This window comes from Natator depressus, chromosome 3 (genome assembly GCF_965152275.1).
Source record: "Natator depressus isolate rNatDep1 chromosome 3, rNatDep2.hap1, whole genome shotgun sequence".
NCBI classification, from domain to species: domain Eukaryota; kingdom Metazoa; phylum Chordata; order Testudines; family Cheloniidae; genus Natator; species Natator depressus.
Genome location: NC_134236.1, coordinates 167,016,476 through 167,561,596, shown reverse-complemented (window position 1 = coordinate 167,561,596; position 545,121 = coordinate 167,016,476). Strand labels below are relative to the sequence as shown.

At 43.3% G+C, this 545,121-nt stretch overlaps 9 protein-coding genes and 1 long non-coding RNA gene across 15 annotated transcripts; 7 read left to right on the top strand and 3 right to left on the bottom strand.

Annotated features, from left to right (window-relative positions):
- Window positions 1-16,557: 16,557 nt before the first annotated feature.
- Window positions 16,558-22,551, bottom strand: BATF3 (basic leucine zipper ATF-like transcription factor 3). Its single transcript, XM_074947123.1, has 3 exons — window positions 22,193-22,551; window positions 19,658-19,762; window positions 16,558-17,165 (listed from the first exon to the last, which is right to left on the bottom strand). Exons 1-3 carry the CDS (start codon window positions 22,262-22,264, stop codon window positions 16,980-16,982), a joined length of 363 nt encoding a protein of 120 aa, XP_074803224.1. The 5' UTR covers window positions 22,265-22,551; the 3' UTR covers window positions 16,558-16,979.
- Window positions 22,552-42,369: 19,818 nt separating this feature from the next.
- NSL1 (NSL1 component of MIS12 kinetochore complex) lies at window positions 42,370-58,655 on the bottom strand. The gene is made up of 6 exons (XM_074949279.1): window positions 58,416-58,655; window positions 55,906-55,990; window positions 50,248-50,378; window positions 48,622-48,676; window positions 44,667-44,734; window positions 42,370-43,960 (listed from the first exon to the last, which is right to left on the bottom strand). The coding sequence occupies exons 1-6, from the start codon at window positions 58,653-58,655 to the stop codon at window positions 43,685-43,687; spliced, it is 855 nt and encodes a 284-aa protein (XP_074805380.1). The 3' UTR covers window positions 42,370-43,684.
- LOC141985299 (deoxyribonuclease TATDN3-like) lies at window positions 58,634-71,296 on the top strand. 2 transcript variants are annotated; one of them, XM_074949281.1, is made up of 10 exons: window positions 58,634-58,835; window positions 59,937-59,969; window positions 63,750-63,823; window positions 64,710-64,794; window positions 65,450-65,512; window positions 67,620-67,729; window positions 68,128-68,183; window positions 69,295-69,407; window positions 70,647-70,724; window positions 71,114-71,296. In XM_074949281.1, exons 1-10 carry the CDS (start codon window positions 58,776-58,778, stop codon window positions 71,255-71,257), a joined length of 816 nt encoding a protein of 271 aa, XP_074805382.1. In that variant the 5' UTR covers window positions 58,634-58,775; the 3' UTR covers window positions 71,258-71,296. The 2 variants fall into 2 exon arrangements, with proteins under 2 accessions (XP_074805382.1, XP_074805381.1); XM_074949280.1 differs by having other exon boundaries at window positions 58,636-58,835; window positions 70,644-70,724.
- Window positions 71,297-77,969: 6,673 nt separating this feature from the next.
- Window positions 77,970-103,099, top strand: LOC141984182 (putative deoxyribonuclease tatdn3-A). Its single transcript, XM_074947122.1, has 10 exons — window positions 77,970-78,028; window positions 83,278-83,311; window positions 84,724-84,797; window positions 86,816-86,897; window positions 89,882-89,944; window positions 90,498-90,607; window positions 92,938-92,993; window positions 94,087-94,199; window positions 99,540-99,620; window positions 102,041-103,099. The coding sequence occupies exons 1-10, from the start codon at window positions 77,970-77,972 to the stop codon at window positions 102,182-102,184; spliced, it is 816 nt and encodes a 271-aa protein (XP_074803223.1). The 3' UTR covers window positions 102,185-103,099.
- Window positions 103,100-112,804: 9,705 nt separating this feature from the next.
- On the top strand, window positions 112,805-150,374 carry FLVCR1 (FLVCR choline and heme transporter 1). Of its 2 annotated transcripts, none has more exons than XM_074947121.1 (10): window positions 112,805-113,401; window positions 118,012-118,156; window positions 123,558-123,698; window positions 124,686-124,753; window positions 125,005-125,108; window positions 126,090-126,200; window positions 127,775-127,880; window positions 128,129-128,240; window positions 131,073-131,140; window positions 150,159-150,374. In XM_074947121.1, the coding sequence occupies exons 1-10, from the start codon at window positions 112,832-112,834 to the stop codon at window positions 150,189-150,191; spliced, it is 1,458 nt and encodes a 485-aa protein (XP_074803222.1). In that variant the 5' UTR covers window positions 112,805-112,831; the 3' UTR covers window positions 150,192-150,374. The 2 variants fall into 2 exon arrangements, with proteins under 2 accessions (XP_074803222.1, XP_074803221.1); XM_074947120.1 differs by lacking the exon at window positions 150,159-150,374 and adding an exon at window positions 132,618-133,950.
- A 9,456-nt stretch (window positions 150,375-159,830) lies between these two features.
- On the top strand, window positions 159,831-172,589 carry LOC141984551 (uncharacterized). Its single transcript, XM_074947624.1, has 10 exons — window positions 159,831-159,972; window positions 165,781-165,884; window positions 166,654-166,733; window positions 167,157-167,262; window positions 167,484-167,568; window positions 169,215-169,309; window positions 169,476-169,625; window positions 171,774-171,897; window positions 171,993-172,211; window positions 172,365-172,589. The coding sequence occupies exons 1-8, from the start codon at window positions 159,831-159,833 to the stop codon at window positions 171,864-171,866; spliced, it is 855 nt and encodes a 284-aa protein (XP_074803725.1). The 3' UTR covers window positions 171,867-171,897; window positions 171,993-172,211; window positions 172,365-172,589.
- Window positions 172,590-179,842: 7,253 nt separating this feature from the next.
- VASH2 (vasohibin 2) lies at window positions 179,843-245,425 on the top strand. The gene is made up of 8 exons (XM_074947119.1): window positions 179,843-179,982; window positions 180,687-181,135; window positions 195,593-195,681; window positions 199,012-199,068; window positions 215,051-215,125; window positions 231,677-232,058; window positions 236,586-236,701; window positions 243,679-245,425. The coding sequence occupies exons 2-8, from the start codon at window positions 180,860-180,862 to the stop codon at window positions 243,749-243,751; spliced, it is 1,068 nt and encodes a 355-aa protein (XP_074803220.1). The 5' UTR covers window positions 179,843-179,982; window positions 180,687-180,859; the 3' UTR covers window positions 243,752-245,425.
- Window positions 245,426-251,300: 5,875 nt separating this feature from the next.
- Window positions 251,301-278,637, bottom strand: ANGEL2 (angel homolog 2). 3 transcript variants are annotated; one of them, XM_074949274.1, is made up of 10 exons: window positions 278,542-278,625; window positions 274,890-274,919; window positions 273,537-274,002; window positions 266,117-266,370; window positions 264,027-264,096; window positions 260,958-261,379; window positions 257,107-257,233; window positions 256,477-256,537; window positions 254,223-254,386; window positions 251,301-251,905 (listed from the first exon to the last, which is right to left on the bottom strand). In XM_074949274.1, the coding sequence occupies exons 3-10, from the start codon at window positions 273,991-273,993 to the stop codon at window positions 251,751-251,753; spliced, it is 1,710 nt and encodes a 569-aa protein (XP_074805375.1). In that variant the 5' UTR covers window positions 273,994-274,002; window positions 274,890-274,919; window positions 278,542-278,625; the 3' UTR covers window positions 251,301-251,750. The 3 variants fall into 3 exon arrangements, with proteins under 3 accessions (XP_074805375.1, XP_074805376.1, XP_074805379.1); XM_074949275.1 differs by lacking the exon at window positions 274,890-274,919 and having other exon boundaries at window positions 278,542-278,637; XM_074949278.1 differs by lacking the exons at window positions 251,301-251,905; window positions 254,223-254,386 and adding an exon at window positions 255,417-255,524 and having other exon boundaries at window positions 278,542-278,624.
- Window positions 278,638-292,792: 14,155 nt separating this feature from the next.
- Window positions 292,793-399,654, top strand: RPS6KC1 (ribosomal protein S6 kinase C1). Of its 2 annotated transcripts, XM_074949272.1 has the most exons (16): window positions 292,793-292,917; window positions 300,857-300,892; window positions 310,654-310,774; window positions 318,157-318,272; window positions 320,666-320,759; window positions 325,639-325,698; window positions 326,535-326,903; window positions 345,851-345,972; window positions 349,624-349,716; window positions 364,886-364,933; window positions 366,484-366,616; window positions 378,290-379,876; window positions 380,148-380,237; window positions 393,895-393,977; window positions 395,211-395,306; window positions 398,428-399,654. In XM_074949272.1, exons 1-16 carry the CDS (start codon window positions 292,813-292,815, stop codon window positions 398,536-398,538), a joined length of 3,264 nt encoding a protein of 1,087 aa, XP_074805373.1. In that variant the 5' UTR covers window positions 292,793-292,812; the 3' UTR covers window positions 398,539-399,654. The 2 variants fall into 2 exon arrangements, with proteins under 2 accessions (XP_074805373.1, XP_074805374.1); XM_074949273.1 differs by lacking the exons at window positions 292,793-292,917; window positions 300,857-300,892; window positions 310,654-310,774; ... (2 more) ...; window positions 325,639-325,698; window positions 326,535-326,903 and adding an exon at window positions 340,020-340,145 and having other exon boundaries at window positions 398,428-399,649.
- Window positions 399,655-423,867: 24,213 nt separating this feature from the next.
- On the top strand, window positions 423,868-535,530 carry LOC141984179 (uncharacterized). Its single transcript, XR_012638676.1, has 3 exons — window positions 423,868-423,924; window positions 457,304-457,383; window positions 535,517-535,530. It is a non-coding gene; the product is annotated as an uncharacterized LOC141984179 (long non-coding RNA).
- Window positions 535,531-545,121: the final 9,591 nt, after the last annotated feature.

The window sequence follows — 545,121 nt, the reverse complement described above, 5'->3', positions numbered from 1 at the left end:
CTGATCTCAGTTCTCATCCTCCAGGGATGACTACTCAGGGGTGAGTAAACCTAATGCTCTGTTATGGCATGACTGGCAGCAATGCTCATTGAAATGCATCTAGTTTTATACATATGCCACACTTCCACTGGTATAATGTTGGGTACCTATGACCAAACCCTCGCCAGTCATGTTTTAAATGTTATTTATAATTCACTCTCTGCAGCTTCATTGTGATTTAGACTTATGGTCCAATTCTCAGTTACACCAATGCAATCACATTGACTTAAGTGGGGTTTTACATGCGTAATTAAGAGCAGAACTTGATACCATGTTTTCTTCTGACCAGGCTACAGAATAAGAGCCAACTTATGCCCTGACCTACAACCCATGAAGCCCTGTCCACATCAATATGGATGCAACGGGTATAAAGCAGGGCAGAATTTGGCACTTACAGTAACTTCCAGTCACAATGAATGATTTGCAGATTTCCAAGACTTGATTACAGGGATTTCCCCTTATTTCAGCAAGTCCGGAGCTTGTAAATGAAAGCTCTTACCAGTGTTAACTAGATGGATAGCCCCTAATGATACTTCAGTGATCACATTTCATGACTAATAGAATATGTTCATTGGGCTTTTCTGATGACTTTCAGCTATAACCAAAGATGTTGTCAATGAATTATGACAATAAGATCACAGGATCATACTGGTTGCAGTGGGACAAAACCTGTATGATCACTGAGTCTGCTCTACTGCAAGGGTAGGAAATAGTCTCATGAGCTATTTGAGTGATACCAAGGACTCTGAACCATAAATGAGCAGTCTTGGTGGACCTAAACAGTGAGTGAAAAAGCTTAACAATGTCAGAAAGATACAGACAAGGGAGCTCTTACAGCATTGGTCAATTTAAAAAACATATATTTTAAATAAAAAAGAAAAAGGATAAGGAGACAATTTTCAAAAACTGCATATGCAATTTAAGAGCTTAAGTTCCATTTTAAAAAGTGACATACGCACTTAGGAGTAGGTATGTCTACACTACAAAATTAGGTCGAATTTATAGAAGTCGGTTTTGTAGAAAGCGTTTTTATACAGTTGATTGTGTGTGTCCCCACACAAATGCTCTAAATGCATGTAGTCGGCGGAGTGTGTCCACAGTACCGAGGCAATCGTTGACTTCTGGAGCATTGCACTGTGGGTAGCTATCCCACAGTTTCCGCAGTCTCCGTTGCCCATTTGAATTCTGGGTAGAAATCCCAGTGCCTGATGGGGCTAAAACATTGTTGCGGGTGGTTCTGGGTACATATCGTTTAATCATTAAACATGCTTGCTTTTAAACCATGTATAGTATTTTAAAAGGTACACTCACCAGAGGTCCCTTCTCTGCCTGGCGGGTCCGGGAGGCAGCCTTGGGTGGGTTCGGGGGGTACTGGCTCCAGGTCCAGGGTGAGAAACAGTTCCTGGCTGTCAGGAAAACCAGTTTCTCCGCTTGCTTGCTGTGAGCTATCTATAACCTCATCATCATCATCTTCCTCATCCCCAAAACCTGCTTCCGTGTTGCCTCCATCTCCATTGAAGGAGTCAAACAACACGGCTGGGGTAGTGGTGGCTGAACCCCCTAAAATGGCATGCAGCTCATCATAGAAGCAGCATGTTTGGGGCTCTGACCCGGAGCTTCCGTTCGCCTCTCTGGTTTTCTGGTAGGCTTGCCTCAGCTCCTTAAGTTTCACGTGGCACTGCTTCGGGTCCCTGTTATGGCCTCTGTCCTTCATGCCCTGGGAGATTTTGACAAATGTTTTGGCATTTTGAAAACTGGAACATAGTTCTGATAGCACGGATTCCTCTCCCCCTACAGTGATCAGATCCCGTACCTCCCATTCGGTCCATGCTGGAGCTCTTTTGCGGCCTGGGACTCCATCATGGTCACCTCTGCTGATGAGCTCTGCATGGTCACCTGCAGCTTGCCACGCTGGCCAAACAGAAAATTGAAATTCAAAAGTTCATGGGGCCTTTTCCTGTCTACGTGGCCAGTGCATCTGAGTTGAGAGTGCTGTCCAGAGTGGTCAAAATGGAGCACTCTGGGATAGCTCACGGAGGCCAATACCGTCTAATTGTGTCCACAGTACCCCAAATTCGACCCAACAAGGCCGATTTCAGCTCTAATCCCCTTGTTGGGGGTGGAGTAAGAAAATTGATTTTAAGAGCCCTTTAAGTCAAAAAAAAGGGCTTCGTCGTGTGGACGGGTGCAGGGTTAAATCAATTTAACGCTGCTAAATTCGATCTCAACTCCTAGTGTAGAACAGGGCTTAGTCCTACTGACTTCCAATGAGACTTAGGCACTCAGGAAAATGGGACTTTTGAAAATGGGACTTAGCAGCCTAAGTCATGTAGGCCTGGCAACGCTGAGAGGAGCATCACCTAAATCCCTTTAAAAATCTGGTCCTTACATTCCTAAGTAACTTTAGCACTTTTAAAAATTTTCTCTGAAAATCTTCCTCTCATCATTGGAAATGGCTATTATATTATACAAGATGCCATCTCTTTTTCAAAAAAGTGGTTAAGTTCAAGCAATCTCATCCGAGAACTTTGAGTATGTCACTTGTACAGGTATTGCCACATCTGTAGCTAACACTGGTTAGTTCTCATTTACTGGGGAGCTCCTTAAATCAAGGTACTGAGGCCTAGATCCTCAAAGATATTTAGATGCCTAACTCCCACAAGAGTTTAGGCATCTAAATACCTTTGAGGACCTGGGCCTTCATAGTGAGGCCTATAAACTATGAGTTGTATTTATTGTGTCTGCTCTGCATGACTAATGAGTATTCACTGAACAAATTCCCAAAGTCCTGTCCCAGCAGACAGTGGGTTCAGGGAAAATTCTGGAATGATTCCTGGGCATGGTTTCTCCTTCCAGTGTTCCAAAATCCTGGTCAATAATCTGAAGGACAGATCCCCAGGACATTAGCATTTGCTTAGATGTACAGCAGGGTTCTTAAGTGCCAGAAGAAAGAAAGATGCAGAATATAGGGGAAATGAAAAGTAAGCAAGGTTCAGGGCCAAGTGTTAAGGGTTCTTTCTGGTGGCCTTTCTCTAGCACATGAAGCCCTCTGATGCTGTGAAAGAGGTTCTTTTCCTGCTATTGTGCATTATTCTGCCCTTTTTACAACAACAGTTTGAAGAAATCACAAGTGTACATTTGGCTCCAAAATAATCAAGTTTACTAATTTCAGAGTGGTAGCCATGTTAGTCTGTATCAGAAAAAACGAGGAGTCCTTGTGGCACCTTTGAGACTAACAAATTTATTTAGGCATAAGCTTTCGTGGGCTAAAACCCACTTCATCAGATGCATGGAGTGAAAAATACAGAAAACCAGTATATATATTACAGCACATGAAAAGATGGGAGTTTCCTTACCAAGTGGGGAGGTCAGTGCTAACGAGGCCAATTCAATTAAGATGGAAGTGGCCTATTCTCAACAGTTGATTGCTTTTGTAGTGCTAACGAGGCCAATGCAATCAAGGTGGACATCGCCCATTTCCAACCGTTGACAAGAAGGTGTGAGTATCAGCAGAGGGAAAATTACTTTTTGCAGTGACCCATCCACTCTCAGTCTTTATTCAGGCCTAATTTGATGGTGTCCAGTTTGCAAATTAATTCCAGTTCTGCAGCTTCTCATTGAAGTCTGTTTTTGAAGTTTTATGGTTGAAGAATTGCCACTTTTAAGACTGTTATTAAGTGTCCAGGGAGATTGAAGTGGTCTCCTACTGGTTTTTGAATGTTACAATTTTTGATGTCTGATTTGTGTCCATTTATTCTTTTGCGTAGAGACCGTCTGGTTTGGCCAGTGTACATACACAAAACTGCAAAGCCTAATTACATACAGATTGCTGCTCTGACTGGTTTCTAGAAGTTTTTATTTATTTATTAAAGAGATACTGCCCTATTACTATATATTACACCAAGAAATCACCATTAAAACTTCAAACTCTGACGCTAAAGATTAGGGCTAGGAGGCAGAAATGCAAAATAGTAGTAATATTTAAAGGCTTAAAGAGAAATCCACAAACACAACATAGAAATTATAAATTCACACATGATCCTGACAATTTACAATTTGCTTTTTGTTGCTCATATTGTTGGTATGTGCAAAGCTACTGGGAAATTAGAACTGATATATTAAGACTCACTTTTAGGATAAAGAACTAGCAATTTCATATTGATAAAAATCCAATTTTGTTGAAACTCTACACTGAATGATTGATAACTCACAAAATCCTGTCCTGAAATACACTTGGTCTTGTGTAAAACCCGAGCTGGATTTTTTTCAGGGCTGTCTCTACTTTGGTTGTTCCTAAGCCTTGATCAGAAGGTAGAAAGGTTTATTCCAGGATACCACATGTAAGTCAATAAAGTTCCAGAGAAATGACAAATATTAGTAATGTAGTGCTGAGAAATCATGCTATCATCTTAATCTGTGAAAGTGGTAATTTCAGGAAATCAGTGGTTGCAATTTTGCCACCAATATCCAAATGTTTATGACCAGCAGTTCAGCTATTACTAATTGTGGTAACAATCAAATTGAGATATGTATGCAGAAATCATACATACATCTTGTAGTTTAAAAAACATACATACATACGTCTTGCTATTTAAAATACACTACAGGTCTCATGTCAAATGTTTATGTAAACATCTCAAAATGTTATTTTTTATGATTAGAGGATAATATGGTCCTTGATTTGTAATCTAAGAAGATCCACTTTCAAATCACATACACACAAATTAAATCAACTGTTATTATTCCTCATGAAAACTGAAGCCTAAAAAGAAATCTGCCTGCATTGTACTAAATTGTGAAATGATAACCCAAGAGAATAGCCCATTAGTTGTTAATTGAATGACATCAGAAAGCAGCCCCAAACTTACCATTAATAGCATTCTGCCAATTTTCTATACTCTGGAGAGTATTGGTAAGAGTTTCATTAAACGAATTGTCATCAATCCTAATACTCTTCTATCTGTATTTTATTACTTGGGCTTAAACTGGGCCTTCTGGAGGGAATGAATTACTGGCACTAGTAAGCAATAATGAGAAAGTGATGCATAGTATAAAAAATAAGACAGACAAATTATATATCATATGGGGACCATTTAAAAATATATAGGAAAATATGTCATATTATAGAAGTGTTTGAAAAAGAGCAAATATCATGTGGGATGCCATCTGAACAAAAAGGAATCCCCTAAATGAAATCCCCTCATTTCTCGGATCAAGAGGATATCAGCGTAGGACCTTATCCTTTAATGAGCAGCCTGCAGACAGATTGCTGTGCCTGCACAGAGCCACGTTGACTTCAGTGGAGCTTTGCACGGGCACAGCAGTCAGTTTGAATGCTGCATATTACAGGATCAAAGCCTTATTTTTGATACATATGGAAATATTTGTGCGTAAGACATTCTGGTGCAAAGTCCGTCTTTTGACATCAGTGTGGATGACTAGTGCCTCTTGGATTTCAGTGATGTTGCACAGGGTTTGTGAGAACAGAATTTGGTTCTAGAAATATATGGCACTGATATTATTACATTGTATTTAAGAAAATATTTCAACAAGAAGAAAATGAAATAATAGTGAATTGTTATAACGCACCTCAGGTAACCTAACCACTGTAAAAACAGGGACTGTGTATTGTATGGCACAGTAGGAAAACTAACAGGAACATATTTGATGGGCATGTTAATGATCAGATAGAGAGATAGATAGATAGATAGATAGATAGACAGATAGATTTAAAAATCATAACTGAATTATTAGAATCTACCAGTAAAACATATGGCTAACCATTTCAGAACATGGGACTACAGCTCAGGTGTTGCGGTTTTCTTCACAATAGCATAACAAGCATGAATAATGAAAGGGAAATTTGCCAAGAATGGACCAATGCATGGACAAACCAGGAAAGCACTGCAAGTTAGGAAATCACCCTGAAATTGCTCCAGTACAGTAGTTATTTGAGGATGCTTTCCTTACTAATACTACAATCAACGTATTTATTTATTATTTGTATTATGGTAGTACCTAGAGACCAACCAAAATTGGGGCCCTGTTGTGTTAGGCACTTTTTTAACACAGAATAGTAGACAGTGCCTGCTCCAAAAAACTCACCATGCAAACAGACAAGACAGATGTAGGGTAAGGGAAAGAGTTATAGATAAAGCTTATACTTCAGGCATAGACACTAAAAAAATAATTAATGGGGTAAGAATTTTAATTGTCCATTTGGTAAGCATTTATTTATGATTAACAACACAAAATAATGTACCTCACAAAGGTGTTGGAAGGATGAGTTAGTACATAATTCTTCTTAGCATATGTGCAACATGCCTCAGATGGCATGTGACCAGGATTCATACTGAATTCGGTCCGTTGGTTGGAGCATTTGCTTCCCTGCCAGGCCCAGCCCAGGTACTGATGGGGCATGCGACATGAACATGAATCCATGCCCCCCAGTACATAATTAAACAGAACTTTATAAACCTCTATACTAAAAATGCTAAGTATTATTATTTGTCATGATACCAAAATTTACAGATATAGGGCAGTGGTTTTCAACCTGTGGTCCGTGGACCACTGGGGGTCCACAGGCTATGTCTAAGATTTCCAAAGGGGTCTGTACTTCTATTTGAAAATTTTAAAGGGTCCGCAAATGAAAAAGGTTGAAAACCACTGATATAGGAGAAATGTAGATGTTGCACATTGATTCAGAATTGATAATTTTTTAAAATATTAATTCAGTAGTTGAATTACAGCCCTAGAGTTTGAAACCCTTTATTTAATGGAACAGGTAAATAGGCTGTCTAATGAAATTTTTATTAAGAGATCAAAGAAACAGTTTAGTGTTTAATGATAGCACAGTGTCCCTGTTTCTGGTAGCACACTGTACAATACAACAAAGCCACTAAAAGCCTGAATTTAGTGAATGGGTACGTGAGGTGCCATCCCAGTATGATATACTTTGTTAACAAAACAAAATGACAAGCACACCATAGATCATTTATGTCTAGCCTTAAATAGAAAAAATTAAACTGTTTAAAGTAACAAGATTTCTTCATAAAAATCTCATTTTCACTAACCCTAATAAAAACTACAAACATGAAATTTAAAAAATAATAATCGGTTACATGGAAACTCATCTAGAACTGTACATAGGTCCCCTGGAATTTTATAGTTATTTTCCATTTAAAGTTGGAAAATGGAAAAAAAATGGAAACAAACAGTGGGATAAAATCAATCAGTGAAGAATATGGAAATTAGTTTAGCTGTAAATTTAGTGAAATATTGAAAAGAATTATCAGGCAAAATTCAACAACTGGGGAAAGAATATGAGCTACAGAAAAGAAAAAATTATTGATTATTTAGTTTATTAACATAATGGTAAATATGTATATGATGTGTGTGTGTGTGTGTGTGTGTGTGTGCCTGTAAATGTCATCTACAAAAATCCATAACAAACTTAAGTAACCATTTTGTAAGTATTATTATAATTCTCATCCTCCATTACCCTTATTTATATCCTACTGTCTGAATCATGTCTATAATTAAGTCCTGATCCTTCAAGCTGCTCTATTTGGGCTGACCCCTATGCCTGTTCTGAGCCCCATTGATGTCAACAGAGCTCCAGGCAGGAGCAGGGGTCTGCCTACATGGAGCAGTCTGCAATATCAAGGCCTTAGTTTACATGCTCTTTGAGGCAGGTGCTATATATACTTTATTTACCTGTAAAGCAGAACCTTTCCACATTTTGTGTACTGTAAAAATAATAAAGAGTAATAATGAATACCCTAAAATCACTACTATCACTATCATTACTATAAGAAGTCTTCTCCAAACTTTTCTTTTGCACTTTAGCCGTTAGCCAAGTTCTCAAACACAGTTAATGGTCAATTCTCCTCTAGATAGGCATGGATAGGGCCCTACCAAATTCACGGCCATTAAAAGTGTGTCACAGACCATGAAATCTGGTCTCCTCCCATGAAATCTCATCTTTCGTGTGTTTTTATCCTATATTATACAGATTTTACAGGTGAGACCAGTGTTTCTCAAATTGGGGGTCCTGACCCAAAAAGGAGTTGCAAGGGGGTTGGAAGGTTATTTGAGGGGGGGTCACGGTATTGCCACCCTTACTTCTGCACTGCCTTCAGAGCTGGGCAGCCACAGAGCGGCAGCTGTTGGCTGGGCGCTCAGTTCTGAAGGCAGTGCCCCACCAGCACAGTGCAGAAGTAAGGGTGGCAATACCATACCATGCCATCCTTACTCCTGCACTGCTGCTAGTGGCGGCTCTGCCTTCAGAGCTGGGATCCCGGCCAGTATCTGCCACTCTCTAGCTGCACATCTCTGAAGGCAGCACCGTCATCAGCAAGAGCGCAGAAGTAAGAGTAGCAGTACCGCAAACCCCCCTACAATAATCTTGTGACCTCCCCCGCCTCCCCTCCCCGCTGACTCCTTTTTGGGTCAGGGTCCCTACAATTACAACACTGTGAAATTTTAGATTGAAATAGCTGAAATCATGAAATTTATGATTTTTTAAACCCTATGACCATGAAATTGACCAAAGTGGACTGTGAATTTGGTAGGGCCATAGTGATGAAGCATAACTCCTCTACATATTGACAGAGCAAGTCCTGAGTCCATACTGGAACTCAGTGAATACATGGGATGACCAGAATTCACATGGGGAATTTTTTAGCACTACATAGCATGGTCATTTACAGTAAAAAAGAAAGAAAAAGAATATTCATCTCTAGAGATTCTTTACCCCACAAACCCAGTATTGCACTTGGAAATTACTGTCCCCTAAAACAGTTCTTATAAGTGAAGATGAAACTTTAACAGCTAAAAGGGAACTACTGACTCTTGTTTAGTATCAAATCCTGTTTTAGAGCTTTCTACTCTTAAAGATACAGCATCCTGTTTACACATCTAATCAATGAACTGGACATAAGAGAAATTGAGGAAATTGCCTGCAGTCCTCTATAAGACTGTATGTCCCACAAGTGGAATGAGAACAACTGTTCATTTTGACTGTAAGCAACTAAACACAGTTTGAGAAATTCACAAAATTCTTGTGACTTTTTTTGGTTTGTTTGTTTTCTTTTGTTTTGCCTGTGAAAAGTTTTCTGACCAAGGAGTGTAATTTATTCCACCATGGTTCAAATAATAAACATGTTAACAAAAAGAATCCCCACTCTCTTCTGTCTTCTCCTTAGACAGATTAAACTAACTGATTTAATTTAACAAGAGGTACTACCTCTCCCCACTCCTCAGCCCCAATCCTAGTTCCCCCATCAAAATGAGCCTGTGGACAATGAGGGGAGAACTGTAGTTTGCAGGTCTTTTTTATGTGGTCTTTCTGTTTAAAAAACATTGCAGGTCTATGTCAAATACATTTATGAAGACCTTGCAAAATGTTATTTTTTTATTATTAAAAAATCCAGGCACTTTGCTGATCCCAAGAAAGTCTCCTAAGACTCCAGCTTTAGAACTTCTGGACTCTGATGCCCATTTCATGAATCTACTGTTTTGAATATAAAAATTTACAGTGACAAAACGTAGACAACATCAGGTCAGGGTGGCATGCAGGTAAATGAGAGAGTTCCCTCACAGTGAGAGACAGCTGAGAGGTCAGTATAGGGCAGATCTAATCCCGATGGAAATATCCTGTATAATAGAAGAGGAGCGAGATCAAGAAGTTCTACAGAAATGTAATAAATTTATATAATTTAATAGATAATGAGATCACTTCTATACAATGTTTAAAGCAATCTACATGTATAGATCTCTATAGCAGGGCTGCCATTCTCTATTACATTCTACAGGATAGTTTAAAAATTCTACCGAGAAAAAACTTTTCCTATTAAATTCTATAAGTTTTTTCCATAAGGAACCATCTGGGAAAGAGCAAATGAGTATCTGGCTCATTCCTGGGTAATCAAAGGGCTAACTTTTACTATGGTTTTTCTATTAAGTAGCACTCACTCCAAGTTAGTTTGTAACTATTCTTGCGTTAAATATTACCTAGCCTGAAGTTTGTTAGCAGGAGCCTTGGGACGCTTCTGAAGCATTCACAGGTCTGCTCCCTCTTCCACTGAAGTAAATGTAAACCCCACATCTTTGCACAGGATTAAACTCTAAATTCTCTCTCTCTCACACACACACGTACACACTGCTTAATTTGGGTGTGTGTGTAAATTCTCCAGAGTTTTGTAAAATGTTTCTCCTATGGCTGTATGACAGTAACACAGGGTATACATACAGTAATCTGCTAACCTTCCTTCAAGAGAATAACAGTCTGTGTAACAGTAAATCAAACCCACCAGTTCTCCTGCTTATCAGACATGTTTCCTTCCTGTGACAGGAATGATACCACTACACTGATGGGAAGAGGAGAGAAGGGATTTTTTTATGTTTGCTTTATTCATCACTTTCACTGAGGCGCTTAGGAAGAAATTCTAGACTGATTCACAAACGGAAACCCCAAGCGTGGTGCACTAGAGCTGTTGCCTTTGGACAGGAAGCACTGTGGTTTTATAGGCTAAAGGTTATGCCACTTCTAAATATTTCTACACTGAGTGGAAGTGCAAGTTCTCAGACTTCTTCCTTCAACACCCAAGTGACAAGCACCAACTGCACACGTTTACCTGCCATCACAGTGTACAACCTGGATGATAAAACTCTACTTTGTATAATGTCCTTCAGAATAACTGTGTTCCAAAATTACTGACAAAGTAATAGAGTTACAGAGGTATAGGACCAAAAAGCAATTAAGAGATACAAGCAGAGGCAAAAAGATTACATCTGAAATTCAATGGAGAGATACAGGTAGGCTTTCCAGATGACAGCAGCTGCAGAGGAGAACATTCTCACACCAGCAGGGGCTAGAGGAGGAGCAGAGAGTAGACCAGTGCTAATCTATGAGAGATAGCAAGGAAGGGAGGAGAGAGAGAGAGAGAGACAGTCTGTGGGACAGGCTGCTGCAAGTCCATGGAGGGTTTATATAAAGAGGGCAGTTCTGAACTGGATACTGAAATGATTATGCAGCCAGTGGAGAATGAGTGTGATGTGGTTACGACTTTTTGTATATGTGACAGGGTGGAGACAGTATTCTGCACATGCAGAAGGGTGGACAGGGTGGGGTTTTGGAAGCCATTAAGAAGGGAATTGCAATAGCCAAGGCTCGAGAAGATGATGGCATGCATGAGGATTTCAGCACAGGGGGAGTCAAGAGAGTGTGCACAGGCAAAGCTACAGAGATAGAAGAGGCAAATTTGCTGAAAGAGGAGAGGTGAGAGGGGAAGCAAAGTTTGGAATCAAGAATAACACAAAGATTATAAACTCTGAACCCAAATAGAAGGTCTGAGTGAAGGAGGGAGATAGAAGAGCTAGAGATGGATTTAAGGATGATCTTCTTCCCAAAAGAAGCCCTGCCGTCTTTGAAACATTTACCTGAAAGAAGTCGAAATGGAGCTCCAGGTCAGCCAATCAAGGCAGGACAGGGAGGAGTCACTAAAAGGAGCAACACTAGGATATTGTTATGTACAGCAGAGTATCAACAGCAAGAATCCCTGATTCCAAGATTCCACAGCTACAGAATCCACCCCTCCCATCCCCTCCAACAGAACTGTGCTTCAGAGTCCGGGTTTTAATTTTCAAAAATATATTCTTAGGGCTCCTGGTTATGACGGTACCTTTGAAAACATGAAGTGAGTGTAAATTGATATAGCCATGTCCCCCTGAGCCTGGAAGGGCCACCTTCTTTTTCTTACTGTTCATGACAGTTTATACTATACTAGACTCAAGGGTTTTCCTTTATTTTCACCCAGTGGAGCAGTTCAGGTCAGAGAAATGTCACTGAGGGGAATATGTTATAGCTGCCTTCTGATTTACAAAAAATGTACTCACGAGGACATCAAACATTACAAGCAGTGATGCGTTTTCCCCATCCCCCACCTCCCCCTTTTCAACTGTGCACAGTGGGAAGTGCTGTCTAGGTGCAATTTTACAAAGCTACAAAGATGACTGAAGGACAGGGCTTTTTGCAGGGGAAGGCAGTGCTCCGATACCACAGGGATGGGTGAGTTCAAGAACGTAGCTAATTAGATCACAGGCCACTGAAGGTATGTCTACACAGCAATTACACACTTGTGGCTGACCAAGTGAGCTGACTCAAGCTGCAGGTTTGTAAAACTGTGGTGTAGATGTATGGGCTCAGCCTGGAGCCCAGGCTCTGGGACACTCCCCACTCATGGGCTACGAAAGCTCAGGGTCCAGCCTGAGCCCGAATGTCTACACTGCAGTTTAGAGAGACAAGGTGAGTGAGGTAATATTTGTTATTGGACCAACTTCTGTTGGTGAGAGACACAAGCTTTCAAGCCTCACAGAGCTCTTCTTCAGCCGCCCTGCAGCCTGAGAGCCGGGAGCCCGAATCAGCTGACACAGGCCAGCAGTGGGTGTTTAATGGCTGTGCAAAACCACCTGATAGTATATTTCTCCTGACCCTAGTTCATTATGGAATACAGAGTGACTATCACAGCACTTTTCCTTGCTGAATTCTGCACAATAAAAACTGATCCATTATATGCCCCCATCACCTTCTGGAGCAGCCAACAAGAAGCTGCACTGAAATCGCATCTAGAAGGTTGTAAATATTCATAAATATACATATAGAAGATCAGTGGAAGAAGTCGTTTCCTTTTTTTCTCTTTAAATGTCTAGCTCAAGGTACAGAGTCAGCGTCTATTATTATCAAATTAAAGGTTTCAGAGGGCTTGACTACTATTTTCTGTTGATTTTTCACCTTTTAAGGCTAAAATTGGTTTTGAGAGAAACTTCAATCATTCTGGACATCACCAAAATTAATAGAAAGACAGCGCTGGATTGGGCCCAATTGGTTAATTGATAGCATGTTTTTTAACTTTGGTAGACTTGATCATCATGCATTTTGCTTCTTCATTGTGATAAATAGAACATATAAGACTCACAACCATAACAGCCAAATCTGGACAGATGGCAAACTTCACTGTGCATTTGAAAACCACAATCAAACTCACATGGCAACCCTCACATGTATTGTACATCCATATACAACAAGGCTATGACTACATGGTAACCCTCATATATGCCATACAACTGAAGATAACACAGCTCCCACTTACTACACATCCCTCACATATACTGTACATCAGAAAACAAAATAGCTCAAATTCACAGGGAACAAATCAAGTATTTTGGAAGTTTTCTAAAGCTAGGACGTGACTAGCTAGGACAGGACATTTTAGCACATACACAGATTTAGAATATATATTGCAATGGTGAGTTAGTCTGCTCCAAAGGGGGAGGTTTGGATTTGATCAAGATATTTTTGTTGCTTAGTTTACAAAGGAACCTTTTCCTTTGTGTTCTTCTTTCTTGTTCTATTGTAACAATACAATTATCCCAGCCTCTAGAATAAATTTCTATTTTTAAATACATTACAAACCTATACCTCCTGAACAATTAATTCGATTTTTGTAATCAGTGTAGCCCCAGTGTCGATCTTTTTATTTATCCCATGTGAGACTTTGCTTTATTAGCTCAGCTCCGTTCTTGCCAGGTGTGGACTCAAACGTCAAACTAACTATAAACAGACAGCAATGTTGAATTTATTTGTGGAATGTTGCTCATTTTAACTAATTATTTTTAAGATGCCCAAAGGCCTTTGAATATTGGGCACCAAAAAGTTTGGTAAGTTACCACTCTATTATTAAATATGAGAATGATGCATCAATATCAATGTCAACAATATCATACACACTTTGGTGACAGAGCTGGAAAAATAATCCATTTTGTCTGCCACTTATTGTGCCTTTTGGTCTTTACATAATGAACATAATAGTTCCAAAGAGATTGTGGAATCCCCATCACTGGAGGTTCTTAAGAACAGTTTGGACAAACACCTGTCAGGGACAGTCTAAGTATACTTGGCCGTGCTTCAGCACATGGGGTGCTGTGGATGACCTGTTGAGGTCCCTTCCAGCCCTTCATTTATATGAGTCTATTATTCTATTTCTGGATTCCATAGTAAATAAATGCCAAAGGGAAGCCTACAATGTTCAATTATAATGTCCTTTTATAAACATCTCTGCTTTTTCGACAGCGTATCAAAGAGAAACAATGAAGCAGTCATTACTACTTAATTGTTATTCAAATTAGCAGAAACAATTCAATAAATGATGCCTTGATCTATTTTGGTGTGTGCGGCTGAGCAAGATCCATGGCCTGACTCTTTAATTTGGCTTTTAAAATCAGAGTTCCTGCTAATTTGATTCTGGATGATTGCTGAACACAAGCTAGTGTTGCTGGGGAGCAAGAGTGGGGGTGGGGGCTTTACCTCGGCATAGGGTTACCATATTTCAAGTTCCCAACTAGAGGACACTGTTGGGGGGTAGGGAGGGAAAGGAGGAGCTGGAGGGGGATTTGGGGTGCTGGATGGAGTGTGTATGTACTGGGAGGGGGTATTTGGAGGTGCTGGAGGGGTATGTTTACTGGGAGGGGGATTTGGGGATGCTGGAGAGGGTATTTGGGAGTGCTGGAGGGGTGCGTGTACTGGGAAGGGTATTTGGGAATGTTGGAGGGGTTTATGTGTACTGGGAGGGGGTATTTGGGGGTGCTGAAGGGGATATTTTGGAGTGTTGGAGGGGTGTGTATACTAGAAGGGGGTATTTGGGGGTGCTGGAGACATGTATGTGTACTGGGAGGGGGTGTGGGAGGGTGCTGGAGAGGTGTGTGTACAGGGAAGGGGTATTTGGGGTTGCTGGAGGGGTGTGTGTACTGGTAGGGGGTATTTGTGGCCGTTGGAGGGGTGTGTGTTCTAGGAGGAGGTATTTGTGGGGTGATGGAAGGGGTATATAGGGAGTGCATGTGTACTGGGAGTGGGTATTTGGGGGTGCTGGAGGGGGGTGTGTGTACTGGGAGGAGTACCTGGGAAGTGTTAGAGGGGGTACCTGAGGCCTCACTGTCGAGGTGGGGGGTAGCGTCATGCTCCCTATCACAGTGGCAGGGAGGCTGGCCCAGGCCTGAGAGCAGCACCAGCCTGTCAGTCAGCGCCTCCCCCCTCTGTAGGGCAGGGAACCAAAGCCTGGCCCTGTCACCCCTCCCAGACAGGCTCTGAGGCCCCGCTGTGGGGCAGGTGGCCTGGCCGAGAGCTGCTTGGCGGCTCCACTTACCTGGCAGGCTGGGCTAGGGAAGGCAGGATCTGGCATCTGTGGATGCAGGGGAGAGACCAATCGGGGCACGGAGATGGCTCTCTCTGAGCAGCGATGTCTGCTCCGCAACGAAAAATCCTAGACATTGCCTCTTATTTGAAAAATGTGCCCGGATGGAGGGTGGGCTACCAAAAAAGAGGTCACGTCTGGGAAAACCTGGGCATCAGGCAGCTTCAGCTCTAGGCCTCTTAGTCCTCAGCAGCCAACTCCCTTCCAAGCAGTGCCCTGTCCTAGATACGTGTAATTCTGGTCAGACAGTACAAGGGATCCCCTGCTGGAAGGAGGCTCACATTGCAGCCAGCTGGTTGTTCAGCGGCTGAAAAGTCAGGCAGGTCTCCATCCTGCAGCCATGCTTTTATCTACCGACCATACCACCAACTTCCCTGTGGAGACAGGAGGCAGTACAGCAGTGATTTGAACCTAGGTCTCCCACATCCTGGGTGAGTGCTCTAACCACTGGGCTATTGGGCAAAAGGGGGACACCACCACCATCTCCTCTGGCATCTTTTGTGCAGGTTTAGGCATGCTATCAGTACACCTATGGGATCAGGCCCCAAAGGCAACATAGACAGGGGAATGCCTAGTTGATCAATCATGCTGGGGCTTAGGTGAAAGTTAAACACTGGATGGGGGCAGGATTGAGGCAGCTGTGCACACCTGTTGCCAAAATGTAGGCACCTTGGGGATTTGGTGAATGCTAGTGGCACCTAAATGTTGGGCTTAGGCATCTAACGTGGCAGTTAGGCACCTAAAAGTCACCCTGGTGAATCTTGCCCTAGATGTGTAATGGATAATGGGGAAAAGGGCAACTAGTAAATTACAAAACATACAAACAAACCACAAAACAAAAAAAACCCAAAGGGAATTCCCCCTGGTAGAATTCCACTGGCTACAGTGGCTTTGCTCTTGGGATGAATCTGGACCCCAAACTGCCTGTTCTACATTTACTCCCTGGAAAGTGGGCACACACGTCATGCAAGAATGGGAATAAAACTCTTTGAGGATTGATGGTTTGAGGACTGGTGATTAGGGAAGTGAAGATGATCTACACTCAATTGTTACACAACCTTCAGAAGGGAAGCCAATAAAGCTTTTCAAACATCCTGAAGCTGGTGATAAGCAAATAATAAGGCACACTGAAAGCAGGGAGATTAGCATTAGACTTTGGATTTGACAAATGAGCAAATGTAAAGGTGTTCAAAAGGCATTGGATATCGAAGAAGGTGGGAGACACCATAAAGAGAAAAAGAGAACATTGATTTTATTAGCCAAACCCGAGTGTAAACAAAAAATGAGCAGCCAGGATATTATATATATAAGAACTATGGATGACAACCTAACAACTCAGAAATAATAGCTGGCATAGTGTGGGGTAAATCATATCCTAGCCTAGACTGCTATTTTTCTCCAGAGTTTCCATCCTGTAAAAGCAGATTGTATCATATTTTGCCATTTATGAACATGAAACAGTGTATTACAGGTTCTAGAAAATAAATTGTAGCTCAGTCTTGTTCTTCCCACACTGACCTTTTTGATATTCAGAGGATTTAGAGATGTAAAGGCCTATTAGATCAAGTCCATCCCTCTGCAAAAGGGAGGATATACCTGCATTGTGGTGAAAAAAAAAAGAAGCTGGATCTTTAAATCTCTCCCATTTACGTGCAACAATAACCAGCATTTAAAGGCAATAAGGAAGAGCTCTCATCTTGGCAGGCAACTGGTGAGGGCATCAGGCCTGGGTATGGTCACAAAGTTCATGGAGCAGTGCAATAAAGGGCAGATCTTTTCATGGTCCTTCAACACCTCGCTCAGGTGTTTCATCTCATCTGTTAGCTTCCCAATCTCTCTTTTCAGGGAGGTATTTTCTTGTTCAAGGCACTCATATTCCTGGAATGAAAAAAGGAAGCCCACTGCTAATAAAAACATTCCTTTCGGTGCCTTCACCTTTTTTAATCAAACGATAGCAGAATAAATTGTTATTTCTGCTTATTTAATGTTTTGAAATCTAATGTAAGAATCAAAATACTGAACTAGCCTAATAAATACAGATGCTCGTAACAATACGACTGTTATTATCCATGTTCTTACTGAGCTACTGTTGTGGGCCCAGATCCTGAGCTGTGGCCACGAAGCATGTAGTCCCACTCAGGAGGGGACTGCAAAGCTAGCATTTAGCCACTTTTGCATTCTCCTGATCCTGGGCTAATCTATTTTGTTCTAGTTCCCCCATCACAAACTGTTGTAGCCTAAGGGTGCTCTAGGTTCTACTTGCTGGCAATGGCCCAAAGGGACCATTCTGGGAACCAGGGATTGCAGGAGTGTGGGCTGTGACCAGAATACCCAGCTTCTTTCCCCAACCATGTCCTCTGCACTGGTTGAAGGGATGGGGTGGTTTAGGAGTTCCACACCATCCTCTTCAGGCTGCAAAAGGCAGTTTTGTATTGCCTAAAAAAATGAAAAGTACCTAAGTTAGACTGGGCAGAGTCTTGGTCTGCTTTGGGAAACATGAGTAGTTGGGCAACTGCCAAAGTGCTAAATCTGTGCCTGGCTTTTCTTCCCTTTCAGGTGTACAATGACTTGTGTGGCTGCGAAGCCCAGATTGGCCATGTAATGCCATGAAAGCTACTGACCCCAAAGTCTGGCCCTGAGATCAGCTAACTGAGCTCTACATTCTGCATTTATGTTTCAGAACGAAACTAAGCACTACTTTCTTTCTACATTATTTACTATATAAAATAATGATTACAAAATTGGAAAACATCTGTGAGCCCCTCATTTTCTGCTGTCACCTGCCGCTCTTCTGGGACTTGAGTAACTTGCTAGAGACCTTGTAATATAAACTGAACTGGTATATATGCTGGGGGAGAGGGGTATTATTATTAATTTATTATTATTATTATTTGTATTAGTGTAGCACCTAGGAATCCCACTCGTGGACCAGTACCCCCTCTATGCTAGGTGCTGTACAGACACAGAACAATAACACAGTCCCTACCCCAAAGAGCTTACAGTCTAAATATAAGACAAGAGACAACAGACGGATGAGGGAATACAGTGAGATGATATTGATCAGCATGAAAAGGCTGTGGGACCAGTGTTTCAGTGCAACTGCAGTTATTCTCTGGTTTTCACTTTCAACTGAATGTGGGTTAGCAGGGTTAACTTCCACAGAAGTTCATATCTAGATCAACACAGGCTGTCCAACCACCATGACCAGTGTGCTTATATTGCAAGAAAATAATCATTCATCATATTTTCCTATCTGAAAATGCAAATATCCCACAATCCAGCAAGTGTAACAAACTGTTTCCCTCTGAAGTTATCTTTATTGTTCCCCCTTTAAAATGTGTTTGAATTTAATGCTCACAAGAGCACTATGAAGAATCAAATATGCAGGTAGGTTCGATTTTGGTTTCTAAACACAGCTCTGCCATTGCACCCACATCAATCCTGACCCACACTCTTGTTATTCCAGTCCTGCTTCTTACCTGAGCAGAGACTGCCTCTGGGAATGAATTAACTGAACTGAATTATTGAAGAGTTTGGAGGCATTCTGTAGTAGACACCAGGGGAAGAAAAGCTCAGAAATTTGGCATTTCATCTCTAGAAGTTGGTATCGTGGAACCCAGGTATGGTGACCCTAGTACAAGTATTTCCTGCACTTCACAGTGTTTTGCAAGAACAAAAGACATGAAAAATTGTCTTCTGTGGATAAATTTTATTTTCACAATGTAGAAGATAGAGATAATTCTGTGCTGAACTGGGCCCTGAAGCTGCATCACTTACATAAAGGCATTAGTAGCATAGTAGTAAATATTTATAGTATGGTGGTGCCCAAAGCCCCAGTCGAGCCGGAAGCCCCATTGTACTGGCTGCTGTACAAACACTGAAAAGAGACAATGCCTGCCCTGTTAGAGTTACAACTGAACAGACAATAGGGCTACCATATTATATTATTGATGCTGAGGGCTTGTTAATAGGATTTCAAAAAGGATCAGACATTTATATGCACAATGGAAACATCCACAGTTTAAGATAGGATAAAATATATATAAAGTGTCTAAACCCTCATACTTCAGTGACTTACTGGAGTTAGGAGAAGCTTCCCCTATGGGAAGCTTATTCCTTAATTGTTCAGTATAAAGATCTAACACTGTTGGCAAGTTCCAGATGTTTCAATGTAGGCAAAATATTGGACTAGACAGCTCACCAGCATGGTCCAGTATGGTAATTCATATGTTTTTACACCAAACCCATACTTCCTCATGCTGGATTAGTACAAAAACCATTTCATATCCCTGTTTAAGAAATGCATAGTATGGTTAAATTCCGCACACAACGCTCAAAAGACAACAGCAACATATGAAGTACCCATTCACCTCATGGAGTTTGTCTGCTTTCTGCGTTTGTTTCTTCCGGCTTCTCTGAGCAGCGACTCTGTTTTTTTCTCTCCGTCTTATCTTCCTATCATCCTCTTCAGGACTCTGAAAAACCAAACCAAACACATCTTGTTGCTGTTTTTTTAAAAAGTGCACTGAGATTCAAAAAGCAAGGAAATAACTTTTAGTGAAAATAAGCAAACAATCTGGTGTGCTTCATAATAATAATATTTCATTCTTACATAATCCTCTCCATCCACACATCTTAAAGCACTTTGCAAAGGTCCGTAAGTAGCATTATCTCCATTACACAGACAGGGAAAATGAGGCATGGAGAGATTTGTGGCCTGATTTTCAAAAGTGCTGAGCATTTGTAGCTCCTATTGACATCAGTGGGAGCTGGGGTTGTTGAGCAAGTCAGTGGCACAACCAGGACTAAAAAATAGAGAGGCCTGATTCTGCGGTACCCTGCATCCAAGGGGCTAGAACTAGGGGTGCTGAAGGTGCAGCAGCACCCCCTGGCTTGAAGTAGTAATAACAACCAAATACATTCTTTCCACTTTCAGCACCCCCACTATAAAAATTATTCCAGTACCCCTGCCTGTATCTTGCCCTAACTCTACCAATCAGAATAATAGTGTTTATGTCCATTTAATCCAGTAGACCATGTGGTCTTCCAGAAACAACCTTGTTGATTACATAAATAGCATATAATACACATGTCACAGTATCTTTGAAATTTACACCATCACAGATGTTTTAGCTTTTTAGAAAGGAAAATCTCCTATATAAAATATCTTACTAAGAGATCCTGTTTTGGATTAATGTTTTCTTGTATTGTTCACACACAAAATCCACTCACAACCTAGAAAATAACTTTCTGTTTTCATTATGGAGTCTTGATCATGGTTTGTGGAGGCTTCAGGAGGCTTTCCATTATAAATCCAATGATTAACCCTCCCTTGCATACCTGAAAAATTCTCCATGTGGTCTGAAATTTCATTTGCTTCCTCTCAGGCTAGAGCAGAATTTTATATATATTAAAGGAATCGAGTAAATAAGTTTTCGTGGTAGCTAACAATGCCCAGCAACAGTTGTCTGCAGATCTAAGTCACATTCGACTTAGAAGACAATAAGATTTTTATTGTCCAGAGAAAGAACATTCATCACCAAGCTGCAGCAAATTCTGCAGAAGAGTGAGCAGGGATTGGAGAGCAGGGGGAGGAGTTCCCCAAGCGTGCTGCAAGTATTTCCCTACAGCTCTGTAATAGGACATGATCAATTGCCTTTCATGTTGGTTTAGAAAAAAGACACAGAGTTCATCCCAGCATGTCAATGACAGTGTTAAGGCTGCTGGCAGTGGTGGCTGCTGTTGCTCCTAGCAATGTTTATTCCAAAGTACGTCAAGTTAACCACTGTTTCCTCTCTTACAAGGAAGATTTATGATAAAGTCCGTGAACTGAACTAATCTCTGAGGTAACACTGTGGAGTCGCACCAGTGATGAATTCCACCCCATGTGTCAGACATGCTCAGGAGAGACATATGTCTGTGTGTGGTTTCATGAAAGAAAGGGCTACAGTGGGCAAGAGGAGCGCCCATGGTAATTACAGATCCATGGAAAGAGGGCATCTTACTCTGTTCTGCATCTTCCCTAGGGGCTTAGAGATTACAGCACAGGCATCTCCAGGCAGGAATTAGTGTCCCAAGACAAGCTCAGGACAACCAATACCAGCATCAATGAGATGCTGCTCTTCATCTGGGGAAGCAGGGAAGCAGCCATTTCTCTTACGGTTGCCAACTCGCCAGGATTGTCCTGGAGTCTCCAGGAATTAAAGATTAATCTTTAATTAAAGGTTATGTCATGTGATGAAACCTCCAGGAATATGTCCAGCTAAAACTGGCAGCCCTACAGTTCTGATCATCCTGTCTCCTACCTGTACATCCTGATCCTAGCTGCCATCCTGTGAATCTGCCCTGCCAAGAGGAGGAGAAAAGCCTTCTTTGCCTGCACCTCCCACCTGACTGTGGTCACTATGTTATAGGGGACTCAGCATTATGTATTTGGGACCCAGTTCCAGCTGTGCCATAGATCAGGACATGGTCGTGTCAAAAGTGATCCCCATGCTGGACCCCGGATCTACAGCCTCAGGAACGTGGGGGTGAAGGATGCCACCTATGGTAGTGAGGAAAACATTTCCTCCTGTGATGTGATTTGCAGGGAGTCCATAAAGAATAAGCAGCAATTGCTCAAATTAAAAGAGAGAGAGAGGACCAGAGGCAAGTCGGTGCCAAATTGAAGAAAAGCACTCGGCGCTCACAAGGGGCATCAGCCACCTTTGCACAGGAGAGGGCAATGGGATGAGAGCAGGGAAAGGCTGCTCTGACATCCCGGCCCACGCCCTCCAGTGCTTCTCCACAGCCTGCTCCTGCCCGGCTGGTGTCCCGCCCCAAGCCCCGGCTGCTGTGCCACTCGGACCCTGACTACCGCTGCCGCTGCCCTGCACCCTTCATCCTCCCCTTCCCCTGCCCGGTACCTGCGGCTGATTCCCATCGGAAGAGGCGCTTCTCTGCAGAACGCTGCCCGAAGCCGGGACACCGTGCGACATCCCGGGAGCTGCTGAGCGGCCGGGGCCGCGGCGGGAGCCCAAAGAGCAGCCACGTTCCGCGCACCCCGGCCCCTGCCAGCGCACTCCTGTCCCCAGCCTCGCTAGGGGGAAACTCCGGCCCGGGGCATCCCGGCAGCCAGCACCTGGCTGCAGCGGCTCGCACGCTCTCTGTGCTTCCCCAGCCCCCGGGGAGGAGCCGCCCCCTCTGCCCGGATCCGGCCGCTGCCGCAGCCTCCGGGAGGCAGAGCCTGGGAGTCCCGCACTCACGGCGGCGGCGGCGGCGGCAGCTCTCGCTTGTCAATTTCATGGAAGTCACGTGGCGCCCTTTGAAACTTAGGAGGGAACTAGCTGCGAAACCGCAAGGGTGTCTGCGTGGGGAAGCGAGAGGGGCTGCGGAGCACAGCCAGGCGGGGGGAGGCCAGAGCTCCCTTCCCCCGCACGCCTCGGCGAGCGTGTGAGAGCGATACTCCGAGCGATAGATACCCTAGCACCGGGGGGCAATTTGGGAAAGAAGAACTGAAGGCTACACCCGCACCGGAAAGCGATTCCTTGGCGATGGGAGCCAAACTTCCCCACCCACTAACTACCGAGTAAAGAGAGAACATGTCAGAGGGGGCTGGACGGGAGGGTTTAGTTCAGCTCCTTAGAGAGAAAACTCAGCTCCCGCTCTGAAGGGGGACAGGGATTTAGGGGGTGCTCAGATCCGGAGTTTGGACTGAGCCCCATTTCTACAATTACATTTTTTAAGGACTAGGAGGGGGAGTGAAAAGAGGAAGGGGAAACAGGATCACAATCCTTAACACACTCCTTCCTGCACCGCCATACGTTGGATTAGATGGATTCTCTAGTGGGACAGCGAAAACAACCATTTCCTGTATATAAAAAGGGTCTATCCTGCCACCAGGACAGTGATGAGACCCCTATAAATGCTTAGCAAGAAGGATGAGTTTTAAATTCATAACTTTGCTAACTACTAAAAATCATGGCCTGAATAGACACACTGGATTTATGGCTTATTATAAGAATGTATAAGGCACTAACAACCCTCCCAGCTGCCTGCCTTCTCCCCACTTTTCCTTCCCTCCCACGGGAGGGGTGTTAACAGGCCAATTCACTTTGAATGGGCCCTTGCAATGTGTTAACTACCTATGCTAAACAATCTGTCCAACTCTGGTATTTAGCTGTGACACTTTGAGTTAGGCCTTATCTGCACTACAAAGTTTTGTCTACAAAAGGCAGCTTTTGTCGACAAAACAGTGAGTGCGTACATACTGCAATGCGACATTTGGTGGCAAAAATGCCGTTTTGGCAATAAAATATAACCACCCCAAGGAGAGGTTAAGGGTATGTCTACACTGCCCGTGTTACAGTGCGGCCGTGGCAGCGCCGTGACATGGGCAGCATAGACATGCTTTATTGCTGGGGGAAGAGCTCTCACAGCGATAAAAAGTAACCACCCCAAATGAGGGGTAGTAGCTTTATCGCCGTGAGCACGACTCCCCATGATAAAATGCTGTCTATATTGGCGCTTTTCAGCACTAACACTTTTGTCGCTCAGGGGGTGCTTTTTCACACCCCTGAACGACTAAAGTTTTAGTGCTGAAAGTGGCAGTGTAGACACCATGCTTGATTTTACCGCTTTAACTGGCCTCCAGGAGGTGTCCCACAATGCCCATCGTGACCGCTCTGGTCAGCAGTTTGGACTCCACTGCCCTGCAGCCAGGAAAACAACCATCCACCCCCCCCCCCCCGCCTTAGAAGCGCTGGGAATTTTTGAAATTCCGTTTCCTGTTTGCTCAGCCTGGAGAGGTCTCATTGCATCTTCCCATGTGCCCATGGCAGGTTATCGCAGCAAACGCTCTCTCGCTTGGACCACTGCAGAGCTGTTGGATCTGCTCAGATTATGGGGAGAGGAGGCTGTGCAGTCCCAGTTGTGCTTAAGCCGTATGAATTTTGATACCTATGGGCAGATTTCTCGAGGCTTGTGTGAAAAGGGCTATGATCGGGACACACAGCAGTGCAGAGCAAAGATAAAGGAGCCGAGGCAGGCGGACCATAAGGTGAGGGAGCCAAACCATCACTCCAGTGCTGCACCTAAGACCTGCCCGTTCTATAAGGAGCTGGATGGTATCCTCGGTAGCGACCCCACCTCCATCACCAAGAGCCCCATGGATACTTCGGTGGGCCTAGACACTGGAAAGACAACCTACCCTGGAGAACAAAGTCATTGATGAAGAAGCGGAGTTCAGGGGCAGCAGGTTTGTATAATTTTTGGTGGTGCCCAGAACGGGTCCAAGTCCCGTCCCCCCTCCCACCTGCCTAAGGCTCTGGGAGGGAGTTTGGGTGCAGGGTGCGGGCTCTGGGCTGGGGCAAGGGGTTGGGGTGCAGGGGGCAGGCTCTGGGAGTGAGTTTGAGTGCAGGGTCTGGGCTGGGGCAGGCGGTTGGGGTGCGGGATGGGTATGTGACCAGATACCAAGGGTGAAAAATTGGGACAGGAGGTGGGGGGTAATTGGCACCTATATAAGACAATGCCCCAAATATCAGGACAGTCCCTATAAAATCGGGACATCTGGTCACCCTAAGGATGGGGTGCAGGGGATGGGCTCTGGGAGGGAGTTTGGGTGCGGGGTCTGGGCTGGGGCAGGGGGTTGCGGTGCAGGAGGGGGTGTGGGGTGCGGGCTCTGGGAGGGAGTTTAGGGGCAGGATCTGGGCTGGGGCAGGGGTGCAGGAGAGGGTGAGGGGTGCAGTGCTTACCTCGGGAAGCTCCCGAAAGTGACCTGCGCCCCCCTCTGGCAGCAGCTCCTAGGCTGGGGGCTGGAGGAGTCTCCATGCACTGCTACCCACAGGCACCATCCCCACAGCTCCCATTGGCCGCAGCTCAGGGCGGGGGCATGCTCGGAGACAAGCCCCCCACCCCCAGGAGCTGCAGGGATGTGCCAGCTGCTTCTGGAAGCACAGCAGGCAGGCGAGCAGGTGAGCAAGTGGGTGGGCAGGAAGCTGCCTTAGCCCTGTCCCACTGCCAGTGGTGGCAGTGGGGGCCCCGGGCCCTTTTAAATTTCTCGGGGGCGGCAGGCGGGGCCAGAGGGGATGCTCCAGGGGAGGCGCACGGGGGCGGCAGGCGGGGCCGGGGGAGAGACCCAGCTGTGAACTTTGGTGGAGCCAGGGCCCTGTGCTCTCATATTGATGGAGTACAGGTGCCACGGGCCCATACAACTCGCCGCTCCTGGTGGAGTTAGATGATCATGTGGAACTCCCAGGGGGGGTCTGCCAGTGAGGCAGGCAGCCAGGAACTGTTCACCACTCCAGAGGCATCTAGCCAGTCTCAGCAGTTGCTCTCCAGCAAGCAAGAAGCAGGAGAAGAGATGCCTGGTAAGTGGCTTGGTTTGTGTAGTGCGAAGGTAGGTTCAGGGTATAGAAATGTGGGAGGTTAGCTGTGTTTCTGTGAGCTGGACATTTCCCTGTGTAGCTAATCACTGTGGCGGAACAGGATGTTGATGAATGCTGAGATCTCATGGGAATCCTCCAGAGAGCTCTCCAGGAAAGTTTCCTGAAAGTACTCAATAATCCTCTGCTGACGGTACCGTGGCAGAGCTGCTTTGTTCCTTCCCCCATTGTAGGAAACTCTCCCACACCATTCGGCAATCACTTGTGTAGGGACCAAAGCGGCACACAGACAAGCAGCACAGGGACCAGGGCGGAAGGCACAAGCGTTTCCCTGCTTACCCATAGCAGTGAGATATCTGCTAGAATGACCCCTGCCTGTGGAAAAGCGTGGGAGAATTTTATATTTTTTCCCCTAGTCAGCTGCATCACAACCCTTGCAGAATGAGTGGTCTTTTCCCCATGTGCAGCATCCCTGCCCCCACTCACCATGCTTTGGGTGTTCGCAGAGATGTGTGCTTGCCAAGGATCAGTGAGAAAGTGAGCGTATGTTGCAAAAGGTGTATTTTAATGTAATGTTTCAATGCTGTGCGTGAATTTAACAATCATGCTTCTGTGCATTGTTCCTTGTGCCTTGGCAGATATGGCCTTCAGGAACACCGCTCCACACACACACACTGGCCGAGCATCTCCGCCACATAAGAAAGTCCCCAAGACAGAGCGAAGACGACATGTTCCAGGAGGTCCTGCACTTCTCCTTGCGTTCCCTTTTCTCTGCTTTGGAGTGGTGGGAAGCCAAAAGGCAGGACAGAAAAGAAAATCAGGAGTTTGTTAAGGACGCTAGTGAGCAGATGATTAAAGTCACGGAGGAGCAAACGCAGATGCTGAAGTCCTTAATAATGCTGCAGACTGAGCAGATCCAGGCCTGCTCTCCCCTGCCGCACATTCAGAATGCTTTTCCATGCCCCCCACCCCCAACTCCGCCCACACAGTCCTTTCCACTCCCTGGGACTTCTTGGTTTCACCTTTGCTCCACCCCCTCAGACAATTTTCAGAGCTCTGTGTAGGTCCAGCTTTAATGATGAAAGTCTGCCCTTCCCTGGGACCTCCTTTCCCACAAAGCATCTTTGTGTGTGTGTTGTTGCTTGTGCAATAAAAGCAAAGTTTTTGAAAGGTAACGCATCTTTATTTGTTTTCTACACACTGAGATAGCAGGCACTACCAATATATACATGGGCAGTTTATTCATGTGCTTGCTTGACTGTAAGGCCCCAAATGTCACCATTGCTTCCAAGGAAAACAACATGTAATGTAACATTGCAGCACTAATCAGAAATATACATGACTGGTTCTCATTTTCAAAGTGTTACCTCAAAGCCTCCCTGCTTCAAATTCCTCCCCCCACCCCCACCCCCTTTGGAGTTCTCTGACAGCCCTGGTATCTGGCTGCTCAAAATCAGCAGCCAAGCAGTCTGTCTCAACACTCCACCCCTGAGCAAACCTTTCACCTTTACCTTCACAAATATTATGCAATGTACAGCACGTGGCTATGACTATGGGAACATTATCCTCATTAAGGCCTAACCTCCCATAAAGGCATCACCAGTGCAGCTTTAATATGGAAAAAGCACATTCCCCTGTCATCCAGCACCTCCTCAGCCTGTTGTTGAACCACTCCTTACTGCTGTCCAGGTTTCCTGTGTAAGCTTTCACAAGTCACAGCTGGGTCTCCCAGGATCTCTATGACTTTTCAACATCTCCCAATGTAATCTTCTGGTTTGGAAAGAAACTGCTTTCTATAGCTTTCTATACAGGCTGGTGTTCTGAAGATGCATGCATCATGCACCTTTCCAGACCACCCCATGTCCTGCAACACCATGGAGAAGGACGTCTTCCTATTAATGTACTCCATCACAAGGTGGTCTGATGCCAAGATTGGAATGTGTGTGCCATCTATTGCCCCTCCACAGTTAGGGAAACCCATTTCTGCAAAGCCATCCACTGTTTCACACACATTTCCCAGAGTCATGGTCCTTTGTAGCAGGATGCGATTAATTGCCCTGCACACTTGCATTAACGCAGCACCAACGGTGGACTTCACGACTCCAAATTGATTCGCGACCAACCAGTAGCAGTCTGGAGTCATCAGCTTCCACACACCGATTGCCACACGCTTCTCTACTGAGAGGTTAGCTCTCATTCTTGGGTCCTTGTAACACAGTGCTGGGGCAAGCTCTACACACAGTTCCAGGAAGGTGGCTTTCCACTGCTCGTCATCCCACACCTGCATGACTACATGATACCACCATTCAGTGCTTGCTTCCTGAGCCAAAAAGCAATGGTGTACCCTATGCAGCTGTTCTGTGAATGCCAAAAGCAATCTAAAGTTGCTCCTATCCATATCACACAGCATGTCAGGCAACTGGGAGTCTGCTTCAGTTAGGAACTTCGTGATTAACTGCACTGCCATCTGCAATGTCTTCATGACAGTTAACAGGGCATATGCAAGATCCATCCCTTCTCACAAAGGTGCTGGGGTGCACAGCAAAGAAGCGCCATTGAAAAATACCACAAAAGAAAGCCAGAAGTCCATGGAGTTCTGGGACAGAAAGCAATGCATCACGGGACATTGAGCTCAGTTCCAAGATGGGCCGCGATCCACTCTGCCTTCCCATGCCACCTAGTGACAGAAGGTGTGAAGTTGGACTGTGGGATAGGTACCCATAATGCATTGCTCACACTGTCAATGACAGTGCCCCAACTGTGGACGTGCTGTGCTGACAGAGGGAGCGAGTGTGAACAGGACATTCTGATTTTTATTATGCCGACTTCTGAGTGTCAACATCACTTTTTTCAACAAAACTTGGTAGTGTAGACAAGGCCTCAGTTTCCCAGACAAGAAGAGATTGAAAGCTTGTTTATTGCACCAACAGAAGTTGGTCCAATAAAATATATTACCTCTTGTACCTTGTTTAGCTAGAAAGACAAAGATTATGTAGGGACAATCGATATCTTGCTATGCCTGGAAGCTACCTCTGGCCTCATCATTCATGAGGATCTCCTTTCATCAACACATGCATTGCTGTAGCTCCCTGAATGTTTTTCTTGAAAAATTATTAGTACAAGTCAAAAGTTCAAGAGGTTAAATTTAACATACCTTCATCATGACCTATATGAAACTTGGTGATGATATACTACTGCAGATGCAAGATGTTTCATGCTACTTAAAAGGAAGATATATTGGTTTTACATTCCAAACTCCTTCCTGAGCATCTGAGTCAACAGTTTTGCTTCTCTTTTAAAAATAACCAGAAGAAAAATGTTTCTCTGTTTCCCCCAAATTCTTTTCCCCACTAAATACACTAATCCAAGGCTCAGGATGGGCAATATTAATTCTTGCACTTCTGACAGGTTTGAGGTCTGATATTCTGCGATCCCTCAAGGTTACATGGAAGCTTGGTATTACTGAAAGGGAAGATCCCCAGCTTTGCAAAGAGAAACCTACATTTGTTTCTATTTTCAGTAGGTTCAGAAATATATATAGAAAAGCTATTTTAGGGCACTTTTATAGGTTTCCAAAATGTATGATTAATTTTCTCATTTATCAGAGAACAGTGCAGTTGGTCTCATGGTACCTAAGGCAGACTGGCTTTATGAGTGGAGGAATATGAAACAACTCAAACATTTCTAAAGTAGTTTTTCTAAACATGAGGGGTGGATACTGAAGATATGGTGACGCAATGTGGTATTACCTTTGTATGGACTGCTATTTGGGATAATCTGAATAATTCACTTCTGGCTTCACCCCTCATGGGTAATACAGCCATTTCAACCTCATCCCAGCTAAACCTCCCACGTTATCACATATTCACTATGGGGGTGGAGAGGATTCCACTGACATCAGTGGACTTTGGATCAGACTCCCTATGCATAGTGGAATAAATTAATCCCTGGTGTAACAACACTCATATCAGAAGTGGAGTGGACTTCAGTGCAGTTATACCAGAGATAAATGTGGGCCAAATACTATGCACGTATTGTCTAGGGATCATGAAGTGAGATGTTTGAAAAGCCATTTTTCACATGCACTAGTCATATTCCTTTATAAGAAGTACTTAGCACATTTTTCATTTAGAGACAAATCTAGTCTGATTGCTGAAAACATGCACTCCTTTTGTTTCAAGATTAAAAAGGCTACTCCATGTTTATTATCCAAATAATATTTTAACAACATTATGGAGCACTAGTCCTTAACACTTAAATTTTTCTTTTCATCTTCAAATTATTTTTCAGACACTAACATATTGATTCTTCCCACACCTCTTTAAACTAGGCAATGGATATTTGTATAGGTTAAAATGTCTATGCACATCCAGTGCATATTTAGATGGAATATCTAAATATCTTACTAGTAGCACACATTATTTTGTTCAGCTATGAAATTCATAGCTTCAAGCCCAAGAAAAAAACCAATAGATGCTGTAGTTGTAAAGCCTCAGCTAATCTATCATAATGATCTAATTGGGTATGTCTACATTTTTAATTGTGTACATCTACATTTTCTGGTATTCCCAGATCTTTTCATGTGATTCATACAATTTAAATTAATATAAAATTATACAGCTCACAAATTAATGTAAAATATTAATTCAATTATATGGAATATAAAGCATTATATTCTAATGGCTAAAGGTAGAAGGCTAGGGGCTTGATCCAGGACTCATGGAAGTCAGAAGGAAGGCTGGTTAGTGCATTAGCTTGGGACCCTAGAGACCCAGACTCAGCTCCTTGCTCTGGGCAAGTCACTTTGACCCAGCTCCTCAAGAGTATTTAGACACTTAACTAAATTGATTTTAATGGGAGTTAAGTAGACTTTAGGAGAGAGAAGTCCTGTGTTCTATTCCCAGCTCTTACTGTATTGCTCAGGCAAGCAGCTTAAACATCCCTTATCTCATTTTACCCAACTGCAAAATGGGTATTGCACCAACACATAGCTGTATCAAAGAACCTAAGTTGTGTCACAACATTTGAACCTCAGATGAGAGATGCTAAAAGTATTGAGCTGCACTATCCAAATGCAAGGTGAACTAGAGCACATATGTCTACCTGAGCTGGGAATTACACATCCCAGCTGCAGTGCAGACATACCCTTAATTGCACTGAAGAATTTGGTTTGGTTAAAATTGGGGGGAAACTTTTATATTACACACCTAGTACACTGTAAATTCTAGGAGGAGACTTTTTTTGTTAATGTAGACATCGTCAATCCTCTTTCTTTAGGAGTTCTGGCTAAGCACACAAGAATCCTGCTGCTTCATAAGTCAGTTCAAAACTTCCATTGACTTACCTGAGAGTAGGATTGAGGCCCAAACAATAACAGAAAAGCCCCTGAATTATTATAATCCAGTTGAAGTATTTTAAATGGGGATTTTGAAACTGTAAAGCTGATTTTATTTTGTAATATTTCAAAAGCAAAAACTGAGAAATAAAGATCAGACAAGACCTTCAGATTTCACGTAAAATCATGCAACAGGGGAACAAATAAATTGTGGCTCTAAGAAGGAAAATAGAAAATATATTTTAATAATTGTGAAAATCATTGTAGTTCTTCAGAATGACATTTTAAAAGATTGTTCCACAATGGGGTGGGATATTCTGAATGCCAAGGATATGGAACACATTCATTCTCCCCTAGCTCTACTCAAATGGGCAGAGCTGTTCAGATCTTGCTTATGTACACATTGTACAGAGACTGTAGGCCAATAGCATATTTAATGGGCAGGATGGAGCTTTTAAATTTGGCTGATAGACTGAAGCAATGAACCACGTTCTACTGATGGAGACAAACTTTGTAGCAGATGTTTACTTGTTAAAAACGCATTCAGCCCTTTGTAAGCCAACATCAATATAAACACACGGCTAGATTAGCAAATGTAGGAAAAATCTGAAATGTTGTGGGAAAGTGGTGTGTAATGCTATATGCAGACTGTCATAAAGGCAATTGGCAGCAGGATTGATTTCTCAGCACTGCCAATCTGCTGCTGTTTGCCAAAGATCTTTACAATTGGCCTCCAAAAAGGATGAGCCAGAGAACATTTGTTTGGTGGGCAGCTAAACACCACACGGATGGTGGTTCCTGGTTTGACCTCCAGTGACCTGTTATGAAGCCTCTTAGCAGTTAAGTTACGGGGGGTGGTAAAATGGCTTAAACAGAAGTTTTGGGTTTTCTGCAAAAATTATTGGGTGAGGTTCTTTGGCTTGTATGATGCAGGAATTCAGTTTAGATGATCATACTGCTCTGTTCTGGACTTAAAATCCATGAATCTAAGATAATCAATATTGATGCCAACTGTCCTCCTGAGAATTGTGCTCATCTGTCAATATTTTACTAGCTTTACTTGAGAATTACCAAACCCACTAGGAAGGCTACTTTACTGCATAAAGAGATGAGAGAGTTGACTTTAAAACAATTCTATTCTCACCACCTGCTCTGCACTGCAACGTTTTTTTCCTTCAAATTTGCAAGGACAACTGCTGCTCATGAAAGCAAGGGGCTTGTAGTAGACATGAAACATGCTTGTTTCAAGCAAGCAGTGTTTATGCTTTACACATGTAACTGCATCAATGTACCTTCGCAGACATTGGTTATACTACTGCCAGTGTAGTCCTGGACTCCAACTTTGAGCAGAGAATACCAGCTATGCCAGATTGCATGATGGTTTTCTGAGCTACAGGTACAAGAATGAGATCAAACACACTGAAGCATTATTATAGGTGCACTCTTTTTAGTACAGTATTGTCTTAAAACAGAGGACAAACTTATCCCCTCCTGTGAAGAAATCCACATAGGTTATTTGGGCAGAGAACCCTGAGAAGTTTCCAAGGGATTGTCCTGGGGGGGGTGTGTGTGTGTGTAATTGGACTAATATATGTGGGTCTGCAGGGGAAAGCCCCATTTATTGAGGATGCAGAGAGACACTGGACTCCTCCCTCTACGGCGCTTTCCTGCTTCTCCACCAGCACATCTTTTCCAGGAGTTATGCTGTTGTTGATTTTGGTCCTCCCTGGGGGGTAGAGATGTAGTTGCAGCGGGGATCCAGCAAAAGTTAGCACTGCACTACATTAATACCCAATCTGTTATTGGAGACAATAGTGCTGAGGAGTGTGGTGTATTTAAAATGGAGTCAAAATTGCAAGCTATCACTTTAAGTGTAAGTGGTTTCCTGATCCTGCCAGCAGCCTCGGGGGCTCTGTAAGAAGTGTGCAATCTGCATCACTCTTGTGCAGCCAGTCTGCAGGTAAGCCAGCCTAGAGTACGGTGGGGTGAGCTGTGCCTCTCTGTTTTTGGCTTCTTATGAGTTAGGGTTCTGAGTTATGAGAAAAAGTAGTGTTATAGTACGAACATTCAGCAAGAGCATTTTGTATGTTTATCTAACTTCTGTGTATGTATGCTGTGAACAAGGCCATCCCTAGGGGGCTGCTGGAGCCTGGGGCGGAAGTGACAGATTTGGCCAATTGCACTGGCTTGTGAGGGCCCCCAAAGCGCAGGGCCTGGAGTGGTTGCCCTGATTTTCCCCACCCAAGGGATGGCTCTGGCTGTGAACATAATAGGGAGAGAAGTTAGTCCCCTGCTACAGCCAACCCATACCAAATCTGGCAGACTAACCATCCTTTGGAGCTCCGACAATGGAGAGTTTTCAAGAGGTTCCAGAAGGTCAGACAATACTACAAGAGACAATCCCCTTGAGAGATCTGGCTGCGTAAGGTCTCCTTCATTCACAACAACACAGGAAATGAAGGGGGTCAAAACTTCCTTCGCAGAGCAAGCTTCTGTTTAGTGCTTTAGGACTTGTTAAAAACATCTTTACTACATCTACAAAAATACATAAGGAACTGCTGCTGTGGATTGGAAGTATTGTTTTAGCAGAAGCCCATGTGCATGAGAAAACTTGTCAAAGAGAAAGGGAATCCAGAAAGCAAAAACTAGTCATTTGGGTTTACAATACAACATACAAACTTTTATTGTGAAAGTTTAGCAGCAATTTGTTTACAAAGAGTTAACTTGCAAACTAGTCACACTATAGTATGCAGAGAGAAACGCTGAAGTATTATAGGCAATGCACATGCAATGGCTGATCTGGAGGGAGGCAGAATTAAGTTTGACATAATTCCATATTTTCAGACTTTAAATTTTTTTTTTAAAGTTTATAGTAATTTTAAAACAATTTAAATTTTCCACCTTATTTCAAACTTCAACATTCCAGTAAGATTTTTACACTTACATACACACACAATTTCTATGTCTTAATAACCTTAACTTCACCTTAATGACATATTTGTTTTGCTATTTTTTAAAGAATGTTTTCAATGAAAAATACTGGTATTCCTGCCATATGAAAGTATTGTTAGGGCAGGAGAACACCAGATGGCATTGTTAATGGTCTTACAAATTCTTTTTCTAGTGACTTGTCTATAAAAGATCCATAATGTATTTGACCTAAAAGTACAGAAAGCATGTTATGGGAGAAACGGTTACTTACCGTAACTGTGGGTCTTTGAGATGTGATGCCGACGTGTATTCCACTTAGGGTTATGTGCACTCAGCACAACGGAGCTGGAGAATTTTGCTTAGGCATAAAGGTGCGGTGCTTGTGCCTCGTGGCCATATCCCCTCCCCTGGCTATATGAGGTGGTGGCGACCCAACCCCCCTCAGTTCCTTCACACACTAGATTCCGATACAGAGGGGATGGAAGGTCATGGAATACATCTCTGCATCACACCACTGTTGCAGTAAATAACCATTTCTTCTTCTTTGAGTAGATGCAGCTATGTATTCCACTTAGGTGACTCACAAGGAATACCCACAGGAGGTGGGGCTCAGCGTCTATCTACACAGGGATGGCAGGACTGCCCTCCCAAATTTTGCATCAGCTCTGGAAGATGCAGTAATGGCATAGTGGTTTGTAAAAGTACATAAAGTACGTGGCAGCCCTGCAAATGTCCAATACTGAGACGTCACTGAGGAACGCTATTGACATAGCTTGAGCTCTTGTAGAATTAGCTCGCGCCTGCTGAGGAGGTGTGATCGAGGCTATTTTATATGCAGACTTGATATAGGATGTCATCCATTTAGCCATTGTTTGGGAAGAGACCACTTGCCCCTTCATAAGATCCGCATATGACACAGAGGAGGTAAAGCACAAAATGGCTTAGTCCTGTCCAGATAAAAGACAGTGCCTGATATCTAATGCATAAAGAAGCTGCTCCTCTGGAGATGAATGTGGCTTTGGGAAGACCACGAGTAAATATACCATCTGGTTCTAATGAAACTCAGACCACTTTATATAAAAATTTTGGGTGTGGCCATAAAGTCACTTTGTCCTGGGAGAATTGCGTATCAGGAGGCTCTGCCATCACAGCCTGCAATTCACAGACTCTCCCAGTGGATGTTATCGCGACCAGGAAGGCAGTTTTCTGACACAAAAGCAGAAAGGGACAAGATGACAGAGGCTTGAATGGAGGTCCCATTATGCCAACACTGTATTAAGGTCTCACAGAGGAACTGGGTCTCAGACCGAAGGATGGAGACGAAGAAGCCCTTTTAAGACTCTTGCTACCATGGCATTGGAAAAGACTGATCTTCCATCAATGGGGAGATGAAATGCTGACATTTCTGCCAGGTGCACCCTCAATGAGCTAAGTGCAAGGCCCAAAGACTGAAGATGCAACTAGTACTCCAGGATATGTCCTGAATAGCGGCCAGTGTTGGCTGAATTCCGCAGGCCGCTGACCACACCGAAAACTGCTTCCATTTTGCCAGATAGGCAACTCTGGTAGAGAATTTTCTACTGTTGAATAGAACCTGTTGAACGGCCACTAATCAACACTTTTCCTCCTCATTCAACTATGAAGCAGTCACGCAGCAAGATGCAAGGTGTGATTAGGATTCTGCTTGAGTAGGTCAGGAGGGAGAGGAAGGAACATGGGAGGCTGAATCAACAGTGCAAGAAGATCAGAGAACCAGCACTCTGTCAGCCATGCTGGGGGCAATGAGGATAAGTGTGGCCCGATCCACTTTCAACTTGAGGATGACGCGTCGAATGATCGGGATTGGAGGAAATGCATACAGAAGAGCCGATTGCCAGCTGAGATGGAAGGTGTCAGTGAGGGAGCCCACACCGAGGGCCCCTTGAGAGCAGAACAGATGGCATTTGTGTTGTCTCTTGCAGCAAACAGGCTGATCATCAGAATGGCCCAAGCTGCAAAGATGACCCACAGGATGCTTGTCTTCGGGAACCACTCATGACTTAGGGAAAAATTCCTGCTGAGATAGTCCATGAGATGATTCTGGGCTCCAGGCAAGGGCTCAGCTATTGGAGTGATACTTTTGTCAATGCAGAACTGCCACAACCTGATCGCCTCTTGGCAGAGCACCCTAGTGTGCTCCCCCTTGCCTGTTCACATAATACATCACAGTGCTATGTGTTCAGTAAGTAAGTGAACCACTCAGCCCCTAATAAAAAGGAGTACTTGTGGCACCTTAGAGACTAACAAATTTATTAGAGCATAAGCTTTCGTGAGCTACAGCTCACTTCACCAGATGCATCCGATGAAGTGAGCTGTAGCTCACGAAAGCTTAAGCTCAGATAAATTTGTTAGTCTCTAAGGTGCCACAAGTACTCCTTTTCTTTTTGCGAATACAGACTAACATGGCTGCTCCTCTGAAATCAGCCCCTAATGTGGTTCAGAAAAGCATGACAAAAGCATTGTAGACGGCCTGAAGCACTAGCATTTTGATATGCAATGAGGTTGCCTGCTCCGACCACAGACACTAAACTTTCAGTGACCCCAGATGTGCTCTTCAGCCTATCAGGGAAGCGTCAGTGACAAGAGACCTGGTTGGTAGGGGCAAGACAAAGGGAACAACCTGACATACAGTTTCCAGAAGCATCTACCACTGCAAGGAGTCTAGGACCAACTGAGGGATATGGACCAATCTGTCCACAGAGTGAAGAACTGGAGAGTAAATTGTCCTAAGCCACATTTGAAAGGGTCAAAGATGCAACCTTGCAAATGGACCACCTGCGCACAAGTACACACATGGCCCAAGAGCAGTGTCAGATTAGCCACTGGGCCAATGGGGCCCGTGCTTTGGAGCTCTGGCCAATTGGGGGCCCCTGGAAAAATGGGTGCCCTGCATCCTGCCCTGCCTGACGCTCCTGCCGGGGAGTGGGATTGGGGCACAGGGGCTTGCCCCTCCCCACCGGCACTCCTGCCAGGGAGCGGGGTTGGGACATGGGGGCTTGCCCTGCTCCACCCAGCACTCCTGCTGGGGAGCAGAGGAAGCCCCCACACCCAGACCCCGCTCCCAGGCAGGAGTGCTGGGCGGGCAAGGGAAGCCCCTGCACCCCACGCAGCTCCCCGGCAGGAGTGCCAGGCGGGGGCGGGGAGGGTGGGGCGGCAAGCACCCCTGCCCAGACCCCATTCCCCCGGCAGGTGTGCAGCGTGGGAGGGACTGCAGGCAGAAGGGGTGGGGAGGGGACCCCACTTGCTCTGGTCCAGGGCCCCACAAACCCCTAATCTGCCTCTGCTCCAGAGCCTCAGGCATATATGAACTGTCATGGAATGCTGGACTGCAGATCAAAGCAAAGGTGGTCAATCGTCAATGGTAGGTTGGCAAAAATGCTCTCAAACCTGTAGAGTCTATTAGGGCCCCAATGAACTTGATTTTCTGAGTGGGAACCAACATTGACTTCCCGGTGTTTAGGATGAGACCCAGACAGTCAAGTATGCACAGTGTAGTGTATACGTGAGAAAGAAAGAACTTCCTTTCTGGACCTGTCCCTTAGCAGCAAGTCATCCAGATATGGGAAGATATGAATACCCTTCTTTCTGAGGTATGTCATCACTACAACCATACACTTGTTAAAAAACTGGGGGGGGAAGGGGGGGAAGCAGAGGGCAGAAGAGAGGCCAAAAGGAAGCACCGCGTACTGAAAATAGCACTCTGCCATGACAAACTGGAGGAGTTTTCTGTGGTTCAGCAAAATTGCTGCATGAAAATAGGCATTCTGAAAGTCCAGAGCAGCATACCAGTCGTTCTGAGACAACATGGGGAGTATAGTTGATAGGGTGACCATTCCAAACTTCATGTACCGGATATATTTATTGAGTCTGTGAAGGTAGAGAATAGGTCTTATCCCGCCTTTGGATTTAGGGACTAGTAGGTACTGGGAATAGAAGCCCTGGCCCCGGTGTTCCAGAGGAACTTCCTCCACCATTCCCAAAGCCAGTAGAGAATGGACATGCTCAAGGAGTAGTATCCTTGAGTAGTATCTTGTGAGAAAGGTTTCTGATGAGGGATGGGGAGGAAAGGTGGGGAGGAGGAGGAGTGGAGAGGAATTGGATAGCGTAGCCTGAACTGACTGTGCTTAGGACTCAGATGTTGGTTGTAATGGAGTCCCAAACATTGTAAAAGCAAGCCATCCTGTCCTTGAACAGAAGAGGGGTACAGGGAGGGATGGCTGGGACCACTGTTCTGGACCAAGGAATCAAAATGGGCACTTGGGGGACATTCGGGGAGAGCATGTGGACTGTCTGAACCCTGGACTCATCTTCCTTCTCCTCTGGGCCCTATGCCCCTTTCTGGGGTACTCCCACTGTCTTGGGAGAGGAAAAAGCTGCCCAAAGATGCATTGCGGATGTCATTGCATCTATTGTTAACCATCATAGTGGCACCTTTGAAGTAACAGTGCATACACCCCATGGAACATAGGATAGCCCTGAAATCCCTGAAGGAGTACAGTCTCGTCAGTCTTGTCCAAAAAAAAAAAAAAGCACCCAGCCATTGAAGGGCAGATCTTCTACAGTCTGCTGCACTTTGGGAGCAATGCCCGAATTCTGCAGCTAGGACTTCCTTTCAATGGTCACCATGGAGGCCATAACTCCAGATGAAGTGACTGCGACATCCACTGTGGACTGCAACGACATCTTTTCCACCAAGCAGCCTTCAGTGATCAACACCCAAAATTCCTCTGTGGAGGTTTCAGGCAGCCTGTCTGCAAACTTAGACATAGCAGTCCATTTTACAGAGTTGTATTTGGACATGCCTGCTGGTTCGCAATCTGTATTTGCAGGGAGGAGGAGGTGTACATTTTCCTTCCCATTAAGTCCATCTTTTACACTCCTTGTCCTTGGGAGCGGACTTTAATCCACCCTGCTGGGCTCGATCATTCACTGTGGTTACTACCAGAGAATTTGGGACCTGTTGGGAGTAAAAGCCCTCCAATTTCTGCACCAAAATTAAGTAGCATTTCTTCATGTGCTTCACAATAGGTGGTACTGAAGCCGGCATGCTCCAAAGAACCTTTGCAGGCTCTAGGAGCACATCATTTATAGGGAGGGCCACTTTCCAAGGAGCAGACAGCTGCAGGATATCCAACAACTTAGGGGTGTTCTGCAGGAACTCTGCCTAAAAGCCCAGCGCAGTCTTGGAGGTCACTAAGCATAAGGATAAGACATTCGTGGCCAGTAGGTGCTGGGCCAGGGCCCCCCCGTCCCAACAGTGAGATGAGCGCCAATTCTGGTACCCATGGTGCTCCATAAACAGCCCCTGATAAGGGCCAGGCAGTGGAGAACGGGAGGAGGAAGAGCCCAGCCTCGATGCCAAGGAGCTTTGAGTTGCTGGGGATAATGGTGGAGCCAGCCCTGAAGGGGCAAGTAACTGGTCTGACTCATCTGTCCCCCAAAAAGGAGTCCACTGGAGCTGACAGTGGAAATGGTACCGTCAGCACTGAGTACACCTCTGTTGTTCCCAGTTGTTTCCTCCGTTGTTCCCATTGCTGACCCCAAAGTCAGCAGCAGCAGCAAAGTACATGACGATGCTGAAGTGGAGTGTGGTGAGAGCCACCACAGAAACATCAGTGATGCCGAATGCAATGGTGCAGAGGCAGTCCCTTGCACCAAGCCCAGCACCAGCTCTGCTTGCACAGACTGCGGAAGGTGAACATTGGGGTATGGTGCCGACAGACCCAAAAGTTCAGCAGCCCATAAACCAATGACGCTATAAACTATGTAGCCTTGGCAAAGTCCTGGACCAAGGGAAAGGCTGGGATGGAAAGGCAAAGGCTGTCTGCTGGTGTGAAAAAAGCCAGTGCCAGCATCACTCTCATCAGTACTGGACTCAACAGATTCCCTACTAACTACATACAATTAGGAAATACACTAAACAATAGTTCTTAACCTCACAATTTTTCCACTACACAGAGCTCCAACTCCAACTAGGAGTGGTAAGAAGGAACTGAGAGGGGGTCGGGACAGTGCTGCCTCATATAGCCTGGGGAGGGGATATGGCCACAAGTCATAAGCACCATCCCTCTATCAGTACCGCTACACAAATTTCTCCAGCTTCGGTGCGCACACCTAAGCTGCATCTATTTAAAAAAGAACTTTTACTGTGCTCTAGCAGGACCCATACAATGAATTAGCAATATGCTGTAGGTTCACACTCTGGCTTGCCACAGACTACCTCGCCACACTCTACCTCACCATGTAGACCAGCGGTTAGTGTGCAAGCAGTACACAGTCCTTGCAGAAATGTTGCATTGTTAATTTGATGGTATAGTTTTCTTTGGGGGAGCTGTGGCAATCAGCAAGAGTTTGCTCTCTTTCTTAACCTCTCCAACTAGAGTAAATTCTTGTGGAAGTGTTGCTTCTTAGGAACTGGGTAGAGACTTCTGAAAAGGGAATTTATTTACATGCTCTTTGTGATCACCTCTGTTCAAGAACCAGTATGTAAAGCGTAAATAAAACAAGTTAGCACAAAAATAAACCCAGACTCTGCATCACTGATTTCTCCTCCAATGGGGAGTGGATCTGCAGCCCCTCCCTGCATCTACTGCTGCTTGAGAGATGTAAGATATATTGCATCTAAAATGAAAAATGTAATGGGTCAAAAATCCAGTTTATAATGGAAATGTGGTTGGAACTTATAACTATCAAGAACAGTCTTTCCTTTATGGAGTAGGTATCTCTTGCAGAATTCAGAGGCTATATTAAGAACTGCCAGACGTCTCCTGATGCAATACCACTTTACCCTAAGTTAAAAATAAAAGTTTGACTGTTGTGACATTTCAGTAAATGCACGCTTCAGACACTTGCCTTGCAACACTGTTGATTTCTATGGAAAGTTCACTGAAGGGAAAAAGTATCTTAGAAAGAAAAATGAAGCACTTTGCATATTCAGACCAAGAAAGAAAGAACGAACGAACAAACACTTGAGGCCATGCACAAGGAACGCTGCAAAAGTATATGAAGGGTCACTCTTTGGTTCGCATTAAAAAGCTTTCCATATTTATAAACGGCAACATATTTACCATGTAGTTCATCTTACCACAACATCCACTCCAAAGAGAAGCCTTTCGGAACGTTCTGCCTCTGTCATGTCCTCTGCCTGTAAGTCTGGCCCATGGTTGTTATCGGATATCCTGAACTTCATAGAGCATCCCTGTTCAGACACAGAGCCTATCCACAAGACTTAAAGTGATATTTTTGTTTCTTACCAAGTTTCCCTTTAACCTCTTTTTCCCCTACCACTCAGGTTTGGGTCTTCTTCCACACCACATCCTGTGCTTGGAATGTTCTCCCTGCTGCAGAACACCAAGCATCCATACTCACTTCATTCATACCCCTCTTGAAATCCCACTTTTCATGGAACCTTCAAACATTGTCAATATGATGCCATCTTCAGCTCCGTTTATAAAAGTAGCTCCAAGATGCCTCGCTCAGGTTCTATTAAGGTGTTTACCTGATTTTTGACTTTTGGAATTCTTGTTCCTTGGGTCGGGGTCAAGTCTATTGATTTGTACAAATCAAACACACTGTTGGTGCTTACCTACAACTGTTAAGGAAGAAAAGCCAAAGGCTTCCTGAAACCAACTAGAGACTTTCTTATGCCATTCTATTAACTTAGGAGATGCATAGATACTAGTGATACATGCCAGTACAAAATCTTAAAATAAATAGTGCTCACATATTGGTCTTACAAGTAGAAAAGGAAGATTTTTATCTGAGGGGTTGCGGGAAAAAAGGGGCAGAAGGAACTGAAAAGAATACGTGTGGATCAATGATTGGGTGAAGGAATGGGGTGGTTGGTGTCTTCTCATCCCCACCAATAAAAAAAAACCACACAACCCTGCATAATGCAGGTGGATTGTATTCTTCTTTCCTATCTATATTCTATATGCTAAAATAATCCCAACACTCTTGCAATCCCAGTCCTGGGCCTCTCAAGTAGATACTTCTGTCCATACTGAGTTATGCAGTGGTTTGGAGAGGATAAATAAGAACCAGAATGGGACCAGTACCTAGCGTGTTATCAGGACTGTCCTGATGTTAGGGGCTTTGTCTTAGGATCCTATTTTACACCCTGTGCCCTGGTCCCAATTTTTCAGACTTGCTATCTGGTCACCTACTAGTATCTAAGACAAAATCTGAACCTAGTTTCCAAAGGTACTAATACATTAGCCCACTAGAGTCACTACATATTCCCAGATTAGATAATTACTCTTGAACTGGTAAATAAACTAAATTGAGATTTCATATAGTATTTTTTAAATACAAAGCAAATAAAACTGTAGAATACCACAAATGTTTATTTATAAATATACAAGTCATAAAAACAATATTTATGTACAAATGTTCAACATACAAATTCTCACTCTGTACTAAGTTTATATGTATTAGTTACAATATTTTAAACTAAAATTTGCCACACATTTTTTCTTAAAGATTTTCAGTCTCTGAAGGGTTATGTGGGGCCTGTCCTATCCCTCTTACTGAGTCTACTTGATCAGTGAAATTCTCCAATAAAGAGTAATTAAAGTAATTCAGTATGAGAAAGCACTTTGCATGTAATAGAGGTAAGGTTATATTGCAAGCGTAAGCCAGGAAAAAGTTATATTAATAGCTTTGACTTCTGAACATATAAATTATTAAGGCAAGCTGCTCAATTTAATACTCTGCGATCTTCTAGTTATTGTTATAATATGAAGAAACTCAGATGTGGGACAGCTCAGCTTGATATTAATTTAATTTTACTCTACTTTGATTTAAAAGTCTAGTCAAAAATACTTTACTTACACACACACACACACACACACACACACACACACACACACACACTCACTCACTCTGCTTGGAGATCCTCTAACATGAAGAAATGTCCTCTAGGGATCCCAAAGTGGTTGCACTTAAACACTTGTAGTTAGGAGGACATGAAAATACTGATATGTTATAGATTACAAGACCGAAAAGGCCTGGTTTTTGTTCAAAAACTATACCACAGATAAATACATACAAATTTTACTAAAATTCCATGTTAGTATAACATGGATTATAAAAAAATAAGCCAAACCCACCCAAATTTAGAATAAAAATAATTGTACTAAAAAAAAGGACCAGTTTTGCAATTGCACACGAATTTCATAAATGAAAACTATTTCTGCTATACAGAGACGGACGTGTTTTAAAATTACTTTTCCTCAACAATTAAAGAAATCAACAGCTATCTAGCTAGCTATATTTAAGGAGCAATACAATAGGTTCATCCTCCAATCCTTTTATACACATGCTTTATGCATGAATAATCCAATTGAACACAATAGGTCTACTCACATGCATAAAGTTATGCACTTGTGCAAGCAACTGAAGGATCAAGACCAGAGTTTATCCCTACAATAAAAGAATATGGAAAGAATTATAGGCTAATCTATAGAGTTTACTATTTTGAAGGACAGAGAAAAAATTTGTGGGGATATGAGTGCACTCTGATGAACATCACTGCTAATGTACACATTTTCACATGACTAGGATGTAACAGTAGAGAGAAAATATAGAACAACATTAAAGGCTACACAGCCACTAAGAATTCTCTTGTTGAAAAACCTGTAATTCACTGTCAGAAAAGAACAGAGTTAAACTATACTGTGGAAATGGGGAGAATAGATTTTCAAGCTTGAAAGTAAGTGTAAGAAAAACTTTCACGTATTCAACGTAATTCTTCGTCTCAGTGGGTAGTATTTCAACTGTGGCGAATCTGCGGTTCTCTTTCTTTTCAGGATAACATTAGAATTTTTACTGGCAGCAGCCTCTGCTGGTGTGACTTCCACTTGTGTTATAAAGCTTTGGATTTTATTTTCTTCCTTAGCCTCACAGCCAGCAAAGACTTCTTGGCGAAGCTTGCATAGTTCTAAGATGGGCTGCAATGTTAACGCTTGGGAAAATCCCTCTGCTCTTTCTATCAATGCTGGTAGGGACTACAAAGAAAAAAACAACAAAGCATCTCCAATCCCAAGTTACATAATTAAACTAACATTATTAATTATGGGTAGAAAAAACATGTTAACTAGAATTTGACATCCATAAAATCCCCACCTAACACAATCTTTTAGTGTTGGTAACTCACAACTATAATTCCAACTCATAGAGCAATAATAGCAAGAGTCTGCATTAGCAGCTCATGTAAGGAAATTTCAGTGCAAGTTTAAAGACTAAAGAGAAGAACATATGAACAGTTTATCAAGAATAAATAAGGTGGAAATACTACAGCTCATTTCAAATTTCTTACCAAAGTGATAAAATGCCATTTAGTAGATAGAAGCAATACCATTATTCTAAAATGATGGTTTAAATGTTCCAAACACTGCAGTCACAGAAATCTTTAAATCTTTCCAACACTGTGGATATTCCAAATTACAAGAATACTTCTACAGGTCTTTCACTGAGAGTCTTAAAGGAAACCTAGTCCAAAGCAAGGGTTCTACTGCACTTATGACTGATAAAGATGTAGAGTCAGTAATTTTGCAAATAGAGATGGCAAATTTTTGTACAAAAAGGATATATTGGCTAGTTAGAATTTCTGCTTCATCAGGCTGTTTTACAGCATTGATGGAAAATGTTAAATGTTAGATGTCAAAAATCTAAATGAAAGATTTCTTCCCAACAGGCACACAGAAATCTTACCTTCATTGCTTCACTAATCTGCTTGGATGTGACCCCTGTTACCTGCCTAAGATTTGCCATGTGAGAAGCTGCAAAGAAACACAAACATCAAAAATTTTATATTCCCCCAGAATCATGAAGTGACCAAAAAAAAAAAAAAAAGAGAGAGAGCAGGAGAATATCCCCAAGGGGAACTGTAAAAATACTTCTAAAAATTATTAAACATCTGCTTTGTTGCTTTCTAAGGCATTTTGTGATTCAGTATTTTATATAACAACAGGGAACTGAAAGAATAAACTGCTTTGTAAATTTAGTGATCCCATTAATAATAGTTTGATAGGTTATCCAGTAGCAGGAAAAAAAAAATAAGCAGCCCTCAGATTTCCCATCACTTAAAGCCAGTACTGCTTCATGTCATATTGTACAACCCATTTTTCTCATTTCGTGTTTAGAGAAGAATATTGTTTCCACATTCAGAGGGTTGCCACAAGCCAGTCACAGCGTTATTCACTTAGGAAAAATATACAAGAAATGTTTACAAGTAATCTTCCCTCACTGACATCAAACCCAGGAGCTGTTATATACATTTGCAGCTGTTGTAATTGAACTAATTTTGAACTGAACTAAAGATTTTTAAGGGCTATGGTTCTAGGGTCTTCGAATATGAGCCTACAAAATGAGAAATATTTTGCTATTTACTTTCACACTTATTACTTTTATCTGTTCACCCTTTATGCTACCTTATGAGAAATAACCAACACACCCCATGTTCTCAAAATCTCCTTGACTGAAGCCTCAAACATTTTTTGAGAGACCAGAGAAGGCTAAGTAATGGTATGTATCTTAGGATTTCTTGATAAACATGTGTAAGTAAATGTGCTCCATGAAACCACAAAGGAAGTCCAGAGGCACTCTCTATTGTTTCTTATCCACCAGTATAGATAGGCTGCTGTTTACCATACATGCACCACAATACTTGTAAGCAACTTGTATAAAATTAGAGCTACTAACTGAAAATATAGTATGGCCTTGCATAAATGTCTTTAAACTCACCTATAGCACAGGTCTTACTCTCTAAAAACCTGGATGTGGATGGTCATTTACCAACTTCCACCTCTAAAATTATAACTCTCTGTGCTAAGTTTTATATGTTGCCATTATTACTCCTACTCATTTATGTTGCCTAAAGGCCTCATCAAGGAGTAGACAGGAAAAGCAAGATACAAGGCCCCTGCCCCAGAGGTCTGCAACCTAAATTAGACAAACACAGGAAACAATGACAACACAAGGTTGTGAAGGAAGGAAAACAGTTTCTAGGTTTTATTTGTTGTGACATGTTTATGAAGCTTAAAAGATTGCATTATATTAGACAATAAGGTAGGGCAGAAGACAACAAATGTGAAGAGATCAGTAATGGAAAGTTAGACAAAAGTAGCAGGTTTGAGGAAAGGTTTCATTGTTGCTATACAACTGGAATTGCTGCCCTCAGAATTCAGAGTTACAGTTATCCTTTTCCACTCAGCAAAACTGGAGTGATAAGTGTTACTCCAGAAAAATTAAGAACTCACTATAAACAAAATGGGAAGGTGTTCTATTAGATAAATTTGGAAAGATGAGAGAAGTTTGGAAGAAATGAAGTTGCACAGTAGATGAAGAATGCAGGAAATGTTTTCATTTTACCGTACTGTGGCAATAACAGGATGAGAGTCTCTATGCAAAATTAGTTCTTGTGATCACTCTGACAAGTAGGAAAATAAAAAATTTGGAATAATTTGCAAGCTAGAATAATAGGCCTATCAAGCTCCTCATCAGTCTACCAAAAGCAATCCTGGACTCTTGTCTGCTATAGCAGGAAAATGAGCACTCTGTCCTGGGAAGAGTATTACTAGTGGAGACCTAATCTGATTCCCTATCCAGGTGTCAGGCTGCATAATTCAGGAATGGCAAAGGATGTTCAAAAGGCAGGATTATTCAGACCTTGGGAGGAAAAGTATTTGCACAGCAACCCCTCTAACTAAAGAAAGAGCAGTGGACTATGAATGGACACTCATCCAAAAGGCTGGTATATCTGTGATAGGAAGTTTTGATGACAGGATACAGAGTGATGGAAGGCTGAACAAAGTAAGGACTCCCCCAAAATTGTGAGGGAGAAGACAAAAGCAGTTACTTGAAACCCCTCTAGGTAATCAGGAACAATGGCACATTGAGTACATTTAACATGTCACTATTGGTTAAAGTTTAGGTTTACATGGAGAGTATTATATTCCTCATTGTTCTAGGCTTTCCAAAACACAGGGAAATGAAAAAAGGATATGAAAGGTATTGAGTAATCTAAACATTTTTGGTTTCTGGCCACTGCACTTAGTAAACTGGGATGCATTAACTTCCCAGCGACTATGCAAATACTAAGATTCAGCACAAACTACATGCTTTTTGTTAATAACTTGCTGTTGCTTTGTTTAAAAAGGGCAACAAAATAAAAACTGCCTATTGTTCAAAAAGTTAATCCATGCTTAAACCTGCAGATGTGGACACTAACCCCACCACTGAAAAAAACCCTCAACTATGAAGTGAAGTTCTTTACAGCTTCTGCTGTCACCTTAGCTACAAAAGCTGGCATTTCTGAGAGCAGTCACAAAAAGGAAACATTGCCTAAAGTAAAGTCAGATCAGCAATTTGAGAATTGAAAGCTTCTATCAAAACTTTACCTCAGTTCTAGTTAATGTTTCTATTTGTTTAAATATTTTTATATTGTGTGAATGACATTGTGCCGCCAAAGCACACTGAAGACCTTGTAACCACAGAGTATGATTTACTGCATTCAAAATGCTAGAAATAAACCAATACCCTTTTAAAATGGGGTAGTGAAGATAATCCAGCTTGTAAAGACAAGCCTTGGAAGACTCATCCTACTCATGGCCCTTAATGTTTTATTTGTTCTTAACTGTAAGTTCCTTAGGGCAGGGTCAGTGTCCTGTTTACAAAGTACTGTACCTAGTAAACTGAGGACACTGATTAAATAGTTAATTTCTGCTTTAACAGTTACAATTTATATATTATATGTGTCCCACTGATGTTGTACTTTTAAAAGGTGACCTGAGTGTTATAATTTTTAAGAAGAAAATCCACTCTATGCCACTCAGTACTGAATAATAAAAGCATGTCCAAAAACGTGTACTTTATGCTTCTTTATCAGGTTAGCCAGTTCTTAGCAATTGCTTGCCTACTGACTGATGTTGAGAACCAAGTGGTAGTCTCATAAGACATAAATAGGAACACAGCAATTGCCGTATATGGATGAAGCCAGTGATTCATTGAGTTTGGTATCTTGTCTACAACAGTAGACAGAGGAAGATGCAAGAAACTCTGCCAGAGTTATTGGATAATCTGACCCACAGAAAATATTTGCCAAACCCCCATCATTTGTTAGTGGCTGATTTTTGCCCCAAAGCCCCGCCTGTAATAGCATGAAGGTTCAGGACACGAGAACTAGATGTGTGCTAATAAAGCAATGTAGTAGTATGCTCAGCTACCACAAGCTTCTATGTCTGCACAGTTACATCCAGAATAGAAGTGTATTCAAATAACCAAGTTCTCACTTGTATAACTATGCCAACAGAATGAACTTTGTCTGAAAGTCACACTTGAAAGAGAGCAATTTTATTGGTGTTTATTTAAAAAATTGCATTTGGTGATTCTGCTAGGTCAGTGGGTCTCAAACTTTTTTTACTGGTGACCCCTTTCACACAGCAAGACTCTGAGTGTGACCCTCCCTAATAAATTAAACACACTTTTTAATACATTTAACACCACTATAAATGCTGGAGGCAAGCAGGGTTTGGGGTGGAGGTTGACAGCTTGCAAACCCCCATGTAATAACCTCATGACCCCTGAGGGGTCCCGACCCCCAGTTTGAGAACCCCTGTGCTAGGTAGTGTTATCTCTGTACATTTGCATTGTCATGACAAACACTTACCTTGAGAAGGCTCAGGTTTTATCTCTTGTTGCTTTACAACAGGCTGATAGAGCTTCTGCATACACAAAAATAAATTCAAAATATTTTTCACTCTGAAATATTTCCTTGGTTTAAGTAGTGTCTTAATCTATGTCTTTCACAGTACCTAGCACAACAAGTTACTACTGTAATAAAAATGGTTAGTGGGATTAGTGCTCTACATCCAATATAGAGAACTGCTAGAAACAGTGATCTAATTAGCTCTGTCAGTCCATTTCTTATTTAAATGTACACAGTCACCATATTAAGCTTTATTTTGCCAAACTCTAAACTCAGTTGTTAGTGCAGAGGAAAGCAAGATTTTTAGCTGAAATCTAGGTATTTTGGGAGAAGCACTGCCATCTTCTACATGATTTAGGAAATAGAACTGCAGAGCAACTCTTAGGTAACCCTTCATGGAGCCTGGATAAACTTGGAACAATGGGAACATTTATACAGAAAGCTATTAATATGGCCAATCAGTGTCAGTTTCCGCTGTTCTATCTTTGCAGGTATTTGTGTATGAATAAGAACATTCTCCCTCAAAACTCAGGTTCTCCTGCTATTTGACCCTGCCCTGAATCTTGTGATCTGACATCAAACAATTGTAGCAGAAATGAATGTAATAGTAGATTCAGCATTAGGATTTTACTTCAGGTTGAGTGATGAGCAAGGATAGGCTATGAGGGAGGAAACAAACTTATTTCAATACCAACATCTTCAACAGTTAGAAAATGTTTTCAGTTTTTATAATACAAGGGAAAGGTGAATAACATTTATATTCAAGTCTGACCCATACAATATTTTCCCCACTACAAGTCACCTCTCAAAATTGTGAGCAGATCAGGATAAGAGAGTCACTTCTTTGTGTCATTAGTCACTATTGGAACAAAATTCTTGTGGCTCACACACTTTGTTAGCAAGTCTGGAAATACAGAAGGCAACAGTCCCAACTGAGGGAAGTATAAAACTTGCACTGCTCAAGCATTTTTAATGGATTGACTTGAAGAGCCTTAAAGGAGGCAGCCTCCCTTTGGCAGATGTAGGAGATTGACACTTGTGCAGAGCAGGTGTAGCTGTTCTTCAGGAGGAGTGTTTTTGGAGAAAAGTGTAAGGAAGCCCTGGATCTCCATTGTTATGGGCTATTATATGAAGCCACTGCCTCGAGACACATATATTGAGACGGTGGTGGTAGTGGGAGTTGTGCTGCCCATGAGGACGCCTTACAGCCAAAGATGAGGAAAATATAAAAAACTATTGCTCAAAAGTGGTTGAAAGTGATGTATAGTGATGCCACATTTTAACAACTTTGTAATTTTTGCTGAAAAATTTAGGTAGAACAGAATAATTTAATTAGTATTACTGCAAAATCTGAAAGGACCACCAGTAACAAAAGTAAGAGGAGAGGTCTCTTTGGGGAAATTACTTTAGGACTACCGTAAATCAAAATTAACATTAACTTTGTAACCTGAAAACATTAACTATTGCAAAAAAACCCCAAAAAACTTAACAGTCTTGCTGCATCTCAGCAAAGATTTAATAGTAGAGTGCGATAAAGTCTTATTACTAAGACTTCATCTTTACAAAGTGCAAAATAAAGATACTTACCAACATTTCTTGCTCTGCTTTCATGGTTTTGATTACATGTACTAATATCTTTCTGGGACACTGCTTACGCTTCGTAGCTGTCTCTACTATAAGTTCATCAAACTGATCTTCGAGGATTTTGATGTCAGAACCTAAATTCACAAGAAAAACAAGGTGACACAGTACACGGTTATTTTAAGTGTCTTTAAAAAAAAAATACTAAAATTATTACAGGAAACTAAAGAAAAATAAAGCAAAATGTTGCTCAGTCCTTCCCCCTAACAGCAGTCATTGAAATTTCTCATGGCATTTAGTCTCCTTACTGTTATCCCGTTTCAGGGTAGCTGGCTCAACAAGTGTTATTTGTACTGGAACAATGCTTAGAGAGCCCAATCAGGGATCAGGCCCCACTGCGCTAGGCACTGCACAAATGTAAAATGAAAAGATGATCTCTATCCTGAACTGCTTACAATCTAAATAAATTTAGTTAGCTACAGAGGGTGGGGTCAGGTTTGTGTTTCATGTTTTTTGGAGAAGTTAGCATCCATTAGTTTAAATCACGTAAAGTGAGCCCATATGAGGGATGCCCCATCCCCTCATAAATGTATACAATACAGCGAAGCCATGCTGGCAGTGTAAAGCTGCTAAAGGTACATGTGCTAAGTGCTCAGATTCCACACTGAATATAATATAAATAGAGATTGATTCACAGACAAACAGGACGTGGGACTGTCCAAAAGTAACTGCTTTCTAGAACTCTAACACTGAAAGTCAGCTTAATATTATAACTGCGTATAGACAAGATCTTACACATGACACTAATTTCCTGGATGCCTTGAATCCTTCTGAGAAGCTTCAGATTTATGAGAGCATTAGTTGTTGCTAAGAGATGGGCTACACATCTGGTAGTTTTACCATCTGTTCAGGGGTGGGATTTTATTCCAAAGTAATTATAGCAAGGCAACCCCTAGTTATTCTCTTTTGCGAGTAAGATATACCAGTATAAGCTCCTTTATACCACTATAATTGCATCCACACTAGGGGGATTGTTCTGCTGTAACTATACTAGTACAGTTAACGCAGTTCAACTTCTGTGAGTAGACAAGTTCTAAGAGGCTAGTTCTCATGAAAGAAACAGCTCCCTTCAGCAAAGATAGTATACGTTGGAGCAACTAGCTATTAGAAGTGATTACTGATTCAAAGCCCATTAAACTCAATGGAAAAACTCCCATGGACTTCAATGGGCATTGAATCAGGACCTCAAGCTTGACAAGCATTTTGTCAGATCTACTAAACCCCATTACTTTGATATTTGTGGCAGCCCTTTCAGACATGTATTCAGCCTGAAGACACATGCTAGACTTCAGGCAAATTTTGTACTCCTTGAGAATTATTACAGGGTGTGCTGTAACTATACTGTGACTCAGAACAAAGGCTGGCTATTTTTAAGACAATGCTCTTCTTCCAGCAGTAACGGCGGCTATTCTTCACTACATCTAAAAAAATAATTAAATTTTCTGAGGAGATGAAGGGTGGTAATCTTGACACTGTGCTATGCAATGAAATATATAAAAATTATATTTTACCTCTGTACTTATACAGACACCACACACTTATGAGTTGATCTTTCTGTAATACATAATTTTTTTTTCCTAAGAGCAAATTCTTAAAAGTTTCAGACAAAATATGCAAGGCATTTTTCCTTTGGCTGTAAAGTAAGGAGAGAAGTATTATATGAGTAGTGTTTGCAGTATTAGTGTCCAAAATAAGTTCTTAGCTTCTCAAATATTGCAATTGACAATTTTTAAAGCTAAATACTATTAGATTTGTCTGAGGTTTCAAACTAACTTTAACCAGCTGCTTATGCTATTTAAAGTCATATCCTCTATCATTACAGACTATGAAAACTAGAGTTACCCTAACCCCATTTCCTTCTGTTTTGTAACAGTTGCATTCCTGTATCCTAGAATGCATGTGATCCAAAGGCTGAGCACATTTTAGATGTTAGTGTATTACGGAAAGACGGATATTCAGCACCCTCTACTGGTCAATCTGTGCAGCATCAGTGGATGTGGAAGAAATGTCAATAAGCAAAACAATAAAGAGGGTGGGAAACTGTTTTCCCATCCCATGAAAATTTATGAGATTTCAAAACATTTCCTGTTCTGCACTGGGACAAAACCAAGTCCTTCCAAACATTTTCACAAAATAACAGACACCTCCCTCTCAGGCGAGTGCTCTGACCACCAGGCTGATGACTATTTGGGGTAGAGGAGGGAATTCCTCTTTCAATCTTTCCTGTTGGAACTGTTTTACTTCGGCTACATAAATCAGTTTGTCTCTGGTCCAATAAATATGTACTTATTTATACAAAGTGGAATAGCTCTAAATCCGACCCTGAAGTTTTGATTTGTTGAGAGCAAACAACCAATGTTGTGCTCTAACCTTGTTTTCCCATCAAAATAAGTAGGTTATTTATACGCACACACACACAAAATTCACAAGACTTATAAAATAAGAATTTTTGTAACAGATTTTGCACTACTGTAATGAAAATCAATAGTTTACATGTTAAAATAAATATTTTTCCTACAACTGTATTAACTGCAAACTTAAATGCTGACTTGAGCATTTCTGGCATGTTTCCACTGATATTCCAATAAGAAACTAGCACTGACATTAATTCAAAATGATCCAAAGTGGGTTAGGGTGAATCTTCTCTACCTACTCGTAAGAATTTTCAGATTTTTTTTTTTAAATTCAAACTTTTTTTGTTTGATTTTTTTTTAAAAAACGGGAAAAGTCTTCCATAAAGAAAAATGTATTCCAATAAAAACTGATCCACATTAAAATAGAAACAAAACTATCCTTCCATAAAGAAAGTTTCCAAGATGATGCAAACTTGAAAAATACTATTTTTACAATGGTTTAAGTCAAGACTCTCTAAAACAGAATCCATTTCCTCAGATCCAAACTTTCAGCCAAGAGGAAGTGATTCCAGAACATAGCTTGCTGTTTCCTCAACCTAGGTCATCAGTTGCAGCATTTATAGAGCTTGCTGACCAAGCAGCAGCTCAGGGAACTCTTCCTCCACATTCAAGTCCATACCTGTGTTTTCAATTTCACTCAACCATGAAGTTGCATGTGAGGAAGAATACCCGACACTCACTAACAGGTATATGCAACTGAACCATACTGACTGTTTTCTGTGAACACTAGAGGATGCTAAGAATCCCCATTATTACAAATTAAAAGATATTAAAAGCAGTAACTGCATGTGACTGGGTGGACTAGGCCCTGAGGCCCCCTGCTGGACGCCTTGCGATCCTGCCGCACCCCACCCCAGAAAAGGGCAGCAGAGAGGTCCTCCAAGCTGCCTAGAGTGGCTGTGTAGGAAGCAGCCACTCAGGGCCCAACAGGTCAGTATAAGAAGACCTGCAGAGCCAGAACAAGTTCAGTTCCTTGCTGGAGTTGTAGAAATGTGCATGGTGTGTGGGTGGCTGACAGAGCTATGGGACCTCGGATGAGGTAGTGCTGCCAGAAGCCTGGCAGAGTGAGAAGGAGCCCTGAGCTGATTGCGGGGACTCCATCAGGACAAGGTCCTGACGTAAGGGTGAAGACAGCACAGGGCTGTGGTGAAGTGGCTCAAGGAATTAGAGCAGCAGCATGACTTAGGTAGGGCAGGACTACACTACAGCCAGGATCGACGCTCTGAGATTGATCCACTGGCGGTCAATTTAGCGGGTCTAGTGAAGACCTGCCAAATTGACAGATCGCCCTCCAGTTGACCCCTGTACTCTATCCGTGACAAGAAGAGTAAGGTAAGTTGACAGGAGAGTTTCTCCTGCCGACCCCCCAAGGTAACTTGACTTAAGGTACATCGACTCCAGCTACGTTATTCATGTAGCTGGAGTTGCGTAGCATAGGCTGACTTACAGCGGTAGTGTAGACATAGCCTTAGATAAAGGGACACAGCAGATAGCTACCTACATGATCCCTGGGCTGGGACCTGGAGTAGTGGACAGGCCCGGTCCTCCCCCCACCCTCCCAACAGCCACTGGGGGAAGTGGCATGGACAGTGAGACACCCCGAAGGAGGGAACTGAACTATAGTGGCCCAGCTGGAGAGCTGTAGCCAGAAAGCCCCAAGAGGGTGAAGACACTGCCTCCAGGGAAGGAGCCCTGAGCCACTGCTCTATTCCGGAGCAGGGACAAACAGAGACATCAGAGGGCACTGAGAGAAGCCCCTGTTGGACTTGTACCCCAAAATGGGTTCAAGTTGCTTTTATCTCACAGACACAATATGTATGACTTGGCCGGAGAGCTGAGTCAGCAAAGACCCACCACAAACCGAGAGAGTGTAGGCACATGCACTCAGCCAGGGGGTGCTCGCAAGAGGTGAGTGCAGCACCGTTACACTGCAAAATAAACATTTTTCCCCTTCATCTATTCATTACACCCACTTTTGTGTCTCTGGATATAATCAAGGATGCCAATCCCTGTGATGTAAACAGACTTTTCTCACAAGAACTGGCTTGAGATACCACCAAACAACCATCAAGATAGTATAGGAAATTACAGTAGTATTACCTAACATCAATTTTGCTCCCTTAGGATGCACAAGGAATTTAGCTTGTCATTAATCTTTGGCTGGTGGTTTTGCAGGGGTGGGACTTTCATTACTTTGCATCCATTGGAAACTCTCAAACTTTGATACTAGTGACCCCTTTCACACAGCAAGCCTCTAAGTGTGACCCCCTTATAAATTAAAAATACTTTTTTGTATATTTATCACCATTATAAATACTGGAGGCAAAGTGGGGTTTGGGGTGGAGGCTGACAGCTTGCGACCCCCCCCATGTAATAACCTCGTGACCCCCTGAGGGGTCCTGACCCCCAGTTTCAGAACCCCTGCTCCATTATATGTTAACTGTTACTGTATTTCTCTTACGATCAGTGTGAGGGAGTTACATCATAGGCTGGGGTGCCATGATTTAAAAAAATTGCAAAGTAAAAAAAGGTTGAGAGTTTACTAGGAAGAACATTAGTTTCATTTTTTTGTTAAATCTGATTTATTTTGCATTAAAGCTTTAAAAATAACATCCCTTCCATTTGTCCTATTCAATTTAGATAGTAAAAATAAGAAACAACAAGACTAAGTGAATGGGACTGTAAAACAAGCGATAATGTAAAGTGAGGATTATTTTTTCAAACTAAATCTTATTTTGTAAATATTGCATTAGTCCTTTTGTTATGAACCCTTTTGCAGGATAATTACCCTGGACATTGGTTATATAAACTTCTTTACTTTGAAATGTGATTTACCTATTATTTATAAATCACCCATCATCTTGAAAACTGAGTATCAAACAAAACTGAAATGTTCAGAACAAACTGAGTTCTCTCCCCCACCCCGTTTGTTTCCAGGTCACAGGGATACAGGAATTTACATGTTCATGGATTATTTTTCCTCTTTTTATATAGGGAGGTTGTTTTAGGGGAAAGGTTTTATTGAAAAGGTGTGTGTAACTCATTAATCTGAACACACATAAGCTTGGTTTCAGTCTGATCTTTTCCCTCAGCATCACATATATTAGCAACAACAGGAGGAACAATTGCTTGATTAATATGCTAAGTGCTTAGACTAAAGTGAAGACATTATTAAAAACCAAACACACACCATTCTGAAGCTCAGCATCATCTGAAGTTTCCTGCCATTGGTGTCCATTAATGGTAATATTCTCCTGAACTGCTGTTTCAAAGTTCTGTAAGAAATTCAAACAATCAAAATGTTTGAAATATTATGCTTACTAGCCTAACAATGTAATATAACACAGCTAACAACTGAATTTAAAAAACTTGTTCAGCATTTTCATTCAGGCAAGGATTCCATCCATGTTCCCTTGAGGTATTTTTTTTCCTTTTCCTTCTGTGATCCATGTGGTACCTCAACTCAAGTTTAAAACACATGAATGTGGTCTCTTTATTTAGGATGGTCATTTGTTCCACACATCCAGGAAGAGGGGACTGGCAAGAAAAAACTGAAAAAGTAGAAGTATGAGAGCATGCTGTAGCCCATCCCCCTGTCTGGCAGGAGTAGAAACTGCTGCAGAGTAAGGAGAAGCGCTGGCCTCCTCTCCCGGACTTGGCACCAGGAGGAGTTAGTGAGGATAAGGAGGGAAGCCATGCAGCTACCTTTGTCTATAGGTTACAAATTCTCACCTCTAAAGAAGATTACTTCTCTTGTGGAGGTTGGGTACTGGCCACTTCTTTATGGTCTATGACAGTGGTTCTCAACCAGGGTCTGTGACCTCCTGGTGGTCCATAAGCCCTTTCAGAAGGGCAGAGGGGCCCGCCCCACTGAAGCCAGGGGCACCCCCCCCGAAGCCGGGAGCGGCGGGGGGGCTGAAACTCCGAGCGCTCCCCCCCCCCGAAGCCGGGAGCGGCGGGGGGGCTGAAACTCCGAGCGCTCCCCCCCCCCCGAAGCCGGGAGCGGCGGGGGGGCTGAAACTCCGAGCGCTCCCCCCCCCCCGAAGCCGGGAGCGGCGGGGGGGCTGAAACTCCGAGCGCTCCCCCCCCCCCGAAGCCGGGAGCGGCGGGGGGGCTGAAACTCCGAGCGCTCCCCCCCCCCCCCGAAGCCGGGAGCGGCGGGGGGGCTGAAACTCCGAGCGCTCCCCCCCCCCCGAAGCCGGGAGTGGCGGGGGGGCTGAAACTCCGAGCGCTCCCCCCCCCCCCCCGAAGCCGGGAGTGGCGGGGGGGCTGAAACTCCGAGCGCTCCCCCCCCCCCCCGAAGCCGGGAGTGGCGGGGGGGCTGAAACTCCGAGCTCCACCCCCTCCCCCGCTGAGGCTGGGAGCAACAGGACTGAAGCCCTGAGCCCATGGGCAGAGTTGAGGGGGCACAAGGGTGTTGCTCCCCTCTCCCCAAAACTGTAGTTCCTTACCCAGAGTGGGGCAGTCCCCGGGGCAACTCGCCCCCACCTCCTCCTCTCCCTCAGCCCCCACCCTCTGGCCAGATCCTAGGTGGGAAGCTGGAGCCAGGCAGTGTGGGGCAGCTGCTCCTCTGGCTGGTGGTGCCATGGAGTGGGCAGCCATGGCATTCCCTCATCTGCTGCTGGTGCCCAGGGTTGCGGCTGCTCCTCAGCTCCCAGCCTCCTTTGACTGCTCATGCAGTTGGTCAGAGCTGCCCAGGCAGGGAGCTGGCTCCGGGGCCAGCAGAGCCCTCAGGGAGCAGACACCGGCACACAGCTCCAGACAGTGAGTGGCCTGCTGAGGAGAGTCCGGGGGTGGAGGTGGTGCTCCCTCCCTGGACCTTGCTGTGCGGAGCTGGCCGAAGCCCTGCCGGCCCTTGCCTCCTCAAAATAGAAGTCAAACACCACCTATGCCCAAGGGTCCCACCCTGGCCCAGAGCCCTGAGTCCACCCTTACAAAAAAGGAGAATATGATTGTATTTGTTCTTTTCCTGTCCCTGCATGAAAGACGCATACAAGCAATAGGGGAAACAAGACCAATCCCCAGTCCTGAAATGTGAGCCACACAGGCAGATTCCTGAGCAAGTTTGGAGCCCCAAAGAAGTCAATGGTGCTCTGTGTGCACACAACTGGTTGGATGGCCGGATCAGGGCCTAATTGACTGCACAGGAATAACAATGACACTGACTATACACAAAGCACACTAAAATGTACAAGACAAAGGCTGAAACACAGAAACATTTCTCCCTCCAGTCTTTAGAAGCAGCTGAGATCAAGGGATGCAAAGCACGGTAGCAGTGTCTAATATTATCACCGTTCTTAGATTAGAATTCAAAATGGAGTTCACAAATTTAAGATTTGGTCCAAAATCAACAAGAGGAAATAGTCAGTAAAGACAAGTACGAAGTACTACACTTAGAAAGAAGAAAAAATCAAATGCACAACTATACATTTGGAATAGGTGGTGGTTCTGCTATAAAGGACCTGGGGGTCATAGCAGATCACTAACTGAACGAGAGTCAACAATGTCATGCAGTTGCAAAAAAAGGCTAATATTTTGGGGTGCCTCGGCCTCACCAGGGGCATCTGCCCGCCTCGGGGCTTTGCCCCAGGGGGCGGGGCGGGGCTCTAGTCTCTAGGCCACGGGGACGGGGTCCAGCCTCCCCCCCGCGAGCGGGCGCAGCATGCGGCTCCCGTTCACCCCCGCGGCGGTGGCTCTTACCCACAGCGCGTCCCGCAGCGCCCGCTCCCGGCTCTCGGCCCCGAGCTCCCCGGGCTGCCCGTCCGCCAGCGCCCGCACGTAGGGGGCGCAGAGCCCCAGCACCTCGCCCACCCAGCGCTTCGAGCAGCAGCGGACGCGCGTTTCCCGGAGGGCCGGGGAAGGGGGCGGTGGCGGTGGCGGTGGCTCCGGCCCCTTCGCCGCCGCCTCCATCGCTCCCGGCCGGGCTGGGCTTGCCGCCATTTCCCGCTTTCCAAACCGCCGGAAGCGGAACCCGCCCGCCCTTCGTGCACCGGCGCCTCAGGTCACCTGTCCGGGTGGAAACCGGGCACCCCTCAGCCGTTCCGGCCTGGGGCGCTCGAGATGGGGGCTGCGGGGCCGGTGGATTGTCACTGCCACCTCGCGGCGCCGGACTTTGAGCGGGTGCGGAGCAGTCCGGGGGCGGCCCTTGCTCATCCCCTGCCCATCGGGACCCTGCCCCTTGGTCACCCCACTCCACCAGCACCCCCTCCCTCCCCTACGTCACCCCCCCCCGGGACCCTGCCCCTTGGTCACTCCCCTCCGTGCCCCACTGGATCCTGCCCCTTGGTCACCCCCCTCCCTCCCCTACGTCACCCCCCTCGGGACCCTGCCCCTTGGTCACCCCACTCCACCAGCACCCCCTCCCTCCCCTACGTCACCCCCCCTCGGGACCCTGCCCCTTGGTCACTCCCCTCCGTGCCCCACTGGACCCTGCCCCTTGGTCACCCCCTCCCTCCCCTACGTCATCCCCCTCGGGACCCTGCCCCTTGGTCACCCCACTCCACCAGCACCCCCTCCCTCCCCTACGTCACCCCCCCTCGGGACCCTGCCCCTTGGTCACCCCCCTCCGTGCCCCACTCGACCCTGCCCCTTGGTCACCCCACTCCACCAGCACCCCCCTCCCGCCCCTACGTCACCCCCCCTGGGGACCCTGCCCCTTGGTCACCCCCCTCTGTGCCCCACTGGACCCTGCCCCTTGGTCACCCTCCTCCCCACTCCACCAGCACCCCCCCCTTGCTTCTTGGCATCTTCCCTTTGTACCGTATTGGGACCCTGCCCAACCAGTCCCCCTGTCCTGCCCCTTGGTCTGCCCCACTGGGACCCCCTTCTGCCCCTTGATTACCCCTCCCTACCCCATCAGGTTCTACCCCCCCAGCCTATCTACACTCTTAACCCCCCCCATTTGGATTTCACCCCCTCCTGCCCCTTGCTCCCCCCTTCCACCTTGCTCCCCACCCCCAGTGCTTTGCATCAGGGGCCCTTGCTTTGGGGTGTGAGGGGCTGCTCAGGGATTGCTGGGGCTGCTTTTCCCCCAAGTGGAAGGTTTGCATCTCACAGATGGGTGTTTTCCAGCCCTGTGGCATCATCCATGACTTTTCCACTGTAGCCCTTCAGCTCTCGCTCTATTTGCAGAGCCCTTAAAAGAGTAGACACTTGTCATTTTAAAAATTTTGTTGCCCCCTCTGATTCAGGTTTCCAATAAAACATTATAATCTCTTTCAGGATATTGAGGACATATTGGAAGAAGCAAAGAAGGTGGGTAACTATACTGGCATTTTTCCATAGTTGCAAAGTATTTGCTATTTACTAAACATGGGTCTTGCTCCTGTCAACACTTACACACATGCTTAAGTTTAGGCATATGAGTGGCCTCATTGAGGTCAATAATGCTACCCACATTTCTAGAGTTATGCATGAGCTTGTGTGTTTGCAGGATCTGGGCCTTATACCAACATTGCACGTTTCCTGTTAGCTGAGCACAAAGTTTTATACTTTAAAATACAGGATGGCTAGCAACACAACATTTGGTTAAAGGTAGAATTTATAGGAAGCCTAATGAAGTCTGAATATTCAGCACTTCCAGACTATACCAGGGGTTCTCAAACTGGGGGGTCGGGACCCCTCAGGGGGTCACAAGGTTATTACATGGGGGGTCACGAGCTGTCAGCCTCCACCCCAAACCCTGCTTTGCATCCAGCATTTATAATGATGTTAAATATATAAAAAAGTGTTTTTAATTTATAAGGGGGGGTCACACCCAGAGACTTGCTGTTTGAAAGGGGTCACCAGTACAAAAGTTTGAGAACCACTGCTCTATACAAACATGAAGTAATCGTTACAGTATTCATTATTATTCCCATTGTATAGATGGAGGAAACTGAGGTAGAGAAGTGAAGTGAGGGATTCAGCTTCACAATAGGAGTCCATGTCCAAGCTGAGATTAGAATTTGGGAGATCTTGATTTACAGATCTCAAGTCATCTGTGGCAGTGACCACATTCTCCACCAAAACTGTGACAGATTTAAGTTACCAATCTGCCTGGGGTGTCAGGTGGTCAGGCTGAGGCCGCAGGATTTTTAGGGAGGAGATGACGGAGCATACCACGTAACTGAGTTTTAAAGCTTTATTGATAAAATAACAGCGGAGAGTGCTGGAGGGCGGGAGGGGCGTTCCCCACATCACTCAGAGGAAGGAAGAAAGCATTAGTGCCCCAAGCCCTAACCCACTTTAATACTCACACCCGCACTACCCGAGGCTGGCCAGGCCTGGGTGTAACATAAGAAGAGAGGGAGGGGTGGACAGGAGTTTTGTCCTGTGCGTACAGGTTGTCCAGAGTCCGCTGTGATCTTCAATTTGCTTTAGCTCTCGGGAGGGTTTTAAACCTTAGGGTCCTTTGGGGGCATCTTGGTCAGGGACTTCTGTTTCTGGTGCTTTTTGTGCCAGTTCAAACCAGCTTTTTGTGGTCTTCTCCGCTTTCCCAAAACACAATGGCTCCAGGGACGCAAAGCTCTGCTCCCCCTTCATCGTCTCGCCAGTGTTTTCCATTTCTGCAGCCCTGGTTCGGTGTATTTTTTCTTTTTTTATGGCTGGCTGTAGCTGGGTAAAATAACTTTTTGTCTAGCGCTGTGACCTTGGACTGGGGCCAGAGTCTTATTGTTGGACTAAGCTTGCTAGCTGCAGTGTTAAGTTAACCCGTTTTTTGCCCTTTCTTTTTTTCCCCTTTAACCTTTTGCAGCCTGCAAAAGAATTTTCCACTCCCCACTCACACCTTTAACCCTTCCCAAATTGCCCTGCAATGTTTGCAACAGCATTAGCAATAGACAGTGCATATACAATGCTAATCTGCCTCCCCCAGGGGACTCCTTGGGGGCAGGGCCTGGAGTGTGACAACTGTGTTTATTTCATCTGACAAGAAGGACAAGCTAGACAACAGCCCGGCTTAGGGTCTATTAGTAATAAAGTAAAAGCCTCTACTGGCTGTGCTTTGTCCAGGAACTTTAGTGACTTGGGGACTGATCCTGCAAACTGCTCTGCACAGCCAGGCCAACTGACTTCCCATAGAGCCCCACTGACTTCTCTACCATTCTTTGTGGGCCAACTCATGCCTGAATGGAACCCTGTAATTGCATGTCTTCACCTCAAGATTTCCCCCTCATGCCTGGATGATGGGTGGCAGGGGTCTTCATTTCTAGCCCCTCTAGTGATCACTTCCTTAGCCCCACCAGGGCCTGTCTGGTTGGGTCCTCTCCAGAACACTGAAAAATTCAATCCCCTTTTGGGGTAACAAGAGGTCCAACTAAGTCCAAATAAATATTTACACTAATAATACTTCGCACCTCTTAGGCTACACTGAAATTCTCTGCCTTTTTGCCCCTATTTCTGGGCCCTACAGAGTTTCTCCTATGTTACATCTCCTCAGCAGGCTTCCCCCCCACTGCCTTGCCTTGCTAGATACTCTGGCAGCACCAGCACATCTCAGGAATCTCCATGCTCTTTACAGGTCCTATCCAAGGGCCTCTGCTCACCCTCACAGGAGCCTGACTTACTTCCTGTAGATCTTTTCCAGCTTGATTTCCATAGAACGGAAACCCCTCTTCCTCCTCTCCAGACTGAGTTCCCAGATCTGTTTAAGGAGTCCTCTCTCTGATTCCCCTCCTTCCTTGCAGCTGGGGTTAGTCATAATTAAGTCTCCATCACATTCAGCTTGAGGATAGTTGTCTGGTTAGAGGCAAAGCTGAGCCCAGCTTGCCTTAAAGGACCACCCAGTTTGTACCCGGCCCCAGTGAAGTTAACCGACTCTGGACAGGTGCAGTGGTTTCTCTATGTGGAGTAGCTTGCAGAATCAAGGTCTAGTCTTTTGCAGGCAAATAGTTGGGGTTATATTTTGAGAAAGACAAATCTTGTTGAATGCATTATATTTTTCTGAAGCCATGACTTTGTATGTAGCACGTGGTTCTTAAAGGAACTATTTATGGTTAAGATGCTTTTGCTACCATTATATGGACAGGAAAATCAGCTGTCATTTCTGTTTCTTCATGGATCCTATGGAAAAATCCTTATTAGGAGGGCAGGGTTTCTTTCTAATTCACCTATTTTTTCTTATTTCATTGTCTTACCTATTAGTCAAAATTGAGTGTGTTTCATGTAATAATGGTTTTCTAATATCATTCATATAAATGTTGGTACAGGTTGCTTTAGTGCCAGTGTAGTAAACTGAAATCCTTTATCACAAAAGAGTTACAATAGGAGCAGCAACCATGCAAACTTCCCTGTGGTATGATGCTGGCATTTCTCATCCTGACTTTAGAGCTGCCAATTCTAGGAGCAATTGGGTACTTCAGTTTCCATGGCTATTCAGTCCTTGGTGCTGAGATTGCCACAAGGCTGTCAATAAGTAATAAATGTGTTGGTTTACCATTTGGCTATTACCTAGACCTCCATGAAAGCCATCAGATAGAATAAACTTTCACTTATTACTGACCTAGCTCTTATTGACATTAACTGGAGTCTTTTCATTGACTTTACGGGCATGCTTTTGCTTCCATCTAGTTGTATTTGAGATAGTGGTCTCGAGTTGAAATGTTCCATAGCCCATTACCAAAACCCTGAGATGTCATGTTCCCCCTGTTTAACCTACATTAGATGTGCCAAAAAGCACAGGGCTCATTAATTTGTTTTGGACTTTAAATACCTAACCTACCCTATTCTTTAAAAATACCCTGTTGTCTTTAAAAAATTCTGAATTCATGGACATTTTTGAAAACTATTCTGATTATTGTTTTCAGTACTTGTACCAGTAGGTGGCACAGGGCTGGTTCCTAGGAACACATGGAATTTAAACCTTCTCTCCCAAATCCCACCCCAGCACTAAGCTTTCCTGAGAAGGGTTCATTTTACATGAAATATCCCCACCTAATTTTTATCAATTAAATGCAGACTATGAGAGAGCCTGGAAGTTCTGTCAAGCGAGGAAGTTAACCTAGGATTTCCATTTGCTCCTCTATGCTACAGAGATTTTATTTCCTATTGTTTCAGGCTAAAGTTTTGGCCCTTGTGGCAGTTGCTGAACACTCAGGAGAATTTGAAAAAATTATCCAGCTTTCAGAAAGGTATTGTTTATTCCAACGACTTTGTCATCTTTGCATGTGATTAAAACAATAGTTATTTTTAAATGACTGCAGAGCGTTAGATAAGGTCGGTGCTGTGGGATTCAAAACATCAAGGAAAGCACGTTCTATGGAAAGGGAGAAAACGAAAACATAGGTTGCGACTGTACATGAGCAGTACCCAAAGGACAGAGCAGGATTAAGGGCTGTTCATGGGATGCAGCAAGGCCTTATTTAGACTGTAAGTTCCTTGGGGCAAGGACTGTCTTCTGGTTCTGTGTTTGAACAATGCCTAACACAATGGGGTCCAGGTCTGTGACTGAAGCTCCTATATGCTTTTCTGTAGTTCCTTTCAACTGAGGATCTCAAAGTTCTTTATAAACTTTAATTAAACTTCACAACATCCTTGTGAAGGAGCTATTTTCCCACATTTTACAGAGGGAGGGAAATTGACACGCAGAGATGTTGAGGCTAAAATTTTCAGAGAGACTACTGATTTTAGTTTCTTCAATTTCTTCGGATCCAACACTCATGGTCTGATTTTCAGAGGTGCTCAGCACCCAAACCTTAGAAAATCAGGCACTACATGTGTCAAATTGGACATCCAAAAATCAGAGAGGACTTTTGAAAGCCTGACTGTGACTTGCTCAGTGTCAGAGAGCAAGTCCAGTCAGAGGCAAGAATAGAACCCAGGTACTCTGACTTTCATTCTCTGGCACGAGGCATAAGATATGCTGCTGCTCAAGTGGATTGCTGGTTATTGGAATGACAAGTAATGTACTGTAGCCTTAATTGATTAGTTAATAATTTTTTCTCTAGTTCTTTACAATAGTCATGATGTAGCATGCTTTGTGATCTTTCCCACTGTTAATGTATTTCTCATTTCTAGGTACCCAGGGTTCGTCTTGCCATGTCTGGGAGTTCATCCAGTTCAAGGTATTCCCCCGGAGGAACAATGCAGTGTTACTTTAAAGGTATAAATAAACTCTTAATTGCCACATGTCCAGATTGGGCCAAGCAGCAGGCATTCAGAATTGATTCAGTTAACATTTAAAATAAATCCAACCTAAACTGTACTTGTTGCCATAATACAGAAAACACTGTGGATCAAATCCCAAGGTCCTTACCCGTCTTTGATTCTGTTAATACTCAAGCAAAATGCTACTGAAGTCATTTGGCTCTCTGTTTTGCAGAGGGTTCCAGTGGAGTGGATGATCTGGTTACAATCAACATAATGAACATGCACATTTAGCTGTCCCTCCACTTCCATGGGGAGTGGAAGACTAAAGAGAGATGTATACATCTGTGTCCATGCCCTGACCATATTTGGTGACTGTTTGCACTCAGACTAACAGCTGGCATGTTCAGGATATTAATAGATCTTGTCTTGAAGAGATAATTACATGTTCCACTCATCTAAAAAATAAACTTTAAGGCACAATGGCCTTGCAGGATCTTAAAACCTGACAGCCTGTTCCTTCTCCCCCCAACCTACTGTAGGAGCATGTTTCAAGGTACACAGGCAACAGATTACGTGGTTCTATATCACAGTGGAACTGAATTCATCCTGCTCTTGCTTTGCAAGGATAGAGGGTTGTTTCTTTAATTTCTTTGTTTTTCTTCTTGCAGGACCTGGATGCTGCATTGCCACTTATAGAACTCTATAAAGATAGATTGTTGGCAGTTGGAGAGGTAAGTAGAAGTTCTGTGGTTTGTTTAAATCCTCTTTTTTTGCCAGCATAGGTCCTCTGAGTTACAAGCACTTAGCACATCATCAGTTCTATAGAAACAAAAAGTGATACTAATAATCTGAGCAGCTGGAGAACCTGACCCGTCATTCCAGCACTGAAAATGTTTTCCTTCATATACTTCTCTGATGCAGCTCCCCGCTCCCCCAGCTTCTATTTACTCTGCAGTGCTAATTTTTCATCTGAACGGGAAATTTTTTTGTCTACCTCTGAATCTGCCATTAATGCCCTTCAAATAAATAAATTGGCGAAGGGAATTACCATTCACACAGCAGTAAGGGAATAGCCTGAAAAAAATAGAAGAAAAATACAGTAATAGCATTTTTTATCATCCTTCTCTCCTGCCCCCAGTCTTTCCCGTTCCCCCACTTTTTCTCTCAAGATTTTTCAATTGTACTTCTCATTTTTAGAGTTTCCTGACCCATCCTGCTCCTTGCAGCTGCCTTTTCCTGCTAAGAATAACTCAAAATTTTGATTTCAGCCCAATAGGAAAGCGCCAATGGAACTTGACAGTAAAGGTTGACTGAAAAGGAGGAGGTTTTAAAAGCTATTAGCTACTTTTTATTTTATATTTAGTTAATAGTGTGGACTTGGTATGAAATATCTTAAATATACATACTACCTTTCACTTGCAGCCCTGCCAACTTGTGTGGTGATTTTGAGAGCAAAGTGTGATCAAGCTGGGTCAGTTCTTGGATGGGAGATCTTCACTGACCATTTAGGGACTATGGAAAGCAGTGTCCATGGTTCAGTTGCTGATATCTTACCTGTGACTCACTACTGAACTGAGGTATGGTGCAGGGACACTGCTGCTGAAGGTGCTGTTTTTAGGATGAGATATAAAACCAAGGTCCTGACGAACTTGGTTCATTAAAGATCCCATTGCACGTTTCATCAGATTACAGGTGTCCACCTCAGTGTCCTGGCCAAATTCCCACTGAGGTACTTGCATTCTGCTTTCCTAATTTGCCTCAGCAGTTTTGTTTGGCTGGGATTCTCCTTTACTTCCTGTCTTAAACTGTAGTGTGGTTTTATATGCTGTTGTGGTTTGAGGCTTGCTTAATTAATGTAAGTAAAGCTGTTATTACTTCCTCTCAGTGGATTCCACAGTGCTTCAGAAATCATGTATGTAGGAATGTATTGAAATAAAACTAAAAATGTCAATTTACTGACCCTCAAAACACAGTGTAATAGGTAGGGAATTCATAATGTTCACTTGAATCGCCACTGAAATTCAGGGTGGAATGCAGCAGAGCAACATGAGAGCACAGGTAATGCTACATGACAGTTTATTACAGGACATGAAGGAGAACAGCTGTACAGTGGCTTGTGTGACAGGTGATTGGTCATATCTGAGACTGCAGGAAGTGGGCTCAGACACAGGGTCATATCTCAAAACCACCACAACAAATGACAATCTTGCCTGCAGTCATAGCAGAGAGAATTAAATAAGTATGAAGGATCCTCTTATACCTGGATGCCCTTTGGTTTACCCTCTGACCCTGTGCAGAGTTGAATCACACTGACATGTCAGTATAGGTAAATTTGTCATGCTGCACCTGTTCTGTAGATAAGTCAAGGACTTCGGCTGGTACAGCTGTGAACCTTTCACAAACTTAAAAATCAACTGCAAATATTTAATTCCAATACTATACAGCTGGCTGACTTCACTAGAAATGGGCTTGAGCTACAGGTTCAGATCTGAATCCAAACTTCCCTTGGAATTCAGAGGACTCTGGATATGGGGCTTTAGTTTGGAAATCATTGTTAAACAATGGTTATAGCTGCACAAAAATCATATATAGGTTAAAATGTTGAATAAAGTTCTTGGGTCTCTCAAACACCTTCAGAGTTGAAAATAAATTGAATGTTGAAGCTAAGCTGATAACAGATCGTTTGCTATAGAGCTCATTTTAATGGCAATCTCTCCCAAATGTATACATTTAAAATTGACTGGCAGGACTGAAAAACAGTTTCTTTACTGAACTGCAGACTAGTATGTAAAGGAACCAGGTTGGTGAAACTTTCTTATGTCTCCTCTTGCGCTGTAGGTTGGACTAGATTTCACTCCCAGATTTGCCAGCACGGATGAACAGAAGCAAGAACAAAGACAAGTCTTGACCAAACAGATTCAATTAGCGAAAAGACTGGATTTGCCTTTGTAGGTCTTGTTTATATTGACAGGTTATTGTGTTTCAGAGGAGACCTAAAATCAAATTCCTCCATATCTGTAGTTATTAAAGAGCCCACAGCACTTAGAAAAGTAAGGTATTGACTTTATTGTCTTGGCCAAATTACAACATGGTAATTACATTCTGCCTACCTGGGATACCCCCTGTAGTTTCAGTTGTATATAGTAGTCTTCTCCTCTTCTTGTCCTAGACTGTTGCTACTGTATTTTCATGGTGGCTGAAGTAATTTCTTTATATAAGTTTGTAAAGTTCTTAGGGAATCTTTCTTGGTGAATGGTGCTATAAAAATTGCTGTCAAATCAGTTAATCTTATTTTAAAAAATACTCTGCTTAATTTCCTCATACTAGCTTTTCTTTTCTTCACTAGAAACGTCCATTCTCGTTCAGCTGGAAGACCAACCATTAACCTCCTAAAAGAACAAGGTACTTTTTTGGGTCACTTCATGCTATTAAAAATTCAGGTTTTTTTCAGCAGCCTTTCTTTGGTTTTACCATATCTCCTTATCATGCATGTCAGTTTGCGTACACAAAGCTGGATGGGCACAGTTATGGAGGTCCTTCTCAAAGTACTGTAATTTTGATTTATGGGATTTACTGTTTGTTTGAAGAACAGTTCAGATTGCCTTAGCGACTAGCAGTTTGTCACTTCAAATACACCTTCTGACAGATCCATATCCATGCTCAGCGTCTGCTCAGAACATCAAACTCTCCAGGTTGGCATTGAAATTTTACTTTATTTTTAAAAGGTGGAAATTTTAAATACATCTCAAATAGTGTTACAGGCAATTAACTGATATGATACTTCTACAGCTTAAGTCTTGGAGCTCATGAAGTGGAATCATAGCATTATTAAAACAGATTGATAAAAAAATTAAGGCTCTGGTATCTCTTGTGTTTTGAACTAAGATCAAGTGTTGTATCAGTTTAATATCAAATATTCACACTCCTAAGGGATGGTATCCTGCACTAGTAAGGGAATGGACTAGGGTGATTTAATAGGTCTTCTTTTTCATCTCTTCATTATTGCTCTATTTGCTTTACTTAATGGGGGGAAACCTGTAAAAATAAGAAAGGAAGGAAAGTGAATGTAATTTCTGTTTGCCTCTATTATGTTAGAATGATGATGTCCACTCCTGACAGAAACTCCTTGGTCCAACTGTGCTTTCCTCAGACTGCAATGCTTTCAAGAGAAAGAGATCAGAATTGTTCCCATGGTGCTATCTCCCTCCCTCCCTCGGCTGTCTCTGCTTGCAATCCCAATCATATCTCCCAACATGGCTCCTCTTGTAACTGGCTCTTCTTCTCCACATCCCGCCCCTCCACCTGACCTATTCTATAAACTATCTGACACCGTAAGCACCAACTGTGCTGGCGTCACAACCGTGGTGGCATCACAGGAGCAGTTCTGACTCTGCTCCTCTCCAAAGCACTGTAATCCTAGAGTACAGTGAGACCATGGGTTCTGGTACTAGGAGGTGACATCATAGTCCTACCATGAATATAGTTACTTCCTAATTGGTTTGGCTCTCTGTAGGCGCTGAAAAGGTGTTGCTCCATGCATTTGACGGGAGGCCATCTGTGGCGATGGAAGGAGTGAAGGCTGGATATTTCTTCTCCATTCCTCCTTCCATTATAAGAAGTGAACAGGTAAAGTTCAAAGGGGCTAGTCCTATCTCAGTATTTGGGGATTGCAGCCTGTAACCCTCAGTTTATCACAAAGAAACTATTACTTTCTGTTATGCTGATTTTTTGTTTTGTTTAATAAAACCGCTATAACAGGAGTCGGCAACCTGTGGCACGCGTGCCAAAGGCGACACCCGAGCTGATTTTAGTGGCACTCTGCTGCCAGCCAGGGTCCCGGCCACCGGCCCTGCTCAACCCGCTGCCGGCCTGGATGGACAGAACCCTGGGCCAGCAGTGGGCTAAGCAGGGCTGGCAGCCGGAACCTCAGACTGGCAGTGGGCTAAGAGGCTCAGTGTGCTGCTGGTCTTGGGTTCCGTCTGCCACCTGCGCTGCCTGTCTGGGGTTCTGTCTGCCGGCCCCTGCCAGCCGGGGTCCCGGCCACCGCACTGCTCAGCCTGCTGCCGGCGCAGGATTCCATCGGGGGGGCCCTGAAAATGTAAAGTTTATTACTGGCATGCGAAACCTTAAATTAATGAAGACTTGGCACGCCACTTCTCAAAGGTTGCCGACTACTGCCCTATAATATGTAGTTTCACCCATGTTAACTTCTGGTGACCTTTTCTTTGGAAAGCTCTAGTGCTCCCTTGCAGGGAGCCTGTCTCTCCTGTGCTCTAGTAACCTCCCACTGGGCCCAGGCAGTTGGAGGAGGAAGCAGCTGCCTGATTTGAATGCAGAAGGGACAAGAGCCAGACTAGGATGCGGGAATAGATTGGGACAAGAACCCTGGGGATGGGAGGTGGGACAAGATTGGAGGAGAAAAAAATAGTTTGCAAGCATGTAATTAAATATTGTATCGTAAGACATTTGCATAAGAGGATGAATTAGGGTTGCAAAGGCAACTTTGATTCTGGTATATCTGAGCTTTTGAGTGCTTTACTTTGCAACCCTAATGTAGTTTTTTTTTTTTTAAATGTGCAATATTATTACTTGATTTAATAGATAATAATGGGTTGAGTGCTTCAGTAAGGGTGGCATCCTGTATTTTATGGAGACTTCATTATAAAGTAGTTCATATATTCTTGACCATTTTTATTACTTCCTAATTGTGCAATTAGCAAAAATATATTTACAAGATCCCCACGTGTATTACTGCCATGCCATTAACATGAAACATACCTCCCTCCCTCCCTCTCTCTCTCTCTGCTTTTTTTCCTAGTTTGAGTGAATGAGCCATTTAATAGCTTTCTTGTTTCCTTTAAGAAGCAGAAGCTTGTGAAGAAGTTGCCCTTAGAATGTATGTGCTTAGAAACCGACTCTCCTGCACTAGGTCCTGAAAAACAGGTAAATTGTTGGTTTTTCCAGATCTGCATTTCTAAAAATGTAGCTTACTGAGGACAGTAACAGAGAGCAAAAATTAAATAGGCAGAGACAAGGAAGGAAAGACCTTGTCAAATGAAATTGGAAAAGAGATAGCAGGTTGATAAGGCAGAGTGATACAAGGAGCCAGTTCCGAAAGGCAGGGACTACACAGGAAAAGGCTCTTGCCAATTGCAGGAATAGATTGAGAGGGGGACTGGTGGAGGATGAACAAATATAACAGAGAAATTACATTTAAGGCCCTATCAATGGTATATTTGAAACTGTTTGTAACAACTGGTTCTGAAGATAAATTAAATCTGACACTGTCATTGCAGATTCTTTAATTTATTCTCTGTTTTTGTACATTGCAGGTGAGAAATGAACCAAAGAATATTTTCATTGCTGCAGAGTATATTGCCAAAATGAAAGGAATCCCAGTGGAAGAAGTTATAGAAATGACGACGCAGAATGCACTGAAAGTGTTTCCCAAACTTCAGAAATGTCTCTTGAAATAGACCAAGAAATATTTAAAATTTGCAATTACATTATGTCCCAACAGCTAACATGTGCAATAAACAAATCTGTCTGTCCTGCATAATTTTGCTGTCAAATAATTCAGAAAATATACATGTTATTTAAATGAAAGTTATGAGTATGATGGATCTCTCTTATATCTTGTTACACACTCATCCTTCTGATATCTGGTCCAGATATAGATTCATATTAGTTGACTAAATAAATATGGAAGAAGGGTCTCTCTCATATCGGTGAATTAATACTATGGCTGCCTGACTTAACTAAACACTAAGTAAAATCCTGGCCCTATTGAAGTCAATGGCCAAACTCCCATCAACTTCAACAGGCTCAGGATATCATCCCAATAGTCAGAGATATTATCTTCATAGTACTCTAATTGTTACTCCTAGGGCCCAGCTGAGTAAGGGGGCAGAATGTGGGGTCTCTGTGGAGTTACTGTGTTAAAACAGGACAGCGAGAGAGAATCTGTTCTCCTTTCCCAGTCGATGGCCACTCTACACTTCTACACCAGAGCTGGACCTGACCTGAACCAAAACCCTGTGTCCGAACGCTCCAAACTCTGGCAAGTTCAAATCTGCATCCCAGCGTTGTGGTCTGGGCCCATGTCTTCCATGTATCAAATGTTTGTATGTGTTTTAAAACCTACGACTTGTCTATAGGGTGTGTCCGTTTCATAAGAACGGCCATACTGAGTCAGACCAAAGGTCCAACCAACCCAGTATCCTGTCTGTCGACAGTGGCCAATGCCAGGTGCCCCAGAGAGAGTGAACCTAACAGGTAATGATCAAGTGATCTCTCTCCTGCCATCCATCTCCACCCTCTGACAAACAGAGGCTAGGGACACCATTCCTTACCCATCCTAGCTAATAGCCATTAATGGACTTAACCTCCATGAATTTATCTAGTTCTCTTTTAAACCTTGTTATAGTCCTAGCCTTCACAACCTCCTCAGGCAAGGAGTTCCACAGGTTGACTGTGCGCTATGTGAAGAACTTCCTTTTATTTGTTTTAAACCTGCTGCCTGTTAATTTCATTTGGTGGCCCCTAGTTTTTATATTATGGGAACAAGTAAATAACTTTTCCTTATTCACTTTCTCTACACCACTCATGATTTTATATACCTCTATCATATCCCCCCTCAGTCTCTTCTTTTCTAAGCTCAAAAGTCCTAGCCTCTTCAATCTCTCCTCATATGGGACCCGTTCCAAACCCCTAATCATGTCAGTTGCCCTTCTCTGAACCTTTTCTAATGCCAGTATATCTTTTTTTAGATGAGGAAACCACATCTGTATGCCATTCAAGATGTGGGCGTACCATGCATTTATATAAGGGCAATAAGATATTCTCCATCTTATTCTCTATCCCGTTTTTAAATGATTCCTAACATCCTGTTTGCTTTTTTGACTGCCTCTGCACAGTGTGTGGACACCTTCAGAGAACTATCCACAATGACTCCAAGATCTTTCTCCTGATTAGCTGTAGCTAAATTATCTCCCCATCATATTGTATGTATAGTTGGGGTTATTTTTTCCAATGTGCATTACTTTACATTTAACCTCATTAAATTTCATTTGCCATTTTGTTGCCCAATCACTTAGTTTTGTGAGATCTTTTGAAGTTCTTCAGTCTGCTTTGGTCTTAACTATCCTGAGCAGTTTAGTATCGTCTGCAAACGTTGCCACCTCACTGTTTACCCCTTTCTCCAGATCTTTTATGAATAAGTTGAATAGGATTGGTCCTAGGATTGACCCTTGGGGAACACCACTAGTTACTCCTCTCCATTCTGAAAATTTACCATTTATTCCTACCCTTTGTTCCCTGTCTTTTAACCAGTTCTCAATCCATGGAACGATCTTCCCTATTATCCCATGACAACTTAATTTATGTAAGAGCCTTTGGTGAGGGACCTTGTCAAAGGCTTTCTGGAAATCTAAGTACACTGTGTCCACTGGATCCCCCTTGTCCACGTTTGTTGACCCTCCTCAAAGAACTCTAATAGATTAGTAAGACATGATTTCCTTTTACAGAAACCATGTTGACTTTTTCCCAACAATTTATGTTCTTCTATACGTCTTACAATTTTATTCTTTACTATTGTTTCAACTAATTTGCCCGGTACTGACATTAGACTTACCAGTCTGTAATTGCCAGGATCACCTCTAGAGCCCTTCTTAAATATTGGCGTTACATTAGCTATCTTCCAGTCAGTGGGTACAGAAGCTGATTTAAAGGACAGGTTACAAACCATAGTTAATAGTTCTGCAATTTCACATTTGAGTTCTTTCAGAACTCTTGGGTGAATGCCATCTGGTCCCGGTGACTTGTTACTGTTAAGTTTATCAATTAATTCCAAAACCTCCTCTAATGACACTTCAATCTGTGACAATTCCTCAGATTTGTCACCTACAAAGGACAGCTCAGGTTTGGGAATCTCCCTAACATCCTTAGCCATGAAGACTGAAGCAAAGAATTCATTTAGTTTCTCCACAATGACTTTATCGTCTTTAAGTGCTCCTTTTGTATCTCAATTGTCCAGTGGCCCCACTGGTTGTTTAGCAGGCTTCCTGCTTCTGATGTACTTAAAAAACATTTTATTACCACCTTTTGAGTTTTTGGCTAGCTGTTCTTCAACTCCTTTTTGGCTTTTCTTATTACATTTTTACACTTAATTTGGCAGTGTTTATGCTCCGTTCTATTTACCTCACTAGTATTTGACTTCCACTTTTTAAAAGATGTCTTTTTATCTCTCACTGCTTCTTTTACATGGTTGTTAAGCCACGGTGGCTCTTTTTTAGTTCTTTTACTGTGTTTTTTAATTTGGGTACACATTTAAGTTGGGCCTCTATTATGGGGTCTTTGAAAAGTGTCCATGCAGCTTGCAGGGATTTCACTCTAGTCACTGTACCTTTTAATTTCTGTTTAACTAACCTCCTCATTTTTGCATAGTTCACCTTTCTGAAATGAAATGCCACAGTGTTGGGCTGCTGAGGTTTTCTTCCCACCACAGGAATGTTAAATGTTGTTATATTGTGGTCACTATTTTCAAGCGGTCCTGTTATAGTTACCTCTTGGACCAGATTCTGCACTCCAGTCAGGACTAAATCAAGAATTGCCTCTCTCCTTCATATGAGACATTAACACACAGTAGGGGACTTTTTTAGCATATGCCAGCAGGGTCCACATGGGCTAGTTAATGTGTGACATGCTCGTATGTGCATTAGAATTTACACCTCTCTAATGTGGACTAACGCACTCTGTAGACAAGTCAAATCTTGTCTCCCTTAATGGATACAGTTTTTTTAACTGCTGCTTTTTTTTTTTTTATTCTGGAAGATCTCTTACAAAACACTGTTCTGAACTCCTGTTTGACATCCTTGGCTTTTTGTGAACCACCGATGGATGTCTGACTGACAAATTGTAGTCATGGTGCCAACAGAGTAGGGACAGCCTATTGCCTTTGAAGTCCATAGGAGTTTTGCTGTTTGTTGTTCAATGGGAGAAGGATCGAGCCCTAAGTAAGATAAAATGTAAGCAGCCTATTTCCAGGTCACATAGAAGGTAACTGCTGGCCACCTTAAGTGCTTGTTTTCCCTCACATTTTCATCCCTGTGATTACTTTTCTGCATCACCATTGGAGGAGGCTGGCTTTACTTGTTCCTCAGATAGTGGCAGTGTTAAGATAAATTGCACCTAATTAGCTTATCAAGTTAAGAAAATGTCTCAGTCTTTTTCTGTCTTCAGAAAACACCTGAATTTGAATCATTCATATATAAATTGTAATGTGTATTATGGTTTTAAAAGACAGGAAATAGACGGAAGAACTGCAAATAGGTAAACATTTGGGTCTAAGTGGGAACCCTGATTAAGGATAATTAATGACAGAGCCACCTGCATGCACAGCTTCCACAGTATCATTATCAGGATTTTCTGGGCATGGATCAAGGGTAGTGTATAGCTCAAGATACATCTAGAGAACTTTGAAATGGGTGCACGCTACCCATTGCTGATCTGTCAGCTTCCATTTTTTCTTCTGTTCAGACTATGGACTTAGACCTGCTTAATGGTTAAGAGTAAACCCTCAACTTAAAAGTCATGCCTCAGTGTGCAAATGTTTTATCTCCCATTATTACAAGTAACGCCTAAGATGATAACTTGAAAAGATTACAGACATATTTTTCTCTATTTTTTCCAGTGTGTTTATTTTGTTAGTTTGACAGCATTCTATGGATAATCAATTTCCCTCATCTAGTCAGTTAGACTCCCGATCCCACAAACAAGTTCACACAGGTGCCTCTTGGTCTGCATGGAGCGTCATTGGCTTCAGTGGAGCCACATGCAGGTGCTGGGGTCTGCTCTTGAGGCTCTTATTGCAGAATCAAGACATTAGTCAGTTTCTTCTGCTATTTGTATGGGTCTTTCCCCTCTTGCTGAGTGGAAGAACATAGATTATCCTCTTTGTCGATATAGGTGACTGCAAAACCCCAGACTGACACAAGGCCTTGAGGGCAGGGGTTGTACCTGCAACTGGTACAAATATGATTTATTTATTTTTAAGTTAGCTACATTTAAGTTGAGGGTGCCCCATCAGGTACCTACAGACCATTGCCATTGAAACTGACCCTGGGCAATGGTGAGCCTCTTCAACTTCCATTGAACTCCGTGGAGGTTGAGGGCCTAACTATTGGGCCCTTTATTAATGGAGCATCTGAAACAAGACTTTAGAAGTTATTAATAATTTTTTAAACCATCCTTAATGGGATGAAATTTCATTTAACATTTTAAACAAACACATGTTCTGGAGGTAATTGTAAAAACAAACAACACCAGCCCCCCCAGTCTTTGTATGTTTTCCTATAGATATGTAAGCATATGGGTGAGGGTGGAGACCCACCATTTAATTCACCTTTTGTGCAGTGCTGTATGCACTAACACACATGACAAATATCCTACATTTGATGTCATTACAGTCCAATGTTGCAAACAAATTTCAGTAAGTGAAGGAGTGGGCCCTCTGTGTTCTGAGATAGCTAACTTCAGAATTCGTTACACTTACAATGACACAGGCAATATAGAAGAACTAGGAATGGAACATTGACAATAAACTAAAAATACACTGAAAAGTCTGTTAACATCTTAGTTAAGGACTGGTAAATTACATTTTAAAATTCATTCAGGTTGATTAGCTTGTGTTATTTTTAGTCATATAAAAAGGATTTTTAAAAATTTTATAACATTTTGAAGTAATTGCAAACTATAAGTAGTAAGCTGTGTCTACACACACAAGTTGTAATGATGCAGTATAGTTAAAGTGATATAACTCCCCCTCAGTGTCCTTGCAGCTATACCAGTATAAAAGTGCCTAATGTGTATGGCAAGGGGAATAAGCCATACTGGTAAAATGCACCTTGTGTAACTGCAGCCACAATAAGGATTGCACCAATTAAACTATTCTGGTTAAAAAGAAAATTTACTCCAAGGGCCATGATATAAAAACTGTGTACAAGAGGCTGTATTCTAACAAGGAGTTTGATGGGGAGGGATAGTTCAGTGGTTTGAGCATTGGCCTGCTAAACCCACAGTTGTGAGCTCAATCCTTGAGGGGGCCATTTAGGGAGCGGGAGCAAAAATTGGGGATTGGTCCTGCTTTTGAGCAGGGGGTTGGACTGGAAGACCTCCTGAGGTCTCTTCCAACCCTGATATTCTATGATTCTAAGAAATATTTTATTAAAAAAAAAAAGGTAAAGTTACATATAAACAAAGAATAAAACACTCAACACAATTAATGGTGTCGCTGTAGGCAATACTGAAAACATAGCATGACATCAAATTACACATGCTGGGCCCTGATCCTGCAAAGGCTTCAGCATGTCTGTAAATACTCACCAGTGGTGTCCCTAATGTCAATGGGCCTCCTCCCATGAGCATAGGTATGCACATGCTTAAGGGTTTGCAGGACTAAGCCTCAGGGGGTAGCCCTGTTAGTCCGTATCCACAAAAACAACAAGGAGTCTGGTGGCACCTTAAAGACTAACAGATTTATTTGGGCATAAGCTTTCGTGGGTAAAACACCACTTCTTCAGGACTAAGGCCATAATTATTAGCCCCTATAAAACACAGAAGAAATTGCTAATTCTACAAGTGTGGGTATAAAAAAAAAGTGTGTCATCTACTCAAAATCTTCAGCTTCTATCGTTTGACTGAGAAGACGACAACAAGATTCGCTGCTTCTGGACATTCCTGGCCTCATCGAAACTGATTATTGTAAGAAACGTGATTTCTAAAATGCCAGTGTCCCTGTAGATACATTTTGCTGAAGCTTCAGTCAATGGTAATCGTTTGGAAAGAGACTCCAGGGGGAGACACAACAGGGTTCGCTCTCCTCCCCCCCCGGAAACTCAAACGTGCCGTTTGTAAATACTCCTGCAGTGCAGAGCTGGGGCTGGAACTCCCTGCTGCAAAACTGCCCGCACGTGTGTGCGGAGGAAGAGCTCACCAGACGCCAGCTCCCTCTGCCCCATAGCTAGGCGGCTGTGTGCCCGCGCTAGGCTGGGCTGCTCGCCATAGGGCGAGTGGGAGGGGTTGTAGTCGCTGCCCTGGGAAGAGCCACAGCCTCTTTCGGCTGTCTGTCAGAGTCGCAAGAGGCGGAGCTCAGGCCTGGCCTGCTCAGGGTGCCTTCAGCAGCCTTTGCACATGGAGACGTGCTGGTTCATCGATTGCCATTGCCACCTCACGTCCGAGGAGTTCAGGCAGGTAGGACTGAAGGCTGCAGACAGCGGATGCACTCTGTACACAGGCCCTATGCTGTGGGGCTGCTGTTATTGGGTTTGCAGCCCTGGGTATGCGAAGTATGATTGCAACAACAGCTGTTTCCAGGCTAGTGATGGAATTCCCTCTACCTGCTTGTAGTCACTGAGCCTGGTGTATGCTCTGTAGAAGCTCCTGATCCCATTAGAGTCCGTGGCAGAATCCCCATTTGTAGCACGGACGTGGTGGGTACACTTCAGGGAGCTTTTTGGTGGATTAGGAGCAGGGTTCCTTTTGCTCTGCTCTGTAATTTACAAACTGGTTTGTGAGACAAGGTGGGTGAGGTAATAGCTTTTATTGGACTAACTTCCCTTGGTGAAAAGAAAAGGAGTACTAGTGGCACCTTTAGAGACTAACCAGTTTATTTGAGCATAAGCTTTCATGAGCGACAGCTCGCTTCATCATCATCATCACTTCATCATGTAGCTCACGAAAGCTTATGCTCAAATAAATTGGTTAGTCTCTAAGATGCCACAAGTACTCCTTTTCTTTTTGCGAATACAGACTAACATGGCTGCTACTCTGTTCCCTTGGTGAGCGAGACAAACTTTCAAGCTACACAGAGCTCTTCCTCAGGTCTTGCTTGTGTCATGACACTGTTGTGATCGCAAAATGATGACACTTTAGGACTCTGAAATAACTCGCGGGATGGTGCAGTTGCTTCTAGGGGGCTGTGTGGCCCTAATTAAATCCAGACAGTCCTGTAGAATGTGGGACATGTCGTGTGATAAACCCAAAAAGAGCCACCTAGGCTGGGGTAAGGTAAGAAGGGTAGACATGCCTCTCTAGGTTAACATTAGATACAAACAGCTGCAACCAGGCATTTGTAAACTTGTTACACAAGTGCAGTCTCCCAAGGTACATACAGTAGGACCTCAGAGTTACAAACACCTTGCCAATGGAGATTGTTCGTAACTCTGAACAAAACGTTATGGTTGGTCTTTCAAAAGTTTACAACTGAACATTGGCTTAATACAGTTTTGAAACCTTACTACACAGAAGAAAATTGCTGTTTTTAACTATCTTAATTTAAATGAAACAAACACAGAAAGTTTCCTTACCTTGTCAAATTTTTTTTTAAACTTTCCCTTTATATTTGTAGTAGTTTACGTTTAACACAGTAGTGTGAGGTACTTGACTTTTTAAAAACATGTTTGGTCTCTGCTGCTGCCTGATTGCGTACTTCCGGTTTCAAATGAGGTGTGTGGTTGACCAGTCCATTCATAGGTCTGGTGTTCATAACTCTGAGTTTCTACTCTGTGCCAGTACACAAGGTCTGATAATGAATGTAGCAGATGCAATTAGCTGTGCGTCTGATGAAAAACAAAAAATAACCTGCCAATCGTAATTCTCCCCAATGACCCAAATATTAAAAACTCTGTGTCGTGGCATGAATGACCTGACGCCCCCAAGTACAAAGTAAATACAAATGTGATGCATCCATTGTGCAATCTAGGTCCCATTGAAATAGAAGTATGATTAGGAAGAAATGATTACACCTAGCCTTTTAGTTAATAATCTTTTTGGTCTGTTTCTCATGTCTGCTACATCCTCTATTGGGGACCACAGTCTGTGCTTGCAGGGGATGAACTTGGTGAGCTAACATGAATGTTCTGTCATTGTGCAATTATATTTAACTCTGAAAAAGCAGTTTTGTTAACCTGAAAATTGCTGCTGGCATTAGAGGCAAATGGAAGGAAGTGTGTGTGTGACACAAAGATAGAACGTGCTGTGGTTTGGTAGTCACTGCTGTGTCCCTGTATTAAAAGGATCACTATCACTGCCTACGTGGCTACAGAGTTAACCAAAGAGAGGGAGAATCTGGGCCTCTCCTTCATTTGCTTGTCAGTGACGCTACTAACATCAGGGCTCTTGCTTCAGAAGGCTGAAGTCATTGAGGTGGGTGTTCCTTGAAGAAATAGTGTTCTTTAAACAAGTCAGGTAAGCAAATCTCATGAAACCATACACCCACTGTGACGGCATGCAACCTGTAACTTGTGTACCACTGAGCCCTCTGTCTTACCAGCCTGGGCTCCCTCTGACACTGTGATGCTGTGATTAGCTGCAAACCTCTCCAGGTACTGCACTTAACACAGATATCCACAGGCAGGGACACACCCAGCTGGGTTACATGAATGCTTTTGCCAGCCGCTCATGAACCAACAATAGCGAGACTCCAGCCAATTCCCCACAGCTCCCCAGCCTAGGACCCCAGAGCTGTACTGTCTTGCCCTGGTCAGAAGCCTGGCCAGTGTAAGTTTATTACCCTGTCTGCCCCTTCCTCAGGGTGGAGAGGACATGCACCAGTTTTTGTCCCTGAGCAGATTCCCCAAGTACTTCAACAAAAACACATTGTTTAGGGAAAGGGTAAAACAGGTTTATTAACTACAGAAAGATAAATTTTAAGTGATTATAAGTAGTAAGTACACAGATCAAAGTTGGTTACCTAAGAAATAAAAAGAAAAATTGCAATCTGAGTTCTGTAAACTAGACAGGATTTGAATCAAGCAGTGTCTCACCCTGATCGACAATACAAGTAGGTCTTAGATCTTCCACACACAGGCTGGAAATCCCCTTCAGCCTGGGACCCAGTTCAGTCTTTGTTCTCCAAACATGTTTCTAGGTGTTGAGTTGTGGGGGGAGTGAAGACAAATGATGATGTCACTTCCCCTCCTTTATAAGTTCTTCCAGCTTTCTGGAAAGATCTTTTGCTATGGTGAGTCAAGTAGTATCCATTGTTTTTGTGCTCCCTCTGAGAGGTCTTCACTGTATACAGTTCCTGGGGTAGTCCTTGTGAGTGTGTATTCCCCTTCATGGGCCATCATCAGTATCTGGCTGCCCATTGTTGTACCTGAAAGGCTGGTTGTGCGTATTCCCAACCTTACAACATACTTCAGTAACATGCATGGCAAACTTCATAACTTCACATACAATGACAGCACACCCAATCCAACTTGATATTGATGTTCAAAAGATCAAGTCTTTTAAAATGATACCTCACAAGGCATACTTTGTACAAAACATATCATAATTATATCACCATGGTAACTATGGGGGTGCTAGAGTGTTGCTTTGGGGTACAAAGTGTCACCCCCCCAATAGTTGATGTTCTCTGTAGCTGAATCTGGGCTGAACTCGGCTCCAGTACCTCCATTTGAATTTCTGCACTCAGTGTTACCCATTGGTGTCTTGGCTGCCTCAGACTCCTTCTTGTGTGAGATTAGGATTTGAAATGCCCCTGCATCTGAGCAAGGTAATGCACAAAAGTGTCAAGGGAAGGACTGGGGATCAGGGGTCAGCACAGATGTAGTTGGGTTCCACGTTTAGCTTTCAAGACGGTTGGGAGAGGAAGGGAGGATGTCTGTGCTGTCAGAAGACCTGGCTTCTCTTCCTGGCTATGCCACCAAATTCTTGTAAAATAATAATGATGCTACTTTGCGCTCATCAAGCACCTTCCACCCCAGGACTTGAAAAATATCTTATAATTTAGTTTTACAACCCCCCCATCAGCTAGGCAAACATTGCCATGGACTCGGTTTCCCATACATAAAATGGAAATCACAATGTTAAACGACTTACCCAAAGTGATGCAGGAAGTCTGTGACAGAGTTACTAATGAACCTTAGATGACCTGAGTCCCAGCCTGGTAGCTGAAACACAAGACCATCCTGTGACACGCCCCCCTCCACCATTCTTCACAGCAATGTTGTTATGACATAATGTATTTTATGCAAGATAAGTCAAGTGAGGTGTCATTGGAAAAGTTATGATCTACTGAATATGATTATCCTATTTGTCTGCATGTATCATTTTTGTATCTGAAGTTAGGAATATTGACTATGTATCTGTATTACAAATGTGTTTACACTTGGGGAACGCGCACTAGGCAAAAGGCTCTCAGTCTAGATGGCTGGCTGGGAAGGGTCCATTCAGGTTAATGAGCCATTAGGAGAAAACAATAGGCCTTAGAAGAAGCTTATCTCCCATTGGGGAGCCTTCCTGAGGATGCTGTAGACAGCCTCCAACTCATGGCTGCAGTGACACTACAGGGACGTGTGACCAGGTCACCTGGTGCTGGACTCCATCTTGGGATATCAGTGTTTTTCCACTGACTGGCGTGGGAACCAAGCTTTGAAACAAAGGGTTCCCGCCATATGCAAAGGCTATTTAAGACAGGGGAGTGACATCATCGAGGTTTTTCACTGACTCCCCACCCAAAGAGACACCTGGAAACACCTGAGGAACAAAGACTGAACTGGGGGAGGTGCTGGACGCAGGCTAAACTCCCTTTAGCCTGGGGGATTCAGAACTGTAAGCAAGTGCAGCTTGCTCCTTAAGAGTCTGCAGCCTGCTTGTATCATCACTTAGGGTGAGGATTTGCTATTCATATCTGATCTATATAGTTTATTAAGCTTAGATTGCATTTTTGTTTATTTGCTAGGTGATCTGTTTGCTATGCCTTATAATCACTTAAAATCTATTTTTTGTAGTTGTTAAAGTTGGTTTTGCTTTGTGTGGGAGTCATAACTCGGGGCAGAAAGCTCTTGTATATTCCTCTCCACATTAAGGGAGGGGGCGAATTTCATGAGCTTACGCTGTACAGTTCCCTGTGCAGCGAAAGATGGTATAATTTTGGGTTTACACCCCAGAGTGGAGTGCGTGCCTGCGTAGCTGGAAAGTTCCTTAGCTAGAGCCTTCCCATGCAGAGCTGATCACAGCGTCTGCATATAACTGCAGCTGGGTGTGTCCCTATCTGTATGTGTGCTGGTGAAAGTGCAGGCTGGCCACAGCAGTACAGTGTAAAGGGAGCCAAGGCTGGTGGGTCAGGGGCAGGGCCGGCTCCAGCCACCAGCGTTCCAAGCGGGTGCTTGGGGCAGCAGTCAGAAAGGGGCGGCAGAGTTTCCGCAGTGGCGGCAATTCGGCGGCAGTCAGAAAGGGGCGGCAGAGTTTCTGTGGCGGTAATTCGGCGGCAGCTTCTCTCTCCTGCCGTCCGAGGCGGCAATTCGTCGGCGAGTTTTTTTTCACTGCTTGGGGCGGCAAAAACGCTGGAGCCGGCCCTGGTCGGGGGGCTCAATGATACCTTAGTTCCAGGTGGCACCCCGGGGGGGGGAACCCATTACACATCCCTCGCTTAAATGTAACAAAATCAGGTCTCTCAGTGCTTTGCATGATAACTGATCATTTGTGTCTTGCGGGACATAAATGATGTGATTGAAAAATCAAGAAAGGTTAGTGACTTATTTTAAATTATTACTTTTTCTGCACCAGAATCCCTTATTCATTACTCAGGACATTATTAGGATTTATTTATTATGTATTACAGGAGCACTTTGAAGCCTCAACTAGATTGTTGCCCCATTGTGCTAGGTTCTAGACAAGCATGTATTAAAAGACCGCTCCTGTGCCAAACAGCTTACAGTTGTAGGCCCCGATCCTGCAGTATAGTCAATGGGATTCTACACAGGCACAGAGGGCTGCAGATGTAGCAGGAGCAGGACCCTAGATCAAGACAAGATGTAACTTGTGGGTAAAGCAAACACGCAGGTGGTGGCATGAGGACAGGGTAGCACTAACCTGAGCATGTTAGACTATTTGTGGGCACAATTTGTAAGTGGTAGAGGTTTTTTGATCTGTTTATTTGTTAGTGGAGCCAAATATGAAATACCCACTGAACTTTATTCCGTCTTGCCACTCCTCTACTTAATGGGCAGAAAGGGTCATTAGAAGGGCTAGGGAGGACGTTTGAATTGCAGTGTCTTGGCTGACTGTCATTATCTTCAGTAACTGCATCCCATCCAGCTGGCAAGTTTGGTTGCCTGACTCAAATTGGACAAGACTGCAGTAATACTGAGTGGTGAAGCAACTGAAAGGCTTGGGAGGGGTGCGTGTGAAGCAACTGGAAGGATTAGCATAGATCATTTGGGCTCCCCAAATTCTGGGCTCAGGAACAGCGATCAAGAATGCTTTATTCTGTCAGGGTTTGGTAGAGGGGCCTACCGTCAGGGTGTTCTCATTAAGGGGCCCTAGTCTCTGGAGCTTGCTTTCTTCCTTGGCCCAACAGAGCTTTGGGGTTTGTCTTCACTACCACGTTAAATCGGCCATCACTGCATCGATGCAGCAAGGTCGATTTAGCGCATCTGGTGAAGATGCGCTAAGTCAACAGAAGAGCATCTCCCATCAACATAGCGTAGTGTAGACACGGCTTTAAGTCGATGTAAGTTATGTCGCTCGGGGGTGGTTTTTTCACAGCCCTACAAATGTAACTTACATCGACTTAAGCGGTAGTCTAGACAAGCCCTCAATCTTTGAAACTTTAGGGCAAATTAAGGATTAGCTCTTCTCTCAGGATTTTGAGATGGGGTTGGACTAGGAGGGGCAGAGAGGCAGTGTGGCTAATATATTGTTCAATCCTGCATGGTTGGATAGGTGAGAAGTCATTTATTTTGGTACTACTTTATTTTTTTTCCTCCACTCATTTAATGATGTATTTAACTGAAGTGAGTTTAGTGAATGTGCTCCTAGAGCAGTTCCTAGCTAAGTCGTTTATAAATGGAAACACATACATAAAACAGGAGGGAAGTGTAACTTTCACCAGTAACAAATACAGGGGGTTTTGTTTGTTTGTTTTTCTTCAATCCAGGCTGGAGTTCGAGCCTTTGTTTCTGTTACAGAGCAGCAAAGTGAATTTGAGGAAGTTATTGATCTAGCAGAAAGGTTTGTTATTTCACTGCATGCCTTGTGTAAGTAAAAAGACATCTTTTAGATCAAAGAAATAACGCTCTACTTAACACTTGCCATAGCACTTGTCTTATCTAGCTCTCCAGATTCTGGACAGAGGTGAATGGGTCTCATTATCCTCACTTTACTGATAGAAAAACTGAAACACAGAGAGATTAATTGAATTGGCCACGATCATGCTGTTGGGCCTGGTTCTCCACTGCCTCGGGCTCTGCATAGTCATTTACATCTGTGCATGGTCAGGGTAAATCTACTGTTCTGATCTGGTAGCATTTCACACCCACTTGGTGCATGTGTAAATGACAACACAGGGAGGTAGGGTAGTGGGGAATCAGGACTAGTGATTGCATCTCAGAGCCAAGGATAAACCCCATGCGCAACTCGCAGTCCTGTGCCCTAGCAACTGGGTTATAGCGATCTCACCGCATAAGGTCTTGCGAATGGTGTTCTTAGAATCATGTGCAACTTTTGTGCATCTCATTTAAAAAAGGATATCCAGATTACAGGGTGAGTACTGGGGAAGGCAATGAGACAGAATCGTGGCCTTGCATGTGTGTCTGCTGACAAAAATGTAAACATGTTTACCCTGAAAAAGAAGAAACAAAGAGGTGATATTGTAATGATCTTCAGGTGTCTAAAGGTGAATGAGGATGCGGGAGATAACCCCTTCACCCCTCCAAGGTAGCAGCTTGTTTCGAAGTTGTAACATTGGCTAGATATTATGAAGGGCTTCATCACACAGAGTTGCTGAAGTGTGGAACGTCAGCCATATGATGAGTGAGGTGATGGCATAAAGGAGTTTAAGGCAAAGTTGACTATATACTTGAAATTAAGACTATACTGTACAGGGCTTTCCATGGGAGCTGAACATATGAATATAAGAGCGGGATTTTGCCTTTAATTGGAGGGGTACATGCTGAATAGCAAGCTGTTTCTGTTGTAAGGCAGGGGAATGGACCATATATCCTACAGAGGTGAGAACCTAAAATCAAGATACATTTATTCTTCCATGAGTGCTTTGAGGAGAGGGGAAGTAACATGTCTAAATTCTCTCCTCTTCTAATTCTAAGGGAGAATGGACTGCAATATGGCCTCTTTAAACAGGGTGATTGCATACAAATGAGCCTGAGGGTTGTTTTTGACTCACCATGGCAGAGAGCTGGAGAACTGGAACAGACTAACAAAGAGTATCTTTTGCTTTTATAAAAATAATGTATGTGCATGTGTGTGGGAGAGAGAGATTGTATTTTTCTTTGTTTTTTAAAAAAAGCAAAATGTAAAACATGGAAATATCAAGAGATCAAGTATTCATTGTTAAACATTATTGATCACCTGCATATGTATGAATTGAGTGTGCAAAAGAGCAGTCCTGGAGACATCTATTTCTCCTAAGAATGGACAAAGCATGGGGTGGCATTGCAGATGTCCTCTGCCTCACCAAAGTGCCTCAGCCCCACCTTGTCTACACACACAAGTTGTACCATTCTGATTATACTGCTAGAGTTAAAGTGGTGCAGCCCCACGGGGGTGGATGTATTTGTGTAGGAATGAAAGAGCTTTATATCACTATAGCCGTTCACATATGTGAAGGGGAATAAGCTCTACTGGTATAAGGCACTTTTATATCCGTGTAGCTGTGACCACAGTAGGGGTGGTACTGGCATAGTGGTAACACTAACTAATCACATTCCTAACTCACATAGTTATACCAGTACAAAAATGTGTGTAGACAGGCCTTTGAGAGACCATCCCATCTCTAGTGGTGAAAGGGTATTTCAATCTTCCCAATCTGTTCAGTCCTTGGTGTTTCTACTAAGAATGACAACTCAGTGCTGATTGTGATGGGTGTTCCCTGAGTGAGGACACCTCTCTGCTAGAAACTTGGCTGTGACCGCTAACTTATTGCCTACAGGCCACCAAACAGCCACTGGATGTTACTCTCACTGCTGAGCTAGATGTTTTAATCCCATTGACATGTTTTCCCCCTCCTAAAGGTATCCAGAGTCTGTCATGGCATGTTTTGGGATTCATCCGATTCAGAGCAGTGCAGATGGACATCGCAGTGTTACTGTTCAGGTGACTTGCCGAGCTTCCCATGCCTGTATTTTGCTAAATCAAATGAATTTCTTCATATGGGTATTTGTAACTCCACTTATGTAGCTCTTCAAGTCTTTGGAGCAGAAATCTGCCATGGTAGCAGTTGTGTCTACAGCTGTCACATGGGTGAATATGGACACTTCTCTTCTGTGCCTAACTTTAATAAAGATAATGTAATTATCACCAATTTTATTGGGGGGAAAACTGGCTAGTGTGTATGTCTGATACTGCTCTCTGTTAGATGGCATCAGATCTGTGCATAGGCCCTACTTAGTTAACAACTGGAGGGAGCTCTCCTTTAAGGAGTAAGAGTCTGTGCTTTCAGAGCAGGAAGGTCTGAGTTCCTTTCCTGTGAAGTTCGGAGTGCCCTTGCTGTGCAACCTGGTGACAGCTATGAAGTCGTGGCTGGCCTCGGAGTTATTACAGGTTTTTTTTGCCTTTTTTGGAGATGAAGCAACGAGTAAGAAAATTAGCAAATATGGTGAGATCTTGGAAATAGGTTAGGTGCAGGACTTGAAGCAGATGATAAAAGCTGTTTAAGGAGACTTCAAGCAAGGGCCCATTTATTTTATGATTTTTATCCTGTTTTTCTTCCTTGATGCATAACTTAGTACGGCTAAGATTTTGTCATGGAGGTCACAGAAGTCACTGAATCAGTGACTTCCAGAAACCTCCGTGACATTTTCCACTTCAGCAGCGGGGCTGGAGCTGTCAGCCGGCAGGGGCCCTGCAGCTCCCCACAGCTCTAAGCTGCTGCTGGTGGCAGGCTCCTCTACAGCTCTGAGGCACAAGGCAGCAGGGAGAACCTTGGAGCCCCAGAAGTGGTGGGTGCTAGACCCTCCTTCCTACCCATTTTGTCAGTTATTCTTAGTAAAAGTCAGGGACAGGTCACGAGCAGTAAACAAAAATCCACAGAAGCCTGTGACCTGCTTGCGACTTTTACTAAAAATAACTGTGACAAAATCTTAGCCTTATGCATAAGCCATGACCACAGCACCTTGTCAATAGACATGAAGGCAGTTCCTTCACTGGCCTCCAGAGGGTGCTGTGTGATCATGATGGTCATAGTTCCCTGTGCAGTGCAGTCTTAGCTGTGTCGGTCCTAGGATATTAGAGGGGCAAGGTGGGGAATACCTTTTACTGGACCAAAAAAAGCTGAAGTGCACAAAGGTGCTATAGTGCGCAGTGTGTCCACATGGGAAGTTACTGTGGAGCAGCTAGTGCACTGTAAAGTCCACGGTGGATTTGATTTAAAAAATAGTCAGGAAGACTCGATTTAATCATGGGTTTCTACATAAAAGTGCAATCTTGTTGGTTGTTAGAACTGTCATACATATTCTTCACAACTCAGAGATAAATGTAGGTTTCATTTTTAGAAGGTACACACTATACATTTTTAAACAGTGATTTATTTTGAAAACTTTTCAGATGAGTTTCACAGCTATATCAGAAAATGAATGATTGTTTGGTTATTTCATTTACCAAAGGTAATTGAAGCAGATATTTATGAAGTCATTGAATTATCTCCAATTCAACAGGTTAATCATTAGTATTTGGAGGATTTTCTTGCCATGTTGTATTAGGAGGAGAACATCACCAAACAGACATTTAAATTGTTTTATTTAACTAAAACAACAACATTAAGTATTCTGGATTTTTTTCTTCAACAGCAAACACATATTTTAACAAAACAAGCATATGTCCCTCGCTTCTCACATTTATCCCCAGACTTCTTCTCCTTGTCCAGATCTATTCCGCTCCAACAATCTTCTATTCATTGCACTTTTTGAAACTGCACTTTTAGAGAGAGGTAAGGGATTGACTCTGTGTACACAAATTTGAAGAGGGACAATAGAGCTGAGGTCTTATTTCTCACCTCTCTCTCTATATATATTTATTTATTTAAAAACATTTTTGCTGTTAACAAGCATGTTACCTCCAGAGACACAAATCCACAGTTTGAGAACTGCAAAACTACTCATCTCTGGTGGTATCTTCTAGACTGAGCACTGAGTCCCATTGGGTAGATAGAAAGATTAACCTAAATAATCTATACAGAAACCTGTGGAACCCCATAAGATTGGGTCCCTAATCCATGAACTATTGGAACTCATTTACAAAACTTTTTTTAAACTTTACATGAATATATTGTCTCACACTATAGAATTAGAATTTATAATCCCTATTCCATGATGAGATATCTTTGAACTATAATGTGTCTTAATTAAAACTATCTTTAGACATGCTTTTTGGGGGAAAAAACCTTTTGTCAAAAAAATCTGATTTTTTTTTTTAAGTTAAATCGTTGATTTTATCCACCCTGGTAAATTCAGACCCGAGCTTATGGGCACTAACTTCCATGTAGACAAGCCCTATGGGATAATAGTGATGCCTTTTATTTATATAGCTGCTTTTGCACTTTGCAAACTGTGGCCTTGACTAGTCTCTGCTGGCCCATGGGATGCAAATTGCAGCAGGAGAGGTTGCATACTGGGGCATTCATCCTCAGGGGAGGACCCATGCTATTCCCACTGCTGTCCCTGTTGGGGATTCCATCAGTGGAGGGCAGCTTTACACTTCCCCCAGGACTTCCAGAGGAGCCCTGCCATCTGAGGCTGCCTTGAAGATATGCTGAATCAACACATCTTCTGGCTATTATGGCCAAGCCCCAGCCCAAGCCTGTACTTTCCACCGTAGTGTGGCTGTGTGGCTGGCTCTGGGCAGCCCAGCAGAATGACTGGGCTTTCTTTTAATTTTTAATTATAGTCTTATTTAAAGAATGGGTACTTAAAACATTCAGTAGCTGGTAGACAATTCAGTATATAATTTTAATACCTGCCTTATACTTCTGCACTCACCATGGTCTACTAATGCCTGTTTTGCAATTTCATTGACATGCCAGGACCTCTTTTACCCCACTGGTATTTTAACGAAGCATGTGAGCTGTAGCTGGTTTATTACAGGACTTGGAACCTGCCCTTCCATTCTTTGAGAAGCACAAAGATAAGCTGGTGGCTATTGGAGAGGTAGAGTGCTTTATTTGATTTCATTAGTATCAGGGTTTTCTTGACTCAGCCATTGCTCTGGTAGGCCTGTGCAATACATTGCAATCTGTGGTTTGTAGTGCTTACGTTTCTTTTTATAGACAGAAATCATATTTGCTGAGATTCAACAAACCCCAAACTCCTCTCTTGGTGTGAGACTAAAATCAGGCCCCAGGTGATCATTTTATGAATAAGTATTGGAGATGGTCCGCAAAGATATGCTAGAATCCTGCAGCTAGGACAGTGGTAGGGAGACTAGATGAGCTGCTATAGATTTTTTCCTAGCAAAGCGTTTTTATGTTATCTTATATATAATATAGTTTATTCTGCATCCATGTACTACTGTACCCCCAGGTACAAGATCTTATATAGAGATTGTAGTGCCTTCTAATCTTGTCTTAGTTATAGTGGTTTCTCGTAGTAGCCTACAGCATTTGAAGTTTAATGTACTGAAAGCATTAATTCTCCATGCATTTTGAAGTTTACTTAAGATTTCACAAACTTTGTATCATCCCTTAACTGATTCTCATTGCAGATTGGTCTAGACTTCACTCCGTGGTTTGTGTCCACATCCCAGCAACGTGAGGAGCAGCAGAAGGTCTTTGCGTTACAGCTGGATATAGCCAAACAGCTGGACCTGCCAGTGTGAGTCAGAACACCTCCAAGCAAAGTCTTCCTCATACATCAAATCTTAACTAAGCTCAGCACCTGTTTCCTAAGTCACAGCTCCTGGAGTGCAGGAGGGGCGGTAAAGCATATTGATAATGATGGGTTGTTTGGATTATTTTTAGTCAAAATATTCAATGGTTTAAGGTTAAAAAGAAAAATAACAATAATAAAAGGTGGCTTACATCTGGGAAGCCAGAGCCTGTGTCAAGAGATTAGGGCTGATGAATGTTCCTCTCTAGCTAAGTCATCATTTAAAATGTGGGAGACTTGCTGGCATTTCTTCTGAAAGAATTGTTTTTGAAAGGAGGTGTATTTTCCATCTGTACACTTTTCATCTTTTGGATAAGAACTGAGCTATGCTCCCCAAATAAAACCTCGATGGGGGTTAGACTTGTATTATTTCAAGGCATCATTTTATGTCCCACTTCTGCACAAATTAAGTCACAGGATGACATTCTGGCCCCTTGAAATGAATGGCAAAGCTCCCCCGCAATTCATTAGGGCCAGGATTTCAACCAGAGAGAGATTTGCCACAGACTTCGATGGGAGCAGGATTAGGCACATGCACCCACCACAGCAAAGAGAGACCCTCTTATCTAAACTCCTTGTTGTCCAAATTTAGGTTTCATGCCTCTATGTATGTCATTTACATTGGAAAACTCACCCCCTAATCCAGAGCTTTTATTGGAATAACGTCTATGGCTCAGATTCTGATCTGTGTTATGTGGGTATAACTCCAGTGGTGTCAGAGGAGTTACACTGGCATAAATGAAATCAGCATCTCTCCCAAAACTCTCTATTCCATGAGATAGGTGGTTTTCCACTGTACTTGACAAGTGAACATTTAGGGGGGAAATAAGAGTATTATTAAAATAAACTGAGATTTTTATATTTAATTTGATGATATCGAGTTCAGCATCAGGAAACAGGAAGACAAAGACCATAATACTTTATTCTCTTCTCCCTATATGTGTAACTCTCCTAACTATCAACAGGTAGTCAACATGCAAACCCCACATCCGAGGAGGAGAGTGGGGATAATTATATGTATCAAGTACCTCTCCCAAGGTGCTTGGGGCACTGTACAGGAGAATACAAACAAATCCAATCCAAACAATTGGTTCTTAAAATTCAGACAGAGGAGGGGAAATGAGGACAGGAAGAAGGGGTTGGAAAGAAACGTGGTCAGCAGTGATAATTTAAAACAAAATATTTCAAAAAGTAAAAGACCATATCCTTTGGTGCAACATGACCACTTTGCACTGCACCGCCAGCATAATGTGGTCATAAAGCCAGTTTAAATGGCCCAGGGAGGCTCGTCAAGTGCCGGGGGGGCCCTCGGGTGGTGTAATACCAACTTGTTATACTTGATCCCCTTGCAGCTGACTTAGCAGATAAAAGGGGGCATGGCTGGAGAAAGGAGTGGGGAGAGACGCTAGAATGCCTCTGTGCCATGATTATCCTGGACTACTGTTTTTGGCCCCTTTTAGCTGTTCAGCTTAGGGATAATGGCCTGGACAGAGCAGCACCAGCACTGGGGCAGTGCAAAGGAGAACTTTAAACCACCTGTACCCCTCACCTCATTTTGCCCCCACATGGTAGGAACTTTAAAAAGTGGGGATGGAGAATAAAATCTCTTAGTTTGTAATTCTTTCTTTGTTTCAATGAAAGTAACTTTTGTGTGGCAGGGTGCTGTGTTTATCGTCTCCCAGTGATTTCCAGCACAAATGTGTTCAGTTTACCAGTGAAAAGATTCCCCCCCCCCCAACTGCCAGCCCTCAGATTCAACCCTTGACTTGAAAACCAAGCTGGGTTCTTTTCTTCTTTGCATCATCGCCAGTAATAAAAGTTCTGCAGGTCACATGAAGCCCTCAGTGACTGTGCAGTGTCATTGTCTTCATTCAGTTTATGTCGGTGAAACTGGTTGGTACTAAGTAAATAGTTCTGATGATGATGCAGTAGGAGGAAAGGAATCCAGCTTGCTCTCCCTTAGCTGTGTTGGCTCTGCATGGCAAACAAGAGTAGCACCTTATTTTTGTCACTAAATTCAGCAGATCTGACTCTAAATACACACGAGGTGCAGACCTGGTGAGGAAGAAGGTGCCGTTTTTCTATAGCTGTTTTTTCAGACTAGAACCAAATCTCTTCACTTTGCCAGCAGTGCCAGTTGTAACCCTTGTTTTCCTGAACAGTAACGTTTTCTCCTTATGAGAGAGAGCTTATTTTCTAAAAAGAAATCACTTTATATTTTAAAAAAACACCAGTGTTTCTCTGCTTCTCTAAAGTATGTTTTTTGTAATGACCAGAAACGTGCATTCTCGTTCGGCTGGGAGACAAACTATTGCTTTTCTTAAGGAGCAAGGTAAGTCTCGCTTTCCATTCTGATCAAACCCTTATAACCAGTACTGATTGTTGTTGCAAGAAGAAATCCTTAACTGCTCTCTGGGCCTGTTTCTGCTCTTACACAAGTTATATGCTGGTGTAATTCAATTGATTTACCTCTGTAACTGGGAAGAAAAGTGAGTCCTTTACCTCAGTTTACCTGTTTGTAAAATGGAGCTAATAATGCTTCCCTACTTCACGTGTGTGTCCTAGAACTCCATTCATTAAAGTTTGGAAACTATGAGTGGAAGATGCTGTGGAGCTGCCAAGTTTACGTATTATGCTCAAGGAGTGACAGTTTCTGCAGAGTGGAAAACCTCTGATGAAACAGAATTGTTTCTTTTTTTTTATTGTAACTTTTTTTGTGAGTGAATCAAAGCAGCCTTTGTCTCAGCATCAGCTTCCACTACACTCTTTGAATGGAAGCAAGAAGAGTACGGTGTCCAGATAGCTTTATTTCTTTTTATGATTTGTTTCCAGCAGATCTGTAGATTGAAATTTGGCCTATGTTGTGAAGAAAGATACAATTAGAATATGTTTAAAATATTTACTTATCTACATCTCTGTGCATATTACAAACACAATTAATGATAGCAGGACAGAAATAAGCTGCTGAGGGACAGAAAGGCTGCGGAGGTAGGTAATTGACTGTGGAGCCTTTCACCTCTAATTTCAGGTTCCAGTTTGGCCCCGGCAGATGCCAACTGAAAATTGTTACCACTGACAGCTCTCTGGTGTTGATATGAAGTGAATTTGGTGGTCTTGGTCCGGTTCCCAGTGGATACATGGGAATCAGAGTCTGCACCTTTGTTGGCAGGCCCAGCAGAGAGGTCACAGGTGAAATCAATTATGTTCTCACTCGTCAGGGAGGGATCCTACAAAGCCATGGTTGATGCATATTTTGCCTGTGGATAAATAAAGGACTTCAGGACTGAGAGCCAGCACTAAAGTCTCTTACAATTAAAACCAGAAAAAAAACGTTCATGATACAAATCTTTACTGTGGTGCTGTTAAACTCGTACAGCCTAGCTTTAGTGTCTTTAGGCTTTTTGGGTTTCTTCTATGTGGTGCAGGTATTTGGAACGCACTGCTTCATAACTTTGCTGGCAGGCCCTCTGTTGCCCTGGAAGGAGTACAAGCTGGCTTTTGTTTTTCTTTTCCTCCAGCTGTCACAAGGAATGATCAGGTAAGTCCCTGGAAAGTTCATGGACTCTGTTTCAGCATAGTTTTAATTGGACTGCGCGAGAAATGACGTTCTGCATTGGCTCAGATATTGGGGGATGGTATTTGGGAGGGTAGGGTGAGGCAGAGGGCAAGGATGACCCTGGGGACATGCATACAATGACATGAATTCTCATGCCCACCAAGGCCCCTTTATGCCACTCTGGCAGTAAATTGCCTTTGTACATAACATCTGTAAACTACATTTATACCCCCTTTAGGGCACATTTACTCCTCCAGAGCAATGTAGATGAAGGGGTGAAAGTAATGTTAAATTCTTACCAGTACGGGGGCCGGCTCTGGCCCCTGAAGGGTGCGGGGTCTCGGGCAGGAGGGGCGGGGCTGTGAGTCAGTCTCTCCCAGCCAGCCCCATCCGCGCTGCCTGGCTCCCACCGCCCGGGGCTCTGGTGGCGATTTAAAAGGGCCTGGGGCTCTGGCCGCTGCTTTAACGTCGTTGCCCCTTCTGCCTTCCCCGTCGGCGGTCCCTACCGGCAGGGCTGCCAAGGGGGAAGGGGCAGCGATGTTAAAGCGTTGCCGCTAAGGAGGGTCCTTTGCCGCGGCAGCACTTCCCCCTTCCATCCTCCCCCCTCTGCCGACAGGGGAGGCAAAAGGGGCAGCAACGTTAAAGCACTGCCGCCACAACTCTTTAACGTGGGCTGTGTACAGGCTGGCACTGGCTTCTTACCGGTACACCATACCAGCCTGTACTGGCCCACTGTCACCCCATGTAGATGGGCCTTCGTGTAAAAGAGAATCGGGCCCAGTGTGTGTTATAGGCACATGTGATACCCATACTTCCTAAGAGACACTTTCTCTGTTTTTATTTATATATATAAAATCAGGACAGAATTAAAGGCAAATGAAGAATGGCAAGTCTCTGCTCCAGGAAGCTTACAGTCTAAATCACAATAGCTCAGCAAGGGATGCGGGGAGGAACATATGTGGCCTTTTAGTTCTTGTTGGGTTTTTTAAAATGAGGATTAATTAACTTAATATATTGCAGCGTGGAGCAATGATGGGGCTACGGCTATAGAAGAACACTTAGCTGGGGAACGATGGTTGGAACATGATGATGGAGCTAGAGCTGGCGTTCCTAACAAACACTTTTGGGGTTAATGGCATTAACGATCTTTACACACTGATGTTTTAAATCCCTGACATTTGGGTTTGGTTAACTAACTGTTGTGAGTTTGGAAGAAGGGTTAGAATAAGGAGGAAAGCGATGTGGCCTGGTGCATGGACAGGGTCAGGGATGGAGGATGGCAAGAGAAAATGTGAAAAGCTGCTTCTGCAAGAAGAAGACAAAGACAATTCCCCTCTTGCTTACATGGATGTAAATCAGGAGTGAGTCCATTGAAACCAGTGAAGGTGCATGAGTGTGCAGTCAGTGTAAGGGAGATCAAAATCTGGCCCAAAGGCAGAATCAAAGTGAGCTGAATTGGTAGTGGTGGTGTTTGTGCTGCAGTAATGCTCCTAAGCACCAGTTAGAGGCTTTGTTCTGGTAGGTGTAATGCCGACAGACCCTGGTTGTTGGTGGGCGGGATCGAACCTGGGGCCTCTGGAGTTCAGTGCATGAGCCTCTACCTCATGAGCTAAAAGCCAACTGGCTGTTAGCTAAGGCTGTAGAGCAGACTCACTTTATCTCTCTCTAAGTGGTCTTGGTGCCACTAGATGGGACACAACACCACACCCAGAAGGTGCATGGGTTACATAAGCGCTATACAAATACATAGAGGGAGACAGTCCCTGCTGCCAGGAGTTTTACAGTCAAAGGCCTGGTCTGTAGCACTTGCTGCTAAGATCAGTTGAGCTCTACCAGTGTTACCAGTACCAGCAATGCTGTTTTTAACATGGTCATATGACTCTGCTGAGTATCTGGTGGCCCATTTACACTAGGGCACTCAGTGTTGCTAACACCAGTGGAACTGAACCACTGTTAACATCAGTGGGAGATTTTCAGAGAATTACTCTGGCATAGATAGGGCCTAAGGCTTGGATCCACAAAGGGACTTAGGCATTGTAAGGCTGAGCGTTGCAATGCCTAACTCTTAGGTGCCTAGGAAATCACAGGAACAACACTGCGATTCACAAAGTTGAGTTAGGCGCCTCAACTCCCTATACACTGACTGGGGAGAGACAAGTGCCTTAGAATGGGATCCACAAAAGCCAGCACACAAAGTGGGGAACTGCCTAAGATAGCCAATGGGGGATGCTAATGAGAGGGATGTGTCCTAAGACCTGCCCCTCTCACAGGGATAGGCACCTAAGTCCAGCCTGCAGGGATGCGCCTATCTCTGCTAGCCATCCACAACTGGCAACCTTTCTCCTGGAGTCAGGCGGCTTAGGGCCTGTGAGAGGGTGTAACAAACTCACACTGGAGCTGAAGAGGTTAATGAGAGCCGATGCCGTCAGCCTTACCCCACTACACCTGCAATAGGTGTCAAGCCTGGAGGGAGGAGTTAAAAGGCCTGAACATGGCTCAGTTGGGGGCTGACTAGGAAGGAGAGCAGATCAGCAGGAGAAGGCTGGCCTGCTGGATCCTCTGAGCCTGGGACTAACTGGGGAAAAGGAGCTAGCTGAAGGAGAAGGTGGCTGAGGCCCTGCAGTGGGCTTAAGCACAAATCCAGCTCCAAGAAGGAGAGCTGGGGGGACTCCCTGTCAGAAGGAGGTAAATGGGAAGGACTGTTTAGCAGCAGCTGGGCTGTATTTCACAGGCTGGGAGCAACTTTGAGGAAGCTCCTCAGTAGCTAGCTGGGAAGAAGCTGTGGGGAGCCACAAATTCATGGCAGTATTCCCAGATCTATGGAAGGTGCTGACAAGTAGGGAAAGGTAGGGGCAACCCAGGGTAGTGGCGAGGGATTGAACAACAAGGCCATAACCACCTAAACAGGGTCCCTGGGCAGGAAGCCAGAGGAGAGGCTGGGCCTGGATTCCCCTATCTCTCCCACAAGACTGAGAGGGGAAGTACAGGCTTGAAGATTGGAAGAGGCAGGAACGATGAGTCCAACACGGGGGCCGAGGGCCTGGCATAGAGGCCACGAGACTTTGTGCTTTCCTGTTTTGAGGGACTATTGGCTTACTCCAGAAGGGATGGGAGTCTAGGTGACTCAGCTGGAGGGCTGAGTCGCAAGAAGACGTAGACTACTGCAGAACCAGACTGGTTGTCAGCTGGGGCCATTGAAGCATGAGAGCCTGATACACCATGCCCTGCCACCGGGGTGCCAGCTGATGACTTGGGTGCTTACAGCCAAAGGCGCCAACTCCGTGGGTGCTCCTGGAGCACCCATGGAGAAAAATGAGTGGGTGCTCTGTACCCACTGGCAGCCAAGCTCCCCTCCCCACCCCCCTCCTCACCTCACCTCCGCCTCCTCCCCTGAGCGCGCTGCATCCCCATTTCTTCCCCTAGCTCCCAGCGCTTGCCACCTAAACAAGCACTGGGAGGGAGGGGGGGTGGAGCAGGAATGCAGTGCGCTCAGGAGAGGAGGCGGGGAAGAAGTGGGGCCGGGGCGGGGATTTGGGGAAGGAGTCCAATGGGCAGGGAGGGGGTGGAATTGGGGCAGGGACTTTGGGGAAGGGGTTGGAATGGGGGCGGAGCAGGGCTGGGAGGGGGCGGGGCAGGAGTGGAGTTGGGGCAGAGCCAGGGGCAGAGGGGGATCAAGCACCCACCGGCACCAGCGGAAGTTGGCGCCTTTGCTTACAGCAAGTCATTTCTTGTAAGAATGAGTTAGGTGCCTGGCTCAATCCTTGCAAAACCCAGGGCACCCCCAGGCCCACTTTATAACTTTTAGCCCAGTGGTTAAAATGCCCATTTGGGTTGTGGGACACCTGGGTTGAATTCCCTCCTCTGCTAGAGGGGAGAAAGGATTTGAACAGAGGTCTCCCCACCACTCAGGAGAGTGCTTTAACCCCTGAACTATGGGATAGTTTGATGTGCACCTCCCTGAGTTTAGGTGCCCACAGGGTGTGGTGGGAGTTTTATGGAACATAAAATTGGGACTGAGGTGCCTATGTCAGGGGGTTAGGTGCTTATGTACCTTTGTGGATCTGGGTCTAAGAGCATAGAGCCCCTCGGGAGGCGGAGCGGGGCAGGACGCTGAAGGTCAGGAAGTGGGATCCCATTCATACCCTATCTAAAGAATCTCAGACTTTGGAGTGGGGGAGGGTCTTTGCAGGCTGTCATCTAGGGGCCTCATTCTGATCTCACTTAAACATATTCTACATCAAAGACACTCCAGTGGAGTTACTCTTGGCATGGCTCATTCCTACCTTCTTGTGTCAAGTACATGAGGCAGGATTTGAGGTTCATTCCCCTCCTCCCCATACACCTAGTACAGCAGCGGTAAAGCAGTTAATCTTTCATTTCTGTACAACGGGGTTTCCAGATCTCTTCCGGGTCATACCCAGGCCTGCTACGTAGTGCCAGCTGAATTTATCCTTGTCCCTTGCTGCACTGCTGACTTGGGCTCGAAGTGCTGCTGAGACAGCACAACTAACTACTTGGTGAGAGGAGAGTGCCTTGACTTGCTCACAACCATGCTCCTTCTGGCTGATCACAGTGTTAACTGAATGAGTCATGCTAGTGCCTCTCAGCCGGATGATTGGGCCCAAGCATCCAAGGAATCACAAGGCTGTTAACTTATTGATTCCTACGCCAAATGACCAATTCTTGTGCCGAGACACCGAGCCCTCCCACGTCCAAGCTACCATCTGCTCCATTGTCCTTTCTCTGATCTTCTGGTGGAGTGAATCCCTTTACCTTTCACACCAGCCCTGAGAGGGGCTCAGATACCATGGCAGTGAGCATGCTGTAACTGCCTAGACACAGAGAGAGAAAACCACAACCCACCCCATCTACCTGAAGTCATTAGTTTAATGGTTATGAGAACAGGAGTCCACAGGATGTTCTTGACTGTGGGTCTCCTACAATACCAGCCCAGCACCTGGCTGGCTGTTGTACTGCCTTTCCCAACCACAGTAACGTGTCATTCGGTGAGTGGATGTACTTAATAGAATGTTAAAGACAGCTTGCATTTAGAAAAGATTAACAGACATTTGAGGGGGGTGAATATTCACAATCCTTGTAGTGTGGTAGAGGCTCTGATGGGCAAGTATACTCTGCTTAACCTTTGTGTTTGCAGCTCACTGGAGGCATAGGATTCTCCCCAGTGGCTCAAACAGCCAGACTTGTTAGCCATTAATTGATTTTGTGTGTGTAAATGTATAGTGTGCTCCTTTCTATATTGATTAGTGCGACAAGAACAGACTCTTACCTGTGTTGTTTCTTGTTTTATTCTGTCTTTACAAGCGAGCAAAGTTAATAAGACAGATTCCACTAGAGAACATTTGCTTGGAGACCGACTCACCCTCTCTTGGCCCAAAGAAAGAGGTACAGTAAGTAAAGTATGTAGCTTACTAGTTTAAATCCTAAACCCTTCCAACCTGCGTTTCAGAAATGAAGTGACTGACTATTAGGGTTCATGCACTCTAATGCATTCGGGGTTCATGCTCTCTAATGCCCTGACTACTAGCCATATGCAAGATGCAAAGAGAGGTCCCTTCTCTCACATTAAAAAAGAAAAGCCAAAAGAATGCCAGGAGAGAAAAATATTTCTTGGTGCATATACTATAGCAATGTTTTTCAAACCATGGGTCACGGCACGTAAGGTGCTGGGTAGCTCTGGTCAGCATTGCCAACCGGGATGTTAAAAGTCCCGTCGACGGTGCTTCCCGGCTAAGGCAGCATAGTGCCTACCTTTTCTGACACCGCGCTGTGCCCCAGAAGCAGCCAGCAGGGGGGCCACGGGGCTCTGCACACTGCCCCCACCCCGAGCACCGGCTTTGCACTCCCATTGGCTGGTTTCCGGCCAATGAGAGCTGGGGGGTGGGGGGCGGTGCCTGTGGGTGAGAGTTGCGCGAAGCCGCTCGCACACCTCTGCCTAGGAGCCGGACCTGTTGCTGGATGCTTCTGGGGTGCAGTGCTGTCCGTGGTGCTAGGACAGGCGAGATGCCTGCCTCTGCACCCTGGCTGTGCCACTGACAGGAGCCGCCAGAGGTAAGTCTGCGCCCCAACCCTGTGCCCCAATCCCCAGCTCTGAGCCCCCCCAAACCTGGAACCCCTTTCCTGCACCCCAAGCCCCTCATCCCTTCCCCATCCCAGAACCTGCATCCCCAGCCTAGAGCCCTGACCCCCTCCTGCACCCCAACCCTCTGCCCCAGCTCTGAGCTCCTCCCACACCCCAAATCCCTCATCCCCAGCTCCACAGGGTCATGGGCATCAACAATTTTCTTCAACTGGGTCCCCAGAAAAAAAGTTTGAAAACCACTGTACTATAGAGTTAATTTTGCTATCTCACTGGGTTTACATTGCTGTCACTCCATTGACACACACTAACAAATACATAGTTTAACCTAGATCTCAAACACCACCCCCAGGCGCCTCTGAGCTCAAAGGGGCACTGTCATGTGAAATCAGATCATTAAAATAAATGTTTTCTTCTTTGTATTGTTACCACCACCACAGGTAATTAACACTACAAATTTTAGAAATCTAATTTGTCATCACTAATGCTGTCTGTGTACATTTGGCACTACATTTAGTTGGAAAACAGACTAGTCAGTTTCTCGTTCTGCCATTTTGTGCTAATGCATGAGAGCCAGTGTTCAGGATACCAAACTGCACAGGAATGTTTACACTCAAACAAAACCCCCATTTTAGTTGGATTTTTTTTTTTAAATTTTTGAAATCAACATGAAAATGTCTCTTTAATAGATTAGAGCCTGCAAGGTGCTGAGCAATGCTTGAACCTGTTGTGTGTTGTGAGTCCATGTTGACTTCGGTGGCAGTTGAGATGTTAGGTACTGCATGGGGCATCTTACCAGAAGCATATGACTCCAGGATCTGCACTGGCTGTCCGTTAGTCTCCGGGTGGAGTTTAAGGTTTTCGTTATGACCTATAAAGCCATTAATGGCCTGGGACAGGCCTGCTTGGAGGATTGGCTCTTTCCCTGTGCCACACTGCAACAGCTGTGGTGAGCAGGGACATTCGAGGTGGATCTCCCCTCATTATAAAAGAAAGAGCATCTGTCTGAGAGCTCCAGGACTCTGGAACTAACTCCCCTAAATAGTCCAAATTTGGCGACATTCTGGCCATGCTTCAAAAAACACCTGTTTGATAAGGTTTTTGGAGAGGGTTGAGGTTTTGGGTCCCGCAGCAATAAAAGGGTTGAAAGGAGTTTCTGGACTCTGGCTGCCTGAGTTCCTGTGAAATGATTTCTTAATGCTGCTGGGATTTTATTGTAGCATCAGTGATGTCAGAGTGCCTCAAGCCTTGGTTAGGTATTGTTTTTATTATATTTAAATAAATAAGTCGCATGGGTTTTAGTTTAGCACTCGACATCTTGCAGGATCAAGGCTGATATATATAGAACTTCAAAGAACACAGCTTTCTTCCTGCTGATAATCTCCACAGAGAAGTTTCAGGAACTTCAAACTGTTGCTGAATATTTATTCTTAGCAACAAAAGAAGTAGAATTTCTTGAGCTTGATCCAGCTGTTGTCTTTAAAATATAATGAAATTGCCATAGAACTATGGTTGTGTCAGATCCAAAACTGCACAGTATCAGGCTGACTCTTCCATCTAACTTATCATAGAGCCTAGTTGTGATTTAAGATTTGTAAATGCCAGTCGTGACCTTTTTGAAGTAATTAACGGAAGGGAGGGACTCAGTCCTATGGGCCCTGGGTAAGCCAGGCTGATCTCACTTGGTTTCTTGTATAGTGTAACCTTGTTGGCAATTCTCTTTTAGGAGAGAAATGAACCAGAGAAGATCAGGATTGCTTGTCAGTACATTGCTGCAGTGAAAGGAGTATCAGTAGAAACAGTCTGTGAAGTAACAACATGTAATGCCCTGAAGCTGTTCCCCAAAGTTCATCAGCGGTTGAAAGAATGAACACTTGCCAAACAACAATAAAAAGAGAGCATCTGAAACACAGCTCTGCTCTGTAGTTTGTGGTTTGGGGCTTTATTTTATATTACTTTTTTTTTACAGTGTACGTATACATATTTCATGCTACGTGGAATTTTTGTATTACCAAAATGACATCTTAAAGAATAAAAGCTCAATAAAGTTTTACCTATTGTATTTATACAGGTAGGCTATTTTACTGTTGATGAGGTGAAAATCAGTTACGATTAATAATTTGAGAGCAGGCTGATGGAAAATAAGAGAGCCACAAGACTGCAGCTTTCCATGCCTTTTATATAGATCAAAAAATCCAGTAATGCTTATTTCCATTGGTATTTAAAGAGGAATCTTCTGAACCGGGACTCTCACGTCTTATAATGCTGCACCTTTCTCTGCTATTTGAGCCAAACTTTTGCATCATATTGGCATATTGAGACCACAGCATTCCCCTAGCTGGTGCTTTCCAGAGCCATAGAGGGTTGCTTTCAGAAATCTTTGTTTGCCAATTAGTGTTGATAAGAAAATGCAATAGGCCTAATTTCTGACCTCCCATCAATTTTGTATCAGGCCACATCTACCCTGCAGCTGTACCACTGTAATGTAGATGCTTCCCCTGAGCTGCGGGTGGACCACTGGGTCAATCAGAAGACGGCAGTATTTTTACAATTCATGCCTTTTGGAGGCAGTGCAGTCCAGTGGGTCTGGCAGTGGACTGGGAGGAGAGGTGGATGCTATTCCCAGCTCTGCCACTGACCAGCTGGGTGACCTGGGGCAAGTCACTTCATGTTTCTACATCTCCAGTTCCCAATTTGTAAAATGGGATAATGATACTTATCTATGGATGACGTGCTACATACAAACTAAGTAGTTTTAGAGATAACTGGCTGATAACATTCCTCCCCCCCCCACACACACAGTGATTACCTCGCTCTACACCTCATGGATTAGACAATTGCCTGGAACCCCCAACACTTGCCCACCCCCCCATTCAATGACTTATGCTCCAAACACCCCTCCACGGAGGTGGGAAGTGATATGTGACCAGATGAGTAGTGTGGGGGCTGGGCAATCAACATCCTGATCAGGGAGGGAGTGGGAGGAAGAGGGAGGGTTACATCAGTCAGCAATCTGTTCCTCACCCACCCTTAGTCCAGGATTGTACAAATACTGTGGCTCTTCACTACATTTTTGTCACTTTTTTTTAAATAAGCGTGGAAGAAAACTGATTTTTTTAGCTAATATGAAATTTAAGGGGTTTTGTTTTAAAGCTATTATGTTGCCCAAATTTGTTGTTAAATTTTAAAAAATCACTTAGAGCGAACTAGCTGTCCAATGCATTTTTGCTGCTTAGATTTTTCCTGTGCTAAGTGAGAGCATCCTGTGCACTGAAAACTGTAACAGGGAGTTAAATTTGGACTAACATGCTTTGGAAATTAATTTTAAAATTGTAACCTCTAATGACTGAAATGTACACCTTGAAATACACATAAAATAAACTGGAAATCCTATCTGCATACCGTACATAAAAGTTATAATTTTAATTCAGTTTAGAAATAAACAGTAGGTTTCATGGTCAAAATTGTACAGTCTTAGACCGTTCCAGTGAATCAACTTTTGTTCATTTCTGAGTCTTGTCCTGAGGTTCAAGTTTCATGAAGGGAAAGAAAAGTACATTAGGTTGTTTTTAAAATGTACTTTAGAGAGTTAGTAACAAGTTTAATTGGGAACTGAGCTACTGTAGAAACAGCTTAGCTAGCAGTGTTAGATATCCAAACGCATTTTAAAAGCAGCCCTGTAATATCGAGTTTCTCCTTATTTTGTGAAATGTCCTGAACTCAAACAAGAAGGCCGCTTTTAAGTGGTGCTTCATCCAAAAATGGCATTATCTGCAGGATAAAAGTAAAGTTTGAAAATAGTTATGAAAACCAATTCCTCTCTTAGTAATATATATTTATATTATAGGAGGAGGAGCTGTAGCAGAATGTATAAGGTTGCCGTTTCAGTTGCTTTGTAACTCTGGCAAACTTGAACTGTTCGGAGTTAAAATTTCAGTGTTTGGTCTTGGATTGAGATTCAGTTGTTGTTTGGGATTTTTTAAGCTTGAGCAAAAACAGTTCAGCAAAAAATAGGTTGTTTTAAAATGTTAGTTTTTTTATTTTTTTTTCCAAACATCTCTAGTACTTGTGGTCTGGAACAGGAACCTGACATTTAGCAGAGCGCTAGTTCCGAGGTTAGAGGTGCCTTTTGCTGTCCCAATGAAAATCCATTGGAATGTGGCCAACTTATAAGCATTAGGGGGGAAACGGCTGCTTGAACATGTACGCTGGAACTTGTTCAACTCTTATCCCTTCAAACCCTGAACACTCCAAATGCACTTCACATGCTCCTAACTCCAACTAAGCCTCCTCTCTTGTTCTGAAACAGAGCCCCACACACAACTGAACCTCCAGATGGGACACAGACAAAAGGAGCAGGAGGATCTATGTTTCCTCCCACCCCATCAAAATCCATTTTGTCCTTGGAGAAAGTGCCCTAAGAACTAGGAGACCATGAGTTCTAGTCTTACATTGTCTGTAGTTGACTAGTATTAATAAGAACTGCCTGACTAATGAGCAAGTGAAAGCAGAATTTGTAGTATTAATATAAGTGGTGTTATCATTCCACCTAGTGTTCTTGATCTGACAATGGCTTTGCTGGGAATGATTCAGTAAAGGGTGTTACCAGAACTGAAGTAGACATGAGGCATGACTAAAAGAATGTGCCATTGTCTTGTGTTCCACAGATTTTCACTGCATCATTTATCTGCATGCACTCCAACTGTCATTCACTGTTAGCTGTAGCTGTACTGAATGGCAGAAAGATTAGTTGGAGCAGGTTGCCAGAGCTGTCACTGGAGTACCTTGTACCCTTACATGTATCTTGAAGGATCAAGCATGCTACATTTCAGTGCTGAGTTGTGTAGGTTGAATTAGTAGAAGTGCACAAAATGTCTGCTTGCCATGGAGACTGTCAGCAGTCTGGTGGCATGCATGTCAGCAGTCTCTGGGTCTTAGTGAGGGGTAAGCGAAGGCAATGTCTCACAAGGAAGCCTTAGGCAAGGGTGAACCGATAGTAACATTTTGCAAGTCTGGGGTCATCTGTGTGGAGTAGACTTATTTGGATATAGACCAAGTATAGGGAACTCCTGTTTGCTAAACCAGACCTAACTTGAGTTTTGCCTTAACAAAAAGGTGTTAGACTCTGTTTTATAGTGCTCTGTTGTATAGTGCTGTTCCCAAAGCGTTCTTGAGCACCTGTAAGGGTAGAATGCTAGTGTGTGTGTTACTGGTGTGTTGGGGCATTGCTTGAAGACAGAGGTAAGATTGCAGGTGGGGTTGGTGTGTATCATACCTCTTTATTTCCTGGTTTTCAGGATTTAAGTATAGGTCCCCTTGATTGTTCTAGAAGAGTATGAGACACTGTCAGGCAATCTCAACTCCGTGTTAATGAAACGTATGGGCAGTGAATAACCAATAGGTTTTATTCTCCTCCATCCCAGAAAAGGAAAATATTACTTGTGGTGTGATCATTTATGGAACAACACCCATCTCATCCCAAAGAATCTCAAAGCACGTCATAAAGTTACTGTACGTAGTGTAGCGTGACCCCCCACCCCCACCCTGGGGCTCTGATGTCAACCCCAGATCCCAGCCCCTCGCCCAGGTCCCAGCTGCCAGCCCCAGGTCCTCCCCCTCCCTCCCGGAGCTTGAATGCCACGAATCAGCTGTTTGTGGTGCTCTGGAAGTGCTGGGAGGGAGGAGGAAGAGTTTGTAAGCACGGAGCCGCCGGCGCGCGAGAGGCACGGGGAGAAGGGGGCAGAGGGGGGGAGCTTGGCACCAGTGGATGCAGTGCACCCACTCATTTTCCCCCGTGGGTGCTCCAGCCCCGGAGCACCCACGGAGTCAGTGCCTATGCCGGACCAAGAATGTTGCCGGACCAGGGAGTGCTGGATTAGAGAGGTTCAACCTGTACCAGTGTGGCAGCTGAAGACATTTATCCTGTAACCTCATATTCCAGTGGTCATAGTGGGCCAAATTAATCTCTGGTCTAAGTTCACTGAGGTCAATGGAGCTACACCAGGGATGAATTTGGCCCCAGGTGTTTCTTCTCTGTAATGCATATAACTTACTTCTTTCTGGAAAGTGCCTTCTCTCCTTGTGGTGAAGAGGAGTGAGTGCTGTCCAGGAGCTCCTGCCAGTGTCAAGCTCAGGCTCTTTTTCTCTGTAGTTCTCTAGTGAACTTCGATTACTTTGAGGGAAGTGTCTCCTCTGAGGTCTGAGCCAGGTTGAGTCACTTTTTCCTTCGACCATACACAAGGGGTCCCTTGTCATGTTCACTTCAATCAGGCGCTTTTTCTCTGCGTCACCCATTGTATCTAGGTAGGTGTCTCTTATAAGCAGAATTCCTAGTAAAAAAGCAAACAAATCCTCATGTAAACAGAATCTTTGGCTCTGTCCGCTTGCCATGGAAGTGAAATTCAAGATGTGTCCACAGTGTCTGACTTTGCTTTGCTGGTGGAAATCAGGAGTAAGTCTGAAGTCAGTGGAGTAACAATGGTGAAAAGCCAATCAGAGCAGAATCAGGTCTTGTATTTTCTTCAGCTTTAAAGATTGTGTCTTCGGATGAACATAGGGGACTCCCCAAACTTCAATGAGAACCACACACACAAATTCAAGGGCAGAATTTGGCTAAATCAGATGAAAATCTGTGAGAAAATGTTCATGAATTTAAGTGATTTAGGAGCCTATGGCTTGGTCTACGCTTAAAAGTTTTGCTGGCATAGCTATGTCTGTTACTAGTGTGGTAAAAAATCATACCCTGACAGACATCGCTATGCCACCAAAAACCCTACTGCAGATGCAGTTCTACCAGTAACAATGTCCATTTGCCAGTAGAGCTTATTTTATTCAGGGAACTGGTATAAGCTGTATTGGCAAAAGCACGCTTTTGGCTATATAAGCTATGTCTCCACTAGAAGTATTTGCTGTAATAGCTTGCAAGTGAAGACAAGGCCTAAGGCCTTCTGTCAGTATATGCTGCATCTACACTAGGAGGCTATGTTGGCATAGCTATAATGGCATAAGGTCTGTAGTGCAGATATTGCCTATGAGTGCTTTGCTGATGAAGGTATGCTAGTATGGTGTACCAGGAAAGCACTCCCAGTGTGGACACAGCTTATACTGGCAAAAGTGTCTTAGATTTGAAAATGGGGCTTACACTCCTAAGTCACTTAGGCACGTTTGAAACATTTATCCTGTATCTGTTTTTTACAGATAAAAATATAAATAAACTATTAAACTACAGATTTTCTTATCCTAGGAACAAACAAAAAAATCCAAGGTGCCTGATTCCAATCTAATTTACACAGGAGTAATTCAGGAAGATCTTCACTGAAGTCAGTGGAGTTAGACCAATGTAAAACCAGAGCGAGTTTAGAATCAAGCCTTAGAAGTCTAATAACATATTAATTAACAATACTTTAAAATCTTCAGATGGAGTCTCACATACAAAAAAGTCAATTGAAACTGCAGGAAAAACTTAGGGAGAATATAGTTCCTAGAGCTGGACAAATTATTAGTGTTGAATCATTTATTTAGTTAATTTTGCCTCTTCTGAATTGTTGGTCAGCAGCTTAATCATTGAATAAATTTGAGAAATTCTTAAGATTTAAGAGTAACAGCCGTGTTAGTCTGTATTCGCAAAAAGAAAAGGAGGACTTGTGGCACCTTAGAGACTAACCAATTTATTTGAGCATGAGCTTTCGTGAGCTACAGCTCACTTCATCGGATGCATACTGTGGAAATTGCAGAAGACATTATATACACAGACACCATGAAACAATACCTCCTCCCACCCCACTCTCCTGCTGGTAATAGCTTATCTAAAGTGATCATCAAGTTGGGCCATTTCCAGCACAAATCCAGGTTTTCTCACCCTCCGCCCCCCCACAGACAAACTCACTCTCTTGCTGGTAATAGCCCATCAAAAGTGACCACTGTCTTCACAATGTGTATGATAATCAAGGTGGGCCATTTCCTGCAGAAATCCAGGTTCTCTCACCCCCTCACCCCCCTCCAAAAACCACACACACAAACTTTGTGTGTGTGGTTTTTGGAGGGGGGCGAGGGGGTGAGAGAACCTGGATTTCTGCAGGAAATGGCCCACCTTGATTATCATACACATTGTGAAGACAGTGGTCACTTTTGATGGGCTATTACCAGCAAGAGAGTGAGTTTGTCTGTGGGGGGGCGGAGGGTGAGAAAACCTGGATTTGTGCTGGAAATGGCCCAACTTGATGATCACTTTAGATAAGCTATTACCAGCAGGAGAGTGGGGTGGGAGGAGGTATTGTTTCATGGTGTCTGTGTATATAATGTCTTCTGCAATTTCCACAGTATGCATCCGATGAAGTGAGCTGTAGCTCACGAAAGCTCATGCTCAAATAAATTGGTTAGTCTCTAAGGTGCCACAAGTCCTCCTTTTCTTCTTAAGATTTAAAAAATTCTTGGCTTGTAGCTTATTTACAATTTATATTTTATATTCAAAAAATATTTAAGGACTGATTGGACACATAGGTCACATGGTATTTTTTTCTGCTCCATGATTGGATGAACATATGCATACGAAACCTTTAAAGATTATCTGTTTTCTATGAATTCATAATTCCTTTCCTCTGGATATTCTCCAATATTCACTAAAAAGTCATGGAGTCAGCAAATATCCATGCCAGAACTTGTTTGCTAGCGTATTTTGAAAAAGCAAATGTAGCCAGAGGGTTAACTTTTTTTAATGCAGTATATATTCATAGAATTATTCTAGCTGTAATAATTACCTAAATTTAAATAGTGCCAAAAAACCAAGGCTCAAATCCCTTGATCTTGTCAAGACTGCCAGTGCATAAAATGTGAGAACTTAAAGGACATTTGTTGCAAAGAACATAGTTTCTTATCTAAAACAGAATGTTACAATTAGACACATCTAAATAGCTCATAGGTAGATTACAGAATATTATTTGATTAAAATGCCTTCTCTCCAAAAAGCTGATCTAAAATTTCTAACAGTACTCAAGCCTGGTTTTAAAAAAAATCTATCTTTCCTCTAAACTCCTTGGGGTAGGGTCTGTTTTTTAAATCTGTGTATGTATAGTGCCTTCTCCACTAGGATCCTGGTCCAGGACTGGGGCTCGTAGGTGCTAACACAATACAAATAAATAATAATAGGGGGGCTGGAAGTGAAAGTCTTTTACAAGAAAAATATCTTAACAATATGAAAACACTACAGACCTGAGCCGCGGCAGTGCTGTATTTTCTGGGGAGGGGGATCTATGTGTGTGATGCCCAAGCCAAATTTCAGTGGTAGAGAGAAAAAACAAAGGAATGTTTGCCCAAGGACTTTGGAACAAGGGGCAGTTGGTGAAGATCCATATTGCCTAGCAACTGACAATTCAACATGGTCATGGTTCCATCACAACTGATGTCTTCCCATCCGTGCCTTAAATTACCAGGCAGGACAAGCTTTTCTCACTTCTGCATGGCAGCTACAATGAGCCAAATCCTGTAACTCCAATAAAGGCCAGTAAATTTCACTACACTGAGCCAAAGCTAGGATACAGGTAGGCAGCATCAGTGTCCATGCACCTTGCATAATCCAGTGTTGTGCTCCATGGGCGAATGCACAGCATGGAGGGGCAATGGGGTCAGAGGGTCAGTGAGTACAGATCCAAGAACCACACCCGACTGGCATGGGTAGGTGCAGCCAAGAGCATTAGTATAGCACTGAGGATGCAGTGCTGCTTCTGTTGAGGTTATGTGGGGGTTGTAGGTAACATTCCCCAGACTTTTGTCAATCATCCCCATGCACAGCCTACATAGGCCCTTTAGATCAGGAAAAAAGGAGTGGTTTTTAAAATATTAGCTAACATGTTTGACTTTTTTAAATACCACTTAGCATCTAATAGACAGGAATGAACAGCTTTACAAATGTTTAAACGCTGGGCGTTCAATATGAGGATTCTCCCTAGAAACTCTCTTTCCTAGGCTAGACATGCCCACGGAGGATTCTCTGAAGACCCAGCAGCAGGGACTGGAGCAAATGATGTCTCTAGAACAGGGGTGGCCAACCTGTGGCTCTGGAGCCACATGCGGCTCTTCAGAAGTTAATATGCAGCTCCTTGTATAGGCACCGACTCTGGGGCTGGAGCTACAGGCGCCAACTTTCCAATGTGCCGGGGGGTGCTCACTGCTCAACCCCTGGCTCTGCCACAGGCCCTGCATGTGCGTGTTGTTAAGGTTGTATTTTGAACGTGAAATTATCACATACACTTTGGGGATGGGAAACTTCCGGCTAAAGGCTTTTGAAAAAAATTTTTTTTTCTGAGGGCTTGTCTACACGGTTCTTTAGTCCGCAGAGCTATAGCCCTGCAAATCCGTGGATATCTGCATCTGCCGATGTATTGTTTACCATCTTTGCTGATCACGGGTCCAGATGTTTGTATCTGTGCAGGGCTCTACCAGTGAGATTACAAGATAGGGTGCTGGTGCGGATACATATTAAAAATGGAGTGCAGATCGCGGGTCAGATACAAGTTAATTATCTCAGATGCAGATCCAAATTTTTTTTTATCTGCGCAGGGCTCTACGCATAGCTGGGAGGGATATAAATTCCAATGCACGCGAGCATATTGTGCACTAACTGATCCATGCGGACCCTGCTGGTGCACACTGAAAGTTCTGTGGTGTGTATTAATGTAATCCTGTTTCAAACAGTACTATGTTAACATGCAGTAGGGAAATTTCAGTGCATGCCAGCAGGATCCACATGGGCTAGTACACATTGGCATTTACAACCTAATTAGCGTGGCACCATGTAAATGAGCCATGATTCTTGGTTTTTGAATGCTTAGGATTAGCAATACTAATGTGAGGGAATAGGGCTGTCTCCTCCTGCAGGGAAGGGTGCTATAAAACAACAAGTGTTGGTTCCTCGCTTTTTGGACTCTGGCTCTGCCTCTTGGGGAGATTATCTGGCAGAACTATCCTACATCTCTCTAGCTGGGCTCTGGCTCACTGTATAGAGGGAACGCCTTCTCTTATCTTTGGGGCTCTAGTTTCCTAAGGGGAGCAATAGGGCAGAGGGATAGAACCTGAACCTGTCTCCCCTGAGGGGAGAGGGTTCCTGTAGGGGTAAAAGGGTTGGATCCTCTCCATCACTACATGGGATTGTCCTCAATGGCCCAGGGAGGTTGAGAGAGCCTGTGGGCCAGACTTTCTTCACTCCTAGTCAGGCAGGGTATACATTACAGTCAATGCTGAAGCGCATCTTCCACCTGCTCCTAAGCATGGGCTGTCCTGGACAGTAGCTCTGCCAGCAGGCAAGAGGTGCTGGCACTTTCCTCCATCCCTGTCTGGGCTCTAGCTCCCCCAGTTCAAAGGGTGTTCAGCAGGGAAAGGCCCCTGGCTCCTTTCCGCACATTTTCTAGGCTCTGGCCCCCTCTAGAGAAGTGGTCCTTCTGTGGGGGGTGAGATGGGCTGGATCCTTTCCACATCACTTCCAACTTCCCTATGGGGCAGAGACCCTGAGCATGCGGGGAGGGGGCAGGGGCTCCTCTCTTTGGGGAGTCTTGCTGCCAGAGGGCGGCTGGATCCTCATGGGGGGGGCAGGGCCACTGAGAGGGCAGGGGGCTGGATCCTGCTTCTCTGCTGGGCTCCCAGCTTCCCTACGGGGGGAGACCCTCTTCTCAGCCCCCCCACCTTGACCTGGCTCAGGCCAGGTGTAGCGGAGTAAAGTGCTCTCCGTAGTAATGTGCTACTTACAGTGTACTGAGCATGCTCAGGACATCTGCTGAAGCCACTGCCCTTCACCCTGCCCTTATTAGCCGTAGGATTCTGCGGAGTGCTTTTGACAGGGGTTGAGCATCTTTTGACAAAAGCTGTTTCTTACAATGCTCACGTATAAATAACTGCTAGGGATAGCACATTTCTACACGTAGCAATTGCACATACACCACAGTGCAAGAACCTGCTACCTGTAGGCCTTTGCTGCATCCGGTAGCACTTTACTACAATAGCAGTTTATTACAATCCATTACGTATCAGTAACGACGACCAGTAGCACATTCCTACGCGGAGCAGTTTAATACACTACGCCCCTCCTCCCACAACCCGCGGGAGGGCCAAGGGCCGGGCCAGGGCGGTCACAGGAGGGCGGCCGGTGTGAGCACTTTAGTGCCCTACACCGGCCCGGCGCTGCGGCTGGACAGCTCCAGGCCTAGCGCCCGCGGGCACCGCGGAGAGCGCAAGTGGCCTGAGGGGCTGGGGCGCACGCGCTCGCCCCAGGTAGGATAAAAGGATGGCGTAGAAGCTCCGCCCCTCTCTTGTGATTGGAGGAGACGGGGACCGGGGCGGGGCCGCGCGCGCGGCAGAACTAGGGACTCTCCACGGTGCGCCTCTGTCGCCTCTTTCCTAGCGAGCTGGCGGCGCCGGGGCCGGCCGGGACCGCGGGAGCGGCGCAGCGGGCGTGAGGCTCGGGAAGCTGGGCGGGGAAGGCGCGGCCATGGCTGGGGACGGGGCGGAGGAGGAAGATGAGGAGGGGGACATGCCCCCGCAGCCCAATGGGCTCCTCCCGGGGAAGGAGGCCGAGCGCGGCAGCCCCGCGGCCGGGGCGGATGCTGGGGCGCTCCCGGAGGCGCAGGCCATGCTGCCTTCCTCGGGCGTGGCGCGGGCGGCCCCCCGGCTCTCCTGGCGCAGGCTGCCCGTGCTGGCCGTGTTCAGCCTCTACTCGCTGGTGAACGCCTTCCAGTGGATCCAGTACAGCATCCTGAGCAGCGTCTTCGTGCGCTTCTACGGCGCCTCCCACTCCCGCGTGGACTGGCTCTCCATGGTCTACATGGTGGCCTACGTGCCGCTCATCCTGCCGGCCACATGGCTGCTGGACACCCGCGGCCTGCGCCTCACCGCCCTGCTGGGCTCCGGCCTCAACTGCCTGGGCGCCTGGCTGAAGTGTGCCAGCGCCCGGCCTGACCTCTACCCGCTCACCCTGCTGGCCCAGACCGTGTGCGCGGTGGCCCAGGTCTTCATCCTGGGGCTGCCCTCCCGCATCGCCGCTGTCTGGTTTGGGCCCAGGGAGGTGTCCACTGCCTGCGCCGTGGCCGTGCTGGGCAACCAGGTGAGCCTGGGAGGGCCTGGGGCAAAGGGGAGGGCAGAGCGAGCTAATGCGGAAAGGGAGCGAAAGATCCGGGGGGAAATGGGCTGTGTAGGAAGGTGGGAGTCGGCTTTGCCCCCTTCTTTTTTGAAAAGAAATGCCCGGTTGGGGGGGCAGGGGTAGGTCGGTGTTCATCAGTGCAGCAGCCACAAATCCATGGTTTAGAAGGGAGAAATCGAGGTTAAGGAAGAGGGGAAGGAAATCCAGACGGAAGGAGGGGAAGAGAAGAATCTGGTTGAAACTGGGGAAAATCTCAGCTGAAGATAGAAGGCGCTGATGTGGCGCGGCGGGGCGGAGCACACTTTGATAATGGTGTATTTCTGCATGCTTGCTTTTCTAATACAGTATACGGAACTGATGTTGTTTGAATGAGGAAAATTCAGACCCCAAGAGAGATTTTCCATTGATATGCACACAGCAAAATTCTCTATCACAAGAAGGAGAGAGTTAAGATCCAGTACGTTTTTGTGCATCCTCCCCACAAACTAATGTGATTTTTTCCTTGCAAATGAGTGTGGCAGGCCTACATAAGTGAAAATCTAAACTAGTTAGTCATTTCAAAGCTGGCATTGTCTGAGAAACCTGACTGCTCTGATTCAGCATCTTTTCTGACGTTTTCAAAGGCACATGGCTGTTAGAGACTCATTATAATTTAATGGAGGCTTTGGCTGATGTATTTCTTTTAAACTAAATGTTATAGAAGCTCAATTATCTGTCCCTTATGATCCAATATGGCAAGTACTTAAACAAACCACATAGGATCATAGAATATCAGGGTTGGAAGGGACCTCAGGAGGTCATCTAGTCCAACCCCCTGCTCAAATCAGGACCAATCCCCAATTAAATCATCCCAGCCAGGGCTTTATCAAGCCTGACCTTAAAAATATCTAAGGAAGGAGATTCCACCACCTCCCTAGGTAACACATTCCAGTGTTTCACCCTCCTAGTGAAAAAGTTTTTCCTAATATCCAACCTAAACCTCCCCCACTGCAACTTGAGACCATTACTCCTTGTTCTCTCATCAGCCACCACTGAGAACAGTCTAGATCCATCCTCTTTGGAACCCCCTCTCAGGTAGTTGAAAGCAGCTATTAAATCCCCCCTCATTCTTCTCTTCCGCAGACTAAACAATCCCAGTTCCCTCAGCCTCTCCTCATAAGTCATGTGTTCCAGTCCCCTAATCATTTTTGTTGCCCTCCGCTGGACTCGTTCCAATTTTTCCACATCCTTCTTGTAGTGTGGGGCCCAAAACTGGACACAGTACTCCAGATGAGGCCTCAACAATGTTGAATAGAGGGGAACGATCACGTCCCTCGATCTGCTGGCAATGCCCCTACTTATACATCCCAAAATGCCATTGGCCTTCTTGGCAACAAGGGCACACTGTTGACTCATATCCAGCTTCTCGTCCACTGTAACCCCTAGTTCCTTTTCTGCAGAACTGCTGCCGAGTCATTTGGTCCCTAGTCTGTAGCGGTGCATGGGGTTCTTCCGTCCTAAGTGCAGGACTCTGCACTTGTCCTTGTTGAAGCTCATCAGATTTCTTTTGGCCCAATCCTCTGATTTGTCTAGGTCCCTCTGTATCCTATCCCTACCCTCCAGTGTATCTGTCTCTCCTCCCAGTTTAGTGTCATCTGCAAACTTGCTGAGGGTGCAATCCACACCATCCTCCAGAACATTTATGAAGATATTGAACAAAACCGGCCCGAGGACCGACCCTTGGGGCCCTCCACTTGATACCGGCTGCCAACTAGACATGGAGCCATTGGTCACTACCTGTTGAGCCCGACAATCTAGCCAACTTTCTATCCACCTTATAGTCCATTTGTCCAGCCCATACTTCTTTAACTTGCTGGCAAGAATACTGTGGGAGACCATGTCAAAAGCTTTGCTAAAATCAAGGAACAACACGTCCACCGCTTTCCCCTCATCCACAGAGCCAGTTATCTCATCATAGAAGGCAATTAGATTAGTCAGGCATGACTTGCCCTTGGTGAATCCATGCTGACTGTTCCTGATCACTTTCCTCTCATGTAAGTGCTTCAGAATTGATTCCTTGAGGACCTGCTCCATGATTTTTCCAGGGACTGAGGTGAGGCTGACTGGCCTGTAGTTCCCAGGATCATTCTCCTTCCCTTTTTTTAAAGATGGGCACTACATTAGCCTTTTTCCAGTCATCCGGGACTTCCCCCGTTCGCCACGAGTTTTCAAAGATAATGGCCAATGGCTCTGCAATCACATCCACCAACTCCTTTAGCACTCTTGGATGCAGCGCATCCAGCCCCATGGACTTGTGCTCGTCCAGCTTTTCTGAATAGTCCTGAACCACTTCTTTCTCCACAGAGGGCTGGTCACCTCCTCCCCATGCTGTGCTGCCCTGTGCAGTAGTCTGGGAGCTGACCTTGTTCATGAAGACAGAGGCAAAAAAAAGCATTGAGCACATCAAAGAACAAAACTGGGGTAACATCACCAAGTAACTTACAAAGTGCTTGTTTCAAATATGTACAGCATGGTTCCATTTTTAAGAGTTTTTCAGAAAAACTAATCCAATGAAAGTTAGGTAAACAATGAAAAAAACTAATGGAGAAACAAGCTTCAGTTGAGACTTGTAATGAGGTGAAAGGTCTGTTTAGCTTTGTGTTAAATAACTGATTATCATTTTCCCAAACAAAAAGAAGAGAGAATAAATACACTAACAAATACTACTATAATACTGCAGCATCCGGGGTGGAGGCGAGAAGATCGTGGGGGATGAGAGTTAAGTGGAGATGTAGGCAGGGCTTGTGGTCTGAGGGTGAGCTTGGGGCAAATTGTCATTCAGTCCTTCTGAATCGGAGCAATCCTTGCATCAAGGCTCTCTATGATGCTGCTGCCTTGGTGTGCTAGGCTACTTAGGTATTAGCTCTGTGGAATCCCTTTAAGAACTGATTACTCCCATTCCCTGCGCACATCTGTGACTCCACATCTCAGACCCTCATGTGGTGTTTCTATGGGGGATGCCATATGGAGGAGGGATGCTGGAGGTAGGCAAGAGGACCTGCCCCTTTCATGCTCCTAAACTCAGGTAGAAGTCTTCATGCTCACCAGCTGTAGTCCTGATCTGATGAACCAGTTCAGGACAAACAGACTGGGATTGCCCTTTGGTGAGCCTCAGTAATCTTGCCAGCACGACTGGATAATTCATGAGAGGAGCTGATAATTTCACTCTTGTTCAACTGGAAGTCGTCTTACCCCACTATAAGAGTGAGTTAGTTAGTTCTAAGGCTATGTTTTAGTCATGGGTATTTTTAGGAAAAGTCATGTACAGGTCACGGGCAGTAAACAAAAATTCATGGCCCATGACCTGTCCATGACTTGTACTATATTCCCCTAACTAACACTTGGGACCATGGGTGCTCTCGGGGGATGGTCGGGGGGGCACCACAGGGACTGGGACGTGGCCCGGCACCCCCGCTGGTGCTGTGTAGGGGGAGGTTTGGCAGGGCTGGCAAGCTCCCTACTTGGCTCCGGGTGTTCCTGCAGCTCCTAGGGAGAAGGAAGGCCAGTGGGGCTCCCTGCGTTGCCCTCGCCATGAGCTCTGGCTCCGCAGCGCCCATTGGCTGGGAACCACAGTCAATGGGAGCTGTGGTGGCGGCGCCTGTGAGCGTGTGCAGCGTACTGAGACCCCTGGTCCCTCCGCTTAGGAGCTGCAGGAACATGCTGGCAGCTTCCATGGAGCCTCCCCGAGGTATGTGCCGCCCCGCACCCCAACTCCCTTCCCCAGCCCTGAGCCCCCTCCCACCCAAACTGCCTCAACAGCGGCCAGTAACAAGAGACAAAACCAAGAGAAATTTAGAGAAACTATACTTATGCCTGCAGAAATTTTCAAATGTTTTACATACCAGGAGCCAAATTTTAAGTCATAGCCTTCTATTTTTCTTGAATTAGAGGCTGAATTGAAACTGGCCCAAAACATAAACCTGCTATTTTTGTATTTTATGGCACTTCTTGTCAGGCTTAATAGTAACTGAAAATGTGTTTCTACAAAGGCATTCCCTTCCCAGTTGCCAATCTCTTCCTGATTAATCCTGCAGTGAAAATATAATGCTGAACTTCCCTTTTATAACATCAGGCTGTGAAGTCAAATGCAGGATTATGATCAAGAACGAGGGAAGACTGGTTTGTAAGAGAAATGCATGTCCTGTCTAGATGTACTGTACATTCAGTTACAGAATGACAAGCCAAGTAAATGTCTGTGCATAAAGCAGTGTTCTCATATGAAATTTCCTCCTTACAGAAGGACTTCCATAATTTTTTTTGTTGTCAGTGTGTAACATTCCAACTGTAGCATTGCAGTGAAGAGAGGAAAACCCGTTTATGGAAATATTGGCTGTTGGTTGTCAAGTACAATTGACAGATCAATAACTGCTGCCCTTCAGTACAATGCAGGAACATTTTTCCTTTGTAATTCTTATTAATCACTTTCTGTGCTATAATATAAGCTCCGTATTCCACAGGTTAGGACTTTTTTTCTTTGTTCTTTTGATTGCTTGTGTTCACAGGAAAGTGTATTTGTTTTTTGTTTCTTTTTGCAGCTTGGCACAGCAATTGGCTTCTTGTTACCACCAGTTTTGGTTCCAAACACAGTTGATGATACTGATCTAATGGGGCATAATATCAGCATCATGTTCTATGGAACAGCAGCAGTATCCACACTTTTATTCTTATTAACATTAGTTGGTAAGTGAAACATTTCATATGGTGGCTGTGTGAGCAAAGCAATCCAGTAGTGACTCTAAATTCCAGGAACTGCAGCTTTTAGAACAAATTGCAAATCCCACCTCTTTGACTTAGCTTTCCTTGGAATAAACTTATCAGTGTCTCACACCAAACATCTGCTTTCTGTCGAGATACTCTTAGCAAGTGGTGAATTAAATGTGCTTGTTTTTTGTTCTTGGGAGGCGCTGCTTACTATAATGGTAAGGGCTGTATAAGTATCTAGATAGGTTGAATTCATGTGCAAGTTTTGTTTGTCTAAAATAGTGTTTGGCTGCGTTTAACCATGCTGTGTTGTGTTGTGTGTTGGCCCTGAGCTGTAGAAAAAGACTGAATAGAGTTAGGCCTAGTCTGCACTAAAAAGAGTTTGCAGGAATAGCTAGATCTGCAAACTCTCCTAGTATAGATGCCTCTTATACCAAAAAGTGCTTTTGTCAGAATAGCGAATACCAGCTCCCTAAATTATATGAGCTTTTCCCCACAAAAGCATGGGTTAGTGTTTTTTTTGTTTTTTTTTTGCCAGTATAACTGCATCTAAGCTAGAGCTTTTGCTGGTATACAATGTTATTTAAAAAGAAAAATCACAACCCTAACTGTTACTACATCAGCAGATGTTTTAAGAGTAGACTTAGCCTCAGTTTCCTGTTTTAACTTTAAACGAGTTGAAATGCCATTGGAGCAGAAAATTTGAGAATAAGTAAATTGTACACTGATAATACGTGATGTGGTTTCTGCATGTTACCTCTTGTGGAATGTGCCCCAAGGTCCTCAAAAAGCAGTGGGTGTTGGGATTGCACAAGCAGCGCCTCAAGGCACTGAATGCTCACAGGTGAGATTGTAAGAGCCTGGCCCCAGTTGCCTCAGTACCTTCCTTTTCTGTGGCTAGCTGCAGGTGTAGCAATGCAAAACTCCTTCAGTTTTGCTTCAGAGCAGAGATTGATGGAAACGCATTTAGAGATGTGTTCTTGTTAGGACTGGAGCAGAGTTCTCCTATTCTGTGGATTTGTATGTACATTGGTGATCAGACAGGACAAGGCCTGTGTCATTCTGATCCCTCCTGTTTGGGCCAAGTAGTATAGGTATGTGCATCTTCTGGATCTGTCATGGTTGTCTTCAGAATGTCTAGCCCAGGAAGACAGCCTTGTTCTGCATCCCCAGGCCAAAGTCTCTTTATCTTGCAGCTTGGATTATGAGACATCAGCTTCTGATCTAGTGTGTCCAGTAAAGTTGCATTTCATACTACAGTCCATAAAACCCTCCAGTGATACTAACCGTGTCCATTTCTATTATCTTTGTTGGCAGCAGATAACATGTCTCCATGCTCTGCTCCCTCTTAGTCTATTTTTGGACTTGTTGTTATAACTGAAGTCTCTCAATTTTCTGCCATTCCTTCAGTTGACAACTGTAAAATATTCAGCCATCCCAACATCAGGAGAGTCCCTAATGGACTGATGTCAGCTTAAAGAAGTGTTCAGAAACAGGATCTTAGCTTAATGCTGCCGGAGTTAGAGTACTCCTTTTGAACCCTGGGGACAGTGTTCTTCATTCCACTGGTTGCTAAAAACAGTATTCTTAGGGCTGGTCTGACCTCAAAGCGGCATAGGGAACTTTCAGTGCACAGCAGCAGCGTCCATGGCACGCAGACTGTGTGTAGCATGTTAGTGAGCAGTAGATTTACATCCCAGCTTGCCAGGCTCTAACCCTTCTAGACAAGCCCAAGGTCAGTTACGTCTATGATAAATGAATGAGTTGCAGGCTTTCATAGTTGATTATCCCTTTGCTTTATTCCACATGGATACACATGTCTATATTCCACATGTATAACTTTTACCTGAAGTTGAGCTTGATTTCCTCTTACACCAGATAAACTATCTCCTGTTTTCTTGATAAAACCTCCTTACCTGTCATTGGAAGGGTGGAAGGAGTTGTGAGGTTTTAGTGGGGTTTTGTTTGCTAAAGCTTCAGGAAGATGGATAGGACATTTGTGGTTTTATAAAGCTGGTGAGCTGCTCTTATTTTTCCAATCTTCGATATTGAATTCACATTTCTCATTCACAGCCAATGTGAAAGCTGCTGATCAATACTGCAGATTGGTGATTGAGTGTCTAGTGGTTACCAAATATCAGTGTATGAATTTATCTAACCTGAGGATGTCGAAAGTTTAAGGAAGTGGTAGGGGAAAAATGCTAATTGAATAAATCAAAATAATGAGAACTGAATCCTACTAAGATAAAATGTAAACACATTCAGGTATTGTTAAATAGCAAGTAAGAAAGGATTTGTGTTTAGACTTTATTTCATAAACGTTTGTGCTTTCTGTTTTAGTGGTCCCACCTACAGTGAAAAAAGGAAAAATACTAAATCATCAAATACAGCTGAATGCCACTTGAACAATTTTTGACACTGGTTTTATATCCACAGCATATTGAACTAGTATGGTGTGACTATGTCTTTAGAGATATACACAAAGGTCAGAAAGGTTTTAATGGGTTCATTGACCTATTCGTATCCAAAAGATCCCTAAAGAAACTCCAGAGCCAATGGTATATTTACAGAAATCCAACTTTTAATACTATAAATAAAATAAGTTATACTACAGACTGTTAAGGGTCTGATACAAACACATACCAAATCATGTAAATTCAGGTACCACTGAAAGTCTCTTCTTGCCCTATTCTCTTATGTTTGTGTATTGTAGAACCTTTAGTGATTGGGGTGAAATTCACCCTTTCGTAGAGGGTCTGCATGAAGACTTGTGTACCATTTAAGCCCTTTAAAATGGTGCATAAATGGTGTAGAGGTCCTTGGCAGGTCTTCTGCACAAAAATGTTATTTTTTTTCATCTTGTGATCTTTTGTCACAAATGTTACAATACTGAGATATAATGGAGTTAGCATAGCAGTGCACTTTCGGCCTTATAACTAAATAAGGGAGCTAGATTGACCCTCATTTTGCCACTGTAAGCAGAACACCTCAATACTTAAGACAAGGGCTAGGTGATCTGATTAACGTGATCCTGCTTCATTCCAGAGTGGATTGATTTTAATCATGATATAAATCAGCAAGCAGAAAACCTTGAGTTAAATCATCACTTTTATTCTTTGTTTTGCTTTTGTACTTTTTAGTTATTTTCCTAAATAATAGCTGATTCTCATTGGTTGGTAACAATTGAAATATGTTGATTTGCTATTAAATGCCCTTATGCTAAGTTTTTGGTACTACTTTTTACTAAACTATATCTATACACATTTATTTTAGCAATTTTATACTTTAACATATATTCAGATTTTCTTAATTTTTATATTTTTATTGTGTTAGAAAATGAAGAATGACACATTCCTTATTTGATTTTTTTGGTTTTTAGCTTGTGATTTGTGGCAAACTGAATTTGAATGGAATTTGAAATTCAGTTAAATGCAGAAAAACAAGATTTTAAAATTGCTTTTATTAGACTAACTTACTTGTTTTTGTATGTAACCAGTATATTCAAAGTAATCAAAACATGTTTTGCATTAAAACTGCTTTATTAATCAAAGGAAGTATGGTCTGTAGATAGTGAATTAAAGTAATTGTTTCTTGTCTGCATGTCCTTCAAGATTTTAGGGCTAGTCGATCTCTGACATCTTGTTTTTATTCAGTCATTGGAAGAGGAAAACAAGCTTTCCTGCTTTTTCAGCTCCCAGTCAGTTCCTTACCTTTGAATTGACTAGTCATTGAACTGAACTAGTGGAATAAACTGAAATGAAGAAAATATTCTCTCTGTACCTGCAGAAGAAGCTACTGCTGTCAAAAGCTGGCTTAGCACTTCAACAAACAGCTGGTTCCAGGTACTTAGCCAGTGACTTCCATCAGTTGAATGGTTTGACTCTAAAACTTAGGCAGCAAATGTACTGATAAAATATAATTTTTTAAAACAATTTAAATAGATTATAGTATGTTTAGGCCTTAATATAGGTTGTGATAGCAATGTTATCCAAAAATATCTCCCATCAAACCAGGATTCAAAGAGGCTTTCAGGGAAAGTCAGCTGACTTCCTCTTTAGTACAAGGACAAGTTAGAGCATGAGAAGGAGCAATGAACAGTTAAAACACTCTTCCTTTTTTTCCAGTCCTGTAATGCACTGGTTATTTAAGCAGTCTGCAAAGATTGTTACTATAGAACAGTGGTTTTCTACCTGTGGTCCGTGGACCCCTGGGGGTCTGCAGACTGTGCCTAAGATTTCCAAAGGGGTCCACATCTCCGTTCAAAATCTTTGGGGGTCCGCAAATGAGAGAAGGTTGAAAATCACAGCTTTAATGTAAGGGCAATAGCACAGATCAGATTTTCTCAAGTTTTGTTCTTCAGTTATCTGTGGGGCCAATCAGAAAGAAGGCAACTGAGTTACTGTAACTTGACAAGTTTCCAGTGAAACAAAATGGTCTCCCTTGAAGGATATCTAGAGTAAAGGACTCTTAGGGCTTATTTACATGAACATTTAGTTCGCAGCAGGCTGGGTTGTGAATATCCTAATCTACCCTGCTGTGGATTAACTGTGCATGTGGATCCTGCTGACACACCGTAACAGTTCATTAATGCGCTTTGATCTAGTCTCATCTTAAAGAGGACTAGATCAAAGAGTGCTAATGAATTGTTTATGTGCGGAGCAGAGTCCACATGGGCATTTAGTTCACAGCAGGCTAGTGTGGGATAGATTCAGACCCCAGCTACTGCAAACTAATTATTTGTGTAGACAAGCCCTTAATCTTGGTCCTTTACTCTCAACCAGGAGGAAAATAAGTTCTTAAAAAGAAGTTATGGTGGAGGCTTACCAATACTAATGCTTCAGTTTCAGGACTTGAACTGTTGCATCTTCTTTCTTAACTGAAGTTAGCTCAATGTGTATTTAGGGAAGTGCTGATGCACTGGCTTGTTTACTTCTGGGACTCCAACTACAAACTGGACCAGGTCCAAATAGAGTGGAATATGTTGATCCTGGTTTGGGTAAGCTCTTGAAAAGAGAGACATAGTGCGCCAATTAATTCATGCCGTAGCATGACTTGGGCATTTGCTTAGAGTAATTGTATTCTAAGATATAAGGGCCCAAAGATGTGACAGATGAAAAATGTCTCTAGGGTATGTTTGTCAGTAGCACTCCAACCAGAGTGAATAGAGGTAGCATGTTCAGTCTGGCTAGCTCTTGTCGGAGGATAAAGTTGAATGGAAGACACTTGTTGTTTACGCTTTCATAAAAATCTATTTTACCATGTTTCTTAAACCGGAACATTTTGTATTCACGTAAAATCCCAAGCCATTACTCAAGGTAAACTGGTAAAGGTAAGTAGGGTGAAAAACTCTATTAATGTTGTTCTTTTGTGTTTGTTCTAGTGTTTGATGAAAAGCCTAAATTTCCTCCAAGTCAGGCTCAAGCAGTTCTCCAGGACATTCCTCCTGAAGATTACTCTTATAAACAATCAATAATTAACCTGTTCAGAAATATTCCTTTTGTGCTTTTGCTGATCAGTTATGGTGAGTGTTGCCTTTTATCTTTAGGCTGGTAATAAAGGCCAGATACATTCCTAGAGTCCATCCAATCTTTGCCATGCTATCACTCATTTAACAGCTTGAGATCAAAAACTGTGCATGGCCTGTGGTCTTCTCAAAAACTATGAGCAGAATTCAGTGCATCATGGTACTTTGGGGGAAGCGGGTAGATGAAAGGCTGTCATTAGCTCTACACCTGACATCCTTCACCCCCCATAGGAGGACTACTTATACTAATTGTACTAGCACTTCTGACATTAAGATTGGGCCTGGAATGACTGAAGCTTAATTGATGTGAAGCCTTGACAAATCATAGTCTTTATAGCTGCTAAATGATTAAGAGAGTAGTTCTGGGGGGACAAATGTCATGTAGCATGGTAAATGTCTCTAGTGTAGACACAGCCTGGGAGAGCAAGACTTGCTGAGGAAAGTAGCTTTATTGCTTTGTTTTTCTCTGATGTGTGGAAGACCTAGGGAAACAAACTGTGGGAACAATGAAGCTGACTGTATACAAAATGCTTTTAAATGCACAAAGCAAACCCACTGAGGAAAGCATAAATATATCTTCTCTAATCTCTTTAAGTTATTGTTATCTTAATTACCATTTTTAAGAATAGGTAAAATACATTCGGACACGTGTGATTTTTAATTTGAGTGCTTCCTTTTAAGGAGTAGCTAACATAGACCCCTAAAATTGTCATTCTAATTCAACTCATTCAGACAGATGGTGGCTTGAATGCTAGCCCTTGAGAGTCTGGGCACAGATTATAGCGGAAGGGCAGGGGCGCTTTAGGATACAGAGAAACCTTTTACCAAAAAAAAAAAAAGGCAATAAGCAGTCATCGAGTTGGTGACTTACTGAGTTTCCTGGTGGGGAATGTTGCTTCTTTTAATGTAAACGTTTGATTATTATTGACACTTACAATATGGTTAATGATATGGAGGGTACATCATGTTTTTTTGCTATTGCAGGTATGATGACTGGGGCATTTTATTCTGTCTCCACATTATTGAACCAAATGATAGTAACATATTATGTGGTAAGTTTCTCTGGAATCCTTTGCTTTTTCATTTGTATATCTGCAGAGTTGGTTTCCCAGGTGTTTTGTGGGCATTTGTATGATCAAGGATTCAGTCTCCTTTGTAGTCCCTTAAAATTGCATGCTCCATACAGTTATGGAGGTGATAAGTACTAGTGTTTGAATTTATAACTGTCAAGAGGTCTGAGAGCCTGACTCCTTGAGTGGAAGTGAGTTATTAATAAACACCATATAAATATTTTTGTTGAAAGGGAGAAGAAGTGAATGCTGGGAGGATTGGCTTGACACTGGTGGTAGCAGGAATGGTGGGTTCCATTATTTGTGGTTTGTGGCTGGATTACACCAAAACATACAAGTAAGTGAGTGAGTGGAGTTGGGATGGGCAGGGGTAGGGTGGATGTGTAATTGTTGGGGGGGGAGGGGGAGTCTTGTATAAAAATGCAAAGATTCAAGTGCACCTTTGTGGAAGGGAAATGATTTTAAAAAAAAATCAGTATGTCCATGATTTTTCTTTGTCCTTGAGGGAGTGCCATGACTGAGACTGAGATAGGAGTCTTAGAGTCTCTCTCATTGGTTTCTGGCCAGAATGAGGTTGGGGCAGGGTTGGGCTGAGTCCACTATGGGGTGATGTGAGAATTTGTAGGGGTTTCTGTCTATCCCTGTGGCTGGAGAATGTATGCATGACGTTAGCAAAATAGGAAAGGCATCTTGGGTTCCAGCAGACCCACCTCTCCCAATTCTATTTTGTTCCAGCTTTGACCCAACAAGTTCCTCCTTTGGTGGAGCATACTGGCTTCACCACATTTTAAATTAGGAGCTTAATTTATTTATTCAAATTTTTGCACCCTCTACTGGGTCTTTAAATAAGCACAACACAGCTTTTAATCCAGCAGATGTCTGTGGAACAGAACACTGTTACAGGCTCTGTAGAATGCATATGCTGTGGTATTTAGCAAACATGTATAAGGGAAATAGGGGATGTTGATTTTCAAAACAAGAACGGTCTTAGAGTGAAGTTCTTATTTCAGTGACTGTTTCTTTATTATAAATTATGTACAGTAGCTTTAATAACCCTAGTGGATGGTAATGCAGTAGGATGGTTGCCCTGCTGCATATGATTGGCTAATAAAACTAATGTGTGCCTCAGTTGCTCAGACTGCATCCGTTAGCACAATTTGTATATATATGAGTTGGAATTACCTGAAGCAGATTTTTAAAACTCATATTTCAGTTATAGCAAAGAGAATATGTAATATTCACATGATGTCCATGTTGGACAATATGTATTGCCTTCTCAGGTTTACGGTGGGTATTTTCTCTTGGCTTTTGTTTGCAGACAGACTACTTTAATCGTTTACATTCTCTCATTTGTTGGAATGGTCATATTTACTTTCACCCTGGACATTGGACACCTTGTAATAGTGTTTGTGACTGGAGGAGTGCTTGGGTAAGGAATCAAAGGGAAAAGGAAGACCTGTTGTAATTCCAGTTAAAAACTATATTTGAAGGTATCTAATGGCTTTCTTTAAACTAAAAGACTATACCTGTAAAACTCCCTTTCCATACATATCTTATGTATCTTATACTACAGATACAATGGGTGAGTGGACCAAATTCTGGTCCACTGAGGTCAGTAGATTTACTCTCAATTTTCACCAGTGTGATGAAGACCAGAATTTAGCTTTCTTATATGAGCCTGACCCAAAGCCCATTGAAACAAATGAGTCTTCCCATTGACTTCAGTGGACATTGACTTCAGGCCCCCAAATAAACAAAAGTAGTGGGGTTGGGCATTTGAGCTCACTAATAATAATTGCTACTATGTACAATGTATATTTTTCTAGCAACCAAAATATGCTAGGCACATCCCAAATGCAGAGGAAGATGCAGTCCTTGCCCCCAAGAGCATATAATCTACAAATGCAGAGGAAGATGCAGTCCTTGCCCCCAAGAGCATATAATCTAAAAAAACAGAGAGGTGGGGAAAGGGATATACAAGTGAAGCGACTGGGGTGATGATAGGCGTTAAGTCTAAGTTATAATTGTAAAAAGTAAGTACACTGAGTTCCCATCTGCCCTCCATTCAGTTCCCCCAATTTCCACAGCAATCCCCAGGTGCAGTTCTAGTGTGTCTACTGATGGTCAATTCCGTTCCTCCACAGCAGGGTGGGCACACTCTTTGGCCCGAGGGCCACATCTGGATATGGAAATTGTATGGGGAGCCATGAATGCTCACAGAACTGGGGGTTGGGATGCAGGAGGGGGTGAGGGCTCTGGCTGGGGTTGGGGGTTCTGGGGTGGGGTCAGAAATGAGAAGTTCAGGGTGCAGGAAGAGGCTCTGGCTGGGGGTGCAGGCTCTGGGGTGGGGATGAGGGGTTGGGGGGTGCAGGAGGGTGCTCTGGGCTGGGACTGAGGGGTTCAGAGGGCAGGAGGGGGATTGGGGCAGGGGGTTGGGGTGCGGGAGGGGGTCAGGGTGAAGGGTCCGGGCGCGCTTATCTCAAGCAGCTCCCAGAAGCAGTGGCATGTCCCGCCTCCATCACCAATGTGGAGGCGCGGCCAGGTGGCTCTGCATTCTGCCCTCTCTGCAGGCACCACCCCTGCAGCTCCCATTGGCCATGGTTCCTGGCCAATAGGAGCTGCGGGGGTGGTGATTGCGGCAGGGGCAGCGTTCAGAGCCACCTAGCTGCCCCTATGCGTAGGAGCTAGAGAGGAGACATGCCGCTCTGCTTCCAGGAGCTGCGTGGAGTCACGGCACAGATCGTTTATGAATGAGAACCAGACAAACGTGTCAGGACTAGAATGGTGGAAGGATATGAGAATAACATTGTAAAACAAGGGCAGATAAGTAGGGAGGGCCAGATTAAGCCCTAAACTATATAAATTCTTGAAATCAAGCACATAACACTGTAACCTGATACTTTAAAATGACCTTTTGTTCAGGTTTGTTTTTCATATCCATAGCAATGGAATAGAGCCACACTTAGGATACTCTTGTTCTCACCTTTTTTTTTTCCCCTTCAGCTTCTTCATGACGGGTTATCTCCCACTTGGCTTTGAGTTTGCTGTGGAAATTACCTACCCAGAGTCTGAAGGCACTTCATCAGGACTCCTTAATGCTTCAGCACAGGTTATTGCAGACTTATTCTTGTAAATGAGGGTAACATTTAATAAAGCCTCTCTGCCTGAATTTTTGGGGAAACAGTCCTAGATTTGACTGCTGGCATTTTATTGTGCTCCTATAGTGTTTGTTTGTTTACCAGTCTCTAGACTGGTAGAATAACTATAATACACTGATCTGAATTTTTGTAAGCTAAATTAGAAGAGATTTACTAAATGAGTCTAATAAAATCTGAAATGTTTTATGATTGATTACAGATATTTGGGATTTTCTTTACACTGGTTCAAGGAAAGCTCATAACAGATTATGGCCCTCGTGCAGGAAACCTTTTCCTCTGTGCTTGGATGTTAATAGGCATTATTTTGACAGGTAACTAATCACATTTGCTATTTACCTTTATTTATATAGGTATTTTTGTTCTTTGTTGATGAGTTAATGTCTCCAACAAAGCAATAGAGTTTAAACACACAGTTTTCTTATCTATGTCAAAGGATGGAAAATTATTCCTTGATTAAAGAATTGTTGTTAATATTTACTGCATGCATACCTCATTCTAAGGACAACACAGTAACTATGTATACAGTCATGTTCCTGGCTGCATCTCTACAGTGTCTTCATAAATTTAGAACATTTTACTATCTTCAAAGCATTGCAAAACATCTTAGTAAACACAAATGAAAGAAACATACATCAGTTTAAATTAGTACATAAAGCTGGATTTTTAAATCCAAAGTATGAAAAAACACACTTAAGAAATAGAGATTTTTGGATAGATTTGGTTAAATGGATTTACAGGGTGAAGTTAGTTTTGCCAGTAATGTCTGTCTGTTTACAAGCCAGAATGATCGTTTAAATATGTGGGGTTTTTTAGAACCAATCCAATACATTGCTCAGCAAATAACTGCAAATCAGGCTGGAAATAAGGAATAAATTGTTAACAATGAGAGTAATAAACCATTTGAACAGCTTACCAAGGTCATGGTCGATTCTCAATCACCAATCATTTTAAAATTGAGATATATTCTAGGAATTATTTTGGCCTTGTGTAGTATGGCCTGTGTTATACAGGAGGTCAGACTAAATGATCACAATGGTCCTTTCTGGCCTATGAAAAGCTCCAGGTGTTTTTAATTGATTTCAATGTTTTTGGAGTGAATGACTCTCTCTAGTAGTTGCCCGAGGTGATCACTCTTCTAAAATAGAATGATCCAATAATTGTATAAACAGACAGCGCACAACTTTATTTTGTGAAAAAGAGGTTTCTTTGTATGAACTTGATCTGCCAGTTTGGAGGTAAAACCACAAATTCCTTCCAGCTGCCATAAGAAAAGGGATGGAATTGCCTAGTTATGGTAGCTGCCATCACTGATGGCTAATATCTCATTTTCTGGAGATTTGACTGCTAGAGGGATATTACTTACAAAATTATGAGAGTAAGGAGTTGGCTAAAATCTGTAAAACTAGTTGCTAGTGGTAGATTTATGTATTGTTGAGCCATCAGGTTTGAGTAAAGCTCAAGAGAGTTCAAAGTTTTATGTGCCTCATCACTACAGTGTTGGATTGCACATATCCACATGTGCAGGTGGTGTGTGTATTGGGGGATGGGGCTCTTGTGCATATTGGTGTTTGAGTGTGATAAGAGATTTTTGCCTGTAGGTTTTACTGACAAGCTTGCAAGGCTGTCTTATAAGATCTCATGTTATCTGAAGCCATATATATGTGGGGCATAGACAATTCTACTAGTAATTGTCTTACGAATTACTTTTTTTAAAAATGGTTTTTAGCGGTGTGCTATTAATGTGCAAAACATTCATGTCTTGTAGCTGGTTTTTGAGAACTGATTAGGCATTCACTTTTTAATGACTTGTTAAATTTTTGGATGGCATTGGCATTCTGCACATTTATTTTTTGTCTGCAAGGGCAAAACTGTCCATTATGGAATATAATGAGGAAAAACTAACCTTGTTAGCCAATTAGAAATACCCACCACTGAGAGTGGGCTTAAGATAAGAACCTTTTGATTATGAGGAATGCTGAATGTCAATTGGCTGGTGAGGAAATAATAGCATTTTATGTGTGTATGAAAGTTTACCCTCACTAGCTTGAGTTTGATTCCTTGGCTTAGGGACCTTTTTAAAGGTAAATTATCCAATGAAGAACTAGAAATTTGGTGGTTACTGTAAATAGGCCTATAAAGCTTTATCAGCCCATAAAAGTGAACGATAGCACTGCCTCACTTTTGTAGTAATCCAGAACATTTTTGATACTGTAATAACCCTAATACTTATATAATGTGGTGCAAAGAAACTGAAGCAAATCATGCTTATTATATAGACAGGAGGTTGTTTATGCCTCAGATAAAGTGGCTTGCTCAATGTGCCACAACAAGTCAAATGCATGGTTGGAGTGTGGGATTTTTTGATCTTGGGCCTGTGCTTGGTTCACTAGACCACACTTGTAATTTAATGCATTTGAATGTCAGAGCATGTTGCTTTGAAGAGAGGAACTGACTTGGAGGAAACTTAACTGAGAGTGATTCCTGGAGTACTGTGTCCCACTGACATGCTTTCATTCCCCAGTGGGTGGCTTGATAGCATTCTTTTCTGGTGGTCTGATGTTGAGTAAGAAATCCCTGGACATTGTGCACTCAGAGGGAACGTGGGAGAGGTGCTGGGGCGTGGAAGTAGATGCTTTCCCTCTAGAAATAAAACTGTTCTGTTCTTTCATATAAGAGATTCTGTACAAAAGTCTTCTATTCTGAGGGCCTTCTTCTGAGTGATTTAGAGACACGCAAACAGCCTGACAAGACTTCATTATGGGCAGCTCTAACGTTCTCAGACTAGAGAAATTACTGTTTGGTTCACAAATTTATACCTGGGACTTACTCAGTGTACAGGGAAGTTTACATGTGTACAGGGAAGTATTTGCCAAAAACATCAACATTCACCATGCCCCTACTGATGTCTTAATGTGGTTAAGAAAATGTCATATGTAAAAACTTGTTAAATGACTTCTGTGAGGGACAAGTTTAAAACTTGTGAAGAATATGGGTAGGTGAATAAGTCAGAGTGCAAATAAAGAAATCTCTTTTGAACAGGTGATAAAGTAACTGCCACATCTGTGCCATAGTGGTACAGCCAGTCTCCTGGAATGGTCGCGGTATGTGAAAGTTGGGGGTTACAAATGTTTTCTTTGTTTCAGCCTTAATCAAATCAGATTTGCGGAGACAGACTATAAATTCTGGGATTTTGAACACAGACATTAAAGCTGTAAGTGATTTAACCTTTTTTTATTTTGATTATATTATTGCACTTTAATATTTGACTTGTAATTACATGAGTATTTAACATCAAAATACAATATGTGACTGCTTCCTAATTCAGCTAGAGCAGCTGATACACTTTAGGACCTTCCCTCGGTTATCTGATTATTTCTCTATGTAACTGATATGTGTATATCTCTTAGCGGTTCTTCAGAATATAGGACAGTGCCACCTGTGCCTTCAGAGTTTCCTCTATTCTTAATAGCTGGTATTGGTCTCCATATTGCTTGCTGCAGATTAGCCCTTTAACTGCATCAAAATTTACAGTGCTTACTGCAAAGAGCTTTTTTTAAGTATAGGCTTAGGAGTATATGCTATACATTTGGCATTTCTTCCCTTTAAGTGAGATCCACGTATGTATGAAAGAGAGGCATGGTAGAGTTTCATGCCATGGTGAATTTATTGAGTGCGGTTTAGGTGTATCCCAGGGATCAGCAACCTTTGGCACGCAACCTGTCAGGGAAATCCACTGGCGGGCCAGGACGGTTTGTTTACCTGCAGGGTCCTCCGGTTCGGCAGATCGCAGCTCCCGCTGGCCACAGTTCGCTGCTCCAGGCCAATGGGGGCTGTGGGAAGCAGCAGCCAGCACATCCCTCAGCCTGCGCCGCTTCCCACAGCCCCCATTGGCCTGGAACGGCGAACCACGGCCAGTGGGAGCTGCGATCGGCCAAATCTGCAGACGCTGCAGGTAAACAAACCGTCCTGGCCCGCCAGTGGATTTCCCTGATGGGCTGCGTGCCAAAGGCTGCTGATCCCTGGTGTATCCCTTTGCTCTTTTTGAAGTGAGGGAAAGTTGAGCAATAAGCATTGCTTTATGTTCTTTAGTAGATCACAAGATGCGTATTCCTAGCTGTTAGCTTTGCAATATATTTCATAGTCACTAGTTGTTTAAATGAGGGTAAACGGTTGAAATTTTCTATCCTGTATTTTTCTTGACCTTCAAGGAAATGAAGATGCCTTTGTGAAGTCTTACTGTAACAGCATCTATCACATAGTTTTCTGCCTACTTTAGGTAATTCACGTGTACCTATAAGTTACAGCAGGATTTCCTTATTTTCAAGATCCTCCTCTACTGTATTTAAATACAGTGGGGATGAACTGAATGTTAATCTCAGTAAGATCCATGTCAACACTCCATCTGTAATATAGATGGGAAAATTATATAATATATAGGAGATCTAAATTCCATATAATTTTTAATCGTAAATTGAAGGGGGAAGGGAATCTGTTTTTTTTTTTTTTATGCCTTTCTATTATCTAACTCAAACTAATTATTCACCAAATCTAGTTTCTAAAACAGTAATGTAGTCTAACTGGCTATATGAACTGTAGAATTTAGTGATTAGTCTCATTGTTCACTGGTAAACTGAAGTCAGGGATAGCTTCATTTGTATAACTACTTAATCCCTTAATTCTTTCTGCAGGTACCAGTTGACAGTCCTACAGAACATGAAAAGAATAATACTGAGTTAAAATACCAGTCAGAATCAGCCCTGTGAGGCAGAAGGAAAATACTGTAGAAACGCACAAGTTTCATGTAATAGTGAAGTGCACTAATTAGCATAATCACTGGATTTGTATGTATGAGTCGTAAGAATTTTGTTAGAATATTGGTGTGAGTCGTTCAGTATTACTGAATGAAGATGCACAATTCATTTTGTCTAAGGCATAAATGGTTTTAACTTTATATTGAATATTTATCATAGCTGTTTTCAAATTTGGTAGTCTTATTGGTAAAGGTTTCTTTGAATGCTGTCCACCCTCCTGAAAGCAGTGCACGCTCAGAACCTCATGGTAAAGAAACTTGCATCAAAAATATAAATGTCATAACAAATGGCCAGTCAGTTTTAAATGAAGTCAATACATTTGATGAATTCATTTGCGCAAAGTCACTCTTTCCTAATGCACAATCTGTTACTGGGGAGAGAGGGACTGAGCAGACACACAACTAAAAGGGATTGATATTTTAACAGTATTTTTTAATATAAATGTGTTGCAAATTTTAAACCAGCCCTTCTGTTTGAGGGATCCTGTCTTTAGCACAATACCTAGAACAAAAAAATAATTGCAGGCATGAATGTGTCAGAGTGAAATCTGAAGCTTTACCTGCCTTGGGGAAAACCACAATATATGAAACTTTTTGGTACCCCAATACAGGCAAGGGGAAACACTTTCTGCATGAATTAATCATAATACGTACAGGAGAGACTTAATAGCGATCTATTGAATATCGAAACCCTTTCACAAAGGTAAAGTGGTCATAGGCAATGGAGGGCTATGACTTGCTGTACCTCCATAAAATGCTCTGAATGCTACTTTAGAGAGCTGGTGTGAGAGAAGTCCATGTTTACAGAAAGATGGTGCCTTTGCTGCTGAACGCTGTACCCCGGAGCCTTGGCTCAGTCGAAGTTATATGTGTTGTCTTGTGTTGCCGGGGAAATTCCATTGCACAGGTTTAAACACCTCCTCTGTGTATTTGCTAACTTAACAGAAAATGTCTTCCATCCTTTCCATGCCTCTGCGTCATGAACTGTAATGATCGTCTCTAGTTCAATGCTTGTGTTTATCATGTAACTTGCAAACAACTTGCTTAGAAGTAAAACACATTTGTCCTTCAGTCCATACAGCTTTAAACAAATTGTGAAAGGGAAGTGCTTCACGACCTCCGTGCTCTTTGTACTGTGTGTGATAAATAAGGTTGTGATTTTGTCACACTGATCATGGAAATTATGAATTTGAATAAAGTCTGTGAAATCTTGGAAATGGTTGTAAAACATATTTGATTATGCCCCCGGACAGAGTGGCCTTGCAACCTGGTGCTCAGGGTCACAGCGCTACTCAGGTTTGACCCCATTTACTTTCTTTCCCCATTTACAGAGGGGCAGATGGACCATAGCTGATTGGTGCTGTGAGCTAAATGCACTGAGTCACAACAGCTGGAGTGGGGAGCTGCTGCTGTGGGGTGAGCTCACTCTATAACTCCCCCAGGCCTCGCCTTTCAGCACCCCTCACTATGCTCTTGCATGTATTGATGTAACAAAAACTACATTGTTTAACTTTCTGTGACTTATCACTTTTGCCCGCACCTTTTCTGTGACATTTACTGAATATTTCCATGCCCAAGTCATAGTATTAATCATAAATATAAAGGGGAATTAGGCATTGCAACCCCTAATTCCCCAACTAATAGGTGCCCTGCTGCCAGTGGAAATAACAGCCCCTGAGTTAATTGCCCAGGCTCCCTATGCATTGCATTGGGAGAGTTAGATTCCTAAGAAAGGGATTTTTCAGAAGGCAGCAAAGTGAATGGGAACCCATGTAAGCTAGCCAGGAGTGAAATGCAGAGGAAGGGGGTGGTGCTCAGGGCCCAGATCCATCTCCGTATTTATGCTTTTAACTTCCATTGATCCTGGTTGCTAGGCACTTATCTCAGGTTGGGATTCTTAGCTGTACGTCCTCTCCTGGACTTAGGCCATATCAGCCCATTCTCAGGAAAAACTGGAGAGCGCAAGAGAGGCCATCCCATTATTGCCACTATCCCAGTAGTTATGGCATCCAACTGGGAGACCAGTTTTCAGATCTCTGCTCTGCCTGATTTGGAGCTGGGGCTAGAACCTCAGGTCTTCTACCAACCAGGTGACTCCCTTACCACTAGGCTATTGGCTATTCTTGGGTGGATCTTTCTGTTAGAGCTGTTCCACTTTGTATTAATAATGAAATATTCTTTTAGGATAGAGAGAGAAAAAGTAAGAGTGACTGTATAGCCTATTGGTCAGGGCATCTCCCTGAGATGTGGGAGATCTGGGTTCAAGTCCCTGCTCCAAATCATGTAGTTTGGGGATTCAAAGCTCGGTTTTCAGCATCCCAGGTGAGTGCCCTACCCATTGGGTTTTTAGGTATTCTTGGATGCACATATTCCAGCCAGCCCACCCCTAAAATTTTGACCTGTTCACCGCCTCCCTGGCTGTCTTCTGTGCAGGTTAGGCATGCTTTATCATTTTGGGTCTTGCAGGTGAGATAGATAAGGGAATGCCACATTTGAGAATCCCCGCTGGGTCTTAGGCATGAGGTAGGGCTCTGAGCAGCTTGTTAGCAGCATCAGGTGTTAGGGGGCTTTGCATATGCCCCCTAGTGGAAACCTGCTGGATTATGGGAATAGACACCTACGGGGATAGGCAGCAGCTGAGCAGTGGTTTTGTGAATGTCAGTGGTGCTTAAACGTTGGCATTAGGCACCCAAAGAGTCAGTTAAACACAAAAGTTCCCTTGTGAATCAAACAGTTTGTGCCGTAAGCCAACAGAATGCAGGGAATGAAAATCTAACAGTAACAAATTTATTTGATGGGTAGGAAGGGGGGAAATGAAGGATCAAAGGAGGAAAGAAGAGTGAGGGGACAAAATAAGGTTGTTTGTATTGTGAAGTTTTCCAAGTGAAATTGCAGTGTTTCTTTTCCCTTTTAAACACAGCACATTCTAGTCTAAAGCACAGGATCCATTCTAGCATCTTAAGGGTTTAATTTCTTGTTCATTTCTTGTGAAGATTTCAAAAGTTCCTGGTTTGGGATAGGGAGTTAATGCTTCTGTGTTATGTGGGCCCTGGTCTAAAAACTCTCCGTGGTTGTACTTTTAAGTGCCCAAGTTGCTGATGAAAATGGGAGTTAAGCGCATTTGAAAATGTTACCTCTGTTCAAACCAAGTAGTAGTAACTGAAGCAGTTGCAAAACGAAGCACCACATAGATTAATTCTAAGACCCTGTCAGTGCTGTGAAAAAGACCTACCTTGTATTAGCTGAAACTTCTTGGAAATATTCCCTTGTACCTCTCTTATAGTACAGTGAGAGTCTACAGATTTGATACTGTTGATCATATGGCCTCTAAAAGCTACCCAAGTGGTTATTTCCAGACACAATTTAAATTCTTCCCCTTCCTTCTCTACACAATGTCTGAATGGAGAACCCTGACCTGGACCAAGAGTGATATGCAAATAAGGAGGGGATATCCTGCAACATTACTTCCAGGGAGTGTTAGAGTGAGGGTTGTGAGTTCTAGACTTGCTAAGTGGCGCTAAGTAATCTGCTCTGCCCTTTCTTTACCTAATGCCACCCCAGCTTTCCAGAAGCCCCTCAGCTTTAGGGAGTCAGCTAGCTTGATAAGAAATGCTCTGTCTGTAGTTTTCTGAACAAAACCACAGGCTGAGCTAGGACTAGAACTGTGCATTAAAGATAGACTGAGTGTTTGAATAAGATCAGCGTGTGTTGAAGCAGCCCTCTTCCAAAATAGGCCCCCTACTCTTTTTTTTTTTGCCAGTTATGGTGCAGGATGGAAACAGGCTCGCTCTCCTGCTTTTGGCGAGATGGGGGAAAGCAATCTGTAATTCAGTTGGCATATAGATACTTGGGAGAGAATGGGGGCACCATGCTTCCATGATGCCACTCTCAGCAATTTAATTACTTGTTCCAATGTGAATTGCTCCCATGCTTTTTGACTGAAATACAATCTGGTGATACCAACATTTCCAGCCTGCACAAGCAAGATAAAAAGTTCCAGAAATGTGCTTGTGGAAGCTTCCCTTGTACAATTCTGGCTGGCTTCTGCCGTTCTAGAAATGGTGCAGTATCACCAGTTCATTCCTTCTCCCCCCAATCTAGATATTGTAAAATGCCAATATCTTGGTCATTGTCTGCAGCTGCCGTGTACTTGTGCCATTAAAAACCTTCAGTAATACAACCCCATTCTCCCAATGATCATCTTATTCCTAGGCTGTGCTCCTGTTTTGTAACCCCTGCCATGGGAGACCCTCGGCAGTACACAACCCATACTAAAGACCTGTCAAGAAAGATAGTGAGCACTAGAAGCTTTCAGTGATTTCAGTGGAAGGGGTAAGCGCTTGGCAATCTGAAAAGCAGCCCACTTTTATTTAGGAACCCAAATATGGACATAAGGCTCCCAACTTTCAGCTCCCAGTTTGAACACTTTAGTCCTTAGCTTTCTTCGTAGTATTTAGGGCTGGTCTACACTAGGAACTTACATTGGTATAGCTATGTCTCAGCCCTGGTCTACACTACGAGTTTAGGTCGAATTTAGCAGCGTTAGATCGATTTAACCCTGCACCCGTCTACACGGCGAAGCCATTTACTTTGTCTTAAAGGGCTCTTAAATCGATTTCTGTACTCCTCCCCCGACGAGGGGATTAGTGCTAAAATCGACCTTGCAGGGTCGAATTTGGGGTACTGTGGACTCAATTCGAAGGTATTGGCCTCCGGGAGCTATCCCAGAGTGCTCAATTGTGACCGCTCTGGATAGCGCTCTTGACTCAGATGCACTGGCCAGGTAGACAGAAAAAGGCCCACAAACTTTTGAATCTCATTTCCTGTTTGGCCAGCGTGGCAAGCTGCAGGTGAGTGCAGATCTCCTTAGCAGAGGTGACCATGATGGAGTCCCAGAATAGCAAAAGAGCTCCAGCATGGACTGAACAGGAGGTACGGGATCTGATTGCTATATGGGGAGACGAATCCGTGCTATCAGAACTCCGTTCCAAAAGACGAAATGCCCAAACATTTGAAAAAATTTCCAAGGGCATGACGGAGAGAGGCTATAACAGGGACCCGCAGCAGTGCCGCGTGAAACTTAAGGAGCTCAGACAAGCCTACCAAAAAACCAGAAGGACAAAGGGCTGCATCTTCTATGATGAGCTGCATGTCGTTCTAGGGGGTGCAGCCACCACTTCCCCACTCTTGTACTTTGACTCCATCAATGGATTATTACGCAACAGGGATGTGCATTTTGGGGACGAGAAATAGTGCACAGCAAGCAAGCGGAGAAACCGTTTTTCCCAAGAGCCAGGAACTGTTTCTCACCCTGGACCTGGAGCCAGTACCCCCCGAACCCACCCAAGGCGGGCTCCCGGACCCGCCAGGCAGAGGAGGGACCTGTGGTGAGTGTACCTTTGTAAATATAATACATGGTTTAAAAGCAAGCGTGTTTAATGATTAATTTGCGGCCAGTACAGCTACTGGAAAAGTCTGTTAACATGTCTGGGGATGGAATGGAAATCCTCCAGGGACATCTCCATAAAGCTCTCCTGGATGTACTCCCAAAGCCTTTGCAAAGGTTCCTGGGGAGGGCAGCCTTATTCCGTCCTCCATGGTAGGACACTTTACCACGCCAGGCCAGTAGCACGTAGTCTGGAGTCATTGCATAACAAAGCATGGCAGCGTATGGTCCCAGTGTTTGCTGGCATTTAAGCAACATCCGTTCTTTATCTCTCTGTGTTATCCTCAGGAGAGTGATATCATTCATGGTCACCTGGTTGAAATAGGGTAATTTTATTAAGGAGACATTCAGAGGTGGTTGTTCCTGCTGGGCTGTTTGCCTGTGGCTGATCAGAAATCTTCCCTGCTGTTAGCCACTTGGTGGGGGGAGGGGTGAAGTGATCATCCCAGAGAATTGGGTGTGTTGTGGGGGCGTTTAGTTGGGTTTATGCTGCACATTAACCTGAAAACCGCAGCCCCTTCTTTTAAATGGCCAACCCAACAGCTATTTGGTATGGGAAATGAGGGCACTGCTGTTTGAAACCATTCCCACATGTTATGAAGGTTAAAGAAGCCAAAAGACTGTGGCTTACCATGTCTGCCTGCAAGCTGAATTCTCTTGCCCGCCGTCCCTGTGTGTGTGATCTCTCACACCAAACTGGCAGACCCTCAAAAAAGAGGTAAAATTCAACCTTGTACCAAATGCACACGTGCTATGTAATGTTAACAACAAGGTTCACCCTGAAAGAGTCTACCCATTGTCCTCTAAAATGTGTCTTTTCAGCTACTACTCTCCCTTTTTTTTGCTCCCGCAGCTGCAAATGTTTCAATGCTCACACTATCATCTCCTTCCCAGAGGCTAGCGAAGATTAGAAGGTGAAAAAAACGCACTCGTGATGAAATATTCTCTGAGCTCATTCAGTCCTCCCACACTGAAAGAGCCCAGCAGAATGCGTGGAGGCAGACCATTTTAGAGTCCAGGAAAGCACAATATGAACGCGAGGACAGGTGGCGGGTTGAAGATGATAGGTGGTGTCAGCTTGCTGACAGAAGGCAGGAGTCAATGCTGAGGCTACTGAAGGATCAAACTGTTATGCTCTGGCATATGGTTGAGGTGCAGGAAAGGCAGCATGAGCACAGACCCCTGCTACAGCCCCTGTGTAACCAACCACCCTCCTCCCCAAGTTCCATAGCCTCCTCACCCAGACACCCAAGAATGCAGTGGGGGGGCCTCTGGGCACCCAACCCGCCCAAGAGGACTGCCCAAGAAACAGAAAGCTGGCATTTAATAAGTTTTAAAGTGCTGTGTGGCCTTGTCCTTCCCTCCTCCCCCACCCCTCCCGGGCTACCTTGGCAGTTCTTCCTATTTGTGTGATGAATTAATAAAGAATGCATGAATGTGAAGCAACAATGACTTTATTGCATCTGCCAGCGGTGATCAAAGGGGGGGAGGGGAAGGTGGTTCGCTTACAGGGAAGTAGAGTGAACCAAGGGGCGGGGGTTTTCATCAAGGAGAAACAAACAACTTTCATACCATAGCCTGGCCAGTCATGAAACTGGTTTTCAAAGCTTCTCTGATGTGCACCGTGCCCTCCTGTACTCTTCTAACCGCCTGCTGTCACTGCGCGTAATCAGCGGCCAGGCAATTTGCCTCAACCTCCCACCCCGCCAAAAATATCTCCCCCTTACTCTCACAGATATTGTGGAGCGCACAGCAAGCAGTAATAACAATGGGAATATTGGTTTTGCTGAGGTCAGTAAACTGCGTCAGTGTGCTTTTAAACATTCAAATGCACATTCTGCCACCATTCTGCACTTGCTCAGCCTATAGTTGAACAGCTCCTGACTACTGTCCAGGGTGCCGGTGTATGGCTTCATGAGCCATGGCATTAAGGGGTAGGCTGGGTCCCCAAGGATAACTAGGCATTTCAACATCCCCAGTGGTTATTTTCTGGTCTGGGAAGAAAGTCCCCTGCTGCAGCTGTTCATACAGACCAGAGTTCCTGAAGATGCGAGCGTCATGTACCTTTCCTGGCCATCCCACGTTGATGTTGGTGAAAAGTCCCTTGTGATCCACCAGTGCTTGCAGCACCATTGAAAAGTACCCCTTGTGGTTTATGTACTCGCTGCCTTGGTGCTCCGGTCCCAAGATAGGGATATGCGCTCCCTCTATCGCCCCACCACAGTTAGGGAATCCTCTTGCAGCAAAGACATCCACTATGACCACATTTCCCAGAGTCACTATCCTTGGTAGCAGCAGCTCAGTGATCACATTGGCTCCTTGGATTACAGCAGCCCCTGCAGTAGATTTGCCCATGCCAAATAGATTCCCGACTGACCGGTAGCTGTCTGGCGTTGCAAGCTTCCAGAGGGCTATCGCCACTCGCTTGTGAACTGTGAGGGCTGCTCTCATCTTGGTATTCTGGTGCTTCAGGGCAGGGGAAAGCAAGTCACAAAGTTCCATGAAAGTGTCCTTACGCATGCAAAAGTTTTCCAGCCATTGGGAATCATCCCAGACATGCAACACTCTGCGGTCCCACCAGTCTGTGCTTGTTTCCCGGGCCCAGACTCGGCGTTCCACAGCATGAGCCTGCCTCATTGCCACCATGATGTCCCCATTGCTGGGGCCCGTACTTTGAGAGAAGTCTGTGTCCATGTTCTCATCGCTCTCCTCACAGCTCTGCCGTCGCCTACTCGCCTGCTTTTGCAGGTTCTGGTTCTGCATATACTGCTGGATAATGCGCATGGTGTTCAGAACGGTCACAACTGCCGCGGTGATCTGAGCGGGCTCCATGCTTGCCGTGGTACGGCATCTGCAGGAGAGCAGAGTGGCAGCAGGAGCGGCGGGTGGATGACTATGCTGACAGCAGTATGGCGCCTGCGTGGAAAAAGGCACAAAACAATTGTCAGCCGTTGCTTTCACAGAGGGAGGAGCAAGGGGTAGGCTGGCAGCAGATGGTGCAGTATGACTGCTAGCTGTCATCATCTCCTGGGTGCTTGCAGTGCAAGCTAGAGCAGCCTGAGGCAGAATGGCCCCCTCAAGGATTAAGCTCACAGCCCTGGGTTTAGTAGGCCAATGCTCAAACCACTGAGCTATCCCTCTGCCGATATTCCAGGCAGGACTGAATCTCCATTAGACAAAACTTAAAGAAGAGAATGACCTGAGTCACTCCCATTTATGTCCAGGCACCCCTGACAGACCTCACCGAGGTCTGCCAGGAGTACCCATGTCTGCTCAGGCGCCCCGACCAACTTCACCAAGACCAGCCAAGAGCACCCAGGAGATGACGAGGACGGCTACCAGTTGTAATGCACCATCTGCTGCCACAAGGCCATGAGCTGCTGCTGTGTAGCAATGCAGTCCCGCGTCTGCCAGCACCCAGGAGACGGACGGTGACGGTGAGCTGAATGGGCTCCATGCTTGCTCTGGTATAGCGTCTGCATGGGTAACCCAGGAAAAAAAGGCGCGAAACAACTGTCTGCCGTTGCTTTCAGGGAGGGAGAGAGGGAGGGGCGGCCTGACAACATGTACCCAGAACCACCCGCGACAATGTTTTTTGTCCCATCAGGCATTGGGATTTCAACCCAGAATTCCAATGGGTGGCGGAGAGTGCGGGAACTGTGGGATAGCTACCCACAGTGCAACACTCCAGAAGTCGACGCTAGCCTTGGTACTGTGGACGCACTCCTCCAACTTAATGGTCTTAAGTGGGGACACACACAATTGACTGTATAAAATTGATTTCTAAAAAATAGACTTCTATAAATTCGACCTAATTTCATAGTGTAGACATAGCCTCAGGGGTGTGAAATTTCAAACCCCTGAGAGACGTAGCTATACCAATCTATCCCCCAGTGTAGACAGCGCTACAAAATTCTTCCGTCAACTTAGGACTAGTCTACGCTACGGGGTTAGGTCGATGTAAGCTGCCTTGGGTCAACCTAGCTGTGGAAGTGTCTTCGGTTAAATTTGGCTCCCGCTGACATAAGTGTCTCTCTATGCCAATTCAGTAACACCACCTCCTTGAGTGGTGTAGAGTCACGGTCGATGTAATTAGGACAACGCAGTGTCAGCGTAAACACTGTGTTGCTTATGTTGACTTTTACTGGCCTCCAGGAGCCATCCCACAATGCCCCACACTGATAATAGAATTAATGCAAGCAGTCCTGGTGACGATGCGCATTGCCAGGCGTGCGCACACACAAGCGATTTAATAACTGCGGTGGCTGTATGCTGATGTAAGTTACATCAACATAATTTTGTAGTATAGACATGGCCTTAGCTACCACCTCTCTAGGAGGTGGATTACCTACACCAAGGGTAGGCAACCAATGGCACATGAGCTGATTTGCAATGGCACTCACACTACCCAGGTCCTGGCCACCGGTCTGGGGGGCTCTGCATTTTAATTTAATTTTAAATGAAACTTCTTAACATTTTAAAAACCTTATTTACTTTACATACAACAATAGTTTAGTTACATATTCTAGACTTATGGGAAGAGACCTTCTAAAAATGTTAAAATGTATTACTGGCATGTGAAACCTTAAATTAGAGTGAATAAATGAAGACTCGGCACACCACTTCTGAAAGGTTGCTGACCCCTGACCTACACCAATGGGAGAGCCCTTCTTGTCGGTGTAGGCAGTGTCTAAATCGAAGTGCTACAGTGGCACAGCTGTGGTGTTTTAAGTGTAGGCGTATCCTTACCCTCTGGCATCCTTTACTCAGAGTCCGTGAACTTTACAAGCGCTACAAGAACAGGATCTTCTCAAGCTGGATTGCAGCCTTCCCCCAGGGCCATATCATTTTGTCTTCATTCACCGGAATCTGCATTCCCTTCAACCAGTGTCGCTGCTGACATTATCAGAGAAAGCTATAGTTACTGAGTATCACACTTAACAGATTGATTATCAAAAGCTTTATTAAGTAGCTGAATTTCACTGCCTCACTGCCACTTTTTCCATGACTTCATTCAAATATCATCCAATTTCTAGGGATTCCACTACTGCATTTTAGGGTTTGTCTTAACTTTCCTGAGTGTCCCTGTGCAGACAAGTCAACTAAAGCTGTGGTCAATGCACTTTAGTTAAAGCTTATTAAATCGCTGTGTGGCCGCTCTCATTCAAAAGTAAAGCAGCCTTAGTTCACTGTGGGATTAAACTACAGCAAACTAAGGCTACTTTACTTCCGAATGAGTGCGTCCACACTGGTTTAATGCGCTATAAATTATGCGCGTTGACTTCATGCCTTTAGCTGAACTTTCCTGAGTGTCCCCATGTACACAAGGCAGTAGGTTATAAGGCAATTGGCCTTTATTCTAGTACTAGGCTTCATTGCAGTGTGGCACTCACTTCAGCGTATGTTTCAGTCAAATTACCCGGTTTCAGAACCCCCTAATTTTTCCTCTAGGTATTTTTTTTAGTATGATCCATATGGGTGTATTAGTGGAGATGGGCTTTTTGTATGGCCATCGGTGGTTCTTCATTTGCATTTCCCTTAATTTCTCATGGCCATTCACCCCTGTGTTGGTTCCCTAGATTTGTCTTTGTATGCTTTTAATGTATTATGTTTTTTAATTGTTGTATTTTATAATGTGTAGTTATAGTATTGAATTTAACACCTAAAATGTAATAACCTGGGCTCAGTGCTGACCCTTCAGGTCCTTAGTACTTACCACACACCCTTTTCCAGAACTCCACCCAAAAGGTGTGAAGCTTCACACACAGCAGAGAAGCATATATACACGTACACCCATGCTTTGCCCAGTCTGACATCTTTATGCTCTTCAATTTAATCCTGTTCAGCACAGGAGAGTACAGATTCTAGAAAACAAATGTATGAAAGCACAAATGTCTCCTGCTTTCTATCGCCCTTTCCTTGTGAGTCCTGGGGGGACCATCTGGGTCCAGGAGGGCAGGGTGTCCCCTCTTCATGCTGGCTGTTGCACCCTGGCTGAGCTCTCTCTTATGGAGCCTCTTCCCAGCTTCTGTGACCTTGCTCACTCTTTCCTGCACCATGCTTCCTCTTTCTGGCCCATCTTCCTGTGTGTTCCTTCCTTTAAAACCCTCCTTGTCCACTGATCTCTCTCGTTCTCCTCCTGGTAACTTCCATTGGTCCTGCCTTCTCCCCTCCCCCCCTTCCATTTGCTGGGCTAAATAATCTTGGCCTTTGCTTTCTCTCATCAAATACAAGTCCCTCTGAACTGCTAACCGTCATCTTTGCCCTTTGATTATATCTTTTTCTAGGAGAGCCAACTACAGCTGGACCCATTATTCCAAGGGAGTGTGAGCCATTGTTCAGGATAATGTTTCAGGTTCTGATGGCTGCTCTTAATTGTGGCAGGGGGCAGGAAAACCCAGCAAAATAGGAGAGTGCAAAGGTCACCTTCGCAATTCCCTGATCTTCAGCAGCATTGTGTTCAAGGATTTAGCCCATTGTTTTCTGTGATCTGACCAAATAAATATGCCAAGTGTTAAGAAGTGCTGAGCAGCAAAAGCTACTGGTGAGGTCAACCTGTGGAACTCTTTGCCGGAGGATGTTGTGAAGGCCAAGACTATACCACGGTTCAAAAAAGAACAAGATCAATTCATGGAGGATAGGTCCATCAATGGCTATTAGCCAGGATGGGCAGGGATGGTGTCCCTAACCTGTTTTCCAGAAACTGGGAATGGGCGACAGGAAATGGATCACTTAATGACTGCCTGTTCTGTTCATTCCCTCTGGGGCACCTGGCGTTGGCCACTTTCGGAAGACAGGATACTGGGCTAGATGGACCTTTGGTCTGACCCAGTATGGCCGATCTTATGTTCTTATGTCAAGAGGTGAGGGTGCTCAAGTGTCTCTGAAAAGCAGGCTGCCCATTGAGGGGCCTAACCATGGGTTTAGGTGCTTCACTTTGGGCACCCAAGTTTGAAAATGCTGCCTTGTTTCCCTAAACCAGAGGTCCCCAAACTGTGGGGCATGTCCCTGGAAACTTTGGGGGGAGGGGTGGGCCAGCCCCCATGTGGGGTGGGGTGGGGTGGGAGCGCCATCCAGCCCCTGCCTACCCCTCCCCCCCCCGAGTTCTGCTCCAGTTCTGCCCACAGCTGCATCCCTGGCTCCCGGCCCTGCCCCTAGCCCCATCCCCAGCCTCGGCGTGGCTCACCTCCTGGCTCTTCCCCAGCCGTGGCCAGGCATGGAGCTGCACGTGGCCGTGGGCCCGGCTGCCAATCTCCACCATAGCCCAGCTGCGGCTCCACTCCTGCCCCCGTCTCCAGCCTTGGACCCTGGCTGTGGCTCCTGCCCCAGCCCAAGCTGTGGACTCAGCCTTGGCCCCCTTAGCCCTGGCCACATTACATCCCCCCGCCCCGAGCCGTGGCCCCACTCCTGGCCCGGTCTGGGGGGACAGATGTGTGTGGACAGGGGTGTGGGGGGCACGGCCCTCAAAAGTTTGGGGACCACTGCTCTAAGCACTCTTAAGGCTGCTGGTAGTGACCTTCTCTGTTCTCAGTAGGGATGGGATTTTAATTCTTAACAGCAAACTGTTTAGCAAACTGAATAAGATGAAAGAGATAGTGGTCAGGATCATTTTACAGTTGGTTGGCCAAGCTTGTGAAGGCCTTACACTCCACTGGACAGTATTTCTGTGTATCTGTCAAATACATGATAACCTCTGGTGCCAGAGTGCTAGGTAGGAAACCCTGAGTCAGCACTCTGTTCACAGCCCCTCCAATCAGGCGTAGCATAGCAGATTGGAGCTGATGAGGCAGACCTGTGCCTAATTTGTGGGTGGGGCAGGGAAGAAAGGCTAATTAAGCCATTAGCCAGAGCTCACAAATTGGCACAGGAAGGAAATGAAAGGAAGGAAAGCAGACAGTGGGACTCAATTATAAATAAACTGCCCAGGGTGGTGAACCAGCACAAGGCTCTCTGAGTGGTTTGTTGACTGATACAGAAACAGGACTGAGGAAGCCAGTTACACCTCTGAACATCGCATCTGAGCAATTCCAAATTTTCAGGGAATGTTCTAGGCATCGCTTAATGGAACCCTATTGATTTTGGGGAAAACTGCAAGGAAAAAAAAAAGGGGGGGAATGGGGAACATATGGAACCCCCGGGTGTTTAGCAGACCCACAGCTTCAGTCACGTCTGTGATGGGCTGTAGATCAAAGAACTGATTGATGGCAGCCATTAATGCCTTCCAGCATAACAAGCCCCCTATCTCATCTCTGCTCATCTTCCCACCAGAGCTTAACACCGTGTGACACCCTGAATGACTAATCTCCTAGATTGAAAGAAAACAAATCATAATGGTTTGGTGGGGTTGGGGAGAATAGGGGAAGCAGGTGCACACAGAGCCACTGTCATGGGGGAGAAATGGAGGACTCTGGTATGAGGGGAGGCATAAATGGGGCATACAGAGGCCCTGGCAAGTGCTGGGGGAGAGGGGGTTATAGAGAGCTCCTGGCATGGGGGGGAGTATGGGGGAATGTGGGTGTTGAGGGAGGGGAAATGGAGGCATGCACACAGCCCCTAAGATGGGCAGGAAGTGGGGGGACCTTGCTGGGGGGAGGGGGTAACAGAGGGCACATAAAACACGTGGCCAGGGGATTGTAGGACCTTGGTATGGGTGGAGGAGGGATGGGGGTACACAGAGCCCGTAGTATGCGGGGGGAAGTGGAGGGTGTGGGATTGGGAATGCACACGGCTATAACCAATCGAAGAGAATGGGGTCCTCGGTATGGGAAGAGAGGAATAAGGGGCACATAGAACCCCTGGCAGAGAGAAGTTGGGGGAGAATGGTATAGGGGAAGGGGCTCACAGAGAGCCCCTGGTGGGGGGAGACTGGGGGATACTGTATGATTCTGGCAGACCAGGTGCCAGCTCATGCCAAGGTCCCCATGTTGCCACCGCACCCTGACATATATAGCTGGAACCAGTCTGGCTCACCTGGGTGTTAGTATTGTTAAAACCGGTATTAGAATTATAAGAATGTGTTTAGTGATTAGACTTTATGGAATGCTTGTAAATTGCTGCACGCATTAATTTCACTTACATCATCTGTATCCCATATTGTAAGGTAATATTTGAGCTGTAAGCCTCTGTAACTGTGTAAATTACCAGACAGGAGAGAGACACTATCAATGATTTCAGTGTTTCTTTGTACTTCCCCATCTGTCTGTCTGTATCTCTCTCTTGTCTCTTATACTTGGATTGCAAGCTCCTTGGGGCAGGGACCATCTTTTAATTCTGTGTTTGTGCAGTGCCCAGCACAGTGGGGTCCTGGCCCATGACAGGGCTCCTAGGTGCTGTAGTAATACAAATTATCATAATAATAAGGGAGGAGGTTAGGGAGGATGAAAGAGGATTTGTGGAAAAACAGAAACCCCGACATCTTTTCTTAACTGAAAATGTTACTGGGAGGGGGGAGAAAGGAATTCAGTGGGTGAGACCCACACGGACTCTAATAAAGCTACCTTCCTTACCCAGTATTAACAGGGTTTTCTTAGGAATGTTAGGACCATACAACTGCATTTCATTTGAGTCCTCCACCAGCTGAACCTCTTCATGCGAAACCTAGACAGAGGGAGCCCTCCACCGTTCAGTTCATGCCCTTGCACCTAGCAGTCCAAAGGACTGTTTGCAAGCCATTGATAACAGGAATAATGTCCACAAGTGTTCCCACGGCTGCTGTGGCCTTCATATATGCAAAGTAGGATAGGGCACTAAGGGTTTGATATATGATAGGACTGAATTTATTAGTAGAAATGTTCAAATTCATGAACAGATTCTAACTGGAAAGTATAATATTATAAGATATATATCTAATCTATATCTATCTCAACATGGCTACAATACTGCAAACAATATTATGATACTTTGACAATTCATAGCATTCCCTTGCGTTTATATGATATCCTGAGAATATGATTCTTTTTGGACAAGATACGAATGTTAATATCATGCTGCTACTGTGGTACTGGAGGTAAGATTTTAAATCCAACCTTTCAACTCTAAACCCTCGGTTGGCTTTGTGATTATACGGAAGGCTCTTTTTTGTATCACACTTAGATTAGTTGGCTGGTGTTAAATATATAAACAAGTGTTTTTAGCCCCTTAGTGGAATTTACACTGCCCATTAGGGAAATGGGGAGCAGCTGGCTTTGCAAGCATAAATCATCTGAGTGATGAAAGTGTTACACAGGGAAATTAACAGCTGTGTATGGAGCAAAAAACCTGGGAAGAAAATAAATGTGCATAGTTTGCTTTAGGATTTGTATGTCAGGGTGGGGAAGTGCCCTACGAACACTGATGGAAGAATCACCACTGCTGCCTCTGATTTAAAAACAAACCATAAATCATTATGGAAGTGCTAGTGAGATGCTGGTCCAGGCCAGCAGCACCCAGCTATCCCCAGCCTGTCAGCCCCAGAGTGGTCTGTTAGCTTTGTTCCTCATCTGGGCCTGCTGCTTATTCCCCACTGAAAGCCACAAGCCCATTTGCAAAATCACAATAATTTCTGTGTATGCCCTGTAACTGTAGCCATGTTAGTCCTAGGATATTACCTCACTCCCCTTGTCTCTCTCTAATCCAGTGGTTCTCAAACTATTGTACTGGTGACCCCTTTCACATAGCAAGCCTCTGAGTGAGACCCCACCCCTTATAAATTAAAAACACTTGTTTATATATTTAACACCATTATAAATGTTGGAAGCAAAGCGGGGTTTGGGGTGGAGGCTGACAGCTCACTATCCCCCATATAATAACCTCACGATCCCCCATGTAATAACCTCGCAACCCCCCTGAGGGGCCCTGACCCCCAGTTTGAGAACCCCTGCTCTAATAATTTCCATGGCAGCCTATTGTGATGTTAGGCAGAATTATATTGATTTTGCTAGAGGCAAGAGGAGGGATGGCAAGAGGGAGGTGGTGAAAGCACAAGATTTGGAGAGATCTGACAGGCTTTTCCACTGACTTCCCAAGGGACCTTGAGCAAATCATTTAATGGTTCTGTGCCTCAGTTTCTTGATCTGTAAAATGGGGATGATGATAATACTGATCTTCCATTCTAGGGTGTGGTGAGGTCAGGCTTTGAGCATCATTCCCAGAGGGAAGTACAGTCCACGCAAAGGGGATATTTCATTTAGGGTTCAGGACTCATGCATCCAATAGTTTTTGCCTCCCAGGATTCCCACACAAACACTTCCTAAAACCTGGCCTGGATTATACAGTCATGGAATGGAGTGTTGACTCCCCACAGGAATTTACCACATTACGGAACTGCAAAGTGTGATCATTTATCATATCTTTCTGCGGGAGGAGTGAACAGAAATGAGCAAAAATGAACGGGACAGAAACAAAATCCTGGATGGAAATAAGCAAAGAAAACTGAGGTTGAATATCAGGAAACATTTCCTAATGGTGATATGTTAGGTGAGGGACAGTCTCACAAGAGAAGTTATGGAAGCTCCATTATTTGGTAATTTAACATGGGTCTAGGCAAGACGCTGGGGAATATACAATAAAAAACAATCCTATATTGGATCCAATAAGTCTTTTCCCTCTCTAACTTGCATGATTCTACCATTTGGAGAGTAGAGGAGGGAGAGGAACTGAAAATGCTGATCTTTGGTTTCAATGCATATGAGTGGAAGCTAAAAGAACAGGTTAATGGATTTGAGAATGGGAAAATGGGCATATTCAGCATAGATTAGGTACCATCAGAGGTACTGTGCACATTTGTGTGTGTGCAGGTGGCATATAGGACACCTCCAACTGCTTCATGATAAACAAGGAGGGATGTCATTTCGGTGTATGGTACAGCCTAAAGCAACGCTCATTAAGGGCTGTGCTCCCACTCACAGCCTTAACAAACTGTTCGTTTGCACTTCACGTGTCAGCAAAACACTCAGTCTGAAGCCCAACACTATAATTGATCTCTCTCTAATCTAGAGTCCAGCACCCACAGCTCCTAGCACTAGATGAGAAAATACTTCCAAACGGAATGAGCACCAAACAGTGGGAAGATACAATATCATCTGCATCATCCACATGAGCCATCTGTGGGTAGTGGGGCAGCTGAAGAGGGACTCTGATGTCTAAGAAGAGATCAAAGCAGCTCTTTCCTGCGATGGGACTTTCCAAAACCCCAGGTTACGTCATTGCTATCAGATAGAAAGGAGAGCTAATAGACTTGTTTTGCCTCAGTATTCAAGTTTGGATCTTATCATCTTAACCTTAGCATTCTAAGATTAAAATCAATGGTTAAACAGAATATTTCCTCTCGGTCAGACAGAGCCCTAAGGCTCAACATCCCCAGCTACCTTTGAAACTGGAGATGGGACTCGAGGCGTAAAGTGTGGATTCTGATCTGGAATTTCTCAAAGTCTCATGCCACTTCTCAAAGTTTTGGGGGTTTTCACATCTGGGGTTTTGGTTCAGCCCTTTGAATAGAGTCAGCTGAGATATTCAGATCTGGATACGCAAAAGTTTCCCCCAAACTGGGAGGATCTTCAGGCCAGTTTTGGTTCAGGCTTTATTCTGACTTCTGGATAAAAACTCCAGACTCACAAACTCATCCATGGGGCAGCAGGTTTATTGGTAAATCTGTATATTACCTTGTCCACCAAGGGGCTCCAGATGGACAGTCCTTGGGGTCACAGCAATTGTGATAGTGGAAAGTGGGCTGGCTGTGTGAGTTGATTTTGATGGAGATATTGACACATTCCCAGCTGTAATTGCGTGGGAGAATAGAACATCTTCAGTGTGATGATGTTTGTATCATGACATTTAGATACCACATTGATAGGTATCTTAGAAATAGCCAAGAGAGATTAGATTACCTCTCCCTGCCATATCAAGACATTAACAAGGGGCCTAATCTATTATACTTTCTGTCAATATTATCTTCACTGAGGTCAACAGGAATTCTCTCTGAATGATGATGCTATGCCATGTCTTTTCCTCTAGGGGCAAATGTGGAAACACTAGTAATGGGCAGGCAGCCAGTTCACTATTTATTATTTATATAACTGTAGCCCCAGTTATGGACCGGACCCCACTGTGCTAGGTGCTGTACAAACAATGGGTCCCTTTCCCAAAGATCTTCCAATCTAAGTAATTGGCCTGACCATGGATTTTTCCTTCATTCAATATGGCAGCTAAATTGTTATTTAATTTCCTCCCTATGTTGTGCAGCTTGGTGAGACATTCCATTGGTCTGGAGGAATCCTGCCCCTCTGTTACTACACAGGTGCTAGATTTTGACAAAGTGTAACTCATGGCAGGCAAAATGCATCTCACTGAAGACAAGCATGAAGAGAGAACTGGATCTTTCAAAATAGTCTGAAAACAATCTTGTATTGTTTTTTCATTTTTAAAATCTCATTGGTATTTTGACTATAATAGGTTTGGCACCATTTCAGTAGATCCGAGGGGCTCCATCTTTATTGACCACAGTAGGCTGTCGTGCTAGGATTAGATCCAAAAAAGTCTATGCTCATGGAAGTCAAGTTCAACAAATGGCATAAAAAACAAATCCAACTTGCACTGCCCCTCCCTTCTTTTTGTATATTTACCCTAATCAGAATATGAATAGTTAAAGTACATCAACAGTCAAGCTGTAGATGAAAAGACCCTCATCTCTAGCTTTGGTTTGGTTTACTTGCCCTTGTGAGTATGATACGTAGTAACATTTAAGAACCCATACTCAATAGTCTCTTCATTATCTTTACAGGTAAATGGCAAGGGAGAAAAATTGAGTTTGTGACTCTTTCTGCTTGTGTATGATGTAGAAGGAAGGCCTGAAAGATTTATTTTGCTTGTTCTTTACCTTAGAAATATCAAGTTCTGACTTCTCTGTATTTTCTGGAGGACTCACTGGGGGTCTGGAGATCTAGTGGGATTATGACATTGCTAGAACAAGAGACTGAGACTTGAATAGTGGAGAAGAGAAGGGAAGGGATTTTTTACACAGACTGCTGAAAACTCTGTGTTTTGAAAAAAACACTTGGGAGAAAAACACTCTCTGCCAAAAATGTCAACATCTCTACCCGTTCACAGCTGAGACTGAGAAAGCTCCCACTTTGGTTCTCTAATCCTCCATGAAGTCCTCCAGCTAAATCACAGACAAATACATTTTTAAAAAGTAATGGTGTAAGCTGCCTCTCCTCCCCCCTAGTCCTCCTCCCCAAAATTACTCAGACCACATCATAAAAATGCAAAAAGGGCACAAACAATTATTTTCCTTTTCTGGTCAATTATAATTTCTAGCAGAATTGTCCATCTCAAGATATTTAAAACATTTCTTTCCTACGAAGTAAGGTACTCCTCAATAGGCCTGTCTATGCTAGAGTTTTCAGCTGTTTTAATTTGAATTAATTGATTGCCAATTAACTCAAGTTAACAAATTTAAGTGTAAATGTTAATCTAGGTACAACACATACATTTGTTCCTGGTTTGTCCTAAGAACAGACAATTGTGGAGTGTCTAGATTAGCATTTACAATTGTGTTTATAACTTGAAAACCCTATTATTTCATAGAGACCTTTCAGAACAGTAAAGGCTGATTGCAAGAGAATACGCTAAAAAACACTCCTTTTTGCAGAACTGTGACATTCCCCTCTGATGTTGTCTGGAGCAGCGATCTGCTAGGCCACTCCAAGACTTGACTCTGAGAGCCAGCCTTACCCTGCTCTTCTGTGAGAACCCCCACTCCTGGGCTGTTCACGCACAGCCTCTGGCATGTAAGCTGCTCCCAGCTACTTGCAAGCGAACGACACCAGCCACTATCTCCAGACCCAGACACAACCCTGGGAACCTCCGTTTTGCAGTGTCCAGTTATGTCTGCTGGATGCTGCAAGCTTATATAAGTTCATCAATTTAACAAATAAATTGATATGCACCAGGCTTGTTCTCCCGAGGAGAGTCTCTGACACACTGCAAACCAAATGCACTGCTTCAGGTAGAATAAACAAACAGATTTATTAACTATAAAGGCAGATTTAAGTGGTTATAAGTTGAAGCATAACAAGTCAGATTTGGTCAAATGAAATAAAAGCAAACCGCATTCTAAGCTGATCTTAACACTTTCAGTGTCCTTACAAACTTAGATGCTTCTCACCACAGGCTAGCAGCTCTTCAGCCAGGCTCTCCCCTTTGATCAGTTCTTCAGTCACTTGGTGGTGGTGGTGTCTGTCGATGTAGGTGGAAGAGAGAGAGCAAGGCAAAATGTCTCTCCCTTTTATCATGTCCTTTCTTTCCTCCTGGCTTTGCCGCCCCCCCCCATTCCGAGTCAGGTGAGCATTACTTCATTGCAGTCCCAAACTGCCCAAAGGAAGGGGGTGACTCCCTCGAGGGTCTAACAGATTCTTTTGTTGCTGCCTAAGCCAGTGTCCATTGTTTCTGTGAGGCTAGACTGGGTTTGTCCCATCCATGCCCTGATGAGGTGTGAACTGCCTCTCTGTTCTTGGGGAGTTTTTGCATGGGCTTGCGTTAAGCCATGAGGATACATTTTCAGCCTCATAACTATATACTGAAATTAAAACCTATAACTTTACTATACCATTACTGTAACAATTACTATAACATCACTATAATAACCATGCTCAGTGCATTATGAGCCTTCCAAAGACACTCAACATGACAAACTTTGCATTGGATACCACACAATCATTTTATAAAGATGAACATGGGGGGTGCTGGGTGTTCCCCGAGGTACAGAGCGTCACAAGAACACAGCAACATATGTGTAAATCCTCCAGAACTGCAGAATCCATAATATTACATAGTCCCTGCCACTGATCTGCAATATTGGGAAAAACAGGCAGATTTAGTTAAGCAGACAGCAAACTTAAATGTGACCGTTACTTTTGCTGTTGAGACAAGGTGGGTGAGGTAATATCTTTAACTGGACCAATTTCTGCTGATGAAAGAGACAAGCTTTTGAGCACACAGAGCTCTTCTTGGGGTCTTGTTGTTGGGCTGTTAATATAAAAAGGGATCCTGTTTGAGCTATTAGGCAAAAATGTAGATTCTTCAAACTCCCTCCATCCCCCAGCCTTTACAAAGCTTCTATTTTTTTTGTTTTAAAATGTCCATAGAAGCAGTTTATTTGAAATGACAAAAGTTTCCCTTCAGTGTTTGCAATTCAGCAGTTTTGTGTTAATTCATAAGGACTTGAAAGTGAAGCAGAGGCCTTGCCTACTCAGGAAAGTTGAACCATTTTAACTTGAAACAGTTTTTACTCCCTGCATGGATGCTCTGGTTTCATTTTGACAGGTTTATTTTGTTTTATCTTAATCCTAATTTGTTCCAAATAAACTGAAATAAACCTAAACCAAAATAAATCCACACAGGGGTGTTTGCACCAGTTTAATTAAATGCATTTAAAATCACATCTTTCGTTAAATTGGTGTGACTGTCTCAAAGGAGACAAGGTCTGACTATAAACAAAAGCGAACCTGGTAAATCTCTTTTCATTGTCAATTTGAGTCTAATTTAAGACAAATGAAGTATAAAAAAGAGCTTTATTTGATAAAGTACATTAGATTATTGATAACTCTTTCAGTATTAATACTAAACTGTTATTGGTAACACAAATAAACACTTTTTGTATCTGCCCATTCTTCCTTTGTCATCATTTTCTTTGCATGGAATGACTGTTCAAGCCCTAATGAAAAGTCAAAGCGTCATAGTCTGAATGTGACTTTTAATAAGTTGAATATACATACACAGCCTATCGTGCTGACCAGGATAGTCTCTGTGTACTCCCCATCTATTGTCTCTCTTCTTACACGTAGGGATGTCCATGCTAGAGAGACTCTATTGGCCTAGCTACAGTGCTGTAGCTATGCTGGCATAACCCCATAGTGTAGATGCAGCCTGCCCAATGGAAGAGTTTTTTCCATCAATGTAGGACTACCACATCTCTGAACTACCCTAGTTACGCTGACAGAAGCATTCTTCCATTAACATAGCTGCAACTACACTGGGTTTAGGTCAGCATAGGTATGTCACTCAGGGGTGTGTGTGTGTGTGTGTGTGTGTGTATCTTTTTTCTTTTCTTCCACACTCTGAAGTGATGTAGCTATGTTCACCTAATATTTACATGTAGGCCTAACATTGTAAACTCAGCGGGACAGGGACTGTCTTTTTGTTTTGTTTGCAGAGCCCCTGGCAGAGTGGGGTCCTGATCCACAACTAGGGCTCCTAGATGCTAAGGTAATTATAAATACTGTAATAACAGCATAAATGAATCCTTCACCATCAGACTGAGATGCTTTAAATGCTGCTTTAAAATTAATCCCAAATAAGGGATTTTCCACACACATGGGATTGGTGCAATTCTGTTGCACACAACAGCGAGTTCTGAAACTACACAGATTACTCTGGATATGACACCGTGACCTATTGTAACTTTAGACCAGCAGTTCTCAAACTGTGGGTCAGGGCCACAAAGTGGGTTGCAACCCCATTTTAATGGGGTCACCAGGGCTGAAGCCAAAGCCTGAGGGGCTATTTTTGCAAGCAGGGCATTTCGTTATCTTGGGTAAGCCGATCTAATGCTGCAGATGCATATTTTGGGTAGCGAATTATTATCCTATCCAGCCGTATCAATGTGAATTTTGAATCCTTTTTTATCCTGGCTTCTCCTTAACTCCTTGGAAGGCGACTTTAGATGATGCTTCGTGCAGCAGGCATTCCTTTGTCCTGTGTCGTCCTGGCTTTTCTGTTGCTGGATTTGGGAGGAGGGTTGGTGAGAATCCACTCTGCTGCCTATAGAACACTACATTCTAACCAAAAGTATGTTACTTTGGATCCTGATTTCCTTCTGTTCCTGGAAGGTGATGTCTGGAAGTTTTCCATGGAGCATGAAACAAAGTCAGAGTCAGTATTGGTAAATGTCCCCAAAACACGACTTCAGCCTACCCTGCATCAGCCAGATCCAGCCTCTTAATTTCTTTGGTATTGATTTAAGGTAAAATCAGTGTTACACACACACCTGCATAGGGTGTGAGTGTGTGAATCCTCCAAGGGCAGAAGTGAGATGGAGTGTATATGGGAACTTATGAGTGATATCGAAGCATTCCGCAATGTTGGAAATCATGGCCTTGTGGACAGACAGAAAGCAAAGTGGGGGATTCTTTCTCCTTCTCCCCACGGCAATACAATTAACACACCCTCTGTTTCATTCCATTGCAAGACACTTCCACACCTGCTGGGCCAAGCCTGCTGCCTGGGACTGCAGGTGCTCCCAGCAGCCAGCAGTGGGCCAGAAGGAGGAGGACCATGCAGGAGCTTTTGGAGACAGGGGCAAGGAGGAACAAGGAGCAGCTTGCTTTCACAAGAGCCAAAGAGGAAAGGGACATGGTCCACGAAGAGAGACTGCTTCAGGGGTTGCTGTAGGAAGAGCAGGGAGCAGGACTGATTGCTCAGGGAGAGAATGCTGGATATGGGGGCCAGCAGGGTGGTTCATCCAGCTGATGTCACAGCGCCAGCACCAGTGTGTGTGATCCAGCTGCAGTGTCTGCAGGTGCGCAGGTACATGTAACTATGACAGTAGAATGGTGTTCCTAGTCCTAGCTCACAATCGTCAGAGGTTGGAGTTTGTGGCAGGACCAGTGAGCAAAATTACAGAGGGGTTTCTGTTCCCAACTATTGACAGTTGTGTGTCTCAGACAAAGATCCCCCAACTCCTCTTGCCAAGAGAGGGACCCTTGTCTCCAAAACCAGTGAGGTGGCAGAGCACATTTTCTGGCCAGCCTTAAACTCTCCAGTTCCCTGATGAATGTTCTTCTGACACTTAATGGCTTTCATATTTTTGCTCTAGCAATTATTCAGATGCTCAGCCCAATCGGCCAGGTCCCGCTTCCACATGGTGCCTCACTTTCCCCCCTCTGAAGTGGGGATAATCCTAACCGACAATTAGACAGTGTTTGATCCTCAGATCTTGCTTCCCAAATCCCTGCCCTCCTTGCCCAACACCGGCCTCTCCCCCAGTTCCCCAAACTTCTATGCCTATGTTAGTGCCTGTCTCATCCCCCAACTGCAAGGTCTCAGACACAGTCTCCTCCCAGAAAGCTGAAGCTGCCCCTGGCTCTGGAGCTGGAATCGCATGTCCTGAGAGCTTCCCTTGCATGGTGTATTCACCGTGGGCATGAGAAAGGACAACACCCATATGCAGGTAGAACAGCAACCTCCATCTCTGTCCCAGCAGCAGGATGGCCTCTGGTCCCTGCTCCCTCAGACAGCTGGAGCTACTGAGAGGTGGGGTTGGCAGAGCATGAGAACAGCCCGTGAGGTTAAGAAATGGCGGGGAGAGCCTCTTCCCTCCATGGGACATTACGTTGTCCCTCCGGGGGCAGTCCTTTCTTTCCGCAGGCTGGGCTTTGCTTCCTGGATTCTGCCCAGAAGCCCAGCTCCCATCCTTAGCAGCTGGGCTGTTTCCTACCCTGCTGTGCACCAGACCCTCTGCAGAGACCTGCTCTGGGCAAGGGCTGCAGAGCCAGCTGTCATCCTGGCAGGTGTAGCCCCAGGTTCCATAACCCTGACCCAGGGTCTCCCTCCCCTGGCAGACTCTGAGCAACGCCTGCCCACAGAACATGGATGACGAGCTCTAGATCCTGCTGACAGCACCCCCCAGCACAGACAAACTCCAGCACATCTTGGAGGTGAGCAGAACGGGGAGGGACAGCAGGGGTTTTACCTTAGCCCTTGGGACTCCTAGAAAGAAGAGACTGGAAAATCCATGCTTCTGTTGGATCCTTCTGAGTATGCATTTGTGATATAAACTCACTGGGTGACCTTGGGGTTAACTCACTTTCCCCTTATGGCATCAGTCTTCTCCACTATCATAAGGACATAAGCCCCGACAATCACCTTCACCTGTGGGTGTCTGTCCTTTGGAGCCTAAACCAACAGGACTATCTGCCCCATCACCTAACCCGGCTCTGTCTTTCCCTCCTAGGGCCATGTCCTAAGCCAGGGGTTATCAAACTGGGGGTCAGGACCCCTCACGGAGTTGCAAGGTTATTATAAGGGGGGTTGCGAGCTGTCAGCCTCCACCCCAAACCCCACTTTGCCTCCAGCATTTATAATGGTGTTAAATATATAAAAAGTGTTTTTAATTTATAAGGAGGGGTCGCACTCAGAGGCTTTCTATGTAAAAGGGGTCACCAGTACAAAAGTTAGAGAACCACTGTCCTAAGTGCTCAGCCTGGCCCCTTCCCAGCTTGTCCCTGACCTCTAAAGGACTCTCCAAGCCCCTCCCATACCTGCTCCCCTTGGGGTCTCTCTCCTGGCTGAGCACAGGCTGCCCTTCTATCTCTCAGCAGGCCTGGGTCCTAGTCACATGCTGCTGCTTGTCACGTGACCCCCACCTAGGGTGACCAGATGTCCCGATTTTATAGGGACAGTCCTGATTTTTCTCCCCCACCTCCTGTCCCAATTTTTGACACTTGCTATCGGGTCAGCCTACCCCCACACTTATTCCCTTCGCCCTAGGGAGCTGCGTAACCTGGGCTAAGTGCAGTTGTGCTCCAACCCCTTTCCTGGCCACCTCACCCTGGGACAGGTTGAAACTGGAACCTGTGGGATAACAGGAACTTTTTGCTCTCAAAGGTGCTGAAGACACAATGGAAGAGGAAATCCTTTGGCCTGGATTTCAATTATTCCAACTGAAAGTGAATGAGAGAAAATAGGTGCAGAGTTATCTTCCTAGCAGCATAAAATGTATAGATTGATAGATGTTAAAGTCAGAAAGGACCATTATGTGCATCTAGGCGCACCTCCTGTATAACTCAGGCCCTAGAATGTCACCAAGTGGTTCCTTCAGCCAACCATAACATGGGACTGAGCCAGAGCACCTCTTTTGGAAGGACATCCACATGCATCAGAGCCAGCTGGCTAACAGAAAATCCTTCTTCTGCAGTGACGTGGGGTTAAGGGACATGGAGGAAAAGACATGGAGGCTGTGATTAAAGTTAGAGCAGCGAGGCCAGGATAACCGGGGCTAGGTCCCAGGACTGGCTATCAGAAGACCTGCCGTTTTCTATTCCTAGCTTTGGGACCATGAGCGAGTCTCTTCACTGCTGCATGCCTTGGTTTCCCCAACTATCAAATAGAGCTAATCAAGGTTTTGTTTGGTCTCCCCATTTTACAGGGTGGGAAACTGAGACACAGTTGGGACCTGTCTACCCTACAGGTCTGTAGTGCATTTGTAAGCTGCTGACCCCCACATGTTGTTCAGAGCCTATGGACAAAACAGCTCCTCAAGGTGTGTTTGTTCTGTGCTTATCCCCTATGTACCAGCAGGGCTGGACGGCCTTTTCTCACTGTGCTGTGGGGAGCAGGTCCTGGGTACTAAGGGTCTGAAGAAGCTCTCAAGGACTAATTTTTTAAAATAATTTTTATCAATGAATTGGGAGAAAATATACAATCACTGCTGATAAGATTGGTGGGTGACAAAATAGTGGCAGTGTGGTAATTACTGATGAGGAGAGGGCAGTGATACAGAGCGATCTGGCTCATTCGGCAAGCTGGACCCATTCAAAGAAAACAAGTTTGACCAGAGCCAAATGCAAGATCCTATACCTAGCAACAAGGTATGCCAGCCACACCTCCAGAATGGGGAAGTGTATCCAGGAAAACAGTGACTATGAAAAGGATCTAGGGGCCATAGTGGAGAAGCCACTCAACACGAGCTGCCAGTGTGATGCTGTGGTGAACAGGGCTAAAGCCATCATTAAATGTAGGAGCAGAGCCATGGGTAGGATAGGGAGGTGACACAGCATCAGTGAGACTGATATTGGAATACGGCATCCGGTTTTGGTGTCCTCATTTGAAAAAGATGTTGAGAGATTGGAGCTGGGGCAGCAAAGAGTGACCAAATGTTCTGAGGGCTGGAGAAAAATGCCTTCTAGTGGGCTATTGAAAGAGCTCAACCTGTTTAGCTTATCAAAAGAAGATTGAAAGGTGACTTCATTGAAGTGTTGAAGTGGCTTAATGGAGAGAAAATCTTGGGTATTAACGGCTCTTTAATCTAGCAGAGAAAGTCATAACAAGACCCAATGACTGGAAGGTGAAAAGAGACAAATTCATATTAGAAATAAGGCACGAATATTCAACAGCGAGGATGATTCACCACAGAAACAAGCTACCAAGGGAAGTGGTGGATTCTCCATCTCTTGATGTCATTTAATGAAGACTAGATGCCTTTCTGGAATGTGTTTGCCCAAAAAGTAGCTATTGTGGTATACAGGAGGCCTGTGATATGCAGGGGGTCAGCTTAGATGCTCTAATGGTCTCTTCTGGCTATAAAGTCTACTAATTTCTGAAAAACTGAGTGTAGCATTGGGAGAAGCCTCTGATGTTTTACTGTCTAGCCGGCTTGCTTCCTAGAATGAACACTCATTGAGTGGAGTGATCCACAGGGGTAGCTCAAACCTCCAGTGGGTCTGGCCAGTGAAAGGACATTAGCACTGCAGGGGAGGGGTGGTGTGGCAGTGGCATCACAAAGGCCTTTTGCAGGACCTCAGCCTATTGGTCAAAGGTGGTGGGGAGGTGTTGACCTCACAGAGAGATGCGGACATCAGCCAGGCAGGACAGGGGCGCAGGGCCAGGGAAACCTCAGAGATCCCTGTGGCTTTGCTACAGCAAGTCTCCTTCTTGAGGTCTCTCTTTGAGGACTGAGAGAGTATTAGGGTTCACATACGTGAGCGCAAGGAGGAACCTCTTTCAAGTTTTCTCCTTTCCTTTTCCTGATTTTACTAGAAAACAGACGTCCCTGTTTACAAGGTAAGAGTCTCCAAAAGGTTTGGAACCTGTTCAGTCTGATCCATCTGGTGCCAGCTGAATTCTAGGCATGGAAAATACTAGCTGAAGGTGGCAGAATTTTATTCCCCATCTTTGATTTTGTCCCTTAGAATCACTGGGGACATTGGGGTTTGTCCTTTTTGTTTTACATTTTCCTCCATCCCTCCCTCCTTTCTCTTCTTTTCTTACTACTTTTGTTGTTTCCCCTGTTCCCCTCCCACCACCAGGAAGGGTGTGTGTGTGTGTGTTGGGGGGGGTGCTCTGCAGCTCCCATTGTGGGAGGTCCACCCGGGGCTGAAATAGTGCTTGGACAGTGATCCCCACCGGTGACCTGGGCCATCCTCTGGGCTCTCTGGTGAGAACCCGCCTGCCCCTCAGTCTCTACCCTGATTGGCTGAGCAGGCGGCTTATTGACAGGGAGGAGACTCAGGTCTTTGTTGTTGTCTTTTAAGACCAAGTAAATAAGTCATAACCAGTCATATGTTTGACGAATTTTGCTGCTTCTCTGCATTAATTGTTTCTGAGCAGTTCATGATTCTCTGTAACATTCCAGTTCTCCTAAAATACTTGCTGAATAATTACTGTGAATTGTTGTTGATCTGGAGCTCATTTGAGAGCACTTTATTGAGGTTATTCAATGTATGAAACTCAAGATCTGACAGTTAGTTTGAAAGTCAGGGCTCTTGGGTCCTATTCCCAACTCTATCACTGACTGGCTGTGTGACCTAAGACAAGTCAATTCTCCTTTCTTAGCCTTAGCTCCTCCATCTTTCAAGTAGGGATAACAATCTGCTCCTACCTACCTCATGGTGGGTGGAGGATGGGGATCCATTGGAGAGTGTCACTAGGAACAGTGCATAATATGAGGTGTCCTATCACGTTTCCTCAGATCAGATTATGACATCATAGAATAGCTGAAATATTCTGTTTTATTTGTATTTTATTATTTTGAAATTAAGAGCAGCAACTACTTACTTCAGATTGAAGCATTTTATCTAATTTTCAAAATCTAAGTGTCTTCTTTTTATGTGCGATGAGACAATTTAACACAGTGTGACAAACAGGAGATGCTTTTGTTTTGCAACAAAATATTTTTGCAAAGCATTTTCATCCCACTTGTTATGATTGCAAGAAACAAACTGGTTTAGTCTGAATGGGATTTTCTGACAGAAATGGTTTCAATGTAATTTCCCGGCCATCTCGATTGCTGGGCTCTATCTCTGCCTCTGGGGGATTTGTTGTCTGTTAGAACAGGAGTCAGAACTGGTGGCTTCTCTTTCTGGCTCTGCCACCACCTTGCTGTGTAGGCCCTTGGGTAGGTCACTTCCCTTCTCTGAACCTCAGACTCCCCATCTGTCCAATGGGAAGAGGGAAAATTCTTGAACTCTGGGCAGCCATTGTCCTGGGTGAGATAAGGGGCGTTAAAGCCCTTTGTGAAGGAGAAAGGGGAGTTTCACGGTGTTGAGCACCAAGGAATTCTAAACTTTGCTAAAATGTCTCATCTGTGGAAACAAGAAATGGTTGGGGCCAAATGTTAACCATTGTCTTTTTTAAAGCCCATTCAGGGATGTGAGTCCCACTCTTTTAGGTACCTGGGGTCTTTGCCAGGAGGAGAGAAGAGGTTCCTGCCTCCATTTTTGTGGTCTTAACAAACCAGGTGCTGTGTCCCAGTTCTCTTCTGAGATCCCCGAAAAAGAACATCTTCCCATCCACTAACAAGACAATACCTATCTTTAAAAGGGGAATAAAGAGAACCCTGGGACTTACAGACTAGCCAGCCTCACGTCCATCCCTGGAAAGATACTGGAACACATTATTAAACAATCAGTTTGTCAGCACCTACAGGATAATTTGATTCTTAGGACTAGTGAACATGGATTTGTCAAGAACAAATCATTCCAAACCAATCCTATTTCCTTCTTTGACAGGGTTACGGGCCTAGAGGAGGTGGGTAAACAGGAGATGTGATCTATCTTGGTGTTAAGAAGGCTTTTGACACAGTCTCATCAGACATTCTCAAAAGCAAACTAGGGAAATGTGGTCTCGATGCAATTAGTATAATGTGGGTACACAGCTGGTTGAAAGCCCGTACTCCAAGAGTCCTTCTCCATGTTTGGCTGTCCAGCTGAGAGGGTGTACCTAGTGGGTCTGGCAGGAATCAGTCTGGGGTCTGGAACTATTCAATATTTTCATTAATGATTTGGAAAATGGAGTGGAGAGTATGCTTCTAAAATTTGCAGATGACACCAAGCACTTTGGAGCACAGGACTGGAATTCAAAACTCCCTTAAAAATTGGAAAATTGGTCTACTTGAGCCAAACTCCATGACTGGGCCCCTGGCTAGAGACTGGGCTGAAGTGAAACCCCAGAGCCAAACACTCCTCCTCCTGGGCAGTGCACACTGACCTTTAATGGTCAGATGCTGCTTAGCACTGTCAGAGCAGCTTTTTTCTCCCAGCACTTTCCAGTAGTGGGAAAGTAGGAAATCCCCATTTGACTGCTGGGGACAGAGCCATAGAGGGTGGACCAACTTGCTCAAAGTCCCACAGGTCAATAGGAAAACCAGCAATGGAACCCAGGAGTCCTGACTCCCAACCCCCTGGTCCAGTCACTACAGCAGAGCACACTCCCTCTCAAAGGCAGGGGGACCGGACATGGTTGTAATTGCCAGCTGTGGGACGGAGTGTGCAGCAGTGGTTAGTGAAGGGGCCTGGAAATAAGGACTGCTGGGTCCCATCCATGGCTCTGACACTTGGTGTGACCCTGAGCCAGTAGCTTCCCCTCCCCAGGCCTGTTTCTCATCAGTAGGGTTGGGGTCGCAGTCCCTACAGCACAAGGGGGTTGGGAGGCTCCAGGAAGGTGTGTAAAGTGCCGGGATGTCAGGAGCTGGGAGGTGCCGTCACCCCTGCACTAGGGCAGTGTTCTGCACCCCCTGCTGCTGGCTGAGTTTCTCCATCCCTTGGCAATAAGACAGACTCTTGTTTTCACAGCCAGTCGATCGCCCAGTGTTTTCACCCTGCCTGCTGGCTGGGCAGGGTAACTCCTCAGGTCACCACCCTCTCCAGCCTGCCTTGGGCTTGGAGAATGAGGAGGAGGGCGAGCGACAGCAGGTGATCCTGAACATCTGCCATCCATCGCTCCATCACCTAGAGCAAGTGAGTGGCATTAGGGTTCCTCTGTGGTGTCCCCTGTCTGTCTGGGGAGAGGCAGAAAGAGGGGGAGAGAATCTCTCCCAAAGGAGATTGGATTTGCAAACCGCCCCCAGGAGCCCCTTGCTCTCAGACCGGGGAGGGGCTTCTCCAGAGCCGTCTCCAGTGTGTTTGGAAAGGTCCCAGCAATGGGGCTCCCAGCCCTTCCTTTGTGGGAGACTGTTCCCAAGGCTGAGAGTCTCTGAGCTGGGCCAGACCCTGTGAGCGGCTGAGCATGGAAATCAATGGGAAATAAGGGGGCCCTGGGCTTGCTATGCCTAGGGACTTTGACGTGGGGAATGGTTTCCCAGGAGAAGTCCGCACTTCCGGGTTCTGTTCCTTCTCTAGCCTGGGGGGGAATGTGCCCTGGGACGGCAAGAGTGAGCTGCTTGTCCAAAGTGACCAATGGTCTTTGTGACTGACCCCAGTGCTCAAAAAGGAGGAGACTCCCCAGGTGTTGCAGCACCAGGGATGACGAGGGGGAACGTTGGGAGCAGATCATGCAATGAGCTCCTGCCAATGTGTGTGGATACTGCACTCCCTGCACCCCTGTGGGGGGAGGAGGAGCTGCTCTGGCTGGGGCAGGGATGGGGAGGGACCAAAAAGGCTGGTTAGTGAGAGGCTGCCTTGACCCCAGACTCACGCCTGCTCCACGCTCGGTTCCAGGATGGTCAGGCTCCTGAGGATGTTCAGGAAGAAGGTGGCCCCAGAGCCTGAGGGAAGCAGCTGCCATCTTCCCCAGGAGCAGAGCGGCCCCTCCCTCCCCGCTGGCGGGGAAGGAGCCCCTGGCCGGGCCAGGAGGTGGAAGTGCCCAGCCTTCTGGCAGAGGAAACCCACTCCCGGCGCAGGCGCCAAGGTGGGAGAACCACCGGCCAGGCCGAAATGGAGCTGGCCCAGGGTGCGGCTGGGCAGGCAGGACCCAGCCCAGGAGGGGAGCCGGGCAGGGTGGCTCTGGGGCTTGTTGTGTGGGAAGCACCGGCCCCAGAAACCCAGCCCTGATTCCCAGCAGGAGGCTTCGCCCTGCCCGCTCACTGAGGACCTTCCAGCCTCCCCAGGGCAGGAGGTGGAGGATCCCTGTCCCAGCACCAGCAGCTCGGTCTGCTCCCCATGGGACAGCAGCAGCGCCTATGATTCGGGCAGCCGCGAGGCCGATGGGCGCCGCTGCTTTGTTCCAGGTGAGGAGCCAGGCTGGGCTCAGGGAGGGGTGAGGAGGGGGCTGTGAACACCCTGGGTCCAGGCCCTCGACCAGTGCTATGGGGGTGGGTTCCCAGCCCAGGTGTCTGGCCTGAGCCACGTGAACCCCACTGACACTACTCACTTTGCTCCTTGGTGCTCCAGTTGTGGGGTGGGGGGCAGTGTCCTCCCAGGGAGTCCAGGACAGTGTCCAGGTCTCTTTGCTATGGACTCCTGAAGGAATTGGGGGCTGAAGGCATCACTGAGAGAGAGGAGGGAGTGTGGGGCCCGATCTGCCCTGGGTCCCGGAGGTGGGAAGGGGACACATTGCCCCACCATGCCCCTGTCCTTTCCCCGAGTGGCAGCAGGCGTGACCCTGTCCCCTTCTCTCCCTGGTGCAGGGACCCCCAGGAACTCAGAGGACGAGGAGGAGGAATGGGTGGATATGGCCACAGAGGAGGCTGCTCTCAAGAACATCCGAGAGCAGCTCCAGGGCCGAGAAAAGGTACAAACGTTCCCCAGCTGTGCTGGAACTGAGATTGTCCTGCCCCTTCCCAGCACCCTGACCCCCTGCAGAGGGTCTTTTCTCTGATGATCCACCAGCCCTAATGGGGACCATTCTCCTCCATGATCTGGGATCCCCCAGATTGGGGTGTTTGTCACACACCAGCTGGGGTCTTCCCCCCACAGGCACTGCTTGTGCAGGAGTCATGGGTGATCTGGACAATGGACTGGTCCCCACTCTCCCCCATTCAGGCCTGAGTCCTGCAGCTGGTGGGGGTGTGGCAGGGAGGTCCCTGGCTAACTGGCTCTCTCTCCCCTAACCCCAGTCCTGGTGGGTGCAGGATGAGGCCCAGCACCTCATGTTCCTGCACGCCATCCATCCTGCGTGTCTCGCTGCACGTCAGAGAGGGCAGGACACACTGGAGCCAAACTGCTGCAAGTCAGCTGTAGTGGAGAGGATTGTGGTGAGCGAGACACGGTGCCCAGCAGCTGGAGGGAGGACAGAAACATGGGAGGGCAGGAGTCTCTCTGGCCCAATGGATGGGGGTTGGCTGATGCTGGAGGGGCAGCTGCGGGCAGGGATTGCTGGGGCTGAAGGTTGGGGAGAAGAGACAGGAGAAATTCTGAGATTGGGCAGGAATCGGAGGAGTGGGAGGCAGGTGGGGGGATCCTGCTGGCTGTGTGGGGCGCTGACTGTGTAATCTCCTCACTGGGAAGTGTCAGTGAGGCCTGAATCTCACACATTCCTTTGTCTCCTTTGCGTCTCACAGGAGTTCATTGAGGAGCTGCCTGATAACTCTCCACTCGGCACCGTCCTCGTTAACTCCCTGATTGCTGTGGGCAACCTCAGGTACCGAGACCCTCCCGCCTGGTTCCCCTAACCCTGGCGCTGCTCAGGCCCAGGGCTGGGAGTCACTGCTCCTCCCACTCCCAAGTCACCTCCCAAGGGTGGCTCCCTCTGCCAGAGGTGGTGGGAAGGTTCACTCTCTCTGGGCTGGGCTGTTCTTTTCACTCCAGTAACATTGCAATGGCTTTGGGGAGAGGCTCCCTCCCAGGATCAGATACAGGAGGGGCAGCAGGGTCCAGGGAAGAGGCGCTATTCCTGCCCTGCCACTGTCTGTCTGGGAAACCTTGGCCTTGTCATTCCCTGGCTCGGTGCCTCAGTTTCCATTCTCGCCAGCCTGTGCCTATTTCCCTGCAGTTTCACATCCGTGTTGGTGACAGTCCCACCACCGCAGTGCACAGTCTAATACCAGCTCCTCTCTCTTGCCAGCACCATGACACCTGCCCTGGAGCCAGAGCTGGAAATCCACCTCCTTCAAGCTGCCCTGCATGTCATCTTCACCCTGGGCACAGAGAAGGACACCACCCAAGTTCAGGTAGATCATGCTAAAGTCATGGATTGAAGAGCCACCTGTCATCCTGCCATGAATCCTTGCTAATTGCCTGCAGTGGGATGTGAATGAGAGAGGCCAGGATATGTGTTTGGGGGTCTCACCAGTGCTTCCCAGAGACCCCTCTTCCCATCCTGTGGCAGGTGTAGTCCCTCTTTCCTTAACTCTGACCCATGGCTCTCCCTTGCTTTGCAGGATCTGCATAGGGTCTTGCCAGAGCTCCTGGATGCCATGCTGGGGAACCTGCTGGCAGAGTCCCCAGACACTGGCAGGCTCCACTACTTCTTGGAGGTGAGCCCGATGAGAGGGGTGGGGGCAATTTTACCTTAACTCTTAGATCCATTTTCCAGTCTGTCCTCTTAGCTGGACCCCCAGTGGGCCATCCTTGGTCAGGGCAGTCAGTGCAATGCAGTGTCAGGCCCTTCCTCCTGGAAGGACAGAGGAAGGAGCTGGGACTTCAAGCCAGAGCTCTGCCTGGTTCTGTTGAGCACTAACCACAGGGCCCCTGGCTGGCTTGGGGAGTGAGAGTCTGAACCCCTCCTGTGAGATCCAGAAGATGGTCCTCAGAGAAGAGTCACAGGCTCCTTCCTAGAGAAACAGGAGTACCCCCAGAGAATCAGCCCTTCTCTCTGACGGGCTGTGAGATTCCTGTGGGGATTGTGCTCACACTCAGTCCCTTCACTCAACCAAGGACTTGAGAGTCAGGGAGGGGGGAGGGGTCTGTCTCCTTCCTGGTGAGCTGTTCAGAAATCAGGAGTTCAGGGAGGATGGGACCAGCCCCGAGCCCGAACATTGTTCCAATCTAGAGAGACAAGGACAAGTTGTGACCTGCAGGAGACAAGCATCGTCCTGGGGGCAACAATCCCCTTCTAAAGCTCTGCGATCAATGAATCAGATATTCCACCCTGCGCACAATGTCTCAGCCCCCTGGGGATCGGGGGTGGGTCTCATTTGCACAACATGTGCATCTGCCCATTGGTCCTATGCTGCCTCCTTTCCCCACAGCACATTAACTACTGGATTGTGTCCAGGGTGTTGCAAGAGAGAGCCAGGGCCATTAGGAGCAGCACGGCCCTGCTCAGATTCATTATCACCCTCCCTGAGTTTGACGTAAGTGACCTCTGACCCCAGCTTCCTGACTCCAGGCATAGGTGGGCTGGCGCCAACGAGCTGTAGGATCTGCTGCTGCAGGGGCTGTGGGTTAAGAGTGTTCTTTTTGGGGAGGCAGAGTCATGATAATGAGCTTGGCTTGAGTCATGTTCTTCTTGTCCTGGTAAGTAATGACTCTGGGCTTTTAAGGGGACCATGCTCCAGGTTCATGCCTTCCTGTCATCCTGGAGCATCTGTGGAAACAAGTCCTCATGGAGGGCCCTGCCCACATCCCTGTGCTCCAGGCTCCCTTGGGGGAAGAGGAAATTAAGGATCTAGCTCTAGCTTCTATCCTCTAGGCATCTCCTGCAGAGAGGTGGAGGGGAAGGAGAGTCCTAGTCCAGTGGGAGACTGGGAGCTGACAGGAAAATGCTGATGGAGTCCCCTCTCCCTCTCCCTTCCATTAGAACTCAGCAGAATTCCCCAGGATGGGTCACCATGTGGCACAGCTGGTTCTGTTCATCGGTGACCCAGCCAAGGACATCAGCCGGCAGGCCAGGGAGGGGGTTTACCGGCTCTACCAGCTGCTGCTGCACCAGAGGAGTAAGGAACCCATCTGGGAAATGGCACCCAATAGAAGAGTGAGACTGGGACCCCAGCCAATTTCTCTCAGACTGACCCCGTCTGGAGGATGAGTCTCTCTCGATCTCTTTCTCTGTTCTACACCACCCCTGCAATTCTGCTGGGCCAGGCACACAGCGAGGACTCTGCCCACTGTGCAGCCACCAATGGGATTGGAAGGACACAAGCACTGCAACCAGAATGACAACTGTGTGTGTCTCTCCCAGGGCTGACCATCCATGAGGCTGAAGACCTGTGGTGTTGGGACTGGCACCAGGACAGCAGGCTCCTGGGCTACAAGAACACAGCCAGGGTAGGGGAGGTAAGGACACTCTGCCAGGGCATGACACAGCTCAGGGAATGGGGGTGGCTGGGTCCCCTGCACTGGCTGCCTCCTAGGGCCACTAGACGGAGATACCGTTCTAGCCCCAGGATTTGGAGCCTGGTTCTGGGCAGTCTGCTAATGCCTCACGTCCTGTTGGCTTTAGGTCTTCGGAAAGTTCTTCTTGGAGGTGCAGAGATCTTTCCTCTGGATGGCAGTGCTGGCCATCCATGACCCCCTGCTGCATGTCAGCCAATCTGGGCTGCTCCTCACCTACTCCCTCCTGGGGGAAGCCCAGCAGCTGATGGGGGACAAGGTAAGCAGCTGCATTAGACTCAGGAGATTGGGGTGAGCCCCAGGCCTCATTCCCATCCTGTGGCCATTCACTGGCCTGTCAGCAAGGAGCCTGGTGGGGAATGAGAGTGAGAGAAGGTGCTACAGGGAAGGGAGATGAATCCACCTCCATGAGCAGGAGGGAGCCAGCTTGTCCCCGGAGCAGCTCCAATCCAGCTGTTTAGCAAGGCTAATTAATGACAAGCATTACCTCGTCACAGACTTATGTTCTTAGGACCCGGTACTATCAGTCTTGGGAAGGGCAGAAGAGTCCTTTAAGTGCCCTCTTCAAGCCTCTCCTGTTCCACAGGGCTGCACCAGTTCCCAGTGGCCTAGTGCAGTGGTGAGCTGGAGCCGGTTCACTGGAACCAGTTGTTAAATTTAGAAGCCCTTTTAGAACCGGTTGTCCCGCGAGATTTCTAAATTTCTATATTTAACAACTGGCCAAAAGTGGTGCCTTAGGTGCCAACTCCATGGGTGCTCTGGGGCTGGAGCACCCACGGGGAAAATTTGGTGAGTGCAGAGCACCCACCGGCAGCTCCCCGCCCCGCTCCCGGCCCCAGCTCACCTCCGCTCCACCTCCACCTCCTCCCCTGCATGCGCCGCCCCGCTCTGCTTCTCTGCCCTCCCGGCTTCCCGCAAATCATCTGTTCACGCAGGAAGCTGGGGAGGGCTGAGAAGCAGGTGGTGGCTTTGCACTCAGGCCCAGGGAGGCAGAGGTGGGCTAGGGGCGGGAGGTGCGAGGAGGGCCGCCCGTGCCACAGCAGTTAACCTGGGGGGAGAGAGGGGGGGCGTGCAGGGGAACCACTCCCCGCACCAGCTCACCTCTGCCTCCCTGGGCCTGAGCGCGAAGCTGCTGCTTGCTTCTCAGCCGCCCCCCCCTCCCCGGCTTCCCGCGCGAACAGATGATTTGCGGGAAGCTGGGGGCGGGGGGTGGAGAAGCAGAGTGGGGTAGTGCGTTCAGGGGAGGAGGCGGAGGTGGAGCGGAGGTGAGCTGGGGCCGGGCGCGGGGCAGGGAGCTGCCGGTGGGTGCTCTGCACTCACCAAATTTTCCCCGTGGGTGCTCCAGCCCCAGAGCACCCATGGAGTCGGTGCCTAAGGCACCACTTTTGATGTGATCAGTGGGGGGAGCAGCTGCTCCCCCTGCTCCCCCCCTAGCTATGCTCCCCTGCCCCTAGGAGCCAGAAGGACCTGCCGGATGCTTCCTGGGAGCATCACATCTTGCCCCCCGGCAGGTCCCTATGGCTCTTAGGGCGGGGTGGGCACCCACTACGGTGGCCCACGAGACCCTCCTGCCTGGTTCTGGGGTCAGTCATGGGACAGGAGAGGGGGGTAGATGGGGCAGGGGTTCCGGGGGGGGCATCAAGGGACGCAGGGGGTTGGATGGGGCAGGAGTCCCTGAAGGCGGGGGTGGGTCACGACCCCCTCGTGGGGTGAAGAGGGAACCAGTTAAGATTTTGGCAGTTCATCACTGGCCTAGTGTCCGTGTCACCCGAGCCACCACCCAGAGTTGCTCCCATCATTGGCAGCCTGGGAGGCCAAGGACTGACAGGTGTTGTGAACTGACCAGGCAGGGCTGAGGCACATGGGCAGAGGAAACTTGTCCTGCTGCTGGCAGGGCTGGACCCGCTCTAGAGAGAACGGGAGGATTCAGTCAGCAGGGGCTGCTGATCTGCCCCATTCACCAGGGCTGCCATCCTGCAGCTTTAGCACTAGTGGCTGGGATGACTTGGGGAAAGGTCTCAACTTCCCCACATCCCACTTCACTGCTGCCAGAATCCCTCATCCCCCCCGCCCCTGCCTCTCCGCTAGAGCCCCCTCCCTGCCCAACCTGGGTGGGGGTGGGGGTGGAGGAGAGGGTTCTGAGAACTTGAGCTGTGGATTGGAGGTGGAACAGCTCTCAGGGGCACTGAGGGGGAGGTGGCAGGAGCTCACCCTCCAAGGAGAGGGGGTTGGCACTGGAGGTCACTAGAAAGGACAACAAGCCTCCATTCTGGGGGTCAGGAGGGTGAATCCATGCCTCCGAGGTGGGCAGGTGCTGGGTGGGAATGCTGCTGGTTCCAGGTTCCCTTAATCCCCCCTGATTCTTCGGGGACGTCTGAGTCTCTGACAGGTTCTCGTTCCCTTGCAGCAGGAGGCCGTCATGGCCAATGTGATGCGCCAGCTCTGCATCATCCAGCGCTTGTGCCAGATGCCTGAGGCACTGCAGGGGCTGTGCCTCTGAGGCCACCAGCAACTCCCACTCCCAGCTGCAGGTACTACTCTGGCTCGCTGTAAATGGGGAGCTAGTGGAAGGGGAAATGGAGCCCCCTGGTACTCACAGAAACTCTCTCCCCTCTCTGTGGAGCAGGATCCTTCTCTCTGCCCCCCAAATTCCTTCATCTGGGGCAGGAGCCTCCTTCCCAGCTGTCTTCCAGGCCCTGGGATCTGGCAAAGCCTCCCAGACGGGCGCAACCTGGAGCTGAGCCACCTCAGGGAGCAGTGGGGACAGGTCACCTCATCCCATCAAACCAAGCAATGCTGGCTCTCAAAGAGGCTTAGATGGAAGACCGCACTATCCCTCATGGAGGTAAGAGCCATTTACTCCTTGGGGCATGAGGGTCTCTTGGGGGAGAAATGGGATCCCCGATGCACAGCCTGGCTGGGAGCTTCCCCCGTCCCTGGCTCCCAGCTCTGGGACAGAGACGTCTCCATCATCGTACCACCCTGGTTTTGTTCCTAGGAAGCAGCTCCCCAGAGATGTCCTCGAACCTGAATCCTGAGAGCATTTCCGGCAGGAGGCTCCAGCCCCTCAGGCATGAAGAGAACATCAGGTAGTCTCATTCCCATGGCATCTCCAGTCTCCAGCTCCACTTCCTACAGCAGGGCAAATGAACCCATCAGCTCCCAGAATCCCAACTTCTTGACATCCTTCCGCTCAGCAGTGGGGTTTCTCCAGCCCCCTCACCACACCTGTCAGCCTCTGAATGATGAAGGGCCTGAATGTCAGAGTCACCAGAACAAGCAAACTCCAGTTCCAGACAATGAGGCCTTCATGTACTCAGCCCCTTTGGAAACCAGGTGGGGTGCAAGGACCCCAGTGCAGTAACAGTAGGAGTGGGCCGGGTGCTTTCCCCTGGGCTGCACAGCCTGGGGATTAGCCAAGCTGATTACAGAATGAGCCCTAACTGAGAGGCACCTTGTACCTCCCCATAAAGAGCCAGACTTCAGTGGTGATACAGCCCAGCTGGGGTATCCACAGGAATGAGAACGAGGTAGGAAGTTTAGAGCAGCAAGGAAAGCCTGGAGGGGAACTTGAGAAGAGAGGTAGGAAGTGCCCAGGGAAAACTGCAGCAAAGAGAAAGGAGCAGATCTAGCTGTTGGGTACAGGGCCCTAGGCTGCTCCCAGTGTCAGGGTGGGACTGGATTTCCCTACTGGCCCCAAAGAACAGGGTGTACACGCACCCGGAGAGGGTTACCAAGCCCAGCAAGGGGGCTGCAGGCTGAGCAAGAGCCCCAGCGATGGCAGAAGGACTTCTCTCTGTGGAAAGACCTCTTTGGACTTTTAGTGTGAGACAAGCTGGGCCCCAGAAGGGTGGACTAAAGGTGGTGACCTGGCCGGAGGACTGAGTTACCAGGCAGAGAAATTGCCATGGTGCTGGAGCAACCATCGAGGGATGATGCTAGCCCAGCAAGAGGGCTGTGATGCCATGTCTGCCCACCAGCGGGGCACGTAACTCCCAGTAGATTCGTTTCTGATTGGCATAGTCAGGAGGATTGAATTCCCCCGGTGATCCGTGAGGGCTGATGGAAGTCTTGGTTGCTGAAGGAAGGTCTGTTCTCCCAAGCGGGTGTCTCGAGGGACCGAGCTGGTCACTGGATTTCCCTCTTCACTTCCCGGGACAATTTAAACAGCCAAAGCAGGTCTAGGGGTTTCTCCAGCAGTTCCTAGAAAACCAACAGAAGCAGAAGGAAGTGCAGGTGGAGCTACAGATGCAGCAGCAGCAATGCCTGTGAGAGATCCGGCAAAGGGAAATCAACCCAGGGTCTGCTATGCCCATGGACAAAAAGAGCAGACACAGAGAGCAGGCCTGGGCTGTGCTGAGAAGGTTAGCCCAGGAGAGCAGGGCATGAGAAAGTCTACAAGCGTGGCCTAGTGCCAAGATGGGGACAAGACCTTGCAGACCCTCCACCCACACGCCCTGTCAGATGCTGCAGGGAGGTGAAGGACGAAATGGTTGGCCCAGAGATGAAGCAGACTGAAGAAGGGACAACTACAAGGGTGGAGCTGTCCATGGTGGGTTCTCAGACCCTGACGGAAAAGGTTTTGGTGTATGCAGCAGCAGTAGCAAAAAGGCTACAGAAGAAGCTAAAGGCTTCAGAAGAGGCTCTGCAGGCAGTGGTTAATGAGAATGAGTGGCTGCAGGAAGAGCGCTGGGATACTGCAGAAGAGAAGGAATATGCTTCTTCATTCTGGTGAGCGAGCTGGGAGTGGAGCTGGAGACACTGTGCGTGCAGGCTCTACAAGCGTGCAGCCGGTGACAGTGACGAGATGACGAGGGATGAAGCTTGGACAAGAATAGAACTTGCCCCCCATGTGGGCCAGGTTCTAAGGAGGGTATGTAACAGGGGGGCTTGGCCTGTGGGCTATAAAGCCTGGAGCTAGGCCAAATGGATTACAGAGTGAGCTCCACCTGAGGGAAAAACCAGGGAAAACCACAGCAAAGGTACAGGAGGAGGCCCTGCTGTTCGATAAAGGGCCTTGGGGCAGAACCTTGAATCCAGGGTAGGACTGGTTCTCCCATGGTCTTTAAGGAAGGGGACGTACAAGGCCACAGAAAGGGTTACCAAGGCCAGCAAGGGCAGGCCGAGCCAAAGTCAGGTTGAGGAAGAGCCCTCAAAGGGACAGAAGACCTTGTTTCTGTAAAGGACCTTTTTGGAATTTAGTTTGGGATGAGCGCAATCCAGGAAGGAGTGGACTAAAAGACGGTCACCTGGCTGAAGGTGAACAATGCCATTTTGTTGCCCAGTCGTGCAGTTTGGTGAGATCCTTTTGTAGCTCTTGGCACTCTGCTTGGGACTTCACTAACTTGAGTAGCTTTTTATCATCTGCAAATTTTGCCATCTCACTGTTTACCCCTTTTTCCAGATTATTTATGAATATGTAGAACAGCACTGGTCTCAATGCAGATCCCTGGGGGGACACCACTCTTTACCTCTCTCCATTCTGAAAACTGACTATTTATTCCCACCCTTTGTTTCCTATCTTTTAACAGTTACCAATCCAGGAGAGGACCTTAGGATGTACCTGTATGGCACAATAATTCTGCATTGAAACAGTTGATTCAATTGCTTGTTCTTTGGGGTTCAGACCCCCTGTTGTCCCCATGGTGTGACAGAACCCTGATTGTCACATCTGACGTTTAGGCTCTGTCCCAGCCTCTGACACAGATGTATCCTGCAGCCAGCCCAGCTCAGGGAGCAGTGGGGACAGGTGATCTCATCCTGTCAAACCAAGCAACATGGGTCTCATTGAGGCTCAGATGGAAGATCCCATGCATCTCCTGGAGGTACGAACCGTTCACTCTTCCTGCCACTTGGGGCTCTTGCAACAAACAGGGGGCTCCTGCTACATATCCTGGTTGGGAGCTTTCCCTATCCCTGGATCCCAGCCCTGGTACAGAGACCTATTTCTCATCATGATATCCTCATTTTATTCTCAGAGGATGTGTCCAGGATCCTGGAAAATGTTTTCTGCAGGAGGTTTGAATGGGGAGAGATCAACCCAGGTCTGCAGGGTTCATGGGAGCAGCCACACTCCAACCCTCCACCTGGAAGCCTGCTGAAAATTGCTTACCTAGGACCCATGAAGTTCAGCCCCAGTTTGAGGCTCCACTCCTGAGGTCCTATTGGAGGAGTCCCAGAGAAGCTAATTGGCCCTCTGGCCCTGCGTAAGGAAGCAGCAGGAACAGGAAGCTGACTGAACACCAGGGCTGCTCCCTGTCCTGGACCGTGTGCTGCTTGTTTCTGCTGCTGCTCCCCTGGCTTGATTTTCTGGCATCTGATTTGTGGTTGTGATCACAAGTTTGTCATTTGCTTCTGATCTTCCAGTGTCCTGACCCAGCTGACTCTCGACTCCTGTCATGTGAGTGTGGACTCTGGCTCTGACCAGTAGGTCTGGCTGCCCTTGACCCAGCCGTGACATTGACTTTGTACAATTTCTCCAATGCTCTTTTTTGCTGTCCAGCAAGATACACCAGTACCTTGGCTCCCAAAGTCCTAGTTGCCTGCTATTCAAGGGCTGAGGGGTAGTGCTTTTATTGCCCCCACCCCCACCCCAGCTTCTTTTCCTATGGAAATCTCCCTTGAGCAGAGGATAAGTCTGCTCTTCTCTTTGGATCAGTCCCAGCAGTAATTCCACCCACCCTGGCCTCAGCTCAGCTACTTTGTTTACCTGGGATCAGGAATCACTTTTGAAGCCCTTAGCCTGTGGGTGGAGGTGGGAGCAGAGGCTGAAGCTCCAGCAGTTTCCACCAAAGAACACCACCCTGTCTTTCTATGGTCTGACTAGGGCTCACCATCCATCTTGGAGCTGAACACCAGATGGGAGCTGATAGATTGTCCTTGGTGGGCCATGTTCTTGTGTGTGATGGAGCTGTGTGCCAGAGAGGGCCAGGAGCAGATGCACCAGGCATGGCCAGGACCGGGCTAAACAGCCTGTAATGCTAGGTGAGTCAAACCATGGCCACATATAGACACCTTGGGCATCCATGGGGACTGAATCTGGGCCCTTCGCTGCCAAGAGCACAATTCACTCCAACTTGAGTCGTTACGGTAGTGACCCCTGCCAGCCTCTCTGGGGGGGGAGGAGGGGGAGGGTCAGTATTATCTCTGTTAGCTGGCGCACAGGGATGGAAAGCAACTGGCTGCAAGGTCTCACACAACATCATTGAGAGAGGCAGGAAGGAAGCATGGTACTGATACCAGTCCAGCTCCAACCACTAGACTCCACCCACTTCCAAAGCCAGAGAATCCAGGAGCCCTGACTCTGACAGCTAGGCCTTAAATGACAAGACCAACCTCCCTCCCACTCAGGAAGCCATAGAAGGGACCATCTGCTGAGCTCCCCTTTGCAGTGCCACTGTCAGAGACCATTGCTAGTGGGGTGCCAAGTGACTGAGCAGGGAACTCCTTGAGAGACTCCTAGAAACTCGCAGGTGTTTCCCTATGGCCTTCTGGGAGGCGTGGAAAGAGAGCTGTATTGAAGACACTCTCCTGCTCTAACAAAGGGTGTCTGTTCTCCTAGATAGTCAGCCAGTGGGGCCAGTTTGCAGAACATGGAAGAGCCGTTTGGCGATGGGTTGGAGGATTCACCATGTAGGTGGCAGCAGCTGCAGTGCCTGGGGTCCCCATGGGCCAAGCCTCCACTCCTGACACTCCAAACTAATCTCCCCCTGCTCTCAGGGGGGGCGGTCTTTGGCTTTAGCTGCTGTGCCTGTGTGCCTAGACAGAGGGCTCAGGTATTTCCATCAGGCTGCTCAATGGCAAATGCAGCCATCCACAGAAGTGAAGAAGAATGGAAGCGAAAGAGCAAAACTGGACCATCCGCTGAGCTGCTGCAATCAAGTGAGCAGAGCCGGGGAGAGAAGAGGGAGAACTCGAAGGTGGCTGGTGGTAGTAGGGAGGAAAAGCAGTTTGGGAGCCAGGAGAGTAGAAACAAATAGTTAATGATGAATACTGCGGGCTTTGTCTTATGTGGTAAAGGGTTAAAAATGGGTCTCTTTACTATCACGCTAAACTTTAAAATAGCTGTGTATAATGAAAGGGCAGGTCCATAAAGGTAAGAGGTCAGTCTAGGGGCTTGAAGTCCCAGATTCTGTTGATATTGCATACTTCTACCAGCTGATCTCAACCCAACCAATCCCTGAGGTGGTAGCTGTAGTGAACTCTTGTCCTCTTTTTCTGGAGTAGAAAAAGGACACGATACATGTGGCCAAGGAAATAGAGAGGCATGGGGGTCACTTGTAGTGGTGCCTGTTAATATGGCTTTTGTGGGGGAGCACGGCAGGTTACTTTGGACTAGGTAGGAGCCACATGTCTCCAAACCTGCACATCCCAAGGCTCCAGAGACCTGTCTCCAGATCCCAGAGCTTCCTCAGAGTCCTAAGGAGCCAGATGGAATCTGGCCTCTCTCCCCCCACCTCAGCAGTCCAGAAAAAGCTATTTGTAGACATGTTATGTGTCCTCTCCTGCCACACTCCCCTGTTGGTGACTAATGCAGTCACAGAGTCCAGGCTCAGTGTCCTGCATTCCTCTGGGCTGTGACAAGCAGGAGGACTTGAGCTGCAATGGATCCTCCTGTTCATGGGCTGAGTGGGCAACCTCTCTACGGCCGTATCTGGTTTCCAGCCCACACGCACTAAGGAGGAGGTGATGGACTTACCCCAAAGGTGGGTGTGGGAAGAAGCAGAGTGAAGAGGTGATCAGAGAGCCATCCCATGGCATTCCTCCTAGAGTCGCTCCAACAACCACCTGGCTCCTTCCTGCCGTAGGCTGCAGCCCCTAGGTTCTGTACGGAATGTCTGAATTAACCCTCTAGAAAGCTGCCTCTGGCTCTCTACAAGCTCTCACACAGCCCTGTCACGAGAGGTAAGGAATAAGGTCCTGCCTCCCCCAACAGCTCGGGGGAAGCCTCTCAGAGAAATCAGTGCAGGGCTTTATGCATCTCTACAAACAGATCACTTTGCGTGGTGTTGTCAAGAAGCTGTGCAGCTCTTTTTAGAGCAATATTAACTCCCCCAGGGATTTCTGCTCTAAATGCTCTGGGCCTGAGGGAAGGATTCTGTGGAAAACAGACCTTTCCCTTGGTCCAATCCAGGCTCTGCAGTTCTGATGCTGCTGAGCTGATAGGGAAGGCTTGAGGGTTCCTGGAGAGCATGCTGCAACGCCAGCAATCCCATTCTGCAACGCCAGCAATCCCATGCTGCCTCAGCCCTGGGGACACGTTCTCTTTCTCCCCCGGCACCTTCCAAAGGAGGGCAGAAAGGGACCAGTGAGGTGGAGTCTCTCCCTGGCTTACTCATAACCCATCCTGCAGTAACATAAGTGTGGACTCAGGGGAATACTGTGGTGCGGTGTAGGTGCTCTGCAAGGTATCACTCTTGAAGGGAAGCAACACTGCTCTTGGCACTGGAATCTGGGCAATAAGGAAGAGGAGTTGGAAGTTCTCCCTGGGGAGGGGAAATGGGGAAACCTGGTGGGACGATGTGTATGACTGGAATGTTAGTGTCGCTGGTTACAACACACTGAGGTACGGGAGAGAGGGTAAAAGTGGTGGGCAGGGTGGCACTTTCAGCGGTTCTCAAACTGCGGGTCAGGACCCCAGAGTGGGTTGCAACCCCATTTTAATGGGGTTGCCAGGGCTGGCTTAGGCTTGCTGCGGCCCGGGGCCAAAGCTAAAGTCCAAGCCCCAGCACTTGGGGCCAAAGCCGAAGCCCCACTGCCTGAGGCTGAAGCCAAAGCCTGAGGGCTTCAGCCCTGGGCAGTCGGGCTCAGGTTGCAGGTCCCCTGTCTGGGGCTGAAGCCCTTGGGCTTTGATTTTTGTCCAAGGCTTTGGCTTTGCACCCTCACCCGCACCCGGAGCAATGGGGCTTGGGGGGCCTCAGGCTTCGGACCCCCTCCAGGGGTCATGTAGTAATTTTTGCTGTCAGAACGGATTCAAAGTGTAATGAAGTTTGAGAGCCCCTGCTTTAGACCATGGTTCTGTGACTGGATCTGTAGAGATACAAATGTCACCCCATGTGGATCTGATTACAGGACTGAGGGTTTAGATTGTCAACTGTTTGGGACAGGGACTGTCGCTGTGAAGTGTCTTGCAGCCTGTGAGTACCAGAGAAAGCAATAATCTACCCCCATTTAGAATAATTAGCACAGTATGTTAAATAAATGTTCCGACACAGAATACTGTGCTAGAGAATTAATCTTCATCTGCGTACAAATGTCTACCTTGTAACACCCCGATTTAGGATTTAAACGCACTGAACCACTGGGAGCTCCAGGCACCGAGGGCAGCTCAGCTCCAGCTCTGAGTGCTCAGATTTCTCCCGCTGGCCCCGCCCCCTGGCAGGATCACCGCCAAGCAGAACTCGGCAAAGCTTCTCAGCCTGGCTGTCCAGCTCCTGGGGCCGCCCCTCTTTGTTGCGGCAGCCAATGGGGGCGCTCGGAACGTCGGCGGCTGCCGGGTAACATGGTTACGTGTCAGAGAGTAACAATCATGGACCATGGGCTAAGGCGAAAGAGGCAGCCGCAGCAGCCCCAGCCTCCCGGAGGGTCCGTGGCGCAATGAATCCCGCTGCGACCAGGTGAGGGGGCGGGGGGCGGACTCGGGGCAGGGGTGGAATGTCTGTTAAAGAGCGGCCGGCAGCAGCAGCAGCAGCAGCGGGGGAAGCAGCCAGGCAGCCACCCACTCCCTGCCCAGCCCTCTGCTGCTGGGGATCGCTTGCGAGCGGACCCGTCTGGAGCTGAGCCTGATATAAGACTGGTCGTGCTGCAGTCTGGGTCTCCGCTGCTGGCGGCTGGCACAGAATCACCCACCTCCGAGGAGAGGGTGAGTGTGGAGTGCGGGGTCTCTGGGCTTCAGTTCGAGGGGGATTCTGTTGCGTTTGCATTTTGGACTCCAGCATTGTCTCAGGTTGAACCGGGTGATGCAGACAGGGATCTAGCCAGAGTGACAGCCCTAGGCGCGTTATGCCGAGGGATCTAGCCAGGTCCAGGTCACTTTGGGAACCCCAGGGGTAATATGGGAAGAGGGATCTAGGTAGATTGCTATTGTCACCCTTGTGTGACGCCCACAGGAGTTTTACAGAGAGGTGTCTCTCCAGATTGCTATTTTCCTTTTGTCTGTCAGTCTTAGTTGATACGGAAAGGGATCTAGCCATGTTGTTATCCTCTCGTGTGCCAGCCTTAGGTGATGCAGTAAGCTGAATGCTTTGCATAAACTCTGCTCCTCTTCTTCTGCTAACATGCTTCTCTTTTCCCCCTCTTTCTCACCCTCTGCTGGTTTTAGATTCAGCCCACAAGAGAACAAACCCAGCAGCACTCACGCTGGCTAATTTTAGCTAATAACCACTCTGCCTAATTGCTGTGGCAGCAAGTGAGAGATGGATAAGGCTTCCTTGTTGTGGCATTGAACTGTATACATACGTCCTACTTGGACTACTCTCGCAATTCAAACCCATCATGACAGGCTCTACTTCCAATGCCCACCACTGCCCCCATCCGAAGGGAGCCAAAGGGGGCCGGTCAAGGAGCACTCATGCACGGCCTGTCAGCACAGCCAACAACGGGGGCTCAGAAGAAGAAGACAAAGATGGAGGGGTGCTTTTCCTCGTCAATAAAAGTGGCTTCCCGATCGACGGGCAGACCTGGGAGAGGATGTGGGTGCATGTGGCAAAGGTGCACCCTGCAGGCAGAGAGATGGTGGAGACAATAAGGAATGCTGCATACCTGGCTAAAGTAAGTGGCTCTAGGCCTTGGCAGAACCCTGAGATCTCAAGAAACTTAGTACAGCCGTTGCTTTCCTCTGTCTCATGAAGTGTATGTGTATGTTGTAGCTTGAGTGCAAATAACAACTATAGTTAAAGATGCCTAAGTGTTTCCATTCTAAGCACCTGTTTTGCATCATGAATAATTTCTTGAAAACATCACCTATGGGTTTCTAGGCTTGGTTTCTGCCAATATATGTATATGTTTGCAACTATTTGTTGACAGCTCTAATGCTGCACTGGCAATGCAAGTCTTCAATGCTGGAAAGTTTTTTTTGTTTTTGTTTTTAACAGTGAGATAACTATTGCATGTTAGTTATCTCAGTATAAAATCCTAATAGAGATAAAGCACCATATTCTATTATTTTTATTGCTTCAGCACCTAGGAGCCCCAGGCATGGACCCCATTTTTCCAGGTGGGGTACATAAACAGATCAAAAAGATGGTCCCTTCCCCAAAGAGTTAATACTTAGTTTGTAAGAAAAAAGACAACAGATGTACTTCCCCATCAGTTTGTCTGTATCCAAGGAAACAGATGATGTTGGTCAGTATGATAGGCTGTGGTCTCTGCACATCAGCAGCCTAACTTGTCAAGTTTTTTTGGTAGGCATCGCAGCAAAGGCGAGCTTTGAGGAAGGATTTGAAGGTGGATAATGAGGTGGCTTTGCAGATGTGTACAGGGAACGCCTCCCAGATGTGGGGTTTAAATGGGACCCTCTAAGGGTTAACTTGGTGAAAACTCTGCTGGAAGGAACACAGCTTCTGAAGCCTGTGGGCCTGACGGTATACCTGGGTGGAAATGGGAGAAAGCACAAAGGTGTTTATTTGAAAATTTAACAAGAGGGCAATGGTGACTGGCCTCATGGGCCCGGGTGGAAGTGGGAGGTGACCTTACAGTTCTGAATGACAGATAATAGGTAGGGTGGGGCTAGGTCGTGAAAGATTTTGAAAGGAAAGACAAATTGCTTATATTTGATGTGATAGACAAGAGGGAACAAATGGAGGGATGCCAACAGATGGGTAATGTGACCAAAGCGATAGGCTAGAGAAATGATCTTTACAGCAATGCTCTGAATGGATCTGAGTGGGACATTTGTGGAGGCCAGGGAAAAGGATGGTGTAGTAATCAAGATGCGAGATAACAAGAGCTTGGATGAGAGTTTTGCTGTGTGAAAAGACAAGAAAGGTCTTATTTTGCTGATGTTCTGCTGAAAGAATCTGCAAGATTTAGACGTGGACCTGTTTAGGTCCTCACATCCAGGCTGAGTTGCACTATAGAGTTTACCGTGAGGTAGCTGGTAGGCAAGGTTGGTGGTATACCCTCCACCTGTGGTTGACCTTGCAGTAAAACTAAAATGCCTTGTCTCCACTAGGGTTTTAGCTAGTGCACTCTAGTTAATCCATGGTAAAAACACACTTTTTTTTTTTTTAAAGCGGTTTAGACCAAACCTAATTTGAAAATTAGCAGGTTAACAACCCTCACTGAGAAGTGCCTTGGAGTGTTCCGGTGAATATTGGTTTTGATTTGGCAGTTAGGAGAGCATGAAAACCGCCCTTCGCGCATGGACAGTGCACTCGGAACACCCCTAACACTTGAAAAGCAACGTTCAGACAGAACTGCAGCTGCGCTGTGCACAAATGTACCATTCACTCAGCTGCATAGTGACCATGTTCCAGATTGAATGAGGAAGAGCTCTTAAGGGGTCCTGCCTCAGCCAAAGCAATCTTAAACCTTGACTTTACAACCGTGCTGTGGGCTTTCCTGGCCTTTGAGTTCTTTATTTATGCTCTATCCCTGTCTTTTACCCTGTGTCTGTCTTCTCTGTTTAGAATGTAAGCTCATTAAGGCAGGGGCTGCCACATACTCTGTGCAGTGCCTTGTACTGTGGGGCCCCATTCTTGGTTGCTATACTAAGCACTATAGTAATAAACAGGAATAATAATAATTGCAGAAGCTTGACATTCTCTTAATAAAGAGGGTGAAATCCTGGCCCCATTGCGTTCAATAGCAAATTTCCCACAGACTTCAGTGGGGCCAGGATTTCACCTAGAATGTGTGTTTATGAGACTTCGGCAAAGTTTAGGTCGGGGACTGGACTTCACAGCTGGAGCCCATCTCTTCTCCCCCGCCCCTTATATCTCTACTGATTTATGAATGCAAGACTGAAAAACCCTTGGTGAGGAATAGATACTTTGCATGTAGCTTTGCATTAACATGTTAGTTTAATGAAAGACTGAGCTGGGGGTAGGTGGACATAGGGCATGTAAGCCATGGTGAACAGTTTAACGTTTCTGCTGGCAACATTTCCTACTGAGACTAGCAGGTTTGTTTTGCTCTTCATCACACTCTGGTTGTCTCTCTGCTACTGCATTAGTAATCATACTGTATTTAATGATCTGTCTACCCTCAGAGATTATGGCTTTGATTCTCTTCCCGCATACACTAGTGTAAATCAGGAGTAAAAACTCCTGGGAAAGAAGATTGGGATGGGCAGGGGGGAATGGTTTGATAAATGTAGTATGTGTATGAACTTCAGATGGCTAGTGATATCCCTGTTCTTTGCCTAGGTTAGTAACTAGGAGCCCTGTGCTTCTCTCTGCTCTGTGACACAGAGGTGGGCAAATTCATGGAAGGAGAAGAAGAGACAAGGCCCAGATCCATAAAGGGACTTAGGCACTGCAATGCCTAACTTTTAGGCACCGATCACTCGAACAACTTTGGGATCCACAAAGCCTGAGTTCGGTGCCTAGGCTTCATGTAAAAGCCAATATGCTAGGTGGGGAGATGCCTGAGCTAGCCAATGAGAGATGCCAAGAAGTGGGGAGGGCTAAGCTCCACCCTTCTGACAGAGTTCAGCACGTAAGTCTGGGCTGCAGGGAGGTGCCCATCTCTGCTTGTGATTCACAACTGGGAACTCCTCTCCCGGAGTCAGGTGGCTTAGGTGCCTAAGTCGTTTCTTACAAGAATGAGTTAGGCACTTGCCTAGTGCCACACAATGGACCATTGGGATGGTGAGGAGCAGGAGGATGACCATGACCTCTTCTATAACTTTTAGCCCAGTAGTTAGGGTATTCCCCCAGGATGTGGGAGACCCCCGTTCAGTTCTGCCTTCTACTTGATAAGAAGGGATTTGGACAAGGGCTCCCCACCTCTCAGGAGGGGGCATCAATCATTGGACTGTGGGATATTGTGATGTGGGACTCTCTCTGTCTCTTCCGTAGAAGTTGAATAATTAATTAGGCCAGAGAGATAGGGATTCTCACTCCTTAGCCGAGTGGTTAGGGCACTCACTTGAGAGGTCTGGGATCGCTATTCAAATGCCTTATCAGACAAAGAGGGAATTGAACCAGGGTCTCCCCTATCCCAGAGATGTTACCTAACCTTTGGGCTAAAGGGAGGCTGCCTCTTCCTGTCCCCAGGCATTTTGTATGGAGTTAGATGTACTCAGTATGCCTACTGGATTGGGCCCCACAGGCAAGATAAGAGGAGGAGTGCCTATCTTCCCCCAGTTTGTGGATCGCTCTGGGACTTAGATGTAAGTAAGACTTGATGACTTGAAACACTTTATTTTTAATCTGGTTTGTGTGGGCAAAAGTGGTAGTGGTATATAGACTGTAAAACATGAACACTTTTTCCGTTCAGAGTGTAGAGGGCTAGACAAGGTCTGTAGGCCTTCCTGCTTAAAGCAAGGCAGAAGTGCACGTGCCCAGAGGCAGAAATATAGGTGCTCAGGGAACTTCTGCAACAAAAATGTAGGGTGCTGTGTGAGTTTAGGTACCTACAGGGTTAGGCAGCAGCTGAGTGGGGTTTTTGTGGATTGCAGTGATGCCTAAATCTGGATTTAAGTTCCTCTGTGGATCTTGGCTTAAGTTTCCAGCTTTTTTCCCCTTTCCTTGAGCTTGCAGGAGCCCCTCTGTCTGAACACCGCACAGCTGTGGCACTGCATGTGGCAACCAGGAGCAGTCACTCCCCAGGATTCTTCCCCTCGGGCTCAAACACCAGAGTTATCTCCTCCAGAAAGTCAGCAGTCCTGATCACCACATCACCTCCCCTACTTGGAGGGCGTAGAGCTCAGGTGCAGCGTGGAGAACCCATAGCAGCCCATCCCAAAGAATCCGCTCGTCTGGAACATCCCTTCCCCATGGAGCCTCAGGTTCTCTTGGAGTTTGAAGGCCCACACTCTGCTCTCTTTAAGGCTGTAAAGCCCTGCCCCTGGTAGGAGCATGGAGCAGAAACCCTACAAGACGAACTGGCTGAATCAAGTGGAGTTCTTGAATTCTCTTCCCTACTCCTGGGAGGGCTTTACTGCAAGGGCGTGTGGAGTTGGGCCTAGCAAAGTAACTCATATGGAAGTTGGAAAGATAAGTGACTGTCACCTGAGCGTCCCTTCCCTGGGGAGGTGTTTCTCAAATGACAGTTAAGATCCACGTGAAGTGGGAAGGTTTGACTTCAGCGTGTCATGCTTCCTCTGAAGTGTTAGGTATGTCCTGGGCAGAGGTCAATTCTACTGCATGTGGGCCATTGGTCTATGCTGTTACTTCCTGGGTCCTATAGGAAGTAGCTAGGATGAGATGCTGTTAGATGAAGGGTCCATCTGCACCTGATGGAATGAAGCACTTGTCGTGCCTTCATTAATGGCATGGAAATGGATCAAGCTGTCTAAACCAATGGCCAAAGTGTTTCCAACGCAGACTGAGAGGGGATGGCGGGAAGAGCTGACAATCACAATGTGTTGACAATCACAGTCAGCAGCAGTTGGGTTCCTAGTGTAGTTCCTGCTGCTTATTTCTTTGATTTTCCTCTCCCCCGTTAATATAATAGCATGGACCAGGTCTTGTCCTGGAATGTGATCTACTCCTGCTTAGGAGTGCAATATTGTAAACTATGGTACTAATGATAACATCATAGCTGCTTGGCTGCTGTCACTTTACTATGCTACTCACAGGCTCATGGAGTTTTTTTTTGCATCATGTTTTGTGCCATCTTTTAGCTGAGCCATAGGCTATTTGTGTTAGGAAGAGATTGGATTTGGGATCTTGTGTTAATGCATCAGGTACTGGTGTCTTTTCTAGCAGGTTCTGCTCTTTGTGTATCTGGCAACACTTTTCCTGGTGGTAGTCTTTAGATTTAGACTCTGTTGTGGACCCTTTAGCCGACTTGAAACACTTTATTTTTAATCTGGTTTGTGTGGGCAATGGTGGTGGTATATAGACTGTAAGACACGCACACTTTTTCCGTTCAGAGTGTAGAGGGCTAAACAAGGTGTGTAGGCCTTCCTGTGTCTGTAGATTTCCTCTTGAGTGGAAAGGACTGAAAGGTCAGAGTTCCGTTGACGACTTCACTGTTGATCAGCATCTCTAGTTGCAATTCGAACATAGCAAAGCACACACTGGACTTGATTCTCTCCCCTTGCTTTCCAGTCCCAAAGGGTTTGCTGCATTATACGACTTACACTTGGAATGTCTGTGATTGATGAAGCAACTGGGGAACGATCTACTTGCAGCAGAAACATTCCAAGTATACCAGCACGCGGAAGGCCACCTGATATAGCTGAATGCTGGGTAGCACTGGTGGTGCTTTCCTGCTTCTCACTGTATTTCAGTATCTTCAGAGTTGAATCCCCATTCCATGTTATGTACACGGGAGCCTTGTAATAGTGTAGAGATAACACTTGATACCTGTCAAACTAGACAGCTGGATAGTTTCATGTGTTCTTTTCCTGAAAGGTCAGGCTACTACTTCCTGATCAATGGGAGAATTACCATCTCCTAGTGTTTCATTCTCCTTCCTCTATGGTGCAACAGGAGACCTTCAGGCACCTTTAAGGGGAGATGGGCCTAGTCCCACCTGTGACTAGTTAGCTGCCTCCCAGTTGATGCCAGGGGACAAATGATTGCCTGAACGCACCTGGTCCTTATAGAGGCCCACAAATGATCAGTTGGGCTGGTGAACTACAAGGAGTAGAAAATGGAGCCCTGGCTCTTGGATGGGTCCTAGGTAAATGGGTTGGGGAAGAAAAGCATTGTAGTGCATAGAAAGGTTCCTATAGAAATCCCTGGGTCAGGGCACTGGCTGAGAGAGGTGAGAGAAAAGTCCCTGGGACTGTAGCCCGGGTAGGGCAGAAGAACTTCTTTATTTTGATATTTTGCCTAAGTATCTGGTTAACCAATAACTTGTGCCCAGAGGCCAGGGCCTGAAGTAGTCACTGGTGTAGCACTGATCTTTCTCAAGCTGCTAAGAGAGTCCACTAGCTTACACCTTCCTTCTAAAAAGTGAATCTTAGTCTCTTTTATATTTTCAGTAACTAAAAGCTGAACCTGATTTCTATTTACATAGCTACTTGCGTGAATTTGATGAGTTCAGTTTGGATTCTGAATCATTTTAATTCCCAGTGATGGGCGATGACTTTTCCTCCCTTTCCAGACAGTTGCATTTGACTGAACTAATCATCTTAGCATTAGACTCAGAACTTCTTAGTGTGGAGCAGTAAGCAGCTCCTGAGTTTGTCTGTTGGGCTGCTGTTAGTGGGACAGATGTAAGTTACAGAAACACAAGGCTGATTTTTCTCCCTCTACCTCCCAACACCAGATTCTCTGGAAATGAAGATCTCTCTCTCAAACCCGATGGAGTGGCCAGTTTGGAAATGCCAGCATCTTCAGGATTATCCCCATTCCCACCCTGCCCCCATCTTCAGTTTATTATCAGTGCCTAGTACATTGTACTGATCCTTTAGCTAGTGCCAGCTATAGTGCATTTGCTATAGTGCCAGCTAGCCTCTGCTCTCAAAGCGTCTTGCAAACACTAATGAATGAAGCCTACCTACAGTCTCTCTGATGGCTCCACTCTGCTGAGTAATAATGGGAGTACTTACGGAGGGAGGGCACAGAATCAGGCTCTGGGGTCAGTAAGTATTACACAGTGGAGACTGAGGTGCAGAGGCATTAAGTGACTTGCACAAGGTCATGTAGGAAGCCTGTGGCGGGGCTAGCAATAGAGTCCATATTGCTTGAAACCCGGTCCTGTGAAAAGTACTAGCCTCAAGACAATCCCTCCTCTCTGTGTGGGCTTTAATACAGACTTTGGACCTGACTTTGGTCTCACCCATATCTTATACTGGGTAGCCCCCTTGACTTCAGTGGAATTATTCTTGAATAGCATTGGTATGAGATCAGAATCTGCCCCTTTGTTGTATGTCTCTGTTAATCTGTCACTCACTTTATAATTTATGAATGGCTGGGTTCATGTTTCCTTCCACTCTGTGCTCCTTCAGCTGTTCAGTTATCCCATTACAAACTCTTGCAGATGTCTTGCATCTGTTGGGACATGTGGCTATGACTGGAGTACTCTGTTTTTGATGGCATAGTATTGACACAGAGCCACGCTTCTCTTTTAAATGGGAGGCTAAAACTTTGCTGCATTAGCATTTCATGCATTGTTTGTATGGAATGAGCAGATAGAATTGTGGGAGGACTGAACTTAGACACCTTTGTCTGGAGTAGTTGCCAACTCTAGGTGTAAATTGAATGGAAAAATGCAAGTTGGAGGCATGGAACTTACCCCTAGTTGCTTAGCCTAGTTGTAAATGTGCTAAAACAGCGGCTCTCAAACTTTAGCAACCCGAGGACCCCCATTTTGATGTAAAAATTTTCGTGGACCCCCAAGCGCCCCGCTCAGCCCCAAACCCTGCCCCCATGCCACCCCTTCCGCCAAGGCCCCACCCCTGCCCCACTTCTTCCTGCCCCTGCTCCACCCCTGCCCCTCCTCTTTCCCACCTCTTTCTGCCCCCTCCCCTGAGTGCACCCCATCCCTGCTCCTCTCCCTCCCTCCCAACACCTCCGTCACGCCAGGGAACCAAGAGTACTCCAGGGGGTCCGCCGGCCCCACTGATCAACTCCTCCCCTCCCTCCCAACTCCTCCTGCACATCGCTGAACAGCTGTTCCCCAGCTTGCAGGAAGCACTGGGAGGGAGGGGAAGGAGCAGATCAGTGGGGCCGGCGGATCCCCTGGAGTACCCTCGCAGACCCCAGTTTGAGAAATGCTGTGCTAAAAGATGTTAGTTTATAATGATCTTATCCAGCTAGTGTTACTCAAGGTATAAAACAATAAAGCGCATTGAGATTTTTAGCTTTTGGAGTTCTTTGTTTATAAGACAGTCCTCAGATATAAATTTCAGAAGTTCATTTGGATTCCATGGACCAAATTCATCCCCAGCATAACTGTAGTGATCCGTGGAGTTATTCCAAAGACTAATTTGGCCCTATGTATTTAACTCAAAGTCTCTGTCTCTGAGTAAGTACACAGATGATGTGAACTACACTATAGGGAACTGTATTATTATTATTTGGAGGGAGGTTTCCACAGGCTATTTCTGCTTGTGATGCACTCCCCTATAGGTGATGTTCTGCAGGGAGGAGTGAGTAGCTGTCCACCGAGAGTCAGTGCCACTGAAGCCAAACGGTATGTGTTCCCTTGGTATTCGAATGAGAGCGGCAAAGGGTGCTTCAGAAAGTAGGGTCCATGTCACTTCGCTTCCTGCATGTGGCAAGGAGAAGAGAGACTCTCAGTGGGGACAGCACAGGAGAAGGAGACTAATGGGTTTCTGAAACTAAAATTTCCTGAGGAGACACAGGACCTTTGGTCTGACAGCTCTGTCAAGATATGTTAATAGTAAATGGTGCAACAGTACTAACCTGGGGTGACATCCTGGCTCTGTCTATGGTACTTATATGACCCCCCACCCCAATTGCCTTAGTATCTGAGTGCTCCACAATCTTTACTGTGTTTATCCTCACAACGCCCCTGTGAGGGTAGGGAGGTGTTGTTGTCCTGTTTTACACATGGGGAACAGAGGCCCAGTGATTTGTCTGTACCCAGGTCTCCCAAGGCCTAGGCTAGTGCCTCAGCCACAAGACTACCCTTCCTCCCTATTCTGCTCTATGGAAATCATGAGCAAAACTTCATTGGAGCTAGGTTTTAACCTCTGGTATTTATTTAAGACACTTGCTTTTATAATTGCTCAAATATTGCAAATAGAATAACACCTGCCCACGCAGTGTTGATAATTTTCAGTATTCGAGCTCTCTATTGTCATTTAAATTTGCTGAGCAAACTCCTGGCTGTTTGATGCTTATACTAAAAGTTTACTTAAATATGTGTTATCTGCTGGCTAGCTTTTAGATCCATTCTTTTCGTCAAACACAGAACCTGTTCACCACTTCCTTTCCCTATCCCCCGACTGCTGAAATTAGAACTAACAAGGTTTTCAGTGCAATTACGTGTACCCCTCTGTAGATATTCAGGTAATCTGATCTACATGGAGAACTTGTCCTTCTAACAACTAGATGTGTCTGGCACAATGTCTTTCCTGATCAGCATCTTGACTCTGTGCTGGATTGGCCAGCTCAGGACTCTGTTACATGGAACTATATCAGCCTCAGCAAGTGCCTAATCCTGGGAGGGGCTGAGCACCTGCTGTTTCCATTGACTTCAGTGGTAGTGGGGATGTGGTCTCTGGGGTGGGGCCGAGGATGAAGGGTTTGGGGTGAAGAAGGGGGCTCAGGAAGCTCTCAGAAGTGGTAACATGTCCCTCTGGCCCCGAGTCACAGAGGCGGCCAGGGGGACTCTGCGTGCTGCCCCTGTCCGCAGGCGCTGTCCCCACAGCTCCCATTGGCTGCAGTTCCCGGCCAATGGGAGCTGCGGAGCTGGCGCTTGGCGTGGGGGCAGCGCACAGAGTCTCGATGGTGGCCCCTGTGCCTAGGAGCCGCAGGGACATGCCTGCTGCTTTCAGGAGCTGCGCGGAGCCAGGGCAGGCAAGAAGCCTGCCTTAGCCTTGCTGCGCCACTGGCTGGACTTTTAATGGCCCAGTCAGCGGTGCTGACCGGAGCCACCAGGGTCCCTTTTCGACTGGGTGTTCCAGTCGAAAACTGGACGCCTGGCAACCCTACCCCTTTTTCCCGCCCCATCCTCCAACGTGCTCCTTCCTTCTCTTTCTGCTGGAATAGGAGGGTGACTCATAAAGCTGCTTCTGCCACTCTTCTGGTAGTGGAGAAGGTGAATTCTCGGCAGGGTTTGCCCTAAGAGACTGGAGAGGCTGGCCCACAGATTTCTCTTGCGTTATATTGGTTTTCAGACCTACATGGGAAATATTTGTCTCAGTGTTACCTGTCCAGGGCATCCATGTGTCTCTTGTTTGCTCTACTTAACAGTCTTTCCCTGGCAGTTTTGCGGAGCTGAGAAGAAAGTTGAAGAGTGGCCTGTCTGGAGTTAAGCTATTTAACTTCTACTAATCTGTTTTGCTTCCAGGCTTTATTGTAAGAGGCTTTCAGCCCGAGGTGCCTGCTTTGCTTGGCATATCACAAACAACAAATGTTACCCTTGAATGTGTGAACTGAATTCTGTCACAGCATGAAGGGCCAAATCCAGGTCTGAGCAGCCTGGGTGCATTGGGAGGAAGAGGTTGAGAGGGCTCGGGAAGCTGTAACAGGTGGCTTGTGCTTTGGGAGCAGAAGTGGGGGAGGCCAGCCAGCACTGCCGTCAGCACTAGTAGCCGCAGAGATGTGTGTCTTGGTGAGGAGCCGGTCTTACTGGATGGTGCCTGTGGAGCTATTTGCAAAGAAGCGCTTGGGTTTGAAAGTATTATTGCATGGCTTGAGCTGTAAGCGCTTGGAAATTCAGTGTGGGCTGGAGCATGGAGAGCTCCACAGAAAACAAACTTCTGTTTTCCCCTTGCTGCCCAGTCCTACAGGGTGCTGAGCACCGCCTGTGAAATGCTGAACCTCCTCAGCTCCCACTGAAGTCAGGGAAAGTTGAAGGTGCTCAGTGTCTTGCAGGATCAGGTCCTTGGTTGCTACCTTGGGGGGAAATTGTCTGCTGTGTGGTTCTGAGACACAGCGGGGTTTCCTGCCTGGCCTTCCTGGGTTCCAGGCAGACCCATCCTTCATGTTTTAACATAATTGATAGTGGAATGGTTTCAAGCATAACAATCCTGCAAATCTGACCTTTCCTGAGCCATTTAGTGTCTGTATGTGCCTCACATGCTTGAAAAAAGATAAAAATAATTTTAAACTGCATTCTCTGAGTTCACATACATACAAAGCTTCACTATCTAGTCGTTCCTAATGGGACACTGTGAGATTATTCATTATTTATAGCGTGGTAGCATCCAAGCGCCCCAATGAGGATTGGGGTCTCTGTTAGGTGCTGTACAAACATAAAGGGTTGGAGTGCTTGGCGTTGGCCTGAGTCGGCTTCTCTGGAAGTCCAATGGGAGTTTTCACATTGGGAGCAGAGTACAGCTAACACGGAGTGCTTTTGAATAGCCCACCCAAAATGAGGGTGTGTCTGTGTAACGTAAAAAGAAAGGGGTGATTTTACTCTTATGTTTACAACAGCATAAATGACTAAACCTGAAATTATTTGAAACAATCCATGTTATTTTTCACCATTTTTACTGTGTGCAGTTCCTGCAGTTTGGGCACATTCTGGTCTGTGTGCAGCAGCCCAGTGTCCCAATGGTTGTGTTGCAAGAAGTAAAGGGGAATATTTTGCAGGCAGACACAAAACATTTCTTTGTTTAACTATTTATTTATTTAGGGGGTTAACAGGTTTACAAATCTTTGCCATGTAAATATCAGAGACAAAATAATGATCATTATAACAGTGAGCTTTTGTTTAGTGAGACCTTACAGATTGATTGATCACTTTATTTAACATAACGTTACCATAAGAGTGAATGAGTCTCTTTACACTACCCACATTGATGTTGAAAAATATTTTTCAACATCCCCATAAAGCTATTTTAAAAAATCCTTAACATACATGAATTTTCCATACAAGTATTAACAAACCTGATTTATAACCTGTGTTTGTTACCATTAAAAGACACGTTTGTGTTTAGTCAATGTCTTATTGTTTGGTGGTTTGTTTGTTTATTTATTTATTTATTTATTTTTTTGGTTCAAACTCCAAAAATGGTAACCATACATTATAAATGTCTTGATCCTAGGCTGTCGTATTTTCCATTGAAAGGATTTCCCATACTTTATTTCTCCATGTCACTGATGTTGGAGGATCCGTGTGTATGTGTGTGTTTTTATTTTATTTTTTTCTTTGAAAAAGGACTGATCGCCCATCGGGCTGCCAGTAGCAATTGTCTAAAATGTATAGTTTGGGTCTAACCTGTCTGAGTCTTCTAAACACCTTGGGTGAAAGGACCTATTGAAACTGGTAGGAGTTTTGCTATTGGCATGAACAATGTCAAGATTTCACCCACTTTTTCTGAACATTGCTCTCCTGACACCCAATCCATGGATGTGTGAATTGCTCAATCTCTGTGAATACAATTATTAAAAATTCACATTGTCTACTTGAGATTAGGTTTATAATGATTGCAGCTGTTACTTGTTCAGTTCAGCATTCAAACTAGTTTAAAATGGTAAATTGGAGTTCAAATGTATTAGGTAATCGGAATTGGGTACAGCTGCAGTATAGTAGTTTACTGAAGGGATTTGCAGGAAATGTTCAGGAATTTGGGAAACAATCGGAAACTATTCTGCCATCACAAGGTATGGGGAGGTAATTCTAAAGGCCAATTCTGCCTTCAAATACGTGGGTGCAGTTCCCAAAGGGCTCCAATCCATTTACTCCTCAGTTTTTTCTCCCATGGAATTGTATCATGTATCTGATGGTAGAATTGGGCCCTAAGACCTATATATTCAAAACCTGTGGTGATTTTGGGTGCCCACCTTGTGATACTTCAAAGGAACCCTTTTTTCCCCCGGAAGTGCTGGTTGCCCACTCTCTGAAAACCAGGCACCTTTAAGGTGTCTCAAGCAGGTACCCAAAAATGGAGTCCCCAAAATTGCTAGACGCTTTTGAAAAGTTTGGCCTAGTATTTTAAATAAACAGCTCCTCCTGAACTTGGTTCCCTAGTACAAGTGCTTTATGCTTAACAAATTGGAATGTCTGTAATGCAGGGATAGTGGTGTCTGGCTACTGCCTTCTGCAGTGCTTTGTGAAGTTACAGCTTTTTAAAATTTATTTATTTCTTGTGTCATGTTAATTCATTAATCACCCGCACAAAAGGATGAAGAATGCTGGGTAAAATAATGAGCCCTATAATGCTGGCACAGAAACAGCTTTAGTGAATATCCTGGGGAGGTTCTAGACTGGCAGTGAGGGGCAGAGACTGAGATGCGTCTCCTCAAGGCAGTGATACAAGATTCTTTGTTTGATTTGGTGAAATTGGCTTTAAAAGGGCATGGAGCTAGAACTGACCTTGAAGATGGTCCTGTCCGAAAAGGCTTGAACCGGTGAATGGCTGAGTCCTTCTTGTGAGCCACTGCATGTCCCAAATTCCCACGGAAAACTAACTGGGTTGAGAACAATTGGCACCTCAAAGGTTATTGTAAACTAGTGATCTCTCTGACCAGCCCGCGGACCAAAGAACACTCTCCAGCCACAGGGTGCCAGTCCCTTTCTTCATGGCTTCAGTTATTTCTTCAAAATAAAAACTAGTTAACATAATCTGAACATATCAATTTTGCCCTTTAACCCAACCCAGCGCTTACAGGATTGCACTGCACAGGCTGCTGCCTGAGATTCTCTCATGAACTGGAGGGCAGATTTTTAAAGGTATTTAGGTGCCTAGTGGAATTTACAAAAAGCTCCTAACTCCCATTGACTTCCAAAATCTGGCCCCAACTGATCTTCAAGCTGTCACCTGAGCCCTAGCCCCACAGCCTCAGCAAGGAGGCAGCTAATTAGTCACAGGTGAGGGCAGCCCCCTCTCCGCCCCCCATGACCATTATGATGTGGCAGGAAAGTATGGCAAAAGCTGAGCCGGGGGGGCCTGATGAATCCTTGAGCTTTGGCCCTGCCAGAGGACTTAGGGTCCAGTGCTGCACTCCGTTAATGAGCCCTGACCGCCAGCAGATGGGAAAATGTGTATTGTCAAAGTTACTCTTTGTCTCTGTTCAGCTCTCTCTCGCTCTCTCTCTCAAGATGGATAAAACCAGAGATTAAAATTGAAGTTAATACTCTGAAGAGTCTGGAACAAATCCAGCACTGGGATTCCATTAATCTGAGCAAAATTGGTTTTTCTAGTTTTAAAACGCAAACGCTGTTGGTTTCTGTGCCAGGATCTCTCAGTCTAGGATGATATTTAAAGGCTGCCCCTTCCTCATGCCAGTGGTCCCACCAGAGTAGATGCAGGGTAACTCCAATGAACGGATAGTTCACATTGTTGTAACTGAGCTCAGAATCTGCACTATTTACATGGGGCTGATTGCTTTCATATGGGGTTTGCACTATCGGGCCCTTAACTCTGAATTGTATCCCTTTAAGCACCTGCCTTGAGAGCCGAATTGTTCTAGCTGCTGTCCTGGAAGCAATAACCTATATCATCTTTTTATCCTTCTTTGTTTTCAGCCTTCAGTGCCACCAGTGCCAAACTACAGGCTCTCCATGTCTGTCCCAGAATGGCTTCAAGCAATACAGAATTACATGAAGATGCTGCAGTATCCTTCTTGAGTTGGGCAGCAGAGTCATTACACTCTGCACTGAACCCACGGGGTAACTTACTGAAACACGAGGCTGCCACAAAGGCAGAGGATAATTCAGGAGGGCAAAAACTTCCACTCTGCCAGCTTTGTGAGGGACCAAAGCGTTGAGCTCCTCATTCTGGTCTTCAGGGCCACACAATTAGCCCTAAGTGACACTGAGCAGAATTTAACTGAAGTGTCAACTCTCTAGATGAATAGGAATGTTCAGAAGAACCTCATAAGCCAATTTCAAAATGATCAGCATTCACGGTGCCTGGAGAAGTATATTCCAGCCTCTCCTGATAGCTCACTTTCAGTTGGCATTGCCAGTGTCCACCCCTTTCCCAACCTAGCTGCAGCCTGTGATTACAGTGTTTTCCCCTCCAGGCTGAATCCGACCCTCACCTTCTCAGCCACAGCTCATGCTTTTCGCTGAGGGAGGGATTTGGCTGCCCCCGGGCCAGGAGGTGGGCTGCACTTGCTCAGCTACCTGGGGTTGGACTCCAGAGGGGCATGCAAGAGGCCTCCTTCTCCCCTCAACTTGAGCCACTGCTCAAACAAAACACACAGATGGAGTCCCCTGCTGCATTAGTGCTTGGGGACTTTTGCTGCTGCTCTCCCCACCCGGAAGCAAAGTGCAGGAACGGTGATAGAGACCTGGTCCTGACCTCTCCAAACTAACCCCCCTAATGAGGTTTGCACGTTTGTGAGCGTGTCCTAGAGTAGTGCTTGATGCTTAGGGGAGAGCCACGTCTCAGTTTCTTGCCTTTTGTGGATTTAATCAGAACCTGACATGCATTTCTTCCCCTTCTCTCCCCACCGCTGAACACTGATTGTGTTTCCACGGCACATAGGCAGCGTGATGGAATGAGCAGTCGCTGGCCAGAATATTTACTCCTGGGGGAATTCTGTGCCACTGTGCATGCACTGAATTTGTCCCCCGCAGATTCCTTTGCTTCCCCACAGAAAATTAACTTTCTGACAGGAAGCAAAGGGAAGCCACAAGAGCGGTCATGCGACCCTTCCCAGCAGTATGTTTTGGGTGCTCAGGGCAGCCGGCAGAGAGGTAAATCACTGTGGGGCAGGGGGCGGGACTGGAGAAGACCCGGCTGGTGGCTCCTAACCTGCGCCAGGCTCAGCTGTTAGTTCTGGATAGGCAGGGGAGGACGGGACTCCCTCTTCCCCTGCACGGCATCTGGGGCCATGTCAGACCCATCCCCAGATATCTGCCCCAGCTGTAGGGAGCTCTGCAAACTGCTCCCACCCCTCCGTGCTTCCTGCACTCATCGCTCCTCAGCTGCAAGGGGAGAGATCCCTGTACAGGGAGCTGCTCCCTATCCACCCAACCTCCGTGCATCCAGACCCCCTCATACCTAGACCCTCCCGCCGAGCCTCACCCCCCCACATCTAGAACCCCCGCCCCAATGAGCCCCACTCCCCCTGCACTTAGACCACCCCGACGAGCCACCCACACCCAGATTGCCACCCTACCAAGCCCCAACCAGCTGCACTTGGATCCCCACCCCAGAGCCTCACTCCCCCAGCATCCGGACCTCCCACACAGAGCCCTTTCAACCCACATCTGGATGCCTCCACACTAAGCCCTCCACACTTGGATCCTGCATTGCTGAGCCTGCCTGCCCACACCTGCTGCACCTGGCATGGGGTAGGTCCAGTCCTTGCGCTGTGTTAGGGTCGGGTGCAGCCTCACCGCTGAGTCCGTATCCTGGTGGGAGGGCTGGGGGGGCCCTTCACAGTGATCTCCTATCTCTGTGCAGCCAGTGGCCTGTGCTCCCCAATGAGCCTCCACATTTATTTGACAAATAAAATGTGCAGAATTTTAAAATATTGTGCGCAGAATTTTTAATTTTTTTGGTGCAGAATGCCCTCAGGAGTCAATATTGAATTAGCTTCTTTCATCTTGCTCCATTTGCCAGTTATTTCTCTCCTCTTGTAACTTTTTGATCTTTATTTGGCAGAAAGGCAGTGGAGGTAGAAACAAAGGCGCATGAGGGACTGGTGAGCATTTGGAGGGAAAACAGGCAGTTGGAAGAGTATCTAAAAATAGCAGGAGGTTTGGTAGGCCAGGCAGAGCAGCAATAAAGATCAAAGCACCAGCAGAAGATACAGCAGCAGCTGAACCTGAGAGGGAGAGGCATGGCTAACCTGTTGTTTAGAGAACACATATATTGAGCTAGCTTTGGACATGGAATTTCTTTACTCATTGGTGCATGATTGCTACTCAGACACAGTGAGCTCTGCTAATGTGCATTAAAGGGGGGAACGGCATGATGCAGACAGGAGGCTCTGTCACACTATGAAATGCATATGTGGGATTTTTAATTTTTCAGAAGTAGACACCACTCTACTTGGTAGGTGCTAGAGATGGCCTTGAGAACTCGAAGTTTTGATCCAGATCGAAACGGGCTTCAAAGTCTGCTGGGTTTCAAATGCAGGGTTTTGGTTTCTCACCGAGGGCTATCATGCCACTCTGTTTCACTCAGAATGCTCTGAGTAAGGGCAACACACCTCAGAGCTCAGGCTCTGTTTTGTCTGTAGGGCCTGATTTTCATCAGTGCTCAGCATCCACAACTCCAGCTGAAGTCAGTGGGAGCTGCGGGTGCTCAGTTCTGAAAATTCACACCACTGGTGCTGAGAGTCAGGGGTACGTTCAGTTAAATGGTCCTGACATTTTGTTTTTCCACTAGTGCGATGTGTGCTTGTGGCTCATTCCCCACCACATATTGTTAACAGATGTTCTCGTTGTCTTGCTGTCACAGAGAAGGACTTACATCTGTTTATATGTGGAAATTATCAGCCACATGTTGCCTATAGGGAAACCTACATGAATAGCATGATTCTTTTTGCATGAAGGGCCGCGGTTATGAGCATTCTTAAACAATGAATGAGGTAGACTGTTGATAGATTTATAAACTGTATTTCTCTTTTCCATTGTGATTCTTCCCATTATGATTCTTTCCTCCCCCTCATACTAACAGGAGAAGGGTCTGAGCTGGCCAGAAAATTAATAATTATTTCTTGAAGCATTTGATATTTGGATCAGATTTAACAACTTCTTTCACTTGCATTTCTTCACAGTTGAGAAAATAGAATTAAGTTTTATTTAACATATACAGGATTTAATTTCTGCCATGAGAGTCGGTGGCTTTTTAGTACCCGCTTTATGCTTCCAGCGGAAATTACAATTTGAGAGTGAAAAGAGACTTTCCATCACCTTGGTGAGCTTTGTTGTTTTGTTGTCTGACTCTTTCTTAAAGTTACTTTACTTTAAATGACAAAATCCAGATACAATCACACAGGAACTCAGTTCTTTGAAATTAGGAAAACAAGACCTCTAAGTGGGTAAGTGGCATCTGCCTGTCTGCAGATTGGTTTGGCTCTCTTACATTCCTGAGGCTCTGAGATAGTCTAATTCTTTTCCTGGACACGTGTATACAGATTCTCAGCTGGTGTAAAGTGACAGAGCTCTGTTGAAGTCATCAGCTAACGATCTGACCCAGGGTTTTTCTCTCCTGTACTTCACTGTGACTAATCATAAATGCCTGGCCCGAGTACAGCTTGCCATTGAGACTGATGGCAGTTCTGGAAATCTGGGATCGATTGAGAAGGTCCAGTCTGGGTCATTATGATGGAAGTCTTCCTTGCTTTCTACCTATATCCTACCTCCCTGTTTATTGCCTCAGACAGTATAACCCCCCCACCTTCCCCATTGTTTGTTTTCCTGTGTGGTGCTGCCCTGTTGACTTCACATTCCTTCCGTATGTTCGTATGTAAATGGATGTCCCTTGTGCTAGCTTTCATCTGACAGAGAGACAGGTGAATAAACAATCTGACAGGAAACCTGTTTCTCCACCTCTGCTGTGATACAGAATCTAAAAACATATTTTCAGTATACGTCCCATGGAACTCCTTTTAGTATCTATATACGTAGATTTCACAATGGTATTAACAACCAGTGTGACCCTGGTTTTCATTGAAGATCTCACATGATGGTCTTTGGTGAATCAGAATGTACCAGTATCAAGATATTCCTGTAACCCCTTGGCAATGATGGGTTCTAATGTGAGTCATTTCCTTTTTTTACCCATTTATCTCTATCTTTTTTTAATAAAAGCTGGAAGCACTTAGATTTTTCTCATCGTTACCTTCCTGAAAGGGCTTTTCATAAAGTCTGAGAGGAACTTCATTGATGGAGAACAAAATCAACCTGTAGAGAGCTTTGAAGAACACAGCTAAGAGCAGAGGTTCCCTCACTTTGTGACTGGTGTCACCTTTCTGGAGCAATGGGCTGCATCTTATTTGCAAATAAATTTACATCACTAATGAGAAGTGTGAACTCAGCCTGTTACCCACATAAAATTCTCTGTTACTCACACACTCTAGGGGCATCCACCTTTACCCAGTTCCTAGGGCTCAAGGTGTAACCCTCTTAATTTAGGCATCCTCTCTTACCCTTCTGTGAGCTCAGGCATAACGTTATGCTCTAGGGCACCCACCCTTACCCAATTCCTAGAGCTCAGGGCGTAATTTTCTGCAGGTTTGCAGGACCTTTTACTGGTGAAAGAGCCTTACACAGTAAGATCTTTATCCTCTATTTATTAACAATCACTAAAAACAGAATGCACACGCTACACATACAATGCTCACCACGCCCAATAAGACAGGTGAACTTTTCCCTGCTGGCCATTTGGGATCAGGTCCATCTGGGGGACTTCAGTTTCTGCACGGTGTCATTGGCAGAGTGTTGAGGTCTGGCAGCTCTGATGGGGCTGTGTCCTGGAGTTGGTTCGCAAAGAACTGCCTTTTGGACCCCAGTTTATACAGTGAAACATGAGTCCTGCTTAGCTATACCTTAACCAATCATTTTACTAACGAATCCTAACAAAATTCTCTAACCAATCATACCCCAGCACCTTCATTAATTTACACCTAGCAAAATTAATTATTTAACAGACCAAAACAATCAAAGAACCAGACAGAGATCATACAGACAAACAATAGGGAAGTGGGGACCATAATGATAAAACAATAAAGAAATGAGGATTTCACAACCACAACTATTGATAAGTGGTTTCTTGCCAGGCAGAATGCTATCAAACTAAGTTTTCTTTAACCATCTTAAGATCTGTTTCTTTATCTGGTGATAGTGGGTGCTATTAGGACAGGGTCTCCTTCTTAACGGCCTGATATTACATTGTTTTAATGTAATTTAGATGGAATGTGAGGATGTGACTTCCTGCTTCTCAGCTCATGGCTGCTGCTCTTTTAACTTGGCTGCAGACGAAGGCCTTAGGCCTTACAATATGGTTACAGGCCTTATCCTTACAAGCACACTGTAACATTGCTTGTACTGGTCCTTTCTTTGACAGATGAATCAAAGTTGCTTGTTTGAAGGTCACCAGCAATAATAGCTGAGATTTGATCAGCTATTAGCTGTACTTTAGGGCCTGTGAGGTGCATTTGATCTTCTGGCCTTTTTTGGGTACCCTAACTTACTATATATGGGAGGAGGGTAATTCTGACAATTGTCACGCAATTACAATAAGAACTATTGAAGCAGCTAATGGTTCAGATCTTGAGCTACCATAATCACGCTAGTGTTCTGTGATCTCAGTTAACCACTTACACCTGGAGGCACGGGAAGACTGGTCAGCTTCATTCAGCTTGTTTGCAGGTTGTCTGAAAATATAATGCTTTCTCATAAAGGGCTCAGTCCTGTGAGATGCTGAGGGTCTCCAGCTGAGCACCCACATTTTACTTAATTTACTCTGAAATTCAGGCTGCTCCTTACAGAGCTCGTATATGGATTTAGGGGCTTAACTTTAGACACCCAATTTTGAAAACATTGGCCACAGCCACTCTGTGCCTCAGTTTCCCCACCTATGAAACAGGAATAATACTGTAAATTGTTTTGAGGTACTCTAATGAACTGCATGATATGAGCCAGCTCCACAGGTGGGGTAAATTGGCATAGCTCCATTAAAGTCAGTGGAGCTACACAGATTTACACCAGCTGAGGAGGTGGCCCTTTAAGTACACACATTTTTCCATGGCTATTGCAATGATTAAATAGGGGCTCTGTCGGGAAGCCATTTCTTGCTCTGCAATTACTTAGCTATTGGCTGTAAAATGCTAGCTGGATTTATTTGTTAGTTTTTTTAAAAAACTGCTGGTGGGGGTGGAAAGCGGGCAGGGAGAAGAAATCGTTGGTCATGACTGTGTCTTCCAGCTGCCCTGTGCAGCTGTTCATGAAGCCTGAAGCCAGGTGCATAGGCCCCAATTGAGCAAACCATGTAAGGAGTGCATAAATCCCTTCCTATTCAATAAACGCTGAAGTAGGTGCTTGACTTCTAGCACATGCTTTCAGTCGCTGACTCTTTAAGCCTGTGCTTAATTGCTTTGCTGAATTGAGCCCTCGCTCCAGCTGAAGACACACAGCACTTCGGTGAAGTGCCCAGCACCGTGCAGGGTCAGGCCCCAAGTTTGGCTTTTAAATCAAAGGCCACTGGCCAAATAGAAGTTTTCCATTTTGTTGCAAACTCTGCTTGCTGCGATTGATGGATATTTTCAGGGACGCTTCCAGAGGCTTTACTGCTCAGTGCTTCCGTAGTGATTCCTGTTGGTTTACCCATTGAGTGCCCCAAGTGTATTTTGTTCCTGAAATGACAAAGCAGTACTGGGGAAAAGCTTGCTGGGTGAGCTCCTTTCATTAGCTATTGCTAGCTGTGCTCTTTTTAGCTTTCTACATTTCTTTGGGATTTTCTCTCAAATTTTAATTGTGATCATGTATTGCCCCTTTCCTCCCTCCATTGTACAGCTGAGTTTGAGTTTTTGGTCTAGGTCTCGGTTCAGAAGTTTCATGCCAGGATGAATTAAGTTTATTATTTACAAGATTTATTTTGGACGCTTTTCTTACGGTAATGCCTAGAGACCCCACCTGAGATCAGAACCACACAGCATACACATACAGTAAGTCTCAATCCCTGCCTTGAAGAGCGTACGATGCAGAGGTAACATCACTATAGTTATAAGTTGTGTTACAGAGCTGAGTTTTAACAGGTGCTTCAAATCTTTGTTTTGTGAAAGTCTCATTGAAATGGCAAAAACCAAGCCATGGAATCGAAGCTTTGAGCACAATCTGAATTTTTCATGGCGGTTCGATGAAAAACGAACTGATGGTAACAAACCTGTAAAAGTCACCCATTTGGGCAGTTTTTTCACTGGATTGTCTCCTGTGTCTTGGTACCCCTTTTTCAAGAAATCTAAAGCACTCTGGGCCCTCTCCTTTGGCCACGTTGTTGCTCCCCGTATACTGGTTCCTAGAATATCAGTTATGCATCAGGCATGTTTGCCTATAAAACACAGATAACTTTTTAATAGTAACAACAAGTTTTTGCCACAAAGCAAATCCTCCAGATTGTAGTTCTGTAGCATTAATGCCATAGCCGATCTCTAGTCACTTACTTCTGAGAAAAACTAAAAAAATGAGTGATGCGCTCTGACTCCCTCACCAAATACCCCTGGAATGTAGGAGAAAGCTCCCTGAGCTAGGAAACAAGAGCGCAGGAATTCAAATCTCCCCTGTTCTGGTGCTGTAGAAATTGCCATTCCCTACCCTACCCTTATGATTAACTAATACCATGAACCCCAACCTAGAAGATGGTTAGGGAAGAACTGCTGAACACTCCTCCCCCCCAGGCTTTAAATAAGTTAGCAGAAACATTTATGCAGGTCACTCACTGCAGCCCCAGAATCCAGGTCAAACTCCAGTCCTAGGCTCTGTACCACACTGGCTGTCAGGGTGATTATACCAGTTTATTTGCTTATCTTCAGCAGTGTTGGGGCAGAATAACTTCTGTTACCAGATTTGCCCATTACTTTGAGGTACGCTCATTCATTGGGTTTACTCTTCTGGGGGTGGTGGTGGGGTGTTCTGTAATTCTATCACTGTACTGCTTGTGTCACTTGTGTTCTCATACGGAGCTCTACTTCTCCCTTCTGCAAGTTCCCTCCCAATGGAGCTCTCCTGCAGGACCTAGGTTCCCCAGGGCTGGGTTCTTCCAGCCCCAGAATCAGATGAACACACATTAACAGAGTGCATCTGAGAGGACCGGGTTAATCAGCACTCCCAAGCTGACCCCTTATATGTCCCTGGACTCAGCAGGTGGGTCGAACAGCACTTCCAAGCTGTCACCCTCATATGTCATGGGCACCGCACTGGAATAGAGTACGGCTGAGCAGGCTGGGTCGAGCAGCGCTTTCAAGCTGCCACCCTCATATGTCCCAGGTTCAGCACGTCCCTGTCCCCACTTTCACATCACATTTGTTCTGCTAGTAACCCACTTGATGAGCAAACCCCACAGGATTTTTGGGTGCTGCAGGGATCTTTAGCTTAGGTACGAGGAGTGTTGTTGCAGAGCGAATGGGGAAGCCAAAAAACACCCACGAGAGGGAGAGAGAGAGAGAGAAGCAACCAGCTTAACCATGAAAGTTATTTATTGCCAGGTAATAACCGTACAAGGAGAGCCAAATAAACAAAACAGTTATAATATTAAATCTAACTTAAATTTGATTATAAAAGTCAGGTTTAGAAAACTATAACTGATCACACAAGTCAGGATCAGAAGGTGTTACCGAGAGAGAGAGAGAGAGTGAGACAGAGAGCTGGTTCTCGCGACTCCATGAAGCTAGAATCGATTGGGGTTTCCAGGTTGTGGTGGTAGCTGAGGGTGGAGACAGGCCAGACCCCAGCACAATCAGTCAGGAGAAGATGAAGTCCCAATGGAACTGATGCAGATTTTGGATCCAGGCATCAGAACACATACTTGAGCATGAGTTGGAGTTTTTGTAGGGAAAGAACAGTGGTTCAGGGGAGAACACTAGATTTGTTTGTGGGTAAACTGATAACTCAAGGGGATATACCAAAGTTGTTTTGTTCAGGCTAGACAATAGGAACTGATTATTCCTGGCTATGGACACTGTTCCTTCGAGGGAGCTCACAATGCAATTAGGCAGCTTCAGTATTTTGGATACCAATAAAGTATTTATTACTAAAATTGGTCTGATAACTTCTGAGCTGGGTGTGTGTGGGCATGGGTTCATTAACATCTGGAGCAGAGACCCCCATCATGCAGTGCTGCCCTGCTTTTCTGGTCCCAGAGTTCTGTGCGGTTCTTGCCTTGGAATCTCTGTTCTCCCTTCTGTATGCTAATGGGGATGCCTCCCTGTCCCATCTTCGATGCAAATGAGGCTAGGGGAGTTTCCTTAATCCTGTCACCCTTGTCCCAGGGGTCTCCCACAGCCTTTTCACTGCTTTTTCTAAGTCTTTCTTCTGATCGGCTTTGGTTCAAGCAGAGGCTGGAGGGGGGAAGGTCTTTTGTGAGTCAGACAGACTGGGTACTGTACCCTTGTTCCCTAAGAACACAGCTGATAGGTAACACTTCCCAAATGTATGGAATGTGTGCTGGCCAGATGTGCTGGTCTGTTGAAGTAATTGATATAAACGCAGATGAGGTCCCTGTTACGGTATTAGAGTGCAAGTCTGGAGCTGGGGTAGGTATCACTTTGGGATAACTGTTGGAGAAGGAAGTGAAAGCCTCATGGAGTGTGTCACTGAAGCAGTGTTGCAGGCAACTTGAAGGTGGCAAGAAATGTACGAGTCTTTTCCGTAAACTTCTTATTTACATGTTTTTAAGGTTTTGGGTGCGCGGGGTGTGTCCTGCTGTAACCTTAATGGTCACTAATCCTGGTTTTAGTTTGGCAATTATTTAAATAGACAGGACAGACGAAGGGTGGGGGAAAGGCATTATTATTCCCGTTTTACGGATGGAAAATGGCGGTACAGGCAGATAAAGTGATTTGCCCAACATTAAAATGGGAATTTGGAGCAGAGCCAGGAATTGAACCTTAATCTTTTTAGGCCCACTTTAGTGACTACAAGACCATCCTTCTCAAGGGTTACTAGCTGAAGTCTTTTAATAGCTCTTTGCCTCCGAGTTTGGCTTCCTATAAAATCTGCATTTGGTAGGTGTCTCCCTCTCAAGATGCTAGTGAAAGGCTCAGTACTTCCATTGTACTGATCATGTGGAAATACAGAAGTCCATCTGGATGAGCAGGCATACATATGGGGCTTGATCCAGCAGCGTGCCCTCAGTTTCCATTGACTCCTTTGGGAGTTGTACGTGCTCAGCAGTGCCACACTGGGCTCCTGACTTGTGCTTATGAAGTTGATTTTTTTTAAATGATTCTCTATTGTGAAGGCTCTGAACTAACAAAGGTTCTGTTGCTTCTTCCCCTCAGGAGACCAATGGGTGAGCTCAAATGTGTAAAGAAGCTACATACAAATTGAAGATCAATAAATCCATGTGAAATTTGTCTTGAAATAGCACTGATCTATTGTTAGGGAAGTGGGGACTAGACGCAGGAGGGATTTATTACCAGTATCCGCCTGATCCGTGAGAGAATAAAAATTCAGAGTTCCGCGCAGGAAGGAGAGCATGAATTATCTGTTTGAGACACTTAATGTTAAGGGAGACAGGCTTGATAGGATGCAATATTTAAAAATGATGTTAAGAATAACTCACTGTTGGCTAACAATTGGCAGCCAGCCAGCCAGACCCCTCGGGGTTTATCTAGACTAGAGACACTTTTCAAAAATGCCTAGGTGCCATTTTCAAAAGCGACAGGCCCTTCTATATTAGAAAGGTGTACAGCCTTAACCAAGCTTTTTTAACTATAAATACTTTAAACTTGTACAGCTGTTGCCATATGGAAAGGGGAGTAACTGTACTGGTATGTCACCTTTAAGCCGATAAAACTGCATCCATACTAGAGTTCTTTACTAGTATAACAATTCATATCTCTAAAACTTCGAAGTATAGACCAGGCCTATGTCACTTACATGCTTATGAAAATTTTTCTCTGGCATTTTTGGCTGTATTGTAACTCACGTAGTTAACTCGGTGGATTGGGAATCAATTAACACAATTGCTAATGCCGGTCTAGAACTCCACAGTCTTTTGTTCTAGGACACAAACATGACCCACAACAAGGAACAAACACTTGCAATTTTGTAATTGACTCAAGTTAACTGGTAATCAGTTAACTTGAGTTATAACCATACCAAAACCTCACATCTGGACAGACTCCTTGAGTCAGATTCCAAAGGCTTAGAGAAATTGTAGTACAGAGGCTGATCTGCAGAAAGACCAGAGGTTGAGTAATTCTGTTACTGAGAATATAGTGGATAATTGATTAAAGAAGTGCTTAAAAAAAAACCAACCCCAAACCGAAGTGTGACAGAAGCAGGCAGGTGGGATCTACTTACCCTAATAACAGAAGAGCAAGCCCTTTGTTAACATACCCTGTTCTCAAGGAACCCCAGTGGGACTGAAGAATTTGGCACATATTGTGTCCAGACAATAGCCTGGAGAAAATATTTGAACATCTGCTTCTAATCTTGCAGCTAGAGAGAGGAAAACTTACGGACATACTGGGTTATTCAGATTGAAGCTAAATGCACATTTTCTCATTAAAGCAACCCTGTGTTATTGTCATGACTCTACCAGTAGCTGCTCCAATTGCTGTAGCTGGATTTGAGCAGTTCACTTTCTTGTCTATGTCATTGGGAATACTAAATTATTGCTGATTTAGTTTTCTCCACAGAGTACACAGCCCCTGGGCATTATATATGCAGACGAAGTGCCCAGAAAGCTTAAATGGATATGCAGAGGACTGACAAATTCCCTTGTAGTGAGGTACTTTGAGAAACCTTGTGAAGTTCACATTTGGCAAAGCTAGTGCTTAGATAGCAAAGTGCCAGGAGCTGTAGAAATACGGTAGAGGGCGAGTTCATGGATGTCAAATGTGCCAGCACCAGGGGAGGAGGTGCATCAGTGAAAAGAATCACATCCATAAACTCCAGCAGAGGGAGTATGTCAAGACCCTCAGACTCTAAAGTACTTGATAAGAGGTTGACACTTAGGGCAAGTCTACACTACAAAATTAAGTTTAGCTAAGTTATATTGAGTACAGCCACTATGCTCCTTTCCTCGTGCCAGCGGTGTGCATTCTCACCAGGAGTGCTTGCACCGATTTACCTGTCAGTGTGGGGCATTATGGGACAGCTTCTGAAAGGCAGCAACAGTTGATGTAAGCAACAAGTGTCTACACTGACACAGCGTCAAGCTAACTACATTGACCCGTGCCTTGCCTCTCGCGGAGGTGGAGTTACTATTCAGTTGGTGCAGTAGATGAGTTACATTGGTGGGAGCTACATTTTAGTGTGGACGCTTACAGAGCTGGGTTGCTGTAAGCTGCCGTCCATTGACCGAACTGTAGCGTAGACCAGGCCTCAGTGAATTTTACTTTTGCCAGTTAGATGTAACCCTTTATGTGACATGGGTATAGTGCACTGATTTTATTTGTAAAAAAGCAACTGCTGTGGAATTTTTGTAAGCACTCCTGCTTTAATGGAAACCCCAAGATTCCTAAGAGGAGCCATTATCACGCTGTTATTTTCTTTTTGTATGTGTGGCAAAGGAGTTAATCCAGATGGGCACACCGATAGTTTACGGCCCTGAAGCAATTTATGGAAGAAGGAAATATTGCCCATTGAAACAGTGCTAGGTATACAGCAAAAGGAAAATGACTCCTGATTAGAACAACCAGCTGAACTGGTTACATGTATTAGGGGTACGAGTGGCTGTGCTTGGGGGAAAAGAGTGACTGTGCAGGTTTGGGGGTGATGGTCAAATTGTACACTCCAGCAGAGAGAGAAGTTGTGTGACGTTTAAGACAATTTAAGTTTAGACTCCTTCTTTGACTGGCTGAGGGCCTGATTCAAAGCCCATTGAAGGCAGTGGAAAGGTCCGTTGGGTCAGGCCTTGCGTACCTGTGCTGTGCAGTCACAGGAAGGCCAAGCGAGGGTCTCACAGGTCGCAAGAGGAGATGCTTTTGACTGTGACTTTTGGATACAGTGGAGGATCATAGAATCACAGAATATCAGGGTTGGAAGGGACCTCAGGAGGTCATCTAGTCCAACCCCCTGCTCAGAGCAGGGTCATGAGTGGTAAGTCCAATAAGGCAGTGATGAGCTGCCAAAATCTTAATAACCGGTTCCCTATCAAAAGTTCTGATTTAATGGATGTGCCCCAGTATGTATTTTTTTGTACCAACAGGGTTACCATATGTCCGTATTTTCCTGGGAGGAATTTTTAAATTTAAAAATTCCTCCCGGACGGCAATTTAAGAACCAAAAAGCCTGAGCTGTCCGGGAAAATACGGATGTATGTTAACCCTGCCTAAAGTTCTTTTTTAAAAAGATGGGCCTGAACTAGAAATGAGCTCCGTTTCACATGTGTGGGTCCCCGCCACTCCCTGGGGGTGTGCTTGGGTGACCAGATGTCCTGATTTTATAGGGACAGTCCTGATTTTGGGGGCTTTTTCTTATATAGGCTCCTATTACCCCTCACCCCCTGTCCTGATTTTTCACACTTGCTGTCTGGTCACCCTAGGGTGTGCACATGTGTGGGTCCCAGCTGCTCCCTGCCCCCCTCATTGAAGCAGGTGTGCAGGGTTACTGCCCTGGGAACTGCAGGGCACTAGTGGACATGGGGCCAGCTGCAGACAGGGGCATGGGGCAGGGCTAGCCGGAGGCAGGGGGTGCGGGGCTGGCTGCGGTCAGGGCAGGGGGTGCGGAGCTGGCTGGAGACAGGAGGGTGCGGGGTTGGCTGGAGGCAAGGGGGTGTGGGGCTGGCTGGAGACAGGGCAGGGGCTGACTGGAGGTAGGGGCTGGCTGCAGGCAGGGCAGGGGGGTGCAGGGCTGGCTGGAGAGGGGGGCTGGCTGCGGGTAGGGCAGGGGGTGCGGCAGAGGCTGGTGCAGGCAGGGCAGGGGGTGTGGCAGAGGCTGGCTGCGGGCAGAGGGTGCGGGGGTAGCTGGAGACAGGGGCTGGCTGCAGGCAGGGCAGGGGGTGTGGCAGGGGCTGGCTGCGGGCAGGGCAGGGGGTGGCTGGAGGCAGGGGCTGGCTGCGGGCAGGGCAGGGGGTGGCTGGAGGCAGGGGCTGGCTGCGGGCAGGGCAGGGGGTGGCTGGAGGCAGGGGCTGGCTGCGGGCAGGAGATGCAGGGGGTGGCTGGAGGCAGGGGCTGGCTGCGGGCAGGAGATGCAGGGGGTGGCTGGAGGCAGGGGCTAGCTGCAGGCAGGGGGTACGGGGGTGGCTGGAGACGGGCTGGCTGCGGGCAGGGCAGGGGGTGCGGCAGGGGCTGGCTGCAGTCAGGGGATGCAGGGGGTGGTTGGAGGCAGGGGCTGGTGCGGGCAGGGCAGGGGGTGCGGCAGGGACTGGCTGCAGGCAGGGGATACGGGAGTGGCTGGAGACGGGCTGGGTGCGGGCAGGGCAGGGGGTGCAGCAGGGGCTGGCTGCAGGCAGGGGGTACGGGGGTGGCTGGAGACGGGCTGGCTGCGGGCAGGGCAGGGGATGCGGCAGGGGCTGGCTGCAGGCAGGGGGTACGGGGGTGGCTGGAGACGGGCTGGCTGCGGGCAGGGCAGGGGGTGCGTGCGGCAGGGGCTGGGTGCGGGCAGGGCAGGGGCTGCGGCAGGGGCTGGCTGCAGGCAGGGGGTGCGGGGGTGGCTGGAGACGGGCTGGCTGCGGGCAGGGCAGAGGGTGCGGCAGGGGCTGGCTGCGGGCAGGGGGTACGGGGGTGGCTGGAGACGGGCTGGCTGCGGGCAGGGTGGTGGGTGCTCACAGGGAGAGTGGCTCGGAGCAGCCCAAGCAGCAGGACGCAGCCCAGGCCCAGCAGAGCAGCCGGGGACCCACCAGGCAGCAGCGGGAGCCCCAGGGCCAGGGTTCAGGGGAGCAGCAGCAGCACCAGGGCTTGTGCCCAGGGCCAGGCGGCAGCCCACATGGCTCCCGCAGTGCAGCGCCCCCGGCGGCCGGAGGAGGAATAACATCACTTCCCGACCGGAGCCCATCAAAGCCTCAGCGCCCCCTGCAGGGAAGCGGGTTAACACCTGTTCTAAAACAGCTTCAAAATTTAACAACCGGTTCGTGCGAACCAGCTCCAGCTCACCACTGCAATAGGGTGACTTCCAATAACCAAAACAAATGTAATTTAATGGCCTAATCCAAATGCTGCTAAAGGCAACAAAAGACTGTCCTTGACCTCTGTGGGAACTAGACTGGATCCTATTTTAATACCACCGTGTTCCAGATTAATTTCTAATTATAAGATTATCCCCCCCCCAGATAAATTACAAAAGCAAATTCAAATCAAATATAGCTTTTTTCCCCAGTATCAACAAGGCCTTTGGGGAAAAATATAATTCTTTTGCACATCTATGTGACTGACAGTTGTGGAGACTGAAGTCCTTGGGGCCTGGCCCAGGAAGCCCCAGGGAAAGCTTCACCACTGTATTAGCTTGTCTCAGCCTTGACCTGGAGGGGCCATCTCTAGTGGAGAGTGGGCAGTTCAGTCTCTCTGCCCAGTCAGTCCTTGGCGTCTGACGCTGTAAGCAATGGTGTGCATTATGATGGTTTCCCATGACGTGTCTACTGTGAAAAGAACTGTGTAGCCAGCTCATTCCCTGTATGCCCGTGAACATACTGGTGATCTAATGGTGAAAGGCTCTGAATCCCATTCCAATCCCTATTGTTAGGGACTACTACTGTTCCAGAACACTAATATAAAAAAGAGGAGGGCCGATCCTGCTTCCATTGAATGGGAATTCTGCCACTGACTTCGATGAGAGGCAGACCGATGTAGTATGTGGAGGGTTGTACACCAATAGGCAGTCTGGGTCTGTCTTTGTTAAGCCAGAAGAATGCCTCATATGTTGAATTTCAATCTGTCTTAATGGCCTCTAAGTATCTCGGAGAGCTGTGATTGAAGACAAATGAGTTCATGCATTGTAAACAGAACATACATTAAATGTATCTTTGTAACAGTCATAAACAATATGAATGTTGCCATGACAGATCAATCCCTACTAATTTGGCAACTTGTTTATGCCAGTTGGTTTGCAAAGGCTCCCTGGCAATGGGGACATTAATATTATACCCACGCTGACTGCTTCTGGAACTGGTGATAATAATGAACTTATAACAGCAGTCAGCAAGGGACCTGATGCAGCAGCCAGTGGAGAGGCTGCAACAAAGGGCTTGGCATACACAGTGTCTAATCTAGTTTGTCTTCTCTGCCATTGGTATCTGGTTTTGTATTGTAAGTGTGCTCAGTGCTGCATGGAGCAGAGGGGAAGACTGTCTCTGTCCAAAGGAGAACATTTGGTGTGGTGTGTGCCTGAAATGTCCAGATTTCAAAGCTATCCTGTTTCTCCCTCTAGAAGTCTGTAAAACTCTGACTTAATAGTGCTTTGTGATGTGTTTGGGGCTTGCTGTGCTTGAGGTGAGTTACGCGTGTGGCAACTTCCTACCTGAGCGAGACGCTCTCTCTGTGTCCTCAGAGTCCTAGGTACTTCCTTTCCTGGCTAAAATGTGATTGTGCTGCTTGTTACTCTGACTTAGCACCGGGAGAACGACTAGGATTCTGTTCTGCACCATCAGCCGAATCGTTACTGAATTCCAGTGACAGGGTTTCTGTTACTGACGGTGAGGCGATAGGAGCCAGACAAGACCCAGCTTGACTTTCATATTCTAGGTTGTCTCTGCAGATTGAGTTTGCAAATGAGTTTGCTGCAGGCTAGGCTGAGTTTGCAAACGAAAAGATGACAATAAACAGGGAACCCTAATGCCGTCTTTACTGAATTACTGCTCGGAAAACAGGCACGCTTTAAGATGGGTTTCACCATAATAAGTTAGGAGATGGCAAAAATAGGACACTGGGGGTTTGACAGGTGCACCTTTACCAGCCGTTCTAGTTCAAATGCTGATAATATTGAAGATAACATTTCTGTGGTGCTGGGATCTCTTCCAGGTGGGTTGGAGCGGGAAAGGCTAAGGTTAAAGAAGAATTTCAAAATAATACCTCTCTCCCAACCCCTGAGTTTTTCAGCTACTACTGAACATGATTCTCTTTTATCTCTTGGTCTCTTCCAGTCCTCTTCCATGCTTTGTTTCTCTCTCCATCCTTCGAGGGTGCCCAGCAATAACCTATTGACCGAGGGCACTGTGCCAGCAGCACAATAGCCTTTCTCAGCTGCACCAAGACTGGATTGTTTGTGCCAAGCAATGGTGATGTCTCTTTAAAAGGATTGCAGACCTGAACCATCCAGTCCAGTTGCCCCAGGCACAGCGGGGCATTTTGAGCACATAACCTCTTTTCTACACAAAGAGCCAGAGCCGTTTTAACACTATAGGAGGGTACGTTAGAAGCTGCTGCTGTTTGGAAAGAGGGTTTCATGTACCTGCTGCAGGAGCTTGCAGAATTAGTACCCCGTAGCATGGCAGTGCCCTGAACTGCAGCCTCATTCGGCTGCTGCCAGCGCCCTCAGGGACGTGTTTCCATGCAGTCCTGGGAGGAGAAGCAGAGGAGGGGAGAAAATATTGTATCTTTCCAGCCCATTTACGGCAGGGTTTTCAAAGCCACGAAGGGGATTTGGATTCCCATGGAAATTGGATGTCCGACGCTTAGGCAGCTTTGAAAATATCTCCTGTTGGGCTTAATTCTGCCCTTGGCGGGGGAACCCCATGCCTGGGATTTCAGTTGGAACTACACAGCTGTGTCATAGGGTGGAATTGAGCTCTGAGTGTTGCAGGGAGTTGTCCTGCTGTGTGGGCTCATGAATGTTAGCAACAACAACAAACATCAGAAAATGTTTCCAATGTAGGTGTAATTTGCTGGTACCTCTGGTGCAGAGGGGCCCGGATGTTGTAGAAGCACTGCATGTGGGGTGGTGGAGGATTTGGGGAGCCTGCCCAAGGGGTCTTGGAGCCCAGCTCCGTGGGGCCTCCTTGCCTGCAGCTGGGGCAGAGGTGCAGACATGGGCGGCCGGTGACCTGGCCGTTGGGGGAGGCTAGCACCCCCAGCCCCTCCCCTTGTGCCCAGGGCCCTGTCCCTCCCCTTCTGCCCTCCACCCCCGCAGGAGCTCAGTGCCCAGAGCACCCCCACCGCAGCCTCTGGCCCCAGTGCCAGACAGCCAGGAGGTGAGGCCTCAGCCCTGGTGCTCCAGGAGGCCAGCACAGCCCCAGGCACACTGAGTCCCTGCGCGAGCCAGGCCAGCCAGCCCTAGCCAGCCAGGGCAGAGAGCTGGGAACCGCAGGAGGGGGCCTGGCCTGGCCTGGCCTTGGGGTGCAGCATGGGTGGGGCCACATGAGGCTGTTTGGGGAGGCACAGCCTACCCCTGCCTATAATACCCGCTGCCCATGCAGGCAGTGCAGAGGCTGCCCCCTCCCCACCACCAGAGAACTGCATAGTAAACAGCTCAGCTGCTAGGCTCTCGTCCTGGGAGAGGATTTGGGGCTGCTGAGGGTGGTGAGGCTTTAGAGTGTGCATATGCAGTGCCCACATGGGGTTAGTTGTGCAAGCTCCTGTCGGCATGAGACGTGGCGCATCCACCATAACTTTTTCTTTGAGAATCCCGATCTCTGAAGAGGAGACTTTGTGAACACAGTGAGCTGGAGCCTGCAGCACCCCTTGGGACGGGAGTTTAAATCTGTGACTCCACTGGCAGGTAGCTCTCGACTTAGATGACGCTGCAGCAGGAGATACGAATGCTGACTTGAGAACGTACCAGCTTTTCCTGATCAAAGCAGAACTGTTGTCTTTTTAATAATAATAGTTTATCACTGGCATTTGTTTTTAAATCAAAATGTCATGCACATCTGTGGTGGTCTGAATTAATAACATATTCTGTTAATGTTGGTAAAATTTGTATTACAGTAGCACCTAGAGTCCCTATGCCCTGTATAAGCATGCAGTGAGAAACAGTCCCTTCTCCATCGAGATTAGTCTAAGGCTCAGATTCTGATGCCCTTATCCAGGCTGGGTAGATCCTTTCTCCTCGAGTAGTCTCATTGGTTTCCGCTGGTGCATGGTACTACTGAATGTGAGGGAGGGGCTCAGAATCTGCCCCTAAGTAAAGAAAATAGCAAAAGCCATTACTTGAAGGTGACCCTTCTGAGACATCTGGGTTCTCCCATACATCTGCCGCCACTCAGTCCTGGCTGCCTGTACGTTGAGGCCTGTTTTTTATCCCCCTCCACTGTAAACTAGTGATTCTATTGGAATCAGTGGATTTACATCCACATGAATGTGGTTTGTGAGGCGAATTGGGCCCAATAAGACCAGAGGGGTTTGGCCCCTAATAAGGTAAGAGGAACGTTTAATTTTTGTTGACTATTTTGACCAAAAGGACTGAAAGTTTTTTCTATCCTAGGTTAATGGAGACGGCTAGAGAAATGACCAGGGAATCCTTACCTATCAAATGCCTTGAAGCAGTTATCCTGGGGATGTATCCTTTTCTCCATGTGCAGTTTGTTCCAATGGGGGTAACCATTTAAAAATAATACTAGTTAATGTATCTGCACTTTAGGGATGCGGGATGACAACCCCAGTGGAAGGTGAGTTAAGGGGGCTCCATGTGTCTAAGTGATTTTCAGTGATTGATTGAATAAAGGAATCCTCCTTATTAGGAACTCAGCGTGGTACTAGGGCCTGAACTTCTAGTGTCAATCAGCATAATCCTATTAAAGTCAACTCCATTGACTTTGACATCTGTTTACACCATCTAAGGATCTGACCCTAAATGCCTAGATAAATAGCTGTCTAGTTCAGCTCTTAAACTCTTCCATCGCCATCCTGGGCAAATCATTAACAGCCTGTTAACTGAGTTTGAAATTCAGGTCTGTACGATCTAGGGTTCTATAACACATGCCCAACACAGTACTATCTGAGTCTGGCTGCCTTTTGTCTCTGATCCCCTGTAATTGTGCTGTGTACAGAGCTAAGCATGTGCATGTTGTAATGTAGACAAACCTTTAAACTACTGTAAAGTAATGCTCTGGTTCTTATTCAAACCCAGAAAAGCAAACGACGTTCAGCTTTCAGGGTGAGACTCTCTTCCTTGTGAATTAACCTGCTTTGTCCCAAGGTACTGTCGTAGCACAAGACTGGGCTGCACGTGCTGCTGCCTACCATGTGTGTTCTGATCCTGCTCCCAGGGAAGTTCAGTGACCGAGCATTGAGGGCCCTAAATGCAAAAGGGTAGGGCTGTCAAGTGATTAAAAAAATTAATTGCGCGATTAAAAAAATTAATCCATAATAGAATACCATTTTATTTAAATATTTTTGGATGTTTTATTAATTTTCAAATATATTGATTTCAGTTACAACACAGAATACAAAATGTACAGTGCTCACTTTATATCTATTTTTGATTACAAATATTTGCACTGTAAAAAACACAAGCAATAGTGTTTTTCAATTCACTGCATACAAGTACTGTAGTGCAATAACTTTATCATGAAAGTTGAACTTACAAATGTAGAATTATATACAAAAAATAACTGCATTCAAAAATAAAACAATGTAAAAGTTTAGAGCCTACAAGTCCACGCAGTCCTATTTCTTGTTCAGCCAATCAAGTTTGTTTACATTTGCAGGAGATAATGCTGCCTGCTTCTTGTTCACAATGTCACCTGAGAATGAGAACAGGCATTTGCGTGGTACCTTTGCAGCCGGCGTCACAAGATGTTTACATGCCAGATGCATGAAAGATTCATATGTCCTTTCATTCTTCATCCACCATTCCAGAGGACATGCGTCCCTGCTGATGGCAGGTTCTGCTCAATAACAATCCAAAGCAGCGCAGACCGGTGCATGTTCATTTTCAAAATCTGAGTCAGATGCCACCAGCAGAAGGCTGATTTTGTTTTTTTGGTGATTTGGGTTCTGTAGTTTCTGCATCGGAGTGTTGCTCTTTTAAGACTTTTGAAAGCATGCTCCACACTTCATCTCTCTCAGATTTTGGTAGGCACTTCAGATTCTTAAACCTTGGATCGAGTATTGTAGCTATCTTTAGAAATTTCACACTGATAGCTTCTTTGCGTTTTGTCAGATCTGCAGTGAAAGTGTTCTTAAAATGAACAACATGTGCTGGGTCATCATCCGAGACTGCTATAACATGAAATATATGCCTGAATGCAGGTAAAACAGAGCTGGAGACCTACAATTCTCCCCACAAGGAGTTCAGTCACAAATTTAATTAACGCATTATTTTTTTAACGAGTGTCATCAGCATGGAAGCATGTTCTCTGGAATGGTGGCCGAAGCATGAAGGGGCATACAAATGTTTATCATATCTGGCATGTAAATACCTTGCAATGCTGGCTACAAAAATCACTGTTGTCACCAGAAAGCGAGATTGTAAATAAGAAGTGGACAGAATTATCTCCCAAAAATGTAAACAAACTTGTTTGTCCTAGCGATTGGCTGAACAAGAAGTAGGATTGAGTGGACGTGTAGGCTCTAAAGGATTGCAGTGTTTTGTTTTTGAGTGCAGTTATGTAACAAAAAAAATCTACACTGTTAAGTTGCATTTTCACAATAAAGAGATGGAACTACAGTGATTGTATGAGGTGAATTGAAAAATACTATTTGTTTTGATTATCATTTTACAATGCAAATATTTGTAATAAAAAATAATAATATAAAGTGAGCACTGTACACTTTGTATTCTGTGTAATAGAAATCAATATATTTGAAAATGTAGAACAACATCCAAAAATATGTATTAAATTTCAATTGATATTCTGTTGTTTAACAGTGAGATTAAAACTGTGATTAATCACGATTAATTTTTTTGAGTTAATTGCGTGAGTTAACTGTGATTAATCAACAGCCCTACAAAAGGGTGAGGTAAGATCTCTTGCTTTCTCCAGGAGAACTGTTTCATCACATCTGAAATGCTGATTCCATCACCTTTCCCTCTCTCATCTACCTTCCCCACGACAAAAATAGAAGCTTCATCTAGTGTCTTCCATGCAAACTATCTGAGTGAGGGCCAGGATCTGCTCCCAGTCAGACCCAAACAGCCCCATTGAAACTGGGAATAGATTCAGGGCCAGAATCTTTACAACTTGATCTTCATTTGCAAAGATGTCTTTTAAAATACTGGTGCTACAACTGAAAGGAACCACAGTCAACCCTCTCCTTTGGACGGAGCTGACTTTGCCTGGCTAGTGGCTGTTGCGTCAGTGAAGTCCATGAGTGGTCCCTCAAGTCTACAATGCATTTGTGCTTGGTTAAAATGATAGAAAAGGGAAAAGAGACATTGGGTTTAATTCTGATCTCATTTGTGCCTGCTTTACACCCATTTAACTCCGCTGACTTGAATGGTGTTGAATTTATACCTATAGGAAAGTTCAGAATCAGGACTGCAGATGTTCGTTATCTCTCGCCTGATGGTTTGTACCCTCTTGGACGTGAACAACCTTTCCGACAGGTTTTAAATAGGGGTGGGGAAGTGGCTCATTTGGGTTTTTCTGGAATGTTATTAAAGCCTCAGGGAGCCATCTGTGGGACGAAAATAACATAATTTCTGATCATCTGATAGTATTTCACTTTCTGGATGGTAGAAGTAGGAGGGAAGATCAGATCTTATATTATTTTGGGCCCATAAAAGTAGAGAGACAATCCCCACACCTAAAACTTCCCCACCCTCCCAATGAAAATCAAAAGGACAGCAGCTAGTACAGTGACTATGCAGGTCTGGGAATCCAATGCACACTTGTAGTGTCAAGCTGTGAGGGCCAAAGACTGACTCCAGGAACAAAAGAGATGATCTGTGATGCCTGTAATCATGGTGTTATGTCATATGCCATCCTATTATTTATATACACATAAAGAGATGGGAATGTACTTGCATACATACAGAATGCTTATAGGCATGTCACCTAAATATGATGTTGCTAGGCCTAGTAGAAAAGTTTCTGCTGAAACTTTTTTGTCAGAAAATTTGGTTTTCAAGGAAATGACCATTTTTGTGGGAATTGTCTGCTTCCCTTGAAAACTTTATTAATTTTTGGTCAGCAAACTGAGAGCCCCCAAATTGGAAACTTTTAGCAGTTTTTGGATAATTGTTTTGGCAATTTTCAACAGTTTTCAGTTTTGGCCGAAATTTTTTGACTTTCCTACCGAAAAAGCACAACTTTTCATGGAACATTTGACTAAAAACTGCTTTCCTGTTAGTTTCCCTAGACAACCCCACCCATTTTCCAGCCACCTGGCATTGCTGCCAGGGAGGGGATGGAACCTCCTGTAGGAGCTCCTTCCTGTTGTAGACTTTGAACCCCCAGGAACTAGTAGCTGGTCCAGGTGTCATGTGCATGGCTACGTGTTCAAAACTCACCATCAAAATTTCTTGTGCAAAGTGTGATGCCCCCAGGGCCTGTTTGTGAATGTAGTTGCTGGGTGCTGTGTAGGAGGCATGCTGAGCGAGCCGGAAATGTGCCGGGAGGGCTCAGGCTCGTTTGCCCTCGAGCCTGGGCGGGGAGTGGAAGCTGCCTCCCCGGCCAGGCTCTCTCAGGCAGCTGCCAGCCTGTCACGCTGCAGAGTAGCGTCCCAGCGGCCGGAAGGGGCTAGTCCTGCCCTTTCTGCTCCTGGTCCCCCAACCCCTTTCACTCCCTGGCATCCAGCCCTGCCCTTGCTCCGCCTCTTCCTGCCCCCTGAACCTCTCCCTCTCCCCCAGTGCCTCCTGCATGCCTCTGAACAGCTGATCCTCAGTGGGCAGGAGGCGCTGGAGGGTGGAGGGGGAGGAGTTGATTGGTGGGAGGTGCTGGGGGAGGGGAAGCAGGGGCCCGCCGGTGAGTGCTGAGCACCCACAATTTTTTTTCTTTGGGTGTTCCAGTCCTAGAGCACGCACAGAGTCAGCGCCTATGGCTGGGAATGTATTTCTGTAAAGGGTCTTGGCAAGGATGGTCTGAAGGTCCTTTCGTGACAAGCTCCGGGGACCTGATCCAAAGTCCACTGACGTCAATGGAAGTCTTTTCATGGACTTCTTTGGGCTTTAGATCAGGCCCTTGGTATATTTTAGCAGTTTTGTCACAATCTATGGCTTGCCCCCAGACACTGTCCTCTCTGTGCAGGCAGCAGTGAGCGTGAGCATCTGTGGCTAGGTTTCCAGTTAGGAGACATTATTTGTCATTCTCTCCTCCCTCCCTCTCCCGAATGTCAAGATAATCTTTTCAAACGTGTCTGAGCCATGCATCCCTGAATTTTGCGTTGCCCTCCGGTTCCCTTCTCTGCCTGTGGAAATAAGATACTGGTTATAATAACTTCTGTGTGCTGACAAGCTTCCCCGTTGCTTGGCTACCAAAAAGGGCATAGACCAACACAGCAGCCCTCTGTGGGAGTCTTTAAGCTGAGACCTCCTAGCGCAGAGCAGATTAGGGAGATGTCACTTTAATCAGGCTGCTTGCCAGCTTGTGCCATCAGCTTTTACTGAGACTTTTTTTAACCACTTGTGCAATCCTTCTTCGTGTCGAATTAGGTTTTACATAACGTCCTTTCGCACTAGACGCATCCCAGAACATTTGGACATGGGAGCAGTTAGATACTGATACTGGTAGTGCGGTGCCTGCATATGCAGAGAGAGCAGCATTTCTGTGCTTAGCAGGGGCTCTCCCACATCCATGGCTATTCGATTCCAGCAAATAGAGCTGGGGAGGACCTATATAGGTCTCCTTGTCTATGCATCTATCTAACCGAACTACCTGCTTAATTGAGCCCATCTAACTATCTGCTTCCATGGCCTCACCCTGTCATCACAGGCCCAGCTGTGCAGGAATGAGCCCTCTAATGCGTTCTCTGTGCATTGTTCAGTCCAGGTTTAAATCCATCGAACAATGGAACTTCCACCCCATCCACTGCGAGACAGCATTAGAACTAGTTCTGTTCAAGGACGGGAATAATGGCGAAGGAGTCAAAGCAACCAAAAAGTGCCATGGGAACCTTTTCCACCCCAAATTTGTCTTATTAAAACAGGTGAAGGTAAGAAATCATAAGCGGGGGGAGGGCAGGTCACCTAGGAGGAAAATCTTATGTACAATACGGAGGATCAGATCCTCAATTGGTATAAATCAGCTTATATAATCACTGACTTCAAAGCACCTACCTCAATTTACACCAGTTGAGGATCTGGCTGAGAGAGTATATTTAAAGAAAAAGCAAAGCATTTGTACGGGGAAAAGAGACCAGCATATAACTATGCTAGGAAGGTGAGAATTGAGGAGATTTAATGGCCTATTGTACCTGCCATTTATTTGATTAATGGATACCAGTTTCAAAGACACCTGCCACAGCTACCATCCTGGGTCCCTGTGTTTCCACCTGTCCTGCAAAGGATTTCCTGGCCTGCAGGGTGAATCCCATTGATTATCACTGAGTTCTGTAAGAAAGATACTCCCTTACTGCAGGAAAACTGGACTGTTGAAAGAACTAGTTAATAGCTAGAACCACTCGGACAGCTAATAATAAATGCTGTGGAAAGGGAGCAAGAGGAATCTCTATCAATGGGCCATCTATGTAACTGAAAACTCCTGGGAATCTTTAATTCTAGTTGGACTCTGGAGGTTGGCACTCTAGGAAGGGCAACATTGGCATGGCAGGTTTGAGAGGAGAGACCCGCCCATCTTCTCCCCTTCCACTACCTCAAGCCCTGGCTGTATTCCTTGGGAGCCATAGCTGTCGTACACAGTGGTTCTCATTAGAGAAGGACTGCGCCAAAACTCTGGATCCAAATACTTGGAGATCAGGTCCAGATGTGAATAATGAACTAGACCAAATCCCTGGATCTAAACATCCTTGGACTCTGGGGAACTTGGATCTGAATCCACATTAAGTTGCTTGGGGCCTCTCTGATTATGTACAGCTGGCCCTGTGAGGCCCTCTGCCTCTCTGATATTGCTAGCAGTTTCATGATGCTTTTGCAAGTAGCTTATCCATTTTTGCTGAAGCCTTAAACCTTCTCTGACAAACATGTCAAGGGTGGGAGGTTTATTTCCCCCTCTGCCGCCTTGTTCCAAGTTAGCAGCCTCACTCTTGTCAGCCTAAATAAAGCCGCTTCCCATTTTGTCTGCTCCTACCCCTCAGCTTTTCTAGCTAAGGATGAGTGCAGTGCCTTGTGACATCTCCTCCTCCACAGCAGTGAGCACTCCAGGGGCCTTATGTGCAGCTCCCCTGGCCTGGGGCAAGGGCAAGGAAAGAGGGTATATGAGAGTCCTGTGTACTCCAAGGCCAGCTGGTCCTAAATTCAGCAGTGACCCTGGAGTCTGGGTGCTGGGGTGTGTCAGGCTGGAGATCTGTAAAATGATGGAGGATTTTAGTGAATTAGTTGTGAAAATGAATAGCACAATCAGTACAGCAGGGGCTTGCAAGTTATCTGAAGTAAATTCAATGTGATGCTCTCTCTGCTATTTCAGTTTTCATTCAATAGGACATAGATGTTTGTACTGAAAACACATAACTGCATGTAAGAGCAAATCTGGATATTCTGGCCATAGGCACCGACTCCACGGGTGCGCCGGAGGTGGACCACCCATGGGGAAAAAAAATAGTGGGTGCTCAGCATTCACCAGCCACAGCTGTTTGGTGGCACCCCGATTGGCAGCGCCCCCAATTAGTGGATTGGGGCACCGCCAAACAGCTCTTTGGAAGCTCGGGGAAGAGCTTGTCGGAGGGCGGAGACTAGCGAGTGGAGGGCAGGTGGGGGCCTCTGGGAGGGGGCAGAGTGAGGGAGGGAAGAGGTGGAGTGAGAGCAGGGCCTCAGGAGGGGGCGGAGAGAGGGCGGGGCCGTAGGGAGAGGGTGGAGTGGGGGCTGGAAGAGCCAGAGCGAGGGTGGGGCCTTGGGGGAAGGGGCGGGGCCTCAGGGCAGAACAGGGATAGAGCACCCCTAGGGAAAACTAAAAGTCAGCGCCTATGATCCTGTCCGCTGAGGAAGGAGATGTTATGGCTTTTGGTACCTGGGACGGTGCTGTAGATAATTTGGGGTCTGAGATAAGTGCACCGAACTGAATGTTTCTGATAAAATCACCATCAGTGAAATATTTAACAATACTGGCATTTAAACTGTTGTCCTTAGTTTCTAGAGCTAATACTTGAGCTGAATGGAACAATTCACACCTTTCAGAGCTACTGTTTCAAGCTGGCTGCAGATTTAGGAAGACATTGCTGCACTTATTTAAGCTCAGATTCTTATTTTCAGGCTTTTCCTGTCAACTATAAGGACACAGTTTAGTACTGCCCCCACACCCCCCGCTGTGAAAGCATAGATTCTGGAACTTGGATCTGGATCTGATATTTTTGGTGTCTTGAACCCTATGTTTACGCTGGGTTGAACCCAAAACCCAAAACTAAACACTTCCCAAGCCTTGAGAGAAACTCAGGTTCAGGTCTGAACTTTGCAGCTGGGCCATTTTGCTTGAAACAGACTCTATGGAAAGATTTGTCTCTACAGAAGTTACTCCTTTGTGCAGTTCCTTCATAGTCAGCTGGAAAGTCCTGGCCCTCCAATGAAGTGAATTTAACTTGCCGAGCATCTCATATCCATTTTATTGTATAAATACTTTAATGCCAGCTGTTACCCTGGCATGGTTAAGGCCAAACAAGGTCAGTCCCCTGTTGTTGTCCATATCTCCTCTCCATGGGAAAAATTCTCAAGTCCTTATTCAAGGAAAATCCCATGCAGGGAACTGACATCCGGGCAACCTTCCCTTCATGGAGCTTGCACTGGATCATTCCTTTGGTAGGGTGTGTGTATGAGACTTGGCTGTCAAAGCCCGCAAGTATATAGTGGCCCTTGGCATATCTCTGTGGTCTCTTGTGGGGCCCCTCCAGCTCCTAGCAGTTAGCTCCAGAGGAGAATTCCCTGCTGGCTCTGCAGCTGTCCCTGGTTGGAGGGAGGGCTTCACGCTGCAGAAGGGGAAAGTGCTTAAGTTAATACCGATAGAGCCAGTAGATAGTGAGCCCAGCAAGCTGAGAGGAAATAATGCTACAGAGAGCATCCTCTCCCACAGCAGTGAATCTCAACCTCTGCAGATGCCCGGTGGAGGAGCTTCCTGAAGGTCCAGGAAATGGGGGTATGATTCACTGAAGGCAGCAATCCTGTCTGTCCACCTCTGTTCCTCCCCAGGACTGCCAGGTGTTTGTTCCCCTCTCTCCCAGACTGGCAGAGGGGGCAGTTTGTGCCTCAGTCTTTATTCAGTCCAAGCTCCCATCAAAGTCAACAGGAGTTTGGCCTGGGTACAAACTGATTAAGGCCTTAGGGCCTTGGCCCAGTCCTACATGCTCTGTATTGTTGGCTCTGTGTAAATTTGCTTTTGGGCAGTAAATTGAGCTCATCTCCCCATGGAAAGCCAGCTACTGTCACATAGATATTGCCAGCTGCAAGTGCCCATTCCAGAAACTTTGTTGTTGATGTACACAGCCCAGAGACAGCTTGACTTTGACACTGGAGTTGAGCCCACGCTGCTGGCACTTAGAAAAATTGTGTTCAGATTAACAAACAGAGGACAGTCGACCTGGAAGTCACTGCTGGAGAATAAATAAGGAATGTCAAGGAGGGTGGCTTAAAGTCTGTCTTCTGACCTGGCGGTAGGGAGGGAAGGTACTTTATTCCTGCTAGGACTCTTGTGAACATGGCATTGTGTTCCAATTCTGACTTTTAAAGCTGTTGTTGCATCCGTGGTGCATGGGAGTGTTGGTAAAAATTAATGGCTACAATCTCTTTCTACTGCAAATGTGTGAAAACAGGTATGTGACACCTGGATTTTTAATTTACAACTGGCTGGGATCCAGCAGCCTGAGTACTTCCGTCTAATTTAAAAGCCATGATCATGCTGTCAGTGAAATATCATGACTGTTTTTTTTCCATTGATAATGAAATGGGTTTGGAATGCAATGTCAATGACATGGTTTCAAATGGACTTAGGGTGACCAGACGTCCCAATATTAAGGTCTTTGTCTTATATACACAACTTTACCCCTCTCCCATCCCCACCCGAGAAAAAGGTGTCCTGATTTTTCACACTTGCTATCTGGTCACCCTACATGGACTCAAGTGTCAATGCAAGATGTGATCAATCCAACTTAAAGACTAGACCTGATTCTCATCTCACACTGATGTGAGCCAATGTAACTTCATTGACCAATTAAATTGCGACTTCTGAGACCTTCTGGTAGAAGCATGTGTATATGGGCAGGTGGCCATGGAGGCTTTGTGTGGACTTAGTAGAGAGCTACTCAGAGTGAAACAGGGTTAAAACCCTTTTATAATGAAAGGAACAATTGTGGCAGATCAGTGCAACACTTGAAAGTTTAATAGGTGCTAACAAAAGGCATTGGTCTCGTCCAGGGGTCGGCAACCTTTCAGAAGTGGTGTGCCGAGTCTTCATTTATTCACTTTAAGATTTCGCATGCCAGTAATGCATTTTAACGTTTTTAGAAGGTCTCTCTCTATAAGTCTATATATTATATAACTAAACTATTGTCGTGTGTAAAGTAAACAAGGTTTTCAAAATGTTTAAGAAGCTTCATTTAAAATTAAATTAAAATGCTGATCTTATGCTGCTCAGCACGCTGCCAGCCTGGGGTTCCGTTTGCCTAGCCGGCAGCAGGCTGAGTGAAGCCTGCGGCCGGGATCCTGGCTGGCAAGGGGCCGGCAGTCAGAACCCCAGACCGGCAGCGGGCTGAGCGGGGCCGGTGGCCGGGACCCCAGACTGGCAGTGGGCTGAGCTGCTCAGCCCACTGCCAGTTTGGGGTTCTGTCCGCCGGCTCCTGCCAGCCAGGGTCCCAGCTGCTGGCCCCTCTCAGCCCGCTGCCAGTCTGGGATCTCATAGAGTGGGTACCTACCTTCTCCCTGGTTCTAGCCCATTCTCTTCCTCTCTCTCTGCACTGAGCTGAGGGTGGGAGTGCACTGAGCACAGGGCTGGGGGTGAAGAAGCAGGCTGGGGGTTGGGGTATAGGGTCTGGACAGGAGCTAGAATGAGGGAGGGGACTCAGGGTTGGGCAGGAGGTTTGGGTGTGGAGTGCTTACCTGGGAAGCTCCCATTTGGTGCGAGGGGTGCAGGTGGGAATGTGGGGGGTGTGTGTGTAGGAGCTCCCATTCGGTGCTCAGGGTTGGGGTGGGAATATGGGGGGTGCAAGAGTCAGGGCATGCAGTGTGGGGGGACTGGGGGTGTGTGAGGAGGGTGCAGAAGTCAGGGCAGAGGGCTGGGGGCAGGTATGGGGGGTGCTGGAGTCAGGGCTGGGGTCATGGAGGGGTACTGAAGTCAGGGCTGGGGTTGTGGGGGGGTGCAAGGGTCAGGGCAGGAGGCTGGGTGTGTGTGTGGGGGGTGCCGGGGTCAGGGCAGGAGGCTGGGTGTGTGTGAGGGGGGGTGCAGGGGTCAGGGCAGGAGGCTGGGTGTGTGTGAGGGGGGTGCAGGGGTCAGGGCAGGAGGCTGGGGTGTGTGGGGGGTGCAGGGGTCAGGGCAGAGGGCTGGGGGTGTGTGGGGGTGGTGCAGGGGTCAGGGAAGAGGGCTGGGGTGTGGGCTAGGGTTCTGGGGTTGCTCCCAGCCCCCTGGCCAGAGCGGCTCAGGGCAGGGGGCTGGAGGGGATATGCCCTGATTCCACCCCCCTTCCCCAAGGCCCTGTCCCCACCTCTTCTCCGCCTCCTCCCCGGAGCAGCGAGCGCTGCGGCTCCGCTTCTCCCCCTCCCCCGCAAAGGCCAACAGCTGATCGGTGGCAGGGAGAGGAGGAGGGGCAGGAACGCAGCATGCTGCGGGAAGTGGCGGGGGTGGGGGGAGCTTGTCTGCCCTGCAGCAGCAGCCAGCAGGACCAAGCTTCTTCACCCTGCCCCTGCGGGGGGAGGTGGAGAAGAGCGGGCCGGGGCAGGCAGGATCTTTAATGGCACGCTGCTGCCTGCCAGGGTCCCAGCCTGGGTTCGGCAGCAGGCTGAGCGGGGCCGGCTGCCGGGACCCGGCAGGCAGCAGCGTGCCATTAAAAATCGGCTCGCGTGCCGTCTTTGGCATGCGTGCCGTCGGTTGCCAACCCCTGGTCTAGTTGGTTACGTAGAATAATAAATACAATAGGCCTTTTCATTGGTGTTATTTCTCATGTACACCAATGTGAGAGGAAAATCAGGCAAGACTCAGAGTTCAGATGTCTTCCAATTTTGTGTTCCAATTCAGGTCAGTTACAGAGAGAATCCCAGATTATGAAGTTTGGATCTGGATCTGAATTTTCCCAAGGATCAGGGTAGCAGGGGGGTTTCAGAGCAGGATTTGGGGTGTGGGCTCATCTCTAGTGTTTGCTACCGTTAAAGCAAAGGAGACTTAAATATAAATAGCTGAAAAGAAAGAAAATGTTTATTTTATACAGGCCATTAACTTTTATTTTTGAATTTATTAAAATACTTCTCAATGGAGCTATTCCAGTTTATACCAACTGGGAATCTGGCCCATCCTCAAAGCCCCTCAAGCTTTGGTCTGATTCTCCTCTCACTGATTTTAGTCTGGTACATGTCCATTGACTTCAACTGCCTTGTGTATCTGAGAGATCACAACCAGGCCCTTTAACTAAGCCATTAATGTTTGCATGGGGAAACTGAGGTTAAATGACTAGTGTAAAGCCACAAAGGGAATCTGTATCAGAGCCAGGAGTAGCACTTGGGAATTCCTGCCAGGGGATTGAGGGTGGGGAATGGTGAGTCCACTCATGCTTCATTTTCCATATGTGCTCCAGTGGTGTATAGGGACAACGAAGGAACTGCAAGTGGCCAGGGGAGAATTCCTGTGGCATAGGAGTTGTGTAGGCTGACAAATACCCTGTGGAATCTCCCACCCCTTCCCATGGCCCCTGGAGCAGGAGACGTGTCAGGCAAGATGAGGCAGGTTGGGAGATTAGCATACCTGAGTGCTATGGGGGATTCTGGGCAGCTGCACAGCCCATAGATAGCCCTGGGGAGACTGCTCTAATTTATAAGCAGAGCTGTATCGGCCCCTGCAGTAGCCTGGAATCTAGAGGGGGTAGCCACTTTTGCTGCTTCCACCTCTGGCATGTTGTGCCTTCTGTGCTGTAGCACAGAACTGAATTCCCGATTCCCAGTCCTGCAGTCAGACCCACGTCTCTCAAAAATGTGACTATGACAGCAGTATTGGTATGTCTTGGCCTTCTGTTTGCTGCACCACAGCTCTACGTGTGGGGGGAATAGAAAGGAGATCATGACACCCAGCCAGAGGGGAAGATCTAAGTTGCCTTTCTAACCAAGTTGCTGTGTGTTTCATTTCATCTCTGGTGGAGATTCTGATTGACTTGTCGCTTAGCAGACGCATCATGCACCTAAAGGTTAATTTTCACAGCAGTTGTTTCTGTGATAGCTGCTGGTAAGTAAAGCCATTTCCTTCCTCCAAAGGCTTTTACTCCTACTTAGAGCTTAATGCAATTAAATTGCAACTTCTGAGACCTTATGGTAGAAGCTTGTGCATATGGGCAGGTGGCCATGGAGGCTTTGTGTGGACTTAGTAGAGAGCTACTCAGAGTGAAACAGGGTTAAAACCCTTTTATAATGAAGGGAACAATTGTGGCAGATCAGTGCAACACTTGAAAGTTTATTAGGTGCTAACAAAAGGCATTGGTCTAGTCGGTTACATAGAATAATAAATACAATAGGCCGTTAAAAGAGTATATCCACAGAAGAAAAATGATAGTAACCTGATCTTAGCATATACAGAATATTGCATTCTGTTACGAGAAGTCTGAGGTCACATTTTAAATGAAGCGGTTGTAGGCGTAATTCTCCAACTGGTGTAACTGCATTGGGCCTGATTCTGATCTCTCACTGGATTTACACTCATTTAATTCCATTGACTTCAGTGAGGTTACTCCTGATTTTCACTGGTGTAATTGAGCTTACAGTCAAGACCACTGAATGCAATGGAGATACTCCTGATTTGCACCAGTGTAGCTAAGATCAGAATCTGTGTTTGTTTACTGTAATCTGGAGGTAGCAGATGGATGGAGGGATGCATATACTGCCATGGTTTATCCAGTTGCACCATGTATTGCGCTTGGATTTCTGGGCTGCTTAAACGATCTACTCTGCGGGCTTGTTCTTTTATTCTGTGTTGCAAGAAATGCATATTGGTTGGTGGGGAGAGTCCATTAATGCGCAGAAGATGTAGACCTGCCAGGCTTGCTATGTTTGTCTCTACTTCTTTTAATGTGTTTTCTCTTTATCAGATTCTTCAGTTTGATGCTCAGGAGTTAAATTTTTTTTCTTGCTCAAAAATGTTGCCTTCTTGAACGTGCTGGATTCCTGTTTAATCCTCCACTTCAGTGGAGCGACTCTGAGTTTAATGGCTCCAGGCCTTTACCATGGTTAGGACAAGTGAGCTTTTGTCGCGTGTAGAGCCCCTCTCTTCTCACTCTTACCAAAGGGTAATGAATTCAGGTTCTGGTCTCGCTGGGTAGAGGGGCGATGTAACTTGATGTAAATTGGCATAACTCTGATAAAGGCAATAGAACTATGCTGACACCAGCAGAGGATCTGGCCGATTGCTGGACAAAGACATCAATATGTTTTAACCTCTGGAGTATGGACTTTAGACCTCTGGGGCTAGATGATCCTGGAATCCTTTTCTGGTGAGTTTCAGGGATTCCAAGGCATGCTCATGCTGGAAGGAGAATAGGAAAAAATGGTGGTGGTCTCACAAAGTGAGACTTGGCCAATGCCAACTGGGTGAAACCACCTGGAGAAAAGATTTTGGAGGACGTATGAGGATCACTGGATATTCTTCTTCACACAGCTTTAGGAACTAGGGGCTGAATCTGAGTTCATGCTACTGTATATCAGGAGTAACTCCATTGATTTCAGTGGCGTTACACTGGCAAAAGTATATAGTGTCAGTTCAAGTGAGATCAGAATCACGACCCTGATCTTTTCTTTTCTTGTGTTGGTAAAAAGTTTTTTGTTCTCCAGTTTCTAAGCAGCTGTCAGGCACTCCTGGTATGCAGGAAGGGGGGAGGAAAGCAGGCTATAGGCAGGAAGAATTTTCAGACTAATGTCCTATGCCATTTCAACTATATAATGCCTATTGTTGTGTTTGCGTTAAAGAATTTTTTTTGGGGGGGGGAGGGGGGTGCGGGGAGAGGATGCCAAAGATCCCAGGATCAGGAATTGTATATGCAACATTTTCCTTGTTGGGTCATCCCTTGTTTCTATACTGAGAGAGATTTTGGCCAGATCTTGAGCTGCAGTCGGGGCAGTGTGGGTGAGAGTGCATGGGGATAGTCTTAAACCATCTTTGTCCCTCTGGATCCTGGGCTGATCTGCGCTAGGCCTATTCCTCTAATTCTCCCCCACAGTGCAACTTAGAGCATTTCTCTAAGGCCTGAAGCCTCCTCTAACTTCTTCTAGCTGTTCTAGGCCTGTTCCAGCAGCCGGGGTGTAGTCGGGCATAAGGATACCCCAACAACATACCTTTCCCATAGCCATGTCCCCTGCCTCCACTACAGAGGAGAGTTAGCAGCTTTACCTCGCCAAAGAAACCCACGGGCAGAGCAGCACAAGGCAGCTGAGGATCCAGATTCTGGCCTCTGCTCCAGCCCCTTTATGCTACTGGAGCAGCTGAGGATTCTGGAATAACCAGCTGGCTATGGTAGGGAGGAGCACAAAGGTGTGCCATGAGTGTGGACAGAGCATGTTTTGCTTCAGTGAGCTCTGGCCATGGTAATGGCCCAGGGGGAAGGGAGCTTAGAATAGTGGAATTTGAAATAGAGACTGCTCTGGGGTTGAACTAGCCCTTAGCAGCCCCTGAGGCCGGGGGAAAGCCCTTCCTCCGGCTGCATTGAATGGCTCTCTCTGATGCAGGTGAAGATCTGGCCCTTTGACTTGAGGGGAGGCCATTTTACTCTGAGGGCAAAGGGCCTGCTTTTCTATTTCACATTGGCTTCACGCTGGTCTGATTCCATGGACCTTAAAGAGTGACTCTTGACTCTCACTGATGTGACTGAGAGCAGGACCAGGCCTAAAGGATCTCATTTTAGTGCTTCCCTTCTAGTCCCTCCCTCTCACCCTTCAGCAAAGATAATTTGATTGGTATGCTGCTGCTGACCATATCTGTGCCCCTTACATCTGTCCAATCTCTTTGCTGGCAAAGGATGGCTGGATTTGGGTCCCACTAGAACCAACCAGCACCAGTCCTGAGTCTGTAGGGAGCCACTCCAGAAATGATCACATGGAGGTGGCACCAGCAGGGGTTGAGGAAATGATCTAGATAACTACATGTAGCTTCCCTGTGGAGTACTGTATTATGCTGGTATAAGGCAGCTCTCTTCTGGAGACTTCTCAAGGTGTATTTGGAATGGCTGTTCACCATAACATGGTCAGGTTAAAAGGTGGCTACTCCTGATCACCTCTTTGTGCCAGTGTCTGGAGTGAATCCTTTCTTTAATCCAGCTGCTCTTGTTTCATGCATTTAATGGGATATCTGAGGACAAAAACACTCACATGGCACTGGTTGCCAGAACAAAGGTGAGTTTATAAACTGGAGGAATAAAACCCTCTTCAAATGAGACGTATGGAGTGGGATCTTCCCTAGCATCTGAAGGCTGTGGAAAACTCTGAGCAGCAGCCAGCTCCAAAATGGAACCAGAGGAAGGTTCTTTGGAGCGCAGAACTGAGGAACTCTGCATTGGTATTAGCTGAAGGAACAAATGCTGGGGGCATTCACTAGTTTTTTGGCATACTGATTGGGCTTTGCCTTTTTTACAGGCGTGGTCAGGGCACTGGGAGTCAGGCCTCTTCCTGGCTCTGTTACTGACTTGGTGCGTGACCTGGGGCAAATGACATAAGCTTTCTGTGCCTCATCCACCAGTAAGGAAAATGGGTATTATAACACCTACCTTGCAGGGGCATTGTGGGAGTGAATGTTTTTGTTCTGAGCCCCTAGGGTGGAAGGTGTAAGAAGACTTATAACAATATTTGCTTTACAACCTTTGTTCAGAGCTGCCTTGACACAGTGCATATCAGATACTTAACCAATGGGCAGCCTTCCGTAGAACGATTCCCAATCAGCTTTAAAACCCACTTCTCAGGAAACTATTTTCATCATGTGGTGCTTGGGATTTACTGCAATGGCCGGTATGGCTCACTGGGCATGAGCAGAAGATCAGATCTGATGGACAAACCTTTGACCTATCGAACCCTGACTGATCTTGTCTTTGAATTTGAAGATTCCTATAAAAAGTATTTACATTCAGTCAAAAAAGTAAAAATTGGATTATATGTCCCGCACGAGCCACACAGCTTTCAGCCCATTGAGTGGAAGCAGCTGGTCCTCAATGTAGCAAAGATGATGCGGACGGACATAAGGAAGGAGCTGGAGAAATATGCCAGGGATATGAGAATGAAGGTAGGTGCATGATTTCTATAATGCCTTGGGAGTCTGGGTCTGATCTCATTCACACTGGAGTAAATTGGGAGTAATTCTGTTGATGTTAATGGAGTTACACCGGAGTAAAACCAGTGTGAGATTAGAATCAGATCTGGTATCCATCTACTCTGTCCCTCTGTGTGTTTCTCCTGAACTGTGTGTTGCATGTTCTGTAACTTTTTATTTGTAGGATCTCTCCCTCCTCACCTGACATTTGTGGCCCAGAACTTCTCCTAGTTATAAAGGGTGAATATCCAGTCTGCTGTTAGCAAATAGCTTGCTGAGTCTTGAGCTTGGAAGAAAGTCACTGAGCAGAGCTAGTGACTCTCTGGTGTCTGGGGAGTCATGTGCATGCTCCAGTTGCTGGCTTGGGTTATCTGCTGCACCAACTTCCTGCTTTGGACAGCAAAGAGGTGGTCCCAGGCTGTCAGGGAACCAGTTATGGTTCCCTGATTCACTGCCCAGCCCTATTGTATGTTACAGCAGCCCCGAGGCAGCTGTAACATGCACCTGCTGAGAGTGGTCTCCAAGGGACCATCTGCCAGCTGGGTATAACCAAGGGCAGCATACTCTGGCTGTGCCCCTTCTTCTGCAGTAGGAGTTGTGGGGAGGGAAGTGTAGGAACCAGCTATGCCAGCTCTTCCCCCACTGAGGACTCCTCAGAAGAGGAATTAGGATTATATCCCAACCTCTTTGTGCTGCCAAAGTCATAACTGCCTTCTAGCCTGTTCTCACCTGTCGAGGGAGTGAGCCCTGTTGTGTGTTGGGGGCGGGGTGGGGAATTTCTCTGTGGAAGGGACATGGTGAGGGCTTTGTGGCAAGCAGTTCTGTTATTTCCTCTGCGTCGCTGGGTTAAAGTATCACCTCATGTGCCTAACTAGGCCAACAGGGTTTTAGTTTGCAATGGCCTCCTGTGGCACAGAAAAGTCTGCCAAGAGGTGCACTGTTTTCTGTATCCAATTAGAAACCTGAAATTAAGTCTGCAGAGGAGTTGTATGTAAAATACTATAGCTGTCTCCAGGGTCTCACGAACATGTGCTGTCTCATGTGAACAAATTCACCTCTGCAGAGGACTGGAACTGGCTTACCCCTTCATTACATCTGGTTTGGAAGTTCTGCTAGGGTCCCGCCTTTCACTGATGGCAGCAGGATTGGCTCTCTGGTTTAGAATCAGCAACAGATTAATTTTTCTTCGTTATTGTTTAATCCTTAGACCGCTGGCACTTCCCCGTTGGAGAGTCAGATTGAAAAGCTTAGAGGACACTTGCAGACAAAGGTCTGCGGTTGCCAAAGAGTTGAGAATATGACTCCCTTTCTGGTTGGAGTTCCTGAATATGCTTCAGTGGCAGCTGGGGGTGAAGAACAGGTATCGGTTGCGGTGAAACTGGATTTGATGTCTTTCCAGCCACCTGTCGGCAGTTAGGGTAAAGCAGGTGCACTCACGAAGTGCAGGGCTGCTTCCCTTTTCCGAGAGGTATGTGGCATCATTTGTAAGTTACTTCACACACCACTCCTGACTTTTTGTCTCCCTCCTCCTCCTCCTCCAAAGAATGAATCATTTGTGTGGGTAGAGAGAGTGCTTCGTACATGTGACCTGGTGTTACAGAGCCTGTCTCTACCATTTCAGTTTGCTCACAGGCACTGTGAGGCACTCACAGGTTAGCACAATGGAAAATGGGTGGTAAATCTGCCTAAACAGAGACTTCCTAGCGCTGCTGCTACAGCCCCGCTCTCCTGCCACTGTCAAGGTACACGTGTGGAGGATGGGATGTGGGTCTGAAGTGACTATCCTCATCCTGGCTTCTGTCCACGAGCACTTTCCTCACCCAGATCATTCACCTCAAGTCAATGCCAGTGAGCTGTGCAGAGCACAGTTATGAATCCAAGAAGGCAGTGGAAGGGGAGGCCCTGCTTCCTGAGAGCAAGTCTGATAGCATTTGGCTGGTCTGCAGGGCAGTCAGACAGTGGAACCGATTCATGCTGGGGGAGTTTGGCCTATTGTTAGTGTCTGAGATTGTCTGTCTTATTTTGAGATCTTACAGCTTAACTTGTGTTATTGGTCAAAAACTGTGGGAGTCGGCAGTGCAGGCTCAGGTAAGCATCTGTGCTGTCCCACAGCAACACTGCAAAGTTCTACATTGGAGCCCAGCCCCATTCTAGCTGATGGGACTGTCAGGGCAGCTTATTTGCATTAGGCCTTTTAAACCTCAGAGGATATTGTAAGATACTGAATGTTGGTTTTTAACTGCTAATCAAGGGCCAGAACCTGCTTGCTTTACTTCCACGAGGAGTCCCACTGAAACCAGTGCTGACTGCACAGTGGAGTCACTGGGGCTCCTTGCAAGAGTAAGGACCAGCAGGATTCATCCCCTAAATGTAAAGTCTTCAGACGTGCCTGCATGACAGAAGGGGAGAAAGCGAGAATTGGAGCAAGACCCGTGTGAGAAAGCACATTCCTTGTTCAGTGTGGAATGTGTCTCACTCCATGCATGTCTTTGTCTTAATAATAAGCTCTTATATAGCAGTTCTCATTCATAGCTCTGTTTTACAAAGGAGGCAAGCACCATCATCCCCATTTTGTAGAGCTCACTGTTGTTCATCCACACTTTCCTATGAAGCTCCTTTATTTAACAAAGGGGTGTGGGGGGGAATGTAACAATTAGGCCAAGGCAATGTTTGTGGAATTTTTAACTTGAGTGAATATAGTGCTTAGGCAAGCAAGGGGCTAACAGTGCAGGTCTTGGCGATATATAGTATTTGCAGGTGTCACAAAAGCTCGCATGTACAGCTTTGCCAGTGGACCCCGCATCCCAACCTGCAGCACCCTGCTCTTCCACCCTCTGGTGGCTTATGCTGTGCACAAATAAAAGTCCAAATACACTAGGGAAATGATCTCTTGTTGACAGTGGGTTTTCTCAGACAGCTGAGAACAGTGTAGTTGGGGCCCCACTGTTTTCCTTCCGGACAGAATGTGGAGTCTAGTGAGCACTAGCAGGTTTCCCTGTGATGGTGGAGAAAAGATTTGTCCCCATCAACTCCAATTAACAGGTTTGTTGACAATAGGTCATTTGCCTAGTGTCCATCAGACCCAAATGCAGGAAGAAACACCAGATGGATTTCCATGCAGGACCAAAGAACTAGGGAGCCATATTCTTCTCTGTTCCACAGATGTAAATCTGGAGGAACTCACTGACTATTCTGGATCTACACTGATGTAACTGAGAACAGAATTCAGAGTGGTAGCTGTGTTAATCTGTATCAGCAAAAAGAAGCAGTACTTGTGGCACCTTGGAGACTAGCAAATTTATTTGGGCATAAGCTTTCGTGGGCTAAAACCCACTTCATCAGATGCATGGAGTGGAAAATACAGTAGGAAGATATATATATATATATATATATATATATATATATATATGTACACAGAGAACGTGAAAAGATGGGGGTTGCCACTGTAATTGATTTGTCTTGTTAGAGTTGGTAAGGCAACCCCCCCATCTTTTCTTGCTCTCTGTATATATATATCTTCCTACTGTATTTTCCACTCCATGCATCTGATGAAGTGGGTTTTAGCCCACAAAAGCTTACGTCCAAATATATTTGTTAGTCTCTAAAGTGCCACAAGTACTCCACGTTCTTTTTGAGAACAGAATGTTTCCCAGGGTCTCCAGATGTGGAAAACAAGTGTACGGTGACCCTGCACTTCTATAACACACATTAAATCTTTCTCTGTTCATGTTCAAATATGGGGTGAGATGAACTTCTGCATTTTGAGTCAGTCCCACTGTGATCACTCACTCTGCCATGGGGATGAATGGAGCATAATTTACATTGTTCCGTCAAAAAGGAGTTACGGGCCAGACACTCAGCTGGTGTAACCTGTCACAGTAGAACCACTAGGATTTATGCCAGCTGAGGAACTGGTCCACTATTTTTTGTCTAATCCTTAAAAGATGGCTATTCCTCATGGTTTTTTTAGATAGAGAATAATGGATCTTATACTTCTCCCTATCGCACTGGGGTAAATCAGAAGTTACTCCACTGAAGTTGGTAGAAGTGGTATAAAACTGAGCTAAGTGAGACAAAAATCAGGCCCAGTGATAGCCTTTGAGACTCAAGTTTTGTATTTGTCCATAGAACAGTTCCATGCTGCTGCCACAATGTGCTTTACTGTGAGTTGAGGGTAACCGCCCCTAAGGGTACAGGGTAGTTCGTTTGCCCTCCCATGGTCTCTCTGCTGAGACTGCTGACTAGAAGGCCAGTTGTGGTGATGGTTTTTGTGACGTCAGCGTATCTGGAAACTGGATTGAGGCCACCAACTAATTTCACAATGGGGCACTGATAACAGCTTTCAGTCGCTTCCAGCCTGGGCAGGATTCACATAAACCTCAAGAGACTACAGGCTCTGTGTCCCATTTCTGATCTCCAGTATTATCACGGGGTCTTTCTTTTTTTTAAATGTTGAACAGGCGTCTTTATTCAGTGCCTCTCTTCCCCTCCTCCTTCCAGATTCTGAAACCCTCAAGTGCCCACTCTCCAATCAAAGAGAGATCACGAGGCAAGTCACTGTCCCCTCGGCGAAGGCAAGTCAGCCCTCAGAGACGGGTGTGCAGAAGAGACAAATCGTGAGTATTTCTGCTTTGCTACCGCTCATGTGTTCTCTTTGAGCTGATGCCCCATTCGTTGATGGATCAGAAACTCAGCGTAAGAACACAGTAAAGCTAAACTATGGATTTGGAGGGATATTGGGATTCATCCGCCATAGCAGTTTGCCTATTTGTGTATGCTTCAGATATTCTGGTTAACTCCATGGCTCGAGCTGTCAGTGCTAATAGCACGGTGGTATTGTGCATGCTCTTTACGCGGTCTCTTAATAACAGAGCTGCTGGAGGGACAGAAAGCACTTTCCCTTCCCATATACTCCTGGAGGGATATTTGTATCATGGGCTTTATACTGCTAGAAGCTAGTGGAGATTCTCACAGAGTTCGAGTGGTAAGGGTCTGTGCTTTTGGAGTCAGAGGATGTGAGTTCTAGCCATGTTGCGGTTGGAGTGAAGTTCTGAAAGGCCATGCTGTGCAGCAGAATGACACCTATGAAGTACCTGTGTGGCCACAAATTAGTCACTATTTATGATGAGCACTTTTAAAGTAAGTTTCCAGTGGGACTGTTGGTCTAATTCTTTGTTAGTAGCTAAGGAAGAAGTTAGACTGACTTTCTAAATCTATATTAATGCAGGTAGCAGCTGATGATTTAACAGCAGGTTTACATTTTACATGTAAATTCATATTCTATCTGCATCATTATATTTTGGGCTGATCAGCAGAGGCTCCAGTCCTCATTTGGTGTCTGGATAATTATAGTAGTTTAAAGGCCCTGCCACTCCAGGCACTTTCCCTTCCCATATACTCCTTGAGGGATATTTTCATCTTTGGGTTTCTAACACTGCTACCGCAGTTGTTCGAATGGCACAGATGTTCATTCTGGAGAGGAGTGTCAATGTCGCTGGCTTTACAAAGACGCCTCAGGCTTTCTGAGAGCGAACTGCTGAGCAAGCGTCAGCTGCACAGCAACCCTGCTCTATTCTTATTGCTTAATTTATTTAATATGAAAGGACAAGCGAAATAAAAGTAGTCTGGCTTTGACCCACTGGAGTCAGGTGGTGACTCCATGGTCTGCAGTGTCTGCATTTCCATGCGAAACACACACACCTGCCCAGGACCCTTCTCTTGCATGGTGTTCGTTGTGCTGCATCTCTAATGGTATTACATATAGTGATAGTAAAATAAAGCCTTGGACTATATAATGATGACTTGTAACTAGACAGCAGATCTGATTAGAGCAGGAAACTGAGAATTGAGACTCCTTGCGTGAGATTCTCATTCCTGCTCCGGCCCCTCTACACTAGTGGCATAAAGAAGGGGCTCTGAAGTTCTGCATCCAGCTACGGGGAGGATTCCCCCAGCACCAGAACTGAAAAAGACAGCTGTAAGACTGCCTTCTGAGACCCTCCCCCCAGGGGGCATGCAGCAGGAGGCAGTGTATTGGGGACTGGGCTGCAGCATGTAGTGCTATAGAGACTCCAGGCAGTGCTGTGGTCCCCCAGGGCAGACCGGACTTAGGGCATGGCTACACAGGAAACTTCAAAGCGCTGTTATGGGAGTGTGAGTGTGGTCGTCCGCGAGTGCTGGGAGAGAGCTCTCTCAGCGCTCCTGGTAATCCACCTCCACGACGGGATTAGCGCCGAGCGCTGGGAACATGGCTCCCAACGCTCGGAACCTGTTTACGCTAGTGCTTTAAAGCGCTCGGACTTGCTGCGCTCAGGGGAGTGATTTTTCACACCCCTGAGCCAGCAAGTTAGAGCGCTATAAAATGTAAGTGTAGCCAAGCCCTGAGAGTATGTCTTCACTAGCAACGTTAAAGCACTGACGTGGCAGTGCTTTAACATAGCTGTGTAGTCGCGGCACTATAGAAGTCTCCCAGCGCTATAAAAAAAGCACCTCCACGAGGGGAGTAGCTCCCACCTCCACGAGGGGAGTAGCTCCCAGCGCTGATGTACTGTCTACACTGGCACTTTACAGTGCTGAAAGTTGCAGTGCTCAGCGGGGTGTTTTTTTCACACCCCTTAGAAAGAAAGTTGCAGCGCTGTACAGTGCCAGTGTAGACAAGGCCTTGGCCTTAGACAGGTTCCATGGGAGAAAGAGGAGAAGAAAAGTCACCAAAGTTGCCAACTGTGATTAGGTTTGGAGTGTCTTTATTTACGTAGTAACTTTGGATGTTTAGCCTATTGACCTGAAGTCTGCCAGTAGCCTGCAGCTGCCATACCACGAAGGAGGAATGTCAGGACTGCCATTCAGCCTGGAATGTGGATTAACTGGACATACTATATGAGGAAAAGCTCAAGAGCTGTCTGTGTGCACGTGGTGGCCTTCCAAAATCTCTGTGCAGTCCAACTGGGCCTTTCCACAAGGACCAAGCTGCGAGGGTTGCTCATGAACAGAGGCACCTTTCCACCATCACAGAGAATTTCAAAAATGTTAAACGTGGATGCCTAAATCTGTATTCAAGCACCTAACTAAGAGTCCTGCTTTTCAGAGGTGCACAGTACTCGCTGCTGCTCATTGACTCTTAGGGGAGTTGCAGCCGCTCCGTTGGAAAGCAGGCCTTAGTAAAGGTGTCTGGATAGGGATGGACATGCCTGGTTTAGGTAAAGGTTGAAGAAGCTGGTGTTAAGTGATGCTCCTTCCCATCATTATACAGTCTGTTTACACTAGAATGTGGTTCACTGTAGTCACCAGGAGCCAGATTTTCAAAGCTGTTTAGGTGCCTAAGGATGCAGATAGGCACCTAGTGGAATTTTCTAAAGCAGCTCCACTGCTATCCTACTGGTGCCTATCTCTGTCTTTAGGCACCTAAATACTTCAGTATCTGGCCCATGGAGACCGACTTGTCTCTCATTTACACTGGGGTAAATCAGGAGTAACTAAGCCAGTGGAGTTACATTGATGTAGAACTGATGTGAGTGAGCAGAATCCAGGCCTTGTTTTAAAACCACACTAACCCCTGGGACACTGACTGGCAGTTATGGCAGCTTGGGCACTGGCCACATTCCTCTTTTCAGCCAAGCCATAGTGGAACTGCCCTGCAGGTAGCCTCTTGGTGGGAGACCATCCCTTCCAATTCCAGGAGCCCCTGGCTTTCTGAGCCTGCTCCTCTCTGTGGCCAAACAACTCTTGGTTCCTGCCTATTGTAACGGGAGCTATCAGATTTGGGACAGGAGGGAAGCGAAGGGGCAAAGAGGTGAGTTTAGTGCCACTTAGTAAGTGACTTGGGAGGACTGATGGAGAGTATGCTGGTCCCGTAGAGTTAAGAGGTTTCCAAAGGTTAGTTAATGCAGGGAAGGAAATACATAAAGGAAGCTTGTGCACTCCCCCCTCTTTTGGCTGGGAAGAAGCTAGCTGTTTTGAGATGCCCTCAGATTTATTCCGCTGGCAAAAAGATGTTTAGGCACCTGTGCTCCTAACCAAACAATGAACAGCTTGAACGTGGATATGGGCGTTGTGCATCTTATCTTTTTATGAATCTCTTATTTGCATGCTCTAATTATAGCCAATTACAGAGTAGAGAGGCCCTTCATGCCGCACAATACCCATGCTAGGCTGAGCTACATTATTAGCTGGCAGAGACTGAATAAGATCCTGGCATTCACTGGAGAGGGTTCACCTGCTGATGGCAAGCTGTTATTACAGACTGCTCTTTGTCGACAATAAAATTATATAGGCCCCTCCTGGGAAGACTCAGCGCACTGAAGCTGAAATGTTTTCACTACAGCATTTTCCTGAGCTCAAGAGCTGATGTGTGAATCCTTCCGTTTCTAGGTGGATTATATACATCCCAGGGGCAATGTAGCCTCACGATTGAATAGATGTGGGGTTTGGGGAAGGGGTGTCAGAGGAGCCAGACCTGTGGGGTTGCTGCCCTCTCTGCAGGGATGGGGATGCTCTGCCCTGCATGCGGCTGGGTGGCTGCTCCCGGTCCTGTCTCTCCGAGCTCTGGCTCCACCGCCGGTGGGAGTAGTACCCCAGACCCTGCTCCTACCTCTGGCTCTTGGCCTGCTGGGTTCCTCGGGCCCAATGAAATGAATCCAGTGGCAGCACCAGTGGGATCTGGGCCCTGCTGGGGTAGGTGTGAAACCTGAGTAGTGCTGTGACCCCATGTGCCAGCTCGCAACATCATTTGGTCAAATTTGGCCCAGCAGCCATTCTCTCGTGACAGAAGCGTGTCTGGGCCAAACCTAAGTGGCCCTTTGCAGTGCACATTCATTAATCCTGACTTTTGTGGGTTAAATTGCACCCATGGGTCCCTCTAGAGCTGCCCCTTATCTACCCCAACCTTTCACCTGCATGCTAGTGCTAAATAAGCCCATATTGTGTGTGCAATGTTGCGATTGCACCAGTGGAGGGAGTGTTCTGAAATGTTGGCTCCTATTACATTGTTAGGTTCAGGCCTTTCACAACGATGGGGTACCTCCAGCCCAGTGTAAACACATCCAAATAGAATAGCTTCAGTTCCTTCTATTGTTCATTACAGTTTAATGAGTTTTGTATTTTCCTATAAGACCAGAATGCTAATCCAGGCTTTCAGAAGATAAATTTGAGTTAATTCTGTGCATTCACTATAGTTACAAGTGAAATACAATAAGGATAGATTAATCCATGAACTTCTAATTAGACAACCCAGCTGGATGGAGCCATGCGGAAGAATCTCCCCCGTTACTTAGTTTTGCACTGAAAACCTCTCAAATAAGAGAGTTATTTCAGATTAATTTTTAGTTTTATTTAAATTAGAGCTTAATCCTGCAGACACTTACTACTGGATTTACAGCTACAGTGGATGCTGAGCACCATGCCAGGCACTGTTTGCAGGATCAGGTCTTTGTCGTCAGATTCGCATCTCATTTTCACTGGCGTAAATCTAGAGTGGCTCCACTGAAATCAATGGAGTTATACCAGTGTAATACTGATATAAGGAGAGAATCAGGCCCATATTCAGTTTAAAGCCACACGGCGGTACATATTATTTAATTATACATTTAAATAAAAAGCTATATGTTATTTTTATCCTTCTGGAAAATTTTACAAGAATAAAGCCAAAACAAAAACAAAAAAAAACAAAAAAACCCCTCTAAATTGCAGAGTGTTGCCTTAGCAAAGAATGGTCCCTTGTTTGGTTCTGTTCTTTCTTCTAAACCCAAAGCAGAGGGGCTGGTAATTCTGATTCATCTTTATGAAACTGGAAAGCAATGTTTCATTTTTAATCTGGGGAAGAGTTAGGGCCTGGATGTAATGCAAGAGTCAGCACCAATAGCTGTGCTGCAAATGTCAGCTAATATTACATGAAATTTTAATAAATGCATGTTGTGTGAGTGTAATAATGTGCATCTCTAGTGAGACTGACTTTGATTAGACATTGACAGGAAAACTGTAGTGGTTTTAGTGCTGCTCTGGAAGCCTAGAGGTTGATATACTTCATTAGGATGTACAAGGAGACTTTGAAGCAGTATTTAAAAATACCTGAGGATGTTTCACAATCAGTATGAACTGAGGAGCTGGTTAGTGCCTGAGGCTGCCATTTTAGTCCCAATTCCAACAGGAAATGCAGCCTGCTGGACATGATAGGCCAGGAAGATCAGAGCTGCTCATAGAGTATTTATATAGCACAGTTACAAGGCCTGACTGTATCCCCATAATCCACATGGAAGGGACCCTCGGTGCCAGTCACTCCACCACCATGGGAAATGAAAGGAGGCTCTGATGCCTCCATGTCAGTGTTCCCCTGCCTTTTCCCCCAAGCCTCATGTATGTTGCAGGTACTGGGATTCACAAACAGGAGGGCTGGTGGGACTAGGCACGTTGGTAAAATGTGGGCAGACCCAAGGGAATCATCCCACCCACACTAGACTTGCGGAGGAAAATGAATACAACTCCAGGCCTTACTGAACCAACTGCTGGGATTCCCCCTTTAAGGCTGAGGAAGCAGAGCCAGGGTGTTGGCCTTCGTGGACATGGAGCTGATCTCCCACTGATTATCTGGTGTCTGCACAGGCTCTGGGAGATGGAGCTATGGCCCTATCCTCTCTGAAACCTCAACAAAAACCTTGCAGAGATCTTCTCAGGCTTAATCCCCTCTAACAGGTGATTGGGCCCATAGTTAAGACACTTTCCTTTCTGCAAAGTGTTTAAAAGCTAAATAAGAAATAGGACAGGACACAGGGTAACAATTCAGAAGAGGCTGAAACTATTTATAGTGCTAGTTGTAGAAACAGATTAGTGAATAAACAGTTTGAGTTCAATTTGTGAATAGTCAAAGGAGCACTAGTTACTCAAAACAAGGTTCCTATATCTCAAAAGCTATGTGAATTCATAGTAGAAATGTGTTATTTTCTGCCCTCACCTTCACTGGTGCAACTGACTGACTCAAAGAGCAGAAACTATGCATCTCAAATGAACAGCTAATATAGTCAAAAGTGAACTGCTCCAGTTACAACTCAATTGGAAAGGTATTTGTCCAAACTGTGCAGCAGAGACAGAGTTACAGGAAAAAGGACTGGTTAGTAAATGAGATGCCAACCAATAAAGCCCCCCAAATTTTTGATCCAATTAATGAGAGCAGGTTAAATAGTATTCACCAGAAAAAAGAAGATGCCTGAATAGGTTGACTTTTAACTTGAGAGCCTCTCTCTTTTTCACTTTTTCTAAATAAATCCTGTATTTTTCTGAGATTATTTTTGCTGTTTAATGTTTATCTATGTAATGTTTAAATCCTTGCAAAGGAGTGGGGAACCCACAGGATTTACCTTTTAAGGATTTACACACTGTTCCCCAAGTCTCTGCATGCAGCTCTGATCTTCCTGCCATCACAATGTCAAGATGATAACATGGCATAATTAGTTCATTCAACAAAAAAAAGTTTAGTCCTGTTTTTACATTAGATTAAGTGACAAGAGACTTTGTTCCATTAGTTTCTTTTGTTGAAATGGTGTTTTCAATTGCACAATCTCCGTGTCAAAGAAATGCTGACCACCTCTTCCCTCTTTGACTGCAGGCCTGCCGTGATGGACAAGAAAGTGGGTGATCTCACTACATTGAATGAAGTGGGCTATCAACTACGCATCTAACAAAGCCATAGACCAGATGGAGGGCTTCCATGGTGCTTCACCCGCCCATTACCCTACGCTCCGTTGGAAGGAAGGGGGGTAAAAAAGAAAAGAAAAGAAACCAGGCCTATTTATTAAGAACTTGTGGATTTTATTTCAAGTTTCACTTAGAAAATAGAAATTCTAGAATGATGATGGCAGTATTATCTTTTTTTAAGTCCATTAAGTGGCATCAATGAAAAACTAAATTATCTTCACCAGGCTTTCTTCCCCCCGTCAAATAGGAGGGAACTAATGTGGTGGGGTTTTTTTGTTTTTTTGTTTTAATTTAAATAATTGTTTCTAACCTATTTAATTGGCTTTGAATATCGTGCTACACTGGTAGTATTAGAAGAGTGGTGACGAAATCCTATTTCTCGTTAGTGTTAACGTGCTGGGGGCAGTCGGTTTAAACATAGTCAGTATTAATATTTTTATTCAGCAATAAAAATGGCAGTGCAGAGGTGGATGTGACTTTTTAAAGTGTCTATTACCTCAGTATACAACAGATATGCAAAATTGACCATTTTAATTTTATAATCAATTTGTACGGTTTGCCAGCATTTCTGGGAGTACTATAGAACTGCATTAGATGCACCCCACCACTCTTATCATGTGCATGCCTATGAGAGAGTGTAAGGTTTGATTATATGCAAGTGTCTTCTTGAAAGCACTGCTGTCTTATTAGAAATACAGAGAACCCGTTGAGGTTTCTGTTGGGTTTTTTAATAACCGGCCAACAATGAATTTTTAAAATTTCATAATTTTTTAAAACTTTGTCACAAGCTTTTAAACTTTGCAGACTAGACTGTTAAAGCACAAGACCTGGAGATCATTGTTTTGTAGAGACTAGCATTTGCATTGTATTAACAGTCAAACGGTGTGTACAGTCCCAGATTCACGAGGAAATGTCAGAATCAATAGGCTTCCTTGAGAGTTTACTTTTCTATTCATATTTGTGTGTAATTTTGAATCATTTGTCTTTGAAGGTTAAACAGTCTAAGGTGATGATGCCTTTGTGTCTTATATTAAGATCAGACATCACAACTTAGGGAAGGTTCTTGTTTATATGCATTACAGTAACTTACAGTGACCTTTAAAAAGACCCGGCTAAAGAAATTCTTATTAGAATAAGTGTAGCAATAATAGTTGATTTTCAGGATATTTTTTTCAAGAACCAGTTTGTCTATCTCCTCCTTCCTTATAGTGTCCTTTTACTGATGGATTTAACTAGCATTACGGATGTATGGCTGGATTTTCAAACCAGCTCAGCTCCCATTTAGGGACCTAATGGAAGTAGTCAGATTTCTGAAGTGGTCAGATTTTCAAAGTGCTCCGTACCCAGGAGTTCTCATTGAACTCTGGGAGTTAGTGGGTGCTGAGTACTTGAAAGTTTAGCCACTTCATTTAGGTGCATAAGTCGGAGCTGAGCTGTTCTGAAAAAGCTAGCCTGTACACCGGGGTGGGCAAACTTTTTGGCCTGAGGGCCACATCGGGGTTCCGAAACTGTACGGAGGGCCGGGTAGGGAAGGCTGTGCCTCCCCAAACAGCCTGGCCCTTGCCCCCATCCACCCCCTCCCACTTCCCGTCCCCCTTGGAACCCTCCACCCATCCAACCCCCCCTGCTCCCTGTCCCTAACTGCCCCACCCCCTATCCACACCTCCACCCCCTGATAGGCCCCCCAGGACTCCCACGCCTATCCAACCCACCCTGTTCCCCATCCCGACTGCCCCCACCCCCCAGAACCTCTGCCCATCCAACTGCTGCCACGCTGCCCGGCAGGAGCTTGCAGCCCCTTGTGAGAAGTCTCACATTTCTAATAAATATTTAGCTGTTAAGAGAAGTCAGTCCCCAAAGCTGGAGTCTGATTTTCCATGGCCTTACAGCTTGCAGTGTCATTTTTACATGTTCACAGTGTAAGCAGGACTACTCACTTTAAAAGGCGTGAATGAGGGTGCAAGGCCATAGTCATTTTGGTGGGGCAGGGAGGGGTGAATGTGGCCGTTTTGTTATGAAGTACAGTAAATCAACTGCCTTAGTACTTTTAATGTCAGATGGAAAAGTTTCCCCAAGCAAGCTAGTACATAAACACTGAATAATATATTGATCTGTTGTCTGGCCTTTCTTATGCCTGGAGGAAGAGAACATGATTTTTTATAAAAAGAGGGGGAATTTTTGCAATATGCAATGGTGAAATAAGCTACAAAATGACTAGAGAACAAATTAAGGCCCCATTCTGGCAATGAGCCCTGGCAGGTCCTGCTGCAGTTGAACAGGGCTCCAGTGAAATCGGCTGGGTTTGCTGTAGATGTATTTGGAGCTCATTGCAAGATTGGGGTTATGTATCTTTCTGCCCCCCCACCCCCCCAATAGCAAACAAAAAAACTGCTGGTAATTTCTTTTCCTAATTCACATTTCATTTTGGTTTCTCAAAACGATTCCCCTTCTGTCTGAAGAACAGCACTGGTGAGGATGACCTGCATGCATCGGATGAAGTGAGCTGTAGCTCACAAAAGCTTATGCTCAAATAAATTGGTTAGTCTCTAAGGTGCCAGAAGTACTCCTCGTTCTTTTTGTGGATACAGACTAACACGGCTGCTCCTCTGAAACCTGAATTGAGAGGATTTCCTTTTCCCGAGTTATGGAGAGGGTTCCTTGCAGTAAAACATAAGGTTTCTTTACAGCCCACAGCCTTTTTGTTTTGTGTATTTATCAGGTCTGATTTGCTTTAAGATAGGTTTTGAATAGGATAGGGTTGGGGCCAGGGGAGGAGAGGGGAGAGGGTTAGGGTGGAGGTAAAGAATGGGGAAAGATCATGGTTTGTATTAGTGTCAAATTTTAAACCGTTATGATTATCAATAGAATTTCAATTTTAAAACATGTACGGCTCAGTTTTGTGACCTTGTAAGCATAAGCCAGCTCTTAGCTTACACAACAGGTTCCTCATTAATGAAGGGATAAGGAAAATAAGAATTAGTTAAGCAACAGAAGCCTTGATTTTAACTGTAGTTTTGTGCCATTAGATAGATTACACTTGATTTTGAAAAAATCTTTTTTTCTACAGTACCCTGACTATTTTGCATTTCTTCCAACTTGATGATGTGGTTTTACCGGCATCCAGAGTATTTTGGGTTACATGTTTTATCTGAACTTCTAACTTACTACACTGAAGCTTTTCTAAGATATAAAGCTGTGACAAATTATTTTGTACGTTGTTTGTTTTGAAGTACAAGTGAATTTTATTAATTCTCTTTAAATTTGCTCTTGCATTTTTGTCTTACCTTTTAAAACTGTGATTCCAACTGCCTGTTTTTCTAGCTCATTGCAAACTTGTCAATTGATATTCTAGAAGAATACATGTGCATGGTTCCAGGTCTTGCTTTTCTCATCACTTGTATGTTTACGTGCAGCATGGAATTTTAATAAAATGTCTTGGTCTTTTTTTTAATAGCCCATTATGATTTTTGCCATGTGTATTAATGTACAGGTGGTGGTGGTGGTATGAACTAAATGATATAGTCATTGTGGGGAAAGTGTTTTTGAAGCATTCACTCAGTGTAGGCTAGTAACACCAGAATGGAGGAGGGGTTAATGCAAAATTTCAAAAAAATCATAAATCTTTATTAAATCAGCCCATGACTATTTGACACAAAGTAACCTAAGCATTAAGCACTTAATCATATGGTGGGTTCTTGTTTCCCCTAGTGATGGCACCTACCAAGAAACTAAAAGGAGATGGTATCATACCCTTGAAATCTCTCTGTGGAATAATAAACACCACTCACTCAGCATCTTTCATCAGTAACGATTGCTACATCTCCCCCCCAACAGCTGTTGCTTTGCCCTGACAGTAAAGTCTCTGCTCTATCCCCTAAAGCACTGTCCAAAGACAAGGGTTGTCTCTTGACAAGAGAAGGGAGTAATTCAGGTTCTTTACTAATAATATGTGCTGATAAAGCAGAACGGTATTGTTGGTTTAGATTTGGGCAGGAGGGAAATGGGGAATGTCCTTGAGGCAGGCAGGCGTCTTCCTTCAACACCTTGGTTAATTGGCTGTTAAGATGTTAAAAGCCTTCCTTGATACAGCCTGCATGTACGTACTCTAGTTCTAGCAGCACCAAATAGCTATCTATCAGATAAAACTAGGGTAAGCATTTACTTGCTGAAGTGTCTGGCTTGTTCAATTGGTAAACAAACAACATCTTTCAAAACTGTGACCAGATACAGACTAGCACTGTACATAGTTCATTCCATGGCTGGGCTCCCCTATCCTGTAGGGACAGAAGAAAAAAGTACTCTTTCTACCACACCAAGATTATGCTTTGCAGGGCAGGGAGGTGGAATGGAGGAGGAAACTCAATGTTTCAGCATGAACATTTCTCAACTATTTTCTAAGTTTGTCAGGTCTACAATCTCACGTATGAACTAGGAGGTTGGTGTGGGAGCCGGTGCTGACAAGTATGTGCATTGAGTATACCAAAGCCCAGAAATGTTTCTGGGTACAGCTCTTTAAAGCCTTGGCTTGTATCAGCACTGCCTCTTACAAAGCCACAAGTGGAGGGTTCAACAAGAACAGGCCCTTGGGAAGAACTAGAAGCCATTCACTGGCAGAAGAAAATGAGATCTCAGCCTGCCCTTCTTCTATGAAGTCAGGAGTTGGGAGAAAGATATTGTATCATACAGAGGCTCAGCTTGTTATGCAGCAGCCTAATATTGTGTGTAGTGATGTGATGGGTTAGCAATGCATCACAACTCACAGTTAAAATTGTAAGAGCAGCAATGTTGCTCTACAACTAGGCTAGGGCTCCAGTCAGTGATAAGGTAGCTCTAGTTTTTCATGCCTCACTCTCGCTTTCAGCCATCAAAATGCAAGAACTCTCGCACTAGTTGAGCCTGAGCAGTGGCTTAGCACAAGTTGTGCCAGCTCAGTAAGTGTGGGACAGGTGTAAGTTTAACGGTCACCGAAGATAGGTGGTATATAACTTAAATGTCAAATTCTGCCCATCTCACTTAGTTGGGGGAACAGGCTGCATTTGCAACCCCATCATCTTGTATGTTTATTAGGAAGCTCGTGTGTTTATTGTAACATCCGCATTAAAATAATTACAATTTAAATTGATTTAGCTTTATCATATGAATTGTAGATAAATAAAAGCTGACATACCGACAAACCTCCAGCTTCAGTGGAAATCTTTGATTCCCTTTCAGGAGCAAACATTTTTAGTGAAAATGTTTCAGTTGTCTTCATGTAAAGGATATTCAAGGAGCTGTAAAGTACTTAGCACCACTGTTAAACAGTGTGCAGGTCAGAGTCAGCTGTTTGCCAGAAACTCTAGCACTTTTACATGAAGAGTAAGAAAAGGGCCAAGCTCTCACCCTTTCCCGACTTCAATTATATAAAGCTGGAGAATTTCCCAGTGTTCTTTAAACACCACAGCTAAACCATTTTAAAATAGAACAGGTAAATTTATCAAATTCTACCCATAGCCACCTTTAAAAAAAAAAAAACACAGGAAAAACACTCTACCATGAATCAGAGTACAAATGTGTGGAGTTCAAAGCTCGTGTGTTCCAGGTACTGAAGTATACACAAACAGCCTAGTACGTGCTTCTGTGATATTCCATGTACAAGTGGGTATTCACCCACGAAAGCTCATGCTCCAATACGTCTGTTAGTCTATAAGGTGCCACAGGACTCTTTGCCGCTTTCCCAACCTCTACTACTATCCCCAAGCACTATACATTTTCACCGTTTACTGATCTCCCCTAATCTGTCATAGCAGCAAAAGAAAAAAAATGAGTAACAAGCAAGGACAGTGAAAGCTTCCTAAAAATCTGACATTGAACACACCAGGTCAGAGACAATGAACCAGACAGAACAACCAATAAGCATAATGCTAGGCACTCTTTTCCCATGTAGCACATTAGACCCACTTGGTTAAGCAAGAGGCCTTTTCCTCTACACATATGCAGCAGAATAGCTCTGAATTCTGAAACAAAGTGGGAATTACTGTCAATTGATTAACAACTCCAATTTAAGAGCTGCAGTGGTTATGGGAAAGGCAATGGCAGAAGGAGCTGAATGAATGCCTTGGAAGACAACATGGGGTGTTTGCAGGAGAAAGCAGGTATCATCAGGGGTCCTTTTGCTTCTCCAGAGCAGGGGATAGAAGTCCCAGACAGCAGCCATCTCTTTCTCCCACAGTGACAGTGCTTCAACCCTTTCTGCTATCTCCCCTTGCTCCTATACAGATCACCCACATGCAGCACTTGTACAATAGGCTCAGAAGATGGCCCTTTCAGATTTATCTGGCATCTTCACAAAAATAGTTAAGTCATGCAGCCATTTGCCTGGCAGCATAGCTGCATTTACTGGTCCCAGATCTTAGAGGCTTTACCCTAACCCACATAAAATGGGGTACGCCAAGAACTATTTCCTATTTTTAAATAAAGTTTAGTATTAGACAATAGCTAGCATTTGTTTTTCAGCATTAACTGAATGGATGGCTATACAGCCAGACAGAGTAGCTCACTGTGCAGATGGATCCTTAAGTCACAATGTGGTTAGCAAAGATCAGAGGAAAACCATTCAAACTGAACCAAAAATCCAATCACCCCAAAACATTGTCTGATTACAAGTTCAAATCAACTGGACTGTCATTGGCCCCACATTCCTCTGGTGCATGAAATAATGTTTTGCTTAAGTCTCAGAATATAAAGTGACAATCAAGAAGATGGTTATTCTGTAATTAAAATAGTAAAATTAAAGTTAATACAGAAAATGGGACATGGAAGTAGACTGAACAAAGAAATGTTTTTGAATTCAGCTGCTTATTGGAATATAATGATCACGTAGAAGTTTCAGTTTTTCTATCAGCACACTAGTGAGAGCAACTCTATTTAGAAATTATACTTGTTAGTTAAATTATGTATGGATCTGTGTGCAATTGAGTTAAGTCAGAAGAATTCCTGTTTGTCCTCCCCTCATCCAAGAAGTTTGTTAATGTAGTTTAGTACCTTAAGGTTTAATGTGTAAATCCTAGGTGTTTTGCAGGGTATGCTGTGTCATGGTGTATTATGAAACTGAACATGAGGGAATCTTTAAGTGCTGAATATTCTGGAGCTGTAGTAACGTTACAATATTTAAATGATGAATACATGAAAAACAGCCTCATCTATTCTGTAAACACTTCTGAAACATCTGGGAGTGAGACTTTTTGAAAAGTCTGTTTAAAAAAAAAAACTAAAAAACCCCAGTTTCAAACATGAAAGCTCCTTCAGTTCGGCCTGTGTCGTACCGCTTTGTGTTCAGATACCACCACTTGCCTACTTGGTTTCATTTCAGATTCTTTTTAAAGCTTCTGCACATCAGCAAAATTTCTTGTAAGATTAACCATTACACAATCACTTTTTAGAGTACAACTAATTACCATATTGCAAGAATAGGCCCAATCCTGCTGCCCCGGCACTAGCTAAATTCCTGCCGAGGGACTCCAAGATTGTGCCCAATATTTAGATATTTGGGGAAGGCAACAAAAACAACTTGAAATAGAGCACACTTGAAAGTACATAGAAATCTACTTTGAGCTCATTATGAAGCTTGCTACAAACACAATCTTTTGCTTGAAGGACTGAGAGATGTACACTGTACTTAAGAACCATCACCCATTTTACTATGATTTACAATAAAAACATTATCTTTTTAAAAAATAATGCCATTTTCAGATTATGGCACAGACATTTTCCATTATCAAAAAGAGGAAGCTAATGTAAAACTCTTTTTTTTTGGTCTTAATGACTCTACAAAGTAATTTAAGCAACTTTACAAAGAAATCTCTTTAAAAACTCTACTTTACACAACACTAAAAATTCAGCATCCAGGCGAACTTAACTTTAACCAGTCTGACAATCCTTGAATTAAAAAAATTACAGGAAGAAGAGACGGTGAAGGAAAGTGCAGATATAAAAATAATTTGGGAATTATTGTTCAATAAGCCTGAATTGAGCTAGTAAAGACAGGTGATCAGAAGAGTTATGTTCATTGGGAAGACCATTAACTGTCCACAGATCTTGCTCTGTTAAAAGTGATAATCTACCAAGAAGCTTCAGACCTCCATCAAAAGTATCTTCGGCTCCTACATAAAAAGAAAAGAAGAAAAGTATGTGCAGAAAACACACCGTTGTGAGTCAAATCATACACACCCACACCCGCCTTATACATGGAAGGAGGACTCCAACCTGGGAGGAGTGACTTGTGAGGTCTTAATACAACGCTTTGGTAACAATGATGCTATACACAAATTTGCACAGATCACTTCACAGCTGATAATATCCACTGTGTTGTGTGAGAGTTAAGCTCATTCTATACATAAAAAACAAAACCTTCGACACAGTAGCTGTTGCTTTGTTCATGAAAAGCTGGACAGCTTCACAGAACTCCTGGTCTTCAACAAGCCAGCAGCTACTTTTGGTCTCCATGAAACTACTCAGCTGGTTCAGGAACTTCACTCTTCAAGCAGCTTTGCAGAGCTCTAACAAGCCAGCAACTGTGACTGCACTGAAGACAAGCCTAGTCACTGTGAACCTGTTCAGCAAGCTCAGGAATACGGCTTCAGCACAGATCCTGACCCAGCGGAACTTTCTGCACACATCCTGGTCTTCAAAGCTACAGTTGCTGTGGCAAAGATCTGGATCTTCATGGATAAAACTATTCAGCTGGTTCAGGAGCGCTCCTGAACTGTCTGAACAGTACCACAGAACTCCTGGGCTACATAGAACCAAAAGCTGGGTCTCAAACTGATTTCCCACAACTAAGCATACAATAAACCAACAGCTATGCAGTAAAACCCATTTTTTAGGGTTAATTAACAAATTGACCTAGCTCCAGAGACCCCTCCGCCCCCAAACGTACCTGTGGGTTATAAGATAATGAGGTCCAAAACCTTACTAGACTTAGAACACAAACTCTTTATTCGGCAATTTTTAAAATTTATTAGCACTTGGAAACTAACTAATCGATTTTCTTGGAACTACTCGGAAAATTCAAGTTTTACTCAGATTATATGCTGAAAGTTTGGGGCAGATACACTTTTTGATATAAAACAAAGAGTTTGAACTCCCGTTTTCAGAGCAAAACTGAATACAACCTTAATTAGGGCATGCAATTAGAGCATTCTAGGTGTTTAGGGCTCAGTCTTGCAAGGTGCTGAGCAACCTTAACTCACACTGAAGTCAGGGGCAGTTGAGGACACATGGCACCTTGCAGAAGTTTTCAGCACATTGCAAAACCAAGTCCTTGAAGCTAGATTAATTTTCTTGCGATTTTCCTTTTACATTTGGTAGTGTATAGAAAACTGAGGCACAGATGGTTAAGCAATTTGAAAAGGCCACACTAGAAGACTGTGCTTAAGGTAGGAATGGAACCCAGGTCTCCCTGTTCTGGGATTTATCCCTAGAATGATTCAGCTGGCCAGGCTGCACTGTATAATGGTTTTGTGAAACAAAGGATTTCAAGCAATATAAAAGGCTCATTATCCTGTATGATGATGTAGGATGAAGCAAAGCAGATGGCCAATTGTAAAACATGGAAATGTGTCTCTCAGGGAACCCACAACAAGACCACAAATACGGTAAGTGGTACATTGCTTCGTTGGTAACATTTAAAAGCCAAGAAAGGGTACCCACTCAGATGCGTTAAATCTTCCTTGCACCATCTGGTGAGTTTTAGCTGCAGCTGCAACTGCAACCACAAAATTGTGGCACAGGTACACACACACAAATGCGCTGCTTCAGTGTGATTTTTCACCCCATACCAAGAGATCTCAAAACCACATAGGTTTGAGACAAACACTAATGCTGCTCCAAGGTAATTTTAAATATGAGCACTCATGCAGAAGAGGTCATACATCTCTCTAACGCATCTGAAATCTCTGTTCATCATATTCTTGAAAATGTGAACCAATCATGTCACTGGTCTAGTCACTAAGCTCACATAGGCTACTGAATGACAGTGATATTACCTTGGTGTTCACTTCTTTAATTAATGCTCGTCAGGAGTCTCAACTCCTTGAATCTTATAGTCAAGGAGACAATGACGACCACATAAGCGTCAAAGTTTTTAGTAAAAGAAACCATGCAGGCCTCTGCAGTGTTCTACAGAGGATGTCCCCTACATACTACAATGATCCCAGGAAGCAACAGGCTAACATCAATCAGTAAGGGAGAAAATAAAGGACAGGAAGAGATAAGACTGTAGAATTAATCTGTGAGGGAACAGTTCACATGTTCAAAATGTTTGGGCACTTGTAAAATCACTGAGGTTAGCATCTTTTGTGTACTTGAGATCTGTGAAATTTACCAATATGCCTCCTTTTAGGCTAGGTTCTGAAGTTTATCATTCAGCAGGGAGATATTCCTTAAGAGAACTTCAGTGCTTCAATTCAGCTTCTTTACCTGGCTGAGCAGCACTATCATCCTTTGCTGCAGAATAGAAAATGTAATCCACAGTGACAGCACTTCTGGAATGACAAGTTGTTACTTCTGGAATCCCACTTTCAGGTAAGTAATGAGAATAGACCGAAGATAATCTAAAGTGGTGTTGTAATTTTGAAGGAAACCTAAACAGAATTACACAGAAGTATTTTACTTCATTATCGCTACTAAGTAAAAGACTTAGTCATTAATAAAACACACTTATTTAGTTATTATGGCAAAACAAATAAGCTGCATAAACAGAGTCTATTTTTAACACCTTCCGAATGTAACATTCTCATGTTTTGCATCTTGTTAACTTCTTGGAGCAAGGACCTAAGGTACAGTTTTCAAAGGAGTCTAAGGCCATGTCTACACTAGTGAACTTATGGTGGGTGGCACAGTTGCACCTCTATAAGATTGCTCATGTAGCCACTCTATGCCAACAGGAGAGAGGTCTCCCGCTGACATAGCACTGTGTACACAAGTGCTTTTGCCAGTAAAAAAACATGTCGAGCAGGGGTCTGTTTTTTCACACCCCTGAGTGACATAAGTCTGCCGACATAAGTGGTAGTGTAGGCATGCCCTAAGTCCAATTTTCAAGTGATTTAACACTTAGGATCCTGTCCCATTGACTTTCAAAGAGATTTAGGGTCAGTCTACACGAGAAATGCCACAGCAGCACAGCCGTATGGCTCTAGTGTAGATGGAAGGGGTTATTCCATTACTGTAGTAAATCCATCTCAGCAAGAGGCAGTAGCTAATTGATGAAAGAATTCCTCCATCGACCATGACTGAGGATGGCTTAATTACATTGCACAGGGAGTGAAATTTTTCACAGGCCTGAATGATGTAGTTAAGTCAACCTAAATTTGTAATGTAGGCCAGACCTTCGGATAAGTGCTTCATCTTGATTAGCTCTTCCACCCATGTAATTACTGTATTCTTCCTTCCTCTTGACACCAACCACATGTCCCTCCATGCCAGTCTAAACTGGAAGCCACCCTCTTGATTTTTAAGTAAACTTTTGGGTCTAACTAGGAGTCTTCACATTAAATCTTTAAATGCTTTTAGGCTTTTTCTTTTTAAAACTTAGTTATGAGTCTAAAAAGAGAAAGGAAGTACCTGTCTCCATGCCTGTCCAATATGGAATTCTTGGGGAGAAGAGTTTTTAAAATAATTAAACTTCTTCCTGTTCTATCCAGTTTGATCTATCTCCTCTTCATTACCACAGTTCTTTGTTTCCCAATAAGGATACTTATTAACATTTATAAACCAGCATCTCTAAAATGATCAAAATGGAAGGAAATATGAGAATTTAAGCAGCTGGATACTGCTGCCACTTATAAACAGATTTCTGCAGCTGGCCCCAAATTCTATGGCTTTGCTACATCACTATAAAACAAAAAGAGTGCTGGTTATATCCAAAAGTAAACAGATGTCAAAAGTATTGTTTAATGAGGAGAGATGGATCTTGCCCAGTAGCCAGTCTTGATATTTCCTTAACCTCAGCTCCTTAGTTTGGAATAACATGCATCAGTTGCCCCATATAGAAATGGTCCTTTACAATACATAATTCTAATCCTTTCCCATCTGTGGTTACCTTTTCTTTCACTTTTAAATGAAAGATGATTTTTTGCCCTTCGCATAGTTATCCTAATCCAAATTTCTCTAGGTTCTATTCTCCAATTACTACTTTTGAAAACAATAGGTAGCCATGCTTTTGAACTAGTGTAGTTGCTGAAAGTAAGATCACCAGTATAAGAATGATAAAACATTCAATTTAATTTTAGTTTGTTTTTATTCACATCCTCTAACTGCTCTGATAATTCAAGGGTGCAGGAACTAACTCACCAGAACACAGTTGTGAAATGTCAGAGGAAACATTACATTAGCTCTGAAAACTGCATTGACTCCATTTCTGAGACTTTTACTTGAGAAGATGAGGGTTTAGGTGTGGTGATGTCTACTTTTGAAAATGTCTTTTTTGTTGTGGGTGTGTTTTATTAAATAATGTGCATGTAAATAAAGACATGCAAATACGTATATTTTAACAACCTACACCGGCAGATACAAAACCCAATTAAAAGACCACGTACAGTTTTATCAGTTATCTAATTTGAAATCATACCAGATATGCTCAAGGTTTTGGTGTTGCTTTTTTTTTTTTTTTTTTTTTTTTTTTTTATATAAATAGGAGCCAACAGCCAGCCTTCTCAGGTTTTCCAGGACTTACTTTTCAGCTGCTATTATGATCTCTTCTGTGTGCTCCAGTTTCGATTCTTTTTTCTCTCCACCTACAAAAATAAAGAGAATTTCTTATCTATGTTTTAAATGAGATCATTAAGACCATTGGAGAAAAACTATAGGAAAGGTAGCCTAGGACAACATCTTCAAACGCTATTTATTTTTCTTTTGATGGGAAAGATCAAATAAATAAAAACTGGATTGAATTGCCCAGTTTTATTAGAGCCCCTTCAAACCAATCTGTACCTTTCCAGAAAGCTTTACCTAGAAACATACCCTTTCAAATTACAGAGCAATTCAGATGAGCTGAACGTGTGTTTAACCTTGAACATAAAGACAAAAAGTAGACTTAGATGGAAGGTTTTAAAAATAGCCCACAACAATGGTTCTAATATTTCTAGTCACCTACTGCATGTTAATCTCAAAGGAATTAATTTTTCTAAGGCCTAAGCCTGAAAATGCCTAGGATGGTGAAAAACTTTATCCCTGAGTAGTCCCACTGAGCTCATGTTTGCAAGACTGGGGCCCATTTTTTTAAATGGAAAAATATCTGGTCTTCAACAGTAAATCTGGGTGATGTTTTCATAGAACCACTAAGTTTACCTGTTCAGAAACTGACCTGTGTTTTCTTCTTGTCGCTGCTGTTGTACCTCATACACACAACTCTGTGAAATGCCTAGACTTGGGGGCCAAATTGGAATAGTTAAGATTCTTTGTCCCCTAGGAAACTGCTCTTGCCCAGACACCTAAAAAAAGATATACGGTTGTTTCAAACAGAATCTGATTTAGTTCACAAGATACCTGTGCAAAATTTTAATTTAAAAAACTATTTTTTTTAAAGTCAACTGTGATCCAATTAACAAAAAAGACATACTGCTAAAAAGTTCACTTTTCTTATCCATGCTGTGATGTAGTGTATGAACGCAGGGTAAACAGTGGGCGGTTAAGCCCAATTAAGCCATAGGGTATAATTGGTGATCAAACTCAACCTGAGAGGAGCTGGATCTTCAGAAAGGAAGGAGCAGAGGGCAGTAGAAGGAAGGCAACGGAGGATACCCAGGTGAGACGTAGACGGTATTTCCTCTCTTGGGCTAAAGGCTGAGAAGTCTGGTAGGCCTGAAGCCTAGAGCCAAAACTGGAAGGCCTCAAGCCAGAAGGAAGATTGGGAGGCCTGGGACAGTGAAGCCTGGGGCCAGGGGCAGCTTGTCTTGAGCCAGTAGGAAACCAGAGGCAGTTAAGTCCAAGAGGCTGTGATAAGTAAATCTTAAGGGGCATTTGGATTGGACCTTGAGGGGCTCCAGGGAGAAAGGCAAGAACTCTGCTGTCACACTCGGGGCACTACAAAGTGGGAGATATCTGGAAGACAAGTCTGGAGCAAGCTCCTCTGGCTGACCGTGACCAGGGGTACGAACCCGACCTCTAGGGAGACCTTCTGGAAGGTGTTGGCCCTTACAAAAGGCCCAGGAAGGGGTTGGAGAAAAAGGCTTGAGGAAAGACTAGTGACACAAAGGAGTCCAGAGAAGCAGTGGCAAAGAGTCTGACAGAGCAGACCTTGGCTGCTCGTCCTAGGTTCTCTGGACTGGAACCCAGCATAGAGAGTGGCCCTGCATTCCCATACCACCCACTGGGAAAGTGGTGTGAAGCCCCCTGAAGTAAGGGGATTAGGGCAATTCAGAGCCTGGAGAGATGGGGGTAAGGGCCAAATGGACCCTGAGTCAGGGGCCAGAGACCTTGGATTGATTTGTTAGACTGTTTGTGGGTCTTTTTTACCATGAAAGGAGCACGGAACTAAAATTTGACCTGCCTGCAGGGCCAAAATGTGAGAAGAGGAAGACCACTAAAGGACCGGAATAACCATCAACAGGGGATGCTAGAGAAGGCAAAGCTGTTAAGCCACACCCAGCCATGAGGGGGCATACTTGCAGTGAGTCCACTCTTCTATACATGCCTTAAACATGCCTTTTGTAGCAGCTCTTCAAAGCTTTCTCTGCTAAACCACGATATTCTTTATATGCAATTTCTCTGCTTGCTCTTGCTTATCAACATCTTTATGACAATCCTATTTTGTAAAATAGTTCTTGCAAGACTAAGCTGAGAGAATACCAAGACCTCTTGTTAGCGACATTAGAAGCTTTAGTGCAGGGGTTCTCAAACCGGGGGTCGGGACCCCTCAGGGGGTCGGGAGGTTATTACATAGGGGGTCGCGAGCTGTCAGCCTCCACCCCAAACCCTGCTTTGCCTCCAGCATTTATAATGGTGTTAAAAAGATTAAAAACACTTAAAAATATATAAGGGGCGGGGGGTCCGCACTCAGAGGCTTTCTATGTGAAAGGGGTCACCAGTACAAAAGTTTGAGAACCACTGCTCTAGTGTAAACAGTTCACTGACTGCTGACATTGCTTTTAACAGTGGGGCATTTATTCTTCTGGGAGAAAATCAAAAGGGGGCTGAAAATGGGGTTGGCAGATGATGGGCAGTTAACACCAATAATGGAAAATTCACATTTCCCTAGTGTAGATGCTTTAGTCACTTCAAATTAAATAGCTATTGGTGATATGTCGAATGTTATGTTCACACTAAACTCACATAAAATATCTTAGAATGTGGTGCCACACTCAAACATGGCTTCTACTTTGGTCACCTAGCAATCATAACTTTGACTTTACACTTACACTAATCAATACAGCCCCGGCTCATCCATATTGTGAGAATAATCCTTTTGAAAAGGTTCAGATGGTCCGTGATTAAATCTCCTCCCACACAAAAACCTGGGACACTTAAATCAAAACTAATAATGGTGTAAGGTGGAACAGTATTTTACTCTGTCAGTAGAACATGTTTTATGGACATTTAAGCTAAGTTAATGAAAAGGGAAGCTTGGTCTTATTCTGACTAATAACTTAGGCCCTATTGTATTGCCAGTTGTAAAAGGAATACCTTAATACTTAAATAAAATTATTTTTTGGGGAAAGTACCCTTTACAAAAGAAAAGGAACACTTGCCAAGTGCTAGACTTGGCATTTAAAGCGTTCCCAGAAAAACGGGCCAGATCTACACTACGGACCTATATCAGTATAACTACGTCACTCAGGGGTGTAAAAAGTCCACCCCAAGTGACAGTTTTACTGACCTATCTCCGATGCAGACAGCACTATGTCAGTGGGAGAGCTTCTCCCACCGACATAGCTCCCGCTTTTTGGGGAGGTGGATTAACTACATCAATGGGAGAAGCTCTTCCGTTGGCATAGGAGAGTCTTCACTAAAGCACTACAACGGTGGTGTACTTGAAGACAAGACCTAAATTAAGCCAGAGGTACGGTCCAGATACAAAACTGTACATATACCACTTTCAAGAACAATTGTTTATATGTTTGAAAATGTTAGAGATTCACTGAAGTGAAAGCTAGGTGCTGGTACCAAAACAAAGGCCTCACAGGCTTGGCAGACACAGCAGTTACAATTCTAGTCCTATAAAAATCCAAGCACTAGCAGAGGCTGGGTGTGAATAACAGGTCCCCAAGGCTCATACTGCCCACCACTGCCCGAGTTTAAAACCACCAAATGGGATTTAATAGCACCCAAATGAAGCAGGAATTAAACTAATCAACTGGTGAAGCCCAATGGCATAGATGGCTCCCAACACTGGGGATTGGGTACCAGCTTGGCCATTGCACTTCTGAAACAAAACACTGAGTCAGCCTCAGACCTAGCATAGCAATTCTGTCACAGACTTTCCTCTGTTTGTAGATTTTAGAGTGGAGATCAAAATTGGGCTTCTAATGGCAACTCAACTCCACACAGCACTGGAAAGGGTTAAGGTGGTCAGGTAGGCCTATTAACTCTACAGGCTGCACCTGGAAGGAAAGCCAGGGAGTAGGGAATTGATTGCAAGCAGGTTCAAAGCCAGGAAGCTTGAAACAGACAGGGGCTGGGAAAAGGGATGAGGGTTTGGAGCTGTTATACCCAGGGCAAGAAGGTGAATCAGGAATTGTAGGAAGCAGTCCAGGGAAGGAACAGTGAGGGCTGGGAGAGGAAAGCCCAGAACTGCTGGGCATAGGGTCCCTGGAGTAGTGAATGAGCTTGAGTTCCTCTACTAGCCACTGAGGACATGGCAGAGACTGTGGCATAGAACAGGAGGACTGTCTGGGTTACGGTGCTGGTGACAGAGAATTGAAGGACTGTATCCTGAAAGGAGGAACGCTGAGTGACCTAGCCGGAGGGCTGCATCATGAAGACGCTGCGGTTCCTGGGACGAGAGGTGCTGCAGACCTGAGAGAGAGAGAGGGTGAGTGTGATGGTATGTGACCATGAGAAGGGGCGTTGAATTCAAGAGCTAATCCCACAACTGATCAGGAGGAGGCACCAGATAAGCAGTGAGCGGTGCACACCGTGACAGGTGGCCAGTGTCACTCCATAAAATATTCCTTTCCCACGAGCATTAATTCTTACTGAGATGAAAAGAACACCTACCTTTCCTATAGGTAGTCCTTCATAATTCAGCTTTCCTTCCTTTATAAAACTGTACAGTGGAGAACCAGGAACAGAGTTGAAGTCACCACAAATGATAATAGGACAGAATCTACCATCTTTCCGATGGGCAACGCTGGCAATCTCTGCCAGTAACATTGCCAGTTGGGTCAGTTTAATGTCCCCTCGCCTTGGATTATACAGCAGATGTGTGTTGGCTATACAGACTGCAGAAGTAGCTTTACAGTGAAATCTGGGCTGCAGAAGCAACACTAGTCCAACATTGTCTCTGTCCAAGAGTGGAATATCATGGCGGAAAAATTCCACTGGGTTTGAAGAGATAAGATTAAATTTGGAAATTTTGAAGCAAATAGCACAGCCATCAGGTTTCCTTCCCGTCCTCATTTTATATTCACAATGATAACCTGTACGAAAGAAATGTGAATCACTAACGAAAAAAACCAAAACAAGAACATAGCTCATGCTATTGTTTTTCCATATAGTAGTCAATACCTGAGCCTGCTATAGTTAAGGCTGCAAAATGTTTCCACTGTACCCATTTTCAAATGTTCCTAACTTTGAGATCTTTACCTTTTGGGCTGAAATGTGCCATGTTTGGTCTCTGTCTGAAAACTAATTATAAAAAAAGAACATAAGCAACTGAAAATGGGGGGGATTATAATGGAAGCTGTTTTGCATAATTAAATACATATGTAAAGAGAAAATTGTCTTTATAAATGACTTACTAAAAATATGCCTCTCAATACATATTCCTACCAATAAATCCCCTTTTGCTTTAATGGCTGCTGAGAGGAAAAAATCACTCTCCTAGTGCACATGTTAACATAGGGCCTGAAACTCATTTACCTAAAGGGTTGTTTACACTGCTCTGTACACTGACTGAGCAGTGTAAAGGAGCCTTAGTGTAAGTGAGCATCAGGCCCATGATCTTCATCTTTCAAAATAAGAGTTGCTTCGCTCTAGCACCATACTGCCATCCCAAGAGGGCAAACTTTATAGCTCAACAACCCACATTCAAATTTCAGGCCCTGATATTTGGTTTTTATTTTCCGGGAGGGAAAATGTTCACTTTTGCATTCTCTGAAAGAGAAAAAGATACATGTAACCATATCATACCTCCTTTACGGACATGTCTATGTTCGGTGTGACTTGTTAAAATAAAACCAGATTTCTGAGGCTACACATAATGCACCCAAGAAACTCAGAAAGGAAAGAAACACTTGGATGTGACAAGTTAATTTGAACAATAAATCCAGTTCAGTATCTTCTGTGGTGTATACACTTCTAAACTAATGATTTAAGATACTCATCATGGAACTTCTCATGCATCAAAAGACAAGTCAAAATGTAAAATGACTGATGCTTTAAAGTTTATTCAGGGTGCTACCAGAGCAGCTTAATAATGCTTTACCTGTGAAACATTCCTATTAAGAACAGTACTTGACAGATTTCTGTAGGTCAGAAATAATTGTCTGACAGCTTTAAGAACATTACTTTATCATAACCTTACTCTTTTAATATAAAAATCACCCAACTTTCTGAAATTTGCTTTACTGTAGTAAGACCTGCATGGTCTCAAAATAAGCTTCCAGTGCCTTCTCAATATATTAAGAGTGCTTTGTACCCAACACAGCTTAAAAATGACAGCTTTTTTGAAAGTTCTTTTCATACAGAGCAAGACATTTATATTCAACATTACCGATGCATTATTCTGGGATTATAATATTTTCCATTAGCTGTAACTATCACAAAAGTAAGTATTTTCTACAATTCTGTTTATGACTGAAGCTGTACATCTTCCACCGTAATTAAATATAACTATTTATGAAAGTATACTTTGACTGTATTAACCACTTCAGGGAACACAGAACAGCTTAAATAAATGGTTACACTAAACTCTAAAGCATACATAATATAGAATTTAGAAACCAATCAACAAGACTGGTTTTGATTTGTAGCTTCAGTTAAACCTAGAATTCTAAGATCCAACATCTACATTCCTCTAGAATTTAAGGGACTGACTTGCATGTTTTAAGCATCTCTTGTGAAGTGATGAGTGGCCTCCTTTCCCACTGAAGCCAATGAAAGCTGAGGGCACTCAGCAATTTACAGGATCAGGTCTTAAGTAAATTCATTTGAAAGCAGTTCTGGGCCCAGTTCTGCACTTCATATGCAGGCAAAATTCAGTCATTAATGAGTTTGCCAAAATAAGGAGTGCAAGAACAGGTCTTAAAGTAACAACTATTTATCTAATTTTTGCCATATCAAAAATGCATCTCTCTTCATTCCACATGGATTATTTCTTATAAGTACCGTATATACCCGATCATAAGCCGGTTCATTTATAAGCTGACCCCCACAAGATGGATAAGTAAAAATGGAAAAATTTACGACCCATTCATAAGCTGACCCTACTATTCAGGGGTCAGCAAACTTTGGCTCCCGGGCCACCAGGATAGGCTACTGGCGGGCTGAGATGGTTTGTTTACCTCGAGCATCCACAGGCATGGAGGTAAACCTAAGTAAACAAAGCGTCCCGGTGCGCCAGCTGCTTACCTTGATGGGCAGGACAGCAACTGGTGGGGAAATTTTTTTGGGGGGGAGGGGAGTAACCCCTGTGACCACCCCCCACATGACCCCACCCGTAGCCCAAGACCCCCACACTCTCCCCATCCCATCCCTTCCCTTCCCACCTTAGCTGGGGCGGGCCAGAGGAGGATGTCTCTGGCCTGGCCGCAGCCTGCTAACCCCGGAGCTGCAGCTGCTTCAGAGGCTGGGAGGAGAGCAGCGTGGCCAGAAGCGGAGAGACTCTGGCTCCGCCTCTTTCCTTCTGGCTCTGTTGGCTGTGCAGCCTCTCCTTGCCCCCTCAGTTGGGGGAGAGGCTGTGTCCCACCTCTCCCTCTCTATACCCGTTCATAAGCCGACCCCCTTCTCTGATGCTTCCCTTTTTTACAAAAAAAAAAAAAAAAAAATTCGGCTTATGAATGAGTATATACGGCACATTAAAAAGGAAAATGTAATGAAATGTGGGACAAAAGTGTTCCATCATACCTAAAGATTGCAAACTTGGCTTGATCTCCATTCCAAAATGGTCCTCTTGTACTTCTTGCAAACACAGTACCTAAAAGAGTTTTTCCAATTTGAATTTAATACATTAACAAACATTAACAAAAGCTTTCACTTCATTAACTAGTGCATCTATTTTTTCCTTGAAGCTTTAGTAACTTTATTTAAAGAGGTAAAAACCATCATGCAAGAGCTTTCTCTATTTAAAAACTGCTTAGTGTAAGTAGTATTTGGTACCCATTTTATTTATTCAAAACTCTGATCTGTCTAATCATGTAGATTTACCAAATGACTAAGTGACAAAAAATAAAAAAGCTCCTGGTTGACAAGGAGCTAAATTTTCAAGTTTGGGTGCTTGACTGGGACGTCCTAATCCTATTCTTGGACACAAATCAGCACTTAAGCCCCACTCTGACAAACATTTATGCACTTGAGTAACTTTACTCATGTGAGAAACCTTGTGATCAGCTTGCAAAGCACTAAGTAGTAGCAGAGGCTCTGGAGATATCTGCCCACAGACTCCCTAAAACAGCACTGCCTAGGTTTATACATCTCACATTTGGGCGATTAAAAATAAGTTTCTAGCCTTGATTCCTGATGTCTGTAGTGTGTGTGTGTGTTCTCACTTGGCGTGTGCCGAGCTTGTGTTCGTCTGTCTGTTTGAAGGACCGTGTGCTGTGGCCGGCAGTTGGAAGCTGTGAGCTTCTAAACAAGGTTTGAAATCTAGAAGCCTATGTTCATTGGCTGAACCTTAGTCAGGGGGCAGGGCTAACAAGAAGGCCAGAGCTTTATAAAGCAGTGAGCAAGCAACCAGGAAGCAGCAATCACAATTTTTCAGCAGCCTAAGCATTCACAGGTTACCATTTCATATATACATTAAGGAAGGAGAAAGATTTAAAGGAGGATGAGGTAGCAGCTTTCTAGATTTTGATGGAGATCTTTTTCCACTCACAAGGGGCAGCACAGCAGGAAGTGCTTGTTGTAGAGTCGGGCAATCAAGCCTGGCATCACTGGTGAAAGAAAGGTAGGAGTTGACCTTGTGATAAATTAAAAGGTCTGATAGGCAGTGCAGAAGAAGGTTGTGAAGGACTTTGTGAGAGCTGTTGCAAGCAAGATGGTGTTCTTGACAGCAGCATTTTGAATGGAATTGAGCGATGAGGTTGCAGGCACTGAGAGAAGAAATTACAATAGTTAAAGTGTGAAGCGATCAGGACTTGGATAAGAATTTTGGTAGCATGGGCAGAGAGGAAAGACTGGATCTTAGAGGAGTTGTGCAAGAAAAAGTGGGAAGATTTGGACATGGCCTGGATGTGTAGGTTCAAAGAGAGGGCTGAGCCAAAGATGAAGTGAAAGTTACAGGCCTGAGTGACAGACTGCTGTCCACTCCAACAGAGAAGCAGGAGAGAAGCTAGTTTCAAAAGAAAATAATTAATTCTGTTTTGGCCGTGTTAATTTTTAGTAGACGTCTCGTCATGGATGTCTAGCTATCACAAAAGACAAGCTTAAATTTTAGTTTAGATGGAGGGGTGAGGTCTAGCATGGAGAGGCAGATCTGCAGGTCATCCGTATAACGATGGTAGTCAAAGCCTTAATTTGCAAATGAGATCAACCAGAGATAAGATACTGAAGGAGAAGAAGAGATTGCCAAAGCAGAGCCCTAGAGAGGACCTCCCTCTGAAAGGGAGGGAAGGAGGATGATGACCCACTGAATAAGACATCCAAAGGGTAGGAAGAGAATCAGGAAATGACATCATGAAAATGCAGGAATGATGGGATAATGAGAGACTATGTTTGACCGTAGAAGCATTAAGGACAGTTTCAGAAGTGCATGTGTAAATATAGTAGTGGGGATTACAGTAACACTACCACTGGCTACTGCCTGAGGTTTAGATCACTCAGAAAACATTACTTTGGTAAACATGAACCAGCAGTACTAATAAGCATGACGTGATAACTTAAAGGACAGTTGAATCCATTAGAAATCTTATCTACTAGATCACACACAATCCAAAACTACTCTTGCTACACATTGACTATGTTGTTCTCAATGAAACCTGTGTTAGTTTTCCACTTACATCTGCATCCAGGTGTTTGATTTCCCGTAGAATGTTGGGAAATCTATAACCCCAGATTAACACTGGCCGTCTGCAGTGATTATACAGGTGGGAGTTATCTTCTAACAAATTCTGTGAAAGGATATTGTAGGACATCACAGTAAAATCAAACTTTCCCTTGTCTTCTGTATTGTTTTGGTCAATTTGCTTATCTTCAAGAATCTTCATTTTTTTACTATGGTGACAGAAATACTCCCAATGTCTTTTGATCATGCCTGTTAAAACATTAAATACCAAAATGAATGATATGTAATACATTTACATTACCATACATTGATCTTACAACTTGTTTTGTATGCCACATATTGTATTTAAGGAATTATGATTCCTCTTGAGAGCTCCCTTTGCTTAAACAAATGTATAGGCAAGTTTGTACCTGTCATGATTAGAAATATTTCAGACCTTCCATTTGAGATTGAAGTAATAAACTGTGCTCATATAAACTGCATACTTGGTAGCCACTGGGTATGCCCCACATTTCAGACTTCTCTGAAGTTGGAGTAACCTGATATATCCTATGAAGCTCATTATGGCCAGTTTCCAGATATGCTACTCATGGTGTTTATAACTCTCCTGAAAAGTTTGGGGATTAGAGAGACTCAAAAGCTTTCATATGGTTCTAAATTTGGAGCCACAAGAACCACTGAAAATGCCATCTTGCCTCTGCATTATCTCCTATACAGTATCAAGAGTAGTAAAGGATCTGGAAACAGGTAGCAAAACTGATACTCTTATCTAAGGGCTTGTCTAGACTACAAAATTAAGTCTTTATCTTATTTGACCTTGAGCCTCTGAATTAATTAAGTCAATTGTGCCTGGCCACACCATGCTCATTGTCTTGATGGAGTGCGTCCTCACTAGCAGTGCATCGTGGCTAGCTATCCCAAAGTGCAACTTGCTGCAGTGTGTTTTGGGAAGTTTATGCAATGCCTCTTGGGACCAAAACTTTATCACAGGGGAGAATGGGAACATTGTGTCGGCATCCCACAGTGCACTGTGCTCAACGGCAAACCACCCAGTGGTTTTCGTGCCTTAAAACCACCACGCGTATGCCATAATCCCAGAAGCATGGAGTCTGCTCAGTTGTGCACTCTTGCTGTGAGCATCTCAAACACCTCACACCTTCTCCTGCAGTATTTCCAGAGCCGAAGTAGGGTCCGCCACGCGGAACATAGCAATGTCCCGCAAGCAGACCTGCTGCAAGCCATTGAAAAACAATTCACAGTTGCTGCTCGCAGTCACAAAGCAGCTGCACTCTGAGCGTGGTTTCTGGTCCCGTGAAACAAGCACTGACTGGTGGGACCACATCGTTTTGCAGGTATGAGCAGTGGCTGAAGAACTTTCGAATGCGGAAGGCCACCTTCCAGGAACTTTGTGCAAAGCTTTCCCCTGCCCTGCAGTTCAGCAACACAAAAATGAGAGCTACTCTGACAGTGGAGAAGCAAGTAGCAATTGCTATTTGGAAGCTTGTAAGGCCAGACAGTTACCAGTCAGTGGGGAATCAACCGTGGGAGCTGCTGTGCTCCAAGTGTGCAGGGCTATTTATCAACTTATGCTATGAACGGTAGTGAGTCTGGGAAATGTGCAGGACATAGTGGATGGTTTTGCAGCGATGGGGTTTTCTAATTGCGGTGGGGCAATAGATAGCACGCATATCCCCATCTTGGCACCAGACCACCTTGCCAAAGAGTACATAAACCAAAAAGGATACTTTTCAATGGTGTTGCAAGCACTGGTGGATCACAGCGGGAGCTTCACCATCATCAACGTAGGATGGTCAGGAAAGGGTCATGACGCGTGCATCTTTAGAAACTTGGGTCTGTTCAAAAAGCTGCAATCTGGGACTTTCTTTCCAGACCACAAAATGAACATTGAGGACGTTGAGATGCCTATAGTTATCCTGGGGGGACTCAGCCTACCCCTTGCTCCCCATGGCTCATGAAGCCATACACTGGCCATCTGGACAGCAGTAAGGAATGGTTCAACTATAAGCTCAGCAAGTGCAGAATGGTGGTTGAATGTGCCTTTGGTCATTTGAAAGGGAACTGGAAATGTTTACTAACAAGGCTGGACCTTAGCAAAGAGAACATCCCCATGGTTATAGCTGCCTACTGTGTGCTCCATATCTGTGGGAAAAAAAGGGGGGAAATTTTCTGCAGGGCTGGGCAGTTGAGACAGATGGGATGGCAGCCATTTTTGAGCAGCCAGACAGCACGGCAATAAAAGCAGCACAGCAAGGGGTGCTGTGTATCCAGGAGGCTTTGAAAGGCCATTTCAACAATGAGTCACAGTAACGTGAGCTGCTTGTGCTTTCCCAAACCTTCACCTGCCTTGTATGACTGTCCCAGTAAAGCCAACCCCTGCCCAAGCCCACTGCTTCTACTCAATAAAGAACATTTATTTCTCGAATCCATTTACTGTATTTAACAAACATAAGTAAAGAGGGAGAACAGAAAAAAAGGTAACCCTGGGGAAAAGGGGTTGTAAAGTTGGAACAGGAGAAACATTTTCAACTGTGTAACATAACACCACATTCCAGACCACCAATGGTCTGTGAATGGGCGTCCTTCTGTTCCTTGTACCCTCCCCCGGAGTTAAGTGAAAGGGATAATGGACTTTTAGCCCATGCCTCATGGAACACTTGGGGGAGGGTGATTCTGCACCAGGCGATGCTGACTGGCTGTCCACCAGGGTCTGCAGAGGAACTCTACCCTCCTGCTTCTGTTCCTGCAGTTCAACCAGACGCCTCAACACGTCCCTCATAATCCGAAGCATCTCATCCTGCGCCGCACGCTCTTCCTCATTGGAAGTTTTCCTGCTCTCCATGTTTATGTCTAACTTCTTGGATAGTGAAATCGTCCACGCTCTCAGCTCTGTCTTAGCTGTCCTGGAGGCGTTCATTATCTCAGAGAACGCGGGATGACATGTTCACCTTCTTCTCCTTCTAATCAGCGAAAGTATGCTTTCAGGTTTTGATGACACGCTGAAGGACACATTTCCAGGGGTCAGTCATGGGAAAAAAATAAAGGAGCCATTGTACATGAATAAAATGTTTCCATAACAAGGTTGTTTTCATAAATAAAACCCTTATTACACTAGGTGCAAGCCAGAACATAATCAGAATCCGTAACTATTCACTGTGCCGTTTTGCTGCTCCAGCCATGGTGAGTAGGTCACCCTGGGTCACGGGTGACCACACTTTTAATGAAGTTTATGGCAGGCTCATGTCGGGAACAAAGGTAGCTAGTCAAACAATGGCTCTTCCCCATAGCACCACAGGAAGCTGTTTACGAACTGGGCGGGGGGAGAGGGAGGGGTATGTTTTCACTCCCAAATTGCAAACTCTCTCATGTGGGGCCCCAGTCCCTTTTCAGCCACTTTAAACTACTTGCCGGTGCATTAGCGGCTGCATGGTTTGGCAATCCAGAACATGTGTGTGGGGGGGTGGTGGTGGTGGTGGGGTCTATGCGCCCTTTTTTTCTTGTAAGAGCACTTTTAATGAGAACTTTCCCCACATTTCCCCTAGGTGACCTGATATGATATCAGTCTCCTGAGGGTAACAGAGGTGGAAAGGAAGGAGATGCGGCAAGTGTCTGGGCATAGACCCGTCCTTATGCTGCAATGCTGTGTACTGCAATGATGCCAGCAGAATTAATACAGGAGTTGGGTGAGAAAGTGTCCTACCATGGTGGAAGAAATAAGACTGCCCTGCCCAGAAACCTTCTGCAAAGGATTGTAGAGTACCTCCATGAAAGTTTCCTAGAGATATCCATGGAGGATTCCCGGGCTATTCCAGTCCACATAAACAGTATTTTCCGGGGGCCACTCTCTGCGTAGCTGGAGTGGCCTCTTGTAAGCAGAGAGCCACAGCACTTTGCTTTTTCTTCACAGTAAACATGCAATACCATCGAATGTGTGTGTCTGCTAAAGTTTAACTAGACTTTGATTGTAACTGTATACTCACCAGAGGTGCCTTCTCTGGCATCACGGTCGGCTACCGTGATGCCCTGAGACCCACAGGGCTCCAGGGTTAAAAATATTTCCTGGTTCTCGGGGAAAATGGATCCACCACTCGCCTGTCTCCCATTCTTCTCCTCTTTCTCATCCACCATATCATCCTCATTGTTGTCCCTAGACTCACACCTGTGAGGTGTCCACATTGCTTGTGAGGGTGCTATAGTAGGGTCACCCCCGAGAATCACATAAAACTCGTTGTAGAACCAGCAGCAGAACAACTGTTCACTTCCCTTGCCTTCTGGTACACTTCGCAAACTTCTTTTATTTTCACACGGCACTGCTGTGTCTCCCTCATGTAGCCCTTATCCCCCATTCCACGAGCGATCTTTGCACATATGTCAGTGTGTCTTCTGCTGGATCGGCACTCTGCCTGCACAGACTCTTCTTCCCACACAGCGATAAGATCCACCACCTCCTGTGCAGACCAGGCTGGAGCACATTTGCGGTGTGTAGTCTCCATGATCAGCTGTGCTCAAACTGGCATGCTCCCAATGCTGATCAAACAGGAAATGGGAAATCAAAAATTCCCAAGGCTTTAGCAGTGAAGGGGCTGTTTCCTGTATACCTGGCTGCAGTGCAGCAGAGTTGAGAATGAGCTCCAGAGCGGTCACAGATGAGCATTGTGGGACACCACCTGGAGGCCAATTAAGTCAAATTACACAATGCTGCATCTGCACTACCTCCTGAATTAAGTGCTATGCCTCTTGCAGAAGTGGATTACAGAAGTCGACATTAGAGGTGACTTAGGTCGGCGTAAAGGACCCGGTAGTGTAGACACATACATTAACAGGTTGACTTAAGGTGGCTTCTTTCTACCTAATTTTTTAGTGTAGAACAGGCCCAAGGGAATCCTGCAGGGATGAGTATACCCCTGGGAAGCATTGACCATTTTTAATGAAAACAATTCAGTTCAACTACTTGAGACACAAGTATATTTTGACCATTTCATGTAAGTTTATACATAACCTGAGGCCAAAAATGTACTATATGACAATTATGCCTCTTCCTCCCTTGAAAGGAAGCTGGAGGACAGATACCTAAATCATGCACCGATGAAATATTTATGCCAGTGGCTGTCCCATCTCTGCTATTGAATTGTATTTGGGCTAGTCCATTCTAAATCCTAAAGTGGTCTTCTGTGATTAAGCACAGTGACAAAATTACCACCCTGCCAAAGTAGACATTCACTGAATCCTTGACTCCCCCTCCCGACAACTGCCAATTCCAAACTCAAAGAGAGTACAGGGAGGTATCGCCCAGAATTTTCTCAGCAATCTGAAGGACTTTCCAAAGAGAATACACTCCACCACTGGGACTCCACATCCTCAGAGGAGTGGGGAGGAGTTGCACGTGCTAAGGTACTAAAGGAGGGGCTGCCCATTGATCACTCCTCTTTTTGTCTGTCGGTCATCTTTCTGAATCCCTCCACCGACTCCTTTTTCCACCCTATTAAATTTAAATCTCTGATCCTCACATTTAAGGGCCTTCACAACTGTGTTCCTCCCTAATCAGATGCTCATTTCTTATCACATCTTTTCCTATGCCCTGTGCTCCACCAATGATGGCCCAGATGATACTCTCCCATGTCTGCTTCTCTGATGCCATTCTTGTGTACAGAATGTCCTCCCCTGAGCTGATCTGTGAGACCACTATCCTGTCCTTCAAATCCCACTGCTGAGACTCCTGCAAGAAGTTAGGTAACTCAAGATGTCTAGGTGAAGGGTCAGTTCTGGATAGCCGATACATATCTAAAATTTAACATACATTTGCTTGTTTTGTATAAGTAATTTTATCCCTCTTCCCCAGAGCCATTGCAAGTCACTTGCCTTTACAGGCAGTCCTTGACTTTACGACATTTGACTTACGATGAACAGCACTTACGACATTTCTGAATTGACATCCTGATTCAATTTACAACCACTGGTTTCAACTTTACCACACTTGGTCCCACAGTGGAGTGGACTGCGGTTCTGAGTTCCGACTTACGACGCAATTTTCAGGAACCAATTGTGTTGCAAGTCCGAGGACCGCCTGTATAAGACTTAATTCTGCAAGAAGCTCTATGTAGGCACTCTTACATTTATGAAGAGCCCCACTGAAGTCAATGGTGCTCCAAGCAGGCACAAGGACCTGCTTGTGTTGGGCAGCTTGCAGGACAGGGGCTCTAGGCTAAGTTATTTGGACAAGGACTACGTTTTCCAGACAGGTCTGATATTTTTAGTCTCCAAAAAAAGTCTAGACCCCATACTAAAATTTCTTGCTGAGAACTGGGCAGGTGGGGAGTGTCGCTGAACATATTTTATATACAGCATAATTGTTTATTTTGCTTTATAAAATTAAATATGTATAGCACCAAGCACAATGCAGTCTATGAAGTCTGACTGAAGCCGCTGGGCATTAATAGCTACCACCAATTTCTCTTAGTAGCACCAGATGCTGGTATCTGAAAGGAGTCCATTGGAGAAGAGAACAGACTTGCCTCTTTGGGTGGAGGGAGGTATGAAAAAAATTCAAGGCATCAGAAGCAGCAACAAAACTTAGAAGTTCCTGCTGGTAGGTCAGAGTACAGACACTAAATTGGGCTAGGGTAGATTGGATAAATGAGATGATTTTTCTTTTGCCTTCCTCACCCCTTAAAAAAAAAAAAAGGCCATTCACAATGTCAAACAAGTCCCAGAATCAGATTATGTAAAAAAAAAAAAAAAAAAAAAAAAAAAAGCTCTTAAGCAAACAGTTGGGGACAACTTAGGAGGAGTACGTTAAAGTCAAAGTACTGACAAAGAGTAGCTGCTGCAGAAGACATTACTGTGCTCTTAGCATCAAGCACGTTGACTTTAAATAATTAAGCATTCTGGCTCCCTGTTCATAAATAATTTGATTGCTGATGCAGTGATTCTCACTTAGACCTGATAAGATTTGAATTGTATAGACCACACATTGTTTTGAGTTGAGAAATTGGGCATTAAGATATGCACAATCTGCATAGGTGCACTTGATTCATGTTCAGATAAGTAAAGAAAACTGCAGCAAGGCCTGCTGAAATTATAATTTATCAAAATAAATGGCAAAAATCAAATATGACCACCTGGTGGTGCCACTTCAAAAAATAAGAGCCACCCTGACTGTCTTAAGCAGCATCAGCTCAGCTCTGTCTGCCAGATTCGGGTTTTTGAGAGCACAAAATCAAAACAGTTTAAAGCTATAAAGTACAGTATTTGACATTTGTAATACCTTTTAAAAACCAACACCCTCTTGGTATAGTCGCCAGCAAAGAGGTGGAATATAGAGGGCGCTAGAAAATGGTACTTACAGCCTGTTAAATATGTAAAGAAAACACTACAGAAAGAGCAAACACCCTTTTTACCTCTTGTGTTTGCAGTATTTTCTTCTTCATTTTTTGGTGGAGTGGAAAGACAGGCTGCTTCATTCTGATTAGAGCTGCTAATTTCTTCTTCATTAGGACTACAAACATCATTCTGACCACTGTGTCTTCTCCTTTTTGAAGAAGGTTCATCTCCCTCGGATTTCATATTAGGATTAGAGAAATGAAAAGAAGAGTTGTGTGTGAAGTTATCAGGTTGCCAGTTCCAGTACTGAGGCGGTCTCCAAGGCCCAAAAAAGTGAGGCGGTCTCCAAGGCCCAAAAAAGTGAGGCGGTCTCCAATTCACTGTAAAATCCCCAGTGCTGAGATACGGTGCCCAAGAATAGCGACCAGCCCACCTTACAGAATTGGAGATACGACTGTTCCAGCAGAATCTTTGAGGGCTATCCCAGTGGGCAACCCAATCTCTGCCCAGCCTCTGCATGTGACGGGGCACCATGGGGGGGGTCTACAACAGAAGAATAGATTAGTTAAAACATACTGCTCTTTATTCAACTAGTTTGCTTACAGAACACGAGATGCAGACTACTGTCCACAGGTACAATTTTTCCTAAGTTGCTGACTGTGATTTCTTATAGGATATTTCTTCCCCATACACTGATTTATATGAAGACAGTGGGAAATAACATTTTCCATTTAGAACTCACTCAGAAGCTTGGATGCCCAAAATAAGAATCTGATTATCAGATCCAATCACTTTTTATGAACCTGTCACGTCTTCCTTCAGTTACAATTTAAACAGTTGGCCTATTAAAAAAAAAATAGACGAACAAGCCATGTTATAACTTTTTTCAGATTTGATTATGCTTTTTCATTCAGTACCTGTATGAGGAGTACTAATGAGAAAGCCCAGAAGGTAGGTACAGTATTTTAGTATGCTGGGACATCATCTATTCTATATAGGCTCTTATACCACACACTTCAGTGTAGAAGTTTCCTGTAGAAAAGAAAAGCTGTCACTGAACATATTCAGAAGTGGGTTTCCCCTATATAGCATATTTGGCTCTTTACCACCACAAAGAGGTTTAATTTTTCGAAATGGTTTGTTGCTCTTTAAAACTAAATTTTTAGCCTAAAGAGGTGACATGCTAATAATAATAATTTAAAAAGGATGGGGTAAGGGGGGGAGGGGAAGAGAAGAGAGAGACTGAGCCTTCTCCTTTTTTAATACATACACAGGTTTGAAAAGATTTTTAATTTTTTTTCCCCATTAAATGTTCTCATTGTAATAATTCAAGACTGTAGGCTAGTGGAATGGGTTTATTATTATTCTCACTTTGAATGATCTTGGACAGATAATTCACTCTTATTTTTAACTGCCAATTATACTCTTACCTTACTGTACCAAGATATGTGGACAGGTGTCTGAAAACAAAACAAAAACTTGAAATCAACTGCAGCTGGGTAAAGAATGATCAGAACAAACATTTTCTGACAATTTATCTATTTTTGAGTGTACAAAACTACAGCACAATAGGATCAATTTTACGAAGTTTCAACAGTTTTTGAGGACATTTTGCATGATTTTTTTTCCATTATAGAGGGAATTTGCAAGGAATTAGAGATCCACTTACCCTCAATAAGCCACACTTGTGAATTTTGAAAATGTGCTAGAGGCTTACCAAAAGCCACATGGCCTACTGAGTTAAGCACAAGGATAGGAGCTAGACAGTTCTGAGTTCTAGCCCCACCTCTGCTACTGATTTGTATAACCCTTCACACTTATAGCACTTTAAGAACATAAGAATGGCCATATTGGGTCAGACTAATGGTCCATCTAGCCTGGTATCCGGTCTTCCAACAGTGGCCAATAGCAGGTGCTTCAGAGGGAAAGGGCAGAACAGGCAATCATCAAGTGATCCATCCCCTGACACCCATTCCCAGCTTCTGGCAATCAGAGGCATGGGGTTACATCCCTGACCATCTTGGCTAATAGCCATTGATGAACCTATCCTCCAAGCACTTGTCTACTTCTTTTTTGAACCCCACTATAGTTTCAGCCTTTACAACATCCCCTGGCAACACAGGATGACTGTGTTGTGTTAAGAAGTGCTTCCTTTTGTTTGTTTTAAACCTGCTGCCTATTAATTTAATCAGGTGACCCCTGGTTCTTGTGTTACATGAAGGAGAAAATAACACTTCCTTCATCACTGTCTCTGCACTAGTCATGATTTTATAGACCTCCATCATATTTCTTCTTAGTTGCCTCTTTTCCAAGATGAAAAGTCTTTATCTTTTTAATCGCTCCTCAAATGAAAGCTGTTCCATACCCTTAATATTTTTTGTTGCCCTTTGCTGTACCTTCTACAATTCTAATATATCTTTGTTGAGATGCGGTGACTAGAATTACCCACAGTGTTCAAGATGTGGGCGTATCATGGATTTATATAGTGGCATTATGATATTTTCTATCTTATTATGTATCCCTTTCCTAATTGTTCCTAACATTGTTAGCTTCTTTGACTGCTGCTGAATGTTGAGCAGGTGTTTTCAAAGAACTATCCACGACTCCAAGATCTCTGTCTTCAGTGATAACAGCTAATTTAGACCCCATCATTTTGTATGTATAGTTCAGATTATGTTTTTTGACGTGCTACTTTGCATTTATCAAGATTTAATTTCATCTGCCATTTTGTTGCCCAGTCTCACAGTTTTGTGAGATCCCTCTGTAAGTCTTCACAGTATGCTTTGGAGTAGGGCTGTTGATTAATCACAGTTATCTCATGGGATTAACTCAAAAAATTAATCGTGATTAATTTCACTGTTAAACAATAGAACAACAACTAAAATTAAATATTTTGGATGTTTTTTTACATTTTTAAATATATTGATTGCTATTGCAACACAGAATACAAAGTGTACAGTGCTCACTTTATATTATTTTTGATTACAAATATTTGCACTGTAAAAATGATAAAAGAGAGTATTTTTCAATTCACCTCATACAAGTACTGTAGTGCAATCTCTTTATCATGAAAGTTGAAATTACAAATGTAGAATTATGTACAAAAAAAACTGTATTCAAAAAATAAAACAATGTAAACTTTAGAGCCTAGAAGTTAATCTTTTTAATCACTTGACAGCCCTACTTTGGACATAACTATCTTGAGTAATTTCATATTATCTGCAAATTTTGCCACCTCACTGTATATGCCTTTTTCCTGGTAATTTGTGAATGTGTAGAACAGCACTGGTCTCAGTACAGATCCTTGGGGGACAACACTATTTACATCTCTCCACTTTGAAAACTGACCATTTATTCTTATCCTTTGTTTTCTGTCTTGTAACCAGTTATTGAACCACGAGAGGACCCTCCCTCTTAACCCATGACTGATTACAAAAAGTTACTAATGAAACTGTTAAATAGCATTGTCTCAGTTTTCCAGATGGAAAAGTTGAAGCTCAAAGAGATTATCCTCTTATAAAATCAATGTCTGAATCAGAATTAGAACCCAGATTTCCTTGTTTCCAGTCCACAGTGCCACAACACAAGTCAGTTTTTCTAAACCTCAGTTTCTCCATCTGTAAAATGGACACAGGGATATTTAATTATTTAATTATTTCATAATTAAATAAATAGGATTTACAAGTAAAAAGTACTAAGGCTAGTAACTGTGAGAAGGAGGGCTAGAGACAAAAGCCTCATGGCTTCCTCTTGGTCTAGTGGATAAGAATACTTGTGACCCTCAGTTGATCCAATTTCTCCTCTTCTAGCAGCAGCTTTTTATTAGAAGCCCTCCTGGTCATTTACACAGAGAAATTAATACAAATGGAATAGAATGCTATGCTGCAGTTAGGATGTAAGTGATGTTCACACCACTTTCTGATAGGAGTTCTTAGAATGCTTGTTTTATAATCACTCAGATTAGATTTTGTTCATAGTTCAAATGTAAAGCCTCTTACAGCCATACATTTTTTCATGAAATGTTTTTCTGCTTGGGAAACCACAGGTGAATTTCAAAGAGAAGTGCAAAACTGTGCTTGACTCAATTTTATGACCTGACTGCCTCCAATCCAAGTTCTAGTTAGTGGGGCATTCAGCATATAAACATGATCTTCATTCGCTTTCAGATTTCCCACTGCAGTTTGGTTTTAATCATTTGCTTCCATTTATGAGCAGTCTTCCAGTTTTTGGAAAGGCATTAGATATGCAGTATTAAAGTTAGGCCAGTTAAAGTTACTGTCAACTTGCTGCTCATGAAATTGGAGACACCACTGACTTGAAATCATACTGTCTCCCTAATGTAATGATATTTTCACAACAGGCTGTGTCACTGTAAAAAAATACATTAAAAACTTCAGCTTTGTGTTGATTAAGACAACTAAAATATTTTGCTGGGTCCCACTATCAAATAATTTCCTTCAACTGTTTATCAAAAGTAGAGAGAGATCTGAGATGAGATGCATGTGTAGTGAACTAAAATTATTCTGCCAAACTCATGATTTTAACATTTCTTAAATATATATATATATATATATATATATATTTAAATACAGTTCAACCAAAAATTCAACTGATTTAAATAAATAAGTTATCTGCCTATTATTTGCTCATTCAAAGCCTGCAGCTCTACTTTCATTGGGATACACATTTCTTTCCCCAACAAAACGAGGTGTTGCTATGTGGGATGCCATTAGGTACTTATATGGAACAGCGCCCCATAGTTTTAATCTTTAATTTTCACTCAGTGGATCTGGAAGTAGAAGGAATTATGTACACAGTTGTAAAGCACATACACCACAAACCGAAGCATTTAGATACTCAAACCAGAGGTTGTTAATGGCAGTTCCTCAAACACGGGCCATGTGGGAGAGTATCACTGCGTGCCCATGCCAGTGGGCCAGCGCGCCCCCTCTCCCATTACTCCCCGCTTCCCTGGGCCCGCCTCTCCCGCCCAGCCCTCCGGGCCAGCCCGCCCCCAACACCCACCCGCCACCTTAGCGCCCCCGCCCCTGCGGCCTAGGCCCCCCGCCGGCCCGTGTTTACCTCCAGGTCGGGCGCCTCACTAGCCACTCCAGGGAGCTCCTCTGGCCCCTACATCGCTCCCCCACAGGGGGGTCACCCTAGAGCGCCACCAGCTCCTCCCCCCCGCCCCAGGGCCCGGCCTCCCGGCCGCCTTCCACACTGACCGGCCTCTGCCCCCGCAGCCGCACCGGCTGCAGCCCCCCCTCACACAGCACCACGCTTTCATCGCCGCCAGCCGGTCGGCCTTGCACCCAGGCGGCACGCATTGGGCCATGGGAGTCGTAGTTCTACCGCCTCGCCCCGCTAGGAACCGTTCCCGGAGGCCATGTTTGTTAAGGGAATCTGGCCTATTCAGAGAGCTGAAGATCAGCGGCCATCTTGGTTTAGGGCTCAGGCTCCGTTTCTTGACTGGCGGACGGCCATCTTGGTTAAGGGTAGGCGACTGGGGGCCATCTTGATTTAGGGCTGAAGCCGGGCAGAGAGGCCATGGTAGTTAAGGGCTGAAGCTTGGTAGCCATCTTTGCTCTGGGCACATTGCAAGGCTCAGAGGCCTTTATTTTAATGTGTGACTTAGTTGCAACTCTGGAATGGTGACTAGTAACTAAGAACGCCCTGTGCTCCCTAGGGCTCTGTCTGTCTGCTCTCTGTCATGCTACCCTAAGGGCAGAGGGTGCCCCAAGCCTCACGTTTATCCTCAGTGATTTACCTTGTCCAGAAATGCCTGGGGATTGGGTGACTTTACTCTGCCACCTACTAGTGTTCATGGTTTCCACTGGAGACTTAACAGTTGGCAACACTCACAATGTTATTGTGAGTCACACAGTATTTGATGCTTTTCTTACAGCTCCAGCATCTGGAGTCCTGGGATCAGGTGAGAATCTCAGCTTTCATTTTTAAAACATCTAAGTTCGCAGCCCCCAGGATTTCAGAGAAAAGCTTGAAAACATGAACCCTAAATGTTCTGAAACCAGAAGGAAAATAATAAGAATCACAAATGTATTATTGTTAAAAAGACCTCATGATTCTAGGGGGGTTGTCTCACAATTTTTAAACACTTACGGTTTTACAGTATGATTTTCAGATACGTTCTGCACTTTGGTGTACAGCTTTAGAACTTATTCCAGTAGGATAATCTCCTTTGACGCAATGCTGTGATATTATGTTCCAATACCACGGCATATGTTATACATCATAGCACCACTGTCTGAGATGTGTGCATTAGATCATCTAGTCCAGGGGTTGGCAACCTTCCGCATGCGGCCCATCAGGGTAATCCGCTGGCAGGCCGTGAGACATTGTATTTACGTTGACCTGCAGGCACAGCCCCCCTGCAGCTCCCAGTGGCTGCAGTTCACTGTTCCCGCAGCTCCCATTGGCCAAGAGCTGCGGGAACTGAGCCACTGGGAGCTGTGGGGGGCCATGCCTGCGGACAGTCAATGTAACAACATGTCTCGCGGCCCGCCAGCGGATTACCCTGATGGGCCGCATGCCAAAGGTTGCCGACCCCTGATCTAGTCCCTCCTCTTGCCATTGCAGAATAGCTCCACCAATTTTCTCATGCTAGTTTCAGAGGCAACGCATGAGGGGCATGCAGGGTCACGTGGCCATTTGCTGTTTGGCTTGTACTAAGTATGGGAACGCGGACTAAGCATGCTAAGTAACACTGCTGAAGCTGGCTGCCCTCACTGTCCCCCCCACTGTCAGCAGGCGTGGGTCATCTCTGGCTAGTTTTATAGACCGCTAGTACAGCGGTTCTCAAACTGTGGGTTGGGACCCCAAAGTGGGTCTCGAACACGTTTTAATGGGGTTTCCAGGGCTGGTGTTTGACTTGCTGGGACCCAGGGCCGAAACCCGAGCCCCACCACCCTGGGCCAAAGCTGAAGCCCGAGGGCTTCAGCCTGGGTGGCGGGGCTCAGATTACAGGCCCCCTCATCTGGGGCTGAAACCCTTGGGTGGGTGGGGCTCGAGCTTTGGTCCCCCTCCTGGGGTCATGTAGTAATTTTTGTTGTCAGAAGGGGGTCGTGGTGCAGTGAAGAAGAGGAGGAATAGAGTTTTGGTATGAGGAAGAGGGAAGGGGTCAGAGCTCCCTGCCAATATCTTCCTGATGAGGAAGTAAAGTGTCTTGAGGAGGAGGGACAGATTATTAGACACTTCATTTATATTCTTGTACAGCAGCAAGGTGCATTTTCAGTGACAGGCACTACATAAATTATGTACATAAAAATAAGCCTTTTCTATTCACTGTAGATTATGAGTGACTCACTTTAAAGTGCTTTCTGAGGTACTACAGAACATGACCCTCATCCTGCAAGCTGCTCTGTGTAGGCAGGCCCCTGAGTCCACTGCAGAGTCCCTTTAAGACAATGGGGCTCCACAAGGGTGCATGGGATCTGCCTGTATGCACGAGTTTGGAAAATCAGCTCCTATGAAGAGGGCCATACCAAATTCATGGTCCATTTTGGTCAATTTCATGGTCATAGGATTTTAAAAATTGTAAATTTCATGATTTCAGCTATTTAAATTTGAGATTTCAGGATGTTGTAATTGTAGGGGTCCTGACCCAAAAAGGAGTTGTGGGGGGGTCGCAAGGTTATTGTAGGGGGGTTGTGGTACTGCTACCCTTACTTCTGCACTGCTGCTGGTGGCGGCGCTGCCTTCAGAGCTGAGCAGCTAGACAGGGGCAGTTGTTGGCCAGGAGCCCAGCTCTGAAGGCAGCGCAGAAGTAAAGGCCTGGTATGGTATTGCCACCCTTACTTCTGCGCTGCTGGTGGTGGTGTGCTGCCTTCAGAGCTCGGTGCCCAGCCAACAGCCGCAACCCTCTTGCTGCCCAGCTCTGAAAGCAGCTCAGAAGTAAGAGTGGCAATACTGTGACCCCTCTAAAATAAACTTGTGACCCCCCTACAACTCCCTTTTGGGTCAGGACCCCCAATTTGAGAAACGTGGGTCTCCTCCATTAAATCTGTATAGTATAGGGTAAAAACACACAAAAGACCAGATTTCACGGTTCGTGCCGTGTTTTTCATGGCCATGAATTTGGTGGGGCCCTACCGGTGAAAGATTTTGCATACAAACACATATTTTTATTCAATTCCTGGTATAAAGAAACATCTACTTCATTTCTATCAAAGTATCAATATATGTAATGTAAGTAGAAGGTTAAGAGCTACATTGGTGGGGTTTAACGACAAATCCAATGCAGGTGTGCAGCTTAACAGAATGTGAAGATAAATAGCATGCAGAGAAGACATGAGAATATGATGGGGTCTGATGGAGTGGGAAACAGTGCAAATACTACATGGGAACTAAAACCAAGAACGGTATGGTATCTCCATACTGCAGTTGTTTGTTACATGTAACTTATTAAACATTTCTAAAGTTTTCCCAGTATGGAGGGTGGGGGAGCATGCTTACAAACTGAGATGTCATTGAGTTAAGGAGGTTCAGGGTGGTTACCATATCAAGTCCACTTTGGCTATTTATTTTTCAAAGGTAATTTTACTTAAGACACCTCAGTTTTAAAAGTGCTCATTAATTCTTAATTTGCTTCTCCAAATGCAGTACCTTCCAATAATCTCTGTTAGTTATATATCTTTCTGTGAGATGGGGGACAAATAAGAAATAATTACAGCAAACTACTATTAAACCATTTTCCTAGCAAAGGGAAGTTTCACATGGAATTTAAACAGTTACTGTATTGATACTTAGTACTATATTCAACACATCTGTGCTGCTGTCACTTTAAAAGGCCTTTGCTCAGTAGTAATATTTTAATAGGACTACACTGGGAATTTTGGTGAGGAAGGAGGAAAAAGTAGTTTAAAAGTTGGTAAAAGTATGTCAAAAGCTTAAAGGAAGGAGAAGCAGGAAAAACAAAGAGGTCGGCCTCAAGGAAAGTAATGATATGTCCTCGCTACAGGGAAAGGTTTGTTAGGCACTAGGCAAAACAAAGGGTAAGTAAAAGACTAATCCATTCAAATGGCTTCTTATCACAGCTGTTCCCTTGAACTACTACTCCCTACATTGATCTAAGCCAAGAGGTGTTACTTTGTAACAGATAGTTTGCTCCCCTCTTTATTACAAAACTTGGGGAAATCCCTAGCTCTAAGCATTTAATGCATTTCCATGTATAGAAAAGAGTTAAGGCGTATTCTTCAAGATGGTATCTCTATAATTCTTATTGCCTAAACATCCTATTAGTCACTTTAAGTTTTGAAACTCCCTAATAGATGGATGCTACCAACTAACTGGGGAGATGTTTTGATTATTGAGGAGCTGTTTCTCTGCTGAAGGAGTGTCCCTCCCACATCAGTACTACCAGGGGTGCTGGAACACGTTTTATAGTCGAGGGTGCTGAGAGCCATTGAACCAAACTGTAAACCCTGTAGAGATGGAAACCACTTCAAGCCAGGGGGTGCTGCAGCAACCCTAGTTCCAGCACCTTTGAATTCTGCTGACTTTATGACCATTTTCCTTTGTCATATGCAAAAAGAAAGTAGTAAATGTCTCCAGTAGACTATAAAATAACTAAACAACCCCCACTCTTATTAGTGTAAGTACTCTGGTGAACTAACTCACAAAAACAAAATGGGCAAGCATTTGAAAACAGCATACTTCATCAGGTCATGGAAACAACATTAGGATAACAGCAGCTGCAGCTTCACTGGTAAGAGTTTTTTAGCTCTTATAAACTAAATGTAGGACTAAATCAAAGAGGGGTGGAAAAAATGGAAAACTGGAATATTCCTTCAGTTTCCCAATATACACTCCATTATAGCTGAGAAGGCACTTTAATTTTAAACCTCTGATTTCAGCAATGTATCTTTCCTCCAAAATGAGCTTGTGGGCAAACTCTGTCATGCTTTGTCTCCACCTAGCTCTGAAACTATTGCATGGCAGAAAACGTGGGGTTTAGATGTCCTCTTGCAATGCAATAATCTAAACGGTTTGGTTTCATAACTTTAGATCTAGCATGTGATAGTCTTTGGTGAGTGAGAAATTTGTATATTGCTATGTTTTAGGGAATAACTGAAAACCAATAATAAACGAGTTAAACTTGGTAGTAAACTCATACTAAGTATTTGCCTTAACAAGTTACTTCATTATTGGCTTTTTATATCTGGATGTCTGCAAACACATAATCTCCTCAGGCTCCTTCCATCATTGGTCTCTGGGTTCCCCTCTGTCTTAAAGTCATAGCAAATCTGATGGCTTCCCTTGAATCATGTTGGCATGTGCAGTTTCAAAGTTTGTACATATTGGCGTATAAATACATCCTGTGATGTGTTGATCAAAACCCCACATGAGTTGAAATGGCTTGATTATGTGGAGGCAAGTAAATGCACTTTACTTTTTTCTCTTCTAAATATTTTCCCCTCTTTCCCTTGTGCTGTCCCTTGTTAATTTGTTGCAGAGAACAAAGAAATTCATGCAAGCAAATTGTTAATTTAACTTTAGGTTTGAAAGTTGTAGAAACTTGCCAAAACTCGAAGTTCTGGTTCCCACAGTGACTTTAATCTAGCTACTCTGAGCATATATAATAAATAATTAGACTGAAATAGACTGTAAAATGAAATATTACTCATGTGCAAGTATGCAAGAGTTGTGGCTGCTGTGAGGTTAAAACCTTTAAATTTCTGCACTTTTGTGCATTTACTGTCTCAACCATAATGTTGCATTAAGGTTACTTTTCTTATACAACAACATGAGCTGAGACCAGCAAACTGGACAGAGAACATCACTTGGAAAAACAAGATCTCAAATTTTGTCAAACTGCCACTTTCAAATATGTAAACATGTATCCAGCTCATCCAATGTAACCCTTATAAAAGTCAACTCAATATATCTGGATCATTTTCTTAAATTCCCAGAAAATACACGTGATAAAAGACAAATTACATTGATGAATCTGAAAACCAGAAAAAATGTTCATAATACAAAACAGAGGGATGTCTATTGAGGAATATTTGTCACCAATACAATGCTCCATATCTAATTTACCCACTACAGTTTTTCTGTATAGTTGAGGCTGGTTGAGAGATTCCCAGTTTTGTGCTTTAACAAAAAGGTTATCCCTCTTTTTGGCAACGGGCACCTTTCTGACAATCTTGGAAAGGCCAAGGATTTAACGGGAGGTTGAATTAATAAACCTCACTGCTTCACAGAAGGGTTTAGGCCAATTGGCAGAGCTGTAAGGGAAAACTTCTATGGCTAACAGTCCGCAATATTTCACCTTTTGCTAGCAGTAAATTACCAAATTTAATAATATCTAGGTAAGAACCCAGGTAGTTACTGCAAAAGGAAAAACAACTATCTACATATAGACAAGAGTCTCTATTAGGATCACACAGAGGAAACATCTCTAAGATAGCAAAGAGAAAATATAACTAATATACACCAACAGAAGGACTTGGGTATTGTACCTTGCAGCCATGATATCACTCAAATCTGCTTCTTACAGTAACTGAACTTTCAAAAAAAGAAAAGGATTACTTGTGGCACCTTAGAGACTAACCAATTTATTTGAGCATAAGCTTTCGTGAGCTACAGCTCACTTCATCAGATGCATTCTGTAGCTCACGAAAGCTTATGCTCAAATAAATTGATTAGTCTCTAAGGTGCCACAAGTACTCCTTTTCTTTCTGTGAATACAGACTAACACGGCTGCTACTCTGAAACCTGAACTTTCAAATTCCCTCTTGCCACATGCAGATTTTTTTGAGACCATATAAGACTCCCAATGGAAAGTTTCATTGGGGTTACTAAGGCAGTGTTAGATGCCATTCTTGGAACTATGGCCCTGCTACTGTTCTGTAGTTATAAGTTTCCAAAGGACCAGCTGTGACCCAGGAACCTCTTAGTGCCAACTGGGAAGTGGCACAGAATCTCCGGCATCTGGTATGTACATTCTAATTCACCAAATCGTGTCATGTAAAGACTCAAATAAAAGCTGGTGTCACAGTGGTCATCAATATCACTGTAAAATGCATGTATGGATGTTGTGTAAGGAGTTATTTATAGGGCCCTCCCAAATTCACGGTCCATTTTGGTCAATTTCACAGTCACGATTTTAAAAATAGTAAATTTCAGATTTCATCTATTTAAATCTGAAATTTCACAGTGTTGTAGCTGTCGGGATCCTGACCCAAAAAGGAGTTGTGGGGTAGTTGCAAGGTTATTGTAGGAGGTGTTGCAGTACTGCTACCCTTACTTCTGCACCGCTGCAGGTGGCGGTGCTGCCTTCAGAGCTGGGAGGCTGGAGAGCAGTGGATGCTGGCTGGGATCCCAGCTCTGAAGGCATAGCCGCTGCCAGCAGCAGCACAGGACTAAGGATGGCATGGTGTGGCATTGCCACCCTTACTTCTGCGCTGCTGCCTGCAGAGCTGGGCCCTCAGTCAGCAGCCGCCACTCTCCCGCCACCCAGCTCTGAAGGCAGCGACGCAGAAGTAAGGGTGGCATGGTAATGTATTGCCACCCTTACTTCTGCGCTGCTGCTGGTGGGGCACTGCCTTCAGAGCTGGGCACTTGGCCAACAGCTGCCGCTCTCCGGCTGCCCAGCTCTGAAGGCAGTACAGAAGGACAGGTGGCAATACTATACCCCCCCCATAACCTTGTGACCCCCCCACACCCCCCTGCAACTCCCTTTTGGGTCAGGACCCCCAGTTTGAGAAATGCTAGTCTCACCTGTGAAATCTGTATAGGATAGGGTAAAAGCACACACAAAAGACCAGATTTCATGGGGGAAGACTGGATTTCACAGTCTGTGATGTGTTTTTCATGGCCATTAATTTCGTAGGGCCCTAATTATGTATATACAGTTAAAATTATGTTCTTAATGTCTGTGTCTAGGGCCAGGTCACCAGCAAAGGTGAAAAACAGATGAACGGTTTTTTGTCAGACAAAAAACCTATCTGTCTCTTTACATGTAAATTTAGTATTTGCTCCTGGAGGAATTCTCTGTCAAAAAATTAAAAATTCTGTGCACAATATTTAAAAATTCTGCATATTTTATTTGTCAAAATAACACAATATAATCACACTGTTTTCAATTATTTTGGTAATTTATTTCAAAATACCTGTTAGCAAGTATGTCTCTAACAATATAGACAACAAAAAAGATTCAGGAAATATTTTTTTGACAAATAGATTCCTTACTAGGCATACTAATACAGAACTTTGTAGTTTAAATGAATTATTACTCAATATAGAAATGTATTTCCTGCTCCCTTCTGAAGCAGTGCAAAGGCTTGGGGGAGTCAGATTTAACAGAGGAGCTGAGGGACAGGGAAATAATTGAGAGGGAAGGAGCCTGAGAGTGAACCTGGTGGGTTATTGGGTGTGGGTGGGAGAAGTATGAAACAGGTTTTTTTCGGGGGAGGGATTTTTAGGTTGTTGGGGAGCCTCCCCTATGCAGACCCTGGCTGACCCATAGCCTCTCCCATTCAGTCAGGCACATTGCCCCTGTCCCCATGTGTCCCTGCACTCCCTCTTCCACCATCCCCATGTGGCCCTGCACCTCCACTCAGCCACCCCCCCACCGCGTTGCCATGTGGCCCTGCCCCCCCCGACTCATCCACCCTCTGTCCCCATGTGTCACTGCATCCCCACTCCCATTTGACCCCTGCCTCAGTCTGTCTCCCACACTTGCCCTTCTGAACCCTAGTCTGTGACCCCCCGCAGCAGTCCTGTCTGCCCCGCTCTGTCTGTCCCCCCCCCCCCCCATATCCCATGACTCCTCACCTGGCCCCACAGGCAGGGTGCTGTGAGGAATGCAGCCTTTCCTCCTAGCCGGCTGCTCTCCGTTCTGGTGCCACAGCAGCCCTTGGAGGGTAAAAGGCATAACTGCAGTGCCTCTCCAGCAAAATGCATTTTCTGCAGAGAAAAAAAATCTGCAGGGGGACATGAATTCTGTGTGTGCACAGTGGCACAGAATTCCCCCAGGAGTAAGTACTGTATGGTTCACAATGGGTCTTCTCTTATCAGTCTGAACCAAATGCTAATGAATGGTTGTGAAAACTTCCTGTTACTTTTCTCTCTTTGAAGAAGTAAACTGGGTTTGGGGGAAGAACCCTATTTTGAGATGCACATCAAAGGTTTGCTCTAGTACATTTGGGGACAGAGAGGACATCCTGTCATCCTTCAGCTAAGAAATAAATGGACAGTGAGTTTGCTTCATGAAAAGGGGGTTTCAACCAGGCTTGGCTGAAAACACTGGAGGGAATTTTGGATGAGATTTTATTTCTATTATTCTTACTCACTATCCCTTGAATCTTTGTTCTTCGAGTAATAAACATATGCTTGTTTTCACTATGAATATATCTAAGTGCTGTGGGGTTATATAAAGAGATGGTCCTGAGTTGAATCTTACCAGCTGGTGTGTACTGTTCCTTAAGGAACAGCAGGCCTGGTAATGGTGTGAGTGTCCGGTGGACAAGGAGCTGTCCGGGAACGGTCAGAGGACTTGGGGGTTGGTGTATGTCTTTGTCTGTACAAGTTAACCACAGTGACTCCTGCAAAGGCCTGGAAGGTAGCATTTGTATTGCCAGAGGCTGGTGGTTTCAAGGAACTGATCCACAGCAGGCACAGCCAAGGCTTCTTGCTAAGGGCTGATGGTGAGGTGCCTCACAACCCTGGGTACCCCCAGGGAGCATCACACCAGCTCCTCTTTCTTTTTATAGATAGGATTAATTTATTTTGAACCAGCATACTGACCGATTAGGATGAGAGAATAATGTTTGTAAAAGTTCAAATACAGTCTTCCAGTTTCTCCTTTTCAAGAAGTCTCTTCGAGAAGTAGCTGTCAAAGAGTGTCACTTTCTGACTTACACTTTCCCATGACTTAGTAATGGAAGAACTAGAGACATTGGTGCATTTCCAGAGGATTACAAGAATTACCGCCCCCCGCCACCACAAAGCACTATTATGTACAGTGTTCTGACTTGTTAATAACTGAAGGAACAAAATATCATTTGCAGTGTACCCACATTTTAAAAAGGAGAGGCACTCTTGGTACACAGCTGTGCTGACTATTTGGATTTAAATAAGCTCCACTTCAGTATTCACCATGGATTAATCTGTGCGGGCTGTAGTTCCAATGGCTTGTGTATGTGCCCTTTCCCAGGTGATTTTACAAGATTAAAAACTACTACTTCTTGATGGAGTTACGCCATAAATGTTTGTCTACTCACTTTATTATATGAAAACCCTCTCAGGTTCTGGGTTAGAATAGCTGCCGGATGGGGAGGACATTTGCAGACCATAGTCCATCATGTTAGAAAGTTTGGGTTTCTTGTTTAAAAGGCTTTATTTTCATCCGCAACCACATTTTAGCTTTCTGAGTGTCTCTGCAAATGTAATCTGGCTAGCTTCCTGGGGGTAAAACAGGAGAAAGATAGGGAAGAGAATTTTTCTGGGCTCAATTTTTTTTTCCTTCCAAACCTGTAAGAGACTCCTACCTGGCTACTTTATTTTTTTTCCTTAGACCTTCTTCATTAAGAGGACCCCAAATAGAGGGTCTGCTGCTGGAAGGCATCCTTTGTGCAGACTCTAGTTGCATAACTATCTATATAGGAAAGCAATCTTTATCCCAGGACTCCATGGGATGAACTCTAGTCTTTTGGACTGGGGGCATGTTTATCACTTCCCCAGAACAAGAGCAAATGATCTCTGAGGAGTTCTTTTTGATGCTTGCTTGCCTGAAGTGAATGATTTGCCACCAGAGCCTTGTGAAAATGTATAGTGGACAAGATCTCCCTCTCTCTGAAAAATATGTGACTTTTTCAATAGAGCACGCAAGTCTCATGGAAATGCACTCCTCCAGAGATCAGCATATCTAATTTTAAAAAATGCTAAAAAGACCACTTCTACTGCAGTGAGAAGAAAAGTTTTCCCTCTCCTTAAGAACCAGACTTTCCCACCCTCATTCACATTGAGTAGCACCTTATTCCCTGAAGGCCCATTAACTATACATAGAGTAAGGTACCACTCAGCACGTGTAAGGGTGGCAGAGTCTGACTGTAAGCTGTCCTTTTGTCATAAGGAAATGCTCACAATGTGGTCAGCTTGGATACACAGAGCAGTTCTGACTTTTTGACTGTAAAGTACAAAAGGACAAAGAATCTCTGCAGTAAATTACGAGCTGTGTAAGATGAAAATGTTAAGGCCATCTAAAAAGAATGATCAGAAATGGGAAAGGGGGAAAAGAAATATTCAAATCTAAAGTATTGGTAATAGATATTATGATTGAAGTGTCCTATTCCAGTGCTCAAACAGCAAATCGTGTGAAATCACAAATCACATTTGAAAATAAGCAGAACTACACTTAAAAATTCAGAAACAAATCTGACCAATATAGTCATGGAAAAATAACTTAAATATTGTAGTACAGAACTTTCATTAAAATATTTAAACTGTCAGATGATTGAGAAGGTTGTAAGATTCAAGATGCAGTGCAATTTTCCTTGAAGAAAAGGCTTGCCTGTTGTGAGCTTCAGAAGAAGAGAGCCTCTTTTCTTTTAAAAAGGAACCTCACTTGGTATTTTTTTGTTTATGGGAGTCTCTGATCTCATGTAGATCTTCTGCATAACTTGCTAATAAGAGACTGTTTAAAAATAGAATGAATCTGCTACTGCGTGATTTTAATTATAAAAAGAACAGATTCTTACTGTTCATCTAAAGTATGAAATGAACTAAGTTTATTTATGACTCGAATTAGCTGGTAGCACTGAAGGTATGTACATCCTCATAATCCCATCATCCAAGTGTATATCTTCATAGAATAAAAGTGTGCTCCTTTGTAAATCCAAATAGTGTACCTCATTATTTCTATAATTGCACTGTATCTTGCCACATGTTAGCTTGGTGCTTTACAGACATGCATGAATACAAGAACCATGCCTCAGAGATTTCTAAACAAAGCACATGCTGAGGATGGTAGAAGGAGGAGAAGGGATGCAATATAAAAGCAACATTATTGAACAACAGGTAGGCTCTTGTTAATTTCACCCTTTAAAAATTGTGGTGTATTTTTGTAATATAGAATAAACAAAGTAAACTATGTCCACCGAGAGTAGGACAAGAAATAATTGACTTAATCTGCAACAAGGGAGATTTCGATTAGATATTAGGAAAAAATTTCTAACTACAAGGATAGTTAAGCACCAGAATAGGCTTCCAAGGGAGGTTGTGGAATCCACATCATTGGGGGTTTTTAAGAACAAGTTTTTGGACAAACACCTGTCTGGGATAGTCTAGGTAGGAGGTACATCTAGCTCCCTGCACTAAGCAGGACTAAACTAGATGACCTCTTGAGGTTCCTTCCATTCCTACACTTTTTTATGACTCTCTCTGAAAGAGAATGTCAGTGGTATGGATTGCTTTGTGAAGATTTTACTTACATGAAGATAGTCTCTTCAATATATGCAAGTACCTAAATGTAAAATGTATTAGGATACAGTTTCTGACCAAAACCAGGCAACCTATTGGTACAGTATCAATAACTATCAGCAAATCCTGAAGATTTCAGTTAACACTTAACCTTTGCTTGCTTACCTCAGTACATAATTGTATTCCCTCCAAAAACCTATGCAAAAGTATTTGTTTTGTTAGCTTTCTTTGAAAGGTTACAAGATTACATGGAAATCTGGGAAACTAATGCAATACGGATTTCAAGTCTGTGTGACCAAAGTCTTCTAGGGAAGACTTTTTACTATATGCAGGGGAAAATGGGCATTTCAATTAATCTGGAATCCATTCCTTGAATCCCTGGAGAAAAAAGACTGCATAATATATCCCAAGTCAATCTGTATAATACATCCAAATTTGTATCCCTTGCCTTTGTACTATTTGCACCAGTAGTGTACTCCATGCTATGAGACTCCACTCCCCCCTGCCTCTGCCTGCAGTTCAAAGGTTACTTTTGTCTGTACTCCTTTTCCTCCCCAGTAGGGTAGACAATGTTCCAAGCATGAAAGTTTAACCCCAAAGTTAACCATGGCCAGCTAATATGTTCTTAAACATGATACGCACCTTGTCCACAATAAGAGCAAAACGTGGTGCACTGTAGATGCTAAAGCTTGAGTGCTGGTAACACAGCCATTCTGCAATGTGGGCACAGGGTGATGAGGTAGGGGTGGTTTTAAAACATACCTTAACATGTTTACATGTTTTAATTAACATGTTTTTAAACATCACTTAGCACCTAGCATAGTCAAAGACAGTCATGGCTAAAGCATGTTAGCTGGGTATGGTTAACCTTAAACTCTCCTCCCTCCATCCCCAGGATTAACAAAGTCAGTTAGCTGAGCTTTGTTATACATCAGAACTGTGCCTATATTAGGAAAACGGGTTTGTGTTTTAAGACACATTCAAAAATGAGGCCAGTCTTAGTCCAGACAGGACCTAGTTGTTAAGGTGTTAACTCACATTTAATTAGAATGTTTCTGAACATTTAAATCATGCCTGCACTCTATTTGTTTTTAAAGCTCGGGTTCACTGCTAATTAACCAAAGATAAACCGACCTCTAATGAAGACAAATCCTAAAATGACCCTGGTTTTCCCATGGTAGAAAAAACTGTCTCCCTTTGCCCACCTGTAAAATGCTTATCTCACATCCGCCCTCCAGGACGTTTAACTAGCCGATACTTGTAAGGTGCGGTGCTTTGGATGCAAGATGCTATGGAAACAAAGTACTAAAACCATTGCATGCATCCGACGAAGTGGGTATTCATCCACGAAAGCTTATGCTCCAACACGTCTCTTAGTCTATAGGGTGCCCCAGGATTCTTTGCCTACTAAAACCATTGTTCACCGACCCAGTAGCTACAAGCTTCAGCGCCACCACAGCTGCTCCGTGGTGCCCAGGCCCTGGGAACACGCCTCGCTCTCGGAGCCGCCGATCCGGTGCCAGGCGCCGCAGCAGCTGCACAAGGCGAAGCCACGTTTGTGGTTTTAAAGCTGTCTAAGCAGCGGGGCTGCTGCCGCTGTCCCCGCCGGTGGGTTGAAGGCCGCTGGCTCGGGACTCCACGGCAATGCTATGGGCAGTGCGGGCGGCTGGCTGAAACGGAGCAACACGCTCTGTCCCCACAGGTCACGGATCCGGCCTTGCAGCCCAGCCTCCCTGGCTGTGTGCACGGCTCGGGCGGCTCCGGATTGGGGTTCGGGGGGTGGGTGGGGCGCGCCTGGTCTCCGGCAGCCTCCCCGGGGAGAAGGGAGGGGAGTTTCTCGGAGCTGCTTCCGCCTCCAGCTGAGGCCTGACCCGGGAGTGGATCGCAGCGGCTCTGAGCGGCGGGGCCAGCATGAGCTGCCCCCGGGAGCTAGCGGGGGAGCTGGCCCGGTTCTACACGGTCACCGAGCCCCAGCGCCACCCCCGGGGATACACCGTGTATAAGGTCACCGCTCGGGTGAGTCCGGGGCGGCGGGGACCTGGACAGCTCCGCTCTTAGCGGGTCGCTCCCAAAGGGCCGGGAGCAGGGCGGGCTTAGAGCAACCCCTTCCCCCCAGCCCCCGACCTGCCTCTGTGAATGGGGGGTGGGGGGCAGAGAGCATCCCTGCCTCCCCCCCTCCCTAGTCCCGGACATGCCACTGTGAATGCGGGGCGGGGGGCAGAGAGCATCTCTCCCACCCCCAATCCCCGACCTGCCCCTGTGAATGGGGGCAGGCAGAGAGCATCCCTCCCTTCCTCCCACCCCCAATCCCTGACCTGCCCCTGTGAATGGGGGCAGGCAGAGAGCATCCCTCCCTTCCTCCCACCCCCAATCCCTGACCTGCCCCTGTGAATGGGGGCAGGCAGAGAGCATCCCTCCCTTCCTCCCACCCCCAGTCCCCGATCTGCCCCTGTGAATGGGGGCAGGCAGAGAACATCCCTCCCTCCTCCTGGCCCCCCCCCCCCCAGTCTTGGACATGCCACTGTGAATGGGAGGGGAGCAGAGAGCATTCCTTCCTGCCCCTCTGAAGGGGGGGGAGGGTCAGAGAGCATCTCTCCCTCCCTCCATCCCCAACCTGCCCCTGTGAATGGCAGCAGGCAGAGAGCAGCCGTCCCCCCCAATCTTCCCCTGTGAAGGGGGGGGATGAGGATAGAGAGCATCCCTCCTTCCCTCCCCACCAGTCCTGGACATGCCACTGAATGGGGGGAGGGCAGAGAGTATCCCTCCCTCCTCCCTGCCAATCCCGGACCTGCCTCTGGGAATATGGCCCCAGGCAGAAAGTATCCACCCCATCACAGAGCTTCTCCCAACAGAGGGCCCAGATGAAACTTCTCAGACCTGCCCTCGTGCATGGAAGTGTCTGGGTGGCTAGAGCAGAGATCATCCCTATTCCTTATCCTAGACTTGCATCTATTGGAGGCTTATCAAAGAGCATACCCACCTCACCACCTCCTGCCTCCCATCTGTTCCCTAATGAGAGGAGGATGAGAAAGAGAACATCTTCACCTCACCCGTCTACCCCAAATGTGGGACAGGTTCTGAGCATCCCCAATATGCCTGTCCAGCTTCATTCAGATCTGCCTCAAGTCTCACATGTGATGGGGATAGATGGGTGAGGAGAGGAGGTGGGAGGAAGGAATGAATGAGACTTTTTCATAAGGGAGTCTGCTTTACAGTATCTCTTTGTCCGTCAGGGGATTGGGAGAAGATGATTTCGACATGTCAGTGAGACATTTAAAATTAGATGCTTGCTGTAACTCGGCCTGTACTGTCTCCCCTTTGCTGTATACTCATCTTAATTTTTTCATAAGTATTAACTCAAGGAGTTGAGTCTACTTCAGTAATATTCCACCCATGCAGATTATCCCAACAGTTTAAAGAGCAATCGTAACCCTGACACTAGGGAATGCCCTATCCAGCCTAAAGCACATTGCCTTATGCTTGTGGCCACTAGATACCCAGACCTGCTGTGTCTCAAGCTCTGGTACTTTGAATGAAGGTGGTTTTTATTTTATTTAAAAAAAAAAAAAACTTGGTCCACTGAGGGTCAGACTTCAGCAGGTGTCATCAAAATGAGTCTTCAAATGAGGGCCCCTGCCACTTCCAAATGAATGAGAGACTGCAGGTCTGCTTAACGTTTCCTCAGTGGCACTTGAAGTTTGAATTTCTCTATCCTGTAATTATTTAAAAAAATAAAGCTAGAGGGAAGACTGTGTTTGGATAAATGTCTCCGAAGTGCATGTTACACAAGACCAGTGCTTAATTTATAATGAAAGAGGTGCTGGGACTCAAGCAATTTTTATTTTACTTTAATAACTGAACTGCAAAGCCCAGAGGTGCCGGGGCTATGAACTGCCTAGCTCAGAGGTGCTAAGCCCTGGCACAAATTAAGCACAGCACAAGACCAAATGTGCTGGAGTTGCGAAAAGCCTTAAATACCTTCATAAGTGTTCCTTGGACTTGCCCTAACCTGACAGACTGGTAACCTGAACATTTGGACTCTAGTGTATATGCAGTAATTCTTGATTTTGTGTGTTTCTTAGTTGTGCATCATCTGTCAGAAGCTATGAGACAGTGTTGGTTTCTATTGTTGAGTTTCTGACTTACACAGGTGTTCTGATAGCATCTTAAGTCTGGTAATGTAATGCTGCTTAGTGACAGAAAATAGTTGTTCTGTCTGATGGAACTGTTAACGCTGTCCTAGAAATTGTTAGCTGCCTTAAAACTGCAATAGTGGACCAGTCCAGAAGTCCATCTAACACAGGATCCTGTATCTCAGTGGCCAGAATCACAGTTCTGAGGAAGATGCAAGAAGCTCAGTAATGGACAGATAGGGGGTAAGAGTGGGATCCACAAAGGGTCTTAGGCGTTGCAACGGGAGTGGCATGGCACCTAACTTTTAGGTGCCGAGAAAATCACAGGAACAACACTATGACCCACAAAGCCTCAGTTAGGCATCTAGGCTCCTGTACGCTGGGGAGAGAGAGAGAGGTGCCTTAGAATGGGATCCAGAAAGCCAGCGCGCTAGGCGGTGAGCTGCCTAAACTAGCCAGTGGGAGATGCCAATGAGAGGGGTATGTCCCAATCCCTGTCCCCTCCCAGGGATAGGCACCTAAGTCCAGGCTACGGGGAAGTGCCTCTCACTGCATAGTGCTTCATGAATGTTAACCCCTCTCTGGGAGTCAGATGACTTAGGCAATAAGGCATTTCTTGTCAGAATGAGTTAGATTCCTGTCTTGCTCTACACAAAATGGCTAGAGGAGGCGGTGCCCACCTTGTAACTTAGCCCAGTTCAAGCACTCACCTGGGATGGGGAAGACATAGGCTCAATTCCGTCCTCTCTGACAAAGAGGGAGACAGGATTTGAACAGCGCTCTCCGACTTCTCAGGACACTGTTCTAATCACTTAGCTATGACATATTCTGATGTGGGGCTCCTTCAGTCTCTCCTGTTGAAGCTAATCCACTGTGGATAAATAATGAAGAGTGACTGGAGCAGGGGGACTGTACCCTGGGTCTTCCATCTCCCGGGTGAGTGTCCTAAACACTGGACTACATAGTCATTTTCTCTCTCTGTGGCCAATGACTGTTTAGTCACTGAAGAGTATAAGTGGAACTAATTACAGAGCAAGGTATTACTCAGTCTGAGTAATGCAGCAGAATCTGGCCCTTGTAGGAGGGGAGGATGGCCTTGCGTTGGAAGCAAAAAACTGGAAATTAGGAGACCTGGTTTCTGTTCCTAGTTTTGCCAAAGGCTTCTTGGGTTCCCTTGGGCAAGCCTTTTACCTTCTTTGTACCTCCACCTTCTTTTTTCACAAATGGGAATAATGCTGCATAGCAGTGCGTGGGAGGGACTTGTGAGTTCAGTTCATTAATTTTGAGATCATCGGATAGGAAGTGGTATAGAAATGCAAACTTTTATTGAAGTGACGTGTCCTTTCGCAATCACTGTTGCTGTAAATTTTCTGCCTGTGCGAGCTGTCCATATTTGCACATACCCTATCTTTATATAAAGAAGAGGATCTAGAAAGTTATCTGTGTAGAATGTAGATATATAAATAAACATAGCTCTCTGGCTGTTTGTCTCCGTGTCAGTTTTCTGCATTAACTGTAAGACCATAGACGACTTGAATAATATTTTGTTCTAGATATGATATATTATTCCATCATAGGGTAATGTAAGATGTTTAAACACTAATTAAAGTGCAATAAAAACATGGTGTTTTTTTATTGAGTTAGTGAGAAAAAACACTTTTTCCCCCTGTAGGTTCAGTGCTAGAGAAGCTTGTCATGGGACAGAGGCAAGGAGGACAGGGCATTTAGTTTTTCCACATCTCATCCTGATGAACTCAGTTCACAGGCTTAGTCCAAGAGGTCAATATAGTGGCTTAATTTCATTGGTGGAACTGAAAGCAATGCCCTTTTAGTTAGGACAGTAAAACACAGTCTTGTATTTATCTTAATTCTAATTCTTCACTAATTTTTGTATTCTGCTTGACTTATATTAATTTGAAATACAGCATCACACAGCTGTAGTACATGTGCTGAATTCTCCAAATCGGAATGAAAGTTATATATAAGTCAGGGGGAATGTCAACATTTTATCAGGTCTCTGAAGTTGCAGGTTCTCAGCTTCTACTCCAAGTGACACATGGCAGTTCACACAAATTGTTGGTGGATAGAATAATTCAGATTTTTCTTAATTTAAAATCCCAAAATATTAGTTCTTTGAAGTATTTTAACCTTATAGCCCAGAGGTGATAAAATATTATTCATTGTGCCCAAACATGCTTGGGATTTCACAAACACAGAAATGTTCAGAGCTCTTGCCTCTAAAGGGCTTATACTCTAATTGGACATGTAATAATAACTGGGCTGGGGGTAAAAACTTGGGACAGTGGAGAATATTAAAAGAAGCTGTTCAAAACTATGTAACAATATTTTGTTTAAGGCAGTTGTCTGACCCCCACCACTTTTTGTTTTCTCCCTCCCATCCATGCAGTTGGCTGGCTCCATGGTTGATATGACATCACTACCACAGTGCTTGCTGGGGCTGTGTCACTCATACCGTGAACTGGTGATCTGCAGCTTTGGGTGACTGCCTGGAAAAAAGTAAGGTTGACCTGCCCAGTGTGCTGAATACCCCTCTTATGCTAGCTATTTCGGGTATTCAGCACATTCTACTAGAGATCTCTGATTTCTTTTGATTCTGTACTTGTGGATCATCTGTAAAACTGGTTTAATAGGTTAAGAGAACTTTACTGTCAAATATAAAATATCACTTTAATATTTGTGAGTAGGAGAGTTGCATGTTGAAAGTGTCCTGAACATCTAAACCAAATGCACAGGTCTCATTGGAGACTTTTTTGAATGCTAAGCTGAACTAACTTTGGGAAATTTTTCTTAAGGTCTGTTCTTAGGAAATGATTTTAAAAGAAAGTCAGCTTTAACAGTGTGGAAGCCCTGAAAAAATTCCTTTTATATTTTTAGCAAGGCTGGCACAATGTGGAAACTGTATGTAAGATGTGAATTCTACATAATATATTTAAACTTTTGTACTGTGAAAGACATTACATACATCTGCAAAGTTAGACCTAGTTTACACTGGGGGGAGGGTGGGGGGATTGATCTAAGTTACGCAACTTCAGCTACATGAATAACGTAGCTGAAGTGGTTAGATCTACTTAGATCTACTTACCGCGGTGTCTTCACTGTGGTAAGTCAACGGTTGACGCTCCCCGTCAACTCCGCCTGCGCCTCTCGCTCCGGTGGAGTACCGGAGTCTATGGGAGAGTGCTCAGCAGTCGATTTATTGCATCTAGACTAGATGCGATAAATCGGACCCCTCCCTCCCCCGGATCGATTGCTGCCCGCCAATCCGGCGGGTAGTGTAGACAAGCCCTTAGAGAAGCATTACAGGTCCTGTATTCATTTCCAACAGTTGAATTCAAGAAGAGATATGAAAGGATTAAAAAAAAAAAAAAAGAGGCACCACAAGAGTATAGTATCCAGTGTAGAATTACGAGAGATTTTAAAAATTAGTTTCTTATTAAAAAAGTCTGCTATTTATTAATGCTGAATGTTTACAGAGCAGACAAAAACATAGGATATTCTGACCATCTTGTTAAGTAACAAAGGGAGATTCCTATGGTCCTGTTTTATGATTGTTGTTTCCAGAACGTACAGTATTAGTTATGTATTCATCAGTTTGTATATGCAGGTGTGCCATCTATTGATAGGCTATTGATTATTGTGGATGAAAGCTGCTTTCATTAAGGATTTACAAACGATGCTGGTTGCATCATTCCACTCTGAGATTTTTCTGTGCAACTTTTTATCGTCCTAGAGCTTGAGATTTATGGGGTTGTTAACCCATATTCCCTCATGCCAACTATCTGAATTGATGATAGGATCGGTAAAAGTGAAAGAACTCTGTAGAGGTCTCTGGCCTGTGTTGACTTTTATGAAAAGGCTATGGAGAACAAATTAGTCCAGCATATAAATAAATAATTACTGTACAGTGACTTGCAGATGGAATTGGGCAATAGATATGGAAGACGATGTAATCTGTAGAAGAAGGGACTGTGAAACATATGGGTCCTATTCCTGGCTCTCACTAGCTTGTTGTATAATCACTCATTGTTCTAGGTCTCCCTTTACCCCTTTGAGTAACTTATTTACTGTAACCGCACAAAACTGTTGTAGGGCTTTACTGAAAGGTGAACTGCAAAATAAAAAAGTTTATGCCATTTACTGCTCCTTTTGTGATGTGTAAAGATTGTTTAAGTTGCCACCACGCATCCCTCCACATGGTTTGCCTATGAAGTGTTCTAAAATTCTCACCAGGGAGAGAGTATAAACTCTTTACTGAACTAGCTATGTGGACTCTGCTATAGACCGAAACAAAGATGAAAGTAGAGTGAAAGGAAAAGAACAGCTGAAACATAACTGCAGTAAAGAGGCAAATAGACCTTCAGACTAATCACAGCAAGGGAAAAGGTGTGTAAGGTTTTGTCAATTGTAGGCTAAACTGGCACAGGAGAGTTTTAAGGTGCAATTTGAAAGAAGTGACTCAGTGTTTGGGAAGAAGAGTGTTTCAGGTTGATGGGGTAGAATAACGGAAAAATAACCCCATTCTCCTCAGTCTAGTCCCCTCCAAAAACCAAATGGAGGATGAATGGGAACACTACAGTGAGGTTGGGCAGTAGGCTGAAGTTAGGGAAGCATGGAGGAATATGTCACAGAGATTCTTGAAAACCATAAGGAAGATTTAGTAGAGTAAATCTAATAAAACTGGGGGTGGAGGGCTGGGAGATGAGAACAGTCTGGCTGCAGCACCGCGGATCCTCCATGTAGCTTAGAGGAGAAGTTTTTAGGTGGCCTATGGTCTGGAGCTCTCCTGGGTAGCGTACTTTACCACTGAGACAGAAACAACACTGTAATTCAGGGCTTTCTTACACACAAGCAAACCAAACGAAGGCTGCTTTAATTCACACCTTTAATTATCTTAGTGCATGTCAGTGTATGGACAGTGTTATTTCGGATGAAACTGTCCATACGCTGGCTTATGGCATGAATTAAAGCTGACTTAGTTTGGTTTGCATGTGTGTAGACAAGCCTTCAGTCTTTGAGCAATGGACTTTATTGCTATTTATAAATCTAATGCAGAACTCAGGCATTCTAGAGGCTCTCTTGACCAATATAATATATATTTCTTTTTTAAAAACACTAAAATCATCTTTGCCCTGTGCTGCCATACCTGTCAGTCTTTGTCAGGTATTTCTTTGGGGTATAGTCAGTGTGATCAAATGTGCAGAAAACACCAACATGTGACAGGTAGCAAATACGCACGAGGACAAAATCAAAGTGAAAAGTGATCTGTAGAGAACTGAGCTGTGGGTAGCATGGGGAGATTTTGTCCTAAAAGATACAAAACCCACCAAGGCTGAGGTTGTGTGCAATCTGGGTTTCAAAAATGGCTTAGTTACAGCTACCCATATCTATTACATTAATGTTACTTTCCTCTCGTGTTTCTGATAACAATTCCTTCAGGAAAGAATTGGAAGAATGGATGGGAAGATGGTCCATATGTGCCCCAGTTCTAAGTGGTCCCTAATAAGAAACTTGCTTGGGGATGTAGCCCTTAGAAGAAGGCATAAGTTATCTATTTTGTAATTTATTTGCTAGTTTCTAACATACCAATTAGCTTTGTTACTTCATACTTCATCTCTTATTCTATTTCTTATTTTGATAGGTTGAACTTCACTTAACTAACTTAAATCTGTTGAATGCAAATTGAAAAAGATATGCACCTTCTGTGTGGTTTCTTTTTATCAGCAACAGATCACAGTATATTCCTCTTTTAACTCTGCAGACTGAAATTCAGACACTGATCCGGTTTTTGTTTTGTTTTACAGGTTGTTTCAAGAAGAAATCCAGAAGAAGTCCAGGAGGTAACACATTTACATTTGTGAAAATGCTTCAGTTCATGTTCTCATTACTAACTTTTGAAGTATCTTTTACTTAATTTAGTATTTCCTGTGTGTTTTGTCAAAGAAATGAAGCAAACCTTTTTTGTGTCCATCTGTGTTTTTGTCTTAATAATTCAAAACCGAATAGCTAAGGTAGCGTATTGCAACTTTGCCGTCAGTGATGAGTGTGGGGGGGGGGGTGGGGAAATTATGAATCATGACTTCAAACAAAATTTTTGAGGAGTAAAGTGTCTTTTCATGACAAAACTTCTTTGATAACTTTTTAGCTCCTGTTTCATGGCTGAAATTGGAAATTGAGCTTTACTTTAACCCTTACTGGTAAAATTAGATAAGTTCACCATCAGAGTCTAGGTGTCAGCTGTAAGTGTTCTTTTTCCCTCTTTACCTAATACGTCACTGAAAAGCCTACATTAGTGCTGCCTTTCTGTTAGGTGAACAGGGTAAATTGAAGAGGATGAGGGTGATAGAGAGAGAGAGAGGGGGTAGATTTTAATTCTTTCTTACTGTAGGGTGCTCTCAGGCTTCTTAAGAAGTAGCCTGTTATACAATAATAAAAACTAGGGCTGTCAAGCGATTAAAAAAATTGATTGTGCAATTAATCACGCTGTTAAACAACAACAGAATACCATTTATTTAAATATTTTTGGATGTTTTCTATATTTTCAAATACATTGATTTCAATTACAACACAGAATACAAAGTGTACAATGCTCACTTTATATTTATTATATTTGCACTGTAAAAAACAAAATAAATAGTATTTTTCAATTCATCTCATACAAATACTGTAGTGCAATCTCTTTATAATGAAAGTTGAACTTACAAATGTAGAATTATGTAGAAAAAGTAACTGCATTCAAAAATAAAACATTGTAAAACTTTAGAGCCTACATGTCCACTCAGTCCTACTTCAGCCAATCACTCAGACAAGCAAGTTTAGTTACAATTTGCAGGAGATAAAGCTGCCTGCTTCTTGTTGACAATGTCCCCTGAAAATGAGAACAGACATTCATTCGCACGGCACTGTTGTAGCTGGCGTCGCAAGATATTTACGTGCCAGATGCACTAAAGATGCATAAGTCCCTTCATGCTTCAACCACCATTCCAGGGGACATGCGTCCATGCTGATGACGGGTTCTGCTTGATAACAATCCAAAACAGTGAGGACCAACGCATGTTCATTTTCATCATCTGAGTCAGATGCCACCTGCAGAATGTTGATTTTCTTTTTTGGTGGTTCGGGTGCTGTAGTTTCTGCATCAGAGTATTGCTCTTCTAAGACTTCTGAAAGCATGCGCCACACCTCATCCTTCTCAGATTTTGGACGGCACTTCAGATTCTTAAACCTTGGGTCGAGTGCTGTACCTATCTTTAGAAATCTCACATTTGTATCTTCTTTGCCTTTTATCAGATTTGTAGCAAAAGTGTTCTTAAAATGAACAACATGTGCTGAGTCATCATCCGAGACTGCTATAACATGAAATATATGGCAGAATGTGGGTAAAACAGAGCTGGAGACCTACAATTCTCCCCCCAAGAACTTCAGTCACAAATTTAATTAACACACTATTTTTTTAACGAGCATCAGCATGGAAGCATGTTCTCTGGAACGGTGGCCAAAGCATGAAGGAACATACGAATGTTTAGCATATCTGTCACGTAAATCCCTTGCAATGCTGGCTATAAAAGTCCCATGCGAATGCCTGTTCTCACTTTATGGTGACATTGTAAATAAGATGTGGGCAACATTATCTCCCATAAATGTAAACAAACTTGTTTGTGTTAGCAATTGGCTGAACATGAAGTAGGACTGAGTGGACTTGTAGGCTCTAAAGTTTTACAATGTTTTGTCCTTGAGTGCAGTTACCTAACCAAAAAAAAAAAAGTAAGTTGCAGTTTCACAATAAAGAGATTACACTACAGTACTTATATGAGGTGAATTGAAAAATACTATTTCGTTTATCATTTTACAGTACAAATATTTGTAATAAAAATAATATAAAATGAGCACTGTACACTTTATATTCTGTGTTGTAATTGAAATCAATATATTTGAAAATGTATTAAATATTTTTGGATGTTTTTCTACATTTCAATTGGTATTCTGTTGTTTAACAGAGCGATTAAAACGGCAATTAATCGCGATTAATTTTTTTTAGTTAATCGCATGAGTTAACTGCGATTAATTGACAGCCCTAGTTTACATTCCTGCTTTTTCGCGAAAAGCCAGTTGCCAGTTGTTGTGGAACTTCATACAGTGTAAGTTCTTATGCACTCTCTGGATTTTGTGTGTAGTTTTTTACTTGATTTCTCTCCTACGTTTTTAATAGGAAGTCTTCCTGAATTTGAGCTCTGGCTGAAGTTTTTCTTCAGGAGTCCTACTTCTGTTGTTGACTATCTTAAAAATAGTCTATCCAAAATTTAGTAAATAGGTGGCTCCTGAGTAGATCTTAATTTTCAGATGCTCGAGTTAGGATCACTTTTAGCTATTATTCATGTTATAACTGAACATTTAAGCACAGTGCACACAATCCTGTCTAGTGGCCAGATATGCACCCAACCTCCATCAGGAGCTTTTATATCAGATTTTTATCCCACAACAGAGAGAGATTTATGTACAGTCACTGAAGGACTATCAGCAGCTGCTCTTCCATCCTCTCCCCCTAATAGGGTCTATACTTATCACCATTAATCATTTTAAAAACCCTAGAAAATAAATACATCTACTTTGTTGTGAAGCAGTTAGGCATGTTGCACATGTAGCGCCCCTGACACAAACCCAGAAAAGTTGAGCCACTTTACAATACATACTTCCTCCACTCACAACATTAACATTGCTACAACTCCTGCTATTCCTGGGCCATCCACTGCAGCCTTCAGTCTGCTTCCCTCACTTTGCAGCCTTCCATCTCCCCTTTTAACAGCCCTTCTGGACGTAACCCTTTACCAAATTACTGTCTCCCATCACAACCAACTTCTACATCAAGCACCCCCAACTACTACTGTGGGGAGAGGGAAGGGGCATAATCAGGTAAAGCCCTGTGTGCAGAAGGAGTAAAGGGGTAATGATAACTGTGTGTGTCCAGCCCAGGGTGGAGAAACCATTGTTTATTGTGGAAGGAAGATGTGAAAAACAGTTACTAGTGCTCCAATTATTCTAACCATGACAAACAGCCTATCACATCAGAACAGTGTAGCCTTCGCAGAATTGGATTAATTTTTTATACAATTTCAACAGATAATATCACTACTTAAGCATTTTTTCTATTTTTAAAATTGCAGAAATTATGGGGGAGTGTCAACAATTATTTAATGACAGTAGACAGAGACTCAAAATTTAAAGCTTTTATAAACCGTTAAAACACAAGTGGTCAACATCACATGTCCGAATATACAAAGTAAATATCCTTAAATCAAATCATACCTGTTTTTGCTGTTCATTTTTTAGTCCATTTGTAACCAGCCTAATTCATAAGTCTGGATCACTGGATTTTGACTCTACATTTTCAAACAGCATTTTCCTTACTTTTCCTACCTGTAAATTTTGATTATTATTGGTGGAAATATTTTTTTCATCTGTTTGTGTGTGGTTGGTGAAATTGTTTACTGACATTTACCTTTAAAAATCGAATTCTTCCAAGCCTAACTATAACAACTAACAATATATTCACAGTCTCACCAGACAAATACCCTTTACTGCACTTCTTTAGTCCTCAGATTGCAGTTTGTCATCCTCCCTCCAAACCAGATTCCTCTCCATGATCATGGACTTTTCATTCTCTTGAGCAGTTTTATGTGGTGGTTCTGGGATTATCTATAAAACAGTGCTCATCAATCACCCGATCAGAATTTGACTCCTTTGCTTGTGGTAGCTTGGATTGGGCACTCAAAAACTTGAGGCATCCCTAATTATTAGTCCCTTCTGAAAACTTAGGCCAGGGGATCCTCTCCCTCGGGAAGTCCTAGATTTCTTGTTTTGTTCTCCTGAACCTGATCGCTGCAAAGAGTGTGCCTACATTACTAACTTTTGCTGGCACAAGTTCGTTGGCATAAAGACACTGCAGTTCGTATATCGCTTGTGCACATGCATACTTGGCTTCTTGCGTTGGTGCTGCGGGCACTCACCGGGGTGCTTGTGTCAATGCACGGTGCAGTGCACCACAGGTAGGTTTCCCAGTGTGCAACTCGTCACTGTCCAGTGCGCTGTCTTTTGGGAAGTGTTGGCAATGTATGGTGGGGCAGAAGCAAGTCACACGGGGGTGGCTGGGAGTAAGGAGTCAACTTCCCAGCATGTAACTCTCCATCCCACAATTTTGAGAGACAAGGTGGGTGAGGTAATATCTTTTACTGGGTCAACTTCTCACTCACCTTGTCTCTCTCATAACCAGAGACCCACACGGCTACAACTACACTGCATCCATCCCATAATGTCATCTATGTCTCATAATTGTTATACCTTTTTTAAAAAAAAATCTCACCAACCCCTGTGGCCCTCCTTGCTGTCTGACATCTCTGACAGAAGCATGGAGCCTGCTCAGCTCTGTACTGTTGTCATAAGTGTAGCAGGCACAGGACACAAAATCCTCTGGTATTTGCAGAGCTGTAAGAAAAACTGAATCCGCGTGTGACATGACGATTTCCTGGAGGACATTGCTGTGGGAATGCAAGGCTGATGGTGGTGTTCACAGAGCATCTGCAGATGGTGGAGCGTAATTTCTGGGTCCAGGAAATGAGCGCTGACTGGTGGGATTGTGTTGTAATACAGGCTTGGGATGATGAGCAGTAGCTGCAGAACTTTCGGATGCACAGGGTCACAATCCTGGATCTGTGTGGTGAGCTTGCCCCAGCTCTCCAGCTCAGAGACACCAGAAGGAGAGCCACATTGACAGTGGAGAAGCGAGCGGCAATCACACTGTGGATTGCTATTGGTCAGTTGGAAATAATTTTGGATCTGGAAAATCTACTTCGGGGGCAGTTGTCATGCAAGTGTGCAGGGCCACAAATCATCTCCTGCTATGCAGGACTGTGACTCTTGGCAACGGGCAGGACCCTGTAGAGGATGGATTTGCAGCAACTGGATTCCCAAACTGCAGTGGAGTGATAGATGGCACACACGTCCTTCCTGTGGCACCAGACCACCTTGCCACAGAGTACATCAACAGAAAGGACTACCTTTCTGTGGTTATGCAAGCATTATTGGATCACCAGGAATGCCTCACCAACATAAGTGTTGGCTGGCCATGGAAGGTGCATGGCACTCCCATCTGTAAGAACACAGGACTGTTCAGAAAGCTACAAGTAGGGGCTTTCTTTCCTGACTGACACATTACCGTTGGCAACATTGAAATGCCAATAGTGATTCTGGGGGACCCAGCCTACCCCTTCCTCCCCTGGCTCTTGAAGCGGGTACACCGGTCACCTTGACAGCACCAAGGAAAGTTTCAACTACCAGCTCAGCAGGTGGAGAATGACAGCTGAATGTGCTTCTTTAGATAGATTAAGGGGCGATGGTTTTGTTTACTCACAAGATTAGATCTCAGTGGAAAAAAAAATCCCAAAGGTTATAGCTGCTTGTTGTGTCCTGCATAATATCTGAGAAGCAAAGGGGGGAATGTTTGCCACCAGAATGGAGAGTGGAGGTGTATCATCTGTCTGCTGAGTTTGAAAAGCCAGAAACGAGGGCTATTAGAAGAGCTCAACACAGAACTGTATGGCTCAGAGAGGCTTTGAAAGACTGTTTTAATAGCGAGCCACAGTAATGAATTGTGGTGTACCCGTGCTCTACCTGGCCCTGCTGTTTTGGGGCATGTTAGGAATTGTGTGGTGCTTGCTGTATGTTTGTGGTGCTTTCAGTATCGCTAGGCATTCTGCAGCATATATTGGGAACTAATAAAGAAGAATTGTTTTCGAAACAATAGAAGTTTATTGAATAACGAAAACACTGCAAAAATATTCTGTGCAAGTTAAAAAGCAAATATATTAAAAACTTGATAAATCTATGGAACAGAGCTTAAGATGGGGAAAGAACATTCATGCCCATTTTAGCTAAGTGTACAGCAATTGTGGCTCTCCTAGGTCAATGTACATGACTCTGTGGTTGTCCTTAATGGGGTGGAGTTGTAGGCATAGGGATGCAATCCCTGATGCCATGTTGAATGTTGAGGGAGGTGTGGGGAGGTGCTATAATGGAGTTCTCCATGGACTGCAAAGGGAGGTGAGCCTGTGACTTTTGAACCTGTAGGTCTATACATTTGCAGCATCTGTGTTTGCTGCCAGAGAAGTCCCATTATGTTGTGGTACATCTCCCTCTGCTTTTTCTGCACCTGCCACTGTAGTAGGAAATAAATTTTCACACTTATCTGAGGTTCTTTCCGCTTCATCAGGCTCACCTGTGCTCATCTGCTGGGCCAGCCTGAACTGCAGTGGAATCTCAAACGGGTCCTGGTTTGTGGCATAGGTGGACCTCTCTGGTCACATGTCCCCCATCCTCCTCCTCCTCCTTGTGCTTGCTGCTAATGGCAGGGGTCTGTGACTCTGAGATATCCATGGTGGTGTGTGGGGTGATGGTGGATAGAGCCCTGCACAGATACCAAATTTATATCTGCGGCTGCAAAGTGGATATCTGAGGAGCTGCAGGGCTCTACTGGGAACCGCAGTGACGAAAGCAGCAGCGTCTTGGGCCAATGCTTGCAGGAGCCAGCGCCACACGTGGCAGTTCCTCTGGCGTGGCTCTACTGTCCCTAGCCCCACCCACTGGAGTGGGCACCAGGCGCAAGGGCAGCTGTTCTTGGTCAAGCTAGTATGTGCAAGTGGCTCTCATGCTCCCGGACAGGAGACCCTTCCACTCCGTGGTCTGCGTCTCCTGTAGAGCCCTGCAGCTCCTTGGATATCTGCGGATATCCACAAACATGGATATAAATACTGTATCTGTGCAGTGCTCTAGTGGTGGAGTCTCCACCTAGTATAGCTTGCAGCTCTTTGTAAAAGTGGCAGGTCTTCAGCTCAGCACCGGATGGACTGTTGGCCTCCCCGGCCTTCTCATCTGCTTGCCGCAGTTCCTTGGCCCTGTTGTACCCCTTCTCCTGCATCCCCTGAGCAATCTGCTTGTAGATGTTGACATTTCTACAGCTGGTCAGTAGCTGTGCTTGCACAGCCTCTTCTCCTCACAGGTCCAGGAGATCCAATATATCTTGTCTAATCCAGGCTGGAGAGGGTCTGTTGTGTGTACCTGGCATCTTCAGCTGGGCAGTTGCATGCAACAGTGGAGAGCTGCTAAGAGAGCTCATCAAGCTGGAAAACCAGGAAAAGGCATTTAAAAAATTCATGGGGTTTTAAAGTGTGTGGGTGGCTTCTGGTCTCTGTGACTCTGGGCCATGGAGTTCGTGATTGCAACCAGAGAGGTCGGTGTCTGGCATTGTGGGACAGCTGCTGGAGGACTGTTAGTTTTGACGTAGGTAACACAGTATCTGTACTCGCACTGTGTTGGCCTCAGTATATTGATCATGGCTCAATGTTTGCTCGGGGAGGTGGTGTTACTGTGTCGCTGTAAAGGAGCACTTTCGTTGGTGGGAGAGACATTTAAATGTAGATACTCACAACAAGGTTGATGTAAAGTGGTTTACGTCAACCTATCTTTGTAGTGGAGACCAGGCCAAAGTATAGTAGAGTTTGCGGCATAACTGCATCAGGAGAGCTAGTTACAACATGGTTAAAATTTATAGAGTGGCTAGGATGTATCTAGATTAAAGCTTTGGACAGTCCATTATTATGGCCTACTGGTGAAGAAATGGTTAGGTCTATCCACACCACTGAAGCTTTAACCACGTTGCAGCAAGCTCCCCTTAATGTTTATATTTTTAGTGTGGGTTGGGATTTATGCATATTCTCATTACCAATGAGTTTAAGAATGCCCTCTGGCCTCGGCAAAATATGGGGTTTTTTTCTACCAAATTGGGTCAAATTGAGGGAAAACCACAACAACCTTTTGACTAGATCTGATTCTTGATATCTCAATACACTTCTGGTTTGGTTTGTATGAACAAAATTTGGTCCTTAATTTTGATACTTTCAGATTTCTACCTGGGGAGTAAACTGTTTAAAATCAGTTAAAGGAATATTTCACTCGGAATCTGTCTCATGGTGTTTTACTACATAAAATTTGAGAGACGAATTTGACTGATAAAATAATTGGATATGCTGTTGCATATACTTCATGTGTTTTGTCACTGTTGTTACACCTTAACATTTAATGTGGATTAGGACAGGGCAAAGGGCCTGAATGAACTCAGAGCTGGCACATAAAATGCTTTCATCTCTTTCATAAACCAAAGCTTATTAGGTCTGTTAGATTCAGATTTAATTGCTGAATTCTTTTCCTGGCCCTAATTTCCCCCCACTTATAGTTCAGGCTATTGTAGGGTGAAACACAAATAACTGGGAAGAAACAGTGGAATTGTATTAATAGCTGACTTTTGTACTTTTCAGCTATTGGGTAGAACTACGGAGTGGAGCTAAATTTTGTTGAATATAGTAATGTAGAAATCCTTATCCTGCCAATGTTATAATGTACCAGTGGTCTCCTTGCCCTCCTGTAATCAAAGGTTTTGCCCAGATTACACAGAACATGGTGTTGGATTTTTGGTTCAGGGATGTTCAGGCAAACTATTTAAATTCATGCTTACATTTATAGGTAATCAGATCTTTACATACACAAATATTATGGGCCAAATTGTTCTGTCTCTGATTCCCTGTCCCATGAACATTCTCTGTTTTTGCTTCTTTCGTCTCTCTCCCCTCCATGATTTTTTTCACCTGCTGGTGCTCAACGTATTGTTGTATATGGTGGAGGTAGAATAACTCCCCATCCTTCTTTTTCTTCCTCCCTCCCCTTTTGGTTCCCTGTGCAGCACTGAGTCACTGTGTGATTGAAGGCAGCATCATTCTTCCCCTCTTCATCACCTCCGTTAGGCTTTTCCCCTCAGTTCATCTGTACATTATGGTTCTGTTGGTCAAAAGGGGCCAGTGGAACAGGGTGTGTGCATATGTAAAGATTGCCTGTGGCCGTCATATATAATTACATATGTAGCTGTTCGGATTAGATATAAGAGAAGGAAAGATTCTGAGCTAAAAGACACTTGCCATAGGTAATCTTCATATTTCCTCAGACAATGCATTTGAGGCCAGATGCAGGGGCTACACAGTATATCCTGTCTATTGCCCAAAAAGCATGTTATGCATGCCTGAGTAATCGCTGACTCTTAGAATATAGAGGTAAGGAAAACAGGCCATATAGCCCTTTGTGCAAGTATTAGAGAAAACCATTTTGGTTGATGTGCCATGGTGTGTGTCAGATCAAGGAACTGTGCATCTCACAAAACGAGCTTTTAACGTAGGAGTAATACAACTTTATTAAGACAGAATTTATGTAGTGAGCACTCAAAAGTAAAGTGGAACGATTTACAAACAAGAGACCGTAAAATTATTGTCTAATTTTTTCCCCTATGGAGAAACTTGCTAAGCTAGCTGTTAAAAGAAACCACTAAAAGTACTAATTAGAACCTGTTTAGCATCTTGATTTTCGTAAAGAGTTTGTTGGCAACTCTTTTTGGATGACCTAGTGCAATTATGTTAAACTGCTCTTGCTTTCAGCCACACTTAGCAACAATTACCTCACTGTGAGCTATTAAACTCATTAATGCTTTTTTCCCCCTTTTCTGTTTCAGATTGTTGTTTGGAAGAGATACAGTGACTTTAAGAAACTGCACAAAGATCTCTGGCAAATTCATAAAAACGTAAACAGGCATACAGAATTGTTTCCGCCTTTTGCCAAAGCAATAGTATTTGGTAAGCATGCCTTCTTTTTGAATTCTAAAACTGTTCGATATTAGCTAATGAGTCATAAATACATCTCATTCTGGAGCTGCCAGCTGCACCTTTGTATATGCTACTGCTAAAACTTACTTGGTTTTAGTAGTTAACTCTTTGTCTTATTATGAGGATCTTAATGAGATATGGGTGGATCACAGTTCTGTGGCTGTAAAGTTATTGACTTGTATTGAAGTTATCAAAATAACATAGACTGTATCCTCTTGTTTGCTTTCAGTTAAAGAACTATATGCTCTGAATGTTTATGGATGTATGTTGCACTTTACAGGCATAAAAACATGAGGTCCCTGTTCTGAGGAGTTTGCAATCTGTAACAAATATTAGCTATGTGACTAACACTTGTATACTGTCAGCTACAAAACAAAATAATTACATTTGTTCTTACACCAAAAAGATGGTTGTAATTTTTAATGATCTATTTATATTACATTATTAAACTATTTAGTGAAGGAAAGGATTTTTGTCTCTTAGGAAATTAATCTACATTTGATGTTCGTTCCCAGTTTTATCTAATTATGTTTTTGACATCACCATTATATCTAGAGCAACCGGTTATTGCATCGGAGGATTATAACTTCAGGTGAGGAATAAGTAGCAAGAACTAACTAGCTCTTAGGAACACAGATCTTTATATTATTGTCCTTAGTAATAAAAATGAGAAGAGGAAGAGCTTCAGAAAATGTGAGTTATTTAATGGAAACTGTTTATAAATGTGTTTCCTTGAAGAATTATTTTTTAAGAAGTATTTGAGAATTAACTTTTGACGTAGGTGATCAAGCTTTAAAAGTGAAATCAAATGGACATCTAATAAAGTGGAACAACTCCAGGTATTGGAAGTTGTATTGGAACAAACTGTATAATTATAATAAATCCAAAAAAAGTTGAAAACTGTTACTCCCAACAAGAAATGTAATGTTAAGGTTTTAAAGTGGATTAATGTGCTCCATTTTAAGAAGAAATGGGTTTGTCCTGGGTATCTTCCTCAGTGTAGAATTGCTTGTGTTTTTTGTCCTAACCTTAAGCTTACTATAGGTTTTTCATAGCGGGTACTAAACCCACACTTTTCAATAAGTGCATACAACTCCGATTACCTTTAAAACATCAAAGGGAGAATAGGCTCTGTAGCTTGAACCCCAAGACACATAATTAAAAATAAACCTCTTCTTCCCATATGTATTATTTATTACATAGTTGACTCTGAACCTAATTGCAGTAGGAACCTCCCTTCCTCAAATCCTTTAGAAACATTCCTGGTTTTTGAGCATTACGCCACAATAATCATCGTGCAAAATTTTGTTTACTTACACATTTATGTGGAAAATCCAAAGCTGTTCAGGTCTATTTCTGTAATTAGAGTATTCTTATTTCAGAGAGCTTTGTGCTCAGCAAGACAAAATGGGACTATGGCCTCTTATTCCACTAATTCTCTTTCTAAAAGATGATATGCATGTGGTATCTAGGAATGGTTGAGGATATTGTCAATACTAGGGCAGGATATTGCCTGTACTAGGCAGTTTACTTATCCCTATATGGAGTACCTAGCAAACACTTGTATGTATATGTGTCTATAATTTTTAAAATGGAATTATTTTGACCATTTTAATTTTTTTTTTTAAGATTAAAAGCGATTAAACCATTTTTGCCAAATTTCAAATTGGCAAAGCTAACACTGTGTTCACAACTGAAAATTCTAAATTTAAGGATTTCCCCCCTCAAAATAACTATAATTCAGTGGCAATACTATCATCTCTTCACCATACCTGTGTTTATAGCACCCTACAAATACTTAACTTCTCAGTTAAGAACAGTCTAAAGCTAGACATTTTAAAATGTACATAGACTGAAAGTAAAAATCTCACTCTTATTAATGTTTTTGAATTCATTCAGGATACTAATTCAATGCTAACAAATACTTCAAGGGGCCTGATTATTGTAATAGTTTTAGGAGCTTTCTGGTGGTTTCTCCACAGTGATTAAGCATGAGTCAGACCCTGCTCTGTGCTCAAAAATCCTGAAAACTTCAAGGAAAGGTCTGCACTCACAATGACTGCAGAATTGGGCTTTATTCCTTAACAGTATCTCTTGGTAGAACTACCATGTACATTAGTTTTTTGTCTTTTCAAGATACATTGTGCATTTTCTTTATCCTCTACTTACTGTTGCACACAAAAACCTATGTTAAAAGAACGCTAAGGTTCCAAAGTCAAGCACTTAAAAGTCTGGAAATGCCAGAATTAAGATTGCCTGTTCAATCTTAATTTGGCCCCCTTGTGCACGTATGTTATAACAGACTTCAATTACATGATCATATACTATATTTTTGTCCCATGGAGCCCCTGCTTTATCCAGAGAATGGTTCAGCTAAAACTTTCCAAATAAAACTCATTTTGAGGCAGATGCCCCACTTGGAAAAGTTCAGCCTGAATCGTTAAAGTTGCAAAGTCTTTTATAAGCAACTGAAATCAGGGTCTTATAATGAAGCATGTAAGGTAACCTTAATTATAGGTAAAAAGAACAGGAGTACTTATGGCACCTTAGAGACTAACTAATTTATTAGAGCATAAGCTTTCGTGGGCTACAGCACACTTCATCGGATGCATAGAATGGAACATATAGTAAGAATAAATACACACACACACATACACACACACACACACACACACACAGAAGGTGGAAGTTGCCATACAAACTGTATGAGGCTAATTAATTAAGATGAGCTATTATCAGCAGGAGAAAAAAACTTTTGTAGTGATAATCAGGATGGCCCATTGAGACAGTTGACAAGAAGGTGTGAGGATACTTAACATGGGGAAATAGATTCAATATGTGAAATGAACCAGCCACTCCCAGTCTCTATTCAAACCCACGTTAATGGTATCTAGTTTGCATATTAATTCAAGCTCAGCCGTTTCTCGTTGGAGTCTGTTTTTGAAGCTTTTCTGTTGCAGAATTGCCACCCTTAAGTCTTTTACTGAGTGGCCAGAGAGTTTGACATGTTCTCCTATCGGTTTTTGAATGTTATGATTCCTGATGTCAGATTTGTGTCCATTTATTCTTTTGTGTAGAGACTGTCCGGTTTGGCCAATGTACATGGCAGAGAGGCATTGCTGGCACATGATGCGGATACAGACTAACATGGCTACTACTCTGAAACCTTAATTATAGGTGTCACTACATGTTACCTGATCCTATTGCATTTAACACAAAATGGTGTTTCCTTCTGATAACTAATAGTGGATGTGAAACATGTAAGTGATTTGCAAGAAAATTGAGTTGTGATGTGGATTTTATGGATGCCTGCGTAGAGTCCCCTGAAGTACACAGAGAGCTTTGGCTCTCTTCCAGAGCTGAGACTGAATTGCATTTAATGTTGTTTTTATTTTGCTTATCTGTGAAATTGGATCCGAGGTGAATATCAGTTCCATGTCAGCACTTGCATGCCGCATAGTTAAGTGGAGAATATATTATCAATATAATCTCGAGTTGATTTTGTATCTAATTTACAGAGTAGCATGATCATTGTCCAGGATGCTTTCAAAGCTGATATTTGCTGTCCAAGATTTAAATTGAAAACAAAGATGTGCTCTAGGAGTGGAGAGGAGAATAGATCCCTTTATAAAGCCGTATAGGGTAAGATACCCAAAAAAGAAACTAAGAGTTCTTGAGAGAGATTTTAAAAGTAATTAAAATGGATGGAAATCTTAAATCTGAGGCTAGCCAGTCTTGCTCAAGCCCTGTAGAGCTGGAGTAGAATTGTGGGTGAAATCTCTTCTGAAAGACAGCCTTATTCTATTGTTTTATACACTCACAAATGGCTACAGTATAGAATATAAGGGGAGAGAATCTACAAAAGTATTCAGTGTAGTTCTTTTAAACTTCTTGTACAAAGAGCCTTTCTTTTAAAAAAATCACATTTGAAATAAGAGCAACAGGAAAGCCCAGGAAAAGAGGTAATGCATAACAAGTTAAAATGATAACTTATTGGAAAGCTAAAAAGGAATAAAAATGGATGAAGCTGCCTTTTATTCCAGTTGAGGCATTTCTTAAAATTATTCAGGGCATCTTTCTTCAGAAGATCAGTTATGGTTGCTTGTTTAGTGGAGGACAAAGTGAAATGTTGGTATATTTTGAGTTGTTGCATATAGGTATTTTATTTTCATGAGTAGTGTTTTATTTTGAACTGCAAGATCAGTCCCATTTGTATATTAATTCCTTTCCCTCTAACTCTACATTAGCAATTGATGCTTTTCTGTATTCTTCCTTCCATCATGTGATTTTTGTCCCCTTTGTGGTAGCCTTTAAACTAGTTATTTGTTAGCACTGTCATTAGTTGCTGACTTCTGAAAATGTGTATATTTTTTAAAACTTTGTCATTTTAGTACAAAGAATAGCAGATGATGCAGTTTACAAATGAGCTTTATCAGTTGTTACAGCTGCTCTTATTTTCTGTACAGAAAATATTAAACTTGTACAGAGTCCCAGGTTGTAGCACTTAAAGAGCTGAAGAGAACACTCTGAGGCATCAAGGACTGTGTGGAAATGGAAGAGCCATGATACACTTCCACCTTTAGTGGAATAAATAGTTGAGAGATCTGCAGAACTGGAATGTTTATATTTCATGCTTTAGTCCCACAACTTTTGAACATGAAAAGCTGTAGTGTGTGTATTTTTTTTCCTGGTGTAATAGTGCTGGTTATATCACAGGATGAAACCTTTTGGGGAAAATTCATATTGCTTTCCTGTACTTCACCTGGACTTTTTCCACCCTCCTCACAGGAAAAAACACATTGGCATGGAACATGGGAATTTAAAGTGCTGATAACAGAGCCAGCTGTTAAAACTTCTTTGAATTGTCATGCGGCTGTTACCGTTAAAGTATCCTAGTATCTGTTTCTAGGAAATGACCATTCTCAGTTTGGCTGCAGAGATTCATTTTGATTCCCGCACAACCATGAAACATGAAGGGAACATAATCTGAGGTACTAGTTTTTGACCCATTGTAATCTCTATGCACAGCTGTTCACATATTTGCAAAACAAGAGTATTACTCTTGTTTATGTAGCATCATGGATGTGCACAGTACTTGAGAGAAAACAGAAGACATGGTGGTCGCCCTGAAGAGTCTGAAACTGTATTTTAGGTTGGCCAAGAGATGCAGGGAATTGAAGGTGACAGTGATGATTTTAGCATAGCATATGGCTGCATATATTTGTTGACTAACAACTAGAAGTAAAGGGTCAATACTAGCTACATTATTATTAGACAGAGCGGGTTTGGTGATTTCCTCCAATGCTCCCCACTACCATTCTCCATCCATTGTATTGTAGTTTAAATAAATTACCAAAATAATTAAGACTAGCTGGATTATATTGCATTATTTTGACAAAAAATATGCAGAATTTTACAGAATTTTAAAATATTGCACACAGAATTTTAATTTTTTTGGTGCAGAATTCCCCTCAGGATTTATGATTGAGAAGTTAGAGACAGATCCATCCAAATATAGAAGCAGTTAACAAGATTGCCAACTTGAGAATATGAGGGGGAGTGGGGCAGGGGAGTGTAGGAAATGGGAGCCATCACTGTGATCAGTTTTTCTGACTGCTGTCAGTGACATGGCTTTACTCAAGTGGGTGCACTTATATATAGTGCACAGACAAGCCAATGTGATCTGATATTTCTACCTCTGACCTCCGAGTATTATAGTTGATAGTGGCCCTACAGAGACGGCATGAGTTAAAGAACTAAAAAGCATTGCAATTGCTAAACTTTTAATGGGATAGTTCAAATGCGCAGTGTGCTTTTTGTCGATGTTATAGGTTCCAACTTAGCTGGCTGTTTGACGTCTTTTTCAGCAGGGTTTCTGTTATTTAAGTCAGTATGTTTGTTGTATTTAGCGTTCAGACTTGTAAGACCATGCTATTTCAGTCACTGCAGTTTACTGAGGTGAGATTTTTTTTTCCTCCATATTCTGTCCTTGTTAGTTTAGAAAAACAAACCACTCCACACCCCGAACGCTGCTTTGTGAACTTAGACATTGATCCTGGTTGGGGGTGGGGCGGGGGAGAGGGGCTTTTTCTTTTCCCCACTACCATGTGGAAACTGTTCATTTGAGGGACTGCTGAAAAAAATCCTACTTTGACACTTTCTATCTGGATTATTATTATTATTATTATTATTATTTTTTGCATGCCCCTAAAGTAAAGGAGGTTTGTTTTTTCTGTTCTATGTGGTTTTCTACAGTCACCTTCAAAGTTAGCTTTCAGTGTTGTCAGGCAGCCTTATTTTATGCCATGCTGGAGTGGAGGTGCTCTTTCTTGTATTTGTCTCCCAGTCTCTTGTTCCTCTATGCAGAAGTGCGTGCCATCTATTCTGTTCTCTCTGGTCTGTTCCCCTTAACTTCTGTCCCTTTATCTTTTGTTTTAAACTTGTAACTGTCTATTTTGCATGATAAAGTAGCTGTGACATAATTGGTATGAAAGCCTTTAGGAAGTGAGGTTCAGTTGCATAGTGTGTGCGTATAATTAATAGGCCAGATTATTCCTTCACTTCTTCCCCCAGTCGTTGGGAGGGAAGGGAAGGAGGGGACTCTAAGGTGAGCCTTAATAATCTCTCCTTCGGTGGGAGGGACTTGGGGCATGGCATGGGGAAGCAGTGTGAATTTTGAAGGCTGTGCTTCCTCACAGCTCTGCAATCCTTTTGTATCCATGAGGAAAGGAACACCCTCCTGCGTGGAGCCAGGAGCTATCCTGGAGGGAAGGCTAGTGCTTTGTTACCATCCTTGGTGACTGGCAGCGTGGCTCCAACATGGCTGGGTGTCCCTGACACTGCTTATCGTCTCCGTAAAGGACCTCCGAGGCAATAGAGAGAGAATATTATGGAGATCTATCATCTGGATTTTAGTAGCACTCCCTCTACTCTTTCCCTGCATGCTTTTTGGAGAGTGAGTGGCGAGTGCTCAGCTCCTTCCAGGATTGGGGCCATAATTAAGACTGACATTGACGAGTGTATTGTCAAATAGAGTGTGTATCAGTTACTTTTAGATCTCAGTGGACATATGTTAGTGTCTTTTGGCTAATCAAGAGTGTTGCCTCACATATTCTTAGAACGAGAGAGCCAAGGATTCCTGTCATGGCTGCCAGCTTTCATCACTTAAGTGGATTGCAGAAGACAAGACTCTAGGGACAATTGAGACTCCGAAGTGTGAAGATTGCACAGTCTCTCCTGAAGCATTTGAGTGACTCTCATAGATGCAGGGCATTCTTTTCTGAGGGTTTCTTGTAAAGTAAATGTTCACTTTAGTTATTTCTAAAAAATGTCAATTCATATTTCTGTTCTAGGGCGGTTTGATGAATCTGTGATTAAAGAAAGAAGACAATGTGCTGAAGATCTGCTGCAGTTTTCTGCCAACATCCCTGCTCTATATAAAAGCAAACAGTTTGAAGACTTTTTTAAGGTTTGTTAATATTTCTGTGATAATTCAGATGTGCTTCGTCTAAATAGCGATACAAATAAAGTTTTAATGCTGCTGCTCCTTTACTCCGTAAATTGTGAAGTGACTTTAGGCCTGATCAGATGCCCTCTTTAAGGTAAATGGGAGTCTTTCCATTGACTTGGCTGGGAGCTGGAAGTGGTGCCCTTAGAGGGTAAGTACAGTGTCCTTACTTGTTAAGTTGCCAATATTCTGTAGGGTGCTCAGGGAAAGGGCTTTGATTTTTTTTTCATTGACTTATTAAACATACTGGAGGTCTGGAAAGCAATACCAATGCTATTTGATCCAAGATGCTCTGGAGGGAAATAATAAAGTATAACTATTTCTGTATTTTTATGCTGCTATTAATATACTTTGAACCAAGGAAAAACTAGTTAAACTTTTCAGTATTGACTGTCATTAGGGATTGTAACACAGTTCTGTAACAAAACAAATATTGTATGTAGGAAGCCATGTGCAAACCACTACAGCTTTTGCAGCGCATAACTATTTATGGTAACCAAACTCCAGGATGTGGTTTAGGACAGTAATTAACTTGTTTGGGATTTTAATATAAAAATCCCAGCATATAGTTCTTTCCATATTGAAAGCACCATATGCAGAGTAACATTTTAAAATGTTTGATTTACAGAAGATAAATCTAAAAGCTTCTTACAATGTATGTTTTATTATTAGTCCCCAATCCTGCAAACACATATATACATGATTAACTTTACATACATATCAGAGGGGTAGCTGTGTTAGTCTGGATCTGTAAAAGCAGCAAAGAGTCCTGTATAAATAAATATAAATATATATACCTGCCTCTGGAAATTTCCACTACATGCATCTGACGAAGTGGGTATTCATCCATGAAAGCTTATGCTCCAATATGTCTGTTAGTCTATAAGGTGCCACAGGATTCTTTGCCGCTTTTACATACATAAATAGTCCAATTGAAATCAATGAGATTGCATAGATGTCTGAAGTTCAGAGCCTATGTGTTTATAGTGATATAAAGATAAAAATCATACTTCATATAGGTGAGTATTTTTACCTTTAACACATTATGACAAAATTAATTTTAAAATGCTTATTTTAATTCACATCCAGCTTTGGTATTGACACTGTTAATAGGCTGGACTGTTCCACTTTGTTGTCTTGTACTGCAACAACTGCACTTTGTCCTTGGGTTATTTTTTGAAAATATTTCTATTTTGATTAGGTTTTGTGTGGTTTAAAAACACACAATAAAAACCCCTTTCTTGCTTAAGAAAAATAAATTTATGACCTAAAGTACTTGAGTGTCCATCTTAAATTAGAAAAAGCATCTGTACCTAGGGTTGCCAACTTTGTAACATTTAAAAACCGGACACTACAGAAGGAATGCCGGAACCTCCTCTGCTCCTCCCCCCTGAGGCCCTGCGCCCATTTGCTCCTCTTTCCCCCTCCCTCCATCACTTGCTGCTTTTCCCCTCTCCCCCCTTCCCTGCGTGGGTTGGGAGGGACTCGCCTTCAAAGCCGGGGCAGGGAGCTAGGGCCACTTGAGTAGAGGCTGGCTCGGGTGATGAGTCAGTGCCTTCCACACCTGCAGTGACCAGACTTTGGGTGTCTGATCAGTAAACTTTTTTTTTTTTATTTTAAGTTGGATTTTAAAAAAATTATATACAGTAGTTTTTTAAAATAAACCTATGCTAAGGCATAAACTTACTATAATATATTAAAAGAATTTAAATTAAATACAAAAATAATATTAAACAGTACAGTAGAACCTCAGAGTTATGAACACCAAAGTTACGAACTGACCAGTTAACCACACATCTTATTTTGAACCAGAAGTATGTAAAAGGGCAGCAGCAAAGACACCCCCCTCCCCCCAGCAAATACAGTTCTGTGTAAAACATAAACTACTAAAAAATTAAGGGAAAGTTTCAAAGCTGTATTGAGTCAAGGTTCAGTTGTGAACTATTTAAAGAACAACCATAACATCTTGTTCACAGTTACTAACAACCTTCATTCCCAAGATGTTCGTAACGTTGAGGTTCTACTATACATGTTTGCTGCCACGTTTTTAAGAAGCCAGACCTCTGAACTGGTGGAATTCACTGGCTAAGCATCTGGAACCAGAGTTTGTTGCAGTGCAGAACCAGCTTTTGACAACAGTAATCTCTACAGCAAATACAGGGAGAATATTTTCTTCATTTCAGCTTATTCAATTAGTTCAGTTCAATGACTAGTTGATTTAAAGTTAAACAAATTGGAAGCTGAATAGACCTGTTAAACCCAATTGACCATGTCCTCCTTCTTTGCTGTTGTTTGATAATGAGACTGTACCTGGTACATAACAGTTAAATGCATATTTTTTTTCCTTTTTTCAGGGTGGTGAGGTGCATGATGGATCTGAATTGATTGGTCCTGTTGAGCCTTTATCTGATTCCCTGATTGACAGCTTATCTGACTGCAGTTCTGAAGGTTGGTTTTCTTCTGTGATATAATCTGACCTCTTGGTTTTTTTATAAGTTATTGGAAAAAAAACACCCTCCAAAAGCTTTCAGTGCTAGAAGGCTACAGGTTATGTAGCCTTTCTTAGAATCTCTTGATGTTTAAGTCTCACAATTACTTGTATAGTATATTCTATGTATGTGTTGATTTATGTTTCTTAAAACTTACAGAAGCTAATATAATAATGACTGACTATTTTGCTTGTCCAAACAAGGGAACAAACTGTTGAGCTGTTTAGCCCCTGAAGGTAGCTATCATATCTAAAGTTAATGACTTTTAAAAGGGCACTGTTTGATTATTTTTTCTAAACCCCAGATTCCAATGTGCAACCTTCACACAGTGTGTCCTTTTTAAAAATTCCTTTGTAAAATGTTTACAAGGATCTCTCTGCTACTTGATTATATATTTTAGGTGTTTATGTGGCCTCCATCATAGTAGCTGAGTGACTCACAACCTTTAGTCTAGCTATCTTCACAACACCTCTGTGAGGTAGGGAAGTGCTGGTACGATCCTCATGTTACAGATGAGGAACTGAGACAGAGAAAAGGCTAAGTGACTGATTTGCCTAAGGTCACATAGAAAGTCTGTGGCAGAGTAAGAAATAGAGCCCATGTTTCCCAAGTGCTAGGCTAGTGCCCTGACTCCTGGACCATTCTCCTTCTCCATGTGAAATTTACAAGGGCCCTTTTTAGGAAGGGAGAAACACATTGATTATTAAGGAAAAACTGAAACTGATTAGACACTATGTTCTGTAGAATGCAGAAAGTGAACAAACTTGAAAAAATACAGAAGTATATTTTCCTATTCTGATATAGTAATTTTCAATAGTGTTTGCAACTACAGGATGTACATTGTCAGGCATAAATGTAGTTTCCAGGTTGCTGTCCTTTCTTAAAGCCTATAATCTAACCAGATTACTGGGATAGAATAATTAATTCAAAACCAACACTGAAAACGAGAAATAATTATATTCAAATCCTCTAGATGGCAGTACTAGTACTCAACTGTGACTTTTTTCCCCCCCTCCTGATTTATGCAAACGTCTAGACTTGTATTCCTGTTCCAGGCATGTTTAACGTTGTTAAATGCAAGTGCTTCCAAGTCCTATTCTGCCACCTCCCGCCCACACACACACTCTAGAGCCTTGGGATGACTGCGGGTCCTTTAAATCATTTTAGGACTCCCTTTTTTGAAAGGGAACTGATGCGGGGATTTACTTATGAAGGATCTGTAGCATTCTCTCACTCTTGACTCTTTAGTTCCCAGGGGCTATAAATGCGGACTCTGTAGCAGTCCTGCAAACCTGGCTTCGGAAGATGAATTTGGGTTTCCTGCATGGCATTGTCAATGACCCCTGCTAGATCAATGAACGGGCTCTCAGTTGCCTTTTTAAATTGCGTGGTGCACTAGTTAAGGGCCAAATCTTATTTAAAAAAAAAGGCGGGTGTGTGTGTGTGTGTGTGTGTGTGTGTGGAGAGTGCCTAACGTTAGGCTCCTGAAATCAGAGGCCTTAGTTTTCAGGAGGGCGGAGTAGCCACAGCTCCCAGTGATGTTAAATACACTGCTTTGGATGCTCAGCCCTTCTGAAAAGTCAGGTCACTGATTTCAACAGCCTAATTTTAAGCACCCTCCTTTTAAAATCTTGGTTATGATTCTTTAGACACTTGGACACTACAGTGAAGGGGACTAGTACTTACATTCATTTCATTATTTTGGCTTCTGTTAACTTCAGTGTTTCAAAACCTGGGTGTAAAGATGGAGGTTTCATTTCCTGAGGTAAAAAGTATTTTAACCACAAATAGAGAGAGAGTGAACAACCTAACAAAAAGCATTTCTAAAGTTCAGAGAGTAGGAGAATCAACATCTATTTTGTACAGTTTTTTTCTGAAACAGAGTACCTTGGAGAGAGAGATTTTTTTTCTTTCAATATGGTTTATGTATAAAGATTTCATTTGATGGAGTTCTGTGTATAAAAATGAAGAAATCTTTCAATATGGTTGAGTCAGCATCTGAAACTCCATTCCAAGCAGAAAACTACATGTGAATAGAGGAGTGCCTATACCAGAACAAGCCAATGGTTCATCTAATTTGGAATCTTGCATCTAGCAGTGGTCCGTAATCTTATGAGGAGTGCAAATTTCCTCAGCTAGACCTGGACAATTGTTTGCAACTTTATTTATCACTTCATAGTAGCTGATGCTTGAAGGATGAGGGTTAATGGCCTTCATAATCATTATTCATACTAGTATGATGGTAGATGTTAACAATATGCTCAGATAGGATGCCATATTAATTCTGAAACCTCACTCCGTAGCAAAATATTAGACTGGACCAAATACAGCATTATAAGCATGTGCAATCCCACTGAACCCAATGGGATTGCATGGGGTGTACACAAGTACGGTAATTTGGCCTGTTAATTTTTTTTTAACCCTGAATACTCATCCCCTGTTAGCTGCGTCACAATACAAATGTGTAATGTTCCTTTATCTCCAAACAAGCAGTGGCCCCTCTTCTACCTTGCAAGTATGTACATATACACATCGTACCAACCTCTCCCCCTGTTATTATCCCCCTACACCAATTGCCAAATCCTCTAGACAAGTGACTCAGGGAGTCTTTCTTTCTATGTGCATTATCATGGCCACCTTCTCTTCCCCAAAAATGAATCCATTCATGGCCTTGCCACACCCACAGAACAGTTTCAATGTATCATCCAGCTGGAAATTGGGAAATATTCTAAGGACTAGTTCAGAAGTGACCTTGTCACTTATTTTTGTGAACTTTCTTAACATCTTAACCATTATTTCCTCTCTTGTGGTGATCTTGTTTATTTTTAAACAGGCAAGTATAGCTAAGCCATCCACTTCTAAGGACACTAATAGGAAAAGATGTGATGATGGGTAGGTCTACGCTGCCAAAAAAAAGACGCGTGGCAGCAAGTCTCAGAGCCTGGGCCAACTGACTTGCGCTCGCAGAGTTTGTGGCGTGGGACTAAAAATAGCAGTGTAGACGTTCTGGTTCTGGCTGGAGCACAGGATCCGAAATCCACCCCCTCACCAGGTTATAGAGCCTGGACTCAGCACAAGAGGGAACGTCTACACTGCTAGTTTTAGCCCCGCAGTATGAGTGAGCCCAAGTCGGTTGACCTGGGCTTTAAGATTTGTTGCTCCGGGTCTATTTTTGCAGTGTTGACATACCCTTTATTTACAATGGGGGAAAAACTAAGTCTGCTAGTCTGGAGGGCCTGTATACCCCTCATCTAAAACCACACTTATTTAACATATATTGCCACATCTACATAACTTCACCCATAAATCAATGCTTCTTCAACCCACACTCCTAGCTAATTGCTGTTTCCCATAAACAAAATCAACTGACCACCCCAGTTAATAAATTCTGGGCTCTCAGCACCTAAATTATGGGTTCACCTATAAATGCACAAATGATAGATTCTCCATGTGCACTCTCCCTTATTAGTGAATTGTCTGCTCTCCCCTTGCCCACCTGGTGAGGAGTTCAGGCCCTCTCCCTTTTGCAGAGCTCTAGGACCCGCAGGAGACTCTCTGCTTCCCAGCAATCTCTGTTCCTCCTCCTGCTTCTCTTATGCCTTGTCTGCACTTCCACTTTACAGCGCTGCAACTTTCTCGCTCACGGGTGTGAATAAACACACCCCGAGCACTGCAAGTTTCAGCGCTGTAAAGTGGCAGTGTAGGCGCCCAGTGCTGGTAGGTACTCCCCTCGTGGGGGTGGTCCTGTTTACAGGGCTGGGAGAGCTCTCTCCCAGCGCTGGTGCCACAACTGCACAGCCATGTTAAAGTGCTGCCGTGGCAGTGCTTTAATGTTGCTAGTGAAGACATGCCCTTAGATGGAAGTGGTGCCTGTACCACGCTCCTTGCCTTCTGCAAAAGAACAGTGGTGCCCTGCACTCTCTCTGCCTTCCCCCAGGCTTTTTCCTGAAAGAGCAAACGGGAGTGGCTCTACTTCCTGCCTCCTCTTCCCCCTCACTCCCCTTAAAGGAACTAGTGTCTCCAAAGACCACTTTTCTAGGCAAAAATTCTGCTCATCCTTCATGAGAAGGTGAGTGGGGTTTTCCCCCCAAACTCTGTCTCTAGAGCTTTGGAGAAAGTCTAAAGGAATTTGTTTTTGTTTATGAGAACCACCTGAGTCATGAAACATTACCTGGTGGTGTGGAGAATCTCTTGCCTGCAATGATAATGCACAAGAGAGCAGACTTCAGGGTTTATCTCAGAATTTTCTTTTGCCCATTCATTTATTGCTTCAATGGGTATGTGTGGCAAGATGATAAAACAAACTCCCATTTGCGGTCCAGCTGGCAGTGCCAAGTTCATGGCTTATTCCAGACATCTGGTGCAGGATGTTATTCTGGAATATTGTTTTCCAAATTGAAAGCTTGTGCGTCGTCTTAAAGCGTATGCATGTTTGCAAGTCCCTCAAATCTTAAATTTCCATAAGAATTGTGGAGGAGCAGAATAGTCTATATTGGGATTAAATGCCATCATCACAGTTGAATTTGGATACAGTAATGCGGTACTGAGGCTTCATGTAGTTCCCCTAAATAGGCACCTTTGCTGTTTAATCTTTTTAAACCTTTAAGGCCTCAAGGAATTGAAAGAATTAAAATCACAGTTACGATGATGTTGCTGTTCTGGCAATCCAAAATGAATACATTTGAAAGCAGGTTTGAGTGCAGTTGCTTCAGATACACTTCTCTATCTGCGATAAGACTGCATCAATAAGTCTCTTCTTCCCTTTCCTTGATATTAAATTAACTTATATTCTGTGATATAAAAATATATCTAATGCCTTTCCCCTCTGTCCTTTTTAGTTCAAAAGGATTTAAGTGGACTCGATGATGTGACGCTTACCAGCCAATCAGAATGTGGAGGTGAGATCTAGAAATAGCTTTGTTTATATATCTGCCCTATAGTCAAATACCAAAAAGAATATTTTTCGAGTTGAAACTTGGTGCCTTTTATACATTATAATATATACAGAGAGAAAAATGATAACCTATATATTAAAATTTATTTGAAACCAATGGGTCACAAATATCTAATTGGTAATTTAACAACTTGGGGCACTTAGTCTTACTAACTTAAAGCAACAAGTGAAGTGTTTTTTTTTTTTTTAAACAGTAAGCAATTGCAGCCTGAATTCATTTTGTAGCATCGTCCACACAAGTAGGGTTAGCTGTGTAATTTCCAGGAGCCCAAATGAGAGTGGGCTCTGAAGGTATAGACTGGCTGCTAGTTGCTTAGTCTCCTTGCATTCTCATTGTTATAGTGAGGAATTTGGTCTGAGAGTTGCTTTTGGAAGCCTTTTGCCAACTTGGAGAAAATTGGGCTTCTTCCACAGGAACTCAAAAATCTTGAGGTCCCAAGAGAGTGCTGGTATATAACGCTAGTTCTACCCTTGAAGTCTTGTGATGATATACATCAAAAAAACAGGTGAGGTAAAGAGTCTGTAGGTTTGAAGTTCAAAATGGAAGAGGAATGGCAAGTCTTGTGATAGAGAATTCCAAAGGGCACTTATGGTAGAGGAGGAAATCAGATCGTCAGTAGTCCTTCTGACCTACACCAGAGATGCTACAAAAGTTATAGAGGCTTAACTTGAGTATACATGGTGGGTAACAAGAAAGAAATTGTTTTCTCAGAGTATTTGTAGAAATACTAATACTAGCTGCTTTCATTTCTTTGTACACACTTGTGATCATACTTCCAGGTTTCTCCAGTGATAGTGACCTCATCTCTTTGACAGTCGATGTAGACTCTCTTGCTGAATTAGATGATGGAATGGCATCCAACCAAAATTCTCCCAGTAGAGCTTTTGGTCTCAGCCTTGCTTCAGAATCCTTAGGACAAGGTGCTGTTGCTTATGATTGTGAGTGGAGCAAACCTGAAGGCGAGAGGGAGAGTGAGAGCCGTAGTCTGTTTACTGGGAGCTTAAGACACAAGCTTGGCAAACATGATTACTTGGAGAAAGCAGGGGAGCTGATAAAGCTGGCCTTGAAGAAGGAGGAAGAAGAAGATTATGAAGCTGCCTTTAGCTTTTATCGGAGAGGGGTCGATCTGCTCCTGGAAGGTGTTCAAGGTATGGATCTTCCCACTGCATTGGATGACTTCTTTGATATGTTAGTCTTCTATTAATAACAACAATTTAGTAAGTGCTAAAGAGGTTCTGTTAAATGGCAAATGATATGTGTAGCTGAGAACTGAAATGTGTTTTCTTATCTGAGACTGTTTTCGAACAGTAATGCTGAGTGTCAAATACCTGTTCTCTTTTCAAACCTGAAGCACAACCACAATCTAAATGCTGAGTTGCAGTTTGTCTTCTCTGTCTAGTATACTCCTGTAAATATTCCTTTTATTACACATGAATTATTCTTTATGTACCATTGGGAATGATTATCTATAATACTCAGAATTTGCAGAACTGTTGTAACATAACTTAACTTACATGGTTAATTGAGGGTTAATTATCCCCTTTTGACACATGGGGAAACAGACTCAGGTTAAATTTCCAAACACATCAGGGAGCGGAAGTGTTTCTGCCTCCCAGCCTTCTTCCTAGTCCACTAGACCCTTTTGCCTTCTCTAGCTGGAAGACGCATATACATATAAATGGTTTTCCAAATTCTGTATTATAGAGCTATTTTCATTGCTAGAGGAGAACAGAATTGTATTCACACATGACCTCATCCCTGTAAAATGTCAGTTTGGAAATGCTGAAGTTAAACAACAGAACATCCTGCTTGCCACTCAAGGAAGGGTTTTCTCTCTTCCATCTCTGATCCCTAAAAGCCCCAAATTACAGCAGCCTTTCAAGCCAATGAAAGCTAAAATATATTAGTATTAACTTCTGGTCTGGCTGCAGGAATTGTAGCAGAGCAGTTGCATGTGACTTTGTATAGGAGTGAATTCAGAGCCTGTGCAGTACTCCCATCCCATGCTAACCTGCTGAGAACAGAAGACTGGAATCCAGGTCCAGGTCTCATTTGACAGTGCAGAGCCCTAACCACAGATCGACTGGGTGGATTCAGAAATTAACTCCAGTAGTTCCAGACAGACTGGCTTTCAGATTTTTATTGTATTTCATAAGGACACACAGCATCGATCCTCTGGAGGGGCCCCTGTATGGTTCTGTGAATGGATGTTGCATATTGTGCTGCTTTTTACACTGGCAGGGAGAAAATAATAGGAATAGTATTGTAGGTGATGGACAAGAGTATGTGCTTATCCTGTGCTAGAGATGAGCCAACTCACTGTTTGTAAATCTACCTCTTTCCTTCTCTCTGGGAGTCATGTCATTAGGATGACTGCACGTCATAGCTTTTCAAATGGCATCTTATCCCTATTTATCCATATTATCAACATGCTTTTCATTCCGGACGTTGAATGTGTTGGGAATCCATCTGTTGGTAGCAACCCTGCTGTTCATTCTTTATAAATACACTTTCTTTTAGGATGATGTGCCTTTCACTACTGCTTTTCTGAAGGACATTCCATTTTGTCATAACCACTTCTGCTTTTTAACCACAATGCAAGGGCCTTTCAAACCGGCATTTGCAGCTTCAGCATAAAAAGGCCTTTCTGACAAATCTACCTTTAAATTCTTAGTTTGCTACAATCGCTAGAGTTTTCTCTAAGAACTTGAGATTTCTTGCTTTCTCCTACTCTCTCTTTCTCATATTTGCTATCTCTTTGTACAGCTACCTAGCAACAGTCCTAATTCCCAATCTTATTCTCTAATCCATTGATATCCAGGATTTTCAGCCTGATGGCCAAACATTATTTCAAAAAAGTCAAAGGGTCCCAGAAAGAGTGGCGAAAGTGAATAAGGAAGCATTATTTACCCCTTTACATAACACAAGAATCAGGGGTCATTCAATGAAATTAACAGGCAGCAGGTTTAAAACAAACATAAGGAAGTTCTTCTTCACACGGCACACTGTCAGCCTGTGGGACTGGTTGCCAGGGGATGCTGTGAAGGCCAAAAGTATAACAAGGTTCAAAAAGAATTAGGTAAGTTCATCAAGGATAGGTTCATCAATGGCTATTAGCGAGAATGGTCAGGGATGCAACTCCATGCTTCAGGTGTCCCTAAACCTCTGATTGCTAGAAACTGGGGCTGGATGATGGGGGGGATGGATCACTTGGTAATTCCATTATTCTGTTCATTCACTCTAAAGCACTGGGCACTAACCACTGTTGGAAGTCAGGACGTTGGACTAGATGACCATTGGTCTGACTCAGTATGGTCATTCTTATCATCTTAATGGTTTTCGGCAGATTTTCTGCCCTTTTTTTTGCTTCCTTTTTACCACTTGGGCAGCACAAAGGGAGTAGTAACCAGCTGCAACTCCATGCTGGGGATACCCCCCCAACATGGGGATTTCTGTGTGGGTGCAGAATTAGCATAGCTGGCACCTACACCTTACTCTTCCCATATGACAGGCTCTCTGTGCCAGGGGTTGGGGATCAGGGACGGAAAGTGGTTGGAGTGTGTATCATTCTGTCCATCTCCAGCTGGTATGTAATTCCTTGGAGACCATAGCCAGCTAATTCAGGTTAGAGCAGCCCCTAAATTGCTCTAAACTAGGCTGGGGCAGAGAACCTGGGAGCTGTAACTGGTTGCTGGTTCTGAGCTTGTCATCTCCTCTGTGAGGGTGGGATGAAAGAGAGAAGTCATCCTTTGCTAGACACTCCCCCTAGGCTCAGGTAGAGCCAGATGAACTCGTATCCAGTTCTTTCTGGGGCTCTCACAGCCTGGCAGAGAAGTCCCCAGCCTCTTTGCCACAGTGACACAGCTAATTCAAATATTTCAGTTTCAAAATTCCAGGGTGTGGTTCAGAGAACATATTTTCCATTCCTAATAAAATACATATTTTCTTATTACAGTCTTCTTTGAGGGACACAGGTGGCCCCCAACCCACAGATTATACGACTGTGCTGTAACTCTCTAATCTCTCTGAAGGGTTTGAATTCATCAGATTCTTAACTAGCCCTGGAGACACTTATGTCAGTATATCTTCATTTAAAATATGCTGTTACTGTTAATATTGACAAGTGAATATTCACTCTACATTGCAATAATAATCTTAACTCTGACTCATAAAACATGCTTATTATCTTTTCCAACATATATCTCACGTGGTCAAAAACATGCATGTATTAGTGATATGCATGTTAAAATCCTTTGTAAATGTCTTGGGTGTCAATAGTTTGTGGTTTACTTATAGAATATCTTCATTTTGTGTCTCTTTCCAGGCCAGCCAAAACAGTTATCCGATCTTAGGGTGGGTTTTTTTTTTCTTTTTCCCCACGTGCCATCACTACAAGTGTGTGTGGCCTGTCGTCTCAGAGTTGACACTATTAGATTGAAGGTGTCCTTTCCATATAAAGTGACAATTCAGAATGCTGCCACTTGGTGGCACCAAGAAAATAGAAACCGACGCTTAAAAAGCAGAATCACAAAATGCAATCTATGTAGCAAACAGTCAATCCCTTCTGTTTGGAAGTTCCCTCTGACTGCTTTTCATATTGTAGTTTACTAACTTGGCATCACAGACCTGGAATTTAAGTTTCTTTTTATCCTGTTGTTAAGCACTGCTATTGATTTGGTATTAGGTATACTCACTCGTGCTTCTGACCTGTCCCAATGGTATTGCCCATGTTCCTAACTGTAAATATCCTTGAAGTTATTATATGTATTACTTTAATCTTGCAGACTTGCAATTCCTTAGCCGATGATAAATAGCTATAATTTGTCTGCTCTTCCGTAAAGGCAGTCTCTGTAAGTGGAAAATCTGACATACCTGATGACTCTTCAGCCCTTTGATGTTATGGCGCTAATCCCAGAGGTGAAAAATTCTGCATGTGCTGAAGCCAAGGAGATAAGGATGTTGACTTGGTTTTCAGTTTCCTTTGTGTATACAGTGGAAAGCAAGGTTCTGTTAACTGCATTGTTAGCAACACACTTGTATCTTCCCCTGTTACTCTTCTGTGACATTTTAGCATGAAATCTTTAGTGTTCAGTTTACTGTCCTGGCAAGAAAACTGATCGGGGTGCCTTTCAGGGAATAAAGGGGGTTGTATGACAGTGTTAAATTCTGAGAACTAGCTGTACTATTTTTGCTCTGGGCATCAATACAATAAACATCTTAGGCCAAATTTTGTTCATGCACAGCCCATGTGCATAAAGAGATGAAATTCTATAACCTGTGCCCAGGCTCGAAATGGCATCAGAGCCCATGGGCTGCAGTAGTATCACCTGTACTCTAAGTACACCTCCAGACTGAAATGCATAGAGTACTTATTGCAGCACAGTTCCATGGCGTACAGCGGGCAGCAATGGCTGTTTGCATCCCTCTCCCCCTCTCCTGAAGTGGAATCCCACTGGTGCGGCTTCAGAACTAGTTTGGCTGACAGATATGGCTATTTCTTTATTTTGTTAGCATGGTGAACAGTCTGTGTTGCTTCAGGCCTGTTGATGATGAATTACATGAAGAAAAAAAAAATATCAGCAACAGCAAGCCTCGTGCTTCCCAGCTGTCCCTCATTTTGAGGACTTTGGTCATTTTAGTCCCAGAGTTAACTGTGAAGCTGGTGTCCCTTCATTCTTCTTGCTGGACATAATTTACATTAGTAAGAAACTAACTGGGAGGCTGAGGTAACAGAAAATGCTATTTGTACTAGAGAAATTAATCCCATCTCTTCAGTTCTTTCCTTATTGTGTGACCATCCCAAATTATACCCCCAGTTGGGCGTCGACAAGTTGAGATGTGTGGCGAGCAGATAGTTAAACATGATTACTTATTTTAACCTAAAAAAGCTGACAGTACCTAAGATGGTGAGGCAAGAAAGATACAGAGGAACCAGATACATGAGTAAGGGTGACAGAATCTGTCCTATTAGGTTGAAAAAGTAAGGACTAATAGCTAACCCTTTTTTACAGGTCTCCAAGTTATATATGCAAATCTGGAGGAAGATTATATACCTAATCTATGGTAGATCTGGAATGCTTGTTCCACTTTGGGACTGTTCTTACATTCTTCACTTGCATGTGTATATATCTGAATGATGAACGGTTTTGGTTGTGTGGAGTGAGCATTTGTACAGTGTAGTCTTCAAGGCTGAGCATCTGATTAAATAAACCATGATGCATACAATTTGTCTGGTGTCCTTGTAGATCATAAATAGATCTTAAGATAATTAATTAGTTCTATCTGCCAGGTCTTGGACACTAGTTTTCATTGGCTATCCACAAACTATGGATTAGCTTCTGCTGTCAGGGAAAACATTTTGATTAGGGCTGTCAAGCGATTAAAAAATTAATCGCACTGTTAAATCATAATAGAATACCATTTATATAAATATTTTTGGATGTTTTCCACATTTTCAAATATACTGATTTCAGTTACAGCACAGAATACACAGTGTACAGTGCTCTTGTGTAGAATTAAATATAAAGTGTACAGTTTATTTTTTACAGTATATTTTAATATAAATATTTGCACTGTAAAAATAAAAGAAATAGTATTTTTCAATTCACTTAATTTTTCAATTCACTGTAGTGCAATCTCTTTATCATGAAAGCTGGACTTACAAATGTAGTTATGTACAAAAAATAACTGCATTCAAAAACAAAACAATGTAAAACTTTAGAGCATACAAGTCCACTCAGTCCTACTTCTTGTTCAACCAATTGCTCAGAGAAACAAGTTTGTTTACATTTGCAGGAGATAATGCTGCCCACTTCTTGTTTACAATGTCACCTGAAAGTGAGAACAGGCATTTGCATGGTACTGTTGAAGTCGGCGTTGCGAGATATTTACGTGCCACATGTGCTAAAGATTCATATGTCCCTTCATGTTTCAACCACCATTCTAGAGGACATGTGTCCATGCTGATGATGAGTTTTGCTCACTAATGATCCAAAGCAGTGCAGACCAACTGAGTCAGATGTCAACAGCAGAAGGTTGATTTTCTTTTTTGTTGGTTCGGGTTCTATATTTTCTGCATCAGAGTGTTGCTCTTTTTTAAGACTTCTGAAAGCATGCTCCACACCTCGTCCCTCTCAGATTTAGGAAGGCACTTCAGATTCTTAAATCTTGGGTTGAGTGCTGTAGGTATTTTTAGACATCTTTACATTGGTACCTTCTTTGCGTTTTGTAAAATCTGCAGTGAATATGTTCTGAAAACAAACAACATGTGCTGAGTCATCCTCCGAGACTGCTATAACATGAAATATATGGCTGAATGCAGGTAAAACACAGAGCAGGAGACATACAATTCTCCCCCAAGGAGTTCAGTCACAAATTTAATTTACACATTATTTTTTTAACAAGTGCCATCAGCATAGAAGCATGTCCTCTTGAATGGTGGCCAAAGCATGAAGGGGCATACGAATGTTTAGCATATCTGGCACGTAAATACCTTGCAGTGCAGGCTACAAAAGTGCCATGGAAATGTCTGTTCTCACTTTCAGGTGACATTGTAAATAAGAAGCAGGCAGCAGTATCTCCTGTAAATGTAAACAAACTTGTTTGTCTGAGCAATTGGTTGAACATGAAGTAGGACTGAGTGGACTTGTAGGCTCTAAAGTTTTAGATTGTTTTGTTTTTGAGTGCAGTTATGTAACAAAAAAATCTATATTTGTAAATTGCGCTTTCATGAATAAGAGCTTGCACTATGGTACTTGTATGAGGTGAATTAAAAAATACTATTTCTTTTATCATTTTTACAGTGCAAATATTTGTAATAAAAGTAATATAAAGTAAGCACTCTACACCACACATTTTGTATTCTGTATTGTAATTGAAATCAATATATTTGAAAATGTAGAAAAATATCCAAAATATTTAATGAATTTCAATTGGTATTCTATTGTTTAACAGTGCAATTAAAACTGCGATTAATCGCGATTCATTTTTTAATCATGATTAATTTTTTTGAGTTAATCGCATGAGTTAACGGCGATTAATCAAGAGCCCTAATTTTGATAATATGAGTTGTATACCCACTTACATTAGCTTTGCTGATATCCGACAAACAGAGCTGGAATGAAAGTTACAAATACGATTTGAATGTCACTTTGAACTTGGACCCAGAAATTTATATATAATGAGGCATTCCCACAAAAAATGAAATAGGGTTGCCTTAGGTGCGTAATATTTTTAGACCTCTAGATGATATTTCTAGCCATTTTGGAAACGAACTAACTTTCCAGTTTAAAATGTTACCTCCCCTTTTGATGGGGGAAGATTAGGGTTTAAATCATCTATTCAGAGGAACAGGGCAGCATGATTGGAGATTATTCTCGGATCTGTTAGGGATGCCACACAACTTTCAGAATATAATATAGATAGAAGAAATAGATCTAGTCTAGTATGTCTGGTATCTTAAGGTGTAGTAACCGGAGGTTTTGCCTGTAGAGTTTAATGCCTCATTGAGTGGTGTCACTGAGGTAAGCCTTTACTGGTGAAGGAAAATTGGGTATGGATTTGAGGTCCGGTCTGGTGCTACGTGACCTTGTTGAATACAGAAACAAGCAATGTATTTTTTTTTTTTAAATAAAAAGTATAAACTTTGGTGTCCTAAAAGCAACCGACTGAATAGTTTATTTCCACCTTCTAGCTACTCAAGTGGGCTCCCTACACAGTTTTGCATAAAAAATTAATCCCTCCTCCTCAATTTATGTAAACCAATGCAAAATACAGATTTAAATCTGGTGATTTTTAGTCTCAATTATCCAGGCCCATCCCCACCTATAGTACTTTCTGATAAGCAGCAGAATATACAAATACTAGAATACCTGATTTTAATATAGCAAAGAGCTTATCTCTGTGTTAAAGGTGTAAACAGTTCTCAGAATCTAAGGATTCTTGTGAGGGTTTTATGTTCGTTCCTGGTGAAGATTTTTAAAGAAGCTGGATAGATGGGGCTGCATCTGTAACCATATTGCCTGATGATGTTCCTTACTGGCTTAAAGTCTGCGTAGTGTGTAACGCTACAGAGACATCTTGGAAGAAACATGCTCATGCCATTGTGTAGAGGAGTAGTTTCGTTTTTTTCTTTCCCCATAGTGGCTTAAAACAGCTTGTCTTCACAGCTGTGGGGCTGGGCCAGCATGGGTTGTAGCCTTTTAGGAGGAGTGTACGGTCTACTCTTTCAATTTTGGGTTTGCAATTTTTGTTGAAACTTCAAGTAAGTGGGAAGCTAGTCTTCAAATAAAAAGAAAACAGAGAGAAGTAGGATTAGGCAGTTCACTACCTTCTGGGAGTACTGTAATATGAATCTCTCTCCTTCCTCCCCCCTCCTCTCTTCCTGCAATTCCTCATTCTTCAGGCTGTTGTAGCTTCTTTCTTGGAGTCAGGAGTGTGTCTTCAAACTCCTGTTGGATTTCCTCTGCCCTGTAACAAGTTTGGTGTCACATTCACTGACTTTCAGTCATATTTCTCTGTTTAGTAGAACGCCCCCCGAGAACAGGCTGAAGAGAGGCTTGGAAACATTTCGTTTTTCATTTCTCTGGTAAGGTTCTGTGTAACTATGTCCACTATTTTGGCTGCCAAAGCTGTCTCCTGTTTCTGTGTTGCTGGTGTTGGAGGACATGCTGCTGCTGGCACCATTTTGTTTTCTTATCAGTGCTAGGAGGCTGCTGCTTCTCCTTCTGTTTTTGTGCTGATGTAGGTTCCAGATTTTATTTTTTTAACAGAAGAGTATCCAGGGATGTTTCTTCCATTGTAGAATCCATGTAGTTCGACTGATTATTTTTTGTTGTTAACTGCTCAATGGGAAATAGAGCCAGAGCTCAGTGTGAATGCAGATGCTAGCTAGGTTTGCCTCACATGACCAGATCACAGGTTTCTTTGGACATTTACACACACATACTACAGATTACCAGCTTCTGTCCTGTTTAACACAGTTATGAATGCAAGAAACACTTTTATCTGAAGTGAGATACTCCTATGAATAAAACTTTTGAAAAGCTATGTCTTGTATGTACTGTGAAATTTGTGGTTCTTAACTGATACCTGCCTGTTAGTCATTTGAGCACTCCATATGCAGAACACTTTCCTAGGTAGCCTTAACCTTTGCACTTATTTCTACATATTTTTCCAGATACTCTGTTCAGATTTGTGATACCCATTGGTGGGTTAAATTTTGTTTCACTGTCTGAGTTGGAGTTGGTACCTTCATTCAAGGTATATGAGTTCTAAATACCTAGGTAAACATGCATTAAATGCGGTGTGCTCAGAGTCCTTAAAAGAACCCAAATGTTTGTCCTGGAAAGTTATGAGGGTTCTGTGTTCCAGGGAGTCCACTTGATGCCACAGATTTGTGCTTCAGACTTTAAAGCTTCACTTAAAAATATGCTGTTCTTCACGGTTGCGTAGATAACCGATGAAGTCTGCAGATAGCGAGAAAAAATAACTCAAAAAAGTGAACTGCACTATTATCTCAATCAGTTAGTTACTCTGAAACCCGAAGAAGGCAAAATGTCAGCATTAACTGTTTCAGTGCTGATCATTAACAAACTGCCAGCGTATGTGCTCATCCTCCATCCCAAGCTGCTTCCAGGTGCTGAAATTACTAGCTGCTTCCTTGACAGCTGCCAACATGTCCAGCAACTAATTATGCAGTCAAATTAAAAAGCATTCTAGCTTGCTGTGGCGTTCAGGGGGACTTGTTCGTGACTCAGCTCCTCCTCCCATTCCTGAAACAAATTTCCCAGAAGTGTGCTTGAAATTTCAGGGCTATAGAATAGTGGCCACAGTGTCAAGATTTACAAATTACATGTTCACTTACGGTGTGCACGAGTTTGTTTGGTTAATAAGGAGATAGCAGTCTCATTCGTATGGGGTAAGAAGTGTTTGCACTAATAAAAACAGAGGTCCTCAAACCAGATAAGCAAAAATAACAGCTGGGTTACCCACTAATGAGGAAGGTGTTGCTAAACCTCCTTTCACTGTGGGAAGGATAAGTCTTTTAAGGCTTCCCCCCTTGCATTTTATTACTCTGTGGAAAACAGAGGCATTCTTTGAAAAATCCAATAATCAAGCTGGGGGATATATATGGGGTGGCTGTGAAGGACATAGAGAAACTTTGTTTATATAACAAAAAGACTATTTAACTGTTACATTGGGTGATTATGAGTGGCTTATTCAAGCTTTTAGCATCTGAAAAAAGTTTTACTGTTTCAATCAATGGCCCAATAATTGGAGTTTGGGAGGAATTGCATAGACAGATCCTCCATCAAATTCCTGGTATGATTCTTTGAGGAGAAACTTCCAACCTCTTCTGGTTGGTTCTTAAATCCTGATATGGTCTAAAATATTTGAGTAGTCATGAGAGAGAAAACAGAAGGGTATGAGATACCTAGAAGCAATAACATATCAGTAGAGAGATAATGGTAGCTTGTTGGTCTTATTCCTTCTGTGGAAATGTCCTTGTCGTGTGCTGAGGTTTACTGCAGATAACTGAGGACAGGGGAGAGAGAGGACATCATCTGATTAGATGATTTTATAGCAAAAATGAAAGTGATCTGATATTTATCTGATATCTGATAAATCTTGGGCCCCAGCAGCACTGTGCAGACTGGAAGGTGGAGACATGGAAAGTCTCCCCTCCTCCAAATCTCACCTGGGCTACTATTTCCAAAAGGAAATACAGCTCAATGCAGTCAAGTGATTTTCCTGCATGGTATGAGGCATCTGTGTATTACTCTCCCATGTCTTTTGTGGTACCTGCAAAGTATGCCTTCTAAAAATTACAGCAGTGGAATGTTCTAACTTGAAACTCAATCAATTGCCATGAATCACTCTGGGGGAAAAAACCCAAGCCCTTCTTTTCTCCAGGCTAGGGCCCTGGCAATAATGTAAAAATCTAACTTTGATGGCTGTGCTGGTCTCCTAGGTGAACAGAAGTGGTTCTGTTTGGTTTCAGTGATGCACATAGGAGCTTCTCTCAAGGAGCTTGCAAGGTTATTCTTTTTTCATAACATTCCTTGTACATTCTTGGTAGAAGAGGTGATTGTTTAGTTTGATTTTTAATTCTAAATCAGATCCATTTGGAGTGCATCTCTCTTTCCTTCACAAGAATAAATAGCTCATGAATCTCACTTCCTGAAATGGGATGCTTCAACGTGATTGTCTCATCTTGCAAGAGATGGACCAAGCTCATTCTGGAATGTTGACTGACTTATTTTTAAACTGGAGGTTTGGTCTGAACTATAAAGATTTATGTAGTATTTTTTATATATATATATACACACCTACTTAGGTGGGGTAGCCTGCCCTGGCTCACCAACTGGTTGAGAAAAGTGTAAGTTTGTTCAGTGGTCACTTTAATAGAGACCACAGTCTTCATTCTTAAAAAATGTGCAGGGGGGCTCAGCTCTATATCCGGATGGATATTATCTCTTGAATTACTGGAAACAAGGGGTTCTAGTTTCTGAGCCCATGGCAAGTTTCTTCACTGTTAACGTGTATAAAAAAACAAAGTTAATGGTGACCTGCAAAGGTTTTTTTTTAAAACAAAACAAAACAAACAGATTTGTGTTTTATGATGTATAAAGGGGACGTGTGTGTGTGTGTGTGTTTTGAGGTTTTTTCCTGCTTGGTTTGTACCATAAAAATATCCTGATGTCAATTTTGGTTGTGCTAGAGGAATTTATTGGAGTCTCTGAAGATGTATATTATGTATTTTTCCTGCTTTTGTAGCGCTTCTGTCCAGTCAACAGGTTTTCCAAATCCAAGATAACTGGTTATACTCCATCATATATGTTGCATCAAAGTTATTTGATAAGTGATATTATTTATTATTTAAGTGATAAGGAAATATACCATTTCTAGTGTCCTTCAATTGGCATTGCATCTGTGCAGGAGATTCAGGTGCATAATTAGGCAACAGCAATTTCTCACCTAGCTGGTATCTTCTCTTTGAATCTGATTCTTTTCCCCATTCCTGGATGCACTTAGTGATTGTCATGAAGGGCCGTGTTTTTTTTAAGATGTGACCCTTAATCTACCTGCCCTTTTTTCCAGGGGTGGGAATCAAAGGTGACCGTAATTGTGGCCAAGAAGTAGGCAGGGGTATCTCTGATGGAAGCATGGGCCAGTCGGTAGACCAGAGTGTTAATTCTGCGTCTGCCAATGATTGGCTGTGTGATTTTGGGCAAGTGTCTGAACAGCTGTATAGCTGAATTACTCCAATCTGTTAAATGAGGCTAATGGGGTTTACCCACCTTTGTAAAGCACTTCAAGATCTAAAAGTTCCCAGTGTATTTTAAGTATGCTAGTGGATCTGAGTGGGAGAGATGAGCAGCTTTTGAAATGGATGTTCATTTGGAAGCTTGTATTTTAATCTTCAGAACAAGTTTTCACTTTTTCTCCCTTTTGCTCTTTAGCAGCCAAACATGGCACTCTAGTCTAGCATGTTGTGTTTTTTTTTTTAAAAAAAAAGGGGGGGGGGAATGGAGGGAGAGGAGATGGCCTTGTCTTCCCACTTGCCAAGAGAGAAACAGTGTGGGTCTGTTGGACTAAGTATAGGATCGGGAACTAGAAACTTCTGATTTCTAATCCTGACTCTGCTGCTAATTTACTGTGTCCTTAGGCAAGTTGCTTAACCTTTCTTTTTCACATCAAAATAATACTTCATCTCTGCTGTGAGTATTAATTACAATAGTTAACATGTCTGCAGTCCCTTGAAGATGTAAAGCATTAAGTATACCGAACAGCAGAGAAGAAGCCCTAAAGGTGTTTTTCTTCTTGTGAGGTAAATGAAGGTACAACCAAACTCCTGCATGTACGAAGGCATGATGTGCTTGTGTCAGAAAGAACTGATCTATAATATATTACTTATGAGACAGGTGGAGGCTTGGAGGTTGTTAGACAGCCCCTCGATGGGAAGAGAGCTAAGAGTGCCTTGGTGAGAGAAGGAAATGAGAGAGAGAGAGAGAGCATTTCTGACCATATGTTATACTTGTTGTTTGCTGGCACCCTCCTTTTAATTACTGTGCCTTTTTCAAAGCTTGTTGGTTGCATCTTTCTATATGGGGGATAAGCCATTTGTTGACCATATGATGCTGTATACATCTAACTTTAAACATCTTGCAGACCTTTTCAATGATTTCTTTTTTCTTCCTCTTTCTGTTAGTACCTGCTACTTACCAATCTACCTGGGCAATCTGAATCTTCCATCTTAGTCCATGCTGTCCAGTATCCTTGGGGAAATGCAGCATGTCACTCAAATGTCTAATGACACAAGTTGCAGGGCACTTCTTGCAAGTATTTGAAGCACATTTTGAGGTTACCAAAAGGACTTTTTGATCAAGGTACATGTTTACCTATAGGCCTTTTCTGATCTGTAAACTTTAAATACAAGTTTATTTTATAAAGTCACTTTCAATAGCTCATTGCCAACACCTCAACATAATTCCTTTTTATATCTAAGAGGATCTACTGACTAAACAAGTAACCAGCTGGGGTTTGAGTAGCCAGCACATCGATATCCAGCAGATTGACAATTGAAAGATATATTCACTGCATGTTAGAACCCAGATATTCTTCATAATATTCCTAGTATCCCATGTGCTACCTCTTGTAATTATTCTGTGAAAATGCTTTTTGCGCCTATATATCTCATTTTTCATCAGTTGACCACAGGGTGACTAAGGAGGGGCATGGTATCCAATATTCATGCTCTTTGTCTATGTCAGACCCTCCAGATTATTTGAATATTGTTGAGAATTTCTTTTTTGTGAGTGTCTGAGTTAAATAATTCTTAAAAATCTAAATAGCTAGCTGCTGGCTTATTATCCTGTATTTACAGAGTACCGCTAATGGGTCAGAGGTGTCCTGGCCAGCTGATCTAACACCAAGTTTGATTTTAAGAAATGTATTTTATTACTTGGGAATATACAAAGCTATTGGGAAATGAGGGAGCAGACTGCTTCTGCTTGTTTAGATGGAGGCTTATGCGCAGCGAAGTAGCTGTAGAGTTTTTATATTCTGTTTGCGGTAACAGTAAACAGAGCATCTAAAATAACCACTTGCACATTGCAACAAACACATCATCATTTGCTTAAAAAGAGTTCTAATTACAGTTGACGAAGCATGGACACCATAAAAATGCATTAGTTTGGCTTGACACATTAATTACCTGTTTTTGCAGATGTTTTTATATATTGTTGTGTGAAGAGTTTACAAAATAATTACAGGAGAGTCATATGGAAAATAAACTAAGTGAGTGGTTTCTCGCCTTAATATTTTCATTCATGTGAATCTGTGTGAGGCACAGCTGGTCTGTAGCAAATGCAAAGAGAGAGAGCGAAAAAGAGGAGGAATCTCGAAGGGTTTTTATTCAAAGGTCTCTGTCATCATCATTACCACACTTTTATATCTTGCTTCAGCAGCACAGTTTGTAAACATTTAAAATGACATGGCTGATTTCATCCCAGTGAATGGGGTGGGATGTGGGGAGAGCTTTGATACTGATCAGATGAAATGCAAATCTTTTAAAAAAAACAAAAAACAAAACGAGGAGTCCTTGTGGCACCTTAGAGACTAACAAATTTATTTGGGCATAAGGTTTCGTGGGCTTCATCGGATGCATGCAGTGGAAAATACAGTAGGAAGATATATACTTATACACAGAGAACATGAAACAATGGGTGTTGCCATACCAACTGTAACGAGACCAATCAATTAAGGTGGGCTATTATCAGCAGGAGGAAAAAAAAACTTTTGTAGTGATAATCAGGGGGGCCCATTTCAAACAGTTGACAAGAAGGTGTGAGTAACAGTAGGGGAAAAAATTAGCATGGGGAAATAGTTTTTACTTTGTGTAATGACCCATCCACGTCCAGTCTTTATTCAAGCCTAATTTAATGGTGTCCAGTTTGCAAATTAATTCCAATTCTGCAGTTTCTCATTGGAGTCTGTTTTTGAAGTTTTTTTGTTGGAGAATTGTGACTTTTAGGTCTGAAATTGAGTGACCAGGGAGGTTGAAGTGTTCTCCGACTGGTTTTTGAATGTTATAATTCTTGATGTCCGATTTGTGTCCATTTATTCTTTTGCATAGAGATTGTCCGGTTTGGCCAATGTACATGGCAGAGGGGCATTATTGGCACATGGTGGCATATATCACATTGGTAGATGTGCAGGTGAACGAGCCTCTTATGGTGTGGCTGATGTGATTAGGTCCTATGATGGTGTCCTTTGAATAGATATGTGGACAGAATTAGCAACGGGCTTTGTTGCAAGGATAGGTTCCTGGGTTAGTGTTTCTGTTGTGTGGTGTGTGGTTGCTGGTGAGTATTTGCTTCAGGTTGGGGGGCTGTCTGTAAGGACTGGCCTGTCTCCCAAGACCTGTGAGAGTGAGGGATCCTCCTTCAGGATAGGTGGTAGATCCTTGATGATGCCCTGGAGAGGTTTTAGTTGCGGGCTGAAGGTGACGGCTAATGGTGTTCTGTTACTTTCTTTGTTGGGCCTGTCCTGGAGTAATTGACTTCTGGGTATTCTTCTGGCTCTGTCAATCTGTTTCTTCACTTCTGCAGGTGGGTATTGTAGTTGTAAGAATGCTTGATAGAGATCTTGTCGGTGTTTGTCTCTGTCTGAGGGGTTGGAGCAAATGCGGTTGTGTCATAGAGCTTGGCTGTAGACAATGGATCGTGTGGTGTGGTCTGGATGAAAGCTGGAGGCATGTAGGTAGGAATAGCGGTCAGTAGGTTTCCGATATAGGGTGGTGTTTCTGTGGCCGTCGCTTATTAGCACTGTAGTGTCTAGGAAGTGGATCTCTTGTGTGGACTGGTCCAGGCTGAGGTTGATGGTGGGATGGAAATTGTTGAAATCATGGTGGAATTCCTCCAGGGCTTCTTTTCCATGGGTCCAGATGATGAAGATGTCATCAATGTAGCGCAAGTAGAGTAGGGGAGTTAGGGGATTAGAGCTAGGGAAGAGTTGTTCTAAGTCAGTCATAAAAATGTTGGCATACTGTGGGGCCATGCGGGTACCCATAGCAGTGCCGCTGACTTGAAGGTATATATTGTCCCCAAATGTGAAATAGTTGTGGGTGAGGACAAAGTCACAAAGTTCAGCCACCAGGTTTGCCGTGACATTATCGGGGATACTGTTCCTGACGGCTTGTAGTCCATCTTTATGTGGAATGTTGGTGTAGAGGGCTTCTACATCCATAGTGGCCAGGATGGTGTTTTCTGGAAGATCACCAATGGACTATAGTTTCCTCAGGAAGTCAGTGGTGTCTCGAAGATAGCTAGGAGTGCTGGTAGCGTAGAGCCCGAGGAGAGAGTCTACATAGCCAGACAATCCTGCTGTCAGGGTGCCAATGCCTGAGATAGTGGGGCATCCAGGATTTCCAGGTTTATGGATCTTGGGTAGCAGATAGAATACCCCTAGTTGTGGTTCTAGGGGTGTGTCTGTGCAGATTTGTTCCTGTGCTTTTTTCAGGGAGTTTCTTGAGTGGATGGTGTAGTTTCTTTTGGTAACCCTCAGTGGGATCCAAGGCTAATGGCCTGTAGAATGAGCTTGTATGATCAGTTGTCAAGGGGTTTAACAATTCCTGTTTGTTACTATTTAAAAAAAATCTTTCTAAGGTGTAAATCTTAATAAAAGATGCTCATATCAATGATTCAGGGCTCCATATTGAAGAGTGACCACATGATCTCTGTTGGAAATATGAATAAAATGTTCCCAATAAACACTTTAAAATAAAAAGCTTGTATTAGAAAAAATTACTTTTCCCTCCTAATTTTTGAAAAAGTTTGGCTAGTTTGATCAATAGTTCATTCCTATAAAACATACAAATACAACCTCTCTGCATTTCTCTGACGTGTGAAGTATGCACCACTGTTGTGAAAGATCTTGAACATAGAAGTTTGTCTGTCTGTCATCTTATTGTAATATCTTATTTAAGTGAGGAGCTACAAGAAATGAAAACCTGGGATAAATGCTAGAGACTGCGTTTAGTTTTCTGGATTGTTCATCATCACAATCTAAGTGTTTTGTCACAGTTTTTTACACAGTTTATTATTCAAATCTTCTTGGAATTTGGTAGCCTGTTTTTCCTTTACATGGTCCACATGTGCTATATATTAGATGTGCCAGAAAATCTTGGTATGTTAAGAAGTGATTGGACTGATAGGCAGCTGGTATTTTTTCATAACCTTTCTTGGCTTTTTAAAAATTAGAGATCAAACTATTGTAAATTTAAAAAATAAAATAAACCCAGCTCCACAAACGTATTTGATTCTCCTATTCTGGCTCAAAAACAGACCTTGTGTTTAAGCATTTAAAGCCTGAATTGGTAAGTATTGAGATCAGATTTCCTGTCAGCCAAGAGAGAGATGTGACAATCCTTCGAATAGAACCCTTTTTGCAAATACAGTCCTTACTGGTATGGTTAAGTTTTTAATGAGTGAATAACTCATAAATTTAATATTTTGAAAAATAAATATTACTACGCTCTTTCCTATCCTGAGTGATGAAGTAAAATTAATGTTGAATGAAAATAGGAGAGAACAACGAAAACTCAAAGGGACATGCCGTCTTGTGTGTTAGTTGCTCTAAAATAACTGAGGCATTGGGGAGCAAAATAGGTAAACAGTGATAAACATTCAGACTAAAAACACATAATCAATAATTACAGCAGTAGCTTGACTTTCATACTAGTCTTAAAATCTTCTGGTGAACTGAAATTGCTGGCTGAAGAGAAGCCAAATATTAATAATATAAACAAATTAGCTGTTTCTGAGAAACCAGCTCTTGATGAATGTCAAAGGGGTTGATGACTGTCTCTAAGGAAGTTGCAGACATCTGTACAAGATTAAGTTTCCTTCTGCAGACAGAAGCAACAGGACTGGAAGCAAGTTTTGAGAATTTAAAAAGTATATATTTTGCATTTTTACACACATGGGCGGCGCATGAGCCCCCCCTTTGGGGCGGTGAGTCATGAGGCCCCATCCCTTCTGCCTGAGCCCCAAGCACCCCCTCCTGCGGCCAGAGGTGCCCCTGCTGAACTGCCCCGGATCCCCCACCAGCCTCAGAATTGGCCCCAATGCCGGACCTCTGACCTCCGTCTGGAGCTGAGCTCCTGCTGCCTTGGGGGAGAGGGTGGAGTATGGGTGGGGCTGCTAGAGCTTGGCTTAGGGGAGGTTTAGCCTCCCCTGGCCTGTTATACCCGCCTGTGTTTACAGACAATATATACCAGTGCTCTTATCAATAGCCTACGTTTGTTTAAACAAGAAACATTCAGTTTATTCTTTCCTAAATGGAAGACAACAGTGACAGTTTGGAAAAAATTTCCAGAACCTTATTAACCAGTGGTTGAGATGAAAGATGATGAAGCTGCTTGTAAGATTCAGGCACAATGCCTATTTAGAAGCCCCGCTCTGACTCGCAGCTGCAGGGAGGGGGCTTGAATTCTCATCAGGCTGCTACTGTTGTATCTTGCCTGCGGGCAGAGTGGTTTCATCTTGTCATCCTGGCTGGTGACCATCTGAAACTTATTAGCCTCTTAGCCAAAAAGATTTCAGTCAGCAGCTGAAATCTGTGTGAGTTCTCGGTTTCACCTGGCTATTAGTGGCATTTCTGACCCCATTTTCATGCAAGTATAGGTCAGAAGGATGGAAATAAGCAAGTTTTGCCTCTTCCGTTTTTTTAAAGTAGTAATTTATAACCTTTACCGTATATGCACTAATCTGATTTCCATGGATACAGAGTCCATTTCACTGCTGCCTCCGGTTCTTAATTTCGTTTCTATGGAAACTGACACCAAATTGGCAAAAATAATATAAGAGTTTTCGTTTTCTTGAGTATGTAATGAGGCTTAAACTGTATCTTTGCCAGAATACCCAAATCCAAGAACATGGAATCGAATATTATTGTAGGCTTGGCTATCAGAATCCATGAATAAGGCTGGATCCAAAGATGGCAAAATCAAGTCAATCTTTCTCCAAGTGTTTGGAAACACTTTTAAAAAACAAAAACAAAAAACATCACGATTTTCTGTTACTCTATCTAGGTGAGTCAAGTCCAACTCGACGAGAAGCAGTGAAGAAGAAGACAGCAGAATATCTAATGCGTGCTGAAAAAATTTCCAGCCTATACCAGAAATCCTTCTCTGAAGATGGATCAGTTTCTGGGGTAGGCTTTAGTTTCATTTCTCTGAAATTGGATCTGTAAGATTGTCTGTCTGTCTGAATTCCTTGGCTTTTAGTTATCTCAAAACTGTTTTTAAAATTAGATAACCTTCTGTATGTACCCTAAACACAGTAGTTCTTTCTGGTAACTTTGTATAGGGTTTAAAAAAAATTATTTGGTGCTTCTTGATTTAGTTTACTTTTTGTAATATTATGCAAGGTACCTGGTTCTAAAAAGTGTTGTCAGTGGGTTTTAAGTATTTTTACTTCATACTCCGCAGTTTATAAAGTAAACTGAGTTGGAGCATTCAGCAGCTTCTGCCAGCATTAAATTGCTTTTTGAGGTAGCTTCCACCTTTTTAAGCAGATATCCTTAGCTGAGCTTACTTGTGCAAAAAAAAATCTTGTTTCAAGACATTCTTAATAGATCTCTACTTTGCCCTTCCCAATCCAGTTCCCCTGGGACCCATCTGTTCTTAGTTTGTGTTTTTTTGCTGCAGTCACACTAAACTGTGTGTGATTGTCAATGACTGCTCCCAGGTAGTAAACATAAAAGTGTCAAACTTCCTGACTGTCTGCATTTGTATCAAGTAAGGACAAAAAGGGCAGAAAATTCTTTTGTCTTATTTTTCACAGCCCTAAGAGCAGTTTAAGGAGATTATTTCAGTTAAAAAGCAAAGCCTTAGAAAATTCAGATAAAATTAAGCCCCCTAATCCAAAGTGAAAAGGAGTACTTGTGGCACCTTAGAGACTAACTAATTTATTTGAGCTTATGCTCAAATAAATTGGTTAGTCTCTAAGGTGCCACAAGTACTCCTTTTCTTTTTGCGAATACAGACTAACACGGCTGTTACTCTGAAACTAATCCAAAGTAAATCTTAACCTCCACCCACCCCCACTCTTCTCCTCCCCAATCTTGTTTTGAAGGGGAACTGTTTCTGTACTAAGAGACCACAGATACGTTTATGGGGACATTCTAAATGAGAAACATTTTGTGAGAGTTGATGTCTTACTACTTATATCAGTTGTACTTGAGAGAGTTGTAATACTGTGGTCTGTTATCTGCATCTACAGAGCAATGAACCACCCTCTTCCAAGAGGTGTCAAAACTAAACAGAGATGTTATGTGAACTACCTGCTGGTTGCCTTTCCTTGGGCCAAATGCTCTTGGAAGTGGGGCAAATCTTGACTGAATGCAAACCCAGTATTTTTGGAATCTGAGCAGGGAAACAAGTTGAGGAACCCATTACAGTTTGTATAGTAAAAATTCACTATGGCTAGGTAACAGGAAGAAAGAGGTATTACTGTACAAGGACCCCCAAGGGCAATGGAACTGCTCTCTCTCATTTAGTACTGAATTGGACAAATGCCTCCTTTGCAGATCTTAAAGGAATACATCCAGAGAAAAAGGGGAGGAAAGAGAGAAACCTGCATCTCTCCTTGATAACATTCAAAGCTGACTAGCTAGGAGAAGCTTGACTTTAGCTGAGCAAAATTTTGCTCTTGACTTAATCTCCTTCGTAGCACAAACTTTGTCCATCTAGTGGCACTATTGTGCTAGTATCTAAGCATTTATTTTATTTTACTTATTATTTCTTGATTTTTGTCTCTTTTCTACTCTTGTGCCAAATAAAGCTTTTTGCTTTTATTTGAGATCATTAGAATTAATTTACATAGATTGTTACATTGGGAACAACCACTGTCCAATGGCCCACAGAGATGGAAACTGAGTTTTGATCAGAAGTGGGAATGTGGTGACAACTGAGACACATAAAAGAGCATGTTAAGTGCTGTGAAGAAGGAGGCGGGCATCATTGTGGGCAAAAAGAGAACCAAGGGAATAAACCTGACACCTTGATTTGTTGCTGTCAAGAATTAGGTAACATGGCTGATCTTCTTGACTACAGCAATCGTAAGAAAACATATGGTGAGAATAGTGACACGTGCCCTCAACTGTTGACATACATAGTGTTTGACATGAAGTTTGTCTAGATGAGAATGAAGAGGGTGGCTTTTTTTGGACAGTGGTTACTTGCCAGGCTCAGAGGCTCACTCTTTTTCAGGAATGTTTGTCTTGTTATTCTGGATCACAGTTTACCTCAGATTTCCCTTCACTCCTTCTTGCTGTTAGCTCTTTATTTCCATCTGGCAGGGTGGGTTGATCTGGAGTTAGTTTTCCTCAACGGTAGCTGCTGAAGGTGATAGGTTTGGAACTTTCCTTTCCTCCTTGTTCAGGAAACTAGACTTCTCCACAGGGAAAAAGATAAACTTTACAAAAGAGCTTTGCTTCAGTTCAATTATTTTAATCTATAAAGCCACTGGAAGCTGTCTTATTTGTAGGTAGCGGGTTAGGGTCTGTGGCTCTGTGTGGAAGCTGCATACTTGATTTTTTGGGGGGAAGGATCTGATTAATTCTTTGTTAGGGCAGGTAAGTGGCTAGACCCTTTTGAAAATATGACTTGTTCAAGTGCCATAGGTGTGCATGGTGATCGGTGGAGCAAGTAAACCAATACAGGTCCCTGACCCGAATTGCGTACACTTGAACCGAACCTCCCCTCCTGCCACAACTGCTGGATAGGCAAATGGAAGAGAGCCATCACCTGGCGATCTAACATAGGCAAGCAGGTTAGTGCAGAAAGGAGTGTGTTCTCTGTGGCTTGGATTCCTTTCTCAGTGACACAATAGAAGCCATTCTGTGGCTTCTAAAGGGATGGAGCAAGGGATGTTTCTGGCAGGTCTCAGCTGGGTTTCTCCCACCCCAAACCCCTGGGGCACAGCACAACACTGCTGGTAGCCTGTCTTCTTTAATTGAGCTCGTGCTACAAATTGCAGAATGTATTCCCTTTTCACCACAAGTGCTGTTGGGAGTAAAGTCCAAACTTTAGTTTTCAGGTGAAATTCTGTTACTTCAGGTATGGAAGGAAGTTGGAGAGAATAGCAGGGCTTGTATTCTGCAAGTGTGTGTATATAGCAGTGAACACACATGCCTGACACATAAACTGGGTAAGTTACATACTGATAGGTCACAAAACACAGTGGGGACAAAAATACACATGTTAACTACTTGAATAGTTAACATGCGCACTCATCTGTTTCAGTGTGACTTATTTCTGGATGGGTAATGCATAGCTACCTTTGGCTAAGGCTGTTTTGGGGATCATTGTGTTGTGTACCTTATTACATCAGGGTTTATGACTGACATGAGTAGAGAGCACTTGCCATCAAACAAAAAGAGCACTGTTAAGAATTCTGTATTTTGTGTTCTTGTAATTTATAAAGCTTCTAATTTCCTTTTTCCTGTCCCTTAAGACCTGAACTATTGTGAATCCAGAATAACTATAAGACTATGATTGATTATTGTTGCCAGGTGGGAGCTCAGCTGTTTGTTACGAAGTTTCATTACCTCTGCAAACCATTGGAAACGATATAAACTCATTTCTTTTTCTATTTTAAAATTTTGTTTTCAATGTTATCTTGATTTATTTACTTGCAACTTTTCTTACATTTAAGGACAAACAGAAAAGTTCTCCTTTCATCTCCACTCTCTCTGATTTATGATAAATTTCGTTTCCTTCGGCCTGGCATTTGCTACAGCAGGCAGTCTTCCTTCAAGTACCGCCCTGATTGATGTATAATCTTTGATATCTTCCATTAGCCTCCAGGATCACTAAGTTCAAGGCCCTCTTGGAACCTAAGGAGCCCTGCCGAGGAACTGAAGGCCTTCAGAGTCCTTGGGGTGATTGACAAGGTAATTCTTCAGTGTCTCTTCAAGAGTTCAGTCATAAATCGACTGCATGCTGACATTTTGTCTTTGAAGCTGTGGATCTTAAGGATATGAAACAAAAGGGGAAAATGACTCAAATGCATCTGCACTTTAAAATAACAAAAGTAGAAGAAAAAAGGCTTTTATCTAAGCAATTCATGTAAGGTCATGCAAAATATATTTGAGCTAAAGTATAAGGTACATGTTTGGTGGCATTCATTAGGATGGGGCCTGCTTTTTGAAAATAATGTCACGGTTACAATACCGGGATAAGGACATGTTGATACATTTTCAGTTTATTAAACTGATGGCTATTTGAAATACAGAAGGGTAAAAATTCATGCACTTTCCCACAGTCAGTGCAATATGGAAACTTGAGGAAGGGGGAACCCCTGTGAAAAAGAGATTTGCTTTCTCTCTTCTTAGAACCTGGAATTCAAATCCCCAGCCAAGGCAGAGATGTAGAAGAAGTCAAACTAATTTTTGACTCATTCAGATAAAATCTCCCAAAATCTCAGGGTAATATCCGTCTATCATGTGTAAATTGTAATGGACCATACAGATCTTTTGCAAGCCCAATTAAGTGACTGAAAGAATAACAGCTCATAAAGTAGCTGCACTGTTTTGATATCGCTGATTAGTTATCCGCTTACCAAGTACATTTAAGATGATGTATTATTCAGTAATGAGACGACGACTAATTCAACTTGTAATGACTCATTTCCTTGTTGCCACTCCATTCCCCTGATGCCTTTTGATTGTTCCTTGAGTGATCCCTGGCTTGTGCGCTTCGTGTTTCACGTCACATGACACATTTGTAACTTGTATTATTAAAAATTGCTGCTATACTCTTCGTTCTGAATTTGTTCCTCTTTTGTTAGACTGAACATAGCAATTTGGATTTTTTTTTGCCTATGCTGTTTTAATTGCATGCATACTTACTATGTTTTCTCCTCTGGGCTATATACACACAGATTTTAACCTTGTTTTCACAACATGCAAGGACCTTTTAGCTATAATATCACATAGTTGTATCTCCTTTCATCTGATGGCAAGTGTCTAATCTATTCAGTATTTCTCTCCCTGTATATTTATTAAGGAGCAATTGAAAGACCAATTTGATAAGCTGATTATAGCTGTTAGCTGTGTGCATTGTATAAATCTTTAAGACTGTGGGGGATTCCAGGAACTATCTAACCTCATAATCCCCCATAAGGAGAGATGGAGCAGGCAGCCTAGAGCTTTAGGAATTGTCCATACCTGGGCATACAAGGCTATGATATTATTGTAAAGAGGTGGAGTAAGATCTCTTCAAATGTCTTTCAGTTTTAAAGACCACAAAATACTGGAAATGATTAATAACTTGGAGGTGATGCTCAACACCTTGTAGGGCCAAGCTCCTTTATTCCATGGGCTAACTGAATCTCCCAGCAAGAACAGTGAGGAGTTCTTGTGGCACCTTAGAGACTAACAAATTTATTTGGGCATAAGCTATCGTGGGCTAAAACCCACTTCATCAGATGCATCTGATCAATAAATAAATACATTTATTAGTCTCTAAGGTGCCACAAGGACTCCATGTTGTTTTTGCTGATACAGACTAACACGGCTACCTCTCTGAAACCTGAATCTCCCAGGTGTCACTAGATTCCTATTTAGCAAGCTTCTAGGTACAAGCCTGATATATCCAGATCCTGGAATCCGAACTTATTCTGCAAAGAGACAAGGTTACTGTGGTAACAAAAAACAAGCGATTTAATATTGGAGACATCAGCATGACATGCATTCTAACAGTGTTTTGTTGTATAGCCAGCCAGCTAGTATGCCATAGGGGGCAGAGTTAAGTTTGAATTATTGTTCAGAGATGGAGCAAGAGGTTTTCAGATATCTGTCTACTTGTATACCTGCTCCCAGGCTCTCAACTCTTCTTCTAAGTTTTAATCTTACTCTGAGATGTAGTTTGTTTTTATCATTTGAGTATAGTGTCATAAGTGTACCTAGTGTTTTAGAGCAAGTATAAAGTCAATCTCTGCCCCAAAGGAGCTTAATCATACAGTATGTTGTGTGAATATAAAATATGTGTGTGTATAAAACATAATAGTGTTTATTACATATGTAGTACAGGGACAGTGTTTTTACCCTCACTGTAAATCATTGTGTACATTTATGTCCCATTTCTTCATGCACCCCCAATACGCTCACTCTAAGGCTCCAATTTTGGGAGAGCTTAAACATGTGCGTAAACTACTTATGTAACTAGTGACATTGAAAGCAAGCATATTCCAGGGAGTACAAGTGTGTATGTACTACAGACATCAGGTCACAAGTAAATTTATAAATATTAGATTGTCCAAAGGATCCCGTAATACTCTGAAGTTTCACTCATCACAGAAAAGCAGACACTACTGGGCTAGAGTACATAAATAGGTATTCAGCCAGTGCACGGCACAACATTTAGTTTTGGTCAAGGATATGGAGGCAAACCTCTGTTTCTTCTATGGGATCTTTAATATCTCTGCAGAGCAGACAGTCTCATCTCTCACTGCTAAGGCATGGCACAGGGTATAAGGCCTTGTCTACATTACAGGGGAAATTCGATCTAAGCTACGCAATTTGAGTTACGTGAATCGACGTAGTTTAGACCTACTTACTGCAGGGTCCACACTATGCGATGTCGATGGGAGACACTCTCCCATCGACTCCCCCTACTCTTCTCAATCCGGTGGAGTACAGGGGTAGACAGGAGAGCGATCTGCAGTCGATTTAGTGGGTCTTCACTAGACCCACTAAATCGACCACCGATGCATCAATCCCCCGGTAAGTGTGGAAAGTCCGAAGAGTGCCCATAGCTGCTTCCCTTGTAAAACCACTGCTAGAGCAAGATGTGGGAGAACATCCATATGCAGGAAACACCCTTTATGTGTTGTGTGTACCTCTCCAAACCATTGCTACGCTCCTGATCCATTTCAGCAGCTAGTGTGGTCTATATCTGTAACTTGTCAGCCTGTTCCTGGCTGCAAAACAAGATATCTCATGTTAACCGGTCTCCCTCATATGAACTCTCTAAATAGTTTTTGCTCTTCCCTGAACAGGCTTGTGATGTGCTGTTAGCATCTATAGGATGCAGTGTCCTCTTAAAAATGAAACAAATGGCATCTCAAAAGCAGGGTTTTCTGAGAAATAGGTACTTTAACACACACTATACTGTGTGTTGTAGTGCTTGAGTACAAATCAGCAGGTTAGTGACACTTTGGTCTTGTCTCAGTTGCAGCCACGTGGGAGCATCCGTTTGCAACATTTAGCCCAAACCATATTATAATGTGTTTTGTCTGTGAAGAAGGGGCAAAATCATGTGACAGCCTGATCTTTCAGAACTGTAGCACAGTTGCCTTAAAGTAGTTTATAATGGTTTGGGACACAACATGGGGTAACTAGGTCTGCATCACACACAGCTTTTTCTGACAAATTCCAAATCTTTGTTCTAGTCATGATACAACTTCCTTGGTATTAATAACAATGAGTGTGCTAATGGAGATGGACTAATGGAACTTTTACCACTGTGGTGTCTAACTTTGCGCAAACAAATCTAGATGATAATACAGTAAAAATGCTGGTGACCAGTCTATATCCTAGTGCTCCCACTGTTGCTAGATGTCGTGGAGTTGCAACAGTGGTATACCAATGATGACGCAGAAAAAACAGCTTCTCTGGTATTTTGCTCAAACACTGCGAGAGTCCCTGGTTGGATATGCTGCCAAGATTGTAAAAAGGAAATGGGGTGACTTTTTGTGTGTGTGTGCGCCAACTGAGATGCCCAGAAAGGGCCTGATTTTCAGAAAATGGGGTGCTCATCATTTTCTGAAATGCTGGCTCCTTCAAGCTGGGCACCCAAAACTAATAGTCAATTCTGGAAAATTCTGGCCATGGCTTTATCTTATCTATTTTCATTTGGGCTGTTTGCTTCAAAAGTAAGCGGTGTGCTGCTTTACTTGCCACAGGCTTTTATATTTTTAAAAGGGGAAGGGCCCCCCTGTGAATAGATTTTTTGTTGTTGTTGTTGTTTTTTTGGGGGGGGAAATGGTATTTTAATCTAATGAAAAAATGAGGCTCTTGTCTTTTGAATGTTCAGGGCTCGAATCTATTGTGAATATGTGAGCGTAACTCCTGTGAGCATGAATGTACCATGCCAAAGAGTGGGCTTGTGTGTGTGTCTCGCTATAGATACCCCCTGACCAAATGTAATCAGTTACATGAGCACAATAAAGCATCTTAAACTTGCAGATTTCTTTTTGAAGTAGAAAACTTTTTTCTTTCAAAACTTATTTAGTAAAAAATATTTCTGTGTTGCGGAATCTATGCTGAGTTTCTGCCCCCCAAGCAACTCTTTACTTTGAAACTATAATCAGCCCCTGAAGAAACTGATTTGCTGTGGTACTGCAGACACCTTAACAATGCTGTTTCAAGCCCAATGTCTTATTCTTTAGTGGGCAACCCTCTGTTATTTAGATTAATTCTGTTTAAAGATTCATCTTGTATCCCTTAAAAGCAGAGTTCGTTAAGCAAGGACTATGCTGCTATAAGCAATGTCTCATCACTTTTTTCCCCAAACAGCCAAATTTGATGTAGTCGGTATTGGTGTAAATCTGGAGTAACACAGTTGGCTTCAGTGGACTTTTATCTGGATTTTCCCTGATGATTCTGATATCAGTAACAGGCTCAATCTGCCAAGACTTGTGTGAATTAGGTTTATTGTTCAATAGATTCATGGTTAAAATGTATATAACATAATCTGAAACACTAAGAATTAGAACACTATCATCAGTGGTCCTGATAAAAATTAATTGAGAAGTCTTTAAACAGGGTTCTCACATGGATGTAAATCTCTCTCTGTAATTTTTCTGAAGAACTGAAAAAAATCTCATTGCACTATATAACTTTGCTTCATTACAAATATTTGGTTTTCTGTTCAGTGTTATTCTGTATGTGAGAAATCACACGCCCAATGTTAAATTATTATGCTCTGTTTCTAGGGACAAGTCACCATGATGCCCAAATCAGTATTATTAATTATTTAAAAAGTATGATATGATTATTACTTATATCAGCCTCAAAAGAGGAAATACCAAAAAAAAAAAAAAGGCACAATGTAAAGAACCCATGTGGTGCTTGCTTGCATAATGCATTTTTTTAAATATGCTGCAGCACCATAGTTAGTTGAATTCCACAGGTTATGGTTAGTTTAATTGAGTTTAATTAAAGGGTAGGAAAAATGGGCTTGTGTTATGACAGTTCCTCTGTTGTACATGAATGTTTAATATTGCAGTAGTTATGACTTAGTCCATGTTTACTAATTCCCCTTAGAAGCGTAAGTATTTTAATCCTCAGTTTTACTTTGAGTAGAGTTTAAACAGTACTGCAGTTGCACAATTTATATTGACATCAGCTCATATTTTGGCATATGGCAGTCAGATAAACATTCTGCTAAATTTTGATGATCTTCCTCTCCCCTAACGTTAGTTATGGGTTTGTACAGTAACTGTGAGCATAAAAGATTTAGAGAAAATGTAGCAGCAACAATCGCATGACTATTTGAATTCACATATTACCTCTATTGTGGCATTATGATGATGATAAGAACCAGAAAGAGAAACAAGTCTGAAACTAATTTTTGTTTACAGTTAAACTGACTAGTCGTATTTTCATTGCCCAACACATAACACAATGGAAACAAATGTCATAGTTGTTAAAAAGCAGATTAAATATTTACAATTTGATTAATCTAGTTATTATTAATAACGTAAATAAGAAAACTTGTTTTAAGAGTAGTCTTTTGTAATCTGAGTGTTTTAAATGACTATCTTATAGCAATTTCAAATCTACGATAATAATCATAGACGTTAAAGATGGAAACGTTGTATTTGGATCACTCAATCCATTTTGCTGTCATTACAGAATTGTTTCCTAAAATACATTTTAATGTAATGTAAACTAGTCTAGTTTTAGGTCCCAAGACTTGAGGCTTCCACCACTTTCCTAAGGAAACTGTTTTACAACCTATCTCACAGTTAAGAAGAGTCGCATCTCTTCTGCTATTCAGCCTTTTGTTTTCCATAGTTTCATTCTATTATTCCTAGCTCTATCCAGTTTATGAAATTTAAGAAAATAATCTCACTCCTTGGAGTTTACACACTTGACATATTTAATATGTTTTCGCTTAGCCAAACTATACACACACAAGTTTTTGAAATCTTTAATCATACTTCAGTCCCTTTTAGCTCTCTGATCACTTCTGTTGCTCTTCTCTGAACTCCCTCAGATTTGTCAATAACTTTCTGGTAATATGGTGCCCGGAATTGACTGCAGGTGCAGTTATACAACAGTTGTACAGACAGAGATTATTACCTCCCTGCTCTGACATATTGCCTTGGGGTAGGCAGTGTTGAATCACCCAGGCTTCCCTTTATAATCCCATCACACAGCAAACTAATGTATTTGCTCTGTTAACCCTCCAGTGGGTCTTGCTACTGATTCCCAGACGTCCCCTCCCATTGAGTATGTGTTTAAGATTATTTCTCCCCTTATGTATTGGACTGCATGTTTCCACTCTCTAAGTCCCTCTGTATTTCAGTACTCGCTGCAAATATTTGTTGTACTATTGACTTGATTTAATGTAATTAATAAAGATGCTAAATAAGAACAGTCTAAAGAACAGTTTCTTCTAACTCAGAAGACTAACATAAATTTAACCCCTTATCTCCACTCCCCACCCCGCCCCCCAAATCAAGAAACTAACAATGCATGTTTAATTTCTCTGGTTCATTATAGGCCATCTGCCAGCTTCCATGTAGAAGTAGTTTGTTCTTTGGGAAAAGGACCTTGTCTTACTAAATGCTAATAAGTTGCTTAGCACAGTTGATGCTTTATATTTGATAACTAGCTGATCATGGATGATACCCTGTATTATAATCCACTGGATACCCCCTCCGGCTTGATATTTTGCCACATATAATTTTTGGCTAATTTCCAGTCTATTTCAAGGGAGTAAGCTTTCACCTTTTACAGCACAACTGGAAGTCTAAAAACATAAGTGAGTTTTGATATTTGCTGCTCTCTGGCACTTTCAGTAATTAAACCAATAGAGTTTTTCTTTTGTTAACTATAATATTGCTCATCAAGAGACTCCACAAAGCATAAATTAATTATGGATAATCACTAAAAAAAAGGGGGATAACTGAAGGCATCACACTGACTCCACAGATAGTGATGAGCACTAATCTGTTTTTTTTCACAAGTATCAGCCAAGTGCTTTACTAAAGTTGCCTTCTTGGCTCTATAATCTTTGAGTGCGTGCATGTGTGTGCAAGTATAAAACAATATAAATAAAGATGGGGGGTAGAGCTGCTCTGAAGACTGACTATATTTAGCGGCAAAGTAAATTTCTATTAAATAGACCATTTACTCTGATTAGCCTTGCACAGCCAACACAGCTGAGGGAGAGTAAGGTGAATTTTATTCCTACTTCTGAAGCATCAACAAAATTATGTAGCAAATTCTGGTCAGTTACCCCTGTGCAGTCTCTTGGATGGCAATGGAATTTCACAGGTATCACTGAGGTTATTACTTGACTTTTTAGTCCTGGAAGTGATAAGCAAACAAGAAAAAAAAATCCAGCCTGGTCATCAGATACCAGCTTGAGTTTGCAGGATTTGTGGTTTGAAAAATGGTGTCATAAACGGAGCATATTTGGTCTGGAGTTATACAATAAGCATAGAACCCAGTGATGACGTTATTGCACATTTATTTTCAGAGTAGAACTGCAATTCAGTAACAGAGGATAAAGCCAGCTTTTAAAAGTATACCCTAGGTGGTAGCCTTATCTCCAAAAACCTTAAACGACCAGGATATGTAGTTAAAATTGGTAATGCATTTTCATTTGATTATACAGGAGGTATTTGTAGCCCACATCAGCACACTTTAACCCACTTTTTTAGGAAGCCATTTTTTAGTTTATTTTAATAAATGTTGGTCAAGTAAATAGAACAAACTCAAGCTCATGTAACTATGTTAGGTTTCAGAGTAGCAGCCGTGTTAGTCTGTATTTGCAAAAAGAAAAGGAGTACTTGTGGCACCTTAGAGGCTACTATGTTGTGTTCTGTTCTGAAAATGTGTAGGATTGAAGCAGCAACAGCAGTTGATTAAAACAAGGCAGAACCTAGTTGCAGTTGGTAAGGTGACTGCATTTCTGTTAAAAACCACCCGAGAGAGAGCAGTGCATTTATAGCAGCTCTTAGTTGATCCAGTAGTGTCCCTTCTGACCTTGGTTGGGTGTTTTATAGGGTGACTAATGGCTCCCCATGTTCTCTTTTTCTGGTGACTTGCCTATTGCCTGCCTCTGGGTTTGTGATTCCCCTTATGCTGACTTCTGCAATATTCCTTCAGTCTCTTATCTCAAGGCTTTGATGCATATGTTCTGAAGGTGGCCACCGTGACTTTGGGTGGCAGCAGATGGTAAACCTTCAGGCTGCCACCGGCTATACTGGTGTTAAGTTGGAAACTTAGCGTTTGATGAAGAATCAGTAGTGCATATGAAAGAGCTTTTACTGCAGAAATATCTTTTAATTAAAAAAATTAGCATACTGAAACACTTGCTAATTTCTATGCATGTAAAGAATCCTAAAATTAACTGTTTTCTTAAAGGTAAACTATGGTTATTTACAAGTTAGATTTTATTATTTCTCAAATTTTTTGTATATAATGTATTTAAATAGTTTTGTTTGTTTGTTTTGTAAACTGAGCTGTTGGACACACTTTTATAAATCAATTATCTGAAGGTCTTTGAAGTGCAATTATTTTTAAAAGTAGTTTCACATAACATCAGAATTAACTTCCAGTTTTAAAAATGAAATGGGAAATCTTGCTTACAAACCCACAAAGAACTGGTACGTTATTACCTTAAGTATTACTAATTCCCCCTTTGTTGTAGTAGCTAGATGGCAATAATTCCTTGTTTATATGCATTTTGGGACACTGCATGGCTGCCTGGGAGAGCTAAGATACTGTACAAAGCACACTTGAGTGTGCTGATGAAAGTATTTATTTGGCCTATTGGCAATGCTCTTTTCCTGTCGACTTTATGTGTCTTTTTGAATTGGCTCTTGTAGCACTGCCTACCTATGTTTTTTTTTTCTTGGTGGTAACATGCTATATTGGAGGATTTTAAAGCCTAAAACAATAGCACATTAGTATGACAAATAGGGTTTGCATAGTCTCATTTTGTATCACAGTCCCACTTGCCATGAATGGCGAAAGTCTGGCGTAGCACTTGGTTGCCTCCCTTTTGAGGATGGATGTGGATGACGGTTAATTGTTATAAGGTATTAGACCTCACAATTCACGCTACAGTCATCCTTACACAACAGCTTCCATCAGCATCCGAAATCCAGGCACAGATTTGCTTCCTAACATGACATAAGAGAAGTGCCTGTACGCAATCTGCTGTTGCTGATACTCCTGATGCCATCGCTTTGGACAGAGTATTGAGACAAGGAACACGCTACGGAACTTCATGTTCTCAAGTCGCGCTTGTTCATGGGGGAGCTCGCTGACCCTGGTGGTTCTGTGTTCTGAAGGGAAATCCTACCAAAAATCCCTAAGGAACATACACCTGCACTCTCCTCTGCAGTGGGAGAGGGATGTGGAGGAATGCCAGGATACGTAACTCCTACTGTGACAATACCAATAAACAATGTTTGGCCCCAAAGTCTGAGGAGCGAAGCCTCTGATGTTGAGAGCAAGTCAGTGCTTAATCCACTGGGTATATGTTTCATCTTTGCAAAAGTACGTTACAGCACTAGTCCTGCAAGGTAGCCCAGAGGAGGTTGTTTTTTTCTGCTGTGTAAATATAATGCTTTGTAGAGTAGATGTACTGGAGTCTAAATGAAGTGGTTGTGCCTCTTTCTTTCTCTGGCTCATCCCCTTTTGGATTTGCATGCTATTTGCATGTTATGGTAATGCCAATAATAGTGTGGTAATTACCCATTTTTGTAACTTGTGCAGATAGGCCAATTATGGACTATGTTTTGATAAATTGCATGAGCATACCTGCTTCAGTACAATGTTAGGGCCCTACTCTTCAGTTATTTCAAAGTAAGTTATATATAACCTAGATCTACCCAGTCAACTTTGGCTAAATGGATGACACTAGGAGTTTCTCTAAACTTCTGTCATGACAAAATAATCACTTACGCCAAGATATAGAGGTACTTAATAAATGGTAATTCTCTATCAAACAAAATGGAGCCGTGGATTATTTTCAAATCTGTGGAAACTGATTTCAGCTTTGAGTTAAACAGAGAAAACAAGACCAAACAGGAGAGAGTATAATGCTTGCTTGGGGAGAAAAAGCGAAGGAATGGTGGCTGGTTGGAGAGACTGGTGAATCAGTCTAGCTAGTGAACCTCAGCAACGCGGAACTATTATCTGTTAAAACCTGTTCTGTTACGGATGAAAAAGAGTAGCTGCTAGTCTTTGTGATGTTGCAATATAACAGCTGAAGCTAGCCCGTAAGGGGCAGGTTGTCTGCTTTATTTCAGTTAGTGGCAGTCATTCTATATGTTACTATAGGGCGAAGAGTCGGAAGTCTGCTCTGTTACACCATATGTTAATACAGTTCTGATAAGCAAGTGTGAAACATGAAAGGGAGGAATACATTAATTGTATTTGTGCAATAAGGTATGCCATCAAAGGTAATTATTTCATGACAGTTTTAGTTATAGCACTTGTTTTATCATGAAATAAAATATGGCTTTAGGAGCCTTTTATTGGAAAGACAATTGTATCAAATTAGTACCAAATTAGATTTTTGCCTTTACAAAGGTGAGCAAACCCATGAGCAGTTTTTAAATTGGTGTGTTGTATTCTACAAATGAACAAATCCTGTCTGAGGGTTAAAGAAGCGATTATTTTGTCCTTTATGCTGACAGCTTCATTACTGATTGGCCTACTGTTGGTATTAAAAAAAAAAAAAAAAAAAAAGTTTGGCTCCTTATGATCTTTGTGCATGCAGCTATAATATTAATACAGAGCCATAGAACCGTTCATTAAGAAGTGACTTTAAATGAGGTTGATGCATGAGATACAGATGTTAAATGCAGACATTCCTTTTCGTATACAGCCGTACGGCTAATAATTTCCAAGTGGCTAAAGCTCTTGTTAGCAAGGGTGCTGGTGTGTTAAGGATGGCCCTATAAATAACTTTAAGAGCCGAAGTTGAAGGTGCTTTTTTTTTTTTTTAAAGACTATTGTTAACTAAACATTATTGCCAAACAGATGGAAAGCATTCACCAGCCTGATGTTTTTAGGTCTAATTATATTATCACCAGTCCTGTACGGCTCAGTTGAAGAGGTGTATCCAGAGGCCAATTTATAATCATTTAGCCAACACCTGTTTGGGAGAAATTGACAGTCAAAGGGCACATTTAAAAAAAAATCACATATGTTCTTGTATTTATTGCCTCAATGTGAACAGGACCTACCTACAAATAAACTTGGTAAAAGAAGACAAAGTGACTGTAAACAAAATATCACTTCCTAACAATTTTTATCTGTCTTAATTTGGCATATCTTGTAAATTTTATTTTAAGACTGGTGGCTATGCAAGGATAGTAAAACCAATGTTACTGCTATGATTTATTCCACTGGCTTCTTTTGTTACTGAGAGCCCTACAGAGCAGGCTTACAAAATCATCATGAAAATTCACCTGCCTAGGCACATTATCTACTCACCAGCCTTCCCATTATGATGAAAATGACATTCAACACATCCCTCAAAAAAATTAATCCATTGAGTGGGCAAATAGAATTTTTAGAGGCTGCTATGAAATATTTTATATCTTAGATTGCATAAACTCTTGTTTTATAGGTTTCAGAGTAGCAGCCGTGTTAGTCTGTATTCGCAAAAAGAAAAGGAGTACTTGTGGCACCTTAGAGACTAACCAATTTATTTGAGCATAAGCTTTTGTGAGCTACAGCTCACTTCATCGGATGCATAAAGTGGAAGCTTCATCTTAAAACAATCAAGTATTTTTGTACACTGTACAATGAATGAGTATTACAGGAGGCGCTGGTAGTGACCTCTGTACTTAGGCTTCCATTAGAAAAGATTATTGCAACCTTTCCTTAAGAAGATCTAACACATCCACTGTTTGCAGCAGGCCTTTGAAATTAGGCAGGGAGAAAATTCTTGGGCTGGGGAAGTGCCTTGTCTTCATCCCATGAAATTCTGTTCAGGTTTAGCAGAGTTATAATTGATTAAAAAATCACAATTTCCCTTCTCTTGCTTGTATTACTCTGGAATATGTTGGCAGTCTGCCCAGATAATTGAGTATGAACATTCTAAAGAGCTAGGCCCACACTGCTGTTACTTCACTGGGAATACCTGTGAGCTGCTGTTTGGGCACCATTATTCTTGGACCCAGCATGTGGCTCCAGCATTCCATTCCACCCCCTTCTGGGTACTATGTGGGACAGGATCTTCCCCCAGCTCCCAGAGAGGAGAGAGAGAGCTGAGTGGGTTTCCCAGAACCCCCAAACCAGCACACAATCCCAGCAGATCATCCCTCTTTCGGTGGTGCCAGCTGGGGCAGGAGTCCTCCTCTTTCCAGAAATGGGGAGGGCAGGGGGGAGGGACGGGATGAAAGCTGGGCTGGCCTGCTCCTGCCACCCACTGGCCCCAGAACATGGTGCCACTGGCCCATCACCCCTCTGGAATGTCTTCTGCTATTGCCAGCTAATATGGTTAGTCCTATAGCTCAAGTTGTAGCAGTCTGTACTGCAATGCTGCAGGTTGTATGGATAACTGTAAATCTGGCATTTCCTGTGGTTTTTTGTTTGATTGTTTGTTTTCTTAAATGCTTCACTTTGCAGCTTAAATAATGTTGTAATGTATTTTTTCTTTTTTTTAAATGTAATTGTATTTACATTGGAAGCATAACAGTGTGGAGAAATTTAAAGAGTGAATATTCTTGGTATGAAAATCAAATATGACTCAGACTGCACACGCTCTACTTCAGGGGTGGGCAAACTTTTTGGCCTGAGGGCCACATCTGGGAATAGAAATTGTATGGTGGGCCATGAATGCTCACAAAATTGGGGTTGGGTTATGGGAGGGGGTGAGGGCTATGGTTGGGGGTGCGGGCTCTGGGGTGGGGCCAGAAATGAGGAGTCATGGGTGCAGGAGGGGGCTCTGGGCTGGGGCAGGGTGGTGGGGTATGCGTGGGGGAGTCTGAGGGCTCTGGCTGGGAGTGTGGGCTCTGGGGTGGGGCTGGGGATGAGGAGTTTGGGGTGTAGGAGGGTGCTCCAGGTTGGGACCAAGGAGTTCGGAGTGTGGGAGGGGGATCATGGCTGGGGAAGGGAGTTGGGGCATGGGGGGTGAGGGCTCTGGCTGGGGGTGCATGCTCTTTGGTGGGGCAGGGGGTGAGGGGTTTAGGGTGCAGGAGGGTGTTCCAGGCTTGGATGGAGCAGTTTGGAGGTCAGGAAGGGGACCAGGGTTGGGGCGTGGGGGGAGGCTCAGGGTGCAGGCTCCCGGAAGCAGCAGCATGTCCCTTCTCCAGCTCCTAGGCAGAGGCGCGACCAGGTGGTTCTGCACGCTTCCGTGTCCACAGGCACCGCCCCTGCAGCTCCCATTGGCCGAGGTCCTGGCAGTGCTTGGGGCAGGGGCAACATGCAGAGTGGAGCCCCCCAGGCTGCCCCTATGCGTAGGAGCCTGAGGAGGGCCATGCTGCTGCTTCCGGGAACCGCATGGAGCGGCCCTCAACCCTGCTCCCCGGTTGGAGCACCAGAGAGGGGCAAGCCCCAGACCTTGCTTCCCAGTGGTAGCTTGTGGGCCAGATTAAAATGGCTGGCAGGCTGGATCTGGCCCGCGGGCCGTAGTTTGCCCACCCCTGCTCTACATGTTTGATCTTGGAGTATTGGTCTTGTACATGTACCATTTTAGGTTATTGTACTGAAGGGGAACTCTTCAGATATGCCTGGGCATCTATAGTCTTGGAATTCCAGGGTAAAATGCTCAAGAGTCTGGGGGTTTGCAAAGAGATTTGGAGAACTTCAGTTCCCTAAAACTGGAATTTCTGAGGGTTGTCTTTCAAACAAGTGTCAATACTAAATTAACTAATTAGATTTCTTCTCCTACAAAGTAACAAAACGTTCTTTAGCACCCATGGTGGTGTCACTAAGTTATAAATGAAGTTGTCTATGATGTGTCTGCAGCAGAGCCAGTATACTGTAATGAAGACTGTCTTTTGCAGCTATATCTTTCCACTTTCTACAAAGAATCCATTCTCTTTTCCTAAATAAATATTCTTTTTCCATCTTACTGTAATACTGCAGTCCTAACAGCTGGATTTCCCTGCAACAATTTGTGTTGCCAGTTATAAATGCACCAAAACTGTAAGGTTGTGGAGGAATTCAACAGCAGTGATAGTAGAGTTGATTAAGGCATTAAAAATTTTAGGTGTTGCCGTAACCAGTATGAGCTTGAACAAGCCATGTTGTCGTCATAATGCACAATTTGGTTTGTTTCTTCCGACACAAACAGTCTTCAGTTGGACTTCCTGGGAGGGACCATCAGCCTCACTCTAAAAAACAAAACACCCTCTGCCCTCTCCCAAGAAAACAGGGAGCCTCTGGGGAAGGAACGTTTGGGTATAAGAAACCTGGTGGTGTGAAAAGAAGTCTTTTTGGGAGAAGGGAGTGTTGGACTAAACTGAGGTAACACAGCTTTTTATGCAGTTATCCTAACTTGAGTTCTGCTGAATTATACCCTCACTCGTAAAACACCAATTGATGTTTTGGGGGTTTTTTTTGTTTAAGTCAAGTTTTAAAATTTTTGGGCAGCTGATTGGTAATCAGATGAAGTTTCTGCAGTATTCAGGCGACATCGTTCATGTCCTCAAGCATAAAAAAAAAGATCAGTAAAGGTCTTACTAATATGTTATCAGAATTTTTTGTATTTTAGCGTGCCTTGTTTTTTAATAACATGCAGCTGTTGGTCTATAGAAATGTTCAATAGTTGATTTTTGAGTTGCCTACTGTTAAGTAGCTATATACTAATGAGGACCTTAAAATAATTTTTCCTTTAAATTATGTGTTTGTTTAGGTTTTACTTGTAATGGATACTAGAACACAGCAGACGTTTATACTGAAAGTAAGTAACATCTTTATTCTACTTTCCTAAACAACTTGGCCTGCTAATTTACTCCACACAAAGAAAATATTTCCTATTTTTATGGTTGCCATCTCTGTGAATTTTATCGGCACATTAACATTGCTATCTTCTAAATGTATTTGAAATATATTTTCACTTTCTTCCATCTCCTTTTCTTTCCTTTTTCTCTTCAGTTCTTGTACTCATAGCATTACCACTGATCATGATATTGAGGCCAGTATCTTAGCAGGCTTCAGTAAAGGATCATAGTTCTGTTAGAGCATAGGAGACATAAACCCTCATGCTTCAGTGCATACGTTAGGAAGAAATTTCTCCTATACACAAGCTACTCCATAACTGTTCGTTACAGGGCTTGTTCCCCTGAGGCATCTGATATTGGCCACTGTGAGAGACAGAATATTTGATGAGGTGGACCACTGCTCTGATCCAGTATGGCAGTTCCTATGTTCTTAAAACTATAGGCTGCTATGCTGTGAAAGGTCCGTTTAATGCCAGTAAACTACTGAATTAACAATAAGGACCTCCCTGCATGGGAATTAAATCCTTCAGGTTTGCCTCCTGTGATTCATGTAGATCAGGTCAAAATTCTTTTGAGAACCCAGTGAATCCATCACGCTGGGAATTGGTTTAGTTTGAGGGCTTGATGCAGGCCTTATTCACACAAGGAATTACATTGCTTTGAATTAGGCTCCTGACATGAGTAATGGCTGCAGAACTGAGGCCCAAAGACTATGCTGTAGGTAACTGCTGAAACTTTATTTACACCTCAGCTTCAGGTACACTGTGTACACATGCTGTAAACTGTTTTAATTCTATTTATCTTGCGTTAGAAATCCTAACACCTACAGTGCACAGAAAATCATTCCATTTATAATTCACAAATGGCTATTTGTAAACATTATATAGTTCAGATATTAGACCCTAGGTAAGGATGCTCATTGTATCTACAGGCAGAATAGATGAACTTTATACTTTTTCCATTTTACTCCTTACATCCTCTTTATCCATATAATAGTAGGTCATACTTACCTCTCTCCCCCTCCTTTCCAATAACTTCATCTGTGTGCCACCTTCCAAAATCATTACCTCTTCAGGAACTGAATCTTTTCCTATTTTTTTTAAGTATGGTGGAAATATAAAGATAACACATGAATCCAGGGTATTCTTTTGTCTCTAGAACATAGACTGATTTAAACAATGTCTTTTTGCTTAAAAAAATGAATTTTTTAAAAAAGGTCATAGGGAAATAACTGTGTGTCATCTTGATGACTTAGTTTGAGAGAGATTCTAATAAAAACATTGACCCATGTAATTGATTTTAATGGCAGCTTTGTGCCATCTTCTGTTCTCTGGAAATGCGCCAGATGCCATCAGCAGAGCCTCGGGGGACTGAGGGGCATAGAGCAGCAGATGAGTGGTTTCTCTGAAGCCCAGAGTAACTCGGATAGATTAGTTTGGTTGATAAACACAGAGCACAGCAGGCTCCAAAGGCAACTGAGGGTACAACTGACCTTTTTGTTCTCTGTCAGGGTCTAAGGAAAAGTAGTGAGTACAGCAGGAACAGAAAGACCATCATTCCCCGCTGTGTGCCCAACATGGTGTGTCTGCACAAGTACATCATCTCTGAGGAGTCTGTATTTCTTGTGCTGCAGCATGCAGAAGGTTTGTCTGTGGTTTAAAAAAAATCAAGCTTTCAATCTATGATAAATTTAAATATCAAATTACTTTCTTGTGTATTTTTCTAAACAAAATATTTTCAGTCTTAGAATAACAAAACTATATAAATAGTGGATTTTTTCCCTTATTCCTATTCTGAATCTCATTCCTGTTTTGAATTTCCCCAAAAGCTTTAGTAATATTGTACATTTCTAACTACTTATTTTCTACAGGACAGAAACTGGTTTGGTTGAAACTGCAATCTATAGTATGTACAAGTCAGCTCTAGGAGATAAAATCTTTTTGCCACTTTTGTAACCTTTGGCAAGTAAATCTTTTTAATGTTATGTAGCTAAAATGGGAAGTATTCCCATAAGAATTTAATAATTGTCTTCTAAAAAACAAGAACGTTTGCCTATTACTTAACATTACATAGTTATTCTGATATGGGTTTTTAAGAAAATAGCCAGTGGTGTCAAATAGGAGTTCAAAGCAGAAGCACAGAGTTGTGCCTTCAAACTATTTATAAAATTCCTGTTATATGTACAGGGAACAGGTGGCAAAAAATAATTACATTTTGATTTTTTCCCCCTCTGGATTTAAATATTCCCTAATTTTAATTACTCCTTTTTGTGTAGAATGAGTTCAGAATATAAATTTCAGTTCTGCTAATATATCTCTTCCTTTTTAAGGGATGCTGCTAATTCAATCAGAATGGGAAAATGCAAGGCACAGAACTAGTTTATAGAGAAGATAAGTTTAGAGGAAATATTATTCCTTTTGTTTTAACTATTTGGGATTTGCCTAGGCACGTGTCACTTTTGTCACATAAGGGATCACAGACCAACAAAAGTTGACTCTTTAACATGAAGAGGTCTCTGTTTCTGTAGTATGTTTTATTTTTTTATTTTAAACTTGACTGTACAATTCTGCATGAAGGAAGACCTTACGTTACTAGGCTACAATGTAACTGTATGTGAATTCTCTACCTCCCAAGAGACCATCCTGGGAATTTGAAAGCTATCAATTGACCTCTGACCTGAATGTGTATTGGTAGTTTTTGACTGAATCTTTGGAGAAACTTAGAAAATTTGTTGGGAATTCATTGATGCCAATGGACTTCTGCTCCCTGGAGTCTGCAGGGGCAAGGGATGAGGAGAAAAAATATTGGTGGGATGGGGGTGGGGAGAGAAATCAGTTGATTATTATAACTTCAGGTCCCTAGGATTTTTAATTCTCTTGAGGAAAAACTTCCTTTGGTAGCACAGGATGAAGATGGGATGAGAAGAGGAAAAGGTATTTCAGGGAAAATTATTAGGGTGGGCAATAATGAAACATCCCAAAAAGAACTTTAAAGTACACAGGAAACTGCCACAGTCCAGTGCAACCTTCTGGAAATGGTTACTACTTCCCAGTAAGGAATATCTTCCTTTAGTTCTGGTGAATGAAGAGGGGAAGGGAAGCAGAAATGTTTCATACCCCAGAACTCTTTTGTATATAAGAGCAAAGAGGTGAGCTGAATGGATTGGACAGGACACTTGTTGTAAGAGGAAAACTTTACATCTTGGTGGGTCAGGAGAGAATAACAAATCCAGTGAAAAGTTACTGTCATGGCCTGCTCATTCTTGCCGAAACCAACCATAACAAGCCTTGAGTTCCCGAGGTAAAATTAATTTGTTTCAACTGCTGCTAAATCCCTACTTTGTATAAATTGTATAGGGCAAAGTGTTTTCTCTCAAATCCCTTTTGTATATTAGGAATAATAGAGCAACATATTGTCTAGAAATGGGTACATGATAAGCTCAGTCACTGTTCAGTTAATGATTCCTTATAAAAACTACTAATTTTGAGAGATAAGTTAAGCTTATTTCAGTGAGCCAAACATAAAGGAAAAACAATTGCATTTTAAAAGTAATATGCCCTCCTTAATAGAAGACCTATTTGTGTACGCGGAAAAAACATGCAAAACAATGTATTGTAAATAAGCACTTATTCGTTCTTATCTAAATCTCAACTATACAAAGTAGCACAAACACTCTCGCGGCCTGAAATCATCCTGAACACCTCCTTCAGTGTGTCCTGTCTTTCCTTGAGTGATGTACTCGAGTGATACTGGAGAGGAATTGTGCTACCTCAGATTCTAATTCACCTTCCTTTGAGGCATAGCAAGGTGGTCAAAGTTCTTGGATGGCTATGCTTCCATCATCCAAACTCCAGATGACCCAGACTTACTATTGTGGTTGTTGATTTATTTATATTCTGATTAGTGCCTAGATGCCTCAGCTGAGGTCTGAAGTTCTTTTGTACTAGATGCTGTCCATACACATTATAAGAAAAAGTCCTTGACCCTGAAAGCTTATAGTATAAATAGACAAGGCAAAGGGTGATAGAAAGGAAGTGGTGTTCCCATTTAAAGAGGGGGAACTGAGGTACAGAGTGATACGGTGACTTGCCCAAGACTATGCACAGGAAATGTCATAGATCCAGGATTTGAACACAGATCTTCAGAGTCCCTGTCCAGTTTCTTATTTAGAAACAATCCTTCTTCCCTGACCTTTGTCAGTCAATAAAGTAAAAAAATAAAAAATAAAAAAATTGCCATTGTGTTTCTAGTATCCATGGTGATTCTCTGACATCGGCCCTTGAGTTCCCCAGCTCATCTGGATTCCCACACCAAAGATCACTTCCCAGCTCTGTCTTAGTAAAGCATAGCTGGAAGACCGTGAGCACAAGAATAGTTGGAATCCTGACAGTCCTGATACCCAATCTGAGCGGATTTTTTGAATTTTGCCAAGAAAAATAATTGGAAGGTGATTGACACTCAGGATGGGGATTTTGATACGGGCTGGTGCAGTGGATAGTGGCTGACTCAGTAAGACCTTTTAAATTGTTGGACATTGTAGAAGTAGAAATCATGACTGTAAAATGGGGTAAAGTTACATTGTATTTGTATGGGGAAGTTAGACTTTGTCACCAAGAACACCATGCTGTGTTGATGACAGGAGAAACCTATTAGTTAATAGCAGTCAGATTGCCAGAATCTTGTAAATTTCTAGGGTAGATAATCTTATCAAAATCCCTACAGAGGAGGTTTTCGTAAATTATGGCTACCTCACATTCATTCCTCTAAAAGCCATCTCTTTCTCTGCTTTTCAAGTTCCCCTGATCAGTCAAAAGCCAAAACTTTTTAATGATCCAGAGCTCCAAGGTGTAATGGTAGAGCTAAAAAGGCTGCTTAGTCACTTAAAGGTACTAGCATTACTGCTCCCAATTAAAAACAAAAAAAGATAAACAGGCAGAGTATGCTTTGCAGTCATCTTTGGGAATGGATAAAAACTTTAGGGTCAGTGCCTGTTTTGGTGTAAATGCCTAAAACTGCGTGTCACTCCTGTATCTATCCTTTGCATCCAAACTTCAAAAAAAGTTCTGCTCCATTAGAAAGGAGCATTGAGCGAATAGAACATTTGGTTTATATATTGCTCCGTGGTGGCTTATCATGCTTAGAGGCCAGTGTACCATTTGGAAGTTCAAGGATAAAAATGTTAATTTTAACTGGAAAACCAAGTTGCCTATGAAGGTAGCTGCTTATTTGCGAAAGGCTTTGCTGTTGATTTTACACCCACTCCCTTTACTGCACAACTTGTATCCACTGTCAGGTTTAAAACTATTGGGTTTTAAACTGGACTCGGAAAACTTGACCCCAAATGTTCTTTGATTAAGAAGAATGAAATTCTTGTTTTACCCAGAAGTGGTGATGCTGTCATCCCTCCAAATACAGTTAGTGGGGCTGGTGGATTCCCTTATAAGCTCTTCCCACGGTCACAAAACATTAGAGGGCTTTAGAGAGGTGTGTTAGAGGCAAGGAAGTCCACAAAGGTATCTGGTAGCTTTGTCAGAAAGCATTTGGCAAGCTGTCCTGTGGTGGAGAGCTGGTGTGATGTTAACAAGGCCTTAGTTTTTGTTGGCACTCCCAGTGCCAGAAATTTTAGAAACAGATGCTTCAAAAATAGGCTGGGGGGGCTTCCGTGGTATATCAGAGTTTCAGTGGCGGCTGGAAACTGTCACATCTCTTTAGGCATAAACAAGCTGGAGCTCCTATCAGTCTGGAGAGCGCTCAAGAAACTTCAAATTGAGGAGGCTTTCAGGGTATGGGAACTAATGGACAGCAATTCAGTGGTGGTCTGTCTTGCCAAACTAGGGACTCGCTGGTCGGATTACATTACTAACCCGAAAGATTCTATTGCCAGTCCCGAGAAAGTAGTAGTGACTGTTCTGTCCTTGTCCAAAGGCTGGTTTGAGATGATGGCGCGCTCTCTCAATTTTTGTCAGATGGTGGGCACACAGGCTTCTTCTGTGCTAGCAAACTTTGTAGCAGTTATCCACCACCAGGGTTAGCAATGCTGAAGGCGGTAATATATGTAGGACTCTGTTTTTAACTGTCGTACTGTCATGTTAGAGGTTCTGGTGATAAACTCCTGTGTCCTATGTACACTACAGCATCCACTGCATTGGTGGAGTTATTGCTTATGTTATGGTAGTGCCCAGAAGTGAGGTCACAGTTATGTTGGGCACTGCACATATATAAGTATATATGTTTTAATAATCATTTTATCTATTATGAAGTTGACTCGTGGCTGCATCTCTTCTTTACAAGATCTGGATTTAATTTTTTCTGCCAGCAGTGCCGCTCACAAAACATGAGATACTTTATGTGGCTTGTGATCAAAGGAGCAGTAGGGCGAGATGTATTTTCAGTAGGGTGGAATATCATGATTTTCATAAATCAGGACTGTTTTTTTTTTAAAGATATACTACACCTCTACCCCGATATAGCGCTGTCTTCGGGAGCCAAAATTTCTTACTGCGTTATATCGAACTTGCTTTGATCCACCGGAGCGCGCGGCCTGCCTCTTCCCCCCCCCCCCCCCGAGCACTGCTTTACCGCATTCTATCTGAATTCGTGTTATATTGGGTCGCGTTATATCGGGGTAGAGGTGTATAGTTCAAAATGAATTATTTGGAGGAAGTTCTATGGCCTGTGCTATACAGGAGGTCAGACAATATTATCACAGTGGTCCCTTCTGGCCTTTGGATTTATGAATCTTGAAACCGTTTCCCCCTTTTTCCACTAAGGTACAGAATTTGGGAGAGTTTTGAAGGACGAATTGAGTAGATGTGTCTCAGCACTCCTCTTCTCTCTCCCCTGTGTGGTCATGGTTATTTGGGAACCCAGATTGTTGTCTTTAACTGTATTTAGCAAAGCCCAAATCCAGTATGTCCACAATTTTTCAGCTATAATCATGTTTTGCAGGCACCGGAATACATAGCCCTGCATTGCAGACTCCTGGGCCAACTTACCAAAAGCTAAATGATTGTTTTTGCAATACATCTGCTTAGTTTTTCAGGATGTGAACTTGCAATGTAATGTGTCTGCAGACAGGATGAGTCAAAATTCAACAGGACATTAATTCCTTTTGTAAACTAAAACTAAAGCATGGCTAGGAAACTGAATTTACTGTCAGGTTTTCTTTCATCCTAATGATACTTATCCAAAAGTCTTTGTATCCTCTTGTCTTTGTCACTACTTCAAACTAGCATACACCCACACCCTCCCTACAGAAAACATTTAAAAGAAAATCTAAAAATTGTGGAACTAACAGGAACTATCTAAGATCTAAATTGTGGAACTCCTGTTCAGCATCACTGCCCACCCACTTTGCTTTTGATTGCATTCAAATTTCCTTTCACTTTTCTATACACTGACTTTTATGATTCATCTCTTTGGGGGCGGAGATCTAATCTTCTGTCTGTAACGTGCCTATGCTGTCTGAGTGACTAATATGCTCTGTGCTATACATGCATTGTTTGCATTTTTCTGCATACAAGTTCACTTTTAAAAATAAGTTTCCATTATAGCTAATATGCTGCAGTGGCACAGGACTGGGTTAGGAGAGCCAAGTCTATTCTTGGCTCTTTCACTGCCCTGTGGTGTGTCATTGAGCAAGTCACTTCACCTGTGCCTCAGTTTCCACATTTGTACAACAGATACACATAATCCTTATGTGTAAGATGTTTTGAGATTTTAAGGGAACTCAGCCAGGGCTCGTCCCTCAGCAGGGGAGTGGGGTACCACAATGCCTCACTACATTCTCTGCTGGGTTAGGGAATACCCAGTCTATGGCCCAGACCTTCAGGCTGGGCCGTGCAAGCAGTTCAGTATAAACCCAGGCCCTGGGTTAGGGCAGGGCAGCAAACCAACAGTCAAGGGCTCAGGCCCTCCGATAGGGACTGAGCAAATAGTTCACAGCAAACCCCAGACTCCTAGCTTTAGCAACCAGGGGGAGGGGAAGATTGTCTCCTGTGAGGTGGGTGGCAGGGGGGACGCAGGCCCACCCACTCCACTGTGTCCCAGCCAAGGGCCCTAGCAGTGGCCAAAGATCCGCTTCTGTGTCAGTGGGGGTCCTGGCCGCAACACACTGACATTGGCTCTAGCAGTGCTGCAGCCCAGGCTACTTCCGGACTCCCCCTCATAGGGTACCTGGGTCAGGGCGGTGTCCTTGGAGGGTTCCAGCACCATAGGTTCCTCTGGGTCGCCGGCGAGGGGTAGGCTTGGCAGCTCCTCTGGGTCGCCGGCGAGGGGTAGGCTCGGCAGCTTCTCTGGGTAGCTGGCGAGGGGTAGGCTTGGCAGCTCCTCTGTGCATCGGTCAGCGTCAGACATTGGCCAGTCCAGCCAGTCCTCGGGTCGGCTGCGGCTTGCCGGGGTCTCCCAAACCGGAGCCAGGCCACAGGCGTCTGGCCTCTCCAGCTGCTGCTGCCCAACTGAGCTCCGGGGTTGGGCTTTTCTACTTCCTGTCCTGCGCCTTGACCTCTGGGGGGAAGGCACAGGATCCACTGGCTCCGCCCACTTTGGTGTCTGGGGAGGTTCTTCCCTTGGCGGGGTGGTGGGGTGGGTACCACACCGCCTCACTACAGAGATATGTGGAGGAAATGTGCTACTTTTGTATAAATAATTGAAAACTAATTGGAGCAAGGGCTAAAACGTGGGTATCCCACCTCCCTAACCATTGGGCTATAGAGTGATTCTCTCTCCCTCTGGATCAATAAATATTTACCTACTTATCCAAAGCATAACGGTTTCAGCAGATGAAATTTGAGAAAGAGACCCATCAAAGTAACCTGTAGCCCAGTGATCAGGGCATTCATCTTTTGACATTTCTAGGAAAAAAAAAATTCCAGAGTGAAACAATTTGCCGACATTGACACGAATTCACGAAATGTTTTGGTTGACCAGATCTGCATTTTCTGGCAGCAAAAAGTTTCAGCTGAAAAATGTCTCCTAGCTCTATATAAGAGTCAAATATTTTTTTGCCGTGACACTAGTACTTGATTAAAGTAAAATTTACTTGGAATGCGCTTTATTTCAGTTAATACTGTAGTGGTTCCTGGTAGCAACCAGTATGGCTGGGTTTCCACTTGCATTCTGATATCCCGCTTTTCAGGTGCACTTAACTTTCTTAAATTCCTTCTGGAATGCTCATCCATGGTTTGTGTAATCCAAAAGGTGGATTTTTGTATAAGGTAAGTATTAAAAAAAAAAAATAGTAAAAATGAACTTCTCCTATCCTGATTGAAGTGATTTGGCCTTGGGTAATTAAAATAATAATAAAAAAAAGGCCAGCGTTTGCTAGAAATGTCAAAAGTCAAATTACTTTTTTTTTTTTTTTTAAATGAACTAGATTTCAAGTAGGTGTCACTCGGAAGATTTCTGCAGCAATATTAACTCTTCCACATTGCACATAGGAAACACTTCATATATTCCTTGGTACAAATATGTTTTAGTACATTAGTGTTGATGTATTTATACTATAAAATGTATAGAATGACTGGCAACCTTGTGGTAGAAAGATTAGATTAGATTAGATTAGAAAGGAAATTTGGTGGCATTGATGCTAGTTTCCTGTGATTCTATTAAAGATGAATAAAGTTCAGTTTTGCAGTGATACTTTTTACCGTTATTTAGTATGTTAGACAATATTTGACAAAGTGACTGAAGCCTGCTTGCATGGACTGACTTCTGTAATTTTAGTTTTTATAGATTCCTGATACAATATTAGCATGGCTTACTAATGGGTTTTCTTGATTTTACCCAACACATGGTGAGAGGAGGGGGAGATTATTTGTGTGTCACTCATAAAAACATAATTATATACCCAGAAACAAATATTGCTCTTGTTTGACCCTGGAGTGGGCATTTTCAGAAGGGAATAAAATTGTTGTTTTTCAGTATTGAACAAAATTATTGAACAACATTTATTTACATATTTCCACTTGACCAGGAGGCCACTCTTGAAATACTTATACATAAACAGCTATATATATTAATTTGGACATTAATCAAATGGTTTTTCATTTATTTGCACTTAACTGTAAATCAGAAAGCAATAAGCAACAGTTTTTCATCGTTTCCTACTACAAGTAATTATTGAATCATAAACTTTTTTCTCTTAAGCTTTTAAAAAGAGGAAGGTTTATACTGGGAATAATTATTGAAGGGTAGGCAGTATGGCCATTAAACTGTTTTCACTAGTGTCAGAATAATAGTGTAAATTTGATTATTTTCATTGATCTTAAGTATAATAATTGGAAGCTGACCTACTGACCATCTTTAGATGCCTACTAGGACTAAGGGAATTGGATTCTCTGTTAAAAAGCATCAGAAATAAAAACCTTTAAAACCGGCATGTGCTGTTCTCTTTTTAAACCGTTACATAGTGACTTGAGTGTCTTTTTTGACGTTGATAGGATCAAATGTATGTGAAACATAAAGAAACAATAATGCCCTGGGTCACCCTACTAGCAGAAATAGCTAGGGAGGAGGATGTGGGGATAAAAAACTCCTTGAGAGTTCCCTTATCCCACTGTTGATTTTCCTTGATATATTTCCGAAGGGAATCAGGAAGACATGAGAATGGGGACTGGCTTGGCACTTGTGGATTCTGTAGCCAGAGGAGTGGGCAAAATGCTGCATGTGGATACCCAGGGTCCCCATGCCACCTCTGGTTCCCTGATAGTACAGCTCCTATGCCCCAACGACATCTCTTAGACAGGGGGTTTCTTCCGACCTCGATGGTATATGAAAGCTAAGCCCGCATTCTGCCACCTCTTAAGTGTCAGTGGACTGCTGCTCTCATCTGGGAGCTCCATGACAGTCCACTCATGTGCAAGAAGTTCCAGGGTCTATATTTATGGATGGGTTAGGGGAGTGTTGTCAAATGAAGTTGTATTAATTGGTACAGGCAAACCTTTAACATTTCCATTATATGTAAATGAATGAGCTGGTCAAAATTATTTTGCCAAATTTTTAGCATTTAAAAAACATGATTTCAACAAAAGTTAACAAAAAATAAATTATTTTTGAAATTTTCATTCAGAATTGTGGAATAAAAATCCCACTTTCGCTTTTGCTCCGTCTTTTTTTCCAGTTGTGGGAAAAAAAGTGTGAGGGGACAGGTAAAGAGGGGAGAGTGGTCCCCCAACCCCACTTTCCTCTGCTACTGCTAAAGTGAGAGAGAGAGAGATGGTGGCAGTGGGGAACTCAGAACTGAAAATTTGAAACTATATGTTTTAACAAATTGTTTAAAACATTTTTGTTTTGAATTCTTTGTGTGGGGGAGCGGTAAATGGTGGACAAAGCATCAAACTTTTGCAACCCTCCCAAAATTTGACCAACTCTAAAACTTTTACGTAATACAATAAAATGAGATAACATTCCATATGACTCATTTAAATACAGACAAGTATTCGTGGTAACCATGAACATCTTAAAATCAGGATCTAAAATTATGATATAAACAATGATTGATTCTCAGTGTTTCTATATCAGGACCCCCTCCACGTTTTCCTGCCCATGTAGCTGGGACCGTCACATTTAATTATATGGGAATGTCAAGGTGGTGACACCCTGACACCTGTTTACAACTTGTTGGTTGAGAGCATGTATGTGAATAGATCCAGATTGTCCTCCTTACTATCAGTTTCCAAACTGTTAGAATTTTCTATTAATATTTTTTTTGTTGGATACAGTTAGCTTCATTGTAGCTACTGAAGATCTTGTTCAATCACACATACTTTCAGGAATTTCAGTAAACTCTGTTATTTTGAAAGGGAACTTCTTGAATTCGCATTTTTTTCCCCCCTGAAAGTTTTCTAGGACATCTCTCTGCCTGCTTGAGGTCAAGTTCTTAGGACCAAGCAAGCACAATAGAACAAATTGGAGAGAGTCCATCAGAGGGCAAAGAAAATGACTAGGGGGCTGGAGCACATGACTTATGAGGAGAGGCTGAGGGAGCTGGTCTTATTTAGTCTGCAGAAAAGAAGAGTGTGGAGGGGATTTAGTAGCAGCCTTCAACTACCTGAAGTGGGGTTCCAAAGAGGATGGAGCTAGGCTGTTCTCAGTGGTGGCAGATGACAGAACAAGGAGCAATAGTCTCAAGTTGCAGTGGGGGAGGTCTAGGCTGGATATTAGGAAAAACTGTTTCACTAGGAGGGTGGAGAAGCACTGGAATGGGTTACCTAGGGAGGTGGTGGAATCTCCAACCTTAGAGCTTTTTAAGGCCTGGCTTAACAAAGCCCTGGCTGGGATGATTTAGTTGGGATTGGTCTTGCTTTAAGCAGGGGGTTGGACTAGATGACCTCCTAAGGTCTCTTCCAATGCTAATCTTCTATTATTCTACTATCTTCTAATTTCATTTTGTGCGACCTCCTGCTTTGTACCCGTGATCTGTAATTGTTTACATCAAGCATTAATAGAATTTTCAAGATTTTCAATTTTATTATTTCCAAAGTTTAACTGCAGCCAATACAGTGGTTACATTTAGTGCTGTAACTTTCTTGAACTTTTCAGAGATGAGAGAACTGGGCTTGGGTTGGGACGGAGACAGATTCTCTGTCTTATTCCTTCCTCTTTAGCCATAGATTCTGATATCTGTTACTGAAGTGTATTGAGTAAAATCCTCCTCCCAGCCCCCAGCAAAAAAAAAATTGCATAATATAGCAAGGTATTAGGGAAGAAATCTTAACTTGGGAGGGCAGGGAGAGAAACAATCCTGATTTAATAGACTAATAAGATACCTTCAAAAAGCAAGAAAAGAAACATCTGTATCCTACTAATAGGGAGCAGAGAGGCACTAATACTCACAAAATTGAAGAGGGGAAAACCTAGAACTTGGTAATAATTCCTTCTTTATTCCATCCCTCCTTTTTTCCCTCCCCTGATGTCACATAGAAGATTGGAGCTGCGATTCAGAAGCATCTCAGGAAATGCAGAATGGTTGCAGGGAACCTTATTTTCGCTGATTCTTGATATGTCCTGAAATGGGAGAGCAGTTGTAATCCTGGAACAACTTGGTTAGAGACCATTCTGTAGGATTTTAAACATTCTTTCTATTTTAATAATCTAAGATGCTGCTACTAACATGAATGTATTAATAAATTTGTTTGAACTATGAGTTAAGTCGACAGGGTCCCTCTAGCTATTCTCTATTGAAATAGCAGTTCTAACCTCCTCTAATTGGCATAAGGAAGTAATTTGCCCTGGTGACTTGTGTATTTTATATCTCATAATGAAACAGTGTTTTAGTTCTGAGTTAAATTGTGATTTTTCTTTTTCTTCCTTCGTAGGAGGCAGACTGTGGTCTTACATCAGTAAATTCTTAAACAGAAGCCCTGAAGAAAGCTTTGAAATCCATGAACTCAAAAGTTCTACTAAAATTCACCTGCAGCTGCCAACCCCTAGCCCTACAGAAATCAGCAGTAGTGTTGACTCCAAAGGAAGCAATGGGGGGAACATGCTGAGAGTTATACCTCTGAAGAGCAGCCTTACACCAAGTTCTCAAGATGAGAGTAGTAACCAGGAAGATGGCCAAGAAGGTTCTCCCAAATGGACAGATTCTGGGTCAAGTTCAGAAGAAGAATGCACTACTAGTTATTTAACATTATGCAATGAATATGGGCAAGAAAAAATTGATCCTGGCTCTTTAAATGAGGAACCTGTGCTGAAACCAGAGGGAGAAGATCTTAAAACCAAAGAGTTAGGATGCTTACAGGCACATACTTTAGTTGGCAATGATAGCCTCAGCTCTCAGATCACCTCTCGGGAGCTAAAGTTTTTCACTGAAGATGCTGACCCGGAAGTACTTAGTCCTACTAGGATATCAGACTCATTAAGTAAATCCAAGCACAGCCCTATGGAATTCTTCAGAATAGACAGTAAAGACAGCACCAGTGAACTTCTGGGGCTTGATTTTGGAGATAAATTGTATAGCTTAAAATCAGAATCTTTAAAGCCATTTTTTTCTGCACCCGATTATGACAGGAGCCTTGAAACAATGGAAAGAAAGGTGGGCTTTAGAGCCCAGGACACAATAAGCCGGGGTTCCAATGACTCTGTGCCGGTAATTTCTTTTAAGGATGCTGCTTTTGATGATGTAAGTAGTGCTGATGAAGGAAGGCCCGATCTTCTGATAAATTTACCTGGTGTATCTGAGAAACTGGAAGAAGCACCGGTGGTTAGGCCAAAAAAGTTTACAAAGATTAATGTAAACATCTTGGAAAGCAAACTGTTAGAAACCCCTGATGTCTTACAATTAAATAATAGTACAGAGCAATGCAAAGCACCTGATCAAAAGTTAAATCATGTGGTGCCAGAATTGGGCCATCCTTCTAGCAAGGAATCAGAAGGACAACATGATGTCACTCAGGAAATTGTCAGGACACTATTTACATCTGACATTGACCTGGCTAGTTCAGAAGATGTGGCTCAGTTTCAAGGACTCGGAGTAATTTCTTCCTCATCATTAAATGCAACAAGCACAGAAGAAAATTTCTTATTTATTTCTAACCCACTTTCAGGTGCTAAAGAATATAGTTTAGATGGAGGCATTGTAAGAAATCAAGCAGTGTTGCTATTTTCTGATCAAACGGAAGACTTTGGTAAAGAGAAAACAAACCCTGCTGTCTTACCAAAAGCTGAAAGCAAAGAGTCAGCAGTGGAGGGCAAGAGTGAAATAGCACTAGAAGGAGAGAAGGAGATACATCAAATTTTTCAGGACCTTGACAAAAGACTAGCACTAACCTCCAGATTTTACATCCCAGAGGGTTGCATTCAAAGATGGGCAGCTGAAATGGTTGTAGCCCTTGATGCTTTACATAGAGAAGGAATTGTGTGCCGCGATTTGAACCCAAACAACATCTTATTGAATGATAGAGGTCAGGAACTTTTGCAAATGCATTTCTTTTTATTCGCTGTTGCTTCCAATTAACTGGGTAGGCGTTTTATCTTGTAATTAGTATCTTCATTTCCTGTCTAGAGCTTCATTATCAGTGCAGCAAATTCACCCCCAGTAATAGCTTCTAGTACTTAATGATGCCATTATTCTTAATGATACTGTTTTTAGCTACAAAAGGAGTAATTACAGTTCACTTCTGTAGAAAATGGAAGGGAAAAATGTTTTGATTTCTCCTGTCGTTTTGTTTTTAGGACACATTCAGCTAACGTATTTTAGCAGGTGGAGTGAGGTTGAAGATTCCTGTGACAACGATGCCATGGAGAGAATGTACTGTGCCCCAGGTTAGAGCAATCACCTAAAATGTTTCACTTGGAAAACAGATTAGCAGTTTCCATTTTCTCATGGAGCCTATATAACATACTTCTCTTTGGGACCTCAAGTTCATGCAATATCTGATTAGGATTTTTTCCGACTATCATAGAATCTGAGAGAGCTGGTAACTATACCACTGTTCAACTGACCTGTAGTTTAATATGTTATGTAGCTCCTCTATAAAAGGTTACTGCACTGAACTTCTTGTTTTTTAGGAAACATTTTGTTTTCCTTAGGATATTTCCAGTTTCAGTGAGGGCATGCCTGATCCCTGAAAAGAGCAATTAAAGAAAAAAGAGCAGTTCAGACTGAAGATGCCACAAAAAGATTTTAAAAATACAGACTTAACAAATGTACAATAATAAGAGAAACATAAATCTTGCAACAGCTTTAAATATACAAGTGTAATAAACATACAAATATGTGAGGCACCTATGATGAGCAAAACTGGAAATAATTTAGAGATAGGTATGTTTTCTTAGAACCATTTCTATTAAACCCAATGGGATAAAATGTGCATCTTAGCTTTTCTGGTAAATGCTGTTCTTCAACCTGAAAACTGCTAATTTTATGTAGTGGTCAAGTGGTAATGCCTGGCAAAAATGAGATGGCTAAATAGTTTCACTTATAAAATTTTGAAAACAAGAGGTTATAAACTAGCTTAGAAACATACAACAAAAACTTCAAATTACTTTAGTGGCTGAGATTTTTCATTTGTGAGTTCTGTCCACAGATGAATTGTTTGGGAAGTTTGAGCAAAATCTATTCAACTGTTTGACTCTTTGTGAAGAGGAAAACTTCTTTGCTTTAAAATTTAGAATGCCCTGTACACTTCCTGCTGAATTCACACACAGGTTGAACTTTGAAACTTGGCATGCAGGTGGTCCATAACTAAGGCATGTACATAGTCAGTGACCACGCTTGATAAAGATTGGTTGAATAATAGGTTATAAACAATTTAAAAGATGGCTTCAGAACTTAGAATTGAGCACCACTTCATTCTGTGAGTTAGTCCCCTTAAAATCAAATGGAGTAAGGGGCTACACAGTGTGAATAGACAGTAGAATATGGTCCATTGGCAGCTGCTAAAACTTGAATTCGGACCCCCCACTGTGACATTGCACTTTGTCTCTGCCCAACCTGACTTGCACTGAAGGTGCTGCTGGGCCAGTTTACAGGAGGAAGATTATGAATGTCTCTGAATCACAGCCAGATACTTCTTTATGTTTTCAGACAACACAAAACACCTCACTACCTTAACCTCAGGAACAGGAAAACCTCCAGATCTCTGGTGCCAATTGGGGTCGCTGTGAGAGGGGGCAAATGCCTCCTCCGAAGGTTTTTGCACTTGGTCAAAGTTCCATAGGCCACGGAGCTGGGGCGGGGGGCTTTCCTGAGCACTTTTAAGCACTGGTCTTGTGCTAAATCAGTCTGGCTACTGCCAGAGTAGCCTGGAACATTGGTTTGGCTGCATGGTTCCAATGCCGCTGAAATTTGACCCGGCCAGACTGAGTGATGGCTGGGCCAAATTTCAGTGAGTGGCATTGCGACCGGGTGCACGGAGTCACATTGCTACTCAAATTTGGCCTGGCTGCTCCTCCATCCAGATGGAGGGGCAGTCAGGCCAGATGGTGTTGTGAGAGGGCACATAAGGAGCCTGTTCCTATGGGGCAGAGTGCAGGGGAGTCAGCCGAGAACTTGGCTCTTGGCGGCACTGGCTCATGCACTGTATGGCTAAGAGAGAAGGGAGACTCTGAGTATGTCTACGCTGCAGTTAAACACCTGCAGCTGGTCCGTGTCTGCTGACTCTGGCTCACAGGGCTTGGGCCGTGGGGCTGTAAAATTGCAGTGTAAATATTTGGGTTTGGGCTGGGGCTTGAGCTCTAGGACCACAAGTAGGGGAAGGATCCCAGAGCTCCCACCTGAACCCAAATATCTGCACCACAATTTTACAGCCCTGCGGCCTAAGCCTGGCAAGCTCAAGTCAGCTGACATGGGTTAGCCACAGGCGTTTAACATACCCTTTCTGAAGACATACCCCCTCAGGCTGAGGGAGACCTGGGGTCTGTGCAGGGAAAGGACAAGTGAGGTCCCTGCTGGGGGGAGCAGGAGTGGAATTTGTCCCAGCAAGAAATATCTGAACTGGCGCCACTGCTACAGATCCCCTCATTTTAGAGTTCAAGCAATTTCTATCACTTTTTAAAGGTGAAAAAAACCCTATCTTTCTGTTGCCAAGGTGCATCCATCACAGTGCAAACAATGTGCCGCTGCCTTGGTAGCCCAGCCTTGCAGGAAGCTTTCTTCAACAGAACAGTAGTGGTAGCAAAGATGGAAGCTCATCCTTTCCCATGATATTGCCTTAATGAGGTGTGAACTTCAAATCGTAACTGTATCCATTTTAATGACTACACTATTGGAGGCCTTCTCTGCCCCTGTAAGCTCTAAACAACCAACCCCACCCTGCAGTAATGTAGTGTTGACCAAGCAGTTGGAATAACATTTAAAAATCACAAAATGCAAGAGTTAAGGCTTCCTGCACCATCATTAACTCTGCTTCAGTGCACGTTGGTAGTACCGATCTGGAGTTTTTTTGGCTAAGCCTCCAGTCCTGCAATTTGGATCAGTGTGGGCAGACCTTTGCATTCGTGGAGCCTCACTGGAACACTGCACGGGTGCAAGTATGTGTCTGCACATATCTCTCCAGTTACAGGCTAGGGGTCTTCATGTGTAAATATTATATATGTGCAAGTTGACTGAGTTAATGTTGCTGTAGGATTCTTAGCTTCCACACTTCCTGAATATTAATATTTTCTGTGCAAAATGTAACAATGCATTAATGTATTGTTTTGGAAATTAATACTGCATATATTGTAAATGTTTTCAGTAACTTAACAAGAGAGCGTTGCTTTGAGTGGAGGAACATTTTATTTTGAGTAGCAGTCTCATAGTTGTACCTAGAAATAACCAATGTCACGCAGTTCAGACTTGGTCCTTAGAGCTCCCACTTTTTAATCATGCTCCAAGCCACTTGCTCATCATTAGACAGCTAATTTCAGTCTACGTCCTTCAGGTCCAGGAACACTCCAAGATTATGGGGAGATAGATGGTGCTTGAGCGATCATCATTCTGTTGAGGACCCATGTCTCTGCTCTATCAGGACAGCATATTCCCCGCTTCTTAGGATAGTCTATTTTAAAATACTCTTTGTACTCCACTACATTGTGAGAAACTGTTCTTTTAAGTTACTTGCTTCAGTTACACATTGCATTCTACAGAGAGATCTTATATTAAAACATTGACCTCAAGATTCTGTTGTTATAGATACTATACAAATTTACTTATTCTTGAGATGCAGTTCTTTATTTGTATTAATTTTGGACACGGTTTCATCAACAGAAATGGCAGAAAATTGATCTGAAAGTTTAACATGTAACAGGATATCATCAACTTAAAATCAGACTATGTAAAAAGTCTAAAAAATATTTCAACTCCTGTGGTTACAAGTAACACCGGAGATTGCTAGAACTGAAAGAGATGAGAGAGAGAATCTCTGTTGATTCAGTAGGTTTACTTTGATTATTTCCACATTTATAGTCAGCCAATTTCCCTGACTGTGTGGGTCTTTCATAATAGTCATAGAATCATAGAAGTATAGGACTGGAAGGGACCTCAAGAGGTCTTCTAGTTCAGTCCCCTTCACTCATGGAAGAACTAAGTATTATCTAGACCATCCCTGACAGGTGTTTTTCTAACTTGCTCTTAAAAATCTCTAATGACGGAGATTCCACAACCTCCCTAGTCAATTTATTCCAGTGCTCAATTACCCTGACAGTTAGGAAATTTTTCCTAATGTTCAACCTAAATCACCCTTGCTGCAATTTAAGCCCATTGTTTCTTGTCCTATCTTCAGAGGTTAAAGAGAACAACTTTTCTCTCGCCTCCTTGTAACAACCTTTTATGTATTTGAAAACTGTTATCATGTCCCCCCTCACTCTCCTCTTCTCTAGACTAAACAAACCAAATTTTTTCAATCTTCCCTCGTAGGTCATGTTTTCTAGACCTTTAATCATTTTTGTTGCTCTTCTCTGGATTTTCTCCAATTTGTCCACATCTTTCCTGAAATGTGATGCCCAGAATGGGACACAATACACCGGCTGAGGCCTAATCAGCATGGAGTAGAGCATAATTACTTCTTGTGTCTTGCTTACAACACTCCTGCTAATACATCCCAGCATGATGTTTGCTTTTTTTGCAACGGTGTTACACTGTTGACTCATATTTAGCTTGTGATCCATTAGGACCCCCAGATTCCTTTCCGCAGTACTCCTTCCTTGGCAGTCATTTCCCATTTTGTACGTGTGCAACTGATTGATTGTTCCTTCCTAAGTGGGAATACTTTGCATTTGTCCTTATTGAATTTCATCCTATTTCCTTCAGACCATTTCTCCAGTTTGTTCTGATCATTGTAAATTTTAATCCTATTCGCCAAAGCACTCCCGGCTTGGTATCATCCACAAACTTTATCAGTATACTCTCTATGCCATTATCTAAATAATTGATGAAGATATTGTACAGAACCTGACCCAGAACTGATCCCTGTGGGACCCCACTCGGTATGCCCTTCCAGCTTGACTGTGAACCACTGATAACTACTTTCTACGAATGGTTTTCCAACTAGTTATGCACCCATTTTATAGAAGCTCCATCTAGGTTGTATTTCCTTAGTTTGTTTGAGATGGTCATGTGAGACAGTAACAAAAGCTTTACTGAAGTTAAAATATACCACATCTACTGCTCTCTCCCTCCCCGCATCCACAAGACTTGTTACCCTGTCAAAGAAAGCTACTAGCTTGGTTTGACAGGATTTGTTCTTGACAAATCCATGCTGATTGTTACTTATCACCTTATTATCTTCTAGGTGTTTGCAAATTGATTGCTTAATTATTTGCTCCATTATCTTTCCGGGTACTGAAGTTAAGCTGACTGGTCTGTAATTCCCCAGGTTGTCGTTATTCCCCTTTTTATACATTGGTACTATACTTCCCATTTTCTAGTCCTCCATAATCTCTCCCATCTTCCATGACTTTTCGAAGATAATTGCTAATGGCTCAGATATCTCCTCAGTCAGCTTGAGTATTCTAGGATGTATTTCATCAGGCCCTGGTGACTTAAAGACCTCTAACTTTTCTAAGTAATTTTTAACTTGTTCTTTCCCTATTTTAGCCTCGGATCCTACCTCATTTTCACCGGCATTCACTATGTTAAACGTCCAATCGCTACTAACCTTTTTGGTTGTAAGAAGCTCTTTGTTTACCAATGTACTAGCATACCAGAATCTACTCACTGGAATGGCTTAAGAAAATGGCATTTTAGTATTAAAGTCTCTCTTCAGTGGGGCTCATTATAGGGGCAGAAGTCCCTCCATGTGGAGGTCATTGCAGGATCAAGGCCTAAGAAATCACTCTAAAAACTGGGTATTGAATACCAGAGTATAGAACAGTATCTATTTTTTTAATAAAATAACCAACACTATTATAGAAACAGCCATCACAGCCTTTAGAGTATGAAAAACAAGCAATTGTCACTCTCACTAAAACCCATCAAGAGCTGAGATGAAATGTGACTGTGTATGTATAAAATATATTGTTTTCCTGCCCTTTATATATATATATATAATAAAAGGAAAAACTCCTTACTAATGGTAAAGCAGCGAGAAAATGGAAAAAAACAAAGATTTAAAAAGTTCCCCAGGATATCCTTGTGACAACATGGTCAACTTTCTGTAAAATAGCAATATAATTTTATATCTTGCATACATTAAAAGCCTCTTTGAGAAGAGAGAAATCTTTTGCAAGAAGGTACATTTCTTACAGTTGACCAGCAGGTGGCATTGTACCATTAATGGATTTATGCTGTTGACTGGCTGGCACCTTCCTTTGGCTTACTTTAGATAAGATCTACAGAGTGGAGAAGAGCTTTGTTGTAATTATTTGCATAACAAGAACTGTACTTTCAAGCTTTACGGTTAAAAGTGGAAAGTCCCTTAGCTCCTTGGTAGATCTACTTTAATAAAGTTCAGGCTGAAATAAATAACGCAATAACAAAGCTATCTGCAGATACTTAAAAGTAGTGCCTATATTATACTTTGATTAATAGCCAACCCAAATCTTTGCTGTCCACCCATGATAAGTCAGTTTTTCTTTCTTTGAACTATAAGGGAAATGACGATGACTTATAATTCATTCCTCATAAACTCAGCACCATTAAGAGTAAAAAATGTGGATTTGTTTTTGGCCAAGATTAATGAACTATAAATAACAAATGTGTTTAACTAACAAATTATAAGGCCACAGATGAGAATTTTCACTGCATTAACTCTGAAATGCATAATGTTTTCTTACAATCCCCTTTTTACATTATTTTTTGTTTTCTAAATAGTCTTAAAATGTGCTAAGCTGCTGATGTTTGAATAAAATGTAAAGTTGTCACCAGATCATGATGACAATGATTCACTTCTGTTTAAAGTCCTTTGCTCTCAGTGCCCCCTGAGAACTCTTATCGCATATTTGTTCAAAAAACAACAACGCCCCCCCCAACACACAGCCTATTATCCACCCTCTCCCCATGCTTTATAATATCAGCAGAGTAACTTTTTTATCTCTTGGTTAATGTGCCTTGGTATTTTGAGGGGGGAAAAATTCCAGTAACAGATTCAATTTACAAGGACAGAAACTTGAGCAAATGCCAAGCTAGCAGGGGGGCCATTATTCTGCTCTATAAATACGTTTGAAAAAGAAACACACACACACACACACACACACCTGTGAATCAACATGTTTTGGTCAAAGTGAGGAGAAAGCAAGACAGATAATTTTTTGAAATGCAAATGATCACCTTCTGTTATTTAAGTACAGTTTTTGCCCACTTTGTGATCTTAGATTTGCCTAAGAGTCATTTCCATTTAAATAATGCAGTAATCATATTACACTCTTGGTAGGACATAGATAACCACAAGTTTGTAAAACTAAAACTGGAACTTTTAAAAGACCCTAGCCATTGTTTGTTTATATCTGTGAAAAAGGCAAAACATGAATGGCTGCAGCCATATCAAGAGCATCTGGAGCCAGACCTGATCAAGATTAGGTCTCATTGAGAAAGCAAAAACAAGTCGTTTTGGTATATTTTATATCTCTGCATTCTAAAGCAAAGTGCAGCAGAAAAAATCTACAGCTTTAACACGTGAATGTGCATCTTGTGCCCCACCCCCCATACTGCAGGGTGTATTGATTTATTTTAAATCAAGGCGATTTAAAATCATGATTTAAATCACCAAGTGGGAAGCCTCGATTTAAATAATCTATTTTAATCAACTTTTCCATTTGAACTTCACTTATTTTCTAAAGAAAGGTGCATTCTTACTGGTTGACATAACCATTAAAAAGTCAATTTACAATTAAATCAAGCCTTTACAGTAGATTTGGCACACCTTTTTCCTACCAAGTGATGTCATACATGATGGTGTTTCCTGGAGTCAAAGGCCAGGCCCCAATGCCTGTGATGACTTTGCCAGTCAGTGTCTTGCACCAGTAGCACAGCCCCTGGGGCCCCCCACAGGATCAGGCCCTTAATACAGTATATGATCTATTGTGCCATATTTATAAAGCTTGACCTCAAAAGTTAAGATTTTTTCCCCCTTGTTTGATTCTTTCTTTATAAATTGTAATTCAAAGTTTTTGATAGTCTCCTGGATTCAGAATATTTATCTTTTTATTTTAATGTTTTCAGAGATTTAGGCCTTACCATATTTTATAATGATTTCGGGTTTTATTTGAATCAGGTTTTTTTAAAAAAAATAAAAGCTTATTATTATAATTTAAAGTACAAAATAAAAAAAAATCTGATTTAAATAAAAAATAAATAATTGATATTTTTTTTATCCACCTTGCCATACTGTATATGTCAAACATCCAAATCCCCCAGCTAGTTAGAAGGGAAAAGTCCTATCTACTTAGGGTGACCAGGCAGCAAATGTGAAAAATTGGGACAGGGGGTGGGGGGTTATAGGAGCCTATATAAGAAAAAGACCCAAAAATTGGGACTGTCCCTATAAAATCGGGACATCTGGTCACCCTATATCTAGTCCAGAGGTCAAGATTTCACAATTGAAACATTGTAGATGAAATGTGATGGGCTTTTCTGAACAAACAAGAAAATCCAATACCACTTTTTAGCAACAGGATTGCAGTATGTAAACTTACGATTCACCTCAGATATCACCCCACCATACAAGGATGGCATTTTTTTCATTGGTATGTCACAGCTGAGAAATCTAGCCCTCTGATAATGCAATGGTAATGAGAGAACAGATGAGTTATGAAGTCCCATTTCTCCCACCTGCTCTTTTTTTCCTCTAACAGTGAATCTTGAACAGTGAATCTTGAATCTTGAACAAGCTGAGTGTGTAGAAAGACAGATACATAGTTGAGATTTTCAAGACAGCAAGGAGATCTAACTACATAATTTCCATCAATTTTTCTTGTAGGATATGTGAAGGAAATACAGTCCTAGTCACATACCCTCATGTTTTGATGACTTCACAAGACACTTGATGTGATCAGGATCCCATGTGCATGCTATATTCTCTGTATATGGATGCACACAAGTATATCAGTATATTTGGTTTGATCTAAACCAGTATTTAGTGTATACTATACGAAGCCTACCCAAATCCAAAGATTTGTAGATACAAATTTTAGTCCAAAAAAAGCCCAAATTGCTTCATACCACAAGTTGATATCCATGCTCCCAGATGTGAAATGACAGCTTCTCTTCTGCTCTTAGACAATTTTCTATAAGGAAGAAACATGCGGCTGATGGTTGGAAGCACACAATATTAAAAAAAGTCAAAAATATCAGCAACATTGGTCTTTATGGCATGATGTTTATTTGCTGGACAAATATATCCCACCCCATGTTACCAATTACCTGAAGCCTTGTGTATCTGTATATATAACTTTCAATGTGAGGTTGCTGATATTAAGTACTACTGTTCTGTAGTCTAGCCATTTCATTTGGAGTAGATTGTTTAAGAAAGTAGATTAAAATATAATTGACCCCTAGAAATCAAAGGGAGGGTTGGTCTAATGGTTATAGTGAGAGACTAAACTCCATGGGTTCTATTTCTGGCTTTGCCATTCACTTGCTGTGTGAACTTTTATATACTGGTGTGATCCTAAATGCAAAGGAGAAAGCATTATGACCAAATCACTTATGTGATGTGGTATTTAGTTAATGTATCTTATGAGATCTTGGCTGACCGAATCTGTGTGGAGTAAATTGGCTTTGGTTCCTTTTATCTGGTTCTTTGCAAATGCTCCTTTACATTTATAATACTAAATTAAAATGCAAAGCTTTTAAATTAGGACTATAAGGCAAATAGATTGTCTGAACTCTAATGGCTATACATGGCAGCAGAGAATGGTAAACACCATGTCTATCATTTTCAGGGGGTTGTGCTTGTCCCTTCCCGTTCCTCCCACCCCCCACCAGTCCTCCTTAATAGATTTGGCTGGGTACCACAGTGGCACCTGATGGTAATTCAGACTGGAGTTTTGGGTTCTGAGTTTTGGTTTCTGGCCAATGGAAAAACTATGCTAGATGTTACAATATTTCCACTAGAAATGCAGTATAGATGAAAAGGACTCCTCAAAACTTAAAATAATTATTATGATCAATCAACCAAAAGTCAAATGGTATCTTTTTTTTTAAGCTTAGGAGAAACCTCTCAGTACAAAACTCCAGAGCTTCTGAATATTAGGTTAAGCAATACCTCTACTTACTTTCAGAAATCAACTTATTTTCATGTGTACTAACTTCAGGACCTGTGCCTGAACGAATTCAAATGTCATCTTTTGGGAATTAGTTTCTCCTGGAAAACTTGACTGAATTTTGTTCCAGGTAATTGAAAGACAAGGAGACCTGGCCTAAATTGCATCGTGACTGCAAGTCCACTGGACTGCCTCTGAACCCAGTATCTTTTGTTCCAAAATCTAGCACTCCACTGCTCAACAAATCTTATGGTCAGCTCCAGATCAGGTGCATTTGGGAGAAAAAATTTTCCTGTGCCCTTTTGTATAAAACTTTTTGAGATCTTTTAGCATGAAGAGTGGTATTTCAATGTAAGGTATTGTACCATTATTGTATGCATTTTATAAAGGACAACAGGCAAAGTGCATCTTGGTTACGATATTAATAACTGTGTAAAGGATTTGGTTCCAAAATAGATTAGTTTGGGCTCCCCTTTCTACTCTAGAACTGGCTTGCATGTTTGCAAAATAAATTGAAAATAAATAAACAACTCTATCAGCTGCATATCAGGAAGGAAGATACCACTATGTATAATATAAATGTTCAGATAAATACTGGGGGGAGGTAGGAAGGAAAGAAGGCCTTTCAGTCAAGACCAGCCACTATATCAGAAGAATAGCACTGAACCTCTTCACAGAAGCTGTTTATCTGCACCATCTGTCTCTGAGTGAAAGTGGTTAGCATTTCGCAAAGCTTGTCTTAGCAATAGGTGTTGCAGGTAAAGTATTTCTGTGCAGGAATTTAGCACTGTTGTGCTGCATTACCTGATTCTGGCTGTCCCGTGGATATGGTTTATGTGGAAAAGAAAGCAGCTCTTTCCCTTTAGTCAAGTTACATTAAGGTTGGATGAACTACTGATTTGTTCACCCTATCATCTTTTCCAGTTGAAAGGATCTTGTGATCTTGTATAGTGTTAATCCTAGGAAACACTAGCACCTGTGTCCGTGTCCGAATGTGAATAGGGTCCTCAATTTAAAGGTTGATAAAGGACTGGCACAAATATGCCGAAGTTATTCACTTAGTTCTTATAGGCACTACCATTTATTGTCTAAATTACTTTGCTGATGGATAGAGATGAAAATATTTTCTTAGTGAGGGCAGATATTGTGGTTCACATTTAGTGCAATATTAAAGCTTTGAAAAGCATATGCACTGTGTGGTATTACATTAGCTGGCTTCTGTGTATGACTTGAAAGCTCTTCATAATCTTTTTTCTAAATTTTCCCATGGAGTGTAGTCGAGATAAAAATGCAGTAATATTGACATGACATTCTGAACTTATTACTATCAATGTATTGCATCAAAAGTAATGTGACCTGCTCAAAGTAACGGAATGTAAACAGCATTTGTTTATATGTAGCATTTTCAATGACTTTTTAAGGAAAACATCTTACTTTGATTTTGAAAGTGAAAACAGTGGGGGGTGGGAAGGCAAAGCAGCACCTAAGGAGGTACGGGTGGTGGTGGAATGGGAGGAAAGTAAAGCTAATTTCAATGTTGATTAGTACCTATGGATGCTTTTACACTTAACATTTTGGTTTTGGTGACTAATCATTTAGACTCTATAAACCACGTGAACAATCTTGCCAGAACCCTCAGTGCAAGTTGAACCTTGTATTTGGCGGCTGTTTCTATTTATCCTGATTATATCATTTTAATGGTGTTTGGGGATGAAAGCGACAGGAGGATTTGGTGTCTGAATGTTGTGGCTCACATAGGTAAGAGACTGGAAATGATACAATTCTCCATTTATAATTTGACAGTTTTCTAATGGTTAGACTTCAGGCCTTGGAGTCGGAAGAACTGGGTTCTTGTCCCCACTTTGCCACTTAATCAGTCTCTGTTTCAGCTTGACCTTCTGCAAAATGAGTGAATTAGTACGTAACCACCTCTTGTAAATAGCTCTGAGGTTCTCTGGTAGAGCTTGATTCTGGGCTTGATTCTGCAAATAACCCATCAGAGTCTGTTACTACCAAGGATTGTATTGCTTTAACTATCCTAGTAAATTTTCTAGTGTAGATAGTGTGTTAGTTAAAGAAATACTGCCCCGTGTGTGTGGTACTAGAGAATGTAAAAAAGGAGCTGTATTAAGGGAGTCCTGCAAGGGCTGAGCATCTTCAAGTTGCATTGCAGCTAATGGGAGTGGGAGTGCTCGTCACTCCACATCTTGCAGGATTGGGCTCTCCATGTTTCTTTGTGTCAGGTGGAGAGCTGTAGTCACTGTTCTGCTCTCCCCTGCTACAGGAATCTGATGCATTTGTAGTTCTTCTTCTGCCATCTTCATTTTAATCTGCATAAAAGGATACACAGTAATTTTTTCTAAACTGGCATAATGTGTTTCATAGCAACTGCCATGTGACTGTATACTAATCAATGCTCTGTGTTTGGAATCTGGGGTGGATTTTGACACTAAAGCAATTTTAGTGCAGCTATTGAATTTTTGACAGTCAAAATTAAGATTTTCTTTTTCCTGCAATCTATTATGCCTCCTGTTTTAAAGCAGACAGCTTGGTTGGTTTTTTTTTTTTGTTTGTTTGTTTGATTTTTAACATGACTTTCAGTCAAGGCCAGGTGCTTTCTTTTTGCTATCACCATGGGTGTGCGACTGCGTATGATGTGAGTGTACACAGACCACACTGCTCTCTGGTGTCTGCTGTCTCCTGAGCATAGAGAATAACGAAATAGTCTGGATGGCTGGTGGGTATTAGGCATGGGAGCTTTTACCATGTAGGTAGGTAGTTGATTTGAATCTGGTCCAGTTGGTAGCAACTTTCAGTTACTAAATTCTGATGGCTGTTGAATAGCCTCTGTGAAATCCTGCATGAACACAGTGGGCTGGACTAGATGACCTCTTGAGGTTCCTTCCAGCTCTACATTTCTATGATTCCATGAAATGAGTTTATGGTCTCAGTCCAGTTTCCAGTGGACTCGTGTCCTCCTCTTAAAGTGACATCCTCCTTGGCAACCTCCAAGATCAAGGATTGGTTATGAGATAACTGAATTATCCTTTCACCTTCTAGAACAGAACTGAGATATTGCAGTGGTCCTGTCATGCCTGGATTGCAGGGCTGGCCCTAGACCAAATGGCACCCCAGGCGAGGAGCATCTTTGGTGCCCACCCCTCCATTTGTTAAACTTTTGAATACCTTATTTTTTATCGAATTTGTGGCTCATTTCATTACTTTGATGCACGATTTGCATGCATGATTTATCCCTGTCATGTAAGAAGATAAATTTGCATGCTAGGATCTGTAAATCTGTATTTATTCATGCCATATATAAGCGAATAAAGACAAATTCAGTGCCCCCGCCACCCCCTCCCCCCAAGCTCAGCACCTAAGGCGGTTGCCTGGGTCACCTGCCCCTAAATCCAGCCCTGATGGACTGTACCTAATTTATGGAGAAATGGATTTCAGTCTTAAGAATGTTTAATCGGTCCCCTTTCACCAGCCCTAAATTCACTAAACAAATTTTGTTGTACAAGGAAACATTGCAGTCCAGTAGAGAGGAATCCTTGCCCATGTGCCTACTGGTATTGAAACTGTCCGTACTATGCAAGTCATGAGGAAATAATAAATATGCATCGAAAAATGCAGCCTGCGATAGGTGGCTAAAGGGCTCAGTAGCATGCAGGCATAACGAAAGCTCTGTAGTACTTAGTGTATGCGCAATCGGCATTAAATAGTCACCTTGTAAATCAATATTAATTTTGAAGGTGAAACTGACTTTTCAATCTTAACCTAAATGTCTCATGTTCAGAGGTTGGAGCTATTCTAGAAGAGACAGAAGCTTGTGATTGGTGGAGTCTAGGTGCCATTCTCTTCGAACTCCTCACTGGAAAGGTAGGCACTGGTGCAGGTAGGCAATCAAACAAACATGGAGGCACCATCCTTCCAGAAGCAATTGTGCCTGAGCATGCTTTTATTACTATCTCCCCCTCGTCTGTGTTCTTCAGACATGAGCTGCATAGACTTGCTTGGCTTGCACAGGATCACAAGAACAGTGCAGGTTTTTCAGGGATTCAAACTTGTTCAAGCTTCAGCACAAAAACTTGGTAAAGTTGTATTTACCATTTTGCAATTTTGAGGTTAATAATAATAATAAAAAAGCCACGATTGTTCTTTAATAATCCTTCCCTACTTTTTTCAATGCATATGTCCAGCATTTGTACACTAATACAAATGTTAGTGCTGAAGCTATTGGATATCAGTCCAGGGAGCAGTATAGACCTACATATGTGGTACTGACATGAATTCAGGTTTGAGCTGGGTCTGCAGTGAAATGTCGATTATTTAATCAATTTCTATATAGATTGACCACTCTGTCAATAAAATGGATTTCACCTCCTCCCCTCTTATTGCTTGTTCTCATATGGCCCAGTTTGACATCTCTCCTGCATATGTTCTAATGCATGCATATACTAGGATCAATAATTTTAAAGTATAATGTATGAGGTTAATGTGCTTAAGTGATGATGTGTAGTTAGTCCATACAGAAGCAGGTGGTAGAAACAGACATTACTGCTTATTGGGGAAAACTACTCAGTATTCTAAAAAATGAGTATCTGACCAAATCAGATTTGTTGGGGGACTTGGACAGTCGTAGCAGTTTCATTTTGAACAAAATCCAAGAATCCAATTGACCAAAAGCAGGAGAAAGATGAAGTCTGGCGGGAGAGGAAGAGGTTTAAAATATAAATTGTATAAAAACATAAAAAGAAAAGGAGTACTTGTGGCACCTTAGAGGCTAACCAATTTATTTGAGCATAAGCTTTCGTGAGCTACAGCTCACTTCATCGGATGTAGCTCACGAAAGCTTATGCTCAAATAAATTGGTTAGTCTCTAAGGTGCCACAAGTACTCCTTTTCTTTTTGCGAATACAGACTAACACGGCTGTTACTCTGAAACCTATAAAAACATAGTTCCAGGAGAACTTCAAGTACCTTCATATTATACTCTGAGGTTTGCTTTTTATTCTTCAGAGGATTGCTCTAAGTACAGTGTTTGCATCAGTGTGCACCTATACTATCTTTGTATTATGTTGGTTAAGAAGTGTTCCTGATTGATTGTTTCAGACTCTGGCTGAGTGTCATCCAGCAGGAATAAACACTCACGCTTCTTTGAACATGCCAGTTCACGTATCCAAAGAGGCCAGATCACTCATTCAGCAGGTAATTTAATAGGGAATGTATTTTAGATACGTAAGCATACATATATATATACAAACGTTTCTAACTGCTGTAGCAGTGAAATAACCTAACTATAAAAAGCTGACTGCAGGGTTGTAGGCAGCCCTCTTGTCATTGCTTATGAATTTTGCATGAATATATTGTTACATCTGGAAATTCTGACTTCTGGTGCCAGACTTCTAAGTAGAGGACTAAGAGTTTAACACTGACTTCAAAGGGAGAAAAGTTAAGCCAATGCTGAGTGCTTTTGAAAATCGTCTTGTGGTATACGACCATTTTAGGAGGTTTGTCCTAAATCCATCCAAAGTATTTCCATGAACATTTTAATTCAATCCAAAAATACGAATACCAATATAGCAAGCTACCTTTAGACACTAAATAATCCGTAACTTACTGTTATGTTAACCATACCTATGACATTGCTATAGTTGAAAATGTGTGACTACTCTCCATGAAGGAAGAGAACTTCAAGGCATCCCTTAAGGATGGAAGACAAGTGTAATTTAAAGTGTGAATAATCTGGCTTTTGCAACAGAAAGATAATTTTTAATACATCATCCATTAGAGGATTGAAGCAAAGGGGTGCTGGCTTGAAAGAAAATACACAGCCTTCCAGGTCAATGTGTCTTGTATTAAAGTTTTTTAAACATTGAGGGAAAGGACAAGACTTGCTGCTTCCTAGCTCTCCGTGTTAGGTGGTCATAACTGATAACACAAGATGCTGAAATATGCTTATGCTTATGCATGAACAGCATAGAATTGTAATGAATGCACTTCTCCTTTCTCTTCTCCTTACGTGTTCATTAATTTCAAACAAAACATGGGAACCTACCATAGGTATGACTGACTCCATTTGCACAGGGTAAATTATATATGGTGGTTTTGTAGTTTGGACTTTGGATGAAGAGCATCTGGCTTACAGGCTACACATCACTTAGGAACTCAGTCTTGATTTGAACACAGTTGAAACCCAAGGAAAGAGACTTAAAACTTGACCATCTAAAGGAACCAATGTCAGACTGACTTCCGTATCTTTCTACTAAGCCACTGATTTATGGTCAGTCAGTCATATTGTAATACGGCACCAATTCCAGTGCCAGTCTTGCACCCACAGGTGTCATGTTACTAAAGTGTGTGAGAAATAGATGAACAATGCACAGTGAAGGAAATATCTCACGTATGCTTGTAGAGCTGGAGACTTACTAGGTGCTGTAGTCCACTTCTCTCTGACAGTGTAAGGATTGGTCTCTGTTGTAAATTTACTTGTGTTTTTGTCTGGTCCACTTGTAAATCTACTAAACAGCGGAGTGTCTACCATTTACAGTTTGAAGTGACACACAGATATATAGTATAGCCTTCACTTTCAGGCAACTTCAAACTGATAACAAGATCATATCTATTGGGGTCATAACTCAGGTTAAGTCCTCATGTGCAGTCTGGTGACTTATAGGATGGAGGTTCAGGTCCATAGGCTAGTAAATCAAACCTCTGTTGTGTGACTATCCAAGGAAACTACCATTCATTGTTGAGGAAGCCTTGTCAGGAAAAGGAAGGGTCTCTTGGCATGGTTAGCAATTTGTCATTGTGGCTTTCCTCTTCCACCCCCAAACAGGTTACGCAGGTCAGGACATCACAAAATAGCTTTCAGGGATCAGTATGCAGCTACATGGAAAACCATACCAAGTTTTGTCTCATGGCATACAGCTTCCAGTGCTGATAACTTCACTGCCTTCTCCATCTAGCCAACACCATGTCCTTCACTTAGGAGAAAACAGATTTTTTTTTCTATTGTTTTGTTTTGTTTTGTTAAACAAATAAGCTAAGGTTCTTAGTTTATATTTAATTGGTATTTTGTCCTCAAGATTTTTCTTTAGATACTTCCAAGTTTCACTGGCCAATAACATTTGCACAAATTTTTTAAGAAAAAAAGATATCTGGTATAACTTATGATGCGTTTATTTTCCAAGAGTAAAGTTTTTGTCCTGGAATGCAGAACTTCAGAACATAAAATTTGTTGTACTTACTTTCCCACCTGCTGTTGCTTGTTACGTTTCAGGGGAAGGCAGCATGACAGTGACTGCATCTGCTTGTCTGCTGGCTTGTGTAAATTGTCACAGTAATGCAGTTTGCTCCCCGAGTTATGTTTCGGGAATGAAGTTAGATTATTTTAAATGGCAGAATCAACTTAAAATGTACAAATTAATATTCTTATGGGTTTATTATGCTTTTTTTGATTCTCAGGTGTAGGCATTTGAATGCATTGAGATTAGAATTCACAGTACCCCTTCATGACAAGTATGAGAAGAAACTATGTCATTAATTTATATTCTGAAGAAAGGCAAAAACTAAATTTATGCCCTGGAACTGTGTATTTTTAATATAAAAACAATCTCCAAGTCTACAAACTCTTTTCATGGCTCTTTATCAGACTATTTGAAGTTCTGCCTTAACATTCCCTTTAAAGTTACCGTTCTGCATTAAACTCAGTAGGGATAAATATTATGCTTTCCTTTCCACATGGATACAGCCTGTTTTCAATATGCTGTCTTGTTTGGAGATTGTAACTCAAGCAAAGAAGCTGTTTAGTTTTAGCAGTTTTCCATTAAACTATTGCACCAGTTTTCTCCAACAACTCAATTTTAAATTTGGATTTAATGACAACACTGTAGACTCCCTTATTCGTTATAATCATTTTGTGGAAATACTCTTTTCAGGAGATAAAAACCATTCGTAACAGTACCGTGTTCTAGGGCAGTAGAGACAGAATCATGGAACTTAAAGAAACCTCTATGTTGCCATCATCTGTGGCATTACGTTAATGCCAAGGTGTCGAAAGAGTGACCATAGGCCAAATACAACCAACAGAGTTCTACAATGCAATCCATGGCTGCCATTCTCTTAGCGTGTAATGTTCCAAAGCATTGCATGCTAGGATCTTTAGTCTCAGCAGGCTGTAACTCCATGTCCAGTAAGGGGGTCTTCAATGAGCTGAGCTTTATATATGTTTGGTGTTAAAGGCTGTACCTTACTCTTAGATCTTGCTGTGACTCTTTAAGAAGCAGTACTCACTTTTACTAACTGAATTGTATGGTGTGTTTTTAAGCTTTTGCAGTTTAACCCTGTGGAGCGTCTTGGTGCTGGAGTTGCAGGTGTTGAAGACATCAAATCTCATCCATTTTTTGCCCCTGTAGATTGGGCAGATATTTTGAGATGAAAGGAACTATGGCTTTATGAACATGCTCAGGTCTTCTGATGGACGAATTTCTCTGGCACAGAAGCACCTCTGACTTGTCATCGTATAAGGTGTATTGAATCGCTTGGACAATATGAATAAAGGAGATGGGAGTAATCATGCAAAAAGCGAATATTTTTAACACAAATCACTGAATGGACAGGGTACTAGTTTATTTTTATTGCGAGTGGCTGCTATATGTAAACCTTCTCTCCAAAGGTGTGCTCTGTGTTGAAACTGTTGGGTAAGCATGTCTAGCTCTGCCAGCTTATGAATTAAGTAGAAACAGGACCTCACTACAGGTGCTTCATCAGATGACAGAAGTGCATAACTCTCTAGTCCACGACAGCAGAAAGTAGGGCCTTTTATAGTGTCAACAGACTATGTCCCTGTGCTAGATGCAACTGCGGGGGAAAGGATCAAATAATTTATTAATGGTATATGCAGAACAAAATACTAAAAGTGCTTTATGCAAAACTTGGCCTATAAAACAAAAATATGTATCCATGGAAAAAAATAAGAAAGCTGTTGCATCGTACTGTGGAATGTGTCTTGAAAGTGGCTGCATATCATTTCAAATAGTGGAAAGAGCTGTCCGCATTGTGCTTTCTTGGTTAGCAATGTCTGTGCAGAACTCTCTCTCCATAACGTTGGATGAGTTTCATGTTTAAGTCACTACAAAAAAGGGAAGTTGTTTTTCCTCAGCCAGGTAAATACTGCTTTACTAACTGAATAAGGACCAAGGAAACATGATGCTAAATAAATGTATGGATATAAAAATGAGACTCTTCTCTCTTAATTGGAGCTACCGCAGTTTCAGTTAATGAACTCTTCCTTGGCGTGTTCTCCTCTTAACCTCTCCCTCTTCAAGACCCCATTGCCCACGCTCTTCTTCCTGATTAATCATCTGGAGTCTTACTTCTTAATGATCCCAACAATATGAGTGGCTTGGCCCGCTCTCATGATCTGTTTCCAGGTGCAGAAGAACCAGGGGACTTGTCGGTCCCAATTGAGCGAGCAACAACTAAGCAAACTCTGGGTGGGAATTGGATTGAGACAATTGGCTGAACTGTTTGGTGAGTAGTGGGATCTGAGGGAGGGAATGGAGAGAAGGGAGCTAAGAAATGAAGAGTATTTATTGCCTTAGTTTTGCTTTTTTTTTTATTACAGCTCCCCAACTATGCCAATCCATGTTCCTGATGTGTACATAAATACAGTATAGACAGATTCTTTTACAGATAATGTATTTGTATTTGTTTTTAAATGTCCCTTTACCCTAGTTTTATCCGGAGAACAAAGGGCAAATCCCTTTGCGAAAGAGAGGCTTCAGCAATCATTACTGTATTTAAAAAAAATATTTTTTTGCTCCTATTTGTATTTTAGCAACATATTTTATGGGCACTCCCAAAAGTGCATCTGCACAGTCTCCATCTGTTAGACACGAGGTCTGTGTATTAAAATAAAGTGGAAAAGGAAAATACTTCACTTAAACAAAGGAAATCTGGAAACTTTTTTTCCTTTTTAAATTATTCCACTCACCTCTTTTTTTTTTTTTTCCCTTCTTGTGATCAGAACTCCAGCAGAGGGGCTGCAACAACAGGGCAGGTTGTAACCAGGTCACCAGTATCATTGCCTATGGAGTGCTGTCCAAGATGACATCACTCTCAGAAATTGCATTTCAACCTACCACCCTCTGGCTTCATAACAGGAACTCCCTCAGGTGAGCCACAGGAACAACTTCCTGTGCCGAGCTGGTAGGAAATCTCTAATGCTCAGACCAAGCTGTTGCAGAGCTTCCTTCCAGCAGTGCCCTAGCTGTGACTTTGGAAGGAGATCTCTTTGCTCAAGTGAATCCTCCCTTCCCTCAGCCACCTGACTCAATCCCTGGGGCTCTCTATACGGTAACACTATCAGATAAATATGGTCTGTTGGCTTATTCCATTGTGGTAGTTTGCCAGTAACTTTTTAAAAACACTTTTCTTGTTGTCTTGGTAATTTAAAGATACCAGTCTAGCCTAGTTCTAACCACTCAGCTTGTGTCTATGTGAAGTTTGCCATCAAGGGCAAGGCAAAATGATATGTAAACACAGCCTGAAATCCAAAAATCAAGAAGAAAGAAAACGCCATTCCGGAAGGGACCAAATAACCATTTATATTTTCAGTGGAAAGCATGCGGTTTAGTTAATGACATCCAAATATATCTTGAACTTTTTATTTGAATGCTGTCAATAGTTTCTCCTTCAGCGGGGGGTGGGGGTGGAATCTGTGTCATAGACAATATAAGGAAGCTGTCACTTGAGAATGCAACTTGCCCTAAATAGTTCTTTGATGTCCTATGTTTTTAATAACCATGCCACTAAATAGACTATTTGTATCCCCTAAAGCAAACACAATTTCCGAGCTGATACATGAAAAGGTGGTTTCTGCCATTGCTCCTATTGCTGGATGTCACACATCTTTGGTGTTAAATATATTGGTTTCACAAACCTGTGGGGCCAAATTCAGCCTGCTGTTAGTGGATTTCAAATTCAGCCCTGGAAGGCCAATGGAGTTTCGGCCATTTCCCTCAGCTCATAATATGGCCCTGGTATCTAAATATATATTTTTGTCTGTTAAGTCCTCAGCATGTCTGACCAGCTTTTGGAGGTTGTGCTGATTTTTCCTCCTTACACCCTTTCCCACTGGGGCCCTGCACTGAAGACATTTATTTTTGGCTGTAGCAGACTGATTGACCCAGTCACTACAGTATCTTATGGTCCCCGGTCTTTTAGTGATCTAAAGCCCATCCTACTGTTCACTCCTGTTATAGCCCTAACTGCTTAAAACTGTTATAGAAAAACAAATCAGTGCTGTCTTGTAGTAATTATTGAGAAGTGTATTTAGTACAGTGGAATGAGCCTTGGGTTTCCCTACAATCCTAATTCAGGGTCTAGGTAAAGCAGTGATCTTGGGACACTTCAACATAGTCCTCACTGGCCAGTTGCCCCTGTTAGAGCTATCACGTAAAAGTTTTTGCTTCCTATTAAGGGAAAAGTTTTGGACTGGTATCAGGGTGCTGAAGTTCTCCATTGAGGGCATTGTGGTGGGGAGAGTTTGGACACCCATCCCTCCCTATACAATGTTCCTCCCTTTTGTAAGAACTTGAATCCAATAAAAAAAAATCTAAGAAGGGGGCATTGTCTGGTTCTCCCCCTGAATGGTAAGAAACATCAGTTCCTGTGCTTGTATCACAGTTCCTCTTTCTTCTTTGCGAATGGCCTCTTGCGGAGCTCTGGCTGTATCAGCACTGCCATGCATGCAGCCCCTTTCTGCACCTCCAAAATAGCTGGTCCTAGCACTTCAGATCCAGCATTTTGCATCTCCTCAACTCATATGTTCATTTCTAAACCTTTGAAAGGTGGAATAATAAACCCCATGCCGAAAGGCTTCAGAATGAAGAAGGCTGGGGATGTCCGCCCTTTGTAAAGAATGTACTAGACCAGTGGTTCTCAAACTTTTTTTTTCGCGGACCACTTGAAAATTGCTGAGGGTCTCGGCGGACCACTTAATGATCTTTCCAAATGTTGTTTGTACCGTTAGCTAACTATTGTAAAGTGCTTTGGATAAAAGCGCTATATTAAAGAAAAAAGCTTAATAATTAACGTTTTTTTGTTCTATAAATAACAGCACACAACTCATATTTTAATATCAGTAGTGTTTACCTTTCTAATGCGATCGATGTGCCCTCTCTCCCAAGCTGGTCCTGGGAAGGAGGGGCATCTCTCCCTGGCAGCTGCAGCCCTGGAGCTGGGGAAAGTCGCCTCTTTCTCTGGCTGCCGAAGCCCTGGGTGTCCCAAATTTCCCCCACCCCCTCTTCTCGCCCTACTGCCTCCTCCCACCTACCCTCTATTCTCCCGAAGGCCACCACCTCACATGTGCATCTTGTCCAGGCACCTAATTAGTGGAGCCACGCCTGTGTGGCTCCACTAATTAGGCGAGTGGCCCTTCATTCTGTTGTGTGCGGCCGCCCAGGCATGCACCTTAGAGGGAACTATCCACAGACCACCCGAATGGAGCTCGCGGACCACTCATTGTCCATGGACCACAGTTCGAGAACCTCTGTACTAGACATAATCAGGTATAGGGAAATGGGAAGTAAACCACTACAGGCGTGTGTGTGGTATGGTTTTTTGTTTGTTTTTTTTATTTTTTGGTGAATGTGATGTCATTTGTTTTCTCAAGGACACTAAACAGGAAGCTGGAGAAATAGAAACTTCCTCTCTAGCAAGATTGATGAGTGATTTAAGTAATAAAATGCAAATGTTTGTCAATTTTTTTGCATCTGTGCCCTGTACATTAACTGAATTGTTATGTTCAGGGCTCTCTTCTGCCCCACTGATATATCTGAAAATCCATGTAACCTAATGTGGAACACCTAGGACCCAAAATTTCGGTTGACACCAATAGCAGCTGCAAGGGCTGAGTACGTCTGAAAAGTGCCCTCCAATATCTTATCTTTTCTGAGTTACACATGTTTTTAGATTGAAATCGTACAACTTCTTGGCAAGGACTAAGAAGAGATTAGAACGGATTTTGTTTTTTTGTAGCCCCAAGGGATTTCCAAACTTTCTGCTGCTTCTCCACCCTTGAGATCTCATTTTGTGTCTAGCCTTCCAGCCTTATTAGATACTGCTTCCCCAGACCCTGTCACCGGTGCTCCTAAATGGTCAGTGGGGTTGCCAGAGATTGATGTGACCAGTGTTCTGCCTCTGCAATAATTTCAGTCCCTAATCCCTTTTATACTTCCCTGTTTCAGGTTTGCAACCCTTCTTCTACATTATGACCTAGACGTCTTATGCAGAACTTCTCTCAGTGTGTCACTCGTTACTGCTATGGTATGCCCAGGTTTAATTTTATTGTTATTATTTTTGTGCATATTGTCATAATGAGTAAAGATCTAATATCTGCCTTGAGGAGTTCATAGTCCTGGCTGAGTATGTTCTCAGTATAACCTATTCTATGACGCTAGCCTGAGCATAAGTGAAATAAACAGGCAATGGGAAGGGAGGAGCACATCACTAAGATTATGGGGCCTGGTACACATTGTGTATGTTCATATGTTTTATTGTGGTATCAACCTATGGGAGGTTGTTTGAGGGGCTGTCGGGAGTTTTGAGGAGAGAGATGTTGCATAGCATATGGGATTAGCATGGTGACTGCAAATGTAGGGAAAGGGAGTGGAAGATGGTGTGGATCCATATAAAAGACCAGGTGGGAATCAAAAGTCTATGGAATTTGTGCCGATCAGGGTGACAAGTGATGAGATGTAGGCAGCTGTATAGAGCTTTGAATTTGAGAATGAATAATTTGGTCTGACCCAGTATGACCATTCTTATTTTCTAAGCTCAAAGGTCCATCTAGCCCAGTGTCCTGTCTTCCAACAGTGGCCAATGCCAGGTGCCCCAGAGGGAATGAACAGAACAGGTAATCATCAAGTGATCCATCCCGTCACCCATTCCCAGCTTCTGGCAAACAGAGGCCAGGGTCACCATCCTGGCTAATAACCACTGATGGACCTATCCTCCATGAACTTATCTAGTTCTTTTTTGAACCCTGTTTATAGTCTTGGCCTTCACAACTTGTCCTTAATCTGGAAGTGGCTGCAGAGCCAGTGGAAAACCTCATGGAGGGGTGAATGGGAGGGGGGAAGTGTTCATAACAGCTGCTATTTGGCAGCAGCATTTTATCTAGGCACCACAGAACTCCTGTTTCCTGCAGCACAGTCTGTGAAGGGTGGCAATCCTGACGGTCTTTCTGCTAACAGCTTTTCACGTGGTGCAGAGCTGGAATCTCATCATGGCACTCAAATCTATAAGAAATATCTAAAAGAAAATCAACATTACCTGAAGCACTGATGTAAAAGAACACGTAGCAAATCAGGGCAAGCCTGGTGTTCCACCATGTGTTTGATCTAGATTGAGCTACATTTCCTGAGACCTTGCTGTTAGGCCAAAGGAGGCTAACTGGAGCACAGCAGAGATAATGCTCATAACTCCCAGGGATGGGTGATGGTTTAATGCACTGCCCCAGCAGCACCTACTGGTTGTTGGCGGATTAAAGGTGCTATTTCTCCAAAGGCAACTCTGTCTCCATCTTCTTGGCCACGGGTGCTGTCAGAAGGGATTAGAGCCTTTCTACCGGAGGGTTGTTACAGCATTGTGTTGGGCAGGAACATTGGTGGAAACATGTCAATGGTGGGCAGCAGGGAATTAGTCTCTTCTTGTGAAGGTTTGGGGCAATAACCTTGATTCATTGGCTCATCTGGGGAAAGCCCTTCTGGGCAAATAGACCAGGCAAGCTAGTTGGCAAATGTTAGGCCTGGATAAGGGAGGGCCAGCCAGGAAAAGAGAAGATGGCTCAGTGGTTCGTGACCTTCTTAAATGAAGCTGTGCTAAGCTATGTCTGATTTGACTTGAAGTTATCATTGTTCTGGATAGTTTTGCTTTGGCATAAACCCTGATTTATGAGCTTTCTCCCCCCCCCCCCCCCGAATGTGACTGAAAAGGAAAAAATAATTGAATCCTGCAGCACTTCTGGTGAACTCTGATTCACCATGCAGCACTTCTTATGCAATGAGAGTCTTGCTAAAGCAGCACCTAGAGGCAAAAAACAAGATCATCCATGATTCTTTGCAAATGCAGATTGTGAATGGCTGCTAGAATGGACCAGAAAAAAAGCTTCATGGTGCGTAGTCTGCAACCTGCCTTTTGTACGGGCTAATCCCTATGCTATCTTCCCTATTATCCAGTCCTCACTGCAATGAGTGCTGCGAAGGAACCTTGGTTTTTCTTTCACTCTCCACTTTGCTGCTGTTGTCAAGATCTTCTTTCCTTTTGCTGAAACGTATATATTCCCCCGTCCCCCTTCCTCAGCTGCAAACCATTGCTCCCTGTCCTACCATCTTCTCAAATTAGGAGTAATTCTTTTTCTTAAGTCAGGTCATTTACCGTGACAGTATGTATAGACTGGGGTTCTCAAACTTCATTGCACTGCGACCCCCTTCTAACAACAAAAATAACTACACAACCCCAGGAGGGAGGACCGAAGCCTGAGCCTGCCTGAGCCTCACTGCCCTGGGTGCCGGGGCCAAAGTCAAAGCCTGAACCCCATTGCGCCAGGCAGGGGGCAAAGGCCCAGGGAAATAAAGAGGATTAGTCTCCCAAAATGAAAATATCTAATTCAGAAAAGGGTTAGTAAATTGTTTACTCTGGCAGCATGGGTAAATAAGATGAATTCAAGAGTGCTTAAGCATTTTGTGCCCTGTACAGGGCTGGGATCACTAGGAAGAAGTTTGACACAAAAAGGGCCAATGCTGTGTCGTGATTTAGAGCAGCCTGCTCTGTAATCACCCTCCAGGATTGTCTTGGAGTCTCTAGGAATTAAAGATCAGACTTTAATTACAGATTATGTTGTGATTAAACCTCCAGGAATATGTCCAACCAAAACTGGCAACCTGCAAGGTCCAACAGATCTAAGCTCGGGTAAACCAACTAGGGAAGCAAATTCCAATGATGAGGGTCCTTCACTGTATGAACCATGCTGTCGGCCTCCTCACAGTTCTGTCAGCAGGTGTGAGCTTGAGCACCTCTGATTATCTTAGTTGTTCCCTTGTTGCACCAAGAGAGAAAGGAGCTGTGAGGTAATCGATAACAGACCACCTTCAGGTTTTATAGGTTAAAACCAGCACACTGATGTCGATGGAGCTAGATGGAGCCAGTTCCCTGAGACCAAGAACCCAGTAGCTATATTTACTTTCTTACCATCAACACGTCCATGTAGATATTTCTCAGCACAAGAGAAGTACAATGTTCTTTATTTCAAACGCTGAATCAGAGTAGTCAACATGGCTTCGTAATTGTGGGCTGTGACCATTGGTGTGACCCCGAATCTCTTGGGGCCCCCATCCTTGCCAAAGCACATACAGCACATCAGTAGCAGAGCAGGTTGCTTGATCCATTTCCCCATCTCAAGGGGGGGATGATACCTGACTAACTCATGAGGGTGGGGTAGTGGTTGGTTAGTGTTTGTTGAAGAGGGGAAGCTGGTGGTATGTATTGTCTATTAAGATGCATGGCAACGTGGAAAGGGTGAGATAAAGAGAAGCAATGATTTCCTTGCACTTTCTTCCTTTTAAATAAATTACCCTAATCATTGCAAACCGGACTCCTATGACATATAGAATAGAACACAAAATGCTTTCTGCTTAAATGCAGTGACATGTAAAGAAGCTAAATAATAGGGTTTTGTCTAAATTTTTACCAGTGAAATCATGAAGCGATGCTTCCCCTCCCCCTCCCTTCTATCCTCCTTTTGTCTCCTCCAGTACTCAGGGTCAGAATCCATAGCCAAACTGAGAGCATGGTTGCTATTCCAGGTCCCAGATGCCAATATGTGGCAGCATCTGGCTCATTGGCAGGCATCACGGGCAGTTGTGCTGGCTGCTCCGGAGCCTGTCATGTGGCTTAGTCTGTTGATGGGTGCGCTGTGTCTTTGAGACTATGGTCCTAACCAACGAAACCAAATATAATTAAACATATGAAGGGCTGTGAATGATTGGATAAGGTGACTGTAGTCTGAAGCTTTGCTGACTCTGGGCTGGGTTCTGTCTCCTTTTCGGCTGTGTCTCGTGTAACCTTACCTTACCTTGTGCTGTTAGTGTTTCAGGTGCCTTAAGGCATGGAGCTCCTTGAAAGAGAAATACAAATCACTAAAAATGTAGAGATAAAATCCTCTCCTTAGAGGCCATGTGTTTGGCATGGGAAACACATGATAACAGCTTGCTTTAGAAAGGTGACATTTCCACTGAAGGCTGAATAATAAAAAAATGCATTTTAAAAACGGTGCTCTTCCCTGTCTTCTGATATTAGATGTTTGTAATGAAGACAGCATCTGAGTTTGGGAAATCTAGTTTTCCCTTGATAGATGTAGATATCCATGTAACCTTCTTTGGCCCTAATAGGTGTCTCGTGTATGATTCGGCCTATATTTATGATAAAAAGAACTGTTGGTAGCTTTGGAAAAGGCTAGTTTTCCTTACCTTCATTTTGGTTCATGCTCACACACACAGACAGCCTTGCCTAAGGTTAAGTCTTTTGTAATATTGAAGATGGATAGTGCAGATTTTTGTGAGGTTTTTTTTTTTTTTTTTTTAGTTCAGAGCTCATTGCTAAAGGACTCTAGTGGGGTTAGAAACTAAAAGAGGCTTCTGAGAGCCATGTTGGGTCTATGTTCCTGTGTTCCAGAGAAAAGAATATCTTTTTACATAAACAGCTGCTCAACTCGGGCAACCATACAGTCTATGTTAAAGATATGCATTAATTCAGAGACAATGTTGACATATTCCCAGTCAGAGTGCATTACAGTTAAACTCAGACTTGTTTAGTGGTTCATGTGCTGATAAATTTAATGTTACATGATAAGATTCAGAATAAGCCACTGCATTATACTGTGATGCATAATGAATGCATTGGTATTTATATCTTAAAAGTAAAAGCACAGAGCAATTCCAGTTCAATATTTTCAGGTTTTCTTCTTCTATAAATCTGTTAAAAGTACAGTAATGTATTATCCAATCTTGTTTTTCTTTTGCCAATGTGTTACTTTGTTTTTTAAATCAAGAAATTCACAAACCTTGCTGTTTTGGTTTGAAATTGAGAGCAGCTTTGAGTTTTGCCAGCCGTAATGCTGTCGGTCTGTGATAAGTTACTCGTGGTAGGGATGGTCCCTTTAGGAGTTCCACCCCTTGGTTTACAGCACGTGCACACATGCATGTGAGTATCTGTATGTTTTGGTTTGGCTTTTCTGGCATGGGATATGGAATCTATGCTGCAAGATCTCCTCATGCCCTTAGCTCAGGGGATGGCTTTTGACCTCCCTGCTGTTTCACAACAGCATCAATATTAGTGCCAGCGTACTATCCTGTCACATTACTGGCATGGTCTTTGGAAATATAGTATCTAAAATTAAAGATTTGTTTCTGTTTTGGAAAGTTTGAACTGACCTTTGTCATTGACTGGGGAGAGGTTGGTGACAACTAAAGGCTTATTCCAGCAAAGTTAGCTGGGAAAAATAGAGGTGCTCTTTTAGGCTTTTTACAAATCCTCTGTGAATAGTAATATCTTCATAGGGTCTCAAATTTTATCAGGTGACTTTTTTTGTTTAATCAAAAAGTAAGACAGTGATTAATCACAATTATTGCTTAGATGAGTAAATACAGCGACTGAATGGTACAAATTTTAAAATGAATTTTCAAAGCAGTTTTTAGAGATACCAGCCCTGTCTTTATGTCCACTCAGAGCAGATCTAATTGACCTTGGGCTTCAGATTGCATCAGCAGCCGGTGAGCTATACTACACGAAGGTTCCTAACCTGGTAGAGCTGAACCAGTCCTGGCAGTGGTGTAGGAAATACTTTACATTTTTCTGTAGTGGACACAAGGCCAGTATTGTCTGCCATTTTGATATCAAAGCAGTAATGTTCCAGCAAGAAGCCAGTTCTCATTAAGACTGAGGTTCAATAATGAGGTTCTGATGAGGTTCAATAAGGATAAGTGCAGGGTCCTGCACTTAGGATGGAAGAATCCAATGCACCGCTACAGACTAGGAACCGAATGGCTAGGCAGCAGTTCTGCGGAAAAGGACCTAGGGGTGACAGTGGACGAGAAGCTGGATATGAGTCAACAGTGTGCCCTTGTTGCCAAGAAGGCCAATGGCATTTTGGGATGTATAAGTAGGGGCATAGCGAGCAGATCGAGGGACGTGATCGTTCCCCTCTATTCGACACTGGTGAGGCCTCATCTGGAGTACTGTGTCCAGTTTTGGGCCCCACACTACAAGAAGGATGTGGATAAATTGGAGAGAGTCCAGCGAAGGGCAACACAAATGATTAGGGGTCTAGAGCACATGACTTATGAAGAGAGGCTGAGGGAGCTGGGATTGTTTAGTCTGCAGAAGAGAAGAATGAGGGGGGATTTGATAGCTGCTTTCAACTACCTGAAAGGGGGTTCCAAAGAGGATGGCTCTAGACTGTTCTCAATGGTAGCAGATGACAGAACGAGGAGTAATGGTCTCAAGTTGCAATGGGGGAGGTTTAGATTGGATATTAGGAAAAACTTTTTCACTAAGAGGGTGGTGAAACACTGGAATGCGTTACCTAGGGAGGTGGTAGAATCTCCTTCCTTAGAGGTTTTTAAGGTCAGGCTTGACAAAGCCCTGGCTGGGATGATTTAACTGGGAATTGGTCCTGCTTCAAGCAGGGGGTTGGACTAGATGACCTTCTGGGGTCCCTTCCAACCCTGATATTCTATGATTCTATGATTCTATGAGGGCTACACTCCCATTTGCACTGGTTTGTTTAAACTGGCTTAGTTAAACCGACACAAATCCTCTACTTGGACATACTTTTCAGGCTTGAAGCTGGTTATATCCCTGAAGCTGGCCCCTGTAAATTCATGTCACCAGGGGCATGTCATTACATGTAACAATAATGAAAGTTATTACAGTGCATGAGAGCCAAAACGAGCAACCGCAAGTCTAGTCTTAGTGTCCAAAGTAAGTGTAGTACAGGAAGTGAACAGTGAATTGGGTTTAGAAATTCTTCCAGTCTTTCCCTTTTTGAAGTGCTGTTAGTAATACAGGTAAAAGATTTGTTTTATTTATACATGACTTCCATCTTCATTTTGTCCTTGGAAAAAAAATTAAAAGAAAAAGCTAACCCTGCCAGTCGGGACACACAAATGACATCCAAATCAGTTGGGTGTGAAAGATGAAAACTCTGCCCAAGGAAGAGGGTGAGCAGGGCAGTTTGTGGAGGAAATAAAAGTGCATGCTTCAAAATCAGAGAATTTTTTTTTTATCCTACTGCTATTCTCCAACAACACCCAAACCACCTCAGGCCACATGCAAAAATAAAGGAAGAAATAGATCTATGCAAATAGCTGAATATTCTGTGCAGGTCCAAAAAAATCATAAAAAGGACAAACTCATTCTGTGTCTATTGAACCATTTCAATTGACCTGAAATGAAATATTTTGTTTTGATTTTGAAGTTTTAAAAAGTTTTTTTTTCTTAAAAATATTGAGGGAAATTCTAAAAGGAAACATCTGTCTGAAATGAAAAGTTAAAACATTTCATTTTGGAAATGTCAAAACAAACCATTTAGACATTTCAGAATTTTTTTTTTCTTTCCGACTGAAACAATTTGTTGAAATGGACCCAAATTCATAAATTGTTTTGGTCAACTTGAATCTAATAAAATCCTTCTTTCCTCCTGACTTTGGAAACAGTTGTAAGTGGATGGAGAACTGGGAGAGCTCAGAAGGCATATGTTACAATTCACTACACATGGCAGTGGGCATCAGGAGAGAGAAATTGAAGATGTAGTGGGAAATCAGCAACCACTGTACTCAGAAAAATAAATTACAACCGAGAATCACACCCAGGAAATGAACAGTGTGTTCATCTCAGTGATCTTAGATCATCCATCCACACATTTTGGAATGAAGTCACCAACAGTCCCCTGCATTGAGAGAATGTGACTGATCCCTGTTGGGAGAAATGAATAAGTATTAAGACGGAACATGAAGAATGAAGAGAAAGGACAGTTCTTGCACTGAACGCTGACAATTTCTGAAGCGTGCTCAACACATTGTCTTCAAAAGATTTCTTGGTTATTTAAACATGCCCGAGGCAGTGCTCATCACTGAGGAATAAAGAACAAAATGCTACCCCCACTTGCTGCACATGAAACCTGGGAAAAGGATCTTATGCACAGAGCCCAGCAAGGGATGGAGTCTCCCCTGTTCCACCAGCCTGTGATGTCTCAGCAGATTCACTCTTGTGGAATTGTAGAAGCCCATGTGGTTGGCTCCATCCACCCCTAGCCAGGCAGAATGGTTGTATGAATAAGATGTAGCTACATTTACATTTATTTTTCCCCCAAAATGTCAATTTTGTTGACCCTTATTTCCAGAAGAGTGGTGGAGAGACATGTGGAACTCCCACACTTCCCTGGCAGGACCCCCTGGGTCCTCCCCCACACTCCAATTTCCCTCCATTTTATATCTCTTGCTCCCAAGTTTTTCTATTGTAGCCACCATCCTTGGGCTGGACTACACTGCAGAATTGTACCTGGTTGTGAAGAATCAAGTTAGCTGACTTAGTGCTCATCATGACTTTGTGGTCAGTGTAGACAATGACAAACTATGTTCAGCTGTATGTTTGTTGACAACACTGGTTTGGGAAGCATGGGCTAGTCAATAAGCACTTAAGGAACAGAACAAATGCTAGTTCTACTTGTTTTCAGACAATCCACTCCTAGAACAATAAACCCAGCACAGAACATTGGGATTTCAGCTCAATTTGTTCAGACCCTTTGAGGTAAGAGTGTTATTTGAATTGGGAAGCCCTTTGGAGCAGAGACCATTTCTTCCTAGAAGTGGGCAAAGATGTTTTGTGTAGACTTTTTTTAAACCAAAAAATAAAATAAAATATGCTGACCTCAAAGTCGTGGTTAGTAACTTAGCTCTTCACAAAAGTGTTCTAGTGTGGTAGAATTTTGTAATGTAGACAAGGACCTTCTGGCTAAAGAGGACTGGATGGGATTCCTTAATTGGTTGCTGAGGAACAATCTGAGCAGGAGCAATGCACCATCTCTAGGTGTTCAGCTACCACAGTGAACAGGGCCTTAATTAAACCCTAGAGAAAAGGGGTAATTTCCAATTAGTCTATCCCAAGAAATAAGCCCAGAACTGGAAACTGAACACCATTCCTCTCAGTGTCAGAGTCCATATAGTGCACTGAGAATCTACTTGCTAGTTCCCACTCATTCCTTTCCATCAGATCCTGTGAGTGACTACATAGAATCATAGAATATCAGGGTTGGAAGGGACCTCAGGAGGTCATCGAGGCCAACCCCCTGCTCAAAGCAGGACCAATCCCCAGCTAAATCATCCCAGCCAGGGCTTTGTCAAGCTGGGCCTTAAAAACCAGTGAGGATGGAGATTCCACCACTTCCCTAGGTAACCCATTCCAGTGCTTCACCACCCTCCTAGTGAAATAGTTTTTCCTAATATCCAGCCTAGACCTCCCCCACTGCAACTTGAGACCAGTGCTTCTTGTTCTGTCATCTGGCACCACTGAGAACAGCCTAGCTCCATCCTCTTTGGAACCCCCCTTCAGATAGTTGAAAGCTGCTATCAAATCCCCCCTCACTCTTCTCTTCTACAGATTAAATAAATTCCCCCAGCCTCTCCTCATAAGTCATGTGTGCCAGCCCCCTAATCATTTTCATTGCCCTCCGCTGGACTCTCTCCAATTTGTCCACATCCTTTCTGTAGTGGGGGGCCCAAAACTGGACGCAATACTCCCAGTGTGGTCTCACCAGTGCCGAATAGAGGGGAATAATCACTTCCCTCGATCTGCTGGCAATACTCCACCTAATGCGGCCCAATATGCTGTTAGCCTTCTTGACAACAAGGGCTTGCTGTTGACTCATATCCAGCTTCTCATCCATTATAATCCCCAGGTCCTTTTCTGCAGAACTGCCGCTTAGCCCGTCGGTCCCCAGCCTGTAGCAGTACATGGGATTCTTTCATCCAAAGTGCAGAACTCTGCACTTGTCCTTGTTGAACCTCATGAGATTTCTTTGAGCCCAGTCCACAATTTGTCTAGGTCACGCTGGACCCTATCCCTACCTTCCAGTGTATCTACCTGTCCCCCCAGCTTAGTATCATCCGTGAACTTGCTGAGGGTGCAATCCATCCCATCATCCAGATCAGTGGTGGGCAACCTGTGGGGGCCATGCCTACGGATGGTCAACATCAGCAAAATGTCTTGCAGCCCTCAATCAGATTACCCTGATGGTCCACATGCGGGCCGCAAGTTGCCCACCATTGATCCAGATCATTAATGAAGATGTTGAACGAAAGTTGCCCCAGGACTGACCTCTGGGGCACTCTGCTTGATACTGGCTGCCAACTAGACATCGAGCCGTTGGTCACTAGCCGTTGAGCCCTACGATCTAGCCAGCTTTCTATCCACTTTATAGTCCATTCATCCAATCCATACTTTTTAAACTTACTGTCAAGAATACTGGGGGAGACTGTATCAAAAGCTTTGTATCAAAAGCTATCATGTCCATCACTTCCCCATATTCACAGAGCCAGGTATCTCATCATAGAAGGCAATCAGGTTGGTCAGGCATGACTTGCCTTTGGTGAATCCACGTTGACTGTTCCTGATCACCTGCCTCTCCTCGAAGTGCTTCAAAATGGAATCCTTGAGGAGCTGCTCCATGATTTTTCTAGGGACTGAGGTAAGGCTGACAGGTCTGTAGTTCTCTGGATTCTCCTTCTTCCCTTTTTAAAAGATGGGCACTATATTTGCCTTAGCAACTTTTTTAGCATTAGGAAATACCTACCCCGTGGCCCCAGTGAACAAGCATTTCCTTGGATGTACTTAGTTCATCTGTGAATAAAGAAGTTTAATTTTTTACCGTGTGTGCATGTGTGATGGCTGCCCTTTTGGCTGACATGCCAGGGATTGACCCAGGGACCTCCAGACCTAAAACTGTGAATTGTTGCAGCTTGAGCTAAAGCTTTCTAGGTGGGGGCTGTGACAGCTCATATGCTCTGTGGATCAGCACAGGGGGGACCTGTGACACATACTCACCAGTGAGTTACATATACACACGTGTATATTTATTGTAGAAACCTTTAGTCAGAGGTGGGCCAAGTACATCCAAGGAAAATATGTATATGGATTTCATATTAATTAAAGTTGTAGTTCCTTATCTGAGGTTCTGTTTCACCTATATAAAATGTCAAGTTAACATGACAAATGGCTGTGATCCACTAAGCTGTAAATTTATTGAATGCACTTTGCCTTGAATGGTGAAATTTCACGGCAGACAAAGGGTTAGTTTGTGACTGTTCCCTTCTGTATTCTGCTCTTAAGCATCCCTGAGTGTTTGCTTTGGTCAGTCTTTCTTTTTTCCTCCCCTACTGTCCACCTCATGTATCAGTGTCAGTGAGTTCACGCATCACGAGGGCTGGTGGGATTTTCATTATTATTGTAACACTTAATGTGGAATTTAGTATGTGCAACACTCCTTCCTGTCAGAACTTGGAAACTCTGTTTTGTGTTATGTCCGTTCTGTCTCTGAAGTAATCTCTCAACTATTTCTAGCAATAAAATGATCCTCTCTCCCCCTTGTGAATGTGCTGTGATTATAGAAAGACTAGGGCTCAGTTCAGCACTCCTTAGTCCGACAAAACTCCCATGGATTTCACTGTGTCCCATTTTCTTTAATGTGAATGTTGCCTGAGTAAATAATGCTAGAGAAAGGCTCACAGGTACTGATGGATTAGCAAGCAATATATTAATTTATTATGCTACATTTTGTATTAATGATACAGCTCTTAAAGGTGACCTTCCAAGAGGGGAGAAATGGAGAGGGTAGGAGCCTTTTTTTTTAAAGCTTTTATGATATGTAAAGAAGGCCTGACATATTTGTCCAAAAATGCTTGTTTTTGTATTGGAAATAGGGTCTTTTCTGGCTGTCAACAGGAGAGCTAGTGAAGTTACTGTATTACTAGGGATAGAAAGCTGAGCAACTGAGAGGGGAAGGAATCTTTTAATTTGACTTTAAAAAAATCTATTTAACTCCAATGACTAACAAACTCTTTGGAGGAAAGGATGTTTTTGTTAACTAAATGGCAGGGCTGTTGGTTTTTTTTTTTTAAAGGTGTGAGAGCTCACAAAAAAGATCCCCAAGCCTTCTACCTTTTCCCCTCTCCTTATCCATCTCCCACTCCAAGAAACCCTCCAGGGAAAACCAGGTTTGTCATTCCTGACATTTAAGGTAAAAAATGACCGTGCAAACAAGAAATTTCTAAAGGAAAGTGAGCCAACGACAAACCCCCTGTCAGGCCTTCTTTATGCTTCGTAAAGAGGCAGAAAATGTAAAAATAGAGGCTTGTGCTAAGTCCTTTTTAGGTCCCTTTTAAGTAGGTCAGAAGCCTTACTTTCTTCATTTGATTGTTAAAAAAGTAAACCTTTATTTTATCCTATTCATACCAGCTCAGCCATGATGTTACTTGCTTGGCCCTTCTTTAGTATCTCTTCCAACAGCACAAAAAGGCCATAAGGATGGCTTAAAACAATCAAAGTTGAGGATTCAACCAGCATGGGGGCTTCCCTGGATGGCTTAGCCAGGTCAACACTACCGCCCCCTTACAACATCCAGTGTAGGGGTGTGGCCAGAGTGCCACTGCTCCCATGGTTCTCAGTGGCTGGAATGGTCCCTTTGGGGCCATTGCATCCAGGTGCAATTTAGAACAGCGGGTCCTTATCATGGCAGGGGCTGAACTGGCTCCAGCATTGGGGGGAGTGCAAAGGTGACATAAAGCCATCTTTGCCCAAGCCTTGCAAACCGGGGTCTATGGCTTTTCATGTAACTCTCCCTTGAAGTCTCACTTGCTTCCTTGCTCTAAAAATGGAGTTTCCTATGGATTAGGGAGGAACTCTTGCCAGGGAAATTTTTAAAAGTTTACTTCAGGTTGAGAGTATTTCTGAGCCTGCTACGTTTTGGTTTTTTTTTGTTTGTTTGACAGACATGACAGCCTGTCCTCATTATTATGGAAAATATAGGGTTGGTGGTAATTACTATCTGAATATGAATGGGAGCAGAAGTGTGCACAGCCTGCGCTGGCCTTTCTTTGACAAGGTATAACTTTCTTCTGAATTTCTGTGTTAATTAATGCTTATTTAAAAACCACTTTAATTGGCAGTAAACACCTCAACTTTTTGTACTCATTAAAATGCAGTCATTGATGTGTGATGGATTTTTTTAAAGCTTAATTAACTTTCTTTCTGTATATATAACCTATAATAATGACAAACACTGAAAACTGCTGTCCCTCCTACCCCCTCTTTGCCCCTCTCCTATTACTATAACTTGAAGAAAGGGTATAGAACCAAAAAATGTATCCTCACTTGGTTAGGATCAGATGGCATTTTGGAGACAAAAATACAGCATAATATCAAAGCTATTCTAGGCACCGGTAAATTTCATACATGCGTTACCTGTCTGTGTGTACAGTTTGTGTGCATGCACATAGGGCCTTAGCTTTACTGCATCTTCTCTAAATTCTGCCTCCGTTATCATAACATTAGTCCTGTTTTCACCTCACTGCGTGTTCTCTTGCAAACTCAGTATGAGCTCTCTTTTGCCAGTGTATCTACCTGAGTTAATCATCCATTTTATTGGAAGTGCTGGGTGAAACTTTCCTTCTCAGGTAAATCTCTGGGCTGCTACCAGCCTACTAGCTCCTGGAAAAAAAGTGAAAACTCTGGTTTTGGTTGTGTTTTGCTTTGTTTTTGGGGTTCATTTATGTGTGTGTGTGTGTGTGTGTGTGTGTGTGTGTGTGTGTGTGTGTAAACTCAAGTGAAACATAGTATCCCAAAAAGAGTCTTTTCCATCTCCTTAAGTTCCGGCCGGCAGTATGTGTCTGGAATATGACCTAGGGTACACTTTTCAAAAGCACCTAAATGAGTGAGGAGTCTAAGTTTCATTGTCAAAAGTGACTAAGCCCTGGTCTACACTAGGAGTTGAGGTAGAATTTAGCAGCGTTAAATTGATTTAACCCTGCACCCGTCCACACGACGAAGCCCTTTTTTTCGACTTAAAGGGCTCTTAAAATCGATTGCCTTACTCCACCCCGACAAGGGGATTAGCGCTGAAATCGGCCTTGCTGGGTTGAATTTGGGGTACTGTGGACACAATTAGATGGTATTGGCTTCCGTGAGCTATCCCAGAGTGCTCCATTGTGACCGCTCTGGACAGCACTCTCAACTCAGATGCACTGGCCAGGTAGACAGGAAAAGGCCCGCGAACTTTTGAATTTGAATTTCCTGTTTGGCCAGCGTGGCAAGCTGCAGGTGACCATGCAGAGCTCATCAGCAGAGGTGACCATGCAGAGCTCATCAGCAGAGGTGACCATGATGGAGTCCCAGAATCGCGAAAGAGCTCCAGCATGGACCAAACGGGAGGTACAGGATCTGATCGCTGTATGGGGAGAGGAATCCGTGCTATCAGAACTCCGTTCCAGTTTTCGAAATGCCAAAACATTTGTCAAAATCTCCCAGGGCATGAAGGACAGAGACCATAACAGGGACCTGAAGCAGTGCCGCGTGAAACTTAAGGAGCTGAGGCAAGCCTACCAGAAAACCAGAGAGGTGAACAGCCGCTCCGGGTCAGAGCCCAAAACATGCCGCTTCTGTGATGAACTGCATGCCATTTTAGGGGGTTCAGCCACCACTACCCCAGCCGTGCTGTTTGACTCCTTCAATGGAGATGGAGGCAACACGGAAGCAGGTTTTGGGGATGAGGAAGATAGCTCACAGCAAGCAAGTGGAGAAACCGGTTTTCCCGACAACCAGGAACTGTTTCTCATCCTGGACCTGGAGCCAGTACCCCCCGAACCCACCCAAGGCTGCCTCCTGGACCCGCCAGACAGAGAGAGGACCTCTGGTGAGTGTACCTTTTAAAATAGTATACATGGTTTAGAAGCAAGCATGTGAAAGGATTACTTTGCCCTGGCATTCGCGGCTCTCCTGGATGTACTCCCAAAGCCTTTGCAAAAGGTTACTGGGGAGGACAGTCTTATTCCATCCACCATGGTAGGACACTTTACCACTCCAGGCCAGTAGCATGTACTCGGGAATCATTGTAGAACAAAGCATTGCAGTGTATGTTTGCTGGCGTTCAAACAACATCCGTTCTTTATCTCTCTGTTATCCTCAGGAGAGTGATATCATTCATGGTCACCTGGTTGAAATGGGATGCTTTTCTTAAGGGGACATTCAGAGGTGCCCGTTCCTGCTGGGCTGTTTGCCTGTGGCTGAACAGAAATGTTCCCTGCTGTTAGCCACAAGAAGAGGGGAGGAGCTAGCCACGTGGTGGTGGGAGCAAAATGCGACCTTGGAACGAAAGCACATGTGCTATGTATGTAATGTTAACAGCAAGGTTTACCGTGAAAGAGTGTACCCATTGTTCTATAAAATGTGTCTTTTTAAATACCACTGTCCCTTTTTTTTTCTCCACCAGCTGCATGTATTTCAAGGATCACAGGATCTTCTCCTTCCCAGAGGCTAGCGAAGATCAGAAGGTGAAAAAAACGCACTTGCGATGAAGTGTTCTCTGAGCTCATGCTATCCTGCCACACTGACAGAGCACAGACGAATGCATGGTGGCAGACAATGTCAGAGTGCAGAAGAGCACAAAATGACCGGGAGGAGAGGTGGCGGGCTGAAGAGAGTAAGTGGCAGGCTGAAGAGAGGGCTGAAGCTGAAAGGTGGCGGCAGCGTGATGAGAGGAGGCCGGACTCAATGCTGAGGCTGCTGCAGGATCAAACTAGTGTGCTCCAGCGTATGGTTGAGCTGCAGGAAAGGCAGCAGGAGCACAGACCGCCGCAACAGCCCCTGTGTAACCAACCACCCTCCTCCCCAAGTTCCATAGCCTCCTCACCCAGATGTCCAAGAACGCGGTGGGGGGGAGCCTCCTGCCACCCAGCCACTCCACCCCAGAGGATTGCCCAAGCAACAGAAGGCTGGCATTCAATAAGTTTTAAACTTTAAAAGTGCTGTGTGGCCTTGTCCTTCCCTCCTCCACCACCCCTCCTGGGCTACCTTGGCAGTTATCCCCCTATTTGTGTGATGAATTAATAAAGAATGCATGAATGTGAAGCAACGATGACTTTATTGCCTCTGCAAGTGGTGATTGAAGGGAGGAGGGGAGGATGCTTAGCTTACAGGGAAGTAGAGTGAACCAAGGGGCAGGGGGTTTCATCAAGGAGAAACAAACAGAACTTTCACACCATAGCCTGGCCAGTCATGAAACTGGTTTTCAAAGCTTCTCTGATGCGTACCGCGCCCTTCTATGCTCTTCTAACCACCCTGGTGTCTGGCTGTGTGTAACCAGCAGCCAGGCGATTTGCCTCAACCGCCCTCCCTGCCATAAACATCTCCCCCGTACTCTCACAGATATTGTGAAGTGCACAGCAAGCAGTAATAACAGTGGGAATATTGGTTTCGCTGAGGTCTAACCGAGTCAGTATGCTTTTAAACGTCCAAATGCACATTCTACCACCATTCTGCACTTGCTCAGCCTGAAGTTGAAGAGCTCCTGACTACTGTCCAGGCTGCCTGTGTATGGCTTCATGAGCCATGGCATTAAGGGGTAGGCTGGGTCCCCAAGGATAACTATAGGCATTTCAACATCCCCAATGGTTATTTTCTGGTCTGGGAATAAAGTCCCTTCCTGCAGCTTTTGAAACAGACCTGAGTTCCTGAAGATGCGAGCGTCATGTACCTTTCCCGGCCATCCCACATTGATGTTGGTGAAACGTCCCTTGTGGTCCACCAGTGCTTGCAGCACTATTGAAAAGTACCCCTTGCGGTTTATGTACTCGCCGGCTTGGTGCTCCGGTGCCAAGATAGGGATATGGGTTCCGTCTATGGCCCCACCACAGTTAGGGAATCCCATTGCAGCAAAGCCATCCACTATGACCTGCACATTTCCCAGGGTCGCTACCCTTGATATCAGCAGATCTTTGATTGCGTTGGCCACTTGCATCACAGCAGCCCCCACAGTAGATTTGCCCACTCCAAATTGATTCCCGACTGACCGGTAGCTGTCTGGTGTTGCAAGCTTCCACAGGGCTATTGCCACTCGCTTCTCAACTATGAGGGCTGCTCTCATCTTGGTATTCTTGCGTCTCAGGGCAGGGGAAAGCAAGTCACAAAGTTCCATGAAAGTGCCCTTACGCATGCAAAAGTTTCGCAGCCACTGGGAATCGTCCCAGACCTGCAACACTATGCAGTCCCAGCAGTCTGTGCTTGTTTCCCCAGCCCAGAATCGGCGTTCCACCGCATGAACCTGCCCCATTAGCACCATGATGCCCACATTGCCAGGGCCTGTGCTTTGAGAGAAGTCTGTGTCCATGTCCTCATCACTCACGTCACTGCGCTGACGTTGCCTACTCGCCTGGTTTCGCTTTGCAGGTTCTGGTGCTGCATATATTGCTGGATAATGTGTGTGGTGTTTAATGTGCTCCTAATTGCCAAAGTGATCTGAGCAGGCTCCATGCTTGCCTTGGTATGACGTCTGCACAGAAAAAAGGCGCGGAACGATTGTCTGCTGTTGCTCTGATGGAGGGAGAGGTGACTGACAACATGGCTTACAGGGTTGGCTTACAGGGAATTAAAATCAACAAAGGGGGTGGCTTTGCGAGAAACTGAATGGCCCCCTCAAGGATAGAACTCAAAACCTCAAGGATAGAACTCAAAACTGGGTTTAGCAGGCCGTTGATTTCACAGAGGGAGGGAGGAGAAAATGAATACAAAACAAATCTGGTCTATTTCTTGTTTTGAGCCACTTCATCTATCTTTATACATCTTGCTGGCAGCAGACTGTGCAGTACGACCACTAGCCATCATCATCTCCTGGGTGCTCGGCAGAAGACGGTGCAGTATGACTGCTGGCCATCGTCTTCTGCTTGCTGCTGATTAAAAGACAGTGCACTGCCGGTAGGACTCAATCGCCATGAGACGAAACTTAAAAGGGAAATGACCTGGCTGAGTCACTCCCAAGTTTGCCCAGGTGCCCCTGACCTCATTGAGGTCGGTTAAAAGAGCACCCTGGACTACATCGACGACGGCTACCAGTCATAGTGCACTGTCTGCTGCCAAAAGGCAATAAACTGCTGCTGTGTAGCAATGCAGTACCGCGTCTGCCAGCACCCAGGAGACATAAGGTGACGGTTAGCTGAGCGGGCTCCATGCCTGCCACGATATGGCATCTGCACAGGTAACTCAAGAAAAAAGGCGCAAAACGATTGTCTGCCCTTGCTTTCATGGAGGGAGGGAGGGAAGGGGGGCCTGACGATATGTACCCAGAACCACCCGCGACAATGTTTTAGCCCAATCAGGCACTGGGATTTCTACCCAGAATTCAAATGGGCGGCGGAGACTGTGGGAACTGTGGGATAGCTACCCTCAGTGCAACGCTCCGGAAGTCGACGGTTGCCTTGGTACTGTGGACACACTCCGCCGACTACATGCACTTAGAGCATTTGTGTGGGGACACACACAATCGACTGTATAAAGATGCTTTCTACAAAACTGACTTCTATTAAATTCGACCTAATTTCGTAGTGTAGACATACCCTAAGGCACTTAGGAGCCTAAGTTTAATGAAATTAAGACTCTTAAATGTTTTTTTGAAAATGGGACTTATGCTTCTAATTCCCTGAGGCATTTTTGAAAATGTTATCCCTGCTGCCCTACAAATGGCATAATGGCTTCCATCATATGCTATAATTACTTACGTGGAAATGTGTGCTTCTAGTAGTTTGTTTGGTTCAAATATTATAGGCAGATCACTACCAACGTCTTGTCCCTGGGGTTTGCAGAATGTTCTTATGTTGGCCAAAATTATGAAAAATGGAAACATTTTTTAAAAGGCACCTAAATTCAGGTTCTTAAATCCATATTTAGGTGCCTAAATAAGTGATTTAATTTTTCAAAAATGCTGAGCTCCCAGCAGCTCCAATTGTGTCAAAGAAACCCAAACTAATTTTAGGCATTTATTTTTAAAAATCTTTTGCTTTCATTGTACATGGTACTGTCTTTCAAACCCAAATCCATTTATCCATGGAAGTTCCTAACCCTGTCTGGATCCTTTTCCTTTATGTATTACGATAAGTTTACTTAGTCTGGCCACCGAAATTCCCCATCCCACTAATAGATGTTCTTCACTTCTGATCCATAATCTGCTGTGTAGTATGGCTGCCAGTGTCATAATAATGACCACTGCATCTCACCCACTCATGTAGAGGTTGCCTCTCTGGTGATGGGCGTAAATCTGCAGAACCAGAGTGTAATTCTGTAAAGTGCTTTGCTTGTGAAAGGTACAATATATAAATCAACACTCCCACCTAAAGGGGCAACTGATCTTGCTCACTAAAATTTGTCAGTGTTTATTACATACACTCCTGAATGGTTGCATTAATATAACATGTTCATTGCACTATCACTCCATTCTACCCCATTCTACTCCTCCAATTTGTCTACCACCAGTTTATGTCTTGTCATAACCCTAGACTGGCAGCTTTTTGGTGCAAGGACTGTCTTCTTATTTTTAAAATCTGTTTGTATGATGCTCAGACATAGTGGAATTCTTGACTAGGACCTCTGGGCACTACAGTAGTCCAAATAATAAATGGTAATATCTGGAAACCTGTCCATGAATTAAGTGTAACTTTTCTAACTATTTTGAAGAGATGAAATTAGAATCTATTTTATATTATTTTATAATTTAAAATACTTATATTACTGTAACACCTAGGGACCCTAGTTAAGATTGGAACTTTGTTGTGCAAGGCATTTTGTGTGTGTGCGTGTGTGTGTGTGTGTGTCATAGTCCCTGCCCTCAAACTCTTGCAATCCAAGCAGTTAAATGACATACAAAGGTAAGTGAGATACGATAAAAATATATACCCTTTTCAGACATTTGTTTTGAAAATATTTCCATTTGCCCTTCAACCTAGCCATCATTCATACTTACTTTTTCTATTGCAGAAGAAGTGGATCTCGAAGAGGGAATTCAAAGGACAGATCAGTTCAGTGAGGTTGTTTCATGCAGGGGGCGGGGGTAGCATGGAAGAAAGTGTGGAGCGGACAAAATGGGCAGTAAAGGCTGGCATCCTTGATGTAGGGGAGGCAATTTGAGAAGAGGTCAGGCGTGAACTGTTGTTGACTGCTAAGCTATACAGAAAGGATGAATACTTATGTTGTTTGACTGGGTACAGCATGTGCTCAGAATGTTGAGGAGCCAGTTAGGAGGCCAATATTTGCATATGTTCTGTGATTGGTTATTATTGTTGCAGTATTGTTATCTTCTGAGATGGGAAATTTAAATTTACCAACCAATCACTTCTATTGTCAGCCAGCCGTGAACTCGGCCTGATTTTCTCTATAATACTTATACTTATTTTCACCTAAGGGTTGCTACTTTTTGGCATTGAAAACTGGCAGCTCTATGGCGTGGTACCCAGGAGTGGGAACCCACAGGTCTGTCTCCTGTAACTAAAAATAGCCCCTTCCTAAGTGACTGTTTTCAACCACGTACACAGAAATCAGGCTTGTGGCTGTGCATGGTAGAAACTATGAGGCTTTCTCTGTTCCCACTGCTGTAGCTAATTTTCTATGGTTTGGGAAGAGATAGACAAGATGTGTAACTGCTAAGGACTTGGGTTCTCTCACCTGATAGGTAGGTGTATTAAAACTTCAGTTTCTTTAGAGCTTTTAAATATATTAATGTGACTGTAGTTGAGACAAACTACTGTAGTTGGCTGAACATTAATACTAACTTTTCTCATGTTGATCTCGAGGCTATAAAAAATACTGCTGCCTTCTTAATTTGACCATGTCAATAAATAAAAATGTCCATAACAAGTGGATGAAGCTAATTAGGATTTTATGGCTCTGTTGTTGTATGGCTGCTCTGGTTCATAGCCGTACCACTGGCTTGCTGGGTCTTTAGGTTTCAGTGATGTACACCTCACCGACGCATAACATGTAACACCTGTTGTTAAATGAGGCGTTAAATATTCTTAGTCCTGGCAACGGGCCATTGCGTCATCTCTGGGTTCAAAAGTTCTGTGTAACATAATCTGCAGTTTTTATAATTATGTGTTCTATTTCCAGAGAGCTTTTCTTAAAAGGAGCTCAAAGAGCTTCACAAAGGTGAGAGAGGTAGATATTATTCCCATTTCCAGAGGGGTACATTTATAGCCATAGAAAGGTTCAGATGCTTGTTGAACCTGCCAGTGCCTCAGTGTCAGGACCAGCTGAAATTTCTTCTTTTCTTTATCTTTTTTTTTTTTTTTTTCATTTTAATTTTTTTGTGGAAAGCTTTCATAAGTTTTGAAGGAAAAATTTTGACCAGATTTAATGACTGTTCCTGAAATGGTGCTAGGTATATAGTCTGTCCTGAACTATGCATGCAGTTAAACTGTGGTCAGCACTGGCTTTTGTGGAGAAGGGCTTCTCTGTCAGGGAGGGCTTCTTGCTAGCTAGCTCTGTATTTATAATCTACCAGCAGAAATTACAAGGATTTGGCTCCTCCCACTCAATCACAATCAGCTGGTTTTTACCTATGAGTGACTCACTCCAACACATGCTGTGAGTCATTGACTTCAGAGATTAGTTCTATTAACTGCTTCTATGGCACTCACAGCTCTAACAATTAGCGAATACTTCTTCTTTATTAATCCATTTTTATAGTTCAAAATACATTCACACTCATATCTTTCCCTAGTAAATTGATTTGGATGGCATACAGAGTAAATTGTTAAAGCTAAGAGAGTTAGGCATTCTCCAGGGGCCTGATCCAAAACCCATTGAATTTAGCTGAAGCCTTTTTTATATTAATTTCAAAAGGCTTTGGATCAGGCTATGAAATTGGAAATCAACTGCCTGAGTTTAAAGATGCAGTTCATATCCCCATGCAGAATACTCTTGCATGTTTCAGTAAATGCCTTCCATCTCTCATTAAACCTGCTTGTGTGTTCTCTCATTTAGGTCTTCAGTCAGAATTTTTGAAGTGGCTTGTCCTCCAGTTAGGCACCTAAATACACTTTTAGGCACCTAAATAAATGGGATGATTTCAGAGGTGCTGAGAACACATGGCTCCCATTGACTTCAGTGAGAGTTGTGAGTGCTCAGCACCTCTGAAAATTCAGGCCTCTTATTCAGATGCCTGACACTAGGCACTTTCTGTTTGAAAATTTCAGCCCGAAAGGTGTGTGAGCAAATGAACTTCATCTCTCCGTAGGATATGTAATTGTCTGTTTGGAATGCACAGCTTTTGGAGAATGTAGCCTTTGTAATACTTTGGAAGAAAATGGTGGCAGATTAGCACAACATTATTGCTTCTCTGCCTCTTAGAAAGCACAGAACAGATTTGAAATGGGAATCTACCTGTTGGAGATAGATTTCTATGGCCTTCATCTTAGGTAATTTGCCTCTCCAAGGCACTTTTCTCTCATTTGTTCTCTTACAGCATACACATTGTTTTTAATTTTAGCTCTTACCTATCAGACGGGAATGGAATTGTGCCAGTCATGCACAGTGGTGGGTTGTCCTACAGTTACTGAAGGAGAATAGCAGTTTTTCCGCAGTTCTGTAGTTCCTTGCTCTTTGAATTCTGAGTAGGACTACCTGCAAAATGCTATATATTTTCTATGAAAACTCAACAAAACAAAACTGTAATTTAGTTAACAAATGTTCACTCACATTTTCATATATTCAACAAAATAAACACCAAAGCAGGTTTTGATTTTTCTGAAAACTGGAATATTTTGGTGGTTTCAGATTCTCTCTCCTCCCATTCTCTCGTATGTTTATGCTTTCTCTTTTGGTGGGGAAAAATAAGGGAATGTGTGGGAAAAATGGAGGCAAGGGGAAGTAAAACCAAAGAATGAAAAGTTTTCAGTACCTGCTGTCCCCCGGCCCCTCCATTTAGCAAGCGGATAACTTAGGCCAAATTAAAAATTTCCCATGGAGATTTTCACTTTGTTGGAATCGCCATTTTTTGTTTTGATGATTTTTTTTCAGTGGGAAGTTTACTTAATATTTTGTTTTCTTCTTGTTCAGCATGGCCCCAGGCCTTATTTTCTGTCCACTATTCAAACCCTGCTCTGAAGACAGAATTATTCATTTCCTCATGGGCTTTTCTATTGCACTTATCAATGCAGTATCCAAGTGCATCACAAAAATGAATGAATTTATTTTCACAATACTCCTGTGAGGTGAACTGGTGTCATTTTACAGATGGGGAGCTGAAGCACAGTAAGGCTATACAAACAGCCATGAATTCCAGGTGCCCAATTTGAGATGCTTATGGCCTGATTTTTCAGGGAGTTTACCATTATATGGCATCTTGGATGTTCAGAGCACAACTCCCATAGACTTCAATTGCAGCTGTGAGCCCTCAGCATTTCTGCAAATCAGACTCCCAGGGTCTCAAGTTGGGCACTCAGAAAATGAGAAAAAGACAATTAGTGACCACCTGTGAAAAGCTGGTTTAAGTGATTTGCCCAGCATCACACAGGAACTCTGTGGCAGAAGCAGGGATAGAATCTAATTCTCCAGGGCAGTATTCAACTGCTTTAACCATGACAGCATCCTTTCTCTTCCTCCCCTGCTTCATTCACCACACACTTGCCAGCTTCTGCAACAAATAAAACAGGTTCCTACAGACAACAACCTCCTTCACTGCACAACCCAGATTCATCCGCAGAGAACAGTCCATCCTGTGCACTGAATGAGACAGGGGCCTATGGAAAAATAGTATTTATCCTGTAAGTAAAGACTGCATCATAATGCGTATGCACAAGGGGGCCAAATTAGCATTACATGGGCAACCTTAAGTTGGGCATTTCTTAATTTTTGAGTGCTTGACTTTGCAACCTTAATAATGGTATTCCAATGTAGTTTCTGGTGTGGAATTCCCTCCCCCGCCCCAAGTGTGTTTTAAGTAGACTGGGAAAAAAATGGAAACTCTCCATCATGAGGGATCATATTGACACTCGTGAGTCATCAGCAGAGTTGGAACATTTAGATGCATAGCACAGATGCCACTTGAGATAACTGATAGCAGGAGTAGGTTGTCCATTTGGATCAGCATTATTGGGGGATGATGAGCTCAGTTTGCCGGTGGGTTTCACAGATATTTGCTGACAACAGAGGAATGGTGAGGCTCAGGAATGCTGGATTCCGTTCTAGGTGCTGGAGGGGAGTGTTCTCTAGTGCTCCCAACCCTTTCTGTCTTTGTTCCCTGCAGCCTGGCCTGGTCTAGTCTCTCTTTCCCTGTTACCTGGCTACTTATCCCAGTCCCAGACGCTGAACCCAGCCAGTCCCAGTGTCCATTTCTGCACTCCGCATCTGAGTTTCAGTCTTGTCCAGTCTGTTTCCAGTCACCCTCTCTGGCCTCCTCAGCCGAGTCTCCTTGCCCTGACAGTCCCAATCTTCATTCTCTTCCCATGCCCATTGGTTCCCAGTCTCTCCTCTCTTCCCCAGCTCCTTGTCAGATCTAAGTCATCCCTCCCCCACAAGGCTTCCAGCCTCCCTCTGCCCTGTCTCACCACCAAGCATCCAATCCCAGTCTCTCTACCCAGGCTCCTTGTCCTAACGTTTATTCCCTTTTCTGCCACCCCCACCCCCATTCAGCTCTTGTCCCCTGTGCATTCAACTCAGGTTGTAATCTTCTCCATGCCGCCTAGGCACCAGAAGGGTGAGTATTGAGAGCACAGGAGAGACAGTCTCCTTGCTCTTAGTTTTTGGACGGTAAACAGATGCCATGCTATGAAGCTGAATCACTTTCACATGGGTTGTCTGAGGAAACTGATGAGGATAAGATGGCAAGACAAGGCTCCAGATGCTGAGGTTCTCATATGGGCAGGTATTTCAAGCATCCATACTATACTGATGAAATCACAGGTGGGCAGGCAATGTCACCAGAAAGTCAGATGAGTGACTGCCAAAGATGATCTTTTACGACAAGCTAAAGGAGGGAAAGCGCTCTCAGGGAGACCAGAAGAAACATTTCAAGGACTCCCTGAAGTTATCCTTGGGCCGTTTCAGCACTGACCCAGAGTTTTGGGAAGATCTCGCTCATGATTGTTCTACCTGGCGAAGTCTCATCTGTACTGGAGCTACAGTCTATGAGCAGAGGAGAACAGCTGAGGCAGAGCAGAAGTGCCAGCAGCATAAATCTCTCAACAGCAGAATGTCTGCTGTTAATCAAGTAACCCAAAGTAGCATCTCTTGTTCGGTGTGCCACAGACAGTTCAAAGCTCAAATTGGCCCCATCAGCCACTCACATGGTCACAGAAACCAAACCAACCAGTGATGTCATGGTCCTCTTCGAACTCAACCAACCTGAGAAGCTTTGGATCCAGATCTGTACTTCCCAACAGCATAAAGATACTCAAATCCATCTCTTGTATTGATTAGCTCAGGCATGTGCCCCCTCAGCTGTTACAATAATCAGGCGAATAAGATTCTGATGTATAATAAACACCCTTAAGACATTTTTGTGCTCTCTTTAGTTGCACAGAAGCAGCCTCTAAAAATTGTCTTGGCTATTTTTATTTCTTTCTTCCAAGATAATCAGAAGAATTTGAAACTTGTTAGAGAATAGTATTAGGTCATCTTTTGTTTATAATTGACAATATTTTATGCCATGCCAAAAGGTAAACTAAGTGGTTCAAATACATTAACAAATTACCCCAATCTCAAACTAAACCAAACCTTAGATTTGAGATTTGAAAACATTTGGCTAAATGATTTTTTTGCCCATTAGTTTTCATTTTCATGCACATCTGCTCTTCCTAACTGTGGCCAGGACAGCCCAGGAAGGGCCATGATATGGAGAGCCTTAAGGTTTGAGATTTCCAAGCTAACAATACGGACTCAAGGGGTTAAATGGGCATCTGAGCTTTGGCGTGTTTATCCCAATAAACCATTTTATTTAAAAATAAACAAATTGAATCCATCTCTACCTAAAACTACCTAAATCTAGTAAACTTGCATTTGAATTTTTCTGCTTGTACTGTATTAACAGATGAGCCAAACCATGTTGCTTCAAATGCACATGGACTTTGGAAAAGTTCAGATGCACAGCCCCAAACCTGCAAACTGATTTGTGCACCATTCCCCTGGACGATATGGAGCCTAGCTGAAGACAGTGAGGCTCTGGACAGGCTCAGGGATGGAGCAATTTGCAGGAGTAGGGCCTAAATTAGGATCTGAAATATGCCACACAAGCTCATGTCTAACTTGATTTAGCTCTATTTTTGAGGCCTATTGAACCATTGTTTCCTTTAAATGTTTGAGAAGCAGAAAGAATGAAATCTTGTGAATGGATCTTCCCTGCGAGATCTGATTCTGGAGCCAACTGTTGCAGATGTTTTCCAAAGCTTTGAAAACAGTTGCTTAGAAAGCAATTACTAACCCCATCTTAGCTACAGAGGTGCAAAGAGGCTGCTGTAATATTGCCTTGTTGTTGAATCTTTCTTCCAATGCAGAATGAAAGAGAGCTTGCCCTCTTTCTCAAATTTCTCCCATGATTGAGAGATGAGTGAGCCTCATACCTGCAATATCCAACAGTTTCACTGATTCGAGAATGTGATGATTGGGTAATAATGCCCAATTCTACACACTTCACATCCATTAGTAGCAATTACCTTACCTGAGGTGTTTTGAATTCGTTTTAGCACAGCATTCTTGCAGTTGGTAGATAATGAATAATAATGTATACAGCATTTTCAAGTCTCTGTTTTTAGTGACAATAACACCATTAGGATGCCTATTTAACAAATGTGCTTCATGCTAAAAGTAAAGATTTTGCTAAGCGCTTTTTTTTTTAACCAATGCACCGTGTGTCCTGTTTTATGCAAGATAGGATTTCTTTTAAAAAGAGAAAGGGACTTTACTTCCCTTATAAGTAGTATTAATAGTGTGGATTAGTGGATGCTCACCTGGATCCCAGGCCAGTGCTCTGAGATTTTATTCCTGGCTCTGCCACTGGACTGCTAGGTGACCCTGAACAAGTTGTGTCCCTATGCCTCAGTTTCCCCCTTTGTAAAATGGTTTTCCTTTTGTAAAGCTGTTTGAGATCTACTGATGGAAAGCATTATATATTATTTATTTATTTATTTTATTAATTCTTTCTTGGTATTAGAGCTGTGCGGAGAATGGAAATTTCATTTTACAAAGGATTTTGAGATTTTGAATTTTGTTTTGTGTTAAAACAAAACCTGAAAAATTTGAAATTCTCTGAAGGAAAATTCTGATTTTTTGTTGTTGTTGTTTCGGGTTAATTTTGACTATTTTTGTTTTACAAAAAGTCATTTCAAAACAAAAAATCAAAATGTTTTATTCTGAAAATGTCAAATGGGATGTTTCAACAGTGTCAGAACTTTTCCCTTCTGAATGAAATGCTGGTGGAATCAACCTTATTTCCAATCCAGCCTTTTGATTTTGATGGAGCTGCATATTCAGACAGAAAAGGGGTTTGTTGAAGTTTCTTCCACTAGCTGTAGTGATATCTATTGCATTGCTGTTGGCTTTGGCTATCCATCCATTAGTGATTCCTATGTTCATGATGTGTTGCTGCTTAAAGAGGTTAAATATAATCTGTAAGGAGGTTTTTAAAAAAGCAACTAATTAGAAATGTCACTGTTGATAATCTAACCCTGTGTCACCCAGTGACCATTTGTTTTTTGTTTTGGGAATTAAAAACCTAGTAGGCATTATTTTTAATGGTGAGAAGTTATATATGCAGATCTCTTAAACTATAGTGAACTACCTCTCCTAAAAAAAAAAAAAGTACTCACATATTTACATCGAATGTGTAAATTATATGGCCTAGAGATTTGGCTATATCTGAGATGTACACAGCACAACTCAGGGGATGGGTTATGTGTATAGATGGTTTTAAGCAACACTTACGTTCCCTAAATCCGGAGCTGCCCGTGCGCCAGACCGTTCTCAGGCATAAATTAGGGCAGCCTGAAGATAGCTGTAATCTATGCAGGATACCAGTGGCCCCAAAGGAGGCTGCTGGAATGCAGGGAAGGGTTATGGTGTGGAGTCTGCTATGCTGGATTGGAGTGATCCTCCCGGGGATATGTCAATTTGAGAAGTTTTGCACTGGCAGACAAGCCCCTTAATCACAAAACGGGTCTCCCTCTCTCGCTAGATGTTGGGTAGGAAGTGTGGAGTTCCAGAAAATTAATTTCTGATTTAGATCCTCTTCTGACCCAGATAATTCAGCCAATCTAACCCACTGCTGTGACAGCATTAGGTGCTGTGAGAAACATAAGACTTTTCTTACCTTATACTTCACTGTCATTCATTAACAGAGAACAAGTAAATGATCTGAGTGATATAATGGATGTCAGTGTAGGTGTCACTGGATCATTGTCACAGACTTTGTTCACAAGCTGAATAAATAGCTTTGAAAGGTCACTCTTTTATCATTTGGAACTGATTTTTTTTTTTAATTTTGATGTGGCAGAAACAGGGCGGGAACATTAGTGCTGATGCAAAAAAGTTTTGAAAGAAATTTACATTGGTGGATGATGTGTTTAAAAAATTCACTATTGCTTCAAAGGCTTTCTCTCCATGTCATCTGTGAGTTTAAATGGCATGTTGAGAGGTGATATTTTTTGGAAATTGTCCATGATCTCTCCACCTGCCCTGCAATCAGGGACATTATTTTAAAAAGGTGAACTTCCTCCTCCTGCACTGAATTAGTCTTTCTCTACCATATTTTAGTTCCCGCTGCAAACTGGTCCTGCATACCCCTTAGCTGGCATGAAAGTGCTGCAAAAACACTGGGGAGCTTGTAAAATCTCTGCTCCATGATAAATACAAAATTGTGGGGGCCTGACTTGTATGGAAGCAGATGGCACTCCCTTCCTCTGGCTACTTATATCACAGGTAGGAGAGCAACCTCAAGGGGGCTTCTACTCTCTTCTTCCCCTCCAGGTCGTGGGGAGTGGGTGGAGCCTTGGCTGTATGTTCCTCCACTGTGCCAGCTACCATAGCTAAATCAGTGCATAGGTATAGTTGCTTGTCAGGTTTAGACGTGGTACAGTGTACTTTCCCTTCAGAGCAAGGAGGAACTGGTAAGGCAGATTATGACTGAATCTATATCGGCCAGTCTGTTCCAGAGGTAGCAGAGCAATACACTGCTCCTTGTTCATGGCAAAGCTATGATTTGAGCCCTAAATTATTAACAGCACCTCCAATGTGAATGATAAATTTAGGCTACCAAAAACCATGAGGATGAGAGTGATTGAAGGACAGCTATCCTGGCCGATGTAAGCTGTTGCCTTAGACAATGCATCAACTCTGGTTTAAAAAGATGAGTATTAACAAAGAGCTTTTTGCATTATCAGGCCCCTGTACAAAAGCATTATTCTTAATTGTATGGCACCATGGAGCTTTGACTTGAGCACATATTGGTTCTGTAACCTGATCCCCATACAAATCATAGTCAGTGAGAGTGGAACAATTAGTGTCCTAACCTACTGGAACTATACAGAGGGGTAGCTGTGTTAGTCTGGATCTGTGAAGGCGGCAAAGAGTCCTGTGGCACCTTATAGACTAACAGACGCATTGGAGCATAAGCTTTCGTGGGTGAATACCCACTTCTTCAGATGCAAGAAGAAGTGGGTATTCACCCACAAAAGCTTATGCTCCAATTGGTCTGTTAGTCTATAAGGTGCCACAGGACTCTTTGTCGCTTTCCTGGAACTACACAGTATCTTTAAATCTGTATTTTCCCGATCACTATTGGTATTACAAGAGTCATTGGTAATTTATAGTCCACACAATAGTCAATTAATTTATAGTCCACATAAAAATGTAATTAAACCCAAGATAATATGGCAGTGAAATGAATAGGGAGGAAAAAAGAGCCCCCTTCCTGGTGGAGATAATACCAAGCTTTGTGGCATCTCATTAATGGATTGAAATGTACCCTGTTTACCTTTATGAAATAGGAATGTGGGGTTTTTTTAAATTTCATATTGAACATAGGCGATAAAAGAGTGTGCTGGTGTATATTTTCAACTCAATCTGGAAGAAAATCATATAACATTTGCTAACCAATTTAAGTACTTGGGCCTTGATGTTGCAAAGAGCCCACTCCCTTTAGTTGGTCACCTAAGGGAATCCACTTATGACTCTATTACCCAGTAAATTAGCAGAGTGATTCAGTCAGGTATATTTATCATGAAGAGAACTGAAGATAATTAATACACTGCATTGAATGCAAATTGCACCCACAGCACTTATCTCATTTTCAATTAGCACAAATGTTACAGCACTGCAGGCTTGTTATGGTTTTACCATGGGCTGGGTAATTAATTTCTGTGAGCTACATATCAGACACCTGATAATGCCGTTTATTAATAAATGTCACCCCAGGTATCTGTAAGGAGTGGTAAATAAATTAAATGTTCAGTTGTCTGCCCTGTGCAAATCTATTCTTACACCTCATTGCATCTTTTCACTTGTTTGTTTATCTACGAGAATGACTACAGAGATTAACAATGGCAAACAAAGGAATATGACGAACAATAATCTGTGACCAAAAGAGGCATTCTTTCCAGAGACAACCAAACCTTTCATTACGTGAGTGCTGTAACTGTGGAGTTAATATCACCTAACCTTTTGGAAGGCAGAACAACGAGCTGGATTGCTGAAGTAACCCTCTCTAAAGGTGAAGATCCATGTGGAGAGTTCCCCATAAAATGGGGGGGAGGGGGAGGAAATCTCCATTTGAAATGATTTTGCAAACCAATGCTATATTATTTTTATTTCTATAGCACCTTCCCTCAGAGGATCTCAGAGCATTTTACTCCTCCTTCCATACAGTATATTTAAAACCATCTGCCAGGTTTTGTGCAGAACCATGTGACATTTATGCAAATAATTTCATGAGATAATTTGCATATTTTCAATGTGTGTGTATTCATAAACTTCACTTTTAAAAAACCATGGTGTGGATTTAGTGCTGGTGAAAGGCACTGGCCTGTTTGATCAAGGGGTGGGCGGTTCCCCAGTGACCTGCTGTCAGCGGCAAAATTGGCTTCCAACTCAAGGAGAGAGTCCCAAAGAAAAATGGGGTCAGCTGTTTCCTTGGAACAAAATCAAAAGGTCTCAAGAGAGTAAGAAGGGGAAACCAGTGGGTGACACCAAGCAGAGAAACCTAGATAACATGCATTGCCCAAAAGATGTTAAAGGAGTCAGTGGATGCTCATAGGACAGGGTCACTGATACCAAGCTCCAGAGGGCTAGGAGAAGAGGGCACCCTCTTGAGGGACCTGAGAGAAGAAGAGGACAAGGCAACTTTTACCTCCTACATCATACAATGGGAGAAAAAGGCACTGGGCAGACCCGTGCACGCCCAGATCTACCCAGTCCTGTTGCTTATAATCTCGGTGGTCTCCAGCTCTGTGGGCACCTGCTATGTCTAACTGTTAGCTCGCTGCCATGAAGGTGCGATTTATCAGCAGGGCCTCAAACAGAAAGCCCTCCCTTTGGGTGGGAGCAGAAGACCTGGCTTCTCGGAGCAGCTTCCAAGTCTTGAGGCGATCTTGATTGAAGACTAGCAGCTCTAAGTGGACTCGGGGGAGACGTCTCAGCTTGATGTAAAACAGCTCCTGCTCCTATCAGAGCTGATAGAGGCACTAGGTGCTCTATGCTGGAGTATGGGCACTGTACAGGAGTCACAGTAGGGTCTGGCGGTGAAAGGTGTTGGCCTGGGTCCATTTGCAGACTAGGCCTTGTCCACCCTCTCTCTGAGGGAGGCTCCAGAACAGTGACAAAAAATCGAGGTAGAATAGGGTGGAGTTATAGTTGCCCACTCAGGTAGGGTATGAGGCCTGGGTCAGTAATAACTGCTTTGTGCAGTTCAAAATCTTGGACAGTGAGGCGAAGAGGTGAGAATACAACTTGTGATTTCCTGGCTGCTATCCCGGTGCGCCTTCCCCTAGGCCAAAGGGTACTGCACAGTGAAAGGTGTGACAGGGCTGCCAAGTGTGTGTGTCTTATGAAATGCATGACACTTGGCAAGCCTGAAAAACACACCAAAAACTGTGAAAAACCCTAACAAAGGGAACTAGCATGACCAGTGCCATCCACCACCCTACATGTATGTTTGTCTTTTTTGCTCACCTTTTAACAGTCTAGCCTGTTTAGACTGGAATTAGGGACAGGAACTGTCTTTCATTATGTGCTTATACAGAACCTAGGGCAATGGTGGCCTGATCCTGGATGGGAACTTTGGGCACTAGTGGAACAAAATAATAAATATAATGATGATTAAGCATCACAACAGCCATGTAGTATCCTCCAGTTTGCTTTAGATTTGGGCAAAGTGGAGCACTGAGATGTTACATGATTTGGTAGACTTACGGAAGATGTAGCTGACTAAATGATTTTCATCAGAAAATGCAGATTTCATTGAAACTGAAACTTTTCACAGGTTAATTTTTTCCTAGTTTGAAATGACTTTTAGTTTTGGAATGTAAACTATATTTTTTAAAAGAAAATTAAATTCAAAATGAAATCTCTTGAAATTATCAAAACAAAATGTTTTGATGGACCTGAAGAGAGTTTTTTGTTTGTTTGTTTGTTTTTTTCCAGATTTTCGTTCACAATTTTTTTTTGAGACTCGGAATTTTCATCCTGAATTGGAATGGGAATTTTCTTTTCTTTTGTTTTTTGAGATCTCAGAAACTTTCATGGGACAAGAAAACAATTTCCCACCCAACTCTCATAGCCAAACCAAGAATAGAATCCAGATCTCCTAACTTCTGTCCTGTGTCTTCAGCACAAGACTACCCTATAACAGCTTATTTGGCTGTTAGTTCAGCTAGCGTCCTTTCCAACACCAAAATCAACTGCTCTTGAGAGGCATTTCTGTTTTGTGAAGGATATTTGCTCTTTTCTTGATTTACATCAGATGTCTGCATTGCTGGAGATGGCAGGTCCATCAGTTTATATCATCTTCCTTAACAAGAAACACTGCACGCAGGCAGTTCCTGTGACTTTAAGTCTTTTCTACCCCCGTAAGTTGTACCACTTTAATTATATCCATATAGTTAAAGCAGTATAATCTGCATAGTGCGAATGTGGTTATACTGTTATAAAGGTGTGTTATCCTGGTATATATTACCATATGGGAAAAAGAATAAGCTATACTGGGATAAGGCACCTGTATAGCTGTGCCCACACTAGAGGCTATACAGGCATAAGTATCGTGGTTTACCCCCCCCCACCCCCCCAAAAAACATACTTTTTACTGACATAATTACACCAGTACAAATTCTCTGTGTAGACTAGGTCTTAATCTCTCCTGAAGGTAAAGAATATTGTAGTTTACTACAATTGCTAAAAAATATAGCTGTAATACAAAACTAGTTTCTGTTGAATATTTAGTAACTGCCACAGGATTGGAAACCCTCAGGATTTGACCATAGGGAAGGGTGAGTTTCTTCCTAACAAGTGACTGGTGCCATTGTAATGCAATTAGAGGTTCAGCAAGCATTGCTCCGCAGCACAGTGCTTCCCTGCTTAACCTAAATAGTCATTATATTATATGGTTTTTGTATGGTAACCGTTTTCCACCCACTTCCTTTCGGTGTGGCCTACATGTCTTATCAGCTTCTGCCGTGAGCCTGTCGGATCCCAGAAGCTTAGCTAGGGCCGCTTGGCTCAGTATTTAGATATCGAAGTTACAGTAAGTGCTGCTTTAAAAAAATGCAGTGCTCGAAGGATCAGTTTAAAAAATGCCTTAGTTGGATTCGGGATCACATTCCAGACAAGAAGACACAATTTTAAAGCCCACATGGCTTGTCAGTATCCTTTTAGAAACTCATTTAATGCACAGAATACAACATATACAATCACAATTTAAACGATGTTCATGCTGAAAAGCCTGGGAGGTGTAGTTTCTATAGAGAGTCTTTATTCAAACAGACATGCTGTATACAGTGTCCATGCAGATCCTGAATGCACTGTAATGTCTGTGTGAGAATCTACAGCCAGACTTTGTTCCTTTCTTGTCAGGCCCAGGTTAACTGCTAGGCGTGACAGGCTTGTATTTAGGCTCTGCCCTGTGTACAGCCATAGTGACTCTGCTTTGTCCAGTCCTGGTGACCAGACCTCAGCAAGCTGCCACAGGGCCCTGATGGGCTAGCATCTTCTCTGCTCTAGATAGCACTGTGGCTGGGCTGGCTCTGCAGAGTGAAGTTTCTGCTGCTGTTGTGCTGTGTGTGTGGCTGGCATGTGAACCGGGAGCAGACACTGCAGGCAGTATCGGGCTAGCCCAGCACAACAGACCCCCTCACTGGACAGACAAGTTCCAGGATAGGGAAGGGAAAGGAGATTTTGCTGAGGGGAAAGGATTGGGAAAGGGTATTGAGGAGCCTCAAGGGGTGAGGCTGAGGATTGGGTGGGCAGCCATGGATGGCCCTCAAGGATTGCTGATTGTGGGTAAAAGTTTTGAGTGACTTGGTGGGATGAGATGGGGACTGGGCCTAGTGGGACATGACAATTTGCTGACTACTACCGTCGGTGTGTACGTGGTTTCAGTGACCTCGTTTCTGCTACTGCAGACTTGTGCAAAAAGACAAAGCCAAATAAAATAGTGTGGACAAAGGCTTAGACAGAAAGGATTTTCATTCTCTCTCATCAAAACTTTTCTGACAAGTTTGTTCTGTCCTGTCCAGATTTAGACAAAAAGTTTGTCCTGCGCACTAATGCATCAGACATAGGTCTTGGCGCAGAACTGGTGCAACCGGGGAAAGTAACAAGAAGCATCTTGTTGCTTTCTTAAGTAAAAAAGTGCACCCACTGAACAGAATTACTATTATAAAAAAGAATGTGACTTGATTTTGTGGGCAATCAAGGAGTTAAAGCCTTATGTATTTAACAGAAAATTTGGTCCTGACAGACTATTCTCCATTGGTGTAACTACACTGAGCAAAAGGTAGCAACTCCAAACTACTACACAGAAGCACCACTTGTATGACATGGCAATTACACATATTAAAGGTAGACGAAATAGAGTGGTGAACACACTGTCTAGGGTTCTGACCCAATGCCTATGGATCAGCCAGGGAATGACCCTACTGCATTATTGTAAGATGGGAGATATGACCCAAGAACCTCTTAGTGCCAACTAACAAGGGGATACAGGCGGTCACAAGTATATCCTGATTCTGGTATGTATGTTCTGGTTTGCCAAAGAATGTCATGTGAGGCCTCAAACAAAAACTGGTGTCACACTGGCTATTAATATCCTTGTGAAATTTATGTATATGCAGATACTATGTAAAGAGTTAAGTAGATATACTGAAAATAGGCGCTTATAGTGTGTATCATGGTGTTAGTCACCTGGAGAGGTTAAAAAAAAAGATTTTCTGTCAGACAAGAGATGTTTATTTACCTATCTCTCTGTTGGAATGTAAATTAAGCATTGTAAGCTAACACAATAGATGCACATTTACATATGATGTCAAATGTTAACAAAGAGATGTGAAGTCAACAGGGAAGCAGCAAACAGGAAAAACAAACCACGGGTGGTTATCCTGTCTGTGAGCAAGGACAATGAACTTTGGGGGTATATATGGAAGGCAAAGAAGACACCTCTTCATCTTGCATCGAGGACGTAAATGGACAACACATTTGCATTCATGAAAACAGTATCATAACCAGTCTTGATGGAAAATGCAACAGAAGACATAGGTGAGATAAGACTTCTTTAGACAGGCAGTTAACCTGTTAATTAAGTTTAGTCTCTAGAAAAAAGTGCATTATTATTTTGTTTGATATGTAACCCTTTGTTTCCAGGATCTTTAATCATGATCACCTGAATCTTGATAATAAACTTATTCTTGTTTTCACTATAAATATATCTAAGTGCTGTGATATTAAGCAATGTACTGATCCTGAGTTAAATCACAGAAGTTGGTGTGTGCTGTTCATTTGGGAACAGAAGAATTGATAATTCTGTGAATCACCAGTGTCAGGAGCTGGATATTCCAGGCTTGGGGACTGGGGTGCACCAACTGTTAAACAGCAAGGCAAAGACATGCCTATCAGAGCCCAGAAGAGAGTGCTCAAGTGGCTAGCGGGCTGATGGTGTTTGGAAGCACAGGCAAGACTCCCTCATGCTGGACACAGAGGGTGACAAGAACTGTCAGACAATCTTTTGCCCGTATTTATGGGAGCATGGTATCTCCCAACTGCCTTCTTCCCTGGCTTCATCCTCCTGGCCATCTGGGTCCTGGGGTGGCTTGAGGCAGACGGAAGTGTGATGGAAGACAGGAAGAGTGCTTCCGGTTAAACTCATGGCAAAGAGGTTTTCTCTGCTTTAGCAATAGGAGCGATGAGAAGCATGATCAGCAAAACCAGTTGGTGAATTCCTGCTGTCTCCATTCAGTGGCACAGTATTTCTCACTCTGGAAGGTTCTAACGATACCATGAAGACAAGTTTGCTCAGATCTATACAGGGCTCTTGCTTTTGGGCAGAGAACATTTCTGGAGGGAACAAATATGCAGTGTTGTCTTTTTGAGTAGTAGGATTTCTCACTGATGCTGGGGTAAGTTCCACACGTGAGTTAACCTAAAGTATGTGAATAATGGGTTCGCTGGCAATTCTGAAAAATGAGACTAAATTAGTTTGAAACCAAATTTTTACAAAATTTTCAGTGAATCAAATAGCTGAAACAATTTTATTTTGGGTTGAACAAAACATTTTGTTCATCCCCAAAACAAAATGTTTAGTTTTGATTTCAGGTGTTTTTTATAGTTTTTATTTTAGATAAAATTTAAGGGGATTTTGAAGTGGAAAGTCATTTTGATTTTTTTGGATTTTTTAAAATTAACTATTTGGCAAAACTGACAAAAATTCACAAAATATTTTGGTGTCGCCAAATCTGTATTTTTTTTTCCCCACTGAAAAAAATATCAGCTGAAAAATTTCACTCCGGTGTCCCTCCTGGTTAATTAAAATTTTGTGAATAGACATCTGACTTGTGAGCAGGCAGGATGCTTTTATCAGGAGAGTAGGGACTGGCTTCTCTGAAGGAAGTGTCTGCTAGGCCTTTACTAGAGAAACCATCTCTTAACAATCCCAACCACTGTCACTCTGCCTTTAATCTTCCTTTTCCAGAAATGTTACTGCTAAGGTGGTAGCTGAGCGCACCTACTAATACCGGCAATCCTCACATTTCCCTAATGCTGCTGAGTGTAGTGTGAAGTATGGAGACTACATTGGTTTGATTGATCAGCAAGCTCCTTCTGGTACTGAATGAACATTAAGCATCTTTTAGGATTCTTTTAGAGATATCGACTTCACTTTGATACCTTTACTTTGAGATGGCAGTGAAACATTGCTGGTGCTGGCAGGGATAGACTGAGTTACACCCAAACAGTTGTTTTCTTGCTGATCAGTTTCAGGCTAATGTGGGGTGACTAATCATTGCCACAAGAGCTCTTTCATATCGTCACCGTAGGGTTCTATCCTGTGGCCCCTACTGTTCAATATGTAGGCAAGGTGCTATGTCCTGCACTATGTCGGATATGTGGATGATGCTCAACTCTGTTTTTAGTTCATCAGACCCACTGGTGTGGTTGATTGGTTTATGCTGTGTCTTGCTGGGACTCGGGATTTGGATGAGAGTGAAATAGGTGAGACTCAATCAAGACAAGACTAAGGTCATGTTGGAATGCTAGGGGAAACAACTGGAAGAAATAGTGGAGATTATATCAGTTCTCTCAATTTGCCTGCCTTTTGTTACTGGGGCTTGCAATCTGTGCTTCCTGTTTGGCTCCTTGGTTACTACTGGATATCCAGATGGTGGCAGTGGTTAAGAGTGCTTTTTAACATCTGCACTTGGCCAGAAGGTTGCAGTATTGTTATCCAGATATAGGATCCACACCTCTCCGTGATCCACACCTTTGTTACCTCAAGACTGAATTTCTTCAATGCACTCTACATGGAGCTATATCTTAAAATCACTAACTTCAGTGGATGCATTATGTGGCAACCTGTTAGTGGATATTTCTCCCAGAAATCACATTCTACCTGTGCTTTGTGATTTGCACTGGATTCTAGTTGGTTTTTGGATGCAATTTTGAAGTGCTGGTTTTAACCTTTTAAAGCCTTATTAAACAGGATAGACCTAGTTATACGGAAGATTGTTATATTGTGGAAACTAAGGTCTACAGTGGCACCAATCTAACAGTCCCCTCCCCTGCTTTAATTATGAAGAGGTTGGAGCATTTTAGGAGGAAAGTCATTAGTTATGAAGTTGACTTCCTTGCTCCTCCTTTGGTTCACCAGAGGCTGAATTTGTTGAACTTCAGGTCAAGTTGCAAAGTCTTTTTCTCCAAATGTAAAAGACTGGACAGAGAGGTGAGGGTTGTTGGAAATTAGGAAGAGGGGTGTCTTTTTTTATTTTGGATATTGCGTCCTAATAATTTGTAGTTTTATAAAGATTGTACATGTGCCTAGAGGATTGGATAGGTGGACTTTCATAAACAGAAAGTAATTCAATAAATATTTTGGTGGAAATAATCTATATTGCAAAAACATGTAAAATAAAGATATTAAACAGCAAAGGGAAATGCTTCCTTTCTTCACTTTCATTGTTTCCATCAGTTTAGGTCCAAGCCTTATATTCAGGGGTTTCATGTGTGTTTGGTAAACATTTTGATATTATTGTGCATGAATATGGATTTACATTACCCATATTTCAAGACTGTTATTGGGTACCGAGCAACTGATTACACTTGTAGCCAATCATGTGCCATTAGCAGTGAATAATGACAGGCATTATGTTATTTCAAATCTCATTTTGTTTTGCAATACTGTAATGGTTAAAAATAAAGGCTAAATCAATTGCTTGACTGTTTATTTATTTCCCCCTCAAGCATCTTTATCAGGGCCAATTTGGTTGAACTTTTGTATACCGACTAGCATATTTCCAGCACTGCTGAGAAATGTTGATGGGCTACTTAATTTTTTTTTTAAATCAAGGGGTAGATTTTAGCAAAATTAAGTTTTAAAATAGTATTCCATGTGCTTTAAATTTGAAAGGGGAAAAGCAAGGTTGATGAGCCCAAAATTTGTCCTGCATGTTAAGTAACTAGCTATTTATTTGATTGTCTCCTGAAACTTTCTCAAACAACATGTTCAATTTTTATTTAGAAAAAGAAACCTAAGACCTATGGGAATTCCATTTCCCCCAGTGCGAACACCCAGAACTCCTGAACTACCCTGTAATAACCATGCAAGTAATGAAGGCAAATGAATTCTAGCAGGAAACTGATTTCCATTCCAAACATCCCAGTTACTAGAAAGAGAGTGAAAAGATTTTGAACAATTGTATCGTAGAGGCGGTGTGGTGTGTGCTTCACATTTCTTTGGATCAGGCCCATGTGGCTTAATCTTGTTCTTATTGAAGCCAATGGCAAAAATTCAATTAACTTCAGTGAAGTAGGACCTAGACCATAGTGAGTAATCCTGCCAAGCAGAGTGGCTATGTATCGAAGGAGTTTTTTAGCCTTACTGCTAAGAATTCTATGGGGTAAGAAAATTACCTTGACACTGTAACACAAGCATTTCGTTGCTATCATAACATTGTTAAGGTCCTAGCAATTCTTTTTGATACTGTAGATATCTTGCATGTTTAGTGCCTCATTTTGTTATCTAAAGGGGCTTTTTGTTATTTCTTTGATAATCCTTTCTTTACAAAGAAGTGAAGGTTGGTGTGAGAGCAGGGAGGGGGCGTGTGATTTTAATCAGCCAGTGAGCTGAAAGTAGTAAAAAAAGGTAACCTGTTTGTTTGTCAACAAGATGAAATAAATAAGAGCTAAAAAAAATCTGAGACACCACTCAAAGGCAATCAAATATGTATTTAATTAAAGCAAACATAAAAATGAAAGTTACATGTTGAATCAATAAACAGCACTTTTTTCTACATGCATTTGGAACAAGACAGATCAGAATCTTGCATGATGAAGACATAATGTGTCATAATAATTAGGAACACAGACAAAAGAACAGCTAATCAACATGCAAATTTATGCAGTTCTGGCGATTCAGATGAGGCAGATTTCTACCTCTTTTTTGCTTGATTCATCTTCATTGCTAATCATCTGAAGGCTGCCAAATGTTCACTGACACTAATGTATTATAGGTCAAGAGAGGCAGGTCTTCACCTATTCCCCCCACAAACAGTGTGCTTTCCTTCCCTCTTTCCTCTTCAGGGTTTTCAGCAATTACTGCCAGATGCAATCAGACTCCTTGAATAGGAGCAACTGGGGCTTGTTTGTGGCTTGGATTCATTAGAATCAGGAGGATGAAGAAAGGAATAAATTACTTAATTGCACAAAAAAGTTGCAGCCAACGTGATGGTGAGAGAAGCTGATTGTGCAGTTGCGCATTAGACCACTCTTGGAATGGGGGATCTTAGAATAGCTGGTAGTTTGGCCTTGCAGATTCAGACAGATTTGGGTGTCCTCCAAAACAGATGGCTCCACATACTATCTATTCTTCTCTTTGTCAGGTTTTACCATTTATTTGATCTTGTTCGTCTATGATGCTGGTTGTATTAGATGTAACACAAATATGTATTCAGATCATACCCATTTAGTCTTGCCTCACAACTTTTATTCTTTTTGCCTTGTTTGATGAGATGATCAGGTAGAACAAAGTGCTTGTTTACCTGTTCCTGAACAGCACTGGTATATGAAACACGAAGAATGTGACTATTGCAACAGCCTTGCATAGTCAAATAATCCTCTTATTTCATGAAGTTTTAAGGTTTGTTTATCTATATTTTACCAAGCCCTCCACCCTCACCAGTGTGCACAAATGATTAAATAATCAGACAAAACAAATAATTTGTTTCTATGGGATCAAATAAAAATTAACATTTGCATATTCCCAAGTAGAACTCCCCCCATCCTTCTGCTGAAACCCCTGTTCAGATATTCTCTTCAGGTTCCAGGCCATGTGTTATGCTTGCGGGTGGTCTTAAGATCTTAAAGAAAAAGCTTTGCTCTGTGAAGTCATGCAGCACTGTATGTAATTAGGCTCCCCCACCCCACCAAAACCTGTCATTCTTTTGTATTGAGAATGATCAACACTTTATGGAAGAATAACCTTTCAGGTAATGGTTGAAATTAGCATTTATTTAATTAATTTATGGTCAGTGATTCAATTCTCTGGCACCCCATTAGGAACACTAACAAAATATTACCCTGTAGTACAGTTCAATTATACTGATGGGAGTGGTCAGGCTGACTTTTGATCACTACATCTGAAGTGCATGTGTGTGTTTTCTGGCAGAGCTTTTGTAGCTGGTATCGATCTTTTGGCTGGGGAAAGTTTGAAGTTCTTTGGTTGTCGTGGGGATCTGTAGTCAGAGGTTTACCCAAACTGCTGTCATATGTGACCCTGGACTCGGATCAGTATTTAAAGTCCATATTCATTTGATGTTTTGCATGAAGAATCTGTTGGGGCCTCACAGATGCCAATGAGTGCTGCTTTATCTTGGGCTCATGGTGAGGTTCCAAATGTCCCTTGCACTTTGGAAATCCTAGAATTTGGTGGACCAGAGGTCTTAATGCTGTCTCAAAGCAAAGTGGCACACCTGAGAATCTGACAGTGCAATCATAGTCCAAAATGATATTCCATAAGTCCATATTTTACAGCATCAGGATTGCAAAATATTGAATGCAGAACCCTCTCAACAGCCCATGAGATGAGGAGTCATGCAAAAACTCAGGTTTGGCATTGCTTTATGGCTAATGACAATCTGTAGTCTTCACTTAACCAGGGGAATGGTGGCCATCTCCAGAAGCCTTGGGTGCTTCTCGTGAAATCTTGTTAGAGGACACCTCTTGATTTAAGTTTGGGAACGCAGCATGTCTTTGAGATGGAAACTATGCTCCTTGGTACTGAAGAGGACAGCAGTTAATGCAGAGGATTTGTACTGGCCTGGGGGACAGGGAATGGCATTTTTAGTCAGAGGATAATTGCTAGTTTTGTGGGAGGCTGCTAGAGAGCATCTTTCTAATCTTAAGGGCCGGATTATGAGAGAGACTGTGTATCTCCTGCAAAATGGACTAGAGGGAGCCCTAGTCTGATTTGGTATGGCACTTCCTAGGTGCTGAGCACCCTCATTTAGCATTCGACTAATAGATTGTAAAGTTAGTTCCTTAAATAATCTAAGGACTCTGATGGCTGCTTTGAGGATGATCGAAGTCCAGGGTTGCCATGCACAATTTTAGTATAGAGAAGCTCTTTAAAGGCTTTAAGGAACTAATTTAATCATACAACAAAGCTAACCTAAATCACTATAATTAAAACCCACCATTCAGTGCAAGTAAAATAAAAAAAAACCCTTGTATTAAATAAGTATGGGGTTGACAAGGATAAAATGGTCATTGACTGTCAGTAAAATCAGATTTCCACTCATTTAAAGGACATTATTTTTCTAGTCTAAAGCTATTGCCATAATCACTTATCACAAAATCATAGAGGATTATGTTTGGAAAAGACCTCAGGAGGTCATCTAGTCCAACCCCCTGCTCAAAGCAGGACCAACTCCAGCTAAATCATCCCAGCCAGGGCTTTGTCAAGCCTGACCTTAAAAACCTCTAAGGATGGAGATTCCACCGCCTCCCTAGGTAACCCATTCCAGTGCTTCACTACCTTCCTAGTGAAATAGTTTTTCCTAATATCCAACCTAGACCTCCCCCACTGCAACTTGAGACCATTACATCTTGTTCTGTCATCTGCAACTACTGAGAACAGCTGAGCTCCAGTCTCTTTGGAAACCCCCTTTTGGGTAGTTGAAGGCTGCTATCAAATCCTGCCTCATTCTTCTCTTCTGCAGAATAAATAAGCCCAGTTCCCTCAGCCTCTCCTCATAAGTCATGTGCCCCAGCCCTCAATCATTTTCATTGCCCTTCGCTGGACTCTCTCCAATTTGTCCACATCCTGTCTGTAGTGGGGGGGCGCAAGACTGGATGTAACACTCCAGATGTGGTCTCACCAGTGCTGAATAGAGGGGAATAATCACTTCCCTCGATCTGCTGGCAATGCTCCTACTAGTGCAGCCCAATGTGCTGTTAGCCTTCTTGGCAACAAGGGCACGCTGTTGGCTCATAACCAGCTTCTCGTCCATTGTAATCCCCAGGTCCTTTTCTGCAGAACTGCTAATTAACGAGCCGGTCCTCAGCCTGTAGTGGTGCATGGGATTCTTCTGTCCTAAGTGCAGGACTCTGCCCTTGTCCTTATTGAGCCTCATCAAATTTCTTTTGGCCCAATCCTCCAATTTGTCTAGGTCACTCTGGATCTGTAAAGATTTGGACTCACCCCTGCGGCGCCTCCTGCTGGTAGTCGTTGGGAAGTAGCTCATCCAGCCCCGGAGCGCCCTCTGCAGGCCAGTGATTCACCTTACTACCGGCCCCTGTGTCCATCCCAGGACCTGGTGCCCCTTTCTCTGGTGTGCTGCCCCCCTGGCAGTACCCCGACACTCTCAGGTTCTGGGTCTCCCCACCCAGGGGAACCCCACCCTCTAACCCCATCTTGCCTCAGTCTGGGCTACTGCCGATCCCCATCTAGCCCCACTCTCTGGGGCAGACTGCAATATACGCCACTCATCACAGGCAAGGGGGTTTGGACCTGCTGCCTCTGTCTACCCATGGGCTGCCCCTTTGCAGCCCTGCACCTATTCAGCCTGTAGTCAGGCCAGCAGCCTGGGGCTTTCCAGGCCGGAGCTCCCAGCCCCTCTGGCTCTTCCCCAGCCCTGCTCCAATCTAGGTGTCCTGCTCAGCACCCTGCAGCCAGGCCCTTCTCACTCTACAGGCAGAGGGAGAATGACTGGGCTCCTTACTCACAGCCTCTTATAGGGGCTAGCTGGGCCTGATTGAGCTGGCCACAGCTGTGGCTGCTCCCTTAATCTGGCTGGGCTTTTCCCCACAGCCTCAGCCCTCTCCCCGGGCTGGCCTCAGCCCTGTCAGGGGTTGGGTCACAGAAACCCCCTTGGGTCTGCCAACTGATGTGCTGAGACTACCTGTGAGCCGACGTTCCCTGCCAGCTTGGGACTTCAGAACCCTGCCTGGTTGTGCCAGACATGCTAGCCTGCTACAAACACAGACCCAGGTCTGAACCACGTCCTCCACAAGCTGCAGGCTTAACTGAAAACAGCTTAAGTGTTCCTGTCTCCAACACTCAGGTACCCAGCTCCCAATGGGGTCCAAACCCCAATAAATCAATGTTATCCTGTATAAAGCTTATACAGGGTAAACTGATAAATTGTTCACCCTCTATAACACTGATAGAGAGATATGCACAGCTGTTTGCCACTCCCCCCCCCCAGGTATTAATACATACTCTGGGTTAATTAATAAGTAAAAAGTGATTTTATTAAATACAAAAAGTAGGATTTAAGTGATTCCAAGTAATAACAGACAGAACAAAGTGAATTACCAAGCAAAATAAAATAAAACACGCAAGTCTAAGCCTAATACAGCAAGAAAGTGATTACAGATGACATCTCACCCTCAGAGATGTTCCAATAAGCTTCTTTTACAGACAAGCCTCCTTCTAGTCTGGGTCCAGCAATCATTCACACCCCTGTGGTTACTGTTCTTTGTTCCATTTTCTTTCAGGTATCCTTTGGGGGTGGAGAGGCTACCTCTTGAGCCAGCGGAAGATAAAATGGAGTGGTCTCCCTGGACTTTATATAGTTTCTCTCTTGTGGGTGGAAACCCCCTCCCTCCCCCTGTGTAGAATCCCCTCTACAAGATGGAGTTTTGGAGTCACCTGGGCAAGTCACATATCCATGCATGACTTAGTTCTCTACAGGAATGTTCCCAGGAAAGCTCAGATGTGGATTGACACCTATCAAAGTCTATTGTCAGATTAAGTGTTTCTTGATTGGGCACTTACTGAGAATAATCTTTTCTCAAGAAGCTGATCAAATGCTTCACTGAGGCTACTTAAAATCAAACAAGTACACAGCCAATATTCATAACTTCGAATACAAAAATGACACATGCGTATAAAAAGGATGAATATATTCAGTAGATCATAACCTTTGCAGAGATATGTTACATGGCATATGTAGCTTAAAACATATTCCAGTTATGTCATATTTACATTCATAAGTGTATTTCTATAAAGCATTATGGGGTGCAATGTCACATTTTCTATCCATCTTATAGTCCATTCATCCAATCCATACTTCATTAACTTGCTGGCAAGAATACTGTTGGAGACCGTACCAAAAGCTTTGCTAAAGTCAAGATATATCACATCCACCACTTTCCCTATATTCACAGAGCCAGTTATCTCACCATAGAAGGCAATCAGGTTGGTGAGGCATGACTTTCCCTTTGTGCATCCATGTTGACTATTCCTGATCACCTTCCTCTCCTCCAAGTGCTTCAAAATGGATTCCTTGAGTACCTGCTCCATGATTTTTTCCAGGGACTGAGGTGAGGCTGACTGGTCTGTAGTTTCCTGGATTCTCCTTTTTCCCTTTTTAAAAGATGGGCACTAGATTTGCCTTTTTCCAATCATCCGGGACCTCCCCCGATCTCGCCATGAGTTTTCAAAGATAATGGCCAATGGTTCTGCAATCACATCAGCCAACTCCCTCAGCACCTTTGTGTGCATTGTATCCGGCCCCATGGACTTGTGCATGTCCATCTTTTCTAAATAATCCTTAACCTGTTCTTTCACTACTGAAGGCTGCTCACCTCCTCCCCATACTGTGCTGCCCAGTGCAGCAGTCTGGGAGCTGACCTTGTCTGTGAAGACCAAGGCAAAAAAAGTATTGAGTACTTCAGCTTTTTCCACATCATTTGTCACTAGGTTGCCTCCCCCTTTCAGTAAGGGTTCACACACTTTCCCTGACCACCTTCTTGTTGCTAACATAGCTGTAGAAACCCTTCTTGTTACCTTTCACATCCCTTGCTAGCTGCAGCTCCAATTGTGCTTTGGACTTCCTGATTACACCCCTGCATGTTCGAGCAATATTTTTATACTCCTCCCTAGTTATCTGTCCAAGTTTCCACTTCTTGTAAGCTTCCTTTTGGTGTTTAAACTCACTGAAGATTTCTCTGTTAAGACAAGCTGGTCGCCTGCCATATTTGTTATTCTTTCTGCACATCGGGATGGTTTGTTTTTGTGCCCTCAATAAGGCTTCTTTAAAATACAGCCAGCTTTCCTGGACTCCTTTCCCCCTCATATTAGCCTCCCAGGGGATCCTGCCCATCAGTTCCCTGAGGGAGTCAAGGTCTGCTTTTCTGAAGTCCAGGGTCCGTATTCTGCTGCTCTCCTTTCTTCGTTTTGTCAGGATTCTGAACTCAACCATCTCATATGATCTCTATATGATCTCAACCATCTCTTATAATCCATATCACTGAGATTAAGATGTATTGCAAGGGATTTCACAATAAAACATGACTTTTATAAGGTCTCTAATTTTTTATTTAACCTTTGCACCCCAGTTACTCTTTTCTCCAATGTTCAAATAATTTTGATTCCTTGGAAACGATATAATTGTAGAGAGAATGATCTGTATACCATACATATGGTTTTGGTGTCCTCTCTAACACTTACCTTTTAGGTGTGTCTTTTGAAGCCACTGACTAGAAAAAAAAATTTATTGATAGAGTAAACTCTTGCTAGGCTGCACTAATATCCTAAAGATGCAGTATGTGTCTGTATTTGGAACAGAATAAAAAAAAAAGTAAAAAGATTGTATCACAATGTTCTTCTTTCATTTTGACAAGTGAAGTTTGATTTTAATGATTTGATGCTTCATAGTGTACTAGTAAAGGTACTTACATATATTAAAAGTGCCAAAGCCTTAGGCATAGGAGAAGACCTCATTTTATCACTGTGCTACTAGGGGAAGATTTTCAAAGCTTCAATAGCCTTAAGGTAGTTACCTCCCATTTGAAAGTCCATGGGAGTTAAGTATCTAAACACCCTTTGTGCCTTAGAAAATCTTTGTCAAGAAGTGGAGAGAATTTACAATTTGTTTGGTATAGATTATAAAATAGTGAGGTTCTACTGAAGTTTTTTTTAAATCACCCTGAAATCATTGATTCCCCCCCCCCCCAAATCAGGATTGTGACTTGTTACAAAGCAATGAGATTTCTAATTCCTTCCGTCAAATTCTGCGAGATGGCTGGCAAAAATCACACAAGTAGCTTCTCTTTGTACAGATGATACTTGGTTGCTTTTCAGTCTAAAGTTATACAGATTCAAGAGTGGATAACTTCTTACAATGGCTTCCTCTATATGGACCACTCAGAAAAGCAGACAGAAGCTGTCCCTTGACTGTCTTTAAAGCCAACTTAATCTCTTGCCCAATGGCCTTTGTTTTCACAGCTCCTCATGTTGTACCATGTCCTGATTTCTGCAAATGGATGTGTCATTCTGAAGTACTGGTTGAATAGTATAGATGAACAGAATTCAACCTGTGGGTTTGTTTGCAAACTGTTCACTTTGAATATCCACTATTTCTTTTTGGTGTGCACAGAATATTGTTTCTGCTCTCTGATTGAATGGTGAAACCATTTTGAAGAATAAAATGAAGAATGTCTACTACTGTCCACTTGTGAATATGGGAGTGTTTGCAAAGAACAGCTATTCCCCAAATATCTGTCCAAACAAAAAACTGTTTGACTGAGATTTGCAAAGAGGCAACAGATACGGTTGAACCAAACAGCCATTTCAAGTTTGAGTATTTGCAAATACTTTTTTTGGCAGAATTTGGTTTAGTTCTAAATAACATATGCACTGGGCACCTATAACCGTAACCAATTGTCTTTGATAACACAATAATATTACCTCAATATTCAATGTTTTGTTAAAAGTGTTTTCTATATAGGGCATACTGCAAAAATGGAGGTAATCTAATCTTTGTCTCTAGGGAAAAACTGGCATGTTTAAAGGGAGACCACTATAGTGTGTGTAAAATGGAGGTTAAAAAGGTTCCTGCTCTTTTGCGTGGGGAATACGTCACCTTACGAGTCTCTGAAGACTCTTGAGGAACTTCTGCTGATTGGTGACCTTGTTCACCCTGACGGTCTATTACCTCCTTTGTTTTGACATATTTTCACTCTCCTCTTAATGTTTCCTGTTTTCATGAATCTTCCCCTTCTGCTGTATTTTCCTGTATGTCTTTTGTCTCCCAGATGTTATATGACTGGCTATTTCGGTCACTCTTTGCGTACTACAAAATTGAGAAGAAGAAGAAGAAAAAAAAAGCAATGGAAAAATCCCATATTGGAGAGAGACTATATTCTCCATGCACATGTCACATGTTTAATAAAACACATTCTCCCAATATCTAAAAAGTATCAAACTAAAATATTGCAGAACTAGCCATTTTTTACCATATTAAAGCATAAGTGAACTGAGAGCACAAATGATTAGTGTATTTATTCAAAATAATAAATATTAACTTCCATCTTAATGGGCAAGAGTTTGTTTTAAAAAGTCAATGTTTGGTTAACAATACAATGGTATTATAAGCTATTAATGTTTATCCAATACTTAAACCTATAAATACAGTCTCATGAGACTGCTAAGGAGCTCTAAACATTCCTTTATAAGAGTAGTGGTAGACAATGCCATAAAAGTAGTGTTGAGTAATACAATACGGCCAAGATTTCAAACAATTGGTGCCTAAAGTCAGAAGACTTTTAAAAAAAAAAAAAAGTACTCAGGACTGGCCCAGTTGTGCTCCCATTGAAGTCAAGGATGTTTTCGACATCGATAGGAACAGTTAGGCCAAAGTGGAGAGCTTTTGAAAATTCCCCACTAATTGCATGTATGTGGGCCATAGAATCATAGAATATCAGGGTTGGAAGGGACCTCAGGAGGTCATCTAGTCCAACCCCCTGCTCAAAGCAGGACCAATCCCCAATTAAATCATCCCAGCCAGGGCTTTGTCAAGCCTGACCTTAAAAACTTCTAAGGAAGGAGATTCTACCACCTCCCTAGGTAACGCATTCCAGTGTTTCACCACCCTCCTAGTGAAAAAGTTTTTCCTAATATCCAACCTAAACCTCCCCCACTGCAACTTGAGACCATTACTCCTTGTCCTGTCATCTTCTACCACTGAGAATAGTCTAGAACCATCCTCTTTGGAACCACCTCTCAGGTAGTTGAAAGCAGCTATCAAATCCCCCCTCATTCTTCTCTTCTGCAGACTAAACAATCCCAGTTCCCTCAGCCTCTCCTCATAGGTCATGTGTTCCAGACCCCTAATCATTTTTGTTGCCCTTCGCTGGACTCTCTCCAATTTATCCACATCCTTCTTGTAGTGTAGGGCCCAAAACTGGACACAGTACTCCAGATGAGGCCTCACCAACATCGAATAGGCCTCACCAACGTCGAATAGAGTAAATGAGTAGCCGGATCTCTAAGAGTGCTGAGCAGCAGCAGCTCCCACTGAAGTCAATTTCAGCTGTTGAGGGCCCAGTACTCTTGAAAATCAGGCACTTAGGTAACTTTAGACTCCTAACTTTAGACTCCTCCTCTTGAAAATGTTGGCCTGCAGTTTTAGAGCCCAATCCTGCAAACCCTTACTTACATGAATAATCCCTTGGCTACCAGCGGGCTGCTCACTTTTGTATAGTGCTCATATCCTGACGCTGGTGCTTAGTGATTTGTGTGTGAGTTAAGGGCTTCGATCTGTCCTGGGCTCCTTTTTCTTGGCTATACCCTTGGTTTGATATGCCTACATTTCCTGTATTTGACAGTTACTTGCTGAACACTTTGAAAATGTGATGAAAAGTACAGTTAAAGTGTGTACCCTGAGTGAGTGCTCCTGTCCTAAGGGCAACCACCCTCTACCTTGAACTCTGGGTGCCAACCCACAGATGTTTCCTGGGCACAAAAACAAGCAATATGGTTCAAACACACCTTTCTCATCTGTTACATCCAATCCTACCAGTGATCTCTGGCATAGGTGGTTTCTCTGTCTCCAGAGAAAAGAAATGATCTCTCCACCAGGAACCCAGAAGAGAGGTTGCTGGGGAGGTGTTATTTGTTTCCTCTTCATCCATTTCACTCATCATTAACCTGTCTCCCTCCTTTTCCATCTCTCTTCTTGTGCCCCACAGTCTCCTCCTGTCCTATACCAGCTGTCCTATACATTCACCTACCCCATATTTTCCCTTACTCCTCCATAACTGCCTTCTATTCCTCACATTCTCTATTAATCTCCTATTTCATTTCCCCCCTTCTCTCTTTTTTGCTATCCACACGCACCTCCTCAGGTTTCTGCAGTATCCAAACCATAGAGTATAGGAGGTGGCCAGCTTTAGTAAGGGCAGTCTAATTGTCACGTTTAACAGTCATGTGAGCTGAGTGCAGCCTGGCTTCAGCCCCACAGGAAACAATGGGAGATGATGACCATCGGTAATAAGGGCAACTGCCAATTCTTTCAGTATACACGTAGGAGCATGCAGTAAATCATCCCTCAGCCACAGCATGAGCATGTAATTCTATGAGATTTGACTCCTGGAGGCAGAATGGGAGGCCTGGGGAACCAATGTAAGGGACAAGGAAGGGATCTAGTGGCTGGACCAGACTGGTTGCATAGGAGCGTGTGGGAGCAGAAGGCACCTTACAAGGAAGTGAAGCACCAGCCAGGCATTTTGTAACCTGTGGTTAGAGATCTAACATGGGGAGGAGGTGACTAGCCCTCTGTGGAGAAAGAAGTGTTTCGGGACTATTTAGAAAAGCTGGACGAGCACAAGTCCATGGGGCCAGATGCGCTGCATCCGAGAGTGCTAAAGGAGTTGGCGGCTGTGATTGCAGAGCTACTGGCCATTATCTTTGAAAACTCATGGCAATCCGGGGAAGTCCCGGACGACTGGAAAAAGGCTAATGTAGTGCCTGTCTTTAAAAAAGGGAAGAAGGAGGATCCTGGGAACTACAGGCCAGTCAGCCTCACCTCAGTCCCTGGAAAAATCATGGAGCAGGTCCTCAAGGAGTCAGTTCTGAAGCACTTAGAGGAGAGGAAAGTGATCAGGAACAGTCAGCATGGATTCACCAAGGGCAAGTCATGCCTGACTAATCTAATTGCCTTCTATGATGAGATACCTGGCTCTGTGGATGAGGGGAAAGCAGTGGACGTGTTGTTCCTTGACTTTAGCAAAGCTTTTGACACTGTCTCCCACAGTATTCTTGCCAGCAAGTTAAAGTAGTATGGGCTGGATGAATGGACTATAAGGTGGATAGAAAGTTGGCTAGATTGTCGGACTCAATGGGTAGTGATCAATGGCTCCATGTCTAGTTGGCAGCCGGTATCAAGTGGAGTGCCCCAAGGGTCAGTCCTCGGGCCGGTTTTGTTCAATATCTTCATAAATGATCTGGAGGATGGTGTGGATTGCACCCTCAGCAAGTTTGCAGATGACACTAAACTGGGAGGAGAGGTAGATACACTGGAGGGTAGGGATAGGATACAGGGGGACCTAGACAAATTAGAGGACTGGGGCAAAAGAAATCTTATGAGGTTCAACAAGGACAAGTGCAGAGTCCTGCACTTAGGACAGAAGAATCCCATGCACCGCTACAGACTAGGGACTGAATGGCTCGGCAGCAGTTCTGCAGAAAAGGACCTAGGGGTGACAGTGGACGAGAAGCTGGATATGAATCAACAATGTGCCGTTGTTGCCAAGAAGGCCAATGGCATTTTGGGATGTATAAGTAGGGGCATTGCCAGCGGATCGAGGGACGTGATCGTTCCCCTCTATCTGACATTGTTGAGGCCTCATCTGGAGTACTGTGTCCAGTTTTGGGCCCTACACTACAAGAAGGATGTGGAAAAATTGGAAAACGTCCAGTGGAGGGCAACAAAAATGATTAGGGGACTGGAACACATGACTTATGAGGAGAGGCTGAGGGAACTGGGATTGTTTAGTCTGCGGAAGAGAAGAATGAGGAGGGATTTGATAGCTGCTTTCAACTACCTGAAAGGGGGTTCCAAAGAGGATGGATCTAGACTGTTCTCAGTGGTAGCAGATGACAGGTCAAGGAATAATGGTCTCAAGTTGCAGTGGGGGAGGTTTAGGTTGGATATTAGGAAAAACTTTTTCACTAGGAGGGTTGTGAAACACTGGAATGCGTCACCTAGGGAGGTGGTGGAATCTTCTTCCTTAGAAGTTTTTAAGGTCAGGCTTGACAAAGGCCTGTCTGGGATGATTTAGCTGGGGATTGGTCCTGCTTTGAGCAGGGGGTTGGACTAGATGACCTCCTGAGGTCCCTACCAACCCTGGTACTCTATTATTCTATGATTCTATGATCTGAACCATAGCAAGAAATTGGCCTCCATGGATCTGCATTGGATCCCAAACTGCAGGAAGTGGAGCGGGATGTTGGGAAGATGCTGAGGGTACTGCTCCAGGGGTACATTGTGATGGTTATAGCTTGGGATATAGCATATGGGGAGCTGTGACGGGAAGTGGAGTTGGATTGAGGTTGTACTAGATTTTACTGCAGAGCACATTTCAAATGTGGGAGAATCCCGCAGTAGTGACATTTGTATCTATTTAAAAACCAGAAAACAACACATCTTTATTTTTCCTTCCATTAGCATTAGTACTATCAGAGAGCCTGGCCACCTCAGACAGCGCAGCCTGGGTATTTGGAACTTAATGTCGATACCACTCACATGCTCATGCTCCAATAGTTCAGGCCCCTACCACAAAAGGAACCCCAGTTGCTGTTGGTGTAACTCCAGGCCAATGGGGGCTGTGGAAAGCGGCAGCCAGCACATCCCTCGACCCGCGCCGCTTCCCGCAGCCCCCATTGGCCTGGGACGGCGAACTGCAGCCAGTGGGAGCTGCGATCGGCCGAACCTGCGAACGCTGGAGGTAAACAAACCATCCTGGCCCGCCAGGGGCTTACCCTGATGGGCCATGTGCCAAAGGTTGCTGATCCCTGGGATAGAGACTTATTATGCAAATAAACTCTCCGTAGCTGTACTTTCTGCTGTTCACCAACAGGTGGTGGCAAAGAGCTCCTCACCCTCTTGCCTATCGAAATGTCTGTGCAAACAACTTTTGTCTATCTAAAGGTGTGAGTAAAAAGTTTATGAAGCCAATCTTGGCCAGTCTTTCTTGGGTTCACCAAAAGATGGGGGCAGGCAGCTCCTTCCCCTATGGAACTTCCCCTTTTCACAATAGATAGTACTAGTAAGCACCCTACTCTCTAGATTTTTGTAAGCCCTGTGGCTATTGAGTAAGGTGCTTGGGTGCTTTTGAAAATCCCGCTGGATATTGCTAAGTTGTTGGGGCAGTATCGTGTCATAACTCAGCCCCCTGACAGGTAGCTTTTGGCAGGGGAAGCAGGCCTTTCAAAGTTTGGGCACGTTTCTGGCAGTTAGCTCTTCTCTTCAAACCCCACGTAGTGTTTTCTATCTCCTCTTAAAAACCAGTGCTACCTGGGATTTCTTTCACATCCAGATGGAAAGCTTTTGTAATGGGAAGCTGTAATGAGGCTTAGTAAGAATTTTTTTCTCCCCCCAAGAAAAGGTGTCATCTGGCGCTTGCTTTTGGAGTTAGTTGCTCATGGAGGTTTCTAATTCAAGGTCTTAATTTTTGTAAAGCATGAATTACAAGAAGTCAGAAGAATGATGCAAAGAGCATTTAATAATGCACATTCACAAAAGAAGTGGTGTAACTACATTAATTAGGCAAGTCTTGCGTAAAGATGCAATGTAATTATATATTTGAGACAGTTAATTAGGGAGCTACTTGGAAATTTCAGTGAATATTAAGGTAATTATACATAAATACTATAACCATTAAGACTGCACCCATAATGAAAGCAATAACTAATTACATAAATAACGGCATACTTATGTTTTTACATTACCAACACCTAACAATACTTCCTCTTTTTCCCCTCTCCTTTTGCCATGCAAATGACAAAACTTCCATTTTTAATTCAGATATTCTTGCAAATTGTCAGGGAAACAATGATCTTTCCTCTTGATTTCTTTCTCTAGAGAAACCTGCGGCAACTGCAGTTGATACACACCTAGCAGGATGAAACCCAACTAGACTACGGATATCCATCTGATGAATGGTGAGTTTATGCTATTTGAGCCCCATCCTGCCAGAGTGTCAAGCACCCTTGTGTCCCACTGGAGTCAAGATCTCAAAATCTTGATGAGGAAATAGCATAAGAACTGTATCAAGACTGGCTTACAATACTACTGGGACTTTGAGTGCATCACTCTTACTGATGGATTTAGGTTACAGATGAATTGGCTCCAGTGGTAACTGAGGGCACTCAGCACTTTACAGGATTGGGCCTACATGCAGGTATCTGATTCATGGCTAAATTCTTTCAGGATTTTGTGGTCTCTGCTTCTCACATTCACAGCAGCTGCACAACACTTCCCTGAAGCTGGAAGATGCTAAAGGCAACTGAGCACCGAGGTCTGAATACTAAACGTGTAGAATACCCAAATCATCACTCTCTGCTCCTGCAACTTCAACCAGATGAAAACTCAGGCCCAACAAACTCAAAAGCAGAGCTTTGCTAATGAGTCAACCTAAGGAGCAGGCCTACACTAGTTTAGTCAGACGAGAGAACTGTTCTATCTGAACAGGTTTATCATGTTAATAATAATACTTTGCAGCTTCCATCCAAGGATCTTTGGCTTTGACTTTAGCAAAGCTTTTGACACGGTCTCCCACAGTATTCTTGTCAGCAAGTTAAAGAAGTATGGGCTGGATGAATGCACTATAAGGTGGGTAGAAAGTTGGCTAGATTGTCGGGCTCAACAGGTAGTGACCAATGGCTCATGTCTAGTTGGCAGCCGGTGTCAAGTGGAGTGCCCCAGGGGTCGGTCCTGGGGGCGGTTTTGTTCAATATCTTCATAAATGATCTGGAGGATGGTGTGGATTGCACTCTCAGCAAATTTGCGGATGATACTAAACTGGGACGAGTGGTAGATACGCTGGAGGGCAGGGATAGGTTACAGAGGGACCTAGACAAATTGGAGGATTGGGCCAAAAGAAATCTGATGAGGTTCAATAAGGATAAGTGCAGGGTCCTGCACTTAGGACGGAAGAACCCAATGCACAGCTACAGACTAGGGACCGAATGGCTAGGCAGCAGTTCTGCGGACAAGGACCTAGGGGTGACAGTGGACGAGAAGCTGGATATGAGTCGGCAGTGTGCCCTTGTAGCCAAGAAGGCCAATGGCATTTTGGGATGTATAAGTAGGGGCATAGCGAGCAGATCGAGGGCTGTGATCGTCCCCCTCTATTCGACATTGGTGAGGCTTCATCTGGAGTACTGTGTCCAGTTTTGGGCCCCACACTACAAGAAGGATGTGGATAAATTGGAGAGAGTCCAGCGAAGGGCAACAAAAATGATTAGGGGACTGGAACACATGACTTATGAAGAGAGGCTGAGGGAACTGGGATTGTTTAGTCTGCAGAAGAGAAGAATGAGGGGGGATTTGATAGCTGCTTTCAACTACCTGAGAGGTGGTTCCAAAGAGGATGGTTCTAGACTATTCTCAGTGGTAGAAGAGGACAGGTCAAGGAGTAATGGTCTCAAGTTGCAGTGGGGGAGGTTTAGGTTGGATATTAGGAAAAACTTTTTCACTAGGAGGGTTGTGAAACACTGAAATACGTTACCTAGGGAGGTGGTGGAATCTCCTTCCTTAGAAGTTTTTAAGGTCAGGCTTGACAAAGCCCTGGCTGGGATGATTTAATTGGGGATTGGTCCTGCTTTGAGCAGGGGGTTGGACTAGATGACCTCCTGAGGTCCCTTCCAACCCTGATATTCTATGATCTCAGAACTCTTTACACACACTAATGAATTAGGCCTCACAATGGCTTGTGAGTTAGTGAGCTAATTACTGTTTCATTTTACAGCTGGGGAAACTGAAGCATCAAGAGCTTAAGTGACTTGCCCAAGTCACGCAGGCTGTCTGTGGCAGAACTTTAATCCATGCCTTCTGGCTCCAGGTCCTTCAGTGTGTGTTAGTTACAAGAGTATCCTTCCTCATAGAATATATCAGGGTTGGAAGGGACCTCAGGAGGTCATCTAGTCCAACCCCCTGCTCAAAGCAGGACCAGTCCCCAGTTTTTGCCCCAGATCCCTAAATGGCCCCCTCAGGGATTGAACTCACAACCCTGGGTTTAGCAGGCTAATGCTCAAACCACTGAGCTATCCCTCTTCCCACAAGAAGGCCATGGTAAAGAAACAAGCTGGATGGGGCTTTGTGATACTTTTCTTTTTCTTTTTCTTTTCTTTTCTTTTTTTGTCAATCTTCTCTGAATAGTTAAATTGACCTGGTTAGACACTATAGTACAAAAAGGAATTCTGCCTTTAGCCGTTTGTCCAGTGGAACAGACTTTGATATTATTACATTTGCATCACAACATCACGATTATTTCGATCTGTGGTGGCTCCAGTCTGTGTCGTATCTGAGCATGACTCACCACACTGCAGAAGAAGGTCGTGATTAAAGCTGGTGGGGAATTCTTTTTCAACAACACATTTTTCATTGGAAATTCTGATTTGTTGAAACTGCCAAGTTTTGGTTTCAGTGGTCTGGGAGGGAGAGAGACCAACTGCCCCCTGAATAGCTAACAGCCCAGTGGTTGGGGCATGCCCCTGGAATGTGAGATACCCAATTATCAGCCTGAGCTGGGATCTGTGAAATATTCACTGGGCCAGAGAGAGAATCAGGCAAGTTGGAGATTTGAACCTGGCTCTCCCACATTTCACTTGAGTGCCCCCTCCAGGCTAAACAGTCTATTTTTCTGGCTCAATGATTATTTATTTTTATGCAAAGTTGAACAGTTCCAAAGTAGAGATTGGGAGAGGTTGATTGATTCTATAGCCACAGCCCAGTGGTTATGGCATGCACCTGAGCTGGGGTAGACCAGGGTTCAAGTCTCTTCTGAACCAGGTTCTTCTGGGGTGGGAGTCTCTCTCTTGTTTTTTTCATGAAAAACATTAAAAGGGCTTTGCTTTGTTCCAATGCAGAATGAAAGCAATTCTTGAACCGCTGACATTTTTTGCAAACTGGGATTCTTGTTTTCCAAACTAACTATGATGCAAAGTTCCACCGGCTGCAAATACTGATTTGGGAAACTTTGCAGGCTTGCTGGACCATTCTATCTCACCAGACCGTCTGGACCAGACTATACTTACACAGGGTCCTTGTCTACACTGGCATTTTAGGGTGCAGCTACGCTGGGCCACGTGTAGACATGGTTTACAACAGTGCAACATGATTTGCACTGGTGCAGTTTATCCCAGGGTTTGAAAGCAGGGTAAATGGCGCCAGTGCGGGTTGCCTATATTTTCTCAAAACATCATCTGTGGCCAATGGAACTTCATGAACATCAGAACCTTGTTCTTCACTGTGGTGATTCAGATACTACAGGGTTACTCGTGGAGATGGTTAAGAACCCTGAAGACAGTATCATGCGATTGTAATGTAAAATCACACTGCACGAGTGTAAACCATGTCTGTGCCATGGGTTTACACTACAGCTAAAACCCTAGGGTAGACCAGGCCATACACTTACTTTACATTGATGTGATTCCATTAATTTACACTACTCTTGATTTACACAGATATCCATGAGATTGGGGTGGTGACTCTGTCTTCACTTGTGATGGCTGTACAGAGCCATTGAAAGGCGGGTAAATTAACAAAGGTGAATTAGTTCATGTGGAAAAATGATTCAGTGGAGGCACGGTTCTGCACTTCAATTCTACGTACTCAGCAAGCTAGGGAAGATGGCCTCATGCTCTTGATTCTCAGTTCATCCTCATGCTGGCCAGTCAGTATGAGAGGTGGGTCTGAATCACAAGCCCAGATCAAAGCACTCCTGAACTTTGCTGAAGTTTAGACCCAGATTGTTTGTTATTTATATGATAATAGTGCCCAGAGGTCCCACATCAGTTTTGGGGCCTCATTATGCGAGGTGCTGTAGTACAAAATTTGGGCTACAAATCCGAACTTTGTGGATCTTTTGCCTAATTCATGAACAACAGTGTTCCTCTGAAAGCCTTCCGACTATTTTATATCTAACTTATAGTTCTCATATTTTTTTCCTTATAAATCTTTTTTGGTCTTTTGCAGCTAAGTCAAACAAATAGTCGTTTATCTTGTATGGTCCTACAAGAATATCCAAAAGGACAGCAGTGGATCAATAATTCTCCAAGTACTCGTCTAACCACTAAAAACAATAGCTCAGAGTCATTGACCTCTGCTACTGAGATCTAGCAATTCACTCAATTTATAGATGCCATGTAGCTATTGAAAGAACTGCTGATAATGGATGATAATTGACAGAATTCATAGGTGTGAAAGGAGGTTTACCAGAAACTCAGTAGCCATGCATGTGGCTTGTTGATTGACAGCCCGGGCGGGCTAAAGGTTACCCATAGAATATAGCCCCCACCCCCAACCTGGGCTGGGATGTTCTTTCTGACCCTTCTTTGAGCTCATGATATACAGTATTGGCTAATATATAATTAACTTGCAACACCACAGTGTTGGGATTAAGACCCAGAGGGCTTTATCTCCACTTTATTAATGGCAATTAAAAGCTGCATGACAATTTTTTTTAAACTTGTTGATGTAAAGAAAGTTAGAAATCTCTTATAGCTCCACAGTAGATTGTTGTCGGGCTCTTTGCTTTTTGCAATCTGCCCATGCAGCTGTATATTATCATTATTTTGTTGCAAATCCAGATTTCAATTTATCGACAAAAGAGCAGGTAAGGCTATATGTAAATAAAAATGAAGGAAACTTCCAGGTTGGATTTTCCCCCCACTGATTGCCAAGAGAGAATCAGAGGGTTTAAAAATAGAACAAAATCATCGGTTAGTGATTTTTTTTTTAAAGCCCAATTATCTACAAAAAGTTTTGAAACTAGTTTTAATTACTGCAAACTTTCCTCTGAGGTAATTAGTAGGTCAGGTATTAAGATTTTCCCCACTCCTCTTTAGAAGATAGGCATTCCCTCTAGGAAGTTAGTTTCTCTTGCTGAACTTGTTTGGCATAGCTCTGATGGTTTCTAATGGGATGTTTCATACCTCTTGTCACTCTGCACAGCCTTGTCAATTTTTGTCAATAAAGACCGTGTAATAGCACTCCATGAGTGCTGTAAAGCCAAAACCAGCCCTATTAGCTTCTATTAAGATCTCAGACTGCATTGGGAAGAAATCTACAAACCAAAGAATGAATCATGTAAAATCCCCTCTCCTTCAACAATTCTAACACTCAGTGAGTGTACAGTACAATACTGTTTATCCTAGCCCCATTTAACCACAACTTTTTATTGACATCTCAGTTATATAGGGATGAATCACTTATTCACTAACTTCCTCTTCAGGACAAGGATCTCAGTTTTTCACATGGAAATTCCAGTTCCCCTATAAATAAAATAGACAGATTCTATCTTTTTTTTAAAACAGACATTGTCTTAACCTATTGCCTGAAGAACCTTAAACTCAGACAGGTTAAAGTTTCACAGACACCTTTCTGATTTTTTTACACATACAAATGCATCGACTGGAGTGCCATACGGAAGGGCTTTCTGTCAAGTAGTGGCCTACTGATATAATCACAGATCCTGAGAATATTTCTTGACTCACTGAAGCCCTCCAGTAGCTCTGGGTCAGCTGAAGTTTCCAAAAGATCTGTTCTGCCGAAGGCACTGTAATGGGCACAGTCAGAATGATGGTCTATACTACACAGGTGTCTGAGTCAGTCTGCCGCAGTCCATTCTTTGTCATAAAATTAACCTTTCTCGTGGTTATGAAGATGTAGGGGCAGATTCTCTCTTGTGACAGATCTCTGTTCAGTGCTGGAGAGAAGGGTGGGATGGAAGGGAGCCGGAATCTGCTCCTGGATTCTGAGGGCCAGTCTTGGCCTCAGTGCCCCTCAGCCAGACCTCTATAAATTACATAGATTGGGACAGCAGAATAGAAATCTGCCATGCTTCCTTCCGCCCAGATACGTCCCTTCTTGCCCCAGCATGGTCCCTATGCCACAAAGTGGGGGCAGAGGCAGGCTCCAGCAGCAGTATAGATTCGCTAGCAAGCGGTTTCCCTATACCAGGAGAATTCTCTGCTGGCTATTTGCATCGGGCTTACAGCCCCCTTTTTATCATGAGTGGTACAAAGGGGCTGTCCACAGGCTAGAGCAGCGGCTCTCCACCTTTCCAGACTACTGTACTCCTTTCAGGAGTCCCATTTATCTTTTGTATCCCCAAGTTTCACCTCACTTAAAAACTGCTTGCTTACAAAATCAGACAGAAACATACAAAAGTGTCTTACTGAAAAAATGCTGACTTTTTCATTTTTACCATATAATTATAAAATCAATCAGTTGGAATATAAATATTGTATGTACATTTCAGTGTATAGTGTATAGAGCAGTATAAACAAGTCATTGTCTCTACTGACTTCGCTAGTGCTTTTTATGTGCCTGTTGTAAAACAAGGCAAATATCTAGATGAGTTGATGTACTCCCTGAAGGACCTCTGCATATCCCCAGAGGAAAACCACTGAGGTAGAGAATCTGGCCCAATATCTGTATTGTTTTGGAAAGATTTTGCAGCTGCTTTGTCAGTTCCTGATCATCAAAGTCAGAATGATTCTTTGCATTTCCTGTTGCTATTTCTCTGAGAGCCCCACAGCAGTGCCAGCCTTCTATGCCCTGTCATTAGTCCCAAGCTTAGAACTTTTTTGGTGAAGCCAGTGTGGCTCCAGATGGGTACAGGAGTCCACCCGCACTCAGGAAGCTACTGGATTGGAGCCTTTGTTTGCCATTTTAGGGTATGTCTATACTGCAATCATGGGATTGCATGCAGTATAGACATACCCTCATTCTGTGGACTCTTTGAGGCAGAGGCTGTCTTTGTCCTTGTGTTTTGTACAGCCCCAAGCACAGTATCAGTTCTAAGTAATAATGACAATTAATAATAGTGACTTAGAATGTAAATTTAAACCTTAATTATATATTGTGTGTGCTAGCCATGTACGCTATAACAGACATTCATATGTATTTATGTCTACATATACCCACATAGGATAGCTGTGCTTTTGTGAATCAGCCTGTAGGTGTTAAGGAGTGGGAGGGGCATGGCAGCACATACATCCCATGGAAACTGCTCATTATTTTTAAATGAAGACAAAGCAACTGAGTTTAAATCCACAAGGCAGAAGAATTATGGTGCATGAGCCTGAAATTTAGGAAGAGAACTTGCATTGCAGGCGGTTCAATTGGGAGCAAAATTTTAACGTTCTGCACATTACATGGTAGTTTACTGAAATCTCGCTCAATGGCAGCTTTGCATAAATGGCTGTATTGTATTTTTTATAACTGTGAAAGCTTTAATTACCTAAACTCTAATTAAGCTTGCATTTTTCAGAAAACACAAGATATTAGCTTATTTTGTATTTGGCTCAACTTTAATGTTTTCATACATTTGTAACTGATATGCAACAATATATTACAAAAACCCAGGAAAAACAGAGAGTGTCATCTAAGGCATCCCTGGATTTTCTGGAGCTGATTGGTTCTTCTCTTCTTTGTGTGTCAACGTCTCTGCAAGCTTAAATTTTTCCAGCTTATGGTCATGGGGCCATAATCGCCCCGGGTATAATTTCATTTAAACAAGCAGAGTTACACCAAGGATCAATAGTTCCCAAATGGGTACATTTAAAAATTCTCGCCAAGGACAAAGGTGTTGAATCAAAGGGAATTGTCTGCACTGTTGTTTTCTGGTGGATATTTTTGGCCACTGACTCTTGCAGAGTTCTACAGTGAATTTCTTGGACAATGAGGTAATGGAACAGCCTGGGTACTTTGCCAGCTGGGGATCCAACAAAGACTTAGACACATCACACAGTGTTTTGAAAGACCCTCACAATAAGGTTCTTGGCACCTAGAGTCCCACATTGGTGCCTTTCATAAAGCAGAAGAAATAAAATAGATAAACAAAATTATAATTCGTCAAAAACAAGAAGGAAAAGGTGTTAGTGCATCCCATGTTAGTTCTGATTAATTTTCTCATTTGATTTCACATCACATTTGTGCTGAATTGCCTGCATTTGTGCCCTTTCCTCTCAGGCAAACCTTGCCACAATTACCTATGCGTTTGTCACCCCATAACTAAACTACTGCAACGTGTTCTATCAAAGCTACCGGTACTTGTTCAGGCAATTCAGAAGCTTCACTTGGAGCAGAACACCACATTTTACAGAAGGCAGACTTCTGAGAGCATATTGCACCTGTGATCTGCTGCTGGTTCAGTTCTACATGCAATGCAAGGGGCTAGTTATTATCTACAAAATTCTAAACACCTTTTAATTTTACTGTGAAGAGAATGGGAGACGAGGGTGCTCTTTCTCTTGTAGGATCGGGCCCCTCAGGATTTTATAAAATCCTCCAATTTCACTGTATTTGCTGTTCATTCTGATGCTGTCCGGTTGAACCAGGCAGCGTTGCAATTTAGTATTCGGTGAAGTGAAAGCTTGGACAGCGAAGGATTTAGGTCATTCCTTTTAGTGCTGAATTTTACTGTCTTGTGTCAGTGGTTCAAAAAAAACCAACAAAAAACAAGAGACAGGTGCATTGGTATATTTTTGTATTTCCCCCTCACTTTTTACCATTTCTAATCCTTGCTATACTTAGGGAGAAGGATCTGAAACATCCTCTTAAAATGGGGTGCACTTCTGTTTTAGCATAAAATTAAAGAACTAGATGATTAACATCTGTGAGTTGTATTTCTTGTTTTACTCTATACCTAAAGTTTTTTTCCCACCATCCTGCTGACAACGCTTTTCCTTTAATTAAGCATAGTGCTTTCGAGGGCGTGTTCAGTGAAGACTGTTGCTGAGATGTTTTGATGCATTACAGTTTATGGTATGTGTTTGTGTGTGCACTAACTAGCACCAAGCAGAGTGGTAGATGGTAAATTACTTTAAAAGCTTTTTCACTTTTCATAAGGATGATGATAATATTATCCTAAACATCATCCTTTGCATATGTCAAGACGCTTGAGGTTAGATCAGGTATCGCTAAAGCTGCAGTGCTGCATTGGAAATATAAGTGAGAACTCAGTGAGAACAATTAACTTTGAGAGCAGTGTGTTTAGAGACATCGCTCACGTTATTTGCTGAGTGCTGGATTCTGTTACCCTGACTCATATTGACTAGTTATTTAATTTGTAACTAGTCCTTTGGCCATCAGTGAAACTAACTGCTGGAATGAGAGATTAATCAACATGAATAACTGGGACAGAATTGGGCCTTAAGTTATTTTCATTTGCTGTTGATAGTAGACATGCAACTGATTTCAAACAGAAAAAAGAAAATACTAAACTCCTGGAGATCTTAAAAACTTATTTTTAGGTAATAATAGTACTTTGTGCACCTTTTCCTCCTAACAAACATGAATGAATTCGAGTGGTACCATCAATCTGAAATCAAAGTAAATTCAAAATGAATTAAAGTAGTTTCAAGTCCTTAGCCCGGGCTCTGAGTTCTCCTGCTGACTTTTGTGCTTTTAGAATTGCATGCTCCTATTTTGTAAAAATATTTTTCTCTTTCTTCCTGTTGTGTGAAAGACTCTCCCAAAAACTAATTGAATGTGACCATTTAGTGGGAAAGAGTGAAAGTGAATATTCACAAACTGGGGTGTCAAGGGCACAATGTAAACACAAAACAAACTCTCTCTCTCTCTTTCTCTAATATAATATATATAATATTTCTCTAATCATTAACAGTTTTGGTTATCTTAGCTGTTATTTGCAACCATAGGGGAGAATGAAGAGGCTGGGTGAGGCAAAGGATGGCCCAGTGACTATGGCCCTACACCAGGATTTGGGAGGTCTGTGTTCAAATCCCTATGTTGTCACGGACTTCCTGTGTGAGTTTGGGCATGTCACTTAGCCTCTCTTTTTGCCTTCACTCCACATGTGCAAAATGGGGATAATAGTGCTTCCCTACCTCACAGTGCTGTTGAGGTGCTCCAATACTATGGTAATGGAGGGCCATATAAGTACCTGATACAGTAGTCAAAATAGAAGTTGATAGTGCTCCTCTCTGTCTCCCAACACCTCGGCAAGACAAGTAAGCATTATCCCAATTTTACATATTAATTCACTGAAGAAAAGAGGTTAAAGACCAACATTTCCCAATAATTACGGATGCCCCAGTTTTTTGGGTGACCTACTTGAAATTCCCAGAACCTGATTTTGGGAGTTGTGGGAAAAGTCAGTGGGAGTTGCTGGAACTCAGCCCCTTGGAAATCAGCCCACAGGAGTTTCAACAAGGCCACACAAAATTGGAAGCACTCAAAATGAGTGGATCATTTTTGAAAATTTCGGCCTGAACGATTTAGCAAAGATCACACAGGAAGTTTGGGACAGAACCCAGAGCCAGGTCTCAGTTCTCTGACTTCTGTGTCTTATAACTGCAAGAACATCCTCAGTAATTGCCATATTAAAGTTTTGAAGATAGGGCTACCCAGTGACAGAAGGAGATCGCAGAGTTGTGGTGCACAAATGAAAGTACTCTGCTTTGACCTCTAACCACATGAAGCCCCTTACAATAAATATCCAATAACACCTGCCTCTCTAAACCACATGGATGCTGTTTTAAGTACAAAGATACTAAAATGACTCTTCAGGTTTGAAAAAAATGATGGCAGAAATTACAAAATATCATGTGAGGTTATTGATTTCACTGCTAATTAAAGTTTGCCACTGCTTCTTGCAGCCTTGTTGTTATGGGCTTACGTTTCTTCATGTGGCGTTTCTTTAAAGAATTGATGGAAAGCTGTTCAAAGGTCACTCCTTTGACCCTTAATTCATTGTGTGGTGAATACAGTATTCGAGCAGCACATGTTGTGTGGTGTATGCAACACGGTGTGCTGCTCTGAAACTCCTGCAGTCATGAAGTAGAAAGGGCCATGTTAAGCATGGTGCGTTAGCTTTAGCTTTGAATTTCCTTGCTTGAGTGCTGATTTGTAACTGAAATGTGATTTTGTGTGTGTGTGTGTGTGTGTGTGACCATTTGACTGCTGAATAACATACTGCTTGGGTGGACCAAAGTTGGTGGCAAGTGATGGAGTAGCCCGTGCATGGGGTTCTTGAAATGCTAATGTTCCAGAGGACAATTTTTATTATTTACTTAGTGCCATCAATTAGGGTGAGCATCATGGGCTGGTGCCGCCGCTGGCTTAAGGGTAGAGGAAGAACATGGCCTTGGTGCGGAGCCACAGCCAGGGTCAGGGGAGGCTTAGCCTGCCCTGGCCTTCGATACCTGCCACCCATGCCTATACATTGGCTCCATGTGTGAATAACCCTTTGTAGGACTGATGTAACTTAACTTTTTTTTTTCCAAGGGGATTCAATTTTTTTTAAAAAAATTTCTTACTAAGGTTTTGCTAAGTACTGGAGATAAAAGAAACACCCCTTCCCAAGTAAGGCTGGCACAAGTGGATGCTACTAGGTGTTAGCCATGGAAATTCACAGGCATTGGCAAGAATAAATGACCGGTTATCAAAGTGATCATTTGTGCAAGCAGCTATGGTTATGTGCACAACTGTGGCAACTGTGTACACAAAATCACACACATTTATGTGTCTAACCAGTTCAGTTCAAAACCAGGCTCATGATTTGATTTGTTTTCTCACTGGAATTGTTCCCATCCCCTTCTCTGCTCCTTTCCCCACAGTGTCGCCGAAAGGGAGCTCAAAGTCAGTAACAAAGGAGTTTGAGGTGAACTTTCAAATCCGCCATGTGTGAGCAGGTTGGTAATTCAGCAGCACAAGTGCACATCTCCCTAGGAAGATGGTTGAGAGCATCCAAGCTTTCAGATCCAAATAGAACAATGGAGCCTTTTGAGGTTTGCCGTCTGCCATTAAGATCTGGAGTCAGCTTTGCCAATGGAGCAGACGCTGGATCGTAAGCCTGGATTATGTAACTTCACATCAAACCTTTCTGTTCATTATTAAAATAATAGCAACATCACCACAGTTAGAAAGATAGTTACCAAGGAAACCATTTTATTATAATAAACAGTTTATCCCTGTTTTTCTCCCTTCTTGTCTCCTCCCTCCCCACCTGCGCTTTCTTTTAGTCTAAGGAATGGTCAGACTGATGTAACTCATTAATTAAACTCTTAATAGAGATGGATGGATCCTAGCTGCAAAGTTTAGGTCAGGATCCAAAGCTCCCCAAAGTTTAGGTGTTTTCTATCATCTTATCTTAACTTTATCTTATTGCTCCTGTACTACTGAAATCTTAAATAAAGTAACCTGCATTTGCATTGTTTGGTTTTAGTAAGGGCTGTGCATAAAAAATCTTTTCCTTAGCCTGTTATGAATCATATGCTTGGGAAGTGTGGGGCTTAAAGAAAGAGGAGGTACTAGGGAATCTATTTCCACTGACACACAAGCACTTTCTCATAATCATCATAAAAAAAGAGACAGCCCTACAATTAAGAAACTCTCCAGCTCCCTGGAGTAGTCTGAAATACTCAAAGAGCTGAAAATCCTGCCTGGTCAGTCCAAACAAAATGGCAAGGATTTGGCTGGGTCTATGGGGATGCTGCAGCACTGCTTTACTGTAATGCCGTTGCACTCATCCCTCCGTTGTTTGGGCTTGGTGTCTTTAGGACCTGATCTTGCAAACTTTTAGCTAAACACTGTTAGCTGAAGGATTTGCTACTGGGATGACTCACCATTAGTGGAGTTACTGTCTGTGTAAGCGATTGCAGGAGCAGACCCTTGTTCTGTAATCCCCGGTGTTTAAAATAGTTTGAATTAGATAGTTTTAGATGAGCATCACTACAGTTCTGTTTTGTCTGTAGGCATTTTTGTTTTTAAAATTCATGACTAGTTCCTTGCGACACATTTTTATTATATTACAGCCACCTGTTCTACGTTGGTGGGCGACTGTAAATCTGGGACTGTCTTTGTGTGTGCATTTCTTTCTACTGTATATCATGGGTTTGCAAAATGGTTTCCTAGTGTAGACTGTTAGGGAAGGCATCTTGGGAATCATCTTCCGTCTCGCTTCCACCCCCCCCCCCCGCCGGGGACCTCAAAAATCAAAACCAACTCTCCTCCCCACCAGATTCAAAATTGATTGCTCACCATCTTCACACTTTCCCTCCCTCCTCAGACAAATCAAAACCAGCCCCACCCAGACAGGATCCATTTTGCCTTGGCAGTAAGTCAGTTCTCCTTGCCTCATTTGATTAATAGACCCCACCTCCAGCCACAGTCAATCCCCTCCCCCGTAACTCAGTTCTACTCACCAACCCATCATTAAAATCAGTTTGTTGCATGATCAGTTTTATACAAATCATTTCCCCTGACCCCAGGCAGATCAAAATGAATACCCACATCCTTTAAATTTTGTGCCAGGACCTGAACTTGCTTCAACTTATTTACATGAAGAATGTTAATGACATAGACCAGGTGGGTGAGGTAATATCTTTTGTTGGATCAAGTTCTGTTGGTGAGAGAGACAAGCTTTTGAGCTCACACAGAGCTCTTCAGATCTGGGAAAACATAGGCTATATCTATACTGCGCTTTCATCAGTATATCTTCTGTCGGTCAGGGGTTTGAAAAAAAACACACCCCGACTGACAAAAGTGTTACCGACGAAAAGCCCCCGTGTGGGCAGCGCTTTGTCAGCAGGACAGAATCTCCCCCCAACAAAGCTGCCGCCTCTCATAGGGGCTGGTTTTATTTTGTCAGCAGGAGAGCTCTCTCCTTCCAACAAAGAGCGGCTACACAGTGCACCTTGCCACTGTGAGGTGCACAGTGTAAACATTACATAGGCCTCAGAGTATCACAGCTAAATACAAGATGGAAGAGATTGTTTAGCATAAGTAGTGAATGCCTATTTGAAGGGAGCATTCAAGGGGAAGTGGCCCCTTAACATCCCTCCAGTCACAGGGAGGAAAAGAAGGGTGTGTGTGGAGGGGAACAGTTGGGGGGGTGTTGTCAATGGGTTATAAATTGTTGTAATAAGCCATTACATAGGCCCTGATTTTGAAAGCTACTTAAGCCTGTGTGGTTAGTCCCATTAGTCATTACTGAACAGGAGCCATAGAGACGCTCAATACACAAAATTCAGATCCAGATCTGGAACTCCCCAAAATTCTCGGGTGTTTGGATCTGGGCTTTGGTTCAACCCATTGTAGAGGTAGATGCCTGCCTCAAAATTCGGATCTGGATTTCAGTTATGATTCTGAAACCAACTTTTAAATTCAGGGATTAAGTTGTCTGTATGGTTCAGACACTGGACTAGGACTTGGCAGACCTGGTTTCAATTTCTGACTCACCCACAGACATGCACAACCTGGAGCAAGTCACTTTACCTTTCTGGGTCTCAGTTTCCCATTTTTAAAAATGAAGGATAATGATACTTCCTCTCTCCCTTTTCCTTCTGTCTGTTTGCTTGGTACCCTCACTTGTTGTGTCACATCTCAAATTAAGTTCAAACTCTTTGGAGCAGGGATGGTTTCTCTTTCTTGTGCTGTAATGCTCTTAGTACAATTTTTTAGTCCTGAAAATTAATAACTACTGGCAATGAAAGTGAAAAGGGTCAGAGTCTTAAGCAATGGGTGCATTTCTTTTATAGGGTGAATTATAAATAAAATAAGGTTAAAATATAATCGATGACACAAAGGTCAATAGTTTAGAATAAAAAACGATAACACAACAAGACAGTCAAGATTGTAAGCTCTGTAGGGCACAGGCTTGTATCTTCTGTGTGTTTTCACTGAGTCACTTACTGATGCTATGAAATAACATCATCCTTGTTCTGAGCCTCCTGGGTTCCTTGTAATACTTTGTAACCTAGAATCATGGACTCACAATTACCAAAAACCGCCTCAAGATTCAGAGTTTCAGGCTAGCCTTTTACATGTGCCCTGTAAGACAAGGTGCCAGAGCAGCAAATCATGCAGCTCTACTGACACATTTAGTACTGATTGTCTTCCCCAGCACAAACGGGGGTTCAGCTCAGCACCTACCCATGGCCGAGAGAATGAGGCGTAGCATGCGCTGCGTCTGAGGAAGAGGTTGATGTGCCAAGAGCACCAGATGAAACATTGATGAAATCCCGGGAACGCCTGTGTATTTCTGGTGGTGTGGATTGTAAATCACAGTAAGGGATGTCGATGCTTTAATTATGTGTATGTGACGATCTCTGTTTGTGCTTGTGGTTTTTTTTTATAAGTATGGTAAATGGAGAAGAGACTTTGGCCTGATTCTCCTCCTGCTGCTGCTGCTCCTGGCTAGAAAGAAAAGCACTTTGGCAAAGCAGTATATCTATTTATTTTTTTAACCTCCCTCCCCCACCCCTCTCCTGCAGTAATTATTTTTTTCCTTATCTGGGGTGCTGCTGCTGGGGCTGGCCGTATGCTCCAGCATACTGGGCGCTCTCCCGTTAATCTGGGCTGGTTCCAGCCTATGATTTAACTGTGGTGTTTGCAACAGAAAGAGAAAAACAATGTTTGATCTGCTAAAATGTACCTTAAGAGCAAACACATACACATTGATGAAGGTATCAGCTGGGTTCTGCCTACAGTTATGTCAAACAAAGTATGCTAGGAAGTGCCAACTTTCCTTTTGTGCTGTGACACTGCGCGTTGCCAAAAGATATTAAAAAGCTTGCGTGAACTAGGTGATGGCAGCTGTAACTATCTAAGTTATTGCCTGGCAGCTGTAATGCTTCTTCAGTGCTGCTGGCTGCTTTTTATATTTGGTTCCTCATTTGTTTGCCCTTATTCTAGCAACCGATACCACCAAAGTGGGCAATCAGTGTGTTACAGCACATGGCCACTTGCTACAGCAAAATAGGCAGCTTAGCAGAGGCAACTGAGAGACTCTCATGCAGCAGCTGATATAAGTCATATTTCTTTTGGACAGCGACCAGCCTGGTGGGTTTTTTTTTAAATGTGTCAGTGTGAATCCAAGAAACCTTAGCCTAGTGGATGGCAAAAGACAAACACACACGCACAAATGCAGCTTTCCGTGTTCTTTCCATGTTGGCTCTAAATGAGCTAGAACAATATAGCCAGCTCCCAGACCCTGCCAATCCTACATCTGCTCTCTAAAACCTCCAGCAAATAAGAATTACTGTGGGGTTGTTTAACCAGCGCTTACAATATACACACTTTTCATTTTTCCGGCGCTTCTATCCACGTGCTGGTGGCAAAGGTTTGAGAGATAATGGAGAACGATACCCACTGGGCGCTTGCTTTTTCAGTGCTGCGAGGTGGGCAGCAGCAAGCTAGCCGTCTCTGCTGGCAAGTTGATCAGTGATATAAAATGTATTTCATTGTCATGGGCTTCTGCAAAAGTGTCTGTGCTGTGGGTTGTATTTTTTGTATGCTTCTCTTGAGTTTCCTCTTTTCAGTTGTCTATTAAATAATTCAGCCAGCTCATGAATACAGTATTTCTGGGAGGTACATTTGTTTTCTCTTTTCCCCCTTCCTCTCTTTAATTCAACCTGGTTTTTAAAGTAATATGATGTGGCTCATTTTCTGCAATGTGATCAGCCTCCAAACAGTTTTCCTCAACATGAAAAACTGGATAGAAGTACTGTTAAGGTCTCTTGCCATCATCTCTCAAATTGCTGGGAAATTCAGAGATAAGCATGAAAATCCAGACTGATCCTCTGAATTTTGGCTTTAACCTTTGTGCTTACCTATTGTAGGGGTCTGAGAGCAATCTGTGTTAGCTCACACTAACAAGAATTAATAATAATGCTTTGCTCTGTAGGATATCAAAGCACTTCACAAGCATTTAATTCATTATTCCATTTTATAGAGGGAAAAGCTGAAACACAGAATGGTTATGTGATGTGACAAAGGACAAACGAGGAGCTAATGCCATAATCAGAAACAGAACCAATGAGTCCTTATGTCCGTTCCCTTGTTTTAACCATTGCCCCCTGGGTGTGAATAAAGAGAGAAGGCTTCACTAGAAGTGTTTTAAAATACATAGTGTTGACCAGATTGCAGGCAGATTCATAAAGGGTGCAATTTGCCCCACAGTGCAGAGAACCCACAGAGGGTTCTATGGACCATTCCAGTTCCAGAGCTTAAGTGTTATGAAGAACCTCATGCTGGCTCTACAAATTGTAGTGAATTTCCCCCCGTGAGTAGGGGGTTCTGGAAAGGTTGGTTTACACTTAATACAACGACAGGTTTCAGAGGAGCAGCCGTGTTAGTCTGTATCTGCAAAAAGAAAAGGAGGACTTGTGGCACCTTATAGACTAACCAAGTTATTTGAGCATAAGCTTTCGTGAGCTCCTTTCTGTTGTAGGAGCCATTCCTCTCTATTGTATGGAGACCTAGGTAGTTGAAATCTTTTCATGCCAGAGATTTTGGACCTGTTATATTGACTCAGGGTTCCTTTGTATTAAAGCAAAATCTGCACATGCACTATAATTTCATACTGAAAAAATGCCACAGATGATTGAGGGGAAAATACTTGCTGCGCCAACTAGAGCTGAGACCTACTGTACTAGGTTCAATTGCCTTTGAGGCCTCTGAAAATGAAGGTGTACCTGTCCCCACTCCTGGGTATTTCTGGGATTTGAATGATCTGGCCTGCTCTCCAAACAGTACGGTCACTCCTGGTCCTCTTAGGCATGGATAGCAAGTCTCTTAGGAGTGGAGTTACTGCTTCAGATATGCTGACTGGGGATTCTAAGCTCTTGGAAGTTCTGCTCTCACAAGGGGATATGTAATGAATCCATGCACTACAGCCACCATAGAGAGTAGATTTCATACATACCTGCAGAACCAGGAACTTCCAAACGTAGGCTTCCAGAACCACTTGAGTGAATGGAGATTTCCATTATCTGTTAGCAGATCTCATTGTCCCTACTGGCTGGCCCATAATAACCTCCCCCTCCCCACCAAACATTACAGTAGCAAAGCCAGAGAAAAAATTCAGAGTGGAGATAATTCGGATGCTATACAAATACCTGTTGGTAGCATGGCAGGATTTTCAGAGGGCAGGTGCTTGGCGCTTTCTGCAAATTATGCCTCTTTAAAGTATCTCATGTTGGGCACCCAAAATGGAGGTACCCAAATTACTAGTCATTTTTGAATATCTTGGCTGTAACCTTTTAAAAACTAGGCCCCATCACTTGCCTTATTAGTTTCTGAATAAATAAGGAAAAAGGTGTATGTTGAGCCATGATTTCCTGCCAAATTTCATTTAAAAGAGTAGTTGGATTTGTTTTGGAACAGAAGTGTTTAAAAAAAAAAATCCGCGAACATCTTAACCTACTTACTGCCATTATTTTTACATTAATTGAAAACCAGAATACTAGAGTGCCCCACATCCTCAATTTTTGCTAAGATGCTTCACTCTTGGGTGCAAGTGCCAACTTGCAGCCCAAAATTATTTCTTTTATTTTGGATGGGTTGTTGTAAACTCTCCCTTCCCTCTAGAAGTGTGTGTATATATGTAGTGGAAATGATGACAGACCCTTAACTATAACAGCACGAAAGGCGCCACTAAAAAAACAGTGAAACAGATGCTGTCACCACTGCCCCTGGTGGGGAAAGAAGATGAAACAGAAGGGCATTAGAATTGGTAGATGGCAAATTAATCCTATTGTACTAGCAGCTGCAACCATCGAGATGTGCTTAGACAGTTCCAGTGCACCCAGCTCTGGTAGGGATGGTTGGAAGGGATGAGACAATGAAAGGTCACAAAAGCTGTTTTCAACTGAATAGTAGTAATGAAAAATGTAAAACGAAATTTTCTGGTAAGTCTGTGTTCTTCATTGCTATAACCATGTATTTATAACCTGCATAAAACTCAAGTGTCTATAGGAGCATTTTTGCTATTGTAAAACCATGGTTATTTTGTATTTCTTTTTCCCAACCTCTCACAACCCAAATTGTGATTTTAGGCCATGTAAAATGAAAGATCCAATCTCTCTAATTGCTAATCGTAGATGTACATAGGGAAGTCATTATAATCATGCATGAGAGTGTGTCACCTAGGTGATTTTGGGGGAAATCTGAAAAACTGAAGCCCAGAAAGGCCTGTGGCCCTTAACAGTTGGATTAGAGATGCATCTTCTTTCAAATGAAGACTAGCTGGACAGTGTAAATCAGAGTTTTAGGGGCTGAGTTCCTCCCTACAGGGTTGATTTTTTTTTTGAGAACTTGTTGAAGAGAGCTGTGCAAACAATGGCTTGTGTATGCCAAAGCTGGCATCCAGCAATTCTTAATGTCTGAATGAAAGTGGCTTCCCCCCCTCCCCACAGTAAATGTTGCCAAGAAAACAAGGAGTAGTCGCTTTAAGCATTTACAAATGGTAATGCACCAACAGCTGGTCTCAATCCAACTGAGCTATTGTAGGGGTATTAAAAAGACAGGCCAGAGTTTGAGATCTACTGCCAACCTCCCTTGCAGAGTTAGGGAACATTTTACTTGGGAAAAAAATGGTCTTATATTCCTGCAGAGATCTACAGTGCTATTCTCCTGTGGAGTCGGAGTCTTGCCTGGCATAATCGGCAAAATATATTGGTAGACCAAATATTTCAGTGACATAAAAGAATCTAGAGGCCTGCAACTGATCTGTCTGTCTATACAGTTCTACCTAATTTTATATTCTTCATCTGTATTTTTCAGTACTTATTCTTTTAAGGAAGTATACAGGCTATCTTTCAGTTCTCATGTCTCTAATATGATTAATCAAACTTCTTGTGCTTTCTCCGAAGAACTTCATAACACAGATCAATATTTTAGAAAATGTTAATAAAATTAAAAGAATGTTTGTTTCCCCGAAGTCAAGGGACATTTCTGTAAGGATTACATTAAGAAGAGTTTTCTGTCTCTTGTAGCAAGCACTTAAGCTCCTCTGCTTTCCAGCAGGAATTCAGTCATAAGCATTCTTCCTCTGCCGCTACATCTTCAGGAAATTATGAAACTAAAAGGACATTTCTTAGCTAAATATAATTACAAATGAACCATGTTCATGGCAAATGTATTACAGAGAGTAATAGAAATCATTATTTTTCATTTTGAAGGCCTCCGTTATTAGCAATGCATTTTGTATATGCTGCTTTTTCTGAATGGGAATGCAATGTTTGGCTTTTCACAAAAAGATAAATGATCCTGTTTGTTGATGTGCCACGCTTGAGTTTGCATTTATGTGAAACGAAAAGGCCCAAATTAATTTTTTTTAAAAAGCCAGACTAAAGTGAAAAATGTACATTTTTCCGCCCTGTTACGATGTTTGTATTTACAGAGTATTCACAAATAGTGGCATGATGCCAATTTGTTTAGGTTTTTTTCTTTTACAATCATATGGCTTGATTCTGTTTTCCAGATCTTGTCCGAGAGATGCTATTTGAAATAAAAATGTTTGTATCCATTTCCTCATTAATTGTCTCATTGTAATACAACCTGCTACAGCTAAATGACAAAACAGATGCAACAATGACATTAAAAGTGATGAACACTTATCTTTGACTATAAAAGCTGCTAACAATTTAGAGAAGTAGAGTGGCTTTTGGAGCTAGAATATGGCAAATGAGAGAACCAATAACAGGGCTAAAGGGTTTGCTGTTTGTAAACTAGAGAACAGTAGTGACACTTTTCAGAGTAGCAGCCGTGTTAGTCTGTATTCGCAAAAAGAAAAGGAGGACTTGTGGCACCTTAGAGACTAACCAATTTATTTGAGTGTAAGCTTTCGTGAGCGACAGCTCACTTCATCGGATGCATTCAGTAGTGACACTGTTTCTCAGATCAAGCTTCTTTGCTATCTGGCAACTGTTTTATGTGGTTAACTTCTTCTACTGACTAAAATCAAGTGAGGGGTTATTTTAATATCTGATCGGCCTTCTACTGAACTGCAGGAGCAGGGTGTAACAAAAACAAAAGCCAAATGTTTGGTAAAGTGACTTTCCACCTACATCGTTCTTAACTTAAAATGGAGTCCATTTCCCTTGCGTGCACACATTCTCACGGTATGGGAGTTTTTCTTTGTAAACTTGGGCCCCCTTTTCCCCATGAGAATGGGCCTATTCCGAGTTACAAGTGGCTTTGCAGTGCAACATTGAAAATCTGCAAATTAAATTTCACGTTTTTGTTGTCAAAATGACCATTTTAGTTGAATTGTGTGGAAAAGTAAAAGCTGAAGGGCTGAAAATGAAAGGGTGAAAATTTTGGGATAGAAACATTTCCTCAGCTCTACATGGCTCTTGGGTTTACATCCTGTGCTTGCAGGAAAACGGATAGCCTTATCCCTTTCTAGTTACTATTGTCCAGTACCTAGGACTCTGCCTATTCTATGCCTGTAATATATGCAGAATCTGCACATTCCCAAACACTAACGGTCACTTTGCAAATGCTGCTATAAACCACAAACTTCAGACACACATAATAATGGTGCAAACAAAGCACAAAACATTCCACTAGAAAGGCTCACTTCATACCTCTGCTGTGAATACTATTGTTCAGGCCTATATTGAAGTTTTAAGATACAACAGACTTAATTTCTGTTTTATATATAAGAGCATAGTACAGCTAATGTTTCCTTTGGGTCTGTTTGGTCCTTGTGGAATAGATCTGTAAGAAGAACTTATCACAGGTGCTGATGAAGTCAGGTTAATGATAAAATAAGTGTCTCTCCCTTTTGAGTCAATACTGAAGCAAAGATCCAGCATTGTGTAGGGGGCATTGTGTTGGTGGAGATACTTTTCAGATAAGACTTAAGGTCCTGCTCAATTAAAGATCCTATGGCGTTGTTCAGAAGTATGGTGTATATCTCAGACCAACTGTAATGTAGGGTAATTATATTCTACCTACCCTGGATTCTCCTCGCAGTTTCAACTGAATAGAATATTCTTCACATTCTTCCAAAAGCATTCTATAGTGTTGTCGTGAACTATTGTCATGGAGGTGTTCAGTACAACCCCAGAGGCAGCTGCATTTCAGTGGTGAGTGAAGCAATTCCTGGGTGTAGTTTATAATTTGCTTTGGGCTCATTTGGGATGAAAGGTACTATAGCAATGAAAGTAATTCTGTGGCATGCTCTTATCTTTTACAAATGCAAACTAATTTCTATTACTGTAAATAGTACAGGCTTCTAGTTCTCCTTAGAGATGCTTCCATAGCATAACTCAAGAATGTGAAAAACCAAACTTGTGAAGTTTGTCTGGACAAAACAAACTCACAAGCAAGATAAGGGGATGCCATCCCCACTTTTGATTTCATCCTTCCTGTATTTTCTGTATTTTCTTGTTACCATACACTATATTTCTCTGTGTGTGTTGCCTTTACTGATTTCAGAGTTTGGGAACTGAGGAAAAAAATGAGTCTTATAATGTGAAGTAGGCAAATTAACAGGAATGGGACAAAGTGGCTCTAGGTATCAGTAATACAATTAGAAGTGCTTCACTTCTTGGTCACCGGTTTGGATCCATCCTGGGGCCAAATTCAGAGAGGATGTGTGTTAGATGCCAGCAAGGGAACGAGATGGAAGTTGCTGACCAAGGGAGTAGAAAGACAAGGATGTAGAAAAGGCAATTAATCAAGGTCTAAATCAGAGCAGGGAGGTCCTGCTTGTACCTTACAACCTCCTGGGAGTTGCTTTACTTTCTACCAATTCACCCTCCCTCTCCCTTTTGCCCATTCATCACTGTGTAACTGACACTGTTTGCATCCCTTCTAGGTTGACTCTAAATCAATTGTGACTTAGTCATTTACCACTCAGTGAGGTTCTGGTAGTCTATGTGAAATACGTTGATGATCTTACTCAGCTCAGTTCCCAGTGGAGAACAGTCCACAACATAGAAACTACCCTTGTTAGCGGTCTCGGCAGAGAATCTAAGGTCTGAATGGCTTACAGAGAGCACGCTACCTATAATCTTCCTGTTATCTTATGCTTTCCCTGGCTGGCTGTTGTTTCCACCCAGTGTCTCTTGTCGTGTACTTGTAGAACCGTTTTGCCAGGTGTCGTCAGCAGCAGCGAGGGCTATGCTCAAACTATTAGGGGTCCCTCTTAAAACTAACACCTCCAGCTCAAGCCCCCATTCAGATTTTCTGGGATCACTTAAATACCTTCTTTGGGTATACTTACTAGGCAATACTTCCCCAGCTGCAAGCTCTGAGTGTGTCTGAATCAAGGAAAACTTAATTAGGGGGAAAAAAAGGGAACACAGCATCAACCTGGGAAAGCATAGCAATAATATATCTCTAAGCGTGATAAATAAAATATGCTCCCATAGTAACTTTGGCAGTAGTCTGTTAACTCTGTTTCCCATCTGCCAGTGTGAAAATCCAATAAGCCAATGTCCCCCCCATCCTACATCCACAGTTTGGTGTCAGCGGGTAGCACAATGCCAGAGTCGTGAGGTGCACTCAGGCAGGCCTATTTCTTGCCTCTGGGGAAATGCTGTTTGGTTCTGTCCTGAGGCTCCACCACCTAACTCCACCTTTCCTAACCTCCACCACCTAGAGTGTTTTCAGCTGTATGTAACAAACGGGTTGGCAGGACCTCACCAGAATTCACCCAGATCTGCTGCTGTCATCTGCAGCTTCAACAGAGCTTTCTTTTCACCACACTCTGTCACAGTCTTTTCAACAGCCCAGGATCCTCAGTGAAGGGGAACCAGTAACACATAGGAACTTTGAGCAGAGTCCTTGCCTCAAGGTAGGAACACATTCCCTTCTTCCTGTTCAGTTCCACTACATCCAACCAATTCTGAGTTTGTGTACAGTTATGGTGACTCCACAAATTCTGATTAGAAAGCTCATGGTAGCAGATATAGTAGCTGCTGCTGTTTATGAGGATCAATATGTAGAGGTTGCAATGGTAGCTCATACCTCATTGATGTGGAAATGTTGAGTTTGTTTCCAAAAAATGCTTCATGCCCCTGCCTCCTGGTGGAATCCCCACAACCAGGGCATTAACCTTGTTGCTAAAATATAGCTCTCTCTCTCAACTAGGTATCTCTTTTGTAAAGCTCCTTTTTCAGACAATCTCTCTCTGCTGTTTTAATGTTTCTATTCTGTGATCCTGTGCTTGCAAGCAGAAGTGGAAAAGGAGGCCTTCTTTTAAATGCTCCTGAATTTGGGGCAGTCAGTTGCATTTATTCCTTATGTTTTCTCCAAGCACTACAATTTCCAGTGCCTAACAGTATTGAGGAACAGCCTGCTGTCTGGAAGGTTTAGCACTCTGGGAGCATTGTATCTCTTTTCTGAAGAAGGCAGAAATTTGCCTGCCCAACATTCTCTGTTTGTAGAAGCTGTGGTGTGGACCTGCTGTATGCTAGAGTGCTGTTGAACTTTGGGAACGCTTTAGTGCTCTCTCAGAATAGTTTATGCTATGCATTTTCATAAGACACATGGGATCCCCAAGAAAATGATTTTTTTCAAAGCAAAAGCAAAATCACTGTTGAGCAATATCTTCTGTGGATTCTCTATTTCGCTTTGTGCAACACAAATTTCGAATACATCTGGCATTTAACCTCCTCAACATGCAAATTCATTCTCTTTGCCAATCTGTGAGCTAGTTGTTGTTGTTTTTTTTTTTTTTTTTTTTTTTTTGCTTTTCTGTGATATATAAGAGAAGGCCTGGAAAGTGGGGGAATTTTTTTCTGGTTGTTTTTTGTCTTCATAAATATCAAGGCTGTCAACTCTGCTCCTCCCTGGGTTTGCTACACTATTTGTTGGGAGTGTCATGGGCATGTTTATTGCTAATTCTTCAATTAAAGAAGACAAGGGTTAACAAAAATTTCCTTTCCCCCCCCCCAACATGCTAATTAGTCCTTGTAGTTAATAAAATGCAAATAAAACTGTAATTTTAGGCAGTCTGACTAAAATATTCCTTCCCTCTCAGTTGCTCAACTCTCTCTTTCCTGGCTCTTATGAGGTTGCTATTTGAGTAGCACTTCAAGAATCAGAGTCTTCCATTCCAGACAGGATCTGAATTTCTAACACAAAAGACAAGAAGAAATCTCCCCAAGCCTCGCCTTTTTTCCCTCTAAAGTGTGTGTGTGTGTGTGTGTGTGTGTGTCGGGGGAACCCCTTCACAAAGAAATGAAAAGAGGGCTCAAGCTCAGTATTTTCTTTTCTTTCACAGTTATTTTCAGGAGATGTTGAACTGTCTGAATGCCTCTGTCACCCGGTTACTCTGTGTGTATTTTGGTTTGGAGGTGATATGCTCAAACTAGTAGGCTTTAATGAATTCCTGAAATTCTGCCCTTGAGAATTGTGGCCTATTTTCATAAATCAGAATCTCTGGTATTCCCTGGTTTTCACGACGTGAGAGGGTAAGTGTACAAACACATGACAGACGTTTAATCACATTGCTCAATGAGCTACTAGAAGTTATGAGTATGGTGTTAAGAACCTATATAGAATAACCCGATGTGGATAATCGCCATTATACTTGATGTGTTAGTTTTGGAACATCCATGAAATAAGTAATAATTACTATAAATTCTTTAACATATTTCAACTAAATCTCCTACTAGCCTTTTTCATGAATTTTCTAGGACTTCGTGACCTTGCATTGTGCCTGTGCTCTTTGGAAGCAATTACATGTATCACAATGAGCTACTTTGTTATCTAAGCACTCACCCCAGGCTAGAACATAGTTTCTTGCCCTTTGCTTACATTTTTCATTAAGTAGATGAGTGCTCTGTACTTTAGTGAGCATTTCTTTTCTCAGAAATTCTAGAACAACTGGTCTTCCTTCATTTAGGAAGATGGTTGTTTTCACTAATGTCTCCTTTATGTGGCCAACATGGCATTATTTTGAAGCCTACCTCTGCTATTTCTTTAGGCCTTCCTTGTAAAACATATTACAGTTATATATAAGGTTTCAGAGTAACAGCCGTGTTAGTCTGTATTCGCAAAAAGAAAAGGAGTACTTGTGGCACCTTAGAGACTAACCAATTTATTTGAGCATAAGCTTTCGTGAGCTACAGCTCACTTCATCGGATGCCTACTGTGGAAACTGCAGAAGACATTATATACACAGAGACCATGAAACAATACCTCCTTCCACCCCACTCTCCTGCTGGTAATAGCTTATCTAAAGTGATCACTCTCCTTACAATGTGTATGATAATCAAGTTGGGCCATTTCCAGCACAAATCCAGGTTTTCTCACCCCCCGCCCCCCACAAACTCACTCTCCTGCTGGTAATAGCCCATCCAAAGTGACCACTCTCTTTACAATGTGTATGATAATCAAGGTGGGCCATTTCCAGCACAAATCCAGGTTTTCTCACCCCCCCCCCCTTCCCCTTCCAAAAACCACACACACACAAACTCACTCTCCTGCTGGTAATAGCCCATCCAAAGTGACCACTCTCCTTACAATGTGTATGAAAATCAAGGTGGGCCATTTCCAGCACAAATCCAGGTTTTCTCACCCCCCGCCCCCCCCCCAAAACACACACACACAAACTCACTCTCCTGCTGGTAATAGCTTATCCAAAGTGACCACTCTCCCTACAATGTGCATGATAATCAAGGTGGGCCATTTCCAGCACAAATCCAGGTTTTCTCACCCCCACCACCCCCATACACACACAAACTCTGTGGTCAGTTTGGATGAGCTATTACCAGCAGGAGAGTGAGTTTGTGTGTGTGGGGGGGAGAAAACCTGGATTTGTGCTGGAAATGGCCCACCTTGATTATCATGCACATTGTACGGAGAGTGATCACTTTAGATAAGCTATTACCAGCAGGAGAGTGGGGTGGGAGGAGGTATTGTTTCATGGTCTCTGTGTATATAATGTCTTCTGCAGTTTCCACAGTATGCATCCGATGAAGTGAGCTGTAGCTCACGAAAGCTCATGCTCAAATAAATTGGTTAGTCTCTAAGGTGCCACAAGTACTCCTTTTCTCTTTTCTTTTAGTTATATATAACTGGACCTCCCTGTGTTTTGGTTTGGAATTCTGCTAGTTTTGAATTAATAAGAATTCTGCACCACTGCATGAATTTCATATTCATCAGCATCATTTTCAGGTAAGATTGATCTGTTTACTGTATTGCTAAGGGTACATGTACTGTTCCTTACCCAATTTACATTTCACACTGAGATCATATCTTTGCAGATTTAGCATCACGTGATGGATTCAATGTGGAGATGAAAGCAAAGAGTGTTTCAGCAAACTTTCAAGTAATATCTGATCAGCTTCTGCCTGTATCTTTCCTCTCAAACAAATGTTGTTGGGCATAAGTCAACTGAACACAGGTACCAACATCTCCTTCTTGAGCTTTCTGTTTTGTTTAGGGATCTTGATGAAAATGCAGCTGGCTGCTCTTCTTGCATATGGATTGCACCAAATCCTTTTGAGGATGCATCTTCTGACAAGATAACAGGCTTAGTTAACTCATAGTATTTTGAAGCTGGTGAATTGGTGATTAGTGTTTTTAAACTGCTTAAATACCTATCTATGTCTGTTCCCAATGCCAGGCAACATCATTTTCTAGTAATTTACTAAAAGGAAACAATGAGTAATGAATTTTGTCAGATAGTTATCATCCCATTAATCCTGGTAGATCCACTTTACCTTTCAACTATTTCATTTATTTTACCTTGATCAACAGTTCAGACATTTCTACTCAATGTATGTCCAATACAATTAACTTCTGTTAGACCAATCTTTGACCATTTAATATCAGTGGTAGACAAGATTTTGCAGAAATCAGAAGAATGACACCTAATTTTTTGATTGTTTCTATAAGGCCCTATCCCATATTAAAATCACAGCTAGTATAATGTCACAACCTTGTAATCCCTCCACACTGTACAATCACTTTTTGAAGCAACCTCGTGAGAAGAACCAATACTAAATGTCATATACTTAAATGTACACCATCCAAATGGTGTATTAATAGCCTTACAGTCTGACACTTTTAGCTTAACTTTCCAAAATGCATGGTCTGCACCTAAAACTGAGAATATTTTTCTGTCTGAGAGTATTGTAGGTAGTTGTCATTGGATATTGTTTTGTCTTTGATGAGAAAGCTTTCAAATTGGAGATTGTGCTACCACCATTTTTCTGTGAATGTTTCCTGCAAATCCAGTAGATGTGGAGAAAATGATGGATCCCATTTTGGTGCAATATAACTTTTCAGACCATGTAATATTTGAGAAGCTAACTCATGAATCAGGTTGGTTGGCAAGAGAAGGCACAATCATTTTATTAACTACACAAGCACCAATCTCACTTTGAACTAGCTCAAGCACCTAGAAACCTCTGCTCAAGAAACACCCTGCTACAGCACGGGAACAAATCTACATGGACATACCGCCAGAGTCCTGACCAGGGGTATTCTATCTGCTACCCAAGATCCATAAGCCTGGAAACCCTGGACACCCTATCATCTCAGCCATCAGCACCCTTACAGCAGGATTATCTGGCTATTTGGACTCTCTCCTCAGGCCCTACGCTACCAGCACTCCTAGCTATCTTCGAGACACCACCGAATTTCTGAGGAAACTACAATGCATTGGTGATCTTCCTGAAAACACCATCCTGGCCACCATGGATGTAGAAGCTCTTTATACTAATATTCCACATGAGGATGGCCTACAAGCTGTCAAGAACAGTATCCCTGATGAGGTCACGGCACACCTGGTGGCTGAGCTTGTTGACTTTGTCCTCACCCACAACCATTTCAGATTTGGAGACAACTTATACCTTCAAGTCAGTAGCACTGCTATGGGTACCCGCATAGCTCCACAGTATGCCAATATTTTTATGGCTGACTTAGAACAGTGCTTCCTCAGCTCTCGTCCCCTAGCGCCCCTCCTCTACTTGTGATACATTGATGACATCTTCATCATATAGACCCACGGGAAGGAGGCCCTTGAAGAATTCCACCTGGATTTCAACAATTTCTACCCCACCATCAACCTCAGCCTGGACCAGTCCACACAAGAGATCCACTTCCTGGACACTACAGTGCAAATAAGTTATGGTCACATAAACACCACCCTATACCGGAAACCTACTGACCGCTATACTTACCTACATGCCTCCAGCTTTCATCCAGGACACATCACATGATCCATTGTCTACAGCCAAACCCTAAGGTACAACCAAATTTGCTCCAATCCCTCAGACAGAGACAAACACCTACAATATCTTTATCAAGCATTCTTAGAATTACAATACCCACCTTGGGAAATGAGGAAACAGATTGACAGAGTGAGACAGGTACCCAGAAATCACCTACTACAGGACAGGCCCAACAAGGAAAATAGAACACCACTGGCCATCATGTAGAGCCCCCAGCTAAAACCTCTCCAGAAAATTATCAACGATCTACAACCTATTCTGGAAAACGATCCCTCACTCTTCCAGACCTTGGGAGGCAGGCCAGTCCTCGCTTACAGACAGCCCCCCAACCTGAAAGAAATACTCACCAGCAACTACACAACACACCACAGAAACACTAACCCAGGAACCAATTCCTGTAGCAAACCTCGTTGCCTACTCTGTCCTCATATCTACTCTAGTGACACCATCAGAGGACCCAACCACATCAGTCACACCATCAGAGGCTCATTCACCTGCACATCTACTAATGTTATATATGCCATCAGCAATGCCCCTCTGCCATGTACATTGGCCAAACTGGACAGTCCCTACGTAAAAGAATAAATGGACACAAATCAGACATCAGGAATGGTAACATACAAAAGCCAGTAGGAGAACATGTCTGTCAAGGTTCCTTGCCCACTCTGAACTCTAGGGTACAGATGTGGGGACCTGCATGAAAAACCCCCTAAGCTTATTTTTACCAGTTTAGGTTAAAACTTCCCCAAGGTACAAACTATTTTACCTTTTGCCCTTGGACTTTATTGCTGCCACCACCAAGCGTCTAACAAATATATAACAGGGAAAGAGCCCGCTTGGAAACATCTTTCCCCCCAAAATCCTCCGAAACCCTACACCCCCTTTCCTGGGGAAGGCTTGATGAAAATACTCACCAATTTGCATAGGTGAGCACAGACCCAAACCCTTGGATCTTAAGAACAAGGAAAAAGCAATCAGGTTCTTAAAAGAAGAATTTTAATTGAAGAAAAATTAAAAGAATCAGCTCTGTAAAATCAGGATGGTAAATACATTACAGGGTAATCAGATTCAAAACATAGAGAATCCCTCTAGGCAAAACCTTAAGTTACCAAAAGACACAAAAACAGGAATATACATTCCATTCAGCACAACTTATTTTATCAGTCGTTTACACAAAACAGAATCTAACGCATACCTAACTAGATTGCTTATTAGCCCTTTACAGGAGATCTGACCTGCATTCCTGCTCTGGTCCCGGCAAAGGCAACACACAGTCCGAGAGAGCCTTTGTTTCTCCCCCCCCTCCAGCTTTGAAAATATCTTGTCTCCTCATTGGTCATTTTGGTCTGGTGCCAGCGAGGTTATCCTAGCTTCTTAAGCCTTTACAGGTGAAAGTGTTTTTCCTCTGGCCAGGAGGGATTTAAAGGTGTTTACCCTTCCCTTTATATTTACGACAACGTCAATCTTCCTGGACATTCTATAACAGATTTAAAAGTAGCTATACTTGAACAAAAAAACTTCAGAAACAGACTTCAAAGAGAAACAGCAGAACTAAAATTCATTTGCAAATTTAACACCATTAATTTGGGCTTGAATAGGGACTGGGAGTGGCTGGCTCATTACAAAAGCAGCTTTGCCTCTCCTGGAATGGACACCTCCTCATCTATTATTGGGCGTGGACTACATCCACCCTGATCGATTTGGCCCTGTCAGCACTGGTTCTCCACTTGTGAGGTAACTCCCTTCTCTTCATGTGTCAGTATATTTATGTCTGCATCTGTAATTTTCACTCCATGCACCTGAAGAAGTGGGGTTTTTACCCAGGAAAGCTTATGCTCAAATAAATCTGTTAGTCTTTAAGGTGCCACCGGACTCCTTGTTGTTTTTGTGGATACAGACTAATATGGCTACCCCCTGATACTAGAAACCTCTAGTTCACGCTGACCATTCTCTATCTTAGCACAAACATCAGCAAAATCAAACCCATCCTAACCCATCTAGCTAATCTGTCGATCATTTACGCTATAGTTTTTCCATAAACTTATCTGCATAGTGATGCCCATAAATTGTAATTTGATACCTATTTAAACAACAGGGAAGTATTATTGTCCTCATTATACAGATGGGAAAACTAAGACAATGAAATAATGTGACTTGTGTGAGATGGTGTTGATGACAGAGCGAGGAATTGAACTTGTGGTTTCTAGTCCTGTAATCATTAGGAAATTTCTCTCTCTAGCCTATGTGTGTGTATGATCCCACCTGAGATGGGCCCATACTAAAAGTCTGGATTTCAACAACCCCAGACACTGGAAAAGTAACTCCTAGTTTCTCTTGTAAAGTCCACCTTTATCCAGCAGAATGTATTTGAGACAGTGCTACACCTTGAAAAGGAGCAGGATTTTTTAAAGTTTTCCATTCATTTTTAATTGAGTTTCAGGCACTCTCTCAACAGGTGGACTATTAATCGTTGATGGGAGGGAAACTTATTTAGCGTTGCACTGACTTGCTATCTTTGTCTAGCATTATTAATGCTTGACCTCAGGTGAAGGAGAAACATTGTGATGTTAGCTCCTCAACTGGGCAATCTTGGAAGAAAAAGCGATGAAATCACTTTGACTAAAAGGGATTTTTGTGGCTCTGTTCAGCCTCTGATAAAGAAACACAAAATGATACTTTCCACAAAGCCAGGAAAGGTAAGAACGCTAATGGAGGAAAAGCTCCAATTGTAATTCAGTGCAGGAGTCTCATTTGCACCCTGGTACAGCAGTGAATGAGAGCAACAAAAGGCTTTTTTTCTTTGTTTATTTTGATGGGCAGCTTGAAACCTAGACATGAGGCAACTGCTGGATTTGAAAACATATCTTTAGCTGAGCAATTGATCTGGCATAAGCACGTTGCCTTGTGCTGCCAGTCCTTTTTATATAACAACTCCTGAGCTTCCTGCATCTTTATGAACTGGGCATCTCTGTGCCACGATGTAGCCATTATGATAATGATGTTGCCAACTGCCTGAACTATCTAGTCCCTCTTGAGTTGGAGTTTGAAGAAACATCAGATTGTGGCAATCAATAAATGTCAACTCGATGCACTTTTTTTTTTAAATTGCACCTTTCTTCTAAGGAGCTCAAAGCACTTTACAAACATGAGTGAATTCAGCCTAACAAACATCATTGTGGGTAGGTAGATGTTTCCATATTACAAAGTGTAGGGATGCTAAGTGACTTGCCTGTAACACTGCTGATGGAGCAATTGCTTTAATGGCAGGGGAAAGTGCACTCTATGGAGCATAGCACCTTCAGATGTCAAATAACCAAAGATGTATGTGGTCACCTACTAAATAAGCCCCTATAGACTCTTGGAACCCCAAGCACTGTGGAATGTGGGGACATCCATTATACCCCAGCTATAATGATTTTGTAGCCCTACTGTGGGATCCATTGCAAGTGGAAGATGTAGAATATTTTGTGAATGCTCCACAATACATACATGTACTTGCCCCACCTCTGAGGTGAAGCTCAGGATTCCTCCCTGGTGCTTGCCACTTCTAGTGGCTTTTCCCCTCTCCTTACGTGGGTTGGGTCCTGGGTTCATTCTAATGACATTTGCTGTCTCCACCCATGGTGACTCTCCACTGTGCCTGGGACACAAGGGGTGCTATCCCGTGGGAAAATGAATTATGCTGCCACTGCTGGCAAGGAGTATAACACCCAGTACAAAACAAGAAACAATAAAGTACCTCAACACAAACCCCAGCAAAGAAAGCACACATCCAAAAACAACAATATAATACAGAGGGGACTTTATTGGGAGCAGGGAAATAGGACCTGGGGAAGGAAAACCTAGGGTTAACTAATCAGTACTAACACGTCAACAAATTTCCCATCCCCCAACACTCATAACTCTTCCCAACCCTCAGCTCCTTCCTGGGCACCTTCCCAGGCAGATGGTATGCCGAGGATGAATCTGGAGACGAGTGCTGCAGTGCTGTAAACCTTTGCTTGCCTGAACAAAGGGGGGAAAAAAGGTTCTTTTACAGTGTCTTCACCCCTGGGTGGGGCAGAGTGCTCTCCTGTCTGCACGGTCTGGAGTCCTGCAGGGGTCTTGGCTGGCTCTCAGGAGCTGGCATCAGGTTGGATCTCTGCCACTTTGGATGTTAGTCTCTTCAGGACTAGAACTGCCTAATCCATGCACTAGATCCCACAGCAATTCAGGCTCCCTTTGTGGGGAGTTGGAGTTAAACAGAGACTTCCTGAGCTGTTCTGCTTCTCAGTCAGCTCCCTCCAAGTCCCAAACTCAAAGCTCAAAACTGAAAATAAAACAAGTCTCTTTGTCTCCAAGTCAGGCTGTCCCCTGCCACTGAGGGGCTGAGCAGCCCAGGCTCATCACTGGAGCAAAAAACTCTTTGTCCAGGTCACCCCATTCAGTAGCCTCTCTGTTGGTTTCAGCAGGGTTTTCGTGTCCATTCTGCCTTGCTCCTGACTCCAAGCATGCTGGGAAATGGTGACAGAGGGCTCTGGTTGCCATTATTGTTGTAGGTCGCTCATAGGATAGAACCCCCTAGAGGCTCAGTCTGAAGTTCCAGAAGCTGACAAACTGCAGGTTAGATACTTGTACAATTTAGAAATGTTATTCTCCGCCAACTTTCCCCAAACCCACCTCTTTCCCCTCCAGTCCTTAACAAACTCTGCTGCAAAAATCATCTGTCTCACCTGAACCAGCCCCTCTTAACATCCCGTCACTGTCTCTTTATTCTCGTCCTAATCCTATTCATGTGCTTTGTTCTCACCATCAAGAACCTCCACCACCTAGCTCCCTCTTTCATCTCTGTTCTGGTCTCTTTTGACTCTCCCCTGCCTTCTTTTCTCAGCCTGTGCTGTTAGTCAGGAAGCGAACACAGTGTCCTCTCACCTCCACCTCTTTTCCTTCTTTCTGCCCCCATGGCTGGAACTCCCTTCCTCATTCTTCTCCTACTTTAAAACCCTTCTCAGAACTCGCTTCGAGAAGCCTTATAAACTATAGCCACTTCTATAGGTAGAAAACCATTCACTTATTTCATATTAGTCATGACATCATTAAAAAAGTGAAAACAAAACATGTATTAGGTCCCAGGAGCTTGCCTAATCAGACTATGGCATTAATGTGCATGGCCCTTTCGTCTAAGATCTAATTTGTATTTGATTTGGATAATGTAAAATAAAGGAATGTTGGCTTCCAGTTGTACTATGTACAGAAAGAGAGAGTTGCCTCAATGTACGAACTAGAAGCTTTCGCTTCCCAAGCTAAGTATGCATATGCCATGCACCAGACTGAAGGAGCATATTATTGCTTGCTCAAAGCAGCAGAGACAGTGTCATACATAATACAGAGACATCATTACTAATATAAAACACTGCTGGGAGAAGGGACACATGGGCGGGCCAAGATGGCAGATGGCTTTTAGTGGCATGCTGCTTTCAGTTCTTCTACCTTTGTAATTTGTGCAATTTGAAACCTTTGGTTTCTGTTTTTACTCTGCCATCCATTGGCCCTAGTGGGAGCTTTTGTTGTCATGTAAGATTGCAGGGTATTTTCAGTGAGGGGCCCTGGCCAATAGTATGTACTGTGTCCTCCTGATTACTGGTATTACAAAGAAGGGCTTGTCAAGAACAGCTTTTATGATTTGCTGAGAAATGGATGAAAATATCAGACTTCTTGGCCATGTAACCTCTGCTCTATTGTTCTGTAGGATTTTGTTGGTGCTCTCTAAGTGTTTAGCACTGTGGTGGATGGATCTCTGACAGACAAAGGGTGAGGAGAGAAATGAGACACACCTGGAATAGAGACAGCCTGGCAGGTGGAAATATGGAGGTATGAAAACATCTTCATTTATTTATATTAGTGATAGATACACTCGGGGACTATGGGTGGGGGGAGGGGAAGTGGAGTTTAAGGGCTCATTCTGTGGTTGAGGCACAAAACGAAGACTCAAGAAATCTGAGGTTTGTTTCTGATTCTGCCACAGTCTTCCTGTGTAACCTGGGGCAAGTCACTTAGCCACCTTGTGCCTCCGTGTCCCACCTGTAAAACTGAGATAATACTTGGTCATGTTGCAGCGATATAAGTGATGCTTAATTCATTCATCAGTGTTTGTAAAGCTCTCCTGAGAACCTGTGATGGAAGATGATCTAGAAGGGCAACGTATTAGCATTGTTAATAATGAGGGTAATTATGATTGGGCAAGAATGTGACTGGCCCTTATGTAGTTGCAAGAAGCCTTACTTCTCTTTGTGCAGTTTGCACAGGGCCAGTCACAACTGCAGCCCCTGCTCTTGGTTGAGCTCAGGATATATTCCTTCCATGTGCTCCTGGGTCTGTCACACTCTCAGAATGGACCACGCATTATCAGACAGTAGAGGCTGAGGCTCATTCTCTCCCCGAGTTCCCTCTTGGCTTCGATTTAGCACTGTACCAGTTTTTTTGTCTGCTGTGTCTTGTACTGAGAGGGCCACATGCTGCCCTTGCAGGGGATGGACTCAGTTAACTTCTCTCCATCTCCTGTTACTATTATAACCCTAATTTTCAAACACCTCTGCACTTCCTAGTTTTCGCTTGAGCCGGAAGTGGAAAGGCTGAACTACAGTGAGAGCCCAGTGCAGTATTTCAGACTCATCAACAGCCCGGGAGTTGTGGAAGTCTCACAAAACAACTTTTTCTCCGGAGATACCCAGCTTACTGTGTAGACCAAAGAGGTTGGGAGAAGTTGCCAGTCTTGCAGAGGCACAGCCACACTGAATCTCTGACCTGGAAACAGGCCCAAGCTGCAAAGTGTTTGAATCAATGTCTAGGGCTGAATTACTTGCCGAGTTTGGGAGCGTTGGCTCCACAGTTTGAGCTCATGCTCCTTCCTTCTCTCAACATGTTTGAGACGCTTCCTTTATTTCATTTTGTTCTCGTCCCTGGCTTGCAGGGTGAGAGGGGGGCATTCTCTAATTAGAGTAAATTGTGAACTGCCCAACTAAGGACAACTTAGGCAAATGCAAGCTTTGTTATATGCACTGTGGTTTTTCAGTATAGTTATTTACAGTACATGATATGTATTTACACAGCACCTTTAATACCTATTCTACATATGTACATATTTACATGCATCCCTTACTAGCTTGGAACTCTTTGTACTAAAAATCCATGCAGCATTTTCACAAACAATCAGTTGTGCTGTCTGATTTCTGTTTTATTTTAATATGAAACAAACTTTGATCTTCTGACTCATAGCTATGAGACTATACTTACATTCTTTGCATTTTTATATTGGTTCATTTGGTGATATCCATGCATCAGGCCTGGATTCTAGATACCAGATCAATTCCAGAGATTAGGTTGAGAAATTTTTTAATGCATTTTTGGATTTGTAAGCATCCTAATTTCTTAAATCAGATTCCATGCACTCTGGACATATATTAAGACTTGGGTTATTTTTGACTAGGACTTAACTGAAGCTGTGACAGAATGGCAATTTCCTGCAGTATCCTGAGCAAACTTTACTGAATTAGGTTTAAGTTTCTTAGACGTTTGTTCTATTAAAAATGCAAATGTTTGTGTATTATTGTAGGGTTATATGTAACATCTCTAGGAAGGAGACCTGACTAATGTAAACCCTGGGAAGTGTTATGAGCTTCAAAGGACTATATGAAACAATACGAACTTTTAATGTTAAGTTGGTTTCCCAAGAAATCTCTAGGGATAGGTGAATGCAAATTTAACCCCTCTGGATATGCAAGAACCTAGCCTTCTGAAGCGTCGCCCTGACGAGGTGACTTTGTGGGCTGATTGCCTGTTACATGAGGACAAGAGGTCCAAACTGTATGAAGAGAGTGACTCTCAGATCCATAGGAGTGCTTGTTCTGAGCCATGGCAGTTATGAACTTGGAACCACAGGAAAACCTCTTGGTGGGGTTTGAAAGGCTGTTTACCTGCCAGAACCTTTGTCGAAGGTGGGGTGATGTGTTGTAAGCTTATTAGCACTCATGTTGATTCTTTCATCGTTTTTAATATGTTTTCTCTGTAATGCTTTTACCTTAGGAATATGTGATCTTGCTTAGAAAGAGCTGTGTGGTAACTTAACAGTGGACAATTACGCTGTTTATAGCCTCTGAGGAAGGAAGGCAAAACAGGCCTTTCTGAGGTAGTCTGACTTGCAGGGGAATTCACCGTGTAGGAAGGGTACTGTGCAGCCTGGAAATACCCTGGTGAGGAGGGGGAGAGATGTGTGTCTCTGCCCACCAGAGGTGACAGCTGGGGAGACAGAAGCCTAAGGATGGGTGCCATTAGTGGATCACAGAGGCGAAATACAGGTGCAGTTGTCCTGAACTGTGACAGAGTATTAATGTAATAACCTATTTTCCACTCTATTTTCATGAGTTGTTTTCATTTGTGTTTGTGGCTCGTACAATAGCTGTAAAAAGACATATTACATTTTCAAGGTCTGTCTCATTATTTACAATGTGCGAAAATAACCTCCCTCTGATGTTCCTGGTTAACCATTCATACCTAGTAGCACAGCTGAAACATGGACTAGGTATGCCTGGGGTGTTTTACTTGGAGCTTTAGCTATAGGGGAAGCTGAGCTGCAACATCCCCACTCCTATTTCAAGCATTCTAGTTTGAGCCCTGCTAGTTTGAGTCTGTTTTCCCAGGTGAGGAGATTGCAGTGTTATCAAAGCCTTAAAGTCTCTGGAGAGTGAGTGGCTTAAGGAATTCACAAGTCTTTCACCTCCAGGTGCCCAGATAAAAAGAGATTGCCTTGCGGCTATTTGGTGGCCTATGTGCAATGAGTTGTTGGTGTTTATGACCTCATTGCAGAAACTTCTGTCACAGTTGGCACTAATTGACATTCTTTGTTGATAAGGGCTGAATGGGCATGGTACCCATCTACTCGATTACCCACAGATATGGAGATGGTCCTGCTAGGTCAGGGATGGAGCTGTGTGGCATAGTAATTATAATGCCATAGTCGTCGTACTATATAATAATATTTTGCATTTCTTCACTTCTTTATATTGTAAAAAAAATGGCAAAAATAAGCAAACAGGAAAGAGAAGCAACCCACTGGAATGACACTAACGGGCCATAGCTCAGGCCAGAAGTTGTGCCTTGATTTCTTTAATGACAAAACACTTTCCCCATGTAAATAATATGCATCATGGGCCTTTTTTGTGTGCAAATTACTCACAAATCCAAGCTCATCACCACACAAGTGACGGAAGTTATTCTTCTTCAGTGCATGATTATACGGTATCTGGACCCAACTGTATTTTATGCAGAGAGATTTCCCTCATTTTCTTCTGCATCTCTTCAAAGACAAAATGTTCTTTCTTTTCATGTATGAAGTGTGTCTAATCCCTGAGGGCATTCCATTAACAAGCTTACAATAAGGCTTTCTGGATAGAATGTGGTACCAATGATCAGTGTCTCTCTTAACAAGATTGCCCATGAAAGAAATCTTGGGTTCTTATATATTTCTATGAATGGTTACGTATCGTACAATTTAACTTTTTTAAAATAATTCCATTTTGTCATGCACAGACTTCGTTTCACTTTGGTGCCAGCTTTTCTGTTGCATCGTGTTTATTTGCAGAAGGTGCCTTCATTTTTTTTTAATTATACATTGGCAAACTAGACTTTTTTTCCCCCGACTTCAAAGCAAACATAACAATAAGGATTTAACAGCTGAATCCTTATGAGAAGCCTGCTGATGCTTTTTATTCACTTTCTGTTTTTAAATTACGTTAAGAAAGCAGAATCTGAAAAATCGCATCCAGCTGAAACAGAAACTTTCTCTGCTTTGTTTTCAAAATAGGCATCAAAATAATTTGTGCCATAAAAATGTGTAGTTCTATGTTTCGTAGCTTATTAGCAATTGAAGCAATGGAATCACGGTCCTCGTGTAATGGGACTGATGAGAATATTAATTCTTTGCTTCAGAGACTGAGGGGACATATGTGGCAGAGTGTTAACTTTATTGATATTTTTGTTTTGTTTTTAAAATAACTTTTTGTTCTGGATGAAAGGTGCTGGAATGATTAGACCTGTAGGCTGTACTTATGCTGCAGAACAAACAGCATGACCAACAGCAATGTAAGCTTTCTCAAGCTGCCTCACCAAAGTATCTCAACCTTGACTCAGAGGGATCATCTTTGTTGGTACTAGGGTAACAATTGTACATGCTGGTTCAGTCCTTGAGGGTACTGTGATACAGGAGGGCCAGGGAGCAGTGGTAGAGTGTTAGAGAGAAAATATATATAAGCCCTAGGCTAATTAAGGCGTGGTTCCCTGTAGACTAGAGAGGGTTGCTACAAGTTAATTGGAGCACCGGTTGTCAATTAAGGCCCTGTCAGGACCCTAATAAAACCCCCTGCTTCAAAGGAGGAAGGAGAGAAGACTGGAGCTTGGAGGTGTGTTATGAAGACCAGAGAACTGAAGTGAGGGAGACTCTGCCCCAGCAGGACAGGGAGACCCCATCCCCCCAGTGTCTAAGGACCGAGGGTAACCCCACCTAAGGGGGACGAGGGTAAGAAACCCGCAGGGGTTGAGACTCAGAGCGAGGAGCAAACTCAGACCCCTCCCCCCGCTTCCCTCTTCTATCACCTTCCCGGGCCACTAGCGGGGCCCTCAGTGCCCAGGAGCAGGGGCAAGGGGTGGTATCTTAGCCGCCCCAACCAAGAAAAGTGCAGGACCCACCATATAAACATTGGCCATCTTGTCACGGCACTAAATGGGATGGTGTTTGTCATGTGAAAACATGATTGTTAGGAAGTGGCCTGAGACCACTGAATTGTTGTAATGAGATGAAAACTGTTGTCACTGCAGCCCTGAGTCATATTTAAAAAGGTTCATAAACAAATCATTAACCCTTAAGGTCTTTCTGCTGATATTTCTTAAATCCCTAGAATCAGGGCTATATACCACATATACTTCTAAATGCATGTTAACAATATAGACGTAGGATCTGTCTTGCTGTGCTCTACATTTATACTAGCAATGCTAAGGGCTAATTTACCATGCATTTCTGCACGTACATTGGCCACACTGAGGCTAAAGTTTACTCTAAGATTCTAAATGATTAATTTAGACATACAGGGCAAGAATTAAAAGGAACACTCACAAGGGTGAAATGCCTTCAAACTGCATGACTATTTAAAAATACCACAATAGATACTCAAATGAAATATAAAACAGTAAGAGGACTCCTCCGTCCTCCCCACCCCAAGCAAACCCACTGTGGCTAAACAGCAGAGTAAAAGAGATGGTTAGAGGCAAAAAGGTGTCTGTAAAAAACTGGAAGGCAAATCCAAGTGAGGAAAATAGGAAGGAGCATAAATTTTAGCAGGCCAAGGAAGAATTTGAAGAGCAACTAGCTAAAGACACACAGACTAACAGCAAAGTTTTTTTTAAGTACATCAGAGGCAGGAAGCCTGCCAAATGGTGAGTGGAGCCACTGGGCAATAGAGGTGCTAAAGGAGCATTCAAGGAAGACAAGGGCATGAAATTGAATAACTACTGACTATGGGATGTAACTTTCTGCTTCGGTTGTGTACCCGATGACTGGAAGGTAGCTCCTGTAACGTCTACGTTTGAAAAAGGGTTCCAGAGCAGATCCTGGCAATTAGAGGCTGGAGAACCTAACTTTTGCACCAGGTAAATTGGTTGAAACTATAGCAAAGACCAAAGTTATCAGACACCTAGACAAACACAATGTGTTGGGGAAGAGCCAACATGACTTTTGTACAAGGAAATCATACTCCACCAAACTATTAAAATTCAAACATGTGGACAAGAGTGATCTGGTGGATATAGTGAACTTGGACTTTCAGAAAGCCTTTGAGAATGTCCCACACCAAAGGCTCTTAAGCAAAGTGAGCTGTCATGGGATAAGAGGGAAGGTCCTCTCATGGATCGGTAACTGATTAAAAGATAGGAAAAAAAGGGTAGGAATAAATAGTCAGTTTTCACAATGGAGAGAGGTAAATATTAGGGATCATTAGGAAAGGGATAAATAAGAAGACAGAAAATATCATAATGCCACAAATCCATAAATGTCATAAACCCATGGTACACCTACACCTTAAAGACTGCATGCAATTCTGGTTGCCTCATCTCAGAAAAGATACATTAGAATTGGATAAGGTACAGAGAAGGGCAACAAGAATGATTAGGAGTACGGAATAGTTTCCATACGAGGAGAAATTAAAAAGATGGGACTTTTCCACTTGGAAAAGAGATGATTGAGGGGGGCTATGATAGAGGTATATACAATCATGAATGGTGTGGAGAAAGTGAATAGGGAAGTGTTATTTATTCCTTCATAACACATAACACAAAAACTAGGGGTCACCCATTGAAATCAATAGGCAACAGGTTTAAAACAAACAAAAGGAAGTACTTCTTCACACAATGCATAGTCAACCTGTGGGATTCATTGCCAAGGGGTGTTGTGAAGGCCAAAAGTATAACTAGGTTCAACAAATAATTAGATAATTCATGGAGAATAGATTAATCAATGGCTATTAACTAGGATGGTCAGGGATGCAACCCCATCTGCTGGATGTCCCTAAATCTCCAACTGCCAGAAGCTGGGAGTGGAGGACAGGGGATGGATCACTCAAAATTGCCTTTTTCTGTTCATTGCCTCTGAAGTATCTGGCACTGGCCACGGCCTGAGACAGGATACTGGGCAAGACTGACCATTTATCTGACCCGTATGGTTGTTCTGATGTGCTTAAGAATTACTGAAAGGGAGAAAGGAGATTGTTTGTTTTAGCTTGTTAATGTCAAAGCAGAAAAGGGTAAAATACTCCCCACGTTTACAGAGTGGTGACCACTAAAACTTTGTCAGTTGCTGTGATATTTGTCTGTCTTTCTTTAGGGGGTTCTATAAGGATTTTTTCCATCAAGTGTTTGTTGAAATGTAGCCTAGGTAAATTAGATCAGCAAGCGTGAGATCCACTGCTGAATTCGGGGAGTATTCTGCTTTTTCCCCTTCCCAGATTCCTATTTGGGGTATATCTATCGCCTGCTACATATTATATAAATTCTTCCAGCTGTGGTGGAAAAGCGGCAGGAGGGCCTTGCAGCATGTTCTAGGAGTGGTCAGACTTCGGGTTGGACTCATCTACCTGAATACAGCTGAGCCTTATTTCATCTCTATCTCTTCCATGCTTCACTTTGGTTATCCGCATTGTGCCAGTGCAGTGGAACTGTCTTGGTGGATCATGGATGAAGACGCGGTTACTAATGTATCTGGACCTGGAGCAATTGCTGACACAAAACATCAGAATCAAGGTCTTGAATTGGCAGCAAAAATAGATTGGGAGCCAACAGAGGGTGCTATGCACTGTGTGCAAAATGGCTGCTGAACTCTGCTCACGTGGAGAGTTCAAAGGGCTTTAAAGGTGCAGTACAGTGAAGCTAAAAGGCATCACCGTTTTATAGCTAAATATACCACATCACCGTCTTCCCTCCTTGGGGGGAATATCCCTTAGGGTGGAGGGAGATCAGCTAGTGCAAGGAAGTGTAATTTACACCTCTAGTCACAAGGCTGAGTGAATCTGCCTCATCATCTATTTCTACTTGAGCTAAATGAAGTCAGTCATTATGGAACTGCAGTGACCATATGGATATTCAATGTGGTGACCTTTGTATTTTGTTTCTTCTTAACTTTAGTGCGCCGTGTGTCCACTCACCTTGGCCTCTCTCTCTTTTTGATATTGACAGTGAATTTGGCTGTTAATCATATAGTATTTTTCTCATTACCTTTCTTTTGAGGGCTTACTGGAGAAAGCTGTTTTTCAAATTTTAAATCTATCTGTGCAAATTGTTATTTTTATAACATAACTCTTTGTACCTTTCCTAACATGACATTGTCTCAAATCTAATGAGAGATTGTAAGAAAAGAGTTATTTATTGATAGATGGATAAAAGTTGGTATCATCTAGTTGGAATTAATTCAAGTGAGGAACAAAAATGTGTCCACCAAAACAAATGCAATTTTTCAACAAGATCCCAGTGTTTTCTTTGTAAAAACTAGGATTGGAAAAACATGAGGTTTTCCTGCCAGATTCCATTCGTTTTCAGCAGGAACAATCTGCTCTTCTCAGCTGAATGTTTCACAGCAAAAATGTCTGGAATTGAGGAACCAGCTCCTGTCTGGAAATAGCAATTGTTTTTAACGAGAGAGCCTGCTTTTCGTTGGAGATAAGACTAGAACTGCAGCTCCACCAGGGCAAAACTTCACCTGGACAAAAGCATGGCATACAAACAGGATAAGATATCGGATTAATGTGAAGGCAAAGGAGAAGCTAATTTTCGCTCTCTTTTTCTCTTTCTTTATTGGGTTCATCTGTGGTCCCTCAGTGATACCAGATAATAAAAGGCCAATGGTCAAAAATCACCTGGTTGTGACTGGATACATGCCAAACTATTGTGTGTTTGAAAACAAGGGTAGTGGGAAGGGAGTAGTGCGTCAGACCTCCCTCGTAGTTGAGGTTTGCTTGGAAAAATATGAGTAGCTTGGCAGGAAAATTCTGATGCGTAATGAGGCAGCTCATGATCTATTCTAGATAACCCTATAGATCAGTTCGACCCAGTGATGTCCCTCACTGTGCAATATAAATCTTAACATATAGCCAAGTTGCTTACATTGGATGAAGAATCCACTAATTCCTTGAGTGTCACAATAAAGCTAGCACTAGGCTTTCTCTCTCATAACTTGATGCAAATCAGATAATAAAAGAGGTGTATGTGTGGCTATATTTCAAGCAACAAGCAAATATAAGAAGCAAAACCAAACTAACCCCCAAGCTACAGTGAGCCGAATCCATCTCATATATAATAATAATACCTCTCTATTAAACAGCACTTTTTATTTATAGATGTCAATGTGCTAAATTGCATCGAACATCTTTAAATAACATTCAGAGGGGTAGTCGTGTTAGTCTGAATCTGTAAAAGCGGCAAAGAGTCCTGTGGCACCTTATAGACTAACAGATATATCGGAGCATAAGCTTTCGTGGGTGAATACCCACTTCGTCACCCACGAAAGCTTATGCTCCAATACGTCTGTTAGTCTGTAAGGTGCCACAGGACTCTTTTGGCGCTTTTAAATAACATTGGTGATCTGAGTTGGTGTAGTTCTATACCAAAGACTTCTCAAACATCATGATGAAAGATAAAGCTGACTTTATTCTGTATATTCTGCTTACAAGAATATAAGCTAATGCATCAGCCTTAATGCCAGCTTTCCTGCACTTTGCTGGCTTAAGTTAGACTGGCAGGGCCAGATCCCCATCTCATTTACTCTGGCATAATTCTACTGAAATCAGCGAAATTCCTCCAGGTTTATGACTGTGTTAATGAGTTCAGAATCTGGTCCATAAATGCTACAAACATAGTTTATTTTTTCATTTAATTTCTTAGCTTTTATCTGATGTAGAAGAAAGAGGAACTCATTGATGGAAAGTATTCGTTATTTACCTAACAGAATGGAAAGGGCTCTTCAGGATTTGTTTCAGTCTGTTAGAGGAAATATGTATTTAGGTACTTTTTAAAAAATTCCTATTACCACAGCAACCCTATTTATTTTCACAGCAGGTGCAGGATCGCTTTTGATATCAATGACCATTGGAAACAAAGACAACCAGAAGTATGAACTCGCGCTCACCCCAATAATTCCACTATGGTATCACAGGTTAATGCTGAAAATAATTCAGGTCACCACTGTGTGAATCCAGCAGACCATAGCGGCTCATTCATCGGCATTTCAGTCTATTGTGCAATATTTTAGAAAGCCTTTTAAAAAAATCTGGATTCTGTACCTATCACAGAAGTCGGTCAAGGCCACTTCATTAGGTAAATGTGTAATGAGACAACTTCTAATTTGGCCCAGTCTGCATGGCTTTTGATGGCCCTTTAACGGATACAATTTAGTAAATATTTATACATATTTTTAAATATTGTCTTTTATTTACTCAGTATTATCTTCTTCATTGATGATCAGAGCAGAAATTATGAAGCTGGTGAGACAAACTGGAGTCATGGCATCCATTATGGGGGCAGAGATATTATAGAAACTGTTTTTTTTGTTTTTTTGTTTTAGTTATAATGCCTCATTAGCACACTAAGGAAACAGGCTGGGGATCCAGATTTTGCAGTTTTTGAACCCATCTCTACAGAGAAATGTTTACAAAGATTATTGAGTTAAGCTACTGTAGGGCTGGATGTAGAACACTGGAAGGTCTTAACTGGGAACTGAACACACTGTTGGCAATAATGATTGTATCCTGAGTTAAAAAGGAAGATCTTCCAGCAAGACTGTATGTGCAGCCCTACGGTAGCTTCAACCAATGATCTTGGTGAACTGTGTAGATGGGCTAAACCTGCATCCTAATTTAAAACATCCCAAATTGTGGATCTGCGGTTTTGGTTCAGCTCAAACCAGTCACACCTCGGGCCAATCACATAATTTAGAGCCATATCTGAGTTTGGATTTTGAACACCCCCAGAACTGAAGTATATTCAGGCTCCATTCATGAGCACCAATAGTAGAGACTAAATTGAATAAGCTTCAACCCCCTCTTTCTGAGAAGGCTATTCAGATGGAGAGAAGTGGGTCTACCACTTGTACTGGGGCATGACACTCAAAGGAAGATTAAATACATGAAATGCTGCTTTTCTTGCATTTATCAGTTTATTAGTCATTTCCTGTTTTGCTCTAGAGAGAGTGAAAAGAATCTATAAAAAGCCTCTCTACTGGTTTTTAAATGATAAACAGAGAAAGATGTTGATCCAAGCAATAGCTTCATTGAGCTGGTTGAATTGGATCCAATGCTCTTTTTTATTTGGGAGCTTTGCTACGGTAAGATTTGTTGGAAGTGAGTATTTCTTATCTGAACATCTAGGGCTCTGACACATGTGAGTATGTGAAGATCCATCAACACATCTTTCAGAGTGAAACAATTTTCTGCTGTTAAATGGAATAAATCTAAGCCCTGGTCTACACTATGAGTTTAGGTTGAATTTAGCAGTGTTAGATCGATTTAACCCTGCACCCATCCATACAACGAAGCCATTTTTGTCCGTTCGAAAAGACGAAATGCCAAAATATTTGAAAAAATCTCCAAGGGCATAAAGGACAGAGGCTATCACAGGGACCCACAGCAGTGCCGTGTGAAACTTAAGGAGCTGAGGCAAGCGTACCGAAAACACAAAGAGTCAAATGCCCGCTCGGGGTCAGAGCCCCAGACATGCCACTTCTATGATGAGCTGCATGCAATTCTAGGGGGTGCCCCTACAACTACCCCACACTTGTATGTGGACTTCTGCAAGGGAGTCACACGCAACAGGGATGAGGATTTTGGGGAAAAGGAAGATGATAGCGCACACCAGGCAAGGGGAGAAACCGTTCTCCCCGACAGCCAGGAACTGTTTATCACCCTGGAGACAGTACCCTCCCAACCCGGGCTCCCGGACATTGAAGGCGGAGAAGACATCTCTGGTGGGTGTAAATATAATACATGGTTTAAAAGCAAGCGTTTAATGATTAATTTGCCCTGAAAACTTGGGATGCATTCGCGGCCAGTACAGCTACTGGAAAAGTCTGTTAACATGTCTGGGGATGGAGCAGAAATCCTCCAGGGACATCTCAGTGAAGCTCTCCTGGAGGTACTCCCAAAGCCTTTGCAAAAGGTTTCTGGGGAGGGCAGCCTTATTGTGTCCTCCATGGTACAACACTTTACCATGCCAGGCCATTAGCGCGTAGTCTGGAGTCATTGCATAAGAAAGCATGGCAGCGTGTGGTCCCGGTGTTTGCTGGCATTCAAGCAACATCCCCTCTTTATCTCTCTGTGTTATCCTCAGGAGAGTGATATCATTCATGGTCACCTGGTTGAAATAGGGGAATTTTATTAAGGGGACATTCAGAGGTGGCCGTTCCTGCTGGGCTGTTTGCCTGTGGCTGAAAAGAAATCATCCCCACTGTTAGTGGTGGTGGGAGGGGTGAAGCGATCATCCCAGAGAATTGGGTGTGGGGGCAGTTTAGTTGGGTTTGTGCTGCACATTAACCCGAAAACATCAGCCCCTCCTTTTAAATGGACAATATGTCTTTTTCAATTTTACTCTCCCTTTTTTTCCTCCCGCAGCTGCAAATGTTTCGACGCTGCCACTAGCATCTCCGTCTCAGAGGCTAGCGCAGATAAGAAGGCAAAAAAATTGCACTCGTGATGAAATGCTCTCTGAGCTCATGCAGTCCACCCAAACTGAAAGAGCCCAGCAGAATGCATGGAGGCAGACAATGGCAGAGTCCAGGAAAGCACTAAATGAACGCAAGGGCAGGTGGCGGGAGCAACAGGAGAGGTGGCAGGATCAAGAGGAAAGGTGGCGGCAGCATGATGAGAGGAGGCAGGATGCAATGCTGAGGCTACTGGAGGATCAAACTGATATGCGCCAGCATATGGTTGAGGTGCAGGAAAGGCACAGATCGCCACTGCAGCCCTTGTGTAACAAACCACCCTCTTCCCCAAGTTCCATAGCCTCCTCACCCAGACACCCAAGAATGCTGCAGGGGGGGCCCTCGGGGCACCCAACCACTCCACCCCAGAGGACTGCCCAAACAACAGAAGGCTGCATTCAATAAGTTTTGAAGTGCAGTGTGGCCTTGTCCTTCCCTCCTCCCGCACTCTAGCTGATGCTTCCCTCCTCCCCCACCTCTCCCGGGCTGCCTTGGCAGTTATCCCCCTATTTGTGTGACGAATTAATAAAGATGCATGAATTTGAAACAACAATGACTTTATTGCCTCTGCAAGTGGTGATCGAAGGGGGGAGGGCGGTTGGCTTACAGGGAAGTAGAGTGAACCAAGGGGGCGGGTTTTCATCAAGGAGAAACAAACAGAACTTTCACACCGTAGCCTGGTCAGCCATGAAACTGGTTTTTAAAGCTTCTCTGATGCGCAGTGCGCCCTGCTGTGCTCTTCTAACCGCCCTGGTGTCTGTCTGCGCGTAATCAGTGGCCAACTTCCCACTTCAACTTCCCACCCCGCCATAAACGTCTCCCCCTTACTCTCACAGATATTGTAGAGCGCACAGCCAGCAGTAATAACAGTGGGAATATTGGTTTCGCTGAGGTCTAACCGAGTCAGTAAACTCTGCCAGCGTGCTTTTAAATGTCCAAATGCACATTCTACCACCATTCTGCACTTGCTCAGCCTGTAGTTGAACAGCTCCTGACTACTGTCCAGGGTGCCGGTGTATGGCTTCATGAGCCATGGCATTAAGGGGTAGGCTGGGTCCCCAAGGATAACTGTAGGCATTTCAACATCCCCAGTGGTTATTTTCTGGTCTGGGAAGAAAGTCCCCTGCTGCAGCTGTTCTATACAGACCAGAGTTCCTGAAGATGCGAGCATCATGTAACTTTCCTGGCCATCCCACGTTGATGTTGGTGAAAAGTCCCTTGTGATCCACCAGTGCTTGCAGCACCACTGAAAAGTACCCCTTGTGGTTTATGTACTCGCTGCCTTGGTGCTCCAGTCTCAAGATAGGGATATGGGTTCCGTCTATCGCCCCACCACAGTTAGGGAATCCTCTTGCAGCAAAACCATCCACTATGACCTGCACATTTCCTAGAGTCACTACCCTTGATAGCACCAGCTCAGTGATTGCATTGGCTACTTGGATCACAGCAGCCCCCACAGTAGATTTGCCCACTCCAAATTGATTCCCGACTGACTGGTAGCTGTCTGGTGTTACAAGCTTCTAGAGGGCTATTGCCACTCGCTTGTGAACTGTGAGGGCTGCTCTCATCTTGGTATTCTTGCGCGTCAGGGCAGGGGAAAGCAAGTCACAAAGTTCCATGAAAGTGCCCTTACGCATGTGAAAGTTTCGCAGCCACTGGGAATCATCCCAGACCTGCAACACTGTGTGGTCCTACCAGTCTGTGCTTGTTTCCCAGGCCCAGAATCGGCGTTCCACAGCATGAGCCTGCCCCATTGCCACCAGGATGGCTAAATTGCTGGGGCCCGTGCTTTGAGAGAAGTCTGTGTCCGTGTCCTCATCACTCTCGTCACCATGCTGCCATCGCCTCCTCACCTGCTTTTGCAGGTTCTGGTTCTGCATATACTGCATGATAATGTGTGAGGTGTTTACAATGCTCATAACTGCCATGGTGATCTGAGCGGGCTCCATGCTTGCCATGGTATGGCATCTGCAGGAGAGCAGAGTTGCAGGGGAAGCGGTGGTTGCATGATTAGTTTTGCAGACCTACTGCACCGCCTACTGCCAGGACACAACAGCTGAGCGGGCTGCACGCTTGCCGTGGTACGGCGAGACAAGAGCAGAATTGCAGCAGAAGAGGCCCTGCGTGACCACCAGGAGAGCAGGAGAGCAGTGGCAGCAGAAGTGGTGGATGACGACAATGGTTAGCAGTCCTACTGCACCGTCTGCTGAAAGCAGTATGGCGCCCGCATGGAAAAAAGGCCCAAACAATTGTCTGCTGTTGCTTTCATGGAGGGAGGGGTGACTGACGACATGTACCCAAAACCACCCGCGACAATGTTTTTGCCCCATCGGGCATTGGGAGCGTAACCCAGAATTCCAATGGGCAGCGGAGACTGTGGGAACTGTGGGATAGCTACGGATGCTCCGAAAGTCGACGCTAGCCTTGGTACTGTGGACGCACTCCGCCAACTTAATGCGCTTAGTGCATTAGCTTGGGGACACACACAATCGACTGTATAAAATCGCTTTCTAAAAAATCGACTTCTATAAATTCGACCTAATTTCATAGTGTAGACATACCCTAATATTTCTAATTCCTGAGTTAAATTTTGTGAAAAATAATGGTGGAAACTGACATCAGTTTAGAACTGCACTTTGTTCCAGTGCATGTTTTTAGTTTCTTGCAGCTTCTGTCACTCCTCTACTAGTGGTGTGAAACCGGGGCATTCTTTCCAATTTTAGCTGGTCTTCTATTAGTTATAACTTTTAATCATCTTGCTTTGTAGACCTTGTTTCTAGACCCAGTTTGTTCTCTCTCTCTCTCAGGCAATTACAGCAGAGCATAAATTAGTCCCTTGGGTTGTTCCAGCTGCTTCTGGAAACTGGAAGGTGCCAAAGTGTCATCCTCATTTTCCATTTCCTGTGCTGAATGGAGGAACTAAGCATTGGGACCAAGGTCTTTAAATTGAGATCCCTGCTAGAACTTGTAAGCTCTGGGCTGAGAACCTGGATTCTAATGTAAGGCCAAATAGCTACCAACGTTTAGCTTTTATAATTATGGGTAGGTGTAAGCTGGAAGCCATTTGACCTTACATTTTATAGTCCAGGTTTTCAGTCTGTATCTTTCAAGCTCTCTTTTTCAGACTTGTAATTTCTTCTTGTGTTATCTCAGATCTAGTCCATGTTGTCTCTTTCAAGTTCAGTCACCCAGCACAATACTCTTTGAGCACGGCTTGAAAATTATGGTTAGATGAGAGTGAGTTCAAATGTGTCTCTTTATTTTTTATTTCTTCCTTATAAACAGCATCTTATTTAAATGAAACCACAGTTTGATTTCCCTTCTTTCAATTTTTCCTTTGAAACTTCCCTTTATGAGGTCTGATGCCAGTTGTCAAGGTTATTTCATTTAGACCACGCCCTTTACATTACAACTACAACCAAGTCAGTAGACCCGATTCTCATGAGTGCTGCTCAAAAATTTTCAGCTGAAAAATTTTCTGGACAAAAAATGGGATTTAATCAAAAACAAATTTTTTCATAGGAAAATATTTTTGATTATTTAAAAAAATTACAATGGGAAATAAAATGGTCCTTTAAATTTAATTTTGAATTGAAATTTTCCTTTCAGCTTTCAAATCTGATTTCCCTCCCTCCCTAAATTTTGAAATTTGGGATTTTCCCCATCCCCAGCTTTCCCATTTTGCTGTTGAAGGCTGTATAATTAATTATGTCTAGAAAGTCCTACCCATATTCCGTTCTGTAACTTTTCAAAATTTCCTCAACTTTGGAAAAATCACAGAGTAATGGCTAAAGGAAAAAATAAAACATTAGCTTTGCCACAGTATCTTTTCCAAAGTTGTGAAAAGTTAGAGTTTACTGTAATAAAGAGTGTTTAATGTAGTTTTAATAAATTATTTGTTATTTGAGGATCTGAAGCCAAAGAGAACTATGACTATTTCCAATTCTGACATGAAAACCCAAAAGAGAGGTGTTTTTGGACACACGTTTCCTACTTGTGATGGATTTAATTTTGGCTTGACGTTTATCATATACAGTGGCCAAACACATTAATTAGCTCATTTAAAAATAGTTATTAAAGAATGGAAGGGGAAAGAAAGATCATCTTGTTTTCATTTTAATAAATTTATAAAAAGCTCAGACACCACAGGAAAGGCCTTGATATAAGAACATAGATTAAATTAAGTTAGCATGAAGTAATGTGAAAATGTTCTCATGTTGGTGTAGGAATTAATGTTTCCACTCAAGAAACGATGAGCCTAATTCTCCTCTCAAATCCATTTTACATTAGTGGTTTCATCAGGGTACACTGTTGATCTACACTGAGGTAAATCAGGCCCTTTGTTTTCCAGGTTACTCTGCTGTACGACAGTACAATGTGGTATGCAAACTCACCCGTTGCATTGTAATTAAAGCCCTCCTACAGTAAGGATGTTTTGCAAATGAATCTTTGCTGAAATAGTGTGACACTGCTCTGTGTATAGAATTACCTAACTATTATGGGGCAAAATGGCTTGCCTATGCAATAGTGCTAGCCAAGCTAACATTAAAAAAATCCAGCAGGCAAGAGGAAATTCAGATAACTTACATCAGTCTTTCCATAGTTTTAGTGTCATAGCAAAACAGAGACAGTATGTTTTAGATATAATTGCAAAATAATTAGCCAACACTTGAGAAGTGTGCTATTCATTTGGGCAATTGAACAGTAATATTGCCGTTTAAATCAGTTAAAATTGCACAATTGCTCTGGGATATCGCCACAAACATCCTACTGAAGGACAAACATGCGCGTGCAGAGGTTCTTTACTGGACATTATCTGTCCTGCAGCTGTCTTTTCCCCACACTCTGAAGCCAGTCAACCCTCCTTTAAAAGGTTTGGCCCCTGGCAAGTACAAAGCCATTGTGTAGCAGGTGAAGGGTTAATGTAATGCATGCAGCTGCTAATGTTCGGTTCTGAGGCAACATGATCTTCAGGGGTAATCTATCCAGACAGGATCTGACATGAGATGTGACATTTACCATCAAACACAGCTATGGCCATTGCTCATATTCTTAGGGCTATCAAAAAGAGAGCTCATGTTGGTCCTTTTCCTCTTTGCCTGCTGTGTATATTTTTATTAACCAGTTGGATTCTTGCTGCTTCTAAATATGATATTTCTATTAGGGATCCTTATAAATATTGTTGAAACTGGAGGTTCCCTGATTAACTAGAGAGAGCTGTCATTACTTGATTACTTAGCAAAGGATGTCGAGGAACAATAATTGCACACAATGATGAGGGGGCTAGAGGGATTAATTTATGAGGGAAGATTTCAAGAGCTGTATATGCAAAGCTTGGATAAACTACTGCTGGAGGTGGGAAAAGACCACACGAGTATTTGAAGGGCATAAATGTGGAGGATTATGGAGAGAAAGTAATAAGTAAGGTGATGCAAGGACTAATTAGATATAATAGGAATGAAGAGAAGTGGGTAAAATTACTTCAGATATGTTGTGATGGGACCCCTATAAATGCCCAATATAGTGATATGGCCAGAACCTCAGGACAGGCCCTTTTTTTGCCAAGTACAGCACAGGATGGTAGTAGGAGAACAAAGATGGTTGTAGGCTGTCTTTGAAACTCCCTGATCCTTACACAGCCAAATGCCAGTCCAGTCCTAAGGAGCTATTTACAGCAGCCTCAGGGGTTGCAAGGGGGAATCTCCAGGTAATCAGTTAAGTCAATTTTGACTAACAGCAGCCTTAATGGAGCCAGGATCTGGGCCATTGATTCTGCTGTCTGCTACAGTGGGTGTAAATCCACAGGATCTTTGACTGCCAGAATATCCTGGAGAAGAAGAAATTAAAACAACAATAACCAGTACGTAGAAAAAAATCATAGTCATTTTCATGAACATTCCATTCAGCTCCACCCAAAATTCTCATTTAAGGTCATCCCAATAATTTGGTGAATAAAATGGAAGTAGATGCCATTAAGAAGTGGATATTTACCAGTCTTCAGTGCTCACCACACCCAGTCTTTGCCTTTACTGTAGTATTTTTGATATTTTCCATATTTAAAACTGAACATTCTGCACATATTATAGTAAATGTAACTTCTGCTAGTGGTGAATATCAATTTTTATGGAACCCCCTTTACTTCTGATTGATTTTCATATACCAACTTTCCATCTTTGCTTGGTTTCAAGCATATTGTGTTCACATTTGAGCAAAATCTTTCCCATTCACAGAGCACCTTGCCTCAAGGATTGGCTGGTTAGATAATAGATTATGGAGACTTTCACCTCTACATCATTGGTTCAAGTCTATCCTGGGACTGAAATTCACACTAACATAGGAAGGTTATTCATTGCCATATGTGAACTGAGTAGGTGGTCTCACTCCAATTTTTAATGTGCACATGGCTTCAGTTAGCATCTTTTACACCATCATCAAATAGGCCAAGGATTGAGTGAATATTGAGGCTAAACATCTCTCACGCCTTGTATCCACACTGAGCTTTTTCTTAAAATCTCCCAGTGTTACATTACCAGGTACAGCTCTGCCAGTGATGGCAATAGATAAACCAAGCACTGACATTCTTACATTATGTCATCTGATCTGGTGAGTAGAAAGTCCAGATGACATGGTAATAAAAATTCTTGCAATCATTGTTGCCTTGTCTACATTAGAATTCTCTTCAGCAGTAACAACAATGGAACATTTAAAGTCGGTGTAAAGAAGGCGTTAAAATTGGTTCCTCCAGGACAGGACAGAGGCACATTGGGAAAGACTGCACAACCACTGTTCTTGCAGTACCTATTTTGTGTGGATAAATAGGACCTCAGTTTCCCTCAATCTGACTCCTTTCATGAGCATGCCATTCATTTACGAAAATTATAAAGCTATCTAGTAACTAATGCAGGCCTTCTCTTCCTCCTGATGCGCTAGTGAACGTGTTGGAGTCCGTTTGTGATGTTACAGTCATTTATTTGCCAACAGCCTCTGCTGAAATACACAGAGTTACGACTTTTGCTGTAAGACCAACCTGACAGGAAACTGAGGTTAGGAGGAAGAAAGCTCATACTCCAATATTAATAGCTCAAATAATTAGTAAAAATGGAAAAAGGAAGGACAGAAAATTCTGGATCAAGTGCATTATTTTGCGTAAGTGTTCACTCTTTTCAGGTTTGCTGCAATATGGAAGTGGCATCTTTAACAGGGCCAGCCCAGAGGTGTTTTACTAAAGGATAGTTCCTACACCATGGAAATCAATGGGCATTATGCCACTCTCTTCTGCTGGAGCAGGATTGAGCCTGGTCCAGCAAGCACAGCAAAGTAAAAGGGCTTTGCCTACAGGAGGTACACATGGGTTGGGGAGGTAACACCTCCCATCATCCCAAGCATGTAAAAAGGCCTAGTGAATCCATGGAAATGAGGGGAGGGAACCCAGTCTTTCCCATCATGCAGATTTGCGGCCTGGTGGATCTGTACCATTTGCGAGGACCTGTAGCCCTATAATGTCAACATAATGCCTATTCCCCATCACCACATTTCAGTAATAAGAAGCATTGTGAAGCTTTTCTTAATGGCATGCATGGGAGTACGGATTCTGTTGCAGGGCTTCTTTGGTGCCTGCTCCTCCCCACCCCTTAAGTCTATATAACAGAAACAGGATATTAGCAGGATGGGCAGAGATGGTGTCCCTAGCCTCTGTTTGGCAGAAGCTGGGAATGGGCGACAGGGGATGGATCGCTTGATGATGACCTGTTCTATTCATTGGCCACTGTTGGAAGACAGGATACTGGCCTAGAAAACTTTGGTCTTATCCAGTATGGCCGTTCTTATGTTCTTATTCTGCCACTGGAACCTCGTACATCTGGAGAAAGGCCAAAGGGCTAGCTTTTAAGAGTCACCAAAGTCTGAAATGCTGGCCTGGGTACAGATACCAGTGGTTGGAAGCCACTGAAGTATGAGACAGCAAGAACTCTGAAGTCAGGCAGGCAATTGCTGTAGTTATTCTGTGGGCCAATAATTCTTTATTCCCTTTTCCCCAAAGAAACAGAATTTCCTTGTGCCCAACTGCAATGGAAAACAAACCTTTAACAATGCCAGACAAAAACAGGAACCTTTACAACACTGCAAAAAGGCAAACAGGTCTTTCTTGGGTCACAATTGTTGAATGGAACTTCTGCAATTCTCTCTCTCTCTTTCAAACTGTTGAAGCTTTGCTCATCAATTGCTACTAATTTGGGTGAAGTTGGCCATATGGCAAGCTGAAAACAGTATTGGAAAAGCTTTCCCACATACATATCACAGCACTTTCTTTGCTAAATGAGGACTTTCTTCCTGAAGTGCAGATTTCACGTGCAGATCCCTAAGGTAATGAATTACACCATAAACAAGGCTGAAATACTTGCAGCAGCTTGTTTTAATACCTAGGAGAAATCCATATCCTCCTCTCCCCGCATGTCATGGGGCTTTTTTAAACCAGTCATAACCTCCTCCCTTCAAACTGCGGTTTGGGGGGGCGGGAGTCTCACGCTGTATTTGAAATGTCAAATAAACAACAACTTCAGCAGCAGCTACTTTGCCAGAACATTCTCTTAGCATTGTCTCTGAGGAGTTTCTGAGTCCTGCTCCAATTTTCCTCCTAGGAGCATGTTTTGTTGCTCTTAACAGATGAAATCTTCCCATTCTCAGGTCTACAGTGTATTCCTATAAATCACCCATTACAGCCAAGACATCTGCTGGAGTGTGATGTTGATTTTCCTTCTATGACTTTAGTTATCTTATGTATTTCAGTCACTCTATGGTAATCCATCCATATGACAAGTCAAATAGGACCAAAATCGAAATCAAAGAGGCTGTATGCCACCCTTAGTCTGCAAGCTCTACTCCCAGGATCAAAGGCACTAGATGGTTCTGAGATTGGGCCCTGCTGCTTCTTGTTGTGTTGGTTGATTAGCTTCTCTTTATGGTAGACACAGCTACAGCAACTACTAGAGTTAAAATTTGCTTAGTTAAATAACTGATCTGTTTGCTGAGAATCCCTTTGTTACAAGCCTTGACGCTTTGGCATACTCTCTGACCTAGTCTTTAAGAATAAAATGATATGATACTTCTGTACAACAGTCTAACTAAATAACATAAACATGTAACTATAATTACTCTGAAATATAATCATGTTCCTTTATAAGGTCTGATCCAAAGCCTACTGAAGTCAATGGAAAGACTCCTGTGGATTTCAGTGAGCTTTGAAGGAGGTTAATAGTAAATTCATTTTAATACTATAGCTGGAGGGTTACAATGACCAGAAGCACAGTTTCCACACTGCAATATTTTGAAACAATTTGGGCACTTTATTCTAGTTCACGATAAGCAGAGTTTTGCTCTATCTGAATTGGCTATATGTGGATCCTCTGTGCCCTAGATTCCTTTGTGCTTTAAAGATCTATAAGAGAATCCTTGATTCATACAAGCTCGTGGCAGAGCTGGAGGATAAGGGATTGTTTTGAAGCCACCCATGTGAGGCTGTACATTGTCTGATGGAGACAGAGTTCCCAATGGTGGGATAAAAAAAGAGGCTATCCTTATGTACTATACCAGGTAGGTGGCAGTGACTTACATAGTTACAGAGTGATGTGTGTAACCAGGAACTATCCTGGAGATCACAACAAGCTAGTGTATATTCTGTGGCTTTCTCATCAGTAAAATTGTGTTGGCATTACATCTCTTACTGAAACTTACATTGTCCTAAAGATTCAATGACAGCAGTCAACATATTCATTGCTGTCAGGAGTGTCCATCAATTTCTCCCTTTTCTCTTTTATTTTGTGGAATGCTGGGGTGTTCAAGATCTGGGTACTGACCAGAATTTTGCAGTCCAACTCTAGTTTTCTTAATTTAATGTGCTGTTATTTAACATGTTATGAAATTAAGAAAATGTTTATTTCGATGCGTACCATTAAAGTACTGTTCCTTTTCAGTCAGAGGGAGGCAACATGATTTTTAAGAAAATTATCCTCTTTAATTCAGTGGGTTCCCTCACTCTTGGTGGTGAGTTTATGGTGTCAGGGAAAAAATGGTGAATCTAGCATTATTCTTCTGCCATGGATTCTGAGAGGAAATGTAACTATATCATTTTCATATTAAAAATGAATAAGAATAATATCCCACTACTAACCAAGACATGATTTCTACACTTGGACTAGCATTATTTTAAATATTCTTCACATTAATTTTCCTTGACAAGTATAAATCTGAAGTCTTTTCTCTAGCTTCACAATGGTACAGGTATCACAGGAGCACTGCAAGCATTCATATGCTTCCCCATCAGTGTACCTCAACCCTAACCTGGAGTTATGGGAGAGTAAGTCAGTTTTGATCCCTATTTAGTCCTTGGCCTTTCTGTTGGGGCTTCCAGATAACATGCTGTTTGGACATATTTGCACTAGAAACTGGACTGAGACCATTTGATTTCACACAAACTGGCATCTAATTTCAGTCACTGACCTGCGCTGGATGCACACTATGACCTAGGTGGGAAAGGCTCCATAGTCTTGCTACCTAGTCCCCTGTCAGATGTATTCCTTCACCAAAACCATATTTGTAAGCTCTCTTGTACAACTTTTTTTTCTTTTGCTACAGTACCAATGGTCTAACTATTGTGGCATTCATCCTAAGCTTACAATATAGCATGCACCTTGAATAAGTAATGGCTTGTTCCCAAGAATGATTTATTCCTTTAAAAAAGTGAAAATCAGGGACATATGTATTTTTACAAGTACTGTACTGCCACACAGAGATGTTTCTTTGGGTAGAAATCAAACCTGCCTGAAAAGGTTTCTTCTGTACAAAGCTTGACAAACACTGGATAGGTCTTAGGTTTGTCATGGGCAGGAATTTTGCTTCCACGCCACAGCAATTAGAAACTGAAAAACTTAAGAGGAAAAATGGTAAAGCCAAAGGTTTCTCCTTGATTTCCTTTCCTCATCTAGTCACTCAGATACTGCTGCCCTCCTCTATTTCCTTGATCTGTTGCATTTATACTGTACACATCACTGTGGTATCTGAACCCTCTGGATAAGGATTTTATATGTGAAGAGAGGGCTAATGAGAAACAAAGGTTTGTTGCAGTCAACTTAGTTTATTTCAAAGCAGCTCAAGTTTACCAGCTGTAATTATACAGATGAACGGAAACCAAGCAAGGGTAAGAAGAAATTGATTTAAAATGGAAGTGCAAGTTCCAGTCAGATCCAAATGAAATATAATGAGAACGTTGTCCTGGGTCTGTTTATCTTTATTCACATTTTAATTTCTTCTCTATCTGGTCAAAGGAAGAGTATTGGAGGAAGAGGAGCAGGAGGGAGAGACAATTGGGAGGTGGTGATGGCGGGGGGGGGGTAGGGAACAGACCTATTGAATAACATGCTCAAGAGCTCTCCTGCACAATGAGATTAGCATGATGTGATCATTTTGGTGCCAAGGTGCTAACACAATAATACAAGCGAGTTTGCCAACTTTTCAAATTGAATGTATTTGATTATTTGCTTTTAATTAGTGTGAGTTTTGGAGTATGTACAGGATTGTTAGAGATACACGAAAAGCCTCCTATGGCAGGGAAGTGTATTCTCAGTAAAGATGGTACAGCATTGTTCTTTTTTAGCTGTGGAGAATGAGATTTAACAGCTATGTTAAATGTTTTAGTCCATTTCTATTGTGCCTCTGTTTCAACCTATTGGCGAGCCCTACTGAAGAGAGAAAATAAACCTCTTATCTGATGTGAATGCTGAGAGCTTTGCCATAAGAAGCATTTTGAGCCCAACTTCAGACTTGAGAAACTATGACTGGTTTATGCAGAGTGGGCTCTTACTTCCTCTTCTCCTCAATAAGCTCCTACATAAACTCGTGTTGTCATTTTTTCCATTCACTCTTCTCTCTTTATTCATTTATCTTGAAGATAGTAGTCAAGATTGCTGACTTTTTTCTTTTAAATGGCATAGCCAGATGTAGGTCCAGGCTGAAACACTGTTCATATTGACTTCTCTTTGCCTTCCTTCCAGAGTATGAAGGCAGAGTTGAAAATGTCTTAGGGAATTGTTAGTAAGATTTTCTGCTGGCTTCTTTATGACTTGCCAATCACTCAGGGTAACGTTACCACCCTGAACAAAAGAAATGCATCAGAGAAGATGTAATTCTTATTGTTTGGCACAGATTGTAACTTAACATCTATATCTCAGCTAGTGGGTTACCTGTCTTAGTAGATTTAGGGTACGTGGTTCTTCACCATCCAAAGAGAATGAGTACTTAGAAAGAAACTTCACACACATTACATAGGTAATAGCACAGCCCTTTACCTATACTGTTCTTCAGTCATTTATATATATATATGTCTATATTTTAAAATATCCCCCCCTTAAACAATAGAGAGAAACAAATGGTTGACAATAACAATGGCAGCAGCTCTCCAACAAAAGCATGCAATTATTACAATTATACTATCCTTGATTAGACTCCCATGCATTGCATTTCAATGTAATTGATGTTGTAGGTTGACACATTGGACACCAAATATTCTCGCCTGTCCCTTCACTCTTTTGTTTCAGAGCCTGATTTGCATTTTCTATGCTTTTAGTAATGAAGACGTAGCACTTTTCCTCCATTAGAAAAAAAAAGGGACACAATAATCTGCAACTCGGCACTTGTTTAAGGATTCTGACCCTCAAAAATACCACTTTGCTTCACACATTAGCTGCTTACAAAGAAGGAAGCTAATGTATCATCTAATTGGGCAAACCACTGCATCTGATTTCTCTCAATCAGACTATTAGCTTCGTAATTACCCATCTGCCTCATGTGGAAAAACGGCAAGGCGAACACCCAGCTAATAACATTCTCAAGAGCTCTCTAGCACAATGAGATGAGCATGATGTTGTGGGATATAGTCCCTAACCATTTAAGTGCCAAGGTGGTCTCACAATACAGTGGGAGTTTGCCAACCTTCCCAGTATGAATGTGTTTAATTATTTGTCTTCAATTAGTCTGAGTTTTGGGGTCTGTTCAGGATTGTTGATGAAAAATGAATGACAGAAAAGAAACCCCTTCCAGCATCCTACCAGTCTGTTCTACGTTCTCCTCTCTGTTAAGATGGCATTATTCTTTCTAGCTGTGACAAATGAGCTTTAAGTCTCCTGAACAGTTCTGCTAAGTGTCCTCCCCCACTTTTTTTTTTTTTTTGGTATTTGAATATTTTGTCTGGGTATCTTAATTTGGAAGTGGTCTTGCCAGGGTTTGGATGCAAGGAGTTCTGAAATCCTGGGGTTGAATCTTCTTTTACACACCTCACTTTTACATTAGTGTAACTCCATTGACCTCTGTGGATCTACTACTGATTTACCCTGGAGTAACTGAGAGAAGACTCAAGCCCTGGATTTTACCTCCAAGAGACTGAGCTGCTGTTCCATATCTAGAGTATCCCAACATGGTTCCATTCCACTTCAAAAATGTCCACAGGGTCTTTGAGCATGTTTCCCACTGGATGACCTATCAGAATAGTTGTGGATTGCTGGATTGCCTTTGCTGTCTGTTCCCAAGGTTATAAGCATATGGACAAGCAGGAGGTGATTCTCCGTGATGGGCCCTTGGCTCAATTTTCAGACCCACTTGTGGTCTATTTAAGCCCATGTTTGATGGCTTGTAGGATACTGAGCAAGATTGTGTCTGCCTAATCTGTTATCTTTTACTGATTTGGGAACATTCTGCAGATTCATAAAAGACAAATCCATTACTGATCTATATTGGCTAATCACATATAATCTGGTCTCCTTTGTGTTTTACGGAAGCTTGTCCATACACTATTGAAAATTCCTTGTTTGCATTTATTTTTGTTTCCAGATCTAAAAGGCCTGACTCCATCAGGTTGATAGCCAAGTGACCTCTGGCACACAAATTCAGAAGTAAAGAGGTTTAGAAATTAAGGAAAAAAGAACCTCCTTCAAAGGCAAACAAACAAAACTATTCAACGATAATTCATACGTTTTTAAAAATGCAGGACTATCAAGATTTGTACATAGCAAATCGAAGCAACCAGACAGTCTGATTGCTATAACCTTCACCCTCCTCTCTCCCATTGTTTACTGTTATCACTCATCGTGTTATGTCCAAACCCATTTAGAGTCAGCGAGCATGGACCTGATTGCAGGATATGTGCCCTGTATTGTAAACTCTTTTGTGCAGGGTTTGTCTCTTTTTTAAAAAAATATTATTTATGAAGTACTATGCACAGCTATGAGACTGCATACATAATAACAATCTAGACAATAATGTGTGATCTATGCATCTGATCCTGCAACCCTTACTCAGATGGGTAGTCCTTTCTCCCATGAGTTTACTTACTTTTGTGAGTAAGGTCTATTTACATGGCAAAGGATTGCATGAGTGAGTCCCAAAATTTTTGCTACCTGCTAATGGCATTGTATTTTGAATAATATCAGTATTTTTCAATTGAATAGCACCTTCTGTCTTTTATCCTCAAAGTACTTTAACAAACATCACTGAATTAAGCCTGGCCAACACCCCTGTGGAATAGGGAGCATCCCCACTTTATGGATGGGGGAACTGAAGCACAGAGTGATTGAGTGACTGCTTCTCATTGGTGAGCAGTTATGCATGCAGATAGCGCCACTGATGACTTGTGTGTGTAACTGCTCACCAGTATGAGTACAGGGTTCATAATCTGGCCCTAGGTAACTAGACTGTCCTTGCTTATGCTGTCCTTCTTCCGATAAGGACCACTATCGCCTTAATTGATACTACTGGCATGATTAAGGGACTACAAGATCATGTTAGTTATTTCCTATCTCCCAGATTTTGTGTTAACAGTTTGGCCTTCTTATTCTTTAATGACCTCCATTAGGGTCAGACTATATGACCAACACTTACTCAGTTGTGTAATCCCATTCACTACAATCAGACCGTGCAGGTGCTCATTGGTCTAAGGGTAAAACAATCCAGCTGTGTGCCTTGTTGTTTAGAAAGGTCTGTTACGGAGTTGAAAATCACATCATTGTGCCTGACAAAACTGTAGTGCTGTCTAGAACTGATAGACCAACAAAGATTCTTCTGAGTCATCTTCCAGTTATTGCTGCTAAATTTGACTTTTTTTTTTGTTTTTTTGTCACATGCACAGATTAACTAGCACTAATTCAGTGGAAAAACTAATAAGGGATAATACCTTAAGTGGCACAAATTGCATCAATGACTTTCAGAGTGTCTACTTTATAATTGAATGTAAACTCTACCTGTAACACTTGCGCTGAAGGGAAATGGAATCATAAAGGGGGTGTAACGTATTTCTATAATTAAATGAAAATCTAAAACTTCAAGGAAGGTCATACCATGCCTTGTGTGGCTGAACCTTTTAACTGCATATGTCAGGCAAATTTTTATTGAATGGTATTATTTGAAATAGTCAATACACACAGTGACTTTACACCCATTAGATTGTTGCATTTCTTTTCTTTAATTTTTTTTTCCTATTGTGTTTTAAAGATTTTAGGAAAACTTCCTGACTGTCAGAGTGTTTAAGCACCAGAATAAATTGCCTAGGGAGGTTGTGGAATCTCCATTACTGGGGATTTTTAAGAGCAGGTTGGAAAACACCTGTCAGGGACAGTCTAGATTGGGGTGGGCAAACTTTTTGGCCTGAGGGCCACATTGAGGTGCGAAACTGTATGGAGGGCTGGGTAGGGAAGGCTGTGCCCCCCAAACAGCCTGGCCCCCATCCCTGCCCCCATTCGCCCCCTCCCACTTCCTGTCCCCTAACTGCCCCCTCCTGGGACCCCCTGCCCAAAACCGCCCCCTGTCACCTGACTGCCCCCCTACCAACCCCTCCACCGCCCCGCGAGCCACTGCCGCCCCCTTACCATGCTGCTCAGAGCAGCAGGAGCTTGCAGCCCTGCTGCCCGTGCAGCAGCATGGCTGCGGAAGTGGGGGGAACAGCGGGAGAGGGGCTGGGGGCTAGCCTCCCGGGCCAGGAGCTCAGGGGCTGGACAGGACGGTCCCGCAGGCCAGATGTGGCCCGTGGGCCATAGTTGCCCACCTCTGGTCTAGATAAATACTTAGTCCTGCCTTGAGTGCAGAGGACTGGACTAGATGACCTCTTGAGGTCCCTTCCAGTTCTATGATTCTATGATTATTATGGCCTTTGAAAGTTGTATTGAGTTAGGGAGGGTTAAATAGATATTTAGGGCATGATCTGCATTGAGACCCATTGAGCAACCCTCTGTGCCCATGCAGAATCCTATTGATTCTGCACATGTGCAGAAATGGTCTGACTGAATGGTTCTCAGTACAGGATTGGGGCCTTTATCAATAAACCAACAGTCAGTTCTGATCTGACAGTCTGCCAGGTTATAAAGAAAAGTGATTGATCTATTTTAAAATGTTTGTTAATTTAGGAGTTGTCTACGCACAAATTAATGCTTTAATGAAACCAGTACTACCCCCTCTGTGGACGCTCTTAAGAGTGATTTATTTTGTTAAACTTAAACCTGTTCCTAATCAACTCAAGCTAAACTGAAATAATCCTGGTTTAAACGAAAATAAGAGTGTCCTGACAATTAATTTCTGTTAAACTGGTGCACTTCTGCATGTAGATGAGCCCCTATAGAAACTCAATGCAACTTTCCCAGTGTACACCAATAAAACATGATTGAAAATGCAAAAGTAATTCTTTGTGAAAAGGATAGATAGTGTCATGGTTGTGAAGGAATTAATGCCTGTTTGGGAGGGGAAAGGCTGGCCATGTGAATGATGGTGGAAAGGAAAATATTTTAGGACTTAATTTCTTAGATTATTAAAAATCCTTAACAAATAACTATATTTTTTCCTTAGGCACAGTAATAATTTGAGATTTTTAGAAAAGGTCCCTATTAAGAGTTTTTAAATTAAGTGTTAAAATTCTTGTGCCAACTCTGAAGTCTTTTCTCAGACTTAAGTCCAGCAAAACTGTCATTGCAGTCAGTGGGATTTTTGTTGGAGTGAGGACTGACTAAAGCCCTTATATTGTCCTTATCACAGCAGTATCTAAGTGCCTCCCGGTACTTAAAAAATGATAATGTTCTTTCTCTGCCTTTCTCTCTCCTGACCTTCCTTGCCAGCAAGAAGCAGATTTAGATTTTATATATATATATATATTAATTAATGATTGGGGGTAGGCCTGGGCAAAAAGACGGGCTTTACTTTTGGCTTGAATGAGGTAAGTGTAGTGGTTCAGGTAGTGAGTTCCATATTCATAGCCTGAGTCTTGCGAAGGTTCTGTCTCCCATAATCACGGCAAGCCTACCCCTATTGGTCAACAGTATTATCATTCCAGTGGAATACCGCTGTTGTGGAAGGAGAGCTTTTGTCTCGAGTAGCCATGACCAGTTCAATATCGGGCTTTGGAAATCAGAGGAACTATCTTAGGGCCCTAGTCGGGTACTTTTGTTCGATTCCCTGCTCCACTACAGACTTCCTGCCTTATCTTGGGCAAGTTATTTAGTGTTTCGGGGTCTCAGTAAAATGAGGGTAACAGTGCGTCCCTAAAATTGCGAGATGCTCAGGCACTATGGTATTGAGGGACATATAGGAACCTTAGATAGACAGAATTGGCCTCTGTTCAATGGGGAGTTACACAGAGGAGTGATGTGTTCCTGGGGACCTGTGTCACTGAGTGGATTCTTTATAAACAGGAACTTCCTTGGGGTATAGGGCATCTTCCTTGGATATAAAAACTGCAATAGTCCAGTGCGGATGACTGAATAAGAACATCAGCATTTGGCCCTTCATTTTTAAAAACAATAACAAGCTCCTGGGGATGTTCTTGTTTAGTGGAAGTGTCTCACATGGCACAGTATGCATAAGGCATTCAGGCAAATGAAGGTTCTCTCTCATGTCAGTTTTTTTTCTGCTACAGCAAGGTTGGTATTGTTGCTGGTGTGCATACATGTACCTGAATATTCATAGTGCTGGGAAGCCATTTCTATTGTTGCATTATTTTTATCATTAGCAACTGACAATTGACAAAGCTGAACTAAGAGGTGAAGTGAAGGGAAAAGGTACCCAAAGGGTGTTTTGTGACTTCAGACAGCGCTGCAATGGTACTGTTCCTAGGGAGAGCTTAACACCTTTCCTGCTGAAGGACTCTGTAGTGTTATACCAACTCTGGACAGGCAGCACCTCTGAAATGCAACCACCTCTGAGGTGGAGTGTGATAACTAGGGAAGGTGAATTTTTGCCAGTGCAAATCTCTCTTCTTATGAAAAAGGGCCATGGCAACGTTAACGTCAAATAGAATTTAATGTTTAAGGTCTCATCCTAAAGTGCTACAGAAAGATGAAGACCTTTCAGGGATTTGAAACCTGTCATGCCTGGGAGACTAGGTATTACAAATCTAAGCTTGGGACACTCCCAAGAGATCACAAGAACCCCCATTGCTACATCTTGATCACTGAGCTATCCCCTCCATTTCTTAGTTGTTCTGTTGGTGATTGCCTCTTGTTAGCTCCTGCCCCAACTTAATTTTGTTGGAATTCAACTACATGATCCAGTATATTGCAAGGATCTTATAGCAAAACCATCTTATAGCTATAAATAAATGAGGCACAACGTCTATCATAACCTAGTTCTATTTGCCATTCATACTTTTCACCTTAGTTGCAAAGCTGTTTGTTCTCATCATGACATAAGCTGAATATTTATGATAATGCACCTATGCAGAATTGCATTTTCCAACTTTGTGGTATTACTTGCAGCAATACTTGGGGTAACGAGTTCAGTGTTGGCATTAGCGGACTTGAGTTTGATAACAGTTTACTGACTGTTACTGGGTGGAGAAATTAATGTAGCTGGACTAGAAAGGACTTTAGAAACACAGTTTTGCTTTGGGCATCAGCTGTCAATCTTTTTCTTTTTTTTGTGTGAGAGCTTGCAAATGAGGTTAGTGTGCTATCTGTTGTTTAATCAAGTCCTTGATACAATCTTCATGGTCCTTCTAGAGTCCTGGAGGGGATTCTAGATGTGCTTCTAAGGGTAAGTTGTTAAGAAATACACCTGGAATGACAATTTTTTCCAGGGAGGAAGAGAGATGGGAATGTTTAGGCAATGTCCTGGCAGGGACTAGAAAGAAAGACTTAATGGCAGATGTTGTAAAGTGTGGACTTTTTAAAAGACAAGGAAGCTTAGTTTTTGTCCTGTCTGAGCTTGAATGGGCTGGAATCTTCATTCTGCTTCATTTGCTAAAGAGTACTAATGTAAGTACCAGTAGCCTTAAATAGTATAGAACCAGTCTACCCTGAGGACAGTCCATTTCCATATGTCCTGCACTGGTAACTGTGGAAGGTGGGTATAGAACCACTGACCATTTCATGGTACCATTATGAGAGGACAGGAAACAGGGCTTGTGAATCTGGAATAACTCCACTGCATTATTATACACAAATGTACATCTGTGGACATCTTTCTTCCTCTGAAGTGAAGGAGGTTCTGATTACGGGACAGACCTTCCTGTAGAAGGGGCAGATAGGTGATGCTTCCCCTTCTCCCAACAGAGAGGCAGGAAGATTAGGAGCCCCAAAAGCTCCTCACCCAGGCATTAGCTCCTCCTGTTGACCTCATTTCAAATTCCCCTGCTTTACGTCTTGATTCCTCCAGCCAATAAGGAGTTTGGAGGGGAAGAGCCCATGGAGCAGATTGAAGTCTCCCTCAGCTTTGAGGGAAAGGGTGGTGTGGGGCGTGGGGGATTGTGGCCTCTCTTCCTTTAACTCCTGCCCCTAAATTCTAATTTATTTTTGTTGTTGATTTTGTTCAGTTGGACACAGAGAGCAGCTTCTTTTCAGAGATGCATCAAAATAACTGGTCTTTTAAATTAAATTAACACAAGGCTGGTTTTTAAAACACAAAGGGGTACTTTGTGTGAAAGGAAAACAGATTAAATCCTTCTGAGGCAGTGACTCAGCAATTTCAGGTCTCTGGTGTGACAGCCAGTGACTGAAAGTTGTTACCATCTGATGGCTGGCTAGTGGCCTGCATGCAATTGGTGGGTTTGTGAGTAGTTCCAACGGACCAGTGTTCTTCCACGTTTTGAAGAAAAAAAAATCACCAATACAGCTGGCACTAATTGGCCCCCTTGCTGGCAATCTCAACAGAAATGCCAAGGCCTAAATGGTCATAAAATCCCAATCAAACGCTTAGAAAACCTCTCTTCAGGTCAAGGTTGAGGTGCATTGGTAGGAAGTGTGGGGGAAGCTGCTGCTGCTTTGTCTGTACCTGATCTTCGGATAAACAGAGACCTTCATTCTCCAGGTCTGTGAGACTGGCACCTTTTGTGAGCACTGAAGAACAGGAGCTTTGGCTTTTCAGACAAGTTTATTTTATTGCGTTAAATGTTGTGCTTTAAAAGCTGTGATGTGTTCCGGGTTTGTGGTAAGTGTCCGGAAGCATGGGGAGTTCCCACCCTGTTCCTAACACAGGGTATGTAGTGCAAACTTACCCCCTTCCTCGGGTTTGGCTTTAATAGAGACTCCGGTAAGAACCACCAGGAAACCTGGGGCTAACCTTTCTCCCCAAGACTAGTTCTTCCTCTGTCTCCAAGAGAGGGGAAAACAACATCTTTTATACGGGGACTGCACACAGAGCTTTCAGAGAGCAAGATTAGGATACAGGCTCTTCCAGGACTTTCACCCCACAATCTATTTTGTAGAATAGACAAAGAATCCATAAAAAAAAACAACCTTGGATACTTCTCTTGTCTTTGCTGAAAACTTCTGCAGTCTTACTTATTACACATGCTGTGTTCATATGGATTTCTCGCTCAGACCCAAGGGATCTTGATGATGCACTTTTTGACTAATGCCCTGCAAAACCAGTGGGTATTAACTCTGCCAGGAGTAGGTAACATTTGCAAAAGAAACTGTTTCAGTTGGTGTTTTCTTCCTTAATGTTCTATAAAGCTTTTGTGCTGCAACAGGCTCAGATGAGCATTTCATTCCAGAGTTTATTCCAGAATATGGTTGCTCCCAAACTCAAGAGCCACAATGCTCTAGTCAGAACAACCATATCAAACTACAGCTAAAATGTAATTTCATGCTTTGATTATCTAAACTAATTAATTGTAACCCTTCTGCCTGTCAGAGTTGGCAGCAACAAGGGCCGGGTTCAATATCTAGGGGATCCATTCCAATAACACAATGCAAACCGGCTCGAGCCTCCGCCCAGTGACCTGGGACAAATATATACCACCCCCGCTGGGCGCCTCCAAGAGGCAATACTTCCCCTCTCGCAAGCACATAGTCTGAGTGTAGCAAAAAGCCTTTTAATAACAGAGAGAAACAATGTGGCATTATGTTGGGGAAACACCACCAACAGGATTCATAACACAACCCATGAGCAAAAAAAACCCACCCCAAGCAAATTGGGGCATGCTCTTTCCCTTTGGTTCTTGAGTCCAGCAACCCCAAATCACCCAAAGTCCCAAAAGTCCAATGACCCAAAAGTCTCTGTTCCTGGTCAGGGCAGCCCCAGAGTTCGAAAGTTTATCTGCAGAGCTTTACCTCCCAACTTGGGTGGAGATGGGGGTGGGGGTAAGAGGCACCTTACATGATCTGAAGCTGACCACCCCACAGCTCCATAGGCCTCCACTCCGCCAGCCGCCCCACGAACTGCTTCGCTCAGCTCTGCTCTGCGGCCCACAAGCAGCTCCCGCCGTCCCACGAACTGCTCCGTGTCCCACCAGCAGCTCCCGCCATCCTATGAACTGCTCCACCAGCCTGTCCACAAGGCACTCCAGCCGTCCCACAAACTGCTCCACACTATATCTTCAGGCTCCCTCACTACTTAACACAACGCTCAGTGATTTCAGCTCTTAGGTGAATTCAGCTTGTAGTAGGGGAGCTTCAGTGCTGGTGCACCATTAGCCCAAAGTGAGCTCAGCAGCCTGTAACTAGACTCCTAATGAAATCAAAATTAGCTCTGATATTCCACAGTGGAGAGAGGAGGAAGTGCAATTAGCATGTAAGGCCCTCACCAAGGGGCCCATGCCACCAAGTATTAATACTTATCCCCAACCTCTCTCAATTCACAGAGTTTTGGAACCCATGACCCTTGCCTAGCGTGTGCTACTTAGTTGATGGTGAGTCCCTCCATCATAACAAAAGGCCAAGTACAGTTCCAAGCACAGTTCCCATAATCAGGGTAATAACAATTTATTCTTCCTGCCCCAATAACAGAGACACTGGGGATCCCACAGCAGCCAAAGTGACCATTTGGGCAGCTATGGCCTCATTCTAGGCGGGGTGGGTGTGCCTATGCAAATGAGATTGGCCCCTGAAGTTCTTTTCCACAACTTGCCACACCTCACCACCAGATGTCAGGGTGGAGCTCATCCTGACTCTGCTTACATAAAAATATGTAATGGGGAGGGAACACTTCCAGACCTGGCCTCCTTTTGGGAGGTACAGCTTATGCCTGGATTCTGGTGCCTGCAATTCTATCTGTGGATTCTTCCACTTAAGGACCTCAAAGCATTTTCCAACATGAATGAATGAAACAAGCCTCCAAGCCGCACTCAGATGACGTATTATCATCCCCATTTTCTAAACTGAAGTGCAGAGGGTTTAGGCAATTTGCTCATGCATCAAGTTTTTGATGAAAGTGGGAATAATTCCAATCTCCAGATTCTCAGTTCTCTGTTAGGCCAGTGGTGGCAACCTGCAGCCCGTCAGGGTAATCCGCTGGCAGGCCGCCAGACCGTTTGTTTACATTTGCACAGCCGTCCGCAGCTCTCAGTGGCCTGGGCGCCACTTCCTGCAGCTCCCATTGGCCAGGAACAGCAAACCATGGCCACTGGGAGCTGTGGGTGGCCGTGCAAATGTAAACAAACGGTCTGGTGGCCCACCAGAGGATTACCCTGATGGGCCACAGGTTGCCTGCCACTGCACTAGGCTATATTATTCTCTCATGCCTCCTTACAACATTTTATGAGAAATAAGCCTCTTTTAATGGAGAACTTTAAGTAATGGGAGAATGGAAACATGTACATAAAGAAAAAACATGAAATACTGTATATGAACCAGACCTTCTCTGGCTTGCATCACTGTTACACTGATAACATCTTGTGTAAGGGGATATCTACACACAAACATGCACCAGTTCAGTTAAACCATTTGGATTAAACGGGTGCAAAAGGCTATGTGGACACTCTCATTTCAGAGTGAGTGACTTTTTTTAGTATAGCTTAAACCTGTTCCTAACAGATTTAAGGTAAACTGAAATAAGTGTGTTTATAGAATCTTTTACACCAGTTTAAATAAATTGGTTTAAAATCACACCTTAAACTGGTGTAACTCAGTATCTCAGGGCTTGTCTGTGTGCATAAAGTCCCCACTGAAGATATACTGGTTATCTGTTTTGACAGGGCATTAATGGATACATACTAAATAAACTTTTTTTTTTCTTTTTTGCACTTTTCTGGCTGCAAAAATGGCGTTACTTGACTCTGGAAATCTGATAAGGCACCAACACAAAAATTCTGGATCACAGATGGATAATCAGCTGAATATGAGTCCCCAGTATGATGCTGTGGCCAAAAGGGCTAATGCAATCATTGAATGTATAGAGAGGAATATTAAGTAGGAAGAGGGAGGTTATTTTTAACCTCTGTATTTGGCACTGATCTGATTACTACTGGAATACTGTGTCCAGTTCTGGTGTCCATACTTCAAGAAGGATGTTGGACTATTGGAGAGATGCAGAGAAAAGTCACACGAATGATTAAAGTACTGGAAAATGTACCTTATAGTGGAATACTTAAGGAGCTCAATGCATGTAGCTTATCACAGAGAAGGATAAAGGGTGACTTAATCACAATCTATAAATACTTACATGGGACTGTCAAATCTGATAATAGTGGACTCTTCAGTCTATCAGACAAAGGTATGGAATGGAAGTTGGAGCTAGACAAATTCAGAATAGAAATAAGGCACACTTTTTTAACAAGGAGGATAATTAACTATTGGAACAACTTACCAAGCGTTATGGTGGATTCTCCGAGACTGAGAATCTTTAAATTAAGATGGGTGGTTTTTCTAAAAGCCATGGCCTAGTTCAGTCACAGCTATTTTGATTGATGCAGGAATTAATTCATGGAAGTCCTTTAGATTTTGTTATGCAGGTCAGACTAGATGATCACAATGGTCTCTTTTGGCCTTAAAATGTATGAATATGAAATGCTACCAGTGTAGCCCCATCAAGAATTCTTGCTGCTATGCTGAGAAATGGGAGCATGACTTTTGCTTGAAGTGTAATTTATTTCTGGTGCTTCTTAAAGAAAAAATAATAAATGGACTTCTGAATGAAAACTGTTCAATACCTCAGTGTTTTTGGACTGCAAACAATATTTATCAAAATTTTATTTGATTGCCAAATGACCCTTTTTCTGTTCCTAATATGCTGAGATCTACACTCCCACCTGGCTGTACCTTCCCTTACAAATGTCTTTGACTTCCCCTTGAAATCACTTGTACTATATTCACAGACCCACTTGGAATTCTTGTATTCTGTTTAAATTTGTTGCTTTGTTAGATTCAATAAACAGACCTTTTATAAAGACAGAGAAAATGAAATGATGGAACGCTGAAAGAAAGAAGATAAAAGATAGGAAAATGAACGATACTAAGAGTGCAAGATATAGCTGTATAAGGTTAAACTAAGGCCAGTTAACCAGTCACTGGGCAAGGAGTGAGTTGTCAGTGTGCCCGCTATTGGGTCGCAAGACAGACAGTATAAGTCTCAGTGAGCCAAATTCTGTTTTGTTAAACGGGTACTCCTCCACCATTATCAATGGAAATATGCCCTCCAGAGGGGAATCCTCTCTTAGAGCTTCATTTGCTAATCTCTCATGTAACGTAAGGGTTTTTCATGACTTGCTTTAGTCATAGATTCCAGGGAACTTTGTGATCATCTGTCTGACCTTCCCCAAAATAATTCCTACAACATCTCTTTTACAAGCATATCTGGTCTTGATTTACAAATTATGTGTTAGTAGTACCAGCAGTGTGATAAGGGCAGCATAAAAGAACATTAGAAACAAGCATCTGCATTAGCCACCAACATGAAGGTGGTGTGGCTAGGGAAAACGGAGCAAGGCCAGCTGCACTCCCAGCTACTAAAAGAACCCCGTGGGGGCCCATGACAACCAACCAAACCTAGAGAACCTCCAAGGCTAATTTACTTCTGCTCTAAGTTGTTTCTCAGGAGTGGACTGGTGCTCAGTGGCCCAAGGATAAAAGTGCCACGAGCCGTGCTTGGCACAAAATGGCCAGGCCCAAGGATCTTTGTTCAGAAGGTTACAAGTCAGCCTACGTATTTATGAAGAAATATGATGACTCTTCTTGGATTCCATTAAATAGGATTATAGTGAGTGCCGTTTAAAAGTTGTACTGTAGGGGAGATTAACTGCCTGCACTGTAGAAGAATATTAGTCCTTCATATAAGCTCAGATAAATCAAATACTGCAAAAAATGAGGAAAATTTTATTGCTTATCAGTGATTATATATGTAAAGTTAAATTTCTATTGATGAAATCTGTAAAGAGAAGTATCTGTGGTCTTACATAAGAAAGTCTAATATGAGTGGTGGGGATGCATCGCTTTTCTATGCTGGTAAACGTATGAAATATGATTTTACTAGGCTGTGCTGCTGGGGTTAGTACCTGGAGGAAACCCACCTCTACTGCGATGCAGTTGTATCCTTTTTATCGTTACTTCATCCTTTCCCAAACCCTACATTTGTTTGTTTTGCCCCTGTTATAGCTCCTTGTAACCTGGACTGTAAATTCTTTGAAGCAGTAGACCATCTTTTTTTTTTTTTTAATAGCGGTTTGTACAGTACCTCGTGCAGTGGGGTGCCACCATAATACAAAAATACTAATCGTTCCAAGAAGTCAAAGGTGTACTGCTAACAATACAATACCCAGTAATAAACATTTGTGGGATCAAGCTGTTAATACCCAGTAGCATCCATAGCAGATCAGGATGAGCATTAGTTGGCTGTATTTCTCAGGAATTACCAGTTTCCTGGCATGAGAATCAAGGTGATGAAACATAAGCAGGGCTGGTTGCCCAATAAGGGCAGGCACTCCACTCCCTTGGGAAGAGTCCTTAGCTAGAAGGTTATACAAGGGAGTTAGAAGTACATGCTGTGGACAGTAAACCCCAATGAGGGCCCCAATCCTGGACCATTCAAGTCAATGGACACTTGACCATTGACTTTAATGGATGCTGGATTAGGTCTTAGGAGTGCTCTGTCTCCCCTTCGCTCCTTATGGTACATCTCTTGATGGACAATCCAGACTTCAGGGCACCCAACTAGGTGAGACCGTTCATTCAGGTAGTTTAAGTGTATGGGAGGCAGCCCTGAATGGTCACATTATGGAACTGCTGTGAAACTATTAATCAAATATCGGAGTAGCAGCCGTGTTAGTCTGTATCCGCAAAAAGAACAGGAGTACTTGTGGCACCTTAAAGACTAACAAATTTATTTGAGCGTAAGCTTTCGTAGGCTACAGCCCACTTCATCGGATGCATAGAATGGAACATATAGTAAGAAGATGATATATATATACATACGCATACAGAGAACTTGAAAAGGTGGAGTAAGAGGCTAATTAATTAAGATGAGCTATTATCAGCAGGAGAAAAAAAACTTTTGTAGTGATAATCAAGATGGCCCATTTAGACAGTTGACAAGAAGGTGTGAGGATACTTAACATGGGGAAAAATTCAATATGTGTAATGACCCAGCCACTCCCAGTTTCTATTCATACCCAAGTTAATGGTATCTAGTTTGCAAATTAATTTCAATTCAGCAGTCTCTTGTTAGAGTTTGTTTTTGAAGTTTTTTTGTTGAAGAATTGCAACTTTTAGGTCTGTAATCGAGTGACCAAAGAGATTGAAGTGTTCTCCGACTGGTTTTTGAATGTTATAATTCTTGACTTCTGATTTGTGTCCATTTATTCTTTTACGTAGAGACTGTCCAGTTTGACCAATGTACATGGCAAAGAGGCATTGCTGGCACATGATGGCATATATCACATTGGAAGATGTGCAGGTGAATGAGCCCCTGATGGTGTGGCTAATGTGATTAGGTCCTATGATGGTGCCACTTGAATAAATATGTGGACAGAGTCGGCATCGGGCTTTGTTGCAAGGATAGGTTCCTGGGTTAATGTTTTTGTTGTGTCGTGTGTGGTTGCTGGTGAGTATTTGCTTCAGGTTGGGGGGCTGTCTGTAAGTGAGGACTGGTCTGTCTCCCAAGATCTGTGAGAGTGAGGGATCATTTTTCAGGATAGGTTGTAGATCTTTGATGCACTGGAGAGGTTTTAGTTGGGGGCTGAAGGTGATAGCTAGTGGCGTTCTGTTATTTTCTTTGTTGGGCCTGTCCTGTAGTAGGTGACTTCTGGGTACTCTTCTGGCTCTGTCAACCTGTCAAGTTTTTTCACTTCAGCAGGTGGGTATTGTAGTTTTAAGAATGCTTGATAGAGATCTTGTAGGTGTTTGTCTCTGTCTGAGGGATTGGAGCAAATCTTAGAGCATGGCTGTAGACAATGGATCGTGTGGTGTGTCCTGGATGGAAGCTGGAGGCATGTAAGTAAGAATAGCAGTCAGTAGGTTTCCAGTATAGGGTGGGGTTTATGTGACCATTGCTTATTAACACAGTAGTGTCCAGGAAATGGACTGCTTGTGTGGATTGGTCTAGGCTGAGGTTGATGGTGGGATGGAAATTGTTGAAATCATGGTAGGGAGCCTGGAACTTTGCCTCTATTTCATTCAAAGAATCGCGAGACAGAACTAGGCAGGGCCCTGACGAATGACCATGGCCTAAATGTTGAGTGAGAACCTTTCAAAGATATGAGAGAAAAAGATGATGATAAAATATCCTCTGGAAGCATTGTTTCCAGTATAGGGTAGTGGAAGGAAATAATAAGGGTGGAAGAAGCTTCTAGACAAAGGAGTCTATTTAAAAACACTATGTTTGTCAATGTGATAAACATCATTCAAAAGCAAATAGCAGCTGCAAAATATGATAAAAATCACTTGAAAAGTTCATTGATTTTGTGGTAAAACTGTAAGTACTTCACTTCATTATAATTGTTCCTCTCATGCTCTCAAATCTTGTACTTGAGCTGCAAGTGCATTCTGGTCAGAGTTGCATTCAAAAAATAGGCACACAAAGACAATGAAGCTCAACTGGAGAGATACTTTAATCATGAGCTAATTTACAAACCAAAGCAAAACAAACTAATTTTTGTCTAAGTTTATTACAAGATGCTAATTCTGTGCTTAAATTATTTTTTTTAACCTACAAAAAAATCTCTTATCTTCCTAATTAAATTTTCTGACTTGGCTTATGTGGTTGTGTGGGCTTTTTTTTTTTTTTTGTATGAAGACAATATGCATGTGTTATTCAAATGTGAGTTCCTACTTAGTATAAACTCATCTAAACATTGTCTTGATAGAACTAAACTAATGATAGTCCTCTCTACAATCATATTCGTTTGCCCTGTAGATATATTTAAAGCATTGAAGTGAGCAGCTTTTATGGAGGAGAGACACATGTGAAATGGAAACTCTGCTAAGTGTATGCCTTCTAAAATTTGTAAGAAACTTTTTTTTAATACTCACAATGTTGAGACAGGACAAACACTGCAAAGAAAATTTTGTGAGAATTTTTCTGAATAAAAAAAAGTGAATATAATATATGGTTCATTATCCATATGTATGTATGTATGTGTATCTGCGCAAGTGTTTTATGTGAATTTGTATTTTCATTAATATTTGTTCCATACGTATTTGCATAGCCATCTTGAAAGTTCTTTAGCCTCAGTTTTAGAAGGCAAGTAAACACATAGCTGACTTTAAGCATGTTAGTCACATTGACTTGTAATGGCTCCTGGGGCGTCTCAAATGCTTAAAGTTAGGCACATGTTTAAGTACCTTGCTGAGGGGTCTTTGTGGGCTTGGCATCCCCCAGTGTGGGAGCAGAAATAATACTATCTGATGTAGATGACTCTATACACAGCGTGAATAGTGAATTATGAAGAGTAAGCTGAAGTACGTTTGCCATTCATCAAATAATTCTGTAGAAAAAACAAATTCATAAAAATCAAAGTCTGCTAATGAACAGAAAAAAGGGGCAAATAAATTGTTTCCTGCAAGTAGTTTGATCAACTCTGCTTAGTTGATTATACTGTAGTGTTTAAAATACTTGACTTTCTTATGGGGTGATTCAGTCCTAGATACACATTTATGCTAAACAATAATAAAGGACTCAAGTCTTTCAACTAAGCAAAGCTTAAACCTTTCAAAAAAACCCCACCCCATCATTCCAATAAAGTAAGCTCACACCAAAGCAGAAAGTCTGTAAAAGTACAAGCCCTGTATTTTTAGGGATAGCTCATGGCATCGTTTGTCTGCTAGCTCATCTTGTTTGTCCTCCTTTTCCTACTGCCTTGTTTACATATTAGGCAGCCCCTGCTGCAGCACTGGGGCTCTCAGTGCGATATATCCTTTTCATCACCCAAGGCAAAGATGGTCCTAGACCTTGTACCAGCTGGCTGAACTGTGTTTTCTGGGGATTCCTCTAGGATTGTCTTCTCCAATTTGTTTTGACTGATTTGCTGCTGGTCAGGCCTGGATGCACCACCTTGAAGAATCTTCTCTCTCTCAGGCTCTCCCTCTATCAGCTGGCTAATTAGTGCTTTCTGGATGTTTTTGTTTAAGCAGACCCTCTAAGTCTCTGCTTGTTTCCTCTTTCCACATTTCTACTTGATTCTTCTAACAGTCTGAACTTGGTCACCCTGCTGTACTCAACTGAATATACCTCTCAGTGCTGCTGTCAGCAATCTGTAATCCTATCACTGCCTATTTGTCAGGTTTCCCAGAAGCCAGGACATTCATGGCTGTTCAGTCCTTTTCTAATGCTCCTGTGCACGCATTAGAAAAAGGCAATGATGCAATTACGGGTACAGTGTATATAAGAACATTACGGCTACATTATAGAAAATCAGAACTTAACGATCCTGCACACTACTTTCCATTTTCTCCTCATGTTGATGAGATATGCAGCAAGTTTCAGAAGGGAAAAGTTGCTGTAGGGATTGTAAAAGTTACACAGTTCTACTTAACACATTGCTGTTATATGTATACGTATGTATATTGTGAATTTTAGTGCTTATGAGGAGGGGGCCAGATTGGGAGCGTTAATGACTGAAGTCCTGTATTATCCACAGAACTGGTTTAGCACAAGGAATGGCAGTATTTAACTTTTCAGTCAATGTGCCTTGAGCTTGTTTTTGGAGTTACAGGGGTTTGAAGTTAAATTAAGCCTTCATGCCAATTCAATCTTGGTTTTCTCCACTTGAGACAAAAAGAGGTGCCAACTGATCGCAGATACATTGGTAGTTATTGAAATATGGACAAAAGTCTACTAGGTTTGAAGTTAGAAACTTATTTTGCATAGGCCATAAAAATCATCATATGATATTGACTTTTGTTACAAGTGAGCAGATTCTGCATTCATGTCACTAATGCTCCATTCCCATTACCAGTCCCCTGAGCTATTTAGATACGCCCTCCCACTGTATTTCTTTTTCAACAAAACCTGTATTCTAATCAAATTAATTGCAGGATAGTTTTACAAGTTTTATAGCCTAAAATCCAACTCATTAAAGTAAAATTTTTTAAAAGACAGGTTTGTTGCTACAATGTCCTGTGAAATTTCCTCGGGTAATCTTCTGTGATAATGACTGACAGCTCTATTTTCTTATTTTGTCACCAGCGCATCGTGTGTGTGTCACGGGGTGTCTTCCTTTGAGTGAATAAGGAGAACATCTTTGCAGCTCCAGTCCACATCAGCTCAGATGGCACTTCATCTGCACTGGCAAACCAGGAAGTGGATTGAGCAGTCCACTGTCAGCTTTTATAACATGCACCTCTTTCACACGCTCAGTGTTGGAGTACCCAGTCGTGTCCTTGATTTAGGTTTTCCATATGGCAATGTGCAGTTCTACTTGGATATTTCACATGCAGCATAGGGAGTAAGTATAATTCAGTAAAAGTAAAGCTTACCAAAATCACATTAAAATTCATATTATTAAATGGAATGACAGAAACATGTAGTATTTTATAATTATAAACCAAACATATTTCACAGTTATGTGGCCATTGACTTCAGTGGGGTTTACAGTGAGGTGTCTGAGAGGAGAATTTGCCCTGTTCATCTTTAAATTGTGCACAGAATCTTAACATTGCTGTGTACAGTAGGGAAGAAGAATTCCTTTCACAACAGGTATTATTGCATGAAATCCTATTTCATGTGTTAAACATGAGGTCAGTCCAGGGGCATATTTACACAGTGCATTAGTCCTCATCAGAGGGATATAAATTCTAGTGTGCACTAATTGGCCCATGTAGACCCTGCTAGCACATACTAAAAATTCCCTTGTGCATGTTACTGTAGTCCTGTTTAAAACAGGACTACATTAATGTTCACTAGGGAACTTTCAGTGCATGCCAGCAGGCTCCACGTGGGCCAGTTGGTGCGCAATATGCTAGTGCACGCTAGAATTTACATCCCTCTGGTGTGGACTAATGCACCATGTAGACAAGCCCATGATGATCATGGCATTAAGATCTGGGAGAGTTAGGTTATTGGTAGTAACGGATGAACTAATTCAGATAATACTGACTCACCATTTTTTGGAAAACTCAAGCAAAGCCAAGCCCACCTATTTGTGATGTCTGAAAATATCTGTCTCTCTTATTTATCCCCCTTTAAAAGCACATTTGTGCCCCTCTGTCATTCCAAGTTTTATCTGGGTGTGGAAGTGCTGAAATAGTAAACGAAAAAGTGGTTGCTGTGTGCCTCATCTACTGAGTGGGTTCACCTGTAACCTGGCAGCTGATGTCACTTCTGGGACTAGGATGAATATAAGGAAAACTACTTGTTTTGTAATTCTGCTATCTTGAATGCATCATGCCACGAGATTGTGGCTTTTGAGTTTCAAATCTCCAGCGTGACAGAGGCTGAGAACTCCCAAAGTTAAAGAGTTTTGGAGATCTTTACCACCCGTACAATAACAAGTGGAAGATTATAACTCTACAGTGTGAATGGTGCAGCCCAGCGGTGCCTTCAAATTGTTAGTTCTTTTTTCAAGCAAAAGATTAGAATATTTAACCTGTGTCAACATGTCTTATTTACTTTGTAGGGAATGGAAGATGGTTGCATAAAACCAAACACCTCCCGGGGATTAAGGAAGAAACAACGTACATAGCCACAAATACAAAAGCGTATCACTTACAAGAAGAACTCTTAAACTCTTAGGGGAAGGTATGTGTGTGTGTCTCAAATAAGAACAAAACTCTGGGAGAAGATAACTTCAAAATAAGTACACCTCTACCCCGATATAACACGACCCGATATAACACAATTCAGATATAACACGGTAGAGCAGCGGTCTGGGGGGCGGGGCTGCGCACTCCGGCGGATCAGCACGTCAGCATGTCTGGCTCCGACAGGCTGCTCTGAGTGGCGTGTTAAGGGTGCTGGGCTGGGACCAAGGGGTTGGATAAGGGGCAGAGGGTCTTGGGGGGCAGTCAGGGGACAGGGAGCAGGGGGGGTTGGATGGTTCGGAGGTTCTGGGGGTGGGGCGGTTATGGGAAGGGGAATGGGGGCGTTGGATAGTGTGGGAGTCCTGGGGGGCCTGTCAGGGGGCAGGGGTGTGGATAGGGGTCCGGGCAGTCAGGGGACAGGGAGTAGGGGGTGGGGTCCTGCGGGTGATTAGGGACAGGGGGGTCTCTGGAGGGGGCACTCAGGGGACAAGGAGCAGGGGGGCTTAGATAGGGGGTGGGGTCTTGGGAGGGGTGGTTGGGGCAGGGGGTCTCTGGAGGGGGTAGTCAGGGGACAAGGAGGGGGGGGGAGTTGGATGGGTCGGGGGTTCTGAGAAGTCAATCAGGGGGCAGGAAGTGACTATTAATAACGGAAATGCTCAAGGCCAAAGCAAGTTTGATATAACGCGGTTTCACCTATAACGTGGTAAGATTTTTTGGCTCCCAAGGACTGCGTTATATCAGGGTAGAGGTGTAAAACACAAAGTAAGTTATTTTTCTTTACCATCAACCACCATCACAGGATTTTTCCTCTTTAGAGAGTCAGAAGCTCGAAGGATATCCCAAAAAGGTAACAATAGACATGGCCATAGGCAGGGTGAACAAGGCCAATGCAAATGAGACAGAAGTTTTGTTAATTTTAATATCCTGGAAGGAGTAAATTGCTTCTGAAACAACATGAAGCTTATAGCTTTTTAAGACTCTAGGATGTGGCCTGAAAAATAAAAGCTTTCTAAATATTTGCCTAACTTAAGGAACAGAGAGAGAAGTGGGAGGATTGAGTTTTACAAATTCAGAAACAGATTCCATAGGAATGAGATGTCAAAGCAAGAATTCTTCTGAGCAGACAAATCCAAGTCGTAGTACATGAAAGTGCATGGAGTAAGGACTGTGTGGCTGCCCTACATTTATCTTTGCATAAAAGATCAGTGAGAGAAGTGGAGGAACCTTGATGTTGTATCAGCCAGGTGACAGCATTGAGATATGCAGCCAGGCCTCTGTTTAGACATGGTCCTCTTACTGATGGCTTTGCCTATGGAATGGCTGTCAAATGAAACAAAAAGTCAGAATAGTGGAAACAGCTGCCAAAGGACCCTGCCTGAAGTTAGTCTTATGTTAGATTGAGACTGATGAAGAAGATAGTCAAATAGTTTTTGTGCAGGGTAAGCAAAGGGATCCAAGTAGGCCTGCATGCATCAACTGTAAAACCTTTCCACTTGCAATTGCAAGCCCTTCTTGCTGGTGGCCTCTGATAAAGCAGGAGGACTTGGGCCACTTGCTTGGACACACTGTACCTTTGGAGCTGTAACCTTACATAGAGAGTCAAGTTTCAGAGTGGTAGCCGTGTTAGTCTGTATCAGCAAAAACAGTCCTTGTGGCACCTTAGAGACTAACAAATTTGGGCATAAGCTTTCGTGGGCTAGAACCCACTTCATCAGATGCATGGAGTGGAAAATACAGGGGTAGGTATAAATACATGAAAAGATGTGAATTGCCTTACCAAGTGTGAGGTTAGTCTAACGAGACAATTCAATTGACAGCAGGATACCAAGGGAGGAAAAATAACTGTTGAAGTGGTAATGAGAGTGGCGCATTTCAGACAGTTGACAAGAAGGTGTGAGTAACAGCAGGGGGAAATTAGTATTGGGGAAATTAGGTGACAAGGTGTCAGAGGGAGGGTTCCTGCAGTGGGATGGAATGAAGGGCTCTGGTTCCAAGAGATTATCGTAGTCTTATGCTAGTTGCTTTGGCTGAGAAATTTACTACTCCAGGCTCACATGGGACTATTAATCTCACTGAACCTTTGTTTGTTTTGTGCATGATAGGACTTTTGTACCTGAGATCCGGTAGACAGATATAAAGAAGCCTCTATCTCCAGTAAAAGGAGAAGGCATGCCTTGAAATTAATTCATTCCCCAGTGTCCTGAGCTTAAGACCAGTAGCTTCCTGTTCAGGTGAGGGCAAAAATAGCCTTTTCTAGTGTTCCTCACTATAGAAAGTGCCGCTTCCTCACTCTCTGAAGCAGAGACCACTCATGAAAACCTATCATGGATCAACTCCATCTGCCTATGACCATGTTCCTTCTCCCTGATAGGTCAGTGCAGACTGGGAGTGTTTGGTGGGACAGAGTCTACTCCCACACCTGCAGGACTTGCCAACATGCGGGCACCCTGGTACCTTCATGCTTATTGCAGTAAAGGAGGGTGACCTGCTTGTCCATTTGAATCAAGGTCACCTCTTTGGCACCAGCTCTCTGAAGGCCCTTAGTATCCTGATCTTTAGAACATTGAAACTCGGGTGTTGTTCCTGTAAAGACCAAGTCCTTTGGGTAGGAAGCCCCTCTGCTTGAGCACCCTAAATCAGGTTATACATATCTATGGCCTCTGCAGTTTGCTAGTGAGATATGAGAGTCCCTGCATATCATCTCAGGGGCTTCAGATGAAGTATCATATGGAAATGTGCCATCAGAGCTACAAAAGTGCTTGCAGCCATGAGGCCCCTATGTTCATAGAATGGTCCATGTTGTCACTTGATGGCTCGAGGAAATGGTATTTGCCAAACTGTTGATATCTCTCTGTCAGGCTATCAGTCTTGAATCATGCCCCACATGGGAAGGCTTTGCACTGAGCTTTAACTGACCATGCTTCTTTGCACTAAAGTGATCTCTGGGGACCAAGCTATACCTTTGGGCAGTTGATCAGGGACCTAATGACTCCTGTAGTCAAGTGTGGCATCCACAATAGCGTTTCATATTGGTAGATCCATTAAAGTCAGAGATACATGGATGCAAAGCCTTCCTGGGACATGGTGTCCAGCCAGAGAATGGGTGTCATGGTATCTCAGCAAATCCAGATTAGAAGGTTTGGGGTCCTAAGGAACCTATTGCGCGGGGACTTCAGCTGCACTGGAAAATCACCAAAGTAGATACATGCACTAAAAAGGTGTTTGAACTGAGCTGTCTGGAAGATCCTGAGACACATCATTTCTCCTTGGCATTGTCTCCATACACTGTTTTATGTGACATTGTGCTGTTCCCAGTGTTACTCCCCTCGAGGATTGTTCAGTGTCATGGAAGACCAGAATTGCAAAAATTCCTGTGGATCCAGTGAGCTAGTCAATTTACAGGAGCATTGCTGCTCTCTCTGATTGAGAGATGCACATGGACTGGTGGCTGAAGGAGGCGCTGGCATCCTGACCAGCCCTGTTGTGCTTAATAATCAAGATATCTTCAAAAACACGCTTTGTGAGCACAGAGATTGTTGTAAATCAGCCATATTTATTGAGCAGGGTCTTATGCATCCTCCTCACTACAGGTCAGTATAGCAACACTTGTCATTACATCTATTTTAAAAGCATGTTCGTAACACTGGGAAGCACATTTAATTGCATGTAGGTTGACAAAGTTGGTATTTCTGCTCTTTTAAAGTTACTGTTCAGTTATAGAATTAACATATCAACAATACTAGTAAATTGCTGTCACCTTATAATAGTTAATATGCCCTTGTAATGCTAATTCAATGAGAGCAATTAAGAAGAAATAGAACACAATTTTGTTTCCTGAGTTCTAGACAGACTAATGAAATCTCTTAAAATTAGAGATGATTATTTTACAAGATCCCTCTAATCTATTTAGCTTTATAATAGTTACCTTAAAAAAAGAGCCCTTATCCCAGTTTCTCGGCATCTTTGCCAACCAATTGTTGTTACAAGTAGTACTCACACAGGTCTCATTTTACAAAAATGCTGAGTTCCCTCAGGCCCTACTAGCTTCAATAGTTGTTAAGGACATGAAGCACCTCTCAGGAGGTGCTAAGGCTCCTATAACATAGGGTGCAAGGGAGACTGGCCTTGCACAGAGCTGCAGCATATTAAGAGATGCAAAGGTGATCCTAAAACAACTTCTGCACACGTCTGTGGGCCCGATCCTCAGCTGATGTAAATCAGCGTAGGTATGTACACTGAAAGCAGATTGTGGACCTATGAAATTTAGGTCAGTATCTGGCCCAGGGCGGGAAACTCAACTATAACTTTGTACCTTTGTGTTTCAAAATATGATTGCAGCAGTATTATGTATAAGAAAGCTCTTTAAGTATATTTTAACAATGTGTTAGTAATAATTTTTCTCTCTCTTTGAGGTCTGTGCAGTTTTTGAGATCTGTACAGTTAGAATCCTGGTACCCAGGGAACCTTACTTTGCAAGGGAAGGGATACAAGAAATGATAATAATAAATAATTTCTAAAACATCTAACATACTTTTACTGTAAAATATGTGGCCATTCCAAACTCAAGCTCGTAAACCCCTAATGCTTCTTCAAACTATCATGAATTCTCTCTGTGTTAGTGCATATATATGTAAAAATACTACTTAGTGTTTACCTTTTGTGTATGTGCACATACACACAAATTGTGAAGGTTTATACTGAGCATGGTATATTTATAGTTAATGGAAACTCTGACATTTTAGATGCAATGAGAATAAAATCTGCTAGAAGCCAGGAAAATGTAATAGTAATTTTCAAATAAAAATCTGCATCATTAAGGAATTGTCCAAGATTAGATCCACACAAGCATCAGCTTGTGAACATGGGAGTGGGGGAGGGAAAGCAACAGCTTTAAGCATTAATATAGTTAATCCCACTATGTAGCACTTGGTCATAGTCAGGATTTGGAATTATAGCTCAAATGGTGATGTTTCAAGGGGAAGGTCAGTTTGAATCAATCATACTTTGCATTTTTACAGTGTCTTCCACATGAGAACCTCAAAGTGCTTTAAAAACATTAATGAATTAAGGTTCACAGAACTCCTGGGAGGTTGGTATTGTTCCCACTCTGCAGATTGTGAACATGAGTCACAGAGAGGTTAAGCAAATTGGTGGTGGAGCTGGGCATAGCATTCAGTAACAGTAAAGAGTAATATCATGAGTGACACCCCAGCATAGTATGGATGTGAACAAAGAAACACTAAAATGACAGTTGATCATTAAACATGCCACCAGAAAGGGAGAGGGAATAGAAGGAAGTGGATTATTGGGAGTATTGATCTGGCTCAATTGTCCTGATGCTCTTTGTTTAGTCTCATCTGGGTACCTTTCTCTTCCAAAAACAGAAACTCCTTATGATATTCATCCCGTAGCTGCCTAGAAATACCACAGGCACACACTGTGATTCACAAAGCCCAAGTTAGATGCCTAGTTCCTATACAGTGAATGAGGAGAGACAGATGCTTTGGGGTATGTCTACACAGCTGACTTGGGCTGTGGGGCTATAAAATGGCAATGCATGGGAGTCCCAGAGCCTGGGCTCCAGCCTGAGCTTGAACATCTGCACTGAAATTTTATAGACCAGCAGCCCGAGCCACACGAGTCTGGGTTACATGACCTGGGCCTGTCATGGCTGTGCTGTGGGTCTTTTATCACCGTGTAGACGTATCTTCCCACCTCACTGGGTCCCAGTGCTTGGGCTCCAGCTTGAGCCCAGAAGTGTACACAGCAATGAAACAGTCTGCAGCCAGAGCTCCATGAGCCTGAGTGGGCTGGTGTCTAGTTGCTGTGTAGACATACCCTTAGAATACGATTTACAAAAGCCAGCATGCTAGGTGGGGAGCCACCTAAACTAACCAATGGGAGATGCTGATGAGAGGGATGTGTGCTAAGGCCCACCCTCTCTTGGAGCTGCATCCCTTAAATCCAAGCTGCCGGGAGGCATGTCCCTCTGCTAGCAATGTTCAGCTCTGAGCCCTCTTTGCAGGGAGGTGCCTAAGGTATTTTTGGAAGAGGGGACGAAGAGAAGAACCGGTGGTGAGAGTACTCACCGGGGATATGGGACACCCCTGGCAAAAGTTCTCCCTCCACTTGTGGGGGAGACGGGATTTGAACAGGGATACCTCTCCTGGGAGTGCCCCGACCACTGAACCATGGGATATTCGGATGGGAGGTGGGGCTCCATCAGCCTCTCCTGTTGCAGCTGCTCTACTGGGGATAACTAATTTAAGAGTCATTGGAGCAGGGGCTCTGGATCTTGAGTCTTACAGAGCTCTGGCTAGTGCTCAAACCATCAGGCTACACAGTCATTCTTATTCTTGTGCGCGTGCTCTCTCTCTTCCCCTCCACCCCCAACATGGCTCTTCAATTAGTTATCCACAGCTTCAATAGGAGACACTGGGGGAGCCCCATACCAGAATATCTTATAGCCCAGTGGCTAGAGTACTCACTCGGGAGGTGGCAGATTGCTCTTCAAATCCCTTCACCCCCTCTGGTGGAGGGGGGCCTTGAAGCAGGGGTCTTCCACAGCCCAAGTGAGTACTGGGCTAAAAGGTATGAGGGAAGTTGTTGCTGTCTTGCCCTTGAGGCTGCCAACTGGATTAGGCCCCACCTGCGACGTAGACAACTGAATGCCGGTGTTCCCTGGTTTTTGAATCGCTCTGGGGCTTAGGTGGGAGATAGGCAGTGCTCATGCCCAGAAACCTCGGTGCCAAGGGATCTTTAAACTGCAAAGTCTTAGTTGCTGAGTGAGTTTAGGTGCCTACAGTGTTCCTCCGAAGTTTTGTGAATCACAGTGGAGGCTAAAACTGGTACTTAAGAGCCTAAGTCCAGCTTAAAGAGCTTGTGTCTGGGGTTTAGGCTCCTAAGTACTTTTGTGAATCTAGCCCTTAGGCCCCAACCCTACAAGCTGTTTCATGCAGCCCTGTGTCATGAGAGAGCCCCGTTGACTTCAGTATAAAAAGTCTTCCCCTGTGCAGGGTCTCAAAGTACTTTTCAAAGTGATTTATTCGCTGCAGGCCTCTTAATATTGGCTTCAGCGGACAGGTGGTTTAATATTGCGTTCAGCTGATCAGGATTGGATCCTGACTACATGAATCATTCTGAATACAAAGTGAAGAATGAATGTATTCAAAGTCCTGCTGTGTCCCAGGGTCTTTAACTGGTACACTTAAGACCATATTTTCAAAGAGGCCCCGACCTGATGTTGAAGTTTGGGCCCACTATGTTGCATGGGCCATCATCTGCGCCCACGGTTTTCCTTGTTCAGTCACTTGCTCTTGCAGTCATTTGTATATAAGGCAAATGAAGTAGTTTACTTCCATTCTGTTTCCATGTGTGATAGCTATTTGCACAAACTGGCTTCCGTTGTTTGTGGGAAGAAATGAGGTGGGTAGAGAAACGGGAGCAAATTAAAAGGTGCTTTTGAAGAGTCGGCATTATAATACATCTTTGTGGCTTGATCTGGCACACAGGCGATCCAACTAGGATTCTTACCAATGTGGGGGAAAAGACCCTCAGATACAAAATTAGTTTCCATGCTTCACTGAAGTGCCACTCTTTTTATGAGCGAGACGAGGTGGGTGAGATAATATCTTTTATTGGACCAGCTTTTGTTGGTAGAAGGGACAAGCCTCGCCCACCTTGTGTCTCTTGTATCCTGATATCAACATGGCTACAACAACACGGCAAACAACCCTTTTTATAAAGCAGGAAGCAGTAATAGAAATCCTAAAAATGGAGTGACCCCTTGCTTCCTATAACTTCATATTTCTCACTTGATATTGTTTCCACTATATGGCTTACAACAAAACTTATTGTTCAATGTGAGACTCAATTGGAATCAATTGTTAATTAAATTTATGTCTAAATTAATAAATCATAACTATTCAGATCATGTTCATATGAATAATTTCTATTATGGTGAACATAATTATTAGATTCCACATTTAATGAACCGTATTGTGCTATGAAATTCTTGCAACAATTGGGACTAATAGAATATGTTAACCTTTA

Bases quoted from the DNA above. Each gene is read 5' to 3' on its own strand.
- LOC141985299 (XM_074949280.1), top strand. From the start codon at position 58,776: ATGGGGGCTGCGGGGCCGGTGGATTGTCACTGCCACCTCGCGGCGCCG. The intron at 59,970-63,749 runs GTGGGTAACTAT...CTATTGTTTCAG, and splicing joins TATTGGAAGAAGCAAAGAAG to GCTAAAGTTTTGGCCCTTGT. The intron at 64,795-65,449 runs GTATAAATAAAC...TTCTTCTTGCAG, and splicing joins AATGCAGTGTTACTTTAAAG to GACCTGGATGCTGCATTGCC.
- FLVCR1 (XM_074947120.1), top strand. From the start codon at position 112,832: ATGCCCCCGCAGCCCAATGGGCTCCTCCCGGGGAAGGAGGCCGAGCGC. The intron at 124,754-125,004 runs GTAAGTTTCTCT...TTTTGTTGAAAG, and splicing joins TGATAGTAACATATTATGTG to GGAGAAGAAGTGAATGCTGG. The intron at 125,109-126,089 runs GTAAGTGAGTGA...TTTTGTTTGCAG, and splicing joins GATTACACCAAAACATACAA to ACAGACTACTTTAATCGTTT.
- LOC141984182 (XM_074947122.1), top strand. From the start codon at position 77,970: ATGGAGACGTGCTGGTTCATCGATTGCCATTGCCACCTCACGTCCGAG. The intron at 92,994-94,086 runs GTAAGTCTCGCT...TATGTGGTGCAG, and splicing joins TGCTTTTCTTAAGGAGCAAG to GTATTTGGAACGCACTGCTT. The intron at 94,200-99,539 runs GTAAGTCCCTGG...TGTCTTTACAAG, and splicing joins CTGTCACAAGGAATGATCAG to CGAGCAAAGTTAATAAGACA.
- RPS6KC1 (XM_074949272.1), top strand. From the start codon at position 292,813: ATGAGCTGCCCCCGGGAGCTAGCGGGGGAGCTGGCCCGGTTCTACACG. The intron at 310,775-318,156 runs GTAAGCATGCCT...TTTCTGTTCTAG, and splicing joins TGCCAAAGCAATAGTATTTG to GGCGGTTTGATGAATCTGTG. The intron at 393,978-395,210 runs GTAGGCACTGGT...TGATTGTTTCAG, and splicing joins TCGAACTCCTCACTGGAAAG to ACTCTGGCTGAGTGTCATCC.
- LOC141984551 (XM_074947624.1), top strand. From the start codon at position 159,831: ATGGGGAAGTGTATCCAGGAAAACAGTGACTATGAAAAGGATCTAGGG. The intron at 166,734-167,156 runs GTACCGAGACCC...CTCTCTTGCCAG, and splicing joins ATTGCTGTGGGCAACCTCAG to CACCATGACACCTGCCCTGG. The intron at 169,626-171,773 runs GTAAGCAGCTGC...GTTCCCTTGCAG, and splicing joins AGCAGCTGATGGGGGACAAG to CAGGAGGCCGTCATGGCCAA.
- BATF3 (XM_074947123.1), bottom strand. From the start codon at position 22,264: ATGTCGCACGGTGTCCCGGCTTCGGGCAGCGTTCTGCAGAGAAGCGCC. The intron at 19,763-22,192 runs GTACCGGGCAGG...TTGGTTTTTCAG, and splicing joins CCGATGGGAATCAGCCGCAG to AGTCCTGAAGAGGATGATAG. The intron at 17,166-19,657 runs GTGAATGGGTAC...TTTTCATTCCAG, and splicing joins AAGCAGACAAACTCCATGAG to GAATATGAGTGCCTTGAACA.
- NSL1 (XM_074949279.1), bottom strand. From the start codon at position 58,655: ATGGCGGCAAGCCCAGCCCGGCCGGGAGCGATGGAGGCGGCGGCGAAG. The intron at 55,991-58,415 runs GTAAGAGCCACC...AATTTCTTACAG, and splicing joins CGCTGCGGGACGCGCTGTGG to AACTTTGAAACAGCAGTTCA. The intron at 48,677-50,247 runs GTAAGTATCTTT...TTGTGTATGCAG, and splicing joins AAGCAGAGCAAGAAATGTTG to AAGCTCTATCAGCCTGTTGT.
- VASH2 (XM_074947119.1), top strand. From the start codon at position 180,860: ATGACAGGCTCTACTTCCAATGCCCACCACTGCCCCCATCCGAAGGGA. The intron at 195,682-199,011 runs GTATCCTTCTTG...GACAAAATCCAG, and splicing joins AATTACATGAAGATGCTGCA to ATACAATCACACAGGAACTC. The intron at 199,069-215,050 runs GTAAGTGGCATC...TTTCTATCCTAG, and splicing joins AAAACAAGACCTCTAAGTGG to GTTAATGGAGACGGCTAGAG.
- ANGEL2 (XM_074949275.1), bottom strand. From the start codon at position 273,993: ATGGTGCCCCGTCACATGCAGAGGCTGGGCAGAGATTGGGTTGCCCAC. The intron at 266,371-273,536 runs GTAAAAAGGGTG...ATGTTTTAACAG, and splicing joins AAATACTGCAAACACAAGAG to GCATGATCAAAAGACATTGG. The intron at 261,380-264,026 runs GTATGATGGAAC...TCTTTCGTACAG, and splicing joins GCCAAGTTTGCAATCTTTAG to GTTATCATTGTGAATATAAA.